Here is a 576,716-nt window from a genome sequence, read left to right as displayed (position 1 = left end):
GCATGATAAATTTGGATCAATTAACATTTGTTTCGTTCTAAATCAATGTAAACAGTAGCATTAAAATAAAAAGCTATGAATGAAAATCCCTTTCTCATTCATATGGAAACACTTCACAAAATGTTAATGTTCAGGTGGTTGGACCCAGCCTACGTTTTTGCTGTTATTGGATCCTGCTGAAATCAATTGGACTTAAAATATTACCAGCGCTCTCTCTCTCTTTCTCTCTTTCTCTCTCTCATGGAACCTGTTTTCAACTTTGTCTAGATACAGTCCAAGGAATTTGATAAATTTCCTTACAAAGTAGGGCTGAAAATTATAAAGCCTTTTACTTCAGAAGGGGAAATATATATATTTATTTGCTACCTTTTAAAATTCATTTTATTCTGCCCTGCCTTTCTGCACTCAAAAAGAACCACATAGCAACTTCCACATAAAAAATGCAGAAGTACAATAAAAAATAAAATAAGAGCAAGTATTAAATCACAAAAGAAGTAGCAAGAGAGAGTTATCAAACAAATGGATCTGTTATAAAAATGTATTGTGTTGTATCCATTAAAGTCATTATGTGAGAAGAACCTCTTTGCAATGGACTTTCCTCTCTATTTCTTCCACTTCTGAACCCCCTGCACCCCAAAAAAGATCTACAGTATTATGGGATTTTCCACAAACCTCTCTAGAGCTGGTTGGAGGAGGCATGCAGGAGGAAGAGAGGGAGGGCAAGTTTCACTGCTTAAATGGAAGTGATTCTGATTGTGCAATGAATCCCTTGCCCCAGAAGGAGGCTGAAATAGGTTCAAGGCACAGTGAAATAAAAAAATCTTTGCCATCCTCCTATTTATTATTTATACCCCGCCCATCTGGCTGGGTTGAGACCTGGAGTCGGACAATATCTGGAGGGCCATGGCTTCCTCACCTCTGTTTTAGTATGTTAAGATGTGCCTATACTAAGACTATACTAAGAAATGTGTGTTTATGCTGACATTTAGCAAGCAGCAAATTGCTGCTTGTAGTTAAGGGTGATTTTAAAAAACAACCCACACGTTTTTATGCATAGGCAAGAAGCCACTTGGATTCTTTCCCGATTAAAACCGAATTCACATTTCTAATGAACAAAGTGGAGGAGCTGAAAGAGAAAATCATTTGAATGGAAAATTAGAAATGCCCCGCAGAGCTCAGAAATTTTACACATAGACTGTGAGTGTTGGATGTGCTTCAGAAAGCTCAATTCAGATTAGCCTCCCTCGGACCATCAAGATGTGTACAAAATGAACGGTCCTGCTCTAATGAGTGCGAGCCTGCAACGTGTGCAAGAGGCAATTGTGCGTGATCATCACACTGATGTGAGGGTGGAAGATGAAGATGTGAACAGGGAAGGAGGGAAGGCCAAATAAGGCCATACAGGCCCACCACTGGGGTGGCGGCAGCTAGTTTGAACATCACTGCTTAGGTTTTGGAGAGAACAGTGCTGCACATTTCAAAATGCATGCTTCTTTATTGATGGAGCTTTATCAGCTAGCCAAGATTGCACATGCCTGGAGAACGGCAATTCATTGCAACTCGGAGTGCCTGCAGGAGCTCTGTTGAGATATATATAGATATATATCATGTATCTATCATCTATCTATCTATCACTTTGAGACTGACTTTGAAGGCAATGCGGCTCTTGAACTGAGGACTCAGAGTCTGTCAGTGAGACCCAAGTGCTTTACTGTTTCCACCAGGCAGCTTGATGTCCTTATTTTGCACATATCTCTCTATCCTTCATCCAAGCAAGCAGGAAGTATTAGCAGAGTTCAAAGACATATTCCAGCCAGGCAAAAACACTCAAGGAAGGGTGCAAGCAAGACTGGTGAGGGGGGTATTTTCAGATTGAGCATGCAGATTCCCTGCAATTCTCAGCTGGTATGCCTGGTAACGGACAGGTTATGTTGAATTCCGCACATATTTTATGCTGTTTTGCAGGTGGTGGTGATTCTCAAACCAAAGTGTACCAAACAGTGTATATTTTTGGAACTAACGCACAAAATGGCACTCTATTGCCTAAAATAGTACCACCTGCTTGGCTGAAGTAGTAACGTTGTTAGTATATTTGATTTATATTCAGCTGTACTGTATTTAAATGATTGCTTTACTATTTTAAATATTGGTTCTGATGTTTATTTTATTGCATTCACTATTTAAATATGGTTTTACTGTATTTTAATGTTGTTCCTCACTCTTGTGTGAACAATGGAGAGCAGGTTAAAATAATTTACCGGTAAGTAAATAAATAAATAAGGAAGATCTCCCTTTAGTTCCTTTCACCTGGGTTAATGAAAGGGGGGGGGGAACCTCATTCCTCTGTGTATTCAGGCAAAGTATTGTACTCACATGTGATGTTCCCATTGCCAACTGAGCATGCACCATCTTCTTAAGTAGACAGTTAGGTTTCAACACAGGTGCCAACATTTCTCAGCTTGCAAAAAACTCATTGGCACTTTAAATAGGGGGGGGGCAGTGGCTTGTTGTCAACCAATCACGTTGTAGGCAGCTACAAGCAGAAGGGCTGTAACTCAGTAGGAGAGCACTTGCTTTGCATGCAAAATGCTCCTTTCCTGGCATTCCAAGTTAGGAATGGAGATGGACGCTGTCTGAAACCCTGGGGAGCCACTGCCCCTCAGTAGAGATAATATAGTGTGAGGTGGACCAATGAACTGACACAGTATAAGGCAGCTTTCAGCTTTCTGGAACATAATGGGAAGCGTCAGTAAGCCAGAGTTCTTCCGCATACAACCCCCTTAACCAAGACGATTAGCGTAATTGGTGTCATCGGTGATTATCTGTCAGGGTAATCCATTTCTAGCGATAGTTCCCCATCAAGTCAGAGATAATCCTGATTCTGTGTGGGCATATCATATTGTCCCTAGCTGGACTGCAGCAAATATTTGATATGCGCACAAATAGAGGAAAATGTTGATTTATTATTATTATTATTATTTATTTATTACTCAGGAGGCCCGAGGATAGCTTGAGGACTATGAGGATTAAATAAACTGGATCAAATTTGGTGAACTCAGCTGTATTAAGGGGCTCAGCACTTAAATCCTACTTTAAGCCCTCCGAGGGCTTAAAAAGGAATGCAATAGTTCCATTGTGACCATCAGGCAAAGCAAGTCTCTCTGACTCTGCCCAAGGCACATGTGCTTTTCCACGACTGTTTAGTTCTATTTAAGTGGTGTATAGGCATTTTGCTGTCCCTGAATGGAGGAGTCAATTCCGCCCACAAGGATAGTCATGCTTCATTTCCAAAGCATTGCTAAGAACCTGAACAAAATGAAATCTCCAGGAGAAGTTTTACTTTGTAAATATTGTGAAGCCCACCCAATGCATCCAGCAAAAAAAAGAAAAGAAAAAGGTCATGGAAGAAAAAGGAATAGAATTTGACCAAAAGAAAAGGTTTCCTTTCAGAGCATCATTTCACCTTGCTAAAATGGTCCATTGCCTCTATGAACTTCAGAGAAGGACTTGGCTTATGAAGATCAAATGATGCTTTTGTAGTGATTTGTCATGTTTCCTAATGGCAAACAAGTCAAGGATCACCAAGGTGATATAAGCATGAACCAAGGGACACTGACCCTGTTTTCTCCCTTTTTAGTAGTCAGGAACTGTCTGCCGTATCCTTTGACAGCTCACTGATGAAAGCATTAGCAATAGAAGAAGTAATCTGTGGCAGATGCCTGGAAGATTGCACGCTCCTTGCAAAGGTTGTGGCACTAAATGAAGTGTCTTCTGCCAACTCAGTAGGCACGAGGGAATTCCAGAAAATCAAACGCAGTTAAGAATAGAAAGGAATGGCAGCTGTCTGATTTTGCTCAGTGCTGTGCTGAAAATTTATCCCACTTTTTTCTTTTTACCATTCTCTGTTAGTTAAAGAGGAAATAAATTGCTTATAAAATTAACAAAAGAGAACGGATATTGTGGTGACATTCTCATGCATGCAGTGCAAAACTTTTTTGTACTTACCTTACCTTTGAGGTAGCCAAGGGGTGTTTGTGAGTATCAGTTTGGGGAGGGGGGTTCAATTCAGTTTGCTTTATTTGCTAAATGAATTTGCTTTAAATGCTAATTCAGTTAGCATTTAAAGCAAATTGCAAAATTCAGAGAAATGCAAATTTCAAAAGATACGTAATTCTAACATTGTTTCAGAAAGTGAAAATTAGGTAAATTTTCACTTTCTGAAGCAATGTTAGAATTACGTATCTTTTGAAATTTGCATTTCTCTGAATTTTGCAATGCAGTTCTCCAGTGTGTAAAAAATGCATATACTGGGGTAAAGTGTGCATAGAGATGCATATATAAGTGTACAAGGCATCCTATTAGGGGGATCACTTTGTAAAAAATAGGCATGTTACCAAAAATAGCTGCCACTTCCAACAGCCAACGTGGTTGCATGAAGAAGACACAATGTTGGGAATAGGGCTAAAATCACGGCTCCACTCCTGATAAACATGGTAATGTCCTAAACATGAATAGCAAATACCCCAAACTTCCATATTATCTTCTGAGAAAAATCTTCTGTAGTACGGACTTTGTGTCTGCCCCCCCCCACCGCCCCCGCCTTTAAGCTCAGTGGTAGAGCATCTGCCCTGCTTGAAGAAGTTCCAGCATCAATCCCTGGTATCTCCAGTTAGGGCTGGGAGATGTCACTGTCTAAAATCCTAGAGATCTGCTGTCATTCAGCATAGACAATGTTGAGTGAGATGGCAACTTCCTTTGTTATTTTTTCTTCCCCTCAAGACCAAGAGCACATGAAGGCTTTAGGCATGTGATTAAAAGCAGTACGGAGAACGAGGAAGACCAAAATTTCAATAAGGAATGGGGAAAATATATAATTTACCTTAAAAATCATTGTAAACAATAGAAGTATTAACAGGACTGGAATGACACTTATAGTTTAACATTGGAGTGTGTTTGTAATGGAATTATGATAGAATTGGATTAATAGAGAAGATGCAGGAAGAAAAAAGTTAACATAAGGCCCCACAAAGGGTAGGAGGGAAGTCCATGGGAAATTATGGAATTCTCTTTTTGTTTTGGTTGTTTGATAATTGTTCGTAAATTTCAAAATCTGAAAAATAAATTTCTCTCTCTCTCTATATATATATATCTATATCTATATCTATATCTATCTATATATATCTATATATATATATATCAGTACGGAGAAATGGCATCTCCTTATTCAGAACAAGCTGTTTATAATTCTCTTAAAGGATGCTTTTTCTCGAATGGGAGAGGCTGAAGTGCAATATAAATTGATTAGAGCCAAATATTATATTTTCTTGAAGAATGTGAAGCTATTTAAATCAATTGAGAATAGGCAAAATTACTAGTATAATGCTTTTCTAATTAAAAGACGAGACACTGACAGAGTATAAACCTTTAATAAAAGCTGCTGATTTTTATCTTTTGAGTAAAAAGGGAATGTGCCTGTATGTTTAACGCCAACTATAACTGTGTGAGATAAATTTAATCTTCTTATGTTAGAGAGAGAAGGGCAAGGAATAATTAGCTTACCAGCCTTAGCTACACTAGACGGTAACAGCTCCTGACAAAATGCCAAAAATAATCAGAAGAAGCTTGGCAAATAATACAAACAAAAAATTATGGTTCCAATCTTCAGGCCTAGAAGGTGTTCTTAAAATAGTCATTTCACTGTCTAGAATTGCCAAGAAGGAACTGAAGCAAAATTAGATTTAGTAAATGGATGAGAGGAATTAGTGGAGAGAGATGAAATTATAACAAATGATGTGATAAGTATAACAAAGAGAGGAAGTGGCTCGTCTGTGTCTGAGAGAAAAGAGCAATATAAATATCCTAGGTAACACACAAAGATTAACAGGTCACAAATTCTTTTCCAATAGGCAAATCACAGCTTCGACCAACCCAGTGGGTGTTGTGAATATCAAGCACCTTTGTGAGTCAGATTTGGAGCTTCCTTCAGAGTACGAAAAGAGCAACAGATCTATGTATTCAGAGAAGACAGCCAAATGCAGTTGCGACATCTTTGCACTGGATATGAGAAAGGACAGTCTGAACAATGGCGTCACAACATTACATCTAGGAGAGCTTTTACAGCCCTTTACTTAATCCTTTCCTAAGAGCAATGCTATTCATTAGTTGAATTGTCCCATAGGTTAGCTAACCTTTAGTTTAAACAACTATAGCAAGGTTATGCTTAAAATTCTACAAGGCAGGCTTAGGCAGTATGTGGACCGAGAACTCCCAGAAGTGCAAGCTGGATTTCGAAAGGGCAGAGGAACCAGAGACCAAATAGCAAACATGCGCTGGATTATGGAGAAAGCTAGAGAGTTCCAGAAAAACGTCTACTTCTGCTTCATTGACTATGCAAAAGCCTTTGACTGTGTCGACCACAGCAAACTATGGCAAGTTCTTAAAGAAATGGGAGTGCCTGATCACCTCATCTGTCTCCTGAGAAATCTCTATGTGGGACAAGAAGCTACAGTTAGAACTGGATATGGAACAACTGAGTGGTTCAAAATTGGGAAAGGAGTACGACAAGGTTGTATATTGTCTCCCTGCTTATTTAACTTATATGCAGAATTCATCATGCGAAAGGCTGGACTAGATGAATCCCAAGCCGGAATTAAGATTGCCGGAAGAAATATCAACAACCTCAGATATGCAGATGACACAACCTTGATGGCAGAAAGCGAGGAGGAATTAAAGAACCTTTTAATGAGGGTGAAAGAGGAGAGCGCAAAATATGGTCTGAAGCTCAACATCAAAAAAACCAAGATCACGGCCACTGGTCCCATCACCTCCTGGCAAATAGAAGGGGAAGAAATGGAGGCAGTGAGAGATTTTACCTTCTTGGGCTCCTTGATCACTGCAGATGGTGACAGCAGTCACGAAATTAAAAGACGCCTGCTTCTTGGGAGAAAAGCAATGACAAACCTAGACAGCATCTTAAAAAGCAGAGGCATCACCTTGCCGACAAAGGTCCGTATAGTTAAAGCTATGGTTTTCCCAGTAGTGATGTATGGAAGTGAGAGCTGGACCATAAAGAAGGCTGATCGCCGAAGAATTGATGCTTTTGAATTATGGTGCTGGAGGAGACTCTTGAGAGTCCCATGGACTGCAAGAAGATCAAACCTATCCATTCTTAAGGAAATCAGCCCTGAGTGCTCTCTGGAAGGACAGATCGTGAAGCTGAGGCTCCAATACTTTGGCCACCTCATGAGAAGAGAAGACTCCCTGGAAAAGACCCTGATGTTGGGAAAGATTGAGGGCACTAGGAGAAGGGGACGTCAGAGGACAAGATGGTTGGACAGTGTTCTCGAAGCTACGAACATGAGTTTGACCAAACTGCGGGAGGCAGTGCAAGACAGGAGTGCCTGGCGTGCTATGGTCCATGGGGTCACGAAGAGTCGGACACGACTAAACGACTAAACAACAACAACAACAAGTCTTATCTTGGGGAAGTTTATCCCTGACTGCTATGTAATTTTCAATTCTTTTCAGAGTTTACAGCTCCTGTTTAGTTTTTGATTATAAGGAAACCTCAGCCTCTAAACATTTTCCTTCTGAGGAAACAGATAGAGATTTTCCAGTGAAACGAGTCACTTAGCCGGCACCTCGCCAAGGTTTACTTTATTTAGAGGTTATTTTGAGAAATTAATGTCTTTTCTATATTAAAGTTTCTTTTGGGAAGTTTAAACCTATTATGTTTCTTTGAGTAGTCATTAGTTGAGTTTTTAGTATTATTCACTTTATCAATATCTCGTTTCAGGGATTTATCACGGCATAGGTTTTGGTTTTGGTTTTGCTCTGTTGTCTGATATCCAGCTCAGCTTAGCCTGGGTTTCTTTTCCCCATTCACCTAAGCTCATTTATCTTAGCCCAGCTAACCAAATAGGCACTACAGATACCTAGGACTTTTTAAGAGCAACCAAATCCCCTTTCCCTCCACCATGCAACCCAAGAGCCACATGAGATGAGAACCATGCACAGCCTATAAGCCTTGTATATGCTATCTTCCTCCCTCTCCTTTGACTTTTTAAAAAATCTAATGAAAAATCATTTAGATATATATATTTGCATTTTATGTAAACCACTTAGATCAAGGTGTCTTAACCTGTGGTGCATTGACCCCTGGGAGTGCCCATGAATTGGACACAAAGGGGGAGGGGGAGAATCCTTTCATTTCTATCCTGTTACTTTGAAAATGTTGTATGTATGTGTTCAGGTACATTTTCTGGGGAGGTGTCCAGAGCTTTCAGCAGATTCTCAAAGGCGTCCGTGACCCTAAAACAACCATTGGCTTAAAGGTTTTTGCTATTAATATAAATATGTAGAATCATAGAATTGTAGATTTGGAATGGAGCCAAGTGTCATCTAGTCCAACGGGAATCTCAACTAAAGCATCCATGACAGATGGCCATCCAAAATCTGCTTTAAAAGGTCCAATGAAGGAGAGCTCACTGCTTTCTGGGGGAATCCGTCCCACGGTTGAACAGCTCTTAACTGTCAGAAAGTTCTTCCTGATATTTAGTCGAAATCTTCTTTCTTGTAACATGAGGAACATTTCGTGGCATCACTTAATTCTGGGAAGTGGAAGCTTTTTTGAGGTGAATGACTGCATTGTCATGGAAGACAGATGTCGGGGTGTGTGTGCATTCCAAACATGGGCAGAGCCCTATTCAAGAGTGGGTGGGGCCAAAGAGGCACACCTTTTAATCCAGAGACAAAAACAATGCTCCTTTTAACACAGTATGCACACAATTGCACATAGGGACACATTTGCCATGCAGAGTTACGAGAGACAGACAGACATGGCCATTTAACATACACACTGAATTCACACAAATGTACCACCCCCTTCTCAATCCTCACAGTCCCTCTAGTCTTCAATCCCTGCAGATCAGCAAAGGGGTTATTTCCCTCTCCCATCATGATGCTGTGCTGGATATACTGACTGGAATGCAGATGAAAAGGGTCCCCCCCCCCCCGCTTTGTGCCTCATCTGATCTCATTGCTCTTCTGGGTACCATGGAGAAGAAAATGGTTCTCTGCTGTTCCACACCTCTACTCCCATCCCCACCCCTGGTCATAATGGCAAGAAACTGGCAAATCCTTTGAATCAGCATCACAGACTGGATCTAGTCCACAGGCTATCAGCTTGCTACCCCTGCTTTAAGTGCATGGGTGTGAGTTGCAAGTGGGATCATTACCTGGCTAAGTTTCTTGAAAGAAACTTATTTGTGAAAGGCACAAATACAGGATGGGTGACACCTGGCTTGAGAGCAGTACAAGTGAAAAGGATCTAGGAGTCTTGGTAGACCACAAACTTGACATGAGTCAACAGTGTGATGCAGCAGCTAAAAAAGCCAATGCAATTCTGGGCTGCATCAATAGGAGTATAGCATCTAGATCAAGGGAAGTAATAGTACCACTGTATTCTGCTCTGGTCAGACCTCACCTGGAGTACTGTGTCCAGTTCTGGGCACCACAGTTCAAGAAGGATACTGACAAGCTGGAATGTGTCCAGAGGAGGGCAACCAAAATGGTCAAAGGCCTGGAAACAATGCCTTATGAGGAACGGCTTAGGGAGCTGGGTATGTTCAGCCTGGAGAAGAGAAGGTTAAGGGGTGATATGATAGCCATGTTCAAATATACGAAAGGATGTCATATAGAGGAGGGAGAAAGGTTGTTTTCTGCTGCTCCAGAGAAGCAAACACAGAGCAATGGATTCAAACTGCAAGAAAGAAGATTCCACCTAAACATTAGGAAGAACTTCCTGAGAGTAGGAGCTGTTCAGCAGTGGGATTTGCTGCCAAGGAGTGTGGTGGAGTCTCCTTCTTTGGAGGTCTTTAAGCAGAGGCTTGACGGCCATATGTCAGGAATGCTTTGATGGTGTTTCTTGCTTGGCAGTGGGTTGGACTGCTTGGCCTTTGTGGTCTCTTCCAACTCTGTGATTCTATGATTCTGAACTTGGATCTGTCCTTGCGGGTCATTACCAAAGTCCAGCATGATGGATTTTCGAGGGGGAAAGAGAGAGGAAATAGCTTGGTAATAGTGCCATCCTTCTTTATGCCTAAAGATTATTGTAACAGACAAATCTTTAGTTCACTGTACGCTTTAAATTCAGGTGGCATTGTAAATCTAGCACGAAGGTAGTTAACAATAGTATGTGCAAGATTAATCACCCTCCACAGCTGCAAGGGAGAACAAAGGCCCCGAGGAACAATGTTTTAATAGTATGAATAATCTATTTAGGAAACAAATTTACATGAATCCTTATACCTTTTCTCCCCGGTATTTTTTTGGTGCATATTGGTTCGCCGTCTGCTCCGTAGCTACAGTTTGTGAAAATGAGAGAAGGGAACCATTCGTTTGTTTTCCTTGGATTTAGGATTGGGGAGACTTTCATTTTTGGTCACCATTTTTCAGTGACCTGAAGTAATGCACGCTTCTCAGAATAATGCAGAGATTAGGGGGAAATCAGCCTTCACTTGTGATGATTAATTGCAGCAATCCATACATATCACTAAGGTGATACCCATCTTCAACAAGTCTGGACAGCTTGGGGGGGGGATCCTTACTGAGCCTCAATGAAGTGAGCCGGTAGGGTAACATTGATGAAGAGGGTGGGTTGTGCTGCCTGCCCAAGTGGCCAAACTATTTAGGGTAAGGTTTTATTATAAAGCCTCAGTAGCGTCACAACTGGGAGGCGGGGGTGGTCGTTCAGCCTGGGTTCCATGTCTGTGGGGCTGACAAGAAGTCACCCACAGGGGCTCACAGCGGCACGAGGAGGCATCGCGCCGCCTCAGCCACATGTGGAAGATCCTATTCTGCTCTGGTCAGACCTGGGCTCACGGCGGCACGAGCAGGCATCACGCCGCCGCAGCCGCATGTGGAAGATCCTATTCTGCTCTGGTCAGACCTCACCTGGAGTACTGTGTCCAGTTCTGGGCACCACAGTTCAAGAAGGATACTGACAAGCTGGAACGTGTCCAGAAGAGGGCAACCAAAATGGTCAAAGGCCTGGAAACGATGCCTTATGAGGAACGGCTTAGGGAGCTGGGTATGTTTATCCTGGAGAAGAGAAGGTTAAGGGGTGATATGATAGCCATGTTCAAATATATAAAAGGATGTCATATAGAGGAGGGAGAAAGGTTGTTTTCTGCTGCTCCAGAGAAGCGGACACGGAGCAATGGATTCAAACTACAAAAAGAAGATTCCACCTAAACATTAGGAAGAACTTCCTGACAGTAAGAGCTGTTCGGCAGTGGAATTTGCTACCAAGGAGTGTGGTGGAGTCTCCTTCTTTGGAGGTCTTTAAGCAGAGGCTTGACAGCCATCTGTCAAGAATGCTTTGATGGTGTTTCCTGCTTGGCAGGGGGTTGGACTGGATGGCCCTTGTGGTCTCTTCCAACTCTACGATTCTATGATTCTATGATTCTATCCTTCATTCATGGCTGCAGCTGTAGCAGAGGATCCTGGTGCCAGTGGCAAACCGCTAAGTACAGCGCATGTGTACTCACAGATGGTGTTGGGATCCTCTGCTCGCGGCTGCAGCACTGGAAATAGAACAGTTTCTTCCCACTGCCCCTGAGGGTGGCAGGTTAGCTTAGGGGGTGCTCTTTCCACCCCTCAAGACTTGCCGCCTGAGGCAGCTTCCTCACTCTGACTCATGGTAAGGCCAGCCCTGCCGCTTTTGCTTTGTTGGGAAGAACAGGGTTTTCAGTAGCTTACCAGCACCACTGTTAAGAAATGGCAGATTTAAGAGCTAAAGTAATTATTCCAGGAATAAAGCTCTGTGACCTCAGTATTTCACATGAGCCCAGAGGCTGCTCATATTGTTCAGCCTCTGAGGTTGGTTTTGTATCTACTGAGAGGAAATATTTACCCCTCGTAAATTTGATGAGGAAGGAGAAAGAACATATATTCTCTCTCTAATCAGTGTAGCCTTTAGCACGCCTGTATTTTGAACAAAGATGTTTCGAAGGAAAGGAAAGAAGATAAACAGCACATTCACAAGCTCTTTGTTAGAAGACTTGACGCGTCGACAACAAGCAATGTGTGGAGAGGGAAAGTAGGGCTTGTAACCACTGTCTGTCTCTCTGACCCCCCACATATGGATCATTTCTTGGGCACCCTCTGTCAAGGGCCTCCAGCCTTCTTGGGAACATGAGAACAAACTTCAAGCACTGCTATGGGGACCATACAGGCCCTGCAACCAAGCACATGCCACAGCCTGTTGGTAAAGATAGAGGAAAAAGTTGATCCAGTTTGCATTTATAGGGGAACCTATCTAATTTGTACTTGCTAGAGCTATATATGAACTGAAATACAGCCATCTTTGGAAATTCACACTTCTTTGACTTTTGCAAGTCAAGTTTTCCAGTCAAGTTATGTGTACAATAATGCATATGCCAGTGTAAAAAGTGCATAAAAATGTATATAGTCATGAAAATAACATGCAAAAAAATGCACTCTATTAGCAAAAATATGTAGTATATTGGGCAAAATTGAATTCTGCATATTAGCAGAAATTTGCACTAAAATGCTGGCGATTATTCATGGGGACTTTAAAAACAATTAAAAAATTTCAAGCTGATATGGAAATGGGGTGAATGGAAGCTAAGATTGGCAGAATCAGAAACCAATAGGAACCGACATTGATCGATTCACCCATACCTATGACTGAATAAATGGAATAGAAGAATTTGTAGCTACTTATCCCAGAACTGGAAAGATTAAAAACTAACATTTAACTTTTAAATCAGATTTTTTAAAAAGAAATAAGTAAAGTTACTGATGTTTGTATATATGCAGAAAGGTTATAGATTAGACAGTGATTTGTCGTGAGCAGCACCAGACATCTGAACCAAATATGATTAGTTTCCCTGCTCACAACAGCAGGTTGTGTAACTTTATTATTATTATTTTAAGGGAAGGAATGAAGAGACATTCTTGTCTATTGTCCCGACAATAAATCACCAGCCATTTCTGGTGTCCAGGTATTGTGAGTAAGCACAATGACAACCCCCATTCAGGAATGCATGTCCTATGGGACTTGAAGATGGGTCCCTAACAAGACATGCTGTGATAGATGCTTCTTTTGTCAGAGCGGAGGTGACAAAAGGCTGGGGAGGGGGATCTTCTTTGTCCAAGTGAAGACAACTGAATCAACCCTTGCAAAGGCCGAGTCTGGGGGGGAGCCAAAGCAGCAGTGAAACTCAGCTCTACCTAGCAGCACTCGAGAGTTGCAACTTTCGCTGCTGGCACTTTCATTGTCATTGCGTCTGGTGCTTTCAGGCCCTTGCCTCCTGCCAACAATCGTGTGCCCAGGACATAACCTCAAAACTAATTAGATGTACCATGGGAAGCAGAGCCAAACACACACACACACACACCCCTAACTTATCAGCTGTGAAATGTGCAGCTCACAGACTTGCACAGCCAGAGAGTGTGGAGATGAAGCAGGCAAGGGAAAAGGCTGCTCTTGAATCCATCCTCTACGATAACAACAGTTAATTATTAATCATGCAGGCAGCCTTCCTGTCATTCAGGACTGCTTCTGAAATATTCACAGATTTGCTCCAGTGTTGTGCTCGCCCCCACCCCCTTTCCTGGAGCCTGCAATTGAGTCAGCTTCGATCCATGACAAATCACCTGCAGTCATTCTACAGGTTCTCCTTTGTGAAATTGGGCTATTGAAGGGGCATGAGTGGCCCCTGCTATGAGGGGGGGGGGATGGACCCACTATATATGTTCTGCATTCGTAAGGGAAATGGTTAGGAAATGAAAACTGGTTTTTTCTACTGGGCTGTGTAAATAACTCCCCCGACCCAAGCAAATGTATAAATCTTGCTCTGACCCAATCCCTTCCCAGAACGATTCAGTCTTGTTCCAACCCGCAGTGGATCCAAATCAGATTTTGCGCTGCAAAACCAAAATGGCTATAACTCTTGTTTCTTTTCCGCACAGAAAAGCTACCTTCGCACAGCGCAGTTCTAACCTCCTGACACTGTGAGCATAACATTTGTCCATGCAACCTGCTAAGAATTCCCATTACATGCAATTTTCAAAGCATCTAGCCTAGAGGCAAAAAGATACCCCCTATCACCACCACTTCACAATTTCTCAGAGATGCTCTGCTTCCCTGTGGTCCACAGCACAGAGAATTACAGGGCTGATAAAAATCACCGTCTTACCAGTACTTACAGATGGAGGTACTAATTGCCGCTTGCTGAATTATTTAACACTGGAAGTGGGGACAAATAAAATCAGAAGTCTTGAAGAATGCATCTGTGGCCTCAGCTAGATTGAGCTTGAGACCCTGCACTCAAAATTCATAGCAAAAGCAGGCTGAGGGCAAATACTAGATGTGTGCTTCATGCATATGTAGAAAACAGCTATATATTTCGTTTTTCCACACCAAATTACCTGGGCCATGGAACCCGATTCTCACCATGATGGGAAAGTGTAAGGAAAAGACTGTGTCTATGTGCTTATTTATTACAATTTTATCCCAACCTTCCTCCCAAAGGAGCTGGTTAGCAGCTACCATAGTGGTAAAACAATAGTAAAAAGAAGAGAGAAACATGTTTAAAAATCTAAAAAAAAAATAGTCAGATGTGTGTGTCCCCCCCCACACACACACAGTTAATAATTTCAAAGTTGCCAGGAACAATAATGTCCAGCCACCAAATATCACCAAGTCTCTTAGAATCATAGAATTTTAGGTTTGGCAGGGTTCTACCAATCATAGGGTAAACAAGATTTTTTTTAAAAAAAAATCTCATGAAAATCAATAATGAGGGAGGTGGACACACCTCAACAGAGTGGGGGGGGGACTGCCACCAAGAAGGCCCTGCCATGGGCAATGCCAACTGGGCAGCAGCCAGAAGTGGTGCCACCAACTGGACCTCCCCTATCAATTGTAGAGCCCAAGGCAGTTGATATTTGAAGAAGTGTTTTACCATTTAAGGCTTTGTATGCTAGCACTAAGACCTTTAATAGAATGGAGATTCCCCCACCACGCCCGGTTAAAATAGAAAACCAGGATGAATGCCTTTACATTTTGCTCCCCATTATTTAAGATGAGCAAGTAATCTTCCATGATGCCAACTAAATATCTGGCACATGGCCCCTTTAAGAGAAACAGCTATGGCCCAGGAGGCCAGCTCTTGGAGAGCTGGCTCAAGAGGTGTGGTCTGGCCTCCTCAGAAATAATGATCTGTTCTCCTGTTAACCCTGCGTCTACTGAGTTTATCTGCAAACAGCTGAAGACAAACCTCCCTTATTGCAGCTTCTTTCCTGCGAAACTTCAACCAGAGCACATGGTTTGCAGCTGAGAAGCAGCAGGGGGAGGAGAAATTCTAAATCCATTCCTACCTACTGCTTTCCCCTTGCAACACATACAGGTTGCTGTCCTACCTGCCATGGGTTCAAAACAGGGATCGCCATTCTATTTCTGGACCATGCTGGTTTCTCATGCTGTCACGTCCAAATCTGCTCTGTTCCATTTCCACAATAATTTTTGCTCTTTTTTTAGAATAATCTGCACCAGAAAATCATGTTCAAATAATGTATTTTATTCTATGTATTTATTAAAAAAATATCTCTAGCCTCTAAAAGCAACCCCAGAAAGCATTAGAAACTTAATACTTTTGGCTATCAATGGCCATAGTGGCTATGCTCTGCCTCCACGGTCAGAGGCAAGGATGCCTCTGAATACCAGTTGCTAGAAATTGAGTGGAGGGAGAGAAAACTCTTCTTCTTGGTTCCTGCTTGCATGTTTCCCATCTGGTTGGCCACTGTGAGAACAGGATGGTGGTCTAGATGGGCCATTGGCCTGACACAGCAGCTTCTTCTTTTGTGTGCTCCCCACCCCACAAAAAAATCCCAGATCCCTCATACCCACCCCATTTTGTGTGGATGGTGTTATTTTGACCTCAGTAGGATGAGCATTTGGGAAACTGAGATAGATGTTTGTATGATTCTATCAGCAAGGAGGAATATGCAAACCAGCTCATGCTGCTATGGTGTATATTCAAGCTCTCTCCAATAAATCCATTTTAATTGAACAATCTTCTTACACAAAATTTGTCCTGCTGCAATTTAACCTGGCATATTTGGCTATATATACGCCTCTGTCTAGGGAAACGTTCAGCAGCCTCCAATGTGCTAGTTCCTTAGTTGGTGGAAACCTGAATAATTCTTAAGAAACTGATTTATCTGCACGGGGCTATGTGCGGAGTCCCATATCTATGCGATCCCAAATCCAACATGTTTGTAAGCCACTTTGGGATTCATTTGAATGGAAAGTGGCATAGAAATGCCATTGGTATATGTGAAACTGAAACTAGTAGTCATTCCTTATCTGCACAGTGTAATGTAAACAATCTAGAAGCAGGTGGCTTCAAGGTCAGAAGCATGAGGTAATGTTCATGCGCAGTGTGTTTTGGGGCCTAGATAAGAGGCTGAGAGAAAGAGCGGAGTTTGTTCATTTCTCTCTCTGCTCTTCTCCCTGTTCGGAGGGGGAGGACCATCTCCATTTATGGGCTAATGGTGTACAGAACCATTAAGCTGTAAGCCAGAAATTTAAATATCCAGAGGAGAAGCCATTTGGGCATGTCCTGACCAAACTTGTGGGAGTTCATAAAGGCTAACAGATTTGTTGTTTTTCACACAGTCATGGGCTGTAGGTCAATTCCTTTCATCTGAAAGCTTAGCTTTCCAAGGCCAATGTAAAGAGGTGTGTCTTCAGCATACAGCGAAAACAGCATCATAATGGCAATGTATCTACAAAGAGAGAGTTCTGCATTTTAGGGGCCACTACAGAAAAAGGCTTTTTCCCAGGCCACCATTTCAGTACACTTCTGAGAATGGCAGGACTCCTCTCTGCTGGTCTTAACTCAAAGAGCATCTTTAGAAATGTTCATGCTCCTTCAGATTCTTCGGTTCAAATTCATTTAGGGTTTTAAATACCAATGTGAGCACCTTGAATTGAGTGCAAAGTTTTTGAATTTTTGAATGGTATAGACTCTCCCCCCCCCCCCCTGACATAAACAAATGGTTGGACATTGCTTTTTTTGGAAGGGTAATTTTGAAGGGATTGGAACTGGACATTACCTAATTCAGCACACAACTTAACATTGTTTAATCCGGTCCTCCCTAACAAGACGGCACGTGTTGTGGTGTGACCTGGCAACAAGATCCGGTGCTGTGGGTGGGAACGTTTGGATGGCCAGAACACCCTATTGGAGGTTCCTTGATGCTGGGTGCAAATTAGACCAATGGGATGCCAGTGAAATTGTATCGAGGGACCTCTATTTAAGCTCATGCACACGTCCCTGAGCTTCCTCTTTTGGGCCAGCACATCTCCCTATATTTAGGGCTTGCACGCATGACCTTGCTATGCCATTGTGTGTCGTCTGTCATTGGGACAGGGGCACGGCAGGAATTTTCCCCATTTGGCTGATTGGCTGGTGCTATTTGGGTTTTGCCTGCAGTGTAGCAAATCATCACAACTTGTAAGGTTGCGGATAGGATCTGGTTCAGGTGATAGGGGTGGCAGAGCGGTCTGGCCATCCCTATGCGATGGGTATTCCATTAAATGAATCCTGGGACTCTTGGTTGGTCAACCCTGAGAGGGGTTGTGCCCGCATCCAGAGTCCAGGGGGGCATCTGGCTCGTGGACTGACTTGACCCCGCCTTTCACTATGCCGGGTGTTCACCCAAGGCTGACCTATGGTGTGCCCTGGGTCAGCGCTGCCTGCAAGGGTGCAGGGAGCTAGTCGGACCAGAGCCTATGCAACCACTCACTTGACAGTAATCAATAAAGTTGTGGCCTAAATTCTGCCAAAAACCAAACAAAAAATGTGAGTTTTGTCTGAATTTGGGGGGGGGTGGTTTAAAGGTCTACACATGCAAATGTCACCCACAGGGAACCGTGCACAGTCAGCCCAATAGCAGGGTTGAATTAACTTGGCACAGCTTCAGTGCACATCATGAAGCGTCCTGTGCTATTTATTACTAATGCCTCCCAATCAGCTCATTGGGTAATTACAAGTGTATTATCCCATCAGTCCATTTTGCTCCGTGTTTGGGTGTTCCACATACGGAGTAAAAATGCCCTGGCCATTTGTTTTGAAGCAAGCAAGCGCACTGTATGTTTTCTGGTGGGCTTTCCTGTTTTTCTGTTTTGTTTTTTTGTTCTTAAATTACGAGCGGGCTTAGCAACTGAGATGCAGAACTAAAGCCGGCACAATGAGCCCAGCAGCTGGCTTTGTGCTGCCACCATAGAAATGTCTAATTGCAGCAGAGAACACACGTTGCTCCTGATGGCAACATATCCGCATTCAGATGCCTTTGTTCGGCCCTATCGCTTATCGAAATGACTATTATTTTCGCAATCCCACTCTCCAAGCTTTTATAAAAATCTATGAGCAATTTGCAGCCATTAGCCCACAGATACAGGCCTTTATTCAGTGGGAGCACATGATTGCCAAGATGTCAGCTTCCCTGGCGTTGACTCCAGCTCTACAGTCATGTCAGCACACTTGATTCCAAGGGAAATGGCGCCTCTGGTTTTGACTGATGCCTCATTCCTTTCGTCAAGTTGCCAAGTGAGGTTGTAATTCATGCCCGGATGAGTCCACTGTCGCCGATTTCTGCGCTGAACATCTGTCTTTGCTTTTTTTTCTGAGTGTATTTTTAATCTGTAGGCTTTTGTTTTCCTCGGCGGCAAAATTCTCTCCACATTTGGAGTGGCAGCTTCATAGAACATACTCAAGGGGGGGAGCCAAAAAGAATGGATGCCGGAAGGCCCTGGGCTTCTTGGTTCCGTCTCATGTAAAGTTTAATGGGAGAGAAAAAGAGAGTTGGCAACCAGAGCTTTTGGACTGTGTGATCTTGTCTGCTGCCTTTCTTCAAGCAGTATTGGATCTCTGCGGCCTTTTGGATGGGAAGAGAGTGACAGGCATTGAAGAACCAGCTGGACCCTGGTTCACTTTTCACTCTGAGGCTGAATTCAAATGAGCAGAAGTAATACTTGGTATCATGTTGGACTGTGGGCTCTTCCCAACAACCTGCTCATGGGGCATTCATCCTGATTTGCTTGCATAACAGTTATGCAGAGGTTAAACTAGAACTGGTGTTTCTTGGGCATTCCTTATTATTTGTTGGCAGGAAGGTTATATTATTCATCCTGATTTTCTTGCACCATGTTTACCATCTTTCCTGTCAATTACTCTTTCACCCCACACTTTCCATCACATTTCCCCATCACTTTCCTAACAGCAAAATGCCAATGTTGATTTTAAAGTGAATTTGTTGCACCAGAGCATCAGAGTGCATTAATCCACTGCAATTGCACAAACCTAAGTATCCAGCATGTGTTTGAATCTCTCCTGCAAAATGCTGACCTATAAACATGTGTGAGAATCGCATGTTTTATACCTGGGATCATTATGTAATGTATGTACAGTATGTATATACACATATATACATGTACACACACACACACACACACACACACACACACACACACACACACACTGTATTTCTATATTTCTATGTTGGGGGATATTTCTCCAGTCTTGGGAGTCTGTTTTTTTACATAAAGATCCTGAGATCCTGCTTGGCCCTTTCACAGACACAAATATAGGCAAGGGGGTTTTTTTGCTTACAAAGTCCAGTAGCAATCATAGCCAAAGAGTACAGAAATCTCAAGATATAATGGTAACCCTTTAAAACTGTCAGGGATCTTTCCTTTTCACTTGCTGATCTCAATTGTCCTCTCTGCCAGCTCTTCTCAGCACCGTGGAGCAGCTGCCTTTTAAGATTCAAGCTCTTCTCATTAAACTCCTGTTAGGCTTCACTTGGACTAATTAGCTCTGCCTGTAACCACACACACAACATCAGCCAGGAAATGGACTGACAGTTACAGTGAAATAACAATGATATTATCACCATGGGGCTGGCCAGGGATAACTACATTGCACACTTCCGTAGTAAGTGTTCTTTAAACAACAACAACAACAACAACAACAACAACAACAGGCAAGTAGGTAAGGGTATTTATTGAGAAATGACAGAAAAGCAGTGGTTCCTTCAGCCTGCTTAACAGTAATAATAAAAAAATTATTATTTTTACTCCACCCATTTGGCTGGGTTGTCCCAGCCACTCTGGGCAGCTTCCAACACATATAAAAAACACCAAGCATTAAAAACTTCCTGATACAGGGCTGCCTTCAGATGTCTTCTAAAAGTTTATATCCTTGACATCTGATGGGAGGCCATTCCACAGGGCGGGCGCCACTACCGAGAAGGCCGCCTGCCTGGTTCCCTGTAACTTCACTTCTCACAGTGAATGAGCCACCAGAAGGCCCTCGGAGCTGGACTTCTGTGTCCGGACTGAACAATAGGGGTGGAGTTGCTTCTTCAGGTATACATGGCCGAGGCTGTTTACAGCTGTAAAGGTCAGCACCAACACTTTGAATTGTGCTCAGAAATGCACTGGGAGCCAGTGTAGATTCTTTAGGACCAGTGTTATATGGTGTGGCTGCCACTCCCAGTCACCATTCTAGCTGCTGCATTCAGGATTAGTTGCAGTTTCTGAGTCACCTTCAAAGGTAGCCCCACGTGGAGCGCATTGCAGTAGTTCAGTGTTTCTCAACCTTTTTTGGGCCAAGGCACACTTGTTCCATGAAAAAAATCACGAGGCACACCACCATTAAAAAAGTTAAAAAATTTAACTCTGTGCCGCCCTATATTGACTATATAATTATGACTGTAACAAACACTTGCCAATTGCTGTGTTGGTTGCAATCTCCTGTAATAAGGCTTCACAAGCCGCTGATTTCTCTGCCAGCACAATCCTTTGCTCAGCAAGTTTCAGGTTGAGCTCATCCAGCCAGCTTCTTTAAGTTTGTCTAAAACCACCCTCCCGTGGTGGTGGCTGTTGAGAGCTGCGCTCGCCCCGCGTCATGACCCGGCCGGCTTCCTTTCCGGCGGGTCAGCGCTGCCTATTGGCGGCCACCAGGCACGTGACAATGCAAATCGCCCTTCTCGTCACCGCACGTCGCGGCACACCAGCCAGCGTCTCGCGGCACACTAGTGTGCCGCGGAACAGTGGTTGAGAAACACTGCAGTAGTTCAAGTCAAGTTACAAGAAAGGAGTTTCCAAATTGTTGTGTATTGAGTCAAAGGATTTTTTATCTGTATTACTATTGTCTGTATTTGCATTAGGGTAAAGTAACTGCTTTTTGGTTCCAGAAGGTACAGCTACTATTGGTTCATTTAAGCTGCTGTATTTGGATCCTCTGTCTTATTGGTTTCCTCCAAAAGGCAGCACTGTGATTGCCTGATATTGTTCCCTCCAAAATGTATCCCTTTCTAGCTAGTCTCCCATCCCTATAAATGTAGCTTTCCTCTCCTCAGAGCTTAGCCTTGTTTGCTTTAATAAAGAAGTGTTACTAGAGAACTGTCTCCAGCATATTATTTCAAGAGAGCTGAAATCACGAACCCCACGTCACAACACAAATAAACACCAGAAAGAACTTGCTGAGGGTAAGAACTGTTCAACAGTGGAACGGACTCCCTCAGAATGTTGTGGACTCTCCTTCTTTAAGCAGAGGTTGGATGGCCATCTGTCATGGATGCTTTACTTGAGCTTCTTACATTATAGGGATTTGGAATAGATGACCCTCAGGGTCCCTTCCAGCTCTACAATTCTATGAGTCTATAATTCTATTCTAATTAAAGTCAGATTATTATTATTATTATTATTATTATTATTATTATTATTATTATTATTATTTCCAATGTTTAAAACAGTTTAAAAGAAATTTCAGTCACAGGAATAGGGTGATCATAGGATTCATCTTGTACAGGGGCATTGCTAGGTGCCGTGACACCCGGGGCGGCAAATTGTCATGCCCCGGGGGGCGTGGCATCATTACATAATGACGCATGCATTGCTACAGCACCCCGAACGGACTGCACAAGCATTGGATCTAGCGCATGCGCAGTCAGCACGACCTGCAAAGGGCGCTCCGAAGTGGGTTGCCACCAGCGGAGCCGGGGTCCTAGCGCCAGCGGTGGCAACCCGCTTCGGAGCGCACTTTGCAGGAAGAAGCAAAGGGTGCTCCAGAGTGGGTTGGCAGCAGCGTCGCCAGGATCCCAGCCCCGCTACACCGGCAACCTGCTCCGGAGCGCCCTTTGCTTCCTGCAAAGGGTGCTCCGAAGCGGGTTGCCGCCGGCGGCACTAGGACCCAGGCGCTGCCGGCAACCCTCTCCTTACGGCACATCTGCAGCATCGCTCCGCTGCACATGCACCGTACGGAGCGGGTTGCTGCCGGCGGCAGCTCACTTTGCTTGTTCCTGGGCGAGGGGAGGGGGAGGGGCGTCAGCTCACCCCTCGCCCAGGAACAAGCAAAGCAAGTGCCGAGCAACATTGGGGCCTCCGCGATGGCAATGGTGGCCACGCAGCGGCAGCGGCAGCCATCGGAGGTGGAGAGGCAGTGCTGCCCCCCCCAGAGTGTAGCTCGGGGCGGCCCCCCCGCTCCCCGCTTGCGAGGCCCCTGATCTTGCAATATAAGGTTTTGCAAGCCTCCTTTCCCTGTAATGCCGACAGTGAGAATCATAAAGGTCACTTACAGCAACATCTTCTCACTTTGTAACATATGAACAGGCTCTCTAATCTGCCATTTTCTGGAGCTTCCTTTGACCTACTATTTCATTTCCTAAAGAGCTGCAGTATTGAACTAAATTCTTCCAAGCAAGCACATTGCAGTTTCTTCTCTTCCCCTGTCCACCGCAGTCCCTAACACTCTTCTAACTTTGGCAGAAGTTAGAAGGAAAATTTAATGGGGGAAACTGGAGCCAGCCAAATGGCCCTTTGCTGATAAAAGAACTCAACTGAAACTGAGTCCACAATGAATCACAGCTTGACAGAGATATATCAGCAGCAGAGCTCAAAACAGAAAGAGCCATGCAAGCCACAGTCTGCAAATCAGAAATGAATTCCCTCTGCTTAATGGCCTGTTTGTTGTGTCCAATTCCCCTCCCACTTTCCTTTCCTAGAGATATGGGGGGATAAAGGTGAGGCACTGTTAATTAGCTCTCTGAGAGGACGAAGACTTTTTATCACTGATACAGGAGATAGCCTGCCCATATTACATTGCTCGCCCAAGCAAGGATTAATGCCACTACATTTGGGATGGCATCTGACTCTTATCTACCAGCTAAGACCATTTTACCCATTGCTGATCAGCTATCTTCAGGGATGCAATGGAGAATGTGCCTTGCAGCTATCTGTGTGAACAACTTAGTCTGCTGAATATCTCAGTACGACACCCAAGCAGCTAAATGTTTAGCTGCACATATTATTCCCACTCGCCAGTGGCCTCCGCACAAGTACCTCAACAGCATGTGAGGCACTGCCAACATTACAGTTGGGAGGTATTCACAAAGAAGTATTGTTCGTATAAACCAGGCATCCCCAAACTGCAGCCCTCCAGATGTTTTGGCCTACAACTCCCATGATCCCTAGCTAACAGGACCAGTGGTCAGGGATGATGGGAATTGTAGTCCAAAACATCTGGAGGGCCGAAGTTTGGGGATGCCTGATATTAACCAACAGCTCCACACAGCTGTTTTCCATGTAGCTGCTGAAGGATTGGTCCTACCATTGGGCAAAGCGAGGCAGTGGCCTCATGCAGCAGGTGTTGGCATGCTACAAAAAAACCAGCCCATGGAACTCCACACACCAAATTGGGTAGTTGGTGCTGGCAGCCAACAGCTAAACAGCCTACAAGCAGGACCTCACACAGCAGCACATTCCCTTCAGGTGGTTTCCATCAACAGTTCTTTAGAAGCATACTGCTTCTGACGGTGGAGATACAGTATAACGTAGCCATCAGTGTTAGTAGCCATCCAATGGACTGTTAATTGGAACCGCTGAGTTCCACGTGTCTCACAAAAGAGAGTTGTGTTCCATATTACAAAGTTTATTCTTGTTTCAGTTATGAAAAGAACGTAGCACCCTTCAACTGCTTGACAACGTAGAATCAGTTTTGCTTCTTCTTTACCTGTGCGTCACTTTCTGGCTACTGCCTGTGCTGCTGAAATTTTGTGCAGTAATTATTCTTTTTGATGCTATTATTATGCCACAGGTTAAAGCAATAAAATCCTTGGTTTATTGAATTAATGTTTCATATGAAGAGCATTTGATCAAAGTGAAATCAACATAGCACACCGTGATTTCCATAAGAATGTTTGTAATATCTACAAATCAGATAAGTAACATCAATATCTCCTACAGATTCCAAGGTCCTTTAAAAATATCAATAGATTAGAACTCTGTAATACTCCTCTCCCCCCCCCCACTCTCAGAATGCAATGCAGAAATTACACTTGACAGGCTTGGAGCAGGGAGAATGGATGTAGATGGATAGAAATAAATCATGGTGGAAGTTGGAAGTGGACACAAGAAAACCCACTTTCTCCCTCTCATGTATGCTTCCAACAAGAGAATATAACCCTTGGCACATGGGAAATACCTGAGACTGATTCCTGATAAAAAATATATATATCAGAAAGACAAACAAGAATCACGTCAACCCTATTTGGGCTTCCAAACAATATGTGTTTCGACCGGGGAGGAGTCTATAAAGGATCTCTTTATAGGGATAAATTTGATTCAGTTTGCAATTAAAGTCAAACCTACCTAATTTTGCACTTTCCCAAGCAACACAAGAACCAAAACACCAGAAATCTTTCAAAATTCGCACTTTGCAAAATTCACACTTTGCAAAATTTGCACCAAAAAAAAAAATCACTTTTGCAGTGCAGTTACTCCAGCCAATGAATATGTACTAAAATGCATGTGCTAGGGTAAAGTGTGCTTTCGAAAAGCATATTGGTGAAATTAACAATAAAAAAGAAATTGTCGTATAGCAAGATTGCTTCACGAGAATTGTATACTAGGCAAAATGGCATACAAAAGTTATGTTGAAAGATGTCCTCAAATGCTGGTGAATTTTCATGAGCATTATTTAAAAATACAGATGTGCAAAGAGATGTGGAAAATTGAATGTAAGACTTGGGGAAAATTAGGAACTGAGAGCAGCTGAAATGTATAGGTGTGCCCATTCCTGTGCCCCTGCCCCCAACATTTCCAAGAAGGTCTGAAGGGGGGGGGGTTCTAAGAAAAGCCCTCTTAGAAGCCTCTGCACAATGAAAACCCTGATAATGTTCTAGATCATGTGGAGGTTTTTGGCTGTGCTGAGCTGAATTCAGAACCAACCCTTAAAACCTGAGTTCTCGGTGCACAAAAGTCTCCTATGGGGACAGGGCTGTTTGAGGCAGGGCTTGCAAGCATGACATTGGTGCCTTCTTTGAACACCTAAAGAGAGCTGCCTTCTAATTGCCAATTCAGGTGGCTAAGTACATAAAGAAATTGAGCCAAAATGGGACCTTGGGTCTCTCAGCAGGGCTGGGGGGGGGGACACTGAGGTTTTCAGCCATGAAAAAAAGTCTTTTAAAAAGTAACCCTTAAGCACCACACACAAAAAAACCGCCAGCCTAGTGAGGACTGGGCATGGTCAATGCTGGTTGTCAGTTGAGGAAGGATAACAAAAAGTAGAGTGAGAGGGGTAGAATCTGCTGGGATGGAATAGCTGACTTGAGTCCCATTAAGAAATAATGGTACACTACAACATTCTGTTACAGAACACACTCGTTTTTATTATGCAATAAACACAGCATGTAAATCTACAAGATATTCACATATCCTGCTATGTGAAACATAACTGCAGAAGTTCATTTAGAAATGTAAAACAAAAAACAAAACACTTTTTTTCCTTTCCCCTCTCTCAAATCTTACCTGCTGCTCCCAAGAGCAGCTCCAGGTTTGACTACAGATATATCTAGACACATAAAAATTAAAAATAAAAGCATTTCAGGAAAACACGTTGTAAACCTCAAAGTGGGAAGTTATGTTGGTGAAAGACAAAACTCCACAACGCCATCTAATGTCACAGTGTTATAACACATATAAAATGCTTTCTCTTTACTAAAAGAGTATGTCCTCTTTTTCCAGGACACGTCCTCTTTGTTAGAGATTCGTTCCCCGTGTTTGCATTCATGGGATTGTTGTCTATCACATGACAGTGTATGTTTACATTCCACAGAGTGGGAAGTGACAAAGACAAGATGTTTGTGTTACTGTGTTCCTGAAGTGGGACTATTGTCCTTTGTCCTTTCTCTTTGCTGTCTGATGCTAGAGAGGGAGCCATGTTGCATGAGAGCGCTCCATGTGTGTTTATATGTAAAAAAAAAAAAATTAGCCAAATGCTGTGCTACTGAGTTATGTTATGCAGTTGCACAACTCTGTGGATCCATAAGTGTGCTGATGTCAGTTGGCATCAGTCGCTGTGATGTTCGGGCTGAAGAATCCTTTTGAAGCTCCCGAATGATCTACCAGGAGGGAGAGAACATGCCAGTCAGGCATGTGTCTCTGCCAGGGTCCTACTTGCGAGTAAGAGATCCTAACACTCTTTTTCGTGGGTATGTAAAATGAGAGTTGCCATAGCGACCCATAGTTAAAAGTAGAAGTCGGCAAATGTGTCCTCTTTTTTGCTCTTCATAATATGGCAACCCTAGACTTGCTACTTGCAACTCATACAGACGTGCCTCGCTAGACGAATTTGATTCGTCAATTCTTATAACGAAAAATTCGTCTAGCGAATCCCATAGGAATGCATTGAATATTTATTTATTTATTTATTTATTTATTTATTTATTTATTGCCCATAGGAACACATTAATTGAATTTCAATGCATTCCTATGGGAAACCGTGATTCGCTAGACGAATTTTTCATAAAACGAATTTGTCTAGCGAGGCAACCTCTGCTCGAAAAATCCTTTCGTCAAGCGAAAATTTCGTCTTACAGGGCGTTCGTTAAGCAAGGCACCACTGTACTGAACTTTTGCAAAATTGGCGACCATTTGCTGAGGATATTGCTCTGGTGTGGGCCGCTAGAGCTAGGATGAAGTGGAGACTGAATTTTGCCTTGGTTTGGCAGCTGGCCGAGGGGGGGGGGTATCAGGAAAATTATTCCTGTGGCATGAGGCTCTTCATTTGCTGATTTGTTTATCTGTTTAAACAACAAGAGCCCCACCACTTTCCCATGAATGTGGAGCAGCTGGAACTATCTAAAATTCAGTGATTCGAAGGTAGGCAGTATTTCTTCTTCCCAGTCCCCTCACACGTCTCCTTAGGTCCTTGCTAAAGAACTTGGGATAAACATATCACAATGCCAGAACAGTTGTCAAATTGCATTACTCAGGGAAGACTGAAACATTAAAGTGACTGGTCCAAATTTAACCAATGCTGTCAACTTCTATGCCAGAAAACTATTCTAACCATGGGGGGGGGAAACAACTCTACACCTATGGGGATTCCACTGTACTCAGACAGCTGCTTCATTGTGTTTCCAGCCCACTCTTAGCTATGATTTCCCACAGCCATCCACTCACACAAACACACGGAATGAGCAGGCATGCTCTATCTGTGGAAGAGATGCTTGGGTAAATCTGTCAATATGCAACTCAGATTTAGAAATTTATTACCAATGCAACTTTTTGTAGGGAGCATTACTTCCCAAATATTACTTCAAATATTTTCTCTCAGTTTTAGTTTTTCTAAAGGCAAGTGTTTGCTTTGCTTTGTTTTTTTTGTTTTGCTTTGTTTTGACATTTAAAGAAATCAGTGCAGTTGAGAAAGAACAAGACAATCACCCAGAGCATCAATTTCAGGCACTCAGTAGCCAACCTCCCCAGCTCCCCACACTTCAATCAAACCTGTGGGGAAGAGGTTATGAGGTAACTCATCCAATGGGACTTTTTCAGACCAAGAAGTGCAGGCAGCCACAGAGGCTGCAGAATGCTGGAGCAATGTTTTATAGAGAAAAACACAAACACACTACCCTTGACCACTTTGCCATGTGCTTCTGATGTCTTGTAAATACATATATTTTTGCCCAGGCTTTCCCTGCCTCAAAAGATTGAGCTCTGCTATTACTGCATTTCTGACTTAATACTTTTATAATATTGTACTGCTGTTCTAGTGATGTGTTTTATTGTTTTTATGTTGCATTTTTAGTACCACTCAGATATTTTTAAATATTAAGCTGCTTAGAAATGCTTATAAATAAATGACAAGATAAACGCAACCCCACATCCATTGAAATTGCAAGGGAGTTTTAGGGTCCTGCAAAAAGGGATGTAGGAGAAATTCAGTTCAGTTCACATTTGAAGTTAAATCTATCAAATTTGCACTTTCCAAAACATAGCCAGCCAACATGCACTTATCCAAAATTATCAATGCAGTTCTCCAACTGCCATTTACAAAAAAATGCATATATTAGAGGGAAATGTACATTAGAAATGAATATATTTGCAAAAAAATAACATACTGGACTGCATTATATTAGGACAAGTTGCTTACAAAAATGTGTTCATTGGGAGAAATTCGCACAAAAAGGCTGAATAATTTTCATGAAGATTTAAATCAAAAACAGCTACAGAAGTGTGGAGAACTGAATTTAAGATTCTCATTCTTCCAAACTGAGAGAAGCGATATTGACAGACTCTTCCGTCCTTACTTGCAAATGAGGCAGAAAAAGATGCTCTGGGAGAAAACTTCCAAGCATTTTGACCAGGGATCCCAAACCAAGGCCCGGGGGCCAGATGCGGCCCAATCGCCTTCTAAATCCAGCCCGCGGACGGTCCGGAAATCAGTGTGTTTTTACATGAGTAGAATGTGTCCTTTTATTTAAAATGCATCTCTGGGTTATTTGTGGGCCATGGGTATTCGTTCATATTTTTTAAAAACGTATAGTCTGGCCCCCCACAAGGTCTGAGGGACAGTGGACTGGCCCCCTGCTGAAAAAGTTTGCTGACCCCTGATTTAGACGAAAGGTTTTGATATAGCACCAGGACTCAAACTGCTTATTCATATCATGAAATTGTGCCATCTTAGAATATGTGAAAGTAGAATCAGATGCAGCTTGCCAGGTGAGGTCACTCCTCTAGCTTCCCAACATGTGGGTCATTGTTTACCGGAAGAGGTGGGAAGAGGAAGCAGGGAGTTCTGAGCAGAGGCATAGCAAGGTCAGGTGGTACCCGGTGCAGATTCCCCCCCCCTCTCACACACCCCACATCGACAGCTCAGGTAGGCTTCAGAGTCACAGGTGGGTGGCACACCGAATATCAACCCCCCTTCAGCGATGACACCCGGGGCGGGCCACACACACCCTGCACCCCCCTTCCTATGCCTCTGGGTCTGAGCAGTGTAGACAGACTGGCAGAACCAATACGGACAAAACACCACTGCATAGGAAAAGCCCAATATATTACAGAAAAAGCTAGGCTAACCTTCATCCTGAATAAATTAACCTTCGCACGCAAGAGCCTTTCTCACCTCCTTGGCCCATGCCCAGGGGAGGGGAAATTTCTAGCAATATAGAGAAAACATGTCATGTAAACACACACCCCATCAAATGAGCTATGACTATGACCTTCGTATATTTGCAGGAAACTCGTTGCAAGACCAGAGATTATTGACAACATGTCACTTATGAAGTCGCTTTGAATAATGAATAAATCTGAGGTGGGGGGGGAGTGAAGTCTTCAAAGGATATCTCACAGGCAGAAAATGACGAGGGAGATGCCCGATAAATAGTTTCCCAAGTGGATACATGAATCAAACATGAACTAAGGTCTAGTGTGCAAAAGAAATGCAATTAGCTAACTTGGCCAGGGCATCTAGCTTCATAGGGGCATGGGTAGCTGCTTTCTACTGAGGTCCATCTAGCTCAGCATTGTCTCTACTGACCGGCAGTGGCTCTCTGGGATTTCAGGTACGCTTCTCTCCCATCCCTACCTGGAGATGCCCTACCTGGGACCTGAACCTGAATGCAAAACAGGTGCTCTGCCACTGAGCTACAGCCCTTCTCCTAATCTACGGCCTCTTTGTGAGCTACATGAATGAGAATCCAGGAATGTCACTTATGTGTTTTTATGCGCAGCAGCTTCACGGTGGCCTGGCACACATAGGTGCATCTGCACAGAATTCAGCAGAGCTGGGCAAACTGAAAATACAGCCCGTGGTTGTTAATTGGGTGGGAAAGGGGGGGGAAGAGAGAGAGAGAGAGAGAGGAAGGAAAAGTCAAAAGCAATTTCCTCTCTTTGTGTCGTTTGCATTCTGGTTTCACAGCAGTGCTTTCTCCATTTGTTTTTGTGAAATGCCAGGGAGAAGGGCGACCTGAACCGCTGACCTGAGATGCCGCAATGCATCCACCTCTTTCCTAGTGTCCCCTGTCACATCTGGGTCATTGGTTTAGTAAAGAGCAGGTGTTCTCCTTCCAGCAGGTGCGACTGATGGGCCCACTGAATATTTATGAATGCATCGTGGTCACTCAAGCTTGCGTTATAGGAACTAATTTGTTTATCTGTTCTGTGTTACCCATCTTCCAATCTCTGAGCCAGCTGGAACTATTTTCGGGCCCTTTTGACCTGCCACTCTTGTGCTTGCCTCCATTTAATGCTTCCTTCCTTATATAATAGGCATTAATCAACAGCTGACTTTCCTCATCTTTCTGGCTATTTACCCAAGGTCAGGTAGAGTGAGAAGGCTAAGGGGTGTGATGTTCGCATTGGCTAATGTAAAATTACTTGGTTTCCAATATCTAAATGCCGGGCTTCGAACGTGCCTCGAGGCTATGCATTACAACCCAAATGAAATAAGATATCTAACAGTATATCCGTGAGGAAATAGAACACATCGAAATTGTTCAAACACAATGGGCAAATTTAAAATGAAAGATCCTTCCTCACCCAACCACAAGGTGAACAGCTAGCGCACACAAAGTCTGCCTACAAACCCAGTGCTATATTAATGGCCAACACTTGCTTGATGTTGGAAAGTTGACAATGTTGGTAGCCAGGCGAATTTCCCTGGGGACAGCATTGCACAGGTGGGGAGGCACCACTGAAAAGCTCGTTCTCTCTTCCCTGTCCTTCATGCGCCAATTTATCTTGGAGGTGGCACACAGAGATTGCCATCATTGGGTCAGGATAGGCACAAAGGAAGAAAAGCAGTCCTGGAGGTATTGGGGTCCCAACTTGTATAAGGCTTTATGGGTCAAAATTGGCACTTTGAATTGGGCTCAGAAGCTATTTGGCAGCCGGTGCAGCTGAGTGAATATTAGTATCATATGCTCAGAAAGCCTAGTCCCAGCCAATAATTAGCCACTGAGTTCTCCTGTAGTTGCAGGTTTTTAAACCATCTTCAAAAGCAGTAACACAGCCTAGAACTTACCAGAGTGTAGACCACCTGGAAGAGTGCATATTTTTCCATAATTAGATATTGTTATGTATTTTTATATTTTAAAAGCAAATCAAATAGACATCTGTTGGGATATGTTTAAGCATAATAGATCCTACTTACAGTGAGCAGGTAGAACTGATGGCCTTTTTATAGTTCAATATAAAAATCCAAGGGGAAATGGAATGTGTTAATTTGATTTAGGAAAGGTAGCAAATAGGTTAAAGCTGATTGTGCAGGATACAGAAGTCTACATTTGTGCAAAGTACAGACATTTGCTAGAGCAGGTGTGTGATGTATAATCTACATAAGATATGTAGAATGCATTACATCCTTGGGGAATATTGTAAGACAAAAGCAAAAATGTTGGAGACGGTGATGCATGTCCAGTGAGATTTATTATACTGTAGATAGCATATTCACTCATTCGCAAACACACACACACACACACACACACCCCTATATTGGACCATTTGGAAGATGAGAATTGGTGTTTTTTCCCCCCTATCAATGTTGTATCACATAGCAGAATCCCAAATGTCCTATTTCTTAATCAAAAATAATAAGAAAAAAACCCACAAAAGCCTAAAGTTCAAAATTCATATGACAATAAATCTATGAGTTATCATACCAGGTAAATTTGGACTTGTTTGTCAATATACCTAAAAGTTTTGGAACCACTGAGATAGGGGGAAGTCTCAGCCTACCTACAGATGCTGGGAGAAGAACTCGGGACCTTCTGAATGCAAATCAGATGTTCTGCCACGGAGCTACAGCCTTTATTAGTCTCTGGGTAGTTCAAAATTCTGTCCAAACTACAGAGCCTTGCCTAGGCAGTCATAGGATGTTATGTGTATCTCCCTCTAACAATGAGTGCCTGTCAGCTTGGAAACAAAACAATGCTGTATTCTTGGAAATTCTGTAGGTACACAGAAGTACTGGGGAGATTCTGTAGGTACACAGAAGTTTGTACATTAAAAGAAAACGACATCTTTAAGAAACCCATAACTGCCTGCCAGGAACCCATGAGTTTACAGAATGATGGCATTTGAGCCTGTAAAGTAGGGAATCCTGTATCTTTTATGTGAGCACAGAATAAGGTGAGGCTGTGGTAAATAACTGAAGTGACCTATGCTAACCAAACTTCATTTATGAGTGCACTCCAGGTGACAAATACGTGAGATTGTTCAGAACTGTGTCTAGGTCAGCTTTCTCCAATGTGGTGCCCTCCGGAAATTTTGGGCTACAACTCCCCCGTCGCCATTCCCCCTCCCTGTCCTACCATGCAGAAGTAGCTCTCTGGATTGATGCAGAGCTTCTATGCAAGCATCTCAGCAGGTGGGTTGCAGTTGCTCACTGGGAGGGAGAAGGGAGGGGTAAGGAGGTGGGGTGGCTGGTGGAGTGCAATTGCATTGGTGGAGGCAAGTCTGTGTTCCTACCAGTGCATTTGAATCATGCAGACCTCCCTACCACCTTGCCCCTCTCCCTTCTGGTAAGCAACAGTGACCTACCTGCTGGGAACCTAGTATAGCGACTCTACTCCATCTTGAGTTGCTTATGCCTCTGCATGCAGGCTGTGGTTGGATGGCACCATGTTGGAAAGGGCTGGGCTTGGCCCTGGTACAAGCTTCCTCAATCTTGGCCCTCTAGATGTTTTTGGCCTACAACTCCCATGATCCCGGTCAGGGATGATGGGAATTGTAGTCTCAAAACATCTGGTGGGCTGAGGTTGAGGAAGCCTGCCCTAGTAGGCCTCTTATCTGGACCTCACCTCTTGACCATGACCCTTTCTTATGAGAGGGAAAGCTGCTTCCCCCTCCCCACTTCAGCTGCCTTTCTAATACAGTATGTATATAATTAGTAGTTAGCCCCTTGGTTATCACGGTTGTGATACCCTCCACTAATCAGGAAAAGATTTGAGGGAGGGGAAATTCATAGCTAGTTTCTCACACCTGCAGAATTGCAGCACCTTCTCCAAATAATAATGGTGAAAAAGAATAATAAATTAAAAGTCAGATTTATTTCCTCTGACAAGCCTATTCTTATTGTTCTTGTTCCATATAAGTGACACACAGTTCTGTTCCCAGTGCTTTGTCACCGGAAAAGATAAATATCTTTTTTTGGGGGGGGGATTTGTTTATTTGATTTTTTTTATTTGATTTTTTTGCATACAGTAGGGCTTTTATGCTCCTGTTTCCAGTTAGACTGCTTACCCAATGGAAAAAAATAAAATAAAATAAAAGTCAGGATAATAGAAAAACTTTTAAAAACAACTTTCCTTTACTTTGTGCACAGCACTGATTTGAGCTGTCAGCAAGAAGATGATTTAATACCACAACAAAGAATTATGAAATTCAATGTGGGCTACATCTAAATGAGCACACAAACACCAGAATGGAAATGATTCATCTCCCCCCACCCCAACTCAACTTTTTTCCTTTCTTTTTTTGCTAAAGAAGTGATTTATGGTGGCAGGCCCTCCTGTTGTCACTATAAAGGTCATAGGCAGATGACTGAGCTTTAGCCTGCCATGGCTACTTGAACTACAATTGGCATCAACTGTACTGCAAGATCAGGTCAAGAATGATACACAGGAGAAAGTGTGGGCACCACCATGGCCAGCCCTAGGAGTTAGGCATCTGCTTCAGCTGGCAGAAGCTAGAAGTGGAGCATCAGTCACCCACCACCCCTCTCCCTAAACCCTTAGGATAGCCTGCCTTGCACCCTATTCCTTAAAGATCATCTCATCACTTGTATATCCAGTTGACCACTGTGCTCTGCAGGAGGGTGTGGCGGATTGGTGCCTGCTGAGGATTCCGGTGTGTTGGGGGTTAAACTATCCCTCCAATGATAGGCAGTTCTCCAGGAGGCGGAACTAGACTGTGTTTGAAAACAAAAGAGGGATAACGGTTAGGTGGAGTCAGTTGGTGGGAGAGGAGTTGGTTGGGGAAGGTGGAGAGTGAGCTAGTGGGGAGTGGGAGGTTAGGTTTTGGAGGGATGAAATGCTCTTATAAGACTGTGTCCTATAATGAAAGGAATGTACTATAAGTTACCAGTGAAATCCATGTTCTCAAGTTAATGAATAAAGTTAAATGTGCTTAAACATTAATTGACTCCAGCAGTGTGTCAGTTCCTCTAGTTGTGTGACTAAGAAGAGAACCAAGCTTCCCTGGGGTCAGGAAAGGAAGCTAGTTCAAAGTACTTCTGACAAACTAAGGGCTGGTCAGTGAAGCCAAGAAAGCCACAAGGAGGCCCGAGGGAGAAGCTGACCAGAGCAGTAGGGATCCATGAGAGGGAAAACCCTACTGGTAATAAGGTGGTGAGAGGCTTTGGAAAAAGTGCCCTGAGGTAACCTAGAGCCAAGCCCTATCTTTTGTGAAACTGGAGGTTTAATCCCGTTTTTGCTGAAAGCACAGTGGGAACCACTGTCTGGGTGTTAGAGACTCGTTGTCCTTCACAGAGGGCCTCCTGAAGACACCATCTTATCAGGAGGTCTGTTCCAGACATCATAGGAATTTGTGCCTCTAGTGTCATGGCACCTACCCTTAAAGAATTCCCTCCCATTAACTCTTAGACAGGTAGCATCTCTGTTGTCTTTTTGGTTCCTACTGAAGACTGTCCTCTTTCAGTGGGGATCTTTCCCAGCCTGCATCTGTACTGGAATTCTCTTTAGATGTTTTAATCATTTTATTCCCCGTGTGCCTGACACCCCAGGCTAGCTTCAGGAGAAAGGACAGGATACAAATGTAATAAATAAAATTAGATAAATAAATATGTTAGGCTGGTGCCTTCAGGTATGCTGGAGGACACTGTCCTGTTGCCAGTGCTGCCAGGCACAGCAGGAGCATGCGGGAGGCAGAATGTCCTTTGCCTCAGATAGCAAAATGCCTTGGGCACCTCTCTCTGGGAGTAATTTAAAAAAAAGGACAACAAACAATTTGCTGCTCTTTAATGTTACCCAAAACTAGTCACCTGAGAAGCCACCACACACTACCTAATGAAAGGACTCGAGCTTCTTTCTCGTATGTTCCACCTAAGCTGACTACTCCATACTGAACTGTGGCTAAAGTCTTGTCCTGCTCAGCTATCATTTACATATTATTATTATTTTGTAAAATAACAACAACAACAAGGGTGGTCCTTCAAGGTCAGTTGTATTACCAGTGATGGAGTGCACTTCTAGAAGCATAACTGAGAAAGGGGCCCTTCTTTTTAATCATCTTTGCTTCAAGAGACTTCCCCCCCCCAAGATGTCTTAATCATGTAGCAAATCATGTCTATTTCTCACCACTACTGCCCCCTGAGGTCTTTTCTATGTTTTCATTTATATCATGCTTGGAAGACATAACTTCCTGCACTATTAGCAATGTGAGGATTGACTGAAATAAAGATATCCATGTTCTATAAGGCCTGGGTGACATTTATTCCATTTCAGAGGGCATTAAACCCTTTGAGTAACATCACGGTATTTGTGGTTAAAAGATCACATTAAATGCTAATGCATATGACTGGGTAATAGGATAAATCAAGTTCCCACATGAGTTACTTTATCACTGGTGAGCTTTTGGGAACATTTGCCAGGGGGAAATTGGGGTTGCAATCTTATTTTTATTTCACTGGGGCTTATAGTACAATCCTATGTACATCTACCCAGAAGTAGGTCTTAAGTTCAGTGGGGCTTGCTCCCAGCTATGAAAATTTGTTTATTTATTAATTTAGATTTGCATATGGTGCTTTATGTCACCATAGTGGTTTCCATATAACAACCAAAAGAACACTGGTAAAATTCATAATTACATTGAAAACATCAGCGCTACAATAACAAAAAGAGCAATACAGTAATGCAAAAGAAAACTCCAAGCTAAAAATAATGATAATCACAGGATGGTTCGCAACATGAAAATACAGAATGAGAACTCAAAATATGTAACAGAAAGCAAACCAATAACCCATCCCACAAACGGTTTTAAAAGGCCATGGGATGTTCAATCAGCCAAAGGCTTACTTAAAGAGAAATGTTTTCTTTTTCTTTTTTAAATCATCTTTATTCATTTTCGAATAAAGAAAAAACCATACAAAAATACAAAAAGTAAGAAAAAACAACAAAAAAAACATGAGAAAAAACAAAACAAAACAAGCACACAGTGAAAAAAAGAAAAAAGAAAAAAATATCTAATAGTCTTATATCAACATCATATCATTTAGACTCCCCCGGTTCCCCTCCCATTGGTTCCCCATTTCAAAATCTTTATAGAACAGTTTTCACATATTACCAATTATTTTCCAATTAATTACAATTTCCTCTCTAATTATCTCCTTTCAATTTTATCTATTAACTCAATTTTTATATACATACATTTCTAATTAAATAATTCCCCAACTTAAAGTTTTCATCAAAAAAGAATTCCCTTTTAGCACTTCATCCTTCCCTCCTTCCCCCGGACCTCGGTACCCCAGAAAAGCCAGCAAATTCCATAATTCATACCAGTGTCAGACTTTCCAATCAATCCAGCCTTAAATCACGTAAATAAACTTTTTAACCCACCCCCACCCTTTCCACAAACTTCCCACAATGTATTGTGAACCCAGCCTGTTGTTTCCCCATTTTTCTTGCTACTTCCCAGCACCCTCCTCCCATCCCAGTTTCCCAGTGGTTTCCCAGCACTCCCTCTCTCACTGGGAGTGCAAGGATCCTCTCTGGTTCACAGTTGAGGGTTCTTTAATCAAGTCCAAAGTCTGACCCACATCTCTCACTTGTGGGTCATTTTGCCATCCTTTTTCCTCCTCTTCTTTGTATCTTTGAAATTCTTCATGAGTGTCATTGTTGTCTATCTCTTGTAGTTCTTCCTCTCTTGTCTCAGAGCTGGTCTGTTCTCTTTCCTCGTCTTTTTCCATGTTGTCCCTTGATTCCTCAAGTCTTTTATTAATTTGTCTCAATTGGGTGCTATTCTTGTCCAGCTCATCTTTAATGTACAAAAGTTCTAGGTAGATGTTTTGGTAATAGAAATCCTGTATTAGTGTTGGAACTTCCATCGTCATTACTCTTAAGTCCCGTGGGAAAACAGCAGATAGTAAAGCCGGATGTGGCAGGAGTCAAGTTACATAGTGGAATCCATTTTAAGTCCCGTCCTGGCTATTCCATTAGTCCTAATAAAACACATCTTCCCATCATGTTATCAACAAAATTTTAAGTCCATTCGCTGATCTCTCCAGGGACCAATGTCCAACCTTCTGGAGGGTTTAAAAGTCTTATTTTTGGCAAATTGGTTGCTCCTCTCCCTTCCCCTGTCAGGGATCGAATTACTGTATCTTAAAGTACTCAATGTGGGAGACCGACTTCCATTTTTTAAAAATCTCCCAACATGTCCATCTTTAATCCAAATTTTGCCGCTCAAGGTTTTTACTCACGTGGAGTTCTTTTTCCAATCCTTTAAATTACAGAAGGCACCCACTGCTAACTGGCTGAAGGATCAGGGCTTCGTTTCTGGAGGTGATGAAGGTGCCCAAGATGGCTCCTGCAACTACTACCCCGCTGACTCTCGAGAGCTCTACGGCTTCTCGGGCAGCGGAGGAGTTGCGTTTTGGAGCTCCGCCGGGCCAAAAAGCCCCCGGGAAGCACGACCCGGGGTTTGTGGGGGTCCGCGCGCCCACACGGGAATCCCCCCTCCTCGAAAGCCAGAAGCCTCGGAGCTCGAGGCTTCTGCGCCCTCACGCCAGCGCAGCAGACCGGAAGTCCCCTTAAAGAGAAATGTTTTCGCCTGGCACCATAGAATCATAGAAGGAATGTGCCAGGTGAGCCTCCCTGAGGAAAGCATTCTATAAATGGGGAGCCACCACTGAAAAGGCCCAGTCATGTGTTGCCACTCTCCAGACCTCTCATGAATATGAGCATGGGATCCAGGAAAGTTCATATGAGGAGAGAAAGTTCATATGAGGGATGCTGTGGTCTAAAGAACTGAGCCTCTTGGGCTTGCTGATCAGAAGGTCGGTGGTTTGAATCCCCATTATGGGGTGAGCTCCCGTTGCTCTGTCCCAGCTCCTGACAACCTAGCAGTTCAAAAGTACGCCAGTGCAAGTAGATGAATAGGTACGCTGTGGTGGTAAGGTAAATAGTGTTTCTGTGCGCTCTCGCTTCTGTCACAGTCCTCCATGTGCCAGAAATGGTTTATTCATGCTGGCCACATGACCCGGAAAGCTGTCTGTGGACAAACGCCAGCTCCCTCAGCCTGAAAGCAAAATGAGTGCCACAACCCCATAGTCGCCTTTGACTGGACTTAACAGTCCAGAGGTCTTTTACCTTTTTACCTATATGAGGAGAGGCTGTCCTTGAGGTATTGTGGTCATGAGCCATTTAAGGCTTTAAAGGTCAAAACCAGAACTTTAAATTGGGCCCAGAAACCTACTTGCAGCCAGTGCAGTTAGGCAAAGATTGGCTTTATATGCTCAAGCCATCTTTGCCCACTAAATTCTGCACCAGCTGAAGTTTCCAAACTGTCTTCAGAAACAGACATACAGTGGTACCTCGGTTTATGAACACAATTGGTTCTGGAAGTCTGTTCATAAACTGAAGCGTTCATAAACTGAAGCGAACTTTCCCATTGAAAGTAATAGAAAGTGGATTAATCCGTTCCAGACGGGTCCGCGGAGTACTCAACCTGAAGCGTACTTAACCCGAAGCATGGGTGTAATTGGTTCCGGAAGTCTGTTCATAAACTGAAGCGTTCATAAACTGAAGCGAACTTTCCCATTGAAAGTAATGGAAAGTGAATTAATCCGTTCCAGATGGGTCCGCGGCGTTCGTAAACCGAAAATTCATAAACCGAGGTGTATAAGGTATAACATGGTGCAGTAATCTAATTTAGAGGTTACGAGAGCATAGACAACAGTAGTTGGGCCAGGCATCCCCAAACTCGGCCCTCCACTTGGGACTACAATTCCCATCATTCCTGACCACTGGCCCTGTTAGCTAGGGATGATGGGAGTTGTAGTCCCAAAACAGCTGGAGGGCCGAGTTTGGGAATGCCTGAGTTAGGCTATCGCTGTCCAGTTGGTGACTCAGCTGGGCCACCAGCTGAAGCTGACATAAGGCTGACATAAGTGGGTGGGCTTTGGCAGCATCCAATGAGCAGCTAGTACAGACACACCTTCATGAGACCTTCATTTCTGTGTGACCTGCAGAAGACGCAGGTGCTCCACCAGCAAAGTGAACGTGAGCTGCATGTGTGTTGTGGCAGGTGTTGTAAGATTACGGAACAGCTTCCCAGCATGACTTTGCATTAAGTGCTGTTTCACTGGCTTTAACCAGTTTACTTAAACCCTCATAAACACATGTTTGTTTTGCTGGGACGATGAGCTGCCATTTAGACAGTGAAGGCTCAATTAAGTAAGTTTCTGTTCTTCTGCAATTGATGTAAATCAGGCTATTAGGAAGGCAGTGAAAATAAGCCAGCAGAATTGGCTCTAACCGTTTAGTGGCTGCTAATTGAGATGAAACTGAGAGCGATACATTGAATTTAGCATTCTCCTTAGTGCTCTTTTTTATTACAATAATTTATGAAGTGTGCTATGATAGCACCAGTGAAAACATGACAATGTAATGGCATGACGCACTGGAGTGCTTTCTTTCTTTCTTTCTCTCTTTCTTTCTATTCGATAACAACTGGGAAAGATGGGAGGCGATAGAACGTTGCTTTCTGTGCTTTCTAAGGAACTTTATGGTGAAACTGGCACTTCCTAATCCCCTTCCATGGCTAAATAATAATAAAAAGTGTGGCCTAAAGAGAACACAAGTGAATTTGCATTGCTCCCAGTTAATATGTATGTTGAAACACAGGAAATTTCCTTATATCCAAGGCTTTTTTTCAGCTGGAACTTGCCGGAACTCAGTTCCAGCACCTCACAGGTGGGTGCCATTGTCATTATAAGAGAATGAGGGAGGCAGTCATGGTGAGTTCTGGCACCTCTTTCTCTAGAAAAGTAGCATTGCTTGTATCAATGGTCCATCTAACTCAACACTGAATGGTTTCAGCTCTTCAGGGTTCCCACAGTCCAGCTTCCTGTTCTCACAGTGACCAACCAGATGCCTATGGGAAACCTGCAAGCAGGATCCAAGCACAAGAGCTCTCTCACCTTTTGAAGTTTTCAACAACCGGTATTCAGAAGCATTACTGCTTCCGACTGTGATGGCAGAGCATAGCCATCATGCGTGGTGAGAAGAAAGAGGATGAGGGGATGTTTTCTCTCTCAATCATATTACAACAACTTGGGGACTTCCAGGCTGAACATTAGATGATTCAGAACAGATAAATGAAATTATTTCTTCATACAGCACATGGTTAAATGATGGGATTCGCTACCACATTAAAAAGGTTGAGACAAATTCATAATAAAGATAAATTAATTACAGAGGAACAATGGAGCTGGACTGGTGGGAACAGGTGGTGCCTGGTAAGGAGGAGTTGTGTGGGTAAATCAGGATTAAGCACCTCATGGCTGCACAAGTCTGCTCTACAACAAATGACACACTCCCAGCCAAGAAAAGCCGACGCCAAGGCGTAATGTGCCTCAAAAGGAAAGTTTCCAAACTTCACAAAAAAAAATCTTCCTCACAGATCACACATTTATATTTTCCTTTCTTCTTGATGCCTCTCTCCTTGTGGGCACTTGGAGATATGTGACCATTACCAGGAAAGCATTAATGTCATATACTTAACATACATCACTGTTAATGATGTTATCTTAAGCTATACTTACCTCAGAGGTTGATTAACCGCTGACTGAAATCATAGCATAGACCGTTACAGAAAGGGCTTCTAGGGTGATAACTATCACCTTCTATTAATAAGAATATCATTAATGCTCCTTAATTAACTCCAGTCCATGGTCCCAATAGCTGGAAGGTCTGACTCTTTCCTGCAATTTATTGCCAGTGAGGCACAAGGAGGTGCCCTTTATCAATCTCTTTCATTAACATATCACACTTAACGAGAACAGGATTATTCTATAGAGCTCAGACTTGGAGAACATACTAGATTTAGAAACAGCTTAACCTCAACATTTTTGGGGGGGTCATATTTCCACACTCCAATTGAACAAGTTATCCAGCCAAAACGTGTGTTCAAAAATGCATATACCCAAGTGTGCATACAAATCCATATATTAGTGAAAATAGCATACATAAATGCATTGTGTTACGGGAAATTGCTGTTCAAAAAGCAGTTCATAGTGGGAGAATCATAGAATTGTGGAGTGGGAAGAGACCCAGGGTCCAACCCCTTGAAAATCACACTTAAAATATGGATGGATTTTTATGAAGACTTGGGGGGGGGGAGACACACTGATGTGGAAATGTGAAGGACTGAATCGAGGATCTGAAAAATTAAAAGCTGAGATTTAACAGATGTGCTGATCCCTAATTACAGTAGATCAACAGGTTCAAAGCTATCCTTGTGGACTGACGAAAGATGTTTAGTATGTGTTTATTGGCTTACCAATGCCCGGTTGACTGTGTTATCAACAACTGTTTTCTGAATTATCACTGTCAATTACATAATTATCATCATCTGTACTGTACTGCTTGCAGTTGGGCGCTGTTGCTGTGTCACCATACTGGCTGCAGCAGTGCTGCCATTTAGTGGGATGGGGCAGGGCATGGAGGCAGCCAGCCTATGGCTTCCACTGCCCTCACTATTGCCCTGCCCTATCATGGTTCCACCAAGCACCAGCACCCCACCTCACCCACCATGATTGCCGTGGGTGCCACTCCAGAAATCTCATGCAGTAAATTCCCTGGAGGACCCCCTCAGAGCTATATGGATCCTGCAGCTGGTTGCCAGGGGATATGGTAAACAATTCTTTTCAAAGGACTCTTGGAAAGAAACATAGCATGAGGACTAATATTTGTTGCTGGCAGACTGTTCTCATCTGATGTGGCTGGCTGGTTCCTCATCAGAAAACAATAGCAGGTTGGATGGATATATATATATATATATATATATATATATATATATATATATATATATATACACACACACACACACACACACACACACACACACACACACACTATCCATTAGGCGTAAATAAAACATATGGGGAGAGTCATTGTTAAAGAAAAACAGCCTTTTTACAAAATAACAACAACAACAAGAACAACTCATTTTATTTTAAGCTGTGCTTTGCAGTCCAAATTGAGACTGCAATCCCAAAGCTGTTAAGGAGTGTGCCCCATTGAACACAATGGGGGCTTTAACTTCTGAGTAAATGTGCATGAAATTGCACTGCAGCAGTAGTAGAACCTGCAGGGTGGAAATGCTGGGCCTGGGACTCAGGAGTTGGGTTCAAGGCCAGCCCACCTATGAGGCATGGTGAGACAACTGCCTCAGGCAGCAGGATCCATAGGAGCAGCTGATCTGGTCTCCAATGGATATAGTGCCCATTGCTGCTGCTTTGGAGGCCAGATCTGCCACCTCCTCAGCAGCCCTACCCTCCACAAAGCAGCCTCTGCAGTGTCCTCTTCGCAAATCGGAGGTGCTGCTGGTCTTCTCCCACCCTTGTTCCTGATGTAGATCTTCACTCACTCCTCCTTCTTTGGCATGGCGTATGTGGACTTTGGTGGTTTGCCTCCAATGCCAAAATGTCTTGGACTGGGCCTAGCTGGAATGCAGTAAGAAGAAGACCATAGCTGAAGAAACAGCAAACAAGAGACTACAGCTCCACTGGGGCATTTTGGTACTGGATGCAGACAGAACAGCAGCCATCAACAGGAATCAGTACCAGGTATTGAAGAGAGCAGTTGTTGCTTCAGCAACAGCTAGAGCTCAGCCTATCCCTTTAATGGTTGCTGGCATAAGTTTTCATCCTGCCTCACTGGTATAATAGTGGTGCCAAGTGGTTTTTAAAATGTGACTTTGATCCTTTGCTATTGTCCATCTTCCATGGAACCTCCACCCTGAAGGAGCTTCTTGGTTGCTTGGCTACTTCTCCTCAGCTGTAATCAGGGCCAGGAGAGCCCAGCAGCCCCCTTGTAACCTTAGTGGAGATGGCCTCTCTGCATCAGAGTCTCTGCCCAAGATATGGCCCACAACAACAACCTCATGAGCTGGTGGTCCAGAACTGGGGCCAAAGGATCTGGACATAGCTGCCAAGTTTTCCCTTTTCTCGTGAGGAAGCCTATTCAGCATAATGGAAAATCCCTGAAAAAAAGGGATAACTTGGCAGCTATGGATCTGGATGCTTCAGTTCCTGTGAGGTAAGCCACCAAAGTAGAGTGAGGAGCAGTCCCTGGTCAGTAACGATTTTGTAGGCTTCAGAATGACTTCATCCACCCAGACTGTCCATTGGCTTCTTCTGTCTAGGAAGCACAATGAAGACTTCCTATTCAAGCTGAGACTTGTCCAATGCAACAATGGCATTATTCCCTGTCTTGGCTTCACCTCTCTTGCTCAGCTGCTGTCCATAGTTGTGCTGAGACAGTGGGCAGGAAAGAAATACTCCAAATGTGGTACCATTTTGGATCATACTCTTTTCCTCCTGCTCCTTCTGACATTAGGGCAAAACTACACGTTACGTTTAATATGTGGATCAGGACTGCTGCAGGCATGCATGAAGAGGGGATGTGCCATGAAGAAAAACTCCCTCTCCCCTCCACTCACACACATAGTTGCTACCTGGCATTGAATGGCATCTCCCACAATGTCCTCCTCATTGTGCATCGCAGTCCCAGTCCTATTATCTCCCCAGCCTCTATTTAAAGCAAAGGGTGTGGGACCTTTTTTCACCCCAAAGGCCACATCTTTCTTCTCTGCTGGGCAACCTCCTGTGGGCCACAAACCAGTAGAGGGTAGGGCCAAAGGAAAAGGGATGTAGAGATACAAATGCAAAAGTTACCTTTGTACAGTAGGTGAGTTCCTACACTCCCTCTGTATCTTTCATCTAAGCAAGCAAAAAGCTTAATCAGACTTCAAGGATGAATTCCCAGTCAGGCCAAAACACCCATGCGGCATGCAAAGTAATAGTAGTAGTAGTAGTAGTAGTAGTAATAGTAGTAATATATTTATTTATTTATTTATACCCTGCCCATCTGGGCGGCTTCCAGCAGAGAAGAAGAAGAAGAAGAAGAAGAAGAAGAAGAAGAAGAAGAAGAAGAAGAAGAAGAAGAAGAAGAAGAAGAAGAAGACGGAGGAGGAGGAGGAGGAGGAGGAGGAAGAAGAAGAAGAAGAAGAAGAAGAAGAAGAAGAAGAAGAAGAAGAAGAAGAAGAAGAGGAGGAGGAGGAGGAGGAGGAGGAGGAGGAGGAGGAGGAGTAGTTTGGATTTGATATCCCACTTGGATTTGAGACCTGAAGGAGTCTTAAAGCGGCTAACAACAGGGCTGTCTTGAGCAGATCGCGCGCCCTGGTGCTGAGGGGCGGAGATCGCTCCGCCGCCCGCCCCGCCCTCGCAGGGTGCAATTGGTTTCCGCGCGACTTCGCCGCACGGCACCCTCCTTGCCAGGCCGGCGCCCAGCTTACCAGCCCCCCGCTGTGGTGCACTGTGCCACCGGGGGTCTATGTAGAGCCGGCCCTGGCTAACAATCTCCTTTTCCCTTCCTCCCCCACAACAAACACTCTGTGAGGTGAGTGGGGCTGAGAGACTTCAAAGAAGTGTGACTAGCCCAAGGTCACCCAGCAGCTGCATGTGGAGGAGCAGAGACGCGAACCCGGTTCCCCAGGTTACATGTCTACCGCTCTTAACCACCACACCACACTGGCTCCCTGACAGTAATATACAATAAAATACAGTAGGACCTGTGAGAAGTGTGGCTGTTGGGGGGAGGGAATCCTGAGGGCCTGACGGAGATAAATACAAATGGAATTTGCAAGATGCAGTCTTCTGAAGAACACAGTGACTGACTGGGTATATAAGGGATAAGGCCATATTTTTGTGTGTTGTTCATTAATTTAAAAAATAGTTCCTATGAACAAAAAAAAAGCTGGCATACACTGAGTGAGATTAAGCAGATGCTCTACCATGCAGCTTTGGCCCATCTCCACCATTATTTTTTTCAGTCCTGGAATTATTTTTCTTCCACTGCCGGTGCCTCTAATTTCCTGAGTTGGGCTCTGTTCTGAGCACCACTGTAACTGCCTGTGTCAATAATAATAATAAAGTGTCACTTGTCTTCGTAATCCAATTAACCCCTGGGTCTGTATTTGCTTTTGGATGTGACATTTGTGACATGAAGTGCTGCAGGTATGACAAGCAGAGCTGGGTCTCAGTGTCATGGCAAATCAAATCAGACCAGCGTGGGAGGCGGAAATGCTAAATTTGTAACCCTAAGTAACCTTCCTAGGCGGAGTGGGGCCTCTCATCAAACTGGTGGGCACTGCTTGATTAGAAAGGCAGCCCAGGGGACAGGAGGAGAAAAGAGAAGCCACCTAACATTTGGATCTTATGTTGGTGAATATGCAATGTAATAAAGGATCTCATTTTCTCCCGCAATGAGATTTGCTCAGTCTGGGGGGGGGGGGGTCAGAGGATGCCTTGTTTTCTTTTCAGCTTTCTGCATTGTCCAGTCTGTGCTGGGACAACTGTGAAGTTTATCAAGCCAGGGTGTGGTGTGGTGGAGAGTGTCTGATTTGGATCAGGGAGAGGTGGGGTTCAAATCTCCAGTCTTCCAGGAAGCTAACTGGGTAAGAACATGAGGAGAGACCTGTTGGATCAAGCCAAAGGCCCATGACAGTCACCTGCAAACAGGATCCAAGTGCAACAGCACTCTCCCCATATGTCATTCTCAGCAACTGGTGGTTAGATGCCTCCAGTATTGGAAGTAGAACATAGCCATCATGGCTAGTAGCCATTAATAATCTTACTCTTCATGAATTTGTCCAATCTAATATATATTTTAGAAAGTTATTTCTTAGTTATGTATTTGGATGCCTCTCAAGATACTGTAACCAGTATCTTGGATGCCTCTGAAGATACTGTAATTATGGTTCCTGACCACCAAGGAGCAGATTTGCATCTATATTTGGATGCAGATGTTTGGGTACAATTGGATGTCATTTTGAATTAAGATGGCAGACTCAACCTTCCAAAAGTGCATTGATTTTAACCACTGATTTCAAAACGGCACCAATTTTTATTTTTTTATTTTTTGCTTGCTTTCTTAGAATTCATGAGTCTGCCAGGCTCCTGATATTTTCACATATAATTACTAAAAGGGTAGTTCAGTGATTGAGCATCTGCTTTGCATGCAGAAGGTCCTAGGTTGAATCTCTGGTATGTCTGGTTGAGAGGGACTCTACCCTGAAACCTTGGAGAGCCATTGCCAGTGTCGACGTTAGTGAGCTAGATAGAACAAGGGTCCAGTTTTGGATACCACAATTTAAGAAGGATATTGACAAGCTGGAACTTGTGCGGAAGGGGATCAAGAGTCTGGAAACTAAGCCCTGTGAGGAACAGTTGAAGAAACTGAGTATGTTTGGCCTTGGAAAGGAGGAAACTGAGAGGAGATATGATAGCTATCTTCAAATATCTCAAGGCTGTCACATGGAAGATGGAGCAAGCTTATTTTCTCACTGCTCTGAACCAATGGCTTCCAGTTACAAATAAGGAGAGTCTGACTAAACACCAGGAAGAACTGTCTGAGGGTCTTCTTCTTCTTCTTTTTCTTCTTCTTCTTCTTCTTCTTCTTCTTCTTCTTCTTCTTCTTCTTCTTCTTCTTCTTCTTCTTCTGCGATCACTGAAAATTGGCTGCCCAGGTAAATTTGTAAACATCATTCGGCTCCTCCATGATAATATGACAGCAACAATCACAGATAACAACGGCTCTCAAAGTGAACCATTCACAGTGGGATCAGGTGTAAAACAGGGCTGCGTTATTGTCTGATGGTAAGAACAGTTTGATAGTGAAATGGACTCCCTCAGAAGATGGTGGATTCTCCTCCCTTGAAGGATTTTAAGCAAAGATCAGATGGTCATCCATCATGGATCGTTTAGTTGAGATTCCTGCATTGCAGGGGGGTTGCCTATATGACCCTCAGGATCCTTTCCAACTCTACAATTCTATGATTTTATGACTCAGCATAGGTCAGCTCCCAGTGTTCCTATGATTGCTTGTAGTTAAGGCCAATTGCAAGATTAAAACCAATTGGAAAATCGTACCTTAGGCAAGTGCTGTCTCCCTTCCTTCCCTCAGATTTTCCACTGCTGTGGCTGGTTAAATGCATTTGGGCTACACTCACTCTGCACTTTAAGCACTGCCATGAAAATGATGCTATCCGAGGCCTTTCAGTGTCTTTCATCCAACATTTGCACCAGAGGAGAACTGTTAATTGATTTTCCTGTTGGCAAAAATGACTTTCTTGTAATGAACCTGAAACTTAATTTTTTTCCACTAAGTCCCTGTGGGCCATTTGGATGGCCAAAAAGCATGTATTTTTTATTTTAAAAAAAATAAATCTCAAAATGTGATGGGCTTTAAAGAGTTTTCACTTTTCAAAGAACAAAAAGGAGTAGAGAGAGTTATTGAGAAAGCTGGAAACAACTATTCAAAAGAGGAAGCTGTGAAGTAGTTTTGAGAGTTTTTCTCTTTAGCCGATCAAGGCATTTGTCTCTGAGGAATACACAATGTTATTAGACATGTCCATCATTCCAGCTTATGCCAGCAAATAACAAAAAGCAGAATGTTAAAGACGACCACATCGAAGTAGCCATAAAAACCTCCTGTTGTGTGGATGAAAGTGTTTCATGCAGTACTCTCAAAGGGCTAGAGCTTCTAGAAGCTTCCATTCAAGGGAGAATGAAACAAGGTAAAGCACCAGGACCAGATGGTTTAACGGCGAAATATTATAAAGTACTGAATGAACTGTTGGTTCCAGTTTTAGAGGAAATGATGAATGATATTCTGTTGGGGGGAAAGATCCCAAATACATGGAAAGAGGCATACATAACATTGATCCCAAAGCCGGATACGGATGGCTTAGAAGTCAAAAATTATAGACCAATCTCATTATTGAATAATGATTACAAACTCTTTGCAGATATAATGTCCAAGAGATTGAAAGAAGTTTTAAATCAAATAATACATAAGGATCAGGCTGGTTTTCTTCCTGGTAGACAGCTAAAGGATAATGTAAGACACATAATAGATGTAATAGAATATCTGGAGACCAAGATAGATAAACCAGCTGTCTTGATGTTTGTAGATGCTGAGAAAGCTTTTGACAATATATCTTGGCAATTCATGAAGAGGAATTTGGAATCAATGGTTGGGAAGAATACATTCGTGAATGGGATCGAGGCGATCTATTCAGAGCAAAAGGCAAGATTGATAATTAATAACACCCTAACAGAATATTTTGAAATCACAAAAGGAACTAGACAGGGTTGCCCTTTATCACCGTTATTGTTCATCATGGTCCTGGAAATATTATTGATCAGATTAAGAGACCTATCTACAATTAGAGGTATTAAGGTAGGTGCAAAGCAATTTAAAGTGAAAGCCTTCGCAGATGATTTAGTTTTAACATTGGAAAATCCAAAGGAAAGTGTTGCAGAAGCTATAGAAGTAATGGAGAAATTTGGTCAATTGGCAGGATTCAAATTAAATAGACAAAAAACCAAGGTTATGGCAATGAATATGTCGAAAGAAGAAAAACAGGAATTACAGTTAAAACATGGACTCGACGTGGCTAAAAAGGTAAAATATTTGGGAATATGGATGACAGCAAAGAATATTAATCTTTACAGTGATAATTACGAACAAGTATGGAAGGAAATAAAGAAAGACCTGGAAAGATGGACTAATATGAAAATGTCATTCTTAGGAAGAATTGCAACAATAAAAATGAATGTATTACCTAAGATGTTATTCCTATTTCAAACTATACCTGTGGTTAAAGGTACGAGGCAATTCCAAGAGTGGCAAAAGATTTTATCAAGATTTGTCTGGCAGGGGAGAAAACCTAGAATAAAACATAAGATTTTGGTAGATAAGAAAGAAAGAGGTGGATTCGCCCTGCCAGACTTGAGACTTTATTACGAAGCGTCCTGTATCTGTTGGATAAAAGAATGGATAACTCTAGAGAATACGGACTTGTTAGATTTGGAAGGTTTTAACAATAGATTTGGATGGCATGCATATTTATGTTATGACAAAAAGAAATCACATACCGGGTTTACGAATCATGTGATAAGAAGATCTCTGTACGAGGTGTGGGAAAGAAATAAAAGGCTGTTAGAGACTAAAACACCCTGGTGGGTCTCACCAGCAGAGGTATTAACAGTTAAGAAAGTAAATATGGAAAAGAGGCGGGCCACGTATGAGGAAATCTTGACGAAAACTGAAAAAGGATGGAGTTTAAAACCTTTTGAGGACATTAAAGGAGTGTTAACAGGATGGATAGAATACCATCAAATAAATGATGTGCTTAAAGAAGATAGAAAAATAGGTTTTGAGGATAAAAGATCCAAATTTCAAATAGAAGTGCTAGAAGGCAAAACAAAGCTTTTGACAAAGATGTATGATCTGTTGTTGGAGTGGTATACAAAAGATGAGTTGACAAAAGAAGTGATGATTAAATGGGCAAAAGATTTGGGGCATAATATTGAATATGATGCGTGGTTGAAACTATGGAATCAAACTTTAAGATTTACAGCATGTACTGCCTTGAAAGAAAATGTATATAAGATGATGTACAGATGGTATTTAACTCCAGTTAAGTTAGCTAAAATGTATAGAATGAGTGATAAAAGTTGCTGGAAATGTAAAGAGAAAGATGGTGAATTTTATCATATGTGGTGGACATGCGAAAAAGTTAAAAGATTTTGGGAAAGTTTATATAATGAATTGAAAAAGATGTTTAGATATACCTTCCCAAAAAAACCAGAAGCATTTTTGTTAGGAATAATAGGAGGAGAGATTAGAAAAGAAGATCAAACACTGTTTATGTATGCAACAACCGCGGCTAGGACTTTGTTAGCCCAAAAATGGAAACTACAGGAATTACCTACAATTGTGGAGTGGCAGATAAAAATGATGGACTATGCTGAACTTGCTAGATTGACATGCAAGATTCGTGACCAGGGGGAGACAAGGTTTCAAAAGGACTGGAGTAAATATGTGGACTATATGGAGAAAAACTGTAGATCATTAAAAACTCTCGCAGGATTAAAATAAACCTTACGAATTGACCAATATGTTAAAAAAGGAACTGCAAAAAAGGGAATTAACAAGAAAACCGCATGAAGGGAGGGGGGGAAGTCATAGCTCGGCGGAGCAAGGTAAAAGATGTGAATATAAGATTTTGTATAAAAGATTGGTTTTGTTAATTTGTTGAATTTGGAAAATCGGAATAAAATGTATTTTAAAAAAAAAAAATAGAAGCTTCCATTCAAAATGAAGTCTGTAACAGTGGCACATGGCTTAGCATTTACACGAGCCTGTTCACACAGGTGCAAGCTGGCTCCACACATGTGCAAGTGTTTATGTGATATAGTGTACTCTTGTTGATTTGTACAGCTCAACCATTGCATGCACAGACTTGTTTGATGTTACATATGAAGAACAGTATGCATGCACAGCTTGAGCTGAGCTGTTCCTCCTGAATTTTAATCATGAGGGAAACAGATGTACATGCTCATGTTCCACCTCCACTGTCAGAGGCAGTATGTTGTGGACCGCAAGTGTGGGACAGGAGGTGTGCTCCTACACTCAGTTCCTGGTTGACAGCGGTGAGAGAAGAATGCTGGGTAAGCCTTTGGCCTGATTCAGCAGGGCCTTTCTTATTTTCTCATAAATGGGGAATAATTGATACAATGGCAAGGTACTATAGATTGGAAAAAATTGATCAATCATTTAGAAAGCATCATACTCATACAGTGTAGCAATGCAACAAGCCAAAGGCTGTGGGTTTTCCTATTTGAAGGTTTGGACACATTGCACACATCAACTGAGATGACATAAGATATTTTAGATTCAATGGATTTTTCCTTGGGGTGGTAGGATAACCTGGGAAATGTGCAGAGACCCAGCTCAGTGTTGCTTGCTTCAAACATCTACAGAACTAGTGTTGCTGCTTTTTACACAGTTATCAACAATTATAGATGAAGGAGCTATGCTTTGGAATTCTGCAAATGTAACCACCAAAGCTTAAAGTGGCGTACAGCAGCTAGGTTAATTAGAAAGGACAGGTTTATTTCACCTCTCTTTGAGCATTACCCTGCAACCATTCACCAATCAAGCATCACCGGTTTCTGTTATGTGGGAGATTTCTAAGGCTGGCATCCATGGCACACTTACTTGAAAGGAAGCCCCACTGAATCAATGGAGCCCACTTCTGCATAAAAAATACACAGGATCAGCTATGCCTGACAGTTTTAGAGTTTTGTTTTGCATCATTTCCTAATGACATCCTACTTAAACAATAGCCAGAAATGAGGAAAATGTATTTAAATACAGAGTTTTAAAATATTTTGTTGAAGTGCACTGCCAGCAATGGACCATGATAATGTTTAATCTCTGCTTGGAATTATGCCACACATAAATTTGAGGATTGTCTCTAATTTGAATATATAACCTTTCATCTGAGGTACAATGTATTCCTTTTTATTGTCAGTTTCGTACCTTGCCAGTAGCAAATGGCAACAGAAACAAATTGGATCAGATCGCATTGTGCCAAGTCTGAGCAATGAATTGCCTTCATTAAAGCACCTACACTTTCGGGCAGAAGGAAGGAAACGGTTGGCCCTGTGACTTCGAGTGCTGCAACATGATGATTCCCTTTCTTCATTCTGTTGCGTTAAAAAGCGGTGAACCACACAGAAGCGCTTGAACTGTACTCTCGAGGGGGAAAGTGGCCTTTGATTTTAAATGATGCAGTTTCATGAGAAGCAATTAAATAGCCTGATGGATAAAGGCGTCCCAAGCTGGTTGCCACCTCCCTGCACTGTCTAGAATGTAAAAGAATAGCTTGCATATAAATTTCTAGAAATCTTAAAGGAATGATATAACCATATAAATATGGTAATAATATTCAGTAGCCTCCCTCCCCAGGGGGATGTAGGCCAACCCAGTTCTCCTCTCTCTTTTTAATTAGACCCACCAAATGGAGCCAAGTGCTTCCATGGTGGCTCAGTGTGACAGACGTTTAGGATTCATGTATTTCTTTTAAGGCTTCTGTGTTCCTTTTCAGGTAAAATAGCCTCTCAAAGAAATCCATAATCATAGTAACATATAAGGACAAAAAAATGAAAATGAAAATACTGAAAATATCCCATTACAATATGCACAGACAGGCAGATAGAGCTCAGCTATTACATAAAGTTGTGACTGTTGTCACACTGCAGTTCATGTGGTTTCCAACAAGTGGCGGTCAGAATTACAGCACGGTGACAAACAAGGGATAGGAAATGGAGCTGAAGGAAGGCAGCTAGGGGACTGAGGCAAGAGAGTGACCGAGCAACAGGATGAAAACTGGAGATGAACAGAAAGAGGCAAGGTCTTACTCTCCCCATTCAAGCATAGCTGTCAAGTTTTCCCTTTTCTCACGAGGAAGCCTATTCAGCAGAAGGGAATTTCCCTTAAAAAAGGGAGAACTTGACAGCTATGTGTTCAAGGTTGAAAGGATTAGCGCAAGGTAGTCTTTGCAAGCCTTCCCATGTTTCCCTGTTGCTACACTGGCTGGCTGGGAGGGGATTGAAGAGGAGAAATCCTACCTGCCCCTGTGGCAGGTTTCCTCCCTGCTCTCCCATTGCACCAGGAAGTGGGAGGGATTGCCCAGGTGTAAAGGGATGGGGGTGGGGTAGGGGTTAGGCAGAGTAGGCAAGTGAAGTGAGCCCGGATGGCTGGATATGTACAATTAATTATAACTACTTAATGTCCCATAGCAAAAAGGCTACTTCTACTTCTTAAAGTTAATGTGTCTTCTGCTTTTGCTGCAAATACCTTTGGGCCATTAACGTATACAATTTTCAATGCAGTTTCTGACTCAATGCATCATTAATTACCTGCATCCCAAAGGATGTTGCCATGCAATTGTGCACACGTTAATTATGAATTGCTGTTAGTGCCGTGTTAATGATGCACAGAGTCAGAAAACGCTGCATTACAAAATATCTTGATAGAGCCTCCAATTACAAACTACCTTTTGCCCACTCCTGGGATAACCAAGTCAAAAGGGTCCTCAATTAAATGATGCTGAATTGTATTTCATGCATCATTCTCCTTTGACATGGTAATCCAACTTGCAAAGATCTGTAGAACCAGCATTCTTGCTAAGTCTGGCATTCGGTCTTCTTGCCAGTTGCTGCCAGTACATTCCTGAGACTTCAACGTATTGGACTTCAGATACCAAGGGGATTATTAGTTGGATAAGTACTCTGTGGAAATGCCCAACCTATAACTACAGTCTAAAAATGAACTTTGAGATGGAATCAAGAGGAAAAAATCATACAAAGTTGATTGTCTTTTTAGCTGTATGTTTCTCTAAACTGCCGAAGTATTGGATTAGGCTGGTAGAAATTAAGGAGTGATTAATAATATAGTACACAATGTGTGATTAGGTTATGAAACTTACCAAACCCTGACATCCTCTGAACTTGGTGGAGAAGAAAGGATGTTCTCCTAAAAGCCTGTAGTTTCTGACATGGGATGAAATCTTTTCTCCTGGTTATGAATACTCTTCTTTGGGGTATATGTAATGTCAAAGCCCTCAAGTGGGTACTGTATACTACTCTATGGCAGCACTTGTAAGATCATTCCATATTGACCCTCTACTATATGTCTGAGTCACTGTCACCAATTGCTTCCCATAAAAACCTTTATGAGGATCTCCAGTACAAAAACACTGATTGCTGGAGGCCTTTTCACACAGTTGTACATATGAAGACCCCCTCACCGCAAAGACACATGGCATCCATCAAAGGGTGGAGCAAGGCAATGCGGTCCTGATGATGCATTGGTATAGCATTGCACAAAAACGCTGGCAGCATTAAGATAAACTCAACAGAGTAAACAATATTTGATAGATGTAAAAGTGGAAAAAATGATTTGAATGGTTATAGTAAAATATGCAGAAAACCACGTATCTACTTGCACTGGCATGCTTTCAAACTGCTAGGTTGGCAGGATGGATACTGACAAGCTGGAACGTGTCCAGAAGAGGGCAACCAAAATGGTCAAAGGCCTGGAAACAATGCCTTATGAGGAACGGCTTAGGGAGCTGAGTATGTTTAGCCTGGAGAAGAGAAGGTTAAGGGGTGATATGATAGCCATGTTCAAATATATAAAAGGATGTCATATAGAGGAGGGTGAAAGGTTGTTTTCTGCTGCTCCAGAGAAGCAGACACGGAGCAATGGATTCAAACTACAAGAAAGATGCTTCCACCTAAACATTAGGAAGAACTTCCTGACAGTAAGAGCTGTTCGACAGTGGAATTTGCTGCCAAGAAGTGTGGAGGAGTCTCCTTCTTTGGAGGTCTTTAAGCGGAGGCTTGACAGCCATATGTCAAGAATGCTTTGATGGTGTTTCCTGCTTGGCAGGGGGTTGGACTGGATGGCCCTCGTGGTCTCTTCCAACTCTATGATTCTAATGAGCTGGGACAGAGCAACGGGAGCTCACCCCATCGCAGGGATTTGAACCACCGATCTACTGATTGGCAAGCCCAAGAGGTTCAGTGGTTTAGACCACAGCTCCACCCACGTCCCATATATGCAATACCCTGTTTCTCATATTTTAAGACATACCCATAAAATAAGCCATAGCAGGATTTTTAAGCATTCAAGGAATATAAGCCATACTTATAGGAGGAGGAGGAAAAAAATAAGACACCCCTTGAAAATAAGCCATAGTGTGTTTTTTTTTAGGAAAAAATAAATATAAGACGTGTCTTATAATATGAGAAACACGGTATGAACCATGGAGGAGAAGAAGGGAAGTCATTGGATATTTCAAAGTTTGCAAAATGTTTTTATATAACATTGCATGGATATAACTCCTGAACAGAGCTACTGAGTTTGATATATTTGAAGAAGATGTATAGCCACGTTTATCTGTTATCCCCAAGTATTATTTGTTCCACATTTAGCACACAAAGGATCTGACTCTTTCCCTTTGAGGCAGGACCATATGTTGTGGCTTTTGGAAAGCTAACTGTGCTTCAGAAGATTCTCTGTAAATGAAGTCTCTGTAAATAACAGGGCATCAGTGTTGAGAGGTATCCAGGTAATCTCTGACTGCATTTATCTTTCCGAGAAAGAAGCTCCATGGGATCAATGCACTGCGAACAAAAGGAATGAGGCAAAAAGCCCCATTAAATGAGTTTGATTTTAATAAGAGGATGATGAAGTTAATTAAAGCTCAGACGGCAAGCTAAACTAGGATGAGAGTTCTTTAGGGTTTTTCTTGTTGCTGGGCTCCAGCTGTTACTTATTTTCAAGCCAACAGCAGGAGCCAAAGCAATGCAATTTGCCAGTTTTTATGCAGACGAGAACTTCTGTCGATGTACTAGGTTGTTGGTTCCCCCCCCCCTCCCTCCCTCAATGCTACTAAGACGAAGCCTGCTTTCAAACTTCTGAACAAGGATTCTAGTGCAATCCCTTTCCTCCTCCCAGATCAAATCTGCACGTTTTGGAATTATTTCAAATGACATGGACCCTTCATCTTCTAAAGCCAAAAATTTTTCAAAGGCCAAAGCATCCCCTCTTGGTACATTACCATTTGTTACATGGATGAGTGGTCAGCTTAAGAAGAGCTCTGCTAGATGAGACCATCAAATCCAGCAGCCTGTTTTCAACAGTGACCAACAAGGTGCCTATGGGAATCCTGCAAGCAGGACCTGACTACAACAGCCTCTCCCCTCCTGTGGTTTCCAGAAACTCTTGTTGAGAAGCATACTGCTTCTGACAGAGGCGGCAGAAGATGAAGCCCTCCCAAACATGGGAGGAGAAAATGGTTTCTCTGTGGCTTGAATCACCGGCTTGATTTTCTTGACGATGGTATCCCATTGACTATAGCTACCTTGCAGACCCATCTGAGATATCAAACTCTTCTATACATAGCTGTCAGGTTCTCCCTTTTTTAAAGGGAAATTCCCTAATTCCGAATAGGATTCCTCGTGAGAAAAGGGAAAACTTGACAGCTATGAGTCTATAGCTTGTAAGTTGCCAATTGCATTCATTTCTTCAATTAACAACAAGAGCAATATATATTTATTTTATTGGTATTTTTTCTATTTTTTTAAATAGACTATTTCAATTCTTTAAAAAGATTACATAAAACCATGAACAGATAAATGATGCAAAAATAAACAAACTATAGAAATATAATCAAAAATAGACATCAAGCTTATCAAATAGCTGAAATTAGAGAGAAGGGGAAAAAACAAGAAAAGAAAAAATACAAAATATATCAATCCTATATCATAATAAAAAGATAGTAGGAAAAAAGAAAAGAAAAAGGCGAAGAAGAAAAAGGGAAGAGATTGCTTCCTGTTGTTTGAATACCGCTTTCCTTTACATAATTTCTTTTATCTCGCTTTACCTCAGTTGTTGTTTATACATGTTCTCCAATTTCCCCTTTACATCTTTCAATCTAAGCAAATCACCAAATCTACATTTAATCCTTCTTTTTTCAAAAAGTCCTCAACATACTTCCATTCTTTTTTACAAATTTGTCTGGGGGTATTTCTGATTGCTGCTGTCATTTTTGAGAGATTCATAAATTCTACTAACTTCTCCTGCCATTCTAAAATAGTCGGGATTCTCTCCCCTTTCCAATGCTGTCCAATTAGAAGTCTTGCTGCTGCGGATGCGTAGAGGAGAATGTTTTTCCTGTCTTCTGGGATGTTCTCTGGTACCATGCTTAATAGTTTTTTATCAAATGTTATTTTTAGCATCTTTTTAAACTTTTCATATACCAAATTCCAAAATTCCCTAATTTTCTTGCACTGCCACCAACAATGATAATAATTTCCTATTTTTTCATGGCACTTCCAGCATTTGTTCGAACTTGTTTTATAAATTTTCGCAATCTTCTCTGGAGTGAGATGCCATCTATACATTAATTTTAACATATTTTCTCTTATTCCTGCACAGGCCGTGAATCTCCATCCCTCTTTCCATAATTTCTCCCATTGGTTGCTATAAATGGGTCTCCCAATATCTTGAGCCCATTTGATCATGGTTGTTTTGACTATTTCATCTTTCATCTCCCATTCTAGCAAGTAGTTGTATAATTTTGCCAATGGTTTTTCATTATTTTCTATCAGAATTTCTTGCAATTTAGATTTCCCCTCTTTAAACCCAATTTTTCTATGTTTTTGGAATAGACTCTGTACTTGGCAATAATGTAGCCAGCTTGTGCAGTGCTCTTTCATTTGCTGGTATGGTTTTAATTTTAATTGTCCGTTCTCTTTTGTTAATAATTCCTGGTAGGTTGCCCACTTTCCTTCTTTATTTTTACTAAATAATGTTGTCATCTCTGGGGGGGGGGGGAACCCACCAAGGAATTTTGAATTCTAGGATATCTCTATTTTCCCTCCATATCTTCAATAGTGGCTTTGGTATTTTTTCTAAATTTGCACCTATACATATCAACTAACATATGCAAATGTTACGCAAATCTATTTTTATCATTGCATAAGTGACCATGCCATGAATAAATCCTTAAACATTATTCTGCAGTCTGAGTCACCAACTAAAATTGCATTCCTCCCCCATTAGCTCAGCTCAAAACTATGCTTCACAAAATAGTAATAGGTACAAAATTAATAAAGGAAAACTAATGTCCTATTATTGATTTGCCTCCAACTAAAGTCAATGAAGAAAGGAAGCTCATTAACAGCTTGGGTATTTGGTAAATTAAAGGGGATTAAAAATTGGTTTGATGGAAAGAGCTACTGAGCAAAACCATTTTTTGTGCGTCACAATGTAAACAGAGTTAAGATGGCAGATTAGTTTGCAGCATCCCAAGCCGCTGTCCATGGAGCCTACCAATGTCCCCTGAAATGTCAGAGGTACTAACATTTGAAAGCAATTAATGATGACATTTGGTGGAGGAGTAGGGTGGTACTTGCCTTCTAGACAGAAACTCATTGGGCTTCATTAAATGTTCAGGGGATAGGAGGAGAGAGATCAGGAAGGACAGATGGTCTGAAACATGGTTCTCATTGTGTGAGGTCAGTTTCCTTAATGTTCCTGGGGAAGAAGAGGCAAGATCTTCTCAAAAGGTTAAAGGAACCAAATATGTTTCTCATGGAGAAGAAACTAAAGGGGACAAGATGGTACTTTGCAAATACTTGAAGAGTTGCCATGGAGAAGAGGGCAATTATTTCTTCTCCGCTGCCCCAGAGAGAAGGGTCAGGTATAAAGTATTTAAGTTATATGAGTGTAGATTTCAGTTGAACATTAGGAGACATTTCTTGAGCTGCTTGATCATAGAATTTCCTAGAGGGGTGCCAGCCGGTTCACCCTCTGTGGGGGGTCTTTAAGCAGAGGCTTAAAGTTGGAGATGCTCTGGATTTCCTAAAGTAAACCAGGGATTAGCCTACAAGGACTTCTCCAAGTCTATGATGTTGTTGTTGTTTAGTCATTTAGTCGTGTCCGACTCTTCGTGACCCCATGGACCATAGCACGCCAGGCACCCCTTCATGGATCAATGCCTTGTCATGGCGAAGGGGCTTGAATAACTCAGAGAAGCTATGAGCTATGCCATGCAGGGCCACCCAAGATGGACAGGTCATAGTGGAGAGTTTTGACTAAACGTGATCCACCTGGAGAAGGAACTGGCAAGCCACTCCAGTATCCCTGCCAAGAAAACTCCATGGACAAAGTCTATGATACTAAGTTTCAAATATGAAAAAAAAATAGAGACAGAAAACAAGAGCTGCTCCATGCCAAAATTTGAACGAAAGTTATCATGCTGAAGCAGATTATGAATAATATGTGTGGTGATGTATGAACGGTGAAGGACAAGTGAACCAGGAACCCATTCCTTCTATTCAAGATAGGATTCTGGGACTTTAACGAAGAAACTTGCTTCACTGAGCTATTTTTGAGAAGTGAGAATATTAAAGAATTGGAAACCCTTGGCCCTCCATATGTTGCTGGGCTCCAACTTCTATCAACCCCATCCAGCATGGCCAATAGTTAGATTTTTATGAGAGTTGTAGCCCACCAACATGTGGAGAACCATAGGTTCTCCATTCCTAGGTTCGGGGTTATTTCTCGTGCTGTGCTCAAGTATCTGACAGCAACACTTTCAGCCAAATTTGTGGGGGCTGCAGAAAAGGGGAGAGAGAGAAAGAGAAAGAGTACTGGTGGATTTTATTTTGAACTGCTGACAGCAGAACTGGCAAAATAGAAAGCATTGCTGATTCAACCTTATGCTTGTGTGTGTAAAAGAAAAGCATGGTTAAAGTTAAGTTATAGGGTAATTAAGCAATACAGTCTTGGGCAATTGAGAGTCAAAGTGTGTTGAGCAGCCTGACAGTGGTGTCAGTCGATAGCCAAGTACAGTGACGTTGCAGACTGGATCAAGACCTCAACTTATACTTCCTTACATCCCTAGGGAAATCAAAAGGTGTGAGAGTACTAGATCATAGGATGCTTTGTTCTTTATGTCAGAATCTAATCAGTTTCCCGTAGAGCTTAATTGTGCTTACAAATGCACATAGTAAGTTCAGATTTCATAAAAGAAGCTGAACAGTTTTGTTGCTAAGACAGAATGACTTCATAGATTTTTCAACACTAGGTCCTGCCATTTTCTAAGCTGTTAAAGCGAAGACAATTAAATTCTCAGGAGAGATGTCAATTGCAAATTATCAACTCTTCTGTCAACAAGCAAATGAAACAGGGTCAACACTGCAATTAAGAAGTTTTATTTGTACTAGGGTGTCAGCATCCTCAGTGGCAACACATATGAAATCAAGTAAATATGTATTTTATTCAACAGACTTCCTCTTCATTCAGCTGCAGCTGTAACTATATATTTAAAGCAATTATGGCTGATTTTAAAAACTGAGATATATGGTTTGTTATGGGGCAGCTGTGACTCAGTCTACAGAGTCAGAAAGAATATCAAAGCGGGAGCCTGCATTGCTTTTAGGTATGCAGTTTCCTTCTTCTCTCCATCTCATCTGAAGCTGAATCTATACTGCACAACCTCACCCCACATTCCTGTTTTCTGTTTCCCTCTCCAATGGAAAGCCTTCAGTGGTCCACCAGTTAATTATTTATTGCTATATAATAAAATTGGAAGGCTGTCATCAGGCTGACCAGCATAATTATAGAACAGTAGGCAGGTGAGCTAGCAAGCAGAATATGTCCAGGATTGCAGGGGAAATCATTTCCACTGGCACAACATTTGAACTAAACTTCCCTCTGGAAAGGGCTGGTTCCCTGAACACAGAGCAGTAGTTTACAGGTGTGTTTAGAGGCACATGTCCCAAGCAAGCATAAGAAATGTGTGGTTCTTCCTGTGGGTCAGAGCTGCAACACTAGCTTCTCAGTAGTGGCATTGCTGCCACTTACAGCAAGGGAGAAAGGGGAGGTAAGGGAGAGGCAACCGGGAGATTAGGGCTGTGTATGATCGCCGAGGGATTGATGCTTTTGAATTATGGTGCTGGGGGAGACACTTAAGAGTCCCATGGACTGCAAGAAGATCAAACCTATCCATTCTGAAAGAAATCAGCCCTGAATGCTCACTGGAAGGACAGATCTTGAAGCTGAGGCTCCAATACTTTGGCCACCTCATGAGAAGAGAAGACTCCCTGGAAAAGACCCTGATGCTGGGAAAGATTGAGGGCACAAGGAGAAGGGGATGACAGAGGACGAGATGGTTGGACAGTGTTCTCAAAGCTACCAACATGAGTTTGACTAAACTGCGGGAGGCAGTGCAAGACAGGAGTGCCTGGCGTGCTCTGGTCCATGGGGTCACAAAGAGTCGGACATGACTAAACAACTAAACACAACACACAGGCTACCGCCAGCAGGCTAGCATTGGGACTCTGCTCCCATAGATGAACCACTTCTGCTCTTTTTTGTCCTTGTCCTTCTATCTTTAACTGGTCTCGTTAGTTTCCAATTTCTGCCACCCACCATTTCTCCTGACTTAGCAAGATAAAGAAGCCTTACCTGGCAACAAGCTCTGGGGATGAAATTTGAATTTCGCCAAATCTTTTAATGTCATCCTTCCATGTTCTCTTTGGTTCCCGGAGTTGTTTGGTACGTTTGAGTGGCTACCCTGCTCCTGCTGCTTGCAAATATTTATTGTGTTTTAATGTTTTATGCTTCTTTTCCTCTCATTTGAACACTGGGAGTCACTCTGAAAGCCTATCGACTAATATATATAGCTTGCTCTTCCTTATTCTTCCATAGAAGTGGAGGTGCAGAAGTAGGTTGCAGAGAAGCTGAGCCTGCAGCAGGGCCTGAGGGCGTTTGCTTGATGAGGTGGCACAATCTTGGGAGGAAAGGAGGGCTATGGGGCTTCCTTATAGCAGGTTCAAAGAACCTCAAGCCAAAGAATTTTTTTCAGGCCTCCCTGTCTGGCCCTCTGTACACTCCACAAACTTTCCCCAACCACACACCCTCTCCCCAAACTATATCCCTCGCAATTCCTGCTTTGCACCCCCATTGAGCATTTGTGCCTAGCTAGACGATGTCCTTAAACTCTTATAACGGTTCTTTCTTCCCTGGATACAGGATGCAGAGGGGTAAGTGTAGAAACCAGCCTACTGTACAAAATTCACATTTGTTTCCCTATTCTCTCTTGCCTCAGGCCCTGCTCACCACCGGCCTGCATTAGGATTTCTGTATAGACAGCTATTTGCAACCATACGGTGGTGGCACAGAGCTAAAAGCAGAATCAACACACCATTGCCCTACGTGCAGGTAACACAGAGATCGATAGATTGATCAATATAGATAGAGAGATGTAAAGTGCCAAAGGCATAGCTGCCAAGTTATCCCTTTTTTAAAGGGATTTTCCCTTATGCTGAATAGGCTTCCTCGCGAGAAAAGGGAAAACTTGGCAGCTATGGCCAAAGGGCAACAGAGATGGTGCCTGCCTAATATTCCAAAGGGTGCCAACACACTAAAGGTGTATGAAACAGGTCTCCTGATAAGATGGTGAGATGATCTTTTAGGGTTTCCACCACATCAGTGTTGAAGAGCATTGTTGATTAGATTCCTTCTTTTAATTGTACCTACATGTGACAACTATTTTAGGGGTGTCCAAGGAAGTGCAATCACTGACGCATGAGTCCTTTTGGACGCAGAAGAGGGCAGAAGGAGGGTGGGACAGGGTGAGGCCAGGAATGGAACCCCCACACAAAATGGTCACAGCCTGTATTATGTCTTTTAGAAAGTGCTTTGCCGGCCTATTGTATATATGACCAGTTGCCTTTCGAGATATCATCATCCAATTTGGTGCGATGGTTCCCAAGGTGGAGGAGCAGCATTTGGATGCTGTCTGTTGCTATTTTGATTATGGAGGAGGGGAGGGCAGAGAGGAGGTGGCAAGTAGGCCTGACATTAAGTACATGCAGTTAAGTACATGCGGAAGCAGTGCAAGAGGCACCCACCAAGGCTGCATTCTTGCTGTCCTGTACTGGCTAGATGCAGAGGAGTGGTGGGAGGAACCAGCTGAAGAACATCTGCAAGGGAAGAAGGCTCAGAGCCAGAGGATTGGTGGTGGGATGATGATGATGAGTGGTCAGAGGGAGAAGCCTGGGAGGAGGAGGTATCAGAAGCTGAAGAAGCAACAGAGTTAAGTGAGCAGGGAGAGTCTGTGGCAGAGAGAAGTCCAGAAGCAGAAGCTAAAGCTAAAGCTGAAGCAGGAGAAGAGGGAGGCCAAGAATTAGAGATGAGTCAGGCTGGTGAAGAAGCCAGGGGTTCTCCCTCTCCTGCTGCGACCAGCACCCTTCCCCCCCTGGTCTCTGATAAGCAGAAGGGGTATGAAGAGGGAGCAGCAAAGACAGGCATGGCGATGGAGTCTCAGATTGCTTGGGAAGGACCTGGGGGAGGAGGAGACTTAGGCAACTAGGGGAAGGCGGGAACCTTCTGTCCTCACAACTGCCTCACAGGAGCCAGATCTACCGGGATGAGTTGCTGTGCTCAGTAGGCAAACCCTGCTTCCTTGAATAAAAAGTTAACTTCACTGGTGCCCTGTGTATTATTGCTGACCTGCTCCTGACAACCACTCCTGACACCTTGCTAGCTGCAGCCGTCTGCTTTGCCATTGTGTTCCCTGCAGGGAATGTGCTGGAAAGGCAGCACCCCGCAAGATCAAAGTCTCCTGCTCTCTGCAGCTTGGTTGGAATGGTGGGGGAGTGAGACACAGTGTGTCCTTCCCTTTCCCCTCTTCCTACCCATAATAAATATTAGCCCCATCCTTGAATTTATTCAGTGGCTGGTTCCTGGCTGGGTGTTCTCCAGGTCAATGCAGAGCAGAGTCAAACACAGCCCTAGAAACTAACAAATTACATTATCAATTAATAAATTTCAGCGGGTTGCCTCTGTTTCAAAGAGTGGAGTTCTGAATCCAGCCCCAGTAATTACCTCTTAAGACTTGTACTATATGGGGCTCAAGTTTTGTGATAAAGTAATTCATGTTCTGAAGCAGATGAAGCAACCAGGACTGCTATCTCTCCGTATGGATGGAGGTCCTGCGGTTATCCTTTCTGCATGGTGGGGGGGCTTTATGAAGTTGTCAGTTTAAATACTGACGGGAAGCTGCTGGAAGCCATGCCACTTAACGAAAGAATGAGGACAGAGATGGAATACATGAACTCAGAACTTCATAAAGTATGAGTGGATCCAGGCCACAGATCGGGAGGGAAGGAACAAGAGCTTGGGATATTCTTGGAGACTCTGCTACTTGGCTAGCAACTCCCCATTGTAAATTTGGGCAGTTTGTGCACGCCAATTTTTCTTTAACACCACATTTGAAGTGAAACAGCTTGGAACTGATAAAGGTATACCCTTTTACTCCATTATGGACCACTGAAGCATTTAATCAGGGTTTTTACTAATCTTCATGGCCTATCAGAATGCCAACTGGCTTCTCACAGTAAAATCAATGAAACAAGACCTCTCCTTTAATATTGGCTCTGCCGCTATAATGAAAACTCTAGAGCTGCTCAGAATTTGAATTCAGGGCTTCTCTGGGTTTAAGGGAAGCGCACAGACTTTTTCATACTTCTGCTCACAGCTTCATACATCCACGCAATGTACATACATGAATGTGAACCATACTTGGGCTGCGCCTAATCAAACTGGTGGCAAAGCCATCTCACTCAAATAACATGAAGGCGTTTGAAGGACTCATTCACACACAGGTTAACATTTCCTAGTTAGTTAGTTAGTTTTTTCATTAATTCATTACAACAGAAGACTAGCAACACCAATAGTACCAAAAAGAAAAACGTGGTGGTGGGGATTTAGAACATAAACAGGGCAAGCAAAGGACAGAAATTGCATTTAAATCTTGTTCCTGTGGAAACGTGCTAGGTGAAATAAATGTTCCCCTAAAGCTGCACATTCACACATTTTAGTAACTTCAGGCTTTTTGAGGAGCTTTAGGAAACCCTGGAGGTGCTGATTTATTGGCAGAGAGGGATTAGCACCAGTACCGCCACTGGTCTTCCCCCAGTATGCATGCTGAAAGTGCCACCACGGGTCATGCATATTCTAGTTCTGATTTTTCAGCAATGGGAATTGGGCAAATGGGGCATGTTGGGATGATTGTGGCTTGGGGGCATCAGAAAAATTCTTCATAATTTCATTTATGAATTGTGGATCTAGGGTCCTCCTAGTCCACCTCGTCATGACTTCCTCCCCCCACCCCATTTTATATGCTCCGTTTTTTTGTGATGAATTAACAAGTGGTTCTTGGCTCAGCAAAAGATGGTTGTGTGTGTGTGTGGTTTTTTAAATTTGTTGCATAATGAAACTGTGTACATTATGCTGATTTTACTGCTTCCAAACGACATCTCTCTGATGATTGGCCCCAATGGCAGCAGATCACCTGTACTTGACCCATTCTTCAGCTATGCGAAAGGAGTGTGCCTGGGAATGTGCCAGATTATCTGCTTAACAAAAGAAACTAGTTATCTATTTAACAAAAGAAATTGGATAGCGAACATGACCCCTTACGTAATAAAAGTGCAATGAAAATAACTAAATGGATGCCTGATGAATATTCAATAGCAACATCAGAAGGAAACTGTTGCCTGTTGACTCATATCTAATTCAAATTGTGTACTTTAAGAATTGTAGAGTTAGAAGGAATCCTAAGGGTCATTTAATATAGCCCACTGCAATGCCTCAATGGCAGGTGGCCATCCAACCTCTGCTTGAAAACCTCCAATGAAGGAGAATTCATAACTGTTCCACTGTCAAACAGCTCTTACTGTCAGAAAGATCTTCCCAATGTTTAGTCAGAATTTCCTTTCTTGTTACTTGAAGCCATTGGTTCGGGTCCTAGCCTCCAGAGCAGGAGAAAGTAAGCTTGCTCCATCTTCCATCTTGAGATACAGCCCTTGAGATACTTGACAATGACTATCATATCTCCTCTCGGTCTCCTCTTTTCCAGGCTAAACATACCCAGCTCCTTCAACCATTCTTCATAAGGCTTGGTTTCTAGACCCTTGATCATCTTGGTTGCACACATTCAAGCTTGTCAATATCCTTAAATTGTGGTGCCCAGAACCTGACATAGTATGCTAGGTGTGGTCTGACCAAGGCAGAATAGAATGGGACTATTACTTCCCTTGATCTGGACACTATACTTCAGTTGATAGTATACAGATGTTTGTTCACATCATCAAGTTTCCTATGCACATATGTGGTTACTTTCTCCATAATTCCGTACACACACACACACACACACACACACTCACACAAACCTATTAAAACCATACAAATAATTACAATAGAAACAGCATGGCACCAGGCCTTATTAAAAGCAGTCAGTTTCCAAAAGCATATTGGATCAAGAAAGTATTCACTAGCCGTCAGAAGGATAACAAGGACATGCCCAGTCTGACTTCTGCAGGGGGGGGGGAGTTCCAAAGTCTGGGATCAGCCGCCAAGAAGGCCCTTTTGTGTCCCTACCCGAGAGGGTGGCGGAACCAAAGATCTTAGAACCTGGGCAGGTTCATATGAGGAAATTTCAGATAGCTTGGACCTAAGCCTAATAGATCATAACCAGCACTTTCAATTGCACCTGAAAACAGACCAACAGCCGGTGAAGCTGTTGTAATAAGGGAGTTGTAGGATTCCTCCAGTGTTGCCACACTCCAGCCCCCATTAGCCCCAGCCACTATAGTCAATGATGAGTGATAAATGGGAGTTGTAGTTTGGCAAAAATCTCCCCAAGTTCCCCACCCCTGCCTTATAACTTAATAAACAGAACAATTTACTTATTTTTCCTTTCATCTCTCCAAGAAAACATTAATAAAAAGGTTCATTGAAAATTCTCTTTTAATTATAAAGCTATCTAATCTTTATTTAATACTTCTTTACCAGAAAGACAAGTCCCTTGAAAAAGAAAGAAAGAAAGAACATCATTCAAGACCCCACTCCCTCCCCCCCCCTTCCAGTATTTTAACTAAAAGAGAAAGGAACTAAATGTCAGCACACGAACTGCTAAGTGCATTTTATCGTTTTTAGCAGATGACATCTTGAGAAACCATTTTTTGTTTTGATGCACAGTGGGGGTCTGCCTGGTTTATATGGCACTGCTATCGAGCATGTGCTGTTTTGCAGCCAAGCTCTGCTTATCATGCACTGTTAAATCCACGTGTGTGTGTGTGTGTGTGTGTTTGCAAAGACAAAAAAAAAGCCCCATAGGTTGCTTTGAAGTACAAATTCCAATGGACAAAAAACAAGCCAGCAGATCAACAACTAAAAGCACGATGCTCTGCGCTGTCAGTTTTTATTCTGACTGTGTCTGCGCAGAGTTTTCTTCCGCTGCTTTCTTTAATGTGAATATTAAAGAGGGGCTTTAGCATTGGAACAAATGTGAAAGATGGGGACATAAACAGAAACAGACAGTGCCCTTTATAAACAATGATGGCAACACTGCCAGCTACTGCTTAACATAATCCATCCTGACACAACACTTTGTGGCTGTCTTCGACTGCTATTCATTATGACCTTTATAAGTACGGTCCTAATGGCTTTGCAATGCAGGCCCCAATGATTGTGTGGTGTTATCTTCAGAAGCCTCCTCTCTATTTTTAAAGCACTGTGGCACCATCAACAGGTTTTTCAGACTGAACAAAGATAAACAGAGCGAAACCTAAGTTAACTATCATGGCTTCCTCCAAGAAACCTGGGAATTTCAATTCCTTTAGTGAGAAGGGGGGAATCTGTGGCCAGCAGGGAATTATGGGAGATGTAGTCCCAACAACATTTGGAGGGCCACAGGTTCCTCACCTCTACAGCTAGTGCTTCTTAACCAGGCATCCCCAAACTGCAGCCCTCCAGATGTTTTGGCCTACAACTCCCATGATCCCTAGCTAACAGGACCAGTGGTCAGGGATGATGGGAATTGTAGTCCAAAACATCTGGAGGGCCGAAATTTGGGGATGCCTGTTCTTAACCCTCTCATTGGACAACAGTTCCCAGGATTCCTTGGGTGAAAAAAATGGCATCCTGCTTTAGATTTGTAGTGTAGACATACCCTTTGAAAATGGACTGGAACAGGTGGTGGTATTTCTGACGTTCAACCATGAGAACTGATGTTCAGCAGAACAGAGTGTATTGCATTCCAAGAAGCATTTGAAATACATTAACTTGATGACAGGAACTGTTGTTCATGTCACTGAAAACATCTGCCCTACCTTTTATATAACACACGTTTGCCATTTTTTATTATGCAAAATACAGATGAGAAAGAAAAATAAGTGCATACCAGCCACATCCGCGTCAAAATGCAAAGAGCATGAAAACCCAACACTTAATTAAAGGAAGCAAATGAAGGGTAAAAAGATAAATGGTGTAAAAAGAGAGAAACTCTGCCAAATCGAATATCCTAGACCACCTTTCACCAACCTGGTATGTTCCAGGTGGTTGGGACTACAGCTCGCATCAGCCCCAACCAGCACAGATGTGCAATTTACGGGTGAAGAAAATTATAATCCGAAACAACAACCCTCGTGGTCCCTTCCAACTCTACAATTCTATGATTCTGTGCAAACAGGGGGGACCACAGCATACAACACACTTTTTGATTCCAAAAAAATACTATGCCCCCCCCCCATTTTATTTTATTTTATTTTTGTGTGTGACAATCAGGGCCGGATTTAGGTTTAATGAGGCCCTAAGCTACTGAAGGTAATAGGGCCCTTTATATGTCCAGCTGTCCTTTGTCAACAACAAATTGTCACTGTTTTTTGTATTGAATGTATGCTCAGTGGTGGAGCTTCATGCTCTGGCACCGGGGAGTAGAGAGCAGGTGGGGGCGGGGGGGCGCCGCCTGTGGGGGGGTGGCACCCAGCATGAGCGGGGGGCAGCCACGATGGCACCCTGCCAGGATCGTGCTGCCAGGGGCGGTGCGCTCCCCCCGCACTCTTCTTCCTCCGCCAGTGTATATGCTATATAGTAATTTAAGGCCCTAATAGGTATCTAAAACCATTTGCACATGTCGCCGTGCAACCAGTCCATGCAGAATGTAGGCACCCTATATACAGAAATGAGCAAACCGGTTATATTTTAGGAAGCAGGCTAGCAGGCGGGGCCCATTACTTACATCATAGCAGCCTACACAACACAAAACACTGTTGCTGTATGTAGCTTTACTTTATTTGTTTTTTATCTTATGTTTTGGAAATGTACATCCAGTGGTTTTCCCCTTTAAAAATTTTTGGGGGTCCCCAAGAGAGTGGGGCCCTAAGCTATAGCTTGTTTAGCTTACAGTATATGTGAATCCGACACTGGTGACAATGGACACAACCGTTAAAGCTGCCTGCACAGACTTTGAGCTATAGCATTCCCCTGTACTCATTATCCTTTTTCTGCAGCTGAAGGAATATTTACAGTGTGCATTTAATAAAATTTTAAGTGCATCCAGCATGCTAGCAACCAACAGTAGGAGACTAAGGGGAACAAAACCAAGTGATAAGCTAGATCTAGATAGCTTTGCTGCACCAGAAGTTCTGCCTCTTCAATAGCATAGCCTCCAGATCTCCCCACACACCCAGAAAAAAAAATCAGCCCTTCTCTTTAAGGTTCCTGACAGTTTATTGAACTAGCCATAGCTCATTGGTAAATCATATGATTTGCATGCAGATGGCCCCAAGTTTAGTCCTTGGCATCAGAGGCCAAGGAGATCCCTTCAGGGCCGGTTCTAAGGCAAGGCTGGGTAGCGCAATATGCCAGGGCGCCCGCCAGACAGCCGTGCTGGAAAACGGGGTGGGGGGCACCAGAGGGATCTTTGCGCCAGGGCACCAGATATGCTTAAGACGGCCCTGGATCCCTTACACCCTTGGCAGGGAGCTCTATTGCCCTGCCTGCCCACCCCTAAAAAATAATGTTGCTGCAATAGCTACATTACAAATTGCTACATTTTATGCAACTCAAGTATTTGAAGTGTTTGGAGTTAGGGTGAGGCAAGGAAGAAAGGCAAGAAAATTCACACATGCGAAGCTTCTCCCACATTTGGGAGAAGCTTCTCCCACATTTGATCTTGCAGCTGTGCATCACCACAAGCACATGTCATACACTCTGTGGGGGCCTGTTTCACCAACCCCTAGGTACACCTCTGTATGGCAACCCAGGCAGATCTGAGAATGCCTAGGGTTGCCATATTTCAAAAAGTAACCCCCCCAAAAAGTTGCTGTGCTTGCCTAAGATCCAGGACAAAGTGGCGCCTTTCGAAAATTCCACCCAGACATCAATTATGCCTTTGAAATCCTGGTAATGTTGAGGGAAATCTTGACATATGGCAGCCCTAAGAAGGAAGGACATTTGCAGTGGTATAGATAATATTAAACTCAGTGGTCAAGGACATGTTGGTCTAAAACTCTCCCTATTTGCATTGCTTCCACTTGGATGGAATGTCCTCAGCCAAACAGCATCCATAAACCATATGTAGACCTAGCTCAGGTTCATTTCCTCTCTCCCTGGACCAGGCTGGACTGCTGACATTTTCTGAGACCAGTCAGCCCCCCTGAAATGCTACCTACTGGGTACGCTCCGACAACTACCTCTAGGAGGGAAGAAGGGAGGGTAATTGCCACACCTTATGCTGCTAAATATAAGCATGCTAGATTTCAGTTTAGTACTACAACTATCGCAAGTGATGACAAGAGCATGGGCCACACACAGTGCTGCCAACAGTTAAGGTTTCCTCCCCCCCCTTTTTTTTTACAAAGTTGCCTATTCTGATCCTCATGTTAACTCTGTACATTGCTGGGGAGCAAACAAAGAGTGGTCAATGTAGAGAATAGAAATCACATTTTGAAATGGCTACATGCATCCCTAGCCTTTGATGTTATGCTTCCCTGTAACATCAAAAACTAAGAATCACACCTTCTGAAAGGAGTAACTGCAGAATCTGCATTTTGGTCATAGCACTGGCAGTTACTGAAGTACCGTAATGCCCAGGAGGCACAGAGGTAGTTCACACATCTAAGTCTAACACAGGATGACTGGCAGCTGGAAATGTGTGAAATGCCTCCATTGCATCTGCAGTTAAGAAAAGTTTGATTTAGTTAACTTATACGCCACTCTTTTTCCACAGAGCTCCAAGCTGCATAGGCTACAGTCCTATACTGTATACTGTATGCTTACTAAAGAACCTCATTTGGGAATCATATATATCCCCAAAATGATATACGGCAAGGGCTTACCATAATGGTGTCTGCCCTCTCCCGCTATTTCCCTGTATGCCTGTGTACACAACAGATGAACTGTACTAATCCACAAATGTACACACTTCCACACAAACACTTGCATGTGTGTAATGACAGCTTGTACCTGAATTTAGTGGAACATATGAATAAGCCAATGATTTGTACGCAGGCATTATCTGAAGCATCCCAGGGACTCATGCTTGATTCACAAGGCCTTTATTGGCTTCTTACAATCAACAAGGCTTTTAGGGCTTCCATACTTCTGGAATTTCCCAGAATTTTTGTCAGCTGGTTTAAATGTCCAGGAAAACCCAGATATATTGCAACCCATTGTGGAAGTGGGTTTGTTTTTGTTTTGTTTTTTGCTCAACAACTTTGCCAAAAATAAAAAAAGCTCAACAACTTTTGTGTCTGGATTTCCCCTTCCTGAAATATGGCAAGATGTTTGCCATCTAAACCAGTTTGTGTACAGTTCATTGCACACCCGGTTCCTGCTGTATACACTGTCTTTCTTTAGCCAAGTTTAGTTGAAGCCTAAAGATTAAGGAGATTGTAAACGTGCACCTGAGCTTTGCCACCTTTGCCACATACTGAAGGTATGGTCCCACAAGACTGAATGCCCCTCACTAGAAATGTATACCCTGCAGACAGAGAACAAGCATCAGAGAGCAGGTTAAGCTCAATTTCAATTCCCTGATATTTTGTGTGTGAAATAGCTGTAATGCAAAGAGTCATGGGAGCCTCATCTTCAATCAGAAGAACAGGCCAGACACAGGCTTCCCACCTCATTGTACTGGGCCTCTTTTTTTAAAAAAAAAAAGGCGAAATGCCTTCAGGAGCTTGGTGAGCTGGTGGTGATGGCACTTTCTTTCTGCTTATGTTAGATAATTTTACTTCCCTGTCCCTTGAGGGCAAGGGGTGGGGGAAGAGTCCTGTTGCTGCTGATGCAACAGCTATTCTTCGTTTTACCTGCTGAGTCATTCTCCCAGCCTAAAATCCCCATGGTCCGTGAATCATTCAGTAGTTCTTTTAATTTTAGCTTGAAGATTCAAGGCATGCAATAAGATGCAAATCATTTACAAGTACTAAGGCAAAGTAATGTGTGTATCGATTAGCTGTTGCTTGAGCTATCCTGACGTTCTCAGCAGGATTCACGGTGGAGGCAACTCTCTCTCTCTCTCTCTCTCTCTCTCTCTCTCTCTCTCTCTCTCTCTCTCTCTCTCTTCCTATTGCTTCTTCCTATCCTCTAGCAACATTGCTCCTGGCTACTGAGCCCTTTTGCACTTGGTCCCCCCCCCCCGAGCCCCCGCTATGATCTATGAGCCTCACCACTTCCCAAGGTCTGAAAGTGGAAGCAGTAAATTAGGGCTATTTTTCATGTTCTATTTTTGCAACATGGGACTATTTTTTTTTTTTGCAAGTCACCCTCATGTTCAACGATATCTTGAGGGAAAGGCTATGAATACCACTATGAAAGCTGATATCGGAGTTCCTCTTGGATCCTTGTGCAACAGCATCTTTCCTCGGGGCTGTGTTCTCTTCAACAATAGCGAACACCATAGGATATTTTTGTAGGGGTTGCCAACTCCTTCTGGCCAGACTCCTGCGCCTTGACCTGTAGCAGGAGCAGAAATGCCGCAAGTAAAACTTTAGTAGCACAGGAATCAGGTGAAGGTCAATGCTTAAAGGCACAGGTGATTTAGGAACATGCTGACAACTTTATCAGGGCTTAGTCAAAGGACACACTTCCTATCCTGTTCTTGCCAGCCTTATATAATCAGGAGCATATTCCCCAGTTGTAGGTATTCTTATGCCCCATAAAAAATACCCTAACCATAACCCATTAAAAAATTCTCAGAGCATTCTATGAGGAAACATTATGCTTTCTTTCAGGCCATGGGAGCCAATGTTCACATTTTCTTTTTGGGTTTTATTAGTGTATGTCCCATAATAAAACATCAATTTCCTGATACAGGGCTGCCTTCAGATGTCTTCTATAAAGATTGTGTGGTTACTTATCTCTCGAAGCTACCAACATGAGTCTGACCAAACTGCGGGAGGCAGTGGAAGACAGCAGTGCCTGGCGTGCTCTGGTCCATGGGGTCACGAGGAGTCGGACACGACTAAACAACTAAATAACAACAGTTAATTAACTCCTTGACATCTGACAGGAGGGTGTTCTGTGGGGGGAGCACAACTACTGAGAAGACCCTCTGCTTGGTTCCCTCACAGTGAGGGAACCGCCAGAAGGCCCTCAGAGCTGGACCTCAATGTCTGGGCTGAACAATGGGGGTGAAGATGCTCCTTCAGGTATACTGGGCCGAAGCCATTTAGGGTCTTTTAAGTGGCATTTGACTGCAGGTACTGGCCTCCATGTAGTTGTTTGGGGGTTTGTGCCATTGGCTTCCCTTTCTTTTCTTTTTACACAGCAATGTCATGGACCCAATGCTGCCAATAAATTCACAATAACATAAAAAGAGTTCTACTGGATCAGGCCAAGGGCCCACCCGGTCTAGTATCCCCTTCTCACAGTAGCCAGCCAGATGCCTGTGAGAAACTCACAAGCAGAGCAGGATTCAATCACAAGAGCGCTCTCCCCTCCTGGCAACTGGTTTTCAGAAGCATTATTGCCTCCCACTGGAGAGGCAGAGCATAGCCATTGATAGCTTCCTCCATGATTTTGTCTAATCCTCTTTTAAAGCCATCCAAATTGATGGCCACCACTGCCTTGGTACAAAGCTGGCGAGTCCAGTTCAGAAGACTTGGCAGGGTGTCTCTGGCCTACGGAGACTGCAGCTCCCCACCCTGTTGTAAGCAATAGGCAAAATCGTTTTATTTGCTCAGGGTTTAAAAGCACTTTTTATGTACTTTTAAATATTGCTGACTGCCCTTTCCTCTGCAGGTTTATCACTTATTTGAAGTTCTATAAATTTGATTTTTATATATATATAAAAGCTTTTAAACCACTCTGAAATCAATTTTGATGAAGGTTGATTATTTGAAATGAATAAACAGACCTTATAAAGCCATTAAAGGCACTGGAGGAAGAGAAAAGTGCCATACATCTGGCCTCACCTGGTATCTCCAAACATATAGCATGGACAGCCATTTTATGCCTTGTGGTTATGAAGACATAGGAGCATCAATTGTCACATACATAGTGTGTGTGTGTGTGTGTGTGTGTGTGTGTGTGTGTGTACACACACCATCCAGGCTAAGTGAAGAACAATGGATTTAGAAATGCCACACAACTGTTTGTTTGTTTGTTTTTTATTTGTTCTGTTGCATAAAAATTCTCCCTTTTCTTCAAGGAGCAAAGGAACTCCATCCTTGACAACAGTCACTATCCCACCGGTATACAAAACTGGATGACCAAATGGCATCTGTGTGTATGTTTCAGTCTTGTCTGGATTAAGTTGCCTGGTATGGTTGTCCACTGGTTAGAAAACATGCCCTGACCTGCTCTTGCTGAAGTCCCTTCTTTTACACAGCTAAGAACCCTTGACTTGTTTGCATCAGTTCATCCTAGAAGGGATTCAGTTAGCTGTGAGGATATTTGTTTTTAAATGTTTCCAGATGTATACTGTATATATATGTTCGTCTTATTATATATATTGCTGTATTTGTTGCTTGCTGCCCAGGGGTGCTAAAGGAACAACGAGCAGGACAGAAATGCAATAAATAAAATAGAATATATACCCAGGGTGGAATTAAACATTGTGGCTGCACAAGTTTATCAGCTTGCCAGGCAGAACAATTCATCCTCCCCTCCTCCCATGAAGTGTTTTAGGGGATATTCTGATCCTCCAAGCCAATTTGGGGCTTGTGGGTGGGGGAGAGAAGAGAAGAAGCCCTGTTGCACAAGCAGAAGCCCTTCTGTAATGCTTCCACTTGTGGGCTTGGTTAGGTGAAACCCACCCACAGCTTCTCCTCCACTCCTTTGCTTTATCCAGCTTTCTAATTAGCAAATGGCAACTACACCAAGATACAGTGGACAGTGTGCCACAGAGAGGGAGCTGCAGTTTGCCCTTGCTGGGGGGCATGGAAAAATAAGAATCTCATAACACATGAGTATAGATGAGATTGGTAGAACTTGTAAAAAAATATCTAGTGTCTTGACTAGGGTCACTTTTGGTTTCCATCCATTTCTCATTTTTCCTGTCTTAAACTCAGCTCTCCTTGTTTCTGCAGCAATTCACTTTAAAAACAGAAAGCAAAACCCTCATTTGGTTTTTCAGCAGTTTAATGTGAATTTTTCTCAATATACACCATTTTTATACGCAATTTGGCTATACAGTGGAACCTCGGTTTATGAACACCTCGGTTTATGAATTTTTGGTTTACGAACGCCGCGGACCCATCTGGAACGGATTAATTCACTTTCCATTCAATGGGAAAGTTCGCTTCAGTTTATGAACGCTTCAGTTTATGAACAGACTTCCGGAACCAATTACACCCATGCTTTGGGTTAAGTACGCTTCAGGTTGAGTACTCCGCGGACCCGTCTGGAACAGATTAATCCACTTTCCATTACTTTCAATGGGAAAGTTCACTTCAGTTTATGAACGCTTCAGTTTAAGTACTCCGCCGACCATCTGGAACAGATTAATCCACTTTCCATTACTTTCAATGGGAAAGTTCGCTTCAGTTTATGAGCGCTTCAGTTTATGAACAGACTTCCAGAACCAATTGTGTTCATAAACCGAGGTGCCACTGTACAATACACACATTTTTGAAAGCAATTATCCTTAATATATAAATACATCATTGTATGTTACTTTCACTAAAGTATGCACACTTTCATCAAACATGTGCATATTTCTACATAATGTTTAGTTGGGGTCCTGCATCACAAAATTCTGAGAACTGCACATTTCAAAGACAAATTGTGTTTCAGATTGTACATTATTATTGCGAGAAGTGAGGTTACAGGGAAGCAGGCAGAGGGCCTTCTCGGTAGCAGCACCCGCCTTGTGGAATGCCCTCCCATTTAATATTTAATGCTGTATTGTTTTAATATTCGATTGGAAGCCGCCCAGAGTGGCTGGGGAGACCCAGCCAGATGGGTGGGGTATAAATAATTAACAACAACAACAACAACAACAACAACAACAACAACAACAACAACAACATTGGTGCGAGAAGTGTGAATTAGGCTGTATCTTATTAATTAGCCCCCCCCCCAAAAAAAATTCTCTCCATCCCTCTTAGTTTAACGGTAGATTTATTCAGTGAAACTTAGCACCACTCTGAATCTTGGTGAGGAAATTAAGAAAGATGCTTTGAGAATTCTGACCTGCTTTTTCACACAGTCACAAGCAAAACTTCTCATCCTTTGTGATATGTTTTAGGGCCAAAAGGAAGAGGAATGCGTCAGCAGGCAATGCGGAAAATGAACTTTAATACCATTTTCTGTGCCAGCCTTGTCTTCACATAATCAAAAAATCAGGAGCAGAACGATCTGGATTGTAGCTATGTCGCTACTCGGAGAACAGTTTTGTAATATAGAATATAGCTGTTGTTGTTTTTAAAATGAAGCTATGCATGAGCAGTTGTCATGCTATCGAGCCAATAAGAGAGGGGGAAAACAAGCAAAGCATCATAAAATGTCTGAGCAAAAGAAACCCGATTCTCCTCACCCTTCACCCCTTATTTAAACTTAGGAGCAAGCATTACCTGGGCTAGGCTTGGCAGTTGTCATTCATGAGTACCTCACCTTGAGGCTAGAGCACTTGAATGGACTCTTATTTCCTTGACAATTGCATGGAAAGTTTCAGCTGGTACAGAACACATCAGCTGGTACCCTGAGGGAGATGGGTTGCTAGGAGAATGCAATTTCTATTCTTTACCATCTGCACTGGCTTACTTGGACTGCACTGGACCATCTTGGCTGTCTCTTAGTGCAAACTCGGGTCTCAGAGCTTGAGCTTCCACAGCTGCCACCTGCCATGAACCACCATTGGCAGCAACAGCAGCAGATATGTTCTATGCTTATGAAAACGTTTTATTCTCTCGTTAATTACACTGCTTTAAATGCACATTTTATATTTGACTTTCTTCAAAGATGTTTTATTCTGGGTTGTTTGATGTGTTGTAAACCGCTTTGAGATTTTTTTATACTAGATATTGCTCCAGTGTTTAGAAAGGCACAGCTTCTGCTGCCACAGAGGATTTATAAGCCAAAGAAGGAAGGCAGGGAAACAGTTGGGGGAAACATCAAAGTCATGTGGTTAGAGCAGGCATCCCCAAACTTCGGCCCTCCAGATGTTTCGGACTACAATTCCCATCTTCCCCGACCACTGGTCCTGTTAGCTAGGGATCATGGGAGTTGTAGGCCAAAACATCTGGAGGGCCGCAGTTTGGGGATGCCTGGGTTAGAGTTTGTAGTTAGAGTTTGTAGTATGTCTCTTTAAGAGGCATGCCCTGGTATGTAGAAGAAACTCTCCTCCCCTCTTTCGGTGGAGTTCCCTCTTTAGTTAACTGGGAATGTGTTGTAACCTTGGCTTTACCTTAGTAGCAAGTTCTAGCTGCTGTTCTGTTGTTCACAAATAAATGTTAACTGTTGAAGTTCTCCTGACTCCGGCTGCTTTCTGGTATTAGGGCAGATGGGTCATGAGGTTTCCTCACAAAGTGAGTACCCTTCACAAACCCACAGTATAATACAATGCATACTTCATGGGAGCCACGTCTACAAATGTATTTGTAAGCAAAGCAGAAGGTCCCATTTTACAAAGTGAATATGAATTCGGGAGGGGGGAATCCTTCCGTTGGGAGGTTTCGTTATTGATTTTTAAAGGTCTCCTCTGGTTGTATACACAAGCTCTGCACAATTTCCTTGCCTACCAGGCCATGCAAAGCAAAGGTGGCCTAACAGAATTAAATTGCTCATTGGGCCAGCAAAATGTTAATTGGTTTTTATAAGAGATTCATCTGTAGAATGCGAAGTGAACAAGCACACTTGGAGGGCGCTGATCAAGATCCCCACAGTATGACTGCTGTTAGTGTGGCAGAGCGTGGGAAAAGCTGGTTTGAAGACTTACCTCTTTGAGGTAACAAGTTTTAGAGAGGACTTGTTCCTGATGGTTGGCTGAATCCATGACGCTATTGATGGAAGAAGGCTAGAGGAACTGACTAGTTGAGAAACTTCTCAAACATTGCAAATAATCCAACAAAACCATTAGTGGGTTTAAGGAGGTTGTATGCCATGGATGGAGAATAGAGAGGTTTGTGTGTGAAAACTAGCCTACTAAAGGTAGTAAGCACGTGGCCCTTGGAAGGGAGTTCTGCAGGGAATGTGGCCCTCAGGCTGAAAAGGGTTTCCCACCCCTTTTCTTGATATTCTGACTGTTATAGAATCATAGAATCATAGAGTTGGAAGAGACCACGAGGGCCATCCAGTCCAACCCCCTGCCAAGCAGGAAACACCATCAAAGCATTTTTGACATCTGGCTGTCAAGCCTCTGCTTAAAGACCTCCAAAGAAGGAGACTCCACCACACTTCTTGGCAGCAAATTCCACTGCCGAACAGCTCTTACTGTAAGGAAGTTCTTCCTAATGTTTAGGTGGAATCTTCTTTCTTGTAGTTTGAATCCATTGCTCCGTGTCCGCTTCTCTGGAGCAGCAGAAAACAATCTTTCACCCTCCTTGGTTGGTTTTCTTGTTGGTTTTCTTGTTTCACTGGCCCGCAGCAAGGTCAGAGAAAATGCTCCACACCCCCAAATATTGATTGTCCCTGCAGGATGGGCCGGCCTCTCCTCATCTAGCCTGTCAATGGAAACATGGTCTTGACTCTGCTTGGAAGATTCCAAAAGATGAAGGGTGACATTCTGCTGCTTCATTCCCCTCTGCAACTTCCCTGCTACTGGGAATTAATCTTTTCTTTCACTCTTTTCGGACTCAATCCAAGACACATTCCTCTTCCTTGTAAAGAGATTTATTACCTTGTGGCCTTGACTTTTATGGGACGGTAACGCTCCTGCCTTGATTTAGATTCTTTTCAAATACCACAGTCTATTAAAAGCACCGGTTCATCAAAGTCCACAGTATTAATTTACCGGGAAAGTCCCACAGGAATTTTTAATTTTTTTTCATTATTATGAAATCAAGCTTCAAACTGAACTAACAGAAATCTAATTATAAATGGGAGCGTAGCACTAATTAAACTACCTACTCTAGTATTAGGGCTCCTTTGGGGGGGTTAGGTATTGGTGTGCTGCCAACTTGGATTGAAACACAGCATAAGTGCTCCCAATGCAAGTTAACCCTATCACCTTCTCCTCCTCCCAACATTATGACGAAGGTTGAAAGGCTGTAAATCCAGATGTGGCTGAGCCCTTGATGCGGTAAGTGAATAGCAATAGCCTGCCAAGTTACAGCATTACAGTGGAAGCCATATAATTGATCACTGCATGCTATGATGACAACTGACGGATACGGTCCTGTGGTTGGACACCTTACCAAAGAAAGTTCAAGTCCTTTTTCAGCCATGATCTCATTAGCCAACATCTGAAAGGCTACTTTAAGTGCAGTGGAGGCTGGGCCACCAGGGCAAACAGTGCACTGCCCAACCAACCTCAGGGTTCTCTTAGCAAACCCCCATCTGCTGCCTTCTTTCTTGCAGCCAGTCTATCGGGTGACAGCCCTTAGTCTCAGTGTTGCCTTTGTAGAACTCAACAGGAAGGCGAATGGGGACAGAGCTAGAATGGGCTGGTTATGCCTGTCATTGGCTCTACCTCCACCTACTGTTAGCCTCCCGACCTTCTGCCCAATGGGCACCAGCCATCACTCTGTGATTGAGGAACAATATGCAGGTCACTTTTGGCAGCTGAGTGGGGCTGTCCACCTGTCAATCTCCTGAAACCTTCCTTTCTTCCTTTGCAGCCCTGGCTTGAATCTAAGACAAGGCTGCAAAGGAGGAAACTTGGCTTGAATTCCAGCTGGACTACAAAGACCTCTGCTAAAAGCAGGGCTTGCAGTCAGCAGTGAATTTAGTGCTGACTGGAAATGCTGCTTTTGGCAGCGATCAGTTCCACACAGGAGGTCTCACTGGGAGCTCCCAGGCCAATTTCAGTAGGACCTTCACTTGGCACTGAATTTAAAATCAGTACTGACTGCAAGCCCCACTTGCAGCAGGAATTGTCCTGAGTGGAGCCAATCCCAGCTTACACTTGGTGCTGAATTGTTGACAGTCTCCTCTTGACGCTGACATCCTGTTACATAGATGTCCATTAGAACCATGTTTTCTACTACTGGAATGTAGGGGAAATAAGTTACACTTTAAAGAGGGGGGTAATTTTTACTGGGTTTTCCACCCCCAGGAAGAAGGTGATAACTTCGAGGCATCTAGAAAAAACTGGGAGAGATTTACATAGCATGACTAGCCCTATCAATGCATATACAGAATTATTTAGAAATATGTTAATTCATGTGCGGGGTATGCTATTTTTATTCTCCACTCTCCGAGCGGACTCCCTCCCTATTACAGATTCAGAATTTAAAGCATAATTCACAGCCTTGCTCTGATAGCTCTGGAATAGATGTATTTCTGGCATGGATTGCTGGAAAGAGATGAATCTTACAAATGGGTAGAAAATGTAGATTTGGCTCCTTAAATTACATTTTGCAGAAACTTTCACTAAAGCTTATTAAGTTCCCAGGAGGCCAACCTGATCTTTCTTCCTGAGGGACATTCGCTTCTAGCAGGATTAAAAAGACACAGAAATCATTCCAAGATGACGCCTTGGGAAATAGCACATGGAAGAGGGAACGAAGCCTTGGAGAAGCCAACCACTTGCAAAGAGAATCCACAATCTTGAATTAGAATGAAGGTCACCAGTTTGTCAGACATACTTCCATGGGTTCCTTACTAGTTCCCCTCCTTTGCCTCTAACAGCAGCATGATATCCAGGAAATTAAATAGGCAAAGCTCTTCATGGCATGGCTTCTAGACATGTGTACTTCTAAGCATACTTAAAAGTGGACTAGGTGCATAGGATTACAGCCTTCTACTGAGACTGCTGAACTCACAGGAACAGAACCAATTAAAAATAAGTTGGTATGCTTTTGAACAGGTGCAGGAGAGGCAGATATTCAATGGATGTAGCTTTCTCAAGAATGGAGATTCATGTAGCTTTCTCAAGAACAGAGATTCAACTAAATTGGGTGCCTCTGCCAGGCACTGAAATGAACATTTACTAAATTTTCAACAGCTACAGTTCAAAGAATTCCCTGGGAATAGGGACTGACTGCTAAACCACTCTGGGAATTGTAGCCCTGGGTGAGGAATAGGAGTCCTCTAACAATTCCCTTAACAACCTTTGTTGTTTAGTCGTTCAGTCGTGTCCGACTCTTTGTGACCCCATAGACCAGAGCACGCCAGGCACTCCTGTCTTCCACTGCCTCCCGCAGTTTGGTCAAACTCATGTTAGTAGCTTCGAGAACACTGTCCAACCATCTCGTCCTCTGTCGTCCCCTTCTGTCGCCCCATAATTCTTTGGAGGAAGCTGTGACATATTGCTTTAAATGTATGGTGTGACTGTGGCCCAAGATCCCCCCAGATTTGCAGGGATGAGTCTCATTAATATGGGCTCCAAGCAAGAAGGTAGACAGTGAAGGTAGAGAACAAATGATTATACCATGGAGGCAGGAAGAGCGATGATAGGCCCTTAAACTTGCCCTTAAACACCAGCCTCCCCTTTTTACCACACTGACATTTCTCCTGCTCCAACCGATGTGGGAGCACAACCCAATGGGACAGTGCAACAGTGCAGAGACAATGTTTGACATCTAAGAAAATCCTTCAAGCAAGGAATCTTGAACCTGTCCAGACATTGCTAACACTGTTTCTTTGGAATAACTTCCACCACCACCCCTTTATAATCCTGAGAGACTCTCCGAGTCGCTCACAATTAATTCATTCATTAGTTTATTTTATTTCATAAAAGTTATATTCACATACAAAATTTAAAATACTAAAACAGATTAAAGTTACCTCAACTTTCTAAGGTTCTGGGTAGGCTTGTCTAAACAGGAATGTTTTTAGCAGGTGCTGAAAAGAGCATGGTGAAGGAACCTGCTTGGTCTCAATAGGCAGGGAGTTCCAAAAGGCAGGTGCTACCACGCTAAATGATTAAGTTCTTTAAAAGGCAGAATGGGTATTGTGTGGCACCTGTAGTAGTGTCAACTCCATTGATCAAATGGTGAGCACATGTTGGGTAAGGTGATCTCATAGGTATTTCCAAAGTATGTACTAACACCTTGATCTTGGCCCAGTAGCAAATTGGCAACCAACACGGGGTGTTATATGCTTGATATAAAACCACATTCAAATATATTACAGAAAGAGATAATGCATAGTCACCGTGTTAAATCAGGGTTATTAATGCAATATTTCCTGCTTTTGCCCTTGTTCTTTCCTAGTGACATATCAGTCAAATGGCTTTGAAGATTGGCTAATCAGTCTCCCATAAGAAACTGCTGTATTCCTTCAGCACAGGCAGGTTTCATGCTTCTGGGTGTGGGGAAGGGAGATGTGAGCTTTAGCTGCTTATTTTTATCCTATCTGTCTAATACATAGCTGCCAAGTTATCCCTTTTTAAAAGGGATTTCCCCTTATGCTGAATAGGCTTCCTCGCGAGAAAAGGGAAAACTTGGTAGCTATGCTAATACGTGGAAAATGTAGAAATGAACCTGAGGCATGTAGCAGTGCTCGAGCTTTTCAGGCTTTGAGCCTAGCTAGGTAAGGGCGAGGTTGGGGTACTAGGTAGGTCTGCTTCCTATCTAGATTATCAACTTAAATCAGGTCCCTGTCAAAGTAATACCTTACGCGAAGTGCTTGCTGGGAGCTGTCCAAGGTCCTGCAAACTTTAGCTTAACCTGATGGGGAATGGCAGGAGCTCGGTGGCAGAGCACCCCAGGTTTAATCCCAAGTATCTCCAGTTAGGGCTGGGAGAGAACCCTGACAGAAACCCTAAAAAGCCACTGGCAGTCAGCATAGACAGTACAGAGCTACATGGACCAATGGTGCAACTCAGGGTGGATCTGAGGCTAGGGAGTGGGGCTGAACATCTGGATTTTCCCTAGTCTGTAATAAAGTCTTTCCTTTCTGGCAGTTGCCAGTTGCCAGTTGCCAGTCAACAGTTTCATCCAAGGTCCTCTGAGACAAGGGACTGGGTCTGTGAAGCTGGATCTCATTCAGCTCATGGTGGAGACAGTCTTGCTGCCAACTGTCAGGCAGCAGGTCTTCTGAGAGTGGAGCTAAGCAGCAGACTCCTGCTCAGCCTGACCTGAGAAGGAACCAACCTTCCAATCCATAGCAACTTGGAATTTGTTAGCAAAATGCCTCTCATTGTGTGCAAGTGGCTGCTAGCAAGGAGCAGGAAGATATAAATAAAATCCTTTTGCACCTTAAACTGTGCTTGATGAATTTGTATTTCTGGTTTTCTCTGGATGGCAGACTGGTGAGCCTGACAATTAGCAAAGAAGTCTGTGGTGGATTTTATTACAGTCTGGTTAATAAACTGTCCCTGAAGAACATAATCACTTCAAAATTTTATGAGGGTATTGATGCAGTCTCTGGATACATTTTATTGGGTCACTGGCCATTTCAGAAGAGTATTAAAATACTCAAGCTGTTCACCTAAGCCACACAACTTCAAGGAACAGGAAACACAATTGTTCTAGATTACAAACTAGGAAACAAAGTTGTGGATTGTTTCAGGGCAGAGCGTGACCAAGACATGGAGGTTGCTAGCAGAAATAGTGTCCCTCTATCTTATTCTCAACCTGTGCTAAATAATATGAGAACTTACCTCATAATGTAATGTCTGTTTCCCTACACCCATCGTCCACACACTTGTGGTGGACCCATTGTCCACACACTTGTGGTGTTGGGGTGAAATTATTATTATTGTAAAGTTTATATCCTAGGTGGTTTTTTTTAAGGAACTTCCTCCACAAAGCAGCTTACAATCTCAAATAAAAGCCAATCCCACGGACAATAGCTATGTGCACACTAGACCTTTAAATCACATTTGAAGGACATTCTTTTCCTCAACAAATTCTGGGCACTGTAGTTAACCCCTCACAGAGCTGCAATTCCCAGCAACCTTGAAAAATACAGTGCCCAGAAATATTTGAGGGAAAGAACGTGTTTCAGGTGTGCTTTAAAGGTATAGCGTTTACACAGCCATAAAAATACAAAATGCAATAAACTGTACACTCATAGCAGCCGATAAGTACAGTATTCCCAATCCAATTGCTGTATTTCCAACAAGGATCTTGGAACGTCTGTGGCAGGCAAGAGTGCTGGCTTGTTTCACAAGATACTGCAAAATTCAGCAGAATGAGGAAAAGTACACAAAACTAAACAATAAACCAGCATAAAGTCTTTAGTGTGGTGGCACCTACCATTGGAACTGCCTCCTGTCACACACCAGACATGTACAATCTCTATTGTTTCTTCAGTCCCTACTGAAAACCATCTTTTTTCAACAAGTGGAGGTCTTTGTTCTATTCTGTGTCTGCATTGGATTTGCAATTATTATTTTCTTGTGAAATTGTTGTTACAGTAATTGTTTTTACATGTGGTTTTTTTTTGGGGGGGGGGTATATTGTTGGTGTTTTTGCTGTGAGATCACCACAGTGTATTTTATGGGAAGTGATTCATAAATGGAATCAGGTAAATGGATGAATAAAAAGAGAAGTACTGAAACAGAATATAATATACAGCGCAGATCACAAAAACAGCATTAAGGCATAACAAGCAAATAGGATTATAAACTGCAGAAATAAAGCAGGGTAGTTTGAGAAGGCTTGGGAGAAACGAAACCTTTTTGACAAATGTCTAAAACATAACAATGTTGGGTCTTGCTTCAGTTCTAAGGGAATAAAATTCCATTTGTGGTAATACCGGTGATGATAATGTGGGCATGATGTAAACTAGGGACACAATGAACGGCCACAGTTTTCATTTATGGAAACACAAAACTGTACACTCATAGCAGCAGATAAGTATTCCCAATCCAATTGCTGTATTTCCAACAAGGATCTTGGAACGTCTGTGGAAGGCAAGAGTGCTGCCTTGTTTCACAAGATACTCCAAAATTCAGCAGAATGAGGAAAAGTACACAAATGCCAGTTTGCAATAAGGATCTATGGTCCGCAACAATAACCCAATGATCACCTCGAGTGGCTACCAATGTTTTATTTATTTAATGGAATTTGTGTACTGCTTCATTGTCTAAAGCTCTAGGTGAGACTATGCCATGCCCTGTACACAAACTGGTTAGCTTAATAGTGATATCAGGCAGACACCTTCTTGTTAGTGTCTTCTAACAAGTGTTTTTGTTTAGGCAAACCTATCCAGATATCGAGAATGCTGATGTGTGTATTTTAGTTTATGGCTGGTTTTAATTTTTTGAATGTTTTGAATGTATTTTTAAAATTGTTTTTACCAATAATTTTATTATTTTGGCCTTTTCCCAAACTGCTTGGAGGTTTCTTTTACAATCAAGCAGTTTATAAATGTTATGAAATTGATTAGTTAATAGCAACAGCAACAGCACAGTACCTGCTCACATTCAGAATGGAAATGATACCTGATTAAGTCTGTGCTTTTCCGCCAGCAGGCACTGCTTGGCATTCACTGTTCAGGAGAGGAAGGACTATATTTCTCCTTGTTACATATATGTGCAGGCATTGAACCAAGTGCAGAGACAAGCGGATGAAAATTGTCAATGACCAAGAAAAAAAAACTGTAACCAATACAAGGTTGAAGTATTTAAAAATTCAGGCTTGTTCAAGAGAATTTGAATTGGACTGTCCAAAATATCTATTAAGATGGATCTGAAAGTAGAGCTGATCCCTCTGGTTCCATCCATCTCTAGCAACATTGCTTGTACCATTGCATTGAGACCAGTCCACGTGACTACCATGCTTTTTGTCAACAATCATTTTTGCAGCCCCCATGAGCCTGCCAGTCAACTAAGCTCTTCTTTGTTGGTTTTTCTTCATATGCTCCCCACCTTTTGAGCAGCTATTGGGAAAAAAGTCCTTTCCTGTGGTTTGCTATGGCTGAGGTGAAAGTTCTCATCTGATAACTTTGTCTTTAAATTTGAAGCAAGGTAAGAACAAAACGGAAGACAAAGCCCCATCAATTTTCAAAGGTGGATATGAAATCATAGAACAAAAATTTCCAGTAGCATCAGCACATCTTCTAATGACCACCATTATTATTATTATTATATTACCCAAAAGCGGCAGAGGACAACATTATTTGATGGCATAGCATCATTTGATAGAGGCATGTGGCGATGGTGGACAGGGAGAGGTGATTAATCACTTGATTTTGAACAGACACCAAAACCACTACCGCAAATTTCAGCCTAAAGTTCTGAAAATGTTGGACTCAAACCTAAATTACATTCTGCAAATAAATAGAACTGTGGTCTTAACAAATCAAATATCTCTGTCATTCATCACAACCTCAGATCTCCATTGGTCACACCCTGAAGGGAGGCCACATATCTCTTATGGTGATTTGGGTAGTGGTCCATCTTAATACAGTCAAAATCTCATGTGTCTTTCAGACTCCTGCTCTCCATCATCTGTTTTCTTCTGGGTCAAGCAAAAAGTAGGTGGCCATGCTGCAAATTTGATAGACCTGCACAGTGGCCTTAATAAGGTATCTTCAAGTCTTTTGAGCCAAAGGGCATGTCGGTGGCTTAAGTGGTGGACTGCAGCCTTACTGGGTTTTAAATTTCTACCTCATTTAAGACCCATTACTGTTGTTGTTATTCACATCACATTTCTCCCTTTCTCTCTCTTTTTTAAAGCTAGTATTCCATGAGTTTTATTACTAGGCAGTCTATCCAATGAGCTAATTCCAGCAGCTACTTATCTGGCCATAGCAAGATGAACTCCCCTCTGATAATGGGGTTTCGCTTGTGAGATTCCAGCTTCCTTTTGACCATAACTCAGAGTGTGTGGCATAACTCAGAAGGCTGAACCGGCTGGTTTTGATCTCTTTATTATTGATAGCTGAGCCCAAAAATGCATCACTGCTAAACTTTGAGGTAAAGATGCTAATCACAAGTGCCAAGTTCTCTAACTGGTTCTGTCCCTCATCTCTCACGATGCTCCTCTGTTTTAGTTATTTCCCATTGCTGATCATATAAAATAATATCTCCATCCCCTGTGGAATAAAAGAAAGTGGGAACAGCCTTACTAGGGACCGGCAAATCTGTCAAATTTTGGTTTCTTTCCATTTCTCATTTTTCTAATCTTCAATTTTCTTGACTAGATGGAAGGAATGGGGACTGAAACGTTTAGCTTTGGGTTCCCCTTTAGTCCCAGTGACTCAACACTCTTAATTTCTCACAGCAGCAAAATCAAGCCCATTTGTTAAGGTGGAAAACAGTGGAATTAAATAAATTCAGTGACTTCTACTCTTATCAAAAGGCCCTTACCGCTCCAGGAATAAATTTTATATTGAGAGTTACGCCATGTGGCTGGTTAGATATACAGTATACCAGATTATACATTTTCTAAATCAGCCAAATGTAAGGACTCAAGCACTACTCAGCTTTAATAGGTTTGAGCAACTACTCAACTCAACTGACCCACTGGGAAAGGGAACCATCTTCCAGCTATATAACATCCTCACACAGCTGGCTACCCTTCCTCTCACTTCATTAAGACTAAAATGGGAAAAGATTTTGAAGAAGAATGAGAGGAACAACTCTGGGAACAAATTTGGAATAAAAAGACAATTTGTATCCATCTCAATTAGAAGTCCAGAAATGCTTTAAAGATAGCACATCACTGGTACATGTGCCCATCCAGATTATATATGCTTAATCATAGCACATCCAGCCTTTGCTGGTGGGAAAACAATTTACCTGGCAATCTCTAGTATACATGTGGTGGTTTTGCCCAAAAATTATTCCCTTTTGGGAAAAGGTTTTTCAAACAATCAAATGATGGGACAATTGCTACAAGCAGACCCCAAATTAGCCGTAGTATCTTATTTTACTCCACAGATTAAGAACTTAACCAATAAATACCTCATCCACCATTTATTAACTGCAGCTAGACTAGTGATTGCAAGAAATGGGAAAACTTTAAAAGCAAATCTTTTTGAAGTCTGGATTTTGCAGGTATAGGACATCGTGCTTCTGGACAAATTAACCATTTCACAAATGGAATATTGATTGGAAAGGGGAAAGACTCTCACCTTCTATAAAACATGGTATCCTTTTATTGACTTTGTTAAAATAATAGACTTTGGTTTTCACCCTCCATCGACTCATGAAACCTTATGGAGAGACTCTTTCATTTGACTGCCTTTCTTGGAACGTCCAAAACTACAACCATCAGCCACTATTTCTCTCTCTTTTCTGTACAACTTCTGAGCTCCGTTTTCCTTGTATGGATATGTTTTGTTACTTGAAATTAAAAATCATTTAAAAAAAACACAATTCTCCAGATTTCCACATCAGTTTGTGGTTTTCTTTTAACTCCTCATGCAAATTCATTAGTGTTTTAGTGTTGCAAATTTTCTCCTAATGTACAAATTCTTTTAACGTCAAAGTTCAGTGCCTCTCACCTTCCATTGTTCATCATTGTTGCAGCGCCCCTTGCAGCGCCCCCTCGGCTCAGCGCTTAGTGCTGGTCACACTCCCCTAAATCCACCTCTGTAGCAGGAGTGTGCACAGGTATTGGTGGGGGTGAGCACAGTTTACAACAGCAGCAGTAACAAAAGAAAAAGGAAAGAAAAAGATTGGAGGAGTCATGGTGGTCCAAGCAAGGCGATCCTGTTTTATGAATTATCATTATAAGACAGTATTAAACACCTTGAGGACACAAGGAGAAGGGGACGACAGAGGAGAAGATGGTTGAACAGTGTTGTTGAAGCTACCAACATGAGTTTGACCAAACTGCGGGAAGCAGTGGAAGACAGGAGTGCCTGGCGTGCTCTGGTCCATGGGGTCACGAAGTGTCGGACACGACTAAACGACTAAACAACAACAACAAATTAAACACCTTAAAGCACACAAACACACACAGTCCAAATGCACAGAATAACATTACAGCTAGAAATGAAATATTTTGACCCACCATGTTCCATTATGGTGAGGCAACCACTGTGGTATGATCATAGCGTTCTGGTTCTTCACAGTCTTCAATTGACAGCAGAGCAGGGAGAGCCTAATAAGAGGAAGGACATCCTTTAGTTCAGGGCTGGGGAACCTGTCATCCTCCAGATGTTGTTGGATTTCAACTCCCATCAGCCCCAGCTAGCATGGCTCATGGTCAGGGATGATGGGAACTGTAATCCAACAATATCTGGAGGGCCACAGGTTCCCCACTCCTTCCCTAGTACCTGTTTCAAATCACAGCTGATCTTATTTGCCACAAGAGCCACTAAGGAACCCCTCTTCCCTGTGACATCTCTCTTCAGCAAGGGGAGCCAAAGCTCCACAGAGTTTGGGCCTGGTAAGCATTGGTAGTTTCCACAACCCAGTGGGCTTTGTGTTGTTGTTGTTTTAACTTGCTTCTCAATCAAGGCCAATGAAGGGTTTCTCCTTCTGCCTCTTTGGAAGTCTTATGTGGCCTATGTATGAGCCATAGAATACATCCCAAGGTCATTTTTAATATATCTGGACAGGGCCGTCTTAAGCACCTCTAGCGCCCTGGCGCCGTGGTGCGATGGATCCCTCCGGCGCCCCGCCCCCCCTGCCCTGTTTCCCAGCGCAACGGGCGGACGGGCAGGCGCATTGCGGCTGCCAAGGGCGCTGCTGCGCGACGGGCGGGCGGGCTCAGCGCGCAGCGCTACTGCCGAGGGTGCTGTTGCACAGAAGAGCGGCCGGCAGGCGGGCGGGCGGGCGGAGCTGTGATGCGCCCCCCTAGCGGGCCGGTGCTGTGGCGCCCTGCGCCACCCAGCCTGGCCATAAGGCCGGCCCTGTATCTGGATCATTTTAAAGCCCTATTTCTTTCATTTTTCTGTGAAGTAAAATGCTTTGAAAACCTTTCTGGAGTTACTAAAAAGAAAAAGGGGGGGGGAGAGAACCAAACTCCTCATTTCCCCCTGCCAATTAAAGCTTAATCTGAAAAACCCACGACCTCACAGTTTATCAGTTAATCTAGTTAGAAATGCATATCCATGGTGATAACTGAAGAATAACAGAAAATATGGCTGATACTTTCTTAACCAGCTCTGGGGAACTCTCAAGCCTAAGTTAGTGTTAAAGCATCATAATTCAGCTAATTGGGCATCATTTCAGTGCCTTCAAGCTTTTCAGATCACCACTAAGCTGTCTCTAATTTTCATGCTGAAATTTTGCATGATCATCCGTCAATAGTCCCAGTCGTACAACAGCTCCTATTCTCCACAGTGGGGTTCCTTCGAATGTAATTTACTTTGCAATAGTGTTATGCACTTGCAGTGCAGTTACATATGGCTATATCTTTTTCTATGCACTTATGGAAATTGCTTTTAGATTTCATCCAATGCAGCTGCTATTCCAAGCTCCAGGCATAAGCCATTGGGGGGGGGGGGCTGAACCTTAAGACACTGCCTTTTACCATATCTCCAGCTATACTTAAATGTAATTTTAGAGAAATGAAGCTGGGTTTTTCCCATCCCAGCGCCCTATCGCATTAGATCTGACCAAAAATCCATCTAGTTCAACATTCTGCTTCTCCAGCTGTTTGCTGCATCTTGGACTATAGTCATATGTTTGCTTTTGTGAAAGTAAAGCATCCTGAAATCAACTAGACTTACTTTGAGCAGAGGTAGTTAGGTTTGGGCTCAGTACCTTGATTTAGAGCAGGCACCCCCAGACTTCGGCCCTCCAAATGTTTTGGACTACAATTCCCATCTCCCCTGACCACTGGTCCTGCTAGCTAGGAATCATGGGAGTTGTAGGCCAAAACATCTGGAGGGCCGCATGTTTGACATGCCTGGTTTAGAGTGAAGGAGGGGGTGCCAGACACAGCCCTGGAGTTAGCAGAAGGACACCTTTGAGCAATTGCCAAGGGCCCCTTGCTGCTGATGGCAGACTCTGCCCCCTGCCCTTTCCTGGCATTCCTCCAATAAGCCAGGGTGAGCAATGGGATATGCACATATGCCTTGTTCCGCACACGATAAGCATGGGATACCTTTGCCCAGCAGTGCTGTGGCCCATGGGTTTTGCCCAGTATCTTGTTTGTGTGGTGGGATCAAAGGAAAAGGGGTGTGTGTGTGTGTGTGTGTGTGTGTGTGTGTGTGTTTCTGCCTTTCCCTCAGTGAAATTATGGCCTTCCTTTGTTAGGCGGAAGAGTATTGTTTGTATGAGGACAGAAATGGCATTGGGCAGGATCTACATAATATAGGGTGGAGCCCCATAAGGGGCCTGAGGGGAGGATTGACCATGGCACCCCCAAGTTTAATGCTGGGGTATATGGGGACACGGGTGGAGCAGTGGTCTAAACCACAGAGCCTAGGGCTTGCCGATCAGAAGGTTGGCGGTTCAAATCCCCGTGACATGGTGAGCTCCCATTGCTTGTTCCCAGCTCCTGCCAACCTAGCAGTTCGAAAGCACGTCAAAGTGCAAGTAGATAAATAGGTACCGCTCCGGCGGGAAGGTAAACGGCGTTTCCGTGCATTGCTCTGGTTTCACCAGAAGGGGCTTAGTCATGCTGGCCACATGACCCAGAAACTATCTGCGGACAAACCCCGGCTCCCTCGGCCAGTTAGGCAGGATGAGCGCCGCAACAACAGAGTCGTCCATGACTGGACTTAACGGTCAGGGGTCCCTTTACCTATGACTGCTAGGAATCTGCTTGCTTGATTTGTACCACAACAAGGTTCAACACAACCCCCATGGAACAGGTATGGACTGTCCCATACCTGTTCATACCTGGGGGACAGTCCATACCTGGGGGATCCATTCCATCAACATGGGGCTTGCGGAATTATGAATTGTTACCTTGAGGTCTGGTGTTTTACTCCCTTGCAACAGCAGGCAGGTTTATTTCTTCCTGAAATGAATAACAGCAGAGGGTGGTTTTAAAAAAAACCATCTTCCTGGGTGGCAAGGATGAGCAGGTGTGAATTTACCAGATACTGGCAAAAAGAGCCCTTTTGGATCAGGCCAATGGCCCACCTAGTTCAACATCCAGATATCACAATGGCCAACCTAATTCCTATGGGAAGCCTGCAGACAGGACCCAAGCACAACAGCGTTCTCACAATCAGGAGAAAGGCTATCATGCTCATGGCCTGTTGGTGCGTTTCCTATAAGCACTATGAAAAAGAAATTCTGGAGAGAAAGCTGCAGCCACAACTACAGCACCATGATATGAATGATATTTAAACTTAAATGTCCTGTTAATAATCTGCAGGGTGGTTTGCATTGCAGCATGATAAACAACACAATATACATATATAACATTCGCAAAATGCAAATGTTGAAAAGAGCTATATCACTACGATTCATAAAAAGCAGTGGCGGGTAAGCATTTATAAAGGATTTAGGTCACTGATACCCTCATCCAAAAGCTGGCTGAAAGAGGTACATTCCAAAAATGATGAGGCTAGATGTATCTCAGTGATAGGTGGCCACTTTGATAAACTAAAATGGTGGGCAGCTCACAGAAACATCCACCTGATGTTGGGAGCTCAGGGCTGGCATCAAAAGTAGGCTTTCTCAGGATGTTGGGATTCTGGCATCTCCCCAAGAATGCCATGTGCTGTGTTGGCCTTGATTGAAGAACTATAAATTGTCATGGCCCTACTCTGAAATAGGTGGCTTGCAAGAGTGCATGATTCTCTAGTCCTGTGGCAGAAGCCTAATCTAAAAATCATCATTCTTGCCTTTATTGTTTTCACTTCATTTTATAATAACCAAGATAAATTGCTTTCAACGATGAAATAGTTTTAGACTGGGCTGCTTTAAATTTTTTCTTCCAATTATTTTTTTTTAATGCAATCCCTTTGCAGTAAACTCCTATCTCTGACTTCTGCAGGAGAAGAAAACAAAATGGATGTATCACACAGCTCAAAGTGGCGTTCCCAACCACAATGTACACTGCAGTCCCAGGTTGTGTTTTTATAAGATAAGGGCCTTTTTTATATTAACAAGAAGGTTTCATTATGTGGTCCTATCTGCTGCTCACAGTTCCAAAGAGGTACAAAAGAAACTGCCTAGACTTCAAAGGATGTCAGAATCTTCGAAGCTCCATGATCATCAAACTTAGAACCATCACTTGATTTGTAGCATTTTTCGGTAGGCTGTGTAATGTCTTCTATCAAATCCCCCTTAATGACTTGATACTGTTAACATTTATATATTGTTACCATGAAGGCATTTATAGACCCATCAAGCCTTCTTGAGATGTGTTTTCTCTTTTTCTAGACTATATAAATTTGGCTTCTCCTGTCTCATCCTTCAAATCTTGGGATCACATTTCAGTGGCTTTCTATGTACTTTGCTATGAAACCATGATTTACTTGTCTTTGTATGAAATGGCTCTGGAACAGATTCATTTTATCATCATGGCCTCTCTCTCTCTCTCTCTCTCTCTCTCTCTCTCTCTCTCTCTCTCTCTCTCTCTCTCTCTCTCTCTCTCTCTCTCTCTCTCTCCCTCTCTCTCTCTCCCTTTCTTTCCCACCCTGCTTTACTTTATTCTTTCTGATATGTCAGATGAAGGTGGATACACCATAGTGAATGGATAGCTCAGTTGATTAGACTTAGAGCATGGTACTGATAATGCCAAGGTTGCAAGGATGACCCCCATACAGGACAGCTGCATGTTCTTACATTGCAGGGGGTTGGATGAGATGGTCTTCAGGACCCTTCCAACTCTACAACTCTATATATTTATTCTTAAAATAACACCTATAATTCCTCTACAGCAGATAACTAAAATTCCCATCACCTCTGACCACTGGAGGATATTGATGGAGGATAAGGCTATCAATGATTGCTAGTCTAATGTTCTGCTTCCACTGTCAGAAGCTGTATGACCTTGAATACCACTTGCTGGGATTGACAGGTGAGGAGAGCACTGTTACGTTCAGGTCCTGCCTTCCAGCTTCCCATAATCATCTGCTTGGGCCCCTCCTGTTGATTATCAATTGGTATTCAGAAGCATTAGTGTCTCTGATAATGGAGGCAGAGCATAGCCATCATGGCTAGTAGCCTTCAATAGCCCTCTCCTCCATGAAGTTGTTGAATCCTCTCTAAAAGCCATCCAAGTTGGTGGCTGCCGCTGCCTCCTGCGGAAGTGAGTTCCATAGTTTAATGTGTGTTGTGTGCAGAAGTACTTTATTTCATTGCCCTGAATCTTCCAACTGAATCTTCCAAGTTCTAGAGTTATGTAAGAGGGAGGAAAATCTTTTCACAACCCACATTCTCCATGTCCTGCATAATTTTATAAACTTCTAATAGTGTCACTTCTCGCTTGCCCTTTCTCTCAACTTAAAAGTCCCAAACGCTGCAAGCTTTCCTCATGGGAGAGTTACTGCTTCCACTCTATGTGCAAACACAGCCCATCGGTGATTATTTGGAAATATTTTGAAACATTCACAAAAACCAGTTCCGTATGCTAATTGCCAGTTGTGAAGTCACACACTCCCTCACAATCCTTCCTTCTAAATGAGACATGGGCCTCATATCATCTCAGGTGCCTCATCCTGTGTCTGAAGCCGTGCCTAATTTGGGACATTTCTGAGAAGCTCCGTTGCTTCTTTCTCTCCTCTCACGGTTGGCACATCTCAAAATATCAGGGCTGGTGTTGTTGTTTTCTGCTCTTTTCAGGTAAGAGACACACAGAAGCTTGAAAGCAACCCACTCCTCCCTTGCCATGCCTCCTGATAGAGTCAGATGAAGAGGACGCTCAGCTCCAACCCTCCAGCTGCCCTGAAGGCTACAGTTTCGTGCTGATCTCCTTGTTGCTTGGAGTTCTCAGCCAGTGTGCTTTGGACCACTATTCCAGCCTGAGAGGTTGGTGAAATAAAAGGAATCAATGTCATATCCACTGCTCTGCTTTTTCTTTTCAAAGATTTCCTTGAGGTTTCAGAGGAAGGTTGTTGTTTTTATCCCTCAGATAATGTGCAGTAAGCTGTGTGTGCACCTCAGGCCCTGGTTGCCTCATATGCGATGTCCAGTTCTCAAAAGGTAAGCAGCACCATTCCCAATGGCATGCCGGTTCCATTCCATGCCAATGGAGAATGCCTCAAAGGTGGACAGTGTACCAATAAGATGAAACCTTCTGGCTGGGGGATCGACCAGTGATATTGAAGCCTGCATGATGGTGAGAGCCAAGCCCCATATGGGAAGGACATCTTTTGTGATAATTCTCAAAGGGATGTGTAAGGGTGACTCCCTACAGGGAGACAGCCCCCATCATCCTAACATCCACCTCACCAAGCACAGGGAGCAGCAGTGGCTCTGAAGCAGCCGGGGGGGGGGGGGAGAGAGACTCAGAGGGAGAGAGAAGCCAACGTGCGGAAAGCTCAGGGGAGGAGAGATGTAGGCAAGGGCTCAAGGATGCTGGAGACAGGGAGGAGGCTGAGAGGGCATCGCTCCTTCCAGTGCAAGAGTTAAGGAGAGCACCACGACGCAGGTCAAGGGGGAGGCGTTTTGGGGTGCCCTGACTACTTTGCTGGCATAAGAGCAGCCGTACGTCATTGCCAGATTCTGATTCGGAATGAGAGGTCATGTTTTAAGCTGTCTCTGCACTGCAAATACTTTGCACTATAAAAGTCTTTAAAGACAAACTGGACTCAAGTGGAGTTACTCTAGAGTAGCCACGGCGACCCTCTGACAGAATGTCTGTACTAATCTCCTACCTCAAAGACGACAAGGAATCTTGTAGCACCTTGAAGACTAGCATGTTTATTATGTCCTGGGCTTTTGTGGACTAGAGTCTGGTTTGTCAGTCTGGTGTCACTTTTTGTGATATGACTGCAGGCCCAAATGTGAGAGTTTGATGCCTACCTGTTCACGCTCTCTTGTTGCCTTGCCTTGATTGGCTCTCTTAAGACTGTTCTCTGCAACTTTCTTCCCTGATGAATGAGTGATCAGATCTTGGAAGCCTGTCTAGAGGAAGGATCAAAGGCTCTGAGGCAGTGATGCAGACCAAGCTGAAAGAGAGAAGTGGTGCTTTCATGATGTGGAATGTGCACAAAAGTAAAAGTGATGGAAGGTGACTCATAACTGCATTAAAAACCTTAATTTTAAATATGGTTATTATTAACAAGTAAGTGCAAGGGACGCGGGTGGCGCTATGGGTTAAACCACAGAGCCTAGGGCTTGCCGATAGAAGGTCAGCAGTTCGAATCCCCGTGACGGGGTGAGCTCCCATTGCTCGGTCCCTGCTCCTGCCAACCTAGCAGTTCAAAAGCACATCAAAGTGCAAGTAGACAAATAGGTACCACTCCAGAAGGAAGGTGAATGGCGTTTTTGTGTGCTGCTCTGGTTAACCAGAAGTTGCTTTGTCATGCTGGCCACATGACCTGGAAGCTGTACGCTGGCTCCCTCAGCCAATAACACGAGATGAGCGCCGCAACCCCAGAGTCGGTCACGACTGGACCTAATGGTCAGGGGCGCCTTTACCTTTAAGTGCAACGATAGATGGATAGATAGATGATAGATAGATAGATGATAGATAGATAGATAGATAGATAGATAGATAGATAGATAGATAGATATCACTTCATGGCTATGTTTTACCTCTATTGTTGGAGGCAGTATGCCTCTGAAAACCAGCTGCTGGGAATCCGAAGTAGGGAGGTAGCTGTTGAGCTCAGGTTCTGCTTCTGGGCTTCCTGTGAGCATCTTGTTGGCCACTGTGAGAACAGAGTGCTGGGCTAGATGAGCCTTTGACCTGATCCAGAGGGCTCATGTTCTTAGGGGAGGCTATCAGGAATTCCCAACATGGGCGTAGGCAGGGGGCAGGAGGGGGCAGCTGCCCCCCCCCTAGAAGCAAAAAATTAATGTATTTTACAGACCATAACCAGCACTTTTCCCCTCCAAAAACTGAAGTGGAAAGGGCTTTGCTTTAGCAAGAGCAGCTAAGTCTCCACTTGCTGGGGGGGGGACACAGCTGTAACAAAAACACATCAAATAAATAAAGCAAAGTGGCTACTAGTAGTTAAGCAGTTAAGACAATGGAGCAGATATCCCCAGGCAAGTTTTGATAGCTGACCAATTCACCCTATTGTTCTTCAGTGGGAGTTGTTAATGAGCATTCAGGAATCACATTAAGAGTTCTATTGACGATTTAATGAGGGTGCAGAGGATTCAATTTGACTAAGGTGGCTCTGCAAGGCTAAAAGGAAGTGAATAAGAAAGGGGGGGCTGTAGCTTTGACAGACACAGTGATGTTTATAAAAAGCAGTGGTGTTCCAGTCTGCCCCTCCTCCTGCATCTGTATACTGTAAATCAGGGGTGGACACCTCCCAAGAGACTCTGATCTACTCACAGAGTTTAAAACTGGGAGTGATCTACCCCCTTTTGGGGGATTCAGGTCAAAGCTGTTGAGTTTTTTTTAAGGAAGGGAAGCCCTGTTTTTTGGGGTTTAGGTCAAACTTGTTGAGCTTCTTTTAGGAGGGAGGGAGGCCCATTTTTGTTTAGGGCTTCAGGTCATAGTTCAACTTTTTATAGGGAGGAGGAAAATTTTGGGTGAGCTTTTTTTAGGGGTGCCAGTGACCTACCAGTGATCTACCACAGACATCCAGTGATCTACTGGTAGATCACAATCTACCTGTTGGATGTGCCTGCTGTAAATCAAGCAGAGAGAAAGCTGCTTACAAGGCTCCTGTACAGGTGTACCGGTATCTTCCTCTTGCTGCAGAGTTCCAGCATCACAGCGTCACCCAGAGACACCCAAAAATATGAGTTATCCCTCTCTCTATTCCTTCCTTCCTTCCCTCCCTCTTCCACCCTTAATAAAATACGGGGGGGGGCAGATAAGCCCCACATAGAAAGCCCATCAACAGGGGGGGATGACTCTTTCAAATACGGTATTTACCAGTAATTGGGGGGGGGAGAGGCACCTAGGCCTCTAGGAGTTGACTGCTATGCCTAGGAGTAGGACAATTCAAGAAAGCAGAATGATGCATATGCTATGGTAATATATCAATAGAATCATAGAATTGTAGTCGGAAGGGACCACAAGGGTCATCTAGTCCAACCCCCTGCAATGCAGGAAGGTGGGGCTTGAACCCACAACATGGTTGAAATATTATGCTGATATGCAGCAACGCCTTGGAGCCGTCGTGGCTGCGGCCGTGCCTTGCCTCGCCCTCGCCCGCCCTGCCACCCCCTCTCGCCTGCCCGACCCTCCCGTCCTCTCCAGCCAAGCAGGGTAGCTGCCAACGCTGCCAGCCCCAGAAGCACAAGGTGGCCGCTGCCGCCGCCGCCCCACTGGCCCTGTAGCCCCGCCCACATTCCCACTTCGTGGCCCCGCCCCTGAACGACCATGGCTTGCCCCCCCCCTAGTTTTGATCCTGGCTACGCCCCTGATTCCCAACCCAGTTTTAATCAACAACAGTGACAATTGGCCAAAGGAAGTTGCACTATGTTTTAGAATGGATTTCCTCCTCCTTCCACCACTGGCCATTCCTCCTATCTGCATTTTAAAAGCTCTTTTAATTAGCTTGCTTGACAGTCTGGAAATGACAGGCTGTGCAGAGAGGAGGAGAGGCACTGAGCTGATGCCTTCATGGCTCCTACTAATATGACAGGAATGGGTGAGTTTACCCACTCACATATTCCCTCCGTCTCTCCTGAAAGCTGAAATATCCTACTTCAGTCATGGGCCACCCTACCCCACAAACTGTGATTGATGTATGCAGATCATTAACTTACACGCAATGCATCAAATCAATTCATCAACTCATACAATGCATCAAATCAATTTTAAGCTGTTAAGAGGCAGGACAGTTTCCTAGGAATTTTAAATGTATTTTCTCCTGATGCGTCATGGAGCACAATATATATGGGGAGAGGGTGCAGGATTTATAGCACTCTGCAATGCATTTTAATATCCTGAAAATTAGCCAGTTTTGTAAACAGCTGAAATGAATTCCAAGAGCTTTTGCTTGGCTCTTGTTCCACCATCTGGGACTGATAATAGTGTAGATGGATTGTCTAGGGATGAGATTCATAATGGGACATGAGATGTGAAGGTTGGTTTATGGCTTAGCAAAATTTAATTACAGAACTACAGAACTTTTTGAAATTAGAAGAACATAATGTAAATTATGAGCTCCAGTACTTTTTGACTCCATGCAGTTTGCTTTGGGCCTCACAGCTGAAATATCTGAGGCTGGATTTTAAAAAGTGGTTTTGTCGTGGAGAGGTTCCTTCCCATTTGTGTCTGAGTACTGACTGCTGCAACATGTGAACAGTGCAATCCAGCTTTCCTTAGCACACACCGCCACTGGCTCATTCCAGATGAAGAAGAAATGCATGGCAACCACCAAACGGGACCTATTTGTTTTAATACGCATTCATTCAGAATGTAATCTTCATTTACCACGTAATGAAACAAACGTTATCGGTATTTTTAATCAGACAAATTGCCATGACTTTCAGTTTAATCCAGTTGCTCTCTGGAGTGCACTTAGTGCCTGTACTAAGCCAGGATGTTGAAGATGAATATAATGGACTTTGCAAGAGATGAATTGGCAAAGAGCATTGGAAGAAAATGAAACTGTGATCCAGGGAATCAGACCTTCAGGATGATATACTGTATTTGGATGGCTTGTTGGAGGCTGTGAAGTGACTCTGAAACAGTGTAGCAGCTCACCTCTTCTGCACCTTACCAAGGTGCCTCCATACATAATGGCTCATATTACGCTTTCTTCATCAATCAAGTGGCATTACCATTGTTTCCCTGTAGTGGAATCCTTTATTTCTAGGGAGAATATTGCAACCATGTGAGGATGGCCAATTGTGTGGGTCTTTCCCACACAATCAGTCCCTGGAAGTTGTTGTTGTTGTTGTTGTTGTTGTTGTTGTTAAAGGTTCAAAGAGACCAGTGTGATTAACCATACATTGTGGGAAAAGATATTCACAGATACTCCCAGCAACATGCAATGCTGTCATGAAGTTGCCTCTCTCATGCCACTAGTTGTTGGTGAAAGGGACCCTGGCCAGTGCTTTAGACTGGATGCCACTTCTAGGTACATTACACCCTTTCCCTCTCTTCTTACTGTTTTCCATATAAATCAACTTCATCTTCAGCTACATTTGCCTTCTCAAAAGTGGATTTTGCAGTCAGGCTAGTCATGGAAGCATGACAACAACATCACAAAATTCAAAAACTGCATACCAAGCAGTTTTTTTAAGGCCTGTGCCCTAATATTTTAGTTTTATTGCCTGTAACAAAGCACTGCAAACATATTCAAGTCTGCCTTGATCTATTTCAGATGCACCTTAAGCTATTTCAAGTGCTGATGCCTCTACTCAACAAAATGCATTAGCAGGCAGCAAGATTATTTCATTCATAGACTAGACATTGGAAACTGGTGCCTGATGGGTCAAATTTTGTTTAAGACAGGCCCCCAGCCGGCCACTTGCCCAAAGAACACACCCAAGTTCACCTGCTGTGGCTGTCACTACAGTAATGTTACTATTGACCAGGCATCCCCAAACTTCGGCCCTCCAGAAGTTTTGGACTACAATTCCCATCATCCATGACCACTGGTCCTGTTAGCTAGGGATCATGGGAGTTGTAGACCAAAACATCTGGAGGGCCGCAGTTTGGGGGTGCCTGCTATTGACTGTATATTGGCTTAGAATCATAGAATCATAGAGTTGGAAGAGACCACAAGGGCCATCCAGTCCAACCCCCTGCCAAGCAGGAAACACCATCAAAGCATTCTTGACATATGCCTGTCAAGCCTCTGCTTAAAGATCTCCAAAGAAGAAGACTCCACCACACTCCTTGGCAGCAAATTCCACTGCCGAACAGCTCTTACTGTCAGGAAGTTCTTCCTAATGTTTAGGTGGAATCTTCTTTCTTGAAGTTTGAATCCATTCCCCGTGTCCGCTTCTCTGGAGCAGCAGAAAACAATCTTTCTCCCTCCTCCATATGACATCCTTTCATATATTTGAACATGGCTATCATATCACCCCTTAACCTTCTCTTCTCCAGGCTAAACATACCCAGCTCCCTAAGGCTTGAGCTTCATTCACCTGAGATGAAATATAGCTTGCTGCTTCTCGCTCCTGCCCCCCCCCCCGCCGCCGCCACCACCACCACCATGAAGATGCACCAGCATTATGGTAGCTGGCCCAGAGCATCACCAGTGTCAGGATGCCTGTGCCACAATGAAGTGGGTTATGGGGAGAGGGGGTGGGATTGCTGCTCTCTGCAAAGTCTCCAGGCTGCTGCTGCTACAGAGCACAAAGTCTCTTCCTTCCTCTTTGCCTTTCCACTCAAAGTCTTTCCTTGCTCTTCCTGCAGCACCAGCCACACCTTTCCACAAACATGGCAGCAGCAGTGGGCAATGCATTCCTTGGAGACTGGATCTGCTGCTTCTAGGGACCCTGCCGCTCTGTGGTTTAGACCACAGCGCCACCCGCGTCCCTCCCATGATTAGATTGTCTTAACTAATTCACTCAGACTTGACGTGGCAATACACAAAAAGGGAAAGCCAAAACCCACATCTTTTCATATTCATATCACAGCCTGTAACATATGAAGGCGATAACCATTCTTTGCCTGGATCTCATAATTCATTCCCAAATCAGCACCACATCCTCATTTGGGGCTGCTGATAAAAGTGTGAGAAATTATCTCATGATCTGGCTGTTCCAGGTGGTTACCATTTGCAGACATTATGGCTACGACATCAAGCCTCACAAGGCAAGCTTGTGTTTTCCTCAACCACATTGCCATGGCAGTGTATGTATCAGGCTGAAGTGGAGGCTGAAAAGCAGAAAGGTGCGGGATCATCAAACACAAATCAATCCTGTAACACACCTTTCCTGAACCGCAGCTTTGGTGTTCAGTCATGCAAGATGTTCAGTTTAATGCATCTGATCCCATAAAGCAATTAAACACATGATTAATTTTGAGTACATATTTAGTCCCAGCAATGCTGGTGGGATTACAATCATGATTATAAGTTAGGCATGTGTGTTATGGGATCTGAACAAAACCTTGCAGAGCTGAGGTTGCATTGAATGTGCTCACTGGGGCTAGAAGTAACTTGAAAGCACCTTGGAGGGAAGAATTAAAATTCAGAATTATCTTGAAATTTTAAAAAAGGAATCTAACGACTAACTTTTAAAAATTGTGGTGAAGTAGGGGTAGGGAACCTGAGGTCCTTCAGATGTTGTCCTATCATCCCTGATCTTTGGCCATGATGGGAGTTGCAGTCTAACAGAGTCCAGATGACCATGGATTCCTTGATGTAAAGGGGAGGAAATGTTGCAAAAGAGTAATACTTCTTGAAAGATCCTTGAGGTTATAGCACACTACTACTACTACTACTAGTAGTAGTAGTAGTAGTAGTACTAATAATAATAATTAATTTCTATACTGCCCTATACCTGAAGGTCTCATGGCAGTTCACATAAAATATTAAATACATAAAATCAAAAGAAACCCAACAACCCAGTAAAAAAAAACAACCCAAAGAGCCACCATTTTTAAAAAGGGTATAGGATGTAGATCAAGTCAGGCAAATGCCTGGTTGAAAAGGAACGTTTTCGCCTGGTGCCTAAAGGTGTATAATGAAGGTGCCAGGTGAACTTCCCTGGGGAGAGCATTCCACAGACGGGGAGCCGCTGCAGAGAAGGCCCATTCTTGTGTTGCCACCCTCCTGACCTCTCATGGAGGAACGACCACATGTTTGAACGACCACATAATACTAATCTAAAGAACCAAAAAAAAATCTTTATTTTACTTTGTTTTGATGATTAAGACTCAACTATAGAATATGGCAGCTTTCTTCAAACTGAAGGGCTATCCTGAAGCACAAGACCCAATCTAATGGGCTTAAGAGAGAGAGAGAGAGAGAGAGAATGTGTGCCTCCAGAAGAGTAGAAGTTGTTCCATAGCATGGTGCAACACAGAAGGCCCTGTAAGTGGGCAGTGAAGTTCATATTGGGGTTTCCCTTCAGTTTCCCTGTCGGGTTGTGTGAATAAATTAACCAGGTATCCAGACTGCCAGAATGTCTATCAAAATCCCTATCCCTTTTTTGCATAGATCCACTGACTTGCTGATGGGTATTGTGAATTGTCCTTCAGCCCTGAATTATTCCTTTTAAGTTAAATGGGTTACTCTAGAGCAGTGCATACACCCGAATCAGAGTTTAGTCCCCAAACTGTAACCGTCTTTTATCATGTTCTGCAGCTCGAAGGACATTCTTCATGGATTTGCTAAGCCTCTCATTGATACTATGCAACCCGTCTATTATTCTGCGTAATCAGTCGCATTCCATCTCTGTAATATTAATTTCTCAGCTTCCATCTGCATGGCCCTGAGCAACCATCTTTCCTTCTTTTGATACTGATCTCCTATTATTGGTAAGTTCCCTATTATCACAGCACTTCCCTCTCAGCTTTTAAACTGAATACATTCATACAGTAAATATTAGTTATAGTCTTAAAACTGTGCCCCAGCAGCCAACATCCTTTCATATGGGGCTATGCCTTTGTGTAGCTGTTGCTTTTTTCTACTAAAAGGCTGTATGGTTAGAGCAGCGTGAAGGGAAAGAGCTTTTAGGACATCTTGTGGTGCAAAATGGAAGCTACATATTCTTGCAAAGAGGATTTATTTGTCTGCCTCGTGAGCAGAAAAGCACTCCCTGGATTATATGGCTAATGGGTATTGCTGCTCTGCAAGAGTGATCAACTGGCCTGGATCAAAATCACATGCCCAGACTAGATCCTTTTCATAACACCTCTTTTTTTACACCTTGAGCGATAATACTGTGCTTCTCTTTCATTTTACTATAGTCTGCAAGCATTTTGGATGAATGCTTGCAGACTATTTGGACCTCCTCCAGTAAATAACTGGATGCATTTGTATCACTAACATACCTGAACCTTCACATGGACTCATCCTGAGACCCAAAGCAGGATTGTAAATCCTTGTGTTCCCAATAGGAGAAATGGCAGAATTGAAAATCATGATTCTGCTCTGTGTGCAAAATTCAAAGCACATTCTGTGTCATCAAAGCACTTACGTCTAGGGGAGACCCAGCACATTAAATTATTTATTGACTGTATAATAGCTTCAGCCAACTTAACGGGGGGGGGGGGTAATCAATGTAATGCAATAGTACTCTCTATAAGATGTGACACCTTCTGGTTTATATTTCATTTTCTTATTTAGAACAGCTAAAAGGATGTCAGACCTCACCCTAAAGCAGGCATCCCCAAACTTCGGCCCTCCAGATGTTTTGGACTACAATTCCCATCTTCCCCAGCCACTGGTCTTGCTAGCTAGGGATCATGGGAGTTGTAGGACAAAACATCTGGAGGGCTGCAGTTTGGGGACGCCTGCCCTAAAGCAACAGTCTTGCATAAGCCAGCAATTCAAATTTGAAATATTGCTTACTGAGAATGCATAGGAGCCAACTCCTAAAATATTTGAGGGGGGTGTTAGCAAACCAGCCCTCCGAAGCTGCATTGTATGATTTGTGTGATTCACATGCCTGGCTGTGAGGAGCGTGAGAAGGGAAGACAGGCTTAGCTTTCTTCTGGTATGAGACTGCAAAATTGTACTTTCACTTTTATGCTATGGATTCTTCTACTCTCAGAGCTGAGAGAGCACCATGATTGCTTGTCTATATATTCTGTAAATAAATTAGTAGTTTAGAACTACAATGTCTCTAACTTCTTGTTGTATTAAGCCAGAAGGACAGTGTGCTTACACCAGCTGGTGTAGGTCGCTGGGAGCGCCCTGGAGAAGAAGGGGGTGCCTTTTCCAGAGCTACACTCACCGAGTACAGTGGTACCTCTGGTTGCGAACGGGTTCCATTCCGGAGGCCCGTTCGCAACATGAAAAGGCCGCATCCTGAAGCGCGCATCTGCGCACGCACATGACGCAATTAAGTAATTCTGCACATGTGCGTGCGGTGAACCCAGAAGTAACCCATTCCGGGACTTCCGGGTTCGGCGCGTCCATAACCTGAAAAGACATAACCCGCAGTGGACATAACATGAGGTATGACTATACGTCCAGAGGAATGGGGGCTGCAAACACCCCTCAGCATTTTCTCCCAAAACAGGGGCTGCTGCCCCCAAGTTAGTGGGCATTGCCATTCAAATGGTGTGCATGTGCCATGTCATGTGATTGATTATGTGGGGTGGGGCTTACCTCGCCCCCCGAATATTTTATTCAAGTTGACACCCCTGATGAAATTCGATTGAACTCAATGGAATTCCATGATTAGAATGTGTTTGTGATATACCCTAGAGCTTCTTGTAGCATTTAAAGGCATAGCTTGCAATACTCCCAGAATTCTTTTGGGGAAGCCATGATTACTTAAAGCAGTATGATACCGCTTTAAATGAACAGTGCAGATGGGGGCTCAGTCCAAATAAAGTTACTATAATTTAGTCAAAACAAAAATAAATTAAAAAAATCCTTCCAGTAGCACCTTAGAGACCAACTAAGTTTGTCATAGGTATGAGCTTTCATGTGCATGCACACTTCTTCAGATACACTGAAACAGAAGTCACCAGACCCTTGTGAATAGTCAGAGGGTGGGGGTGGAGGTATTACTCAGAAGGGTGGTGGGAATGGGTGTTTGGCTGATAGGAGTGGTAAACCTGTTGATGACTGTTAACGACTGTTAACGACTGCAATTGGTCTTGCAGGAAAAAGCAAGGGGGAGGTGCTAAAGAAAGCTTTATCATGTATAATGAGATAAGGGGATAAGAATCCAATGTCCTTATTCAGACCAGGTCTCTCCATGGTTTTAAGCTTGGTAATGAGTTGCAATTCAGCAACTTCTCTTTCCAGTCTGTTTCTGAATTTTTTCTGTAATAAAACAGCTACTTTGAGATCTTGTATAGAATGTCCTGGGAGATTGAAGTGTTCTCCTAACTGGCCAAACCCTACGCCAAAGGATAAATGGACATAAATCTGACATCAGGAATCACAAGACAGAGAAACCAGTAGGAGAACACTTCAATCAGTATGTTGCGTGCATGATGTCAGGAATGGTGTCCAGAGAAGGTGGTGCCTCTGGTCAAGAGCAAGAACCATTCCACTCCTTTCAGTGGCACTTAGTCCTGACAAACCTTTGCTGGTCTCTGCTCTATTTGCACCAAGCATGCATGTACTCTATCACCACGATATAATGATGTAGTTCTTATAGAAGAATCCCTTGCTCGCGAGAAGCAATTACAAGATGAAACAGACAGAGACCATCAGCGAAACGTACATGTTTAGGGAAGTTTTTAATATTTGATGTTTCATTCTGTTTTTAATCTGTTGGGAGCTGCCCAGAGTGGCTGGGGAAACCCAGCCAGATGGACAGGGTAAGGTAAAGGTAAATTTGGGGTTGGGATGTAGACTGATCTTCTCCAATCCACTGGCCACTGCTGAGTTTTCCAAACTTGCTGGCATATTGAGTGTAGCACCTTAACAGCATCATCTTTTAAAAATTTTAATAGTTCAGCTGGAATATCATCACTTCCACTAGCCTAGTTATTTGCAGTGCTTTCTAAGGCCCATTTGACTTCACTCTCCAGGATGTCTGGCTCAAGGTCAGCAGAAGAGTAAAGGTAAAGGGACCCCTGACCATTAGGTCCAGTCGTGACTGACTCTGGGGTTGCAGTGCTCATCCCGCGTTATTGGCTGAGGGAGCCGGCGTACAGCTTCCGGGTCATGTGGCCAGCATGACAAAGCCGCTTTTGGCGAACCAGAGCAGCACACAGAAACGCCGTTTACCTTCTCGCTGTAGCGGTACCTATTTATCTAGTTGCACTCTGACATGCTTTCGAACTGCTAGGTGGGCAGGAGCTGGGACCGAGCAACGGGAGCTCACCCCGTCACGGGGATTTGAACCGCCAACCTTCTGATCAGCAAGACATAGGCTCTGTGGTTTATGTACGGCCCCAAATGTCAGGTTTTTCATTGTTCAAATGATGCCTGAGACTTTATTTTTTTACAAAATGGATACCAACCATTCACGGACCACAGCACTACCGTGTTTCTCTGAAAATAAGACACTGTCTTATATTTTTTTTTCCTCAAAAAACACACTATGGCTTATTTTCAGGGTATCTCTTATTTTTTATTAAGTATGATACAGTTTAACCTACACGGTTAAACTGCCTATCACTATGCCTTATTTTCGGGGTATGGCTTATATTCCTTGAATGCTTAAAAATCCTGCCATGGCTTATTTTATGGCTACGTCTTATTTTCGGAGAAACAGGGTATTAACACTCAATCAGAGCAACCATACAGCAATACCAATGCATTAGCACTGGGTAGCTCTCTCGATTCTTTTGAATCTAGGCTAGCAAAAGGTTTTAAGAAACCATGTTGTACAATCAGGTTGACCTCTATGAAGTTCTAAGGGGTGTGTTGTGTTGTGTTGTGTTGTTGATGCTGCTGCTGCTGCTATCTAAATCCTCCAATTGATGCCCGGCTCTGCCCATACACAAAAGCCATGAAAGGAAATAGATGAAGGCAGAAGGGGCATCCAGCCTTCTTAAGATCTCAAGAGACAGCATTTGACAGAAATTGCAGAGTAACAGCAATACAGAACAGTCAAGGGTGATTGAGCACACTTTCAGAGACAATTATTTTGCGTGGCGGAAGCATTTAAATAGAGTCTTGAAGGAAAGGGTGAAAAGAGAAAGAAAACACTGTCAATAGTGGCTTCTGCTGCAGAAGCTGGGAAAATCAATAAATATTAACTTACGTAGGAAGAAAGTAGGCATCATAAGGAATAATGATGGGGATAAACATTCAAATCCTAGCTTCTCAGAACCAGACAGAAACAACTTAATACAATGTAGATCAAGTCAAAATACAAAATCCTTGAGTGGGAAGAAGAAAAGCAGAAAATTTCTTGGGCACACTTCTCCAGTAAGCAAAGCCCTGACACTTCCGGTCTACTGCCATTGGAAAAAAGTCGCCCAAAGGAGTCTCGGAGTTCTAAGACCCCTGCCTGGAGGAGAAAGGGGTGTGTGTGGAAGCAAAGCCCTAGGGCTGGAGACTTCAGGGTTCATGGAAGATTTGTCAGTTATTGCATTTCAAGGAGAAGCCAGCTGTATGATCTAGTTGAGATTCCTGCATTGCAGGGGGATGGACTAGATGATCCTCAGGATCCCTCAGGATCTCTACAATTCTATGATTCTATGGAGGTTTTTAAGCAGGGGTTGGATGGCAAACTGTCTCATTCAATTTGCATTCAGAAGCCTAAAAGAGAGCAATGCAGAAAGCATGTTTCTCTTTGCGCAAGTTCAGTTTGAGGGTCCAAACATCCTCTATGCATAGAGCTGGCGCACCAGCCTTGCCTCTGCTTTTTATGTTGGAATGACCCATCCAAATGGGTCTTGCTTTGATGGGGGATAGAAAGACACATTCATGTACATAGAAACTCCTGAGTTTTGCATGGCTGGGATGCAGCCTATTGGATGAAGGAAAGAGATGCATCCATTGTTCTGCCACTTTAGCCTTTGGGCCTGCCCACCACTGGAATTTGGCCCCTGGAAGACTCTGCATGAAGAAATGTGGCCCTCAGATTGAAAAGTGTTCCCCTCTGTTCAGCCCATCCTTCACTACATTTTAAAGCAGCTGCAGTTTCTGAACCATTTTCAGCTGCAGTCCTATGAACAGTGTCTAGTGATTTGCCATCATGGGGGGAGGGAGAGAGAGGAGGAGGCTGAGAAGGAGGAGAAGGAGATTTTTAAAAGACCTTTCTTCCTTTCCCTTTCCCTTTCCCTTTCCCTTTCCCTCTCCCTCTCCCTCTCCCTCTCCCTCTCCCTCTCCAGCAGTTCAGTCAGGCTGTTCACAGTGGAGTGCTAAACTTGTCTTTCTCTGCCTATGTAACTTAAAACAGGAGGGCAAAGCTAACCTCCTGCTCATGAACTTCAGTAAGAGGAAATGGTCCTTCTTTCATCTGTCACACAAAGCTGGGTGAAGCTGCAGAGAGATCCCCATGAATATTCATCCCTGTTTTGATACACGTTCTTTTGTGTCCTGTTTTCTTCTGCTTCTTTTGTGTTAGTGTTTCCCAGAACATGCGTGCGGCTGAGCATTACAAGGGCAAAAAAATGTTCAGAGAGTGAAAGGTGAGCTCAGATAATCGGCAGAAGCCATTTTTAAATTTCCTGTCTGTGTTCGTTTGCAAGATGCCCTGCATTTTTATGGGACTTATTTCAAAAAGCTCAATTCTTCAGGGAATTTTGCATTTGACATTTTGATCAGATATAATCCTGTGTACAATTCGTTGAGGCAGTTGCCTCTGAAATAAATGGCGCTTCTGCCTGAACAATACTTGCTGGATCCAATGCAACAGTGGCGAGGGAGTTTTTGTATTTTTCTCCTGTTTATTAATAGGAAATTCTAAGTCCTTCTGCAAAAATTCCTCTGGCTCAATCTTTCTGTCTTCTGCTTTTCCTTGGTCCATCCACTCAGCTGATCAAAAAGCTGCAATTGTGATTAATGACATCACACTTCATAGACTCTATTTTTGCTTATTAACGTATTCCACTCTTATTTCTGCAGAACTTTGCAATTTTATCCTCATGAAAATACATTTGCATTTTAGTGCATGCTGTTTTGAAACCCATCTCCCCCAATATAATGCATTTGTATATGTTATTTTCTCCGATAAATGCGTTTTGGTACACATAATTTGGTTGCAAAAACCACATCACAAAATTCAGGTACATGAGAATTTTGAGGGACATATACATTTCAGTTCACATATTGTTTCAGAAAGTGTAGATCAGGTATGTTTCCATTAATATCAGAACTTATCTAATCCCACCCCCCAGACACACCATCCAGCCACTGCCATAGTTGAAACCCACACTCACCCAAGCTGCAGGAGAGGAGAGTCTTTCATACTTCACATAAGCAAGGCCTGCCCTTCAGTTAGGCAGAAGTGAGGCAGCCACCTCAAGCAGCTGATTTGGGGTGCAATGAAAGGACAGGTGTGGCGGAATAGTGCCTGATGATGATTCCGGTTCATCATGGGTTAACTTATCACTCCCATGATAGGCAGGTGTTCCCTGGGAGGCGGAGCTAGTCGGCGTTCTAAATGGAGGGGGAACAACCGTTGAAGGGCAGTTGGGGGGTGGAGGGTTAGAGAGGGAGCAGGAGGCTAGGTTCGGGTGGATGGGAAGAAAGGTTATAACCGTTATTATCAAGATGCAGGAGATGTGTTAACAAGTCTGTATTATATGAAAAGAAGATATGCACTTTTAAGAACCAGAGAAATCCATGCTTTCAAGTTAAATAATAAAGTTAAATGTGCCTAAACGTTCGTGGACTCGGGCAGTGTCTCAGTACCTTCAGAGGTGTGCCTAAGAGATGAGAACAAAGCTTTCCTGTGGAAGAGGAAACTGTTTGCTTTTCCTCCTGTCATGCAAAGGGCTGGTTAGTGAAGCCAAGAGAGCCACATAGTTGCCTAAGGGAGAGGCAAATTGTAGCAGTAGGGATCCACAGGAGGGAGACCCCACTGGTGGCAATAGGTTTCGAACGCAGAGCCCTGAGGTACCCTGGAGACAAGTCCAATTCGGACACTGGAGGTTTATTCCCGTTTGTATGGAAGCACAGGGAGAGCCTCTGTTGTTGAAGCAGTGAGGGGTGGGAAACAGGGAATCCCTCACAACAGGTGAATTATTTATTGTGGTTGTATTTTTACTTCCCGGAAAAGGCACTTGTGGACTTTTTCTGCCCCTGATACCTAAATAACTGGACTGGTCTTGGGTGCTCTGAAGCTTGACTTGAGGAGGAGGGTCATTTGTTGCTCTGCCTCAGGCAGCAAAATGTCTCGGCTCAGCTCTGTGCATCAGGCTGGCCGTCCACCAAAAAAAATTACAACTCAGCTCATCCTAATTGTGAAATGAGATTTAAATAAGTTCTCTTAAAGTATTGGAAGATTAATTTGTGTGCAACTTCCCGAGAATGCTGATGACCAAATAATTGTAAATACTTAAAGAGTGCATTCTGCAGAAAGTTAGATACGTTCACATTCCATTGAAATCAGATGGTGTAACTTTTACCAATACCAGTGGGGCTTAAATCAACCACAACACTCTAGTGAGTGGATTGCATTAGATGTACTGTAATAAAACTCCATCGTTTTCATTGGTACATCAATGCAAGCAAACATAGGCACAGAATTCAATGACGGAGAACTCCTGATTAATGTGCCAGATTTTTAGGAAACATAACTAATTCTATACCTTGTGCTGGTTTTTTGTCTTTGGTGTGTGTGTGTGTGTGTGTGTAATTCATGTAATTGACAGTGGCTTTAGATCTACAAGGCAAAGGAGCCCTTTCTTCCCGAAGCAAATCTTATCCTTTGCTCTACCTCCATTTTATTTTAATGACATGAACTGTCTCTGGTGTGGATTTCTGAAGCTCTCCAACCTCTTAGGGATGTATGGAACTGCTGATAATGGCATGCAGAGTGTGGGATCAGAAAGGTTATTCAGCAGCTGCACTAAAGGGAAGCCGTTTAATAAGTGCCCACAGCAGAATTAAAGAAGACATCAGCAGTTCTTGTCAGATGAGTGACATGCCTGATGAAAAGCAAAATGACTGGCTCCAGACTTCAGTTGCTCCTCAGTCAAACAGAAGTTGGATGTTCCAACTTCAACCTCCGAGGGAATTCTTCTACAGACTTTGCTTTGCTCTGTTTCTCCCCCTCCCCCTCAGAGATCCAGAACAAATGAGTGGGGGGGGAATATGGTACTGGTGTTGTTGGACTAACAACTCCCATCATCCTAGTTCATGTTGGCTGTGACTGATGGGAGTTGGCTTTCAATGATCTCTAGAGCAGTGTTTCCCAACCTTGTGCCTCCAGATGTTTTGGGACTACAACTCCCATCATTCCTGACCACTGGTCTTGCTAGCTAGGGATGATGGGAGTTGTAGTCCCAAAACATCTGGAGGCACAAGGTTGGGAAACACTGCTAGAGGACCACAGGTTCTCCATCCCTGACCCACCCAAACTGACAGGAGGTGGATCTACGCACAGGGGGGTGGGTGATGCTGTAAATAAGTCAGAAATTCAATTGTTATTTAAGAAGAAGAAGAAAACCGATATGGAAAATCACATAGAATTTTTCTACTCTCCAGCGCCATCTGGTGTTGCATGTTTCAGCCATGTTGCTGTGCTTACGGGTAAAGGGGCATAAGCGAGGAGGCTGGGAAGGTTGCTGCTGTGTGGGTGCAGTGGTGGCAGAGTGCCAAATGGCCTCACACTCCAGTGACCTCCCTCCTGCCTCACCTCTCCCAATAAGTACAATACTGTGGCTGATGGGAGGTCAGATGTGCAGCAGTGCCCCTCTCAGCAACCATCTCGGCTCTCAGATTGCAAGCTTAGGTCTTTCCAAACCTTGCTGTGCAGTATTTACCAACTGGAGGTGTCAGCAGCTAAACCTTGGACCTTCTGCATGCGTAGTGTATGCTCTGCCACTGGTCTACTGAGGCTTTTTCCTTGAAGCTACCTGATACTTACTCAAACCACTGATTAATCCATACTAGTATTTTTCCACCACATTAGTGACTCTCCAAGTCTTCTACCACCAGAGGTTTGAAGGGGCTGGGATCTTCCTGCATGTGTGAAAAGATAAACAAACTTATTTCCATGGAGAATGTATAATAAGAGGATGTATCAGGAGCTGGCACTAAGACTGTGAGATGATGCTTCCATTTGTGAAACTGGCCTACCAGGTAACCTCAGATTTCTGTGACTCCCCTCTCTTCTCTAAGAAGGAAAACAATGTCAAGTTCACAGGGCAACTGGGTTAACACCTGTAAACCTATCCTAGGTCATGAGCTTCAGATCTCCAGAGAAATGCATAGCCCTATTCCAGGCTTAGGCAAACTCGGGGGGGGGGGGGCAGATGTTTTGGGACTACAACTCCCATCATCCCTAGCTAACAGGACCAGTGGTCAGGGATGATGGGGGTTGTAGTCCCAAAACATCTGGAGGGCCGAGTTTGCCTCTGCCTGCCCTATTCTCACACATACAACGAATAATAATCTCCTGAGACTGCCATTGCTCAATTCAGAAATGATTAAAAGCCTGGAAATGTAATTAATGATTAAATCAAGTACCATATGAATATCTGTTGGTTTAGCTGTACAGCTAGAAATGTCAACATTTCATTGACATAGTAATTGGAGGACACACAGCTAAGTTCTTCAGGTAAAATCCTTTGGATGCTTTTTGTTTCTTTTTTAAAAGATAGAATAGAGTGTCTACAGTATCTTCCCCAGCCATCACAATACATATTACAGGGAAATTTGTACCTCTGTAATAACATTTTGACTTCTTCAGTTATAAAACCTGGAGGCATTCTAATCAAGGGTACTACCGGGAAGGGGTGTGATATAGACTTCACCAGCCACTCCCTGTAATTCCTGGAATAGGTCCTGGGGAAGCAGCCTGTGTGGATACTCCCTAAACATCTTAATTTGTGAAAAAGCATCAGCAAAGAATCCAGTATATGAATGGCTGCTAACGGAGACACCTGCTTTCTGCTGATCATCTACCTTAGTAGAATCTACAGTGACTGGCAGTAGCTCTGCAATCTTTCAAGCAGGAGTCATTCCACAGTCATAACTGGAGGGGTCCGGTTCCCTCGCTGAGAGAAGCCAAGTTACAGGGAACCAGGCAGAGGGCCTTCTCGGTAGTGGCCCCCGCCCTGTGGAACACCCTCCCATTAGATGCCAAGGAAATAAGTGACTATACAACCATTAGAAGACATCTGAATGCAGCCCTGTATAGGGAAACTTTTTAATGTGTAATGCTTTGTTATGTTTTTGTATATGCTAGAAGCCGCCCAGGGTGGACGGGACAATCCAGTCATATGGGCGAGGTACAAATAATAAAAGTGTTGTTGTTGTTACCTATCACCTTTTGCATGCAAAGCAATTGCTGTGGGGATGATTAGGGAGGCAGGAGAGGATATATTTTTTAAAGATATCCTTCCTAACTTGCACTAGCAAGTTCCATATTCTAGCAGAGCAGCACCCAAAATGGAGGCTCCCTGGCAGGTAGGAAATTCGGGGGATTTCCGGGATTTTTCTTCATTCGGGAGAACAGCAGGAAATGGATTAAAATCCGGGGGTTTCCCGCAAAAAAATGGGATACTTGGCAGCTAAGCTCCATGCCAGTACAACAGTAGTGGAAGTCTGTCCCAGCTCAGGAGGATACAGGAAGTCTTCTCCTGAGTGGTACAAAACATCCCCTAACATGTCCATTGTAGGAATGTTGTACTGCAGTTTTACATCCCACAATTGCTCTGCTACTGAACTAGCCCTTTCCACACCCGCCAAACATCTTCCATTTTAGAATACCCAAGGTGGACTATAATGAGTGGTTACACTTTTTCTTTTTCCTGGAAACACAGCACCTGTGACCCAAGGCATAGCTAGGGCCCCTTGTGCCCTTGGCAAGGAGCTGTACTGGAGCCTCCTCCAATCCCCCCCCAAATGATCACTGTACTGCACGCTTTTGTGCCACGGTGCAAGGAGAACAGGAAACTTCTTCCACATTTGGTCTTGCTGTGACAACAGTGCTGAGACACCCCACACCTATTGGCCATACGCTACATAGTCCGACAGCTGATTTTTGCACCCCACCTTGGCCTGTGCCCCAGGCGGTGGCCGGTTTCACTAACCCCAGGGTACACCTCTGCCTGCAATGCTACCTCAGTGACAAGTGGAGCTAAAAGTCATGATGTTAGTTTGGAAAGGTGACTAGCCCAACCCGTGAGGATATTACGTTACCATACTTTCACAGTCGTCCAGGTTTGGAGTTGCTTCTTCTCTTCCAGCTTTATAGTAAACAAGATCAGGATCAAGCTTGTAATCGTGTATGAAGGCCGGTGCTGAACATTTGTTTATCCAAGGGGGAAACTTGCTTTTGAACTCGTGCCTTTTTTCACAGCATGACGCAATGACTAACAGAAGCTAGTGTTTGGTCAAATAGGGCACATAACAGCATGAGTTTAACAACACCAAGTTAAGAATGAGTCACTTAATGAACCCAGGCAGAGAGTGATTAGCATAGAACAGAATACAAATGATACCAAAAGGAAAATATGTATAATTCTGGACTCTCCCCCCATGTCTCCTATTTACTAATAATGAACTCAGCTTTTGGGTTACGAGGGCTATGAAGTCAAAGAGGGACTCTTCTGGGAAAAGAAGGTGCACAAACCATGCTTGGAAGAACCACAAGGCTTGCAGAAGTAGTGAAAAAACTGTGGGAGGGGAGGCTGAGGAAGCAAACTAAAACCCTCCCAAAACAGCCCAAGGAAGCCGGCATGCTCAGTAGTTACAGAATGCTGGTGTCCTTTGCAGAATGGGGAAATGCAAAATGGCAAATTGCAGGGGCAAGCTGGTGTGCCTGGTCAACCTCCAGTTTTTGGTTTGAAAAAGTTGCAAACAACGAATGTGCTTATGCCATAATGATCTTATTCTTAACCACTACAAATTCCATGCTGCTGTGTGTTTGTAACTAATGTGCAGTCACAATGATGGTTCTGTCAAAGTTCCATATAGAGCCCCCAAGGTCTGGAGGAAACCTGCTCCTACTTCCAGAACAGAAGAATGAATGGTCTGTTCCCCCCCCCCCAAAAAAAGGATATCTCAGTTGTTTTTGGATGATTTTTCACCACAGTCATGGTGGGACACTTATGGGGAAGTATTATCAGTTGTGAACTATTCTGCCAATCTAGGAAGATGATAATCTTCTTGGTATATATGCCCAACAAAAAGAGGAGGGGGGGACAACAATTATAGGGCAATAATTTGCAAATGGGTTTAAGTAGCTACACTTTGTCTTCTGTGAATACCTTTGTCTTTAAAATAAACATTGCAAATGGCCCCAATTCTTATGCAATGGAATCAGCTGAAGACCAGGCAGTGTGCCCATATATTTCCTTTTCCTTGATATTTAAAAAGGCTTGGCTTATAAGTGATATTACCCTGGGCTGAAGCAATTTAGTCGGCACTGTACATGCATTTGTTTATAGCTTTAATTTTAAAAGTTAAATGGTTGGGACTTCTTCCAACCCACTTTTTGATTACCAGCTGGACATTTAAAAGGGAAATTTACCATCCAAATGTCTTCTTCATTTTGTGCTTTGCTAACTTTTCATTTAAAGAAGAAGAAAACAACATGAAGGCATTTAATAATAATAAAAAGAATGTAACAAGTAAAGAAATAATAAAACACTGTAGGTACCTAGGGACAGCAATTAAACTGGGGGAAGTATTCTCAGTCTTGATTTTCAAAGCACCTGATAATGTTATTTGCGATTTTCTAGGAATCAAACTCATCATGGTTGCCCGCTGTCTTATTTATCCACCTGCCAGTATTAATCCGGGTTCATTGCCTTCCATTCATTCATAACGCACACACCTTCACCCAAGGCTATGGGGTTATAGGTTTGATGAGGAGGTGTCATTTCCACCCCCTAAAACTTTTCCCACAGTCAACTCCCAAGGATCTTTGCATCTTACAAGGGACCACCCAGATTCAGGCATCGAGCATTTGACAAAAGTGAGGAAGCATATTTTGTGTGCTATTAATGGGCAGAAAATTGTCATATTATATTATTATGACCTTATTTTTATGGTCTGTTAATGGCCTGACAGCTAGGACTGTCAGATAACAAGGAATCTCGATCTAGCCCTAGGATCACCCACCCACCCAGTTTGGGGTGACATATCCATAGTATTTTACCTTGAAGGCACAGGACTTTATAAAACAGCTACTTTTAATACAGTGGGATTGTAAGTTTAGATTTTAATATAGCCACCCTCAAAACTCAGTTACTTTTTTATCAATGCTGAAACCATGCCAAAAGTCACCCTGTGTACAACTCCTCATACTCTACGGCACGGGTGTCAAACACAAGGCCCGGGGGCCAAATCCGGCCCGCCAGACCTCGTCATGTGGCCCGCCGAGCGCCCCAGCCAGCGGGACCCAGCAGCGGGACCTTGCTGCTGAAGCGCCGCGCCGACAAAGCGCCGACAAACAGCTGGGGCCGGGGGGGGGGATTGATAGGCAAGCCGCCGCCTCCGCCTCCTCTTGCCTCACCTCCTCCTCCTCCTGCCGCGGCTCAACCTCATGAACGTGAGCTCAGCAGCGGCTCAGCCTCACGAATGTGCAACTCTGAGGCTTTACGCACTTCTCCTAAAACGGACACCCGCTGCCTCACGCTGCACGGGAAATGCTTTTTGCCCCTGGGTCCCTTCACACTCTTTTCTGGCGCTGAATCAAGGCAGCGACCCCCCCCCTTCCCTTTCTTCCTTCCTCTCTCTCGTTCTTATTCTTTCTTTCCCTCTCCTTCCTTCCTTCTTTATCTCTGTCTTCTTTCCCTCTTTCTTTTTCTTTCCTTCTTTATTCCTTCTTTCCTACTCTTCTTTCTCTCACCTCTTTCCTTCCTCTCTCCCTCCTGCTCCCTCTTTTCTTCCTTCCTTCCTTCCTTCCTTCCTTCCTTCCTTCCTTCCTTCCGTCCTTCCCATCTTTCTTCCTCTCCCTCATTCTTATTCTTTCTTTCCCTCTACTTCCTTCCTTCTTTCTCCCTTTCCGTCTTCTCTCCCTCTTTCTTTTTCTTTCCTTCTTTATTCCCTTCCTTATTTCCTACTCTTCTTTCTCTCCCCTCTTTCCTTCCTTCCCCCCTCCCTCCCCTCCCCTCCCTCTCCCTCTCCTCAGAAACATAGGATGCTGCTTTATACCAGTACTTCTGGCCCTTAAGCCCTGGAACCAGGAGAGCAGCTCCAGTGAGTCAACCTCAGCCAGTCCCTTTGGTGAAGGGTGGTGGCTCACTGGCAGAACATCTGTCCTGCATGCAGAAGGACCCCAGCATCTCCAGGTACTAGTAGCTCTGCAAAGGTCCTGCATGAAACCCTAGCGAGCCTCCACCACCCAGTGCAGTTACCAAAAATCATTTTTCAATAAATTGTACAATAATTGTACATTTGAATATCTACTTGCCATTATTCTGACTATGTTTCTGCTTTCAGAGCTAGTTATTACTTACATTATTACAAAAAACAGTAATAATTGAATGCAGTGACAATAATTTATGATAATAAAGAGTGGACACATAGTCCTACAGATACAACCGGCCCTTTGAGGGTGACCAAACTGCTGATGCGGCCCCCGATGAATTTGAGTTTGACACCCCTGCTCTACGGTCTTGGTAGTTGACTTGATATTTCACAACTCGAGATCATCTGGCTGGCCACTGTGGGAACAGAATATGCCGGACTAGAGGGAGTATTGGCCTGATCCAACAAGTTGATCTTATGTTCTTAGCAAAATAAAAAAATTCCTTCAGTAGCACCTTAAAGACCAACTAAGTTTATATTTTGGTATGAGCTTTCGTGTGCATGCACACTTCTTCAGATATCTGAATTTTTTTATTTTGCTTCGACTCAGACCAACACGGCTACCTACCTGTAACTAGAATTATGTTCTTAGGATACTTAAATCCATGTACTTTCTCAACTGAATGTACTCTGTTTTCACTATCCCCCCATTTGGAATGGGAGGAGACTCCAATCCTCAATGGGCTTGATCCTTAAACAGAGTTCTCATAAATATGCTCATGTTCTTTAAAAGGGCACACTTTCATAGGACTTATGAATTAATAAGTAGGTGCAGAATTGCTGTCTAAGTTACAAAGTTTTGCTGAGCCGGCAAATGGAACACTTCTTGATAGTAAAAGTCACCCGCTCTGCAATTTGAATAGGTCCTGCATTCCATTCAGTTCCACAGTGCTTAGAAAAGATTCTAGATGCAGACAGATCTCATATAGCCCTGTCTTCAAAAAAGTAGAACTGTTTAGTTGATGCCCATCTTTGCAGAATCTTACCAAAATGTAGCTAAAATGCATCAAGAACTTGGCAAGAATTGGAACCCACCAGCTGGGATCAAAATGAAAAACCTCAACTGTGATGGAATTGAGTTCCAGAAATCCCTTGGTTCATTAGGTGGTGGTAGTGGTTGTCATCATTATCTCTGCTCTGACCACCAATTGCCCTAGGGATCTGAAAAGAGAGGCACCAAGGCCCACCAGAAGGCTGCATCACCTGGCAAGGGGCATACTAACCCAGCCTCATCCATCAACCAGTGGAAGAGTAGCTGTTGCAGTGCTGGTTTTCCTCCTGTCCTCCCCACGAGTTCCAGCGGGGGGGGGGGACACTAGGTGTACACAGATGCACATTTTACACACAGAGGGGGGCGGGAGGAAACAGGGAAATGAACAATCTGGTTAATGACTGGTAGAGCATGAGATTCTTAATCTCAGGGTCATGGGTTCTTTTTTTATAATAATATTTTATTAATTTTTTCAAAAAGATACAAAACATTAAAGACAAAAATAGAAAAAAGAAAAAGACAAAAACAATAGAGAAACAAATACATATAAAGCACAAAATCTTATCTCACCTCACAGTGTATATTGGGACCTCCTCGGGTTCCCCTCCCTGTGGTTCTTAAATACATTTATATTTAGCAAATTCTATATCAATTTATTCACCTTATAAAAATATCTTTTCTTCCTTTAAAATATCATGTTCACATATTCCACAGTTTATTTACAACTTAATTACTAATCTAATAAATTTACTTTAGCATATTTTTTAAAATACAGTTTAAAATCTTTCCATTCTTCCTCCATCGCTTCCTCCCCCTGGTTGCGGATCCTTCCGGTCATCTCCGCCATCTCCATGAATTCCATCATCTTCATCTGCCAACAGGGTCATGGGTTCAAGCCCCATGTTGGGTAAACGATTCCTACATTGCAGGGGGTTGGACTAGATGACCCTTGTGGCCCCTTCTGATTCCATGTTTCTATGTTAGCCTTCTTTTCTTCTGCACAGTAATCACCATTAAATCCCTTTCAAGGGCTAGCCTACAGAGATATTAGCACCTTATAAACACCTCGTCTGAAGTTTTAATGGCACCATGCCAAAAGCCATATAATTAATTTAACATTATAGGTGTGCGTTGTGTGCCATTTCCTTATCAGCCAATGGAGTTTTTTTTAACACTGCTGCCAGGAATCTTCTGGTTTAAAAATATGGAACACACACACACACACACACACAGCCAGAGATTTGATATTTGGTTAATGTGGCCTTCATTTGAAAGGAGAATCAGATGTCTCTTTGGGAGAAAGATGTGAGCCAATTTAAGATCATTTCTCAACTTGCCTATTAGCATTTCAGCAGATTACTTTCTTTAGATGTGAAATAAATACCGTAATTTCTGTTTCCCTATAATTAAAGGTCAAATGGAAACTAAAATGAATTAATCTTTCATTCCTGAGATGGTACTGGAATAATAAAACCACATCACCTGCACAGAGTAGCAATGATACTGGGTATTATTAAGACAAATAAAAAAGTTCAGTGTGCCGTGAAAACTGTTTTGAGAGCAAACCGGCCAAGCTAGGCATGGCTGAGCCTCATTCAGTCCCTTGTTGTCATCTGGTGTGAGAGATGGAGAAGCAGTATAGGCTCACTATAGTAAGCTCAATGGGCTCACAAGACTCACATGTGCAGAAGCCCAATTTCTATTATCTTTCTCCTGCCCTTTTCAACAGAAAAAAACTGAGACCTGAAAATGGGGTGGCTGCATTTAAAGCCTGTGTGGAAATGTCAGAATTATGCACTACTTTAGGTGCACGGAGAAGGGGAGGGAAGCCTGTACAATTCCTTGAAAACATGGACTCTGTTTAGTGCCTAGATCAGACTGAGTCACATTGGAATTGATGGGACTACAATGTGCAGTTAAATACCATTGGCTACAGTCCTCAATTCATTTACTAAGAAGTCTCACAGAACTTGGGATGAGTAAAGCCAAACACATGTGACCAGACACAATTTTCTGAATGGGTGGGCAGTGGACCGGGGTCACAGTGGCAGGCCTTACATGTGACCTCCATGTGTTTAGCATAGAGCATATGCAAGCAATATGTGCAGACCACATGCTTGAAGTGGTCAACTATTTTGTCTACCTGGGTTCCACCATAACCAGTAATCTCTCCATCAATGCTGAGATAGACAAGTGCATTTGGCAAGGGAGCTACGGCAATGGCTCCCCCCCCCCCGAACCAAAGGGTATGGGAAAATGTGATGTTAATATCCAATACCAAGATGAAGGTCTACCAGGCTCACGTGTTGAGCATGCTGCTTAATGGAAGTGAGCCATGGGCAACCTACAACCATCAGGAATGGTGTCTCAATGCCTTCCACACGAGCTGCATCAGGAGGATTTGGGTTACCACACAGCAGGACAGAGTTTCAAACAAAGGTAGTGTCAGGCTTTGAGGAATTGCATCCCTCCCCCAGTGGCAGTAAATAAGCAGATCAAACGAAAGGAGCATTCTCACCAGATAGTTTATTTAATAATCACAGCGAGAGACCAAGGAATGCATATTTCTCTTTAAAAATTGTGTCTCTCCCAATAAAGGTTCACCCCCTCCATCCCCATTAATCTACGTCATTCCTATGTCAGGTAATCTGAGCTTGTTGCCGCTGCACTTTCTGCTCTATCACTCTCAAAGCCCATCTAGTCTTAGGCAAAAGGGGGGTCATGAATGCCTTCTAAAGACAGTGAATCTGTTAACTCACTCTCTTCTAGTGTTTCTTTTGCTAGCTGTGTCTCCTCCAGTATTTCCCAGCTTCCGCCTTCTGAACTATGCCCCTCTGCAAACCACTGTTCTTAATCAATACTGTCCTCCTGTCCTTGGGAAGGTTCAGGAGAAGGGGGGCGGGTTCCCACCGTTCTTCCTTAATCCAGTCCCTGACAGGTAGACTTCCCATGGGCATTTGGTTGATCAGATGAAAACAGGTTGTTGGAGTAGATTGATCCTTGGTCAGATTCAGCAGTCTTCTTATCTTCTTAAGTAAGCAATTGCCAAACTGGTTAGCTTAGGTATAGTGTACAATGTGGCAGGGTAACATCTTGTTTTTCACTTTAACAGTAAGATGTCTTCATCCAGCCCTGATTACTTCATACATTTTTGGAGCTGGACCCTGCTTTTTAAATGATTTTATGTGCTCAAACTCTGGTCAGGTTAAAAGTGCAACAGCCTTTAACTTCTGCAACAGGGAACCTGTGGCTCACAACTGGGGATGTGGAGGGTGTTAAAAGCAATGGCTAACTATAGAAACGCTAGTTTAAGAAGAGGGGAAATAGCATCACTCCCTCTGCTTTGTGCAAAATTCAAGCCATGGTAAGTGGTCCCCTCATTTTCGAACAAGCTCTGAAATTACAAAGCTGAAGGAGCAGAAAACACTTTTCACAGTGGATGATAAGAAGAATATATATATATATATATATATATATATATATATATATATATATATATATATATATCTGATAAGCCTAATAAAGACTCTTCTGCTGTTTTGCAGGGATTAAGGCCTAAGAAGCTAACATGATCAGGAGTAGCTTCCAGAAGCAGAGACAAAAAGCAAAGATGAGCATTCAAAGTGAAATAGAAACCAGAGGTTGAAGCAAAGTGAGTCCAGCTGAGATAATATAGAGGGAAGTGTTTTTTGTCTTGCTTATAAATAAAGAATGGGATTGTAATTGCATTCACAGGGTGTGAAGAGGCCTTGGAACATAACATAATAAGATAGATAGATGAGATCGGTAACACTGAAAAACCGTTGCTAAAAAGAAAGCCAAGAAGCCAGATATAAGCCATGGCAACCTTTGTTTCTGAAACTCAAAGGTTTGAGCACATAGATCATAGGCTGAAGGATCATAGAATCATTGAATTGGAAGGGACCCTGAGGATAATCTAGTCTAATCCCCTGCAAACAGGAATCTGCAGCTGTCCCATATGGGGATCAAACTGGCAACCTTGGCATCATCAGCACCCTGCTCTAACCCAGGCATCCCCAAACTTCGGCCCTCCAGATGTTTTGGACTACAATTCCCATCTTCCCCGACCACTGGTCCTGTTAGCTAGGGATCATGGGAGATGTAGGCCAAAACATCTGGAGGGCCGCCGTTTGGGGGTGCCTGCTCTAACCAGCTGAGCTATCCAGTTGTACTGAGTCATACCATTGGCGCACCTACCGTAGCTCCATATTGCTTACACTACCCAGCAGCTGCTCTCCAATATTTCAGGCAAAGGTATTTCCAGCCCTTCCTGGAGATGCCATGGATTGAATTTAGGACCTTCTGCATGCAAAACAGATGTTCTACCACTGAGCCAGGGGCTTCCCCCAGGGAGCATGGGTAGCCAATGTGGTGTACTCCTGCTGTTTCAGATTCCTACTACTATCATATCTGACCATTGGCCCTGCTGCATGGGACTGACAGGGGTTGTAGTACAAAACATTGGGAAGGGTTATTAGCTAACCTAAGCAGAGGATCATTGAAGTTTCAGAATACAGCAAGAGAAGAAAAATCTTCATTCATTGGCTTCACTCTTAGGCTTTGGCAATTTGATGTCTACTGTTCATTGTTCCAGAACACAATGGAACGGTGGCAAGTGATGCTCTTTATCAACAAATGGTGCATTTTCAGCTCATGGAAAAGAAACATGCAACTGTAATTATCTGAAGTGCCTTGTTTCACATTGGGCATTTTAAAAGGTAAGTCTTTTTTTTCTCCCTTAGAAGGCATGGGCTTTTGTTTGTTTGTTTGTTTTTGAAAAGGCAAGAACACAATAATACATACATAAGTAAGTATTTTGTGTGTGTGCAGGTTGATAAATGAATGCAAGGAAATACAAATAGTCTTAAACTGGCTGGGGCACTCTTCCAAAGCAGTCCTTTACAGGCTTACAGGGGGAAGACTTCGTGCCAAATGGGAGGGGGAGAAGCTATATTTAACCCAGATGTGAAGGACAGCCAGTGGCATGCTATGATACTGCATGGGAAATGGAAATCTGAAGAGTTTGGGGCACTAAAAGTAGTAGTTACAGGTAGGTAGCCATGTTGGTCTGGGTCGAAGTAAAATAAAAAAATTCCTTCAGTAGCACCTTAAAGACCAACTAAGTTTTTATTTTGGTATGAGCTTTCGTGTGCATGCACACTTCTTCAGAGGGCACTTCTGAAGAAGGACACTTCTGAAGAAGTGTGCATGCACACGAAAGCTCATACCAAAATAAAAGCTTAGTTGGTCTTTAAGGTGCTACTGAAGGAATTTTTTTAAAAGTAGTAGATTATTATATAAAGAAAATGAGGTGGTAGGTGATGAGAGCATACTTGAGAAAGTGAAATATACTTGGAGTCCTGCAGTGATTTCATGTCTTTATTGCAGCTTGTAAAACAGTGATTGAATCCCCCCCCCCAAAAAAAACCAACCTCAGGCTTTTATATGCATTATTTACACAATGAGTCCCGTCTGATTGGCTGATTCTGCTTCCCTCCTGGAGCCTGACTGGTCTTTTCCTGCAGACCAATCAGTTGTTGCATTCTACGATCCTACCAGCCTAATAGGCTGATTAACTCCCTCCTGGAGCCTGATTGGTCTTCTCCTGCAAGCCAATCAGTTGTTGCATTCTAGGATCCTACCTGCCTATTGTTCTAGGATCCACACTTAGTGCACAACTTAGAAAGAGAGAATATTCAAGCAAAATACACCCACAAAAGTGTTTTTAAAAGATGACATTTGGGTTATCTTATTTTCTGCCTTTAAAAACTATTTATGGAGATATGAACACAGAACTCTGCAATCAAGCAGGTATTGATATCAAAGAACAGTTGCTATGAGATGAGAATGATATAGGAACATTGCTCCATCTTGCTCAATATTATCTACACTGGCTGGCAGCAGCTCTCCTGGGTTTCAGGCCATTGTCTCTTCCAGCCCTACCAGGAAATGTTGGGGATTGAACCTGAGACCTTCTGCATGCAAGGCAAATGCTTCACGCACTGAGCTACATAAAGAGCAACGCCCAGTCATTGTCTTACTAGTATTGGGGAGAAAACATTCCAAAAGGGGCCCAATAGTCCTTTGGGACATTTACATTCTTCTCCAGCATTCCCAGTTGTGCTGGAGGGTTTTTTGCCATAGTAAGGAATGCAAACTCTGTTTTGAATGATGCGCTTGCAGTTTTGTATTACATATATCTTTAAAAGGTTTATCTTAGCAGCGGGTTCGGATTCTAAGGGAATCATCAGCACCGCCTTCAGCTTGTAATCTGGTTGACCTTCTTGGGTTCTGTGTGATAAGGATAATGGAGCTTTTAATCTTGATAAACATTCTCTTTCATGGCTGGTTATACCACTAGGCATCCCTAGACGATTGCCGTTTACAAGGGACAACAGATGCAGGCTATTTCTTTTCTCTCTCCTCACCATCGCCCCTGACGGAGCATGCGGTTCTACGGCTTGCAAACAACAGAGGACAAAGACATCATGAAGCATCTGGTACTACAGGAAAGAAAGAGATAGCCGGGCAAAAAAAAGCCAGGGGTTAACAGCAGCAATGAGAGAAGGCAGGCAAGGAGTCATGTATAACCAAGATGGGTAAAAAGGTAAAGGTAAAGGGACCCCTGACCATTAGGTCCAGTCGTGACCGACTCTGGGGCTGCGCGCTCATCTCGCATTATTGGCCAAGGGAGCCGGCGTATAGCGTCCAGGTCATGTGGCCAGCATGACAAAGCCGCTTCTGGCAAACCAGAGCAGCACATGGAAACGCCGTTTACCTTCCCGCTGTAGCGGTTCCTATTTATCTACTTGCATTTTGACGTGCTTTCGAACTGCTAGGTTGGCAGGAGCTGGGACCAAGCAACGGGAGCTCACCCCGTCACAGGGATTCGAACCGCCGACCTTCTGATCAGCAAGTCCTAGGCTCAGTGGTTTAACCACAGCACCACCTGGGTCCCTGAACCAAGATGGGTAGTAGTAGCTAATCAGCACTGGGGGCAAAGGGCATAAGGAGAAGTATGTGAGTTGTTGACCTTAGTATGAGAGAGCGGACTAATTTGGATGCAGCAATACGAAGGGATGGCTGATGTCTCAATAGGACAACCTTGAGACTGTCAACATGCTGCATTGTCCTGACCAAACTGATAAAACAGTGCCAAGTAACCAGTAATTTTTGAATCCCAAGCCGGAATTAAGGTTGCTGGAAGAAATATCAACAACCTCAGGTATGCAGATGACACAACCTTGATGGCAGAAAGTGAGGAGGAATTAAAGAACCTTTTAATGAGGGTGAAAGAGGAGAGCGCAAAATATGGTCTGAAGCTCAACATCAAAAAAAAACAAGATCATGGCCCCTGGTCCCATCACCTCCTGGCAAATAGAAGGGGAAGAAATGGAGGCAGTGAGAGATTTTACTTTCTTGGGCTCCTTGATCACTGCAGATGGTGACAGCAGTCACGAAATTAAAAGATGCCTGCTTCTTGGGAGAAAAGCAATGACAAACCTAGACAGCATCTTAAAAAGCAGAGACATCACCTTGCCTACAAAGGTCCGTATAGTTAAAGCTATGGTTTTCCCAGTAGTGATGTATGGAAGTGAGAGCTGGACCATAAAGAAGGCTGATCGCCGAAGAATTGATGCTTTTGAATTATGGTGCTGGAGGAGAGTCTTGAGAGTCCCATGGACTGCAAGAAGATCAAACCTATCCATTCTTAAGGAAATCAGCCCTGAGTGCTCACTGGAAGGACAGATCGTGAAGCTGAGGCTCCAATACTTTGGTCACCTTATGAGAAGAGAAGACTCCCTGGAAAAGACCCTGATGTTGGGAAAGATTGAGGGCACAAGGAGAAGGGGACGATAGAGGACGAGATGGTTGGACAGTGTTCTCGAAGGTACGAACATGAGTTTGACCAAACTGTGGGAGGCAGTGCAAGACAGGAGTGCCTGGCGTGCTATGGTCCATGGGGTCACGAAGAGTCGGACACGACTAAACGACTAAACAACAACAACCAGTAATTTGGCCTTGGTCTAGAAAAGGCAGTCAAGAGCATGGGACCCAGGTATCTAAAGAACCCTCCTCCTATATGGAACTGTTCCACTCCAGATGTTCCTGCCATTGAAGTTAGGTGGTCTTTCTTGAAGTGTCTGCCTGACCTGGAAACACACTTAAAGCCTGTAGCTCTTGAGATGCTGGACTCCATCTCCCATCAGCCCCAGCCAGTGATCAGGAATGATGGAAGTTATAGTTCCAGAACATTGGGAGGGTCACAGATTCCCCACACCTGCCTTAGGGCACCCCTAGGTTCAATTTCCAGTGCACCTAAGGGACAGTAATTCCACCTCTCCCTTTACACATCAGAAAACTCATCACCATAGAACAAGGTGTCATCCCTGGGTCATTCTGGGCCTCACCTCATTTCTGAGACCTCTAGTACACTGAGGAAGCAACCACAGTTCGCAACTCCCTCAACAGTCTTCAGAATAAAAACACATTGCGATTCTATCTTGACCTTTTTACCCTTTTTCAGAGATCTCCATGGAGGTATATAAATTCTTAATAATGTATAATTGAGCCAATGATTAAGTACCTACTTAAGGCATCACTTGAATTTTCTCAGTATGTGTAAATTGAAGGAAAAACAATACGGCTCAGAGGCGATTTACAAGCCAATGTCTCCATCTAGCTGCTAAGCAGCTTTTTGCTGCTTTGGAACATGAGGACAATAGCTGTATTTGAGGCAGTTCAGGAAGGGATACTATATGGAAATCTTGCACATCTTGTGAAACTTTCCAAGAAATATCCCTCATGTACAATTTGATTAAACAAATTCACCCAAGGAACAAGCATTGTGTGGTACTGGTTACAGTATTGGACTAGGACCGAGGATAACCAGTTTAAAATCTTCACAAAGTATACTGACCTTGGGCCAGTCACCTACTTTGCGTAGATTAAATGGGATGGGAGTGACTTCATAAGTCACCATGGTGGAAAGAGAGGAGATAGGAATATGTGTGCAGTCGTACCTTGGTTCTCAAACACCCTAGAACTCATTTGTTTCGGCTCCCGAACGATTGAAAACCAGAAGTGTGTGTTCAGGTTTTTGAATGTTCTTTTGGAAGCTGAACATCTGATGGGGCTTTCACGGCTTCTGATTGGCTACAGGAGCTCCCTGCAACCAATCAGAAGCCGTGCTTTGGAAGCAGACTTCTGGAATGGATTCCATTCGACCTCCGAGGTACAACTGTAGTGAGAGACAGACCTAAGAAATGAATTTCTCACCTATGGCTCACTTAGGCATTGGACTCCAGATTCTATTTTGTGATTTACCGATTTACCTGCAAGTACATACCGTCTTCACTGGAAGGACAGATCGTGAAGCTGAGGCTCCAATACTTTGGCCACCTCATGAGAAGAGAAGAATCCTTGGAAAAGACCTTGATGTTGGGAAAGATGGAGGGCACAAGGAGAAGGGGACGACAGAGGATGAGATGGTTGGACAGTGTTCTTGAAGCTACGAACATGAGTTTGACCAAACTGCGGGAGGCAGTGGAAGACAGGAGTGCCTGGCGTGCTATGGTCCATGGGGTCACGAAGAGTCGGACACGACTAAACGACTAAACAACAACAACAACATACTGTCTTCAGTTGTTCCTCTTGCTTGCTTCCCTCTTTTCTGTTAAATAAATCCTGGCCGTTGCCCACTCTCCCTCCTTTGCACCTCCTTTTGGAAAACATAGAACTGACAAAGTGAAGGCATTTCACATTATGTTAGGAGCCCTAGCATTCTTCCCCGTCATCAACCCCACTGTTCCCAAGCTAACAGGGAATTTCTGGGAGAGAAAGTGAGTTACAGTAATAAACTGCAGCTTTATTTTACTCTCATGTGCCACATGGCATCCGAAATAGCTAGACATTTGGAGCCTTGCAAATGAAAGGACTTTGGGGTATTGCACCCTGTTGTATCAGTCTATACTCTGTGTGCACTTCATCGGACACATGAAGCTCCCATGCCGACTTCATTCAGCAGCTTTCTGTGCGTCTCCCTTAATTGAAGTCAGTCATACCTCTCAGAAAACATCTCTGAATGTACAATATAATTTACATGTCCGTAGGGAACGACTGGATTAAATAAAGTAACATGTTTACATGGTGCTCAAGCCTCTAGAGAATAAAGGATTTATTTGTGTTGCTTTGCTGAGACAAGCAATCATCTACATGTTTATTCAATCCAAACCCCAGCCAGGCAACAGTGGGGCTTAATGGAGAAGCAGAGGTACCACGGCAATCCTTCCAGTCAGGAAAGAAGGTGGGGAGAGACATATTTATGCACCAGCACCACATTCAGCTATGGTTTTTCCAGTAGTGATGTATGGAAGTGAGAGCTGGACCATTAAGAAGGCTGATTGCTGAAGAATTGATGCTTTTGAATTATGGTGCTGGAGGAGACTCTTGAGAGTCCCATGGACTGCAAGAAGATCAAACCTATCCATTCTGAAGGAAATCAGCCCTGAGTGCTCACTAGAAGGACAGATCGTGAAGCTGAGGCTCCAATACTTTGGCCACCTCATGAGAGGAGAAGACTCCCTGGAAAAAACCCTGATGTTGGGAAAGATGGAGGGCACAAGGAGAAGGGGACGACAGAGGATGAGATGGCTGGACAGTGTTCTTGAAGCTACAAACATTAGTTTGACCAAGCTGCGGGAGGCAGTGCAAGAAAGGAGTGCCTGGCGTGCTCTGGTCCATGGGGTCACGAAGAGTCGGACACGACTAAACGACTAAACAACAACCACATTCAGGCGATCTACAGTAGGGCTAATTCAGGCTCCAGAGGATCGTGGGCTGGCAGCAGGCAGTAGCAACCTGAGTGGGGTGAGGTATGCAACCTTAAGTACTTATATTTGGCAGAAAGTAATTATGTATATTTCCCATCATAAGACAAAAATACAGCTCATGTCCCAGAAAAAGAGAGAGCGAGACTAGCAGCTGATTGCTCTGGAAACAGGGCAATCAATCAATAAATGCAGATCTTCAATTCCACTCAGTACATTTCCCAGAAATAAGACATAGCATTCAACTGACTGGGAGCCCTATGTGGTGGGCTAAAGAACCACACTGGCCACATCTGGGTGATATACACTATTTACAAAACGGTTGCTCCTTTTGATCAATGAGCATCGAGACAGAGGGAAGTATAAAACGTTGTGTTAAGGTGATTGTTCTGTTGGTGGCAAGGGGGAAAAATAGGTACCAAAGGAGAATTCCTGGGTGCCAAGATCCAAGTTTGGGGCAACTTCTCTTTGGTGAGACAACCACAGCAGAGATTAAAAAATCACAGGAATATGCAACCATGTAAAATGTGGAAATACGGGCTATTAGACCTTAAAATATGCTCTTCTAAATTCCTTCCAGAGTTCCTCTTTTCCCCTAGCATAGAAAAAGAGCACATTTGGCAAGTCAAAAATGGTTTACGTACAAACTATTCAATGGTCAGATCCATGTGCTTTTCCATACAGCAGTCATAAAACACATGCAGTAAAACTTTGCTTAGTTGTAGTGGTGAAAGTTCCTAAAGTACAGTCATACCTCGGTTTAAGTACGCCTTGGTTTGAGTATTTTCAGTTTAAGTACTCTATGGACCTGTCTGGAACGGATTAATCCACTTTCCATTACTTTCGATGGGAAAGTTCGCTTCAGGTTAAGTACAGACTCCGGAACCAATTGTGTTTGTAAACCGAGGTACCACTGTATTGGTATAGGACTACAAGAATGGATTGTAAAAGCCATGCAGTCTGAGCTTGGAACAACCAGCTCAGACTTCTTTACACACTGAGCTTCCTGGGTAGACTGAAGGGAAATAATAAGCTTAATTACCTTCTGTGAGGGAGAGCAGCTACAGACAGCCTCCTCCCATCCTGAGCACAAGCTCATCTCCCAGCGCCAGTGTGAGCGGGGAGGGGGATGTCTCTAGCGGGGAATCAGGAAGTAGAAGACACAGCTCAGGTAGGGTAGCAGAGCCACTGCTCCGCTCAGGAGAGGAAATGGGAAGCAGGGAAAGCGCGACCAGAAGACCGCTTCCGCCGACCCTGGAATTGCGCAAAAAGTGCCGGGGGCGGAGATTCAATGTTCCCAGGCTACTTTGTTGGAGGAAAACGCGGGAATCTCCATTCGGAGGTTCTGACCAAGACTGACAACATGTACATAGTACGGACTCTGCACTGTAAATAGTTTGCACTGAATAAAAGCATGAAAAGGCAACGTCGTGAGGAGTCTTTACTCTAGAGTAGCCGCTACCGCGCCTGTGACACCTTCCATCCAAGATGAATGGGAGTGACCTAAGCATAGCAGGAAAGCTTACTCTATGGCGTTAACCCATTTATTAATTCGACTTAAGCATGTTGGCTATATGAGGCTGGTTATCCATCAGGCTTGGCTTGCCAGATGGAGCAAACCCCCCTTCCTCCCTGTGAGCTGTTCTGAGGGTTCTCCTGACCTCCTCCACCCCACCCTAAGCCAATTTTGGGTAGGGGCAAAGCCCCCTTGTGCAAGCGGAAGTCGTTGCACAGGGCTTCCTCTGATAGGACTCATTAGTTGAATCCTGCCCAGAGTGGCAATCAGGACAACATACACTTGAAAGCATACGAAGAAAGTGAATTTTGCACTGATGGAATAATTGCTATGTTCCGTTAGAGGGCAAATATATTTCACATATGTATTTTTATTGTGGCTGAAGCAGAACGACTGCAAGTGGTATTGTGTACTATGGTACACAATGTAAAACAAAGCGCTAGGCCCGTCGATAAAAGTCACCGTGTGTATATGTGTGTGGATAGACAGACAGATACAACCGCATTAGGCTTCCCAGTCTAACTGCTGCAGGGGTGACATTTGGGGCATGTCATTTCCATCACCTCCCATAGACAGTGGTATAAGAGTCACTTCAGTCACCACACGAAATCGCTTCAAGGGAGGCCTGTGAACAATAGGACCTTTTCTCCTCACGTTACCGTCATGGCCGCAACAGAAAGGTTGGAATGACAGCTCACACGGAGTTGGAAATGTGCTTTCCCATTGTGTAACTGGCCCTGTCACACACCTCTGCCACTGTGGGACATGGTGTTTGTTTCACTGTACAAATCCAAAGCAACGGCAAGAGAAAGTGAGAAAAGACAGCCAGGCCCCCTGAACTCTCATGCTTTAGGAAGCTAATAAAAAGAAGCTAATAAAAGAAGTTGATAGCTTCTTTACTCCCCTGAAATAGTTACTTGTTACTTGTTATTTATTTTATAAATAACGTTTATGTCTTATGTTATGGACTATATATATATATATATATATATATATATATATATATATATATATATATATAGGGTGCATGTGTGTGACACCGAACAGTTCTCAGAAACCGCTTGACCGATTGCGTTCAAATTTGGACACAACATTCCATGCCACTATGCGGGTGTTGTTATAAACTTACATTACAGAAATAGGATACCTATCACAGGTAAAAACGGCATTTTTATGGGGGGGGGGAATAGCACCCTTCAGTGGACGTCAAAGGAACACAGCTAGAAAACCTTGGCCCTCTATCGGAGGCTACACTGGTACTGCAGCTACTAGGCCAAATGGAGGCTCGCTTTTACAGACTAGGCCGAATGGAGGCTTGCCTTTACAGACTAGGCCAGATGGAGGTGGGGACTCACCTGGGTATGGGTTGGGGGTGGGGGGACGGGATAGGTCATGGATCGGGACAGGGTGGGGGTGGGGAATCACAGGGATGAGCCACAGCAACGTGTGGCCTGGCCAGCTAGTTATTTTATATGAAGACTGTTTATTCTGTGACTCTGCATAAATGAGGCGTTGCCAATGTGGTGTACAAAAAAGAACCACAAGACACAAGAGATTATTTGCTCTTCCTGCTCAGTTACCGTTTGGACTAACTCAGCAACCCCTGCATTGAAGACACCCCTTGCCCACATTTTATTGGTTTCCAGGATTTTATGCCCACCCCTCTATTTGTTCTGAAGCTGGGAGAAGTGCAAAGAGCTTCTCTCTGTGAGCAAGCATGGTGGTGACTGATGAAGCTGCTCCCTGGGGCGGAGTGCATGGCCACACCATTTTGTGGTCCTGGGTGGAATCTACACACATATAAAAACCATTCTTTTTTTAAACGAGTTTTTAAAAATACATTGGAATTTCTTTAAGGCTCACCATCCCCATCTAGTGTCACATTGTATATTGCACTTAAAACACACTTAAAACGTTTTATTTGCAGCTGTATAGCTGAGTCCCTGGTTCCCCCCCTCTCTTTTAGACATAGTGATCGTTATGTCACACACCCACCACAACCATTATGTTATGCTATGCCCCCACAGCAGTTATTTTGTGAGCAGTACCCACAACACTTTTTGGCTCAAGAAGGTTGGCAACCTCTGATAAGCAAAGGATTAAATATTGGGCTCATTATTCAGCTTTCTTTTCTGCAATTTGCAGCTGCTAAAAGAGGCTTAAAGGTACACAAGAAATGCATTGTGAAATTTCAGAGGCATATAAGGAATGCAGTGAGAAATCTCAAAGGCTGGGATAGAGGAATAAGTCATTGTCAAAGAACCAAGCTTTGCTATCCCACCCAACATTCCTTCCCTCCTCAATGTATTAAACATGCCTTTTCTATCTTTGGCTGCTGGTTATCACTTGATTCAATATTAGTACTTTTAAATGGGATGACCAGAACTATACACAGAATTGCAAATGGGATCATCATGTCACAGATTTATCAAATAGCCTCGTGATTGCTGTTCTTCAGTGACATGCAAACAAACAAAAATCCTTGAAATGAGCTCAAATTATATTTTCCGGTTCTGCTATGCAAGCCAGTGTGGGAAAGATATTTGGAGACTCAGCACTCATTCTGTTCTCCATATAATTGACAAAACTCTGCAGGATGTAGTGTTAGTCATACATGGAACTAGCACCTTCACCAATAGCTGTGCTCTCTGGGGATGATGCTATAGTCTAAAACAGGCATCCCCAAACTTCAGCCCTCCAGATGTTTTGGATTACAATTCCCATCTTCCCCGACCACTGGTCCTGTTAGCTAGGGATCATGGGAGTTGTAGACCAAAACATCTGGAGGGCTGAAGTTTGGGGGTGCCTGGTCTAAAACATCTAGAGAGCACCAAATTGGCAAAGGCTGAACTAGCATATCAAAACACAATTTTCCATAAGTTACTTATTTCTCATAGTAGTTTATTTAACTGGAAATGCATTGCAACTGCAAACAATATTGACATTTGTTTATAGTGGGGTCCTTGAATTCATCTAGATTCCATATGACATATTCTAAACTAGTTCAAAACAAGTTCAGAGTGGCCAAACTGATTGACAAACTATATTTTGAAGTCAGTCTCTGATCCGGAATTGATTTGGATAATTTAAAAAAGAACGATGAACCTGACTGGTGTAGAACCCTGTTTGTTTGTTTGTTTGTTTGTTTGCTTGCTTGCTTGCTTGCTTGCTTACACAAGGGGTTGGCAATCTGTGGTGAAATGGGAATTGGTGACTCCTGGCCCCGTGTCCCATGACCCACTTCTGCCACTGCCACCCCTTGGTTTGTGCCGAACTTGGTAGGAGCCTGGGTGCTCCTCCAAGTGTTGCTACTCAATTGGCTTCTCTGTGCCAGATTGCTGCCCGCTCAGTAGCGGAAGGTGGGGGGAGAGAGAGATGCAGAGCGCCACCTCCTACACTTCTGCCACTTGAGGCAGCATTTCACCCAGGCTGGCTCTGCCATTGGCCATGCTGGCTGGGGCTGATGAGAGCTGGAGTCCATAGCATGTGGAAGGCCACAGGTGCTCCATCCCTGATTTAAATTAGAGTTAAGCAGAAGTTAACCAGTTTATATCAAGAGAGCAACAGATCTGAGGCTCTGAGTTGCTTTCATTGTTATCAGGAGTGGTTGGATTAAGTATATGGCTGATCCGAGAGGAAAATCAATGTATTCCACCCTAGTCAGTTTTCTCCTTTCTGCCTCCTTTCCTCAAACGACATGTCAGCAGTGCTCTGAAGCTTTCCTCCCACATGAAGTGCATTCAATGTCATGTGAAAGACGTGTTATTAAAGGGAAATTTAGTATGACAGCTCTATGGCTACCAAAACACAAGAGGCTCTTGTCAAGAGCTGGGTGGTTTTGTTCTTGTGTTCTTCCTGCTGGTTGGGGAAACAGAGGAAATACAGCATCCTTTCCACAGCTGGAAATCAACTTTTGAATCCCACTTCAACACAAATCTTACATTACAACAAGATGTTGAAATCACAGCATTCTAAATATTAGTACTAAATTTTTAAGCAGCCTTTAAGCATGGTTAATGTTTCTTTAATTTCAAAAATGGAAATGGGGAGGGAACACAGGCTGGGTTTTCAGGTTCCCCAGACACAAATTTAAATTTGAATTTCATAAAATGTGAATCTTAGTTGAATTATTTATTCATTGCAGAATCTGGCTAGGGGCTTCTTTGGCTCACAGATGTTTGTTACAGTTTCATCTTTCTTAAATATTACATGGTATGACCATTGGCACTTCTACATATATAAGGTCAAAATGTTTTATGGATTGCAGCTTTTCTCAAATCCTTCTGATATAAGAAACTCTACACATGGTCTAATGAATGTGCATCTATCAGAGAGGGAGAGGGGTCTGCCACTGATGCTTTCATATTAGCCCTTTTGGCTATCATGAAAGAGCTTGAGTAGGCTGTACAAAGTAATTTAAGTTGCAACCATATACACATTTACTGGGGAGTAAGTGCCACTGAAATGAAAATGGGACCCAGGTGGCGCTGTGGGTTAAACCACAGAGTCTAGGGCTTGCTGATCAGAAGGTCGGCGGTTTGAATCCCTGCAATGGGGTGAGCTCCTGTTGCTCGGTCCCAGCTCCTGCCCACCTAGCAGTTCGAAAGCACATCAAAGTGCAAGTAGATAAATAGGGACCGCTCCGGCGGGAAGGTAAACGGCGTTTCCGTGCGCTGCTCTGGTTCACCAGAAGCGGCTTTGTCATGCTGGCCACATGACCCGGAAGCTGTCTGCAGACAAACGCTGGCTCCCTTGGCCCATAGAGCGAGATGAGTGCCGCAACCCCAGAGTCGGACACGACTGGACCTGATAGTCAGGGGCCCCTTTACCTTTACCTAAGCACCACTGAACTTGATGAAACTTACTTTTGATTTCATGTGTATATGCTTGCACTGTAGATCCAATATTTAAATACGATCCAGTCCACTACTACGGTGACTACTTAACTAAAGTCTGTTGCAGAAATGCATTATTTAATTGAATTTTCACAGCAAATATTTTCAATGGTGTGTAACAAAAGTGTTTTTAACTCACTTATCAATTCAACAAATTCCATTCATTTGAAGGTAAGCTTGTTCTTCAGACATGGAATCAACAATCCTGTGTTAAACTAGATTGTAGACTAGGTTACACATGGCTTAAACATTTTAGCAAGCTATGAATGCTAAAACAAAATTTATAACTGTTATAAGAACAGAAAGTGTATCAGACATCCAGCATTTAATTGTGGAAACTTCATGTCCGTTCCCTAAGGAATTATGGGAGGGTGGCAGCTCCCACCAAAAAATAGTGAATATTTTTTTCTGTTTTCTTTCTTTCCATTGCTCTGCCCACTTTTCTCTCTGGTTCCTCCATGTGGCTCAGTGAAGGTTTTCTAGAAAGGCATGAGGCCCACAGGCTGAAAAGCCCCCCCAAAAAAACATATACTTTGACATGTCCTAAGGGAACTATATGGTTGAATGTAGGCACAAATTACCCATCATTTCAGATCCTCTAATACATAGCAAGTGGTTGGGCTCATGCATGTGCTAAGTACATATGTATAAAGGATGGATGACAAAATACAGGGACTGTGTCAGGTGAATAAGGAAAGTAGGAGCATGTGTTATGATTCAGGCAAACAACCACCTGATGTAGAGACAGCGGCTGTGTCTAATGTTAACTGCCTTGCCTCTGTTCCACCAGTTCAAATGGGCAGCAGCCACTGCCCCCATCTTGTTTTTTAAAGTATTTTTTATTAAAGGTTTCTTGATTTACAAAAGTATGTGCAATGTCTCTCTCGTATTTTTCCCATTCATCATTTTTACAAATCAGTTTTATTTGTTGAGACATTGGGACATAGCTGCCAAGTTTTCCCTTTTCTCACGAGGAAGCCTATTCAGCATAAGGGAAAATCCCTTAAAATAAGGGATAACTTGGTAGCTATGCATTGGGAAGAAGAGGGGAAGAGAGGTAGGTGGGGGGGGAGGTTGGGTGATGATGCTTCTATTTTACTTAATATATGTAGTGTTTGATTTCAGCATTGCTTGTGTAGGTTCTCTTTTGTTTGCTTGTGTTCCTTTGGTGGTGAGAGAGGTTGGGGTTGGCCTAGGATGTGGTTGTTCATTTATGATTGGCCCTCATCTGACAGCTCTGTTGAGTTCAGAAGTCTCTCTCTCTCTGTGTGTGTGAGAGAGAGAGGGGGGGGAGGGAGGGAGAGAGGGAGGAGAGAGAGAGCTAAGCAGTGTGGAAATTTATCAGCAACATCTGTTGGCATTGCTTTCCCACCCACTGCCTTGCACAGCTCCACCATCCCACACTGGAACTCAGCCCTCATCTGCCCGCACCAGTCACAGCAGCAAACGCAAATCTTGTTTTGTTTATTTTTGTTTCCAATTGGCTCAGTTCCTGCAGGAGCACCCTTGGCTCTGCCATCTGCCTTGCCCACATCATCAAAATGCTTAAAAATAAGGCTGGCCACCCTATAAGCTGCCAAACAGGGGGAAATTTACCAAGTGAAACTTTTCTCTTTCCAGGGACAGGGAAAGCTTCAGTGCCTTTGATGTCAGCTCATAATCCCTGGATTTGGAAAGCTCAAATTGAAAATGCTTTTCAGATGGCTGATAAGTGGTGCTGTTAGAAAATCCACTGTTAATGGGGCTCTTAACGAGCGTGACCCCCTCCCCACACACTTTTTAAGACTGCAAAATGTATTGTTATAAATTTGTTGCATGTCTGGACACCCCTTCTAATGTCTGCACACACATACACCCTTTCTAATCCCTGGGTGCCAAATGCTGAAATTAGCATGTTAAAATATAAACCATGTTGAAATATAAGACGGGCTGGTTTTCTGATGCCACAATCACCTGGAGAGATGGGATACCAAGAGAACAAAGGGAGAGGCAATGACCCATTAAGAAAGCCCATCAGCAAGACTGCGTCAGCCAGAAAGTTGGGTAGTCAGAGTTGCAGTAGGCCCATTGCAATTCACCTGATATAAGCAAGAGGGAAAAAATAGTTGTGTTTCCAAGTTAGAGAAAGGGTGTGTGAGAGAGAGCAATGTGGGCTGGCAGTTCGATTCTAAGGAGCCTCTTGGGGTGTAATAATGAAAACCCCTCCATCAGAGGCTCAGGAATATCACAAAGACACCACTGCGTCTCCGTTGTGCCTCGTTTCCGAACCCTGGGCAAGTGCCGGGAGCCCTGGAATCTCACACCGCTCAGACACAGGGATGGCTTGCAACAACATTATTATTCCTTGCTCATTCTGCTCAGCAGAGCCCTGGATTTATGCCTCTGACGCCCCCCACCCTCGAGTCCTGCTTTGGAAGCACTACTAATAAACACACGGAGAACAGTTTAAAAAAAAACAACCCCAGACAGAAATCAGGTAAGTTTTCTCTCTTCTCTCTCTCAGAAACCAGAAGTCCGCCTCTGCAGAAAACTCTCCCTTATAGCGTCTCTTCCTGGGACTTTTAGACTCGCACCCGACTCAGCCGGGCCCAGCACATCTGCGTCAAATGGGGAGAGTTTATGAGGCGGCACGCAGCGAACCAACTACAAATCCCAGCATGCCTATCGAGGCGTCCTGGGTCGCTATTGGCTGCGGGCTCTGACGTCCCGTTCCTCCCTGTGCCCGGGCCGGCTGATCGGCGCCGCTGTGTGTGTGTGTATCTTTCTGAGTTTGGTGCCGGAGCGAGAGGGGAAAACAGCGGCTGCTGCTGCAAGTTCGGCTTGGCAGGAGCCATGGCAGCTGCCTTCGGCGTCGCCAGGACTCAGCGAGCGCGCCGGTGTCTGCTGCTGCAGCTGCCAAGGGCCTTCCGAGCCACGCTTGGCCGAGGCTGCCGCTCTGGGGTGCCGGCGCGGCAGAAGCAGCAGCAGGCGCTCGCGGTGCCTTCAGCCTCTGCGGAGGTGAGGAGAGAGGAGGGGGCAGGTGGGTGGGTGAGAGGGGTTATGCACACTATCCTTCAAAAATAAGCCCTGCCTGCTGCATTCATTGCGGGCCTCGCTTCCTCCCAGGTAAGTGGGGGGTGACTGCGGCGCTACGCGTGTTTACTCGGGAGTAGGCCGAGGGGCGTTTCTTTCCCCTTCAGTCACTGTCCCTGTGTGTGATCTTCCTCACCTGGGCACTTCTTCCAGGCTGTGGGCAGGTGGGGTCCAGGCACGCGCCCGACGCATTTCAAGTTGCGCGATTTAAAGTCTGTGTTGGAGAGGTCTTGCGCAGCAAGCCCCACACGGATCGGACTTTTGGGTTTGATTGCAGCCTCGCGTGATCTGCCCGCCAACGAAATCGGGATGAATGTTCAACTGAAGCAGGTTGAGCAGTTCCAGCCAAGCGTGCATGGATGGCGTGGTGGGAAGTTATTTTTTTAGTGAAAGGGTTAAGGAGTTGGGTATGCTGAGCCTGGAGAGGGCAGGGTTAAGATGCAGCATGAGAACACAGAGGCAAGAAATAAATGTTCTCTTTTGCGGAGTGGGGGCAGCGAAGGAGTCAAACCCAAAACAGGTTCCAAATGCAATAAACCTTTTCCTAGGATGAAGTTCCTGATTTTTAATCAGAGGCAGATGGCGCCCTATCAGCAATGTTGTAGCAGAACATTTCCTGCCTTATTGGGGGAATGGACTAGACAAACTTTGAGGTCCCTTCCAACTGTAATTCCACCAATGTTTTCTGGATAAGAGAAGTGTGCAGTTTTAAAGTCCCTGAATGATTTCTGTGTATAATTTATGGCACAGTGAAATATTGCGCAAGTATTCTGGAACAAGGGTCCTTAAACTTCACATACACAGACACCCTCCCCCTCCCCCTCCCCGGGCCCTCTGGAAATGGATGAAAATTACCCACCAGTCAAAAAATGGTGGTGCAGGGGCAGAGTCAATCACAAAACGGTGGCAGAAGGAGATAGTTTGTCACAATCCACTGATAATTAGTGACATCAGTTTCTACTGATATCTGATCCAACTTTGGGAATTGCAAAATTCTCTGCCACAACATTTCCCTTGCAGCAAGAAGTTCCATAGCTCAGCTTTCCTCGAAGTAGAGATACTTGCGCTGGAAGTACTGACAGCCTCCTCTTTGAAGGCAGGGTATGCTCATCCAGAGGCTGTTAAGTAGAAACACTTTCTCTTACATATTTTTCTCTTCCCACCCATACATCTCCAGGTGAATTCTACCCATCTCCTGTAATTTCTTCTCCTTTTTCACACTCAGTTTCTGTCACCCTCGGGCCATTTTTTTAACCCAGTCTCCTTGCTACTTTTACATTAACTTCTTCCTGCAATAATAATAATAATTAATTAATTAATAATTTAATATGATCTGCTATAACAACTTTCTCCCCTCATCTTCATTGCTATTCCTTGTTCGTTTGTTTATTACTAGCAATTAACCACAGAAGGAACCTCAAGGGCCATCTAGTCCAACACCCTGCAATGCAGGAATCTCAGCTAAAATATTCAGGACTGGTTGCCATCCAACCTCTGCTCAAAAATATCCAGTGAAGGACAGACCACCACCTTCTGAGGGAGACCCTTCCTCTGTTCTACCTGAAAAGTTAAGTTTTGATTCGGAATAGGTTTGGAGACAAAACAAAATTAACCCCAACAGGTTAGCACTGGTAATCTGGATTGCATGTACAGATAAGAAAGAACTGGGGGACAATTAAAAGCAAGTGGTTACATGTTATACTATATTATCTTTTACTTTGTTAGCACTTAACCAAATGTTCTATAAAAAGTGCAGAGCACACATTTCTATATTAGAGCTTTCTAGGTTGAAATGTAGAAAAGAAAAACAAGAAGTTAATGCAGAAAATTGTTTGGTTATTTATATATTCCTAATAGTCAAGGCAAGGCAATCTTTTACTGTACATCACTCACAATATCTTCAATGGAACTGACAAAGTGTATCCACTTACCTAGAAGTGAGTGACTTTTTTCTTTTCTTTTTTTTCAGTACTGAAAATGTTAAGTTAAATTAGCTATTACAATAGGTTATCGAAACATATAAATAACCTATCTATGAATGAGTTAAACATTAATCAGTGTAAACATAGTTACAATGTAATTTCATTGGTCTTATAATAGTCAGGGTCAAAAAGTTCCTACAATAAAATGTATAGATTGATTGTTTATGGGACTATATCATTCCATAAGAAGCTCTACTTTCTCATGAACCTGGGAGTCTATATTGGCTGCCATGCTAAAAGCCATTAGGTACCGATAGTCTTTTTAACAATATGCACCATATAAGTGTGTGTGTGTGTGTACTATTATTATTACTTTATGCAGCCTCTATGAATATTTTTTCACATCGGGATATCGTGTACAATGATTAGCTATTGGAGGCATCCACTTTGTGGCATGAAAAAACTTATTGCTGAAAGTTACCAAACAGCTATTCAGAAAATCAGGCAGAGAGATAACTCAGCTAAATTTGTCACTTTGAATATATGCTATGTGTAATTCATGGTAATATTTTTTGTTAACTGTAATAATTGTTTAGATAGCTTTAATTCATACAGACAAACTTTTTTGTTTTGCTTCTGTTTTGGTTCGTATCTGTAATGGTAGCCTAACCATGACTTTGACAACTTCTAATCTTTTCCCCAAATGCCACTACAGCAATCATTCCTATGCACTGTGTGCATAAATACACGTGTGGAGCTTCTGAGATCTCCTGGCAGCAGGTTGGAAAGGCACTAAATTTATCTCCCTCAGAAAGCTGAGTAGCTTGTTCTCGGAAACTGACTTTCTCTAGTGGCTTATTTATACATAAAGCTATGGTTTCATTTCACAAGTCCAGAAGGAATGGGACTTGTGTGTTGATAGTTCTAACCAACCCAATAAAGGAAAATAAAGGGGATAATTTAATCCTTTTCCCCATGCTTTAATGCGTGCTACACATGAGCAACAGTTTCCAGAGTTCTCCCACATGTTGGCATTATCAGGAAACTAAAATATGCTGCAAAGATCTGGATTCGTGTTACCGTATTGTCCCGAATATAAGCCGCACCCACAAATAAGCTTCATCTTTAAAATTGAAGGGGGCAAAAGAAAATTCCCGGGGGTGGCTTGGGAGCTATGAGTGGCACACCGTTGCCCACTGTTGCAGCTTCCTGGAGGGGGGCAGCTGTGCCACTTTGACGGCAATGTAAGGACAGGAATATAAGCCGCATTTTAACTTTTCACTGTCAAAATTTGGGAGCGGGGAGAAGTGTGGCTTATATTCGGGTCAATATGGTAAATTGTTGTGCCACAACCTGTGTGGGTCAAAGTGAAACAAAATACAGCAATCTAAACTGTTGTAGGAGGGCAAAATATGCCCTTCCCCACCCACGCACCCAACTGAGGACGCTGAGGGTAGGAGGCAGGATTTGCCTCCAGCCAGCAGTATCACATTTGGTTCTGCACATTCAAGTGCCAGCTTTGGCTCCCTAGCCTCAGGAATGTTTTTAAGGTTAGGGAGCCAAATGCCCACCCCTTGTTCTGGGTGGTTTCACCTCTACAACAGAGACAGATTATACAGAGACCCACTGCCCTCCTCACTGACTTCTATACGGAACCCTTCTAGGACTCCACATATGCACTTCTCAGTGGTAAGCACATCTTTTGTTTGGGTGAGAGATGAGTGGGTTCTTGCCCTTTCAATTGCAAACAAAATCTTGCCTCTCCTTCTCAGGAGAGGGGCAGGATCAGTGGTGACCAAAAATGTTGGTCTTGGTGAGAAGCTAAAAAGTAGTAGTTGGACCATCAGACTATGTGCTAGGCAGTACCTTTCTCTGCCAGTAGTAATGGCGGGCATTTTGCTGTTTCTGCAGAAAACTACTGTATTGTTTCAACTTGGCCTCAGACCTGTTTTTCACAATCAACTTGTAAATCACATTGAAACTAGTTTAAAAGCAAGGAGCCCCAGGCTAAGAAAGAGATGACGTAACTTTACAGTGGCAGAATGTCTATACACCACAAAGAAATGAGAAGAAAACGCCCTGTATTTCTCTGTGTATCAGTTGTATCCCTTCCATTCACGTGATATGTTGCAGTCTTTACTTCTCAATAGTCCAGCATTAACACAGTGGATGCAAGATTGTAAATAATGTATTTGAGGGAGCACTTTCCTCCATAAGTCTCTATGCCTTCAAGTTTGAAACCTAATCTTTGTGGGTGTTGCATCTGCCCTGGTGTTTTTGCTAGCCATATTGAGCCCAAGCCGCAGTCTGTAAATCTGCTTCTTACTATAATTAACAAAAATGTTAGTGTAGGTGTAATACCAGCTGTAGTTAGCTCTAAAATAGAAATGGAGGCATAATGAGAGGGTAGAGGGGGGAACACAGAAGCTCATGAGATGCATCCAGTTCCTTAACCATGGCAGCGTTGCATCTATACCAAACCATCGTTTATGGTTGAGATGAACTGGAGACTTTCCACTTAACACTCTTTAGTGGTTTAGCGTGCTAACTCTCAGAATTATATGCAACTTGGAGTGTAATGTTTTACGTCACTTTTCTATAATACAACTTACCATGAAATGGTGTGTGTGCACATGCAAACATCTGTTCTCTGTGTCTGGGCACCTTGATAATACCAGAGCTTTTAGCATAGGTAGAAGTGTTTGTTTTAGCCTCACGTTCAGTATCCTTGAATTGTTAACGAGATGTGTGCCTCTCTAAATATCCTTAAAGAGTTTCAGGGCATTAAAAAGATCAAAAATCACAAGTGGGACCTGTCCAGGGTACCATTTGTGCTTTTATGCCTGCCTCCAGGATACAGACACATTTTTCCTTCCTCCTACTCACAATGTTATCTGTCTGGGTCCCCCCCCCCCCAACTGAAAACATTTAATGTCTTCAGGATGCCAGTGAATATGTTCCATGGGATGATGTTTAAGAACGTTTGGTCCTGGATTTTTTTAAAAAATTGTTTTGTATTTCTGGATACTTTAGGGTTCATCCAAGCATTCTGATACGCCATTCTCCCTCCCCCTCCCCCCCCATCCCCCCGGCAGTAGGCTCATTTGGCGCCAGTCTTTTTGACACCCAGCCACCTGAGTTGATTATTATTTTTGGATGAGAGAGACAGAGAGAGACTTTTTTTTTTTTGAAAACATGGTTATGAAAAGAAAGGTTGCAGTGATGCAGATGTGTCAAAAAAGAGAGATAAGTACATAGTCAGACAGATATAAAACAAGAGTATATTTAAACTTCCCTATTTCTTATTACTGTCAGTGTAAGGAAAGTGTTAAGAGTTGTGAAATCCTAATGGCTTGGAAACCTCAAAAGAGTTATTTGAACATTGTATTGTGGAATTCGTGTCCTTTACATAACAGCTGCGTTCACTGATCCTAATAATTTGCTTTGGCTCTGTTTCACACACGCTACAGCAACAAACCAGGATTTGTTACCAAGTGTTTCCCAACATCTCTTTGTCATATTCACACTTTAGCTTTGTGGGTGCAAACTTTTAAAAAACCGGAACAACTTAGCTCTGTACCTAAGAATATGTGATGTTACTCTTTTAATGGTTCAGTAATCTTTAAAGTTTGATAATCTGTAAATGGTCAGATTTCTTTAAATGGGCCAGTTGATTCACGAGGCAGTGTTGCCTTATTGATCTGTGTTTGGAGTTGCAGAGTTGCTGGCTTGTAACTGATTCTAGCTCCTCACGGCCTCTGCTGAATAACAGAGTGAGCACTTCTTCATAGCTATAAAAATGGAAAGCATTGTGAATATTCGGAACTGGCACAAAATTATTGAATTCATCCTGTCATATGAGACATCTTAACTCTCCCTTCTCCTGAAACTGGGAGTTCTAAGTCATCTAGGCTTGTGATAGGTTATGGATTTCTGGCACATAGACATCACTTTCCTGACAACAAAATATCTTAATCAGCAAACATCTTTATTTCTTTTACAGGTTAATTTATTAACTCTCACACTTGTGCCCTTTATCTTGTGTGGCTGCAAGACAGGAAGCTTTTATTTCAGCTCTTGAACAAACCGCAGTTCCCCATTACATCTGAACCTGAAGAACTGTGGTTTTCTTAAATGGTGATTTCAGTTCAGTGCAGTACTGTATTTGAAACTGGGGTATGATCCCGGCTTGTTATAAGAAACTGATACTGAACTAGTTTCCTTCGTTCTGACATATCAGCAAAACCTTGTTTCTTCCTTGAGACCAGAGGTGGAGAGAGCATGTAAAACCAAACTTTTCATTCGACCCATGTTCTTTTAACATCAAAGTCTTACCATCCCACAGTATAAATCCATTACACTTGTTATGATATGAACAGTGTGGCCTATTGATTTAATTACCCCCTTTGAGGTTCTGCCCACGTGTGTGTATTTTTTGTTGCACCTTTTGATGGAATGATTAATAAATAATAGTTACATTATTTGGAGGGTGAAGTCAAGAATGACAGCTACACGTCCCTGCATTGCAGGGGGTTGGACTAGATGATCCTCAGGATCCCTTCCACCTCTACAATTCTGTGATTCTTTTATTCAGTTTAGGGCTGTCGGTGCTCGAGTTAACAAGATTTACTAGTGTCTGGCAAGCTGACAGCTGTCACACAGTCAAGAGAAGAACCACCAGAACTTAAAGCTGAAATAGTATATCCATGTGAACCTTCAGAGTCTACAGATAAGCTTCTTTAGAGTTGCTGGTTCACTTTTTTAAAATGCTCTTGCCTGAGGTTGTTTGAAGGTAGGTAGTATTTTAAGGTAGATTTTCAGGATTCTTGTATGTGGGCTTAAGCTTTTGCGGCATGACCCTCAGCTTTCAGGAGAACAAAATATGACAGACAATGGGAGAGAGCAACAGGGAATAACATATTCCTTTATATAGTATTACTCAGTAGCAGAATCACTGAGATAGTAAATCCTCAAAGCAAGGTTTTCCATCCGGCATTGGTGTTAAGAGAAATAAAATAACCAGATAAACATACAGAATCTACCTGTCTGCCGAGCTATTCTGCTGGGAGGAAGTGGAAGCAGACTGTTAATTTCATTGTAGTTGTATACTTTGTCTAGTGAAATTAAAGTATAATAATAATAATAATAATAATAATAATAATAATAATAATATATTTATACCCCGCCCATCTGGCCGGGCTCCCCCAGCCACTCTGGGTGGCTTCCAACAAAATACTAAAATACAGAAATCCATCAAACATTAAAAGCTTCCCTAAACAGGGCTGCCTTGAGATGCCTTCTAAGGGTCTGGTAATTGTTCTCTTTAACCTCTGGTGGGAGGGCATTCCACAGGGTGGGTGCCACTACCGAGAAGGCCCTCTGCCTCGTTCCCTGTAACTTGGCTTCTTGTAGCCAGGGAACCGCCAAAAGGCCCTCGGGGCTGGACATCAGTGTCTGGGCTGAACGGTGGGGTTGGAGACGCTCCTTCAGGTATACAGGACCGAGGCCGTTTAGGGCTTTAAAGGTCAACACCAAAACTTTGAATTGTGCTCGGAAACATACTGGGAGCCAGTGTAGATCTCTCAGGACCGGTGTTATGTGGTCCCGACGGCCTCTCCCAGTCACCAGTCTAGCTGGTGTAATAACTTGTCAAGTATAATAACTTCTCACATCTACACTATGCATTTAAAGTACTGTAATTCTGATTTAACCGAATTCATAGAGAATTCTGGGAATTGTAGTTTAAGGGTGCTGACCTCACAGAGCTACAGTTCCCAGCACCAGTAGCAATCTGCTGGGATTCTTCATTATTGTTGAAGCGGTATAATCACGCTTTAAAGGTAGAGTGTGGATGTGACCATATTATATATTATATAGTACTAGTGTATTTCAGCCCGTTCAATAACGGGCGCTAGAACATCCCGGGGTTCGGAGAAGCACTTGCGCAGTGCTTCTCCGAACCCTGGGACCTGTCCTTGCTGTCGGCGGCAGGGGGACAGGAACGAAGGAGGAGAAAGCAGCCCTTTCTCCTCCTTCCTTCCTCTCCCCCCGCCGCCGACAGCCCTTTCTGTTGGCGGTGAGGGGAGAGGAATGAACGGAGAGAAAGCAGCCCTTTCTCTCCGTTCATTCCTCCCCCCCCCACCGCCGACCGAAAGCACAGATCCCGGGGTTGCCGGCTCTGTCGGGTGGGGGGAGGGAGAAGCAATCCAATCCTCTGCTTCTCCCTCCCCCCGCCTGACAGAGCCAAATGCCGGCTCTGTTGGGCGGGGGGAGGGAGAAGCCGAAGACCGATGGGATCTTCTGCTTCTCCCTCCCCCCCACCCGACAGAGCCTGCAACCCCGCAGCGGGGGCTTTTCGCCGTTTGCCTTCCCCCCAGGGGGAGGCAAACGGCAAAAAACCCCGCCGCGCCACACTTCGGCTCCGGGACTGGCTTGGCGGTGGCGGGAAGAAGGGGAGGAATTCCTCTCCTTTTTCCCGCCACCGCCAAGCCAGTTCCCCAGCCAAATTGCCCGCTGCCGCTTCGACTTCCTCAGCTACGGCAAGCAGGCAGACAGTTCGCCAGCGGTCCCATGCCAGCGGTGTGTGGCAAGGCGGGGGGGAGGAGCGCTTCTCTCCCCCGCCGCCTCGCAGCGCACCTCCAGCATGAGACGGGGCTTCGGAGCGGCGGTTGGCGGAGTGGCGGTTGGCGGTTGTCTCTGCCTCCAATCCCTGTGTCCCTGGGGCACATGCGCAGTAACCCAGGGACACACGGAATCTGGACGCAGAGACACAGGGACTTATATAGGATGCATTAGGTATTCTGTCACTATCACTGCCTCTGGGACAGTCATGACACCACTTATACAAGATATGTGAACACAATTTCAGAAAGGCAAGAGGGTGTCGTAGGGGAATTGCAAGGAGAAAGAGCTCTGCAGACAAACGTGATTCAGTCTTGCCCCTCTTATTTCAGAATCTCTGGGGTAAATGTCAGACAATGTCACTTTCCCTTGTGTTGTAATGAAGCTGTTACCCCCCCCCCCCAAATCTTGGGTGGAGAGGAAACTCCCACCCTATGCAGATGACCAGACGATAAAGAGAATCCCCTGTGTGGTAGGTATAGGGGGTTCCACCTTCACCAGGGGTTTGGGCGGATACACAGCCTCTTCCTTTTGGGGTACTGGTGATCTAGCTGGCTGACTTTTCTGTGGCTGAACAAACTGAGTTGAATTGAATTAACAGACCTATGCTGATACAGTGGACTTCCCTTTCCTCCTGTTGTCATTCTCCCCCCCCCCCCTTCAAAAAAAACCACACTTGCCCTGGAGAGGTATGCAAAAGGAGTCTGCAGGAGTGTGGTGTTGTAGCAGAAATTCATTTTGTGAGCAAAGGTTTGCTTATCGTGACATTGGATCCCACACTGTAATAAAAGGTAAACCCTGGACAGTTAAGTCCAGACAAAGGCGACTATGGGGTTGTGGTGCTCATCTCGTTTTTAGGGCGAGGGAGCCGGCATTTGTCCACAGACAGCTTTCCGGGTCATGTGGCCAGCATGACTAAACTGCTTCTGGCACAATGGCAGCAATCCATCCTCATTAGCTTCTTGGCTGTCAAAATACCTAGCAACTATTTGTTTTTATTATTGTTTACTTCATTTCCAAATCACATCCCGTGAAGCACGGTGAAACAATCTAGTAACACATATAAGACAGATATAGATTATATATATATATATAATCGTTTAAAACAATGGCATATTTATAAAATCTACTAAAACCCCAAATCAGATAACAACTAGCATAAAGGTTATGGAAGTTCTGTTGAAAGAGGAATATCTAGATGATTGGGATGAAACAGGAGTACTGTTTAACATTTAGAAGAGGGATGCCATGAAATTGAACAAAATGTAGATATACAGACTTCCTCTTTGTTTATTTAAACTGAAACTGGAGAAGCAGCCCTCTGTTCTGAAACCTGGCCTGTGTGGTTTGCCATTTTCCTTGTGCTGCATCCTATTTCCATCTAAAAAGCAACGGCACGAGAAACATCGTTAATAAATGATTCAAGAGGTCACTGTGGCAATTCATTCAGACCTTTGACATTGTGTTCTTCATATTGTGTAATCTGTAACATGATGTGTCCCATGGGAAAACACACACACACAATCACTTAATCACTCCAAATGTTTTGGCCAAGGTTAGTAGCTGTCTTCATTGTAGAATTGGCAGTTTGAGGACAATAATTTGAGATTTCAGAAATAAAAGTTTTTGATGGATAGGAACGTAATACCTGTCACTGAAAATCAGGCATAACTGTAGATATTCTAAAGAAAAGTACGGTAATACCACTGTACTGCATTAATGGGAGACAAATTGAGCTTGTAATTACCTCCTTCACAAATTTCAACTGGTAACATGAAAACACGCGTATTTCACCTGGGATAAAGGTTTTAGAATGCATAGGAACTTTTCATAAATCATAGAATCATAGAGTTGGAAGAGACCACAAGGGCCATCCAGTCCAACCCCCTGCCAAGCAGGAAACACCACCAAAGCATTCCTGAAAGATGGCTGTCAAGCCTCCGCTTAAAGACCTCCAAAGAAGGAGACTCCACCACACTCCTTGGCAGCAAGTTCCACTGTCGAACAGCTCTTACTGTCAGGAAGTTCTTCCTAATGTTTAGGTGGAATCTTCTTTCTTTTCAAAGGGACAATGCTGAGAAAACACAGCACTTTATTATTTAAAAAATGCTTCTATAATTTCAATTTAAAGAGGATAATGCTCTGCAGTTCCTAAATGAGATGGAGTTTGAATATTTAACATTTCCTAAGGTACAGTTCACATGTTACGTGTTGATGTGGTCTCATTGTACAAGATTCAGCTAGTGAGACCTCTCAGAAACCTGTGTAAGGACTTCCACTTGCGCAATGGTCTTCTCCTTTCCCTGCATGCCCCTTAAAATTGGCTTGGGGTTGTCAGGAGAACCCCCAAAATAGTGCTCGGGGGGGAAGGGGGCATCGTTCTGTCGGGGAAGTTGAAAAGCTTATTCTGACAGAACAATTGCCATGGAGCTATGCTGAATTCCTTTGGGAGGAACATTTAGCACTAACGTACAGGGTCTGGGGATTCTGTGAGATGAACTCTTAGTAGAGGAAGATCATTCAAACTTGTAGGTCTGGATGAGACTTGGTGGAATGATTCCCATTATTCGGAATATAGCAATTGAAAGAAAAATATATATATGGGGGCATGAGGCAATTGTTAAATTGATGGTAAGGTTAAGGAAACATGGAAAGTATAAAGACTGGACAGTTGAAAGCTGGTTGAGTAGTATATGAAAAGAGAGCTTGGGCTACAAGTAATGAATGTAGGTCACATACTAATATAATTTAGTAGCAATGACACAAACATTTTTATCCATTTATCTCTGTTTCACTTCTGTAGCATTAGAGGTTTTAAAACGTGTTTATAGAAGATTTTTTTAAAGAAAAAAATTCACATGCAGATGCATTTGGAAATATTTGGAAATTCAAATAAACACACTTGGACTAACCCAAATAGTTGTGTATGTACCTAGGATTTTTAGTCTGTTGCTAGGTTTCCAAAACGTTTGCCTCATTTAAAACAGCTCCTCTTTTCAGTCTGCTGTTCTCTGGAAGATGTTTGTCTTCAACAGCCTATGCTAGTAAAAAAGCTAAAGCTGATTGCCCAATAGTTGAGTGGGAGATTATATAACGATTAATTTTGGCTTGTTTTTAATTGCTTTGCTAAGCATGTTGTAGTAAACCTAAAAGCTGCCAGTAAATCAAAATGGCCACATTACTTAATTAATACCTTGCTGTCCCCTCTTGCTTCTCGTGCTGTCAGAGCTGAAATGTTTCCTTTCTGAATACAGATACCCTTTGAACAGAGGATAACTTGCTGTGAAGAGCATAGAGGATTTTATATTCTCAGTTTCTTCTGCCTTTATCTAGATAAGCGAAAATATTTTAAGTATTTATAAATCCAGCAATGGATTTATGTCCAATATTTTTGTCTAATGATTTTGTCTTATGTTATGATTTTGTCTAAACATGGGTGGTGCTGATTGGTACCCAGTGAAGCATGTGGGACCTTATTTAATGAAATGTTTGGTGTTCTTGTTAAGTGTTCCAGTTAGTCATAGAATTGTAGAGTTGGAAGGAACCCTGAGGGTCATCTAGTCCAATCCCCTGCAATGCAGGAATCACAACTTAAGCATCCATGACAGATGGACATCCAACCTTTGCCCTTTGTTTTTTGCCAGTCCTTCTCCCCAAAATCAAGTAATTCAGCATTCTGGAGCTACTGAGCATACCAAGTCCTTCTTAGGATGTCTTTAGGGTTTCCCCCTTAACTGTGACAGTAAGGCTTACTCGTGGGTATGTGTGTAATATTTATTACAGCCTAAGACACACTGACATTATTTCATTGTCCCTTAGTTGGTTTGGGGGACTGTTTGCACCTTGAATACAGTTTGCTTTTTCAAGTACAGGCATGTTCAATATATTAATATTGTTGGCTGAGCACAGTCATTTTGAAAAGAGTGAGGGCATATATTGTTCCTTTCAAAGCAAGAACAATCTCCTCCGGCTGCACAGTTTGCTATATTATCAACTGCATCTTGTTTAGATTTTTATCTTTGGTGTGTACAATTACATAGAACAGCCTGACTCTTAAAATGCAGCTACCTTAAGCAGTCTGGACAGAAAAGTACCTGACTTCACTCTCACCCCTAAGATTCAGAATTATCCATTTGTTTTCCTGAACGTATCTATATTAAATGTGAAAGTAATTTTGTTTGTAACTCAGGAAATTACAAGTGCAAGAAGAAAAGGATTCCTAGCTGAACACGCTGCCCCATTCTCTGCATTCTTGACTGATGGCTTTGGTCGCCAGCATAACTACTTAAGGATCTCCTTGACTGAGAAATGCAACCTCAGGTGTAAGTCTCTTAAGTCTGAATAGGATACCAGTGGGGCAATACTGTTAGACTCCAGCTCCCATCAACCCCAGCCAGCACGGCTTCTGATCAGTCATGATGGGAGTTGTATTCCAGCAAGTTCTGGAGAGCTGGAGGTTCCCCTTCCCTGGAATAGGATCATGTTCCTGAAGCCTGAAGATGTGTTTTCATGACGTAGTTTTACTGCGCATGTCTTAAGCATAGTTGGACTCTTCTTGCATACATTCCTTATAGCAGCAGGGTGCCGCCCCAGAACCGCTTTAGTGTTGTTGACTATTATTTTGCGGCAGTTAATACATGTAAGTGGCAACCGCAGTGGGCAGCTTGGGTCATGGAATAGGAATCTCCTGCGAATCTTTCAGTTCTATTCTTATTTAGCAATAGTTACGCATGTCTGTCTTTTCTTCTTCTTCTTTGCATTTTGTTCATTTGCTGCATGTTTCAGGTCAGTACTGTATGCCAGAAGAGGGAGTTCAGCTCACTCCGAAATCTGAACTGCTGAGCACCCAGGAAATAATCACCCTTGCAAGGCTCTTTGTGAAGGAAGGTGTGGACAAGATCCGATTGACCGGAGGAGAGCCTCTCATTCGGCCTGATGTGATTGACATCATAGGTATGCTCCTTGTATAGTTTTGTTATGCAATGTTCATGGGATCCTCTCGTTTACAAAGCATGGTTTGGAACAGTGTGGAAGATGCTACCTGGAGTGCTTTGAAAATTCAGGCAGATCTGTAGGAGCTTCGCTGTACACAAAAGGATGGAATGACAGCCGTTCTGTCAGCTTTGTCCTCTTATTTTGTATCTCAGTGGATTTCTTTTTCTCATCTTCAGACATTTCTGAAAGTTAGCAATGTATGACCATTATGAAATACCCGAGTATCCGAGAATAGGTCTCCTGCAATATTTGCTTCCCAAGAAAGCGGCATATTTCAAAATCTTTCTCACACACTCCATTTTACCCCTTCTTAGTTTTACTTTGCATGTTATATTAATCCTTAATAGATATAACTTCTGCATAGGAAAAGCGTGTACAATGGCAGTGTCAAGTGCAAGCCACTTTCTGCAGTGGTTGTCCCGCCAATGTATTTGGGGACACTGAAACCCTACCCCACAGTTTGTGTGTTACTTTATGTGTGCTTTTCCTCCACGGTTAAAACGTCATTGGCTAATGGGGCAAAGGTGGTTGAGCTGTGCATGTGGAAGGCCCCAAGTTAAGTCCCTCCAGTATCTCCAGTTCAAAGGACCAGAGAGCAGACTGCCTGTGACCCTAGAGCAGTGGTGGCCAAACTTGGCCCTCCAGCTGTTTTGGGACTACAACTCCCATAATCCCTAGCTAACTCCCATAATCCCATAATCCCTAGCTAACTGGACCAGTGGTCAGGGATGATGGGAATTGTAGTCCCAAAACAGCTGGAGGGCCAGGTGGGTGGGCAGTATGGGAGTAATAATTCGATGTGGAATACAGAGTTTCCTATGTGTCATCCAAGATCCTGGGTGATAAGCAGGATGAAGGTGGTAAATTGTTGCTGTCTTTCCAGGAAGACTAGGGTACAGAAATAGACTTCCAAATATTTATTTAAGAGTGTGGTGCATGATAAGACCCAATGTCTGAAAGTCTTATTGTATTTATTTTTTGCAAGTGCTACATGTGGCAAGACACACAGAGTGGGGTGGGGTATAAATATATAAATATAAATAATATAAATAATATAATTATAATTATAATTATAAATATAAATACAGCCGTACCTCGGGTTATGAACACCTCAGGTTATGAACTCCGCAAACCTGGAAGTATTTTTGCCGCACGTGCGGTCTGTGCATGCACAGAAGTGGTGCGCGCAGTTTGTGCATGCGCAAAATGGCGCTTCGGGTTACGACCGTTTTGGGTTACGAACTGCGTCCCGGAACAGATCGTGTTCGTAACCCGAGGTACCACTGTATAAAAGTAAATAATAATAATAATAATAATAATTTTATGATTTGACAGTTGTTTTCGCCCCCTCCCTGGGTTCCTTGTTTTGTCTTATACCCGTTGACCTGTTGTTACTTATTCTTGCTTATTTTTGTTAATATTCTTTTTCTTTACTATGTTTTCCCAGCTCAGATGCGCAAACTAGAAGGGTTGCAAACCATTGCTGTCACGACCAATGGTATTAACTTGGCCAGATTGTTGCCCCGGTTAAAGGAGGCCGGCCTGAATGCCATTAACATCAGTTTGGATACCTTGGTCCCAGCAAAATTTGAATTCATTGTCCGTCGAAAAGGTATAACTGGAAGCTTGCTGTGATTTCCACCATAATGGTTTTTTTTTTAGCATTTCCATTGTTATATCCTGCATAGTGTCTGTCTGATTACAGGATGATGTCAAATGGGGAATGAAGGCTGACCATCTCTGTCATCTCTTTCACAGTCAGAACTCCCTTTTCATTGCAGCCCGCTGTATAGAGATGAATATTCAGGAATTAATCATCAGATTGCTTGCTGTTTGTGTGACTCCTACTTTACTTATTTAGCAGAGACAGCATGCTAGAACTGAGAAGGCTTATAATCTACATTAGACAGGGCAAATTGGGATAAAAGGAAAGAGCTTTATAAAAAAAATAGTAAAAAAGTAGTTAATTGGCATTGCTTACTGGTGGTTTCAGAAACACTCTGCTGATTTTTATTTTAAGAAAAGGGGGGTTATGGCAGGTAGCTTGATAAATAGTTGGCTAAAGATTGACAAACAGTTCCATCTAAAAGAAGGAATGGCAAAGAAGACCCCAAGGAGCTCACAGTAAAGCAAAGTCCCACAAAGAACAGAGTACAAGGAGAACCATAAATGGCTTTGCAAATTCAGTGCCATCCAGGTTTTTCGTGCTACAGATCCCATCAGCCCTTTTATCCAAAACATCTGGAGGGCATTAGGTTGGAGAAGGCTGCCTTAAATGGCAAGAGTAGGAAACATGGAATTGATGTGGAAAGTCAAGAGAACACAAATAGAGACCTAAGGCAAGGTGTGTTATCTTAGTAAGAGGTGAAAAAGGGATGGATTCTAGACCGAGATAAGGATGTTCAGTTCAGTTGCTTCATCTGTAGTTCATAACAGTAACAGTATAGCAGCTGAAACCAAAAACCAATATTAAAATCAATTCCCATTAGTATGAGGTATCAATCAATGACATGCCAAATATCCAGGGGTCCTTTACCTTTTTTCATATGCATTAAATATATTTCTTGGCACCTTGAAGCAGCCTTAGCTGTAATTCAGGTGCTTTTGCTGAAATTGACCAGTGTTCATGCTCGTAGGAATAAAGCACCAGGGAACATATTCTGCACATTTTCATAATGGGTCCACGGAACATGGAGTGTGGAATGCCTTCCATTGCTTCCTCAGTGCAGATGCAGTACCTTAAATTAAAAGGCTCGTTATAATACTGCTAATGGGGGAGAAGCCACTTGTTGAAATGTCAACAGCTGTTCTCTGCTCAAACCTAAATCAATCAATTGCATGTTCAAGGCCATCGTTGATAAAATAATGAAATGCCATTGTTGAATATCGGGGTGTTTTATTAGTAGCCGATAAAACTAAATTATTATGGACAAAAATACTTTAGCTGGTTATAAATCCCAACTTGGTGACAGATAATTCTAGAATCTAACATGCACTTGTGGCCCAAAAATACCCTTGCCAAGAAATCATACAGTTGGCTTATTTTCTAGGGCCACTTCACAGAAGTGAGAAACCCTCTGTCCCCCATATTATAGAGGTAGGGCCTCGGCACCAAATGAAAACGAATAAATTCCCCTGCCTGCCCCCAAAGGTGCCAAGCATGTGCTCCTTTTTGTGAGGCTTAAATGGTCCTGCAAAATTGGGGTTGAAGTCTAGCAGTTATGTTCACATAGTTCCCTGTGGGGCGATTATAGCAGATTTTTCAGATATAAGTATGGAAGGTTTAACTTTAGGGGGGGGGAAAGCAATTGCAATTTGAGCCATTTGGCAGTAGTGGCAGGAAACAGGATTAATATTGCTTGAACAGAGCCTGTCACATGCACAAAAACTCTGAAGCCAGATTTTGAATGGCAAGCTTGTTCCCATTTTCAGCCTGTTCTTTAGAGATGAAATGTGGTTCCCTAGCCACTAGATGGTGCCATGGTATCGTTTTAATCAAAGGTACACTTTAAAAGAATCCAATAAAAAGTGCCTTTAATAGGTTCAAGATGTTAGTACATTTCCTTTTCGTTTCTAAATATGGATTGTGCTATGTTTGGGAATCTCTGCAGAGATGTGAGAGACTGACCTTTACCTACATATGAGAACATATCAAATTATAGAAATCGTATTGCGCAGTTGTGTAGGTCTGCTAAAAACTCTCACTCTCAGTGGAATGTCTGAGAAGGAAGATTCAAGCTTGACTGAGCTTATTCTCTGCAAAGGAATGATCTGCTCAGATGTCAGGCTATCTCTTTGCAGATCGTCCCTGACATGCCCATTAGGAAAACAAGTGAGCTGGTATGAATTGCCTAGATGTTAGTTTGTGATTGTCTTAACGCTTAATCGCTTGTGTTCCGATTACTTGTTCTCTTGGTTCTGAATTGTCTTATGACTTTCCTAAAGTCATACAAATGACCCCTTTCTTTCCTGACCTGTTTCTAAGCCTTTCCGTAAGGGTCTTGTTCCTGAGAGTAGCTCTTCAGTGTTTATCACCATATGTTATACTCTCAGGCGCCATGTTATTTTTGCAGTCATATTTTATCAAAATAAACCTTGCATTCGATGTCATAGGTTTTCTGAGTCACAGGAAGCAGAAGCAACATACCAGTTTTGGCACCAGGCAACTGATGTGATATTCCAATTTGTTTATTTGTAGATAAAGGTATAGGAAATACAATGATACTCTGTTTACCTCAAAATAGATAAAAATAAAAAAATACCAAAAATTGAATTATAAAAAGTTGGAAAACTTGCCCCGGTCTCCCCTACCTTGTGTGGAAACAAAATAAAAAAATTCATTCCAGTAGCACCTTAGAGACCAACTAAGTTTGTCATTGGTATGATCTTTCGTGTGCATGCACACTTCTTCAGATATATATGTGTGCATGCACATGAAAGCTCATACCAATAACAAACTTAGTTGGTCTCTAAGGTGCTACTGGAAGGATTTTTAAATTTTTTTACTATGGCAAACCAGCACGGCTACCGACCTCTAACTTGTGTGGTCAGTGTCCAGACTTGCCAGAAGTAATGGCTGTTTATTAATTGAGCAGAGCAGCCTTTCCCCTGTGAGATGGAAAGTAACTGATTCTGCTGTTTGATAACGATCATAATCTGCCACAAAAATACAAATTGTGAATTGTTGGGAAGTTTATGTTACACTTGACATCAAAGTCATAAAGTTTCCCATTCCTGGATTTTTAATGTCAGAAGACAGACTTTATGTGTTACTTTAAAATTAAATTTGTTTTCTATTTTAAGAAAGAAGATGCATGTTTGTGTGAGTGCGTATCTTATGTGTTTAGTGTATGTATAAATATATGAATTTGTGCATTGCATGTGTGTTTACATTTAGAGAAAAAAATATTTTTATCCATCCTGTTTCAGAGCTGATTTTTGTTTTTATTTTAGGTTTCCATAAAGTAATGGAGGGGATCCAAAAAGCCCTTGAACTTGGGTATTATCCTGTTAAGGTGAGAATTATTATCTTCCTGATACACGTTTGGGGCTGGTATCACTGTTGCTGAATAAAAAAATGGAAAACACAACTGAGTGTAGAGGCTCCATCCAGATAATTGAGTTCTGAAATAAATGCTTAATACCCAACTTTAGGTAATGGAAAAAATGGGTTATTTTCCAGTGATAATCCTTCTGAGCTTTTATTTTGATCGCCACTTATTCTGTCATGTGCATGATGTTGCCATAGACATATTCAATTTAGTCAGCTGGCTTTTCTTTCCTCCTAGGTGAACTGTGTAGTTATGAGAGGTCTTAATGAAGATGAGCTGGTAGATTTTGTGGCTCTGACAGAGAAGCAGCCCCTGGATGTGCGCTTCATAGAATACATGCCCTTTGATGGTGAGCATTTCAGCCACCCTGGCTGTACTTTGGATGATGCTGAAGTGAGCAGTTCCCACTTCTCCAGATGTTGGTGATGGGATGTCGACCGAGGACGTGTCTACAGCTTCTGTGGCCTCGAGAGCTTTCTTTCTTTTCTTTTTAAAAATATATTTATTGAATTTTATAACAGAGAAACAAAAAACACATACAAACAGACCACATGGGAAACACCCGATGTGGGGTACAATAAATGCACAAAATACAAACATACAAAAAGAATAACATACAGAATCAAAAACAACATTAAGAAAATAAACAAAACAAAACCAAAAGATAATATAATCCTGTTTATATATCTCAAGCTCTAACATTGTTGACTTCCTCATGTCCCTCCTAACTGCGTTTCATTGTATATAATCTTTAATAGTTTCTAAATCATAATTCAAATCTTATTTTTACATACTTAACCTATTTTACTTTTATTTCACATTTCATAATCTATTCAAAACTTAATTAACATTTATATCTAAATCTTATTATTATAAAAAAGAAAAAAAGAAAGAAAAATCAACAAATCCTTTTCTATAATCTCTCTGTGCTTCCAAATCTTTTGAGAGCTCTCTTGTTTGGAAAGGGACAAACAAAATTCCAGGGAATGCTTTATTTTGTATCTTTCTGTGTGACCCCAGACAGAAAAAAAATACGTCACGAAATAAGCCTTCTGTTTCACTCTCACTGCCGCACATATTGGTTCTCCTCTCATTCTAGGCAACAAGTGGAACTTCAGGAAAATGGTGAGCTATAAGGAGATGCTCGATACAATCAAGCAGAGATGGCCAGAGCTGGAAAAAGTGCCTTGTGAAGAAGCCTCTAGCACTGCTAAGGTGATTAATGCAGTAGGATCAAAGGGAGCCCAGAAGTTTTGGGATGTTCGGGGCTTGCTTATAAGCCTGCTATGTCAACACCAATGCAATTAGCTCTTGAAGGGAAAATTGAAATGGCTGTGATGGTCCTGGTGGGTGCCTGCCCACATACTTTCAACTGTTGCGACAGTCAGGATTAAAGGATTATGATAGTGGAGAGAGTCTGCCCGCTAAAATGACTGGAACAGGGCGATGCTGAAGCCAGTTAGGTTAAATATTAATGAAGATGTGCTTCAACTTCTCTCTCTGTTTTCTCTTTCTCAATCCATGCCTGGGTCACAACAGGCATATAAAGTGCCACATTTTCAGGGGCAAGTCAGCTTCATCACCTCAATGTCTGAACACTTCTGTGGTTCCTGTAATCGACTGAGGATCACAGCTGATGGAAACTTGAAGGTAGGAGCACGATGTTCTTCACCAGCTTCATCTGGGCCGTTAGAGTGCTTACTAACACATGATTATATAACCTTCATCAAGTGCGCACAAAGTTGTCATTGCATCCAAAATGGGCCAGAAGTCATTGGAGGATTGCTGCCTAGTTAGACTTAAGTGGTAAATCAAATAACAGTCCCTGTTGGATCCTACTGTAGATTTTTGTTTTGCTGTTGGAAAGGACAACTGTGTCTTTTTCCTTGGCTCTCGTTGTCGCAGAAACTGCCTTGTTTTCATAATGCAGCATATTTGAGCTGTTAAACTAATTGGTGAGAGGTCTGTGAAGATAATAAACACATTGTTTAGCTTTTTATCTTAAATCCTCTTAAATTGGCAGCAGGAATGCTACTCTTGGTAATATGACTGGGAGGGTGTGGGTTTTCTTCTTTGCCAGTATCCAGTTTCATTGCAGAACTCTGCCTGATCTGTCAAATCAGACATATGTTGCACAGACTGAATTGGGGGCTGGGGTGTGGGTGGAGCTAGGAGGAAGAATGCTTCCTGCCATGTTTTGTTTTTAAAATTAGCTTTCAATTAAATATTGGCACTTCTCAAAGCCTTGCTTCCTGATCCCTGCCCTCCAAAATTTTCTACAGTTGAGAAAGTGATGGCTATTGCCTTCAAATGTCCCTTTGACTACCAAGTCCCACGTGGGTTTTAGTGTTGGAATGGACTGCCCAAGGGGGGCTGATTCACTTTTGGACAGAGTATAATTAAAGACGGATCTGGAAATAAAACCCTTTTGAGGATGTTTTCATGCCATCAAAGTTGATGCATCCAGGCAAGCAGGGTTATATGATTCTCTCTCCTCTCATCCTTTTTTTTTTTACAGGTGTGCCTTTTTGGAAATGCAGAAGTGTCCTTGCGAGATCACTTGCGATCTAATGCCACAGAAGAAGAATTGGTTCAAATCATTGGGGCAGCTGTTGGCAGGAAAAAGAAACAACACGCGGGTATTTCGTTTTACAATTCCAAGTAGTATAGGCCGCATTGTGCACTTCATTTAAGAGCGGTGCACTGCCATAGTGCCGGAAAAAATATATGACCATAGGACCTTTATCTATCTCTCCATCTATTTCTGTCTGTCCTGCAGTCCTACTATTTTTTTTTTAGCGGATCCTGTTTTCTGCAGGATGAGAGGATCCTGTTTTATGCTGAAAGTGTTAAGTGTAATTTAAGTGGCTGCTGGTCACATTATTTACCTGGGCACACATTTTCCACCTAATTTTTAGTCCCACAGAGCAACACAAATACAGCTGCTTACGTTGTGACAGTGTGAAAGTTTCATTTGTTGCAAATTTCTATTCATGAATTTTCCTGTGTTTTAGTAGTTGCTCAATTTGCCTAGTAAGTGGCAAATAAATGCTACTGTTGACCCAGGGATCTGGAAGCCTGGAGTGGTAGACAGGCAGAGTCAAAAGAAACAATACAGTGGTACCTCGGTTTATGAACACAATTGGTTCTGGAAGTCTGTTCATAAACTGAAGCGAACTTTCCCATTGAAAGTAATGGAAAGTGGATTAATCTGTTCCAGATGGTCGGCGGAGTACTTAAACTGAAGCGTTCATAAACTGAAGCGAACTTTCCCATTGAAAGTAATGGAAAGTGGATTAATCCGTTCCAGACGGGTCCGCAGAGTACTCAACCTGAAGCGTACTTAACCCGAAGCATGGGTGTAATTGGTTCCGGAAGTCTGTTCATAAACTGAAGCGTTCATAAACTGAAGCGAACTTTCACATTGAAAGTAATGGAAAGTCAATTAATCCGTTCCAGATGGGTCCGCGGCGTTCGTAAACCGAAAATTCGTAAACCGAGCTGTTCATAAACAGAGGTTCCACTGTATGTGGCCTCTATTTAACCAGGAATAGGGGCTCCATTTTCCTTTCTTAGCAAAGGTTTTTACACCTTCATGCCTTTTATAATTAGCCTTATTGTCAATGAAATGACACCAGAGCCTTTGGAATCATCCAGAATTCTGCCGCCAGAAGACCCAAACCTTGTTTCTGAGGTCAAAGGTAAACATCTTATTGATAATTCCGAGGCACATGCCCGGCTTTCCTAGAGCCCTGCCATTTCAGGTCCTGTCGGGCCATTCTACCTTCGGACCCAATCCTTCTCCACTAGTTTTCTACAGGAACCTGGCTGCCCATTTCCCATGTGTACTGTTTAACATCAGTTCTGCTTCAGGAGGTTCAAACAGAAGCCCATCTGTTGGGATGAATTCTTCATCTCTGTGCTTCTGAATACTTTCTCCTTATCGGGACCGGCTAACTAGATGTCTTGGATGCTAACATCTATGCTATTCCTTGCACTTTTCAAGTATTGTTTCCATTTACAATGCAAAGCCAAGATGACTTAAAATCCTCAACATCCTCTAATTCTTGCCTCTCTATTCTTTATTTATTCCCAGGCATGTTCAACATTTCCCAGATGAAGAACAGGCCAATGATCCTCATTGGTGGGTGACTAATCAGTACGTAAAAAAACATATCACAATGCTGTATTTACATTTGCCCCTTGGGGAAAGAGTCGGTCTTTTCCTAGACTAAGTGTGTTTGAATTTTTAAAGAGGTGTACAAACAGCTTTTAAAAACAGCTCACAAGGAGAAACTGCATGTTACTTGGCAAAAACTCTTGTGATCTCCTTGGCCATTCACTTCCACCGTTTGCTGAGTGTACAACTTGTTCATTCATGCTCATGGGGGTTTATGAGCTTGCCTGTCTTTTTCTCTCCATAACCTGTAGGTAAGCAGTTTATAGTGAAGGGGTATCTCCTTCTCTCTCTGTGTTCTTCTCACCCACTTTAAAATTGGGCGCATTGCCAGAATTACATCGTTGGGATTCGGATAACTTGAGAACGGGAACAATTAGCTACTAGCACTTTCACAGCATGGGAGAACTATGTGGTGAGGCAGTACTCATCCCACTGGCGCTCTATTGAGATAGGTTTGGGGACTTGCTTGTAATTCAACAAGACGTTTTGGGGAGAGCGAAGGAAGCTCGATGCAAAGAAGGGACCCCTCTAGCTGGCTTTGGAATGGCAGGCAGGCTGCCTACAGTCTGTTTACACAGCTAAGAACTGGATTGAGTCTGACAAGCGTGCATTCGGCATCTCGGGAAAACTAACCACTGGCATTCTCTGTACAAACAGTCTGGTTTCTGTGACCAGAGTTGAGCCAGCTTTGTCATGACACGCAGGCTAGCCGAGGCATATGGAGAATGACTAGAAGGGCCTCCTAATTTGGACTTCAGGCTGATTGCATGGTTCCCCCGAAGCCAGCTAGTATGTAAACAGGCAGAAGGAAGCAGTTGGAGAAACACACCAAGGAGGTATTGAGGGAATATAGCCTCCACTGCCACTGAATGCTGTGCAAAGAATCAGTTGTGCTGCTCTGCTGCCTTAGCATATTTCCACGCTTCCCTTGACTGCTTTAACAGGATTTTTAAAAAGTGAACTCATTGTTTCCCTTTGACATCTTGCTTCACATAGGCTCATTGGCAGGAGAGTGTGCAGGGGGTTGGGAGGTAGTTTGGCAATTGCAAAAAACAAAGTATAAGATCTATACAGCATAGACCAGGCATCCCCAAACTTCAGCCCTCCAGATGTTTTGGACTACAATTCCCATCTTCCCCGACCACTGGTCCTGTTAGCTAGGGATCATGGGAGTTGTAGGCCAAAACATCTGGAGGGCCGCAGTTTGGGGATGCCTGGCATAGACGTTAATGAGAACTGTGAGTTGGCAGTGCTGGATTCTAGAGCATAGACGCTGTCTTTTTAAGCCCCTCATTTCCCTAATCTGCAAGTTGTGCTTCTTCCTCTTCCGGCATATATATGCAGTTGTAACCAGGCAGACCTGGAAGCACACAGTTCCCGGCCCATGATAGAATGTATATTCGCTGTGCCTTATCCCTTGCAAAGTACTAGGACAATGCTTTCCCCCCTTCCACTGCTAGGATGGCCATTGCGGCTAACTCCTCTCCAGTCACATAAAATGGAAAGCTAGCCGCTATATTTCAAGCTGTCTGAAATTTAAAGAGGCCACCTGGGGGGAAACCCAGAACATTGGTGTACATATAGCATAGGTTTGCTGGCAAGTGAACAGGAGAGAGTCCAGTTTAGTTGGAGGCCCAGCTCTATTGCTTGTTTGACCTCATATCTAATCCCAGACCTATGGAGAAGGGCAGGCTTTCTCCTTCAAATTCCACCTGGTATTTGGTTGCAGGTGGCACCTAAGTAATATTTCCCCATTTCCCCCCTGCTTGTTAATGAGCATCCTGGACTGCAGGGGTGTGGGCCCCGGGTCTCTTTGTCTGACCCTTGGGACTCTCCTCAGGCCATTCCCCACTCATGGCCCCTGCCCTGCAATCTCCTTTAATGTGTCATTGAAATGTGAGGATTCCTCTTATTTATCTGGATAGAGAGAGGGGTGTGTGTATGAGAGAGAGAGAGAGAGAGAGAGAGAGAGAGAGAGAGAGAAAGAAAGAAAGAAAGAAAGAAAGAAAGAAAGAAAGAAAGAAAGAAAGAAAGAAAGAAAGAAAGAAAGAAAGAAAGAAAGAAAGAAAGAAAGAAAAACTTCTGGCTCTTCATGGCTGGAATGTAGCCTACTGTAGAAAAGCAAGCATCACATCCATAGCTCCACCCACCTTTTGCCTCTGCACCTGCCCCCGGCATGCCCCCCCCCCCAGCGAGCTGCCTTTGGCTGAAAACCACTTCCCCACTCCCATTGCTGCACTGCCTACTCGCGTCACCTATAGGAAATTCCCACAGACCATTTGAGCATGTGGCAGGCATCTCCCATCACTTTTTCAGCATTCTTGGTCCCTGGTTAGGCAAACATGATGGAATTTTAACCCCCAACCTCTTTGGCTGGCAACATTCCAAAATGTATTTGGAACCTCTTCCTCTGAGTTATTTTGTCTGTGTTGGGAGAGGAGGAAGTGATATTCAGAATCTTGTAGAGAATTTGCAGTCCAGGGGAACCAGCTATGCCTACATCCATCGTTATTTATTTGTGGGGCAACTGGCTGTAAATCCACAGTGAGGAAAATGGTGCTTGCTAAGGACACTTCTCCAATCTTTTTGAAACATCTTATACTCCTGGTCAAGCCCTGTACTGTTGCACCAAACATGTTAGAAAGTGGTGCATTACTTGCGATATGAGCTTTCCTGGTGGAAGGCAGCTGCGCTGCAGGAGTGCTCTTTTGATATTGAGAGAGTGTTTTTGCACCCCAAAATTAGAGCCTCTGAGTGCTCCAGCATTTCTAAAAGAAGGGGACACATTCTCTTATATGAAAAGACCTTGAATCCTTTGTAAGGATTCATCTTAAAGACATAGCTGGTCTGTGAGCCGAACTGCACCAAGCCTTGCCTCATCTCTCTGCTGCTGGAAATGAAATAGGACTGCTGGGGAAACAGAAGCTTCCCAGGGAGGCAGGAAAATAGCGTGTGCTGAGACTTCTTAAAGGTACACATCATTAAAAAGAGCTTTGGCTACTGCTTTTTATCTCCCCCCCCCCTCCCTTGCTCATAAAGAGAATTGCTGCCATTATGTTTAACAGGCTCCTTTTGACTTGGTCCTTGGCACTGGACACTGGAATTGCCACAGCCAAGGGATTAATGAGAAGGGCAGAGAGGGCTGGTTCCCAGTGGACTTGGAACTGAACCTGGCAAAGCTCCCAGCCAGAGCAAAGGTAACGCGTGTCAGCGAGGGAATCTGAGCTTGCCGCAGCAAAGCTCCAAACATGACGCGTCTGTTGTTAACACAGTGAGAGCTGGCAACAGCAAGTGACTCCTTTTTAATATAGTCGCTTAAAGTTTGGGCTACTGCTCCAAAAGGAGTAGGTCTACGTTGCAGCTTCCTTTCCCATTCTCGGGACTTGGTAGAAGGAGCAGGCAACGGCTTTGCATCAGGAGTAGTGTACTGTAAAAAATCCACAATTAATTGTACTTACTCTTAGGTCAGTTTAATGAGACACTGCCATCAAGCAAGCTGCTTCTCAAACAATATTAGAAGGAATATTTGAGGTTATTGGGTCAAGCCCCCTTGCTCAGGGCACGAATCTTGCAACTACAGAATCTCTGCCACAGACACGGAGCCTCTGCTGGAGTATGTCCAGTGGGGAGCCCATCACCTCTCGAGGTTCTTGCCATTGGGAAGCATCTCCTAATGTTTAGCAGGAGATCCCTTCTCTGCAATTTTCATCTGCAAGTTCTAGACTTGCCCTCTGGATGTGTGAAATAGAGAACAAGTCTGCTCCATCTTTTCAGTGGCAAGTCCTTCAGACATTTGAGTGCAGCTATCATGTTTCCTGTTAGCCTTCTCTCCTCCAGGCTAAACATGCCCAGTTTTTTCAGTCCTTCCTCATGGGCCTTGGTTTCTAGACCTCTCGCTATCTAGTTGCCCTCCTGTATGTTTCTCGAGGGATGCAATTGCTATTCAGACAAAGTCAAAAGCGTCTTTGGGTGCATTCAAATGGCTGGGTACAGGGAAAGGTGCTCTGTGCCTTTCAGTTGCATGCACAGTTGCATGAGTTCATGCACAAATCAGAAGCTGGCCTCTTATTCATTTAGATTCCTCGTGGATCCTCATACTTATTCTTTTTAAAATATGCTGATAGCGCTTGTGACCATGAAGGAAATTGTTTTAAAATGGCACCATTATTTGCTTGAGGTTTGATACATGTGGAGCTTTTTAGAGACAGAAACGGGAGCATGACATTCCGCATGGTCCATCCTTCCCCACAGACCCATTTAGTTCCTGTTCATTCTTGCACTGTAGATTCTCCCTAGTATTCCACGAGTCAGCATTTCTTTCCAAACTTTCTGTGTTCAATTAAATGATTCTAGAATAGGGAATAAACTACTAGCTTTTCAGAATGGCTTTAGTAGCCATAATTTAGCCCTGTGCTGAAAATTTATTCCATTCTCTCTCCCCCAATCATTCTCTTGTCAAGTGATAATAAAAGAAAGTGCATTGGAAAATTATCAAAGAGGAGGGGAAATCTGGCTGAAATTCTGATGGGTGGGGGTACAGGGTTTTTGCTGGACTGAGGGATTTGCTGGACTGATGATCTGCCTTCTGCAGCCTTCACATGTGCCTGTGTTTCCTGAAAACTATGACATCAGCAGCTGAACTTTCCTGTAAATGTAGAAGGACAAAGAGGCTACCCCCCATCCCCCTGACAACCATTCATTAACTTTTTAAAAAAGTGAAGCATTTTTACTTTTAAAGAATTGGTGTGAAAATAATATATAAACTTTTAAGTGGCCAAGGGTTCCCTTGTAAATAGAAGCAGCAAACACATCAGCCTGCCCAGCTGCCTGCACTTCAGCTAAAGCCCAGGGAGGTAACTCCTGCTGTGGAGCTTTTTCAGATTAGGAAGTGCTGGCAGCCAGGGAGACTGCAGGGTGCTGGAGTAAGTGGAAAGGAAAACACAGCTCCTTCAGCCACCTCACAGTAATAAAGTCTGCTCAACCCTGCACTCACAGCTCTAAAGCAGCCATCAAACGAGGCATTAAAATGGAAGCCCATTTTGTGGGGGAAGAAAACTTTTGAGAAATCGAACAGGTTTCTGCACAATGTTACCATGGTGGAGCAGAAAACTCATGGAGTATAATCCTGCTCTGTGATAGAATTTGGCTTTCCGGATTGTTGGATTTCTGCAATTTGAGCCTCAACTGCTTCCAGTGCCCTGCAGGCCAGCACACACCTACTCAGTTTCATGCACCTGAAAGCAGCTGCTCTCTAATAACTGATAATTGGCCTGGCAAATTAAGTAAATTTCATTATCTCGAAGGGTATAAATTCTTCTTCTTCTTCTTCTTCTTCTTCTTCTTCTTCTTCTTCTTCTTCTTCTTCTTCTTCTTCTTCTTCTTCTTTTCTCTCTCTCTCTCTCTCTCTCTCTCTCTCCCTGGTTTATGGGGGGTTATAGAACTCTGTAAAATTCCTAGTAGCTTCTCTCATCCAACAAACTTAACAACCCTGTGTTTTTTTATTTCCCTAGAGGCAGCATCATGGTCGTTCCCACTGCTCCAAGATGCCCTGCAGGACCGAGCTTGTTTAAATGACGGGAGCCACAGAACTGGCCACTGGCTGACTCCAAGAGCAAGTTTATCCAAACAGATGGGGAAGACATTCCAGAAAAATGTCTTTAAAGGACATCATGCTTTGCCAGGAACTTGTTCAACAGGACAGCTTGCAGCAGGAATTCTGCAAGCTCAGCTCTGCAGCCATTGCATTTGCCAAAAGAACTTGAGCTCAACTTTGGCAGCAAAGTGCCTTAGGACAGGAACCTCTCTCCCTCAGCAGGCTTTTCACATGATTAGAGGCATTCACTCTGGAGTGACCAGGAGCGAAGCAGATGAGAAGAACCAGGGACCTCTTCCCACTGGCCAATTTCTTAGTGCCTCCGATCGTCTAACCCACATTGACCAGGAGGGCCGTGCCTCCATGGTGGATGTGGGCAGGAAGCCGGATTCTGAACGGACTGCAGTGGCCAGTGCCGTGGTCCATCTGGGCAAGAAAGCATTTGCCTTGGTGCAACAGAACCAAATGAAAAAGGGGGATGTGCTAGCAGTTGCCCAGATAGCAGGGATTCAGGGAGCCAAGCTGACCAGCCAGTTGATTCCACTGTGCCACAACGTCTCCCTGAGTCTGGTGGACGTCTCCCTGAGTCTAGATGAGAGGAGGCATGCAGTGGTGATTCAGGCTCTGTGCCGCACCTATGGGAAAACTGGTGTGGAAATGGAAGCCTTGACCGCTGCCAGCTTAGCTGCCTTGACCGTCTATGATATGTGCAAAGCAGTTACTCACGACATGGTCATTGAGGAGGTGAAACTGCTCAGCAAGAAAGGAGGGCAAAGAGGAGACTTCCAGAGAGGCTAACATAGGTCTAAAGTTTCCAAACGAAGGCATCACTTACTGGTCATCAAAGGTGTAGCACCTTCACATACTAGGAAGTGGAGATCTAGCTGCTGGGAATTACAAAGCACAACTTGAGCTATCGATCATCTTGCGCTTGGACCGGCAGCTGTTTTAAATGACTTGACTTACCTGTATGAAGCAGACGTCATTCTTCTCATTTGCCTGCCTATGTACTAAATGGGGTCCTTGGCAGTAGTGTGGAAGTTCCCGTCTTCCTAGGGTTTCTTTGGCTTCCTGAAGTGTAGCTGTACTGAGCACCTTAACTCTTCTCAGTGTACAAGGCTACAGTCCCCACTACAGTGGTACCTCGGTTTATGAACACAATTGGTTCCGGAAGTCTGTTCATAAACTGAAGCGTTCATAAACTGAAGCGAACTTTCCCATTGAAAGTAATGGAAAGTGGATTAATCTGTTCCAGACGGTCCGCAGAGTACTTAAACTGAAGCGTTCATAAACTGAAGCGAACTTTCCCATTGAAAGTAATGGAAAGCGGATTAATCCGTTCCAGACGGGTCCGCGGAGTACTCAACCTGAAGCGTACTTAACCCGAAGCATGGGTGTAATTGGTTCCGGAAGTCTGTTCATAAACTGAAGCGTTTATAAACTGAAGCGAACTTTCCCATTGAAAGTAATGGAAAGTGAATTAATCCGTTCCAGATGGGTCCGCGGCGTTCATAAACCGAAAATTCATAAACCGAGGTGTTCATAAACCGAGGTTCCACTGTATTCATGGCTGTCCATCTTTTGGCACTAAAAACATGTGCATAATAAGATTTCCACTGATGTAGAATAATATAATTCAGAACCAGGAATTCAGGCAGAGACCAAAAAAGAAAAAAGGTGATTAGAATTTTCAAGCAAGTGAACAATGATTTTTTAATACTTGGTCCTAACGCTGGAAAATATATACTATTTTTTACCACTTCGGCCAAATAACACTTTGGTACAGTGAGAATAGGCTACATTTCATCCTTGAAAATGGAAAACAGGTGTTTGTCAACTGAGAAAACTGATGCTAAATACTCAAATTAGTTCCAGTAATGCTGTGAGACTCTTGCTTCCAGTGGTGTTGAATGTTAATGGGGCATTTTAATTCTCACAACAGAATTGTGCTGAACACGGCTACCATTTATCTTCCAGTCGTTAAATGTTCTGGAAATAGGTCTCCCTTCATCAAAATTATTATTTTTTAAAGCTATAGGCTTGTTTCTTTTCTGCAAGATACCGGAAGGTATACAATTTCGGGATACACACTCCTTGGTGCCAAAACCAGTCCCTGGGCTACATTTGTCGCCACTCCAAAACGTTTCCATCCTGTTTCTATAGAACCCCCTGGATCACCAAATTCCCCAGGCTCTTCAAGGTAGCGTTCAAGATGATGGAATTCTATGTGAGTAGCACACTAAAATGGCAACAAATATAGGGAAACAGTGTCTGTCAGTTCCCCCACATGGCCGTAAAATTTTATCAGCAGGACTTAATGTTTAAATGCATCCTTCTTACACATACTGACCCCCAACTTCACCACATGCCCCCCTCTCATGTGTGCAGAGCAGTGGGTGCACATTTTTGTCTTTAGGAAAGCAACAATCAACCTGTTTATTTTTATTATTTTTATTTTTTGCGAACTCCTTGACAATTAAACTTCAGAAGTGACATTTTTAAAACTTATAGAATAAAAGCCTGGCTTTGCATTTTTAATACTTCTGCTGGTTTCCCTTTCTTTCTTTCTTTCTTTCTTTCTGGGTTGGTCTGAGGATATATGAAAAAAAATTTCAGTCCTGCAATGTACCTGCTTTTCGTTTTCAGATTGTGTCAGGAATCTCATTCAAAATTTTAAATTGAGTTCTTTGACCTAAGATTGCCGCACCATAAGATAAATGCCTTCCTTGGATGGGGTCTTACAACATCAAAAATCTGCCATATCCACCCGAAATGCCTCCTATACATGTCCCCATAAAAATAATAAAAAGCACAGGAGTACAGCTGGGACTTGTGTAAGGAAGGCATTGGCCTTGGGATGTTAGGAAACTGCTCCAATCTAGTTTAAGTCGATAACAAAAGAGAAGTTTCTCATGTGAGTGTTTCTGCGACTTTTGCACCTTCAGCAATATTTGGCATGCAAGCTAATGTAGATAACACAGTAAACCGAGTTGTACACTCAACTCGGAGACATTAATACTTTCCAAATGTGAAGGAGTTCCTTTCTTTCTTTCTTTTTAAAAATGGAACTATATAAGGTGTACATTTCGGGGGTTTTGCTTTCCACTTGTAAATGCATAGGTGAGATTTCTTTTAAAAGGGCTTGGAAATTAACTTAATCTCACGAATGGAAATCTTGCTGCAAATGCTGGTTCTGAATAAATTTGTGTTACTTTCTGAAAAAACTATCCAATAATTGAAAACAGGGTACCCAGAAGTGGTTTTGTTACAATTGCCCTTGAAGCTTGTCTGTAGGGGAAAGGATGGTGCTTCATGGTTACGGGTTCGGCAAAATGGCCTTTTGATCCATTTTTAAAGGAGGTCATTTTACAAAGTGAGCTGTTAAGCACATTCTTTTGTGTGTGCCATAATCAAGCGCTATATGATTCTTGGATCTATGTACAAGTTTGGTATGTTTTCTAGATAACGGTGCACTTGGGATAAAATGATTCACGCACAGATTTACTGAAGCACTGAGATTTTATCTTATTGCTCTACTACACTTTTAATAAATAACAATTGCAAGCAATGAGAGTATGTGGTCTTCATTATTCAGATATCAGTCTACTTTCTTTATGGATAAAATGTCGAACATTCGGGGGGGGGAGAGTCATTAGGAATGAATGGGAACTTTAATAGAAACGAGATACAAGAAAGTTTAAACTTACCACCACTTTTTTTTATGCAAACAGCTGTGTTAGATTCAGCCGAAAGTTCATCTAGTTCAGTGGCCAACCAAATGTGCCTGGGGGAAGCCCACAAGCGTGCTGTGAGCAACGGCATTCTGTTACTTCCCAGCAACTGGTGTTCAGAAACATGCTGCCTCTGTTACAGAAGGTAATATAAAGCCATCATGACTGCTAGCTATTAATATCCTATTCATTGTTGGTGGCGCTCACTACATCTGATGTCAAATTCCATATCTGAACTATATGCTGTGTGAATAAGTACTTCCTTTTGCCTGGGCTGAATCTCCCACCATTCAGCATCATTGGATCCTGGGATTATGAGAAAGGGCGAGAAACTTCTCTCTATGTGCTTTCTTCACACCATGCCTAATTTCATTGTTTCAAAATGTATTACAGTGGTACCTCAGTTTATGAACACAATTGGTTCCGGAAGTCTGTTCATAAACTGAAGCGAACTTTCCCATTGAAAGTAATGGAAAGTGGATTAATCCGTTCCAGACAGGTCCGCGGAGTACTTAAACTGAAGCGTTCATAAACTGAAACATGGGTGTAATTGGTTCCGGAAGTCTGTTCATAAACTGAAGCGTTCATAAACTGAAGCGAACTTTCCCATTAAAAGTAATGGAAAGAGAATTAATCCGTTCCAGATGGGTCCGCGGCGTTCATAAACCGAAAATTCATAAACCGAGGTGTTCATAAACTGAGGTTCCACTGTACACCATGTCAACAATAAACCAGAACTATCTTCTTGTCCAATAGGCTTGATGTCTAAAACCAGGCAAAATAAATATGAAAGGGGGATTGATGACGTAAGGGGAGGGTTAAATAACAATAGGTGTTCCAATGGGTGAGCTTGGATAGTTGACTTCAAGGCTTGGGATTTGATAAGATACCAGGAATTAAATTCGTGGGATGCATAGAAAAGCACAAGGAAGAGCACAACAGGGTTAACCAGGTTGGTGAGGGCAGAAATTGTAATTTGAAAAGTGCTTATCCCTCAGATTTATGCACACATCCCTAAGCAATGTGTTACTAGTTCTAGGGAATAAGACCGAACATTAGTATGACCGAACCCAAAGGGTGCTCATCAATGGCTCCTCTTCATCCTGGAGAGTAGTGACTAGTGGGGTGCCACAGGGTTCTGTCTTGGGCCCAGTCTTATTCAACATCTTTATCAATGATTTGGATGATGGGCTTGAGGGCATCCTGAGCAAGTTTGCAGACGACACCAAATTGGGAGGGGTGGCTAATACCCCAGAGGACAGGATCACACTTCAAAATGACCTCAACAGATTAGACAACTGGGCCAAAGCAAACAAGATGAATTTTAACAAGGAGAAATGTAAAGTACTACACTTAGGCAAAAGAAATGAAAGGCACAAATACAGGATGGGAGACACCTGGCTTGAGAGCAGTAAATGTGAAAAGGATCTAGGAGTCTTGGTAGACCACAAACTTGACATGAGTCAACAGTGTGATGCAGCAGCTAAAAAAGCCAATGCAATTCTGGGCTGCATCAATAGGAGTATAGCATCTAGATCAAGGGAAGTAATAGTACCACTGTATTCTGCTCTGGTCAGACCTCACCTGGAGTACTGTGTCCAGTTCTGGGCACCACAGTTCAAGAAGGATACAGACAAGCTGGAATGTGTCCAGAGGAGGGCAACCGAAATGGTCAAAGGCCTGGAAACAACGCCTTATGAGGAACGGCTTAGGGAGCTTGAGTATGTTTAGCCTGGAGAAGAGAAGGTTAAGGGGTGATATGATAGCCATGTTCAAATATATAAAAGGATGTCATATAGAGGAGGGAGAAAGATTGTTTTCTGCTGCTCCAGAGAAGCGGACACGGAGCAGAGCAATGGATTCAAACTACAAGAAAGAAGATTCCACCTAAACATTAGGAAGAACTTCCTGACAGTAAGAGCTGTTCGACAGTGGAATTTGCTGCCAAGGAGTGTGGTGGAGGTCTTTAAGCAGAGGCTTGACAGCCATATGTCAAGAATAATTTGGTGGTGTTTCCTGCTTGGCAGGGAGTTGGACTGGATGGCCCTTGTGGTCTCTTCCAACTCTATGATTCTATGAAAAGGGCTGGTAATATTTTTGTGTTGTGCTAATTGTAGCAAGAGGAATAGAGCAAGACACAAAAGGGGTGAAATGATCTATATACTAATGTTCCAATATCTATGACAGTTATTCTTGTTTGATTCTGAAGTAGCTTTCTCCTCCTCTTTCAGGGGTTAAGGACGGTTGGATCAGGGGCGTCAAGATTCCGAGGGCAGCTGCTGACACCATGAGGTAAACAAAATTACAGATTAATTTTAGCTTTGTTGATTAATTAACAAGATAGCTGTTGTGTTTTTCCGAGTTCTCGGGTAGTACGGCTGAGTAAAACCAGACTAGGTAAACGGCCAGATTATTCCTTGAGTATTTTACACGAATGGCACATTTTTATCCTGAAAGTATGTGCTGTTTTTGCTAATGCTTTGGACAGAGTGCCCTGGTTTCCTTTTACAGACCTCCAGGCCAATGTCCTTTACTTCAGGAAAGCAAACAACCCCGCTTCCCCTCAAGATTTAAGCTTCAATAATCTGTGGCTCTGCAGCCAAGTCATGGTACTCAACAGAAATATTAGAAGTTGTAACTGTGTGTGGCATTGGTTGTTGGCACAGATCGAGGGGGAAGGGGAGGGTGTCCGCAGAGTTTTACCGAATGAACATGACTGCGGAGAGGTGATAACTCTTGCTACCCACAAAGTCTCGTGTCTCCTATTCTGGCTGGCAGTTTGAGAGACTCCGTTCTGCCCAGATCTACTCCCAATTGTGGTCAATGGAAAAGGCAGAACGCTGCCAAAGCCTCCATACTTTTGAGTTCACAGAGAATTCAGGCAAAGCTGTAAGAGGCCTGCTGGCACAGAAGGCAAGTGCCTAGACAAACCTTTCCAGTGGTTCAGAAATGTTCTTGACACGCAGCCAAATGTATTGTACTTGCACAGTAATGGGATACGCGAAGAACCTCCCCACAGCAATGAGTAAAAGACACAAAGGACTACACAAATACCCTGTGTTGGTGGTGAGAATGTTGGATTTGGGTTTGGATAAGGGGCACATTTTATTGCGTGTAATTGTGTAGCCTCTGAGGTAACCAACCATTGGTCTTCAGTGGGTGGGTTGTGATGTGACCAATGTGGGGCTACCCGAGAGGACTCTTTCAAATAAAATTAGGAGCTGAGTTCTGCTGAGAGAGGAGACGAGGAGCCCTTATTGAATACATTGTCTTCCTGCCATTCCTTACCTGTTGTTCTAGATGCAGTGGTTGAAGTTGGTCTAAGCCAGGCATCCCCAAACTTCGGCCCTCCAGATGTTTTAGAATACAATTCCCATCATCCCTGACCACTGGTCCTCTTAGCTAGGGATCATGGGAGTTGTAGGCCAAAACATCTGGAGGGCCGCAGTTTGGCGATGCCTGGTCTAAGCACTGGGCCAGATAAGTATTGTGGGGGTGGGGCAAGATTTTGCTACCTTTCCACTATGAACTTTTATGCTTTGTTTGTGATTTGGCCCATTCCCAATATAGTAAGGAAGAGGAGTGTTGGCAATTGCTTTACTATAGGCTTACAATAACATCCAAGATCTCCTAGGGTGGTCCTGGCAGTGCCTCTAGAGTTCATCCTTCTTAGGACAAGGCTAAGGAATCTGTGGCCTTCTGCGTGTTTTTTTTTGTTTGGACTAGATCCGCCATCAGCTCTGACCATTGGCTGTGCAGGAGTATGGCTGATGGGAGTTGGAGCCCAACAACAACTGGAGAGCCATTGCTTCTTCAGCCCTTGGCTTTTTGAAATTAAAATTCTTAAGACTCCTTTGTCAGACAGACTCGATGCGACGTACAAAAATGCAAGAGATGTTTCAAGACAGCAGCAAAAGTAACAGTGCCATAATAGTTGCCAGTGCGAAGCAAGTAGAAGCATTAATTGCACCTAGCCAATAAGGGTAGTGCTGGAAAAACAGCTAAAGAGGAATGGCATGAAAATGCTCCTTCTTAAAACATAGATTGTAGTGCCTCCGCTGGGTTCATTGTTGCGTTTCTTTTCCTGGAGCCTCTGGCAAAAGTGGAGCCAGAAAGTAGGGATGGAAGGAGGTAGCAGCATTGCATTGCTGATGTAGCAGCTGTATAAAGTGGTTCCACGTGAATCGAACCAGAGCCTAACTGGCTGCTGTATCCATTGCCGTGTGGTTCTGGGCAGTGATTTCATATCAACAAACTGTTATTTATTTACTTTAGAACTTGCATTCCATGGAAGAAGATGCTCCAAGATGAGTGAGATGGCTAAAATTAAATGCAGCTGGCAGAAGTGTGGAAGGTAGAGGGAGGGGGTGGGGAGAGATCCCTTTGGTGAAGAGAACAAGCATTGGCCAAAAAAAAAAACACCCACCATTGCTTCTGGGGAAATTCTCTGCTCCAAATTTGGTGGAATTATCTCTTGCCCTTTGCATAACGCTAGAATTTTAAGGACTTGTCTTGGAACAGTCTGTCGTTACTGTAGAAAGCTATCCTTGCAGTACTTTAGGGTGTGATCCTTCTACTTGAGATCATTTTTTAAAAAAATCCAAAGTGGCCAGGTATTTAAAACCCGGGACTTGCAGATGCAAAACATATGCATTGCCACTGAGCCATGGCCCTTCCCTCCCATCTCCCCTTCTCGATAAACAAAGACCTGATTAGCATCTCTCAGATGATGGCAGATTTATCACTGCTACAAAAATAAAAACAGCATCCTAATGACTGCAAGCTTCCTCTCTCCTCTTTTCCAGATGAAATGTTTTGCCAAATCACTCTCTTGGCCACAGAATAGAATGAAGATCCAAATTCTGTATGACAGAAGCTCAAATCCCGTGCATGGAGTTGGGGGAATCTGCTTTATTTGCGTAATTGATTCTAGTTGATGTATTTTAGTGTGGCAGATGAGAAATGTTGTTTAACAACTGTATGAGAGACACCGTGGTGGAGTGGGTAGTGGCAAACTAGGACCCCAAGTTCAAATTCCAGTCAGACCTGAAGCTCCTTGAATGACTGGCCGAAGGTTGCTATATCCCTGCTTAATTTACCCCACAGGTTTGTTGTGGGGATAATGGGGAGGGGTATAACTACCTGTTACCCTACGGCATCCTAGAAGGAAATGATAGGCTAAAATGCCCTTTTACAAGTGATGGTGAGGGAGATCATTCACCGTTTGGGAGATAGGTGCCATCTATATTCTAATGAAGCCCATTCAGGGACTTCACTGAAGAGACGTGAGTGGTTGTCTGAAATCTGTGATTGGTTGGATAAATGCTGTCAAACTGAAGCTCAATGCAGATATAATGGATGTGTTAGTAATGGGTGTTCAATACACCTGGGAAGAAGTCAAAGGTTGTTCAGTGCTTTTTTTTTCTAAAAAAATGTTTAGGGGTACTCTCATTTTCCTACTCCTATTAAAATACTGCCCCTCAATGAGGCCAAAACTAGATTCACAAAATGTTTAGCGGTATGCGTACCCCCAGAAAAAAAAAGCACTGCTTGGAAGCATTCCTGTATCCACCTGTGGGCTGTTGTCCATCTTACATGCTGTGCACACTGATAAATTCACAGGAGAACAAGGAGCCAGTCGCACTGACACATGCAAGCTCTACTCACCTTTCCATTGGAGTATTGTAATGTGTGTTTTCAAAAGGTGTTTGGGGAATTTTGCTTGTGTGAAATGCAGCATCGAGACTCTAGAAGGGCTTGGAATGGAGAATCTGGTCCTCCGTAATATTTTCATGTGAAGATTTAAACAGCAGGGAAACAATATTTATTTATGTGGCTGATAAGCAAGTTGCTTAAAAACAAAAATCAGGCAAAGGGGCTTATAAAGAAATCTTCCAGTTGGAAGAGCGAATTTTCATTGAGAAGCAAACTTAAGTTTTCTTCAGAACCTTTCATTTGTCTTTGTCTTGACGGAACATCTGGTTTGATCTGCCTCATTCCTTCTGATGTAGCATAGTCTGTATGATGATGGACTAGTCCAGGAATGAGGAACCTGTAGTTGTCCAGATGTTTCTGGGCTTCACATCATATCAGCCCCAACCAGCCATGGTCAATGGTTAGGGCTGATGGGAGCTGAAGTCCAGTAACAACTGGTGGGCACAGGTTCCCCCAGCCCTTGGCTATTCTGGAAGGAAGAGGGTGTTGTCTGCAGACATCCAAGGCCACCATCTTCCAGAGGTTAAGCAGGGATTGCACTGGATAGGAGACCTCTGGGGTACTTTGGATTCCATGATGGAAGGAAGATGGAATGTGAATGTAATAAACAAATTTGGATATGAACAGTAGAGGTTTGGATGGGATCACTGACAAATTCCTTTCAGGTCTATCAATCTGTGATTCAGACGCTATTATTTTTAGATAATCTCTCCTTCTGGGGTTCTAACAGGGCTGGAATGAATGTTCACCATATGTAAGTTTTGTCTGCCTTTTCTCCCATGGGAAAACCCTGGCCCATTTCACTTTTACACTGTGAAGCTTGTTTGATCGCCTACCTTCCCTTTGCACAATTTGGATCTAGGTGTTTCTGGTTTGAGATAAAACCCAGACAGCTCAAATGGCTTCTGTGCCAGATTGAATCCCCCAGCTTCTCCTGCTATAGTCCCATCCCTTTTTTCTTGCGGGATGGGGGAAGATTAATGGAGAACAGATAGGAGTTGGCAGCATCCTCACCAAGAAAGAAGCTTGTTTATGAATGAGATTAAGATTGCCGGTTTGGAGTTTCTCCTTTTCACCCCATAGCAATGCTGGGACGTGCTTTGTCTGACTCCCACTACCCAGACTTGGCAAGAAATGATTGGACTAGCCAAGGGGAATGCAGTCAGCTGTGGTTGAAACCCCAGACTGCTCCATTTGGAGAGCAGTACTTGTGGTGAGCTGGTGCTTATTGAGAAGTTTCATTTTTGTTTCTGCTGAAGAGTAGAAAGGAGACCAGGATATGTTGCTCCAGACTCAAGATATGACTGTTAAGGAGCTGGAAAACCCATAAGGAATTAGATGCTGTTCCAGCTTGCTAGGGGCATTCTTTGAGTAGCCATTTTGTGAACTTTCTGAGTGGTTTCCATAGCCAGCTGTGGTATTGTAGAACATGACAATAGTGAAGAGAGCAGCATTGGTGAGGGCAGAGAGAAATGGTTGGACGTTCGTAGGTTGTCTGAAAGAACCCGAGTCCTAAGGCTCCTTCCTCAACTGTCATCAAGCAGCAGCCAGCTATTGCATTTTGAACAAATACCTACATACATCCTTTTCTTACTATCAAGAAAACACTTTTCTACATTGGCAGCTGTTGGCTTTGCCCAGTAGCTTGTTGGTTAGGAAGTGCTTTAGAAGAAAAATGTTCTACTTGCCCATGGACATGGTCATTAACTGCAGTGGTCTTACTTGTTTTGTGTATAAATGTGGCTGTACAACAAGACATATGAAGCACAGGGGGCAGGAGGAGAAACTCTTCAATCTATGGAAAACAGAGCAAGCCTTTTATGATTAGTTGTGATGTAGTTGTGTTGACTCTGGTCCATGGGGTTACGAAGAGTCGGACACGACTAAACCACTAAACAACAAAGTTGTGTTGACTTCCAGGTGGATTTGTGGTGGGGCTGGTTTGTGTGGTGCTTTGATTTCATTTGGTTTGTATTGCTTTGGGGTGAAACCAGTAATAAATCAGCAAGAGTCCATCTAACAACAGAATGGACACCATGGGCCTGTGATTTCCCCCTCATTCTTTACATCCTTCACAGGCCTGCAGAATCTGCTCTGCAAGATTGGGGATTCCCCAGAGCAAGCTGGAGAACTTAGAGGAAGAAAGCAAGGGTGTTCCACTCTGTGAGTTGAAATCAACATGCATGGCATTCAATTTTGTAAGCTCTATTGTAAAATGTGGAATAGAAATTAATGGTGATGATTATGATACAATTAGTGTTGAAGTTGCGAAACATCATTCTTTGATGGTGTCATACTTTTTCATATGTAATTCATTTGGCGTGAGGTGTTTAATGTTTCATTATGTTTTTACACAAGCTGCCCAGCCAGATGAGATGTGAATAATAATAATAATAGCACGATCCTACTTGCTGCATTGATGATGTAGACTTTAGCACGGGTAGGGACTGAATCAGTCCAATCTTAAGGTGTTGCTGTGAAAGGAAGAATATAATAATGCTTGTTTTAGTGAACATTAATAGAGTTTATTGCTTAAATTTGTTTGGCTCACCGAACAAAATAACTCAGTGGAATAAAATAGGGGCAATATATCTTTAATTTTTTTTTTAGTATTACATTATATTCTTATAAAAAGGTGCAGATAAAAAGGATGCTACAGGTTTTGTACATTTAATTTCATTTAAACTGACCAACAAATGAGGAGACACCAAAGCATTAGAGGAGCAAGATGAAAACATGCAAGCACACACAGTTTTTGGGCAGGGGCACTTGCCAGGTTGATATACAAGATGGTGTAAGGCAGATTAGTTACCTCTTAAAATGGTAGAATTCCTCCCTTTACAAATGAAAATTCTGAGCTAGAATAGTGGTGGCAACCTAACTTATATTACTGGTTTTGATTAGTCAAACCAGAATAACATATTTCAGTAGTGGGGAACATGCAGCCCTCCAGATGATGTTGGCCTTCCATAAGCCCCAGCCAGCATGGCCCAGGGGTCAAGGATGATGGTAATTGTAGTCTAACAACATCTGGATGGTCACAGCTCCCTCGCCCTTGATGTAGCTGGCTGGCTGTGTTCATGGAACTAGCCCTTGAGCCAGGGACATTGTTGCATAGAAGATAAGGAAAACAGAAGGTGCACATCTTCATTCTACTGGGGGGGGGACCAGATGCATAGACTTTGCAGATACACCTGGAGGCACCCGCTTCCCTTGTTTAACGCTGCTGCCCATTCTACAGCTCAGCTTTGTGATGCAAAAACACACAAGGGCACTGAGAAATGTCTATGCGTGCTGGGCCGGCAGTGGCATATACTTTGGACTTCATTTGTGTTATGGTTGCCCAAAAAGGTTGTTTGCTGTTGAGATGGAGAATCTGTGGTCCTCCAACTGTTATTGGACCACAACTCCCTTTGTCCCTGACCACTGGCTAAGGCTGTTCCTCATTCTTCTGCAACACGTGTGGTGCAGGGAGAGCCTCCTGAGCTTGACATCTTTCCTTCAATGGAAGCCCGGCCCACTCACCCATCCTGCTTGAGTTGTGCCAAGTATGGAACTCTGCTTGCTCCAAATATACTGGTGCAGTCTCAATAGTCATGGCTGCAATGCGGTGTATACACAAAAATAGCAAACTAAAATAAGGCGAAATAAATAGAGGTGTGGCATTTACAGGGTTCCCCTAAAAACATTCCTAAAATTGTATTTTTTAATTATTAGAACATTAAAAAAAACCAGAACTGCATACATCATGTACATAACAGAACTGTACAACCGATCTCCTGTCCCTTCATGGAAACATATAAGATATAAACCTATTTCAATGGCTTTTGGGCTATACCTTGGGGGAGGGGGACAGAAAGAAAAAGGTCTGCCCAAAGAAGTTGAGGGGGGCATGGAGAGCCACAGCTCTTCTGCAGAACAATAGCTTTGCTCTCCTTCACTTTGTTAAACATAATACTTCTAAAAGACCTGCAAATATCGTATTCCAAATTAGAAATATCTCATTAAGCCCTTGCCATGCCCCCACCCCCCACCCCCGCAGATTCTGGGATGAGCGGACTCAAACTTTGGTTTTTATTACCCCTTGCAAAACTTGGAATGCTTTTTCCCTGGGAAATGCTCCATTGGCTGGAAGGAGATGAACCATTTGGATCTAACCAACAGAGGAGACTTCTAAACCTGAATTGCTACTGTATTGCCATCGCTGTTAACTGGCGATGTATTTGGATTAGCACGCCCACCTGGGTTAGGAACACATACCGGGTAGCCCAGTCCTAACATCATTGACACACTTTGCAACCAAAGTCTACAGAAGACGGTATGTTGTTGTAGGTTTTCTATTTGTTGTCAACCACAAACAACAGTGATGATGCATAAGTATTAGGAAAAGTTGAAGAGCTAGATTTGAGAAGATGCAAAGTCCAGCTGCAGTCATTAAAGCACTCTGGGATTTTGTGTTTTCAAGCATTCTCTTGATCTGACTTCCCCAAACTTGTGCCTCCCCATTGTTTTATACTACAACGTGCAGGAGCCCCAGCAGCACTGGCTGTAGCTGCTGGGAATTATAGTCTAAAGGGAGTTATAGTCTCCAGGTGCTGTTGGACTACAACTCTCATCATCCCTGAGCACTGGTCCTGCAGCCCGACTAAAGAACTTGCAACTTATTTTTCAGAGGGGAAAAATGCTTTGGATTTAAGCTGATTCAGGTCTAATGCATGTGCTTTTATTCATTTTTAAGTGATTGCTGCATGCCACCTGCTGCTGCCTGTCACCAGGTAAGCTTCCTTGCCACCCAAAATGGAGGGGGTGCGTGCCCCCTCTGAAATGGGACACTGACAGAGAGAGCCACCAGCAGGCTCCAGCCTGGCCCTCCTCCAATGCATAACCAGAAAGAATGGGTGTTATGGTAATGGCATCAGCATAAGACTAAACCACATCAACAGAAACATAGATCAGATTATTCTCTTTTTTCGCATTCAGGGTGAGGGTCACAGATGAATCTAAGCTGGTGAATTGGGATTTATCCTTTGTAATTAATCTCTCTGCAGGCCTTAAAGTCTTTAGAAACTAAGCAAGTGGGGAAAGACAGTGCTGAAAGAAAACAAATGTTTATATTCTGGGGGGGGTGTTATCTTGGGCTTCTCTGCAAACTAAACTAATTTGTCTCCCCCTATGGCACATAAACGGCGTTTCCGTGCACTGCTCTGGTTCGCCAGAAGTGGCTAGTCATGCTGGCCACATGACCCGGAAGCTGTCTGCGGACTAACGCCGGCTCCCTCGGCCTATAGAGCAAGATGACTGGACCTAATGGTCAGGGGTACCTTTACCTTTACCTTTATGGCACATATAGCTTAAGTCTCAACATTGTGTCCACAATACATACAGTATTATCACAGTACTACATCTCCACTACAGAGCTCAGCAAGAAGCTTGAGATAGCAATAACATTTTCTTTTAAAAGTGTCTATTTCATCAACTTTGGAGGTGGGGCGAATACCCCCAAAAGTATGAGTTTGTAAAATCCCCCCACCCCAAAAGAAAAGTTTTTAGAAAGAACTTTTTTAAAAAAAGTGCTTGGGTCTATTTGCAGTGGGTTTGTTTCAAAAAAAGAGAGGCCCTTCAAAACAGGGAGGAATAGTAAAGAAGAGAGCACATTGCATCCAGCCCTTGTAAGATTAACCGGCTCTTCACTGTCTGTGTCAAAGCAGAAGTGCTGGATTCTGGAATGTCATGAACAGAGAAATTCAGAAATTCACTACATTAAAATAAGGCAGCTTCTCTCTCTTCTGCATGTTCCTAGATATCTGATTTAGTGTTCCTGATGTTCTGACCAACAACCTCCCTCTACAATTTTCTAATGTGGTTTGCATAGAATACTGATCAGGCAGTGCTCAAGATGCAGACATCGTCTGCTCTACAAACTCAAGGTTAAGCTTGAAATTAAATAACACTTTGATACAAACAAAAAGCAGGTGATAAGGGGGAAGCAATCCTATGCTTCTTGGGAGGGTGGCTGAGGCCCACGGGTCAGCAGAGACGGAGGTCTACTGTGTGGCCACAGAAATTGCATAATGGCTCCCCACTGGCAGTGGGGGCAAGAGCAGGGCGTTATGGCGGAGGTCGCAGTTTGGAGGTGGGGAAGGTCAAAAGACAGGGAGGAAAGCTGCCCCTCACTTTCCACCCTGGCTGCAGTGAACCTGCAGAGCGCCAGATGTGGTGGTTCTTCCACAGCTTCTCCCACCCACAAAGAGGTCATAGGATTGCTCTGTAAAGTGACAATTTGAGCCTCTTGGGAATCCCAAAGAGTCCCAAGGACTTCTCACTCACAGATGACACATTCATTTCCAGAAATGGGCATGACCATCTATCGCTAGGCTTAACACCCAGCTCTTTCTCGCCTCTTTTTCCTATGCTCACTTGAGGGAAGATGGCAGCCTGTTCACCTCTTTAAGATAAATACGGACTCTAACGCTATATGCTTCTATTGCCATACAGCCATATAGGTACAATGAAACAGGAAGATATTAGTATGCTCCCTCTCGCTGTTCTGGCTGTGCATGTTAGATAGTTTCCACTGTGGAACAACTAATTATTTTTGGATTAATTACATGTGCTCTTTTCGAAGTCCACTGGGGTAAGCCACCTTTGAGTCTACCATTACTCCCTTCCAGATGGAAAAGTCCTCAAACACCCCAGCGATTTACTGATGCAGTGTGTTGTTGTTGTTGTTGTTGTTGTTATTATTTACTACTACTACTATTAAAATTGTGCAGCCCTTTCTGGGAGTCCTGGGGCTTCCGAGAAGGCCAGCCTGTTAAAGTGTAAGCTCCAGTTCATCCCAGTAGAGTTATGGCTGCCAACACAAAGAGGATTCCCATTTCCAACCATCAGACAAACTCCATTTGTCTGGGTTTAAAAAAAGGAAAAAATATCCTACCTCTGCCAGTCCCAATAACCATTTTTATTGTGCTAACAAAATGATGTAGATTTACACCTGTGAACATTCTTATTTGCCACCCTTTCCCTACCACATTGCTCAGCAATGACAACTGAACTGGCTCGAAACCCATTGCGGTTGCTCTTCCGAGTGTGGTTCATCCTTCCCTCATTCTTTCTCATGGCTGGGCACATCCTTGAAGACTCAATATCCATGCTTCCTGAAAAAAACAAGGAGTGTCGCAAACAGTCTGTGTCTGTCTTCTTCGGATGAGCAGTTCCATCTACTTCCGCTGACGCAGCATCACTTGCTTTGCTTTATATGATATAGGCCACTAAGTAACATTTCTCCAGATTGAAAAACATCATTCAGGCTTCGACCAATGGCCTTTTGTAAATCCAGGGGAAGAGCAGAGCTGCAGCGCTGTAGAACCACTCCACAACAGATGCCTAGGATGGGCAGGAGGGTTCAGCAAACCAACCTGAAAATGTATTGTTAATTTTCTCAGATAGATGGAGAACTTTTTTTTTAAGTGTACACTTTGGCACAGAGCAAACCATAGTCTCTCTCTCTCCCCATAACTAATCGGCACAGAAGGCCCAATGGTTTGTGTTCCGCCACTGGGACCTGGGGGAACTTGGGAGGGGAAATGTCAAGAAGCAAACTCGTCCACCAAACAAATCCCTTGGGCTGTAGAGAGGCACTTTTATAACCATTCCAGATTATATGGCTATGGAAGAGAGCAAGATGGGAAGGCCCGTTCATCCTGGAAACAGTAAACAAAGCCACCAGATAGACAAGTCTCCTGGGCAAAGATATTGGCCAGCCTCCGCCATCTTGTTTGACTCGTTTGTTGTGGCAATAAGTCTTTGTTTTGTCCTTTCCTTTCCTTTGTGCTTCCTCCTCCTTTAATAATTGAGCTTTGTCACTGCCCGTTCCCGGCTCGTCTCCAAGTTTTGGTTCCCTGAACGCTTGCGGTTGCGCTTGAGCTTTGATAAGTCCTTGTCAAAGACCTCGCCGGACCTCAGAGCAGACACAAGATCATCGAACTCTCCCCCTCCCTCCTCAGAGACGCTGCCAGCCTTTGCTTTCTTCTGCCGCCGCTCCTTTTCTCTCTGCTCTTTTAGCTGTTGAGGGAGAAACAGACATATATACATGGATTTAAACTTGACAGGGAATGTATTTTAAAAAATGTATTGCTGAAGTCACTAACAGAGATATTTACACCTTGTATAAAACTGCGGGAGGCAGTGCAAGACAGGAGTGCCTGGCGTGCTATGGTCCATGGGGTCACGAAGAGTCGGACACGACTAAACGACTAAACAACATAAAAGCTCTATAGAATTTGATGTTTCTTGAACCACAAACCATATAAATTTTTTTTTTGGGGGGGGCTAGGCATTCCCATTAGATTGGACTCTTTCATTCTTGCTTTTAATGATATTGTTTTAGTTAGGAAATCTATATGCCGCACCTTATCAAATCAGAAGGTGGTTTATGACATAACAAGCAACATAATGTACATGCATACATAATATCCATTATGGATTTTATGGGCATCCTACTGTTTATTTTAATTTTGTATCTGTTTTTCATGTTCTTATGCTGCAGTTTTCTATATCAATTTAGGAGATTTTAGGATACTAAGTGGTTTATAAATGCTTTTATATTAAAAAAACTTCAAAAGTAAAAAGTTTGGGGCTTTTTGTGGCGGGAGGTGAGTAAGGAAGCACATGATAGAGGTGTATATGAATTTATGCTAGTAAGAGAAAGTGGAGATGGGGAGTTTCCCCTCCCTCTCACAACCCTAGAAACCATGTTCATCCAATGAAGCTGCATGTGGGAAGGTGAAGGACACACGAGAGGAAGTACTTCTTCACACAGATCGAGTTACAGGTAGGTAGCTGTGTTGGTCTGCCGTAGTCAAAACAAAATAAAAAAAATTCCTTCCCGAAGCACCTTAGAGACCAACTAAGTTTGTTATTGGTATGAGCTTTCATGTGCATGCACACTTCAAGCACAGGTAGACAATAAAACTCACTCCTACTAGACGTACTGATAGACATCAACTTAGCTTTAAAGGGGGGGATAGCTTTAGAGGAATTCTGGGAAGATAAAGCTATCAGTACCTACTAGTAATGAAGGCTATATATTGATTTTGGGATTCTACTGCCATGGACCATGTTTACGATTTTGCATAACTGATTTTTAGAATGTAATCTCTATTATTTTGCTTGGTTGGTCACTCTGACAGCTTTTACAAAACTGAAGGTGCAGAAATTCTTCAGTAATATTTTTTTTTTAATGAAGTGGCAGCCCAGGACATCGTCCCCATGAGTTCAGAAAGCAAGGGGGCATTCCTTTAAGGCCAAATCAAAAAATAAAAATGAGCATGGAATTGGAGAAAACCCCTTTGAAAGAGAATGTTCTGGCTGGAAGCCACGATCCACTTATGTGTCAATTTTATAAAAGCCAGTGTGACAACTCGTGAATAAAAGAGCAGTGATTGTGAAAGTCGCTTTGGGGGTCATGTGACTCTTGCTGATGAAAACATAAGCATTGAAGCAGGACCTTATACCTCAAATCCAGGCCATCCCTGTGTGATTGAATGTTTGGGAGGAAGAGACAGAGAGAGAAATGCATTCCTCCTCCCACCCACACAGGAAGTGGGTGTCAAAACATGACCCTGACTGTATTTGAACTCGGTAGATAACACCCCACTGATTTCACTGGAGTCAGGAATATATCCCAAGTTGTGACCCAGAAACCCCAGGGCTTCTTTTTTGCCCTGGCCACACACAGTCCTTCTGTCCCCCCACTGTTCCCCTCCTAAATTCCAGTACTGATGACCTGCCAGTGCCTCTCATTCCTAGAAATCAAGGGTCTGCCCTCTCCTCCCATTCTGGTTGTGTGTTGGACAGTCTGCCTTTCAACACTTCTAAAACTGTTCCTTATTGTTGTTTCACACTTATGGGCTCATGACATTTTAAACCACACACAACTGCATACTAATTCACTGGAAAAGAGTTTCTTCAAAATAGACCTACATCCCCACATCGACCCCACCCCACCCCACCAAGCTCATTTAAGCTGGAGAAAACAAGGGTGTTTTCACAGGGGGCTCGGAAAAGCAGACCTCATTCTTAGCAAGGCTGGAGTGACCAACACTGCTAGGGTTAAAGTGCTGGCAACATGAAACGAGGCAGAAGAATGCTGAGGAACGGTTCTCAGGCTTGGGAAAGCTGTAAGGTTAGGAGAGGGAGGTCAGTTCACATGAACCCCCGGGGATCCAAGCATTAGCACTCTAGCAGCAGAATCAGCAAAGGGAATGAATTGGAGCATTACACAGCTGAGGGAATCATCTTTACCAAACCAAAAGGCAGCGTGCAATAGCTCTTGGAAGACCTCAAGTAAGAAATCAATTGCATGGCAGGTGTCTTCTTGCATAAGGTAACAGACAACAGTCTGCCCCAGCTCTATGCCTGGAGATCCGTAATTGGACTTCTCATATTTTTACATTTTGACCAGCAGGAATGGGGGGGGGGGAGAGTGGTTGAGTGCTAGAACCACAGGGTTGGTGTTGTGCCAGATTCTATTTCTGGTGTCAAGGGTTGAAGGACTGGACTCAGGAGAGGTCAAATGCATAGCTGCCAAGTTATCCCTTATTTTAAGGGATTTTCCCTTATGCTGAATAGGCTTCCTCGTGAGAAAAGGGAAAACTTGGCAGCTATGGTCAAATGGGAAATCATGAATTGCTGCTCTGTTTGCAACTTATCACTCTCCATGCTTCCTATGGCAAACAGTGGAACCTTCCCTTGGTATTTATCACTGTTTCTCATTGGAAACTGCCAGTATTTTCATTCTTGTCTGTACGGCACAGTGTGCATTGTCTCTTATTAGCATGTAGACATTGTGGTACTGAAAGGTGGGCGAGAGGGACAGATTATTACCACACAGAGCACATGGGACCAAAAGCATGAAAACGAGAGGCCAACAGGCAGGCAGGATATGAGCTCAGATGGGACAATGGTGCAGGACAGCTGGCCGCACTGTGTGTGGGAGTGCAGAGGGAAGACATGTCCCTCTGCACACATTGTCCTCAGACGTGTCCCAAGATGCTTGGAAAAACAACTTCCCAGAAGAAAGCTCTCTTTTTGCTCCAACACACTTGAGTCCTCCTCACCATGGCTTCCATGCGTGCCCTCCGCTCCTCCTCCTCTTTCTTCTTCCTCATATTCTCCAGATCTTGTTTGGCTTCTGTGAAGGACTGCAGGAAGGTGTCAAAGATGCCAAAAAACTCATCTGGCTGCATCCTACCCTCATGCTCTCCAAAGTGCTTCAGCGCCTTGGCGTACTGTCAGAGAAAGGAAGAAAGATTTTTTTATTTATTTTAAAAAACCACAGACAGATTGCAATTAGAACAGGAAAGAAAAGGCACAAGTGTGTTATGAAGTGAAATGCGCGCCCCCCCCTTATTTTTATTGCTAGTGAAAATTCCCATGGGTGCCTAGCAAACCAAGGGATTGGGTTTGTCATTTTAATGGTCCTTTTGCCTCACCAGTCTGGAGAGCTGGGCTAGCGAAGTCTAGGGCAGGCCACACAATAAGCATGAAGCAGCTAAGGCTGCAGTTCTCGTTATTCATGAGGCCATCTTGAGACACAATAAAGCGGCTGCCGGTATCTGCCAGGCACCATGCTGCATTGCTTATTTGGTGTAATGAGCGAGCGAGCCAGAACTGGTGGCAACATTTCTCCTAGTACAAGCAAACGGGTGCCAGAAGGAGTTGGGAATAAGCTTTGACTTGAATGTAAGAATTTGTTACTGAAGCTGACAGTTGTGAGGCTTGAGCAGTGGTTTGTGCACTCTTACACACACTCTCTCACACACACTCATATGGCAACAACAAAGCAGGTCATCAGGTACATCAACACCTTAGGTATAAATTCAAATCTGAATTGCTGGTGGCGGCAGTGACAACAGTTAAACAGCCCCCAGGTTCTGCCCAACTTCTTTCCTTCCTGATTACCTGCAAAGTGCAAAGAGGCTCTTACAGGAATAGCACAGCATTTTGATAACAGGGATTTTGTGGCACAATTACTTTAAGAGACCTCACACCCAATATAAAAGGTTGTTTCCTAGGAGAAATGAAACACTGGCTAGACCATGTGGTTGATGAGTGGGGGAGAGAGGGTAGTAAATAAGAATGGACAGTGTGGAGACTTTACTCTCATTCTTTTATAAGGAGAATGCAGAGGCTAAAAGAAGCATTTGGTAGCTGCCAACTGCATCTGTCACAAGGCAGCCATGATCTGGTTTGGTGAAATCACAGCAATCACTGATTTTTTTCTCACCCAGTCCTTTCCCCCAACATTTGTTTTTTGTTAGGTCTGCTAAATATTCCATTTTTAAATATATACTCCATGAACACTGGCATTCTGGTTCTCCTCCACACCCGCATGGATGTAGACATCATGAGATACACGGTAGTTTTATCCTCACAGCAGCTGAAGAAATGAGCAAGATTAAACATCATATGACGCATGACTTTTCACCACCTCAATAAGCCTCTCTGTTGAACACAAAATGTACGATCTCCCTTTCCAGTACATCCTCCTGACAACAGGCCCTTAACCCTGCAACCCTCTGTGCATTACAAACTGAGCTTGCTTGTGTACTCCCCAGCTTGCCGCAATTTCTTTCCAGAAACTGCCTGACTTAGAAGAAATGACACAATAATCTCATTTGAGATCAGAAATGGTGATCTCCCTGTGTGTCAAAATCTTTACCACCGCAGGCAACTTTGCTTAGTTTCTTGTGTCCTCCTGGATCATTCGCTCAGTAGCGGTGCTACTGAAGCTGGAGCAATGCCTGTGGCTTATGCTCGCCTTTTATGTAAGTGAGTAATGCAGAGTTTCACATGGCAGAAGCCACAATCAAGGATAACACAGGGGGCATTTCTCTCCCATGAGATGCCATTAAGACTGGGCATGATTGCTCCTGCAAATGGTTAAATGCTCAAAACAAAAGGGAACACAGCAAGGCTCTCTCTCTCTCCCCTGAGAAGAACTGTCTGCCACAGCTCCTTTTCCATCTCAAAAGTGGCTGAGCCATTATTTTTTAAAGCAAATAAACCCAAACTCTGAACTTACTTGCTTTCTTCTTCCCTCCACAGATCCTTCTTCAATTAGGCCAAACTAGATATGATGACGAATGCAAGGCTGCCATTCAGAAGAACAGCCGTATTATTTGCCTTCCCCTACTCTCCCAATATCTGAGCCATTTCAATATGTTAGGGAATATTTATCCTCCCCTTTTAGGTACTGACTCCCATATTTAGTTTCATTTGCTAAATTTATATGCAGCGTCTCACAAACACAACAGAATTTCAAAGCAGTTCCCAATAAAACAATACCTCAAGTAAAATCAATCTAAGTAACAACCAAACTATCTGCGACCCAGTGAGATGTTCTGAGTGACCAACAACTTTGTGTGTTCAAGCGCCTCTCTGTTTCACAGCCAGATTGCTGGTCTACAGCACCATTCTGAGACTAGGGCTTTCATTGCTCAGCCTTGTTCTGCTTTCTTGCACACGTCACTCAATTCTATTAATATATCATCCACTAATGCCTATAAGATTTTAAGTGACAGGCTAAAATAGACAACTTTACCAATACTGAATGACCAAAGTAGGTTGAGGAAAGGTATTTGGTGGTTAGGATTTCTCATATTTTCTTAGGGAAGCCTGAGGTTCGTGACTATTATAAATTAACCCATTCAAACATCATTTAATGGAACCTCAACCTAGGCATCATTTACTTCCACAGTAACTCGCATATTCAGCAGTTTGATTTTGGGAATAGGACTAAGAAATTAGACCTGAACATCTTAAAAGCGTTTTGAAATTTGACCTGTGTCTGACTCTAAGGCTGTACGGTATAGGCAACTCTGGTTGATAAGACTTACTGGTTTGTACTGGCACTTCCTTGGCTCAGAAGATCCGCTGAATTCTGGTCCCCCTTCCTTGTTCATTGGATCCTGTTGATCCCAGCTGCCTGTGAAATGCTTCCCAATGTGTTTCAACACTTGGCAACAAATTCTCTCTGTACTCGCGGCTTTTTGTCCCTATCCTGTAAATACTCCTTGCTGATACTATGCATACCCGCCTGCCAAGTTCCTTGATTCCAGAACCCACCATGAATCAGGAGAAAGCCTCATTCTGCCATTGCACCCTCCGTCTATGAGCACAGAAACATGGAACTGCTTTTTTTGCTTTGTAATACACAAAGTAAATGTATTTTTTGTTGTCGCTTCCTCTTTACGGTGCGCCAGGAAAGCAGTAGCTCCCAACACCCACGGAAGAGAGACAGAGGCAGATAATCAGATAATGATGGGGGAATCTCATTATCTGCATTCCTCTTTGGTTGGAAGAGGGGACCAGGGGTCCTTCACCTGCAGGTTGGGGGAAGATCATTGGGAACAAGGATGAGGCAGTACATTTCTACATCACGATGGGTGAGGTGTTGTGCTCCTTCCCTTTAAGCTAGATCCATACACAGAAAGGTGTTCCATCCCAATGACTGTCACTGTTCTTCAGCTTAATGGCCAAAGCCTTTAAAGCAAGACCCATTTCAGTGTTGATAAAAATCTCATTCATGAGTGTTTTCTTTTTAAAAGGAACAGTATCATGGAATTTCTGAGTTTTCTGGCCTCTGTTCGTACTGGCCAGTTGCAAGAAGTTTCCATGGTGGAGACAGCACTCCTGATTCAACAAACACAGAGAGACCATTGAGAATGGAGCCATTTCAGGCCCTGGGAAGCACATCTGGGGAGATATATATATAATTTTTATTTATTTATTTATTTGGGGGAAAGCAGGGGGTGGGGAAAGAAAGTCAGAAAGTAAAGTGAGCATGAGAAATAGCTCCGGTTTTGTTAAGGACAGAATACTCCCTTCCTGGCTCCAAAGGCAGCTCAGGGCTTGATGAGGAGTGAAAGCTGTGAGCTCCTCCAGTAGAAGCTGAAAAGGAACTTGGTTCAAGAATAGTAGCTGTGCACATGATTGTACAGAGTGACAGATTGATGGGGCATGTTATAGCAATTAGAATTAAGCATCTCTCGTTGAGAACATTATGTTGGCAAATGTGCATGCAGCCACTTCCAGACATGATTGGCTTTGCTGTGGGGAGACATGTCAATTAGCTTAGCAGAACCAGGAACCTGATTCTCCTCCCCCAGTATGATTAAATCCAGTTTGGGATGAAAATAAACCCTGGATTCTTAATCCTCAGAACACCAGAAACAAATTGTACCAAGTGATGGAAAAGCTACACGATTGGAAGATACTGACTTTGCTAGCACAAATAGACAGAAAGCTCTCATTTGCTGAGCTGGATTAAGCATTATGTGAGGTAACACGCAGTTCAGGTTCTCAGCCATGGTAAAGCATATGCCATGGGGCGTAATATGGGCATTCCCCCGCTGTGTTGAGGGACTATTGTTTTGCAGGATCTGTTTCTTTTCACTAGGCTATGTTATGATTCTTCAAAGCTCACAACTCAGAGGTAGTCTTTGGAAGTCAAGCTACGCATTATACTGCATAACTACTTAGTTTATTTTAATTGGTTTAATTACTGGCACACACATGGGATAATGCATTTCCTACTGCAAACGTAGCACACAGTAAAAAAAAAAAGTCTTAGCTCCGATCTAAGCAGAAATCACCAATACAGACTTCCCCCCTTGTTGTCCTAGACTTGGGCCCATGAAGTGTGACCTAACCTTGCTCTTTGGCCCTCCCTGAGAATATACCACAAACCAGTGCTACTGGTGTTCCTAGAAACAGGACACCTAAAGCCCAAAGATGGATGGTTTCTGTTCTGTTTTGATTGGGGCTAGGGAAAGAAAGAGGTAATCCTCCCCTCACTATGCCCCACATCTAACATTATTTCATTCATTATTATTCATTTAATTTGCATACCACCCTTCATCCATAGATCTCAGGGATGAGATCTACACAACAAGCAAGCAAGCAGAATTCCTCACAACATGTCTCAGAAAATAGGGACATTCTACTGGTGTAAAAGGGACACGGGTGGTGCTGTGGGTTAAACCACAGAGCCTAGGGCTTGCCAATCAGAAGGTTGGCGGTTCGAATCCCCTCGGCGGGGTGAGCTCCCGTTGCTCGGTCCCAGCTCCTGCCAACCTAGCAGTTCGAAAGCACATCAAAGTGCAAGTAGATAAATAGGTACCGCTCCAAGCGGGAAGGTAAACAGCGTTTCCGTGTGCTGCTCTGGTTTGCCAGAAGCGGCTTAGTCATGCTGGCCACATGACCTGGAAGCAGTACGCCAGCTCCCTCGGCCAATAATGTGAGATGAGCGCCGCAACCCCAGAGTCAAACCATTAGTCCGTCTAGCTCAGTACTGTCTACACTGGCAGTGGCTCTCAATGGTTTCGGTCAGCAGTCTCTCTCTGCCCTGCCTGGAGATGCCAGGAATTGAACAGGAATTGAACAGTGTTGGTGCTGACCTTTAAAGCCCTAAACGGCCTCGGTCCAGTAGGCTATACCTGAAGGAGCGTCTCCACCTCCATTGTTCTGCCCGGACACTGAGGTCCAGTGCTGAGGGCCTTCTGGTGGTTCCCTCGCTGCGAGAAGCCAAGTTACAGGGAACCAAGCAGAGGGCCTTCTCGGTAGTGGCACCCACCCTGTGGAACGCCCTCCCACAAGATGTCAAAGAGAAAAACAACTACCAGACTTTTAGAGGACATCTGAAGGCAGCCCTGTTTAGGGAAGCTTTTAATGTTTAATAAATGATTGTATTTTAATATTTCTGTTGGAAGCCGCCCAGAGTGGCTGGGGAGGCCCAGCCAGATGGGCAGGATATAAATAATAAATAATAAATTATATATACCTTCTGCATGCAAAACAGCTGCTCCACCACTGAGCTCCTGCCCTGGCTAAGGAGATTTCTGTATGAGGGATAAGATGCCCTTTTCCCTGTAAGTAACCCTAGAAACTGAGCTCGGTTAACATTCCCACTTAACACCAGGCCTTTTCGGGGAAATGTAAATTTTGGCTAACTTTCCTTCATTCTTCCCTTTTGCTTGCTCATTATATATTTTATTCCCTCAGGCCACTGGATCCAGACAGAAATAGAAGCAAGAAAACAACCCAAGAACAAAGGTCCTGTTAATGAAGAGAAACCAAACAAAAAGTGAAGGGTCTGGGAAGCAAAGGGCTATATGCGAACAGTACCCAAACCAATCCTATATTAACCTGGGGCTCAAAGACAGACAGACAGCTGACAGCTTGAAATAACAGGCTTGTTGCTTTAAGATAAAGGACATTAATTTTGAGGAAAGCCAGATAAAACACTCTGTGTATTTCATTTTTATAACATTTCCATTTCCCATTTTTAAAAATTAACCCCCCCCTTTTACATTTGTTTTTTATGCTGCAAGGCAACTCATCTTAGCCATGAAAAACAGACACACTCACAGAGGAGAGAGGCAGTTATAACTTTAAAAGGTCAGAGCTGGGCTGTGGCACATTTTGAAACAACATAGCGTAGAGAGTGAGGCCCTGTCATGTGTCATGATACAAGATAGCAGGGCTGGATTAAACAGCTGGCTAAACACGCTGCACTTGGAGGGTCAAGCTGGGGCCCAGGCAGCAAGCGCCATTACCTGAGAGCACCACTAGGTGGTGCTGCCCTGCAGATCAGAACAGCTTGGCTTTCCCCTCATGGCAGAATCTGTCAATTTCAGTCTCTCTCTCTCTCCGTTTCTCATATTTTCAATCTTAAATTTCCTTCTCCACATTTCTGCATCAGATTGTGATTTTTTAAAAAAGAAGTCCTCATGAAAATCCAACATTTTAATGCACTCCCCCCCCCCAGCAATTTCCCCTAATACTGTATGTGCATTTTTGCATGTTATTTTCACAAATATTTTCATGCATACTTTGCCTAAACATATCCATTTTTGTACACATTTATTGGCTGGCTAGCTCCGGCACAAAATTCGGAGCAGTTTGAATTTCAAAAGATAACTGCCGTTTGGTCCACATATTGTTTCAGGAAGTTTAAGTCTGGTAAGTTCACATTACAATGTGAACTGAACCAAATCCTGCCCTCCCCATCTCTACAGTGCCGAGGGCCTTCTGGCGGTTCTGTCGCTGCGAGAAGCCAAGTTACAGGGAACCAGGCAGAGGGCCCTCTCGGTAGTGGCACCCGCCCTGTGGAACGCCCTCCCACCAGATGTCAAAGAGAAAAACAACTACCAGACTTTTAGAGGACATCTGAAGGCAGCCCTGTTTAGGGAAGCTTTTAATGTTTAGTAAATTATTGTATTTTAATATTTCTGTTGGAAGCCGCCCAGAGTGGCTGGGGAGGCCCAGCCAGATTGGCGGGGTATAAATAATAAATTATAATAATAATATTATTATTATTACAATGGCACTAGCAGCCATGTTCCTAATAGTGCACAGTGACTATTTGAAACAGACTCGCTAGCAAAGTAAAAGTGAGGTGAATAACAGCTGTACATCAGATGGCACGGGAAAATAATTTCCACAACCCCAACAGATGCAATGGATGAGAGCACAAGGCTGAAGGGCTCATAAAGCATCTGGGCTGAGCAGAAGGTAGCCTGGGATCTGCTGGTGGGTCTCTGGGTGATCTGAAGTAGATCAGCAAGGATTACTTGCTCTCAATTGTTTAAGAAAGGCAACAACTAAACGACCCCCCGCAGGAGGGGGCTTTTGTATGGAAGAAGTGTGTAAGCTCAATGCATATTCGTCATTTAAAACAAACTCCTGGGCTCAGAATTCTTTTATTCCTTTGCACCAAACTCCAGTAGGTAGATATCAGGGCTCTAGCACAAAACACAGTCGGTCCTACAAGGCTGAGTTGGAGAACAGTGGCTCCCCAAAATATGAATTCCTGTATGATGGAGCCTGCGAAAGAAGGGGCATTTCACATGTTGCAGAGACAATAACGGCCCAAAGCATCGAGGGGTGTGATGCGATGCGATCAACTTATAGTAGAAAGCACCAACTTCAGCTGTAATGTGAAGTGGCTGAAAATCAGGAAACCAAGCCACTCAGGCAAAGTTCTACCACAACACCAAAAGAGCCCGTGTTTTTTCAAGCTCCTTACATAAAAGAGAAAAAATGGGCCAAGGTGTAACAGACTTACTTGGTGCTATTAGCTGCCTTTATCACACTAGCAAACCAGGACACGTTTGCCATTGTTACACCTTGTTTACATTATGACTTGTTCTCCTTTAAACATTCTCGTGCCTTTATACTGTTTTCTTATGTTTCTTCCCCACCCTAGATACTGAAGGCTTAGTGCCAACTTCTGGTCAGGAGAAAATAAATTGAAGGTCTACTCTTCTGCTGCTTTACAGTTTGCCTCTTGGGACATGATGTACATGCTTCTCTCCGAACACAGAGGTTATCAGGTGGAAAAAGAAGTGTCTGTTTTGCTCCAGGCGATACGTTGGGAAGCTAATACCAGCCCCAGTTTCCAATATATGCAACTTGCTAGCTATCACAGTTTTAGTTCTTCAGTGCTTTCCTGTCTTTCCAGAAGTATCCTACGAATGGTACATTTGGGTCTACTGAACCCATCTTGGCTAACAGGGTCACTGCGTACTAGATATTTGGAAGGGAAATTAGATCTGGAGATCAAAAGTTAGCCAATCCCAGGGGTCAGCAAACTTTTTTAGCAGGGGGCTGGTCCACTGTCCCTCAGACCTTGTGAGAGGCCGGAATATATGGGGGGGGGGGAATGAATGGATTCCTATGCCCCACAAATAACCCAGAGATGCATTTTAAATAAAAGTACACATTCTACTCATGTAAAAACATGCTGATTCCCGGACCGTCCGCGGGCCCGATTTAGAAGGTGATTGGGCTGGATCTGGCCCCCGAGCCTTAGTTTGCCTACCCATGGCCTATCCAATTGTTACTGGAGGATGTATTTAGATTGGGATGTTGCAGGTAAGTTGCATTATCACAGCAGTTCTGTACCTTTGTCTAATCAAACGTGCCATTCAAACAATAATTACAGACCTTTAAAGAGCCACCCATTCTCCCATTCATTTCTGCAGACAAGATTCCTTTCTCAGTGAAGAACAGATATATGTGCTCTGTGCAACAGCCCATTAAAAATGAAAACAAAGTTACATGCCTCGTATGTGTTTTGCGTTGGAGGACCGTATCAAAGAACAAACATTTTAAAAGCATTTTCCTACCTTATCCTTTGCATCGTTCAGAAGGTCTTCCAGCTCTGAAAAGCTAAAACTGGCTACAGTGATGAAGTCGCCCATGACAGGGACAAATCTATCACCAGCTTCCCGCATACGTCTCTTCTGGTAGTCCAGCTCCTAAGAAAAGAGGAAGATCAGAGCAACTGACTGGCGAAATTATTAAAACAGGTGCAGCCACACTCCTAAGACCAATCAACCATGTGTCTGCTGGGCAGCTTTGGAAGCAGCAAGGCTTGAGACATACAAAACAAGCCACTTCTTAAACATTCCTGGTGGCAAAGCACATAGCAATTCAAATCAAATTTCTACCATTGATTCCTATGTTCACAGGTCGAGACCTACCTGTCCTCCTGGCTCTGGCCCTTAATCTTCAGGAGCTGTTCGTTTTGTTTTGTTTTTAAAATCAAGTATCTAGTCTCTTTATTTACAGAGATATACAGGCAAACATGCAAGAAATATTCTGCTCGGGCGCTCAGCAACTAGCATATCCAGGGGCCATTACGGTTGTGGGTTTCAGCCCCATGTTGGGCAAAAAATTCCTGCACTGCAGGCTATTGTATAATTAGATGATCCTTGTGGTCCCTTCCAACTCACATGATTCATTGCCATAGGAGAGTCTGGGAAGGCCTGGCTGTCTCATAGCTGTTCCCTGAATATGTCTCTCTGTGTGTGTGCACAGGCATGCACAGTGCTCTCCCATAATCCCTAGCCATTGGCCATAATGCCTGGGGCTGATGGGAGTTGGAGTCCAACAACAACTAGAGGGTACCATCTTGGATACCAGTGGTACACAGTGAAATCAGAGTGGTGGTGATGAAAGGGGAGGGGGCAAGAGATGGAAGGCCTGGGAATAGACTGAAGCAAAGAGGAACATTAAGTAGACAGGAAACAAAAACACTGCAGACAAAGCAAAGCCTAACATAAGACAATATGAGACAGCATAATTTAACATTATCAAGGAAAAGATCCTTTTCCCTTCCATTAAACAAGACCTTTTTAAAAACAACAACCACAACAGCACATTCCTGAATCACTTGGCAAGAGCTAAGGGTAACACACACACACAGGGTATTTCCCAGCACATCAAAACAATGAAGGAAATTCAGAGTCTAAAGTACCCAACTTTCACTTTTATTTCATATTGTAACAAAAGGGAAAGACTACATACACCAATGGAAGTGAGAGCTGGACCATAAAGAAGGCTGATCGCCGAAGAATTGATGCTTTTGAATTATGGTGCTGGAGGAGACTCTTGAGAGTCCCATGGACTGCAAGAAGATCAAACCTATCCATTCTTCAGGAAATCAGCCCTGAGTGCTCCCTGGAAGGACAGATCGTGAAGCTGAGGCTCCAATACTTTGGCCACCTCATGAGAAGAGAGGAATCTTTGGAAAAGACCCTGATGTTGGGAAAGATTGAGGGCACTAGGAGAAGGGGACGACAGAGGACGAGATGGTTGGACAGTGTTCTCGAAGCTACGAACATGAGTTTGACCAAACTGCGGGAGGCAGTGCAAGACAGGAGTGCCTGGCGTGCTCTGGTCCATGGGGTCACGAAGAGTCGGACACGACTAAACGACTAAACAACAACAACAACAACAACATACACCAATGGGATTTGGAAGAAAACGTTTCTTTCTTAACAAACTTGTCAGTGCTTTGAATGACCTCAGGAGGTCAGTCAAGGACAGTATCAAGTGCTCCTTGCTCTTCCTTTCAAAGCAGCCCCATTCACAACAAGGCTTGACAATGGGCATGGCATAAGCTCTAACCTCTGGGTGTTCTGTTGCCTTTGTGAACCATTATAGCACGCTGGATCTCTTCCAAACCAAATGAAAGTATCGGTAATCATTAATCAGATAGTGGTTTGCCTTCCACTTCTCTCTCTTTTTTTGAGATTGTAATTCTCAGCATGTGCAGTTTGGTCATGCCTTGAACTTCCATATTCAGGTTACCTGCCAAATGGACTTATTTGCCTAGAACAGTAATGAGCACCTTGAGAACTGGATCTCACAACTGAGCGAGCACAGACTGACTTTTGAACACCTTAAGCTGCTTGAGATTGTGAAACAGGGTGAGACCTGGCCTCAAATGCCCTTTTGTCATGCAGCTCAATAAGAAGCCTTGGGCCCATCATACACTCTTAGTCTAATCCAGTGTTTCTCAACCTTTTTTGGGCCAAGGCACACTTGTTCCATGAAAAATATCACGAGGCACACCACCATTAAAAAAGTTTAAAAAATTAACTCTGTGCCGCCCTATATTGACTATATAATTATGACTGTAAGAAACACTTGCCAATTGCTGTGTTGGTTGCAATCTCCTGTAATAAGGCTTCACAAGCCGCTGATTTCTCTGCCAGCACAATCCTTTGCTCAGCAAGTTTCAGGTTGAGCTGATCCAGCCAGCTTCTTTAAGTTTGTCTAAAACCACCCTCCCGGGTTCCTTTCCGGCGGGTCAGTGTTTTCTATTGGCGGCCGCCAGGCATGTGACAATGCAAATCGCCCTTCCTGTCGCCGCACGTCGCGGCACACCAGCCAGCGTCTCACGGCACACTAGTGTGCCGCGGAACAGCGGTTGAGAAACGCTGGTCTAATCGGCCTCACAAGGTTGTTGTGAAGATAAGAGGGTCAAATAGAAGTTTCCTGGGTTCCCATTATGAAAACTGCATACTTAAATACACAAGTTGTGATAAAATACATGTTCAAGGATGTGTTTAAACATGTATTCAAATTTTATATATATATTTTTAAATCACAAATTAATACAGAAATGGGATGGAAAGGACATATGAGTTAACATCTGAAAAACTGACTAGGGCCAGAAATGATGTGATCTGCCCATCCCTAGAGGATGGAGAGAGGTAACCTCCATTTATGTCACCTTCAGTTCCTTGGAATCTGGTGGGATGCAGACGGAAGAAACAAAGAAGAAACAAATACATGGAAATATTTTAGGGTTGTTCACATTTAGAGCTGGGAGCCCCGGAAACCTTTAATTGTGCTTTGTCGGGGTTAGCTAGCTACCCATGCCACCCTCTCTCTTTCTCCAATCTCTTCCTCTCAACATTTAGACTGCAAGATCCTCAGGGCAGGGAATATTTTCCTTCTGTAAGAAAGATACTGCCTACAGTAATGGCTTACTAATACCCCCTAGTTTTAACTGAAGCATTATCTTGTGCTGGGATTGTTTGGGGCATTGGATATTGTCTTTAAGATGGCAGAGGGTTTTTTTGGGGGGGGGCGCTCTGGCTCTCCAGGTATTGCTGAACAACAACTCACACCAGGAGTTGCAAAATTCAGAAGTGAAAGTTAGGACACTGTGCTCAAAAAATCTACACCAGGGGTACCCAAACTACCCAATCACCTTCTAAATCCAGCCTGTGGACAGACCGGGAATCAGCATGTTTTTACATGAGTAGAATAATAAATAAATAAATAAATAAATAAATAAATAAATAAATAATATTTTATTTATACCCCGCCCATCTGGCTGGGTTTCCCCAGCCACTCTGGGCGGCTTCCAACAGAAAAATAAAATAATCTATTAAACATTAAAAGCTTCCCCAAACAGGGCTGCCTTCAGATGTCTTCTAAAAATCTGGTAGCTGTTTTTCTCTTTGACATATGATGGGAGGGCGTTCCACAGGGCGGACGCCACTACCAAGAAGGCCCTCTACCTGGTTCCCTGCAACTTGGCTTCTCAAATGTGTCCTTTTATTTAAAATGCATCTCTGGGTTATTTGTGGGGCATAGGAATTCGTTCATTTTTATTTTTTTCCAAAATACAGTCCGGCCCCCACAAGGTCTGAGGGAGAGTGGACCAGCCCCCTGCTGAAAAAGTTTGCTGGCCCCTGATCTACACTATCAGAGGTTTTAGAAAAGAAACACAAGTACTCGCAGTAAAAGCCACAAACACAGTTGACAACAAGGCAGATGGATGCCCTGGCAGGGCTCACAGAGAATGGAGAGTGTTTATGAATTTGCATTTTGATATACTTTGCATTGCCTGCTTCACTCTGTGAAGTTTTTCAGAGCTGGACTCAAGTCTCATTTTTTAAAATGGTGCTGCCAGCCCTGGGAAGTGAAGGATTACAAAGTGCCTCTGTTGAGCAGCTGACTGTGAACCTATTTTTAGCCCTGTGTTTGTAATAAGGAGCTTTGAAGAGCCCTCTCAACTGTCAGAGCCAGGACTGTGGCGAGAACACGCTGGAACGCAGTCAAGAGTTGCACCTTCCCCCCCCCCGTCAAGTCCCCTCCCAACAAGGACCTTCCATTGTTGCTATAGTGCTGCATTTTTACATGCCAAAAGTGGGTGGGGGGAGCAGTGAAATGAATGAGCAAGACGGGGAGGTGCTGGCTGCCAAGGCTAAACAGAGGTGGGAGGGAGGGGTGTATGAATGGGAAAAAGATGTTGCCCAAGGAAGGGAAGGAGAAGGTACTGCAAGGACACTGGGCAAACAACTCACAAGCTTGAAACCAAACCGAATCTATGGTTTATCACTCAACAGCTGCAACTATCCTGTAATTTCTTGGATGCCTGAAACAGCCAACACAGAGCAGCTCTAGGCACACAGCGCTTTCTTAGCATGCAAGGGGAAATGTGCCTGCTGGAGAGGGGTGGGGCGAGCTTGTCAAGGAACAAAGTCAGAACTTGAGAGCGACCTCCTCAATATTTATCATGCAAACTGGCTCTGCCACAACCGCTGTGAATCCACATGAAACTTGAGATTTGAAAATGCACACTGAACAGTATTTCATTCTGTGGAAGCGAGCACTGAGCAGTGTTTCCAATGGCTTGGCTTGCACACCACACTCAGCCAACTGTTGGCTTAATGCATTTAAGTGATGGAACCAATTTGTTTTTTCTTGCCAGAAGCAGGACCCAAGCCAGTGGATTCAAGCTGCAAGAAAAAGGATGAAGACAGTGGAACAAGCTCTATCAAGAAGGTGGTGGACTCCTTCATTAGAGGACTTTAAGCAGAGGCTGGATGGCCACTTCTCAGGGATGCTGAAATAGTAGGTTTCCTGCATCCTCAGGAGGTTGGACCAGGTGACTGACAAGATGCCTTCTAACTCTATCATTCTAGTCCTTGCATCACATGCTCCAGAAGTTACTACAAGATCATGTTATGTTAGGACTGTAACTAAAAAGGCCAGCTCCAATAGCATTTTATTTAAAAACCCATTAACATTATGTTTTGAGTCAACTGACAGTGATCTTGAACCTGCAAACTGAGAGAAGTCATTTATTTACAGTGTAAATGGGGGGGGGTGTATTCAGGGGATACTTGGTTCCACCACTTGACTCCCCATGCTCAGGAGTGAGAGAATGAGAGGGCACCTTAACTCCCTGGCTATCCAGCATATTGAGATACTCTTGATGTCACCAGCTATTCATGCAGGAGCAATAATGTTCTCCAGTCCAGGGAGAATGAATGTAAAATTCTGTGTTTGGTCCACACCCAGTGCTGCACACACACACACACACACACACACTGCAGGATTAGTTGGTAATGTGTCACAGACCCATGCTGAGTACGTTACTAAAACTATATCTGTAACATTTGAAGTAGATCCATACATTTAATTTTGCATAAATATAACACTCTTTCCAAAGTACCCTACATAGATGAATCTTCAGTTGGGGAGATTATTTAAAGCAGTCCCAGTGTTTGCAGACAAATAATTCAACTTCGTTGTTCCCGCAAGGGGACAATGACAACAAATATTTATTCTATTCTATTCTAATATGTAATATTAATATGTACTAAGATAAAATGAACTGGGTGATAAACTTTACAATGTCATAATTTAGCCTTGCAATTATGTTTAGTTCTTGCTGCTTGACGTATTTTTGCTGCAACAGCAATTGTGATAGAGAGTCATCCCAAATCACAGGTGGGAGGCAGAAGTAGCATGACTTTATGAAGGCCACACAGAAAAGCCAGTGGACAGCCAAGAGGAGAAAGTAGGTGTTCTTGGCTCTAGGTCCTACATTCAGTTCACCAGACCACAATCCCCTAGAGAAGAACCAGTATGACTGAGTCTTTCTGTTTTGCAAAAGCCCGTTGGCTCCATTCCTTGTTTGTCCAGTGTGATTCTATTCACAGGGCTTGTAGTAACAGAACTCTACAGTGATTGCCCCAAGTACCCTGTTTCTCATATTTTAAGACATACCCATAAAATAAGCCATAGCAGGATTTTAAGCATTCAAGGAATATAAGCCATACCCCAAAAATAAGACATAGTGATAGGCGCAGCAGCAATGTGGGCCGCGGCAGGAGGAGGAGGAAAAAAATAAGACACCCCTTGAAAATAAGCCATAGTGTGTTTTTTGAGGGAAAAAATAAATATAAGACATGTCTTATAATATGAGAAACACGGTATATAACACTGGGTAGAAAACGAAAGCACTGAGCCACTCCCTAGAAAGTAGGCAGCCAATTCTCTCTGTGGTTGTTTTGAACAACCAACTACAAGGTACCTTCCCTGCTCAATTATGCACGCATACTCCACTGAACTAGAAATGTACTAGGGAAGTGAGGGCAGGAACCACAGCTCACAGGTAAAGCAAGTGTTTTGCATACAGAATAGGATGGGAAATATCTCTGCCCAAGGCCCTGGACATGACAAGAGTAGTAGACAATACTGAGTCTGATGGACAGAACAAGCTGGTGTAAGGCAGCTACATGCCAGGCTGCATTAGCCTGTGGTGCACAAAGGGAAAATAAGCCATGTTTGGTGTGAGAGACAATGTTCCACCTGTCCTCTGCTACTTGAAGGATCTTGGGCCCCATTGGTTGCTGCTCTCAGACTCTGGAACTCCCTCCCTGGAGAAACTAGACTAGCTCCCTCATTGTCCTTCTGCTGGCAGGTGAAGACCTTCTTCTTTTTGAGAACTGACAGCTTTTAATGAAAGAGCTGGTGCCGTGCTATTTTTATTGTAATTGTTTTCATGCTTTAAACAGATTTTTTATATGTACTGTATATAGTTTTATATTGATGTTTAATTTATTTTATTTTTAAATGATTGCTTTTTCTACATTTTTACCTTGAGTACCATTAGGGAAAAGGCAGAGTAAAAATAAACAAAACAAAACAAAATATAAAATAAAATAAAATAATAAAGTCAACTCTCAGCAGATTGGCCTACAGGGATTCCCAGCAAGGGACATCTCATTCACAGAGCTACAAGTGCCACAGAAAGTTACTACAGGTTCCTAAGTGTAAGATAGTCATTGCAAAAGATCTAGCAATGGACTTCCCTTTAGTATTTTAGTGTGGATGTCTGTTAATAGACACATTTTTTGCAAAGCATTTTCCCCTAATAAAGAGCATTTTTTAAATATTATTTTCACAAGCATGCATTTAAATGCATGTTTATTATATGCATTTTTATTCAATTACTTGGCTGCAGAACTGCATCACGAAATTCTGGAAGTGCAAATTTTGAGGGATGGCTGAGCTTCAATTCAAATATTGAAAAAGTGAATCAGGTAGCTTTGCCAAGTACAAATTGAATCAGTGTCTTCCCCCATCCTTGGTTGTATTGCAGCACCGTACAGCTGTGTGGCCACCAGTTCCATACCTGCTTGCTTCCTTGCCTTTCTCCCCCCTTGGCAGATGTTTTGTCTGCTGCTAAATGCTTTGATACATAGACTACACCCCACCCGTTCAGACCTGTCCACAGAGGCCACACCAAACACCTGCTCAGAGACCAAACCTCTCTGAAAGAAGCAAAAGCAAGTGTTCCAACATTTTTAGGGCATGCCATTTGTCAAACTCCCATTCCCCCAGCTCTCAGTAGCAGATCAAACAACTTTCTTAAGGGGTACATCTGGTAATATCATCAGTCCAGGCCTACGGGAGACGGTTTTAGGGAAACAGGCTGTGCTTGACAAAAGAAGAAAAGCTCGTTCTTCTCTCACCAAAAACACAGTGCCCGAGATCCCAAGTGAGTATTTGGAAACCACGAAATACTTACAGCTTCAACAGCTTTCAATCCGGTCTTTATGTTGTTCACTTCCTTCTCCAGCTCTACCAGGCTGCAAGGAGACAGAGAGAGACATACAGCAGTTGAAAACAAAAAGGGCAGTGTTACATGGGAATACAGGAACTGGTGAGGCAGTAAAGATCGCTGGTCCATCCAGTCTGGTATGCTGCCTCCGGCCCCAGCCCTACACCAGATGCTTTAGAGGTGGCAGGAAGAGGTCCATTCTGTGTTGCGTGAGCTTTTAATAGGAGGGTTCAGACCCCGGGCTGCTTGCACTTACATGCAAGATCCCACACTATTCAGAAGAGAATAAGCCTTTCAGCCTCTGGATAACTGAAATGGGGGAGGCACTGGACCGAGTCCGTTTAGGGCTTTAAAGGTCAGCACCAACACTTTGAATTGTGCTCGGAAATGTACTGGGAGCCAATGTAGGTCTTTCAAGACGGGTGTTATGTGGTCTCGGCGGCTGCTCCCGGTCACCAGTCTAGCTGCCGCATTCTGGATTAGTTGTAGTTTCCGGGTCACCTTCAAAGGTAGCCCCACATAAGAGCACATTGCAGTAGTCCAGGCTAGAAATAACTAGAGCATGCACCACTCTGGCAAGACAGTCCGCGGGCAGGTAGGGTCTCAGCCTGCGTACCGGATGGAGCTGATAAACAGTAGTTGTAGTTTCCGGGTCACCTTCAAAGGTAGCCCCACATAGAGAGCACTGCAGTAATCCAAGCAAGAGATAACTAGAGCTTTTGGCTTTTCATGCAATAGTATACTGGGCTATAAAAAGTGGCAATTATTTCATAGAAACGTAGAATTGTAGAATTGGATGGGGCCCCAAGGGTCATGCAGCCTAAATTCCTGCAATGCAGGAATCTCAACACATGGTTTCCCATCCAATCTCAAACCATACTAGACCCTGCTTAGCTTTGCAAATGTGCTAGCAGATTTATTGCTGCAGCATCATGTGATTCTACAACATCTAACCCCTAATGCTGTACAGGCCATATTCCATTTTTCACTGCAGGTTAACAACCTATTTTACAACACCTTATTATATGTTGCCTCTAGTCAGGTTGCTGATTTATATATAATGAGCAAATGTCAACACCATGATCTAGTACCCATCCTTCATTGAATTTTAAATGCCAGCCCCATCCCCAAACTTACTTGACTTTTGCTGCTTCTGGAAGATGCTGTAGTTCAGACTGCATGTCTAGAATATCTAGGTAGTTCTTTTCAAAGATCATAATCAGGTAGTGTAACAACGTAATGTTCCTAAGACAAACAGGTATGAATGAGGCAAAAAACAGGATATTGGGAATAACTGACATGCCATGCAAGATGTCTGGCATCAAGTCAGGCTCACCAGTTCAGGGTTACATAAGCATCAGCATTTGTGTTTCTCTAATAAAAGCCATGTAAACAAAAAGCAAACATATTTCTTTATAACAATACACACACACACACACACACACACATGGAGCCACCCATCCAACAGAGATTGTTTAATGAAGAACAGATAAAAATATTTATAAGGAATAAACAAGCAAGTAAGCAAATAAACCTACTTATCTATGCTAGATTTGGTGTCTGCTATTTTATTGAGGCTGGAGACCTTAAAGCCATAGGCGTTTCCTCTTTGGCCCTTGTTCATGTAGTTGCCAAAGGCTAAAACGACTTCCAGGAGCTGCTTCAGCTGCTTACTACGTGTGAGCTCCTTGGAAGCCAGGAGAAGAGCTGAAAGAGAGAGATAAGGAATTCCCTTAAGTTAACAGAGTGGTGCCATTTCAATCAGCAAATGTGAGGCAACCATCCTTCTTCCAAATCCCAAGTCCCAAGGCAAACAGCCCCTGCCCCAGTCATTTCCCCTCGGAAATAAGAAATGTATAAGAATGTCACTAAAGAGCTTTTTCATTACAGTGAACTTCATTACAGTAACTTCTGGTTTCCATTCAAATATTTTTTGGTATTTGCTGTCAAGTGAGGCAGAGGTACCCACATAGAGTGGGTTTCACATAGGATGGTGGTCTAGCTAATGAAAGAGACAGAGAGGAGCCAGGCAATATAAACTACACTTTCAAAATTGTGATGTGACCTGCCACACGGTGGTTGCCTTGCACTGACCGCAACACTACCCAGTGGAAGACAGCCAATGCTATCCCTATTCAGAGTAGACCCATTGAAGTTAATGAATACCACTAACTTGGGTTCATTCAAAAATTCCTTCAGTAGCACCTTAAAGACCAACTAAGTTTTTATTTTGGTATGAGCTTTCGTGTGCATGCACACTTCTTCAGATACATTCATTCATTTACTCTGAGTACAACTCAGTTGCCTACAGCCCAGCATCTTTGTGCAAGTCCTGCAATGGTCTCTGAAAACTTTCGCTTTACCTTCTACTTTGGGTTTCGCTTCTGCAAGCCTCTCTGGGAACTTCTTCTTAAAGAATAATGCTTGAAGCCGCTGCTGGTAGTGGTCGATCCTAAAGCAGCGAAAGATGTGGGTTATATTTCAAGGGAGCCCCAGAAAACAAAGCCACTATGAGCTCAGTCCATATTTATACAAAACCTGTAGGGTATGGATGAGGAACTGTATAGTACAGCAGAGTGCTAAAGGCCATCATTAACAGTCATCATTTCACTTGAAATGGTGAAAAGAAAAGGAAGGAAGGAAGGAAGGAAGGAAGGAAGGAAGGAAGGAAGGAAGGAAGGAAGGAAGGAAGGAAAAACAAGATGCATAGAAATATATTTATTCAGTCCAACAGGCTTCCAATATTTCCTTCCATCAAGGGCACTCATAGGCAAAACCAACATGAGTCTTTGGCGTCAGACTCTGTTGCGAATTGCAACATTTTATACAGTGCTGGGCCAGCAATATCTTGATACAGGGATTTCTATTAGTGGCTTGTGATCAATTTTAGCTGAAAAAGGAAACAGGAGACTCTGAATAACATCCCTGCTCTTATACCACACAGAGAGACAGAGACATTTATATGTAGTATATATACACCTGCTCATTTCATAAAGAAAACGGTCTGCCCGAGCCATGCGGTCAATTTCATGCTTGTGTTCCTCCAGCAGATCAATATCACTCTTCTCTGGGACAAACTTCAGGAGCTGGAACCACAGGTGGGGAAGGAGAAAAAAAGACAGCATGAGGGAACTAACCAGGGCAAGGGGCAGACAGCAGGAGAGTGTGATGGAGTGGGCTCCCATTGCTTGGTCCCTGCTTCTGGCAACCTAGCAGTTCGAAAGCATGTCAAAGTGCAAGTAGATAAATAGGTATCGCTCCGGCGGGAAGGTAAGCGGTGTTTCCGTGCGCTGCTCTGGTTTGCCAGAAAGCTGCTTAGTCATGCTGGCCACATGACCCGGAAGCTGTACGCTGGCTCCCTCGGCCAGTAAAGCGAGATGAGCGCTGCAACCCCAGAGTCGTCCACGACTGGACCTAACTGTCAGGGGTCCCTTTACCTTACTGTAAGAAAATGCTGCTTGGAATTCCCCATCTGACTGTAATTCCTAAGCAAGGCAGCTGCGGTCATATGAGTGACCTTTCTGAAACATCTGATTGGATTCTCTGTCTTGGATTCTCCCCTCTGTGACCCTCATTAGATACTTTCCAATTCCATATAGGATTTCCCATATCTAACAGCTATAGGCAGTGTATGTCCAATAAAGAACTCCCTTAATGGCCAGAGGCACCCCTGAGTGTAAATGAAGTACAATCTGGCCCTTAAAGTGTTGAGCCCACTCATCCTCCAGTAGACACAAAGCTTTGACTATTCCCCCCCCCCACACACACACAACTTTTAAATATGTTTTTGCCCTGGGGAGACAATGAACAACATCAGTGTGACTGGACAGATGCTCAATAGAGGCTCCTATTCATGTGTTGAACTTAAAAGCTCATACGTTGACAGATTTATTTTTTTTTACATATCTAGTGGGAGTAATGTTCTGGCCTGGCCAAGCGTTTGTATGTTTGTGCGTGTGCTCCTGCACATGAGCGCACGCGCGCACACGCACACACACAAGCTCCCTAGTTACTAAAACAAACAGCCTGGAAGAAACACCAGACAATGGTTCTGCTTTTTATCATTCCCTCCTTTATACTCAGGAGCAGTTTAAATGCCAGCAACCCATAGATGTGATAATGGTAGTGCAGGAAGCTATAATAGCCAAAGAACACTGAAAACTGGAATGCAATGTTCTTTGTGGATACTCTCAACACCAAGCTAATGTACAAACCAAGAGCTTTTGGAATAGATATTCATTTAAGCAGAGTTATAGCCCACTCTTTGATCATATTTATAATGCCCAGGTTGGCTCAACTGAAAGTCAAAGGACATTCCAAAGGTACTGGTAGATACTCATCTCATTTTAGCATGTAAAACAACTCATAGTGCCTATCTACTCAGAAGTAAGACTTACTGCCTTCAATGGGATTTACTCCCCAGTTAAATGTATATAGGATTGCAGACCTGGTGGTTCAAGGGACTAGAACAACCATAGCAAAAATAATGGCACAGATGAGATCCATACCAAAGCATCAACTGCAACTGAAATAAAGTATAGTGGCTTCTCTAAGGGCAATTAATAAGTTTGTGGCTGAGGTTAAATATCAGGTGAGGCCACCACATTTGTATACATTAGCCTACACTAGCTCAGCACACTATTTTCAAAAGATACATTGATTACCTCACTCACCCCCAATTCTAAATACGTTTTTTCACTACCCTTTCTTCCTTCTGTTTTTCTTTCTTTCTTAAGTCTTAGGACCAGCACTGCCCTCCCTCACAGTAGTAAATTAATACTGGTTCATCTGAAATTATTATTTTTAGTTTAGTAGGCCAACAGCTATGAAGGAAATTGCCATATTAACATGATGTGAGTGTTAGGTTGGAGAGCTGATGTTGTTTTACATTTCAAAGCCAAATTCAGTTATTCCAAGAAGCAAAGGCTGCCTTCAAGTTGGTAGTATGGCCCATTGTGGGGCAACCTGTGGTCTTCCAGAGGCTGTTGGGAATCCAACTCTTATGGGGCACCATGCAGTATGGACAATGGTCAGGGATGATGGGTGTTGCAGTCCAACAACATCTGGAAGCCACAGGTTGCTGACCCGTGGTTTTCCCCGGCGCTGAGGGCAATGAAACAGTCGTTGAGACGGCTAGAGCGCCGGTGGCGGAAAACTCATTTTGAATCAGACCGGACACGGGCTAGAGCTCAACTTCGAGCCTTCTTCACCGTCTCCATCGCATCTGCAGAAAACAGCAGCAGGAGACTTTTCCAGGTGGTTCGCAATTTAGCGGAACCACCTGCTCCATCCGGGCCCAGTACGGGCTACATGATCTCCTGCAATGATTTTGCAAAGTTTTTTGCAGATAAAGTCGCTCAGATTCGGGAAGAGGTAGACTCCACCGTGGGAGCAGGGCCGGGGCGGGGGAGTGCTAGAGTCCTGTCTAGTCAAGTTTTGTGGGATCAATTTCAATCTGTTACCTCCGAGGATGTGGACAGGCTGCTTAGACGAATGAAACCAACCAGCTGTCTCCTTGATCCTTGCCCATCCTGGCTTATAAAAGCTAGCCAGGAAGGGCTGGGCGATGGGCTTCGCGGGTTGGTAAATGCTTCTCTCCATGAGGGAGCCTTCCCAGACCCGCTGAAAGAGGCGGTTATTAAACCGCTTCTTAAAAAACCATCTTTAGATCCGGCCAATATGGCCAACTATCGCCCAGTCTCAAATCTTCCATTCTTGGGCAAGGTGATTGAGCGAGTGGTTGCGGAACAACTCCAGGCACGCCTGGAAGAAGCGGACCATTTGGATCCCTTCCAGTCAGGATTCAGGCCTCATCATGGGACTGAAACTGCCTTGGTCGCACTGGTCGATGATCTCCGGCGGGCTAGGGACAAAGGTAAGAGCTGTTTCCTTGTTCTGCTGGATCTCTCAGCGGCTTTTGACACCATCGACCATAACATCCTTCTGGACCGTCTAGAGGGCTTGGGAGCTGGGGGCACTGTCATGCAGTGGTTCCGCTCCTTCCTCCTGGGCCGTGTTCAGAAAGTGGTGGTGGGGGATGAGTGTTCAGACCCCTGGGCGCTCACTTGTGGGGTGCCTCAGGGTTCTGTCCTCTCCCCCATGCTTTTTAACATCTATATGCAGCCGCTGGGAGAGATCATCAGGGGGTTTGGGCTGGGTGTCCATCAGTATGCTGATGATACCCAGCTCTACCTCTCTTTTAAATCAGAACCAGTGAAGGCGGTGAAGGTCCTGTGTGAGTGCTTGGAGGCGGTTGGAGGATGGATGGCGGCTAACAGATTGAGATTGAATCCTGACAAGACAGAAGTACTGTTTGTGGGGGACAGGAGGCGGGCGGGTGTGGAGGACTCCCTGGTCCTGAATGGGGTAACTGTGCCCCTGAAAGACCAGGTGCGCAGCCTGGGAGTCATTTTAGACTCACAGCTGTCCATGGAGGCACAGGTCAACTCCGTGTCCAGGGCAGCTGTTTATCAGCTCCATCTGGTACGCAGGCTGAGTCCCTACCTGCCCACTGACTGTCTCTCCAGAGTGGTGCATGCTCTAGTTATCTCTCGCTTGGACTACTGCAATGCGCTCTACGTGGGGCTACCTTTGAAGGTGACCCGGAAACTACAACTAATCCAGAATGCGGCAGCTAGACTGGTGACTGGGAGCGGCCGCCGAGATCACATAACACCGGTCCTAAAAGACCTACATTGGCTCCCAGTACGTTTCCGAGCACAATTCAAAGTGTTGGTGTTGACCTTTAAAGCCCTAAACGGCCTCGGTCCGGTATACCTGAAGGAGCGTCTCCACCCCCATCGTTCTGCCCGGACACTGAGGTCCAGCTCCGAGGGCCTTCTGGCGGTTCCCTCATTACGAGAAGCCAAGTTACAGGGAACCAGGCAGAGGGCCTTCTCGGTAGTGGCACCCACCCTGTGGAATGCCCTCCCACTAGAGGTCAAAGAGAACAATTACCAGACCTTTAGAAGGCATCTCAAGGCAGCCCTGTTTAGGGAAGCTTTTAATGTTTGATGGATTTCTGTATTTTAGAATTTCTGTTTTTTTGGAAGCCGCCCAGAGTGGCTGGGGGAACCCGGCCAGATGGGCGGGGTATAAATAATAAATTATTATTATTATTATAGCACGACATGAGTGAAAAGAGGATGAGAAATATTCCCATTAAAATCAACATGTTTAGTAGCCCTTACAAAGCATATTACCTGTTCCAGCATATCTTTAGCAAGATCTTCTTCTTCATCCATCTTCAAGATTGCTTGTCGGATTTCCTCATTGGACAGCTTCAACCTTTAACAACATCAATATTGCCCCATTATTTTGTTTGAATTTTGATGAATCTGAAAGTTCAGCCAATATGCTGTCGTAAAAACTTCCCTTAGATCTATAGGAGTGAGCAAAAGTTTAACCTTCCAAACATTCCCGCCCCCATTCCTGAGTGATTTGCAATGGCTACCATAGCAATTAACTTGAAGCACTCACAATATATTGGGGGGGGGGGAGAGAACTATTCACACAGGGCCAACTTCCCAATGGAGTTGGTAGAAGAACCTCCATGCATAAGGAAAACATCAGTGGAGATACACATGATGGGAGCCTTCAAAGTCTAATTTATAGTACCTTGCAGAAAAATAAGAAAAGAAACACTGAAAAATTCCACACTTTTTGTTGCCTTCATAGTCTTGGAATAGTGAATAAACAAATGTCAATGCTTCCCAGACAGGAAACAGTACTAAGCCTGAGATACTTAACACATTTTAACGCTGCCCAATATAATCAGCAGCTAGTAATTAAAACATGGAAGGTTATGTTAAAAATAAAAACCTTTAAAACTTGAGCTGTGCTCTTTCTAGCTATTCAAAAATGTAAGGCCAAACTTATGCCCTTCAGCCAATGCAGAGCATAGACCCAGAAGACAAGGCATATCCCTACATCTAAGCTGGGAAGCTGCAACTAGAAACTATGCTCTGCAGCAACTACGCACTGAAGCATAGGAACAGACTGTCAGAGAGACTCCACTATTACTCTTATTTTGTCATTTCCCTTCATCTAAATATATATACACACAATTCATATTGAATGGATAATGGGTCCTCTTTGGGTATGGAAAATCATAACACTCATCCTTCCACTTGGCATCAGTTTCAGCAGGGAAGCCAAAAATCGAAGAGGCCATGGAGAATGAATTACCCTCCTACATCCCCAAGAGAAGTTCCCTCCAACTCGAATTTCAGAACCATTAAGCAAGACACTCCAGAGAAATCTGTCATAGGTACTGTGGCTTCACCATGTTCTCAGTTTCCAAACCCAACAGTTTGATGCCTTCCCAATAATAATAATAATAATAATAATAATAATAATAATAATAATAATTTATTATTTATACCCCACCCATCTGGCTGGGTTTCCCAAGGTGCTCAGTTATCTCAAGATTTAAAATGCTAAAAGCACGAGCAGTGAAATCCAAGAAACTGAAATGCTTGTGTGACTGTGCTAAGCAACTAAGCAAGGAAATGTTGGGTTCAGGCAACCTGCCCTCCTTTCACAGAGAATTACATGGTCCCATTCTAAGATGCAATTCAACAAGACTCACTGAAAGTCTGCAGGCGAATACATGGAGCTTAAGGTGTGCCTCAAAGATCACTGCAGAGTCTATTAATCTCAGGGCCAAATATATCACTTAAACTGAGATATGTAGCTAGCATAAGTGCACAATTGTTGGATATATGCGTATACCAGTTGCCAAGATAGTAGATTATCTGTATCAGTACCTGTCAGAGGGTCGTTGTGGCTACTCTAGAGTAACTCCGCACGAGTCCAGTTTGTCTTTAAAGACTTTTATTGTGCAAAGTATTTACAGTGCAGAGACAGCTTAAAACATGACCTCTCATTCCGAATCAGAATCCGGCAATGGCGTACGTCTGTTCTTACGCCAGCAAAGTAGTCGGGGCACCCCAAAACGCCTCCCCCTTGACCTGTGTCGCAGTGCTCTTCTTAACTCTTGTGCCGGAAGGAGCGATGCCCTCTCAGCCTCCTCCCTGTCAAGACGGTGGCAGGGCTCTCCACCAGCATCCTTGAGCCCTTGCCTACATCTCTCCTCCCCTGAGCTTTCCCATCGTTCCGCACGTTGGCTTCTCTCTCCCTCCGAGTCTCTCCCCTCCCCCCTGGCTGCTTCAGAGCTCCCTGTGCTTGGCGAGGTGGACGTTAGGATGATGGGGGCTGGCTCCCTGTAGGGAGTCACCCTAGTGTGGAGATTAGAGGGTTTAATCCAGATCTAGATTTGGGTGCCTGTACCTGCAATTTGCACTGACAAATTATTCATTTGGCTCAAAGAGAGCTTTATTTCTCTATGCAAATTGCTGGTGTGGGGAAGCCAAACTGGGGGGGGAGGGTTAAAGAAAGGGCATACGCCCCACTCTAGAGTCTCAGTTCAAATCAGGCGCCCTGCGCACTGGCACTTTCTGTAAAAAGAAAAAGAAGTTCTACAGTTAGGGAGACACATATTTATGTAACATATTGTCTAGTTTGGCCCTCAGACTATACTAAGCCAGCACACAGCTGTAACTCACACAACTACAAATGTGCTACTCTCTCACACACCTAGAAATGGATGAGCAATTGGGCCAAAGGGCTGTTAATCAAGTATTTTCATTATTACTGCTGTTTTTTTCAAAACTTCTGACTAACCACGCAATGGATCTTAAAATAGCCAACAGTAACATAAAGCAGATGTGTTGCTTTTTAAGCAAAAACAGGTGAACTGGTTTGAACAAAAACCTAAAGCAGACCCCTAGAATCTTTCCACTCAGGGTTGAGCGAAGATGACTACTTGGGGGAAAGAGGGGTGCTGGTTGTAATGGAGACGCCACATTAAAGTGTGATTGCGGCCAGAGGAGAAACACTAAATAAGTCATATCTCATTGTTGGATATGTATCAGCAGTGATTTTCCTACTGGATTTTTAGGAGCCAAATGCAGATTTCTTCCACTGGCATAACAACTGACAAACCCCAGGCTGCATACATAACTGAAGCGCCATCATCTCTGCTTCTTATTTGTTTACCAAAAAACAAAGGCTATGGAATCACAACCAAGTTAAGCAGATGCTGGCGCATAAAAGCAGCAGAATGGAACAAGGTAGAGCTACACTGAACAACACCTGTGAATTTTTAAAGTGAAAAATACAGGGTTTTTTTGGCAAGGCAAAAAAAAAAAAGCTCTTAAAACCCAAAGGTACTTTTGAAGACGAAACACCCCCATCTGTCCCAATCGAATGATATTCATGAAATCACATGATTTCCAAGAACTGGTACCCAAACTTGCTCGCTTCCCTCTTCCCTCCCAAACCATTTTCCTTTTATTATATTGTATCTTATCAGGTTATGAGTCTGTGGGCAGGGGGTGTATTGTTTAGAAAGTTGGAGGAGGAGGAGGAGAACTTGCATAGGGAAGGCAGAGGCATCAAAGAACGTTCTAGCATCCTGAGGCCTACATCCTGTAATCGTCGTAAAATCAGGGTGACTTGTCCAGATCATAACAAGGTTACATGGTGAACTCTTATAAGCTGCCTATTAAAAAAAAAGCTCCACCAAGAAATGGCCGAGATACAGCACCTTAATATTTCTGCTCTAATTGGAAAACAAACAAAAAACCCTTGAATTAGTCTATGCACAAACATAACATACATTTACCAGTACTTATTTGACTTTTGCCGAGCTAAACACTCTCAAAAATCCAAGGGAAAAAAATGCAGGGATGTAACACTGAAGGTTAAAAACCTTCATCAGAAATATGAGGTTTCATTAAAATTCTCATTTAAGTCAGGAGCAAGTCACACTGCAACAGGGACTCAGTGCCTGGCTGCTGCCAGAGTAAGGCTGTGTACACGCCATACCTTTAAAGCACACAACTTCCCCCAAAGAATCCTGGGAACTGCAGTCTGTTAAGAGTGCTTGGAAATGTACCTCTGCAAGGTATAAACTACAGTTCCCATGATTCTTTGGCGGAAGCAATGCACTTTAAATGTGTGGTGTGCACACAGCCTAAGGAAGAAGCTTGCAGCTGCTGAAGCCAGTAGGATGGTAAAATGGGGACCAGTGGTGTGTATATGACTCACTGAACAGAGGAAGAAAGAGTGAGTAAGACTGTGAGAAGCTCTATAGCAGTGATGGCCAAACTTGGCCCTCCAGCTGTTTTGGGACTACAACTCCCATCATCCCTAGCTAACAGGACCAGTGGTCAGGGATGATGGGAATTGTTGTCCCAAAACAGCTGGAGGGCCACGTTTGGCCAACACTGCTCTATAGTGACAGTGTCTGCTACCTTCCTTTGCTGTCCTGCAAGAGCTGTCTGAGCCTGAGGCCCATTCTGTTGTGACTTATTCTTCCATCACCTTGCTCTCCTCTGTGCCACATTCCAGCACCTACGACTCCTTTTACTACTGCTTACTGAGACCCCATATTGGGATTTTACAGTTAAAACCGCTAATTATAGCCATCACTTTCCTGACTTCTAACCTTGGCCAGGTAGGCTTCTGAAGATTACAGGGAAAATAAAACACTCCTATTTCTCTTTCCCACCACATTAAGTCACACAGAGCTGACGAGACCCAAATGTCTGAGTAATCTCCAAGTCAGGCTAAAGCAGCGTTATTATCAAAATGCGCCTAAAATGATACTTAGCCTGCCCCTGCCTTGATCCCCTTAGGACACATGAATGACCCCTATTGACTCTACAGCCTCATTCATCACTAATCTCCTCAGGACACCTCAGCTGATTTAATGTCAGTAGACATGAAGTGGCTTATTGTTTGGCCATCTTGCACAGAGAAGGGGGAGTGGGGAGGAAAGAGACAGTGACTTATTCCAAATATGCCTGGGAGTCATGCTGGATTTGCCTTTTATTTTTTGCATCGCAGCACACTTCACAGATGTGGCTGTCTCATTTTTCTCCTTCAAGATGGTCACTGGTTCGGTTTAAGCTAACTGCCAAAACTCTCATGCAGAAAACACTCCACATTCATCAACCATCTCTCCTCAGAGAGAAGGAGCGCTGCGCTATGGTGCCGCTCCATCTTTAAGCTGATGGAAGATGCACTGCCACAAACGCATGCAGGGCCATTTATTCCAGAGCCACGCCTGTCCTCAAAACCACCAGGATACGCTTATGCTCATATTTGGGAGAAAAGAGGATATTTTCTCCTTTAAAAATCAATTCATTTGCCTTATCAGTATAAACCATACAATCGAGATAGATAATAATGAAGCCATGCAAAGCACCTTCCATGAATGCTGCTCATGTAGCAAATGCAGGGGTCAGAAAGCTTCTAGGTGAGAGCAAGGGATTTGATGCATATTAACAGGCTTCCTTTCCCGCCCCACAATATTATTTTTCGGCATGCACATTTTCTCCTTATAGGGACACAAGAGAATTCCCTTGTTTGTAGAGGAGAGAAATGGGGAGGCTCTAACAGCACAACAGCTATATGTGAGCAGCCACATGTGTGAAGCTGCATGGCCGTAACTTCCAAGATGGGAGAAAGGCTACTTAAAACTTCACGGTGTACTCAGCCTTTCTTAATCCCATATTAAAAGAGGGATGAGCAACTAGTGGCCTATCATATTACGTTGGACTTAAAATTCCAACTAATCTCTGGCCACTGGCCATGCAGCTGGGGCTGATGGGAGTTGAAGTCCAACAACTCCCTCTCTTAAAGGAAATGGTATTGGGGCTGATCTGAATATGCAAAGAAAACCAGTTGGTACAACTTTGCTGGGACTATACGACTTCAGTGTGTGTGTGTGTGTGTGTGTGTGGTGTGTGTGTGTGTGTGTGTGTGGATTTACATGTTTGAATGCTCCAAGTTACAGAAACATCCCTGCATGTCAACACACACACACACACACCAGCTTATCGGAGAAAAGGTTAGACTCCTTCTTGGCATACTATTTTTCTGGGGGAAGGGATAGGAGTCCCAGTTCCAAGTATTTTAAAGAGCACACCCTGGATTTTCCATGCAGGTGTGATGGGTATTTTGTTATCAGGTATCTACATCCAAGTAGAACCAGCCCTTAAAATCTGGGCAAAACACAGGCAAAACCAGTAACGACCTGGTCTACCTTGCTCATTGGTCACCTCTTTATACAAGTAGGAGAAGGGGATATCTTAGTGCTGAACAGTAAAGAACATGAGGTGGCATTCAACTACACTTTACTCAGAGTAGACCCAATGAAATGCATGGACCAAAATTAGTAATGTTTGATTTCAATTACTCAGATTAATAATGTTTGATTTCAATTACTCAGATTTCAATCTGAGTAAAACTTTGTTGAATACTAGCTCATATAGATGGCAGAAGTAGGTGACAAGAAATACGTAGATAAAAATAAGGGAATTTTCAAAGGGAAAAGGCATCTTAATTCTTCTCCCATCATTTTTATTCACCTTGTTACACACCTGCAGGTCACACCTGCAGTCAAGTTTCTTTGCTTGCAATAATCATGCAAAGTACGACAATGCGACAAATGCCAGTTCGCTCACTGCAGGGATTGAGCAGCGAGCACCATCTCCATCCAGTCTGATGGACCCCTCAACACTGCAAAGGAAAGCTGGGTAAAGAAACAAGCCGCCAGCTTAGTGCATTCTTAAAGTTCCCAATTTGATATAGCTCAGCTCATCTTACAGAAAACAGCAGGCTTGTAGCCAGAAGTTGACAGATTGCAGAAAGGGGACCGAAGTGTCCAAGGGGCAAGTATGATATGAATCATATCATAGCTATTCAACAAAAAAACTTCACTATCGCCTTCTGTTAAACACTTCCTTGTTTCAGACCACTTATGGATGACTAAGCAGAGGGTCAGAGAGACAAGAATACAAGGTTTCAGAAAAAGGACAATATGCCATTGAGGCTTAATACCTGGGTCTTTGGCCCCTCTGTATTTATGCCTGTTTGGTAAAAGGAAAAAAAGCCCCAGTGCTTGACTTTCCAGATGACAGAGAAATCCTGGGCCTTAACATTAGTCATAAAGCAGCAGCAGCCTCATCTAGGAAACTAGGCAACATCTGTTCATTGCACCATGGAGCAGCCTTACTACAAGGAAGCTACTGCTAGGAAGTGAGGGGGTATATATTGGTTGTTGGCAGTTTTTAAAGAGGATTTGTATGCTTCAGCACCGGAGAGGCAAGGTGCTTTTCAGACCTATAGTTTAAAGAAGTACTTCCATCAACTGGGGTTGTAATGTGAGTATCAATCTTACCCTGGCCAGAAGGCTTGTTTGTATTACAAATATTTCTTATCTACTTTATTTCCCGCATCGCCACTGACATCAATACAAATAGGATGGGAGATGCTAAAGTGCATTTTAAGCCTCAGGTGGCATAGCTTTGATCAGCCTTCCCCAGCCTGGTGCCCTCCAGATGTTTTGGACTGCAAACTCTGGCCATACTTGGCAGGAGATGATAGGAACCGGGAGTCCAAAACATCTGAAAGGCATCAGGTTGGGTTAAGGCTGGCTTTGGACAATATTTTAAACTGCAGGGAAAATGGGTGGGGGTGGGGAAAACATGAGTCCACACAAGGCCTTGTGATATATGGAGAGCTAAGCTGAGCACAAAGCCTGCTGATAGAGATTTAAGGCAGGATAGCTTCACATGGCCTGCTTGATTTAACTAGAGAGCTTACAATGTACTGAAATGGAGGTAAGGTCATCCATCAAAGAAGCTAGCTTTTTTAAAAAAAATGAATGAAAGAAAAACCCTCTGAGAGGTTCGTGGCCTTGAGCCTTGCAAGCAGTGTGCACCATACATGCAATCTTCCTTTACACTTCCCCTCGGGAAGAGGGGTTTCCATGATAGCCTAAATTCTGATGCAGAAAATGAAAACACGTGTTTGTGTGTGTGTGTGTGTGTGTGTGTGTGTGTCTCCAAAGGCAAGGCAACAAATGGCTCCTGAAAAGGGCTGAAATCTGGCTTGCTCCAGATTTAAGGAGGTCTAGTCTTTCTCAGTCACACCAAGGACTCCATTCTATAAAGCTGAATAGATTCAAGGTCCATTGCATTTCAAACCAAAAGACTGCACGGTCATTCTCATTGTCTGCCGGTATATTGCTCCCATGGAACTGCAAGCTTATCTCATCTATCATTCCCTTAGTTCTCCCATTCCCACAGGCTTGGAAAGCTGCCTTATACTGATTCATGTCACCAAGCCTTCTAGCTCAGGGGAACCTCAGGCCTGGGTTCCAAAGGGACCGCTACCCCTCTGTAGCAGATTTGGCGAAGGGGCACACAAGGTTACAAAGGGAAGAAGGTCAATGAAAAAGAAGCCTGCTGGATCAAGGAAGCTTTTGCCAGCAAAGAAATATGACCGGATACAGCCCACAATCTTTATATTAATTGGCACAAGAACATCATACGCAAAGGTCTATTGAATATTGCATACGTACCCATGAAAGAGAATTTCACTATATGCATGAGAGAAACACACACTTAAGAGCAAAATGACATGACATGCAGTGCTGCATTACTTTTCAACTACTGGAAAAGGCCTAGTGTTGAGGAGGAGAAAAATGACTCTGAAATAGAGCTACAAATTCCACTCCGCACCAACACAGGCCAGCAAAGAACCCCATTTTCATCTGCTCTGATTGATACCTTCTTCCCCAGTTTTGTTAAAAGGGAAGGTGGGGAGAAAGGAGACATGATTATTTCCCACACCAGCCATCTTTCGCTTTCTTAGGTCCTATGAAACACGAGCCCCGCCTGACCCTTCAGAAGACAGTGTTAGTGAAACGAAAACATTTCAATTAGTGTGTGTGTGTGCAGGGGAACCCTCTGTGCAGCCATTTTACTTTAAAGGGCATGGCAGCACTGTGTAAACAGAAGGGGAATAAACTGCAAAGATATATGCAAAGTTTACAGCCAATTGAAAGCAGCTGTTTAAAGAGAGAGAGGGGGCACCTGAAAGAAGGGGATGGTGCTCGGGATGTAATGTGGTGCTCTCAATGTACACATTTGCATTTTCACAGTGTTCAAAAGTGCCGTCCTGCCAAGCACTCCATGGGAGGCCTGGGGGAACGGCAGGTAGGGACACCGTCCTCCCTCCAGGCTCACGTTCTGAAGCCTTACTACTAGTCCACAGAAGGAGACAAGGAAGAAGCCAGAAGAGCCAAGAGACTGAGTGACAAAATCCCTTTACACTGTTGCCTACATCCCATTTTAAAATGTATTTAATCAGGCCTTAGTTGAAACACGGAACAAGATGCTGAGGTTAAGGGAGTGGCGCAAGAGATGCCCGCTGCCAAAAACAAGCTCCCAATTCAGATTAAATGAGAATCCAGATGAATCCAGATAATGGTTTATGGATCAGTTGTGTTCAAGTGTGGAAGGATTTACCAAGATATCTTCCAGTTATGCTACAGGCTCAACAAATGTGATTATTTGGATTCCGAGTAATAAACTTGCAAGTAACAGTGTAGCTGCCTTCTGCCAGGGGGATTAAATGATAATGTGGAACAAGTGCCTTCAGGAGAGGGGATTTAAAAGTCAACACAGTTGCACTCTAAGACGAATACCTCCCTGAAGATATATTGAATGAAAACTCTTTCTTCTGCCAAAGCCCTCCTAAAAACACCTCTTCTAATCCTAAATCAGAAACATTCTTTTCCAGTTTGCCACCATTCCACCTAGCAATCTCTGTTGTCTCCCCTCTGTCGGAATTATATATTGTGAGACCAAGTGCTCTTCTTGCAATCTTTGAAGCACCTACGCTGTTGTTAATGTCAGTCAAATGGTCCTTGCTAACATGCTGGGCAGGCAGTGATTCAGAGAAGAAGGAGATCCAGCCTCTAGGCAGGGCTGCTAAGTTTTTGTTTTGTTTTGTTTTGTTTGCATTATTCCAATTTGGCCACAGACTAACAGTATGGTCCTCTCAAAAGCCCTCTCAAAAAGCCTCTTTTCCTCAGCCTCTAAAACTAGTAGCAGTAGTAACTGGAAATAAGGGACTTCTGTTAGGTCCAGATACACAGTAACACTACCTGCTCAGAGGAGACCCATTAAAAGAAATGGAGTTATTATTCTTTATTGAATTTATATACCACCCTGTACCTGGGGGTCTCAGGGTGGTTCACAGATTAAAATCAAGACATAAAATCACAAAACACCCAACAAATATGAAATAACAACCCAATACCCCCCCCAAAGAACACACTTTAAAAGGGCATAGGATGTGTAAGGGGGACTCCCTACAGGGAGCCAGCCCCCACCATCCTAACGTCCACCTCATCAAGTACAGAGAGCTCCAGTGGTTCTGAAGCAGTCAGAGGGGGAGGGGAGACTTGGAGGAGGAGGAGGAGGAGGAGGAGAGAAATCAGAGGGAGGAACAATGGGAAAGCTCGGAGCAGAGGGATGCAGGCAGACGCTTAGGGATGCTGCAGAGCCAGGGAACTGACTGCTGAGGGAGGAAGCTGAAAGGGCATCACTCCTTCCGGCGCCAGAAGTAAGGAGAGTGCTGCAACGCAGGTCAAGGGGGCGGCGTTTTGGGGTGCCCAGACTACTTTGCTGGCGTAGGAACAGATGTACGCCATTGCCGGACTCTGATTCAGGATGAGAGGTCATGTTTTAAGCTGTCTCTACACTGTAAATAATTAGCACAATAAACGTCTTGAAAGACAAACTGGACTCGTGCGGAGTTACTCTAGAGTAGCCACGACAACCCTTTGACAGGATGTAAATTGAATCAACCAAAGGCCTGGTTGAAAAGGAACGTTTTTGCCTGGCGCCTAAAGGTGTATAGTGAAGGTGCCAGGCAAACTTTCCTGGAGAGTTAAGGTAGCCATGGGTAACTTAAGTTACCTATGATTTCACAGGGTCTAACTTCGAGTGCAACTTAGCCAGGTGCAACCCTTGAAGTTAGATAAATTTGTTATTTTTTGCACTGGTGATTTTGCTTTGCTTCAGATGCGAGGGCTGGAGCTCAGTGCCTGCAGAAGGACCCAGGATCAATCTCCAGGTAGGGCTGGGAAAGATTCTCTGCCTGCCTGCTGCTGCCAGTCAGTGTTGACAATACAAGGCTAGATGTGGCAAAAGTCATGACTCCAGCAAAAGGCAGCTACCTAGGTTCCCACGCAGTCATGACATCTCTACTAATTAGTCGCAAACTTCCTAAAAATAGAAATGGCAGTCTCACCTCCACAACCAAACAATTCTGTCCTTCGCTTCCATGCTGCAGCCAAGCACAAGGGGACAGCTACTTTCAAACACATGCCAAAAATGCCAATCTGTTTGCACACTAGTTCTTATGCAAATAAAGTATTTGCATATTATTATACTTGCAAATGTGATTATATTGCAAAGGGCTAAAAAATAATGTTAATAGTTAAAACACTTATTTATAAAGAAGTGAAAAAATGACTGAGAAACTATTGTACTTAATATATCAAACTGTCATTTCCTCTCTTTTTTAATGACCATGACACTTTATACTGGAAGCATTTGCTTAAAAGGGATTTAATGCAAGCAACTTATAGTATCTTAGGGCATACAGCAATGAGGAATATAAGCACTAGAAGTAAAATTAAAATAAAAAAATATGCTAGACCGCAATGCATAAACTAATTAATGAGCTTACAATCCTATTTGTTTATGTCATTATAGAAATTTATATACCGCCCTTCAAATATATTATTGGCCATCTTACAATACAAAACCAAGTAAACAGTAAAATAATTTTAAAAACATGATTTGCATCATGACAATTTCATCAGAAATAGTGATGTCAGATAATTCCAATGAAAATGGTAATAGAAATTACCAGTGTTCACTTGTTTAACCCATGTCCAGAACAGAAATTAATCCAGCAAATATTATTGGCATTTGCTATTGCTGCTGCTCTCAGCCTGCAAGTTAGATGCAATTGATTGTGTTCCTATCATTTGCATACTGTTTCCTTTGCACTTAAATAAATGGGATGGAATAATGTAATGACAACGTAACTTATGGAATTTCACCACGGTGGAAAATAAGGCAAATAATGTAAACAAATGCAAATGCATTGCAGAAGATGAACTGCAGTGGAACAGAAACAGCGCTTCATGTGACAAATATAAGGTGAAATGAAAAATGATGCCTTCTTATATCCCTAACCAGAAAGCAAATCCCAAATAAGTTTGGGTTCAAGCAAACTTACTTGGAAAGGAGGATGACACAGTTCTGTGCTCTCCGGCCATCGATCACAGAAAGCTCTTTGACCTTTCGGGTGGACAGGTACAAATCTTCGGTTGATCCCATTTCCTTCTATAAATAGTTTTTTAAAAACCATGAAAATCAGTGCCATATATTCTTCCTCCTCCTTCCTTTTTTCCCCTGCCAGTGCAGAAGTGCCATTATCTAACCAGTGTTGCAAGCCCAAAGAGTTGAACTTGCGTGGAAATCCATCTGAGATGCAGGATTGTAATGAAAGGGGAGATTAAGGAAGCCTAGGGTAGATTTCTCTGTCCTAGTTCACCAGATAAACCAGAAACATTTACTTGCAGATTATGGTACATTTACAAACACAGAGGATTGTGTGTGCGTTTGGGTGTGTGCATATGTCTAGATGTTAAAAGTAGGTCTGTCTCTCCTCTCTTTCCCAGCACTGTAAACAAGATTGCCTGTGCAGGTTGAATTAAAGTTTTATAGGACAATTAATTTTATAGCACAATATTTTTTTTAAAAAAAAAGAACTAAGGAAAAGCCCCACATGCATTATGGTGCAGTGCATGCCTTGGCATCCCAAGAAACACAATGTGTCAAAACAACAACAACCAAGCAATGCTAAATCAGGTACCAGTTGTGGATTATAAATAAATAGTGAACATTGAATAAAATTTCTCCGCTTCTGCCCAAAGAGGAAAACACCGGGCAGGTTCTTTGGAATGGAACAAGAGACATGAAAAGGACAGTGGTTTTCCATGCTCCCTCCCTCCCTTGAAATTCATGCAAGGAAATCCTTACTATCTCCTCTCCACCTGCTAAAGTGCAAATAAAAGTGAAGGGTTTCTCATGCAGTAAACAGTGTGGTCGTGCAGCTGCTTCTGCTGAGTCTCCTAATGTAAACAGTGGAATAGAACTCTGAAAGTCAGACAGAGGACAGGCAGTAGTACTCACCTGCTTACAGGAAGAAGGAGGGTTAGTTAGCAGGTCCTACTCAGGCAGGATTCGAAGAGAACAGAGAAGGAAACATGCCAACAGTTAGCCACAGCAAAAAAAGGCACAGAGTTTACCAAAGCAACAGTATTTGGTTTCCTAAGAGATTAAAATGCTATGCCAGCAAAATGACTCGGTTTTTTTTGTTTGTTTTTTATGAAAAGAACCAAAGAGGAAACACATCCGGGTCTGTTCTTCTCTCGGCATGTACATAAGCAGTGAGCTTGTATATTTTGTGCAAAAATACTGCAGACAGTGATTATCGGTGCAATCCTTTGCACATCTGCTCAGAACAGCTGGTCCTATTGAGTTGAAGGACTGCAGTCTAAGTCTCTGAACTCCTTTCTGCAACAGCCATATAACCAATATTTTAAGGCAGGGAATGAATGCACTGAATACCCTAACAAGGATTAGTCAGGGAGTTCAAAGTAAATTCTACTCAAAACTAAGCATTTGAGTAATATTGTCTCATCCTTCTATAACTAGCAGCAGATACAATTCTAGGGAGGGGAGAACAGACCTTTGCCTTTTCAAAGAATGAAGGAGCAGTTTAATATAAAGGAAAGCAGGAAGAGACATATTAATACCATATTAATTGCATTGAAGAAAGAAATACCTCATTCATGCTCTCTCTCAAGAACAAAAGAACTAGGATTTGCTTTGACGTTTGAATTTGGATGCATTTGTTTATAGTTTAAAAGTCACAAATTCAGTCTAAGTAAGTTTAATAAGCAGAGATATCCACAAGATTTTTGCCCCTGCAATGCCCCACCATGACAAACTAGGATGTCTTCACATAACCACCCACCCCACTACATTCAAAGCAGGAAGCTTCCAGGTTTGGAACAAGCCAGGATCTTAAACTGCAGTCTTAAGAGCTGTGATCATTGTAATATTTGCATGCCTCTACTGTCTTTCCTTTACCAAAGGCCCAGAAAAGTATCTCAGGGTATGGAAAGGAGGTGGTAGCAGATGTTCTCCAGGCCCCAACAGAGGACTGTAATTGGAACCACAAGTCTACACAACATTTCTGTCAAGGATTTTGGGACATATAGCCCCAGCTTCCAGTGAGATGAGATACCCTGCCAGGGCCTGGGGTTCACCCAACCGCCTCTACAGCCTTGCCCTATCCTGTCCAAAGGTAGGTTTCTGGGCAGGAAAAGGTGAGATAACGAAGGGCACATTTGCGAGAATCCTTTGAGCTTTTTTGTGAGCATTCAAATCCAGTGCCTGCAAAAAAGTGAGCCTTTGCACACAGCCAGTTGGAACGCTTGCAAAGGCCTGGCCCCTTCTAAACTGAGCAGCAAGACACTCATGAACTGCTGGCCAAGGGGGCTAGGGATTAATCTCAAGTGGCGCCTAGAGACAGAGCAGACTGTGTGCTGTCGGTGGGAAGTAGTACTGACTGGCAGGAGCTGTGCCAGTTAGAAAACAGGGAAACCCAAGGCAGAATGGAAACTGAAGTTTCCATGTTAATTCAGAAATGACCCGCCAAATCTTCACAACTTTCTTTGTGCTCTAAAAAGTGCATTTTGCAGAGATTCACACAAATAAAATGGCCCAAATCCAGGGGGGACTAGGAGGTGTTGTAGTCAGGGAAGTTTATGGATTTATTCGCTAATAGCTTCCATTGGTTCCATGTCGTAATAGCTGGAACAGGATATAATGTCAGAGGATTTAAAATTAGAAATAGCTCTTTTTGTATGTTGTCTGTGATACCGCACTAAAAGGGGGGGTGGGGTGCCTATAATAGGGTCCACCACTTTATATTATTGGATAGGAGTTATTTAGGTTACAAAGCACCTTTGGGCTATCATTTTAACAACAGCAGGCTGTTTTTCAAGACAACTGGAAAAGACCATGTTTTCAGAATACATTCCAATAGTTAGGAAAGAATTTGGGAAGCAGGCAGGAAGGGGGGGAGGGCAAAACCCCATGGTACTGTTCTAGCTGAATTTCATTCATCAGAGGCAGACATAATGCAGGTGACTTGCTTTCCAAGAAAAGGAGACAGAAATGCTAATAAACAGCTGCTGATAAAATGACATTGCTAATGTTATAATCTGTAACTCATTTGTTGGAAAGAAAAAGAAAGGGGGAAATAAGTGAAGTGGCACCCCCCCCCCAAGCCAAACTAATCCAATCTCGCCACTGAAAGCTCTAATTGCTCAGAACGTTTTATTCAAGAGGAGTAGGGTTGCAAGGGCTAATGCATTAACAGAAAAAAAGAAAACACAAAATCAGTAGCACTGAATAAAAAGATCAAGTATGAGAGAACAATAAGAACCCCAAACATGCTACAGGTTCAAATAACTGCTTGCTTGCTTGCTTGCTTGATTGATTGATCCTTTATTTTGCACTAAGGTTAGATGCAACTGCAGAGTTTAAAGCAGGTGTAGTCAACCTGGATCTCTCCATATGCTGTTCAACTCCTATCAGCCCCAGCCAATGGTCAGGAGTGATAGTAGTTCAACATCTAGCATCCCTGGGAAGCTGCTGAGCCACTGTCATGTAGACCACTGCCAATGTCACCTCTGGGCCATTATTTCTCAGCCTGCTGCTCCAAGCAAAACCAGATGGCTTGGTTGAGGGCCCATCTCTCATGATGCCCCAGTGCCCCTGCAGCACACTAGGTGTGCCCAACAGAACTCACTGATGGAGGAGGGAGCCAACTGAAGGGACCTTTGCTCAGTCCTGCCCCCTTCCTACCTGCAGCTGGCCTTGCTTACTTTGAAATATATGAGAAAACAGCCCCACTGCTTGCTCCTCTCCATTGGGGCACCCAGTCCTGGAAACTATTTCTGCAAAGAAGCCCAGGAAGCTTAGGGTTTAGAGTGAAAGGAATGACAGGAAAACTCCTTACCTGGTGTCTCTGATAAGCGGAGAACATTTTTTCAAAATCCTCCAAGTCCAGCATCTTGAAAGCCCTTAAATCATCAATTTCATGCCAGATTGTGCCATGTATCTTCTCCTACAGTCCAAAGAGATACAGAAACATTCAGGGAACAAATAACTATGCAGGCTTGTAGCTGTGTGTGTGTGTGTGTGTGTGTGTGAGAGAGAGAGAGAGAGAGAGAGAGAGAGAATTATTATGGTCAAGCCCTAGTTAAGGTCAGCAGGGAAAAGGCAGAGGGAAATTGTGCACTACAGAAGAATCAGAAGACTATCATTATGTAGTCTTCCCCCAATCCCTTTAACTACAGTTAACATTGTAACATGTAACACTAAACCAGAAATAGTGGCTTAATGCTCAAGCTCTCTTCATCTGCACACAGCTATTTCCTGTAAGTAGCAAAACAAGCCAGGATCTATCATTTAACCATAGCTTCCCATTGCACTGGGCGGGTTTCGCCTACTGAACTCGATCAGCAGGTGCCCTGTGCTTCCAACTTGCACCATGGGACTTCCCTTCCCTCCCCCCCACCTGTGCCCCCCCCCCGCCGGGAGAACACCCCCCCCCCCAGAACAGCACAAGGGGAGGAGACTGGTATGTTCTGTCTAGGAAGCTGACATTCTTGTGCAGACGGGACATCTGTAATAGTGCAACGTTGAACCCCACCCATTGTGAAGCCAGAAACTATGGTTAATGGCTTCAAAACAAGACAGGATATGGAAGCCCTGTTTTTAAAGGTGCCTTATGAATCCACACTTGTTTGGATGCCACTGAGCCTTGCTTCTTGGTTTGCAGTCTAAAATCTGCTTGCAAAAGAATTTCATTGCAGTTTTTTTTTGTTTAACTGTAAAGTGTCCCCAACATCAATGGACAAAGGCACTGTTAACGTAAAATTGTTGATTTTATGCTAAAGAACTGGAGACTTTAAAAAGAACACAGAAATGTTCATGGTGGGGGGGGGACTCAAGGAAATCACATTGGCAACCATTATTATTTTCACAGCATGTGGTGTCTTATGGTCCCAAAGAAAAGATTACCAAAGAGACCTCTCAAAGGCTCCTGGCCTGAAAGTTCCTGAAGTGCACTCACGCAACAAAGTGCATTAACACTTCATTATTGAACTAATTAGGAACAGCCTCCATTTCCCACTCACCGCCTTAAAAAAGAGCAAGAGAAATGTGTTATGCTAGAAAGGAAACACAGGAAACAAGTTGATGGTCAGAGCGGAAAAAAAAAAGCAGAACCTTTTAAGAAATAAGATTAAAGGAAGGAAAATGTTTTTTTGAAGAAATAGAAAAGTGTTTTTTTAAAAAAAAAAAAAGCACAGCAATGTGCATTTGCACTGTCTTGAGGTGGCTGAGCAAAGCTGTAGTCCCTATCAGTGCTATTTTAGCTGGTATGAAATACCATAACCTCTTTCTTTTTGCAGCCCATGACAGTCATTTTATGCTGGTACCCACAACACCTATCAAGATATGAGTGCTCACACTCATCAAAAGTGTTGGTCCTTATCCGAAGTTGAGAAGCTGAGAAGACCATAGTTGACTGTGTGCCCCTAGATTCGTGGAGCTACTTAGAAGTGCATTCGTTTTTCTGGGAGAATCCTAAATATTTTCTTCATGGAGCAAGAAGCTCAAAAGCTAAACTTTGGAAAACTAAATTTTCCATGGGAGCAATGCTTATATTCATGAGACAGCAGAGGCTCCACCATGAGAGTTAAGGGAGGCATACAAAGCATGCTACGTCCACTGCTGTCACCAAAACTTCATTTTTTCTCTCTGGCTGCCTCCACTAAATAGTTCTTTAACCTTCCAGAATTGGCCCAACCTATTTTCAATATTGGGTAGAATAGCATGTCACTAAGAGGCAGGGTGAATGACAAGGCCTCAGACCAAATTATTCTAACCCGAATTATGCCTTTACTTAAGGAATTATCCCTTACTTTAGTAAGGTGTGATGGATTGGAGCTTTATTCCTAGTAACCCAGAGCCAAGCCTGAAACTGGCCACGTTAGCTGGATAGGAGTACCCTTGTTGTTGAAAGTCCCTTAGAGAAAGGGGAGATTCCTATTTTAGGAGGACCTCAAGAGTCTGGTGTAGAAGGGAGTTTAAGAGAGTCCCGATCGTCACCACAGAGAAATAAAAGACAACAGGGGGAATTTGAGAGTCCGAGGGAAGGTCCGTCGCATAAGGCAACAAGTTAAACAAGTTTTGGGGAAGCAATTTTAGGGGGGGAAACCCCATTTTTACCATTTGAGTAGTACAAATGAAAAAATAAACAGATATTATTGGCTAAATTTATATTTCTTTATTATTGCCTGGCTTGACCTTCCTGTGTAAAACTTCCTGGTGGAGGGAAGCCTCCCATTCCCGTGCTGACCCTTTTTACTCATGGGGAAATGGACGGCTGGGACAGACAACTTCCTTACACTGCATTTTCATTGCTCAGTTATGGATTAAGAAATTTATAGCTGCTTTTCATCAGTCAAAATGACTGAGTATTGCGAGTGAAACAAAAGATTCACCTAATGACAAATTATTCCCTTAGCTCCAGAAACATAGTTATGGTCGCTAATCAGCAATATAAAAATACAACAAATTCTTGTTCTTTTTGCTCTTTTTTAAAAAGTTACTTCATCTGTGCATCATTCCATTTCCCCGCTTAATGAGATATTTTTATTCCATGTGAACCTTGGAGAATTAGTTATCTGGCTTCTCTGCTATGCAAAAAGTTTTAGTCCATTATGAGAAATCAGACCTGTGAAGAAAATTTCCCAGGACTCCCCAGAGATTGCCTAAGACATAAAGCAAAAAGTATTTGGAGCACACACAATTAACCAGAGTACATCTTTATAAGGAACTGGCCCTGCAGAGAGGATTTGTTTCTCGAATGCATTGTACAATCCCATTGCCTCATGTCATTGTGCACTGACATACTTGAAATAAAGTACAGTCCTCTGGGAGAGAAACTAGAGATAAGGGAAGCACAGAGAATGGTCATAGCAGGATCCCTCCCTACAAAATTGTTTAGTTTCTATGCCCTCTTGTTAGCAAACTGCATCATCAACCCGAACCCAAGCATGCAGTCTTGGGTGCTCTAAATGCACTAATATCTGTTTTGCCATGAAAAGAGAATCAAGGAAAATGGAATGAATTTTTAACATGGGGGTGCAAGGCCTGTTCATGATCAAAAGAACATGCTGAGGACTGTGATTTATCATTCATTTTTGGCCTGACTATAGACAGCAGAAGAGACTCATTGCCAAGTCTTTCCTTTTTTTACAGTGCAACTGGCTATTTCCCTGGCCGAAACCATAGACAAGGAATGGGGAATCTGTGGCTCTCCAGATGTTGTTGAGACTACTCTTCCCATCATTTCTAAGCACTGGCCATGCTGGCTGCGCTTGATGGGAACTAGAGTCCAATGGCATCTGGAGGGTTCACCATCTCTGCCAAAGACCCCTCCCTCAACAGAATACCCTTGTACCCAAGTAAATGCCACATTTCAGGTTACTGTGAACTTTTGAAGGGAGGTCTTGTTAGGAAATGGGACATGCTTATTTCATTGAAAAGGCAGTACAAGTTTCAGCATAAATTGTTCACTTCCTCATCCTTGCAAACTCTGAATTCGTCAGGTATATTCATTGTGCACAAAGTCCCCACAGCTATCTACAAGCATTGCTTTAATTCATTATTTCCTTGCTCTTCATTGTGGCCCTTCGTTTCAAGTGTCTTTGTCTCCTAAATTTCATCCATCTAGGGCAGGCATGGCAAAAGTCCATTTCAGGGGCCTAATGCGGCCTGCCGGTCAATTTAATCAGGCCCCCGTGGCAGTATATTTGTAAAAAAAAAGCTCAACTTCAATCCTAAAAAAAACCTCAACAACTTTGGTCAGCCCTCACGCATGTTCACTTCATCAAATCTGGCCCTCTTTGAAAAAAGTTTGGGCACCCTAGGGGTTTTATTTGTCATTGAGTCTATGAGCTGAAACGTATGCCCTACATTTCCTTCTGGGAAGCAAGCAAAACATTATTCCAGAACGCCGAAGAATTTCAGTTCTATTTCTTAAGCGGCCGGGTAGCCAATGTGGTACCTTCCACATGGGGTTGCAGCAAAATTCCCCTCATTCTTGACCATCAGTCACATTGGCCGGGGCTGAAATGAGTTGGTGTTCAATAATGTCTGCAAGGCTCCATGTTGGCTGCTCCTGGTATTAAGGTTTCTAAAGAGTCGTTTCGTAGAAGGTGTTAACCACAGGCAAGTTAGTGCAATGCTTCCATGTGTTCAGTATCAAATGTTTCTGACTGAGTTAATGTAACAAAAGTAAGGGTGTCAAGGGAAATTAGTGAGCTGTTGCAGTTTTCTCCCTGGAAACCAAAGCATCCTCCCCCCCCAGCTCTTTTTGAAGTCCTCCTCTTGCGGCCCAAGAGTGATGTAAATTGAACAGCTTGACAACAAGAACTGGAAAACATTTCCACATCTTTAAGATAAACAATACAGCTGTATTTTCCTCCTTGGTTAAAGTGACCCTAATAAAGTCCTGCAACCCTACATTGTAAAAAGTTAGGCCTCCCAGTGCGAAATCCTGATTTCCTCATCAAACAGTTATCATTGTTCCTGTTAGGCTGCACAAGCTCAATTAATTCCTTGGAATAGCCAGTAGGAACTGGAATAGACATCTGCTGGTGTGACACTACTCTCTTATTTTTACTGGTTATAGAAGATGGGCTGGTGGACCAAAGGCTGAAGAACCAGAGTTTAAGTTAATATTTGTGAGGACCAAACTACATGCTGTGCTTCAGATTTGTGGGTAGTATGCAACTAAATAGTTGCATTAGAGCAAGAGCAATGACACAACAGAATTTCCTACCCTCTCCTCTTGCCTACCACCATCCCTAAATCTGTTCTGAAGAGTTGGGGGGAAGCCCAGATCAGATTTACGGGATGTACAGGATGAGGAGCAGGAGAAGGGGAGAATGCTCAGTTGTGCAAGGAGCATCCCTTGTGCTAATATAATGCTCACCGTAGTGCTACACAGAATACAACCCCATGGTTGGATCTTCCTACTTTTTTGCTTTGACTGAAATGCAGCTGCAGAAAGAACCCCCCCTCCCTCCATTGCTCACAGCTGAAGATCTAAGAAAATATTTCCCACACTTGGGTCTCCAGCTGTTTTTGGACCACAACTAGTGGTCAGGGATGACAGGAATGGTAGTCTAAAAACAGCTGAAGACCCACATTTGAGAAACCCTGATCTAGGAGAAGGGTTACTTATCCCTTTCTTCAGTACTCTCTCCTCCATCTAAGTTGCCCCTCCCCCCACTCAAACTGCCTCTAATAGGAAAAACAACAGTATTGTCCTCTCCTCCCCCCCTCCGCCGCCGCCTGGTAAGGAACAGCTCTGGGTGTTATGTATGTTCTGACTTAGGTAAGAGTAAGGGGTACAAGGAGGAAAAAAAGTAATTGATCACGGATTTTTCACATGGCCTTCTTTGCTCTGTAGTGGTGGTGGGGTCTCGAGGCCTCTTATAAGAACATTACTAGAGAGCAATCAAACAATCTTAAGTTTTGAAACTAAAATCAACCCGCCACTTTAAAGGGAAAAACAAGCTGCTCGAGTTGAAGGGCAGCGTCATGTGATGCTGTAGCCCTGCACCACTTCAGATGGGGCAGTGAAATAAATTCCCTCCCACAACATGAAAAATGAACACCCCCCACAGCACATGGCCTATACAAAATACAACACAAAGAATAGAATGCGATAGCTTTTTAGTTAACGCTAGAGAACCGCCACCTCTGGAAACAGCAAAGCATTCACTAACCATAAATATTAATCATGGAAAACGCTTATCATATCCTCCCAATACTATTCTTGCAGGCCCCAAAATAGTATTTGCATTCACCTCTGAAGCCCCCATTTATTAGCACAGCTGCCTCCACTCTTAACCAGAGGGGAGGATAAGTCTGTGGTGGCTGCATGCTAAAGAGAAACACCTGTGTGTCCCTCTCTACTTTATTCTCCCTCCCAGAAGTGTGTGTGTTTGTGTAGTTGTTACATCTTTCCTTCGAAGCACTAAGTCCTGTGTTCTGAAAATGAAAATAAATCGCTGTCTTACATTCTCTCCCACAGCCCCACGTGGCTCTGACAGACAAGCACAGGCAGAGCAGCAAATACTTCACTTCATCTTATTTTAAAAGACATGGGGGGGGGGAAGGAATTCTTGTGGCATTCCAGAGGTCCCAGGACACTCATTCCAAATGCCTGAGTTGAGTCCTGAGTGACTTGGAGTCTAAAAAAGAGCGTGGATTTCTAGGCAGTCACCCAAATTCAACACAGACACTGTTCAATCTGTATTTTTAAAAAAAAGAAAACAACAATGCCAAGAGAGAAACAGGGGTAGGAGGGAATATAGGGGTGGGAGAGGTTGCAGATCTTGGACAGAATGAATGTGCCATGCAAAAATTAGTCTGGAGACTCCTCCAGAAGGATGTGCTATATGAAGAGTTTTACTAGGGTTGGGAGAGAATAGGGCAATTGTATTCAAGCATGATTACATAATGCATAAGCTGTCATCAATATTGCATTTTTCTTAGAAATCCCTGCAACTATCCAGCACTTCACACACACACACACACACACACACACACACACACACACACACAACTGAATCAACTTGGTCCTTTCAAAGAGAGGGCACGAATAATGAAACCTTTGAAACCTTGGGGCACTTGAGTATTCTCTTTCTTGTTAGCCGTATGAAAGATTAAGTTTCTAGAACCACCAAACGTAGTGAATTTGATTGGGAGACTCCAAATCTCATCAACTCTTGGTGAGGAAATGATGTTCCTGGGCATGCTTAAATACATCCAGGCTTTCACTATTATGCTCTCACCTTCAGAAGGGTCTGCTTGCCGGAAGGAAGGAAGAGTGGAGCCGGCACCAAAGCCCATCATGAGCTCAGCTGGAACGTGAGACTCCGCCTGTAACGGAACTATTACTTCCAGACTGGCATGTGTGCATGTATGTGTGTGTGTCTAGGTCGAGTCCAAATGTCACTCAGTCCAAAATCTATCAGCACCTCTTTTAAAATGTAGAGCAATCCAAAGATGCCAAATATAAAATGAATACAATTGCCAAGGTCTTTCAGTGAGCGCCTGTACGCTCACCCACAACATTTTGCTCCTGAAGGTTATTCAGCTAGAAATTTCTTCTCAGGCAACCAATTTAATAGCAACAACCAGACAATATCTGGTAAACCTAACCAACATTCACAAGATCCACACAGAATGGCTCTCCTTCCCCTTACCTCACTCAGCTTGGCCCAGTTGAAGGACTTCAGTGGATGAGACGGCTGTGGGGTTGATTTCTTCTTCAGACTGGGCCCAGTGCCACTGAAGGTGGTGGTGGAGGAAAGGGGAGGCATGCCCATGTTAAAGAAAGGTGGTGCTCCGGGAGGTGGAGGAGGTCCTCCTGGGGGAGGAGGAGGAGCGGGCGGAGGGGGGCAGCTGGAGAACGGAAGTGGCGGCGGAGGTGGCGGCAAAACCTCCGGAGCTTGTAGAGAAGAGGCAAACGGGCCACCAGGAGGTAGCTGAGGAGGGGGAGGGAAGGAAATGCTGCCCCCTTGCTGAAAATAAGAAGAGAACATTCTGATTGGTGTTGCATCAAAAACAGGTCCATTCTCAGGTCAGATGTTTTGTGTGAGAGAGGGGCAGTTCTGGCATTTTCAAAGGCAGCAGGAAAGAATTTTGGCAAGATCTTTTCCCCTTTGTCTATCTATGTTTGCCACAATGTCAGTGCTTCTCAGTGCTGGATCATGCCGATGGCCACCTAGTTCAACAACTTGCTATCACAGTGGCCAACCAGACGCCCACTGGGACACCTGTAAGCGGGACCTGAGGACAAGAGAACTCTCCCTCCCTTGGTTTTCAGGAACATTGCTGCCTTGGACCATGGAGGCAGAGCATAGCAGCTCAGCGGCCTTATCCTCCCCACAATGCCTCCCAAGATGTAGCACTCTTCAGGGAGGCATCAGTGGAGGGGAGGGAACATGGGTGACGCAAATCAAGTTTTGAAAGAACATAAGGCAGAAGCCTCTGTTGACACTCTTCTGGTAAGGTCTTCACCTCTGCAATGTTTTTGTTATATTTCCCCTGCTGCCCCCCCCCAAAGATGTGCTTTCGACTTCTCAAGGTTCCTCAAAAATGGTCCATTGCAGAACTTTTGGTCAGGCTTTAAAGCTAGCACAGACTAACAGCAAATATAACAGGATGTCAGCCACAGCTCTATGGCTGCTGGGGAGAGGGACTTTTTATGGTAGTGTCCAAGTATGGAACTCTCCCTTCATATCCATTTCTCTGGCACCATCTCTGTTATCATTCAGGCACCTAGCAAAGTCCGTTCTGTTCCATCCTGCTTTTGTGGGTGCAGGGGCAAAGGTTAGCCACCTATGCATTAGAGCAGGCTGGAGACACCCCAAGACAGATCAATGTTCAGTCAATGGGCAGAGAGAGTTGGGGTTACTTACAACTTTACACAGCACTTACCTTATGGTACAGCGTAGCACATGCATAATCCCACAAGGAATAAACTAAAACCGAAGCAATGAGCAAAATAAAGTAACAGAAAGCATTTGATGTGTGGCTACTGAGTCTATTTTCTTTATCAGAGGCCTTACGAACCTTTCGGCAAGGGTATAACTACTTGCAAACTTTTCTTTCTCTTTAGAAAAGGGCAGGTGTACAAAATTGGAACTTCACTGTATCTCTTTTCTTTTTGTGTTTCTGCATGCTATGGAAGGAGAAGAAAAATCTCTGTATCCTACCGAGAACTCATTGAGTTGTGTTACAAGGTCGGTCATTTGGTCCCGGGTTTGACGTAGCTCCAGAGATTCCTTTTGCAGTTTGTCCTTCATTTTATTCAGCGTCTTCATCATTTCATCTTTCTCCTGGGTCTTTATCTCACATTCCCTTTCTTTCTTCTCTAGCCTACTCATCAGCTCAGCATGCTCTGCAGAGGAAAGAAGACCAAAGTGCAATGAATGATTTCAGACAATCTACTCAGTCAAAAGCCATGAATAAAGGGAACAATGGGTAAAAAACATAACTGTAAACTTCCAAACATTCTAAAGGCTGATTCTTGATAGCTCAGTTGGTTAGAGTGTGGTGCTGATAACAGATTCCAGTATGGAAGAGCTGTGTATTCCTGCATTGCAGGTGGTTAGATTAGATCAGGGGTCAGCAAACTTTTTCAGCAGGGGGCCAGTCCACTGTCCCTCAGACCTTGTTGGGGGGGGCAGACTTTTTTGGGGGGGGGATATGAACGAATTCCTATGCCCCACAAATAACCCAGAGGTGCAATTTAAATAAAAGGACACATTCTACTCATGTAAAAACACGCTGTTTCCCGGACCATCTGCAGGCCGGATTTAGAAGGCAATTGGGCCGGATCCGGCCCCTGGGCCTTAATTTACCTATCCATGGATTAGATGATCCTGAGGGTCCCTTCCAACATTACAATTCTATGATTATAAATGGCTTTATAATCATAGAAGGTAACTTGTAGCTCTCCAGGTGTTGGATCACAGTTTCTCTCATCCCTGACCACTGGCTATTCTGACTGGAGTCGAACAATATCTGGATGGCCACAGGTTACCCACCTATGATACAGATGCAGGGATAGTTTTTGATGAGCAGGTGTTTTCTAATGGGGAGGCATCCCAAAAACTGGAAGCTTTATCAAAATGTCGGAATCAGATTTGCATTCAAATGCTAGCTCACCCAGTAGGCAACTGGGTTAAGTCACCTATCCTTTAGCCACAATTCACATCTATAAAATGGGAACAATAGTGGCCTACACAATCATGAATCCCTAGAACCCTATCATTCCCTCCACTGCCTGGAGATCTGTGGTTCAATCAGATTCCCTCTCTATCATCCAGAGTATAAGACGGCCACATACCTTTTCGGAATTTCTCCGCCTGATCTCTCCACTGTTTCACTTCATTCTCATTTACCAACCTGAATGGAGATAAAGCCAGATCAGCTTAGATCTATACCCAAGTAATTAAATACAAATATTCCTAGGAGAATAGGAAAAACCAGCTAATTTCTGGTGGGATTCAGTCTCAATACTATTACTAACCTACTAAGGCAAAATTAACATTCTCAATGTTAATGCAAATTGTACCAGATGAAAAGGTGACATTTATCCACAAAGAACAGCTATCCCCATGCTGATGAAATGTCATGGAAAAGCAAGCCTTGTCCTTAACATGCTGCATAATATTTGGCTATTGGCAGTTAGCATGTTTCTTACATTTTAATGATGTTCTTGACATTGAAGTTCTCCAAAGGAGCTATATCAGGATCATCCCCTCGCTCATCCTGAAGAACAATTTGCTGCAGTATCCTGTCTAACAGCTGCCATTGTTGAAATGTCCCCCCATTTCGTTTATCTGCAACGACAAAGGCCAGTGAGGAGATGCATCTAGAAAAATGGCTTTGATGAAAATCCCTGCAAATTTCCATTGAATGCTAAGACTGAGCCCTTTTTGATGACTTGGTTCCTATTGTGGTTACTTCAGCCATTCATCATTCATTATTTTAGTGAGTTCCCTTTAGAGCCACATTGGATGTGATCATCAGGAAGCAACGGAAGTGACAGTGCAATCCTAACTATATCTCCACAAAAGTAAGTACTATCAAATCCATTGGGGCTTCAATGAATTCACTTTGAAATAGAACTTTGTGAATTCACTTTGAAAGAGAACTTTGCACCAGCTCCTTTATCTTGTGTTCAAACCTAATTTCTGAAACCAGCTATAGTGGATTAGGAATCTCATATTTGCTACTGAAAAGAAATTTCTACTTCAGTGGAAAAGATGACCAAATATTCCTGGAAGATATTGATCCTGCAGCAAGCCTTTGCCTAACTGTACTGATTGGAAGCAACTAATCTGCTGTTACTAGGATATTCAATCAGATGTCTTTCAAACCCCACATTTGTATCATATGCCTCAAAGAGAAAATACTAATTTGATTTTCTAATTAAGGCATGGGAACTTTCTACTTATCCATTCCCATGTGGTGCCAAGCAAAAACAGAGCCTTTTCTGTGAAATTCCCACTTAAAAGCAACAAGAGTTTTCTCTTTTTTTAAAAAAAAACCAAAACCTCATTCTGTGTCAATTAAATGTGGCACCTGTTTCTCAGACCCTGAGCACAAATGTCCTTTCTTGCCTTTCTTAATAAACAATAATTTAATCAAGAAGGATTTGGTTTCCAGGCGGACAGCATCCATCTACTCCTTTTTAAAGAAGTGGCTGCTTCATGTTTGGAAACCTTAAGTGGAAACAAAGAAGAATAAGAAGAAATATGAGAAATCCCTCATGCAAGCATGCAAGAGGTATTATCACAAGGAGATGCTCCAGTGAAACAAAAGCACTCAAAGAGAGTGCAGTGCAAGTCTAGTGAGGGGTGTGGCTTTAGGAAAGTCCCAAGGACCAGGCAGAGAGGCCTGGAGGGTCTCATTCAGACCCTAGGCTTGAGATTCCTCACCCTTGCTGTATACTAAGTGCTTACTCATACTGAGTAACTCATCTGGCTTCTTTCACCAGCCAATCCTCAATTACTTTCAAGAATATTTTCAACGGTCATATTAGAGACTTTCATATGAATGAACTTGGCTAGTTTTCTCACTAAACAACACAATGGAAAGTAGGGCTCAGGAAAAAAAAGAGTGGATTGACTAGAGTTCCCCTATAGGGGAGCCCAATTCTCTAAAGCGAGCTTCCTCAAACTCAGCTCTCCAGATGTTTTGAGACTACAGTTTCCATCATCCCTGACCACTGGTCCTGCTAGCTAGGGATCATGGGAGTTGTAGGACAAAAACATCTGGAGGCCCAAGTTTGAGGAAGTCTGTTCTAAAGCTCTCCAGATAGGTAAGGATTCAACAAGCCATACCTCTGTCTTTCAGAAAATCTTCCCAATCAGGGAATTCTGCATAACCCATAGGGAGAAGAAATATACTCACAAGGCATTTGCAAGCAGTGCTGGAGTACAGATAGTAAATATGGATACGCATCTGTGTGCTTCAACCTCTTCTTGATCATCTCAAACATCTGCGAGGCGCTCTTTGTGTCAATATGTGCCTATAGCAAAATGAAACATGGGAAGATGTAGAGTAAAACAGGAGAAATCTCCTAGTTTTGAAATCCAATGAGGCATCTAAAATTAAAATCTCAGAAGGACTGAAATGCACACCACCGTTGTGAATATATGCTTCAAACTGAAAGGGGGGGGCTTGGCAGTGATGGGTTACTTTGATGACAAATTAAGTCTAAGGCAATTAGTGTGAATTCTAGGTGGTTTTATATAGTCCAAAGAAATGGGGATGGTTGATATTGTTTAGTCAATTAGTCGTGTCCGACTCTTCGCCCATGGACCAGAGCACGCCAGGCATTCCTGTCTTCCATTGCCTCCTGGAGTTTTGTCAAATTCATGTTGGTCACTTCTATAACACTGTCCAACCATCTCATCCACATGGGGATGGTAAAAGTGCACATAATAACACCTTGCTATCAGCAGCACCAAGTGATGTGTGTATATGAGAATGAGCTGCATGCTACAAGAGGTAGCATTTTTGTATCACTGAACACTGAGATTTTGAAGATCAATTCAGCTCAGTCCATAGCAGGCATCCCCAAACTGCGGCCCTCCAGATGTTTTGGTCTACAACTCCCATGATCCCTAGCTAAGAGGACCAGTGGTCAGGGATGATGGGAATTGTAGTCCAAAACATTTGGAGGGCTGAAGTTTGGGGATGCCTGGTCCATAGTATTGAAGGAGCTAGTTCCTCCCTGCAATATGTCATGCTACTCCACTTGCCTGAGAGAGGAGGAACCTGACTTTTGGTGGTGCTACTCCTAGCCGGCAGATAAATTTTGGAAGGATTCTATGTGGTTCTACAACAACCAGTCTTTTTCTATATGGAATAAATGCTGACAACAGGAAAGGTTAAAATGCATCAAAAAAAATTATATTGCTTCTGCAATTTAAAAAAACCACCCCAAACCTAAGGGACAAGCAATAAAAGCAGCATAATTCCATAGCTATAGTGTTGACTGAAATCATGAAAGCACCATACGTTGTTGTTTTGGTGTGCTATTTGTTGCTTCACTGGAAACTCAAGAGGAAAGAAAAAGCTTCACTGGAAACTCAAGAGCTAATCTGGGGCAGGTGCTTAGCTCAAAGAGCAAGGAGCTGTCCACTGGGACTCTATAATTGATGGTGCTGAATTTAGAAGCTCCTTGTATGGTTAAATAACAGAAGCTTACATAATAGAGTCAAGAGAGTATGAGACCGGAGCAGTGTGACTCCAAACATCTAGCTTGTAGGAATATTCAATTTATTCCACAGAGCAGCATCTTCCAGCTCTATGTGAGTAAAGTCCAAGATAATCTAGGAAACATGACTCCTGAATGTAGGCAGACTATAGGTCCAAAAGACAGGGAAAAAGCAATAGCAACAGATGGAAGGGGACCAATCTGATGAGCCAAGCCAGTAGCTTCCATAACATCCAAATCCAAGCCTGTTCTGGCTCTCCAATACATTTGCTAAATACTTGGAACAAGCAACCACATTACAAACAGGTAAACAAACAACAACTAGACAGAGGCGCTTTAAGTATTTGGTGCCATGAAGTTGAGAGACAGAACCTGACATCATCTAAATTCATCCAGTGCTACCAGTCAACATTGCTGGCTGCTTTTTTTTCGTCTGCACTGCAAATAAGAAACAGAGCAACCCATATCTCTTTAGTTGAGAGAAAATCAGATCCTCAACACATGGAAAAATGGAAAAATCATATACAGTGGTGCCTCAACTTACGAATTTCATCCGTTCTGAAGGCACCTTTGTAGGTCGAAAAGCGCCATTGGAAACGCGATTTCCCATAGGAATGCATTGGAAACAGAAAAATTCGTAAGTCGAAGCAACCCTATCTAAAAATTCGTAAGTCGAAAGAAGCCTATATAAAACCGCTGTGGTTTCCATTCGGATGTCGAAAAAACCGTAAGCACACGGCCATTTGCCCCATTCGTAAGTTGAAAAATTTGGTTGTCGAGTTGTTCGTAAGTCGAGGCACCACTGTAAATTTATACTAAACAGCCAAAGCAAATGGGAAAGCTTTTTCGTCTTTTTTTAAATAATTTTTTAAAAGTCTTTCCAGAAACACACTCACCACTTCAAACCTCTTTGCAAGTTCCAAGTCATCTTCATTTCTTACCATCTCAAAGAAATCCAAGTGCCTAGAAGACAGAATAAAATAAAGTCATACAACCCATCTCTTGCTTGTAATAGTGCAAGACTGTTTTCCACTGAAAGACAGGATAAAAAGGGTAAGGTGTTACCTTTTCCTTAAACCAACTTGGTCTGATGAGCTTATATTAAGTGTTGACTTTCACAATGTTATGCTTCCCACAGAATAAAGTATTTCAATGCTTGTTGAACTTTAAATCCAAAATAAATGATAAATACATCCTGAGCATTGGGAGTGGGACCTACTGAGAAGCTGTTAGAACGGACAATTGACAACTCCCATCAGCTTCAGCCGGCATGGCAAGTTGGGATGATGGGAATTGTAGTCAAACATCATTTACAGTGAAACAGCATCCCTGAAATGAACTAAGGGGTGCATACAGATAATTTAAAAGTGAATGTGCAGAGAGAGTTTACAGTAGATGTGCATGGGACATGTGTTTGTTGGGATCACATCCAGTCACTTAAGACTCCAGGCTTTGCACTACAGAGTCTGTGGGCCTTCAACCCATGTTGATTGACGCTTCCATCTGTATGACATATGGATACAACATCTCAGAGTAGACTCTGCTGCCTGTCCAATCCAAGGTGTAGTTATCAATAGTAATGTTGCCCGAACTCCAGAAATTACCTATACTATCTGAAGAATTGTGTATGCACACAAAAGCTTATACCCAGAACAAACTTAGTTGGTCTCTAAGGGTCTACTGGACAATTTTTTATTTACTTTGACTGCGTCAGACCAACATGGCTATCTACCTGAATACATTTGCTCAGTGTGTGTATGTGTGAATTGTTAACCTCTTCCCAAATCAAGCCAAGGGGAATTTGTCCATCACCGGATATTGAGTACACAACAGCCTCATATCTTCCCAGCATATACGGCTCACCTATCCAGCGTTGCATTTTCATGTCCTCTGAGCTTGTCAATAACAGGTTGAATGCCCAGCATTAAAAACTCATATCGAAGGTGCAATCGAAATTCCAAATTGTCCTAAAGGAAAGGGGGGGAAATTAGATCAAGTCATCCGATATCATGGGCTTTAGATCACTTCAGATAAGATGAAGCAGAGGCTATAGCTCAGAGGCAAAGCATGCACTAAGGTCTCCAGCTGGCATCTCCAGCTGGCAGAAATACAGGTAAGCTGGACTAGGGGTGGGGCTATACCGTGCTAGTTGGCACCTCATGATATTGATACAATTTATATTGCTGGTATAAATGGTATAACTTTGATGCCATTTTGGTAAGGGGACAGCAGAATTTAGAATGTTTTAGGGCAGGGTGGGGAACCTCACATCTGAGGGCTGAATGAGGCCCTCCAGACCTCTCTGTCTGGCCCTTCAAATTTTGGCCAGGCCACACGCCTCAATACCCCTTGGGCCTTTACCTGTCTGGAATGTGTCCTTGAACACTTGCATACCTGGATGCAGGATGGAGTAGGGGTGTATCTGGCCATGCCCACTTTCGCCACATCCACCCTAGGTATAGGTTGCCCATGTGGGAATGTGGTCCTTTGGCTGAAAAGGGTTACCTGCCCCTGCTTTGGCACAATATAATTAAACTGCAGCACAATTCATTACATTTGGGTTTCGGCTAGCAATTTCCAGCATAGGAAGGAAGGAAACCAGCACTAACTTTATTTATATATTCTGAACATAGGAAGCTGCCTGACATCACCAGAACACTGGTCCTTCAAACTCAGCTCTCCAGGTTTCAGACACGGAACTTTTCTAGGCCTGCCTAGAGATGCCAGGAATTGAAGCTAGGACAATCTGCATGCAAAGCAGATGCTCTGTCATTGCCCTACAGATCTTCTTCATTGCATGTTATATCATGTGGCAATAATTGCTATTCATCAGTTCCTGTTGTTCTTATCAGCTATCCCACCATGCTTCACCACCGAGCTACTGGATAGATACCCTACTTTTTAAAAAGAAATGCTCAAAGTGGCTTACAAATAATAAAATATATCTATAATAAAACAAAACCCACATAATGCAACAAACTCTGTTAAAGACTTACCTCACCAGTACCTGCATTCAAAACAGCATTAATAAAGGACATGATGGCAGTTTTGAGATTCACTTCATCTCGATATCGCCCCAGGCTCCGGTCGAGCTCATTGAGTAATGACTGCAAATGAAGAGCAGGGAGAAATGAATCAACACACTACCACTGTAATACTGAATTTCATTATAGCTCCTGCTATAACACAAGTTATTGTTCAAATGCTTAGAAGAAAGTGAAGAGAGGCTATGAGAGAACCTTATGAATGCAAAACACACATTTCTGCTTCATAACCTAAAATGGTTCAAAAACGTCTTTTCTGTTTCACATTATTTGCTTGTTGAAGGTTGGAATATTAAATCCATCAGTTGGATTTCCACGATGGCTTATAAAACAATAAACCAAATTATTAAAAAAAACACATGAAAACAAGAACTTTGAAACACCACAATATAAAAAAGGGATGGGGAACGTCTGGCCTGTGGGACAAATTTGGCCTGGCACAGGTACCTTCTAACAATGTGACAACTTCTTGTTTACAAAATTATCAATAATATAGAACTACATTTGAATGTAACAGATCAAGGACACAATGCCCCGTTCCCTTCAAAGAGCTAAAATTTTCAAAGTGGTTTAACAGTTAGGTCCTCTTCCCAAGGAACTCTGGGAATTATCTCCTTAGCACACTTGAGGAAATACAGGTCCCAGGATTCTTTGAGGGAAGCCATGATTGTTTGAAGTGGTATGATACTTTTTTAAATGTACACATGGCGCCACAGTGGTTCTTCCAACTGTTGATAATGGGTGGGAAAATAAAAAAGCTAAATAGAGATCAGCAAGAAAAGCTGCCATGGATCTCTCTTAGGATTACTATACAAATTATAAATCAAAGCCAAGAAAGATAAAACCAACTAAAATTATGCAGTCCATTAATTGCACTAATATTTATACACTGCATTACATTGGAGCAGTCTTCGGTACATGATCTTCATGCCTCACTTCATGAAAGACAGAAAAATGAGGCAAAACTACCAAAGAGAATAAGGTCTTAAGTGCTGTGAAATTTTGCATTGTGAAAGTTATATGTTTTTATTGTTGCTCCTAGTGGTGGAGTACCATACCTACAGAAATCACTGGTTTCTATTGGATTAGTGCTGGTTTAGGCAGATGCTATTCTTAAGGCCAATTCCTCCTCCTCCTCACTGGAGTGGCTTAGTAACAGTGAATGGTTGAGACCAAGAGGCTATACAGCAACCATTGCAGACGTCTTGTCACTGACATTATAGATTTGTCTGCTTGACAATTTTCTAGAGTTGTTCTTCATAGCTAATGTACTGTAATTAATGATACAGAATCCAATATTTTTTAAAACAGGATGTTTGATAGGATATGGCAGGCATCCCCAAACTGCGGCCCTCCAGATGTTTTGGCCTACAACTCCCATGATCCCTAGCTAAGAGGACCAGTAGTCAGGGATGATGGGAATTGTAGTCCAAAACGTCTGGAGGGTCGGTTTGGGGATGCCTGGGATATGAGCTGTAGCTCAGCAGAATATCACATCCCTCTCTCTCTCTCTCTTCACACACACACACACACACACACACACACACCTGCATCTTATGTATGGTTGTAGGAGAAGAAATCCCAACACATGACCTCCTGCCCATGAGTAGGGGGCTCCATGTGACCAGAAAACTTGATTGTGTGGGTATCCCCATCACATGAATTCCCTATACACATGCTGGAACTTGTGCATTGGGCAAGTCTTTCTCACACGTGACTGTGTGTGTATGCATGGAGATGCTTAAAGTACAACCCCATTCCTCTCTCCACGCACTTTCACCCTTCATTACTTTCAGAAGACTGTTACAGATCCACAGTGTGCACCCTTCAAAGATCAACTGGCTGCGCAGAAGCACTAAATCAAATTGCTCTTAGCATAAAGTCAGCTAATTTGATGACAAAGACCAGGTATGCTGAGTAAGGATTTTCCCTTCCTGCTTAATAAGTTTCTTCACCCCTTGCTACTGGACAGGATTGATACTGATCCATAATTACTTTTATGTCATGCATGAAACTGGGAAGTTGGCAGCAGAAAGCTCAAAGGAGCAGGCTTTACCTCTGCTTCTACACACATATTTTTCCAGGGGTGGGGGGTGGGATCACCTAACAAAGTATTTGTCTGCATATATTTACTAACACACACACACTTTTGCACACAATTTCCCCTTATGTACATATTTTTGCAAATGTTGGTGCCCTGCAATTGCAAAAATGTGGAGAAGTGTGAATTTTGAAGGATAACTGCATTACAATTCACACATTGGTCTGGGAAGTAGTAATTAGGTGGGATCGCAATAAAATGTGAGCCAAACATTTGGGTGCTACCATCACCCAAATCCCTATTTGGAATTCAAAAAATCCAAGGGGAAACCTGGAGACAGTGGATTTCAGAAGTATCCCTAAGAGTGGCTACTGGAAGCAGCAGAGACATGCATGATAGATGCTGCTGGCCCCCCCCCCCCATGAAGCCAGTGGGGAAAGTTAAAATAGTACTGGACTGGTGTCTTTTAAGACCTAACCTTACTAAACAGCTTTGAGTTGTTCTGGGACACTAATACACTAGTTTCAGCTGAAACACAGTATATTTCACCTCCACCCTGCTCTAGGTTTTCATCTCTAAGCCTGTTCTACAAACTGTGAATGTTACTTCTCTATTCCTTGGTGGGCAAATCAAGAACAAGAGTCAGCTTTGTGTTCCCCGCCATCTGAAACTGTCTGTGACCCAAGCTATTTTGGTCTTCAACCAAATTCAATATTTTCTCATTTGCCAGGGCCATTTCTTCAAGTTGTCATCATTCCTTTTTTTTTATTTTATTTTAAAAGGAGTAAGCACGTCAAACACTGCAAGTCAAATAGAAGTAACCAATTCAGCAAGCTGCAGAAACGGACGGGGGTGGGAGAGATTGTCAATCCTATTCCTTTGGACTCAGCAGACGTTTTCAGCATATGCAAATGCAAATGACATCTGCCACTCTGAAATTATGTGAGTGAGGAGAGGAGAGCCCAGAACTTCTCTCTTGCACCTCTGACATTATCTGAAGGATTTGAGTTTTTTTCTCTCCTTCTAGACAGATGACGCCTACATCAACTCATCACTACAATATTAACAGAAACACAGGTGCTCTCTTCATTTTTTTAAAGAAAGATGAAGGTAGAAGGAACAAGTGGGAATATGAAAATAACTTCTGAACACACATAATGTGAATGCTTGCAGAATCATAGAGAGACAGGAAAAGTAGAGAGCAATTACAATCATAGGGGTGAGACTTATTAACTAATATTCCAAGTTGTGGAATTCCTTCCCAAAAGAAGTTGAATTAGGTGCACCCTACATATTTTAGGCTTTAAACAATGTAAAAAAAATCATTCATTTCTCTGGCCTTTAATGATGTTCAATTATGTTACTGATGTTTTAATTGCTCTGGTCCCTTTGCTCTTTTAGTTTCTGTTTAAAATGCTTTAACTTGTTTTAGTGATGTTCTACTCAGTGGCTGCATTCACATGTCATGTTAAACCATAGTTAAACATGAGCTGTGGTTTAATACAAGTGAGCAGGGTTCCTGCTTCATTCCTACTCTTCTCCTAGCTATGCTGCGCTGGAAGCAACTAACCACAAGCCTTGCCTTTTTCTATTGTCCAAACCTGGGCTTGGCTACAATTCATGGGGTGTTGTTGTTTTTTGGAGAGAAATTAATCACCTGCTGAAGTTTAGAAAACAGGACAAGCTGAGGCTTTTGGTTTATTGCACCCAGCACCAGGAACAGGGAAGCAGATACTTTTGAACAGCAACAACAGTAAAAGCATCGGACCTAAGATGCTATGAAGCTACATGACAATCTACTGTTCTTGACATCTTTTAATATGAGCATCAAGGTCACACAGAGTCAACAGATATGGTCAGCAGGAAACAGAATGACACTATAGACAGCAGATGAATCCTTACCTCAAAAACATTCTGAGCAGAGGAGGACATAACATTATCACCTCAATGTGCTTGTAATAAAAGGTTCTTTTTGCTACAACTGTTAGACTTTAGACCAGGGATGGGCAACCAGTGGCTCTCTAGATGAAGTGGGACTCCAGCTCCCATCAGCACCAGTCAGCATTGGCCAATGGCCAGGGATAATGGGAGCTGTAGGCCAACAACAATTGGAGAGCCTGGTCTTTGCTTTAGACCAGGGGTAGGCAACCTAAGGCCCATGGGCCGGATGTGACCCAATTGCCTTCTCAATCCAGCCCACAGACAGTCCAGGAATCAGCGTGTTTTTACATGAATAGAATGTGTGCTTTTATTTAAAATGGGTTATTTGTGGGGCCTGCCTGGTGTTTTTACATGAATAGAATGTGTGCTTTTATTTAAAATGCATATCTGGGTTATTTGTGGGGCATAGGAATTCGTTCACACACACCCCCAATATAGTCTGGCCCACCACATGGTCTGAGGGACAGTGGACCGGCCCACAGCTGAAAAAGGTTGCTGACCCCTGCTTTAAACCTACATGAACACTCAAAATGATAGAAACAGTCCAAAATGATAGAATTCATCCCTTGACTGAATATTCAAGATGCGAATGATTGCATCTATTATAGCTGACACCTGCACTTCTGAGGCCAATATTCAAAGGGAGAAAGATGAGTTGAAGGCATTCAAAGTTACCTTGCATGAGTTTAACTTTGGCCTCTAGGAAGGAACATTGCAGAGAAAAGACCATTTTGTCATGGCACAAGCATCAGAGGAAGGGAAAAAGTCCCCACACAAACAGGAGCACGTCCTCATTGCTCTTAAGAAAACAAAGAGGAGAACATTCATCTTTAATTTCTTTTCCCCATCCAAAAATATTTGACGGGTAATTATTTGTGCATTCCACACATTCATGGATGAGATAGTGAGTTAGTTCTCTGAAGGCTCATAAAAACTTCTGCAAGCTATTAACATCAACTTATCAAAGGACCAGCTGGACTCTGTAGAGAGTCATGCTACTCTCTCTACTGGATAAGAAATGGCTTTCCTTCCCCATTACTTTCAGATGGTTTTAGTCTCTTTAAAAATACAACAACACAGAGAGAGAGGGGAGATGTGAGTGAGGTTAGGCTCACAAGAGCATATGGGTTTATTTGGCATAGCAACCCGGTCAAGTTGGGACAAAGGATTAAAATCTGATTGAATGTTGTCAGGGCCATGCATGACCAAAAAACCCTGTCAAGCACACAAGGTCAGCCTGAGCCACCTCCAATGTAAACAAAGACAAGTTACAGAAAGGCCTCCTCAGATTAGTTACCAGGCAGTAAGTTATATATTTCCTCCCCCCCCCCAAATACACACAGAGAGACAACTGCCTTCCAAACATCACAGGCATTGAGCCACTGAGCTTCTAATGCCCAACTCACAAAACAGCAATCCTTAAAACAAGTTTTGAGTACAGTACTGGTTATAAACCATAGCCAAAACTGAACTCTCTTATCCATGGGGTATTCCAAGTGTGCGTGCACAGGTAAATATATTTATAAAAACAAAGAGCAATCCCTAGACTAAACTGCATCCCTTTTTTTACATCTATTTACATAGCAGTACTACAGGATATTTGCTACATAACCATCCCTGTTTACATAGAATAGAATAGGGAGAGGGAAGGATGAAGCATGTTCCTTAACTTGATTTAGTTTCACGATTCCACAGTTCCAGTAAATGGTCAGGTCAGGAGTCAAGCTGTAATCTTGCCTGCATGGCTAACTTGGAGAGGAATCTTCAGGGACAATCCAAATGTGCAAAACAGCTGATGCACATCGCATTGATAGAGATCTATGTTTAAAACCCATCTGGGCATAGCCATCATGACTAGCAGCCTTAATCGATGAATGCCACCATGTTGACATTTCCTTTTTTAACTATATGTTATACTCATTGTGTGGCTTGTAGCCACTTTGTGGGATTTTAAAACATTAATCCTAGGGTGGGAAATTGTATCAAGAGCACAGTACACAGAGAAGGGCCATGAGTACAGCAAAAGTACCTTGGTATCTGCTTCAATTAGTGATGTTGTGGTGGGGAAGCTCCCATTGGAGCTTTCTGTCTTCCGATTCTGTCTGATTCTGCTTTATAAACATTAAAATAATCAGGAGCCCAAACGTAACATAGCATCTGCAATGGTTTGCTCCAAATGTTAGATTTACCTGGAATCTTGTCCTCTCTGCTGCATAAACCTGGTAGTGAAGCATGGCCTGTAGAACCTTCTTGTGACCTCCAGGCACTAGGCAAACTGCCCCGAGGATCTCCAGCACAGCAATCTTGGTTTTTATGTTCTCAGTCCGTAAACTCTGAGAGATTATATTGATGCTTTCTGGATGGGCCAGGACATGTGCCCGTCCCTGGGAGTTGTTCATCAGAGCCTTGATACACCCTATAACGGATGTGTGTATGCGGCTCTCGGATGTCTCATAGTCCATGCTCTTCAGGAAGTTCAGCAAGCAGGTCAGGCCATCCAACTCAATAAATCTCGTCACAAACCTGAATGGAGGCAACAAGAGGAAAATAATATCAAGGCCCTGTGTGTAGGAATAGAGAACTGAACAACTAATTTATCACATTACTCTGGGGGAAAAAAATCATATATACAAGTGTAACCTGAGGATCCTCGCAACCTTTTCATCAGCAGTATAAAGAATGAAATAAAATGTTTACGCATTAGGGCCAGGTCACATCAGCATCAGATCAAATAGTAAAATTGCCTCTTTACCGCACCACGTTGGGGTCTTGACAGCATGTATTTGGACATTCCCCTGTATGTGGTGGCGCCGGAGGGAGCTACTTGTGGAAAAACTCAGAGAAGAATAATTAAGCTAGAATATTTTCCTTCGCAACTAATTTCTACGCACATTGTTTTATCTGGGAAAGCATTCATTCATGCATTTGCTCACCTCCAGTTTGAGGTGATGTGCAATCCAGGAAGAATTTTACCACATGCTGTTTGCCTAGCCTAATTATAGACTTGCAGCAGAAGATTCCAAGAAGTATGTGTTATTCATTACTACAAACATTGCAATCAAGCAAAATGTCCATGGTTAGGTTTGAATGGTTTAAGAACTACTTTGTGCTTGGCAACAATTGAGGACAAACCCCTTACAAATTGAAAGGTGGAAGTTTTTTGATAAGCAACAGAGAATCTCTAGATGTCCAGATGTGGCTGGAGTACAATTCCCATCAACCCCAACCATTGGCCATGCTGCCTACATCCAACAACATCTGGAAAGCCACAGGTTCCCAATCCCTGCTTTATAGCTTTAGCCGTGTAATGAATAAAACAAATAGCTCAATTCTGAAAGAGGGAGAGAGAGAGAAATGATTGTAACTCATTGATAAGTGCCTTCGAAATGGAAATCAGCAGTATGAAGCCATTCAAGCCAAGGATGGAGCCGACACATTTTCAGTGTTTCTGGCACAGTGGTTGCATCTTGTATAGGGTTGCACTGTATCTAATTCACATATTTGCAGTTTTGAGACTTGGCAGCAGCAGATCACTCAACTCCAAAACATCCTATTGTTTTGGATTGCCTCCTTAACATATTACATATACACTATTTATAAGCTTTGCTTTTGCTCCCATAATATATATAAACAAAATATACACCAGTAATATGGGATCTGGGGTATGCTCTCTTCGCTCCAACAAGGACATTGGAGAGTCTGTGTAGAACTTGGGCCAGATTGGCTGACTGTCTTATGATCTATCCCTTTAGCAACTTCATCCAGTTGGTTTCGTTCCAGAAACCAGGCAAAACCAAAATACGTTCAGTATGAGGTTCTGGTGCCGCTTTAAGCCTGAACTTTAAAAATTGGTCCATGCAGGCAAGACTTGAGAGAAAACACAAATACCACAAATAGTTACACAGAAATGTGTTAAATGGCAGTGAAGTGATAATCTGTTGAGAAAAACAGGACTCACTTCCAGTCTCAGCTGATTTAAGCAACGAGTGGAACATTTTGAAGTCTTGCATTTCTCATCTCCAGAAAAGGCAGAAGTTGTTTGGTGTGAGATATGCAGTTCACTCATTTAAGGAGCATCTTCGCATTTGCACCTGGGCCTCTAAATGAATTTGTGCTTCTGCCATGGTTTTTAAGGTTCAATATATGCAGTGTATGGCATGAACCTTTTTACATGTTATTCTCTATGACCTAAACAGGGTGGGGCCAATTTGTGGCATGGATGTCACAAGGAGTTTATGGCATGCCTGAGCAAGAAGAGATGGGCCATGGACCTAACTGTGGCACAGAGTGGCCTTTTCCAACTTGGTGCTCTCCAGATACTTTGGATTATAACTCCCGTAATTCCTGACCTCTGGGCCGTGTTGGCTGGAGGATGAGAGGAGTTTTGTTGTTCAAAATATCTGGAGGGCATCAGGCTGCAGAAGGCTAGCGTAAAGCAAAGCCAATACATCTGCCTGACACTCCAGTTTTGCAGAGAAGAATGGCAGATCAAGCTGATGGATTATGCTGAAATGGCTAAAATGACCGGAAGAATCAGAAATCAGGAATACCAAAATTTAAATAAGGAATAGGGGAAATGTAGAACTTATCCTTAAAAACCATTGCAAACAGTTAAAATCATTAGTAGGATTGGCATAATACTTGTAGTTTAATGGTGAAGTTTGGACACAATGGAGGGGTAAAAGATTTGATTATAAAAGACGCAGGAGGAAATGGTTAACAATAGGACCACAAAGGGGAGAAGGGAAGTCCAGGAGATTCTTTGGAATTTTGTTTCGATACTGTATGTTGGATATGTGACTGGAAAATTTTAATCTGAAAAACCAAATAAATAAAAATTTTTTTAAAGACACTCCAGTTGTGAGCTGCCACTTTAATCCGCTGCTTAGCAGATTTAAGCCTAGCTCTCACATACTGTATATTGCTATAGGATTGGTGGTATAAAAAGGTTTGGGGGTTATACCTCTTCAGAGTGTAGGTGGGACTTCCATAACTGAATGTTCCTCAATAATAGAAAGAATAAACCCCACACATAAAAAAACTAGAAAGCCAGAAAAAGGGGTTCTAGTCCTACCTTCTCCCTAATATCCTGGCTTTCTACATGCATGAAACATGGAACTGTTTTGTATGAAGGAGTATTCAGTTACAAGAGATCCCACTTAGAAGCAGGGTTTACTAGTTAATCTGCTCCTTAAAGCTGCACTAGGGTGAACTGTTTTAAATCGGACATATTCTGGGGGAAAGACAGGCCACCACTTCCCTGTACACACTGCAAAACTAGCTGGCGGAAGTGGTACCTACATAAATCCTGCCACAACCTCCATGTGAGAAGTGGCACTGCTAGTAAAGGATGAGGGTGTATGGAAGGCAGGATATTCCCAGCCTACCCGCAGTCAAAGCAAAGTTTCCCAGGCTAGCTGAAGCAAAGATCCTTTACACCAGAAGGCAAGCACACCACTAACAAATCCTGGATCTCTGCCCTTCCTGAATTTGGCAACGGAGCAAGCTTAATCTACCAGATAGAGCAGAGGTTATCAGAAGTGTGACAAGGCAAAACGCAGCCAAAATAAAGGATGCAGTCCTCTGTCCTTAAAAATAGAAGAGGGTGGAAATATTTCTTGGCAACAGGTGGGGAAACTCACTTTCTTGACACCTTTCCATTTTCTTTACAAAAGCTCTGTTGCAATCCCTCAAGGTCCTGCCTGTTCCCAACCAGAGCTTCTTCTTCTTCTTTTTTAATCTTTTTCACTTTACTCTGCCTCTCCAAGATCTATTGATGACTAACAGGAGCAACAGTACAGCTTTCCCATATGCTTCTAGCCTATTTTATTTTTTTTATAACCCCCGTTGTTTATGGCGGCAACTCACAGGGAAAATTTCACTTCCTTCCAATCGTTTCCTTCATTTTATTGTGGGTTTGTCCCTAAGCAATGTGGTAATTGAGCCAATCTGTTACTGTGCCTTAAAGCTGAAGCACACATAGTGTCTTATGTTGTACGATAGGTTTTTTTTTTCCTAATTGAGGGATGCATTCAGCTGCTGCTCTCAAAAGTTGATTCTGTTATGACACTTACATCCCAAAGGGCCTGTTCACTGTCCAGGGAGAAATTTTAGACCGGGATGGATCTATGGTTCTCAGTATAAAGAAAAAGTAACCAAGTGAACCAGGCTGTACCATGTACCATGAACATGGCATCTCTCTAACTGCCGGGTCTGACTCTTAAAAAGAATAAAGGGCTTCAGTGGGTGGGGAGGGAACACCCCCATCAAATAAATATGATGCAGCCTGGTCCATTTATTCCTTTGTCACTAAACCTCAGCCATGTGTGTGTCCAAGATTCATCTCAATTAGAGATTTCCCTCCAGAAAACAGCCCTTTATGAAGCCCCTCAAAACAAAATCAAGAATCAGCTGGATGTAGAGAACAGTTTGGGAACAGTGGGTGAAAACTCAAAATGCACAGAAGAGAGACTGCTTAAGGGTTTTAGCATCCTGTATGAAATACTAAACTCCACAGGGTTTCCATCACCCCCCACAATTTCTCCACGGCTTTGAACCTCAACATGTCCACTGATGCACACATCCCATGCTCTTTCCAGTCATCTTAGCTTTTGCTCCCACAATCCAAAAAGATCTTGGAAACATAATAGATTCTGCAGATGTGCTTGATTTGCTGCAATTATTCCAAGTACACAATTCTGATTTTTCTCAGTACAAAGGTTGGCCTTCTTTGGCAGTAGATGCACAATCTAAATTCTAATTAAGTCAGCAGGCCATATAAACTCTACCCAAAGTTGGCAATTATTATTGCAAGGATTTAGAGATGAACATGATGCGCAAAGCTTAGCCACCAATGAAACAGGCATGATTAGAAAATGAGCATCGGGGTCAGGGACAGGAAACCTGTGACCTTTCAGAAGACCGGTACACTCCTTCTATCTGGGATGGTCGTCCTCTTCCACCGAATCAGCCAAATCAACCCTGGTGATTAATGGAGTGACAGGTGTCGCAGCCAGATCGCCCTCACATCCGAGGAAACCTGTGACCTTTCAGATGGCTCAGCTTCCATCATCACTCCTGACCAACAGACATTGCTGGCTGGGGCTGATGACAACTTTTGGAAGATCCCAAGTCTCTCTCTCTCTCTGATCTAGACACTGCTGTGGGTACCCCAGATTCCATCAGCTGGGTAACTTTACAGCTTCTAAGTATACAGTGCTACTATCAAGGAAGCACTGAAGGGACTCCAAACAGTAAGCTTTCTTCTTCAATTCCAAGCCTAGTATTTTGATGGCCTCTGTACGAAGCGGCTCACGAATGGGATCTGATGCAGCTAAGGGTCCCTCCACTGCAGCCTTCCCATTAAAGAGGGAACTGGCTCACTCATCAGTCACTGGCACACAGCCCACTTGGCAACCTACACATTGAGTCACTGGAAATTAGTTGAGACGTGGGGACTTAGCTCAAAATTTAGCTTGGCTATAGCTACGAAGGAGAAGCGGGGGGGGGGGGGAAGAGAAGTACTTAGGGTTGTAGCCAGCGATTTAAGAGCAAAGACTTTATGTGACAGTTTGTGGGTGCTGGTGCTGACACTCATGAGGGCTGTTATAAACAGTGGAAATAAATGCCTGCTGTCGGGAGTAGCCAGCCAATGCAATGCTTGGGGGTGGGGGGAGCTGCCCTTGAGTGGAGAATTCCCATACCCCACTCCCACAGATTTCACAAAGAGGAGCCTTTCTATATATAAAAAAAGACTTCCCGGGAGTGATGGAATAGCATGGTGAATGGAGGCTGTGGAGGTGAGATGCCCCCATGCTTAGTATAAGGACCAAGTGGGAACATTTTTCTTCTCTTCATATGGAGGAGGGAGAAAGATTGTTTTCTGCTGCTCCAGAGAAGCGGACACGAAGCAATGGATTCAAACTACAAGAAAGAAGGTTCCACCTAAACATTAGGAAGAACTTCCTGACAGTAAGAGCTGTTTGGCAGTGGGATTTGCTACCAAGGAGTGTGGTGGGGTCTCCTTCTTTGGAGGTCTTTAAGCAGAGGCTTGACAGGCATATGTCAAGAATGCTTTGATGGTGGTTCCTGCTTGGCAGGGGTTGGACTGGATGGCCCTTGTGGTCTCTTCCAACTCTATGATTCTATGATTCTCTTTTGAGCATGATGCAAAAAGCAGCAGCTGACTAATGGCCATTAGGCGCCATTAGTTACAAATGAAAAATCTTATTAATATTAAATAATAACAAGCAACAAGGGTAGTGCTGTAGCATCTCTTTATATACAGAAGGTCCCAAATTCAATCCCTGGCATCTTCAGGCAGGGCTGGAATTGTCTCCTGTTTGAAACCCTGGAGAGCTGCTGCCAATCAGGGGAGAGAATACTGAGCTGGATAGACAATGGCTTCTTTCTATGCTCCTTCCCTGCGAGAAGTGATGTTACAGGGAACCAGGCAGAGGGACTTCTCAGTAGTGGTGCCCGCCCTGTAGAACACCCTCCCACCAGATGTCAAGGAAATAAGCAACTATCTTACTTTTAAAAGACATCTGAAGGCAGCCCTGTTTAGGGAAGATTTTAATGTTTGATGTTTTATTGTGCTTTTAATTTTCTGTTAGGAGCTGCCCAGAGTGGCTGGGGAAACCCAGCCAGATGGGCAGGGTATAAGTAAATTATTATTATTATTATTATTATTATTATTACTACTACTACTACAGTGGAACCTCGGTTTACAACTACCCCCGTTTACGAAAACCTCCGTTTCCGAACGCTGCAGACCTGGAAGTGTTTAAATCCGGGTTCCGCGGTGTTGGATGCGCAGATGCGATCTGCACAGCTCGCACATGCACAAAACACTCTATCGGCGCTTCGCGCACACGAAGCATGCCTTCGGCGAGCGAATACCTCGGGCAAGCGAACGCCTCCGCAGAACGGATTGCGTTTGCAAACCGAGGTACCACTGTATTATTATTATTATTATGTGATGTAGATTCTGCCTGTCCACTTTTTTTACAACTGTTTTGTTTACATAAATAGTATTACGCTTCTTCCATCTCAGCAAACATGTTTATACCCCTAATTACTATTTTTTCCTTTATTATACTAGACAATTGGGATAGCTTCCAGGCTGTTGCTAAGCTGATTTTAACAGCACTTCATTAGTTACTGCAGCCTAACAAGATTGCAAACAGATTGTATTATATTTTACGCCTATTAATTTAGTAAACCTCTGGATTGGCCTGCTCCTTTATCACTTTACAATCCTATAAAATATGAATGAAGTCTGCACTTGATCAGAGAAGACAGGGAGCCCACCCGCTAATGACCAAAAATAAGGGGGGGAGCATGTTCACCATTTAGAATAACTGCAAAGAATGCAATATGAATTGCAAATATACCTATATGAATATATTTGCCTGGCTGGAGAGAAGAAGCCTGTAAAGAAGAGAATATAATTCCCCATGATTTGCTGGTCTAGGCACAGAGTTTCACAAAGTGTTATTTGCAAACTACTAGAATACTGACAGGCAAAAACTTAGTCCGTGGCTGCTGTTGGCCCAGGTGCCTTGAGTTGGAGATTATGTATGAAGTAAAGGGAGAAGTGGTAGAGCAGGTTATCAGAAGGAGTAGGATGGAGGAATAATCCATTTTAATATATAAGGAATTTGGTAGTTGCCACATTATCAAGTTTGCTCACATCAGAATGCTTCTTGCATCAAGTGCTCACTTATACCCAAGCCCCTCGTGCATTTGTTGGGTTAAAAAAACAATCCCAGCTAATAAGATGCAAAATTATACACCAAAAAATGTATATAAAAGGCTGCATCCAATGTTTGTCATGCTCAAAGGAGACCCACTGAAATTAATAGGCACGAGTAGCATGAGTCCATTCATTTCATTAGGTCTAGCATCATTTTATGAGTATAAAATATGTGATAATTGCTTGCATTTTTTAGTGGAACTCCTTTCCGCCGAGATCAAGGAGTAAGGCAGGAACTGGAAAAATCCTTCCGCATGATAAGCTCAACCTCAAGATTTTCAGAAAATTCCATGCACAAATGGACAGGTGAGGAAAGAGTAGCAGTATAGTGTAGGACCCAGGTGGATAACGTTAATATGGTTGAGTGCAGAGGCAGGAAACATTTCTTCTGTTGTGCATCACATTGTCCTGGGGGCAATCTGTCAGGGACTGGGGGGGTGGGTGCAGCTGGATCCAGCTATGGGCAAAGCCAGAACCAAATATGCATGGGGCACTTCTTTTTTCATGTTCTCTTTTTTTCTTCCATGCCCTTTCTCTCTCTCTTTCCTACCTTTCCCCTCATTTTGTCCCACTTGAAACTAGACTGGTGGACACACCCACGTGCGGACTGAGGGATGGTTGACATGGAAGATCTATCAGGTTCAAAAAGGAAGAAGCTTATGATGACGGCATGTGGTTTAAGAATCACTGCCGTATTTTAGATCCAGAGGAAAGTTGGCAGGTTTGAATGCAGCCGTGCAGATTCCCTGAGCTTCCCCCATCCCTTCAACAGTTCCATACTGGTTAACCTCAGAGAGAAAAGAACTTTTCTCCACAGTCATGACAACTACACTCCCTCTGTGATTTTAGAGAACCAAATTAAGAGAACAGTCAAAACACTATACTTCTCCGTGTTAGCTGATCTCAGCTCATGGCCCAAGAAGTGTGTGGTGTGGGGAGAGAGGATGGATAATTACCTCATGGGCTGAGTCCTCAGAGCTGTCTTCAAGTCTTCAACTATTTTATTCCTCATTTCCGTTTCTTCTTCATCAAATGCATACAAGGTCTGCATCTGTTTGGACGAGGCAAAGAAACAGTTACAAATTCAGCACTGGACGAAAGTTCAGAGAAATCTGAGGCTACTGAGCAACTCAGGATTCACCCACGAGAGCTTTTTGCCAAACTAAACTGGAGATGCTGCTGGGAAGCTCACCAAGAAAGCAAAGTCCTCCCCAGTAACAAAGCTGGATAAAAATGAGCTTCTGCCTAAGGACCAAAGAAGTCTGTGTCTTGTAAGTGCAACGTTGTTGCTTTTAACCAAATGGACACTGTGGGGTGGCTGATATGGATCAGAATTCCAGTGTGCGGATTTTAATCTCCTTCTACCCCACCACCCAAGGTCCTGATTCAGTATGTGCCTCCAGCATAAGCAATTTAGATAAGGGGGAGACCCCCATGCACTTTACTTGGGAGTTTTCACCCCTTTGCAAATACCAGTATGGGACCCCCAACACAGATTAGGACCACAGTAGGAAAATCCCCCTAACCTCCTAGAACTAGGATCCCAAACTGGATCAGGCACCTAGATTGCAATGAGGTAGGCAAAAACCACAGGGCCAGAGCCAATTTGTCAAGTGGGAAAATTACTGCCCAGCTCCGAACAGACAGCCAATGAAGTCTATAGCAAGGTCATGCATGCACAAACAGTCAATATCTGAGGGAAGGAGATCTGGCAACGAATTGGGTGAGGAGGCCTGGCAGATCTCTATTTATTCCCCAAGCATGGACCCAAGTGTTGCTCACAGGCACAGTTGACTCCACCCCTGGGGAGGGCCTGCACAGTAGCCTGCCTGGATTGGCCAATTTGGAGTCCTGGCTAGTATGCAACTCCACAGGCAAAGCCACGCTGGCCAGGCCTTTCACCCCGGCACCAATGCTAAGAGCTGGATTGCGAAGAGGACAGGGCCAGGCAGCATCACCCCCTGACCATTTAGAGGGTAAGCTGACCTTTTAAAACAACAACAACAACAAGAAGAAGAACCATGTGCTTAGGAGCACAGATACAGAGCTAAAGCATCATTTGGTTTGGCCCTAACCAAAGCTGCAATCCTAAGAGTGGTTATTAGGTTAAAAGAAAATCCCAAAGGAATGGAAGCCCTGTTGAATTCAATGCAACTCATTTCTGAGTAAATCTGCTGAGCACATCTTGTTTTTCACTTTGGGTCCATTTTGAATGAATATACTGTGATGAAAGCTAAGGCGAGCTTGAAGAAACAACCATGCTCCGTCCTTCCAAGACACTTATAATAACATCTTACAAACAGCGAAGTCTTTCATGCAGTGTTCAGCACAAATCAGATAAAATCTCACTTTCCTTGGAGAGCCTCTTTGCCCCACTCCCCGCTTCTCCATGAGCCCTTCTGTGTCACTTTGTGCTTGCAATTCATGCCGTGCCAACACATGTCAAATCTTCAGGGTGGTCAGTTGATGAAGCAATGTAACTCTTATATACTCTGCAGCTGGGACCGGGAACTAGATTTAACTCCAGGGAGATACATTCACTGATTCACGCTAAAGTCAAATTTGCTCAGTTAAGTGGATAGGGTTGCCCGACTCAATAGAGGACAGGACTTCTGTGCCTTTAATTGCCCTGCTCTCTTTTGAGTCTGGAAACCTTAAAGAGAAACCAGCAGACCCTTTGTTTAATTTCCAAGCAAAGGGCCTGCTGGTTTCTCTTTAAGGTTTCCAGACTCAAAAGAGAGCAGGGCAGTTAAAGGCACAGAAGTCCTGTCCTCTATTGAGTCTGGCAACCTTATAAGCGGAGCAAGCCTCCTCCTCCTCCTCTAAGGGAGAGCAACTGATAGAAAACAAGGAAATAACGTTGTGCCGGCATCCCTTCCGCAAAGCCAGAAACAAAACAAGACTGAAGCACTCTAGCATGCCATGTGACCTGTGGCCCTCCAGCTTCCAACCTCCTTGTCCAACAGCCATGGTGTCTGGAGCTGATGGGAGTTGGAATCCAGCAATATCTGTGGGCCACAGGTTCCCTATTCCTGTCCTAGAGAATTATGCTTCTTTGGGGGGCAGGGTGGAGGTGGGAAGATACTATCTCAATGACAGTTTCGTCAGAATGTGATCCGGAGCTAAATTTGTATTCCTTTCTGCAGGGACTTATCAGCACCCTATTTTTTTCTGCAGCGCTGGGGAAGGCGGTTGAACCACCAGTGCCCACTTTTGAAACACTCATATATTGAATTTTATTATCCCTATGATTTAGGGTGCCCTGAGTATCCAACTAGAGCTTTGTTGAAATTGAAGGATGCTTGAATCCAAAACCAAACAGAGCCAAATAATCCCAGCATTCTGGGATAATTATAGACAATTATAATTGCTGTTGCCAGCAAAAAGTTCTCACTCCTACACAGTCTTGGCCTCCACAACTGTTTCACTTCATTACCATGAAGTCATTTCATTGTGTGGTCACATGACTGCTCTGTCATTACAGTCTTGTGACCACACAACGAAATGACTTCATGGCAATTTATATGCAAATAATTAAAAAAGAAAAAGGGACCCAGGTGGCGCTGTGGGTTAAACCACAGAGTCTAGGGCTTGCTGATCAGAAGGTCGGCGGTTCGAATCCCTGCAACGGGGTGAGCTGCCGTTGCTCGGTCCCAGCGCCTGCCCACCTAGCAGTTCAAAAGCACATCAAAGTGCAAGTAGATAAATAGGGACCGCTACGGCGGGAAGGTAAACACCGTTTCCGTGTGCTGCTCTGGTTCGCCAGAAGCAGCTTTGTCATGCTGGCCACATGACCCGGAACCTGTCTGCGGAGAAACGCTGGCTCCCTTGGCCTATAGAGCGAGATCAGCGCCGCAACCCCAGAGTCGGACACGACTGGACCTGATGGTCAGGGGCCCCTTTACCTTTACCTTTAATTAAAAAAGAATAAAACCTTCACATAGTGACTTTGTCACCTTAGCTTTCTAGGGGTGGTGCTTACCTGACACCACTTCGATGGGGATTGCTAAAACGACCCTATCAAAGACGGAGTGTGGTAGGAAGGTGGTCTACTCAACCTCTGCAGCTAGCACTAGCGGGCAGGAGCAGCACCATCATCATAACCAATAATATTTATATACGGCTTAATATGCAGAATCCCTAAACAATTTACATAAAACACAGTAAGATTGGAAAAGGGAAATGTATATACGACATGTGAAACCCAAAATGGAAATAAATGCATCCGTAAAAACAGAGAAGCCATCTCTAAAACATACAGTTAAATATTAATGATCTTACAAGTCAGGAAATGCCTGCTTAAAAAGATGGGTCTTTAGGAGGTGTCTCAATCCTGTCCAGACAGGGGAGGTTGGCATATCGTTCAAAGCTGATGGAAGACACTCCATATCACTGAGCCCACTCCAGCCTCAAAGGACAGTGAGGCATCCAGAAGTACCCCCCCCCAATATACATATCTGCCCCATCAGAGGGAGTGTAGCCCCATCTACATCTCAGAGCACATTGCAAACTCATCACCATCTAGACCTGCTATCTCCTCATTCCTTTTAATCTGCCTGCACCTTAATTTGAACTGCAATTCTCTACACCCTCACCTGAGAGTAAATCTCACTGAACTCAATGAGACTTGCTTCTGAGCAGGCACACACAGGATTACACTGTTCCATCTTTTTGTTGTTGTTCCCTATCATTATCATTTCATTTGCAGAGAGAAGCAAATGAAAATGACCTGAGTAGATTGAGCATCCATCTCTGAGATGTGCTGAATGATGTATTTTTTTTCCTGATCTATAAAGTTCTTGTGCTGCAAGCAAATCATTTCCAAACCATGAAAAATAAATGTGTAACAGCTGTATTGTTGACCTCTGACACACACACACACACACACACTTTTAAACGTCATGTGCTCAGGATAGCTGTGGTTCTAAAGAGCTGCTTCTAAAGCTATCATTCATTTGCAAACATATATATATATATATATATATATATATATATATATATATATAGGAGTGCCAATGTTGACAAGCTTCCAAAAGCAACATGGGGGTGTAAAGGTAACTTTTCTGTTCCACAGGAAAGCAGGGAATGGGTTTATTTGATTTGCTAAGCTTAGACGACTGAAGACAGAAAGCAGAATGTCTAAGAGTTCACGTGCTCATGTTGTTGGAAGAGAGGGAAAGAAACAAGGGAAGCAAAGGGCAACCATTTCCATAAAAGCACCCATGGGTGCCAAGATCCATTCCAGTAGATTACCATGTGGATGGCACATGTTGGCTGGGCCCACTTCAACCATGGCTCCATGTTTCAGTGAGAGGGCAAGGAGGGAATAATACCAGCCAAAAGGGCTATAAACTGGGTGGTAGAGCATTTGTGCTGCATGCAAAAGGTCCCAGATTCAATCTCCAGCATCTTCAGGTAGGACTGGAAGAGACTCCTGCATTAAATGCTGGAGAGTCCCTGCCAATCAGTGGAGGCAGTACTGAGCTAAATGAACCAATGCTCTGACTCTGTATAAGGCAGCTGCCTACATTCCAACCAAATATATATATTTTTAGATACTGTTTTTCCATTGACTATCCACTCATTGGCAAGAACACTGCAAGGTGGAAACAAGTTTACTACTTAGTAAACTACTGGGTAGAATATTGCCTGCACACTTTTCCTTATTATCTCCACCAGTGCTATTTTTCTAGAAAAAGAGGTGCCAGAACTCACTATGAATGCCTCCCTCGTTCTCTTATAATGGCAATGGTGCCCACCCGAGAGGTGCCGGAACTGAGTTTCAGTGAGTTCCTGCTGAAAAAAAGCCCTGATTTCCACAAGTGGTTTAATGTTTATGGTGGTTCAGGGGTGGTATTGACTCAGAGTAGACCCACTGAAACGAATGGACCTAACTTAGCCATATTGAAATGGGTCTACTCTAATAGTTAGTTGAACGTTACCATTATTGTAGTAATTTGTTTTGAAACACATAAATTAATTAAAGAAAATAGAGACATACTCTACTGTTCACAAAGGCTGAAAATTCAGGGAAGGGGTCTAGAATATCTCTGAGAAGCCAGACCCTACCACAATCAGGGAGTGGGGAAAATTGATATGACAGTGCCTCTACACAACCCACTATGTCAGAACGGTCAAGGTAACAATATTCTCAGAGAAAGCAACTTTTCGACAGTATGCTGCAAGTTACTTACTGCAGCCATGGAGTTGATGCGGTCAATGTAATAGTCCGGCCAACTTGTAGCAAGCTTATTAGGGTCTTCTTGCTCCTGAAAAGAGAAAATCAGAGTTATATGAGATATATAAAAGATTGCCACAATCATTACCATCCAAGCTATTTTCTTTTTGCACCATGCTAAATTTTACACACCTCTGTCATGTCATCTGCTAAGCTTACTTATCCCAACCATTGTAATGTTTCCTCACAGGGCGAGTTGCTCCAACTTGCTGAACATTTGAGTTGTGCTTTTCTGAACTTTTCAGAGCTGTACAGCATCCCTTTCAAGCTGTGGTAGCCAGAACTGTACACAATGTTCTCAACCACAGATTTGTGTAATGGCATTATGATACTGACAAATTTATTTCCAATCCCTTTCCTAAAGATTTCTAACATGGATTTTGCCTTTTTCAGAGCTGCCACACACTGGGTTGTCATTTTCAGTGAGGTATCCATCATGACTTCACCTGAGATATGTTTCCTGGTCATCACCACTGCCAGCAGTTCAAACCCTGTACAGAAAATTGTTGTTCGTGCATATCAGGCATATCTAAATTCAGTTCATAGCAAAAACACACAATACAAAGTTGATAACCAGTGCATTATTTTTAGATAATAATCTTATCATGACTCAAATACAAGAACAGACACAGAGAGCTAATCTTGTTGTTGTTTAGTCGTGTCCGACTCTTTGTGACCCCGTGGACCATAGCACGCCAGGCACTCCTGTCTTGCACTGCCTCCCGCAGTTTGGTCAAACTCATGTTCGTAGCTTCGAGAACACGGTCCAACCATCTTGTCCTCTGTCATCCCCTTCTCCTTGTGCCCTCCATCTTTCCCAACATCAGGGTCTTTTCCAGGGAGTCTTCTCTTCTCATGAGGTGGCCAAAGTATTGGAGCCTCAGCTTCACGATCTGTCCTTCCAGTGAGCACTCAGGGCTGATTTCCTTAAGAATGGATAGGTTTGATCTTCTTGCAGTCCATGGGACTCTCAAGAGTCTCCTCCAGCACCATAATTCAAAAGCATCAATTCTTTGGCGATCAGCCTTCTTTATGGTCCAGCTCTCACATAAATCACATAAATCTATGCCTACTTAAATAAAGGTCATTCCAGTGAGGGCTATGCTTCTATGGAATCTCATTTATAAATGAGCAAGGTAGAGAAAGCTTTTAAATTTATCTTCTCTTTTCTTTTCCACCAATTTTCATGCATTAACTAGCAATCATACTGTGAGTCTAGTGTAAGGATTTGCCACTATTTTTTATCCCTGTTTTCAGGGTCGGGGGAGCTAGGTTGGTCTTGTGTCCTACTTTACAGTCCTCTACTTCGAAGTGCTGTCAAAGGACAGTTCTCTGTTTTAGAGGCAAAGTATGATTTAAAGATAAGGAACCACACAAAGGGGGAGCAGGAACCTTGAAGTTGACCATCCATAGTTAGCAGCGCCTGGCCTGCAGTCTACACCTGCTGTCTTCCCCACTATGGTGTAATGTGTTGAGTCCTAAATATCGTTACTATTTTTAAATTTGCATCTATACATATCAAATGCAAGTTTTATGCAGATCTGTGTCTTCCTTTTTCCTCTGAGAAACATAATAATGATGATGATGATATTTAAAATTGCTTTTCTAAATATCAGTCCTGAATACAAATTGGATGTAGATATTTCACACACCCATTTCCCTGTATCCACTTCCAGACTTTAGGTTTTACTGAATAGGAGGAGGAGAAATAATCACAAGGGTGATTTTGTTCTAAGTGTAAAAACATTTTACTACTTCAACCTTTATTCTAGTAAGCTTACAAAATGTGTGAGAAATGGGTTAAGACAATATTTACCAGCTTCTATTCAAATAAGCTCTTCTATCTACAGCAAACGCAGGAAAACCCTTTTTATGTCCACCAAAGCCATTCTTGCAGACACAAAGAGTTTGGGATGTATTTGAGATTCAATTATTCATACCGTTTGAGAATGGCTCATCTGACCTCTCTTCTTAGCCAGCTGCTGGGTGAACATTTATAAGAATCAGAATGTCTGGAGAAGCCCACAAATTACTGCTCTCTAGGGGAATAGCACTGTTTCCATTTAAACACAAAACTGAGAATTTTAAATCCAGTTTTCGGAACCTGGATCAGCAAGGAAACTCTTGTGTCAGGTGACTGCAAAACAACTTAGTGTGAGTGGTGGGGAGGAGAGCTTTCGTGCACCAGGAGATGCAGAAGGAACACATTGCCCCCACTCTCTAAAGCTCAACAACTTTCGGGGTGTCCTGGTTTTTACTTTTTAAAATATGGCCACCCTAGAATATATGGAAACAATTACCCAACTACAGGGGCAGAGCATGAATGGAATATATTATAGAAAAGCCTACTTTAAACTCCCACTGAATAGTGTAAATATTAAATTTAAAAACAGATGGCAATCTGCAGTATTTCATAAGCAGCTGTCTCATTCTTCCCAATGCAACAACACTATAGTCAATATGAGAACCGTCTTCCAATTCCATACAACTGCAATGCAGTCAACATATATTTTAAGTACAGAAGCTAACTGTCTTCAATAGGCCCCCTTCCAACATGGAACCTGGGAGATTCAACAGTCTTCAGTGAGTGTTTAGAAGCAGGCAGTGGTTGTTGTTGTTGTTTGTATTTGTGATGGTACCCACTGGCATGGAGTCCTATCACCTCTTTTTTGTTGCACATGGCAAACAGGGTGTGGTAGCACCCACAGAACTTTTATCAAGAGTACCAGCACCCCGCTTTTATTTTCACAAAAATAAAACAGCACTGGAAAAAAGAAACCAAAAACAGTACTGGAGACAAGAAACCAAACTAACAGAAGTCGGCCTATTCAATGGGTATTTATGGATTCTCCGTTAAGTCCATCTAAACACCAGGAAGAACTTTCTGGCGGTAAGAGCTGTTCGACAATGGAACGGTCTCCCTCCGGAGGTGGTGGGCTCTCCTTCCTTGGAGGTTTTTAAGCAGAGGTTCAATGGCCATCTGTCATAGATGCTTTAGTTAGATTAGACCAGACCAGACTAGACTAGTCCAGACCAGACCATGCTTTGTTTTATTCTTTGGGGGAGGGAGGCAGATGACGGATTTGAGGCTAGTGTTTGTTTGAAAACCAGATTTCTTTAGGCTGAATTCAACAACGAAAACAACTTTTAATCAGCTGCTGCATTGCTTGGCCCAGTTCGGCAAGGTCTGATTTAGTTTCTCTCTCCCCGCCCCACCCTCAAATCTATGAAATATGGAACATTCTTCAAACTAAGGGATGCTCGCCTCATTGGGCTGTGATCAATTATACCTCTACTGGCTGGCGTTCTCTGATTAATGCGCAAAATATGTACAGCCTCTTCCTCCCCCCCCCCACAAGCTATAGGACACAATATACATTTATAACTGAAGCTTGAAACAAATTCAAGATTTTCCAGACTTCTTTCTCACTCTTTCCCTCTCTCACACATACAGTATATACAACTCCTAAGGCAGGCAAGTCACAAGAGCCTCCAGTTTTGAAGCAGGACAGACCAAACGGTCCAAGTGCAATGCACTCTTTCCTAAAAAGTACAATTAAGCACTTCCAAAGCATTGTTAGACACTTCTGATACATCTCCCCCAAGGGTTCTGAAGGCAATAGGAAATAATTGTCCCTTCCAGAAATGGGCAAGAGATGTGTGCAAACTTTCCTTTCAGTTTTTGCAAAGTAAACTATGAATATTCCTTGATAAACAGCAGCTTAATGACTATGAAAAATAGTCTTCACACTCTCCAGTGTGAAGAACAGGTGTGCATATGGTAACGGATTTCTAATAGTCAGCAGTAAGGCCTAGCAACAAATGTTAACAGTTGAATTGCATAGCTTGTTCTTCTTTGTTGATAGAAGGAAGAATCAGGCCTCTATAATGCGGTCAACCTTTTCTGGCTCACTTTTCCATATGTATATATTTGAACAGGAAGGAGAAGGGGGCTTGAATAGACTGCTTTTTAGCTAACCAGATTGTGCCAGAACGCAAGAGTTTTCATATGTGCATTTAGTAGCGTAGATAGAAAAGCCTGCCTCAAACACTATGCACAATATTGTGACTTGAAGTAGAGATTGAATTGCTCAAAGCAAGCCAGAGCTGCAAAACTGCAGCCGCTCGAAGCAGTGATTTAATCTTTCAAAACTCAAAACATGTCTGTGGTGCTCAATTGTGCATTTTTTAATATTAGCCTAATAGCTCATCTCCCTATTACTGTGGTTACAGATTTGGTACCCTTCCCCCCCCTGCCCCAATAAGTGAGTATATACTAAGGTCTGAGTACACATTACAGCCACAACAGAAAGGCTATCAAGGCCAGCATTAACACAGTCAAGCGCTCCCTCAGCCATAATGTATCAAATTACTAACTCCTCTTCACTATGGCTTTTCAAACTGAGAGTCTCAGCAGAACATCAGAAGAGCCTGATGGATCAGACTCATGGTCCATCTAGTCCTGTTCTCACAGTAGCCAACCAGATGTCTGTGGGAAACCCGCAAGCAGAACCTGAGCACGAGAGCACTCTTCTCTGTGGTTTCCAGCAACTGGAATTCAGAAGCATAACTGTCTTCCGGGTGTGGAAGCAGAGCATAGCCATCACAGCAAGTAGAAACTGATAGCCTTATCTTCCATCCAAGTTCCCATGCCCCTCACAGTAGGAAATGGGAACATAGAGAATCAGGATTAGAGACTCACAGTGCAAAAAATGGAGGCAGTGAGAGATCTTACTTTCTTGAGTTCCATGATCAATGCAGAGGGTGACAGCAATCACCAAATTAAAATACACCTGCTTCTTGGGAGAAAAGCAATGACAAACCTAGACAGCATCTTATAAAGCAGAAACATCACCTTGCCGACAAAGGTCTGTATAGTTAAAGCTATGGTTTTCCCAGTAGTGATGTTTGGAAGTGAGAGCTGGACCATAAAGAAGGCTGATCACCGAAGAATTGATGCTTTTGAATTATGGTGCTGGGGGAGACTCTTGAGAGTCCTATAGACTGCAAGAAGATCAAACCTATCCATTCTTAAGGAATTCAGCCCTGAGTGCTCACTGGAAGGACCGATCCTGAAGCTGAGGCTCCAATACTTTGGCCACCTCATGAGAAGAGAAGACTCCCTGGAAAAAAACCCTGCTGTTGGGAAAGATTGAGGGCACAAGGAGAAGGGGACGACAGAGGATGAGATGGTTGGACAGTGTTCTCAAAGCTACCAACATGAGTTTGACCAAACTGTGGGAGGCAGTGCAAGACAGGAGTGCCTGGCGTGCTATGGTCCATGGGATCACGGAGAGTCGGACACGACTAAATGACTAAATGACTAAACAACAACAACAACAACAACAGGGCAATAGTGAAGATCCACATGAGAAGTGGGTTCTATTCATGGCTGTCAAGTTTTCCCTTTTCTCGTGAGGAAGCTTATTCAGCATAAGGGAATTTCCCTTTAAAAAAAGGGAAGAACTTGACAACTATAGTTCTATTGGAGTCAAGCATGTATTGTCACAGGGTGGCTATGGGCACCATCCCTATCAGGTGCCAGAAAGCGAGGTGACAATGAGCCTGTCTCAACTGAGCACCAGCCTCATGTTCTAACCATTGGACTCTACAATTATATAATTCTATTAGTATTTCTATATGCAAAAAGTGGAGCAAAGGAGGAGAAGAGGGTTTTTTTTTAAAAAAAATACAGTATGTGTTTCCCTGTTAAGTAGCCTTCCGACAGCACAGTGATTGAGAGACTGTCTAGGAGATCCTCTTACTCCAAAATACAGTGGCAATATATGAAATGTAACCCACAGTTATCTCAATTGCTCCTCAAACTTTTTCTCGTCACATTTTCCAGAACATGTGGGATGAAAGGTTTATGCATTCTTTTAACATTATACACATACATGCTCATGCTCTCTCTCTCTCTCTCTCTCTCTCTCTCTCTCTCTCTCTCTCTCACACACACACACACACACACAGAGAGAGAGAGAGAGAGAGAGAGAGAGAGAGAGAGAGAGAGAGAGAGATAATTCGATTCATGCTTCACTTAAACAATAATAATTATTTCTGTTTCAAACGAATTGGTCCTAACTAGCTTAGGTATACAAGAAGAGAATCCGAAACCTTTGTTTTGTTTTTCAATCAGGGCTACCCAGCAGTCAGCAAGGCATTCGAAATGGTCCAGCATTCCAGACCTGGATGGAGCTAATGTCTGGGTGCATTATGTGAAATCTGAAGACTGGGGTTTATTTTTAAAAAAACCCAAGCATTTCGAGAGACCTCAGACTCTGATTTAAATAAACTGTGTAATTGCAGTGTTTAAAACAGGCTTAAACTTTACAATAACTGTATCTGGTACAGACCCTTCCATGGGTTTTTTGGGAGGAAAATACCATTTTAGGAAACTCTAAACTGCTGTGCGACTAGCTTACATGGTTTTTTTTAAAAAATAAAAAACTCCTTCATATTTGACAGCAAAAGGTAGATACCCATCCCCTCAATCCAAATGCAAGAATAGTTTAAAGGACAGCATACGATAGCATCCGTCTGTACCAGGAAACAATGAAGGAGTGTGCCTTTGGGGGTGAAATCAAAATGTTGGAAGGTGACAGTGCCTGCAGTGGCTGTAAGACAGCATGATACACAAGCATTACATTGCTGTTTTCTGCCCCAAATAGGTTGTGTGTGGATGACACACCGATGGCTAGAAAGGCATTTGGTCTGATCCAGCAGGGCTCTCATCAACTCCATACATGCTTTTGAGAACCCTGTTCCATTCATAGCTATCATATGTAGGTATGCATCTGTTTAAATACGTGGGTATGTTATTCATAGTCGATGTGCTTGCTCCGAGAACCAGCACATAGTCACATAGAGCAGTGTTTCCCAACCAGTGTGCCTCCAGATGTTTTGGGACTACAACTCCCATCATCCCTAGCTAGCAAGACCAGTGGTCAGGAATGATGGGAGTTGTAGTCCCAAAACATCTGGAGGCACACTGGTTGGGAAACACTGACATAGAGCAACAGTCATGAGGGGTTCTATAGAACCACCTATAAAGACTGCCTCCTCCACTATGGCTCCCTGCTAACCAGTCCCCTTCACCCATTAAGTTAGAAATGTGAAGATACAGGTAGCTGCTTAATACGAAATGACCCTTTGGAGATCTGACAAAGGAAGACTTCGCATGTTTTCTGCAAAGGTTATAAAACTTCATTTAAGCACACACATTTTGAAAGCCTGCCCTTTTAACCCATTTTAAGAATTTTATTTCAAGAGTTAGAAATTCTTCCTTAACATGAGGGCAAAGACTGGCTGGAAATGCAATTAAAAATAACCCTTCTCATTTTTACAGCTTATTTTCTACTGCTATCATTTTTTAATTATTCCTTTCTTATGTGTAACTTACATTGTTGTAATTTTGGCAATAACTATTTCCACCTCTACTTGAATGTGTCTGGATGGTGCCCAATGCAGTCCACAATTATACATTTCATACATACTGAAACTCTGTTTTATTCACCATCTCTGAAAGCGGTAGACCCTCTCTCCTTTTAATCCCTTTTTTCTGCCAAAACCCCTCAAGGCTCTTTGCCTGGCCTTTGCCAATTCTCTCTCCTCTGACAGTGCAACCTCTACTCCAGTGACATCAAAAATTTCCCCCTCAATCAAATCCCACATCTCCACTTGCCTCTCCAACATTTCATTCTGGATGAGTTGCCAACACCTCAAATTCATCGCATCCAAAACCAGTGTCTAATGTTTCCTGTCCCTTCGCTGCTGTCTCTTGCTATTAACATTGTTGTTCAACTGATCACTCAATCCTATGGTGGAGCTTACAGCCCATCAATACCCCTGGGAACATGTACTTTTTCTTTTCCACAGCTGTTGTCAAAATGCGGGTCTGTACACTGATATCATGTAATTTCAATGATGAAAACCGAAATACCAGCTTCTTCCATACATTTGCACCAGGCAATCGGTTTGATGCATCAGGCCCTAGGAACCAGCCAAAGGCATCTCTCAGCCATTCTGGAGGAGAAAGCAGGAGGTCGCAGTGAAGGTCCCCCTCACTTGCCTCCTGGGACAAAGGTGGTCACCACCCTTCGGTTAAGCAAGAAGGTTCTTTATACCTAAAATCTAAGGATTTTAAACATCACCTCACCTGGCCGAGATAACGACATTTGTCAAGTGACACCTTGGTCATATGAAACACTGAAAACTTTATCCTTGAAAACCTCAAAAGATTGTGTAACTTGGACCTTAGAGCCCATTTATATATTAACAGTTGTTCCAAGGGCAGATAGCCTAGGGATGACTCCCCTCAAGAGCATCTTGAAGTAACAGAATCATGGGAAGTGGGACAAGAATATGGCTACTTCCCATGCCAAAGTCACCCCATAGGATGCAGAAGGTAAACATTTTTTCCAGCCCTACTTATATGACTCACATCATTCAAATATTACCAAGAGTGGCATGGGAGAAGCAACTTCTGATAATATCAAAAATGCCACTAGCTTGGCTGAAATAACCAGTTGTGTGGACCATTCTGACTACCTACACTCAAGTCATTCTACACTCAAGTACACTTCACACCAAGTCATTCTGACCAGCTACCCTCACAGTCTGAGCCTGGTCTTTTGAAGGCCTGTTCTAAATCGCTAAGAGAAGTTATTCCGGACCTCAGATTTTCAGACATCTGTAAGCCTTTTAAAAAATGGGGGGGGAGAGAGAGAGAGAGAGAGAGAGAGAGAGAGAGAGAGAGAGAGAGAGAGAGAGAGAGAGAGGTGGAGAAGCTGCAAATCTTCTCTGCCTTTCCCATGGTAAAAGAAAAGAAATTCTTCAGGTTTAAAAAATAAATATATAATTTTCAAGGGCTTGACCCTCAGCGACCTCCATTCTTAAGATAAACAAATGAGCCAGCATTGCATAACGGAAACTGTGAGTTAAGCTGAGAAAGTTAGAGAGCGCAAGAGAAAAAACAGAGCTCTCATCCCTTCTGCTGTTCCCCAGAATACGGCTGACATTTTCAGAGTTTTATCTAGGAGTGGAATGTCAGCACATAGATGGATTCCTGAGAAAGAGTTCAAATGGCTTTTCCCTTGATGTCAGCAAGTATAGAGTGAAACACGAATGAAAGCTTTACCAGAAAATATCTGTCATCTTTCAGGTACTATATAAGTGGCCAGGGGAACAGAATTTTGTTGATGTTGTCACTTACCAATCAAAGGATATGTGCATAAGCTTAATAATTACACTTGTAATTTACAAAACAGTAGGTGCTGTGGTCTAAACCACAGGGCCTAGGCCTTGCCAATCAGAAGGTCGATGGTTCGAATCCCCACAATGGGGTAAGCTCCCGTTGCTCAGTCCCTGCTCCTGCCAACCTAGCAGTTCGAAAGCACACCAAAGTGCAAGTAGATAAATAGGTACCGCTCCAGCGGGAAGGTAAACGGCGTTTCCGTGCGCTGCTATGGTTCACCAGAAGCAGCTTAGTCATGCTGGCCACATGACCCAGAAGCTGTACACTGGATCCCTCAGCCAGTAAAGTGAGATGAGCGCCGCAACTCCAGAGTCGTCCACAACTGGACTTAACGGTCAGGGATCCCTTTACCTTTACCTTACCTAGACTTGGAATTGCCAACATGGTTCTCAAGGGAACTTCCATTTCTGGTTTCCTAGACAAGAGCTCTGTTGCCATTTTTAAATTTTGTACCTTGCCTGGAAAATGTTAGGTGTAATAAATAACAGACTCATCTTTCTCATTGTGATGCCCCTCCTTAAAATCCCTTGAGGTAAGGACCTGTTAAACTTGTTGTTTGTAAAGCACCATCTTTGTAGATGTGTCTCCACCATAATAATCTCTGAAAACCTTTGCTGATGGATCCTCTTAGAATCAGCTTTCACATTATCAGATAAGGGCCAGCAAAAACACACTTCAGCATAGTGAGAATTCATGACACTTTAATATGTTAATGAGGATTAAAGTGGCACTGGTCTGTATCCAGAAGCTCTAGAGTGCAGATATCATCCCAATCAAAATGGAGGTGGCAGCATCCACTGATTTACCTGCAAATTGTCCTTGCAGCAGCTCAGAGGTAACTAAATAATAATAATTTATTTATACCCCACCCATCTGGCTGGGTTTCCCCAGCCACTCTGGGCGGCTTCCAACCGAACGACCACTGCAGCAAGCCCCCTGCAGCAAGCCCACTAACCCTGAGGAGATGCCCAAATGAACATCTTTATGGCAAAGAGGTCTCTCTGCAAGACATCTTCAACTAAGCTGGCTGGCAGAGGACTTGGAGGTATGTGCTTTGGGGATAGAGGATGGAAAGGAAAACATGAATACTGTATTTTATTTCAGCAACATCAGGCTGGCCATTGCATTTTGTGGCATTCAGCAACAACACATGCCAAGACAGACCCCCATAAATACAGCAGAAATTTACAAAACAAAAGTAGCCAATAAAGTACTGAATAAGAATATAGATTATGAAGCAAACACTCGCAGGACATAGTGATCCCTCAACAAGCTAGCTGTGAACATGTAGCCCAAACGTGTCACAGAGAGAAACTGTTTCATGTGCAGTGAAAGAACTTTTTTAAGTGTCAGAGGTTACAACCAAATAACTGTGAACAGTGATAGATATTCGTAGCTTTGAAATTCAGTCTCAACAATTGTCATCTTTATTTGCAAGAAGTTAATCCATTCCTGGCACTGAGCAAATGTGCAAACAGTGGCAATTTCTTCACCCGTTTCTGCTTCTATTGGAATTCTCCGACATCCCTAACTCCGATACTGTCCTAATTTATTGTATATCCACATTTTGCTTGACATTGTGTGAACATGGTTCCCACCACAAAGAGCACGCACAATGCAAAACAGAAAACACATTCAGGAGTTTCCATCCACCCCCCCACTTCCCCACACACATGCTGAGAGAACAGATGACATGACCTTCATTTGGTGCATTATGTCTTTAAATGAGACCAGATGAACATTCATGGAAGGTTTTCTTTGGAAATCTCCATAGGGGAGGTGTTTTAAGAAGGGATTTGACGAGAGTGAACACTGGGTGTTGGGTTACTCCTGGTAGAAACTGTTATGTAGCTATTGCTAACACCTAAAGCACCAAAATCAACAAAGGTCCCAACTTTTGCCTTGAGTCCCAGCAATAGTACCAACGTTAGCAAGGCAAAGAAAGATCCGAGCAAGGTATCACCACTATGTAGCCACGAGCCCTCTCATGTAATCAGATTTTTGGCACAATGTACAAAGCCCACCCCCACTGCTTTTGCATCTTGCCAGAAACTGGGACACATTAATCAACCTCTACGGAAAGGGTGGTCTCAAGGCTTAATATAGATGGGCCACAATCCTGAAATGAAAATGATAATCCAGCGTGTGTAACAGCTGTGAAAAAGGCAAATTCCATCTTAGGGATCATTAGGAAAGGGACTGAAGACTGACAATATCACAATTCCTTTCTGTGAACCTACGGAACAACCGCACCTGGAATACTGTATACAGTTATGATCTCTGTACCGGAAAAAAGGATATTGTAGATCTGGAAGAAGTGCAGAAAGGACAACCAAAATCAGCAGGCGACTGCAGCAACTTCCCTATTAAGAAAGCTGAATAGTGGACAGAGAGAAGCACTTCACACAGAATAAAGTTGTGGAATTTGCTATCATGCAAGATGTCGATCCGGCCACCAATCTGCACTGTTTGAAACAACAAATTCATGGAGATGAAGCCTGTTAAATGCTACAGCTAGATATTCACTCCAAGCGAAAGCAGTTGCCACCTGGCATGGTGGTGCCCAGGAGCTGCCTCCCTAGCAGTGCTGCTGCTGCTGACCTGAACGGGGCAGGGTTGGGGCCAGGATAATGGAGAGATCAGGAGGATGGTGCAGGTGCACCAGTGGCGACACTGAACTGGCTCTCCTGTGCTCCAATGAAGCCCTAAAGTTGTCACTGCCCTGCCTTGTCCAGGTGAGCATCAGCAACACTTCCCCCAGTAGGGCAGCACTGTGGCACAATCCCACTGCGCCAGCCGCTCCTGCCTCCAGCATCAGAGCCAGTTGCTGTGGGGGCCCTGTGTGGGCTTCCCATGGGCATCCGGTTGGCCACTATGAGAACAGAATGCCAAACTAGATGGCCATACTACCTTCCTATATGCAGCATCACAGAGAGTTATGCTCAAACATAAACATAATTTTTATACCTTTGATGGTGGTGCCCATCTCCAAGCATATTTGAATCCATTTGTATTGACTTGTGTCAATGTGAGAGTCATGCCCTAATGTGGTTGTCGGGGCCTGAGAGTATCTACCAATCTCAGCATGGATCGGGGGGTTTTTTGTAGAGCATTGCAAAGATAGCTTCCTGAGCTTCTGTTTGTGCTTAAAAAAGTCATTTTACACAAAATTGTACATGCTGCAGTAAGCAATCTGATGAGTCTAGAGTCTATGGGTTCCACTCATGAGGGTCAATGCAGATAGACCAAGGCGTGCAAAAGTCAATTATATTATTAGTATTGCTGTTTATTTATTCATTTATTATTAATTTCATTGGTGTTATGTTATGCTTTTTTTTTATACACCACTTTTTGGCCGCACAGGCCTCCAAAGCAGTATTAGTCACTTAATACAAGGAAGTCTCTAAGCAACTTAGAAACAGAATAAAAATACAGAGTTAAAAACATCGCAATCATCAATTCCATACCAACAAAACAAGAACCTCAAGAACGATGTTAAGTTCCTAGGAGTCTTTGTCATTGAATAAACTGTAATACAATATCACTCGTATTGCAACCACTACTATGACTAATAACCACACAATAAAAATATCATCATATTTTACTACCCTTATCCGCACAGCCTCTTCTTACTACTTACTACTAATAATACGCACATAGGAAGAGAGATGTGAATTCCAGTGACCTGAATTGCCTGGGGAAAGTTGTACAAGACCAGCACAATTGCCTGGAAAGTTGTACGGTACAAGCTGAGGTTTAAATACTCAGTGGAATCCTTCAAAAGATTGTTCACACTAAGCAAGAAATGGAACTAGGTGAGCCAGTTCAGTTAGGACTGGGTGCTATCCACAGCCGATTTCATAATACAGCAAGCATTGCATCTGACCTTTAGTTCCCTCCTCACCTTGAAGGACCAGGTATTTGCTTGCAGGTGGGTGAATGGGCAGGAGGACTCCCATGCCTAAACTGGCGTGTTTGATTCATTAATTCATTAAACTAGCAGGCCTGCAAGTCAAGAGCATTTTTAGTCCATTGCCCTCTTCAGATAAAAGAACTCCAATTTACTTCTCCTCTTCTTAAAACAGGGAGGGGAGGCAATACAATAAATCTAAGAGACATATTAAATATCGTTAAAGGCTGCTGCTTCCTGTCAAACCTGGCTGGCCGATGGATAGAACGCACCATTCAGCAAGATGGCTATAAACAGATACTTCCCCACTAGAGCTAAAAAAAAGCTCACTTAGCCTGCCTACAAAAATGGCCACAGAGAAGGTTGTGCAGATGAACCTATTCCAGGGGATGAGGGAGTGATAAGAGAAGCTGTTGTGCAGCCAGGGACTGCACCCCTCACTGGGGAGGGCTAAACACAAACAGCATTACTGGGCCCAGAAAATGCCACCAGCAGCTCCAATGAAATAAATGCACCTTCCTTCCTTCCTTCTTTCCTTCCTTCCTTCCTTCCTTCCTTCCTTCCTTCCTTCCTTCCTTCCTCAGGACCTATGAATCAATAGGAAGACTAGCAAGAATCCCATGGATAGTGCTGGTTCACAGGATCTCAAAGTAGAAATTGGGTCTTACCAAGTCAGAAATACTGCGGCTTGTTTTAGCCATGCAGGCAGTGCATATGAAAGGTGGGGTGGCATGCTCTCAGTTAAACAATGATTTTATCATGATGGAGATGGCCAATGGGAAATGCTAGGGTCAGGTTTGCCACTAGGCAGAGTGAGACAATTGACTGAAGCAGCTGGTCTGGAGTGTCATGAAAAGGTAGAAAAGTTTGGGCTATTTATTATTGCTGCCTTTTTACTGCCTCAAAGAGGGACATTTTGCCTCAGGTGCCAAAGTAACCTGGCCAGCCTTGGTTATGTTGCGGAGAGTGTCATTAGCTGGCCCGCCTCAGGCAACAAATGACATGGACCAGCCCTGATAAATGCACATAATCATATGGTTCAAATCATCCACACATGCAGAGATCGCTATGTGATTCAATTAAACTAAAGTGAGTACCTTCTTCTTGCTGCAGTAAATCTGCCATTTCTTCTCTGGTGGGAGTGCAAACATTGCCTCTCTGTTCTTATCGGTGAGATCCAATTCATCCTGGAGAGGACAAAAAAGAAACATATAAATAATATGTATTTTACAGAGGATTTCCAAGGCCACCTTTATCTCCATGTCTTCAGCTGAAGAAACTTTAAAATTAAAACTTAAAAGTTGACTCTTTCAGGATATCTAACTCATCTTCAGTGTTGTTTTTGGGAACTATGCACTGAACTCTTAAGCACACAAGGACTTTCCTCCCTTTCCTTGGCCTAGGAAGAATCTTGCAGCAGGTCCCTTTTAAGAGCCCTGCCAGGGAGCATGATATATAACACACCATTATGGATCCTAAATTAAAAAATTCAACAGATAATATACTCTCCAAACTCGATGGCTTATAGTCCTATGCATACCGTGTTTCCCCCCCAAATAAGACACTGTCTTATATTTATTTTTCCTCAAGAAGACACACTATGGCTGATTTTCAGGGGATGTCTTATTTTTATTACGCGTCCAGCCTCGCCTCTTCCTTGGCGCCCTCCAGAACTGCGCCTATCACTATGTCTTATTTTCGGAGTATGGCTTATATTGTGCAAATGCTTAGAAATCTTGCTATGGCTAATTTTATGGGTATGCATTATTTTTGGGGAGACAGGGTAGGTGTGAGCAGGCTTCTTCAGTCTGTTAAGTGTCTATGATTTCGGATTGTATTTCTTTATCCTGTTCTGCCACTAAGTTACCGAGGTAAACCTAGTATTTACGGTACAAAGGTAAATCTATGCACATAATTACATAGATTCACAGTCAACTTTACTCAGTAGTGAGCAACTCAGGCAATCTCAAAACAGGACAGGATTCAGACAAGCACACTCTGCTGTCAGACAAGTAAAGAATTTTGCCGTCAGGGAAACTAGGCTCTTCCAAAGAGTCCTACGCACAATGGATTCTGCTGCTATGAGGGTTTCAGGAAGCTAAATTCTGGGAGTATTGGGCCTTTTCTGATAACCCAGTTTCCCTGTATTCCAATGATCCAGCTTCAGGAATACAGTCATTGTTGCTTGGGGAAAGGGTTGTCTGAACCTACAAAAAAAGTGGCAGAATGCACACACGGCGAAAAGACTTCCGGGTTTGCAGACTTCGTAAGTCGAAACCTTCGGAAGTCGAGTCAAATTATTGTTATTATCATCATTATTAATAATACATACATACCAGGGGTTAGCCAATGTGACACCTTCCACAGGTGACATTGTGAGGACTTCTGAGCTATTAAAAATAAAGCCATACCCTAAAGCAGGAACAATACCTCTTTAAGCCAGCTCCACAATGGCTCATTTGGAAAACTTTCTGGATCCAGAAACTTGTGAAAACAGTGAGCTAAAATTGCATACTGAGCCTGGTAGCGGCTGCTGACAGATTTAAAGGCCCACAGAGATTTCAGCCACAGAAAGGTACAAAAGAAACACAAACAGTAACAAGGCTAGGTCATTGCCAACAGCCCAAAGTAGGAGAAGCCAGGGGAGTGGGAGGGAAAGGGTTTTTCAAAATGTATATAACTTTGCGTGAAGAGTGCAAGCCATGTGGAAATGTTTAGAGCGAGTTTCCAAACAAGAGGGCAGCCAAGCAAGGCAAGGCAAGGCAAGTTTTATCCTCCTTGCTATACAAAATTAACTTGGGCCAGGAGCACATTCTTAGAGGGATGGAAAGAGGAGAGGGGGAGAAAGAGAGACAGAAACTGCATGTCAAGTCTTAAGGACAGAGAGAACACTGCAAGTTTGTGGAAAGGATGCCAGGCCATTTATACTTCTGATGTTGTCAATATCACGTCTGGCAAAACAGAGAAAGAGAAGCCCTACTTGGGCTCACATAAGCAATGAACTGGGTCATCTCAGCAAAATCCTTCAAAAAAGCTCCACCACTCAAGGGAAATGCCAATTTATTGCTTACTTGGCAAAAGTCAAGACACTAACACGATTCTGTTCCATACAACATAGAAACACATCTAAGAAACTGGTGGGCTGCTACTTAAACAAGAACTTTTGTCAGGATGCTCAGTTCAACTGTCAAAACGGCAAGCTGAGAGATTTTACAAATGTCCAGCCCTTTGCAGGATGTGGAGGGAAGGAATCTGAATGACAGAACATCTAGCCCCCACTCCCACGCCAAAAAATCCAACCCCAAAATTTAAGAAGCTGCTTAACCATTTTCGCTGGCTGAATAAAACCTGAAGGCTAACACTGTAAATTCATCCAGCAGCTTCCAAGACTTCAGCGGATGTTGCCTATGAAATTCAGTTTGCTCATTCCTCTGAAGGAAAATAGCATTTGGTCATGTAATTATACGGCAGATTTAGAATGCACAATAATGAGTTTCCTGCAAAAGCAAGGAGATCATTTGGCTGGACACCAAAACTTTAAAAAGGTGCACGGGCAAGCATCTCCATCTTTCCTCCTTCCCAGTGTTTGTTGTGTGTGTTTTTTTAAGAAAGAAAAATATGGTATGGTCCACTAAAAGAGCAACAGTAGAACATCACAATAGACAATGTTTTGTTTTGTTTTTTAAAATGGACATAACACCCCATATAGCTTTTGCCAATCTGGCTTTTACCAAGCATCTGCTGTCTGAAACACCTGCAGGACACCAGGTTGCTGAAGGCTGACCTAATATGATCTCCAGATGAAACCAAGTAATCACTCTTTCACCATTGCCCTCCACCTCACATCAGTATAATTAATGACAGTAATTTCCACTGAGCAGCCAAAAAGTAAACTCTTCTATGCCTGGGTAAATAAGAGGCCAACTGCCTCAAGTATAAACTAAAGGGACTTGGTATTCAGTTGGTGCTGCTTTTCTAAGTGGTTGGCAATCCTTGATAAAGAACAGGCTATAAAGCTCAGGAGAACGTCAACATAGAACACAGTCTCTGTCCCTCACATTTATTTAGGGCAGGCATGGCCAAACTTGGCCCTCCAGATGTTTTGGGACTACAACTCTGGTCCTGTTAGCTAGGGATGATGGATCCCTAACTAACAGGAAAAGTGGTCATTGGTGATGGAAATTGTAGTCCCAAAACATCTGGAGGGCCAAGTTTGGCAATGCCTGATTTAGAGTATAGTGCTATACTTGAGATCTGCCAGCTGGGTTCAGTGGAAGACCTGCTCTGCTGTGCAAAACACCAGATAAACCTCTAGGGCAGATAGGCGAGCAGATGATCATGGAAGTGAATGGCCACACCTCTGACATCTATGCAGTAGCATGGATAGAGGGGGAAGGAGGAACCACACACACTTTAGGGGTAGAGCTGAAGGTACAATCCCACAGGTTCTTTCAACACACTTTGCTCCTTCAGGCAAATAATGGTGAAGGAGCCAAATGTTTCCATTGTCCGTAGCCCTAAAGCAGAATGCTTGCAGTCCTCCAGATGTTGCTGGACTCCAACTGCCATCATCCCTGACCATTGGCCATGCTGGATGGGGCTGAGGAAAGCTGGAGCCCAACAACAGCTGGAGTCCAGCTTTCATCAGCTCCACGTTCTCCACTCCTGTCCTAAGGAACATCACTGTGTGAAACAGTAAGCTCATCCCCCCTTCCTCTCTCTCTCAGCTAAGCACTCAAACACAATTAGACCTAGAAGACCACTTGCATCTCCCAGTATATGATTCCTACAGAAAGAGTTAACATACCTTGCTTTTTATACTATTAAACCCTGGAAGGGGTAGAAGATATTTTGTAATACTGTACCACAATATGATTATGTTTGAGATGCTTCAAATGGGGCAAGATACATCCAGGTGAGGCGCTAAGGGTGAATTAATAGAACAGTCAGTCTTCATTGAGAACTCTGAAGATGGCTGAAGCCAAACAAGGCGCTGCAAATGTGACTGCCCAACAAGAACAGCCCTTTCAATGTTTCAAAATAGAATTGTTATTCATACGTCAAACGACACACACACCCTTTTAAAAAAGCACAGCCACTGTTCCATCTGTTTTCCAAGAATGCATTATCTCTTTTCCCACTTCTTGGATAGAAGACTTCAGTCCAAAGCTTTGTGCCAAATTGCCAACGCTCAGCCTCCTGCGCACTGGAATCAGTGACTTGGCTCTCAAGTTAGCACTTCCAAGATTGCAGATACGACATCTTAAAGTGATGATTAAGAAGACATGTGCCGCGACGGCCTCAGGGAGATGTTTTAAAAGAAAGGTCCAATGAATATTTTAACAATCTGTTCCATTTTCAACTTCCTTATTTTTTGTTATTTACAGAGGGGAGGATATGGTCAGTTAATTTCACTTTTAATATGGCCAAGACAGAATTTCAATGATAAAACACATGAAATGTTTGGGAGTTGGACCCAAAGCAGAAAACGTTTCCAAACCAGATTCCTGAACCAGAAGGGGAAGATGGCCCAGATCTGAAATGACTGAAAAAAATCATGAAAATGAAAGGAAGAAACAGAGTGAGCAGGAGGAAACCTAAGAGGGTATGTTGTGTTATGCCCTTCAGCTCTGCGGGACGTTAAGAGTAAAAGATGGATTTAATACTCATGGGGTGGGAAAACATTTCCAGCTCAAGGGCTGCATTCCCATAAACAGTAGACAAATTTCCAACAGCTACAGGCCAGTAGTGGGTGTGGCCAAAGGCAAAAAAGCAGGTGTGGCAATGGGTGGGACTCTTAGGTTTGTATAGTACAGTGATGGGCAACCTTTTGAGCTTGGTGTGTCAAAATTCGCCCAAAAAACGAGCATAACTCGGGTGGTGTGTCACTTCGAGAAAAAACCCATAATTTCACGATATTTATAGTTTAAATAACAAAAATGTATAATTGTAATATATAACTGTATTTAATAAACCAAAAACTAACTATTTAACCAAACCAAACCAAAAACCCCTTATTTATCACAAAGTGCCCAGAGTTGTTGAGCTTTTTGGGGGGAGCTGCTGACCAAAGTTTTGGAGGTTTTTTGGGGGGTGCAAAAGTTGCTTTGCTTTTTTTTGAGGGGGGAGTGCCCCAAAGCTGCTGCACTTTTTGGGGGGGAAGAGAACATAAATAAATGACAAATAATACCTTCGCTGGAACTAACACACAGCACCGAAATAGTCTGCCAAAGCGCCAAAAAAACCAGCACAGAATGGGTTAAAAAACCAATCTCTGGCTACCAGCAACAACAACAACCAAAAAGGATCCAGGTTTAAACAGCAGGTTTTAACAGCGGAGACAAGCTGTAGCGTGAGGAGGAGCGGGAAAACAAATGGGGGGCGGACAACAACAACAACGTGAATGGGTCGATGGGGCGCGTGCCAGCAGTGAGGGCTCTGTGTGTCATGTCTGACACGCATGTCATAGGTTCGCAATCACTGGTATAGTAGGCTACAGTCCAGCCACTCAAACATATAAGGTTTCTATACATACATATGCACATCTCTCCATCCAAGCAAGTGGCATTATCACACTTCAATGACACATTCCAGCCAGACAAAAGGAATAAAGCAAGGTGTGGAGAAGGTATGGTCAGGATGAGACCTGGGGGGATTCTGGAGAGTCAGACAGAGAGGAATGCTAGACTGCACTTGGTCCCCTAGGCCTGAGGTTATTGAACCTCCTACACAAGCCTCCTTGCACTTAAGCGGAAATCTGGAGTAGGGATCAAAGAATCTGGCCATTTTGGTTATTTCCGTTTCCCACTTTGCCTATCCAAAACGCACTTCTCTACATTTCTGCAGCAATTGGTGATTGTTATTATTGTTGTTCCCCTTCATGGATCACTGCCTTGTCATGGCGAAGGGGCTTGAATAACTCCAAGAAGCTATGAGCTATGTCATGCAGGGCCACCCAAGACGGACAGGTCATAGCCGAGAGTTTAGACTAAATGTGATCCACCTGGAGAAGGAACTGGCAAACCACTCCAGTATTTTGCCAAGAAAACTCCATGGACATAAAAAAGGAGAAGCTTTGAGAAGAAAGTGAGAGTTTCCAAGGCATGCTCTGGTTCATGGGGTCACGGAGAGTCGAACACAACTAAGACGACTAAACAACAATTATTGTTGTTGTTTTAATGTTATTTTTTTAAAATCCTCGTGAAAATTATTAAGCATTTTAGTGCAAATTTCTCCTGATAACACTTTTTTGTATGCGGTTTTTTACTAAAGCACTGATTTTTGCTAACAGTTTTTCCTGATAATAAGGCATTTTTGTATGCTGTTTTCACTAATATATTCATTTTTAGGCACATCCCCCCAATATATGCATTTCTGAAAATATTATTTGCCTGGGGAAGAGCATCACGAAATTTGGATAAATGCAGATTTTGAAGGATGGCTGAATTTCAGTTCCCATATTGTTTTAGAAAGTCCAAATTTGATAAACCTGGCTTTAAATGCAAACTGAACAAAATTTCTCCCCCATCCCGGCTGAGAATTAAGGTTCTTGAGCAGCTCTTTCCTACCCCTTTCAAAGGGTTTTTCTTTTGCAGGAGAATTACCCACTTGGTTGTAACTTGTGGCTTTTAAAAAATATAATTTTATTTATAGTTTTCATTTGCATACATTGCAATACTTTTACAGAAATTATAACATTTCAAACAATTTGACTTCCTGCCTCCCCTTTCTGTGGTTCCTTAAATTTATTTCATCATTTCCTCCATATTCTAAATTAACTTATGCTTTTATTTATTTATCTTAATTCTATATTCTTTTTTTTAACACGCCATTTCTGCATATTCCAAAAGTTTTTGTATATCCATTCTTCTCTTGTTGGGAGTAGCCTGCGGCTTTTTATTAAGTTAAAAGAGGCATAAAACCCTCCAATGTGGATTGCGCTTCATATATTTTTACCCCTTGCTGCTTCCAAGTATGATGCTACAATCTTTGTTCAGAATCCCAACACACCCAATACACTCTAATTTTAGCCACATTTTTGTGATTCTTGGATTCCTTTCCCCCACCCCCATCATCCATCGTTACAGAACCTTTCTCAAACCCCTAGAAACTCAAGGGGGTGTGGGTTTGGAGGACGTGTTCCTCACAGGAATGTTTTCATTTCATTTTGGGAATAGTAACTCATGTTGCATTTATGTCAATCTGGTGTTCCTGCTTGAGCCTAGCTCTTACTATTTATAGGTGGTTTTGACAGAACCCTTGCTATATAAGAAGCTTCTCACAGGACCAGTCATTCCACTTTTAATGAATGGTTTTTATAATTGCATGGTCATTTACTGGAGCCTAGGTGGTGCTTTCCACAGGAGTTTCTGTACCAACATCCGAACTTTTATAGTTTGTTTCAGACTCAACTGGTTTCAGCTTGCACGTCTCCATGGTTTTCCTCAAAACCAGGAGATCCTCACCATGGCCACTGTTGCCATTTAGTCTGTGATGGAAAATGTTCTTCAGTCCTGGGAAGGCTCCACTGGAATGTGTCGTTTTTTGTTACATTTGGGTCTCCTCCACCCTCCAAGGGACTCCGTCATAGCAAACGCAAGCTTTCACCAAGCAAACAAAACGACTTATTATTCACTGCAAAAAAAAATGACCATGATTTTGCCACTCCAGAAAGGAACATACATATCAGCCCACAGCGGGTGACTGAACAAGACTGGCCCAGTTTGCACACAACACTACATCACGAATGGGAAACTTTTTGAGCCCGAGGCCAAATTTTCTTCCAGGGGCCACATGTCAGTAGTGGGTGGGGCCAGAAGTGAAAATGAATGTACTTTTTACCTTTGTACAATAGGCTAGTTTCTTCACAGGGGACGCGGGTGGCGCTGTGGGTTAAACCACAGAGCCTAGGGCTTGCTGATCAGAAGGTCAGCGGTTCAAATCCCTGCGATGGGTGAGCTCCCGTTGCTCAGTCCAAGCCCCTGCCAACCTAGCAGTTCAAAAGCACGTCAAAGTGCAAGTTGATAAATAAGGACTGCTACAGCGGGAAGGTAAACGGCGTTTCCATGTGCTGCTCTGGTTCGCCAGAAGCGGCTTTGTCATGCTGGCCACATGACCTGGAAGCTGTACGCCGGCTCCCTCGGCCAATAATGCGAGATGAGCGCCGTAACCCCAGAGTCGGCCACGACTGGACCTCATGGTCAGGGGTCCCTTTACCTTTACCTAGTTTCTTCACAGTGATACACACCTCTCTATCCTTCATTCAGACAAGCAAGACTCATTACCACCATTCAAGGACACATTCCACTTAGGCAACAATGATCAAGAAGCATAGCTGACTGAGGGGTGTGATCTGGGAAAAGAGGGGGTGGATGAGAAGGGGGTGCAGACTGGGTAGAGTACCAAGGGCCAGACAGAGAGGGCCACATTTGGAGCCTAAGACTGAGGTTCCCCACCCCCTGAGCTAAGCCAGAAGCATGAATGTGAGAGCACTGTATACAGGAAAAAATCATGCCAGTTTGCTCTTCCTCCTGGTCTTCTGCTGCTCTACTACTTGGAGCTAAGCCGTGGTTTGGCTTGACATGATTTGGCTCTGAACCTGGGATCCTTGAGATGCTTTTATTCAATGTAGCACTGAGTAGTGCTTTGCATAAGGAGAACAACTTCCACAACAGAACTTTACCTTTTCCCCTCTCCCTCCCCTCTCTCCACTGACTCCCTAAATCTATTGAGGGGACAGGTGCAAGTGCACAGGGGCAGGATTGGGGGGGGGATGAAAGTTCCACTGTGCAAATGGAAGGCATTCTGCTCACGTATTTCATTCTATACGCTTGGACTACAATTCTCATCAAGCTGTTTTGTAGTCCAAAACATCTGCACAGGTTGTAAGAGCAGGAAAGAGCACCAGGTACCTGATTTCTTGGTCAAGTATATAGAGGGTTAAATATTTCTTTGCATAAGGATATCCCCCCCCCCCCATTTACATGACTGTCTCCACTCCACCTTCATTGCAAACAAGCATTGATTTACCTTTTACTCAGACACTGTATCCTTTGTACACTTTACAATGAAATAAGCACATATAACCTTTCTCCTGGGAGTGAACCACAGTTAAATGCATGGATAATTTCACAAGTGCCCTGTTCTTTGAACATATTTACCGGGTACGCGGATAAGGATCACCCAGTGTTGGGCTTGATGAGCTAATGCTCTGACCTAGTTGTTACAGGTTGGGTCGAGCAATCCTTACAGGAGGGGAGAAGTGGAACAGTGAAGTGGCAGAAAATATGTCACTTCCAAAATCTGGATGATTCATGCCTGCCAGGGCAGCCGGTGGAGATTGGGTCTCCCCCACACCTTCTTTCTTTCTTTCTTTCTTTCTTTCTTTCTTTCTTTCTTTCTTTCTTTCTTTCTTTCTTTCTTTCTTTCCAAGAGGTGTAATCCTGGACCCCTCAAGAGAATGGAGTTTGGGATTGAGCAGACCCAAGGGCATACTGCCAAGGATTGGATCTAGGCCTGCTGAGCTTTCCACAGGTGTAGCTGCAGTTTCCAGGGCAGACGTGCCCTCCCCCCCATAGAGCCTTTCACTCTGTCACCAGTATTTTGGGGGGGGGGCTCAAGGAAACTTGAACAAGGTCTCAGCTTTGTCATTTATGGGCAGCTGTAGAATTACTGAATGTATGCTGAAAGTGAGGAATAGACTAAAGGAGAACTATCAATCTGCAGTCCTTTCCAAACTAGGATCTAATCCAGCATAGCTGTTACGGTGTTAACAAGCAAACTGAGTAGGACCACATGGCAAACAAAGGATTTATTTTGCCTCGCAGACGCATTCTTGAATTAGTAACAGCCCAAGGAATACTTTTTAAAAATGTGCTTTATACTCCGTTCCAGCCCTGTCTGCAAGGAGTGGATTGGAGAGTTTATATTCTGTGGCAGAGGACACAGCAAATCTGGTATAAGTAAGCAAGGCACAGGACCATTTACGGAGCAATCTAAACCCCAGATCTGCCAGGATGGGCAGAGTTTGGAACAAGTGGATCTCCAGCTGACTCTGAGCTCAGCCAGTTTAAGTCCCTTATCCTAGTTCAGCCAGTGGAACACTGGCATAAGTATTCCATTCTAGTGCAACCAGGGCTCAGCCAGGGCTCAGGTGAAGCTAGCCAAACTGAAGCTAGGCAAATCCTGAAAAAGGGTGTTCCAGGAGAGTGGTGGGGACAGGGCAGAGTGAGATGGGGCAGGAGAAAACAAACCCCTAGTCCTAACTTCATTTAACCCAGTCATCCCCTAACAACCCAGTGGAACACTGGGGAAAGGATAGCGTAAGTCAAAGTCTATGACTCAGACCAACTCAACCAGTGGTAGCCCTGCTGTAGAATAGTGTTTGGAATAGGGGCGAATTACACTGGCCTAATTTACTCTGGCGTTAATTGTGCTGGTTTCCTATAGTCTGGATCACTCTTATCAATCAAGAAAGTTGAGCACTCTCAGAAGTACGCGGGACAGCAATGGAAATTAGACCAGAACCTTTGTAGATTTTTTTTAAAGAGAATACAGTGGTACCTCTACTTATGAATTTAATGCGTTCCGAACGCACATTCGTAAGTCGAAAAAAATTGTAAGTAGAATCCCATAGGAATGCATTGGGAGAAAAAATTCGTAAGTCGAAGCAACCCTATCTAAAAATTTGTAAGTAGAAAAAATCCTATCTAAACCGCATCCAAGATGGCGGACGGAGCTCTGTTCGTAAGTAGAAACATTCATAAGTAGAGTTATTCGTAAGTAGAGGTACCACTGTATATAAGAGCAGAGAAAGAGGTTTATAGAAAGAAAAAAGATTTAAATAAATAAAGTGTTTGATCATTTTGTCACGGAGCTGGGATAAATGAATTTAAACAACCCATTTCAATGAGAGTGAAAGGGCTTTGAAATTAGCTCTAGATTAAAAAAACTGTAGGGTTTTAAAACACACACACACACACCACCTCCATGTCTACACAGAATGGAAGGAGGAGAGGGGAGGAAGAAGTGTACAAGATGCTTGCTCAATAAATGATGGAACTGGCTCTGTGGCTAAGACTGACCTGAGAAGTCCTCAACTCCAAACCTCACTTCAGCCATAAAGTCACAAGCACATCAGTCCATCCTCAGACTCACATACATACTCTATCATCAGCAATATGCAATACGCTCTCCTGGCCTCTGTTACACTACCGTGGGTAACCGAGATAAACCATATGATGTGATTTGAACACTTGAAACACAAAGTTTAGGAGGGCAGTTTTTTTGTTTTAAACACTTCACACTTAGAAGCAACGAGTTCACTCTGGAACAGCACCCAAGAGAATACCTCACTGCAGCAAAGCTATGGGTGAAGACAGACAGGCATTCTAATTGCGGTGGAAGTGGTTGAGGGAGTGTATATTCTCTGCCCTGAAAACAAATGCCTGCAACAAAAAAACACCGAGCGTGTGACCAAAACCACTTTCCCCGCACTTAGAACGCCTGTCTGTCTTCGCCTTCAGATTCCATATATTTATCCCATATACAGAAAGTGGACTGACTGTACATTCACTCACATAACCATCAAAGTGAGGGTGCTTTGGCAGGCACATTCCTCCATACACAGCAAAGGAAATCCTAGTTTTGGGATGTGCCTCCTGCCATAAAACAGCTCTAGAGAAGCCGTGACCCTGTGAGCGAATGCTCTGAGAGTAAAGGAGCGGATTCCATCTGAGCATTTGCCTCCCAGGTCTCCGCACAAACTATGGGCTTAATTTTATTGCCTGTGCAATGATTTCCCTCTCTCTTAAGTGTTACCGATCAGAGACCGCCAGCTGACATCCAGGTGTGTGTGTGTGTGTGTGTGTGTGTGTGTGTGTGTGTGTGTGTGTGCAGATTCTTCCCATCTAACTTGTTTCATGGCCATATTCCATCTCCTGGCCATCTCCCCTCTCATCCCAGCAGCTTGGGCCAAGGAATATCCTCTGCAACCTGCTCAAAAAGCTGGCAAGGAGAATACCTGTAAACTGAGGAGCTGGATCTAAAGAAAAACATAAGGAGAGCCCTACTGGGTGAGGCCAAAGGCTTATTTAGTCTAGCATCCTGTTTCCCACAATCAGGACATGAAGGGAATAGCCCACTCATTGTTGATCTCCAGCCATTGGTACTCAGAAGCTGCTGCTGCTACTAGAAATAACATATAGACATTTGATCAGGCTAACTTGGTTATTCACTAATTTCTAGGGGGTGCAGAAGTACTAGAACAAGTTCCTCTAGCTGAATAAATGGGTCTTTTGCATGAATGTCCATTTGTTAGGACTTTAGTTTTGTTTTAAATGTATCTGTTGCCTTTGTGTGTTTAACTGTTTATAATTATTCTATGTGCAAATTGCCTTGACACAGTGGTTTAGAAGGCAATTAATAAATCAATTGCAATAACAAGGGTTATCATAATGATGATTATGAGAACCAACGTAGTCATCATCTAGGACTGCAGTGAAACTGTTCAAAATCCTTTATTATTTTTGCTGCCACCAGGAGGTGTAATGTTGTTACATTTATAGTGCTGAAATCTTGTTCTGTATACGCGCGGCTGCATTTTTTTTTTTTAAAAAAGGATTTATGTATTGATTTTAGATTACACAACATGTAACAATCTATAGGCTCTCCTCCCACTCCCTGCCTCTTCGCTCACTTGTTCAACCTAATAGGCTGTTGCATTTGCTATACCGTATGTTGGTGTTTTATTACTGCCGTTGCTGTGAAACTGTTCTCATGATTGTTGCTTTTGTGAGCCATTGTTGTCCCCACTGTGTTCAGTCACATAATTCTTTTTGTGGAAAAGCAGCATACAATAGAAAGTACAGTGGTGCCTCGCTAGACGAATTTAATTCGTTCCACTGGTCTTTTCTTATAACGAAAAATTCGTCTAGCGAATCCCATAGGAATGCATTGATATATTTTTTTGCCCATAGGAACGCATTAATTGAATTTCAATGCATTCCTATGGGAAACCATGATTCGCTAGATGATTTTTTTCATAAAACGAATTCGTCTAGCGAGGCAACCTCCACTCGAAAAATCCTTTCGTTAAGCGGAAATTTCATTAAGCAGGGCATCCGTTAAGCGAGGCACCACTGTAGTGGTGATGATGTAGCCATTAAGACTAGCAGCCATCAAAAGCCTTATCTGCATTGCTGATGAGGGAGAGCTTTTTGGCTGAACTGCAAAACCAAAAACAGAAAGAATAAAATTTGCAGGAATCACTTCCTTTGGAGTGAGAGAACATTGGAGAAACACATGGCACTTTCTAATCTTCTGCTTACAAGCATGCGTGGGGAGCAGCTTGTGGGGATCGACTAGGCCTGCAGCGACCTCCAAAGTATACAAACCAGCCCTGAGTTCAACAAAATCCAGACCCTCTAGAAAAATGTCTGTGTAACTCCCACAGCCAAATCTTTTCAGCCTTGGTCCTTTGCAGACACACGAAACTTTTAGGTTTGTCCGATTTCACTAAGAGCAGTTCAAGAATAAACATGTGTGCAGACTCTGACTTTAATGACCATGAATCACGGCCAGTTATTGCAAGGCCACACTCCATTCAAGGCCTCAGGGCCACAACGTCATTTTTCCAACATGTATAGAAACAGAACATTTCTTGCCTTCTGCGTGCTGCTCAGCATCTCAGCACAGCTGAATCTGCCACTGCATCTGAGGAACACAGAATACCTAGAATGACCCTATATAAACCTCTGGGCAATAATATATCTAACAGAACATCACCTCAAGAACTGCTAGTTCAGCAGAAATCCCCCATCCCCTCACTTCACTTCCCATTTCTTCCCCTCCCCCCTTCACCTCTCCTCCCCTCCTTTCCTCCTCCTCTCCTCTGTCTGTTTTCTGATGCCAGGGCCCTTCAGATGAGCCCCTGTCAGGGAAGCTTAGGTGTGGGAAAGGTTATTAGGAAATAGCCGCTACTTTTCCGGCTTCCCCGCCCATACCCTTTCCTTTTCAATGGCTCCCCTCCCTCTGCTTCAAGCTCGCTCTTAACACTAATGAGTTCAGAAAAGACTCCAGGCAATTTGCACTTCAGCCCAAGCCAAAGCACACAGGCACACACCTCTCTGATCGTTTCCTGCTCAAACAAAAGTCTGCTGGCTCACGGCACTGAACATGGTCCAGGAAAGGCTCAGAGAAGGCAAGAGCCCTGTGCCAAAAGCAGGCTGCATTTCCAGGGCAGGGCGTTGGTGTCACCCTCTGGCTTCCTCTGCAACTCCATCTCCTCGCAGGCATCCTATTTACCAAATGACTTCGTTGAGCAAAACACTGGACGCAGGACGCAGCCTTGGCTCAGCTTTAATTCTCTAACAGTGTTATGTAAAAGCGCTAGAGGCCTAGTAATGAGAATCATTCAAAGGGAGCTAAGAGAGTGTCAAGCTACACTTTGCCCCAATGTCAGCATGGAACCCTAATACCAGATCCTCAGGTTTTTTTGCACAGAATTTGTTTCTCTCATGTAGTGCTATACTTTCACAGAAGTAGAGAGAGAGAGAGAGAGAGAGAGAGAGAGAGAGAGAGAGAGAGAGAGAGAGGTTGCCTTAAAACCCTTCATAAAAACAGGATATCAATATCATTGACCCTCCCGTGGTGTTTCTGCAATGTTTAAAGGGTGCCACCCTCCTACCGGTAAGTATCATAGACTGGAATGCTAAGACTCAATGAAATTCAATGGGATTTATTTCTGGTTGAATGTGGTTAGAAGTATACCGAAAGCTGCCTTGCTGTTCCACTCCTTTTGGCTCCTTTTTGTATGCAAAACACTGCAGGAGCTTACCAAAGCCAGTGAGATGAGGAAATTCAGTTTACCATTTAATTAGCTGCTGCTCATTAATCACCACTGCACAAACTGGCTCAAAAGACACAGTGAAATGGCTCAAAGCAAGGGAATTCAAAAAAAAGTGAGCACCCCTGCCTGAAAAATCAAAGTGGCCTCAGTTCAGCGCCCTCAACTGGCCTACTTTGACCTAGAACTGCCACCCCTCCTTTGTCATCCTCTCTGGCCCTCTATTCTCTTTCCCCAAGGACCCAGGCAGTGGCGAGGCACAGGCCCAGGCTGCCAGCTTTTCTGGAAGTGTGCCAACAATGCCCTTCTGCCTCTGCTGCAGCCTCTTCTATTTGCGTCATGGCCTCTGCTGCACAGCAGGCAATGTCTCTGAGCGACAGCAGCGGGATGGCCCAGCACGCAGGCAGTGGTGCAGTCCAGGTAGAGATCATTGACTTTTCCAGATATGCACCAACAATGCACTTCTGGCATGCCGCAACCTCTGCCACCTTTGCCATGTTATGACCTCCACCTGTGACCACAGGTGGCAGTGGGGGAAGAGAGAGAGAGAGCACCAATCAAGGTGGGGAGTGAGCAAGAGATGTCTCAATTTCTTCTCAGGAAATGTTGCGAGCATATGCTAGATCAGAGTCCCCCCCAGACTACGGCCCGTGGGCCAGATACGGCTCGATGGACTGATTTATCCGGCCCGCGGCAACCCCCCCCCACCTGCTCTTAGAGGCACGGCGGCCAACTTCCGGCTCACCAGAGGACCGGAAATAGCTTGCACGCATGTGCAAACGTCATTTCCGGTGCACTTCTGGGTCAGAGGAGGCCCATGCGCATGCACACAAGCCATTTCCAGCTCTCCGGCGACCCGGAAGTGTGCCAGAAATGGCGTGTGTGCAGGCGCATGGGCGCAGGTGCATGGGCGTGCGCTCCCTCGCTCTCCGGCCCGCTGCGGGATCGGCGCTTTGGGCACCGGCCCGAAGCGAGCTAAGTCTGGCAACCCCTGTGCTAGATGCATGTAGTAAATCAGTTTATACAGCTTAGTCCTCACGCATACACACCCACACACATTTGCTTCTAACATTCCAAAGAACTTTCCAAAATGGAAAAGCATTGAAACCTACAAGCCCACCCTTTTCACCTGTAAGACAAAGAGGTGCAAAGCAAAGTTGTAGCTACTGACTCAGCATTGGCTCAAAATTACCAATGAACTTGTCAAAGAGAAAGATCACAAGGGAACAAAAGGATAGACTGCTGGGGCAACTCTGTGATTCATCTTCATTTCCTAGCTGACAGGGCAAAGAAGTCAGAGAAGGTAGTCCTATACATCACAAACCCCGTCTATGATGTTTTAAGACTTCAAGTAGGGCCATTTAATGCAAAGCAAAATGTCCTGCAGACATTAAGGCAGCCTCAGTGAACAAAGATTCATGGAAATGATGCAAGTAAACTGGCTAGATTGATCCTATGGGGTTTTACACCCTCCCTTCCATGGGAAATATCCATGCAATCAACCCCGTTTATATGATCAAGTCATTCAGATGTAGTCCTGGGCTCTGCAGGAATCACTTGTAGAAAAGTGCTTCCAGTGTAGCACCCCAGACAAGCAAGAATCAGACGTTCAAGTACACTTTTAGCCATCACAAAAAATAAAAAATCCTCCCATCACTGGAATCGTTTACAAAGGGTTGCCTGGGAGATAACCACAGAGCAGCTATGCCACTGGGTGCTACAATAATTCACGCTCTTCAATGACTGTGCTCTGCTTTTGGTAGTGAATTGCTGGCTCCATGACAGATTTGTGTACTTTTCACATTACAATTTGCTCAACAATTAGAGGAAGTAGGCTTATTGTTCAGCAGCAAACGTGGGTGATTAATTGATTAAATGGAGATAACTAACAAAAACACCATTATCTCCGCCCCACTCTCCCATCAACTATTTACAAGACACTTTTTTCATGGGAAAGAATACATTTCAGTTAATTAAATGCCTAATTCTTCCTGTTTAGAGGGAGAATATCACTGGATTCTGGGTTATGGCAAGAACCGTTAAAGAATTTGGGTGCTTCTATTGCAATACCTATAATGCAATAATATGTTGGCTGAAGGAACTGACAATAGGTTAAATGGGGGTACTTTAGAGGGCGTATGATAACCAGGCCAGTGTTTGTTTCCTTTTCAGATTTGGATTCTGGCCCATACAAATCTGTTGACATTTATTTTTCATTAGATTAAAGGGGCCACTCCACAAGGAAGCATCCATACACTGCTGCAGTAAAGATGATGACACAACACACTGAAAATTTCATTTAACATCCAAGTATTTGGTGCTTCATTCATGAACCAGTCATGCATTTATTCCTCTAAATACTCTGGCATGTGGACCATCAGGCTTTACAGCATGAGTCAAGAAATGTTTTAATGGTGTAAGAATATGAGCCATCAAGGGGGAAGGGCTCAGGTTGGATCCACCTTTTTTGTATACAATGAATATGTACAATCAATTCAATAAATATGAACATATTCTTTGTGACTTTTTCTGCATACACACCATACATTTAAAGCACATGGCTTCCCCCCAAAGAATCATGGGAGACGACGTAGTTTGCCCTTCACAGAGCTACAATTATCAGCACCCTTAAAACTACGGTTCCCATGATTCTTTGGGGGAAGCCATGGTGTGCTGTATGCAGTATTTATTAAGCACTTGAAATACAAAGCTGATCAATAAAGGCTGATTCACACATGCATATTCAAAATCTCATCTGCTGAGAACTCATTACTTGGCAATTCGCAGCTGAATGCTCGAACCACAGAAAAATATTGCATATGTGGCATGACAAGATCTCTGTGTGAGGTCTCCCAGCAGTGAAGCTTTTTATCACATGTGAAATAGCAAACTGTTTGATATTACAATAATGAACAATGAATCATTGCAGTAATCTGCAATGATGATCTGAGTTCCCTCCACTCACTAGCCTGCTTAAATAAATGGGTCAAGAATTCCCGGTGGACCAGCAGGCTCATTCAGCAGTTGCACTCGGTGAACAGGTCCATTCTGAAGCAGTCACAACACCTAGCCATTAGCCGCTAAATCCCATTGGCGCTTTATGACTCAGGAACATCCATTGGCTAAACTCCAAATTAGATTACTCTTCCCCGACTACGCAAAAATCCCTTGGCAATTTTAGTCTGAGAGGCTTATTGTTAGTTAACTGTTATGTAATATTGAACAGCCTCCGTACAACAGTATTAAGGGAATCATATCCATGGTACTCTGATCAATAAACACCACATTAGGAAAGGAGATCACAGGTCCCAGTAATTTAATTTTCGGTGATAAATTAAATACAGCTGGTCATGGAATCCCCCTTGTAGTGCCATTCATAATAACATGATCGCTTCTATCCTGCTACTGTTAAATTCACCTGCCCACCCTTCATTGTGCAATTAGATCCTGTGCTTCAAAACCCAAAAATATGTGGGGAATGTATATGCAAAAGAACATCGGTGCTATCTGTGTAGACCAGGGAGGGGAACCTTTTTCAACCCAAGGGCTGTGTCCTTCTGGCAGCCACATGCAGGCAATGGGCAGAGCGGGAAGCAAAAGTGGGAGGAGGAACAACTGCAATTTCTAATTTGCACAGTAGATCACATTCCAACCACATACTAAGCCAGAAGTTTCTATACATTCAAATGCTAATTTCACTATCCAGGTAAGCAAGAGTAACCATCCTAGCTTAATAAAAAAATTCCTTCAGTAGCACCTTAAAGACCAACTAAGCTGAAGAGCACATTCCAGTCAGCCAAAGGCATTTAAAGTGTGTACAAAGCAGGGATAGCTAGAGACCTAAAGGGCCACATTTGGCTCCCAGACCTGGGTTTCCCCAACCCTAGTGTAGACAAAAGTGTATATGTCATTTTCAATAAGTGCTAAACATCAGTCCCTCCCTCCCTCTCTCTCTGGAAAACTGCTTCATAGATCCATTCTTATTTCTCAGATTCTTACCATATTAAGGCTTTGGGAAGTAAAGTTACCATACTTTTCCATGTATAAAACTTGGTTTTATGTTGTTTCTTTTACATAAAAATGATGTTTAAATTTGGGGTGGTGCTGATTGGTGGCTGCTGCGACAATTGGGTGGGCAATAGGCTGCTTTTGCTGGCAATGGGAGAGACATTAGGAGGCTGTTGCAAAGCGCGTAAGTGTTAGCGTTGGCCAGGCAGATGAGTGATTTTCGGCAATCCCCCCCCTAAAAAGCTCAACTCTCGGCAATCCCCCCCCATTTTCTTAATTTTAACTCCCCAAAAATAGGGGGCGTCTTATACATGGGGGGTGTTATACATGGAAAAGTGTGGTACTTTCATGCACAGCCTGCTACTACTGTGCTCCCCCCTTGTATTTTCTCACAGGTGTCAGATCCCTTTCTGTTGCTCCCAGTTGTGAGGAAAGGACATCTCTTCACAATCAATGTTCAGACAAGGGTAACTAAAAGGGAATCAAGCAGGTGAAAGGTTGTTTTCTGCTGCTCCAGAGAAGCGGACACGGAGCAATGGATTCAAACGACAAGAAAGAAGATTCCACCTAAACATTAGGAATAACTTCCTGACAGTAAAAGCTGTTTGACAGTGGAATTTGCTGCCAAGGAATGTGGTGGAGTCTCCTTCTTTGGAGGTCTTTAAGCAGAGGCTTGACAGCCATCTGTCAGGAATGCTTTGATGGTGTGGCAGGGGGTTGGACTGGATGGCCCTTGTGGTCTCTTCCAACTCTATGATTCTATGATTCTAGGTCTATCGACTCCCCTATGAAGAAAGGTTGCAGCATTTGAGACTTCTTAGTTTAGCGAAAAGGTGGAGTTCCAATGAAGCTGTGTGCTAGAACATTCAGGATATCAAAACTATTGAACTCCCTCCCACAGAAGGCAGCGGTGGTCAACTTAAAAGGTAAAGGGACCCCTGACCATTAGGTCCAGTCGCGGACGACTCTGGGGTTGCGGCGCTCATCTCGCTTTATTGGCCGAGGGAGCCAGGGTACAGCTCCCGGGTCATGTGGCCAGCATGACTAAGCCGCTTCTGGCAAACCAGAGCAGGCACACGCAAACACAGTTTACCTTCCCGCCCGTGCGGTACCTATTTATCTACTTGCACTTTGATGTGCTTTTGAACTGCTAGGTTGGCAGGAGCTGGGACTGAGCAATGGGAGCTCACCCCATCGTGGGGATTCGAACCACTGACCTTCTGATCGGCAAGCCCTAGGCTCTATGGTTTAACCCACAGTGCCACCTGCATCCTCGAAGGTCAACTTAGATGGCTTTAAAAGATGAGTGGACAAATTCATGGGGGAAGAGGCTCTTGAGAGCTACTAGGCATGATGGCTATTTTCTACCTTCTAAGGCATTATGCCTCTGAATAGCAGCTGATGGAAATCACAGGAGGGGAAAGGGCTCTTGTGATCAGATCCCACTTGGAGGTTTCCCAAAGGCACCTGCTTGGTCACTGTGGTTAGAGGATGCTGGGCTTAGACAGGCCTGATCCAGCAGGGCTCTTCTTATAATAGTTTAAAGGTATTATAAAAAAGTACATCATTTTGTAAGCATTATCATGAAAACGCCTCTCTCTAAGAACACAATTTCGTTCCACTTGTTTCATGCACTGACAGGCACCGCTGCGGCCAAACATTTTGCTGAAGTATTTCCTAATGCGAGTTTGGGGACAGGGAGGTGGAACAGCATATATATACAGACAACAAGAGGCAAAAGGAAAGAAAGAACTGAGTGTGCATTCACATCCCACCCCCTTCTTCAGCCTAAGTTAAGCTGACCTGCCCGGAATACAATTTAGCGCACTAAACACTATTAATAGCCATTTCACAGCATTCAACTCCTGCTGTGTTTCTCAGAGGCTTCAGCTAATCTCAACTCATTCTATATAGAAGCAATGTGAATCAAAATAGAAAAGGAAAAAAAGTCACACTGAGCCTTTATGGTGTTTCTTTCCTTAAAAATCAGAACAACGGTGCAAAGGTTCAATTCTATTATACCATTGGGGAAGGGACATAGCTCAGTGACAGAGCACCTGCTTTGCATGCAGAGGGTCCCAGGTTCAATTCACAGGTAGGGCTGGAAATATCCCCCCACCTGAAACCCTGAAGAGCTGCTGCCAGTCGGTGTAGACAATACTGAGCTGGATTGACCAAAGGTCGGACTCAGTACAAAGCAGCTTCCTATGATCTTCTGTTCTCAACATTGCATTTGAGGGGAAGGGACAGCTCTCTGCATTTCATTAAACACACCTCATTACTACTGCATATATTCTAGCAAAGGAGCTACAGAAGTGTGAAATAAATCCCCCACATGTGGAAGCCACTGGATGGGATACGAGGAAGACAGGAGGACATAGAAAAGTTTTTAAAACACACATCTACAATCTAAACTGAAAGACAAGGGAGCTGCTCTGTTTTTCTTCTGCAGCATTCCAGATCAGTTTGGCTGATCTCTGCCTGTTTAGGGAAACTGTTAATGTTTAATAGATTATTGTATCTTAATGTTTTGTTGGAAGCCGCCCAGAGTGGCTGGGGAAACCCAGCCAGATGGGTGGGGTATCAATAATAAATTATTATTATTGTTGTTGTTGTTGTTGTTGTTGTTGTTGTTGTTGTTGTTGTTGTCTTCATTGGACTATGCACAACAACGTCCTGGACAGCATCTTTCCCTGCCTGTCCTCCCTCCCCAAGCCTATTACAAAACTTACCTGCTAGAGGTTTCTGGCCAACAGCCTAAGTGGAAGAAGGTCCAGAGATATGAAAGGTTTAAGCCTTCAGTCTTTTCAAACCAAGGACCCATTTTTGGCTCACACATATGACTGGGGACTCGCTTCATAATTTTTTTACCAAACATTTATATGGAAGGTAAATGGCGTTTCCGTGCGCTCTGGTTTCCGTCACGGTGTTCCATTGCACCAGAAGCGGTTTAGTCATGCTGGCCACATGACCTGGAAAGCTGTCTGTGGACAAATGCCGGCTTCCTCTGCCTGAAAGTGAGATGAGCGCCGCAACCCCATAATCACCTTTGACTGGACTTAACACTGCGATCCAAGATACATTGAGAGCAAGACACCACGAACTCCGCAAATGGAGAGGCATTCCGTGTTACATTCAATAGGCAGAAACTGGAAGGTCAATGAAGCTTGCCTTTCTTTGGAGGAAGGCTTTGAGGAGTGATCCAAGTTCTTTTTCAAGATTTGACTCAGGGTAAATATGCAGGCATCTCTTTTTAAAACCCTTTTAACTTCATTTGCTGCTTTAACCTGCAATCCTAATCATGTCTACTCTTAGGTATAGCAAGTTTTGACTGAGAACTGGGCATGGGGAGGGGAGGTATAATAGTTCTGTAATGGTTAAGTGCCATTTAATTTAATACATGGTTAGCAGAAAATACTTCCCAGGGACACCCCCCCCCAAAGGATTCAAAGTTTGTTGTCTTTCTTATGTAAATCAAGGGAATGCAGTAGCAAAGAGAATGGAAGTGGCAGAGGAAATCTGAAGAGAGTGAAGCAATACTGGTGTTCTAAGGTTTAGTGCCTTTGACGTCATTTTCTTTTTACTGTTTAGGCATTTCCATGGCACTCACATGGGGGGGGTGCCCCCTTGAATAGCACAAAGATTATGGGAGCAACTCAGCAAGGAATTGGGTGAGCAGACAAGTCAGAATGCAGACTGGCTTCATTTTTATGCTGCTTTCACAAACCTGGTTTGGGCAGGGTCACAGAGCAGTCACAACCCCACAAATTCTGTAGTTATCAACTGCACCCTTCCAGAATTTACAACTTAAGTGACACATACAGGGTGGCGCTGTGGTCTAAACCGCTGGGCCTCTTGGACTTGCCGATTGGAAGGCCAGCAGTTCGAATCCGCACTACGGGGCAAGCTCCCATGGCTCTGTCCCAGCTTCTGCCAACCTAGCAGTTCAAAAGCATACCAACGTGAGTAGATAAATAGGTACTGCTGTGGCAGGAAGGTAAACAGCATTTCCATGAGCTCCGGTCCTCCATACAGCAGTAGCGATTTAATCAGGCTGGACACATCACCTGGAAAGCTGTATGTGGACAGACACCGGCTCCCTTGGCCTGAGAGCTGCACCCCATATTCACCTTTGACTGGACTTAACTGTCCAGGGGTCCTTTACCTTTACTTTTTACCTTACTATGAAACTAATGAAGCCTAAGCTTCAGGACCCCTAATCTCAAAGGGACTCCAGAAGTTATTTTAGTCCACATTCTTCTTCTTTTTTTTTTAAAAAAAGGGTTTAGTAGTCCCATTTGATTCATTTTGTTGTTGTACTGTATATATTTCAACAATCCCTCAGTTTGAGAGTCAGTAGCACAGATGTTGTAAAGGTTGTTATAAACAACCCCATTGAAGAATATAACAGTGGTTACCTAAACGTTAGATCAAACCTATCCATTCAAACATATCCATCCAATCAGCCCTGAGTGCTCACTGGAAGGACAGATCCTGAAGCTGAGGCTCCAATACTTTGGCCACCTCATGAGAAGAGAAGACTCCCTGGAAAAGACCCTGATGTTGGGAAAGATTGAGGGCACAAGGAGAAGGGGATGACAGAGGACAAGATGGTTGGACCGTGTTCTCGAAGCTACGAACATGAGTTTGACCAAACTGCGGGAGGCAGTGCAAGACAGGAGTGCCTGGCGTGCTCTGGTCCATGGGGTCACGAAGAGTCAGACACGACTATAACGACGAAACAACAACAACACCTAAACGTTGTTTCTGGTTGTGTAGAGGCCGCCATAACAGTTCAAGCTTCAGGGCCCACATCCACCACTGGGCATATACAACAGGAACCAGCAATATCATTTGAATCTGCATAATGCATACTCTTTCCATAAACTAAGCTGTGGCAACAGCAGTGTGGGGTAGAGTCACAGAGGCACTCTCCCACCCCTGGCATTGCTGCCGCTCACCTTGATGGAGCTGCAGCAGGGTTGTGGCAAGGTCAGAGCTGTGAAAACAATGAAAAGGAAGACCAGAAGCTGTGAACAGAAGAGAGCTACGGTATAATGCCAAAAGCCCCGCAGTATGCAAAATTCTTAATCCCTATTACTTTTAATGCTTATATCTGCCACTCTCCTGACACCCCGACTCCAAGTACCCTTCTCCACAGCAGCCTCCTCTTGCATTTCCAGGTTGGCTACTGGCTGATGCTGTGAGCCCTTTAACAGCTCAAATCTGCACAATTTGTAGGCAGCTTTTACACTTCCGTCCCCGGTAATCATCAACTCAGTTTATAAAACTATGAATGTCAAAAGGCACAGGGTAGCCACAAACATCTATCAGGAGAGGAAACACCAAGACCCAATCCAGGTATGGCATCTTAAGGTACCTTTAACGTTTGAGGAAAGGGGCTGGGGATTTGGAGAGCAATTCTCCCTGTTTTGTGGCTAATGTAAAAATAAATAAAGTTCTCCCAGATCCTTCTCTGTTTCCTGCTCAGTCAATAAATCTGCACAAAGAAAAACATATGCTCTTACAATAGCCCCTTTGCCAGCAGGCACACAACCAGCTTGGCACATGTTGTGCAGACCACCAACTACAGCAGCACTTCATTATAAGCTGTGCGCAGGGTGCCAGATGGGAAGAGGAAAACAGGGAGCCAGCCAAGGCAGACTGAAGTGATGGCGCTGGGCCAACTTCACCACTGATGGGGTGCAGACCTACCATACCAGCATCCTCTGAAGTACAGGGAGGCCTTCATGCTTTGCTCCACAGAGTTAGGGCAGAGGTGGGTGGGAGGAGCAGAGAAAAGAGATAAACAATAACTCAAAAAAGTCATTTCCATCTGAGAGTTTGTCCAGAAATAGAGGCTTTGCCTGGTTTCCGAGATAGAGCATTAAATTACAGAGCATTCGGAGATTCTCAAAGTTCTCAGTGATTGCATTTTTTTATCGATATCCTTTGACAAAGACTTAAACTTGTGGAGAACAGGACACACACACACAGCTCGTGGCGAAAGTTAGGAGGTCAGATTCAGGGAAAGTGCTCAGAACATAAACCCCAGAACTCAATATGCATGATAGACAAAAAGTATCTTGCTAGATACTTTGCCTCAGATCCACTGCATTTCAGGGGTTGCTTGACTAGTTGCCATGCTCCCTGACCCCTGGCCATACCGGCTGGAGTTGATGGGAGTTAGGAGCCCACTATGTCTGGCAGGCATGTGAGGAAAATGCTATAGTTCAGGCATCCCCAAACTTCGGCCCTCCAGATGTTTTGGACTACAATTCCCATCTTCCCTGACCACTGGTCCTGTTAGCTAGGGATCATGGGAGTTGTAGGCCAAAACATCTGGAGGGCCGCAGTTTGGGGATGCCTGCTATAGTTCATCTGTCATTACGGCACTTCAAGCAAAATGTCCACAGGAAGAGAGTTGAAACCTAGCATAGCAGGAGAAATGAGTAAACCAAAGAAAAAGACGACAAATCAGAAGACAAGAGAGACCAAGACAGAGGTCAATAATCAGCTAAGCATACCTCTGGTTACTTAATTTCCCACACGCCAGCACACACATGATTTTCTATTTCTGAACTGTCAATAAGAAGCAGACGTGTGATGAAAATACAGGATATCGTTCTCTAATCTAACAGAAGGTTTGTCAAAGGCCCCTTGGCTCCATCAGGATCTGGCATGGCTTGGCAACCCAGACAGAAGAGGAAGGAGAAGATGAGCCTAAAGGCTGGTACCCAGGGATGGTGGCGCTCCCCTTGTGACTCAAGATGTTGGAGAGGGGGAAGCAGAGCTCCTGGCCCACCCCAGTGCCCCTCCTGCGGAGTGCAGGGCCTCATTAGGGAGGGAGGACTTCAACCAGCCAGTGGGAGGGGCTGAGCAGGAGATGATAGTGGTGATGGAGGTAGAGTCAAAGGTGCAGGACACAGTGTTGTCACCAAGAACCAGGTGCCAACTTTGTAGGTGGGATCAGATGCACCAGCTCAGACAGAACACAGATTTGCATATATGGTGAGCGATTTGAGCTCACCCTGCATCATCTTTAAAAGCTTGGCGGGAGGGTGCTGACAAGTGTTGGGACATCTTTGTTGCTCCTGTTCAGTTCTGCATCTCTTGTCTTGCTCGTATACATTGGAATCATGACTTCCAGATTCTGTGCTTGCTGCTATCTTTGTACCGTTTATAGCCAGAATAAAAATCTCTTCCTTACTCCCAAGTAAGAGTCAGTGTCACCGTGTTTTGGGATGGGAGCATGACAAGGCTAAAGAAATGAGCAGTTGGACAGAAGGTCAGAGTGTATGTCTTGTGATGAAAAAGACGCACATCTGAAGATAGTAAGATAGTAAGTTTTCCTGTGGGAGGTCAACCTGGTGCTTTAATTAAATAGAGGGAGGGCATCCTAGTTGCTGTATGAGAATGTAATAAAGAAAGGCTAGGTTTTTTTTCCAGGTCCCAGAAAAAGAACCTCTCTCTCGATGTTCCACTCTTCCTTTGCATGCAGTGGAGCTTTCAAAGCCCGTGCCAGAAATTTGGAGAGAATTAAAATGATAAAATCAACAGAGAGAGAAAGAAATATATTCAATTGGCCCAGCGCAAGAGATTTTTTTCCAGGAACACAGGTAAAACATCCAAGGGTAATTAATATTTACTGGGCTGATCAGAAGAACATCTGCCTGTCCTTGTACAGTTAAGATTGGATTTTGTTGCCGTCATATATATATATATATATATATGTAAGGTAGGGGCACTGACTCACATTTTAATGCTTAACGCAATGATACGCTCATGGCTTTTATAAATATAAATGCAGTCAAATGCAGCAGCATTTTATTGTACTTTTTACAAAGCAGATGGCAAATATCAAAGGCCAAACTGTAGCCTTTGGGCATACTTCAAGGGGCCCAGAGAAATATTTGGCTTGCTAGAGATACTCTGTCTGCATCTGAAAAGGCTCTTCTCTATATATAATGATTTAGTAATGTGCACTCGCACAATAGTATACAACACACAGCTTTTTCAAGCATTTCCAGGTCATTGATTTACACTGGCCCCCTTACAGACCGAACCTTTCTAATTCAATTAAAACCTCAGCCCGGCCAATCAATACAAATGCAGCCTGCCTTTCTTTAATGCATACAGAGCAGAGGCCACAGCTATGGGCAAAGCGAGGCCCAGGAGGCAAATTTTGCAACCTACAAGCCTAGTTTCCATTCCAAACTAACACTGCCATAAACACTCATAGCTCCCTGCCCGCCCCCCCCCCCAAAGCTTGGACACAGTCCAGATTTCAATACAATCCAGGGACAGTTTCACACATGGCTCCCCCCCTCCCAAACAGAAAGATAATATCAGCGTAGAAAAAAAACCCAGAAGCACAGCACCCCTTGAGAACTGAGGCCAAAGTATTGTATTTTTCCACAAATGTGTGGGTCCGAAAGTGTGAGCCCTTCCAGGCACGAGCTTCATTTCCAAATGAGACACTGAGGTATCGCTAACTGGTTGCTGGCGACAAGGTTTTGTTTTTTACTTAGCAGGGAATCGGGATAAAAGAGTGGGGGTGGGTGGGAATACTGGCTGGCCTATCGATGCCAGCAATATCCTGTGGATACTGCAAAAGACTTGCATGCCATAAGGAGTTGTCAAGCCCACATTAAACACCCTTCTTGGAGCACCCTAACCCTATACAGTGGGGGGAGTGGATCTGAGGTTGTGTACACACCATAAATTTAAAGTGTACCCCCACCCCATACAAGAGTCATGGGAAATGAAGTTTCTAAAGGGCACTGGGAGGTGTAAATTATGGCTCCCAGGCAGAAACCAATATGTTTAAAATGCATGGTATCACAGCCTGACCGAATGACCAATTGTCACATTCATACCACATCTGACATTAAACTAGGGTCGGCTCAATCTGTCTACTCCCCATCGGGTAACATCTGATGTTTTTACCCACAGTTCTGTTCCATTTCCACATTTAAAAATAAATAAATAACAACTCTCAAAATATGCATTTGAATGTGTATTTACATGGGTATGTATTAAATTAATATTTAAATTTCACTTAAAATATTAGGAACTGTGTCATAAGGCTTGGAGAAGCACAAAATATGGTGGATACCGTACTTTTCTGTGTATGAGACGAGGGCTTTTCCTAAAAAAAAAAAAATGTTAAAAAATGGGGGGTTGTCTTATACACGGTCATTGCATATTGGTGATATGGGATTGGTTGCTTCCGCTAGCCTTGTGTGTGTTATTGGTGGCTGCGACAAGGGCTGGTGTTGATTTGCTGTCGCTGTGGCAATTGGGCAGGTGATTGGCGGAACAGCTTTTGCGGCGTGCCGGCCCACTCCCCAAATAAGCTCAACAACTCTGGGCAATCTCTCTCCCCCCCCCCATTTTCTTAAGTTGGAGCCCCCAAAATAGGGGGCGTCTTATACACGAGGGCGTGTTATACACAGAAAAAAATACAGTATGTGCTGGTGGATTAGCCTGAGATATGTGGTTCAGGGTAGTATTTGCCTATGCTTTACTCCGAGTACACCAACCCAAACTAAGGCACACAACTGGGGCTCATCCACACTTCTACTTGTCCTGCTGCTTTTCTTCAGGAAAACCACTGAACGCCAATCAGGTTTTTTTCTGGATCAACATTTTCTGGGGGAAAGCACGGCAAATACCAAACCTCTCTAACCCATGCCTGGAAAGCACAGAACAAGCAGAAAACCACTTGGACCCATGCTTTCCAGGCATGGGACAAGTGTAAGGGTGGAAGAGCCCCAGGTTAGGTGCATTAATTTCAATAGGTCTACTCTGAGTAAAATTCAGGTGCATACCACTCCCAGCTGTATCCAGGGCGTTTTTTTCCAGCCAGAACTCAGTTCTGGCACCTCTCAGGTGGGCACCATTGCCATTATAAGACAACAAGGGAAGCGTTCATTGTGAGTTCTGGCATCTCTCTTTCTAGAAAAATAGCATTGGGTGCATCAGAACAAAGAAAGATTGCTTTTCTCAAGCGTGCCTGTTCAAAGGGTCTGCAACAACTTGACTTGAATCTACTTCAGTAGCAGCATGCCCATAAAGTTTTGAGCCTAGGAATGCTGAAAGCGGGAGTTTGCCTGAAGCAATTAAGAGGGCTCTGTGTGTGTGTGTGTGTGTGTGTGTGTGTGTGTGTGTGTGCCCCCTGCCCATCTCAGAGTCATTGTATACCAGCTGCCCCATGATAAAGAAGAAGAGAGTAAGGCAGGCAGGGCCTGTGCCAATTGCTCTGTTTCCTCACTGCCCCTCTTCCCAGGCCAGGGCCAACTTTACATTTTGTATCGTTTATGGTAGGCATGTCCAACTCCCAAGAAACTGTGATCTGCTCCCACTATTAAAAAACTTGGAAGTGATCTACCCATTGGATTGACCAAAGTTTTGAGCTGTTTTGGGGGAGCAATACCCCAAGTTGTTGTTTTTTGGGTGATTGCTCAGGATCACGCGATTGACCAGGAACGGCCCGTGATTGACCAGTAGATCGCGATTGACCTGTTGGACCGCCCTGATTTATAGGGTGGGTTTTATAATTGGTTATTGTTGGGGGTTTTTAGAATCGTAAACCGCTTTGGGTGCCTTGTCAGAAATCATGGCAAATACACAACTGGCGGCTGGTGCGGGTGACACTTACCACAAGCTCAGAGAACCTTGCATTGAGCTCCTCCGCTGGTGGGATTGGCACAGAGAACTCCAAGAATTGCAGGGGGTTATTGTCCTTGAGGTTGATCTCAGGCAAGTCACTGCCCCCAAAGCAGCAAAGGAACCCCAAAGCATGACGATTCCTTTTTCGGGGAGCCATGGTCATCGTGATGTGGGGTGCTATCTAACAATCATGATCTGCGGAGAAAGCAAGAAAAGAAATATAACCAAGAAGCCCAAACCTTCTTAGCGTCTTCTGTAGTAATTAATAAGCAAGTTTTTGAAAAGAAATGGGGATGATGTCAAGGCAGATTGAATGCCAAATGGCTGAGTTTCTTTATTGCACCCCCCCCCCCACACACACACTACTCTCAAAACTCTATTCTTAAATAAAAATGAAAATAAAGGGAGGAAAAAAATTATATAAAGACAATTACAAAATAGTAAATGTAGAGATATTGACACAAGTCCCTCACATAGCTATTTTTTCCACTAACTTTTATCCTAGGAGAAATTTCCCCTTCTTTACATACAAAAACTGAGCAAAAAATCAAGAATAAGGTGCTAAATGCTTATGTACACACCTCCAAATTAAATATTTTCCACAACCTGAAGGTTTATCACATTGATCTGGGAGTATGATAGATTAAATATGTCAGAATGAATTATATGGATGAGTGTTTTCTTCAATTTTTCCATTCCAGAAATTTATTAAAAGGGGCCATCTTTCAATAAATTGATCTTCTAGTTAATGAGCATAATCTCTTCTTCAATAAATTGTTTTAGTAAAACAAGCGAACCAAAAAACAAAAAAGCAGATTCCCATACTTTACCTGTAAGAATGGCAGGACACTACAAAGCTCTTAGAATGTCTGGGCAATTTTGTTGGTTTTAAAGACAGACACATTTTGCAATCATAAGAGCTTTTAAACTAAATCCCAGCTGGAGGAAATGGAAACACTACATACAGCAAAGGCTCACCACATATAGGTAAGTCTTAAATACAAGAACTTGGGTCCTACAGGAGAGCCCAGCAAACCTCAAACTAAAACAGCAGAGAGACACTGGAGCAGACTATCAAAGGATTTCAATTACAGGTAGGTCTGCCGTAGTTGAAACAAACAAAAAAATTCCTTCCAGTAGCACCTTGTATCTGAAGAAGTGTGCATGCACATGAAAGCTCATACCAATGGCAAACTTAGTTGGTCTCTAAGGTGCAACTGGAAGGAAATTTTTTTAAAGGATTTCAATGTCTCATTCACTAGGAGCCAGAGACCATTTTGAACCCATAGGCAAATTTCTGGTGGGGGGTGTCACATGCCTGTGATGGACAGGGCAAAAGTGGAAGGAGCAATGGTTGTGATTTTTGTACACCAAAAGTAATTATTTAATTCCATCCATGCAAAAGCCAGAGGTTTCTAGACAGGCAACTCTCCATTTTCCATCTAGGCAAGCAAGGAACATTTGGACCAGGGTGCCAACTTAAATAAAATAAGATGGGGGGGCAGGTAATCAATCACAAAATGTAGCACATGCACACCATTTGAAAGACAATGCCTATCAACTTTGGGGAGCATTCCCTCAAATATTTTACTTAGGGGGCCAAAGGGACCTCAGCCCCTAGGAGTTGGCTCCTATGATTTGGACACATTCCAACCAGGCAAAAGCACTGGTGGAAGGTGTGGAGGAGAGCCAATGAGGGAAAGGGGGAATGAAGGCAGCCTAGAGAGAGTTTCAAGGGATAAACTGAGAAGTCTGGGTGGTTGTGTTTGGCCCCTGGGCCCAAGGTTCCCTACCACTGCTATACAGTACACTTATTGCTGTTGGGTGAAGGTTTCCTCGTAGGGGGATATCATGGGCTTCTGGGAGTAGAGCAAAATTCTAAAATCTTTTGGGTGAGGGTGTTTATTTCCCCCTTCTTTCCAAACAGTGGATAAGCACACCTGGCTCTTCCAGATGCTGAAGCTGCTACTGAAGTGTGCTTTGAAAGGCAGAAATAGCCATGGGTCTGGTGGGACAATGCATAACACATTGCTGCCACTTGGAGCAGCATGGACCAGGTTTGTTAAAAAGGAAAAACAGACAGAAGGGGGAAATCCATCCCTAGCCACAGTGTGTTAGTCCTATGAAATGTTCCCCAACAGCTAACCAGTCACATTCCCCAATCTTTCCAAACATTTCCCCCCTCCCCGGGCCCCTTACCCCAGAAGCCCCCCAAATACGGCTGGTCCAAAAGCTCCACCCAGTCCTAACAATAATGCATGGAGAATGTGGAATAAACCCGTTGAGCTTGAACTCCAACTACAGAAAAGTGAGTACGACTTCTTAAGATTTAACCGTTACGTGGTGGGGCAACTCCCAGGATAGCAGCTCATTGAAAAAATGATGTTTTTAACTAATGTTATTCCCTTTCTGTTGCATATGTTTTTCGTCTAAAAACAGATACACCTCCACAGAAACTGAAGAGGGAAACCAAGGTAGTCCTGAAGAGAGAATCTGGTTAAAAACAAATGGAGAAAGACAATGGCTGGTCTGCTACAGAACACTGAGCCAAGGAGAAGATGTGCACATTGCTGTCCCAAAAGAAATTACACATCTTTAAGCCTAAATAAATGAATAAATAATTTGTATACTGCTTCACCAAATATCTCAGGATGGTTCACAGCATAAAAAATACAAAATCAAAACACAAAATACATTGCTGAATGCCAGCTCTAAATTGTGGCTAATCTCAACACACACACCCCTAGCTGATGCTGTCATATACAGAGTCAGACTATTGGTCCATCTAGCTCAGGACTGTCTCCACTGATTGGCAGTGGCTTTTGAGGTTTCTGGCAAGGGACATTCCCACTGCTACCTAGAAATGCTGGGGATTGAACCTGGGACCTTCTACAGGCAAAGCAGATTCTCTACCACTGAACCACAGCCCTTCTCCATCTTCATTACATCAGAATGAGGCAAATGCATTTGACAGTTGTCCTTAATATTCCTGGCCATGCTGGATATCTGTGACCACTCACTAGAGCCAATGGGGGGATTCCAATACCCGGCTCAAATATAGATTTCATATCACAGCACAGGATGATCTTGCACAAATCACCCAGCTATTGTATACTGACAATAAATAGCTAACTTACATATTTGCTGCACAAAACCACAGCTAAAATAAAGATTATATAACACACTTGTGCACATTCAGGATCAACTGCAGTGTAGTACGGTATTTCCCTTTTTGGAAATGTTTTTGAGGTGGGAAGTCTGTGTGTGTGTGTGTGTGTGTGTGTGTGTGTGAATGAATAAGTATCAAAGCTGAAAATAAGTGATTGTCTTGGATCTTTCAGGAGAGATCTTTAAGTGAAATATGGTGGAGATCAACTGCATTTCATACTTATTGAAAGTGCTCCCATGGTAGAAAAAGTTATGATGGAGCAGACAATTAAAGTACTGTATTAATATTAAACCAGTAGAAGTAGAAAGTCACAGGATTTTCATTTATTCATTAAAAAGCATGTTAACTAATATGTTAGCCAAAATACCCACTACATTGGACTTGGGCAATTCCATCTTGTGCAGACTTGCTCATTTAAATGGCAGGCACTCTTTGGTGAGGATGCGATACTATACACACCTACTCAGAAGCAAGCCTCATGGAATTAAATGGGGTTAACTTCTGCATAAGCATATGTAAGATGGTCTTGCACATTGATTTTGAACTCTACTATGTGGACACAGCCCCTTTATCCACCATGTTGCAGTCGCCATCAATCACAGTGGTAAATGAGAATACTTTCTCTACCTTTCCATGCATTCCAGTGCTTGTGGTTGAAAAGCTTGTGGCCTCCATACTTCCATAAAACTTGCCACACACCTCAGTTCATGCTATTCTGGGGGACATGCATCATACTGCACTTCCCACTTCATCACTTAGACTGACCATGCTGTCATCACAGCCCACAGCAGGTTATCCTGGGCCTCTAACTGCAACCTTAGAGACACAGGACACCAAGCAAGGTTCTCCTCAATCTGCATTTGAGCAGATGGCCTCAAAACAAAAAGGGGTTTCTTCAGCACTGTTGAATGCACACAAAAATCGGGGAGGCCATTATGCAAGCCAAAGGGATGGTCCTTGAAGGGTGGACGGAGACCTTCGTCACTTCAAACACATGGTTTCTGATTTACATTTTAGAGGAAAGTCTATGCATAAAAGAACCTGGGCATGAAGAGTTTGGGTTGCTGTCAGAGACGAGGAGGGGCAAAGAGAAGGAAGTCCTTGGATCTCAGCATACAATGTCATCTGTGAGTTGTACATCCAAACAGGAAGTCTCCTGCCAGGAGTTTGAAAGGAAGGATCTGTGCAGTCCACGCAAAGCTGCATATTTTTCCCTTTTAAGGGCCTTGTTGTTTGACAGCTTGGAGGCTTGTGTTATTTCCTCCACCACCAAAGACCTCTATCCTTTTCACTTAATCTGCAGAATAAACCATTATTTTGAGAGTAAATAATTAAAAGTGCTCCTTCAAGAGTCTGGCTCCTCTGGGCGCGAGGGAGGAAAGGCAGGAGATGGCAGGTGAGCAGAGTCACTCACAGCAACAGCAACACAGCTGAGTTTTGTCAGGCCGGGTGCCGCTATTGGTTCACCCTAACCTGCCCCGGGACACACTGTCTTATTTATTTGCCTGAACAAGGCTGCCTTGTCCTCTTGCAGAGGCCAAGCACACGGCTGAAAAATTAACTTCGCAGTGGTAGCAGCAAAACTAACATACCATGTCCTCATTTGTCTCAACTCCTCAGGACCCTTCACTACATAACTTAAGACTGAATGTGTTTTGTGCTTCCTTTACTCCTCCATGATGATCTGCCGATCCATTTAGCAGATGGCAGGAAAGCAACCCAAACTAAAGGAAGCCTAGCTTTCCTGGATACTAGCCTCAAGGCAGGACTGGCGTTCAGAGCCTTAGCACTGGCTTCCAAGGCACATTCTTACAAATGTAGGAATTGCAGTGCAAAAAGTCAAAAGCCAGTTTAGTGTGGGATCAGGCGTCTCCAAGCCACCCACGCAGAAGTAAGCCATAATGCCTCTGTTATTATTATGCAATGCTGTACGTGTGCGGCCGGGAGAACAAGTGGCGAAAGAGAATATTGTTTCTTTCAGACCACAACCGGTAGCTAGCTTTGTGTCCTTCTAGGTTGGCAGTGGTCATTCTTGAAAAGAGAACCCAAAACTAGCGTCAGGGACCTTTCCCCCACCAAACTGCATTTGTTACTCTTTTACATTATTATGGTTATCTTCAAGACAAACACCCGCTAATTGTGTTCAAGCTGTCTGCTGAAGCCCTCCCCAGCTGGGCACCCTCCAGATGTTTTGGATCACAACTCCCACCAGCCCCAGCCAGCATTGCCAATGACCAGGGAGGATGGGGAATTGTAGTTCAACAACATCTGGAGGGCATCAGGTTGGGGAAGGCTGCTCTACCGCAAAGTAAACAGAACTCTGATCTACTGTGGTCACAGCAATTACACCCACCGATGACATATAACATATCAAATATCTTTGCACTTGCTTCAAAGCTCCAATATACTTACAGTAGATGACTAATAGAAAGAAAGCAGATTGAAACATTCTTAAAGCTGATACCCTCCTTTCTCTTCTACTCTGACTAATCAAATCCTCAAGCAGTACCATGGGTCAGTACCCCAGGTGACCAGCATACATTCCTATTATATACTCATGCTCATTGTAGGCACCAAATAACAATGTACGGTTTCAGATTTGTTGAAGAGATGAACTGGTCCCCCCCTGAATTAGCAAGTCATATAGTTTCTGGATCATATCTTCAACACAACTTAAATGAAATTACAGACTGGTTCTGTGCATTGGTTGATGTGACCAATCAAACTGCTATCTGGCCAGGTTCCTGAGTAATGAAAAATTATACAAGAGTTCTGCTGATTGAATCATAGAATCAGAGAGTTGGAAGAGACCACAAGGGCCATCCAGTCGAACCCCCTGCCAAGCAGGAAACACCATCAAAGCATTCTTGACATATGCCTGTCAAGCCTCTGCTTAAAGACCTCCAAAGAAGGAGACTCCACCACACTCCTTGGTAGCAAATTCCACTGCCGAACAGCTCTTACTGTCAGGAAGTTCTTCCTAATGTTTAGGTGGAATCTTCTTTCTTGTAGTTTGAATCCATTGCTCCATGTCCGCTTCTCTGGAGCAGCAGAAAACAACCTTTCTCCCTCCTCTATATGACATCCTTTTATATATTTGAACATGGCTATCATATCACCCCTTAACCTTCTCTTCTCCAGGCTAAACATACCCAGCTCCCTAAGCCGTTCCTCATAAGGCATCGTTTCCAGGCCTTTGACCATTTTGGTTGCCCTCTTCTGGACATGTTCCAGATTGGTTGAGTTCCAAAACTCCATTCGGACCACAGAGGCATTGACTGACTCAAAACACCCCAAAGTGAAGCTATGTCTGCCTGGTTCCCTTTTGGCCACCTGGCAGTGGTGAGGTCAAGGCAGCCCCAGCCTGGATAATCTGCCTGTCCCTGGATCTCAATTCCATTCAATGCTCTATAGGCTCAAGGTGGGTCAATGTTCAGGCTTCAACTTAACAACTATAGCCCAGTGGTGGCTGGTGGGGCAGAAGGCAGGAAGCTCAACAGTAAGCAGAGCCACAGCCAATGAGAGGCAGATCCAACTCATTCTAGTTTTGTCTCCATCATCCTCCATGCTGAGCTCTACAAGGGCAACACTGAGACTAAAGAGGAGAAGGCTGGAAGCCAGTGCCCAGACCTTGGAATGGTTGTATTTATTATTATACTTATTTTTCACATTTGCATCCCACTCTTTCTCCCAAAGAAGCCCAGGGAGGCAAACAACAAGTAGTAAATCAATAAATATTTCCAACGATTCCAATACAGATGCAAAATGGGAAAGATTTCAACTTCAAAGGCTTGTTGAAAGAGGAAGGCCCTCAGTAAGTGCTGAAAAGACAACAGAGATAGCACCCGTCCAATATTCAAAGAGTAGATGCCAAAGAGTAGATGCCACAACATTCATACAATGTGTGGATCGGACCTCCTGATAAGATGGTATCTCAAGTGAAAAGACAGATAGGTGGGTGCTGGTTGGGGGCAGATGAAAGCTGGTGAGCCATAATGAGCCAGCCTTCACTATTCTAGACCAGGCACCCCCAAACTGCGGCCCTCCAGATGTTTTGGCCTACAACTCCCATGATCCCTAGCTAACAGGACCAGTGGTTGGGGAAGATGGGAATTGTAGTCCAAAACATCTGGAGGGCCGAAGTTTGGGGATGCCTGTTCTAGACCCTATTGCTATGGAATATTCCACAAAACTCCCCAATACAGGGCTTCTTGGTGGATGCCATGCCTAAATATAGAAGAACATGGGCATGGAACCCTGTGGGAAACCCAATAAAGAGACATCAGGCAGCTATCTAGCTTAGCTTCTGTGTTTCCATGGCTGGCTGATGGGGGGGGATTATAGAGCTCACACAAGTAGCACAGTTACCCCAAAAGCAAGGTAGTAAAAGCTTTACAGCATCCTTCTCCGTTACATAATCTATATTTAGAAGCACTAACATTTTCCAGCACCCAGCCCACCACCACACTTGGAGTCAGCACTCGCTATGAAGGGAAAACTGTAACCTCTTGACTGTTGTAAAGCGTAGGCACATAAGAGTGTCTGGAGGTTTTAAAAACACAGACCACTGGAGGAATCACAGGGTGGAGTGCATTACTGGAAATTTATAAACTGAGACAGATTGCGTAGGGCTGCAGAGCTTATAATACATGGTTCCAAAAAAAGATATAAAAGTTTGAGAAGTTGCGGGGTGGGGAGCACGAAAGCATCAACATGTGTATATACACACACAGTGTTTTTCTTTTTAAAAAAATGTTTAGGGGTACTCTCATTTTCCTATTCATATTGAAATACTGCCCCTCAATGAGGCCAAACTTAGATTCACAAAATGTTTAGGGATATGCGTACTCCTGTGTCCCCCCAGAAAAAAATGACTGTTCACACACACACACACACACACACACACACACACACAAAACAGAGACAGCAAGGTCTGAATATAGCTGTGTAGCGCTGCCTCAAAATTCCAAATGTGCTTACTGGCCCCCAAAGGCTGGGCAACTCTAGTCTTATGATTTCTGTGGGCTACCTGCAAAAATTTCAGGACAGGATAATATTGGAACCAAAACGCTGCTGCATTTGGTTATGTGAAGTATTTTAAATTGTTTATATTACAATAATATAAAGCAAGCAATTTTTAGGGGGGGGGGGTAATAATTCCAGCAAATTGAAAGTCTGGCAGCATTCCCACCCCCGCCAAACCCTACTGTTTGTTAGGATAGGATAGTAAACTTGCATTCATAATAACTTAAAAAGAGCCTCCTAGATCAGGCCAATGGCCCATCTAGTCTAGCATCCTGTTCTCACAATGGCCACCCAGAGACCTGTGGGAACTCTTCCCTCCTGTGGTTTCCAGCAACTGGTATGCAGAAGCAATGCTGCATTCAGTTGTGGTGGCACAGCACAGCCATCATGGCTAGTAGCCTTCAACAGCCCTCCCCTCCATGAATCTGTTAAATTCTCTTTTAAAGCGATCTAAGCTGGTGGCCACCACTCCCTTCTGTAGTTTCACTCTGCACTGCACGAGCAAGTATTTCCTTTTATCTTCCCTGAATCTTCCAACATTCAACTTTATTGGATGCTCCCAATTTCCAGAATTATGAGAGACGGAGAAAAACAATTCTGCATTCACTTTCTCCACGCCATGCATAATTTTAGAAACTTATTCAGAGACACAGGAGCAATGTGGTCATAAAGCACTGGAGACTTTGTACTTCTTAGAAGTTGTGTACAAAGATAATCAATGGGAATTCCCTCCAGAGATGTCTGTTTATACACAGTTCTTCTTCTGAGCTGTTCTTGGCTCTGTATTCTTGATGTTTTCTACAAGCAACACAGCAGTTCCCTGCCACTTGAACCAGCGTTTCCACCCTTCCTTAGTCTGATATTTCCCACTCAGCCAGGGCTATGGGCTGGACCAACTCAGGCGCAGAGGCCTGGATCTCTGCTGGGAGATCTAATTATAACAATGTCCTCTTCCTCTGACAGCGAGTACGTGTTCATTTCTAATCCACTTGGCCCAGTGACCAAACACAATTAGCTTAATGCAGTTTCCCTGACTGTTATCAGATGCTTTAGCTACATATCTGGAGATCTACTCCAAATGCTCATAAAAACAGGGCAACTCCCCTCCCCTCACACTGTCTCTACGTCCTCTTGTTTCATTGGCTAGGGTAGGAAAGCTGAACCGGGGGTGGGGGGTGGGAACCCTTTCTCAGAATTCCCATTCCACACACTGATGCATAGCCTGTCAACAAGGAACCCTCTAAATGTTTTAGATGACAATGTCCATCATTCTTGACCATATGCTGTTAGATAAATCAGATAAACCCTTCCTTGGATGGATATTTTATCCCCAAGAAAGGAGGCCAGACATAGGCATCAGGGTACGACTCCACTTTATTAGAGCATGCTGTGGGCTATGCTGCACTAAGTTCAGCATCAGTGCCAAGCTAGCAGGGGCTGATGGGAGTTGTATTCCAGCAATGTGGGAAGCTATCATGTTGGCCAGCCCTGAACGAGTAGAGGTCCTGAACTAGAGGTTCCAACAAGAAATATGTGGAAGGGGGCTTTTCTGAGGTCAATGCCACAGCAGCTTTTTATATGTGTTCCTTTGCACGTGCAAAATGTCTCCCTTAATTGAAATGAGTAACATCATGGGAAGGGTGTTCCCAGATACCCCATCCTTTGCCCTTGGAAGCCTTATAAGATGCTGCTGCCTGCTGCATGAGAGGAACATTGAGCAACATCATGAGAAGGTTGTTTCTAGGACTAAGGTGAAATTGTGTAGCTCCCTTACTATTTTTGCTATTGGATGCTGCATGCCACTTAAGTAATCTTGTTATATTTATAGCATTGAAATGTGTTTCTTATGTTATTATATTTTTGTTTTGCTGTGTTTTTATGGAATTGTTTTTGTAGTGTTTGCTTCAGATGCATCCCTGTTTCTTTGCTGCAAGTCCCTTTGAGCCTGGTGTGTGTTTGTGGAAAAGTGGCATGCTGATAAAAATGAAGGGATGAACGGCACAGCTTTTGACAAATGAACATGAACAAACAATCGGGGAATATCTTATATAAAGGAGATAGTGTCCCTGGAACAAGGCTAGCTGCAACCATATCAGTCCCACGGTGAGTATCATAGCTCAAGTCTTGGGAACATAGGAAGTTGCTTCATATGAGGTCAGGCTATTTGTTCATCTATCAAAGCATTGTCTATTCCAGTGGTGGCTGGTGGCTGGAGTGGTGCAACATAAGCGAGAGGGACCAACAGTAAGGGGAACCAGAGTCAAGGGGAGTCCAGTTTTTTCCCCACCCACCTTCCTGTTGAGTTCTGCAAAGACAACACTAAGACAAAGGAGGAATAAGCTGTTGCCCAGTATCAGCCCCTAGACTGGAAGTAAGGATAAAGGCAGGCAGGTAGGGACTGGTTGAGGGCAGAATGACATTGGTGTTCCCCTTACCCTTACCCTAACGGACCAGGCTCCACAGGCTCCAACTAGGGTTTCATTCAGAACCCACTGCTACTTTTTTCCTTTAACTGGATATGATGAGCATCAAACTTTGAACCTTTGGGTTTCCCCCCCCCCCCAGAATCTTTGCTGTGTAGTTCCATACAACACATGGGCTTGAAGCCAAGTTTTTTGGTGCTGAAAATTGGGATTCAGACTTCCACTTAATAGGTGATTTCAGGCATCTCTCTCTCTCTCTCTGTCTCTCTCTCTCTCTCAGTGTGTCTCATCTTACAAGCTGGGAGCATGGCTGGTTATAATAACATGAATAATACGGTTTAACCTCCCTTTTAGGATCATTCTGTGATACACCCTGTATGCCCTTCAGAGTGATTTTATTTGCCAATTAACTTAATGACGGACCATTGCTTTTTAAATATGCACTTCGCTCCTTGTTTTTATGTTGCAAAGCTGCTCCAGGAGGATATGATTTTTTTAAAAAAAAGGAAAGGTTGAGTGAACAGTCAGAATAATGTGTTTCCCACATTTCATAAATGGATAATGCATCAAACACTTGAAGGCCACAGGTCTCGGCAGTAAGGAGCGGAAAATGAGTTGCAGGTATAACACTCTAGAAAGCTACCTGTTTTCAGCTGGAAAGCAGAGCCAGAGGTTGCAAAGACTTAACAGGCAACCAAGGCAGACACTAGAAGAAATCAGCAGCATAAGCAGTCAGAAAAGGGATAAACCAAACAGCAAACACCAGCTGATGAATGCAAAGCCTTGTGGATTTTGGCCAACAGGAAACCTTTTAACTACAACCAGTTAGAATCCCAGATTCTAGACTAGAAAGGAATTATACATAAATTCACAAAACACCCAGCACTATAGATACCGGTATGATTAAGTCCTCATGCACAGTTTCGTAACAGATTTAATCCAACATTTTCTATGTACAGTACACCCTTCCTTAGCCCCCCCCCCCACTCTCTTTACTATATCCCTCAATACCCCCTGGAGGTCGGGTAAATCTCGGCCAGCGCCCGGATGTGGTTAAAACTTATTTTTTCCCCTGTTGGGTTGGCACCCTTAACCCTTCTGGATCCCTACCAATCCAAATGGAAAGCCACACTGTACGAAAAGCTAAGAGACTTGGGATTCCCCCCCCCCAGGCCTTGATAGCTGCAGGCTGCGAGAAAGCAAGAGCAATAATCCGCCAACGAGTTTGGGATGTGGAACTGCAATGCCATGAGAGCGAGATGAATAAACATCCAGCCATAAAAGACAATGGGAGAGGATTTTCCCCAGCAAAGTATTTGTCAAAATTACAAATACCTAAATACAGATGGGCATTTACCCTTGTTAGATTTAATGTACTGCCATCTGCTTTACTGCAGGGAAGATTCGCAGGTAAACCATATGTGGGACGAGTCTGCCCCTGCGGTATGTCGGAGGTAGAAACTGCCTCCCACGTTTTATTACGCTGCCATTTTATTAAACTGCCGCAAAATTGGGGGGGGGGCTAAGCTCTTAACTATCTACCTGAGTTGTTTTTTATTTTTTAATGTCATTTGTTTTCGCTGATTTTACACCCCTAAAAAAAGTTGGACTAGCCCAGTGGGGGGTTCTTGCCTTGGAGCAACATCCAATAAATTGAAGAGAAGGCGAAAATCATTTTGAAAAGACAAGCTAAATTACTCAGAAAAGTTCTCTGCATCCATTCTTAGGACTAGGATCTTAAGCCACTTGTAAGACTACTGCTTCCTTTCCTTTTAGAAACAATTCTTAAATTCCACCCATTGATGGAGTCTGTTTGTGAAGACAGCATCATGGCTTGTAAAACAGCTTACAAAAACTGACACGACCATTCGTTGTAGCATAAGGTTTTGTGGTTTAGTGATCACTTCAGATTACAGTGGAACCTCGGTTTACGAATTTTCGGTTTACGAATGCCGCGGACCCATCTGGAACGGATTAATTCACTTTCCATTACTTTCAATGGGAAAGTTCACTTCAGTTTATGAATGCTTCAGTTTATGAACAGACTTCCAGAACCAATTACACCCATGCTTTGGGTTAAGTACGATTCAGGTTGAGTACTCCGCGGACCCGTCTGGAACGGATTAATCCACTTTCCATTACTTTCAATGGGAAAGTTTGCTTCAGTTTATGAACGCTTCAGTTTATGAAAAGACTTCCGGAACCAATTGTGTTCATAAACTGAGGTATCACTGTACTGGTATTACTATTGTATTATCATTTCTACTACTACTACTCGGCCTTCACCAGAAGATCCTGGGGGCAGCAATATAAAATGCAGTATTGTAAAAAGTTTAAAATAAATTACAATTGCATCTAGAGTGGGTCCAAATAGATATAGGCGCAAAGCCCAGGGCAAAGGTATATGAAGCCTGATGCTCAGTTGGCAGGTGGGGGGGGGGTCATACAAAGGTGGAGAAAAGAGGAATAAATGGTTTGAAATAATCTGGGTTGACTGTTTTACATGCACACACACACAATGTATATATGCTTTCAAGTCACAAGCCAATCAAATAAGGGATCTCTGCTATATTTTTGTAGATTTCAGATGTTGACCACAATGCCATGCAGAGTCCTAATCCTGCATCATCACCAACACTACTACAGTGGTTCCTCGGGTTAAGAACTTAATTCGTTCTGGAGGTCCGTTCTTAACCTGAAACTGTTCTTAACCTGAAGTACCACTTTAGCTAATGGGGCCTCCCACTGCCACCGAAGCACGATTTCTGTTCTCATCCTGAAGCAAAGTTCTTAACCCGAGGAACTATTTCTGGGTTAGTGGAGTCTGTAACCTGAAGCGTCTGTAACCCAAGGTACCACTGTACACAACAGTAGGCTAACCAAATACAATCACCCAGACTGAAACTCAGACAGACCATTGGGGCTCACGCCCATACAATGACGTGATTGTGAGAGGCACAGATTAACTGCGTCCTCCACAAGTTCAATGTAAAGTCAGTTTACATAATGGCTGGAAATGGATAGTTTTATGCTTTGTGAAGGAAAGGAATTTATGTGAGGGTTTTCATGGCCACATACGCAGAGCCATTAATTTGGAGAGCAGGCGCCCGTCGCACGTGGATGCTGTTCTCCCTGCAGGGGCCTCTATGATTGAGGGAGCACCAAGGACGGAATAAACAAACAAGGGAGAGGACCACCACTACCTCTGCAGATCATATGAATGCTGCCCAATGGCCAATCCAAACCCAGGATAATCCAAGTCTCCCTCAGAAGTCGTGTCACTGCAGACACTCTCCGGAGAGATATACTGTACAATATTTGACTCAGGGCAAGCGATCTGGAGGCAAACAGACACTCACCACTACAGATCTTACACACATGGGCACAAAAGGCAGCCATAGCTCCATTGTCCTCTATACATTATGACTCTATCTTAGTTACAGTGTTTACACCCAACTGGAGAGATAGTACAACTCTGCAGGGCAGCCATGTCTCATATCCCCTTTCTTTCCTTGCCAGAGCAGCTCTGGGAAAGAAAAGCAGAGAAAGCTTTCTAAGGGAGAGATGGAGAAGGGAGGAGGAGGGGCCAGGGGCTTTGGGGAAGTGATGATAATCCAGTTTAAGACTGCAGTCTATTAGTGCTGTGGTCCTATATACACTTACCTGCAAATGTCTCCAACTGAACTCAATGGAACTTACTGCTGAGTAGACATTAGTGTAGGATTGCACAGTAAAACTGCCATCCTCAAAACACCTAACACATCCAAAACGCAGCCCTAACCATGCCTGTTCAGAAATAGGCCCTACTATATATCCCATTGAAAACAGTGGGAGTTACTCTTTCTAAGTGAACACATATACTGTATAGGGTTATGCTGCAAGGCTACAAATCTATGCACAACTGATCTGTGAATTGCACCATTTCAGTATTTCCCAAGGATTAAATAATCACTCCTCATTTATTCAGTGTAACTTGCTGTATCCAAACAGAGCAACTGTTCTGGTTGTTGGATGCTTTTGTGTAAATCACCACCACTTGGTCCATTCCTTAGTGTTATTACTTGCAATGAGTTGCTGGCTCAGATTATCACAGTCTCAAACAGCATGGCCAGGGAAAGAGCAAAGGCCTTCTCTTCATTTTTCTCTGATAGCATGTTAGTTGGGCACAGGGTATAGCCCTCTTTCTCATTGGAACCAGTAGGGTGAATAGCAAACAGAACTTTTGCCAGGAAGTTGTCTTCCAGAGCACAGATATCAGCTCTTACCAGCAAAAAAAAACAAAAACACACACTCAGACAAAGTATCTGAAGAAGTGTGCATGCACACGAAAGCTCATACCAAAATAAAAACTTAGTTGGTCTTTAAGGTGCTACTGAAGGATTTTTTTTATTTTATTTTATTTTATTTTACTCAGACAAAGCAAGACAAAATAGAACAAAACCTTTTCTGCCTCGCAAGTCATGATGTGAATGAACCAAACCACATTAGCTACTTTTGGCAAACTGGATGTTGGAAAATGAACTGGCAGATTCAAGGCATGGTCTTATTTTACAGTTCCTAGTAACCATCCAATGAAATCCATATGATCATTCCATCATTCCAGTTCTAAACAGAAGGGCAATTGAGAAAGCGGACTGCTAGCCAAAGTCTAACCAACATGTATTGAAAATCAGGGCTTAATCTGAGCTGAGGTTCAGGCCCTGAACTTCTTTTCTTAAGCAGAAGGCAAGTCTTAGGAATGTGAACATAGATAGTTTTTGAGCATGTGCAGCTTCATTGCTCTTGTTGTTGTGGAATAATATTCAGCCCCTGAATAACTGGGATTAGAGAAAAGGGGTACACCACCACTGGGCAAAACTGTTGAGCAGAATAAAATATTTGCATCTCATCTTACTGACTTTATTAGAGAAGGGGCTGATATATATATATATATATATATATATATATATATATATATATATATATATATATATTATTGCTCTCCTTGATTGATATGTGTTCCTAAAGGAACATCCACAACATAAACAAAACTGTAAATAACTTTGTGAGTACTATAAATATTTCACCAATTCCATCTTGATATTATGGAATGATATTATAGAATGGTATTATGATATTATATTAAGTAATTTTTTGCTTGGATGGTACATAGAATAAGCAAACTTGCAGTTAAAATCCACGAAGCCAGCAGCTGCCAAAGGCCAATGGTCCAAAATATACCATATTTTTCCTTAGATAAGACTAGGGTTTTGTCCTAATAAATTAGGTCAAAAATTAGGGGGCGCCTTATACACGGATAGTGCCGAGGCCATTTTCTTAAATCTGAGTCCCCCAAAATAGGGGGTATCTTATACATGGGGGCGTCTTATAGATGGAAAAATGTGGTATGTGACAATAAATCAACAGGTCACTATAACAGGTAAATTTGGACTTGAGAGTCACCATTACAAAACGGTTGGGAACCACTATTCTAAAGGGATAAAGGTAAGACACCATCACCAACTACCAACACATCTCAAAGTTACATCCCAGCTGCCCACCATTAGATCAGAAAAACATTCATCTGTGAGACTTGTACATCCCTCACCACCGGAAAAAGGGGAGAGGGTGAGCTGCAGTCCTCCTGGTGTTTTGTACGGCAATTCCGATCATCTGGAAATTGATGGGAGTTGTAGCCGAAGAACTTATGGGATGGCCATTAAGTTCCCCATCCCTGATTTAAAGATTTGACCGTGATCTTAATGCTAACAGTGCAACCCTATGCATGTCTACTCAGAAGTAAAGTCTCACCAACTTCAGTGAGACTTACTCACAGGAAAGGTGATCCCAGGTTCTTGGCAGCCCTTCTTCCCCAACCTTGCACAGTACAGATAGTATAAGCTACAACTCCCATCATTCCTTGCTGACTGAAGAGCACCAGGGTGAGGAAGGCGGGTTTATAGGATTGCAGCCTAAAACAAATAACCCAAAAAAGTGAATAGATATCTTGGTCCCATAATAAGCAAGGTTACCAAGCAGATTAAATTACAAGGTTAAGACAACAAGTACAGTAGCAAAATAATCTCTCCGAGCAGCTTCCTAAATGAGGCTTCAATTTTTTTCTAAAACAAGACTGCATAGGGTGGGCCTTTTCTAGGCAACTTCTCTCCTTAGCAGTTGTCTAAGAGAGGAGTCTGGTGTAATCTGGAAATATTTCTAGACAGGCCACATCACTGGGAAGCCAAACAGGCTGCCTAGGGATGTGGCCATGATGGAGACACTCTTCCGACCCCCTCAGTTCTGCATTTGGGAGTGGCACACCACCAGCGACCAGAAAATTCCTGATCCCAGTCCCACTCACTTCAATAGTTACCAACAAAATCAAGCCAATACTTAAAGCAAAGGATGGGTTCTGTTTGTTTATCCTTCCGAGAACATACTATTTTGGGACAACTAATATCTTACAGGGTTTGGGTGGAAAAAAAGCATTTGTGTCCTTACGCTCCCTCTCTTACACAGGCAAGCTGCAGCATAGCTCAGCCATTTCTAATAGCCATTTGAAAGTCAACCTACAAAACCCATCCACGTAGGGTAGCGCTTAAAAACTAGTTTGTAACGATTTAGGCAGAAACACCAAGGAGTAAATGCTGCGGCCAATCTAGAGGTATTTCCTCAAGAAAATACCAGATGTTGTTTCTGTATGACTAGGTACACACCATACATTTAAATGACATTCTCCTCCCCCCCAAAAATCCTGTGAACTGTAGTGAAAGGTATGGTGTTTGTATCAAGGGCAAAGCAACGTGCCAAGCATTCATGCACAAATATACTCTTTAAAACTAGGAAACTTGGCAGCTTCCAGAACTGCCAAACTCTCTGGGCCCAATTCTGCATTCCCATTGCAAATTAAACTATTAACAAAAGGTTAAGCACAGTATTTCATTGCACTGTTTTTGTTTTCATTCGGCATTTTGGACAAGGGATAATCTGGGTTCAGTGACCCTAAAACCTCAATATTACGCAAGCAAGTTTGGACTTTAAGCCAGAAACTTGGTGTAACCATTGAACTTTTAACCTAAATAGTCGGTGAAGAATTGCTGGCTGGCAGGAGTCCCGCCTGATAGATTTCGGCTTGCTTTGTGTGTATATTTTTAAGAAGCGTCCAACAAAAATGCCTGATTTTGCTGAGCAAGGCAGTTTGCTGGGCAGCAAATTATGGCTGCAAGCACATTCACTTGGGAGTGAGCCCTATTGAATTCAGTGGACTCGTTTCCAAGTAAACATGTGCAGGATTAGGCTGCATAGCTCTTTTTTCTAAGGCCAACTGGCATCCTTCAATTTGCTCCCGTGTGTCTACCAGACTGGACTGAAAATGTAGATAAGAGTTTTGGCCCTCCACCCTTGTGGATTAGCAAAGGACTTGCTGGTACAACAGGCTATATTTACAGTATCCCCATAAAGTACCCTCCTTGGCTTCTGCCCTTTTCCATCAGGTTTTGCTGATTTACTCTATAATATCTAATCTGTAAAGGCACCTTAGATCAACAATTCCTCCCTAATTGAGGTTCCAAAAAGAAACTGCCAATTCATTCTTCCTGAACTGAAGTTCATTACCACACAAGTTGGTTTCCACACCTTTTTCTATGTAGTTTTAATCCATGATAATCTTCAAGGGATTGTTTGCAATCATATGTTTGTTTTCCGTTGTCGTATTTTACTGTGCTGAAATACACAGCCTTGAGCTCACTGTTTATAAACAGTTTAGCATGGAAAGTTCCCATTAATTATTATTTTTTGAAGGAATTATTATTCTATAGTTGAATACCCTGCAACAAGCTAAAGGGCCACTAACTAATGAGGCAGCTTCAATAATGTCTGCCTTTGACAGCAAAGGCTTCTGCTAGCTCTCTCACCTTCTATGAATATAATACAGAATATGCAATGCTGCATAGACACTACTAGACCTTTAAAGCATATTCAAAGCACATTCTTTATCACTAAGAATTCTGGGCACTATATTTCACCCATCAGAGAGTAATAATTCCCAGCAACCCCTAACAAGCCACCTTGAGTCCCAACGGGGAAAAGGCAGACTATAAATAAATCTATAATAATATAACAAATCACAGTGCCCAGAATTCTTTGAAGGCAGCTAGACTGGTGATTGCCGAGACCACATAACACCAGTCTTGAAAGACCAACATTGGCTCCCAGTACGTTTCCGGGCACAATTCAAAGTGTTGGTTCTGACCTTTAAAGCCCTAAACGGCCTCGGTCCAGTATACCTGAAGGAGCGTCTCCACCCCCATCGTTCTGCCCGGACACTGAGGTCCAGCGCCGAGGGCCTTCTGGCAGCTCCCTCACTGCAAAGAGCCAAGTTACAGGGAACCAGGCAGAGGGCCTTCTCAGTAGTGGCACCTGCCCTGTGGAATTCCCTCTCACCAGATGTCATAGAGAAAAACAACTACAGGTACCAGACTTTTAGAAGATATCTGAAGGCATCCCTGTTTAGGGAAGCTTTTAATGTTTGACAGACTACTGTATTTTAATGTTTTGTTGGAAGCCAGCCAGAGTGGCTGGGGAAAGCCAACCAGATGGGTGGGGTATAAATAAATAAATAATAAATAAATAAATTAGTATTATTATTAGAAGGGGGGATGTGTTTCAAATGTCCTTCCAGGGTATAGTGTGTATGCTGTCCAAATCATCTAACCAGTTTCCAATCCAATATCCACTTAATAAATCCCAAAGCATTTCCTGAACACTTGCTTTTGAGTGTGATCCTTTATGAGTTTTGCTAGAATATGATGCCCCATTCTAAATCTAAGAAGCTGATTTGTTAAAGGGATGTGGGGCAGAGCAAACAATTAACAGGACAAAGGAGCCCCACGGCTGCTTCAAAGCCCTCCTAGTCAAGGAGCCCTGACATTTCCATTTAATATCAGGGAAGCCAACCTTGGCGACACTTGGCAATGACATCGCTCCAAAGCTTTAAAATGATTGCTCCTGCCCAAAGCAAACAATTTGTCCAAATCAGGACAAGTGTCTCAAAGGAATGAGGTTGAGCTCAACTTACTAAATTGTTTGAACAGCAAAACCATTAATCATGGGGGACTGGAGCGGAGGGCAATGAGGGAAGATCGGTTTTCTGAACTGCTGGGCTCTGTGGGGATATTACAGCCAGGCTTCTTGTTGTCCCTCCCTGGTGTGGAAGGAAAGCCAATGGGTCAGCTACCCTGTAGTACAAATCAGGAAATGATCTCATGCCTTTGCAATCAGATCTTCAAATATTTAGGCTAAGGAGGTTGCACTGGGAATGCTCTCCATTTTCTTATCAGTAAACAAAAGACCTTTAGATTAATGCTGAGTGGGGAAACATTTCCCTCCTAAATCTCTAGGGTTCACAGATAGCATGCAGTGTGTGTGTGTGTGAGAGAGAGAGAGTGTGTGTGTGTACACGCACACACACATTTACCCCACACATATAGCTCTTTCTGCTGCTGGTTTTCCTTAATATCAACCAAGCTTTATGTCAAAGAGGCTTGGCAAGTCTACAGCAACTTGTTTATAATCCTGTGCCCTTTGGAGGTGAATAGTAGGGCAGGCAGATATCAGCTTTTCAACATTGCAGGGTATCACCAGCCAAACATCAAAGTTTGGCGATATACCGCCACTCAGGAGTTGTGACGGTTTCACCAGCGATATACCGCTGAGTGAAACCGACATAGCGGTCTGCTCCTCATACTGGTCCTGGGCGATATATTGATATAATTCCCAGGCCTAGTGAATAGTAGTAGAATAGCATCACAATGGTGCTGGCATTTCCATCGGCTTTAGAAATACTCCATAGCTTGTGTTGCTGTCGCAAGCTGTAATCTAAGGTTACCAGATTTTTCCCAATGAATTTGGGGACACTTTTCAAGTTCAATTGATTTTGTACGGGGAGTGATTTGTAGAAACGGGGACGTCTGGCAACGATGCCCTAATCACCCATTACTCACGCGTAGGGCATAAGCATGCAGACTGGGGAATGGTTATTGGAACCTAAATATTTTTGTGTCCTAACTGCCTGGAGCTCTTAGTTTTGAACAGGAGCTCACACAACCACGTAACAAAGAAGGAGAACACTAGAGGATGGGGAGGCAGAACACGATGCAAGCTGTAGCCTTGCAAAAGCCTTCTGGTTACTCAAACTAGTTAGCACATGCTCATGAGTGGTACAGAGGGAGACACCAATCCCTACAAAGCACAATGTGTTGTTGGGAAGGGTTGTAGCACAGCAGTAGGGCATCTGTTTTGCATACAGGAGGTCCATTTTTTTGATCCCCAGCTTCTCCAGTTTGGGCGAGAGAGCCATAGAATTACCGTATGTTCAGCCTGGAGAAGAAAAGACAGAGAGAGGGGATACAGTTGTCACCCTTCAACTATCTGAAGGGCTGTCACGTGGAAGATGGAAAAAGGCTTGTTTCCTGCTGCTTCAGAAGGTAGGACCCAAACCAGGATCCAAATTACAAGAATAATCTGACTAAACATTAGGAAGAACTGTACAACTGTGGAGTGGACTGCCTTAGAAGGTGGTGGACTCTCCTTCACTCGAAGTTTTTTTTAAACAGAGGTTGGATGTCTGTCTGTCAAGAGATTTTTAGCTGCATTACTGGGGGTTGGACCAGATGAGCCTTTGGGTCTCTTACTCTACAATACTATGATTCTGTGATAGATGGATCAGTTGGTAATCTGATGATCTCAGTAGAAGGCAGCTTCTGATATTCCCTATGTTGCTGCAAGAGGAGCTATTGAACTTGGGTCATGGGGAGGCAAACCCAGTAGTATTCTTGCAGCCCCAGACTTACTGCAATGGAAATTCCCGATTGTCATACATGGAAGTCCCTCCCATTTCTTTCAACAGATTTTAGAGCCTAACTCTTTATTTTTTAAGGAAAATGTTCTGTTGTTGTAATCTGTTCTTCTGAATATTTTCTTACACAAATTGTGTGTATGTTATTAAAAATAATGATAACAATATTGCCACGAAAATGTAACAAATACTGGATATCACCAAATGGAGATGAATTCTCAAAAAAAGTGTGCCTAATAGTAATAATAATAATATAAGGTTGCTCTTGGTGACTTTAATATGCTAAACATCAACATCCAGAATCTGACCTTGGCAAATTATTTTTGCCCATTAAAGGAGATGATCAGAAAAACCGTCATCTTTCTTTCTTACTGATATATGTGGGTACTACTTTTTGTGCATTTTAATTAGGCATATTAAGAAATGTAACTGACAAAGAAAATGGAAAGTAGTGGTGCTGTGATGGACACTGCATATGGCAATCCAATGAATCACTTAGAAGCGTCTACACAGCTGGTATTGGCTGCAGTTTAACAGAGATGGCAAAACATTTATTATTTTCTTTTCTTTTTTAGTCACATAGGGCTTTTCCACATCTAGGCAGCCAAGAACTCCACATTGCCAAGAAATTAGTAGAGCATCACAGATAACAGCCAATTTCAAAATAAGGCCCATTTCCAGTTTTCCCAAAATCTATTCCAGGCCCACCTTAAATTCAGTCATCCCCATATAAAATATCTAAACAAGAAAGGGATATTGGAATGCCTCAAAAAAAAGAGAGCCGATAATGTGTCTCCCAATCTGTGACCTCAGAGCACTTTTTCAGGTCCAGAACTTGGAAACCAGATGTGTCCAGCATTGATGTGGAACACCCAATGACTGCAGCAAAGAGGGTACCACCTTCCCAGCTGCGATGTCCAAGAACAGTACATTTGGCAGAGCCCTTAATGAGCCTGCTGAATGGAAGACAAGGGATAGAAATGATTTTCCACTTAAGTGGCACTTACCTCCCCAAATATTTAACAGTTTATATAACAAGGCAGATTGATTCAACAGAAACGGTATGCAAAAAGAAGCTGCAAAGATCCAGTGAGCCACTTCCCCTGCTTTCATGTCTTCCTCTTTTCTACATTATACAATGGAAGAAGCTAAAGCTAAAGCTTCTTCCATTGTATAATGAAGCTAAAGCTACAACCGCCACTGCACAGCAAATTCTGCTCCGATCCAGGCCAGAGGAAGACTATTATGGGTCTTTTCAGAGGAGTCAAATGACAGATTAAACACACACTTTCCACTTCCATGTTGTTCTGGTTTAGTAACCAAGTTAAATTAGCAGAGCTTAACTTGAACCAGGGCTTTGGAGGGCTCAGCCCTAGAAGCTATTTTCAGTCCCGGTACTCTTCCCCCTGGAACAGAGGACCAATCAAAATAATGCATTTGATCCAAGCGTTTGCAAGATGCATTTTTTCCCCTCACCACTGAGTAGCTGCTGTCTGTTCAAAAGTAATTTGGGGGATTCAAGGCAGAGCATTCCAGTCTGTGCAGAGCATTTAAATATATATTCACTGTATTGGTGTCTGGTGTCTTACTCAGAGCCTTTCCACAGTACTCATAACCAGGCTGGTAGCCGAGTGGTCGTAAGATCACAGTGGTTCTGAGCAGGACTTCCTATATTCCGCTTCAGATATATTCTGACACCTCTGCAGCAGGCTCTATCGCCAGCCCTCTTTAAGCCTAACATCTCGTGTCTCACCAACAGTACAAATGTTCAGAATTCCTAACTATTTCCTGTGTTTCAAGATTAGCATCCCAAAGATGTCCTGTTTATATTTTGGAGGTATGGTGGAAATAAACACTATGAAGTCAGGATATTCCATCAGCAGGACTAAAATGCTGAACAAATTCTCATTTATTTATTTTTTGCCTTCCTACTCTCCTCTGCTTTACATTTTCACTTCTACAACCCGTTTAATAGAGTATGATCAATAACCCTGTGCTTAAACTCTGCATGAAGAAAATGGTTAATGTTCCTTTTTTATTGTCCCAGTTCCAAGTGTGAAATAGCCCCCCTTGGCTGTGCACAATCACCCTTTTCCCTCGCAATGAGCTGAATTATTTGCTTTGGGGTTTGCAGTTTTACTGGTTGCCACCTTTCAGGATCAGCCGTATCTATGAAAACCTAGAGAGTACTTTGTAATGAAAAAATACACTAGTCTATATGTCAGAACTTCCATGCAGCAACATACGGTAATTAAAACTGTTCCAAATGGTAGGTTTTATCACAAGGTATGCCACACACATGTAGCAGTTTACTGTGCAGTTGAGATTATTTTCTCCATATCACCATAAACGTTTCCATGTATCTGCACTGGAACAGAGGGAATCCCCCAACTGGGTACAGTGGCTCTTCACAAGTATGATCTACCTTCAGGGTAATTTAAAATAGCTTATACTGTATATATATAAAACAAAGGTGATGAGTAGACTAAATCTTTAAGACTAAATAGCCACTGGATGCTAACAGTTCCCCTATTCAGCCATGTGTGCATGCACACGAAAGCTCATACCAAAATAAAAACTTAGTTGGTCTTTAAGGTGCTACTGAAGGAATTTTTTTTATTTTACTTCGATCCAGACCAACACGGCTACCTACCTGTAACCAGTGGCTACTATAATCAACATTGTTTGGGGGGGGGTAGGATCACAAAGCCCCAACCCTCTACAGACTGATCATTCCTTCGTACAGTCATACCTTGGTTTAAGTATGCTGCTTCGGTTTGAGTAGTTTCAGGTTGAGTACTCTGCGGACCCGTCTGGAACGGATTAATCCACTTTCCATTACTTTCAATGGGAAAGTTCACTTCAGGTTAAGTACGCTTCAGGCTAAGTACAGACTTCCGGAACCAATTATGTACTTAACCAAGGTACCGAGTTTTTCTCTGTGTGTGTACCCAGTGTACCTACACAGGCTTTGTATATGCCAAGTGGTATTCTATATTTTGCATGGAGAGCACCTAAGTGCACATAATTTGCACGGACTGGCTCTTTGCACAAATAAACCATCACAGTAAGGAATTCGGGAACGGGGCCTTCCGATTCTTCTCTCCTTCCATGCATCACCTGCAACACGCACACATTAAGAATATTTGACAAAGGGATAGTGACGTTTAATTTTTGAAAGCAGCATTTTTTACTGGTTTAATCAACCCAAGCTAGGTGCCAGTGATACTGAGGGCCAGTTGTGAAGCTTCTGGCCCTTGCCATATCAATCACTTCTCCCTGAGGGGATACCCACAGCACAATCCTATTCGCTTAAGTCCCATTGTGTTCAATGGAACTTAAGGTAAAGGTAAAGGGACCCCTGACCATTAGGTCCTGTCGTGACCAACTCTGGGGTTGTGGCGCTCATCTCGCATTATTGGCCGAGGGAGCCGGCGTACAGCTTCCAGGTCATGTGACCAGCATGACAAAGCCGCTTCTGGCGAACCAGAGCAGCACACGGAAACGCCGTTTACCTTCCCGCTGTAGCGGTACCTATTTATCTACTTGCACTTTGACGTGCTTTCGAACTGCTAGGTTGGCAGGAGCTGGGACTGAGCAACAGGAGCTCACCCCGTCGCAGGGATTCAAACCACCGACCTTCTGATCGGCAAGCCCTAGGCTCAGTGGTTTAACCCACAGCGCCACCTGCGTCCCTCAATGGAACTTACTCCCTAGTAAATATGTTCAAGGGATAGCAACCCAAATCTGCTTTCATTATACTTTCTCCAGCTGAACCTGAAAAAGTTAGGCTCTCCTCAATATTGCCCTCAATCCATACATAAAATGTGAAAAGCGTTTGTAGAAGAGCACAGCCCAGAGTACTTTCATTCCTCACGCTGTATCCCTGCCAGCATCATGTCACCAGGATCTGTTTTGGCAAAACTGCAAAGCTTTTTTTCACTCTTAGTGCACTACTAGGATTATGCGGGGGGGGGGGGCTGTCATACTAGCAAGAAAAGCAAGAAATGGAAACATGTGGGAGGAGACACAATTTCAGAAACTCTCGTAGTTCTTATGACAAAACTGGGGATACAGAGCTAACTAAACACTGACTAAAAAGGGGGTTTAGATCTCCAGTGCTCTTAGGATTACATGATCTTTCTGAACAATTCAGGTATAAAGCTCTGGTTTTGCAACAGCTATAATGAGGCTTTTGGCTTTTGGTTTAAATATGTCTTTACCCAACCTGAGGTTTCTATAATATTGTATGATCTGCACACACGAAGGGGGGGGGACTTGTGGCTCTGTGAGGAGGATGTGGGTTCTCCTCTCAGGACCCTTAAACTACAGTTCCCAGAATTCTTTTGGAGAAGCCATGGCTGCCTACAGTGATATGATAGTGTTTTAAAGGTATCGTGTAGCTGGGGCCCAAGTGTTTGCAGTGAATTCCAGCAAAGGAATCTCTACCGTGTTGCCCAGGGGCTGGGTTTTCTCAGTCTGTCATTTAAACAGCACGTGCTGTGTTCAGAGCAAAAAAAGATACTGCAATGCAAACGCTCTCTGTCTATGGGAAAATGTCACTTACACTTGACCTAAACCATGTGCAACACTTCAGCATCTAGAAGGACGCTTCATAAGTGCCTGCTGTCATGCCACAGATGTTTGTGATTAATGCAAAGTATGTATGTATGTTGCATTTCAGGTCTCACAATCCTTACTGTGATTCGCTCGACAGCTGGTAATAATCAGCATCTGTCAGATGCTTTAACAAGAATGGCCATGAAGAGAACGAAAATATAAAATGAGGGTACCTCTCCTCTATGCTTAAAACTCATGCCTTCCACCCAGGGAATCCCAGGGAAATGTAGCTTGGGGGCAGGCTGAGAATTCTGTTGGAAATCCCTGGCCATCTGAACCATCTACTAATACAAAAGATTCCTAGGAAGAAACCATGACATGCAAGTCAGTATATAGGTTAAAACTTCAATCATCAGGTTGACAGCAGGGATTCTGTAAATGTGTTTCAGGGGATAGACATTCCTGGACTCTAACTCCCATCAGCCCTAGCCAAAATAGTCAATGGTCAGGGAGAATGGGATTGGTAGTTCAGCAACACCTGGAGGGCCACAGGTTTCCCCAATCAGAAAAAAGGTGTTGTCTAGGAAATTGGCTGGTCTGATCTCCAGACAAACCCCATCTGGCCTACCACTTGATTTGTACAAACACAAAATTATTTCCTATGAATTGCTATAACAAGGCCTGAATTAAACACACACAGAATGAAGGTGGGGGAATCTTTATGTGGAAAAACTGCAAGCGGAGACACCATTTATAGTAATTCATGCAACTAAAGAGCACACTTTTTAAAAAATACACAGCAAACCGGACGTGAAATAACTGGTTAACAGCTCCCTAATCACAAAGAGTTTCCTCTGCTACACATTTTTCCTATTTACCCAATGGCTTCTGGTTTTCATCTAGCTTGCCTAATGGAAGCTTGGGGTGCGGAAGAGAGCTGGGCCTAAACTCATCCAGCAGATGCACAGCACTGAGGAGACCTCAAAACACACCAGCCTGCTTTCTGGAACACCTGGAGAAAAGACATTGCAGCGGATCCCTTGTCCCCACATGCCGAACACTTTGGAGATACTACAATAGCAAAGATATTCCAGCTGCCCGGAGCAAATGCCAGGGAAGGATTCTGTGCTGTTGAAGGAGAAAAACATTGATGGAGGTTCCTAATAAGATGAGGTTGAAATAACAAAGCTTGAATAACTTTTCTTGTGACTTTCGTTATGCAGAAGGCATACAAAAAAAAATCATGTTAAAATGTTTGACCTTCCCGGATTAGGAGGTATTTTCATAAACAGAACCAAAAGATAACATATATCCAGAAGCTACGGCTGAGATGTTGAGGGGAGGGTGTTGAATGCTAGACCATGAAATAAAGTAGAATGTTAAGCGTGGTGGTGGGAAAACTGGTCCATGCCCCAAACTCAGACAACAGACTCAAAGTGTGACAATTAGGCACGGTGCATCTCCTTGGACCACATAATTGTGGCACACACCACTTAAGAAAAGGTGGCATCCAAGCCCATGTTTTCCATGTCACAGTAAAATTGGGACTTCAGGAAGGAATCATAGAGTTGGAAGAGACCACAAGGGCCATCCAGTCCAACTTTCCCTGCCAAGCAGGAAACACCATCAAAGCATTCCTGACAGATGGGAGTCAAGCCTCCGCTTAAAAACCTCCAAAGAAGGAGACTCCACCACACTCCTTGGTAGCAAATTCCACTGCCGAACAGCTCTTACTGTCAGGAAGTTCTTCCCAATGTTTAGGTGGAATCTTCTTTCTTGTAGTTTGAATCCATTGTTCCGTGTCCGCTTCTCTGGAGCAGCAGAAAACAATCTTTCTTCCCTCCTCCATATGACATCCTTTCATATATTTGAACATGGCTATCATATCGCCCCTTAACCTTCTATTCTCCAGGCTAAACATACCCAGCTCCCTAAGCCGTTCCTCATAAGGCATCGTTTCCAGGCCTTTGACCATTTTGGTTGCCCTCCTCTGGATACGTTCCAGCTTGTCAGTATCCTTCTTGAACTGTGGTGCCCAGAACTGGACACAGTACTCCAGGTGAGGTCTGACCAGAGCATAATACAGTGGTACTATTACTTCCCTTGATCTAGGTGCTATACTCCTATTGATGCAGCCCAGAATTGCATTGGCTTTTTTAGCTGCTGCATCACACTGCTGACTCATGTCAAGTCTGTGGTCTACCAAGACTCCTGGATCCTTTTCACATGTACTGCTCTCAAGCCAGGTGTCACCCATCCTGTATTTGTGCCTTTCATTCCCCCCCCCCCCAAGTGTAGCATTTTACATTTCTCCCTGTTAAAATTCATCTTGTTTGCTTTGGATCGGTTAGTGGTAGGAGACAGTTGCCTCTTACTCTAATGCAGGCACCCCCAAACTTCGGCCCTCCAGATGTTTTGGACTACAATTCCCATCTTCCCCAACCACTGGTCCTGTTAGCTAGGGATCATGGGAGTTGTAGGCCAAAACATCTGGAGGGCCGCAGTTTGGGGATGCCTGCTCTAATGGCTGGTTTTCTTTGTAAGGTTGCAGGTGCTGCCCCAAGCCCTACCCCCAGACAGACCTCAGTCTCAGAAGCCAGCCCAGGTTGGGGTCGGGGTGCCATGGGGGCAGGCATTTGCAGAGAATTCATGGGTGGAGGACAAGTTAAGCACCTTTCCCTCTTTCCCACCAATCCTCCCACAGACAGCAAGATAACATAAGCTCCACCTCCACTGTTAGAGGCAGTGACTACCAGCTGCTGGGGATCTAAAGTAGGGAGGGGGTTGTTGCATTCAGGTTCAGCTTGTGGGCTTCTAAGTGACATCTGGTTGTGACAACAGGATGCTGGATTAGGTGAGGCTTTGGTTTGATGCAGCAAGGCTCTTCACAACCTCTAGGTTTGGCCCTCGGAGATGCAGGGTCAAGTGGGCACAGCTTCCTGGTAGCCTCGCAGTTTCCGTAATTGGTGAAGGACCTCTGAGAACATCAACAGATAAGCAAATATTAGAGTGCAGCACTGAGGGAAACCATCAACATCTTCAGGGAAACTCTCCTCCGCCTTCCAAATCACCTCATTGCTGGCTCATGCACAGTGGAGATGGCAGCGGCACCAGCTGGTGGTGATCTTGAGAACACCCAGATGTTCTGTCACTCAAAGGACCCCCTCAGAAGCCTTTGTTCTGAGGAAGGAGACGAAAATGTAGATAAATGTATTTTTCTACATTCAATTATTCCTGCCAGAGTGAAGAAGAATTGGAACTGGTAACCTCAGAGCTTCCTCCCAACTCCTGGGAGTTGCCTTAATTAAAGCAATCTGCATTTAAATTTGGCTTGCAGCAGTCTGCCATTTAAGAGTCGAAACACATTTTTGGGATGGAACATTCTTTCATGGGGCGCAGGGCTCGGTTTTTGCAAACGGAGCTTGGGTAATAACCGAAAATAATAATCATTAGCTTTGTTTGTGCCACTCTAAAAGAAAGAGAGCAGGAAAGGTCATCATGATGCAGCAAGGCCTCCAGAGGTGGGTGGGGCAGCAGGCTCATTTGGAGAAAATGTGCAATTTCTCTGTACACAGGCCCTGTACAGCCCCCTTCTACCCCCATGAGAGCACAACCAAGCAATTCTACCTCAGAAATGTCAGGGCTTTAGAATAAGGCCCCGCTCTCCTATCAGAGACATCAACAAATCCACTCAGATCTGCTCAGATCTGCTGCCCAGGTGCTCATTGTCAACAGACAACTTTAAAAACCATAAGAAGGGAGTCCAGAGATCTTGGATCGATCTTGGACTGGACAGCCTTTCAATTAGATGGCTTTCTTCTATAAAATAGGACAAATAGCCACCCTGTGTTATTCCTCTGTGCTGTTCAAACAGCTTTCAATTTCTGACCTGGGCAATTAAAGTTATCTATGAGTGATGGTGGCAGAATAGCTTTTCAAAATGTCTATTGTACTAAGTTTGGGTGTTATTACAGATAAATCTACTGGGATTGAAACATAACATTTAAGGCAAAACAACATGAATCTGAGACGTAAATCCTGCCCTCAGATTCCCCTTTGGTCAGGAAGACACAAGCCATAATGTAATTCTTCACTGTCTATACAGAGCACATGGATTTTGTCTCAGCAAGTTCTGGAGGAGCCCTGGTTTATCCTCATGTGCAGAACAGAAGCAAGCCTCACAGCTGTCTAAATAGGCATCTGTTGTTAGCATTCTTTCCTTTGTTTTACTGTGGGATAAACTGCAGAGGAAAACCACTAGCAGAATCCCAGGTTAACAGCAGGATTAATATGGCTCTTGCACAGGTAATGGCTAAACACAAGCAAATACAGGGTGCTTTTCTCATTTATGCAGCATTGTTCTGGAACAGCCACAGTCGTAAAGTAGTCCAGCGTTACCAATTCTGGTGCAACAGCCACTATTTGATTGCATTTCTACTGCCACAAATCAGCATGTTGTACAAACACAGGAGGAGTGAAACTGGGCATAAGGAAGGCCTTTGGGCAAAATGTTGAATGCCAAGATAGAGTAGCAACCTATGCATGCGTCCGCTTGTTAATATTGGTTCCAAAACTAAAGATTCTGGTTCTCAGGTAAAATCTTTCCAACCCATGAACTGAATTGCTCGTTGTCTGCAGAGCTCACTACCAGCAGCCCAAGCTACACTTTACATACAAGGGTGTGTGATGAAACCCCAATGGCTCTTGAAAACAATGCACTTAACCCTTTTCTGCTTCTGGTCATTTTCATTACCTCTCATTGAAAACTCCTAACAGAAAATCAGATAAAAAAGAAGACTGAAGTATAATCACAGTTAAATGAATGCCATTAAAATTACAAATAGGTTATAGTTCTGTTGTGTGATACACACAGTGTCAGAAGGTAGGCAAAGGGTATGTCCAAGGGACTGGACCTCAAGAAGAATCTTTGTGTTGAAGGTATATCTGGAGGGTTGGGAAATTACAGGGCATGTGGGCTAGACCTGCCCACCACGTTCCTCCGAATACCTGCTTGGCACTCATTGGAAAGAATCTGCACGCACAAGGAAGGCCCCTGATTGGCTAGGCATGTGTCAGGAGAGCACGACAGCAATGAATAACAACAGCAGTAGGCAAAGCAACCCATGCGGCCCCATCCACACATTCTTTCAAAACATGGAAGGGTGTGTGTGTGCGTGCGTGCGCTCACATGCACACATCACACAAATAGCAAAGTTTTGGACTATTTACTCTAATCCAAAGTAATTTTGTCTTGAGTCATTGCTGCATATCAAATCCTCCCTAACAAACAGAGAGATAGATTTTTAAGCAAGGAAACAGCAACACTAAACCATGAGCCTCATCATCGCAAAGCACAGTGACACATTGCAACGGCTGAAGCCATTCTCATCTCTGCATTCCATACCACGGGCAGTTGCACATTCCAGTTTGATGCTATTCGTGCTTCGTTTGGCTTTGGCTTCTGCAGCTTACAGGAATGCCTAATAGCTGGGGACAGAGCTGGGAGTTGTCCATATGTGGAAAAGTCTGCCAGTGGGCTAGTCATTGGTCACCCCATTGAACATGCTTGTCAAAGGTTTGCCTAGCAGCAGCAACTGGATCGTCCTTTGTATCCCAATAATCACCCTACTAGTCAGAGCCTGATAACCAACAATAAAAGTGCCTCTGCACGACCACATTCTTCTCTTACTCAGAAACGAAGCTCGGACAGCATATCAGATGTACATTGACCCTAAATATACTCTCTTGTACTCTCTCTCTGGGGCTCAGTTACAGCAGTTGCTTGGCTCTGAAGGATTAATTTGCCTTTGAACCCAACCTCGCCCATTGTGATCACATTACTATAGCAACACTTTCCTGCAACACCCCAAACATGACCCACCCAAGGTGATGCCATATTCCACTTGTTCCAGACACACACACATACACACAGGCAAGCAAATCCATGTTGGCTAGGAGCAGAGTATTAGCCAAAACAGTTCACAACCACTATGGTGGTATGTTGCAATATTAGCATTAAAAATAACGTGGTCACAACTCGTACCAAAAGAAACCCTCATCTCCAGGAATCTGGCTCTGAAACACAAGGAGTGGAAGGCATCCAGCTTCAGGAAAATGTGGTATATCTATTTACCGCTGAAACTAGTTCCAAAAAGACAAGAGTGTGTGCTCTTGTGAGCCACTTCCCTTCCCCTGAGAACTGGGTATTGCATTAGAACAGCTAAGAAAGAAAAATGAAGACTTCCTATTTATGCATTATTTAACAACAACAAGGTTCCCACACAAGGAAATTTTTAAGGAGGATTTCCTTACAATGCTAATTTTTAAATCAGCTCTGTGCTGCAATCACATGAACTATTCTCAAAGGTGAAACCTGTATGTCACACAGTGTCCATTTCCACGTTGATGCTGTTTAGTTCAGAAGCTCTGCTCACTGCTTCCCATGTCAACATCTGCAGTCTTGATGACTGAATGCCTCACCCTTTTTTTGGCTTTAGGAAACTGGGAAATCATTAGGCCTGCTTAAATCGATGGGAGCTTCCCACCATGACTATGTGAAACAAACCCACAGAGAAGCTTCTGTGCTTTCAGGTTGCCTCAGTAACGCTCAAGGCTGCAGCATCAGCAAGCCAGAAGAAGAAGTTGGCTTATTGAAGGAACTTCATAGAAGGAGGTGGATGCAAAGCCCAGTAACTTCAGCTGCAACAATGGAGCATCTAAGCAAACCTCCGCAATAAGTGGTGGAGTCTCCTTCCTTGGGGTTTTTTTTAGCAGAGGTTGGATGGCCATCTGTCATGTATGATCTACTTGAGATCATTGCAGGGGATTGGACCCTCAGAGTCCCCTTCCAAGACTACAGTTCTGTGCTTCTAAACCTAAAACATTTCTGACAGTCGTAGAAACCCCAACATATATCCACGACAATACCATGGTGCTACTTGCAGTTGTAGTATGAAAGAACAAGTAAATTGGGAGAAGTCAATGAGGCAGGAGAGCATCTGTTTACAAGGTCACCATAACTGGAAAATATTCCACCCATGCAGGCAGCTCACAGCACACAATGCACGCGATCCATCAGGGAGGGCATTTATTAGGTGCACCAGTCCCACAATATACGCCTGCTAGGAAGCAGCCTATGTATGATCTTGGGTATATAAAAGAATATTTCTGGTGCTGGGCCCTTCAAAGAGATAAAAGGAGCCACTGGCCCTTTCCTGGCTCTGGCAGTGCCTGCGTTACTCAAGCCATACCTCTGTAGCTTGGCTTCTCTCTCTGGTACTGGCCTTGCAAGGATCTTTGTTTCAATTGCCCCCAGACATGCAGCAACGCCAGGTCTAACCACAGAAAGAAATGAAGGAAAATGCAAATGGAAAACAGAGAGGGGTTAAAGAAACCACAGGTAAGAACATTGTACTTGGCGGTACAAATAACAAGGAAATGCAGCCTCGCAAGAAATGTTCCGGATTACCCAGAGTAATAAAGCTGCTCAATGAGGAAAACAGGGCACTGCTAGAGAATGGGGAGCTTACAGTTTCTCCATTATTAAACGCTGGGCAAACTCTGTTCTTTGTAACCATATAAAGTCAAACTGAATTGTTCATCCAGCCAGGCATTTAAATATATGCATTTGCATGACTTCACTTTATAAGAACTGACTCGAGAAGAAAGCATATAGAACTGATACAACAACACAAACACAACTACTACTACTCTGGTTTGGAGCATCAAATTATTGCCACAACAAAAGCTTCACGGTTTCGAATGTGCAGGCAACAGCTTTGCCCTCTCCCCATCCACAGATCTGTGTAAACCTATTGTTTAGGAAAGTTTTTAATGTCTGACATTTTAATGTATTTTTAATCTTTGTTGGAAGCCGCCCAGAGTGGCTTCCAACCAAGCCAGATGGGCGGGGTACAAATAATAATAAAAATTATTATTATTATTATTATTATTATTATTATTATTATTATTACTGCATTGGAGCAACACAGATTCAAAACCCCCAGCAATGGCTGCATCGCATCAGACCCAGCTATAATTCTGCCCAGCATAGTGTGTAAGGCAACACTATAACTCACATTATCACACAGAGACCAGGTGTGCCACAAGTCTCCACTGAACAACAAGCAGTATTCATCTGAGGTGCATATCTAACAACATAACATGTGAAGGGGTTTATAGAAATAGCACAAACAATATGAGAAAGCAACAAACTGCTGAAAATATGGTTATGAGCTTGGAGGAGGGTGTCAGTCTGGATGGAGTCCCCTTCCAGAACTTGTGATCCCGTATCTGTGAGGGTAGAAAGTACAACAAGGAAAAGCTTGCCAAACCAATTCCTTTGTCAAGGTAATGGCTTTGGCTGGCTAGTTAAGTACCACGATTTATGAGTCCAAAGCGGTTGCCATAGGTTGCCATAGGAAGAAGAATGCTTCCTGGAGCTATGTGTTGAGTGAGATGAAAGCAGGCTGGAAACTGGAAACACAGAGACATGTTTTGCTCTGTGCTGGACTTTGGGGCTCCCCTGGAAACCCAAGGAAAAGCAAAATGTATGGGAATGCCAATGCTGTGTGTCCCTCCATCCTATGCTCAAGTTGTACATATGTGTAAATAAAACCATATATCCTAAAGACACCACAGTCTCAAAGGAAACTCAGCCCTGGGTAAATGCAGGAACCCCAGAGTTTTTTTTCTGCTCAGAGATGGGGTGCATTTCTCAGCTAATTTTCATATTATGGGGCGTAGGCTGCATTCACGTGGCAGTTTACTTCATTCTCCCCAATGTTTCCCTACCCATTAATTTCTGCATTGTATTTGAGCTTTCACATGATGTAAAAGTCACTTTTGGAAAACTAATGCAATGTAGTGCATGTTTAGCATGTAATTTTTATTTATTTAGCTTTTCACGTGACATAGGGAGCAAAATGAAATGTAAAAGCAGAGAAGGACTGGTCAGTGCTTTTGGATGTTCACCTTTGGCATCCAAGCAACAACCTTGTATGTAGGTGCTAAACACAGCATAAGGCTCAACAGAAAATGATGCATTACACAGTAATCAGACAGACTGAAATGTAGACATTTAAAGCAAGCGAAATAACATTTCCCCCCTTAAGCCACCATTTAAAAAAGAATGACAGAACTACTTAGGAATCTGAGCTGTTGGCTAGGACCAATAAACCTCTAGGCGATGTCCTCAAAGTTTACAGCTGGGCTCCCTGGAGTGGCCCCACCAGTTGCTGGGAGAGGGACATGCTTTTATCTAAGCACATATTCGGGCCTAATAAAAAGGAATCAGTAGATTTCATCAAAATCTGCTAGGATTCCACTAGATCAGCCTGTATCTTCAGAAGCATTTTGCTTCTTGAGGATCCTTCTCCCATCATCCTTAAAGCATCCAATGGGCTTAAGTGACCTCTATCCTCCCCACCCTTCCATTCTGACCTGCTTGGTCTCAATAGGATAAAAGACACACCTTAATTATGTGTACGTGACACTATAGAACAAAGCTACATGCATACCTTCCAACTGCCAGTTAGAAAAATCCAGGATCAGCAGCGCCGGCACTAGAAGTCGCTTCCAGACATGTGTAGAAGCAACTGGTGTCCAGACTTGGGCAGAGCGGCACCGGAAGTCGCTTCTACGCATGTCCAGACATGCTCAGAAGTGACTTCCGGTGCCGCTCTGCCCAATTTCTGGTGCCCAGACATGGGCAGAGCACTCAAAATTGGTTCCCTGGCAGGTACTGAAATCCGGGGGATTTACGGGATTGTTTCCAATCCGGGCTGCCAGTGGGAAATGGTTTAAAAGACGGGGGTTTCCCGTGAAAAACGGGAGACTTGGCAGCTATGGCTACATGGGAGCAAGGGTACCATCTTAGAAATCTAGGTCAAATTCCATGGCATATGAGGCAGTCGGGTAGACTACATCTGGGCATCTACAGTGTGATTATCCCCTCAGTGCTGAGATTCTGTAACCTGCTCTCATATATTTCATGTCAAGAGAGCAGAAGCCTAGTCTACACATGTAGCAAAGTCCAGAGGAAGTAAAATGGATTTGTACGGCTTCAGGATGTGGATGGGAGACTATATTTTGCCACCTTGGAACATTTAATGCCCTCTAGCCACAGGAAAACAAACATAGCATAGGAAGAAAAAAATCCCTGCTAAGTAGCACAGCAGGGAGCAGGCTGAGCATGATCCTTTTCTCTCCAGGCTGCTATTTTTTAACTCGCAGGACGTTTTGTGCATTGGAGAGCATCCCAAAACCAGCAACATTCTACTCAGATTCTACCACTACATTTTGTGGCACGTATGGATCACACTGGATCCTCCAGTTCAGAATGTGTGGTTGTGGGCTTGAGCTGCAAGGAACTTCCTTTCTTTCTCTTTCTCTTTTCATTTTTTTTTTGGGGGGGGGGAACCATTGTTTACAGGGCATGCCAAAAAAATAATTGAAGGGTGTAACAAAACAGAATGAAGTGAAGTGTAAGGGAGGAATGCAGTTGGAACCAGCAAGGCAGCAGGATGGGAGCACAGAGTATTCTGGCACACCACCTGCAAGCCTCCTCCTTTCTGTGTGTGGAGTGCACACCTGAGGACCATGTATGTGTGTCTCCATATGCCTCACTCCATTTAAGACGCCTGGTCAAAGATTCCAAGTTGGGTCTTGGGCATTCACTTCTCCTAGCCGAAAGAAGGACCTATTACCATATCAACCTGCCTATGCATTAAGGCAGGGGTGGGGGTGGTTCAGCCTGAGGGCCAAATTCCCTTCTGGGAAATCTTCCAGGCGACAAATACCAGTGGCAATAGCGAACAGAGCAGCACATGAAAATTTTACTTGTGCACAGCAAGCTAGTTCCTACACACACTCTCTGCCCTCCATCCTGGAAAGCATGGAGCATTTTCCAAGTACAAGGACCCATTCCAGCCAAGCAAAAACAAACAAACAAACCACACATGGTGGTGACGGCTATGGGGTCAGCAAAGGGTGTAGCCTGGGAAGAGTCCCAAGGGCCTGATAGAGAGGCCAGCAGCACCACATTTGGTCCCCAGGGGTGAGGTTCCCCATCCCTGTATTAAGGATTTCATCCATGTGCCATGTGAGATGAATGGCTGAGCCAAATATCTCAGCAGCATCTGAGATGTGGCAGGTGGAAAATGGAGAGAGGGAGGATTAAGGCTGATTGGCAATCTTAGGCACAGCTCATCAGCCAGATGCAACAACAAAACAGAAAAGGGAAATAGCAAGTACCACAGATAATTTGATTTCCCAGTGATTTCTCCAAGATCCTGGCTAAATAGGAGCAAGTTTAATAGATAATGATTAAACAGGCTTATTTCAAGTTTAACATATTTTTAGGGGGAGCTTGGGGGTTTGTTCACATTTAGCTACTGATCATTCCAAAGGAGCGACACATACCCTCTTTCTCTTTGTGCATTAGTGACTTTATGGCCAAGGCGGCAAACCTATGTCCCTCCAAATGCTACAGGACTTCAACTCTCATCATCACTGCCACCGGGCTTGTTGGCTGGGGGGTGATGGGCATTGTAATAGTATTACTATTGCTGCAACATCCACAGCGCTTAAGGAGGAAAAGAGACACTTAGGGAGACAGGATTATGGAACAGAATCATCTCAAGAAACTGAGGGGAATTAAAAAAAACAGTTAAGCACTCAGCACCCAAAGGTTAAACCGGATGGAAGATCCTTTAGCTCCAGTGTAAGAGGCTGAGACGCCTAGATTTCATTTCCCATAAAATAAAGTAGGAGAGGATTAAGCATCCATTATCTAGAAGCCACAATAAATTTAGATCAGGTCTGCTGAAACACTCCAACTTAAGAGTTCAATGATTACAGATATGGACTCCTGGGTTGTGATCCAAAGCCACCCCCCCCCCACTCACGGACATCCTGTTCTTTTCTAGGAAAGAAATGATCTGCACACTCAGAGATATTTCTGCATCACACGGACCAAACGTTCCCCAGCACCCACAGGATCAGAACTCCTGGATTGCTCCTCTGATGCAGAAGAAAATACGTGCAACAACAAAACCCACTAATCAATGTTTTTAAGAACCAGAGCTAACAACATCCTATCTGTATTAAAGAAACCAAAACCCACAGAGAAACAAAAAACCTCAGCTACCCCACATGGCCCATAAGAAAGAATGTAGTTCCTGGAGACTCTGTTCTGCATCCCCGGTTCACACTGACGCCATGTACAGTACACATCCAAAGCAAGTGGCCAAATCTTACAGGCGGCTTTGAAGGGAACACTAACAAATCAATGCCAGGACATCACTGCACAGCTAAATTTCAGAATACTGTAGATTGGAATGGCTGATTTAATGTGATGTGGGAGAGTGGAGCAAGAGGGAGAAGAAACATATAACCAGAGTATTTCTTAACGCTTAACACATTAGATCTGCTGTGACATGACATGCAGGTCTGTGGTTGCCATGAGTTCATAAATCCCCAGTCAGAAAAGGAGCGCCTTTCTATATTAAATCAGCTGCACAAGTGTGCAACCTCTGCATCCCAAATATTTGTCAGTATTTGAATACATAATGCCTGGCCACCATGGCTGCTTCCAGCACAGCTAAAGAGGAAGAGATTGGAAGTATCCACTTCCTGGTTTAAAAAAAGACAACCCACCACTACATTCAAACCAGGTACAGTGGTTAGTTTAAACTACAGGATCATGAAACAAGCCAGAATCAGAAATTGTGATTTGAATTTGGTTTGTTTCAACGAACCATTGTTTAAAATAATCACAGCTTGCCCTTGTCAGACGTTGACAACAAACCAAGGCTTGTTTAAACATGGAAGCAGAGCCTTCCTGTGATCTCCTCTTGCCACACCAGAAGAGAAGAGGTGTGGGAGAACACATGAGCAACAGGCGTGCCCAGTTTTAGTCACATAGTGCAGATGATGGCTTTTAGCATAATGTCCACACTAGGCTAAATGTGAAGGGCCAATCCACACACGGTTCTAGGATCTCAGGTTCAACCTATGAATTTACCAGCAATAGAGGCTACAGGTTACAATACATTTTCCGTCCATATTCTCACACACACACACACACACACACAGAGAGAGAGAGAGAGAGAGAGAGAGAGAGAGAGAGAGAGAGAGAGAGAGAGAGAGAATCTTAAGAAACCATAGCAGTCAAGACCAGGATGCTGACAACCAACACCAGCAACAGAGGGGAGGACCTGGTGCAACGAGATCTAGGGAGGCTCAGTAGCCCATCAAGGACCAACAGCTCCAGAGTTCTGCAAGCCATTTCCTCCCTTCAGCTACTTCCATTTCACACAAATATTGGCACATTGCACAGGCATGCATTCGTAGCCCATTCCAGAACACAGCTCTTGATTCACTTTCTTCAATGGCAAGGCACCAAAATATGCTTATACCACAAAAGCCAGGCACACGGAGAGGAATATAAATGCCTAATCGTGGGGTGAACATCCTCCAAGAGAAATCTTGGAAATCGGTGGTCTCGTGAACTCCAACAGATCAAAACCACAATGAGGTCATTTGTTAACTGTGGAAGAAGACAGCCTTTGGCAGGCTTTCATCCAGTTTGCCTCTGCTGTATTAATAACCTGGGACTTTTGAAATTCATAATGCAAGCCAGTCATTTTCTGATAAAAACAGAAGGGGATTATGCACATTTCATCGTATATGACAGTATTAAATGGAGCTTTAAAGCAACGCTGTGGGTCTTGGATAGCTCCCCTGTGTTCTTAAGCTACTGGCTGCCTAGGATGGAACCAAAGCCAGCCTCCCTTACCCCCGGTGATACCTTCCTTTCTGCACTGGCATAAATTATATCTTGGAGTCCTCTAATAAAAATGAAGCCATCTATTAAAATCAAGAATTGGAAACTCCACAGCCACAAACCCTCTGCTCATTAAAGGCCCACTTCCTATCAAGCATCTTGAAATAAATTTGAAGTGAGACGGGCAGTGCCTTCATCACCAGCCATCAACACACTTTTCTGAAAATGATGCTTTGGGAGATTGCTATTCCCCTCTAATTCAGAAAGCATTCAGCACCACAAGTCACAGAACAGCCCAGTTCATTAAGACAGCAAGGAATCATAACATCACCTATAGCCTTGCTCAAACTGAGCCTTGACTTAGCATTTCTATATCAACCTATTTACCTTCTTTCGTGCTTATAAAATTTACCTTGATAATTGTAAAGAGGTTCCGGAAATTAACATTACAAAATATTTTAACTCAAACCTGCAAACATTTTCAAATGTTTACAATGTTCTCTCATATATTGTATGAATTTACTCAAGTCCTTTTCAAACAGCTCGTTGCGCTGGTTTCGGATCATCAGCTTCACCAGTTCTGCGTATTCCATCATTTTAGTCTGCCATTCTTCCAATGTTGGAAGTTCCTGCTGCTTCCATTTCTGGGCTAAAAGTATCCTTGTGGCTGTGGTAGCATACATAAATAAATTTATATCCTTTTTGGGAATTTCTTCTCCAATTATACCCAACAAAAATGACTCTGGTTTTTTGATAAAGGTGTTTTTTTAAAAAACTTTATCAGTTCATTGTATATCATATCCCAGTAGGCTTTAACCTTACTACAGGTCCACCACATATGGAAGGAATTCCCCTCCTTTTCCTTACATTTCCAACATTCCTTGTCTTGATTTCTATACATTTTAACAAGTTTAGACAGCGTCAAATACCACCTATACTGTACATCATCTTCATTAAACTTTCCTTAAGTGCCTTACATGCAGACATACAGACAGCCACCCAATCTTATATAACTCTTCACCCACAATAATACAACCACCAGACTTAACAGGGACACTGGTACCAGAGCCTGCAATAAACCCAGATGCCAATTTTGCTGCCACATACACTCGGACAACACTATTACTGGCCCCAACAACATCAAACATACCTCTCAGGACTGTTTAATTGCTCATCTTCTAACATTGTGTATGCCAACAGTGCCCTTTAGCTCTCTATATTGGACAAACAGGCCAAACCCTACGTCAAAGGATAAATGGACATAAATTTGACATCAGGAATCACAAGACAGAGAAACCAGTAGGAGAACACTTCAATCTCCCAGGACATTCTATACAAGATCTCAAAGCAGCTGTCTTATTACAAAAGAATTTCAGAAATAGACTGGAAAGAGAAGTTGCTGAATTGCAACTTATTACCAAACTTAAAACCATGGAGAGACCTGGTCTGAATAGAGACATTGGATTTTTATCTCATTATACATGATAAAGTTATTTTCTCACCCCTTGCTTTTTGCTGTAAGACCAATTGCAGCCGTTAACAGTCATCAACAGGTTTACCACTCCTATCAGCCAATCACCCATTCCTACCACCCTTCTGAGTAATACCCCTCCCCACCCTCTAACTATACATAAGGGTCTGGTGACTTCTGTTTCAGTGTATCTGAGGAAGTGTACATGCACATGAAAGCTCATACCAATGACAAACTTGGTTGGTCTCTAAGGTGCTACTGGAAGGAATTTTTTTATTTTGTTTTGCCTTACATGCAGTAAATTTAATTGTTTTTCGTTCACAATTTTCCCCACATTTCAAAATCAATATTGTGACCCAAATCTTGAGCCCATTTAATCATAACCGTCTTTACTTCTTCATCCTTTGTATGCCAATCCAGTAATAACTTATACATTCTCGACAATGTTTTCCTTTTACTATCTAACAACTCAGACTCTATTTTTCATTTAGTATTACCAAAACCATTCTTCTTCTTATCCTCTTCTTCGCCCTCTCTCATTTCCATTTCTTTATTGGTATTTAATCCATTGCGCTGAGAAAAAAACACTTTCACTAGGACTTGAAAGCCTTGTTATCACCTCACTCACTCACCAGAGGTAGAACCGATCGCAATCATTATCCTTGTGTGCAATTTTATGGAAGCTTATTTCTATGCCTTCACCTCAGACCACTGGGAAAGTGAGTATGAGAGGCAGGACTTTCTCAGTGGTGTTGCCATGGCTCTAAAATACTCCCCCCGGTAAAGAGAATCAGCCCTGTTTAGACAGAAACTGAACAGGTGTTATAATGTTTAACTGCTTGTTGCTCTTACATTGATTCCTAGACTTATTTGTAGTTGTTATGGTTATTATTACATGGTTATACTGTAAAATGTTTCAGGAACTATCTTGTATTCATTGCATGTTAAACTGTAAGCTGCTCTGAGTGCTCTAAGGGCAGAAGAGTGCGATAAAAATACAAAACAACAAGAGCAGAAACTCTCATATCTTCCAGGTCATTTCTTGAGTAGGCAGCCCTTTGCTGAATTTTCATATGGGCTTCAATAGGAGAATCGGCTCTCCAATTACTGTGAACCCCAAGGACTGTGAAGAATGTGGGCAATGTGTGAGAGCAGAAGAGGAAGGAGGGGGGGAAATGAACTACACAGGCAGCGCTATTTTTGAGCTCAGCTTTTCCCATCAGTCCTGTTAACTTTTCTACAGCAGATAGAAAATGCTGGACTAGTCTGGGGGAAAGCCACACGGGTGGATAATTGCCTCTTTCAATTTATGAAGACCACAGAGTCTCATATTCCATGTTAGCTCGTCTTCTGATGTAACAGCGACTGTCATAAGTTGTTCTGATTAATAGTCAGCGCTGTAGGAATTAAGGGAAAATAACAGGCTGAAAAACTCTGGGGGTTTATACCACTTTAAAGAGCTGGCCCATGAGAAATTATATACAAAACTGGGGGGGGGGAGAGACCAATAAATAAATAAGACCCACAGTGATGAACAGGATTCAGTTAGTGCCCAGAGAGCTCCCAAAATAACCCTCACTGGACCAGAAAACAAAGGCCACAATATCTGACTGCCAATGGCACTGATATGAACGTCAAGATGCACTGTTGGACAGCAGTTTTCTATGCGGTTATATCTGCAACAATCTTCACATGTTTTACTTAGAAATGGAGATTAAAGTTTGAAAGGCAAGAGGTTTTATTTGTGTGGGGCAGGGTAGGTCCTTGTCAATTAATAATAATAATAATTATACCCTGCCCATCCAGCTGGGTTTTCTAATCCACTCAACTCCTGTTGTATTACGACTTAGGCCTCATATGCACTACCGTATCTGTATTCAAAGTCACATTATACCACTTTAAACCAGTGTTTCCCAACCTTGTGCATCCAGCTGTTTTCGGACTACAATTCCCATCATTCCTGACCACTGGTCTTGCTAGCTAGGGATGGTGGGAGTTGTAGTCCCAAAACATCTGGCGGAACAAGGTTGGGAAACACTGCTTTAAACAGTCATGGCTTCCCTCAAAGAATACTGGGAGCTGCAGTTTGCCAAGAATGCCAAGAGTTGTTAGAAGACAACCACCCAATTCCTGTCAGAGAGCGACAATTCCTTGAGTGCTTTAACCACCAATCCTTCCTAGGGAACTCTGGGAACTGTAGCACTCCAGGGGAAATAAGGGTCGCTGAAGAATTCAGCACCCTCAACAAACTACAGTCCCCAGAATTCCTGGCGGGGAGCCATGACTGTTAAAGTGGTATAATACAGCTTTAAGTGTATAGTGCAGATGAGGCCTTAGAGTTAAGACTTTGAGCCATTGCTATAGAGCAGGCATCCCCAAACTTCAGCCCTCCAGATGTTTTGGACTATAGTTCTCAGCTTCCCCGACCACTGGTCCTGTTAGCTAGGGATCATGGGAGTTGTAGGCCAAAACATCTGGAGGGCCGCAGTTTGGGGATGCCTGCTATAGAGGGTCTAGCACTCTCACACCATACTATCAGTAGAGAAAGATTTCTTCAATCATGGGGGAGCTTCCTGGAAAATTTCATGGGGAACTCTCGCTCTACAGATATATAGGAATAAAGAAAGTTGCTTTACACTGAGTCAGGACATTGGTCCATCCAGCTCAGTATTATTTATACTGACCGACAGTGGTTCACCAGGGTTTAAGGCAGGAGACATGCCCAGACCTGCCTGGAGATGTTGGGGATTGAATTTGGGGCCTTTTGCATTCAAAGCTGATACTCTACCACTGAGCAACAGCCTTCCCCAATTCATGTTATAATATTTATATGGGTCAATACATATTTGTACTACCAAATTTCATGACTTCCTAGGAGTTGGATTTTCGGAAACCGCTGAAAATTCTTCTAGCTCTTTAAATCCTTTTTTTTATACACACACCCCACAACCATGCTTACAGTTCTGTGTGAACCCCTGTAGATTGCTGGGAATGCTTAAATGGAAGTATGCACGCAACTGAGACCATTTTGCCAGTTGCATAGAAACTTTCCTGACGTAAGACCACAGGACTGCCCCATTAAATCAAGTTTGTGCATAATGTAGCCTGGAAGGCGAATGTTGCAGTAATGTAAAGGTTTGGAGAACTGAAGGGACAGTAAGCGATTCTGAGCATGTAGTTCTCTGTTGTTGTTGTTGTTGTTGTTGCTGCTGCTGCTGCTGCTGCTGCTGCTTCCTAATGAGTCCTCCAGTTTTTTAAAAAGGCATTCATTACACAGACGAGCATTGGCCTCATCACTCCACAAGCAAGTCCCAACTCCCTACTGAGTGTCGACAGAATGCAAGGCTGCAAATTATGTTTTGCCGCTCAAAAACTTTTCATACAGCGGAAGCCCGGGGAATCATTATCCTGTATCGTTCAACACATTTTGAAAACATCAATATGCTAATGAAAATCAGCTCTGCTTTTTTCCATCATCACGTCTAGACAGAACAACTAACCCCCTCCCAGCTGAAAGCAGCAAGTGTGGTTAAGAACAGATGTGCTTGTGCTCAGCTCAAAAAAGAGGAATGGGATGCCTTGGGAGATGGAGTGATGGTGGAGGAGAGAAGATGGGCAAAGTAAACATAGGCTGGAATACAAATCTCAAGTCTTGGGATTCTTCCAACATTTGCTGTTGGTAGAATTCAGCCCTGTGACTGACAGACTAAGGGAAAGGGCATGCTAGCCCCAACCATTGGCCAAAGGAACAAGAGTCACCAAGCACTATTCAAGCAAGGCCATCAGCAAAAAAGGTCAACCTGGCCCAGTTGTTGTTGTTTAGTCGTATAGTCGTGTCCGACTCTTCGTGACCCCATGGACCATAGCACGCCAGGCACGCCCGTCTTCCACTGCCTCCCGCAGTTTGGTCAAACTCATGTTGGTAGCTTCGAGAACACTGTCCAACCATCTCGTCCTCTGTCGTCCCCTTCTCTTAGTGCCCTCCATCTTTCCCAACATCAGGGTCTTTTCCAAGGATTCTTCTCTTCTCATGAGGTGGCCAAAGTATTGGAGCCTCAGCTTCACGATCTGTCCTTCCAGGGAGCACTCAGGGCTGATTTCCTTAAGAATTGATAGGTTTGGTCTTCTTGCAGTCCATGGGACTCTCAAGAGTCTCCTCCAGCACCATAATTCAAAAGCATCAATTCTTTGGCGATCAGCCTTCTTTATGGTCCAGCTCTCACTTCCATACATCACTACTGGGAAAACCATAGCTTTAACTATACGGACCTTTGTTGGCAAGGTGATGTCTCTGCTTTTTAAGATGCTGTCTAGGTTTGTCATTGCTTTTCTCCCAAGAAGCAGGCGTCTTTTAATTTCGTGACTGCTGTCACCATCTGCAGTGATCAAGGAGCCCAAGAAAGTAAAATCTCTCACTGCCTCCATTTCTTCCCCTTCTATTTGCCAGGAGGTGATGGGACCAGTGGCCATGATCTTGGTTTTTTTTTTGATGTTGAGCTTCAGACCATTGCATCTCAGTGGAAGGGTTGCAAGGTTTTTCTTCTTTTTTTAGCCACATCCTGAGGTTTAACACACACTTCTTTCTTTCTTATATTGTGTTAATTCTGCGATTCAGACCATTATTGTCTCCCAAAGTGTGTAAAATCATTAGAAATAGAAATAGAAACAGGCTCTGCATCAGGCTTATGCAGACAAGCTAAGAAGACACAGCACATGAGGAAAGGAAGAGTGGAGGCAAAGGGTTGAGGCAGAAGATCAGTTCTTCATGGCCACAACGAAGTGCTTGACTCAATATGAGCCTTGCTGAGCTTCATCCAAACTGACTGGGAAACAGAACGTCATCCTACGAGCTTTTGTTGTATGCTGTATTACCCAATGGGACAGAAATTATGGGGCAAAAGGTTTCCACTTGCCTGGGATTCTATTAAGACATATTTTGTTTTATTTCTGGCAGAGTCAGATCTGAGTGAGCACATAATTTAATGAAAGGAGGGATCATATCAGGCAAAGTCAGGCTTAAAGGGTGGAGCGGGGGTGGGGGGCTTCAGAGCATGAAGCACAGAAAGCCCTGAGCCTTAAGAAGGCAAAAGGCCAAAAGCTACATGGGAATAAAGATATAAATTAAACAGAGGATGGAGAACGCACAGAAGTTCATTTGCTTCTGACTAGTTTAAAAGGCTGTTCCCTTCCTTCTCCTGAATGGCTCGTGTTTTCGGAGATTTCTAGCGAATTTGAAAGCTTTGCGTGGGATTTACCTGAGGTAAATTCATCCACCTCCTGAAATAAATTTATTGCCTATTCATCCAGAGGACAAACAGCATTTCTAAAGATCAATGAGAAATAGAAAATATTGGGCAGGGAGCATAATTTGGTCCAGTCATATTTGATATATGACAGCCCTTACTGGAAGTTAGGATGCTACGTAGATACCAGAAAAGCCATGACTTTCTTTTGCCTGGATCCTGAGACAGCACAATTCAGGCTGCAGGGCCAAGGAGAAAACTCCAAAAAGGATTCACACATAACTCCTGTCGTAGAATGACACCGGAGACAAACAGCTATCCATGGTCCGCTGCAGACCCATTTACTTGAACAGCTCTCTCGAAATAACATACCCTGAACTTACATCAACTTCCAATTTGTTTGCATATGCCCAAACCAAGCCAGCTTGAAGAACCAGCTTGGAAGCTAATCAGAAACCTACAGCAAGTCTTGCTTGACCCTGTATCTCTTTCGCCCAAAAAGATAACAATCGCAAAATGCAACGGTTGGGTGTCTTTCTTTAAATTATCATACCCCATTTCAATAAAATGAAATGACAAACAAAATCATTGAAGTGACGCCTTCATCCTTTGCTCTCTGTCAGAGAGCCATTGCCAGTCATAGACAATACCAAGCCAGAGGCACATGCAGCCTGACTCAGAATAAATGAGCTTCTTCTAAGAGCCCTGCTGGATCAGGCCAAAGACCCATCTAGTGCAGCATCCTGTTCTCACAGGGGGCAACCAGATGCCTAAGGAACCCTGAAGCAGGGCATGAGCACAACAGCACTCTCCCCAGTTGTGATTCCTGCAATGGAGGGGTGCACCTTTGAGGGTGAGGTTGAAAGGTTGCAGCATCTGCTGAGGCTGTAGATGCAGGAGAGACATGTTTCATTGCAGCTGAAGCAGACGAAGGCGTCCAGTTGTGCTGCTGCAGATGCACCACAGCGTTTCTTCCCTCTGTGCTCCTCCCAGCCGTAATTTCTCCTCTGGTCACTACTATGAATACACAACTTGACTGCCTGTCTCCAGGCGCTGCAACTGCACGCTGCCTCTGACCCTGGACAGGATACACAGCCATGATTGCCAGTAGCCATTGGTAGATTTTTCAATAGTTTAGCTAAACCCCACTTGGGAAGGTAGTAACATCGTTATGTTAAAATAGATCTGCCCTAAAGAGAACCCATTATTACAACCACCACGGGAATCTGGGGATCCGTCATCAACTTGCGGTGGAAAGGTGGACCGTGCTGGATTTGTCTTTTTTGTTGTACTATTATGGGAGCACTTTCAGGAAATTTTCTTTTCGATGTTCTTATTGGGCTTTTAACTGACTTTACCTTGTCAAGTTGCTTTGAGATTTTTGTATACAGAGACAAGCAAACGCAACAACAATGATGGTAGCATATCCTTTCTTTCTGCACACCAATTTGTCCGCACATAGGACTGGCAGCTGGCTTAAATAAATAAGTAAGTCCACCCTCCTTGCTCACCAACAGGAAGATGTCCTCCTTGTTTTTAGGATGCAATGACAGAAACAGAAAGTTCTTAATTTGAATGCCATAAACATCTCTTTTCATGGCAAACTAATAGCTTGTTTAATAAACAGGTGAAAGATCCTGGGAAAACATTGTTCTGTTTGCCTCTAAAGTACATTTGATTTCATAATCTGCCATAGATTAAAATTCACAGATTGGCATGTGCAAGGCCTACCCAACCTATCATGAAAAAGCCAAACAAATATAGACCTACAAAGAGCCCTTTTGGCCTTTCATAGGTTTGCGGATTCAGATCAGCAACTAGGCTTTCTTCTTATTAACACCACATAACACCGGTCCTGAAAGACCTACATTGGCTCCCAATACGTTTCCGAGCACAATTCAAAGTGTTGGTGTTGACCTTTAAAGCCCTAAACGGCCTCGGTCCAGTATACCTGAAGGAGCGTCTCCACCCCCATCGTTCTGCCTGGACACTGAGGTCCAGCGCCGAGGGTCTTCTGGCGGTTCCCTCGCCATGAGAAGCCAAGTTACAGGGAACCAGGCAGAGGGCCTTCTCGGTAGTGGCACCCACCCTGTGGAACGCCCTCCCACCAGAGGTCAAAGTGAACAACAATTACCAGACCTTTAGAAGGCTTCTCAAGGCAGCCCTGTTTAGGGAAGCTTTTAATGTTTGATTTCTGTATTTTAATGTTTTGTTGGAAGCCGCCCAGAGTGGCTGGGGGAACCCGGCCAGATGGGCGGGGTATAAATAATAAATTATTATTATTATTATTATTATTATTATTATTATTATTATTAAAAGAGGATTGCAGATAACTCACCAAATTCCCAGGTGATCTGGCTCAGCAGTGGAGAGCATGCTTTAAAGGCAAAACGCTACAGCTTCATTCCCAGTTATCTGCAGATACGGGAGAGAAAGACTGCTGCCTAAAACCTGGGAAAGCTGCTGTAGACAATATGGCACCTGAAAGACAAGGGAGCTGCTCTGTTTTTCTTCTGCAGCTTTCCAGATCAGTTTGGCTGATCTCTGCCGATGGGAGTTGCAGTCCATAATTTCAGGCGGGCACCAGGTTGGTTACCTTCGTTTATAGAGTCTCGGGATAGATATTGATTCACATACAGACTCTCTGTAGTGAGATCACCCTACTTTTCATTCTGGAAAGCCTACCAATATTTTAGCTTCCTTCCAAAGCCAGTGTTCCTCCTATGATGCAGCAGAAAACTACCAATACGTAAGAATTCTAGGAATAAGGAGCAACATATGCCCACATAAAGCTGTTCTAATAGTTAGACCAGCTGGGGCATTCCTGCACCATAGCATATCTAACAGAACCATTCATCCAGCCTCAACTGCAAATGTGAGTATCCCTTGCATCTTTCGCGATCTCACTGGTGGAGGATATCTCAAAAAGATATATACTGTATATACCTCCAAGCATAACAAACTGTTACCATCTTTTCTCCAAAACCTATAGCACTTGGCAGGACAGATGCCAGCAGAAAGCAAGCAAGTTCCCCAGATGAATATCTAGCAGCAGAACTGGGAAGTCACCCCTGGCCTCTTGGCATGAAACTCACAGCTCAATCGGCTTGACATACCCTTCTCTTCCCAACTTCAAGCAGAGACATTTCTTCTAATCCCCTTATAAGAATGTAAGAAGAACCACATTGGATCAGGCCAAAGATCCCTCTAGTCCAACATCCTGCTGTCACGTCGATGACCCACCAGATGCTTATAGAAAGCGTGCAAGCAGGGCATGAGTGCAACTGCAACAGCGCTTTCCCCACTTCTGGTTCTCAGCAAGTGGTAGTAAGAGGCTTATTGCTTCTGACAGAGGAGACAGAACATAGCCACTGTGGTTAGTAGCCACCAATAAAGCCTTGTCCTCTAGGAATCTGTCTTCACTTTCTTGCCTTTTGAGAGGGTGAAAAAGTGCCGTATCTGATCAGCTCTCAACGGGACAGAAACAAACTGTAAAGAGTTATTTGTCTCCCAGCTCCAAGAAATGAAACTGTGCAATTTTCTTCCCTATGGCAGCCATATTCACTTTTAAATGAAGGCACTTCTATTCTTGGCAGTATTCTGGGCAAAGCTTTTCTCTGCATGCTGAGAGGAACAAGGCAGTCGGTAGACTGCTGAGTAACTCCTACCCACTAAAAGAAATCAATTGAGATGTCATTCGTTCAGACCCTCACTAGACACATTCCCACTCAAGAAATTAAAATTGCAAACAGTTCCTTACTTAGGTTCAACTGCAAGTTCTTTCTTGGTGTTACGAGAAAAAATCACTAGAAAAATATCAAACATAGATCTATGAGCCTCCAAAAAGTTTTACATTACCCCCTGAAGAATTATAAGAAGCCCTCTCCTACCAACACACTTATGGGAATTTTTAAACTATGCTATTCTGTAAAGGCATTAAGAAATGGAGTCCAGTTAATCATGGCGTGGCTTGCTGAGTATCAGCTTGTGGCAGTACTGACACAGACCTTTTCATTGGTGGTACCCATGTTACGGAACGTACTCCCCACGAAAATATGAGAGATCTCCATCAGTATTGGCATTCCGCAGGCTTTTGAGGACACACCTGTTTCATACAGGCATTTCCTAAATCTCTTATCAAGATTTTCCTGTATTGCGTTATTTTATTGAAATTGTTTTATTGCATATTCTAATGGTGGGTGCTTCTATTTTAATGTCTGCGTAATTGGTTTTTATACTTGTAAACTGCTCAGAGGCCTATTCTGGCCGGGGCAGGGGGGCAGGGTACCTTATGGATAAAGATCAGTGTTAACCGTGTCATATGTCGCAGCAACCTGGCAGACACCTCTGAATTTGCAGCCACACAATCATGGAGACAGTTGCTGGCTTGAAATTATGTATTGGCAGGCATTCACGTGATAGGATACATTAGGACCAAAAATCCAGTGCTGGCACACTTCTTAAGCACACTTGGGAAGCTTCCCTAAAAGAACAGCATACTAGGGCGGGGGGGAGTTAACTGGAAACAGAGTGTGCTCAATGTAGATAAGGAACAGCACCACTTCAAATCAGAATAATCAGTGGCAAGTGATTTCCCCCACCTTTCAAATACATACAAACAGAGATAATTCAGGATTTTAAGTCTTTAGCAATTACAGTGGTACCTCGGTTTATGAACACAATTGGTTCCAGAAGTCTGTTCATAAACTGAAGCGAACTTTCCCATTGTAAGTAATGGAAAGTGGATTAATCCGTTCCAGACGGGTCCGCGGAGTACTCAACCTGAAGCGTACTTAACCCGAAGCATGGGTGTAATTGGTTCCGGAAGTCTGTTCATAAAGTGAAGCGTTCATAAACTGAAGCGAACTTTCCCATTGAGAGTAATGGAAAGTGAAGTAATCCGTTCCAGATGGGTCCGCGGCATTGGTAAACTGAAAATTCGTAAACCGAGGTGTTCATAAACAGAGGTTCCACTGTATGCATATAAAACCTTTTAAGGTAGTGGCAGCTTCAGATAAACTGAGCACAAAAGATACATTTTTTAATGGATGTGACGTTTGAGTACCAAGAAAAATGCCCTGATCCCATTTCTTACCATTTCTTATTTGCCTTTCCTTTACAGAGGGAACTGTATCATTTTCTATTTGTAACAAAAAATTTGGCACAGCCAATCCAATCCAAAGTCATTTTACTGGTATTATCAGGTTGCTACAAAAATGTTTTGCTTCCGTACCAGCAGATAAAATTGATCCTTTAAAATGTTTCCATCAAAAACTCACTCAGAGGCTAAGAGTTTCCAGTTCATGCTCTCTGGGCACTTTTTAAAGCTTTAGTCAAACACACGCTTAATAAACCTAGAAGAGAAATGAGTTATTTCTCTCTCTCTTTCTCTCTCTCTCCCTCAGTTCTGCTTCAGGACTCTGGCAGCCGATACTCTCAAAGGAAAGGGCAGCCAGCACAGAGTTGAAGCAATATACACAGAATTTGTAAAACTACCTCTATCAGGATTCAGCCGTTTATTTTCTTAATTAACTGAAAATGATAACACAAGAGCATTTCCATTTGGGGAGCCCTCCAGCTTCATCAACTGCTGGAAAAAAATCTGCTCCAAGAGCTGAAGTTACAGTTATTTCAGCAGATTTCAAAATAAACACAGCCATACAATCGCGCTGCATAGTAGCCAAATCTAGGTAACGTTACTGGCCGCAGAGCTGCAGACGTCTTCAAAACGCCCCACCAAATTTTGCTACATGGCACCCACATTGTATACTTGTCAAGCCACAAAATGCCACTTTCAAGCCATGCAAATGCTACCAATGAGACGAAACCATAAAAGCCAGAGGTGGTTTCATCCAGCCTGTCCTTAGCCCACCTTCCTCTGCATGGATATTGCATTAGGCACCAGCAATTATAGCAGGCAAGATCATCCTGCGATTGGACAACCTTTCAACCACCTACACATCTCAAACCTGCCAAAGACCAAATACGAGACCCTGGAGGGAAAGGCCAGGAAGTGGGGAAACGATGTGTTCAAGAAGAATGGCTCTGGCATCCATTTCATTTCCTATAAGCTCCTCTTTACAAGTCAGCAGTTCTGCTAGAGCCACCTTAAATAATAATATGCAGGCCATCAAGACAGGAAGGTATGTCTGAGCTAAAAAAATGTCAAAACCGCTCCTCCCAATGAGCGGCCAAAGAAGTTCGGATCTTTTTGAAGTTCATTAATGGAGCAGCTCTCGATGGAGTACCAGAATCCTAGAAGGGTGAATAGGGTGGGTAAGATGACAGGAGTGGGGGAATCTCACACTTCCTCTGGAACAGACATGGCCTGCACTTGTCAAGAACAAGTTTGTTGTTGTTTTTAATTGGGCCACGCTCAGGATATGAACGTCATCCTCAGGGTCAGTCAGGTCACTGGCCTTCAATTGGCTTGGGACCCATTACCAGTTCACAGCAGCTGCACGACCACCAGGCAAAGATATGGCTTAAAAAATGTCTCGCATGCTGCAAGTCTCATTCATTTGGGGACTTGGGAAGATACTGAGACATACGCCGTGAGAATAGAGGTGGATGCTGGATTGTGGAAGTGCAGGAGACACATCACCAACCTTCACATTTATCACTAAGATGCCTTGTTAGCTAAATGTGGTTTGTAAAAGAAACAGACCATCATTTCAATCTTTTCGTCAGCAGAATTAAATAAATTATGGACACTTGCAACACTTTGTTGTGTTTGGAGTGTGGTGTTTTTTTTAAAAAAAGGAAACAGTTAAAAACCCTGGCAACGCAAACTCCCATTTGAATTCTTAAAATATTCTTTGAGCAAAAGATTAAGGCTGTTGAGCCAATCCTATAAAAACAGACACAGCAAATAAAACCTGTTTCAAGACTATGCCAAGCTATTTTAGAAACAACCATCTGGCTCAAGGATCTTAACACAGTCGGTTCCAAGAAGTAAGGGGGAAGCCTGAAGAAGAAACAGATATTTAAGAAATTAAGAGAACTCACCAGCAACTGATTGAGGGCTGGTGAAACCAGCTGGGGAACAAATTATACTTCTAGGTCCTGGGCTAGTGTCTAGATACTAAAGCCAGTGTGGTGTAGTGGTTAAGAGCGGTGGACTCATAATCTGGTGAACCGGGTTCGCTTCCCCGCTCCTCCACATGCAGCTGCTGGGTGACCTTGGGCTAGTCACACTTCTCTGAAGTCTCTCAGCCTCACTCACCTCACAGAGTGTTTGTTGTGGGGGAGGAAGGGAAAGGAGATTGTTAGCTGCTTTGAGACTCCTTTGGGTAGTGATAAAGCGGGATATCAAATCCAAACTCCTCCTCCTCCTCTTCTTCTTCTTCTTCTGACAGCAAAGTGGCATGCTAGAATATGGATGTTGAATATGGATGGTACAATCTCTGTAGAACACTACTTACTGACATGTCCGCTTTCCATGAGGAAGGGATTTTGGCTTCTGGGGAGTATTTATAGCAGGACTGAGAAACCTCAGGCCCAGAAGCCAAATGTGGCCCCTCAAAGCTTCTTTAACTGGCCCTTGGGACTCCCTCAGGCCACACCCCTCTCACTTGGCCATACCCCTCCTCCATATCCTTTTTGAGTGCTGTTGCCTAGCTGGAATTTCTTCTTGAACTTAGACTGAATGCAAGGGGAAGTGCAGGTGTGGGTGGCTGTCTGCCTTTGTAGCCTACTACACAATGATGAAGTCACATCCATTGCTCCGCCCTCTTTTGCCCATGGATACAAACACCACTCACAGAGAGCTCCAGAAGGTTGTTCATGATGGAAGGTGGCCCTTGGGTGAAAGAAGCCCCAGCGCTAGTTTAAAGATGTAGTCCCTCACATACCCACTAAAGTCCCAGAGCACATTATTATACTGCTAAATGTGCCATCTTGGCTTTAACTGAACAGCAGATACACACTGTTCAAGGAAGAGGGTGGTCTTCCCAGTAGTGCCCAAGTTTAGAGCATCGTCTAAACCATCCTATGAAACTAAACCATCCTATGAAAATGAAGTATTATTAAAGGGGTTCAGCTGTGGTCACATGAGATGTACAAGCATGAAGAAGGCACTTCTGAGAACGCCAGTGTCAAATGCCAGCAATGCAAAACAGAATTCTCCCACAAGGGTCTATAGCCTACAGAATGAAGGTTAAGAGTCACATCTTCCACCCTCCTGGCACCTCTGTCACTGCCAACTACTTGTATGTAGCCTTTGGAAGGTGTCCTCTGGCTGGAAAATGTTCCCCATCCCTGTTAGACGTACTATGCGACTTTAAGACCTAACGCCCAAGTTTGCTTGTTTTGCTCTTCTCACCTCATTCCTTCCCCCGCCTTTTGTGTTGGACCTTATAGATTATAAACCTGCAGACAGGAATCCCAACACACACACACACACACACACACACACACACACACACACACCACATATTGACCTTATTTAAGTCCCTCTGGGAAATCTTTTGACTGAAGGAGCAGGGTAAAAATGGTTTAAATAAACTCAGTAAATTCAAAGCCTCCACCACGTCCCTCCACCCTCCAAAATGAGGCAAGTGGTGGCCATGAGAAATGAGGGCCTTTCCAGTCCCAACACCTCAAATATGTCCTTTCACAGCACCAGGCAAAGAAATGTGACCAGGAATCCAAATGTGCTTTATAATTGGTTTTAGACATGCTGGGTTTTAGTGGTTTTGCTTCCGTGACTCTTCTGGTGTCTTGTTTTTATGATTTTAATGTCTCCGTTTTTAAAATTATATGCTGCCCTGGGAGTCATGGTACTGTAGGGTGGCATATAAAATTGCCTATTAAAATGGTACTTCAGAAGTAGTGACCAGGAGTATCCAGCAGGAACTTGCTATTGCTCTGTCCTTACAGACAACTAGCTGGATAGCATTTGTTACTATAGGAATAAGCACTAAAGTATTTGCTATTGTAGTATCAACAGGCAAATTGCAAAAAAGAAGAAGGGTGGGGAGGTACAGGATCCTATAATCTAATACAAAAGAGCTGAAATAGGAACAGAGGAAGCTGCCTTTTACAGAGTCAGACCACTGACTCCATCTAGCTAGCACAGTATTGTCTACACTGGCTGGCAGCAGCTCTCCATGATTTCCAGGTCAGGTTCTCTCCCACCCCTACCTGGAGAAGCTGAGGATTGAACCTGGGACCTTCTGCATGCAACACTGACGCTCTGCCACTGAGCTATTGCCCTTCCCTCCCTATTCCTCTGCCCGGAATGCAGCCATTCCATGAACAGAAGCTTTCAGTCACTGCACTTGCTAAGCATAAAACAGCATTTAAAAGGACCAGATTGCAATTATGTACACATACCAGAATGAGCAGCATGCGAGTGCAGAAAACAGGTGGCAGGGTGCAAAAAGTAGGTCATTTTAGCAGGGCATCCTGTCAAGAAACAAGTTGTTGTGGGTACTCTGCAGCAGAGGGACCGCCAGGTTGCTAAGACCATGGTCAGCAGGAGGCAAATTCACTCAAAGGCTTCTGAGACTTTGGGGGTCATGTGTCAACAGAAATGCAGTGCACCAACGGGGGGGGGGGCTTAATGTCAGAAGCCAATAAATTACATTTTTTAAAAAAATCAAAACAGTTCAAGCAAGGTTTTCCAGCACTTGCTCATTCACCGATTATTTTTCAAATATTAGTGAATATGCTAAACAAGTACCCCCCCCTTTTGATGCCACCTTCAGTTGTCCCTGAAAGGAGGTTGGTGTAGGCAACCTAAGGCTCGCCAAATGTTCTGCACTACAGCTCCCAGCAGCCCGACCCAGTCCCAACCGTTTCTGTTGGGAACTGCCATATATCAGAATGGCATCAGGTTTGGAAAAGTCTGGTGTAGTCAATAAAAGCCATAGATCTCCAAAATGGAATTGCCTGTTAAGGGAGATACAGGTGAAACTCAGAAAATTAGAATATCGCATTTATGTCAGTAATGCAACTTAAAAGGTGAAACCAATATATGAGATAGATGCATGACATGCAAAGCAAGATATGTCAAGCCTTTCTTTGTTGTAATTGTAATTATTTGTCATTAGGCGGGTCAATTATAAATGGAATGTAATTAATGAAATGTAATAGTGATGTGTATTTTTGTATTATTGTAACTATTTGTTTTATTACTGTGGAATTTCCAAAAGAAAGCATTTGTAAAAAGAAAAGAAAAAGAAAAAAAATAATAAGTTGAATTACTGAAATAAATGCACTTTTCGACGATATTCTAATTTTCCCGAGTTTCACCTGTACAAGACTTCTCCCTAGCCAGGATTTGATAGGTGCTCATTGCTCCCACACACCCTGCCATGCAGCAGAAGAGGGTGGGGGAGCGGGTATCTGGGGAATATTCATCCCCTAATTTATTGATGTCAAATATTCTTATCCAACCTTTTTCTGTGGCTCACTACATAAGCTAAAACAATTGGTAATTGTCAAGGGGTTGTTGCGACTACTCCAGAGTAATGACTCTCCACAGGCTTGTCTTTTAACAGTCTTTATTGGTACACTCTATTTACAGTGTAACTGGGTGTTGGAAACATGTCTGTTCATTCCGATCCAGAATCCGGCACTGCCCCCCTGCGTGACTTCCCCCAACGTAAGAGTCGCGGGACAGTGAATCTCCTCCCCTTTCTCCTCCTCCGTAATTCCGGAACAGGGGGGGGGAAGGTCTACGCTCCATGCTTTCCCTCCCCCCCCCTCCACCTCTCTCTCTTCCCTCCTGTGTAGCTCTCCCATGCTGCCAGAGCCCGGGCACTCTCCCTCCGCTTCCTGACTAGCCTCTTCAGAGCCCGCGCTTCCATCGCTGCTTGGGGAGGAGCTACTCCTGATGCAAGGGGGAGGTTCTCTATACTGTCTTCCCGTTACAGTAATGTACGCTCAAATATAAAATAAAGTGAGAGCAAAAACAATACTTTGCAAAATAGGACAGAAACATGGGGGGGGGGTTTGAATGTCTTAACAGCATGTCTACATAGCAAAGGGGTCAATTGGGCCCCTTGGGAAAGGGAATTCCATCACCAGGGTGCCACTACAGAAAAGGTCTTGCTTCACACCCCAGCCTATCAGATATTTGGTGAAGTAATGATGTTATGCCCTGTGATACAAACTACATTTCCCATGCAACTGAAAGCTGCCCAAGCCATCTTGATTCCTGGAAGGAACACTTGGTGACCATCAGAAAGGAAGGGATAGTATTGTCACTTGCTTTGCCACAGTAGTTATACCCTCCTAGAACCTAAAACTCTCTGCACCTTTTTTTTCCCCTTTGCAGGTCCCCATGACAAAATTTGACCAAAAGAAAAAAGATGCTTCTGTACCAGAGTGAACATAACCAATCCATACAAGAAGAATCCCAGCTTGAGGAAAGTGTTATTGACTATGGATTAATTGAAAAACCTGACAGAAGCGAGAGTACATCTTTTTTTCCCCTACAAGCCTGATCAACTTCTTAGGATTCCAGAACTGCTCTCTCAATTTTCAACAATACTTTCTTTCCTCTGTCTTTAAGACACAAGTATGAAATAAAGATGAAGGAAAAAAACACGACCCTGATATACCTCTAAGACGTCTGGGTAGGTCTCAAAACACATGCATCTTCTTAAATTTCCCACGCACAACTCTTATGTACATAAATAAACCAGTCAGTACCCATAAGGGCGAGCTGGGGGTGGGAGTGGGGAATCTCAATGAATTGTAAATGTCAAGGATCTGAATGAGCAGATTTCATAACATGTTTTCACCAGCTTTTCCAAGAATTAGACACAACCAGCTCATGTTGTCAACAGTAAATCAGTAAATTGTCTCCCAGCTTTGTAACTTTAAATTTACAGGGTTTAGCCTAAAAAAAGGGGGGGCAATGCATTTAATGGCCTAGCTCAGCCAGTCTCAGGTATATCCTAAAGATACAATCTACTGCTGGTGACCTTGTATTTTTCACTCAGGCTGCCCTTCTCTCCCGCTAGCAGAACAACAGTATCAACACCATAGGGACAAATCTCAAAGGTTCATTTTGTCTGAGTCTTCAATGGGATGCACATGTAAGTACATCTTTAGGAGCTAGGGTCAAAATAATGAGTGTTACTATACGGTATGTAATGCAAAAGTGAGGAAAAGCAAGGGCATGGAACATTACAACATCAGCAAAACAGCAAGGAACATTAATGTGAGGATTCTTTCCCTTCAAATTCACTGTCCTCTGCACTTGACCGTAGTTGGTACACAGTTATGGGGCAAGAACACAGGTCCGTGTGTTAAGAAAACCCACACATCTACAGTAGAAATCAGCTCAAGAGCCACTGCTATCCAGTTTGACAAAGCCGGGCTAAATGGACCATATGTCTGACAACACCACATCCTGTCATGCTCCTCAACACTATTGAGGAAATAGTCATTGAACTATCGCAATGTCCAAAAGTATCCGTAGGACAATTCCTTTACTAGAAGTTGAATGTCACAAAGTAACGAGCAAGTGTTTTTAATTGCCTCTGAGCTCTTCTTAAGGTTGGATTCTAACACTCACAAATACACGCACACACCCTAAAAACAGGCCCAAAAGCACCCTTTTGGGATTTTTTCCCTCCCCTCCTCCCCATTTTGTTTTTTTTGCATAACATTCAGACAGAATAAGAGTTTGGGGGACCCGACAGATTACTCATAACTTTAAGACATTTAGCTGGTCGTAATAAAAAAAAATATGGCTATTAACTTTGTGTTACTTTTGGATCCCCCACCCCAATAAATTAGCACAGCTACTTTCAATGTATGTGTATTTGGGAAGATCCACAAGTCTGTTCCTTAAGCAAGATCCAGCCAGATGCATCACTCCACTGCCAAGAACAAAACAGAACACAAAGTTTTAAGCTGCTCTGCATATCGCTCTGTAGTACCTGTGGGCATCAAAGGGACGAACCTTCAGGAAGGTGTGTCAAGAATTCCTAATACTATGATCTTAATTCCGATTGGCCAAAGCTTCATTCTTAAACATGTCATGTGACTAACTCTACTCGTCTACTCAAAATCATGAATGGATTTGCTTCCCCGATGCTGCACTGCGGTGCTCGCTGCCCTGATGAATCACCACTCCCTTTATACCAGCTTATCACCACTGAATTATTCACTTAACTGAGTTTTACCAACTTCCCTGGCTGTTTTACGGCGGATTATCACCAGGCGTCGCAGCAGCGCCCTCTACCCGACCCACGCGGGAACTGTACCCAGGGACGCTGCCCAGCGCCTTCGCTTCTGCCCATTTCAATTACAGGCGACGATTGCGACTCAGAAATCTGCAGGCACTTCAAAACAACCCCCTTCGCTTTCATTTTAGAAATTGACCTCTTCCCAATACAATTTCCGGCCGCCTCAAAAAAGAAAAAAATGTCCGACGTGCAATTCTGCAGTAACATATAAATGACAAGTCTCGTTAAGAAAACCCAGTTGAAGAAAGTCATATTTAGGTTGCATGTACCCAATGAGTTCAGAATAGACATGCATAGCATTGCACTGTTAATAATCTCCCTATTCCGTGCAAAAATAGAAACAAAAAGGCTTCTTCTCAACGACTTCTGCCTGTCCTCTAACCCACCGCTTTTTGCCAGCAGGCTGGCAGGCTTGCGTTCGCCAAAGAGCTAACGTGGGAAAGGGGATTTTCATTTTAGAAAAAGCCTGCAAACGCTCGAGAGGATCTCCTTTCCCATCTCGGCTCTCTCCCTTGTGTTTTTGCAGCTGCTCCGCTCAGGAGAGACCATAAATGTAGCCTGCGGAGAATGTTTTTAAAAATAAAGAGCGCCCTAAAAAGCGACACTCACTTGGGTTGGACTTACCCAAAAGCTCAAGCAGCGCTTTTTCTCATCTCCTGACTTGGCTTTCACCGCAAACGGCTGAGCTCAGGGCTCCGGCGCGGCCATCCCGTGTCCGCCAGCCAAGCTCCCTGGACGCCCAAGTGCACCAGGCAAGGGAAAGGGGCGGCGGAGCCTGCGGGCTGCTGCTAGCGCTGCAGCGGCGTCTTCTCGTTCGCCTAAAGAGCAGGCGCCGCTTCCTCGTCCAGCCAGCGGCCGCTTTACGAGCGCCGCAAGCTCGGCTAGGCGCTCCTGCGCTACGCGCTCTTAAAGGGGCCACAGCCCCGACGGGGCGCGCAGAGGAAGAAGCGCCCGGGCTCTCCCGCGGGAAGGAAGCCCTGTCTTCACGCGGCGGCGCGTGCTTAATCTGAGGGACGCCCTCCCGCAGGGCGTGCTCCCGTCCCGATCTGCAGCTCTTCTGCTGGTAGGATACAGAGGTCAGCGCAGGTGGGGCACTCAGAATGGACTTGGCACTTTTGTGCAACAAAGCTAAGTCGGGAGTGGGCGAGATCTTTTCGCAGTAAGGAAAGTGATGCGGAAAGGAGCTGGGTAGTGTGGGAGTTCAATGGCTCTGACCCAAGAAAACAAATCCAAATGGTTGTTTGATAAATAGCGTTGAATGAACTCCCCACAAACTTTGTGCAGCCAATCAGAATGTTGTATAAAGTGTCCAAAGACCAATAGGTCAACTGATAGGTTTAGGAAGCACTGAGGAAGGAGAATAGCAGGAACCTTTAACTGCCCCACAGCTGACAACATAGATGACATCAAGTGTGGGCAGGTGAGAAGCAAACTACAGTGCCCATAATTCTTTGAGAAAAAGAAAGTGTTTTGAATGTGCTTTAAAGATATAGGGTGCATCCTGATTTGCTTGTAGGGAGGTAATATGACAACGAGCATTCATCCCAATTTGCTTGCACAGAGTTTACACATCTCCCCATCAATCAATCAATCAATCAATCAATCATCTATTCTCCACTTTTTAGTGCATTTCCCCAGCACTTTCCTAGTTGCAAAAAAACAAAATTAAAAACAACCAACAACCTTGCTTTGCTTTTAAGTGGGTTTGTTTCTACAGAGCGATTTAATTTCCGGCATGTGATTGAATCCTTCTTGCAGAATACCGACAGTCTAGAGGAGACCAAATAATTTCCTTCTCACTTTCTGCAACACCAGAAGGCAAGTGGCTGCAAGGATGGGAATCCTGCTCTTCCTGCTGTGGGGAAGATGCCATTCTCAGTCTCTCTCACCCAGAAGAAACAGGAGAAAATATCATCTTGCTACCCACCAGGCAATATTCTGTTGGCTCTTGAAAAAAGAGAGTTTCCCATCCAACAGCAGAAATTGCCTCCCTAGACCAAAATGAAACAGATGGCAGACTGGCACTGGTCTAGAAAGATGCTCAGCTAACCACAGGAAAGGTACATATTGGCCAAATAAGTGGCAATGCTGGCCAATCACAATGCAGCACTGTTTTCTCTACTCTACTAGTCTTCTGAACAACCATGGTAACTTGGTGTTGATTCTGGTGCTCCCAGGACATGTCTACAATGATTTTATTTCTACAAAATGGATATGCCCCTTGCTTGTAAATAGACCCTCTAAGCAGTTTACAAAAATAAATATATAAAACATTTGACACAACATTTGTTAGTGTTAGAGGCAGGAGAGAGATGGGGAGGAAGGCTTCTGTGGCAACAGAGCTTGGCAGCTGCCATTTGGAATGGGAAGAGTAGGACTTTGATTGTCTCTTGAAGGTTGATCAGGACAATATTGGGTACACGTAGAAACTTAGATCATATCCATGCCATGCATTTAAAGCACATGGCTTCCCTGACAAAGAATCAGGGAAGTTTGTTAATGGTTCTGGGAAGTATAGTTCTCTGAGGGCTAAACTAAAGCTCCCAGGATTTTTTTTTAATGTATGGTGCGGCTGTGACCTTAGCTACAGACCAAAAAAAGCCGCAGTTATTAAAGTCCAGATTTGGAAATACTTAACTGTACTCAGTGTTTCAGGACAGTGCATGGAAATAAGCACTTATGTATATCTAAAGCACTGGGCATTAGGAGAATTAAGGAATGATCTTTTATTTTAAAATAAACAACAACCCACAATGTACTTCCCACATTGTACTGTACGTGTAGCTTGATGATAAGGAAATGTGCATTTTATGATCGTCTCTTAGATAATTTAGTGATAGTTCTGTTCCTTTGCAGTACAAAAGAATACCAAGTTTTTAAAACATTACAAAGATTCCTTTGGAAGCCAGGTTTCGTGATTCAGAAAGAGAAATATTCACTCATGCTTTGAAGTGAAACGATCCCCTCGTGCGCCTTGAAGTGCAATGGTCACACAAAGAACCTGGTGGATATAAATGTATCTGGCTTGAAGAATAGGGGTGCAAAAACCCCAAGAGCAGGACATTTCCAAAAGCGAGATTATTCCCATAAAAGGGAATTGTTTTCTGCACCAAGTATTCTGAAAAAGCTTCTGTATCAGCCTTTGGTCTAAATCGTTTGTTAGATCAGTTGTCAAAACAAAGGAATCTGAGTATTGTTAAACTGAGGACAAAGGTAACTATTGTAGATGGGAGTTTCTGTGGCAGGCTGCCTGCTCCCTCTGACAAAGGGCTTAAGCACCATGTTGTATGGTTCGGGGAACTGAACTGTGAGCAATAGCCAACACATTGTTATTACAAGGCATAAGTGCCTCTTAGATCTGACACACTGCGGCTGCATCCCTGCGCTGAAGTGATGGGGTGACTTCTGATGTCAAAGAAATTTGACTCGAGAGTTACACCTGGCAAACACTGTCAGCTGGTACAGAGCACGTTCACTGTGGACCTGGGATCACGTCCCACATCGGCCATTGGTTCACCTGGTGAATCTGTTGAGTCACTATTGTTGGCCTCAGTTTCCTCTTCTGCAAAATGGGGACAATAATAATCCCCTATTGTCCAGGAGGTGCTGGCAGGATGACTGAGAAATGCTTCGTCAAGAGCTGAAAATATACCATTATGCCTTTAAAAATCTATTTAAAAAATCTGACCAGATAGCACCGAAGTATGCATAATTAGAGCAATGTGTTTCAAAATAAAATGTGTTGTTTTTTTTCTTGAGGGAAAGCTCCATTACAATGCCCCGTTATGAGCTGCAGTTGCAAATTTCAATCCAAAGAGCAAACGATTTCAAAGATGGTGGACTTGAACTGACGTAAGGCACTCAGAGAATCTGGAGCCAACTTTTGTGCTCAGATTTCTGGGATCCTTCAACTGATTCAGCTGATAGCCAGTGTTACCAGCAAGTGCCCAAAGCAGCTTACAGTAACTCAAATCGTATCCTCATAATAGTGCTGCAGGGTTACAATTTGCCAGGGCCACCCAGTGAGCTTCGTGGCTGAGCAGGGATCTGAATCACATTCAAACCCAACCCTACCACCTATGCGGAGACGGGTGGAGGCACATCATGTCCCTTTTCTAAAGTCCTTAGCTTGCTCCCGCCTCTTGATCACACCTGATCAGTTTCTTTGCTTTCTTTGTTCTCCACTTAGAAACACCAGACATCCGCCTCCCCTCCCCATTTTGTTTTATATGATGTTCCATATTCTAGAATCCTCCAACACCACAGAACATTGCAGAAGAAGGAAAGATATCACTGCACAACGTTGCTGAAAATCTGGATTCAGCGAGGAATTCCACTTCCAATCCTGGCTCAGTCCTGCTTCCTCTTTCCCAATCAGTTTGTTGTGTTCATTTCCAGTAGATCTGTTTTCATTTAGCGAGTTTCTTCTCTCAACTCTCCAACATTTCTGAAGTTGGCAGTGGGAACCGAAGTAAGTGGAAGACTGAAAGGAACCATCTCAAAAGTAAGAGTTGATGAGGATGGAGGAACCGTTGTCCTTTGGGGCCATACATACCCCCTTTGTGTGTCATCTAGGGCACCCGGGAATGTAGGCAAATAAATTACACGTTTGTAACGTGGTTCTTTTTAAAATTATTTTTCCCCACTATAAAAAGCATTTATACAGGCCCAATGGAAGACAAGGTGTGGAGGAGGGTGAAACCCTAATTGTGGGAACCAGGAGGGAAGGAGATTTATTTTTTCCTCCAAATAATACCATTATTAGGTCAATCCCAGTGTTCTACACCTCAGCCCTCAAAGGCAGGTTTCCTGTGAATGCCAATTGCCGGAAATCACAAATGGGGAGCTTGCGACCACACTCAGGTTCCTCTTGCAGGTTTCCCATAAGCATCTGGGTGACCACAGTGAGAACAGGATGTTCGACTAAGTGGGCCATTGACCTGATCCAGCAGGGCTCTTGCAAGCTTTCAAGTTCTGCAGAACTCTTCAGCAGGCTAGGTGGCAAACAAAGCCGTAGAAAAGAGGATGGGGGCAAAGACCCTCCAAGAAGCTCTTCTCATTTAATCCCCCCATCTCATTTAATCTTTGCAACAATGCTGTGAGGTAGGTCCAGGGGTCAGCAAACTTTTTCAGCAGGGGGCTGGGTTCACTGTCCCTCAGACCTTGTGGGGGGCCGGACTATATTTTGAAAAAAATATGAACGAATTCCTATGCCCCACAAATAACCCAGAGATGCATTTTAAATAAAAGCACACATTCTACTCATGTAAAAACATGCTGATTCCCAGACCATCTGCAGGCCGGATTGAGAAGGTGATTGGGCCGGATCCGGCCCCCGGGCCTTAGCTTGCCTACCCATGGGTTTAAGCTAAGAAGCAGGGACTGGCCCAGGGTCACCCAGTGAGCTTCATGGCCAAGTGGTGATATGAACCCTGCACACTGGCTCTCTCTCCCTCCCACACTTACTTTTGAGACGAAGGGAGGGAGAAGGTATCAGACATTCAAGTGTGCTTTGGATAGGTGCCATGCAAGTTCCAAAATGCAACAAGGCATGAACAGGAAAAGAAACATTTTTTCTCTCTCTCTTATAGGCCAACACTGCTACCTTTACTTATAAATTATCTTGTTACCCAAAGTCTTTATATAGCAGGTTGTGGGCTGCTAACTCTGATTCATGCCTTGTACTTCGCAGCCCATTGTTTTGTTTTGGCTAAAAAAGCATTTGTATCCCACCCCGGTTTTCCCGGAAAATACCTGCCATCTCATTGTAGAGAAAAACTGTCCTAGTTAGCATGTGGCACACAATGTGGCTTTACTTACAGGAATTCCTCTACAGTTAAGCTTTGACAGAGGTCTAAAAAAACACATTTCCCTGCTTTTAAAACAAGGAATGCTGGGGGGTGGGGAGCAGAACTACCTGTTAGTAAGGAAATGTGAGGTTCCTGTGGCTCCCTTCTGTAAAAGCTAAACCTCCATGGGTGTTTTTTATGATTTGTTTGCCAGAAAGTTAGATGGCACTGTGTTGAAAGAAGTGTGGTCCCTTATAGCAAAAGGTCTGACCTTTAGGTTGCTAGTGGTCCCCCTAAAGGTAAAGGTAAAGGGACCCCTGACCATTAGGTCCAGTTGTGACCGACTCTGGGGTTGCAGCGCTCATCTCACGTTACAGTATTAGCCGAGGGAGCTGGCGTACACCTTCCAGGCCATGTGGCCAGCATGACAAAGCCACTTCTGGCGAACCAGAGCAGTACACAGAAACGCTGTTTACCTTCCTGCTTGGAGCGGTACCTATTTATCTACTTGCACTTTGACGTGCTTTCAAACTGTTAGGTTGGCAGGAGCTGGGACCAAGCAATGGGAGCTCACCCCGTCACAGGACCTTCTGATTGGCAAGCCCTAGACTTTGTGGTTTATCCCACAGCGCCACCTGCATCTATAGTCAACTATAATTGCACAGCCTGAATTTACTGGTATGTGATTGAATTGTGCACACGCATGCACCCCTCAAAAATTGTGACAGTTTGGAAGCATCCTTGACATATGAAACAAAGAACATCAGTTGAACAGTCATGGCCCAGTATACCTAAAGAAGTGTCTCCACCCCCATCGTTTAGCTCGGACACTGAGGTCCACCACCGAGGGCCTTCTGGTGGTTCCCTTACTGTGAGAAGTGACCAGGGGACCAGGGGACAGGACACCAGGCAGAGGGCCTTATTGGTAGTGACGCCCACCCTGTGGAATGCCCTCCCATCAGATCTCAAGGAAACAAACAACTACCTGACTTTTAGAAAACATCTGAAGGCAGCCCTGTTTAGGGACGTTTTTAATGTTTGATGTTTTATCGTGTTTTTAATATTCTGTTGGGAGCAGCCCAGAGTGACTGGGGCAGCATATAAATAAAAAAAATGTTGTTGTTATTGCAGGTCCCACCTCTAGACTGTAACATCCAAAGTACTGTGGGAACATTCTCCCCTTCCCGCTGTTCCCATTGTTCAAGACCCTTTTCATAATAGATGAAAAGAAGAAGCTATGAAGGACTGCCTTTAACTTAACAGCATCTGAGGCACTGAGACAGAAGGCAGCACCTACAAGACCTTTTCCCTTCCTCCACTGGACTCTTCCCAAGAAGGATAATGTGCATCAGGACAGGTGGGAAGACAAAGCAGGAGGGGTAGTGGCTGCTTCCCCCTGCCCTCCCCCAAACATTTAATAGTACGGTTTATAAGCAGCACAGATCTGAGCAAGAGGCTGGTGGTGATCTTAAACATGAGAAAACTACTCACTGAAATGAATGGCTGCATGAGAGCACACAGGCTTTGTGTAAAGGGAGCTACTCTATACATTTATTTCTTGGAATACAGTATATATATATAAACAGGGATGGGGAAAGGGCTGTAACTCAAGAGCATCTGTCTAGCATACAGAAGGTCCCATGCTCAATCTCTGGCATCTCCAGGTAGGGCTGGAAGAGACTCCTGCCTGAAACCTGCCAGTCAGTGTAGACCATACCGAGTTAGTTGGACCAATAGTCTGAGTGCAAGGCATCCTGTGAGGACCCTGCGATGTTCCCAATGTTGTTGGGCTCCAACTCCCATCAGCCCCAGCCAGCATGACCAGGGATTATGGGAGTTGTAGTCCAATAGCACCTGGAGGGCTGCAGCTTCTCCATCTGCTGTATATAGTCATTAACACATCATATGATATGTGGAAATTCTCATAAACCGATAATTTCCTCCCTATCTCGTATTCCTAATCTTTTCCCCAGATTGAAACCTTCACCGAATGTGAACATGTAACGGATTGCTTCCCTGGATGCAGCTTATTTCTGTATTCATCTCAGATTGGGTGCCGTCCCTTCCCCTTTGCAAGAAATTATGATATTACTATATAGCCATCTATTTTTAGCCCATATCCCCAGCAGTGTGCAAAGAGGTAAGGAAATAACATTGACTCATATTTCTGACACCTTGTCTTTATCCTGTATGGTTGGTTTTTTTGTTTTTTGTTTAAATGTTGTAAATCCAGAAACAAGCCTACCGGTAATGATTTTTCCTTATGTGGTGAGTCAGGAGGTCTCCAGCCCAGATAAAAACACAACAGTTTTAGCAGAATAAATACTGTACTTATAAACGTATTGCCATCACCATTAATGCCTACAACACGGATGGGAAATCTGTGAGGCCCTCCCATTCCCATGAGTCTCAACCAGTAGTGCCAAGTCCAACAATATCTGGAGGGCCACAGGCTCCCCAACTCAGGTCTGCATGATCCTCCTCAGTACTTACCTGTGTGATGGGAAGAGACCTTGTTTCCTTCTTCTCTTCTCTCCCCCTGCTTAGGTCCTTATGCATTCAGGTATCAAAGGCGTGATTGTGGGCAATGCCCATCAACGAGTGACCGACGATATTATGACACTTGAGATGATCTGTTGGAGAAATTGACACACATGGTATACAGCAGTGCAAAGGTTGTTCATCTATTTTCATGCAATGTGCTTGTGGATATGAAGAAGACCAGTCAAGGGCCATTTGTCCTCAGCCTCAAGCTCAAATGAGGCCCCAAATTAAGACAACTGTTTGGCGTTTGATATGTTTTGCGACCCACAAGAACTTAAGAATATGAGATGAGCCTGCTGGATCAGGTCAGTGTCCCATCTAGCACAGCATCCTCTTCTCAAAGTGGCCGATCAGATGCCTGTGGGAATCCTGAAAGCAGGACCAGAGCACAGCAGAATTCTACCCATCTCTGATTCCCAGCAATTTGTATTCAGAGACATACTGCCTTTGACAGCGGAGACAAAGCATGGGCATCATGGTTAGTGGTTACCTTCTCTATTATTAAGCAGAGTGAGGCAATTGTCTCTGACAGCAGTTGTTGGGGGGGGGCAATGATGGCAGCCCTCACCAAAGGAATTTCTCCTGAGCCTCCTTTCCACACCTTTCTGTTGGAGGTCAGAGTTGTGTATGCCACATGGCCTTGCCTGCCCACCCGCTATAACTATGCTGTAGGCTTGTTGGAGGACACAATCCCACTGCTAGGCTTAAAGTAATATCCAGCCACCATCTTCCTTGTCCAAGTCTTATCTAGCCACTCCTTCAGATCCGGTTCTGCAAATACTCTTGTTGACCACTTCCCAAACACCAACTGGCAATGGTCTTTGCTTTATGGTTCTGTCCTTGCAATTAACCACAGTGAAATTTTGGACAGATTGTGTAACGTCTGTTGCTCCAGAATAACTGCTACAAATCATTTACTTCTAATGAACTATTTTTATTTTGAAAAGAAACCCAAACAACTCTGCTGGGAGACATTCCCCAAACGGATTGCTGTCATGAAATAAACTCCCCCGGTGACCTCCTTCTTGGGTCCAGAGCGTTTCAGTTCACCATGGGAAAAGTCAATAGGAATCCATTCCCATGTGCATTTCTTCACATATTCCATAATTAATCAAATGTTCATGAAGCTATCATAAAACAAAAGGCTGGTGTTTCACAATAGTTCAACTTCCCTTGAAGTACTAAAATAAGCCTCATGTTTGCAAAAGCATTTACCAAATCATCTAGTAAACACCGTTTTTCCGTATACAGTATCTAGTATTGTTCGTACATGGGCCCTGTTTAAAATTTTGCTCAACAGAATTCGATTCTTCTCACTTCTGCTTTATAAAATGAGTGACATGTCTTCTACCATCGCTTGGGAGAAGTTATGCTAGTGGCTGTATGAAATCCTACGTAGACACACCTGAATTTGGAAAATGACCTGAGCGTGTGAATACTATTTAGAATGTTGCACTAGGAGCTGGGAAAACAGGGTTCATTATCACCACAGAGCCCTGAAGCTCAATGGATGTCGTTGGGGCCAGTCTCTGCCTCTTAGCACAGAGGACAAATGGGGAGAGGCGAGAAAACCATGCACCCACCTTCAGCTCCTTGGAGAAAGGTGGGGTATGCATGTAATATAATACAATATCGTTAGGTTCTCAAGGAAAGCTACTGATTTCCACAGACCCTCCTTGGTGTATGTTGCAATATCAGAATCCAACACTGTTCCTTAATGCCTCTTCTGATGATAGCAGCACTTGAACATCACGGATGTAATACCAAAATAAAAACTTAGTTAGTCTTTAAGGTGCTACTGAAGGAATTTTTTAAATTTTATCACGGATGTAAAACAGCATTAGTTTCTTTATCATCCCCTCTGCACATGTGCGGTAACTCTTTCCAGTGGTATTCCCACCCCCCCACCCCCATAGCAGTTAGTTTTGTAAAGTGAGCATAATGAAAAGACAAACAAAACTAAGTAGCCTATAAAGATGCTTTTTTCTCTGTGTAGCTGTGATGATCACAACTCGGACAAGTTTGTCCACTTACAAGCATTGTGGTCATCTCAAACATAATGTCAGTTAGCCCTTAATACACTTGCCATTAACCCTCACACTGTTGTAAAAAGGTTTTTATACTTTTAAATACAACTGAACTGCATCCTACATGTTCCTCTTCCTCGCTCTTTTTCTTTTCAGACTCGAATAGTACTGAGTAATTCCTTTTAAAACAATTGGCTTGACATTACTCTTTAAGAACAACCGTCTTTTGACTGAGTTAGTCTAGAGCAGGCATCCCCAAACTTCGGCCCTCCAGATGTTTTGGACTACAATTCCCATCTTCCCCGACCACTGGTCCTGTTAGCTAGGGATCATGGGAGTTGTAGGCCAAAACATCTGGAGGGCCGCAGTTTGGGGGTGCCTGGTCTAGAGCCATTCAACAGAATGAGGGTACAGAATGAAGTGGTAACGCCATGGTAAAGCTGCCTTTGGACATCAAGCTCCTTACTGTCCACACTGATTGGCACTGGCAGTGATTTTCCAGTCTCCCATGGTCTGTCAGAGATTGAATCTGGGACCTTCTGCGTGCAATGCAAATGCTCTACCCCAAAGCTCCAGGATGCCAGTAAAGATTGGCTTACCATATTTTAGCTCACTCTTGAGACAAATGATTTTCTCTCCAAGTGGCTCACATCAATAGAGAGGCAGGTGGGGAGGTTGTCATTGGGCTTACAAAAAACTTCCAACTCTACAATTTTCTGATTCTATGAGGGGGGGATGGCAGAGGACAGAGATAAGAATATAATGAGTGTCTGCTGGGTCAGGTCAATGGCCCATCTAATCCAGCATCCTTATGTGACAGATTCTCTCAAGACCTATCAGTCCCAGTGTTCCAAATGCATGGACAGAAAAGAAGGCCAGCTGGGAGGAGGGGCAAAGTACCATAACAATCAGGGTCATTGATCTCAGGGACAGTGGGAGCCAGTAGTGCTGCTAGTAGGATTTACAGCCCACAGTCACCAAAAACTCCATGCATTTTGCTAGAGAGCAAAGAATGCTTATACTATCTAGCTATTTTGCTGATTGTGACCCTGAAAGAGAAACTGGCTTCGGGGAAACAATTTATGAATTTGCAATGAGAAACACCATAAAAACGCAACGCTTTAAAGAGAACTGGTCTATTTATAAAATGTTTGAAGTCATGTTGATCCATTAGAACAACAACAACAACAATCAAAAGATATTATATATATATATATATATATATATATATATATATATATATATATAATGTTATTGTTTTCTTTATGGTCATGGGGGACGGATTTTAAAAAAGATTATGAGAGCAATTTGCTTGTATGAAACATAACAAACAAGAACCAATAATTTTGAGTTTTTAAAATAGCCCCATTTTTTTATTATCTTGTCAAAATAATGACAGGATAAAACCTTTATTAGAACCAGCTGAAAAGTTACAAAACAGTTAGCTAGGTTTATGGGGTTGTTCTTCAGGCTGGGTGATATATTAAACAAAAACAGCAAAAGGGAGAAGGATGTTGGCCACACTCTCTTTTCAGACATGCAGAAAATGTAATTTCATGAGATTCTATGTATAGGATGTGACTGCGGTGTCTATAATGGAAGGAGGCCATATTGAAACTTTGTTAGGTAAAGGGACCCCTGACCATTAGGTCCAGTCGTGACCGACTCTGGGGTTGCGGCGCTCATCTCGCGTTATTAGCCAAGGGAGCTGGCGTACACCTTCCAGGTCATGTGGCCAGCATGACAAAGCCGCTTCTGGCGAATCAGAGCAGCACATGGAAATGTCGTTTACCTTCCCGCTGGAGTGGTACCTATTTATCTACTTGCACTTTGACGTGCTTTCGAACTGCTAGGTTGGCAGGAGCTGGGACCGAGCAACGGAAGCTCACCCTGTCGCAGGGATTTGAACTGCCAACCTTCTGATTGGCAAGCCCTAGGCTCTGTGGTTTAACCCACAGTGCCAGTTTGTACTGGGCCTTTAAAAAGGGATGCATAAACCCTTATGACAGAGGCCAGGGTGTTTTGCCATTGATGGGCAAGGATTTGTGACTCCCAATTGTTCAAGCAACAGAAACAGCACAATGAGCTCTGTCCTCCCTAAATTATACCACTAAAGTGAATAAAGTTTTGGGGTAACCAGGAGTGGGTTTTTCTGTGGAAGGACAACAAACTCCATTCAGTACTGGTATTGATGGGCTTAGAATTCTTTAATCCTAAATGGATGTCTTTTGCATCAGTCTGTGGCCAGCAGATCAGGGGTTTTAGTTAAACAGAAAGTAGATCCTGCAAGCCTGACAACTGCCTGCTCCTGGATTAGATGCTCCAGTGCAGCCTTCCTCAACCTGGTGCCCTCCAGGTGTTTAGGTCTCAAATTCCCATCAACATTGGCCTAGGTGGCTGAGGCTAAAGGCAACTGCCACTCTAAAACCTCTGGGAGGCACTAGGTTGGGGAAGGTGCCTCCACTGCTAGTCTGGATCAACTGTAAACTGGGGAGGGGCAGAGAATTATAGCAAAGTACTGCAAACATTTGCTTTATTAGCCAAACTTTAGAAGCTGCTTTCCTTCCTTGTTCTAACACAAACTCTAGAAGTGCATTGTTTGTACACCACTGCAAACAGCACTTAACAGCACTTGTCTGGAGAAGGAATAACCAATGTCACAATTATTTCCTTACCCTTTTCTGCATGGGCACCATTTGCTTTATGAGCTCTCACTTTTATTTTAAGAAGGAAGGGGGGGAGGGGCAAAAGTAACCTTTAAGAAAAATGGGATAAAAAGTAATGTGAATTGTTTTCCATCTTCCTATGACAGCAGTGGTTTATTTATAGCTGAAGACCAGAGGACGGTCCTCACGTGGCTATTGAAAATGAAAACAGTATGCGGGGTTTTGTTTTGTTTTGCTTTTGTGCTTTTGCAGTTAAAAAAATCTCTCTCCGCATTCCCTAAACCCTTGTTATTGTAACCAGAGCCACATTTCACATTGCTACAATTGAGGGTTATGTAAATTCCAAGGATTTTAAAGGATAGGGCCTGCACACTCTGTGTTTGGCCACAGAGAAGTTGACACAAACGGTTACGGACAACTTTTTTTGAGATGGAGGAAGGTGCTTGAATAAACTAAAAACAGATGAGAGGCACAGTGCAAAATTCAGCCTGAACTGGAACCAAATGCCTTTGGGAGGGTCAGGTAATAATGATTTCTCATTGCCTTCATTTCTTCAGAAGAAGTTCAGGGAGGACAAAACAAACAAAAAACCGAAACATCTTCCAAGCCTTTTCCTGGATGTCCAAAAGCTTTACACTTATTTAGGAGTTTAAAGGGACAACTTATTGACTTTGTGTCCTTGTATAGCTCATTGGTTTCAGTGGGCTGTGTTATTGCACTCTTGCCTTCTGAGCTTCCCATAGGCCTCAGGCTGACCACTGTGCAGAAAGAACATCAGACTAAATGAATCCTTGGGCTATTCTTATGTCCTTAACCAGTGGCAACGCTCTTTCTCACCAGTAATAGAAGCCCAGCCAGAAGGCTGAGCTGAGTGCCTGTTTTACTGAGTCATACTTGGTACAGGGTTTCTAACATTTAATTTTATAGACCTAGCCAAGTATATGGCACTTTATAGTGCAATGCCACCCAGTTTAAAGCAGGGGTCAGCAAACTTTTTCAGCAGGGGGCCGGTCCGCTGTCCCTCAGACATGGTGGGGGGACAACCCAAAGCAATTTTCAACCAATCAAGCAGGCAGAACTCCCCACCTCACATAGAATCATTGAGCATTTAGAGGGATCCCAAGGGTCATCTAGTCCAACCCCCCGCAATGCAGGTATCTCAGCTAAAGCAGCTATGACAGGTATCTATCCCACCTTAAAAACCTCTTTGGACTTCAAAACCTCCAATGAAGGAGACCGGCAGAGTGGCTGCATAGCCTGTGTGTACAGATCCAAGATTGTTGTGCTGCTGTTGTTGTTGTTTAGTCGTTTAGTCGTGTCCGACCCCATGGACCAGAACACGCCAGGCACTCCTGTCCTCCACTGCCTCCCGCAGTTTGGTCAGACTCATGTTGGTAGCTTCGAGAACACTGTCCAACCATCTCATCCTCTGTCTTCCCCTTCTCCTTGTGCCCTCAATCTTTCCCAACATCAGGGTCTTCTCTTCTCATGAGGTGGCCAAAGTATTGGAGCCTCAACTTCAGGATCTGTCCTTCCAGTGAGCACTCAGGGCTGATTTCCTACAGAATGGATAGGTTTGATCTTGCAGTCCATGGGACTCTCAAGAGTCTCCTCCAACACCATAATTCAAAAGCATCAATTCTTCGGCGATCAGCCTTCTTTATGGTCCAGCTATCACTTCCATACATCACTACTAGGAAAACCATAGCTTTAACTATACGGACCTTTGTCAGCAAGGTGATGTCTCTGCTTTTTAAGATGCTGTCTAGGTTTGTCATTGCTTTTCTCCCAAGAAGCAGGCGTCTTTTAATTTCGTGACTGCTGTCACCACCTGCAGTGATCATGGAACCCAAGAAAGTAAAATCTCTCACTGCCTCCATTTCTTCCCCTTCTATTTGCCAGGAGGTGATGGGACCAGTGGCCATGATCTTAGTTTTTTTGATGTTGAGCTTCAGACCATATTTTGCATTCTCCTCTTTCACCCTCATTTAAAGGTTCTTTAATTCCTCCTCACTTTCTGCCATCAAGGTTGTGTCATCAGCATATCTGAGGTTGTTGATATTTCTTCCGGCAATCTTAATTCCGGCTTGGGATTCATCCAGTCCAGCCTTTCGCATGATGAATTCTGCATATGAGTTAAATAAGCAGGCAGACAATATACAGCCTTGTCATACTCCTTTCCCAATTTTGAACCAATCAGTTGTTCCATATCCAGTTCTAACTGTAGCTTCTTGTCCCACATAGAGATTTCTCAGGAGACAGATGAGGTGATCAGGCACTCCCATTTCTTTAAGAACTTGCCATAGTTTGCTGTGGTTGACACAGTCAAATGTTTTTGTGTAGTCAATGAAGCAGAAGTAGATGTTTTTCTGGAACTCTCTAACTTTCTCCATAATCCAGCACATGTTTGAAATTTGGTCTCTGGTTCCTCTGTCCCTTCGAAATTCAGCTTGCACTTCTGGGAGTTCTCAGTCCACATACTGCTTAAGCCTGCCTTAGAATTTTAAGCATAGCCTTGCTAGCGTGTGAAATGAGCGCAATTGTGCAGTAGTTGGGGCATTCTTTGGCACTGCCCTTCTTTGGGATTGGGATGTAGACTGATCTTCTCCAATCCTCTGGCCACTGCTGAGTTTTCCAAACTTGCTGGCTACTCGTGACTAAGTCCGTTTGGGTGCAAAGAGTCTGCTTGCAGGTAAACAATCCCTGAATCCCCTTTTCAACCAAGAACTATGGTCGGTGTGTGGTCCACGAGGCCGGCCTATATAAAATCTCCCTCATGAGCCTCTTGGTTGCTGCCTTCTTGTTTGGTTTCTCTTCCTGGCTGTGCTGTAGTTTGCTGAACTCCCTATGATGCCGATCTCGGACTGTTTCCTCATATTGCGCCTGGGTCGTATTTAGCCCTAGACTGATTCCCTGTGCTTGAGCTTGGCTTGTTTGGACTGCACTGCACCAGCAAAGCAAGCCTAGCAAGTCCTTTGGTGAGAAGCTTATGCCTACTGGGAACCTTGCCCCGGAGGGCACCCGTTGGAGCGTGACTGTCGGTTTTTCTTAGGAGGTATGAATTTGGCCCTCAGGCCTCCGCCTGCTGCTCTGTAACTTAAATATTTTAGTCTTGCCTCTCTGTTTATACTTCATATAGACCTTTGCTTGCTGCCCCACTTCTGTTTCTCCAGATTGCCTGTGAAGGGAACGGCAAGTGTGTGTATCTTTTTAATTGATTACATGTGTTGGGGGTGTGCCCTCAGCCCAAGTCTTAAAAAAGAAATCGTATCTGACGATGGGCCTCAAAGAGGCTAATAGCTTCCCTCATTAGGTTTTGTGTAAATTTTACCCTGTCAGGAGCTTGAGGGCTATAAAAGCAGTCATCGCAGGACTAAAAGCATTTTTTCCCTTCTTTCCAAGCAAAATGAAAAGGAGGGAGGGGGGTTGGAATAGGAGATACAGGCATGATAACTGAGGGGAAAGAGTTTACTACTGAAAGAAACGAAAATCCACAAAAGGCTGTTAAATAATATAGGAAACAGTGGAGCCTAAAATGTGACCAACACCTGACTCAATAGTCTTGGAAAGGCTTCAGTGACTAAGGAATATGTCGTCTGCCTTTGAGTCATCTTGGGACACAGTGAAGAAAAAAGAAAAAGATCTTGAACAAAAACAAATGTCAGCTTCAAAGTCTATGAACAGAAATGTTGGCTTAGAGAGGCAGGGTTCTTGCTTTAATGTTTCCAAATTTGGAAAGTAAGGAAGTAAGCAAAGATTCCTTCCTTGATGCCACTATGTGACAGACCCCCAGATATTGATTCAATGTTTACACCCCTTTCCCTCCTCCTTTGCAACCCTGCCATGGCTTCCTCTTTGATCATTCCTGTCATCTGGCAAAAAGTCCCTTTAGGCCCTTCTTTTTATCCCTAAAAAGCTTCGGAGGGGTTTGGGGGGGAAAAAACTACTGGGCCTCTGAGTGCTTTTATGAAACCCCCACTCTCCAACACAGAACTGGAAGTTCACTGAGTGCCTTGTCTCTTTAACTATTAAGTTGAAGGGGCCAATAGGGACCTCCAGCATTAAGGCCTTTTTCTTGTGTGACTTTTCATTGCTGCAAAACTACTCTGCGGTGAGAGGCAGCTTTAGCGTAGCGCAACTGGTTTAGCCACACTGGGTACTGGCACCACAATAACGATGCAGAACAGAGCATGGGAGGCAGAGGGTACCAATTTTAGCATCACACAGGGTGCCACTGATATATGAGAGCCCAAAGTCCTCCACTATTGTGGTCCATTTTTCCATGCCAGTTTTGCACAGTGAATATTTTGTTAGCATGCATGCTCAAGTGAGGAGAGATGGCATTTATCGACATGGGGCAAAAAGTTAGTATTCAACAGTTTGCTGTGATTTATGAGCACTAGACTTCACTATGTGAGGGGTGTGTGTGTGCCAATTGTTTCTTTATCAGCTGCTGAGGTGGTGTAGCACTAGGCATGTTATGATTCTGTGGGGAATGAGTGGATGGAAAGTAGTCTCAATAAGTGCCACAATGGGGTTAGAAAGTCATATAGCCATGTATTTTTTTGCCTGTATTTATAAACAGTCACTCTCATTAAATCACCATGGATACAGCCCTTTTAATATGCAGAGGAAGGATTTGACATGATTCTAACTCCATTTCATGATATGGAAGTAAATTTAGAAGAACAAGTCAATCCAGAAGAATTACAGGGACCTATTGATTTGTGGTGGCCAGTGCTTTTCTTTCTTTCTAGAAAAATAGGTGCCAGTACTCGCCATGAAGTTGTTACAGTAAGGGCAACACATTTTAACAACAACAAAAAGAAGTGCCGGTACTGTGTACCCTTGAATACCCCCTGAAAGAAAGCACTGGGGGTGACACATTCCTCTATGTCAGGCATTACCTTTTGGGACCAGAGGGCACATTTCAAATTTGGCAAAAAGGCTAGGGGTGCCAGTCACAATATGGCTGTCATGGGGCATACTACAAAATGGCTGTCATGGAGAACGTGGCATAAAACAAAATATAGAGAAACCACCATATGCTTGCCATAGGAAGCCAGCTATGTCCTGACTATGGAGATCACACAACACTGATCTTACACATACACATCTTAATGACAACACATCCTAGTAAATACCAAAGGAGTATCACACAAACATACCTTACATATTTGCCTTGTACCCCCAAGGCTGCAGATATGAGTAGCTTTAAGAATGCAATTTGCCTTCCATCCAGGGCCTGGCCAATGGGCATGCTGCCTGTTGGTAGAACTCGCATTGTAAGAGCTTGTGTGCTGTGTAATAGTGTGTGCACGCTTAAATGGTTGGCTGAGGGGTACCTAGATGATCTGTTAAGAAGTTTTGTAAGTGAATCACTGCCTTGTCTCACCCTTTCTCTGCTTCATTCTTCATTGTTGGTTAGTACCACTATGCTACATCTGGCAAGGAAGCCAGTTATTGATGTATGCTGACTCACACTGAGGCATCGTCAAGATATCTTGGGCAGTTCATAATGCCATGCAGTGCTGGCACAGCCAGGATACCACACTGGTACAGCAGCCATTCTGTGTTTTCCCAACTTGGAAAACTAAGCTTCAGGACGCTGTCAAAAAACAGACCTTAAATTCTGAGACAGAGGAAATTCTGCTTCTGTAAACCTACAGTAAGTTCCATGTATGTTGGGTCAGCAACCCTATAGGTGGTTAGAGTTTTATGAGCCCCTGTTTCTTGTGCCATTTTTCAAACCTGAAGATGACAGGGTGAGAATTCAGCTGGTGGACTGCAAGGAAATTAACAATATGTGCATAGTAAATTTATGAAATTTCCTGTCACAAGATTTTTTGGGGGAATTTGCTGCCACAAGACTTGGTGATAGCTACTAATTTAGAGGCTTTTATAAGGAAATTAGACAAACAAATCGAAAACAAGGGTTCAGATGCACTATGTCCACTGGAAGGACAGATCCTGAAGCTGAGGCTCCAATACTTAGGCCACCTCATGAGAAGAGACGACTCCCTGGAAAAGACCCTGATGTTGGGAAAGATGGAGGGCACAAGGAGAAGGGAACGACAGAGGACGAGATGGTTGGACAGTGTTCTCGAAGCTACGAACATGAGTTTGACCAAACTGCGGGAGGCAGTGGAAGACAGGAGTGCCTGGTGTGCTATGGTCCATGGGGTCACGAAGAGTCAGACACGACTAAATGACTAAACAACAATGTCTGTGAGTACCAGTAGCTGGAGAACAAAAGCAGGCGAGAGCTATTGCCCTCATATCCTGCTTTTGGGCTTACCAGATATATTAGGCTGGCCACTGTGGAAAACAGATTCTGGACTAAATAGGCCTTTGGACTGACCCAGCAAGACTTTCCCTATGTTCTTAAGAACAGAGCACGTTAATATTTGAAGCACACAATTCACTTTAGCATTCCAAAGTTAAAGAAACTGAAAACCAGATGTAACCCAGCACCAGTCAGCGATGTCGCAATGGAGGTAAGTAAAAAGGTAAAGGGACCACTGACCATTAGATCCAGTCGTGACCGACTCTGGGGTTGCGGTGCTCATCTCGCGTTATTGGCGAGCTTCCAGGTCATGTGGCCAGCATGACAAAGCCACTTCTGGCGAACCAGAGCAGCACATGGAAATGCCATTTACCTTCCCGCCGGAGTGGTACCTATTTATCTACTTGCACTTTGATGTGCTTTTGAACTGCTAGGATGGCAGGAGCTGGGACCGAGCAGCGGGAGCTCACCCCATCGTGGGGGTTCGAACCACTGATCTTCTGATCGGCAAGCCCTAGACAGTTCTGGGGTGTTCTAGCACCACAGGGACCCCTGACCGTTAGGTCCAGTTGCGGACAACTCTGGGGTTGCGGCGCTCATCTCGCTTTACTGGCTGAGGGAGCTGGTGTACAGCTTCCGGGTCATGTGGCCAGCATGACAAAGCTGCTTCTGGAGAACCAGAGCAGCACATGGAAACGCCGTTTACCTTCCTGCCAGAGTGGTACCTATTTATCTACTTGCACTTTGATGTGCTTTCGAACTGCTAGGTTGGCAGGAGCTGGGACCGAGCAACGGGAGCTCACCCCATCGCGGGGGTTTGAACCGCCGACCTTCTGATCGGCAAGCCCTAGGCTCTGTGGTTTAAAATAAACTGAAAACCAGATGTAACCCAGCATCAGTAAGCGGTGACACAATGGAGGTAACAAGTGTGCCACAATTAATTGGGTATTCACTGTGGACCTGGAAGACCTAATTTCAAAGGTCTGCACAGCCATAAATGTCTCTGCATGACATTAGGCCAGTCATTCTCTCTCACCCAAACATACCAAACAAAGTTGTTGTGAGGAAGAAAAGAAGATAACCTCACATACTTTGTCTATTTTCCTTTCTACCCTGCCTTTTGTAGAACAGATCACAGGGAAGGTTACAATACAAATCAATCAAATACAGCTTTCCATAAAATACTACTTTAGTTAACAACAAAATCTAAAATTAACACAATATAAACAGCAAGCAAAATCCTAACTCCACAGCATTCCAATGCCCAGTATGGCTCACCTTATTACGCCCCCAAAGTATGAATGAAGTAAAATGTTTTCAACTAATGTCAAAAGGTCACCAATGAGAGGGATAATCAAACTGCCCATCAAACTGGAAAAGGGCCTTATCCCAAATGTATCTTCATCATAGGCCGGACCACCAACAGAATGGCTCATTCAAGTATCTGTGTCCCGAGCTGTTTAAGGCTTGATATACTAATGTTGAAACCTTAAAATTGGGCCCAGTTGCATATAGGCAACCTGTGCAGGAGTCATATTATTTCCCTGTACAGCAATCTGACTGCCACACTCTGCACTGGATACAGCTTCTGGACAGTCTTCAGGGTTTACCCTACATCAGGGGTAGGCAACCTAAGGCACATGGGCCAGATGCAGCCCAATCGCCTTCTCAATCCGGCCCACGGACGGTCTGGGAATCAGTGTGTTTTTTTCATGAGTAAAATGTGTCCTTTTATGTGTGCATCTCTGGGTTATTTGTGGAGCATAGGAATTCATTCATTCCCCCCCCCCCCAAAAAAAATATAGTCCAGCCCACATCATGGTCAGAGGGACAGTGGACCGGCCCACAGCTGAAAAAGGTTGTTAACCCCTGCCATACATAGATTGCATTGCAATAGTCCACACCTGAGGTTACCAGGGTATGAATGAGAATGGCCAAGCTATCTCAGTCAAAGGTGCAGAAGCAGCCAGCTAACTAGCTGCAGCTGGGAAAGGCATTCCAAAGCATTGAAGCTTTTCTGGGCTTCTGATGCCCATTTCAGATCCAAGAGTAACCTCCCCTCTCAAGCTGAATACCAGTTGATGGAAACCGCAAGAGGGGAGCAAGCTCTTGGGCACGGGTCCCGTTAGTGGGTTTCCCCGTTGCATCTGGTTAGCCACTGTGTGAGCAGGATGCTTGGCTTGATGGGTTGCTGTCCTGATCCAGCAGGCTCTTCTTGTGGTTCTTGCATTCACGCAAAGTATTTCATTTGATAGAGAGGCTTCATGGCTTTTTTTATTTACTGGGATTGGGGACATTTTGTTCTAGTCCAGATGGGTCATTTCCTAATACTTCTGACCCATGTTTGAGAACTCGCATTTATGTAAGGCTTGGGAACCACAGTTCCAACTCAGCCTCTCGTTCCTTGCGCCAGGAAATGGCATCCTCTGATTTCTCAACAATCCGTAACTGCGCTGAAATGACTTTACATTCTTCTGGAACTCCCTGGGAGCCTCTGGAAGTTATCCAGCAATCCTGGTCAGCAGAGCAGCAGAGTCATGGCACATCTGGAAGATGTCTATGTGTGGCTGCGCAAATCTAGTGATATCTCACTGTCTTAAACAATAAAAAGTAAAGAGAAATCTACTACAAATGCAATTATTGTCCCCTGATATTGATCAGCTGAGATGGGGGGAGGGGATATTTGACCCCTAATTCCAATCTACTCACGATTTAGAGACGATTAAGTCAAAAGGTCCTGTGGTCGTGACACCAGTAAGCATAAGCCATACAAATGTATTCAGTGATTTAACTGGCTTTATTATTTACTTATTATTATCTTCACACTCTATTTTTCCTTCAAGCTGCTCAAGGTGGTGGACATGGTTCTTCCCCTTCCCATTTTATCCTTACAGGTAAAAAGGTAAAGGACCCCTGGACGGTTAAGTCCAGTCAAAGGCGACTATGGGGTGCAGCGCTCATCTTGGCTCACAAGTGAGATACAAGGGTGCTATTTTAAAACTCCAAGATTGACACCACATCTTTAAGGACAGACAAACAAACCAATGCCACACTGTCAGCAAACAGTACAACCCAACTTTTCTCTCTCCACTTTAAGATCAGTGTCATCAGGAAAATAAGCACTGGTTGGCTACTTCTTGGAGGAGTTTCGATCCAGGAGGGGATCATGAGATTATAACCAAAGCACACATCCATTCTGGGCAGGTAAATATCAGACTCGCATCTCTCTCTTTTTTTCACCAGGAACATTTCCAAATTACTCATGCTCTTGTCCATATATAGATCTTCCACCTCTCATTCCTACCCCCTTTTTCACAATGGGGTGGGGTAAATGGGTAGGTTTAAAGACCCAAATTGCAAGATTCCTGATAAAAGAAATTTCTACCATGCAATGAACACAGTTAGCACTACCACCCCACACATAAACAACTAAAACCTGGGGACACAGTAACAATGGGACTTGCCTCATGATTACAGCTGTTACATTGTCATAGGTATGTTACCAGCCAGCTTGCAGTTCCCCACTGTGCCTGCGTACACCCCATACATTTAAATCAGGTGGCTTCCTCCAAAGAACCCTGGGAACTGTAGTTTACTCTGCACAGAGCTACAATGCCTAGCACCTTTAAAAAGCAACACACACCCCAACCTACAAAACCAGGGTTGGAGTGACTGTGTATGTATTGTGTGTGTACTGTGTACTGAAAGCTTCTAGCAGTAGGAGCACACCTTTCTACTGCAGCCAGCACAGCCACTTTGCCAACTGTGGCCCATTTTTCATTTTATAATGAACAAACTGAAGTCAGTGAAGTTAGCAAGAGCCAAAACAACGTTCCTGTGCATTGTATTTGCTGTCAGCTCCTTTCTCCTTTCAATGGGCTCATTTTAGAAATTTGGCAAATAGCAGTAGCCAACAGATCTGGTGAAGTTATGAGAGTGCTGAAATTCAACTGAAAAAATATTATTCTTGCACCTGACATCCTTTATACATTAATTTGAATCCAGCCCCACCTCTGGAACCTGGCTAATTCCCAAGGCTCAGGCCAGAGGTTTCAGGATTCAGCCTTCAAATGCATGCTCACTCACATCATGCTCCCTTTGCACATCAGACGGAACTGCTTTATTGATTTTAAAAATTCATAAGGAGCTTCCCAGAGAGTCAATCTAATCTCACAGGGAACTCTGGGAATAGAAAGCTCTGAAAGGGGAATGGAGGCAGTGTGGTGTAGTGGTTAAGAGCGGTGGACTCGTAATCTGGTGATTACGAGTCGCTTCCCCGCTACTCCACATGCAGCTGCTGGGTGACGTTGGGCTAGTCACACTTCTCTGAAGTCTCTCAGCCTCACTCACTTCATAGAGTGTTTGTTGTGGGGGAGGAAGGGAAAGGAGAATGTTAGCCGCTTTGAGACTCCTTAGGGTAGTGATAAAGCAGGATATCAAATCCAAACTCTTCTTCTTCTACACCAGTGTGGTGTAGTGGTTAAGAGCGGTGGACTCGTAATCTGGTGATTACGAGTCACTTCCCCGCTACTCCACATGCAGCTGCTGGGTGACGTTGGGCTAGTCACACTTCTCTGAAGTCTCTCAGCCTCAATCACTTCATAGAGTGTTTGTTGTGGGGAAGGAAGGGAAAGGAGAATGTTAGCCGCTTTGAGACTCCTTAGGGTAGTGATAAAGCAGGATATCAAATCCAAACTCCTCTTCTTCTTCTTCCTAAAAACTCTCAGCATCCTTAACAAACAACAGTTCCCAGGATTCTTTGGGGGAAACCATGATTGTTTAAAGTGGTGGGATACTGCTTTAAAAACATGGTGTGAATGGGATCTCAGAACAATATGGTGCCAAGCTGCTTCCTCCTACACCATGGCTCAGTTGAAATTCTCCTACCGAGCTCCAGTAATGATGTCAAACACCTTGAGGGCACCAAAAAGCAGGGCAAAAAATGCAGTAAATAAACATCAGCTAGCATTTCAGCCTCTTATTATGGAAAATATGGTTGGTACCTAACAATATGTTTCTCTTTGAGATACTAGCCAGCCCTGTTCAATTAGTCTATTATGAAGCAGTGCTTCTAGGAAAAGCTGCTGCTTACTTACTGGAAATAAACCCCACTGAGTAAGAAGCCCTGAATAATAACTGCTGTGTTACTCTTTTGCAAATCCAGATGTAATTATAGCAGTGCCAGGCAAAACTTTTGGACCAAAGTGCACAAGGGTAATCACACATGCGTGCACACACACTCCTTTTCAGCAACTTATTTTCCTTCAGCAATGTAAGCTTGCATTACAAGTCATCTTAGATTAGCCGTTGAGCATCTGTCCATTAAAGCATTAGCCAGCTTCATCAGCCAGCGAGGACATTACACTACACACATCAATACAGAAGGAGATTCCAAGAGCTATAAATAACTTACATTCGCCTACATGATTAAGTTCTGTAATCGGTTATTTCAATATAACATTACTCTGCTTCCATCCAGTTCTCTTCTCCCTTTTCAACAGCTTACACACAAACACAAACACACACACACACACACACACACACACACACACACACACACACACAGGATATCTGCAGCCTTGTAGAATTATAAAAGCAGAAACACAGCCTTGAAAATACCTCTTTCAGGGTTGCTAGTGCATGAAGCACCATGACCAGCAGCTCACCCCTGCTCTTCATCCCTGTTCCAGCTCAGTTATACTTTATGCCCACTCATTAAGTTGTGTTGGCTTTTCTGGAGCAGATGTAATGTCCAAACTGCCTTAGATTTTACACAGGCTTTTCAAATAAATAAATAAAAACCTAGCCAGCTAAGGCAATCCAGGATCATGAAGCATGCCAAAAAAAGAGAAAAGAAAAAAGCATTGCTTTCAGATGCAGAGAGAAAAGGGGAAGGAGGGAGGGGGAAGGGGGGAGGGAGCAGGAGATCAGTAGCCCTGCCTGTAAACCAAAAGAAAGGAGATAATAAAACAGAGCTACTTCAGACCTGCTCTTCAGAAGAGTTATTCGTAGCCTCCCATGTGAAATGTGTGCATGTCTTCGTGTTGTTTCTCAGTCATGCTACAGCGAAAAATTAATGACCAAATCGGGTTTTTTTCCTTTCCCAAGGAATTAACTACGGTGCCTCTGCTATTGTTTCACTTTTAATCTGATTTGTAACATGAATGACAAGATTAATCCAATTTAAAGGGTTATGACGGAACTAAGTGGCCCCTGCTGCACAAGGGAGACGTGACAAACAGCAGGATCCTGCTTCCATTCCTAACCATCTTTATTTTAACCATTTTATTATTTCTGACACTGCAAGTCCTTTTAATCAGGTGCTGCTATTGCATCTCTCTTAATTAAACTGTGTTCTGCTGCTTTGCTTCTTGCGAGACAACTAATTTTGGGTGACCTGTTTCTTGTCCATTGTAGCCATCTGCAAGGAGACAGGTTCTGTTATTATTGCATTCCTGTTCTGGCTCATGACCAAGATGGAAACAAGGTTGAACTGAAGTAATTCATCTGTGAAGCCCGAGACGAGTTTCCAGAAACCTGGTGCCCTCCAGATGTTGTTGGGACTCCCAATGCCCTTCAGCCCCAGCCAACATGGCCAGCAGTCAAGGATGATGAGAGCCATAGTTCAAAACATCTGGGCTTGGGGATCAGGTTGACGAAGGCTGCCCTTGATGTTAAATACTTTATTATTTTATTTGCAGAAGCAGAAAATCATGTTACTTCATTGGGCTGATATTGCCCTTCTGAGTTGAAAATCCTTAGTCCCCCTTCTACATTATTGCCAACGATGTGCACACTTAAAAAAAATAAAACCCAAACTACAAAGCAAACAAACATCCTGACTGTTCTTACTGGTTTGCCTCCCTTCCGAAAGTCCTGCTAAGCATCCAACTCTTCAGACCCAAAAGCAGTTCCGAGTGTCTTCCTCTTGTGTAATTCTCAGTCCTTCCAGAGAACCAGCAACACAACAAGGGTTGAGAATGACAGTGAGGGTTGTGGACCCTTTCCCCCAACAAGTCCTTTAGCACAGCCCTCTCCCTTTTGAGCCTAATACACATGATAGGACCAAAAGAAACTTTCTAACAGCACTGCTATGCCACCACAGTTTCACTTGGAGGAGGTGTCAGATGAAGGGATTAAAAATAAACCACACATAGCTCAGAAATCTGTAGAATAATTGGGCTACTAGTTGTGTACTCAGGAATGTGGCTGCACTTGCCAAATCAAAGCTTTAGGGATTTTGTACTGGTTCACATGCTGTAGAGAAAGAACAAGCAACGCTGTCATAATCTCCCCCCCCTCTTGCACCCAAGACTGGATGAGGACTCAAGATAAGCATACAATCCATGCATCTGTGCTTTAGTTTTATACACACACAAATCCCCCAAAACATGCGCCCACTTGCTGTCAGCTTGTGTGTGTAGCATTTCAAAGAAACTAAGAACCTATATTCCAAACCTAAATCCTCTGACTGCTTTTTGATTGCTTCAGAAAAGAAAACAGAGCTTACCCTCTCTCTTTTTCCTCCCAGCCAGGGACTAGAAGAGCTGCTGCACCAGCCACCCTTAAGATGCAACCCCCTTGTCTCTGTGTCATTCCTCCTTTTCCTGCAGTCCTGTAAGTCCACACACTGAGCACTGTTCGCCCTGCTTTCCTTTCACTGCCTGTGCTGTCCTCGGAGTGGAACTGCTGCCGTTTTCACTTTCAGACCAGCCTCCCTCTGCAAGAGCCTGTGACGTCAGGAAGCCTCTACAAGATATTTATGGCTTAAGTGGGCTAAAGTTTCACTAGGTAAAAGCTTGGATTGCAGCTCCTTGGGAATCTTAGTCTTTCGTGCTTCCACGTGAAAAGCTTTTTCCAAATGCAATATAGCAATACAGAAAGCTGCCGTATACAGTCAGTGCCTTGGATCATCTAGCTTAGCATTTTCCACACTGACTGGCAGCTGTTTTCCAGGAGTCGTTTCCAGACCAACTGGAGGAACCAGGGATTTAACCTGGGACCTTCTGCATGCAGAGCAGATGCTCTGCCACTGGGCCACAGCCCTTTCCTGGGGGATTGCTGTCTTTGTACAGGGAGTGAGTAGGGGCAACACAGTAAGCATGGGTGTTTCAGACTGCAACAAAAGCCACTTCTTCCAGAGGGCGCATGTAAAGTGTCTCCGCCACATGCAACCAATGTTCCTGTTGGGTCTGCTGGTTGTGGCAAAAGAGGGCCTCTTCAGCACACACCACACCACACCAACCCACGTGGGTGGAGCTGTGGGTTAAACCACAGAGCCTAGGGCTTGCCAATCAGAAGGTTGGCGGTTCGAATCCCTGCAATGGGGTCATAGCGGTCAAGTTTCCCCTTTTCTCACGAGGAAGCCTATTCAGCAAAAGGGAGAAGTTGACAGCTATGGACGGGGTGAGCTCCTGTTGTTCGGCCCCTGCTCCTGCCAACCTAGCAGCACGAAAGCACATCAAAGTGCAAGTAGATAAATAGGTACCGCTCCGACAGGAAGGTAAACAGTGTTTCCATGCGCTGCTCTGGTTCGCCAGAAGCAGCTTTGTCATGCTGGCCACATGACCCGAAAGCTGTACGCCGGCTCCCTCGGCCAATAACGTGAGATGAGCGCTGCAACCCCAGAGTCGTCCGCGACTGGACCTAACGGTCAGGGGTCCCTGTGATGCTAGAACACCCCAGAACTGTTCCAAACATCTGATAAGGCTTAAGTAAGAATGAATGGATTGGCCCCTCGCCTTGAACTCATCATGCACAGCCAGACTTGTGCTTTCTCTTCCTTGGATTAGGATCAGCCTCCTGATAGCACCAATTTGTAACTTAAGCTAATCTATATTTCCAAATAGCCATCACTGCACAAGTTATATAGTTTTGAACTGGATGCTTCCTGAGTTTCAGTAACTCAATAAATTGTCTCTGCTTAATAATAGGAAGGTCTCCAGGTTTTTTGCTGCTTTTGGTCCCGGGGGGGGGGATGGGGAAATCCTATAAAAAGCAAACAGTACTAAACGGTACACTTAAAATATAGTTATAAATGTAAATACTTATTTTTGGCTGGCTGGTTGCAAACCTGTCTTTGGATACAAAGCAGAACTCTGGCATTTGCAAGATGGAACAACAACTATCCCTGGCCTGAAAGTGTGCATGTGTGTGTTACTGTGTTGCCAGATTACACATTTGGAATATTCCTACCACGTCTCAAAAGTCTCATGTTTTTAAAAAGAACTTTTGTAACAGAGGAAGTAAGAAAAATGCCAAGTGTAATTTGACCTTAAACCCTCACCTCCTAGCAGCGCCATACTTCACCTTGAAGTATCTTGAATCAGGGAATTGTAGTTGGAAATGACACCAAGGGTCATCTAGTCCAACCCACTGCAATGCAGGAATTTCAACTAAAGCATCCATAACATATGGCCATCCAACCTCTGCTTACAAGCCTCCAAGGAAGGAGAGTCCACCACTGTTCAAGGGAGTCCATTCAAACAAAAACAGTATTGTTCAGACCAACATTTCAACAGAGTACTCTCTGGGGATTTGATGACTCTTTACAGATTTGGTATTGTTGCTCTTGCTTATTTGGTCTATGCCTTTATTGTTTGTATTGGTTCACTGGTACCTTATTTATTATTGTTGCTTATTGCCTTGAAGGTTAGGAACACAAGAAGAACCCTGCTGGGTGGCCAATAGCCCATCTAGTCCATCATCCTGTTCTCACAGTGGCCAAGCCTATGGGAAGCCCCTAAGCAGAAGCCAAGCAGAAGCACACACTCTCCTCCTTTGTTTTCCAGCAACTTGTATTCAGAAGCATGCTGTCAGTCTGTGGTGGCAGAGCATATCCTTTGAGGCTAGTAGCCAATGACAGCCACATCCTCCATGAATTTGCCTAATTCTCTTTTAAAGCCATCAAAGCTGGTGGCCATCACTGCCTCCTTGGGGAGCGAATTCCATAGTTCGACTATGTCTGTGTGGAAAAAGTATTCTTTTGTCTGTCCTGGAACCTTCAACATTCAGCTTAACTGGATGTCCACAAGTTCTAGTTTTATATGAGAGGGAGGAAAACCTTTCTTTATCCACTATCCCCAGGCCACAAATACTTTTATACACTTTGACTATGTTTTTATACACTTTTATCAGAGTTCCATTAGGGATGGAACTGTAGAAGTCAATTAGCATATCTAAGAAGAACTGTTGTTTCAACTTCCAATACATTCATTAAGCCTGACTCATATAGAACAGTTCCAGTGGAGAAAATTTTGCACCATTTGATCCCGTGCCACACATAGATTGGACAAATTGTACGGGTGCTTCTCAGAGCTCTCGGCACCCAGTGACATTGATGAGGGAAGAACCCACCTAATTTGCATTACCTGCCTGGTTCCTCTTGACAGAAATTATCAGGGCAAAGCAGGCCTTGTGAAAATACTTCACACAACCCCACTGACATATGAACCAGACACCAAAACAATGGAGGTTGTCTTGCGTCCTGGGCAAGTCTCCTGGAATGGCTGTAAAAAAAACAAAAACCCTTTATTGTCAGTAAGGGTATGGCTGAGAGCAGCAACCTTGATTCATCGTACAGAAACTTTGCGGAATCTAAGGCTAACTGGGTCTGAGTTGTCAGTGTATGGTAGATCAGGTGGGTACCCTGTTGTATGGTGCACTGAGTTCCGTCATGGAATATAGGCAGGATATAAATATAATATAAGTAAAACATTGCAATGGTACCCAAAAGGCTGATATTCTGAATGAGGCTTTTCTTCATTCAAGACAGCGGCACTGAATGGAAAAAAATCTCAAATGTTGTTAAGCCAAGTGAGCACATGGAATCCACAAGCTGGTTCTACAAGAAGGAACTTTTGCCAAGGCCGTTCCCCTTAGAGATATTCAAGGAAACAAACAAGCACTATCTTACAAATTCCAGCTACTTGCTATAAATAACTATACATTTTGCAGTTTTACTATATGAGTGAGTTCCTTGGGGCTTCAGTTCTATTTTGTACCCCAATTTGTCATCTTTAGTTTTATCTTTGGAGATCAGAAGCTGATCACTGCTTCAAAACGCTTGTATGACACACCAAAGGTTGCCTGCTGATAATCCAGCAGGGTATGCACAGATTATATGCAAAGAACTATGGATTTGACTACAAATCTCAGATGCCGTCTTCAGGAGAACATCCATGCATGGCTAGGTAACAGAGCAATTATTTATATTACCTTTTGAACCAGCTCCTCATATATTCAATATAAGTACACAAACAATAAAGAGCATTGTTTAAGGCTGGAAACAAGAGAAATGTCCACAATGACTCATGCATAATTCCCTCAGATTAATTTGTAAAACATGCCGTTCCCAGTCCCTAGGAGCTGGAGGAGGGGTGAAACTGTCGAATCACAAGGAATGAACGCACTAATCAGTGTGACTAATTTTTGCACAGGCCTTGCTTACAAACTTTGCTTCCTTATTTTGAAGTTACAGTGGTACCTCGGTTTGCGTACACATTTGGTTCCAGAAGTCTGTACTTAACCTGAAGCATACTTAACCTGAAGCGAACTTTCTCATTGAAAGTAATGGAAAGTGGATTAATCCGTTCCAGACAGTCCACAGAGTACTTAAACTGAAGCGTACTTAACACGAGGTTGAGTGTAATTGGTTCCAGAAGTCCGTACTTAACCTGAAGCGTACTTAACCTGAAGCAAACTTTCCCATTGAAAGTAATGGAAAGTGGATTCATCCATTCCAGACGGGTCCACGGAGTACTTAAACTGAAAATACTCAAACCGAGGCGTACTTAAACCGAGGTATGACTGTATTTGGTTAGCTGTGTGGCTATTCAGACTTGATCCACAAGTTAAATTTATTACCTTGGTGCTACAGAGGAGGAAGATCGTTTTGGTGCTGAAAATGCTGAGCATCACTTTGTAGAAGCACCCAACCACCCCATGTAACTGGGGTCAAGTCTGTATCCACTAGGGAACATGCATTTAAAGGTTATTTCAGTGGCATAGTTAAAATTAGCTAAATCACACCGGTGCTACTTCACATTTGGCCTTCGCACCCAAGCTCTCTGCCACTGAGAAGGCAAACATGCTACAAAAAGCTTCTGAATTAGACTCAAGTTTGCACTTCGTGGCACCCAAGACACAGCTTTCTTTAAAGTCTGTATCCAATAACCAAAGAACTAAGACAGTTTGACTCACAAGTTCCTTGTTCCAAGTGTAAATATTGAAGAATCTGTTCACTAAATAAGCAAGGTAACTCTCATCTACATTAACATTTAAAACAATACATTAATTGGGCGGAAACCACCCTTTCTACTAAGATTAAAAATGCCTTGAAACTGGGCTTCCGGGTTCAGCGCCAGCGTCGATCGGCGGGGTTTCGTCTCGTCTCCGAGACGGCCCGTCTCTGCTAGGAGTGGGGAGGGCAGCGAGAGCGACGCTGCGCCCCTTAGAACCTCGGGAAGGGCGTCCCGAGGGCAATTTGCTCAGCACAGACCCAATCCGGACTCCCCAACTCTTCGGCTAGCTCTAATAAGAGCTCCGGAGTGAGGAGGGTAGAAGTCGCGGGGGCCATTTTGAGCGGCAACGTTATTCTAGCAGGGAGAAGCTTCAAGCCGAAGGCGGAGAGCGCTGGATTCTTCCGAAAATAAAACGATTAGAAAAGACTGTAAGTAATCTCACGATTTGGATTATAAAACACAATTTGGATCTGGGAGAGAGGGGAGAAAAGAGGAAGCCACCCCCCCCCACGGTAACAAAGAGACAGTAAATAGAAACCCGAAGCCATAAACAGAAGATTTGTAATTCAAAAGGATCCCTCAAAGGCATCAAAGAGAATCTCCCCTTTGATGCAGGGTGAAAAGGGGAGAGAGACTGTGGTTTATGACTGCCCTGCAGCAAGAGGTAAGCCTAAGAAAAACCTTTCTTTCCCTTGGGAGCCGGCAGCCCAGACAACCCAGTGAGTTGATCAGGATTTATAAGTCAATCTTTACTTCACTTTGTATTTCTGGACTTTGTGGAATTTCTTTTTTGACTTAAGTGCTTGTGAAATGTGAGTTCGAACTTTATTGTTAATAAGACTTGAAGAATGCAGCCAGCTTGTTAAAATGGAGTCGAGAAAATAAACTGTGATCATATTCCACCCCACGTGACAAGTTTTGACCTTGGCAGGACTGAAATATGTCAACAAAAAAGTGTTCCCCTGAGTTCCAGCGGTCTGTTTTGACCTTAATGTGGGAAACAAGAATAGAGCTATGTCAAGAGGAGACACGACGGCAAGTGTTACAGCAAAAATTCCAGGAGGTGATGGCGGAATATGATTTTTTAGGAGATGAAGCTTTTGACACTGAAAAAGATGAATGTGAGAATGACAATGATGGAGAAGGAAAAGATGAGGATGAGGACTGTGACGATTTAACACCAAATGAAGCACACCACGGAAAAAATGATGACTCTACTCTACAAAAAGTTGGATGGAGTGCCCTGCTTTTGAGGGGGGCACGATTGGTATTATTGGAATTCCAGAACACCCACAGGGAAGAAGGAAAAAATATGCAGAGAAGAGAAGAAATCCAGGGGTCCTGTATGGTGGCCTGGATGGCAAAAGACTGTAAACAGGGGGTGGGGTGAAGGGAAAGTGATGTTGTTGATTATAAGGATGGATTAACAGGTTTATAACTGGTCTGCTGACTTTGGAATTTGCTGGATTGGGGGGGTGGAGCCGGTATCCGGGGATGTAAGGTTAAATTGAGAATAGTTATAGTTTTAAAAGTGAATGGATTTTGGAAAATGTGAAAATATGGAGGCTTATAGAGGGAGGAAAAAAAAATTAGGCACGGGAAGAGAAAATGGGAGTTTGATTTTTCAGTGATTTGAATATTAGATGAAAATGCTAACAATTGATTTATAAGTTGTATAAGATACAAAGGTGTATTTTTATAAAGTAAGAAACTGTTGCAGATGATAAAAAAGGGATGAAAACCGGGGAAGGGGGGGAGGGGAAGCCCATAAAATATGGTTTTACAACTATGAATGCAAGAAAATTTTTCTGTTTTGTATTGTTTTTTTTCTTTCTTTTTTCGCTCTTTCTTTTTTCCCTTTTTTCTTATATCTATTTTTCTCTTTTTTTTGGTATGATAATAGATGGTTGGATAGATGTCCTCCTGCGTACTGCCCTGGTTTGCTGGAGCTCCCTGGTGGCAGGGGGGGGCTTTGGGGTCAGGGGAAGGGGGGGAGGACAGAAATCCAAGCATAAAATGGACCATCTCTGACTGTTCACATACATGGGATACTTCTGTGGCAGGGGAGGACCCATGTGGGTGGGTAGGAAGGAGGTGGAAATGGGGTTTAAGTATGTACCGTTTTTTTTGTTTTTTTTGTATTTTGTAAAATTAATAAAAAGTATGTTCAAAAAAATAAAATAAAAATGCCTTGAAACTGTTGGAGCTGGCTATGTAAACCAGGAGTCTTACAGACTTTGTAAGTGGGGAGTTTTACAAGTTGAAAGTGTGTCCTGATGGAACTACCATAAGAATCTATTGTCTTACCTTCGCTTCCTAAAAAGGAAATGAAACCACAAAACCTACAGTCATACCATTGTAGATATCCCTTGTCTGGTATGCTGCCTCCAGCAGTAGTTAAATACTCAGTGATTCAAAGCAAATAGAACAGAAAACATGAAGCACCTGGCAAGTTTTTGATGGAACATTCACAAATGATGTGTGATGGTGGGTAGGGAAAAACGCCTTCTTCATCCACTTGGCTAGTCAATTTCTACCCTAAATGTAAAGCCTCAAATGCTGGAATTCTTGGTCTGTCTAGAATACCTGCATAAATTACTGATGTATATAATCTAATTCAGAAACTGACTGAAAGCCCAAATATCTGAAAAACCAAACAGGAGGTTTATGGAACCTATAATAACATTTCATTTTGTGCTTGGGTGCTGAGGATACTACCGTTGTTTAGCATTTATTAAAGACTCCCTTGCAGGGAGGGCCACAATTTATGCTGGACAGATGAATAGGAGGAAGAAGGAATCAGGGTCTGATAAATTATTCCTTGGACTAAGGTGGAAAGGAACAAGATAGCTGTGAAGAAGCATGCATGGTGGTTTGGAGAATTATTTCCTAAAACACTAGATCTTATGGAGGAGAGTGAAGCAGTTGGAGGAAAATGGGGGGCTAGATACGTTCCATATGGAGGGTGCAATGTCAAAGAAATAGGAATGAGAAAATGAAGTAGTAGATAAGCTTTTGGAGGGCAAAAGGAGAGAAAAATGCGGAAGTGTTAAAAGGGAGGACTAGCAGAAAGTCAATGGAATGGATAGCTTTAAAGTGCTCTCTTCTTTATGTACTAAAGCTGTCTAGAAGTTGGGACTGACTGCAGCTCCCTAAATGAAACCACAGTGAGTGGCAAATCTGAGTTTGCTGCTGCATAATGAGTGGAACAGTAGAAATTGAGGATCTGAAGCTTGAAGCAGATGTGTCATGTGAAAGGAAGCTAGTGAGGAAGTTCAATATGGACAACACTATTGAAACTTCAGGGTGCATGTGTCTTTAATTAAAAGCTTCCTGTTCCCTGGTTCTACCCCTTTTATTGCTTCCTGTTGAGCATGGCAGTGAGATAACAGATGAATAATATATTACTTGTTAGCAGAATTAGTTTTCTTAACTGTCCACCAATGTTTGCTCAGTTCACGGGGTAAGGGGTTAATTACTTACTTCCTCTCATTTTTATATAACAAAAGAAAACAATTCTATTGGATAAATTTTAAAAGCAGAAAACGAAGGGAAACATGTAATTAAAGCATGTAACTAAATTAAATAGGAACATGTAATTAAATCAAATAGGAACTGACACTAAGTAGAAATCAACAGCCCCTTCATGGATCAATGCCTTGTCGTGGCGAAGGGGCTTGAATAACTCAGAGAAGCTATGAGCTATGCCATGCAGGGCCACCCAAGATGGACAGGTCATAGTGGAGAGTTTTGACTAAACGTGATCCACCTGGAGAAGGAACTGGCAAGCCACTCCAGTATCCCTGCCAAGAAAACTCCATGGACAAAGACAACAGGCATATAAAAGTTATGACGCTGGAAGATGAGCCCCTCAGGTCGGAAGGCGTCCAACATGCTACTGAGGAAGAGCGGAGGACAAGTACAAGTAGATTCAGAGCTGATGAAGTGGCTGGGCCAAAGCCGAAAGGACGCTCAGTTGCGGATATGCCTGGAAGCGAAAGGAAAGTCCGATGCTGTAAAGAAAAATATTGCATAGGAACCTGGAATGTAAGAACCATGAATGGAGGTAAGCTGGATGTGGTCAAAAATGAGATGACAAGAATAAATATCGACATCCTGGGCATCAGTGAACTAAAATGGAAGGGAATGGGCGAATTCCGTTCGGGTGACTATCATATCTACTACTGTGGGCAAGAATCCTGTAGTAGAAATGGAGTGGCCCTCATAGTCAACAAAAGAGTGGCAAAAGCTGTAATGGGATGCAATCTCAAAAATGACAGAATGATCTCGATACGAATCCAAGGCAGACCTTTTAACATCACAGTAATCCAAGTTTATGCACCAACTACTGGAGCTGAAGAAAGTGAAATTGACCAATTCTATGAAGACCTACAACACCTTCTAGAAATGACACCAAAGAAGGATGTTCTTCTCATTACAGGGGATTGGAATGCTAAAGTAGGGAATCAAGAGATAAAAGGAACAACTGGCAAGTTTGGCCTTGGAGTTCAAAATGAAGCAGGGCAAAGGCTAATAGAGTTCTGTCAAGAGAACAAGCTGGTCATCACAAACACTCTCTTCCAACAACACAAGAGACGACTCTACACATGGATATCACCAAATGGGCAGCATCGAAATCAGATTGATTATATTCTCTGCAGCCAAAGATGGAGAAGCTCTATACAATCAGCAAAAACAAGACCTGGAGCTGACTGTAACTCAGATCATCAGCTTCTTATAGCAAAATTCCAGCTTAAACTGAAGAAAGTAGGAAAAACCACTGGGCCAGTAAGATACAATCTGAATCAAATCCCTTATGAATACACAGTGGAAGTGAGGAACAGGTTTAAGGATTTAGATTTGGTGGATAGAGTGCCTGAAGAACTATGGATGGAGGCTCGTAACATTATACAGGAGGCAGCAACGAAAACCATCCCAAGGAAAAGGAAATGCAAGAAAGCAAAATGGCTGTCCAACGAGGCCTTACAAATAGCGGAGGAGAGGAGGCAAGCAAAATGCAAGGGAGATAGGGAAAGATACAGGAAACTGAATGCAGATTTCCAAAAAACAGCAAGGAGAGACAAGAGGGTCTTCTTAAATGAGCAATGCAAAGAAATAGAGGAAAACAATAGAATGGGGAAAACCAGAGATCTGTTCAAGAAAATTGGAGATATGAAAGGAACATTTCATACAAAGATTACCATAATCAAGGACAAAAGTGGTAAGGACCTAACAGAAGCAGAAGACATCAAGAAGAGGTGGCAAGAATACACAGAGGAATTATACCAGAAAGATATGGATGTCTCGTACACCCCAGGTAGTGTGGTTGCTGACCTTGAGCCAGACATCTTGGAGAGTGAAGTCAAATGGGCCTTAGAAAGCACTGCTAATAACAAGGCCAGTGGAAGTGATGATATTCCAGCTGAACTATTTAAAATTTTAAAAGATGATGCTGTTAAGGTGCTACACCCAATATGCCAGCAAGTATGGAAAACTCAGCAATGGCCAGAGGATTGGAGAAGATCAGTCTACATCCCAATTCCAAAGAAGGGCAGTGCCAAAGAATGCTCCAACTACCGCACAATTGCGCTCATTTCACACGCTAGCAAGGTTATGCTTAAAATTCTACAAGGCAGGCTTAGGCAGTATGTGTACCGAGAACTCCCAGAAGTGCAAGCTGGATTTCGAAAGGGCAGAGGAACCAGAGACCAAATAGCAAACATGTGCTGGATTATGGAGAAAGCTAGAGAGTTCCAGAAAAACATCTACTTCTGCTTCATTGACTATGCAAAAGCCTTTGACTGTGTCGACCACAGCAAACTATGGCAAGTTCTTAAAGAAATGGGAGTGCCTGATCACCTCATCTGTCTCCTGAGAAATCTCTATGTGGGACAAGAAGCTACAGTTAGAACTGGATATGGAACAACTGAGTGGTTCAAAATTGGGAAAGGAGTACGACAAGGTTGTATATTGTCTCCCTGCTTATTTAACTTATATGCAGAATTCATCATGCGAAAGGCTGGACTAGATGAATCCCAAGCCGGAATTAAGATTGCCGGAAGAAATATCAACAACCTCAGATATGCAGATGACACAACCTTGATGGCAGAAAGCGAGGAGGAATTAAAGAACCTTTTAATGAGGGTGAAAGAGGAGAGCGCAAAATATGGTCTGAAGCTCAACATCAAAAAAACCAAGATCATGGCCACTGGTCCCATCACCTCCTGGCAAATAGAAGGGGAAGAAATGGAGGCAGTGAGAGATTTTACTTTCTTGGGCTCCTTGATTACTGCAGATGTTGAAAGCAGTCACGAAATTAAAAGACGCCTGCTTCTTGGGAGAAAAGCAATGACAAACCTAGACAGCATCTTAAAAAGCAGAGACATCACCTTGCCGACAAAGGTCCGTATAGTTAAAGCTATGGTTTTCCCAGTAGTGATGTATGGAAGTGAGAGCTGGACCATAAAGAAGGCTGATCGCCGAAGAATTGATGCTTTTGAATTATGGTGCTGGAGGAGACTCTTGAGAGTCCCATGGACTGCAAGAAGATCAAACCTATCCATTCTTAAGGAAATCAGCCCTGAGTGCTCCCTGGAAGGACAGATCGTGAAGCTGAGGCTCCAATACTTTGGCCACCTCATGAGAAGAGAAGACTCTCTGGAAAAGACCCTGATGTTGGGAAAGATGGAGGGCACTAGGAGAAGGGGACGACAGAGGACAAGATGGTTGGACAGTGTTCTCGAAGCTACGAACATGAGTTTGACCAAACTGCGGGAGGCAGTGGAAGACAGGAGTGCCTGGCGTGCTATGGCCCATGGGGTCACGAAGAGTCGGACACGACTAAACGACTAAACAACAACAACAAAGAAATCAACAGAGGCCGTTCAAGGGACAATTAACAAGTTGTACATCAGTAATTCTCAGGTAACACTTAAAAGTGGGGATGAAAGGGGCAGAACTTGCAACAGGAAGCTTTTGATTACTGTCAGAAGGGGAGATCTTTTTCTGATGAAAAGAACAACAACTATAACAACCCTTATTTTACCTGCAAGGAAGTAATCCTTTTGTAAATATAAGGTTACCCAAACCACTTATAGAAATACTGAACCAGCTTTTGTTTTATACTGGTAGGGAAGTCTATCAAATAATTGATTACTTGCTATCAATAGTTCCTAAACATTTGCCAACAAATAGGAAAAGACTGAATGCTAGAAGTAAATATGTTTTGCTTCGTAACAGGGGCTGTCTCAATTTGTCCTCTTTTGCTTGTTCTACCAGACTTGTTACTTCTTGGTGCTTACAAAAGTGTTGTTGGATGCTACTAGGATGAGTGGGAGAACGAAACCTAGGATCCACTAATGTTTCTTGACCTCATAGGGGTGCTCTAAGCTTGATTTTATCATCTTCGCCATATCACTTTCAGATCATTAGATACAAGTTACTAAAACTTAAAACTATTATATAAAAAACTTGCTGTGCCAGAATATACAATGCCTCTTTAGGAAATCATCATTCTTTTGCAAAGAAAAAGTTGTTTGACAAAACTCTAAATTATTTCCCTGGGAATTTTTTTCTGGCTTGGATGTGTTTATTCCTTTGCCTCTTACTTGCTCATGCTTGCATTTACTGCCCATTAATAACAAGTGAGCACACAACAGTTTATTTGATTCATTTATGAACTGTAGATGTTTCAACTCCATATAACATCAGGATAGGGAAAGGGGAATATGGCAAGAAGCCCAGGAAAAGGCAAGTTAAGTAGGATTGGGAATTGGACACAAAGACAATAAGCCTTCAAGCCAGTCTTCATTAAGTAGTTTTATATCCATTGGAGAAAGAATTATGGTGTAATATATGCCACGTGGAGACTTATGGATGTTAACAGGAGTATTATATAAAGTCACATAAATCTATGGTGTGACCACATTCAGATTACTCTTTACAGTTCTGGTCCCCATCTCAAAAATGATACTGTGATACAGGGGAACATATATAAAAGGGCAACTAAAGTGATCAGAGGCTGTATCATTTCCGTTCTGAAGAAATTTTGAAGAAGAAATAAGCTTTTAGTCAGAAAATTAAAGCATTTTAAAAGGAATTGTGGAAACTGAAAACTGAGACTGAAACAAGAGACATTAATTTCCCTCAGCACAATTAGACTTGTCACATGGAGTAGCAACAGGTACAAGAAATAGCTTCTGTCAAAAGGTCATTACTTTTTTTTTAAAAAAAGGGTTGAAACAGAGAAACTTATACAGTAGTACATAAATCTATTGGTGGCTGCTAGTTATGGTAAAAAAATATGAATGGGATCCTTATATTCAAACATGCAACAGTGGGATTCATTTTAGAAGAGGGTAATCTGTGGGTGGATTTTTAGATGGGCAGAGGTAGCCGCTTGGAACCCCATCTAGAAATCTGGAGCTTCAGACCACCACCACCTTATGAGATAAGCATCTGCTGCATAGCTCCCAATAGTCTGGATTCAACCAGAGAAACATCAATTTTGAATCCCAAATGAAAGCTGTTATGCCTGTGTATCTGTGCAGGATAAGCAACTCTGGCACCTCAATGTCTTTTTTGATTCTAAGCAAATAATAATAATAATAATAATAATAATAATAATAATAATAATAAATCAGAAACTGCTATGTAACAAAGCTTGATGTCCAGTAATTGGGGTGGGGGTGGAAGGAGTTGTTGCTTTTTTTTACAAATGTAATTTACTTGACACATCAAGCTGTGTGGTGTTACTTAAACCTCTTTACATTTTTTTAAAACTTTACGTTGTTAAGCAATTTTCAAGAGCACTTCTTTCTTGTGTCTATGGTGCCAATATTCCTCTAGGTCTTCTGTGGATGTATGGTATGCTGCCTGCTTCAGTAATAAACCACACATGTCCAATCCACTCATAACTCCAAGAAAAAAGAACAACTTTGAAGCAAATTCTGGTTTGAAATAAGCCTTATAACCCTTATAATAGCTTGAATAGCAGGTAATAACACTTTATTCATACACATGAATGTGTCATTATTTTAATCATATGTTCTATTTGCCGCTGTATTTAAATGTTGAGGCACTTTCTACAATTTGCCTAAATTCGGTGAGCCCTGCTCTAACAAAACAGCTGTAGGAATGTAAAGAGAACGTAAAAAAATACCCCCCCCTTACCTGAGGAATTTTTCTCACACCATCTGCCGTTTATTTTTAATTTCTGAACACAGCTGCAAATACATATACTTTACCATATGTCTGATCCCTGATGCTGACTTTAATCTTTCCAAACCAACTATGGTTGAGACTCACTAAATCCCTTATGTAGCATTTCTCAGCAATTATCAGTTGTATTATCACACACCACCTGTGTGTAATTATTGCATACAAACTACTGGTGGGCCTGATTTTGAGCAATAATGTCAATCACAACCACAGCTAAAGCAGTTCTATATATCAGTTTCCTCCCTGTCCCATACAGTATTACCATTCATTTTCTCTATTTATGGCCTCTCCTATCCTTGCAATATTACCTGGGAAGTGGGTGGGGTCAGGGCCAGTGCTATCATAAGGTTAGACATCAGAGGGGTGCAGTACTGACATTTGAGAGGCATGGTTTGATACAGAGTAGTTTTTGTTACATCTTATAAATTTCTGATAATATTTTACTTTAATTTTATATTTTGAATGCAGCTTCTCAAAGTTCAGACTCAACAATGCTGCAAAAGGGAATAGCTGACTTGGCAAGTATATGACTTTGAAGATGTCTGAGCATCAGCACTTGACCTGAAGGAATCGGTAACAAAGTGGGCAAAGGAAAAGGCACCTAAAGTGACATTTTGATGTGCCTGGAATTGAAACGTTTAAGTGACTCAATTCACAAGTTTATTCAAAATGATTTGTGTGCTAAAACATTTTCTTTTGCATATGAGAAAGACAATCAAATGTTGTTGTGTTACTTATTCCTGCAATTTAAAATAAAATTAGCAGCTTCAAGTTTTTGTGCTTTTCAGTTTTGCTACAAGACATCTGTTTTTGAAAACTGATGTTAGCAATTATGTGGAGGTGGGAGTGGGGGCGGGGGCGTTGCAATAGCCTAGGGCGCAACATAGCCTGGCACCGACACCGGTGTAGCAGGCAGAATAGTTTTGTTTTTTCAAAAAAGCACGACGATTGCATCACAAGCGGCACATTCATAACTCACATGCTCTGTGCACGCTGCGTCATGGCTCATGGAGGCTGTGGGAAACTTTGCCTGCTTGTCAGGAAGAGCAAATCCCCACCCGAGAGGGACGAAGCACAAAGGAGGCAGTGTGCGCGTGTGACACATGCCGCTATTATTGGGCTGTTGTAGATCCAGAAACATTTTAACCAGAAAAGACCCATTAAAAACAATGGACCTAAGTCCCGTCTTGCTAATTCATTGCAGTCAAGTCTGTTCTAACGTTGGAGACAACCCATTGTGTTGGCTCTTGCGTTGTTTTTTTTCCTGGGTTTGAAGCCGAGCACATGAGGGTCTATCAGTGTCAGTCAACAAGTAATACATATACTGTACAGTATAAACTATAAAGCAACTTGCATAGGAGCCATGTGTAAAGGAGTAACTTAAGGCACTACAGAGTAACAGTACTGTAAGGTAGCCGCTATGCCAAAGCGAACGACCCGCTCGGATTTCCCGCATGCGCGGTGCGATGCGAGCCCCCCCCCCACACCACGCGTCGCTTGCGACGCAAGGCACGCTGGGTAGCGTTGCACGGTTACGGTTGCTATGGAGGGCCTAGCGCCCCCTCGCCGCTCTCTCGCCCCGACAAAGCTTTGATTTGCGGAGATGGTGATGAAGCAAACGATCCAGATCTATGCCCGGGTCAAGCCCCTCGGCAGGAGGCAGCCGACGGGGGTAGGTGGCGAACGAAGAAAAAAAGAAAGAAATAGCCAGGACGTCACGGGGGGCGGGGAGTGGCTGCTGCTGCTGCGTGTGACCGGCGCCCTTTGGCAGGGAAGGGATGGAGGGGACCCTGCTTTTTAGACGAGCTGGAAGAGGAAGGCGAGGAGGGCGGCCCGCTGAGGAAGTTATGGCTTGCTGTGGCTGATGCCTAAGAAGCGAATGCGCCGCCTTAGGCAGTTGCAGGCGCATCGAGAGCGAATCCAGACGACCTTGCTGTTCACGTGATTAGTAGAATCACCATAAAGTTCTGGTCTATTGAAGGAACTCTTTTTCAAGTTGTGTGTGTGTTTTTTCTTTCTGTATCATGCACAAGTAGAAGTTGTAAACAGGGGTGCCAACTTCAATAAAAATATTTTTCTGGGGTGGGGAGGTGGGCAGGTAAGCCCTGCCCCACATAATTGACCACATGATGTAGTGCACACAAACTGTTTGAATGGCAATGCCCATCATCCGGGGGGGGGGGCTCTTCGCCCAATCATTTTGTTGAAGGTTGGCCAAAGACCCCTTCAGCCCCTAGGAGCTGACACCTGTGGTTGTAAATTTTCATGGGAATTTAACCCATATTCATCATAGCAGCTTGTTTTGGCCCTAAATGGAATATAAATGGATGCTTTACAATATATATCACCATTGGAATGGGTTGTTGGATACCTCGGAGTTGGGATTTTGATTGTGACACTGAATGCTTTGGCAAAGTGATAATGATGATGATGACAATGATGATAGAATCCTAGAACTGTAAAGTTGGAAGGGATCCCGAGGGTCATCTCATCCAACCCCCTGCAATGCTGGAATCTCAACCAGATCATACATCACAGATGGCTTGTCAACCTTAGGTTAAAAACCTTCTACATAGGAGAATCCACCACCTTCTGACAGAGTCCATTCCACTGTTGGACACCTCTTAATGATGATTCCCCCATATATCAATTGTAAATACAGAACAGTAAATAAATAAATGACATTATGTTCTATAGAACTAAAACCAAATCAATGAAGTTATGTATCTCATGAGTATCTTTAACTGTTGAATGGCAGACAACTCTGTAACTGAAACTTTTCCCTCTATTCCTCCTGCCAACTATGATTAATGGGAGAAGGTTTATCTGCTATTATGCAGGTTTTTTAAAAAAACATGCAAAGAACTTGGCAGAAAAAAACAACCTATGGTATCTATCTGCACCATGAAGCCCCCGCTCCAATTGGCTCACTATGGCAATCACAGTTCCTGGTAATCTACCTGCAAAACTTGTTTGGGAGTTGGAGTAGGGCTTACCAGGTTGTTTTTCAGCTGGAGCTCACCAGAACTGTTTTAGCGCCTCTCAGGTTGGCGCCATTGCCATTCTAAGAGAAGAACAACTCTTTTTCTAGAAAAATAGCACTGAATTGGTGGTGAAGATCTGGCTTATTATCCTGCCATATTCCTATATACATTGCATGTGTAAGGTTTAAATGTTTTCCATACAAATATATTTTCCTTATTTGTGTATAATTTGCAAACTTATTTGGATATAAACCATTATTGATATTAATGGTTTCATTACTGGTATTACTATTAGATATATTCCCCCCCTTTTTAAAAAAGCCTTATTGGAAGTTGTCCACAGAGTCTACAGTTTTAGGTCTAAGGGTAATTTATGCTATATTCTGAAAAAATAAATAAATTGGAATTTCACCAATACAAATAACATATTAAAAGACTCCATATTTATTTTGTAGATATATTCAGTTGAACAAGATGAGGCATCAGCATTCAGTTTGGAGATTATTGTGCCACGTGATTTGGCAGATGGATTTGTCAATAACAAACGAGAAAGCTACAAATTTAAGTAAGTTAATTTGTGTGTTGGTGTCCCCTTGGATAGTTAATTTTAGAAATGTTTTAGAAATGTTTTAGAAATGTTTGAACATTGTGAATGGCAAAACACAAAAATGCCATCTGATAATGTTCCATTATGTTGTTTTGTGGTTTGTAATCCTTTCCCCCTCCCCCTGAACCCTGTGCTGAAAGGCAGGGAGGGGAGGGTGTTCACAGAGAATGTTATAGGGTGATTCCATAGGTTATCCTTGCTTGTTGTTTTGTATTAGTGCTATTATACATGTGATCATAAGGCAACTCTGTTGTGTATTGTAGGGAGAGAAAAGACTTAGAAGTGATACCTTTACTGCCTGATTGCATGCATCTTCATTTGGAAATAATGGGATTCCACACAAATAAATGTGCATGAAATTAAAAGGACTGCTGTTCTAGGGTAGTGGTGAGGAACCTCCATCCCATGGGCCTAAATCCCTTTGAATTCAGTGGAACTTGTTGTTGTTGTTGTTTAGTCGTTTAGTCGTGTCCGACTCTTCGTGACCCCATGGACCATAGCACGCCAGGCACTCCTGTCTTGCACTGCCTCCAGCAGTTTGGTCAAACTCATGTCCATAGCTTCGAGAACACTGTCCAACCATCTCATCCTCTGTCGTCCCCTTCTCCTAGTGCCCTCAATCTTTCCCAACATCAGGGTCTTTTCCAGGGAGTCTTCTCTTCTCATGAGGTGGCCAAAGAATTGGAGCCTCAGCTTCACGATCTGTCCTTCTGTCCTTCCAGGGAGCACTCAGGGCTGATTTCCTTAAGAATGGATAGGTTTGATCTTCTTGCAGTCCATGGGACTCTCAAGAGTCTCCTCCAGCACCATAATTCAAAAGCATCAATTCTTCGGCAATCAGCCTTCTTTATGGTCCAGCTCTCACTTCCATACATCACTACTGGGAAAACCATAGCTTTAACTATACGGACCTTTGTCGGCAAGGTGATGTCTCTGCTTTTTAAGATGCTGTCTAGGTTTGTCATTGCTTTTCTCCCAAGAAGCAGGCGTCTTTTAATTTCGTGACTGCTGTCACCATCTGCAGTGATCAAGGAGCCCAGTGGAACTTATTTCTGGGTAAATGAGTTCGAGATTGCAGTGTAAAGTACCATTTCTGTCTGTTTCAATTTCCTTGCTTGGGAATGAATGGTGGTTATTGATATTGTTGAAGGATGCTATACTTCTGCTGAAAGCAATCTAAAACAGCCTAGAACTATGAAGAATTAATTTGTTAACTGTTTTGAAATGAACTATTAAGCATAGCTGCCAAGTTATCCCTTTTTAAAAGGGATTTTCCATTATGCTGAATAGGCTTCCTCGCGAGAAAAGGGAAAACTTGGCAGCTATGTATTAAGGCTTAGTGCTGAAGTAGTAGCTTTTGTTTTGTTTTAAATTTCAAAGTCCTTACATAACATTAACTTCTCTCTGCTTTACACTGAAGAGAATGGACATGAAAACCAGAAACCTGAAGGCTTTCAAAACATTTGTAGTAGAAAAAAAAATGGAATAGTTCAGAATGGTTTCTATTAAAGAAGTAGGTGAAACACATATTTGACAGAAATGTTCCACAGAGCAGGGTTCTCCTATTCTTATGCACAGGCTGCTGCTGTCACTTAAAAAAAGAAAAAGACCTGCTGTAAATGTGGTGCTACATTAAGATGCTAAAATATTTGTATTAAGTGTTGCAAATTGGGCACAATTCCTTTGAAGCGTTGGATCTTCGACTAAAATAACTTCCTTAATGACTTCCCTTTCTTCTATAGAAGAAAACTGAAAATTATTTGTACTGTTTATATGATCTGTTTGATTCTAGGGTTAATTATACAAGTCCTGTGTGAGGCCATTTGGAAGCACTGATCCCCTTGACAGTAGTAAAATGCAGTTTGTTTTTTCTAAGCAGTATAATTTTATCAGAGGATTTTATTGTAGAGTGTTTGTCAAAGCAGCAGTGTTTACAGTCTTTTGTGGATACAATAGCACAACAGCATAGTGTAGTAAAGACTACAGGGAAAACATTGTACTGGGTTATGTAAGTTCAGTGATGTAAACATTGACTTAGTTACTAACATATTTTTTAAAAAATAAAAAAGAAGTAGTGTTTTAAGATTGCATGACAAATTGTTCATAATTTGCAGATTTCAGAAAGTTTTTGATCAGGAATCAAAACAGGATGAAATTTTTGAAGCCATTGCCAAGCCGGTTGCAGAATGGTAAGTTTGATTATTTTAAAAGATCAGTGTAATTTCTTTAATTAATTAAATCAGCATCCGATAACCACCTGGGGTTATGCCTTCTGTGAATGGTTTTTAGTTGTTCCCAAAGGTAATTTGAAAACAATAGGCCAATGTGGTTCTTCAAGGGATGTCAGTGCAAAGTAATGCACTTACTTATTTGGAGGAGCATCCAAAATGGTACATGGTCACCTATACCTAGACGTGAAACACTCCATTTTATTATCTCAGAATTCTGCCACCTTGTTTGCTTTCTGTGTGGACTAGGTCTAATTATGTGACCTTGGTCAAGTGACTTATATCTGAATTTTACTCTTCCCTAACCTCATGTTTACTGGCATATGATATTATTAAAGCTGGGTTCCACTGGAGTCCACATTTCCAAGGTAGGTGTTAAAAACTAACTTCTTTCACTGCTTGGCTGCTATTTCTAAGCTAGACTTTCTTACCGGTACTTAAATTCATAATGGACAAAAAAATCAACATAAAATTTGGTTACTTTTTATAAAAATTGGAAGAATTGTTTTAATAATTACTAATAGGCTCATAAGTAGTTAGATCTTAAATCCATCAAGGACAGCCTAGGGAGCTAATAGTTGTAAATGGGCAAGTGTCCAGCTGCACAATCCTTCAGTCCTTCTCTTAACTTGAGCAAGTGGGTTACTATCATCATTATTAGAAGCTACATTTTAATTCAGGCATCCCCAAACTCGGCCCTCCAAATGTTTTGGGGCTACAAACATCCCATGTTGATGGCCTTTCAGCTGATTCCCTGGTGGCCTGCTGGAATGTGGAGTTAACCAGGGCTATTGACTGTCTGGCTCCGAAGTGCCCTCTCTGATTGCATGGAGCCCGGACAGCCCCATGGTTTTCCACGGATCTGAGGGCAATGAAACAATCGCTGAGAAGGCTAGAGCGCTGGTGGTGCATAACTCATTCTGAAGCTGACCGGACACAGGTTAGAGCTCAGTGTCGAGCCTACCAAGTGGCAGTAGCGACAGCGAAGAAGACTTTCTTTACCGTCTCTATTGCATCTGCAGAAAACAGCAGCAGGAGACTCTTTCAGGTGGTTCGCAATTTAGCGGAACCACCTGCTCCATCGGGGCTCAGCACGGGCCACATGATCTCCTGCAATGATTTTGCAAAGTTTTTTGCAGATAAAGTCGCTCAGATTCAGGAAGAGGTAGACTCCACTGTGGGAGCAGGGCTGGGACGAGAGAGTGCTAGGGTACGTACTGTCTAGTCAAATTGCGTGGGATCAATTTCAATCTGTTACCTCTGAGGATGTGGACAGGCTGCTTGGACGAGTGAAACCAACCACCTGTCTCCTTGATCCTTGCCCATCCTGGCTTATAAAAGCTAGCCGGGAAGGGCTGGGCGATGGGCTTTGCGGGGTGGTGAATGCTTCTCTCTGTGAGGGAGCCTTCCCACACCTGCTGAAAGAGGCAGTTATTAAACCGCTTCTTAAAAAACCATCTTTAGATGAGGCCAATATGGCCAACTATCGCCCAGTCTCAAATCTTCCATTCTTGGGCAAGGTGATTGAGCGAGTGGTTGCTGAACAACTCCAGGCACGCTTGGAAGAAGCGGACCATTTGGATCCCTTCCAGTCAGGATTCAGGCCTCATCATCGGACTGAAACGGCCCTGGTCACACTGGTCAATGATCTCTGGCGGGCTAAGGACAAAGGTGAGAGCTGTTTCCTAGTTCTGCTGGATCTCTCAGCGGCCTTTGACACTATCAACCATGGTGGACCGTCTAGAGGGGTTGGGAGCTGGGGGCACTGTCATACAGTAGTTCCCCTCCTTCCTCCTGGGCCGTGTTCAGAAAGTGGTGGGGGGGGGGGATGAGTGCTCAGACCCCTGGGCTCTCACTTGTGGGGTGCCTCAGGGTTCTGTCCTCTCCCCCATGCTTTCTAACATCTACATGCAGCTGCTGGGAGAGATCATCAGGGGGTTTGGGCGGTGAAGGTCCTGTGTGAGTGTCTGGAGGCGGTTGGAGGTTGGATGGCGGCTAACAGATTGAGGCTGAATCCTGACAAGACAGAAGTACTGTTTGTGGGGGACAGGAGGCGGGCAGGTGTGGAGGACTCCCTGGTCCTGAATGGGGTAACTGTGCCCCTGAAGGACCAGGTGCGCAGCCTGGGAGTCATTTTGGACTCACGGCTGTCCATGGAGGTGCAGGTTAATTCTGTATCCAGGGCAGCTGTTTATCAGCTCCATCTGGTACGTAGGCTGAAACCCTACCTGCACGACTGTCTCGCCAGAGTGGTGCATGCTCTAGTTATCTCTTGCTTGGACTACTGCAATGTGCTCTACGTGGGGCTACCTTTGAAGGTGACCCGGAAATTACAATTAATCCAGAATGTGGCAGCTAGACTGGTGACTGGGAGCAGCTGCCGAGACCACATAACACCGGTCCTGAAAGACTGCATTGGCTCCCAGTACGTTTCCGAGCACAGTTCAAAGTGTTGGTTCTGACCTTTAAAGCCCTAAACGTCCTCGGTCCAGTATACCTGAAGGAACGTCTCCACCTCCATTGCTCTGACACTGACACTGAGGTCCAGTGCCAAGGGCCTTCTGGCGGTTCCCTCGCTGCGAGAAGCCAAGTTGCAGGGAACCAGGCAGAGGGCCTTCTCCGTAGTGGCACCCGCCCTGTGGAATGCCCTCCCACCAGATGTCAAAAAGAAAAATAACTACTAGACTTTTAGAGGACATCTGAAGGCAGCCCTGTTTAGGGAAGCTTTTAATCTTTAAGAAATTAGTGTATTTTAATATTTCTGTTGGAAGCCACCCAGAGTGGTTGGGGAAACCCAGCCAGATGGGCGGGGTATAAATAATAAAGTATTATTATTAGTATTATTATTACTACTACTACTACTACTACTACTACAACTCCCATCATCCCTAGCTAACAGGACCAGTGGTCAGGGATGATGGGAATTGTAGTCCCAAAACAGCTGGAGGGCCGAGTTTGGGGATGCCTGTTTTAATTTGTGTGAGAGGAAGCAAAGAGGTTGCTCCCATACTAATTAGGTGTAGGAGAACTTGCATCAGTGTGAGGCTGCCTCCTGCTTCCCAGTCCATCACTTCCTGCAATGACTATGGGACTATGTTTCATCAAGATTTATCCATGTTTTGAAGGTGGCTTATTTAGCAAATGCGTTGCTTGTTGTAAGCTATGAGTCCTGGTTGCATATAACACTAACCGAAGACCCTTTGAAATGGAATGTAAACTTGGTTGAATTACTGACCACATGGGAGAAGGAGGTGGCAGAGCACCAGCTCTATGTGCATTGTGTTTAGTTTAGCATTGTATGCAAATGAGCCCTATGAAGGGTTAAAGTCTCATGTAATAATTAAAAGCTGAACCCGCCTTAATTTTTAACTGACACTCCTTGACATGTTTTTGTTTAGTTATTTTAAAATCTGTGTTCTTATTTTGGAATTGAATGATTATGTATCATCTGTTTCTCCCCCAAATATGGCTTCAAATACTTTTTGGAGAAATAACAAATATGTGAATTAAAACTGTCAGTCAATAGATAGAAAAATATTTTCTTGCAATGTTTGTGTTCTTTTTAAACTATGTTGTAATTTAGCCCATTGTTAAACTGCTTGTTTCCATAGTTGAGTAACAGTTGTTCTGTTTTGGTTTATGAAAGTGCAGGATGTTTTCACTTGCTGGTAATTGCAGTTTTATTGCAACATAGCTCATTATTTGAATTGGGCTTTCTAAACACGGTTAAAAAAAACATTCTGTTGTGCACAATGTTATTTTTGTAGTATATATTTACAGATGTGTTCATATTCTACGGCAGGCATCCCCAAACTTTGGCCCTCCAGATGTTTTGGACTACAATCCCCATCTTCCCCGACCACTGGTCCTGTTAGCTAGGGATCATGGGAGTTGTAGGCCAAAACATCTGGAGGGCCGCAGTTTGGGGATGCCGGTTCTACGGTGTTCTTCACTGCCTGGTGTTTCAGTTGCTGTTCATTCTATAATTGAGTATGGCAAAATTTCCTTACAGGTTGTTACAATTAGATTAATTGTTGCTATTTTGCTATTATGTGGTTCTTCATTATGAACATTGGTTTTATTATCTTTAAAATATATATGCACACAAGGTTGGTATGCCAGTTTGTCAGATCCATTTTCTAGAGACTCAGACCAACATGTTTATGAAGATAAAAGTATACTAGTAAGTGAGGGAATAGCTTTGCTGATGTGTTTCTAGGAAAATAACACCACAGAAATATCAATTCTGCAGTTCTTCAGTAGCATTCCAAGGCTGTTTGTCATATGATCACGGGGAGGCTAAATTCAGTATTACAACAGAATAAATCCAGAACAATGTCAAAATATGATAAAAGGAGAGGACATGCATGATGCTAATTAGAGGTTTTCAGTGTCTTGTTGGCAGGATGAAGAGCTAAATCACCACCACCCCATTTTTGTCTTTCTTTGAACTTCTCCCCCTAGTTGCAGCATTCCATTTGTTTAACTATTTCAGACTGCACTTCTGTTCGTGGTTACTTGACAACAAGCCCCACTGTGAGGTTGGAATTTTAATCTTCTGATTTCCTTAGATTACACCAGAGCTTTCCAAACTTTTCATGTTGGTGATACACTTTTAAGACGTGCATCATTTCATGATACAGTAATTCAGTTATACTAGCAAACCAGAGGTTTGAAGGGTACCAGGTTGGGTAATGTTAAGTCACTGCATTGTTTTTCTTGTTTCATATATTTCTTGGTTCTCTAGTCTTTTGCTAGAGTAGACATTTTAAACAAGTGATAAGCAGTTTCTGTATTCTCTGACACCCCTGTTAAGTCTCCAAATAGTAGTCAGAGGGTCAGAACTGTATTTATTCATATTAACTGAACTTCTCATGACTTGCCAGGATCCTGAGTATTTATTTAGAACTTTAAAACATTTTTTTCTTTTATAAGTGAAACTGTGGACAGTGTTGTTGCCTTGAGTAATGTTTAATAGCTCTGTTAGGGGCCAGATTAAATTGCCTCAGGAAGTGAATGTGTCCGATAACCTACCAATTGTCCACCATTGTTCTAAACATTTCTCCTAAAATATAATATTGCTTTCTGGCCTGGTTCATAGGTAACATTGCTGTTCCAACAAACAATGGTTTAATGGAGCAGAAACAAGCTATCAGTTTGAGCATTTCCTCTTTCCCTTCCCTTCCCCACCTGCACTCTTTACTTGAGACTACCCGGTTTGGTGAATCAGTTTCCTATGACATCCAACATAGGACTGGTTTAAGTGCAACTTAAAAGTCCTTGTATGCAAATCAGAATGAAAATGATGGTTTGCAGTGTTGGTTTCTAGCACTTTAAACTCATTATGAATATAGAGCAACTGATCTCATGACACTTAACTCATGCAACGATTGAAGAAATTTAACCATTTAATGGTTCTTTAACTTACTTTATATATGTAAAAAAAAATCCCCTAGAGAGCTCCAGCATGCCATCAAGGCATACCACTTACAAGAACAAGATGCGCAACAGCAGAAGCCATGTGCGCTAACTAGCTAGTTAGTTACTGGACCTTGGAGAATGCTCAGACGAGATTATACTGTGAGATTCAAATGGCAATTTTTTCTGTCACATATGGTCAGATGCCCATATGATGATTAGGACTAGTGACCATAGAATTACCAGGAAGTCGGAAGGTCGTAGAATTTAACTAGCACACCCAGTTGTGGGGATGAGTACCCAGTCTTGAATTTATTACACAGGTATTGTTGGCTAGTCAGCCTATTCTCTGAGCTATGTTAGAGCTGTTATGTTATGTTATTGTATTGCTATTATATTAAATGGATGCTGTATTAAAATGAAAAGAACTCAAAATTAAGAAAGTGTTGGTGCTGACCTTTAAAGCCCTAAACGGGCCTCGGTCCAGTATACCTGAAGGAGCGTCTCCACCCCCATCGTTTTGCCCGGACACTGAGGTCCAGTGCCAAGGGCTTTCTGGCGGTTCCCTAACTAGGACAATGAGGGATGAAAACCCACTTTTTGGTTTTATGATAGCAGCCCTGGTCTACCATGCCTAATGCTAATTCACACATAAAACAAACCATGAAGGAGAAGGTGGCTTTTATTTTGCATGTAGTGTAGGAGAGTATGTGTCACTCTTCGTTGCCTTCTCCCACAAAGAACATCTATTGCCCATTATTCTTTGTTCATTGTCCTAGCCATTCAGCTGTGGTGTAGCATATCACATTTTCCGTCCTCTTGAACTTGTTTTGTGGCTCGATTGAATGCAGCTGTAGCATGTTGATTCTGGACATGTAGGTGATTTTTGCTGGTACAGTAGGTTGCTGGGCGATTTAACTGGCAGACAAAATAGTTTCCAACACAGTGGCTACATGAATAAAAGGTTTTTAAAACTTACTTATGCTACCCAAATACTGAAAAGAAAGATATTGTCAGTTTTCCAGTTATAGATCATTTATTGCTTCTGGTATTTTGGACTGTAAATTCTTTGGAACAAGAGTTGTCATTTAGTTTTATATTTACACAGCATCTGGAACAGCACGTTCCTAACCTGGCTAAGTGCACTCTGTCTCGTATATTCTGACCAGAATATTTATTATTGGAGTTTGCAGAATTTTGTGTTATTGTAGCTTACTTTAAAGAATGCATAACCACAGTAACTTGTTGTAACACAAGTTTGTCTTCTTTTGAAATCGCAACTTAAACTGCAAGTGCCAAACATCTTTTTTTGTGCATGTGGATCTAAGTGATATATTGCTTAACTGGGATCAGTACCTTAAAAACATTACACAAGTTTGCCTAGAATCCTGGACAACAACTAATTTTATGGGAGAACCACTTTGAGGAGAGAGTGGAGATTGGTGGGCAAGTCATCAAGTCCTGGTGCCACAGCCTCCAATTGCTTCTGCACTTTTCTTGCCAACTGGCATTTGACCACAGAATTGGCCCTGATTTTTTGGCTAGAAGCTTTTTCTTTCCTTGTTTGTTCTCCAAAATGTTGAAGATTTCAGACTTAAACTCTTATATCTAAATATTCTAATTTTAAGATGTCATTTTCATTGGACTCTCAATATTGTAGCATGAAATCTGAAATATTAAACAATAACAAATAATAGTTCACTATAAAATGCCTGTGGTCAGAGGAATTAAAGCTTCTGATAACAGTACCGCACACAGAGGAAATACTCTGGGACGAATCGTAGCGCTCTAAAATTTGTGCTGACAGATTCTGTAATGCCACTGTTACATTTCCCAGTTATTGCCATTGACACTACCCTCTCTTGCTTGTCTAACAAGACACTCCATGATTCAATGGCTGGCTAAACAGAAAGGGGAGCAGGGGGTGTCTTCAAACTGGTTGCTTTGAGATTTCACTAGTGAAAAGTACCCTACCTCTTTCAGGGTGTGGGTGTGCGGCAGTCATATTCTGAAGGACATAATTTCACACCAGCATCTGCAACTCAACCAAATAGCTCAACTGGTAGAGCACAAGACTCTTAATCTAAGGGTTGTGGGTTCAAGCCCCATGTTCGGCAAAGATTCCTGTATTGCAAGGTGTTTGACTAGATGACCCTTGTGGTCCCTTCCAACTCTACAATTCCATGATTCTATAATTTAAAATCAAAGGAATTGAGTGAGTCCTAAAAACCTCTCTAACTCTATGAAATATGGGAGAAAGAAGAACTGGAATAGGAACTTAGGGCTGGCAAATAAGTAAAAAATCCACCCTCATTGGAACCAGCAGGATGGTCTATAGTTAGTTCCAGCCAATGATTTAGTAGTTGAGAACCAATGATATACTGGAAGGCATTACCATTCCTGATCTTTTGATATCCCTTAGTAAGCAGTGGTGAAGCCATACAATAGACAAACATGCATCACATCCTTCTTCTTATTCGTGTAGGTGGCTTGACATCGAGGTCGGTAGAGTCTATTTGCAGCATGGTGGGGGAAGAAAATAATGCCCTTTTTGAATACCACTTTGACATGATTATAGGGTTTTTATTTAGCATGTTTTGGGTTTGTTTTCTTTCCTCCTTTTTAAATCTCACTGAAAAATGAAGTGTCAGAACTATAAAGATTAAAGTGTGTGCTTTTTAAAAGACACTCAGCTATGGAGCCACAGATCTGAAATTGTATCAAGGATTGCTATGTTTTCCCTCAAACTGCTATTATAAGGCATAGTATCTTTTAAGATTTATTTTGACACAAATTCCAGCTTGCCTAAGCATTCAAATTAATATAAACTGCTTAAATTATAAACATTGCAGATCTTTTTCAGGCCAATTTCTGACAGCTTTTATGGAAAAAAATGCATGCAGTATGTATTTGCACTGGGGGGAAAAATCCATGCTACTAAGTTTATATATAAAGAACTGGACATATCCGTGAAACGAAGAGCATTGCTAAATAGGGTTTATGCTACAGATTTGGCAGGGAGACAAAAGATGTAATAATGAGATATTTTGTTTATTTTAATGAAAATAACTTTTATCTCCAAATGAGGAAAGATATTTAAATGTATCTCCTTGAAAACATCTGTCTCAAAACTTTAAAGTGAGGGTAAACTTTATGTTTCTCATAAGCATTACTACTTAAAAGTTGAATTAGGCAGTACTATGCCATATTTCACTCTGGTTCTAAAGGGTATCTATGATGGATAGAATGGAAGTACAAAGATGCCAGAAAAATAGTTTAGGGAAGGAGTGTGATTGAAATATTAATAGTTGACAACTTTCATCAGCATGTATTTTACATACTTTGATCTCCAGTTTATTTTTAGCCAAAAATAAAAAAGCTCCCTGAATAAAAGCTTGAAATACTTCAAGACTTGATTAGTTCTTGAGTGAAAAATAAAGTTTGTATGTACAGTCGTACCTTGGTTCTCGAATGCCTTGGTACTCGCACGTTTTGGCTCCTGAATGCTGCAAACCCAGAAGTTAGTGTCCTGGTTTGTGAACATTTTTTGGAAGCCAAATGTCTGACGTGGCTTCCGCTTGACTGCAGGAAGCTCCTGCAGCCAATCAGAAGCCGTGCCTTGGTTTTCAAACCAGTTTGGGAGTCAAATGGATTCCCGGAACGCATTAAGTTTGAGAACCAAGGTTCCACAGTATCTTTCTTCGTAATTGTCCTCTGTTTACCTTGCTCCATAGTTATTGAAGGGCCACCTCATTTAATGGCTATTGCAGGACTGTATAATGCAGGAGTAGTTAAGTTTCTTTTGATCCGAAGGCCCCATTTACCCATTCAAGGCCTCTCTTATAAAGTGGAAAATTTTTACAATTTACTTTTAACTTGATTATTTTAACTCAGTACTTCCAAGTCTTTGTTTCCCCAATCAGAATTCCCTCATTTCTTTTATGTCTGTTGAAATCAGATTTGGTCCATGAAGGATTACTCAGTTAGGTTTAGACAGTATTGCCAAAGCAATTTACATATCTGTACAACATGCTACCCTGTCACAAATTCATGAATGCCTTACTATGACACTTTGTAGCATGACAAAAAAACTTGCTACAATTCATTTTACTTTTTTGGATTATGTCTTTGATGTGTTTCTGTTTGAGGTACAGATATAATTAACCAAATAAAGCAATTCTGTAACCATTTTAAAGCTCAACTGCCTAAGAGAAAAGCATTCCAGTCTCTTAGTCACATTGTAACTTCCAAAAACGGCATCTGCAGAACAAGCCTAGTCTTTCTCTGCCTAGCTCTCTTTTTGCTAGTTACTTGACTCTTTCTTCTCCTAATCCAGTGATGGCCAAACTGGGCCCTCCAGCTGTTTTGGGACTATAATTCCCATCATCCCTGATCACTGTTAGCTACGGATGATGGGAGTTGTAGTCCCAAAACAGCTGGAGGGCCAGGTTTGGCCATCACTGTCCTAATCCATATCTTCTTGTGGTGGCAATTGGCTGGATTTTTAAGTTTTGTTGGCATCACCATCATCACCATCACCATCACTGTGTGGGAATGACTTCATTTGGGGCAATTTGGACGAGATGAGGGTGAATAAACTGAAGCTCTATCCGGGAAAGTTCAAACCTGACATTGGAATAGATGTGCAACGTGTTCTGTGCAGGGTTACACTTTCATTGAATCAGCAGATGTGCAATTTGGAAGTATTCCTGGATCTATCCCTGCTCTTGGATACTCAGGTGCTCTTTCCTAGAGAATATGTACCTATCCTCAACATCAGTTCCATCTTGAATGATTGTAGTTCATCTTGGAGCAAACTTTGAAGATAGTCCAGAAACTTTGACAGTTCAAAATGTGGCTACAGAGCTGTATCCTAGTTTAATCATATCACATTTTGTAAACTGCGATTAAATTGCCGTTTTGCACTTTAGATGTAACAAAACAAAACAAACAAACAACTGGTTTAATAAACTGGTTCAATTAATTACAGCAAGACAGAGTAAGAAGTTGTGAGAATGTGAGGACCAAGCCCAAGAAACTGATCACTCAAGAATGACCCAGTTTGGGTGCAATGCTATAAAGCCCGAAAATATTCCACTAATCCTAAAATGAACAAACAACTGTTTCACTCTGACAACATGATATAACATAGAACACCCCCCATGACTTCTTTTTGAAACAAAGGTGGAATATATGCCTAATAAAGGTGGAATATATGCCTAATAACCAGGCAGAAAACAAATACTTCTGACAATTCTGGTACTGTATTTTTGTTTTCAGCAGATGCTGGCTTTCTTTGGCATCTTGTTGTGTATTCTTTTCCTTGATATTTTGCTATTGTAGATTATTGTAGGCAAATGCTTAGGCTTCCAGATAAATGAGTTGGAGGCCTTTTGCCTTTCTCATGCCACCAGACTCACTGTTGACCCCATCATCCTAGGGAAGAAAATGAAGGTTTTGCTTTTTTTTTTAATTTAAAGCATGGCTTATTTATAACTTTACTCATAAACAGAGTGCACAAAAATACTTTCCCCCTCTTCTTTTACATAACATATGTTGAGTATTTGAGCTGAACAAACCCAATACAATCTTCTTTTGAAAACTAGTAAGTCTTATCAAGAGACTTTATCAAGCTGAAATGTTTTCATTGATATGCTGGCAGGAATATGATAGAAGCCATAATTCATCATTACATATGCAAGTTAACAAGACAGAGATCAAACCCCCCTCGAAACAGCATACAGTTGATATGGTTTATCTCAGGCATCCCCAACCTTTGGCCTTCCAGATGTTTTGGACTACAATTCCCATCATCCCTGACCACTGGTCCTGTTAGCTAGGGATCATGGGAGTTGTAGGCCAAAACATCTGGAGGGCCGCAGGTTGGGGATGCCTGGTTTATCTCATCCAGCAACACCCCCCCACCAAACAACACACACTGCAACCAACCACTCCCTGGGCCAACGAAAAGTAGCGATTCATGTGATGCTGACAAAAAAGCTTCCTTCATATACGACGTAAAATAATGACATTTTACTATCTTCCCTCTCTCTTCCCACTTCTCTTTTCCCCATATTGCTTATAACAGTAATGTCTCACTTTGAATGTGACTTGAAAACAAAGACTCTGTATGTACATTGCCACCCAAGAAAAAATCTTTATATATGTGAATTATGGGAGAAGGTATGTAGGACCTTTTTGTAACCTATGGGTACATTTTGCACTGTCTTCTGCATTTAGAACTTCATGTTTGTGAAATTGGAAATGGTGATTGGTTTCTTCTAAAACAGTGTACTCAAAAGCTAGTATAAAATTCAGACTGTGAAAAGGGATCCCTCTCCTTCTTTGGAAATTCCCCCCCCCCCGGCAGTTGGAAGGGGGTAATCAGTGATGTTTTCTGGGTAGCAATAAGGTGTTGTTTTGTTTTTTACCTAGGAGGGAGGAATCAATTGCAAGGTGTTCTAAGGAGTTTCTTATTCCATACTTCTTTTAAAAACCTCTTTAAATGTAAAAATAGCTTCAGGAAGATGGAGGCAGCCATCTTTTCCCCCCTACAGTTTGCTACTGCTAGAAATGACACTGTATCACCAGTAGGGATTGAGGGGGTATTTGATTCAGTTCACATTTAAAGGTGAAGCTACCATATCCACACTTTCCAGGACAATATAAGAATCAAAGCATAGCCGGCCTTCAAAATTTGCACTTCATTGAATTTTGCTGTGCAGTTCTCCAGCCAAGAAATGTGTACAAAATTGCATACATTGGGGTAAGTGTGTATAAAAATGCATATATTCATGAAAGCGTTCAAAAATGTGTTAAATTAAGGGAAATTGCTTGAAAAAAGGTTGACATTACTTTTCATCTTAAAAGATGTAAGGAATATCCAGTCATGCCAGCAAAGATTTCCATGGCTACACTAATCAGAGCGTGAAGGTTTATAAACCGATGTTCATATTCCATAGATAACATATTTTTTTCCTCCACTTTCAGTGCTCTAGCTGGCTATAATGGCACCATATTTGCTTATGGACAGACGGGCAGTGGCAAGACCTTTACCATTACAGGAGGAGCAGAACGTTACAGTGATAGGGGCATAATTCCACGGACACTATCTTACATATTTCAGCAGTTGCAGAAGGTACAGGCCATTCTCTCTGATCATTTTTCTTTAAAACATTTCATTAACTAATATAATGATATAGCTGAGGGAAAAAATACTGATTTTGTCATGATATCTGGTTGCCTTGAAATTATTATCTGTGTGGGGATGTTATGCGATGGTTATTAAAAGTTTTTAGATGTTCTCAATTTTTAGATACTTTTAATTGGTTTTAAGATGTTAAATATGTTTTTATTTCATTTTTAACTTTTTGGTTTTTGCTGCCAGGGTTCATTTAGTCATTAAAACCTCAATAAGGCTGAGATAGAAGTCCTTGGAGATATATTTTCAAACCATTCATGAAAAAACTGATTTAGATTCTATAGAAGACTGGTTCAGAACCAGATAAACAGTCTGTCTTAAAACTGTATTAAAACATTATTGCTGAACTGTAAGTATTCAGAAACAGAAATGTCCAAATTTCTCTCTGATTTTTGTGGGCCTTTTTATTGTTCAATAAATATTTGAAATACTTATGAATGATATGCATGATATGATATTCATTGATTCTGACTTAGCAAAGAAAGGGTAGATATTAGGCAACTTTCTTTGTGTAACTGCACCTGCAGACCACATGAACCAGGTAAATCTGTGAACAGTAAAAATGCAATTAAAATATTTTGTGCAGAAATGTATTTTTCTCAAGAGACGCTTTCCCATCTGTTCTGAATTTAACATTTTTAGATCTGTTAAAAATGGTATCTGGACCAAAAGGACTAGTTAACAAGATCCCATCAAAGACCTTGAAGGGTGAATGCCATTCATAGGACATAGCTTACAGCTGCTCCACAGGTGGCACTGCTGGTGAATGTTCATTGCTATGCTGGTTACAGACATGGCTGAATTATGAGATACAGTGTTCTGTGTTCCTAAAGTAAATCCTGTTATTATTGATGTGGCCTTACTTCCATATGAATATATTTAGGATTAGAAGGTTAGTTACTATGAAATGCCCAATTTTACTTTAGTTTATTGCACCTGTTCCTTTGGATCCCTTGTATGTTTTAGATATTTCTGCATCCTTTGACTAATTCAGTTGCCGTCCCCCCCCCCCTAAAATGGCTAAAAGTAGCATGTAATTATGTGGCTTCCTCGTGCTCTCTTAACCATGGCTGAAAGTATGTCTGCACTGGCCCTAACATTCTGAGTAGCAATCTGCTTTGCATTTAGTATTTTTTCTTAGTAATACTTGGAATACAGGTTTGAGCTTGGTGTTATGCTCTCTCAAACAAGATGAAACTTGAAGTAAAGGATTTTGTTAATTGAATCTAGGGAACAAAGCACTGTGGAAACTTTATTAAACTGATTGAGAACTGATAAGTTAATGAAGAGGTTAGTATTCTTGTCAAATAGGATGTGACAGTCTGAGAATGATTCTTCTGCAACAGGAAATGAAAGGACCTTGGTATTTTGCCATATTCCACAGAAGAGAAAATGAAATTCTGTTTATATGTTGAAATATCAGTTGTATCACCTCATTAACCAATAGAGGCAAAGCCAAAGTGGAACATTTATGTCCTTCTGAGTTGAAACTCTCGGGTATTATTTACTGTCACTGCTTGTTCATCCAAGCTGCAACTGAGTTAAGAGTTTTTGGTTTATAAGCCTTGACCAATATCTCTGTTTGGCAGAAAGGTGGCATAGAACTAGTCTGAATGTATACATAAGTGGGTTTAAAAGGTTAGAATTTTAAAACAGGAAAAAATTTCACTTACTGGATAGCCTCAGTTTAGTACGGGAATGGGTCTTCATGGTCTGTGGTCCCACATATGGGATCTCTAGCTAGGCAAAGCTATTCAGTGTATTCTTGCACATTAGGCAGGGAGCTGGCACTCTCCCATCTCTTCCTGGTTGGAGGTCCTAGCATATGTACATTTCCTTAGAGGTGCATGCAACTTCCAGCTCAGTTTTCTTCTAACTGCTTTGTTAGGTAAAGGTAAAAGGTAAAGGCCCCCTGAATAGTTAATTCCAGTCAAAGGCGACTATGGGGTTGTGACGCTCATCTCGCTTTCAGGCCGAGGGAGCCGGCGTTTGTCCACAGACAGCTTTCTGGATCATGTGACCAGCATGACTAAACCGCTACTGGCGCAATGGAACACCGTGACGGAAACCAGAGCGCACAGAAATTACGTTTACCTTCCCACCACAGCAGTACCTGTTTATCCACTTGCACTGGCGTGCTTTCAAACTGCTAGGTTGGCAGGAGCTGGGACAGAGCAACGGGAGCTCACCCCATCGCGGGGATTCAAACCACCGACCTTTTGATAGGCAAGCGCAAGAGGCTCAGTGGTTTAGACCACAGCACCATCTGCTCCCTGCTTCTACCTTGCTGTTAGAAACAGCTAGTGGAAAGCTTATTACAGTGGTACCTTGGGTTACAAACAATTCAGGTTACAAATGTTTCAGGTTACAAACTCCACTAACCCAGAAATAATACCTCAGGTTAAGAAGGATGAGAACAGAAATTGTGCTCTGGCGGCACGGCGGCAGCAGGAGGCCACATTAACTAAAGTGGTGCTTCAGGTTAAGAACGGACCTCCGCAACGAATTAAGTTCTTAACCAGAGGTACCACTGTACTGTAAATTTACTGAAATGTGGATTATCTTGAAGGAACTGTACGTTAAATCCAAGGTACTCAGAATGCAAAGCTCAATCTAGGAAGGAATCACTGCGATGGACACACATTTCTCTCTTACACTGCCAATCCCAGTTTTTTGTGTATGGTTTGAATAATGTTTGCGGAAACACCAACCATGGCATGGTAGGAGTGGAAAATGTGTATCTCTGTAGAGGTGGTGTCCCTTGTAATTTGTTGTCCATGGCGGGCCTTGGGGAAGGGGGAAACAGTAACAGTGAGTTGTCTTGCCCAAATATTTGTAATATCCATAACCTTCCGTGTCTTCCTACAGCAGACAGCCTAGTAAAATAGAAAATAACTCACCACCTCAGTAAGTCATTCTTGGTTGATAGGATCATATTTCATACCCAAACAAAGGGGCAATATGAGTTGTTTTCTGGCTTTCTACCTTCAGAGAGACCCTTTCCACACTGATGTTCTGCCAGGGAACCTCTACAAGTTGCAAATAATTATTGTGCAATCTAGGATGTATAGCAGTGCCTGTGGGGCACTGCCAGGCCTACTGGGCTCTTTACTGTCCTACATGAACGGATCACAACTTAGAACACAACCGGTATTCTCTTGAGGCTGCACATTGCAAAGAAGCATTGGTAATGGACAGCAAACTGTCTTTCATTGATCCTTGTCCATCATTGGTAATGCTGTGCTGCTTGTTGCTGATCTCTGTAAACTCACATTAATTCTTGACCCTTTGCTTTCAGACCTATTAATGATGGCAATTTTGTGCCATTTCTTTAGTCTGAAGGTTCAGAGATGCACATGGAGATTGGAGGGCTGGTGGCTGATGTCACACCGATACTGATAGCTACCTAAAGCAGTGAGAAGTGATGCTGTTCCCCATGTGGGTCCAAAGGGGAAGATCCCTTTCTTGGGCTCTCTCCCAAATGAAAGATTGTAGGTTTTCAGCAGACTATTGTTTTCTGCTCCCCATCAGTTTTCAGATTGTCTGAGCCAACAAAGCAATTCAAGAGGAGAATTCAGACAGATTCGTTCAAAGAGACATGGAACATATATATTTGTACAAGTATGGAACCATTAAATAAATGTGATAACATATTTTGAGGAAGCTTAATAAGTAACCAGTTGTGCTGCTTTTGCTCTTTTGTTATAGTCTTACCATGTTCTGTTCTTAATTTTATTACTGTCTTTTTCAGTATGCCAAAATGCTTATAATGAAACATTATAATAAAAATGGGGGGGGGGGAACCACCTTCTAATAATGTGTGTAAACCTTTCAAAGAAGGACATATTGTAAGAAGGTAAATAACACAAAATATGTGCTGTCAGTGTATCCTAGGTTTTTAGATAACTATTGATCCCATCTTTTTTATTTTTCTTCCAATTCAGGATAGCAGCAAAGTATACACAACACAAATTTCCTACTTAGAAATTTATAATGAGTGTGGTTATGATCTGCTGGACCCGCGGCATGAAGCCTCCAGACTAGAAGATTTGCCGTGAGTGAAACATTTTTAAAAATCACAAATCTTTTCAAAAAATCCAGCCTTCATTAGATGCCCAATTACATTTTTCTTTTAAAAAACCCACAGGTGCTTTCAGATTTAGGTGTGGTTATTCTTAATGTATTTCCTTTCCCATACCTTTTAGAAAGTAAATGTGTCAGTTTAGCATTATGTTGGATCACATTCATTTAGTGGGAACAATTGAATTAAAATGTGTATTTAATAGGGGTTGCTGTGGGTTCTGAAAATAGTTCTGAATTTACAGAGATGTCATTTTTTCACAGATACATCTAAAACAAAGAATATCTGTGATTTGAAAAGGGCTGTAATGGTTTCTAGACACCATTGACAGTTAAGAAAATTAGACCTGACAAATATTCCTACTGGACACTTGGATTTTTGCACCCTGGCTTTTTTTTTTAAACCAATACGTACAACTTTTTCCATAGTGGCAGAAATATGTATGAGTTTGATTAGATAGTATTATGTCATGGTCTCCAATGTCAAACTGTCCCTCTTAAAAAAGGGGGGGGGGACTGAGAGAGGAAACTATTAATACTCTTCAGTATTAATAGTTTCTTATCATTCAAGTTGCTCCTACTAGTTTTATATCTATAGAAGTTGTCTCCATTCCTCCAATACAGGTAAAAATGTCTAAAATCCATAGGAATTAGTCCTAACTTGGACCTTGATATGGAAAAGTACTGTTAACTTATCCATAATGATGGAGAGGAGGCAGAAGCAGGATTTTTGTTTTTTCTATAAACAAAGAATGTTTTCATTTGGCTAAGTAGATGGAATTTGTAGACTTCTTTAAAGCTGGGTGGAATATGCATAAAACAGAATTAGCCAAGTTGTACTGTACAGATTCTTTGGTTGCATCAGCCAAGCTGTAAAACTAGTAAGAAAACCTAACATATGAGGCCTTGTTTTGGTAAGAAACACACACAATCATGCACAATCTTGGGTCTAAATGAGGTTTACAAGTTCACAACGATCAAGTTTCCTCTTTGTTAAGTTGACATAAAACTCTAAGCATCTTGGGGCCCAAATGCTGAAAGTAACATTTCTCCCTATGCCAACCTTCTTGGATTTTAGGATCTGTGTGATGGAGGCCAAAAGTAAAATGGGATAGAGCCTTCTCAGTGGTGGCATCCCATTAATGGACTGCCCTCACTTCTGGAATACAAACTCACCTCTTAGGTACAGACAACAATGTTTAGCTTTAGGTGTCAGCTGAAGGCATGCCTCTTTGATAAGCCTTTTTTGCAGGGGGTGGTGATGTAGTGAAGCCAGTTACTAATAGGATTATCTGTATTATTAGAACTGTCACAAGAATTTTTTAGCTTGTATATTATAATTGTGTAATGATCCTTATTAGTTCATGTTTTATGCTGTAGCCTGTCATTCTTGAATCAGGGCCAGTCTTTAACTGGAAGAAAAGAAATAAAATCAAAGATAAAGGGGGAAATGAAAGGATGTATTCTGAGATATTGCCTAGGGAATGTTTCATGGGCCTATTTCAAGGTGCAAATATTAACTGCAGGGTCGCACTGTTTTTTGGTAGTTCTGATATAAACACATGGAATATTTTGTTTCACCGAGAGACACAATCTGAGGGTTGCTTTAACCGGGAGTCCTGCATTGTGGGGGTTGGACTAAATGACCCTTGTGTCCCTTCCACCTCTAAGATTCTACGATTCTATGTTCAGAATATATATATATAAATCCAGGATATCTGTGCATTTACTTATTCACAAAATACATTATGGATTCTTTAAAACGGCTGCAATATATTTTGTGCCCAAAATGCTGACATTAAGCTTTACTTAAATCTTGTTGTTGTTGTTGTTGTTGTTGTTGTAGTAGTAGTATTGTAGAGCCAGTGTGGTGTAGTGGTTAAGAGTAGTGGAGTCTCTCAGCCTCACTCACTTCGCAGAGTGTTTGTTGTGGGGGAGGAAGGGAAAGGAGATTGTTAGCTGCTTTGAGACTCTTTAAGGTAGTCATAAAGTGGCATATTAAATCCAAATTCTTCTTCTTCTTCTTCTTCTTCTTCTTCTTCTTCTTCTTCTTCTTCTTCTTCTTCTTCTTCTTCTTCTTCTTCTAGAAAGGTGACAATAATGGAAGATCCTGATCAGAACATTCATCTGAAACATCTCTCTTTGCAGCAAGCAACCAATGAGGAGGAAGCACTGAACCTTCTTTTCTTAGGAGACACTAACAGGATGATTGCAGAGGTGAGAATCTTTGGCTGTAAACAATTCAATTTTCCTCTCGTTGGACTCAGAATACGTAACATCTTTATTTCTTCTCTTTTGTAAGTCATTTAACACAAGACAATCTCGAAGTAATTTACAATCAACTTTAGAAACTTTTCAAATTCCATCAAATGCCCAGGTGAAGAGGAAAATGTTCACCTGGTGCGATATGCATCTCTGGGTTATTTGTGGGGCATAGGAATTCGTTCATTTTTTTTTCTTCAAAATATAGTCCGGCCCCCCACAAGGTCTGAGGGACAGTGGACCGGCCCCCTGCTGAAAAAGTTTGCTGACCCCTGGTCTGGATGAACATAGTCTGGATGTATTCTTGTTGGGAAAGGCAGTCAGTCATTTTTGTGGCTCCAAGCCTCATAAGGGTTTATATGTTAAAACCTGCACTTAGATTGGGCCTCGAAATGTATAGGCAGACAGGGTAATTATGTTATTACTAGTGTTATGTGGTCAACAATGGAGGAGTGTGCCTTTGGGGGTGAAGCCAAACTGTTGGAAAGTTGCTGTGGCTGTAGGGACCGATATGGGTGAGACATGTTTTGTTGCAGCTGGGGCAGATGTAAGTGTCTGGTTATGCTGCTGCAGTTGCAGCATGGCATTTCTTCTCTCTGTGATCCTCCTAGTGATCATTCCTCTTCTGGTCACTGCTATGGATACATGACATGTATGTCTGTCTCTAGGCACTGTGATCATCTGCAAAGGATTCCCACACAGTGGGGTTGATCCAGATATCTTTGTAACACAGAGTTGGTCTGCCAATGGGCCTGGTGCCTGAAGCCAGCTCAACATGATAATAAATCTGAATTGATTGTATATTGCATGAGATCCATGCAAACTCTGTTGTATGGAAAATTGAGTGCATGCTTGGATCATAGACCAATGTGAATTGGGCAATCATGATTTTGAGGCTTGAGGAGATCTGAGCAGACGCTAGACTTCTTCATTCAATCCATTTCGATATGGCCATTACCATATGGTGATAGTAGAATACATTGTGTTATGAGAAGAGCTGTGAGTGAAGCCAGCAAGTGAGGAAAAAGGAATGAGATAACATGTCCACATCAAGTTCACACATATGGTATATTAGTATGACTGTGATAGATCTTCATGGCATGATGTATATATCCACAAAGGCTCAGAAAAAGACTTCTAAAAGCAACAATGGGCATTATTAACAAGGGTATGAAACCTTTCAGTTCACTAGTGAGAAGAGCTCTTTTGCTTAAATCTATAAGACAACTTCAGAGCAGCAAAAAAAAATCAGTAGGAAAATTTCAAACACAAGACAAAAAGACTTTTGATTTCTGGCACCTGGAAAGCAAGAATTTTTGGCACATTTGAAGCACTCATTTTGGCTTGTGTAAAATGTCATGGTCTGGCTTTTTAAGATTATGTATATGTTAATACTAACACTGGATATCTGGTTATGTTATCATCCAAAAGAGAAATAAAAATAGGTGTTTTTTTTTTTTAAAAAAGGTCAGTATTATTTCTGATAAAGCAGCATACTACAAGATTGACTCTTGTCATTTTTAAAAACAAGGTTACTAACTTCATAGTGAAAGAGACAAATTCAGAAGCTACTATGGCAACCAGAAAACATCTGCAAAACATAGTCTCTAGGCCTGAAGTACATAGTCAAGTTCTTATGGCTCATTTTCATGTCCTTACAGCAAAGCCAACATTTGCAGGAAAAGTTATTAAGAAAGTTACATGCTTTTAAAATCGGAACACTAGAAGCAGTCTCAAAACTTCAGCCAGCTTTAGAGGTTTCTTAAAGTTATTAATAAGAATTGCACATTAGTTAATGCTTCTGAACTTGTAATTCTAGGTAAAAGAACCAGATTTGTTCATAATCAATTTTTTGTTTTTGAGTATATGTGTAAAATTACCCTTTACTAAATCTTTTTTCATGGAAATGCATGTATCCATGCATGGTACTGTGCAACACATTTGTCCAAATTATGAATTGGATTAGGCCGACTTGTAACTATTTGTGCCAAACAAAGATTGAGTTGAGGCAGCTAGAAATCACTAGAGTGGGTCAGGCGGACCCAAATTAATTTGTAGTGATTTGCAAAATGACATTAGAATAGTAGAATTATAGAGTTGGAATGGATCCTGAGGATCATCTAATCCAACCCCCTGCAATGCAGGAATATGCGGCTTTCCTATACGGGGATCAAATTTACAACCTTGGTATTATCAGCACCACACTCTAACCAGAGTTTAATGTAAAAGTTTTGCACCTAGTTAGGCAAAATAAGATGCACAAACATAGAATGGGTGGCACAAAACTTGACAAGAGTACAGGATGACCACAAGTGAAACGTGAATGCAGTTCAACAGAATCACAAGAAATGACAACCAGGTCATAATAAATAATGGTACCAGTCTATTCTGGTTTGGTCAGACCTCTCCTGGAGTACTGTATCAAGGTCTGTGCACTGCAGTTAAAGAAAGAGGCTAACAAACTGGAACATGTCGCAAGAAGGGTGACAAAAATGATGAGGGGTCTGAAGATCATGGCCTATGAAGAACAGTTGAAGGAGTTGGATGTGTTTAGCTTGGAGAAGAGATAATAGCCATAGTCAAATATTTGAAAGGCTGCCTGCTACACAAATGGCAGAATAAATTAGTTTTCTATTGTTCCAGGTGGTAGGATGCAAACTAACAGTTTCACATTGGAAAAATGGAATGACAATGGCATGGATTGCCTTGGTAGGTGATGGACTCCCTTGCATTAGTTTTCTTTTTAGACAAAACAAAGGTTGCATTGGGTTTTTTTTTAAAAAAAAAACAGAGGCTGGATGGTCACCTATTAGGGATGCTACAGCAGTGGATTTCCTGCGTTGTCAGAAAGTAGGACTAGATGACCTCTGGTGTACCTTCCAAATCTATGGTTCTATTTCAACAAAGCTACCACAATAGCAAGACATAATGAAGCTGCAACTTTCTTTGCTAAGAAGTATAATCAGGAAAGGAGTTGTGCTTATTCTTCTGGCTCACAGAATTGAGGCTGCCCTGATGGACCGTAGCATGTCTTCCTGCTATTGCTTCAGACTTGGCAATCCCATGAGATCGGGAAATGACCAATGGTGGATTTCCAGGTGGATTTCACTTTCTTTATGCCATTCAGCCAACACAAATGAAATGGATCTAAACTAAAGAGTGCAGTTTCTATTTACAGAACTTTCAAAATAACGTAGGCCTTTCAAGTTGAAAAAGGCTTTACGGTGTGAGTAGTTCTTTGCAGGATTTTATTTATCATTCAACAGAAAAAGTTGAAATAATGACTCATAGCATGCAAATGCTTCAGAAATCTCAAATCTTGTTTTGTTAGGAAGCTAGATCAAAGAAGGCATGCAATTTAGTCTCCAGCTTGGTATTCAGTTTTCCTTAATACAAATGTAGCCTATTTTAATGAGAATGGAAATGTTTCAGTACAGGATTTTATTGCTGTACTATTTATTGCTCTGTTCCACTATTGCATCAATTTGGGATGCTGTGCACATCCAGTAGTTTTGTCTATCAGTTGTGTTTGGGAGTTTTGACAGCATTCATATATGTTTAAATGGAAAGTAAGGATTTTAAATATCTGAAGATGACAATGGACACTTATTCCTGACCTTCATATTGGCGTTACCTCTTCTTTAGTTGCTATTATTATCATTATCTTTTAGTTTATTCTTCTAAATATTGCACATTTTAAAGGACCATTCAAGTGTTTTGAAGCATTTTGAGTTGAAAATAAAGAAGAAACTTCCTTAGAGATGAACTGGAACTTTTTTGGAGGGTGGGAATGGTTTATAATCCATTTTCTGCATCCATTCCAAATTTTCCAGAGACCTTTCTTCTCAAAAATCTCATTCATTGCTATTTTTCACTAGTAAAATGCTGATAGTTTATTATTGCTGCCAGAAAAAGACTGAATTGGCTTGAATTTTTTGAATGATTTTTTACATGTATGGTATATTCTACTTAGTTCATATATATATATAAAGAAGGTGTCATACTAAGTGGCACTGCTGGGGCTAGATCACAGGAAACCATAACGTTTGTGTAATCCCATGAATATGGAGCTAGCTTAGATTGGGTTTGGAACACAGTGTGGTTTGTTGATAAGGAAAGGATGGAATCAGTACACCCATTCATCTTTAAAAAAAAAAAAGCCCATGCAAGTATTTTCTAAGATGTACAGGGATAATTTGAACTTTGTGTATTAAATTTGATTAAATTTGATGGTGAGTGAAATCAGTGTACAAGCAGACTTCCATGCAAAATGGGACTTCGTCTTACTGTTCTCATCCCGGAATCTTTTCTGGAGAACACTCCAAAGCAGATTTTGGGGGAGCTGCAGGAAAGGAGGAGAGGAAGGGAAAGTTCCATTGCATTAGCAGAAATCTGCTATGTTGCAAATAATTTGCCTCTTCAGTTCACGTGACCCATGTTTCTCCAAATGGTTTTAATAACATGAGCAATAACCCATCCAATTCCTCAAGATTTTACGTTGCTGGTGATTCACATAGCTTTGGATGGTAATCTTTCATGTGACCACAGTGATAAATGTGTCATTACTGAAATTTATTAGTTGCCGTCGTAAATATTTGAATTTGGTATCTATCTTTGTTTTAATTTTGGCAAAGCTGCAGAATTTCACAGTACCACAATACTAGAAATGTAAGGGAATAAAAATGTGAAATAGCTGTTCAGCAGTTTTCTAACCAAAATCTGACGTATTGAATATTGTTCAAACCTATTCATCTTATTATATCCAGACATTAAAATACCATTAGTGAACAACAAGGGTTGACCTAGCATGAACCACATTGGGTATTTTGAAAATGGCATGTGATAGAGATATGCCTATTTTGCCATGTAATAGCTGAGAGCTATGCAGTTGCTGCTACTTTCTCAACCTGGGGGAAGGGAGTACAATTGTAGCCATGCAGAAACTTAAAGCAGCCAGCATAAACTCTGGGTTTGTCACAGGAGCAGTTTGAATTGAATAAAATGTGCCCTTTGTGCTCCTCTCATGATGCCAAGAACTATTGAAGCATCGTAGCTTATGATGTCATGGAATCCCGTTATAGAAAAAGTTATTTGCAAGTCACTGGAATCCATATTTTTTTTTCTAGATATAGATTTGCAATAGAAACCATCTGTTCTGAAATTGACCCATTCTGTAATCCCCTTTCATCTTCATGACTTCAGACACATATGTCTGGGATGTTTTTAACAAGACCAAAAGAGTTCTGAAATCACCAGCAAAATCTTTGTAGTGGACTCTTAACTGCTTTTTAATTTCAAGTTGTCTGAATAGTTGCCTAGTGGATATGCAATGGAGCTTCATAACGAAGATGCACAAATGGGACAGTAATCTTGCTTTAGTAGCAATTTTGATAAATGATTTTCTGTTTTTGTTACTTTGCACCAAGTTATCTATGTGTGTGCTCTAGCCAAAAAAAAGCCAAAGGTGTAGAACTACATTGCAGTTGCATTAATGTTCCACCATTGCATCTCATTAATAGTTTATGATGTTATTGGCTTACATATGATTTTGGAATTTTCTCTTTTGAGAAAATGGAACTGCCACATGGAATAGACAGTAAATGATAAGGCAAAGCATCAAGTTAAATCTTGTTAATATAATTTATGGATTTTTTTTTTTTAAAACCCACTTGCTGTCTCACATTGATTTCTATGGCATATAGTAGAAAGGGTGTGGTGATGGAAAAAACTACTTGTGGCCCAGGCATTTTAGGAAGCTGAGTTCTAGTCTTTCTGACATAAGTACTTCTTTCTACTAGGAATAAAACTTCTGCAAGCCAGAATACTTCACTCATGAAATGTGTGCAGTACTCATTTACCACTGGCCAGTATTAGTTTGAGACATCTATACAGTAACACCATAACTTACCAGGCGCCAGGCAAAAATGTCTGTTTATAACCAGGCCTTTGGCTGATTAAACTATCTGTGGCCTTTTAAATGTGTTTGTGGGAGAGGGTTATTGGTTTTCTTGTTATTTGTATGTATTTTGAGTCTTCATTTTTTAATACTGTAAACGCCCGGTGATCTTCGGAGGAAGGGCGGCATATAAATCAAATAAATAAATAAATAAATAAATAAATAAATAAATAAATAATATCTGCATTTATTTGCACATTTCATGCACCCACAATGAGATTGTGTCAAAATTGTACAAGGTGAAGACAGGCAAATTTCCCTTGTAGCAAAATCTGCTGGGATGAGTGGGGTAAGGATCCTGTGGATCTCTGCCTGAGTCAAGACGTTCCTGGCAGAGGTGGAGCAAGCCGATTGGGTGCTTGGGGTGGTGCACGTGTCCTGAGCCCAGGGGCGGAGCCAGCCGCCCGTGGGGTGGGACGAGCCGGGGCAGGATGCTCCGCGGGGCCTCTGAGGAGTCTGCCTGCCCCCTCCCACTCAGCTACCCTACTGCTGAGGGGGAGGCAGCGGGTGGACCGTTTGGGACAGCATGGAGCCTGCGGGTGCCCAATCCACTGCATCACTCCCTGGAGAGATGCGTGGCTCAGGCACACTGCAGGCCCCGCGGTGAGTGTCACCCGGCATTTTGTCACACCCTCAGTGGTGACACCTGGGGTGGACCGCCCCCACCACACGCCCCTTCCTCCGCCCCAGTTCCTGATTCAGTCGGGCTATGCTGTCATATCTCCCCCATTCTGTCTCAGTGTGACCCAGCTGGCTGAGCTAACCCTGGGCATTTTAAACTGCTCCAAGTCCTGAAGAAGGGGCATTATGGAGGGGGGATGGCAGAACAGAAGGGAGTTCTGAGAAGTGCTGCAGAGACATTTTTTGTGGGCTAAAGTAAGCATTAACAGAAGGGAGTGGGACTCAGACTGGGTCTATGGCTGCTAGCATATACAGTTTTAGAAGGGATTTAGACAAATTCATGGAAGACAGGTTTTATCAAGAGAGAGGTACAGTGGAACCTCGGTTTATGAACACCTCAGTTTATGAATTTTCGGTTTACGAACGCCGCGGACCCATCTGGAACGGATTAATTCACTTTCCATTACTTTCAATGGGAAAGTTCACTTCAGTTTATGAACGCTTCAGTTTATGAACAGACTTCCGGAACCAATTACACCCATGCTTCGGGTTAAGTACGCTTCAGGTTGAGTACTCCGCGGACCCGTCTGGAACGGATTAATCCACTTTCCATTACTTTCAATGGGAAAGTTCGCTTCAGTTTATGAACGCTTCAGTTTATGAACAGACTTCCGGAACCAATTACACCCATGCTTCGGGTTAAGTACGCTTCAGGTTGAGTACTCCGCGGACCCGTCTGGAACGGATTAATCCACTTTCCATTACTTTCAATGGGAAAGTTCGCTTCAGTTTATGAACGCTTCAGTTTAAGTACTCTGCGGACCGTCTGGAACAGATTAATCCACTTTCCATTGCTTTCAATGGGAAAGTTCGCTTCTGTTTATGAACGCTTCAGTTTATGAACACACTTCCGGAACCAATTGTGTTCATAAACCGAGGTACCACTGTATTACACATGATAGCTAAACAGACCACCCCCCCCATACAAAGACAGTATGGACTGAATTCTAGGTGCTGGGGATGAGAGCATTGGGGGGAGTGACTGGATTCATGCCCATCTTGTCTCTTGGGAACCTCTAGCTAGTCACTGTGGGAAAGCTAGACTTGATGGAACCTGGGTCTGATCCAACAGATTTCTATGTTCATAATGTGTTTGAATGCATCTTCTTGACCTGCGTTTTTAACTTAGTCACGTTTATATTTTATATATGAGCAGGAGATATCTCTCCCCCTTGCTTTGTAAGCATTTGAGTTGGCTGCAGCTGAGTTTTATTAAATTCTTTGTCTCACAGACTCCAATGAATCAAGCCTCCACTCGTTCACATTGCATTTTCACCATTCACATCTCGAGCAAAGAGCCAGGTTCTGCAACCATTCGACGCTCCAAACTACATTTAGTGGATCTGGCTGGTTCAGAGCGTGTTGGAAAGACTGGGGTTGGAGGCCAGTTGCTGACAGAAGCCAAATATATCAATCTGTCATTACATTACTTGGAACAGGTATGGTTGACGTCAGTTCTTCATTTTGCTATTACTTTGTTGTAGTAGTTTGTTTTTAGAATGTTCATGTTCCATTTCACTTGGCATTATGGCTAATCATTTGATTCAGAGAAGGAGTATAATGTCTCTCAGTGTAGTTTATTTGAGGTAATAGCATGGAGAATGTAATTTTCCTTATGCCATTTTACTGCACTGTACCTTTTAATAGAACTTCCTGCTTAAACACAATTTCAATGGCAGCTGTTGAAATGCAGTATGTAGTAATGCTTTGTGTTCCGTGACCAAAGAAAGGCAGGTGTATTTCATGGAAAGCCTAACAAAGCCATCGTGGATTTTATCCCAGCTATTTGTTGCTCAGTCATAATACAATGGAATCATATCAACGCCATAAAAAATGTACTTTGATTTTTCCTTTGCAGACACCCAGTGCTGAATTATACAACCAATATATACACTTTTTCTGCCTTAGCATTTCACGTGTTTTAGTACAGTGGTACCCTGGTTTAAGAACACGGGTGGCGCTGTGGTCTAAACCACAGAACCTAGGGCTTGCCAATCAGAAGGCCGGCGGTTTGAATCCCCACGACGGGATGAGCTCCCGTTGCTCGGTCCCCACTCCTGCCAACCTAGCAGTTCGACAGCACGTCAAAGTGCAAGTAGACAAATAGGTACCACTCCAGCGGGAAGGTAAATAGCGTTTCCGTGCGCTGCTCTGGTTTGCCAGAAGCGGCCACATGACCTGGAAGCTGTATGCCGGCTCCCTCGGCCAATAAAGCGAGATGAGCGCCGCAACCCTAGAGTCATCTGCGACGGGACCTAATGGTCACGGGTCCCTTTACCTTTACCTTGGTTTAAGAATAGCTTAGTTTATGAACAACTTGGATTAAGAACATTGCAAACCCGGAAGTAGGTGTTTTGGTTTGTGAACTTTGCCTTGGAAGCAGAATATGTTGAGTGTGTTCCATTTGTAAATTGAGTCCCCCGTTGCTATGGGAAAGCACGCCTTGGTTTAAGAACGCCTTGGTTTACGAACGGACTTCCGGATTGGATTAAGGTACCACTGTACTAATCTTTCCCCATTATGATATTCTTTACACTTTTTCCTTGGTCTTCAACTCTAGGATCTCTAATACAACAAGAGAGTTGTATTAATAACCCGTGGATAATTTATTACTACTGTGATTTATTGCTACTGTATTAAAATAGTTTGAAAAACATTATCCATTAGCCAAGTGTTCTGCTAAAAGAGAAAAGCATCACACTTGTCAGACTACAGTTTTTTGTTTTTTTACAGATTTCACTGTGGAGTATTGTTTCATAGCCCTGCGAATACTAATAGCAATGGAAGGCTTTTGTTGATTTTGGAGTGCTCGTAAACACAGTGTTCTCTCCCAGAAAGTTTCTTTAACATATTTGTAAGCCACAGAAATTGAGTATATGTCAGACATTCAAGGAGAAAAGGTGTCAGAACGGAAAGAAATGGACAATGTGCTTTGTTTAACTATGTGCTTAACACCCCCCCCCCCCCCGCTTCGGCATATGGGAATTTAAAGTAGAACATTTATATTTACTATAACTGAAATCTTTGCAAAAAGTTTACTTTGCCTTCTGTAGCCAAATTGTTGCTTTTGGACTAACCACATGTTGAATAAACATCCCCAACCCTAATGATTCTACCAGCATATCTCATTTCTAGACAGCTGCAACATAAGTCTAGTGTTTGGAGTGTGTGATGGACTCAGGTGAAGGCAAGGAAACTGAAGATCAAACCAGATAAAAAAACTGATGTTGATGGTTGCAGTTCATAGCACATTTTAAGTACCTCCTTTGATTGATGAGTTAAGATTTGGCACTTAACAGTGACTTGCGGATAAATGCTGTGACCTTCTTAAAACTGAACTTTGAAATCACTAAGTATAAACTTGAAACAGCATATTTTGTGCTTATTGAATATTAAAAGTGCTCTTAATTTTGATTTACAACATGCCTCTTAAATAAATACTGCTTTGCAGTGGAAAACAAGGGACTCCCTGCTTCTTCTTGGATAGTTTCTTGGTGGATCATAACTACAGTCTGTTTTGGTTATCCAGCAATGAGGTGACAATGTCATTTGCTAATCCAAGTGTTTTCTACAAATCCATGTGCTCAAGAATATTCAATAGCATTAGGTAAAAAGGGTCTGAATGCCAGATGTCCACCAGCTTCTATGTAGTCTTCTCTACTAACCTTTGTCAAACATTATACAGCACATGTTGCGGGGAAAAGATCTGATATGAGCAAGGCAGTAGTGCAAAATATTCCCAGTCCTGGAGATTCTACTGTTGGGTAACAGCACCATGTCCTTTCTTTGGGACTACACAGAGGCTACAAAGGGGGGGGGGGGAGAGCAGAAATTGGTTCATGCACCATTCAGAGGGAATTCATCCTGCTCATTCACTGAGGCAATTGAAACAAAGAGTGTTGGCTGAAGCAAGGAAGAAATGAGCAATGATTCAAAGCTCTAGAAGTCCCATGATCTAGCCAAGGGATAGCCAGTATGATGCCCCCCAGATATTGTCGGACTTCATCTTCCATCAGCCCCAGCAAGTGTGACCAATGGCCAGGAATTATTGGAATAGAAAGCCAGCAACATATGGAAGGCACCACACTGTCAGCTCCTGGTCTATCCTGTACTGACACATGTCCCATTTCTGTGACTTTACAGAGAGTCACAGCAGGAAAGTTCAGGGTTTTTCTTGGTCTGATATACTAATTGTTTAAGTGATCCGTAAGGCTGGGCTGCTCCTTTGGTGCCAAAATGCAGGGTAAAAAAAACCTAAAAAGTTGATTGTGTCACAGTTGGTACCACTGCAATAGTGTCAGTGCTTGATCCACTGTGCTGATCAAGAGTGAGTCTTGATGAGCCAAAGTGTCTGACATTTGCTAATGTATGCCACTGTTACAGTCTGTAAAATTCTCAGTTTTAAAGTAAGCGTTTCCAGTATTAGAATGACTTGTCCAAATAGTCAAGAGCAAAACCAGAGTTCTAAGAGTTTCCATTTCTGTTCTTATTGCAGGTAATCATTGCTCTGTCGGAGAAGAATAGGTCTCATATTCCCTACAGGAATTCTATGATGACCTCGGTGCTAAGAGACAGCCTAGGAGGGAACTGTATGACCACAATGATTGCCACACTCTCAATAGACAAAAGGAACATAGATGTATGTCCTTTCAGTTTTTATTATAATTTGCTGTCCAAGAGTTAGTATTTTAAACTTATCCATTTAATTTCATTCAAGTATGCTTTATAAGCTGATGGATTTAATTCTACCCTAAACCCTAGTTTGCGAAGTGATGTGACACTGCCAGAGTAGTTGGTAATTCCCATTTTGAACCCTATATTAAGCTGGTTCTCACGCAACACTAAGCCATACAATGGCTCAGGGCAGGGGTAGGCAACCTAAGGCCCATGGGCCACAAGCAGCACACAGGGGTCATTTAACTGGCCCACGAGCTGTCCCTGAACTGAGCCGCCCGCTCGGCGAGTCCCCGCGTGCTGCGCTAAACCAGTGCGGTGCGGGGACTCACTTTCGCGGTGCCGGAAATCGCGGTGCGAGCGCAATCCAGCCCACAGCGGGATCTCCACTGGAGTGAACCGGCCCAGGCGAGGTAAACCTTGCAGCTGCTTTACTTCTCATCTGATGCTGCTGTGCCGTGATCTAAGCTGTGTTTTCCTTATTTTATCATCCAAACTTGGGCTCATGGTATTTCTTACTCCAGTGAAAACTGGAGTAGGTATACCTAGAACTGCAGCCTTAGTTCAGGAAAATGTGCCCAAATGTAATTAAAATGACAACTTTCATTTTTTACTATTAATGTTTTTTGAACTGTCTATTTGATAATGAAGTGTCCTTCAACACCTCCCTCTGCTCTTACTGCAGAGATATGCTTGTAGGAGGGCTGGGTTCACCTACTCACATGCACAGAGGAGGGGCAGATCAGGCCCTATATTGTTAATAAAAAATTTCTTTTTATTTTATTAAATCGTTTGCATCTTAAACACTTGTATTGGTTTCATCTGCTGCATTGTGCCAAATCTGTTTGACACTATCTAGTTCCATCTTCAGTTTGGATTTCATAGACCGGAGAACATCAGTCTATGTTGCTGCTATTCTGTGGACATTGAATTTGAAGACTGTTGTCTGTTTTAAACAAGCTTCCTCAAACTCGGCCCTCCAGATGTTTTGAGACTAAAATTCCCATCATCCCTTACCACTGGTCCTGCTAGCTAGGGATCATGGGAGTTGTAGGCAAAAAACATATGGAGTGCCGAATTTGAGGAAGCCTGGCTTTAAAAATTGCTGATGTAGTTTATTAATTATATAGCACACTTACCTGTTCATAATGGTTTTAAGATTTTTTTTTTTTACATTTAGGAATCAATATCAACTTGTAGATTTGCTCAGCGGGTTGCCCTTATTAAGAATGAAGCCATTCTAAATGAGGAAATTGACCCCAGACTGGTAAGGAATTTTGGTTATTATTTATACCTAGTATTTTTCAGGAATTCAAATTAATTTAAGAAATCAGTGCAGTTTTGAAAGGTTCAGTCTGCCATCTACTTCATGTTTGACAAAATAAAAGCATGAGAAATTGTACAAGATGAGAAATTGTACAACAAAGTTTTTTAATCATAACTTTAAATTCAGCCAATAAGTGACACCTGTTTCATTGTTGCAGATAATAGCACGACTAAAGAAGCAGGTTCAGGACCTAAGAAATGAACTGGCCATGGTGACTGGGGAACAAAGGCAAGAAGAACTGACAGAGGAAGAGCTACAACAGTAATATTTTGGTCTTGCTTCTTTTTTCTCCTCTTGCTTTGAAATGTTTTAGTAAGTGGCATAATAAGAATCAGTTCAGTTCTTAGCACATTGTTTTTAAATGCTAATATATCCCACAGATTTCCATAGACCTAATTTCCAAGTAATATATTTCGGATTAGGGTTATAAACAACAGAAAGTGTCAGATTAGAGTGATTGCTTGTCATGGAATGCAGTTATGGGAATGTGAAGATAGGGGATGTTGTCGTACTGCTTATGGGAAATATTTAGGGGGAACCCTGAAGTAAACTCACTTGAGAGCCTCCGTGGCACACATCTGGATTTCTGGGTGGTTGCAGGTTTGATATCTAGTTGCCAGGGGAAGAAAGAGAACTAGTGGATGCCTAGCATGCACATCTCTTGGACTGGTGGGAAGAAGAGCAAGCAAAGGGGATGAGATAAGGATGATCTTGCAAGGTACACAGCTGTACTCTTTTCTCTGTGAGGAGGAGAGGAAAGGGGTGAAGAATGGTATCTATTTTTTTGCGGGTCTGAATTCCTGCAGTTTAGTTCTTCCGTGGGTGGTGGTGTGAGATTCCTGTTGGGGTTTAGGAGTAATTTAGTATTGTAATGCTCAAATCTTAACAAGCGTTCAAGAAATGCTCTTTGTGTTGAGAAGTGCCACAGAGCTAATTTCTTGTGGCCCAAAGTAAGCTTAAATGTATAAATTATGCTATGCCCAAATGTTTAGTATTGTGGTTCTACTTTATATAAGCAGAATGTGCTTGGCTGTGTTTGTGAAACACGTAAATTAGTAGACCTAAAACTGTAGATCCATGATAGCAGGCTGCAAACCTTTTCTTAAGCGAACAGCTGGCTTAGCCCTCATAGGGGAATCAGCAGGGCTGTTGTTGGGGGGTGGCAAACCAGGTCCTGGATCTCCTCTCTCTCTCTTTTTAAAACCTAACTTTTTAAAACAGCTCTATGCTTAAAGGGTGGCTGAGCACATTGTAAAGCATAGTGTCAATGAGACCCACAGCAGCCGCCACCCCCATCTTAATTTTCCCAGATAATTGCTGATATCATGACCCAGGGCTCTGAGTTCCTATCTTTGAGGGAAGTTGCTGGGGGTTCAGAGGACAACTTGGACTGGGAGGAAGATTTCCCCTCTGAACCAGCCTTTGATATCATTGCTTCCTCAGAGGTCTCAGCACCAAAATACCCCCTGATACCAATGTCTCTCCAGTCTGAAGAGGTCATATTGCCTTCTTCAGACTCTGAGGACTCCAGCTCAGAAATCGTGGTGGAAGCCCAGCCTCCATCAAACTGCTGGAGTCAGTAGCTTCTACAACAGGCTGGGTCATTTAAGAATATGGCATGTCACTAATCATTGGTGGGATTAGCTCTTCAGAGGAAGCTGTGTAGTCCTGTTTGAGACTCAGTGTGGGTTTCCTGGTTGTTGGAGCAGTATTCAAGTCTACTTTGTATGACTTCTAGCCTAGGCACTGTTGGGAGCTATCCAGGGTGCTACCCACCTTGCTTGTTTTCCTTTTAGATCAGGCTTCCTCAAACTCGGCCCTCCAGATGTTTTGAGACTACAATTCCCATCATCCCTGACCACTGGTCCTGCTAGCTGGGGATCATGGGAGTTGTAGGCCAAAAACACATGGAGGGCTGAGTTTGAGGAAGCCTGTTTTAGATCTTCACCTCTGCTTTGCTTGATCTCACTTATTGGAACCTACTCTCTGCTTTGTCTGACAATGCCTTGATGGCACTTGACTTTTGCTTGATCTGACTTTGCTTCCTGGATTCTTAATTGATACTAGCATAAGGTTATATGGTGTCTCTGGACTCTGTGGTTACCACACATATACCACTAGAACCTTGTTGCTGGCTGGAACCACTGCCTAAGCTAGAGCAGATGGATAGGGTGGCGAAGAGGTGGTGGTGAGAGAGGTGGGGGAGGGAGGAGGAGTGTCATGTTGTACAGGACTTGCTTTAGTTGCAATCCATACATATGATGCAGTTCTTGCCAACAAACTGGGGGGTGGAGTGGAGGACTCAATCCACTTACAGTGCACTGGGTCCAGAAAATCCTGTTAGCACACCATACAATAAGCCCTGACAAGCAAGAGCCATTATTTGTTTTCTCCCATCTGAAAGGCAGCCTAAATTTGCATCTATATATAAAAATTGGAGTATAAAAGTTTCAGGCAAATTTGTGTCATGCGCCTGTGACGTAGGCAAGACATCTGGATCATTCAATATGTATTCCGGCACTTCAGATGCCAGCCACCACACAAGTGGATTCAAAGAGACCATGTTATACATTACCCAGTTGGGACTGAGGGAAACATGGTTGGCCTTGATATACTTATATCAGATTCCAGATCCCACTGAAGAAATGTCGGGATAAAACACATTGTCTGTGTGTGATCCCACAACCTGCTCCTAACTGCTGAATCATGGTTAAGGAATTCAGAGCATTATATCTGCACAGGGCCGATGAACACTACACTGTCTTTTATTAAAACCTCCAGGAAATAAGATTTCATAATGTTTCTGGACAATCTCTTCCATTGACCAGCAGTTAGGAAAAATTTCTTAATGCTTCATACATTTCCGTCAGCCTTTTAGGTATTTGTAGCTCTGTATTTGTACCCTTAGGGCATTATCATCTAGGAGTCATAAAGGAGCTGTTGTTTCAGTTGAGTTTGTAATGGGAATATAAAGCCTACATTGGCAAGAATGCTTATTTGCATTACGAATGCCTCTTTCATTCCTCCTAGGAACATAGGAAGCTACCTTGAACCATGGGTTCAAATGATTCACTTTTTTGGCATTGACTGGCAGTGGTTCTCCTCTGATGTAGAAACAACAGATGTTATCATAAACTGAGAGAGAGGTTCAAAGGCAGTCTAAATCTGATGTATGAGAAAGCCCCTTATCTTTCTCAATTGTTCATAGTTTCTATGCCAGTTCTATATTCTTGGTCTCCTCTGAATTATTCCAACTTACTGCTATCCTGTTTATTATGTGGTGATCTAAGGTGGACATGGTATGTTAGCAGGTGTAACCTGTGGTAAATAGAGCACCAGAATTATTTCCTTGGTGCTGCATACACTGGTGTTATTCATGTAAACGGCATTTGCCTAAATTGCAACTCCATCACATTTTTGTCTCAGACTGAGGAGCTAGATTAAATTTAGATTTAAAAATACTCAGAACATGATCCAGGAGAACAGGAACTTGTTAGGGGCTGACATGTGCAAACTGTCTACTGGTCAAGGAGCCAAGTTGAGTCTGTTGCTGAGAATTTAGTGTTGAATAAGGAAGCACAAGCTGATGTGGAAAACCAGCAAGAATGAGGCAGGAATTGAGGTCAGGTAGTCTCTGTGGAAGACAGCTAATAAAAATAGGAACAAATCAAGCAAATAGAAGAAGCTGAATCAGAAGCACTTACCTGGAACCCACAGAAAAGCCACAGAGCTGTAGTTTTGCTTTGTTCAACTATCAACTTATAATTGGTGACAGCAAAATGACATATGACAGATTTTCAACTTTTTAATGTTGAATTGGTTCAGATGACTATATAATTTTACAAGAAAAGGAAATGTTTATTGCATAATGTAGAACTGATACATTGTATACAGGGTAATACCAATTTGCATGGTTCCTATTTATTAAGTATACCTAGGGATCGCATCACATCTTACAGAGAAACAAATACATGAATGTGCACTCAGTCAGTCAGTTTTCCACATTAGCCAGTGTACTTGTGTGTGCAAACATTGCCGGATTCACGCTTCAGGTGTGCACACAAGACACCAGAGGCATATATTTAAAACGATAATGGGCCTAGCAATAATTGCTTCCAGGGGAACAATTTGTTTTGAATAGTAAGTGGCTCAGATGAATAGAGAGTCAGACTGAAGAGGTCTGTGTTCATTTCCTTGTCAACAGTGAAAGTTGCTAGGTGGCCATATGTGAAGCCAGCCACTGCAAAGCTTCAGCACAAGTCTAGATAGAATAGAATAAGCTCAGGGTACATCATCCTGAGAAAGAATGAGATACAAAGGGCAGAGTCCATCTAATGATTCCTATCAGTGAAAGCCCTGTGCAAGGACTTCCACTTTTGCAATGGGACTCCCCCCTCCTCCTATGCCCCCCTGCAAATGGCTGGGGAGTTGGAAGAACACACAGAACAATACGCAGCAGGAGGAGAGTGGGGTTCATTCTGCCTAGCAGGCTGAATGCTTAGTCTGCTTATAGAGGCAAGTTTTTGCGTAGCACCTAAAGCTATATAATGATGGCACCAGTGAGCCTTCTTGGGTAGAGAGTTGGAGCAACAGCACATCATGCTTCCTTCAGCACATTTTAACCCCCTCTTCTGATATAGTGTGTGCAAGCAACCAGCGACTTGTCCCGTGCAGCATCTCCAGCTGCTCCTGTTGCTTTAAGTCCTTCCTTGCCCGTGGAGGAGGGGACGGTAGAGAGTGTAACTGGGACTGTCTCTTCTATGTCTGCACCTTCCTGCAAATCTTCCCCTGCCTCCTCTTCTCCCGTCTCTGACTGCCCAGCCTCTTCCTCTTCTGCCTGCATCATGGGTGGTACAGATCCCCACAAATCAGTGACCCCTTCCCCAGATTATCCTCCCGTACCCCCGCCTCCTCTTCCCACCCTTCAGACCCTGTCTATCCCTGACAATGTCCATTCAACTAAGCCCAGCTGTTAATTATTTTCTTTCATGACATTTGCAATGGAATGAAAACCAAATGTTCAGATTGTTTTTTAGTGAATTGATTCATGCACAAAACATAAATAAACAGTCTTGTAAATAAAATTGCAACTTCTTTGGAAAATCTAACCTTCAGTTTCTGCTTTAGTATATTATGTGCACCGTGCTGAATTAAGTGGGATAGACGGCTAAGTGTATTCAGTTTCGCAGCTAAGTCTTGTGCATATTTCCTAGTAAATAAGTTCCACTTTTCAATGGGATTTACTTTAAAGTAAGTTTAAAGAAAATATAGATACTTACAACCTTGGGTATACAGTTTGTGTACTTCAAAAATACTGCTGTTTATTTTGAAAATCTATTATATTGAGTTTAAACAACAATTCTCAGATTTTGAATTACTGCGTTTGGATGCTGTTGTCAGGCTTTCTTAATATGAAACTGATCTATAAACGTCATTTAAACTGGTGTTTCTTGTTTCGTAAGCCAGCATCTGCGCACATTTGAAAAAAATGTAGATTAAATAGCAACATGCACCCTCTCTAAAGGAGATAGTACTGTATACTTAGAGGCTTCTGTATTATAGGGTTTTTAACGCTGGATTTAAGTGGAATCTTTCTCCTTTTTATATTTTATGAGGAGCATGCCAGAAGTAAAGGGAGAGGCCTTTTTTTGTTTGGACAATGTTGGTATAAGTTCTTCCGCCAGATGAGCTCACTAGCAACTTAACTTTGCCCAGAAAGTCAGGATTTCAAATCAAAACTGCTGTGTTCCATAGCACCCACGCTTCCAGAATCCATGCCAGTTGGAACTCTTTAAGGCACAGATTACAAGTGCTGGCTTAGCACTTTAGTTTATTAATATCTTTACCTTACTACTTTTATATTGTCAAACAGAATAGAAATAGTCCTACAAATTCATACAGCAATGCATCTGCTTCAAGCATTGGACTGTAAACCTAGTAGGTAATATGGTATCTGAAAATATGATTAGGAGGGTACATAACAGGCTGATTTAAACATTATCTTTCTTTTATGTATCAAATTTACATCTTACCCGTTTTTACTGCAAGGAGCTCAAGACAGCATATAGGATTTTTCCCTTTCTAGTCTCGGATGAGACTGAGAGAGAATGACTGGCAGCAAGTCACCCAGTGAGATTTATGCCTGAGTGGGGATTTTAACCTGGATCTTGGTCCAGCACTCTAACCACTATGCTAGATTATTGCAGGGAGTTAGACTAGATGACCCTCAGGGTACCTTCCAGCTCTATAGTTCTATGATTCTATAATTCATTGCTTACCAATTCATTTCTACCCCAATTCATGGGTTGCTTTTTGACCAATAAGGTCCTAAATAGTCTACAATTAGGATATTTCAAGGACTCTCAAAACCTGTTTAAACCTGTATGATTTTTTTGATCGCTATCCTATGGTTTAAGCCTCTCTACCCATCCCAGTAGGGACGCGGGTGGCACTGTGGTCTAAACCACAGAGCCTAGGGCTTGCCGATCGGAAGGTCGGCAGTTTGAATCCCCGCGACGGGGTGAGCTGCAGTTGCTCGGTCCCAGCTCTTGCCAACCTAGCAGTTTGAAAGCACGTCAAAAGTGCAAGTAGATAAATAGGTACTGCTCCGGTGGGAAGGTAAACGGCATTTCTGTGTGCTGCTCTGGTTCGCCAGAAGCGGCTTAGTTGTGCTGGCTACATGACCCGGAAGCTGTACACCGGCTCCTTCAGTCAGTATAGCGAGATGAGCGCCACAACCCCAGAGTCGTCCATGACTGGACCTAACGGTCAGGGGTACCTTTACCTTTTTACCCATCCCAGTGCCCCAGTGGGGATACACATTATAGGCCCTTCTCTACATATCCCACACCTTGCTTTTTCTATGGAATTGACATCTTTTGGGTATTCATTTTGTAGAGGTCATCCAGATTCCTGCTTTGCAGGGGTTTGGACTAGATGATCCCTCCGCATGATCCCTTCCAACTCTACACTTCTATAATTCTATGCAGTTGTTTCTAAACTGTCAATCCCAAGCTTTTCTGCACCCACCCCCCTTATACCTTTAAATGGAACACTTATTCTTTGCAGGTTCAGCCAGTTTTATTGCTTCATGTTGATAGCAGCTGGGATGTGACTGAATAATTTTCCCTCGAAAGGCCTTTCTGGAAAACACCCTGTGCCATTTTTTTTCTGTAACGGGGAGGAAGTGTTTGCTTACTGCTTTCCTCTTGTTTTGTTCCTTTTATTTTTAAGATAGCATGATTTATAATACTGTTTGCTACTCTAGATAATTAAAAGATGAATGAATGATTCCCCCACCCGCCACATAGGGAAATAGCTGACATGGGGCAATTCCAAGAGTGTCTATTTAAGGAGAAATTATTCACTAATTCCACAGCTGGGATCAGTAGGAAGCAATAAAACAACTGAACTTGCATACAGTAACATTTATTTGAAGTGCCAGAGATCTTTGCTGAACGAAACTTTCACTGAAAATAGAAATTCTAAAAGGATAGGAATGGGAAAGGGATTGTTACTTAATATACCACTATATTTTAATGGAACCTTAGTTTTAATTCCACCTCCAACTAATTGCAGTTATGGCACCACACCATTTTGAACACACCCTTCCAAGAAAGATCTGCTTGGCTTCTGCCACATTACAAAGGTCTATCTCTTTTGTAGAACATTCAGCAGAGGGCTTGCAGAAGAATGACCAATTAAAACACAAATAGTTTTATCTGGTTCTGTTCTTTGGTCGTTGCTCATTGTATAGGTATATTCTGACCTGCTTTTACTGCCTTATTGGGATTTGTTGACCACCTTGGGGATCTTTTTAATGATAGAATAGTGTAATATAAATATTTTTATAGCTAAGTAAATATGTACTATAAATAAACTATATTTTCAGTTACAGGATAACATAAGAAATTAATTTTCTGATTCATGGCAAGCGAGTATTTGGTATCAAATCTTGCTACTAACAACTCAAATGAGCTGAAAATAATATGTGTAATGAAATAGTGGAACTCTTTTTCACACACACACACACCCAACTTCTGAACCTGGCTTCATTGTGTGCTTCCACAGAAGGTTTTCTTCAAATGGAAATTGTATCCTTTGTACACTATATGAAATCATTTTTCTTGGACATGTTAAGGAAAAGATGAACAGCATCTGTTGGTCATTGACTGAAAATAGGTTGTTCAGCCTCATCACTGAGATTGACACCTGCATACCTTCCAGTCTGTAACAGTTTATTATTACACTAAATGTTACAATACATTTTGTTTGTTTGTTTGTTCATTCAGTCATTTAAATAATGCATATACTGCTTAATACCAGGGTGCAATAAAATGCAGCATTCATCATAAAATTAGTTACAATCAACACTCACTTCAAATGCCTTCTGAAATTATTAAAAAACATGTTTTTACTAAGGCATCAGTATCTGATCTCAGCCAGCATGTAATTCCACGGAATTGGGTGTCCGCTGGTGGAGGATACAAGCCATGCATCCAAACTGTGGGAGACCACAAACAATGGATTTCCACTATCAAGTGGTATTTAAAATATCCTGGATTCAAGTTGTTAAGGGTATTGTTAATACAAAAACGTTAAACCTGCTTTAGTAGTATAAGGGTAGCCAATGCAAGCTTTTAAGCATCAGAGTTATGTGCCAGCAGCAATCTGTACCAACAGTCTTGCTGTAGAATATTTGAATGTTGACTTCCATTTGCCATGCTGGCTGGGGCTAATGGGAGCAATAATAACAATCGTTTCCCCCCACTTCAGTGCAAAGTGGTTTATATGCAGGCATTTGCTTGGAAGTAATTTAAACATGTATTAAGAAAAAGGATATGCAGCTTTTGTTAATTGAAAATTTGGGACTCCGGGAGGGAGGAAATCAGGACCTGGGGCATTATACAATTATCTCATGTGGCTAAAAAGCATCCATTGGCCTCTGTTTTTCAAAATGTTAATACCACATAATGATTAGCATCTGTACAACTTTTAAAGGCCAGAGACTCACTGATGCAATTTATTGAAGTGGTGACCTAGAAATGTAACTTGCTTAAATTAATACATCTTTTTCTGAAATATGATCCATCAATAGAGTTGTGTATTTTGGACACATCTGTCCAGTCCCCTCTTATAACAATATTCCCCATTAGTCCTTCATGCTGCATTGATTGTCATGTTGCTTGTAGAATGCTAAGGTGTTAATCAAATCAGTGCTGCTGTGAAGGCTCACTATGTTCATTCATTCTGCATACTTCTCAGCTGTATAAGTCACTTTACTCAGCAATGATATTTTTTTTTTTTTTCAGAATAAAACATCTTTATTGATTTTTTAACAGAACAAACAGAACAAATATTTTCTTCTCACAGAAATAAAGATTTTCATTAAAGAAGCTACAAATTTGTTTTCATTATTATTACCCTGATGACTTCCCGTCACCTCCCATAGCGCGACTCTTCTTTTTTGCGAAGTACATACTTTTCTCTTCGTCCTCTTATAATCTCTTTTGTACACCAATAAATCCAATCATACCGATAATTCTTTTAGGTTCTAGTATTACTTTATAGACCAGTCATTCTAAGGCTGCCATGGAAATTACCGAATGTCCATTTCTCTCTTGCATGTATCTCTTAAGCACATCCCATTTTTTGGTAAACATCTGTTTCGTAACTCCCCTTAAGTTATCTGTTAACTGAGCCAGCTCTATCATATCTGACAATTTATTTTGCCACTCCTGGAGTGTTGGGAGCGTATCCCCCTTCCACCTGGCCGCTATTAATAACCGGGCTGCCGCTGATGCATATAAAAAAATCTCCCTATATTTAGCTGGTAAGTCTCTGTTCAGGATTCCCAACAAAAAGGCCTCTGGTCGTTTTTGGAATGTTAATCTGAAGATCTTTTTCATTTCTTCATAAATTGTATTCCAAAACTCTCTAACCATCCGGCATCCCCACCACATATGCATAAAATCTCCTCTCCCTTCCCCACACCTCCAACATCGATCTGATATGTTCTTATACATTTTAGAGAGTTTGGCAGGTGTGAGGTACCATCGGTAAAACATTTTGAACATATTTTCTTTGATGGAATACGACACGGTAAATCTCATGCTGTTTTTCCAGAGGGCCTCCCACTCATCAATCATTATCGTACGCCCGATGTCCTGGGCCCATTTAATCATAACTTCCTTTACCGCCTCTTCCTTGACCTCCCAGTCAAGCAAGAGGCGGTACATTTTTGATATAATTTTGTTATTGTTGTCAAGCAAAATTTTTTCCAATTCTGTTGGTTGATTATTAAATCCTTTCTTTTTATCTTGTTTAAAAGTTTCGTTTAGTTGGTGATAGTCTAGCCAACTCGTTAACTTGTTCTTAATTTCTTCATATGGCCTCAACTTAAATTGACCCTCTTCAATTACCAATAATGATCTATAAGTTACCCAATCGCCTTTCATGTTCTTTTTTTTGACCGCTATGGCTTCCATAGGGGATATCCATGATGGTGTTTTGGGTTCCAATAACCCCTTGTATTTGGCCCACACTTTAAAAAGGGAGCCTCTTATTATATGGTTGGTGAGTCCTCTATGCACTTTGTTTTTATCATAATTTAGATAAGCGTGCCAGCCAAATCTTAAATCAAATCCTTCTATGTCGAGGAGGTCCGTTTTTTGGAGCAGAAACCAGTCTCTCATCCACAGGAAGCATGCGGCCTCATAGTATAGCTTAAGGTCCGGTAGGCCAAACCCACCTCTCTCTTGGATGTCAATCAGGAGAGTATGTTTGATTCTTGGCCTTGCACCTTGCCATATGAATTTCGATATTTCTTTCTGCCATGATGTTAAATATTTCGTACCTCCTAATATTGGTAAGTTTTGAAACAGGAAGATAAGTTTCGGAAGGACACTCATCTTGATTGCTGAGATGCGTCCCCAAAATGACAATTTTAATCTGCTCCAGATCTCCATATTACGTCTTATGTGTTCCCATGTTTTTATATAGTTATCCTGGTAAAGATTAATATTTTTAGGTGTTAGCCAGATCCCTAGGTACTTAATTTTGGAAGAGAATTTTAAGTGTGTTAATTTTTCAATTTCCGTCTTTTCTTCCGAGGTCAGATTTTTGGCCAGGAGCTTCGTTTTTTTGTTATTTAATTTAAAACCCGCCACTTTCCCGAATTCTTCTATAATTTCTAATAGCCTGATTGTACTCTCTTTAGGGTCCTCTGTCGTAATTATTAAGTCATCTGCAAATGCCCGCAGCTTGTATGTTCTACTACCAAGTGTTACCCCCTTAATCTCCTTCTCTTCTCTGATCTTATTATTTAGAATCTCCATTATTAAAATGAAGATCAAGGGAGACAGGGGGCACCCTTGCCTAGTTCCTTTGTTTATTTCACATTCTTCTGAGATGTTATTATTTACCAATATCTTTGTTTTTTGTTTATTATAAATTGCCTGAATCGCATTGCAGAAAGACTTCCCAAATTCCATTTGTTGGATGGTGGCTGTCATAAATTTCCATGAAATCTTGTCGAATGCTTTTTCAGCGTCGACTGAGATCAAAAGGCTTGGTTTATCAATTCTCAAATCCAGATACTCTAGGATATTTATGATGTTCCGTATATTGGTTTGCATTAAGCGCCCAGGGAGGAATCCCGCCTGGTCCTCATGTATGATTTGGGCCAGAATTTTCTTAAGCCTGTCTGCCAAGATACTGGCGAACAACTTGTAATCGTTATTTAATAACGAAATGGGCCTATAATTTGAGGGGTGGGTCAAATCCACCCCCTCTTTTGGTATTAGAGTAATATAGCTCTCGGCCCACGTTCTTGGCAGCTCTCCTCCCTCCAATATATTATTCATTATATCCTTAAGCGGTTCTATTACCGCTTCCTCGACTTTTTTATAATAGATTGCGGGTAAACCATCAGGGCCTGGCGTTTTCCCTGATTTGGCTTTTTTTATTGCTTGACTAATATCGAAAGTTGAGATCCGTGCGTTAAGTATTTTTGCCTGTTCCTTATTAATTTTCCTCACATTATTTTGGCCCAAATATTGATTAATTTCTTCGATTGTTTCTTTTCCTTCTTTATATAGTTCTTGATAGAAGTCCAGAAATACTTTTTCAATTTCTTTTGGGTTATTAGTAATACTATCCCCTATTTTCATCTTATTGATAATTCTTTCGTTTTGTCTTTTTTTCAATTGCCAGGCTAATAACTTGCTCGGCTTATTAGCCTGTTCGAAATTTTTCTGCCTCATCAACTTTATTTTCCACTGGATCTCCTCATTCAATATTGTGGAATATTGTAGCTGGAGTGATTTAAGATTTTGTTTTAATTTTTCATTTTCAGGGTTTTTATAGAGTTCATTTTCATTTTTCCTAATTTCCTCCCAGATTACTTGTTTTCTTTTTTCCTTTTGTTTGACTAATATTGCATTTTGTTTGATAAAGAACCCTCTTATCACTGCTTTCCCAGCGTCCCATACCGTTGTACTTGGTGTTCCTTTCTCTAAATTTAGGGAAAAGAATTCTCGAAGAGTCTTTTTTGCTTTATCTATTACTCCTTCGTCATTCAATAAGGATTCATTTAATCTCCACCTTCTTGCTTTGGGCCCTTCTTCCTTAAGCCAAATAAGGACCGGATTATGATCGGATAGGGTTTTGGGTTGGATCTCAGCTTTATGTATTCTTAAGGTAAGTTCTTTAGGGATCCATATCGCATCTATTCTGCCCGCTGACTTATTGGGCTCAGAGAAAAAGGTGTATTCTCTTTCTACTGGATGTTTAGCCCTCCAGGCATCATTTAAGTTTAATGTTTCCATGGTTTGGCTAAAAATTATCGGCAATTTAGTTTGCTTGGAATCCTGGTTACTTTTTTTTTTTGTCCTATCAATATCCGGTGATGTGACCCCATTTAAGTCTCCCAGTAAGATTATCCTCTCTCCCACATATTCTAATAACTTTTCCCCCAGCGCATTGTAAAATTCTTTCTGTCTTTTATTGGGTGCGTATATTCCTATTATTATTATCTTTTCTCCACATATTGTTATTTCTACAATCACTATCCTCCCTTCCGAATCATTAAATAGCAATTTTGGTTCCAAATATTCTTTTACATAGAGGACAACTCCTCTCTTTTTAGTCTTATCAGCCGAAATGAATTCACGCCCTAATTTCTTATTAGAGAGAACTCTAATATGTTTTTGGGTCACATGAGTTTCCTGTAAACAGGTCACATCAATTCTTTGCTTAAGTAGTTCATATTCCACCTTATTTCTTTTGGTTTTATCATTTAGACCGTTCACGTTCCAAGTCAATAATTTTAGATTCATTTTCTTTTATTTGGTTATCTCTTTAAAAGTTTATTAATTTATTTGAACTCTTCTTTATATCGTCTATTAAAAAAAAGTGCAGTCAAAGTAAAAAGAAGTTTTTGAGTCGTTATATAATAACCAATAGTTACACAAATACAAACTTATATCTTCATCCAATTCTTTTTAACTTTGTTCTATCTCTGTTGGGTTATCAGAATCCGGATCTAATTCTGGATCCTCCGCTCCTCCGCTTGGCCTTCTTACAGTTCCTAAATGTTTGGAATATTTTCTCCAATATTTCGATGCATCCTCTGGTAGAACAAACTTTCGCCTTTTCCCTTTGAAGAAAAAGGAGAAACCCTCTGGAAATTCCCACCTATGGGTTATACCTTTCCCTCTAAGAGCATCTACATATGGTTTAAATTTTTCACGCTTCTTCAAATATCTAGTCGGGATTATCTTGTGTATAATTATGTCATTATCATCAATCTGCAATCTTTTTTTGTTACTGGTTTGGAGGATTTTATCTCTGATATCCAAAGTTTTAAATGTTACCAGGCAATCTCCCGGCCAATTGTTTGCCTTTGCAATGTTCGATCTTACCCTGAATGCCCTTTCTATGTGCTGTTCCATTTCTTGCTCAGTTATCTCCAACCAGTTCGCTAGTTCTATGGCCATCTTCTTGCCTATTTGTTCATCTGGTTGCTCGGGAATTGCTCTAAATCTCAGGGTTTTCTCCCTTCTATGCATCTCTATCATAGCAATTGCATCCAGTACAGCCTCGTGGGTTTCTTTCATATCCACCATATCTTTTTTTGCCCTTTCCCCCTCCCTCTTCATTTCCTTATTTTCATTTTGAAGTCTCCTTACTGTTTCCTCTAATCCAATTACTCTACCTTTTAGCTCTTGTACAGTTTTTGTAAGTTCTAGATTTTTCGTCATCACCTCATTTATTTTCCCTGTTAGCTCCGCTACAGTTTTTGCATTTCCATCTATTTTTTCTCCGAAAGTATCCAGCTTTTCATTCATATCATTTTTCATCTCTGTAAATTCTCTTTTGAGGCTCAGAATTAGTTCTTTTACATCCATAGAGGCGTCATTATCTATACCGGAGCCTCTTCTACCTGAATTACCAGCGTTCCCAACATTTCCTGCTACTGCTGTAGCTTGCGCTCTTTTGCTCCCCATATCTCACTGATGTTCCTGTCTCCCCTGTACAAAAACTCAAGCCAATCACTCCACTTCAGCAATGATAAGCCAGTTGTGCTATCACTAAATTATTCCTGTTGTGAAGGGTCATTGCATACATATACTTGAATTATATAATCACATACATTGTCATTTAATTCCAGTTTTATGAATTTTTGTTTGAAGACCATGGCTGATCCTAGGGGATTCATTGATCTTTAAGTGATCTTCACTTCTGCACATTAAATAATATACTGGGGTCTGTTGAAAAAGACAAAAGCAGCTATAAATGAACCATAGTTTACAAATACAGTAAGGTCAAAGAGAGGGCTTCCAAAATTCCTCTATGCATTGAAGTCTCTTCTCTTGTGTCTCATAGCCATGTGATCCTACATATTATCCTACATATTTTAAACACAACCTTCCTGCACTTTTAGAAAGCAATTACTGTACTAACTTAATGTTGGATGTCACTTAAGTTAATAGTTTTTAAAATTTGTTATTTGTTTTAAATGCACTATAAAAATAAGGAATGTTATAAAGGATTGTTGAATATAGTTCTAGCACACCATTTTAATTTTTTTAAAAATTAAACATTCTGTATTGTTTTGCTTTCTAACACCTCCTTATCTCAAGCTTTAATGTTGTAAAATTAGAATTTTATCCATTAGATTGTTAACGTCTGCACATTTAGCACTTTGTTTTCTACCACTGAGTTGTGTTGCAGAGTCCAATGTCCTGTTGCTTGATGTTTTCACTAATAAAAACTATTCGACTGCTTTAGTGCAGAAGTATTTATCCCAGAAGTATAGTGTATGAGGTGCTACAGTTTAGAGGGAAAATTTCTACATATTTTTAAATATCTCTTGATGGGGGTATCCATTGTGACTGCAAATACATAAGAGGGTTAAAATGGAATTTAGAATACTAGACTACCTAAACATGCTTTGCTATGTTTCATGTATGCTATTCTTAATGCTAATAATATTCTGAAGTTGACATTATTTGCAAGCAATGGCTAATTTATGACTGTTAGTGTTGTTGTTGTTTTATCACAGTCCAATGGTGTACTTTAGTGTGTATAACTGAGGAAATGATTCTGTTTCGATATTAAATTATGACTTTTAATGTCTTCTAAATCATGTGCAAAAGCCAATTTTTGGCCCTTGCCTGGCATGGTCTTTCCCACACTAGGGAACGTTTAATTTCCTGTCATGTTGGTAAACATTTCCATCAGTTCTGAAGATGTAAACTTTGGACTCAGCTATACAGCTGCAATTTTAAGTGTGTTGTAAAGTGCAGTATACAAATGTGACACTAGATGGTGATAGTGAGCTATGGCAAACTCAATATATTTTTCAAAATGTTTAAAAACCATTTTCACAGTGTTTTTTATATGTGTGTCGATTCCACCTTTAAAGTCAATGTCATTCTTTTTTAAAAAAACAGCAACAGCAATAGCAAAGTAAGGCATGTTGGTGCATAAGAAAAAACCTGCAAAGTTCACATTTGGTTGGATACTTCTACTGGACTGTGCCTTTCATATACTAGGACTCCTATTCTCTTTGATGGGAGGAAAGAACCCTGCATGGGGAAGGACATGTGGTACTGTGAATTATCAGTGTCCCAATATGGAAGAGAAAGATTTGCTCTCTGATTCTGTTCCAGTCAAATGTTAAAATGTATCCATGCATGATAAGTTGAAACAGAATGGAAGTGAAGATTCACATTCACATTTGCATCCAGCTTCAAATGATTCTTTGTGGTGAGAGAGACAACAGTCACATTGCTTCCTATGGAATGCCCCATTCCTGCTCTGGTGTGATTAAGTCATGTACAGATACCATTCTTGAGTGTCACTAGAGTTGGCTGGGGGGGGCCTTCCTTTTCTCTGGGGCCTCTCTGGGCACAATTGGGGTGCCAGACTGCAACAAGAATTTTTTTCTTTTAAGTGTTAAAGCATTGATTTCAATATTGCTAACTATATATTGTTGCTAAATGCAATCACTTCATTTTTCAAGAAATAATTATCCTGAAAATATTGGGCTCAGTGGTGGCATATAGGATTGTTTCACCTAAATATAGTGACTGTGGTAACTTGCTAATCCTTGGCTTCCAGAAGCAAGTCAAAAATTGAAACTATAATGTTATGAAGATATTTCCCCCACTATTCTTCAGAGGGTTGTAGTTCAGTTTTTGGGTGATTGAGTGATACTCATCCATCTTTTACTTGATGTCAACCCATTGAAATTAATGGATGTGACTACGTTAGGTCCATAGCTGCCAAGTTTTCCCTTTTCTCGCGAGGAAGCCTATTCAGCATAAGGGAAAATCCCTTTAAAAAAGGGATAACTTGGCAGCTATGGTTAGGTCCATGAATTTTAATAGGTCTGATCCCAAACACAAACATTTTTAGTGGACTACCAGCCTATATATTTGTGTTCAATTGAGATGACATTTAAAGAAAACAAAAAACTTACTGTAGCCAAAACTTTTTTAAAAAATGCAAAAACATTATTTTAAAACAATATATCTGTTTGTGATACTGTATATTGGGAAACACCACTTGTGGTATATTGGAAACAAGCTTTCTCTCAGTCTGGTATGCCTATTTGCTTGTATCTTCTGAAGATTAAGTATCTTTTCTGAAAGGTTGTATTTCCTCCTTTCTGTGAATTTAGGGTAGACGAACAGATTAAAAGTTTTTTGGAAGATATGGATCCTGAGAGCACATTGGAGTTAGGAGCTGATATGCGGAAGATCAAACACTCTTTCAACCATTTAAAGGTATGCTTCATTGGCTGCCATTTTCGGGGGTGAGGAAGCCTTCAACACAATAATAACGCTCCATGTGTTTTCATTTACTAGACATTCCAGGGAGAGAGGGAGAAGGAAATAAAAGCCCCAAATCAGAACTCCATAAAACTATACAATTGAAGCACTAAATAAATTGTTCATTTCTCACAGGAGAAAATAAATTGCTTTTGGTATGCATATTGTAATCGAGAGAATCTGAGTTGTCTGGTTTGAATGTAATGTATCCTAGATTAATTAGTAAGCTTGGAATGACAACTATGCTCATGAACTCCTCTTTTCCCTCATGCATCAGTTTTGGCCATGGGTTCTTCAAACCAGAGTTTCCTAGATGGGAGTACTGTGGTTTAATGTCTGTTTGCTAATCAGGATCTGAAACATGGTTTAAAATGTGGTGGTTTTTTTTTAAATTAAAAAACCACTATTATTCAAGTGTCAAAGCCAGTGGTTGGGGAGAAGTGTCTCCAGCTACCACTACAATAGCTTCTGATGAATCATATTGCACTTAGGGCAGGGATAAGAAGCAGAAACTGCAATTTTGACATAAACAGTAGTTCATCTTCATTTACTGCAAAAAAGTGGATAGTTATTATTTGAATAATTTTATACACTTTGTGAAGTCCACCTATATATCTTACATAAACAGACAAGCAAGCCATATTTTATTCAGCTGGAAACCATATATCCATATGTAATGTCTCCGGGAAACCTTGGACCTCAGCAATGAGGAGGCACCGCTGCTAAGACAGTCTTTACTGAGCTGTAGACATGGTTTATTGAAGAATAACACACAGTGACAACATCCACCCGGCAAGGGAGGAAAAGCACAAGACGAATGAATGGGTGGGGAACAGGTTACCACTAAAATACCTGTATCCCAGTTAATAGGATTCAGGTGCACATAATAAGATTCCACACTTAAAGTCACATACATCACAATATGCACACCATATTTACCTATAGGTTTGCCAACCTTTCATTACTGAAGTATTCCAGAAATAAGAGTAAATAGTTATGCTTTTTTAGCTAAATTAACATTGCACATTTGCTTAATTAATATTCCCTAAGAACTGTTGAGTATCTCTTTATTGCTAATTTTTAAAAAATGTAAATGCACAAATGTGCCTGCTCATATTGTTTTCAATATAGACAGAGTGAAGATAAAGGGAGAAGGGTAGGTTTTTTAAGGGAGTACCAAGGATGGAATAAAGGAGGGTTTACTGAAAGAAGCTGTGTTGGTCCAGGAAATGGAGACTGATCCCCCTCATTGTATTCAACTTAGCACTAAGGCTAAGGGGAGAATTCAGCATCACACTAATATGATTGTCCCATCAGCACATGCATTTCTGCTTACCAGACAGAATGATCTTCCTTCTTGTCCTCCCCACTCAATTTTTGGGGTTCTTTCAACCCTCCTGGGCAGAGTTGGAAAGGTAGATGGGTGTTGTGCAGACCAAGGAGCAAGCTTCTACTAGTGCCACAACTTAGTTGAATATGAGTAGATACTGTGTTAGAAACACTTCCGTGTGATAAATATATATATATTAAGAATTGGATCCCAAAAGGCATGTTCTAGTCCTGAAAAAATATGCGAGATTGCTGATTTAGGACAAGACATTAAGATGTATGTAGAGAAATGGGGTCAGTGGCAAAAGAACTTGTGTATAACTGCAAAGCAGGAAATAAGCTGAGATGAGAAAAGAGATGGTGCTAGAAACAGAGGTTTAAATGTAAGGATGAGAAATGGCATTTTTAGAGGAAAGCAACAGAGAGAGCAGAAGGCTTGAGGAGAAGGATGACATCAGATAAAAGTCATGAAAGTAACAGATGCATTCAAAATTGATTGACGTGGAATGAGAAGACAGGCAAGAGGGCCATTGCAGTGGTCAGCAGCAGTAGCATTCGGGTAAATAAGTTAGTGCAATTTGCTTCTAATGGAGGTAGGTCAACAGAATGTCAAAACTAAAGAACTGACCATTGCTTTTGTTCCATTTAATAGAGATTGGTTAATAATGCAAAGTTACCTAACAACCATCTGCTTGCGTCAGACACTAATAATTCAATTGGGCATGAAGAGTTGAAGAAGTTGAAGGATCTTCTGCAGCAACGAGACAATGAAATCAGTATCCTTGTCAACGAAAATGAGACAGTCACCAGTCTTCAAGTCAAATGGCCACTAATTTTACATGTCAATTCAAAAATGCAATGTAACTAAAGTGTGTGTGTGTGTGTATATATATATTCTATCTAAGCTGAGGTATTGACCTGGCTTTCCATAGTGAACTACTCATACCTAAGCATCCTAGCTAAGGAAAAGGCTGATACAGGTTTCCCCTGAAGTTGCCCAATGTTTCCATGTCGAGCAGCACTGGACAATCACCTCCCTTAATTCAAGACAGAACTTCATCTCCCCACCATCACCACCATTCCACAGGGATGAGGCAGTTCTCCTTGACTCTCTTCCTCTGACCAGAGGTGTGTTTTGATGGTATAGGTAATATTCTAGGGGGAAAGAGATAAATCCCAACCCCTGTAAGAGGTGAGGATTCTTCTTGACTATGCTTGGCTATCTCAGGGACAGTCCACCCATCCACCTTATATTATTGCTATTATCCTTGTTCATTTTTTTAGGGAGAGACCCTGATTGCTTAGGTCTATCATACCCTTTGTCATACCCTTCTAGGGACCATCTCAGACCATCGTATGCTTGAGAACAACACAACAGCGTTCTGTATATTCTAGCTCCCGTAATAACCAGCTCCAGATATGATCAGTTTACTATTTCCCCCCTAAATATACATTGACCTTATTTTCCATGAATCATTTGCCTTCCAGTTGAAGTTGTATAATTGCATAACTACACAACAATCTCAGAGGGCGATGTTCCCTCCTGTCTCCTACCCCACTGATCCATTTTACACCTTCAAAGGCAAATACGAATGATTTCTGACCCCAGAAAAGGTCATTGACTACAACCCCCATCATCACTAGCCAGCTTAGCCAATGGACAGGAATGACGAGAATTGTTGTTCAACATCATCTGGGGGCCCAAGGTTGAAGAACCCTGCCTTAGGCCTAGAGAAAGAGACAAATAGTGTCACATGTAAAACCACGCCCAATGAAAATATTTAAAGGCAGTGAGCCCTCATTGCACCTGTATAACAGGGGCGGAGGAAGGGGGGTGCGGTGGGTGTGGGCCGCCCCAGGTGTCACCACTGGGGGGGGTTTGACAAAATGCCCGGCAGCACTCACCGCGGGGCCTTCAGCGCGCCTGAGCCACGTGTCTCTCCTGGGAGAGACATGGTGGCTTGGGCGCACGCAGCCTCCACACTGCCTCCCCCCAGCTGTAGGGCGGCTGAGTGGAAGGAGGCAGGCAGACTCCGGGGACCCTGTGGTGTGCCCGCCCCTATGGGCGGCTCACCCTGCCCCTGGGCATACCGCCCCAGGTGCCCAAGCGGCTTCCTCCGCCACTGCCGTATAATATGGCTCAAAGAGGAGAATCCATTTGGTACCACCCGTTGGGAGTAATACATGCAGGCAGTGCCACTCACTGAGCCCAGCAGGATGGTTTGTAGCTTCCCTCCCCAGCACCAGTTTGAAGCAGGCTGGTTTGGGGAGTCTCCTGAGCATCTGCAGCCACTCAGGCAGATGGTCTACATCCTCAGTGGAGCGTAGTCCTGATGTTGAATGCCTCTCAGAGCAACAGCCTCTTAGAGACAGCTGCTTCTACAAGGGGGCAGAGGGCCTGATGTTAGCCTGTACCATTCTCCTCTCACCTCCTTCTACTGCCTTCAGTTGGGCTGAGTGGCAATCTAGCCACTATTTCCACTCCACCTGCACTCTCACAGTGGCAGGGGACTCCCAGAACCACAAGAGTAGGCATGGCCTCACCGGAATGGGGCAGAAGCTGGGAAAGACTGACAGCTATTTGTTCCTGTCCCATAAACTCCCCCTCACACAGATGATGCTGCAGGTCAGGGGAGCCTCTTTCTGAAAGGAGACACATGGGTATTTTAGCTGGGTTAGACATAATGTTTGTACTTTCATTGTCTAATTGAGTTCTTCCACCAAATTCTGCAACAAATGTTTCCTACACCTTTTTTTTTTACCAGACGCCAAGGTTTACTCTTATTGCCTGCTCTGCAGCAGGCTAGTTTAATCTCCTGGATGTAAAAGCTTTAGTGTGTTGCTTAGTCCTGACCTAGATCCAGGTTTCTGGAAACCTTATGTGAAGCACTTTCTTAAAAATAATAATAATGAAAATAGCAATGCTATATAAAGCACCATTTATTGCCATTCAAAAAGTTGAATTTCCTGTAATTGTTATTTTTAGTCAAATGAAATGTTGCTGAACTGTGGATTTCGAGTAAATGTAAATTTTTATTAAACCTGAGATTCAATATATATAAAATTTAGCTTTTGAAATAGTGCTGTGCATTCTATAAATTCATAGAAAATATATACATAGCTGTAGTTTAAGTAAGGCATAGAAAATATAATTCCTGTATTCTAAACAAAATAAAAAAATTCCTTCCAGTAGCACCTTAGAGACCAACTAAGTTTGTCATTGGTATGAGCTTTCATGTGCATGCACACTGTATTCTAGTTTTTGGGTTATTTGAAAGAACTGCAGGCAGATAACAACATTTTATTTTTGAACTGGGGCAAAAAAACCCTTTATTCTGCGTTAAAATCAGGTCTGGTTTAAAAGTCCATTTATATAACATGAACCACATTTTATATGATATTGTTTAATATTTAGATATGTTTTACAGGCAGAAGAATCGCTGCATGGTTAAGCTGTATAGGTCAAACTGTATCCCACCAATGTAAAACCTGAATATAGTAAATGTTATTAAAATATTGAAGAGTTGTCAAAACTGAAATTTGGCATGGCAAAGCTACATGACGTGACATACTCTGATTAATTTTTAGACTGATGCATTGAGGAATTGCCAAGATAATGTGTTTAAAATCTTTTACCTTTGTGCCCCTCCCCCCATTTGTGACCATTCTTTGCAAGTTTTTTCTTGCCCTCTTTTAACACTCTTCCTGTTCTGGTTAAAAATCTATTTAGTCTTTATGGAGATTTTATCTTTTAAATCGGCTTTCCATCTGGCTGCAGGCCAACAGCAGAAGCAAGGGTGGTACCATAGGGCTATTCTCTCACCTCTGCTGAGAGACCAGCTTCATGGATAGCTCATTTGGTAGAGCATGAGTCTCTGAATCTAAGGGTTGTTAGTTTGAGCCCCATGTTGGGCGAAAGATTCCTGCATAGTAGGAGGTTGGACTAGATCAGGCATCCCCAAACTGTGGCCCTCCAGATGTTTTGGACTACAATTCCCATCATCCCTGACTACTGGTCCTCTTAGCTAGGGATCATGGGAGTTGTAGGCCAAAACATCTGGAGGGCCACAGTTTGGGGATGCCTGGACTAGATGGTGCTTGTGGTCCTTTCCAACTCTATGATTCCTCCTCTCCCTTAGTTGTTTCCATTCAAGCTCATCATTTTACAAGCTTCGTGACTTGAACTAGCATTTCAATTTTTCATGGTCCCCTTCCGCATCCCACTTTTCCTTTTGTGTACAATCTTTTATCTTTACCTTTATGATGCATATTGGTATATTTTGTGCATGCTATACAAGTTGGAATATGATGTTTAGCATATATACCCTGGACATGGCTAGCCTGCTGGGGACTTAGGTATGATTCTGGTGTAGCTCTGTAAGCCAGTGTTTCCCAACCTTGTGCCTCCAGCTGTTTTCGGACTACAATTCCAATCATTCCTGACCACTGGTCTTGCTAGCTAGGGATGGTGGGAATTGTAGTCTCAAAACATCTGGAGGCACAAGGTTGGGAAACACTGCTGTAAGCTGCCTGGATGGGATTCCATCTGGGAACCTTATGTAAAGCTCTGTGTGCTCTTTGGAAGGTTGAAATAAATAAAAGTAAAAGATAAAATAAATACTGCTTCTTGCTTTTAATATATAATCAACAGACCTCTTATTCTAAGAAGAGTGTTTATAGTTGTCTCAAATTTACTTCAGAAATTTTCCTTAAAATGAACTTTAGATATTTTAGTAAATATGTTAAAGAAGGAAAAAAAGAAAGCACAAGATGCTCTTCTCCAACTCAGTGCTTCACCCAAGGAGATTGCAACCTCAGAAAGTGAGATGTTTCCTGTCACTTTGGAAAATAGATCCCGTTTACTTCACAGGAACACAGGTTAGTGGCTTCAGACTATTCGCCAGTGTTTAATTACTATGTGCCATCCCTTGAGGTGCTGTACTTATGTGTAGAATGTAATAAAGGCTGACTCTAGTATTTTGGCATCATGTCTCTACTCTTTTGCTTCTACTTCATATATGCAGAAAGGTTTGTTTGTCCAGCCACCTAGGTGTCATAAGTAGCTTTTACTCTGTGGAAAATGTGATTAAGAAATGGCTATCAAGTCCTGGAACAGTGCCTGGATTAATTAATGGTCTGGAGAGCCAATAAACTGAAACAGGCAGATGCCCTGTGTTTGAGTGGTTTCCGAGTCTGGGAAATTGGTCAGTTGCCTGTTCTGGATGAAGGAACAGGTATGTAGCTTGTTGGTGCTCATTGATTCAGCATTGCCACTGCAAGCTCAAGTGTCCTCAGCTTCTAGGAGTACTTTTTTGCAGCTCTGGCCGGTAAGCCAGCTACAACCATTCCCCGACAGGGATAGCTCGGCAACAGTAGTCCATGCATTGGTAACCTCTAGGCTTGATTGCTGTAATGTTATTTACTTGGGGCTGCCTTTGAATTTTTCCAGAAACACGCAGCTAGTGTAAAACACTGCTGCACACTTTGCTCTCTGGGGCAAGCAGTTGACAACATGGGATACAGGCCCGGCTCGCCCATTGACTCTAGTGGCGCAATGCACAACGACGCCTGGGCGATCAGGGGGCTCTTAGGGGCGCCCCAACAAGTGGGGGAGCTTTGCAGTGGCCTCCCTTTTCCCTCCACCAGCCGTGCCGCGAGTGCAGGGAGGGAAGCGAGCGGAACAGGGGCACTAGGACCCTGTTCCGTTCTGCAGCGCCAGGGTCATCCCTCACCCCGGCGCTGCGTTTCATTGGTAGAGGTGACGCCACATGGCAGCACCTCTACCAATGAAATGCAGCGCCCTGTTGGCGGGAAGGAACCCGGCGTGGCTCGGCCTGCCCAGGCACCCCGCTCCGCTGGGAGAAGAGGAAGGCCGCACGGAGCAGCGGCGCCCCCTCCCCCACTCAATCTGGCGGCATCGGACAGGCAGGCGGCCTCCGGCACAGCGTGGCCCTGCTGTGAGGTGCAGGGGCCGCCGTGAGGCTCCCGCTGCCCGGCACACCAGGTAAGAGTTTTCTTTGTCTTTTTTAAAGAGTGGGGGGGGGGGGGGCGCCCGAGGGATCCCTGCACCAGGGCGCCCGATGACCTTAAGACGGCCCTGATGGGATACCTCTGTTGCACAGACTGTAAATTAGTTGCTGAATTAGATTCAAGGCTTCACTCCTGGTGTATAAAGATCAGGGTATCTGGGAAGCTAGCTCTCCTTATACATTCCAACCGGTTGACTTGGATCTCTGGATGAAGATCCATCGATGATGCCACAAGTGCCTGTGGTAAAAACAAGCAGAGATTTGACCATATGTTTTTAGCATTGTGGCATCCATTCTCTGGAATTCCCTTCACCTAGAAGTGAAGCAAACCTCCGTTTTATGTTTTTGTCCTTTGTTGAAAACTTTGTCTTTTTTAAATCTCTGTAGTTGTTATTTCTTGTTTATTATGTTTAATGCTGTTTTATTATCTGCATTATGTTTTATATGCTATTTATGTACACCACAATGCAGTTTTCTGGATGTAGATGGTTTAGAAATTCTGAAATCAGTCAATCTTACTGTGAGCTTTAATAAATCAAATTATACTTAGGGAGGCTATTCATTATATGGCTTACATTATCTATGGTAGGAGTGGGGAGCTGCCAGTCTGCTGGCCAAGTATAGCCTCCTCATTTGGCCTGCCGAGGTCATTTTGAGGAAGCTGTGCCCACTCACCTAACACCTGAAACCATACATGATGTCAGGGGCAGGTAAAAGTTTTAATTCCCTGCAGAAGAAATGTGAATATTGTCAAGGTATGAATACTACTATTTAATAAATTTAAAAAAAACCCAAGGTGTAAAACATCCTTTCTCTTAGTTAAATGTCATGGTTTCTTTGAACAAATTTTGTGTTAAGTGAAATGAAATCTGATATACGAATGGTTCACTACAGACCTTTCTTACAGTACAGGCATTTAAGCAGTCTGATAGGCCAGTTAAATTTTGGGGAGGAGGGCAGGAACTAAATCCTTTTTTTGTTATATTGAAGTGAAGGAAAGCTTGAATACTAAATGTCAGTACTGGGAAAAAGACCATATTGTTCTTTTTAACATAGCAGTGGTCTCAGTGTGTTTATGTTGTTTGAACATGTGTTCTAAATAGTCACCTGGAACTATTCAGTGCTCTGGAAGTTCCTCCATGACTCACTGCATCCTTTTAACCATTTGAGATCCGCCCCCCCCCCCCAAAGCAAACCACGAGTGCTGAACGGCATCTGAGATAGAAGTGTTCATTCAAGCAACATCCCACCATAAATAATGCTTCGGGTTTTTTAAAACCACCACCAAGTATTAGATGAGGAAATAAACAGCTGATCAAAAATAAATGGAGTTGGGTCCATAGGGATCCTAAGACAAATGGAAGAGTCGTACCTTTGACATTACAATTTCAGAAGTTGTAGTCAGTTCAAAACAGAATGACACAAAAATGTACTGTGAAGAAGAAAAATAGAAATGGAGACAATTTAAATGATGAAACTTGATCTTGAATTTTTTTTACTAACAGTAAGAAAAGTGATTAATGAGTAATCTCAAAAAGGATTAACAGCTAATATGCAATGACACTTTGAGAGGTAGAGCAACAGGACTTCCGGGTTGAACGCGAGCGCCGGCGGCAGCGGGAGAGGTTTTCTCCCGTCCTTTGAAGGGTCCTGGGGGGGTCTGCAGAGCGCGCAGCCCCCCAAAACTTCAGGTAGAGCGACCTGAAGCCTGGACGACCTGGCGGCTGTCATTTTTTGACCTCCCTTCCCCCCCGAAGAGCCCTAATAAGGGCGCGAGAGCGGGGAAGGTGGAAGGCAGAGACACGGCAGGCATAGCGCTTCCCTTCTCCGGAGCAGCTCCGACGTCCGACGGTGAAACAGCGTTCAACTTTCTTCAAAATAAATATACAAGCATCTGAATTCGGCCACAGTGAGTAAAATCTGAAGTTTGCCATAATTTTCAAGCAATTTGGCCATTGGGAAAACTTTCAAAACGGAGGTCGGGTTTTCCCCCCCCTGCGGTAGCGCTGGAAGCAAAGACAAGCCTCCGCAGCGAACTGTATAAAGAGAGACTTTCTGACCTTTATTTCTGCGATTTTCTGCTTTACTACAAAAGAGAGCAGGGTCTCTTAAATAACCCTGCAGTTCTAAGTTTTAAAGTTTTAATGGATCGCTTCAAGACCCTGGAAGCGGGTCTCCGTCTGCTCTAGCCAAGCATTCCTTTGTGATGGTAGAGAACAATCAACTCATGAACTCTTGTTTACCCTTTGACAAGTACTGATTTGACTGCAGCCTTCCTGTCAAAGGAATAAGGACTAATAAGGACTAGTATAAGGCAAAATCTGCAACTTTCTAACCCAAAAAAGCCAGGAATTTTAGGCAACAATATTACTCTTGTTAGAACTGTTTCAATTTCCATTCTCAGACTGCATATTTTGTGACTGGGTCTCATAGCTGACTGAAGCTGGGAACATTTTGATATGGTGACCTTGAGAGCCTGGCTCAGCAATTGAATGACTGATTGTTTTGACTTCTCCTCTCTGATAAGGGTACATCTGGACTATAGAAAATAGTGGAGAGGTAGTTCTTGGTTTTACACTTCTTCTTTTTTTTGCCACTAAGCAATAAATATGTCAGGGCCAGAGCCCTCTGGTGGAAAATTAAAGAAAAAAGGATCTTTTTCCTCTGGCTTCGAGGAAGAGGTGTTAAAAGCTTTAGCAACGCTTCCAGTACTGAAAGAGGGATTGGAACGCAATATCCTGGAACAACGGAAAACCACGCAGGAAGTGAGGCAATTGAGAGAAGAATTAGGAGCCATCTCTAAAGATATATCACAAGTCAAATCCCAAGTTGTCGCAGTTGACCAGAGAGTGGTGGAGCTGGAAGAGAGAAGGGTCCCTGATTTAGAGAAACAATCCTATCAGGCACAAGTGGCGCTCGCCTTTTTACAAATGAAACAGAGAGAGACGAATCTCAGGATCAGAGGATTTCCCCTTATAGAAGGTGATCTAAAGGCAAAATTAATTGAAGAGTTTGCAAAAACGTGGAATCTTACAAAGGAAGAATTGGAACAACAAATCATCAAAGCATTCAGATTCGGTGCAAGATCCAAGAAAGATAAAAATTTTGTCAGTGATTGTATGATAACATTTCAAACTAGAGAACAAAGAGATAGAATATTAAATTTGCATTACGAGAAAACTTTGAGAGTGCAAGAAACACAGATCATTCTTTTTAAGGATTTGCCAAAATTCTTTCTGGACCTGAGATCCCAATATTCCGATTTGGCAAGCATTCTGAAAAGGAGAGGGATCAATTTTAAGTGGGAATTTCCGGAGGGTCTGAATTTCCAGCTCCGACAGAAGAAATATAAAATCAAATCAGTGGATCAGAAGAAAGACTTTTTACAGAAGCACGAAAGAGAACTCCTAAAACTGGGACTGCCTTCCTCGACTCCAGGAGTGGACGAACCGATTGAGTTAGACTCTGATTCATACTTGGAGGGCGCTGCAGCACCACTTTAAGATGTCGCTGAGGATTCTCTCATGGAATTCAAATGGATTGAACTCAAAACAGAAAAGGAATCAAATCTATCATGTCCTGGCAAAGCAAAGACTGGATATCATATGTTTACAGGAGACTCATGTCACAAAGGCGCATCGAAGAATTCTACAAAATAAAAAATTGGGACTTGAATTTATCTCATCGGATGAAGTTAAAAAACGAGGAGTAGTGATATATGCAAAAGAGAAGTTAACTCCTAAATTGATATTTAAAGATGAAAAGGGAAGATATGTTGCAGTCGAAGTCACATCTCAAGGCGAAAAAATTTTGATTCTGGGAATTTATGCTCCAAATGATGGAAAATCGGATTTCTTCAAAAGATTACACGAGAAACTTTTGGATTATTTGGATTACAAATTATGCTTACTGGGAGATTTGAATGGAGTGGTGTCAACATTAATGGACAGATCTCAAAGACAAAAGGAATCCAAAGATGGAAGACTTCCAAAGTCTTTCTTTGAACTGACAGACAATTTTGACTTAATTGATACATGGAGATTGAAAAATCCATTGGAAAAAGACCAAACTTTCTTCTCAAATGCCAAAAAATCGTGGAGTCGTATCGACTACATATGGATTTCGAGAGAGTTGGGTCCGAGGATAAATAAGGCCGAAATTTGCCCAAGAACTTGCTCCGACCATAATGCAGTATTACTTGACTTAAAAACATCTCTTCAGGGCACTTACAGATGGCGAATGAATGATGCTTTGTTGAGGAATGAAAATGTTTTGAAAAAAACACAAAAAACAATAAAGGACTATTTTGAGATTAATTTAAGAACATCTGTCAGTAAGAAAATTATATGGGATGCCAGTAAAGCGGTAATGAGAGGATTTCTGATTCAACAAAATACAATTAAGAAAAAAGAATATAATGCAAAGAAAGAAAAGATTTGGAATCAAATGAAAGAAAAGGAAAAGAAGCTAAGAGCAAATCCTAAGAATATACAGATACAAAAAGAGATTAAGGCATTACAAGGACAATTTTCCCAATTAATGAATGTGGAAATAGAATCTAAAATTAAATGGATGAAACAGAGATCCTTTGAATCAGCGAATAAATGTGGAAAATTGCTGGCATGGCAATTGAAAAAAAGGCAGAAGCAAAACACTATTACACATCTTGTTCAAGATGGAAAACATCTGGAGCACCCGACAGAGATTAGAAAATGTTTTCAGAAATATTTTAAACAATTGTATAAACAAGAAAAACAAGACAAAGAAGAATTGGAGAAATTCTTGGACAGACATGGCTTGCATAAAATCCCAGAGGATAAGAAAACCCTACTCTCGCAACAGATAACGATACAGGAAGTAGAACTAGCGATACAACAAATGCAACTGGGTAAGACCCCAGGACCGGATGGTCTTACAGCTACATATTACAAATTAATGAAGGACTGGATAGTCCAACCTCTGAAAGACTTATGCAACGAAATCATGACTGGAGGAGGGGCCCCCGAGTCTTGGAAGGAAGCCTATATCACCCTGATACCCAAACCGGACTTGGATAGAACGCAAGTAAAGAATTACCGCCCAATCTCCTTATTGAATGTGGACTACAAATTATTCGCCAGTATTCTGGCTTCTAGATTGAAAAAGGTCCTACGAGATTTTATACATAAAGATCAAGCCGGCTTTCTGCCAGGAAGGCATATGAAGGACAATATTAGGAATGTTGTGGACATCTTAGAGATGTTGGAACAGAAAATAAATAAAAAAGCTGTGCTAATGTTTATTGATGCAGAGAAGGCCTTTGACAATATTTCCTGGACGTTCTTAAAGAAGAATTTAGAAAAAATGGAGGTGGGCAAAAATTTTTTGACTGGAGTAAAGGCGATCTACTCAGAGCAAAGAGCAAAGATTATTGTTAATAATATGGTATCAGAGGACATTAAAATTGAAAAAGGTACAAGACAAGGGTGTCCCCTCTCACCTTTGCTTTTTATAATGGTCCTGGAGGTCTTACTCAACAAGATTAGAAAGGACGATGAAATAAAAGGAGTGACTGTAGGGAAGAAACAATATAAACTTAAAGCCTTTGCAGATGACCTTGTTCTGACATTAGAAGATCCGGAGTCCAGTGTTCAAAGGGCTCTGGAAGTAATCCAAGAATTTGGAAAGGCAGCAGGTTTTAGATTGAATAAATCAAAAACCAAAGTTTTAGATAAGAATTTAGACAGTAAGGAAAGAGAAAAGTTACAGGAGGCGACTGGTTTATCTTTTGTTAAGAAAGTAAAGTACCTTGGTATTAATATGACTGCAAAAAACTTGAATCTATTTAAAGACAATTATGTAAAAATGTGGAATGAAGTGAAAAAAGATTTAGAGACTTGGACCAACCTGAAACTTTCTCTGTTGGGTCGTATAGCTACTGTTAAAATGAATGTATTGCCAAAGATGCTGTTTTTATTTCAGTCATTGCCAATAGTTGAGAAGTTGGATTGTTTTAAAGAGTGGCAAAAGGTGTTATCGAAATTTATATGGCAGGGGAAGAAGCCAAGAATTAAATATAAGATACTTACTGATGAAAAACAAAGAGGTGGCTTCTCCCTGCCCGATTTAAAGATTTATTATGAAGCAGCGACCTTTTGCTGGTTGAAAGAGTGGTTTCTGTTGGAAAATTCAGATATTTTAGATCTAGAAGGTTATGACAATCTTTATGGCTGGCATGCATATGTATGGTATGACAAAGTAAAGGCCCACAGAGGCTTTAAAACACATATAATAAGAAAAGCATTGTATAGCGTTTGGACCAGGTATAAAGATTTGTTAGAAAGAAAAACACCTAAATGGATTTCACCATTAGAGGCCAAGGTTCGAAAAAGAGTTAATACGGAACCCAGTTGGCCGAAATATAGAGATTTGTTGATTCAAGAAGGAGACCAATTTAAGTTAAAGACTTACGAGGAGTTAAAGTGTAAATTAGACGATTGGCTCCAATACCATCAGATAAATGAAGTTTTTAAAATGGATAAATTGATTGGTTTTCAATCAGAGAAGTCAAAGTTGGAAACAGAATTGTTAGAACCCAAGCTAAAAACACTTTCCAGAATGTATAAATTGCTACTTGAGTGGCATACGAAAGATGAACAAACAAAGAATGTTATGATTTTGTGGGCAAAGGATGTGGGTCATAATATTATGATTGAGGATTGGGAGAAACTGTGGAAAGTGAATATAAAATTTACTGCGTGTAGCTTACTACAAGAAAATCTAATGAAAATGATGTATAGATGGTATCTTACACCAGTAAAATTGGCAAAAATATACCACAGTCATGATAATAAATGTTGGAGATGTAAGAAAGAAGTAGGATCCTTTTACCACATGTGGTGGACGTGTCCACTGGTAAGTGACTTCTGGAATAAGATTTATAATGAACTAAAGAAAGTGTTTAAAAACACATTTGTTAAAAAACCAGAAGCATTTCTAGTGGGCATTGTAGGGAAGGAAATTCCAAAGAAAAAGGTGTCTTTTTTTATGTACGCCACTACGGCAGCGAGACTTCTGATTGCTAAGAACTGGAAATTACAAACATTACCAACGATTGACGACTGGCAGATGAAGATGATGGAATTTATGGAATTGGCTGAGATGACTGGAAGAATCCGCAACCAGGGAGAAGAAGCGATGGAAGAAGAATGGAAAGACTTTAAATTATATCTTAAAAAACATGCGAAAGTAATTTATTAGAATAGAAATTAAGTAGTAAATGAACTGCGGAAATTTATAACATGTGAGATGATAGTTAAAAAGTATGACCTTTAATGTGATTAAAATGATGTAGAATTTGCTAATTAAATAATCTCTAAGGGACCAAAGGGAGGGAAACCCGAGGAGGTCCCTAAAGACAATGTAAAGGGTTTAAGGAACAATTAATTAGAATGTGTTTTTATTTATTTTTTGTGTATTTTTTTTTCTGGTTTCATGTTTTTGTGTGTTTCTCTTGCTTGTTTTCTTTTTCTTTTTGTCTTATGTTGAAAATTTTTAATAAAAAATATTTTTTTAAAAAAAAAAGAGAGGTAGAGCAACAGAACGGAAGAACCTACTAATACTGAGTGGCAATGGGAGGGCGGGAGAGAACACCCACAGCCTTACCAGTAGGAGATGCAAGATAGCTAAAGAGTGTGGTAACAATGCTTTAGATACGTAAATAAAGTCAGTATGCTTGTTGTTGTTTAGTTGTTTAGTCGTTTAGTCGTGTCCGACTCTTCGTGACCCCATGGACCATAGCACGCCAGGCACTCCATTTTGGTCAGTATGCTACACAAAGCTAAACCTTCTGAAAGTGTGGGTTGCAACCCACAGATGGGTCCCAGAATATTTCAGGGAGTATTGCGCAATGAGGAGCTTTTTTTCCATTTAGTATAATGGAAGGTGCCCCAAAGGTCATTTAATTCAACCTCTTGTCATTGCAGAAAACTGGGAAGATCCAGTTCTGGCGTAAGATTAATCTAAACCATGGCTTAATGCAAATGAGAAAGCATGTGGGTTCCCAGAGAGGAGGTTGTGGCTGCTCCACCCTGGCCAATTTGCTGCTGCACTGCACTAAGCTATGCCATGGGTGTCATCTGGATTTGAGTTTGTTCCATGGTTTAGAGCTCATTGTTTGTCTGGGAGAGCTAAATGATGATCTCAGGCACAGATAGTATGCTAAACCATAGCATAGCTTAGCTTCATATAGCTTAGCTCAGCACAGCAGCAAAATGGCCAGGGAAAAGAAAAGTTACTGCAATCTCCTCTCTGCAAACAACACAATTCAAACAAGCACAATTCAAAGGGTTGGTGCTGACCTTTAAAGCCCTAAATGGCCTCAGCCCAGTATACCTGAATGAGCGTCTCCACCCTCATCGTTCAGCCCAGACACTGAGGTCCAGCACCGAGGGCCATTGACGGTTCCCTCCCTGTGAAGAAGTGAGGGAACCAGGCAGAGGGCCTTCTTGGTAGTGGCACCCACCCTGTGGAACATGCTCTCACCAGATGTCAAGGAAACATACAACTATCTGACTTTTAAAAGACATCTGAAGGCAGCCCTATTTAGGGAAATTTGTAATGTCTGATGTTTTATTGTATTTTTAATATTTTGTTGGAAGCTGCGCAGAGTGGCTGTGAAAATCGAGCCAGATGGGCAGGGTATAAATAAATTATTATTATTATTATTATTATTATTATTATTATTATTATTAACAACAGCAACAACAACAACAAAGAGACTGAGTTAAAGATGCAAGAACCAAATTTAAGTTCACCTTGATACTACTTGAATTAGGGTCATGAGACTACCGGTAAGGCTGCAAAATTCCTGAACACTAAGAAGTGAACCTCATTACATGTAGTAGGAATTACATATGAATAAACATGTACAGGGGTGCTCTCTTAATATTTGAAAATTGAATATCTGAAGAAAAAAATTAATATCTGTTCTAACGACTCTATTGTGCTGTGTTAAGAAATCTTGCTTGTCAGGCCTAGTCTGCCTTGGAATCCTCTCATGTTCTATTATCAGTAGATGTCTTGGGTTTGATAAAATGAGTAGCTTGAGTCTGAGCCAGTGGTATAGAACTCACAAGTAGACGTATGATATTAAAGCTAGGGTGTTTTTTTCCATATAAATATTTTCCACATTTCACTTATTTTATGATTCCGGTTTACAATCAAGAAGAGATTTCCTATATGTTATTAAACAGCAATGTCATTTCTTTGCATTTTGTGGCATGTTATGTTTTCATTTGTACCTGTAGGTAGTGTGAAATTTAACTGCCAGAAGGTGCTCCCCCCCCCATAATTACTGCTTTCAGATTAGTGATATAAACTGTTGTGAAGAACCCGCAACATGGAGCCATGTAAGAATTCTGTAAGAGTTCTTCATGATCATTTGGATGGAATGGCCTAGGAAAGAGTAGATTTAATAACTGTTCTTTATACCTACTATTGTCAAGGAGATACCATAATCAAAGTGGTAAACAAAGTATGAAAATGAACATAAAAATAAAATTGACAATAATAGTTAAAATAACTTCAACACAATTCAAGACTAAAACCAACATTTAAAAATGGGACAGATTTTTGTGGTAACAATAAAATTAAACAGCAGCTGAATCAAAGGCTCTCTCTCTCTTTTTTGTGAAAAGAAAGTCTTCAAGTTAGATTTAACTTCCAAGAGCAGGGTGTTTCCCATAACAAGAGCCACAGAGCAGGTTTGGGGCAGCTCAGACCCCTGGGCCAAATGGGGCCCTCCAAGCCTATCTAGTCCTCCGTACTCTCCCAATTTTATGCCTCCTCCCCAAGCCTCCTCCCCTCTCTCCAGGCCCCCAAACCTCCCTGGTCCTTTTGCTATTTGCAATGTGTCCTTGAATTGTGATCATGTCTCCTTGCTTGTCTGGATAGAGACTGGTGATGTGTGTGTTGATATCTGTATAGCTGGAACGTGGCCTGCTGTACAAAGGTAAGAGTCACATCCATTGCACTGTCCACTTTTGCCTCTGACATGCAGTCTCCAGAAGGTTTCCCACAATACAGTGCAGCCTCCAGAGTGCAAAAAGGCTCCCTATCTCTGCCATAGAATTCATCATGCGAAAGGCTGGACTAGATGAATCCCAAGCCGGAATTAAGATTGCCGGAAGAAATATCAATAACCTCAGGTATGCAGATGACACAACCTTGATGGCAGAAAGTGAGGAGGAATTAAAGAACCTTTTAATGAGGGTGAAAGAGGAGAGCGCAAAATATGGTCTGAAGCTCAACATCAAAAAAACCAAGATCATGGTCACTGGTCCCATCACCTCCTGGCAAATAGAAGGGGAAGAAATGGAGGCAGTGAGAGATTTTACTTTCTTGGGCTCCTTGATCACTGCAGATGGTGACAGCAGTCACGAAATTAAAAGACGCCTGCTTCTTGGGAGAAAAGCAATGACAAACCTAGACAGCATCTTAAAAAGCAGAGACATCACCTTGCCTACAAAGGTCCGTATAGTTAAAGCTATGGTTTTCCCAGTAGTGATGTATGGAAGTGAGAGCTGGACCATAAAGAAGGCTGATCGCCGAAGAATTGATGCTTTTGAATTATGGTGCTGGAGGAGACTCTTGAGAGTCCCATGGACTGCAAGAAGATCAAACCTATCAATTCTGAAGGAAATCAGCCCTGAGTGCTCCCTGGAAGGACAGATCGTGAAGCTGAGGCTCCAATACTTTGGCCACATCATGAGAAGAGAAGACTCCCTGGAAAAGACCCTGATGTTGGGAAAGATTGAGGGCACAAGGAGAAGGGGACGACAGAGGACGAGATGGTTGGACAGTGCTCTCGAAGCTACCAACATGAGTTTGACCAAACTGCAGGAGGCAGTGCAAGACAGGAGTGCCTGGCGTGCTATGGTCCATGGGGTCACGAAGAGTCGGACACGACTAAACGACTAAACAAAAACAACAACATCTCTGCCATAGAGAAAGCCCTATTGTGTATTGCCACCAACTGTACTTCAGAAGTCAGTTGCATGTGCAAGAGGACCACATCACTTGAGCTTAAAGGACAGATTCTCAGAGGAGGAGATGGGTTTTCAAGTAGCTATTTAGGGCTGATAATCAGCACCTTGAATTGAACTTGGAAAGGAATCAGCAGTCCAATCTTGTCTTCCACACCCAATGCCAACAGTAGATGGACACTCAGAACCCAGAGACTGCTGAACTGCATAGGGAGATGGATTACCTAATTTCGTAAAAAGTGGACAACTTCAATATCTTATTTTTGTTTAGAGATAAAAGCATATGCTTGCCATCTTCTGTCTAGTCTGTCCAGCAAGCTTCTGGCAACATATATGAAACTCACAGATCGTTACAAATATAAACTTGTAGAAATATAATTTTTTTAATGCCTTTATAATGTATACCTGTCAAGCAAGTGAAAGCTGACTGGTCTGACTGGAATGAAGAGAAGTCCTCTGTGTTCTAATCAATTCTTCCTTGGGCACATAAAAGAGAGATCTGTTGCAGATTTAATTTGTAGTGTTCTCTTTCCCACTTAGTTAATTCTCTTCATTATCTTTCTTATCTATTTCCAATTGACTCATAAAAAGAGTCTGGCTGAAGCAGGAAAAGTAGAATTAACTCACAGACTCCATCTGATGGCAAAAACCTCCTGGAACAAAGAATTAAAAACACTGGAGACGGCCTTATCCAGATGAGTTGAATGTGTTATTCTGGAATCCAACAAGAAGGCTGGAAAAACATGACCTTCAAATCTTAGAACACATTCAGTGAGATCTGACTACATATCTTGATCAGAAATAAATACACAGAGGACGTCGGACAAAGCAGCCAATAGCAACCTTTCCAACATTCATAAAACACTAGACCACCTAACTTTATCATCTGTTGACTTTGGCCACTGGATGCTATTATCTCCCTTGGTTTTTTTTTAATAAAAAAATAGTTTTACTCTCTTAATTTCACTTCTCTGTTAATGGTTGTGTGTGTTTCACTATTTTTAATGAACAGATCATTTGAACAAGGGCGCTCTCTTGTTATTTCGCCTAAGATTTTTTCCCTCTCAATCTCCAGATGTCCTTTTAGCAGCAACAAATACCTGAATGATGCTTTATGAGCTAGATTTGATCCCTCCTTCTTGCAGACTATGTTAGTGGCATTTGCTGCAGTTGAACTCATGGTAAATTTTGGTATTAGCTCAATAGTAGAAGAAAAGCCACAACTTAAAACTCCACACAGCAAGAATTTAGCTGGCAGAAATGTAAAGGATGAAGGAAGGCAGTGTGGTTAATGATCTAACTTGAGTGGATTCCTTTTTATCAGAAATCACACATTTTTAATTGGCACAATATCACAAATAAAGACACAAATGCCAATAGTGTGAAAATAAAAAATGTTGTTAAATATATGCAGCTGGTATTCATTTCAACAGTTCTCAAAACAATCCATTATTATACCATTTTTATAGGTTTAATTCCAATGATGTCAAATAAACACAATCAGCATCTGCTGGTCCTCCTGGAGACCACATTCCCCAAACTAATCTCTGACTAGGACTTAGCTGAGCTAGAGAAAGACTGCTTCTTTTTGTCTTTCTTGTTGGGAGCCATTGCCAACTCTTAGGTTCTTGTTTCAGAGCCCACCTACACACAGCAACAAGGAGGAAAAGGATTGCTGCCCAACAGTGGCAGCTCTGGAGGAAGAATGAGCAAGCCTGAAATTGAACTAGCAAGTTCAGTGTGTGTGTGTGTGAGTGTGTGTGTGTGTGTGTGTGTGTTACTGTTTTTACTATTCCGCTGGGAGCCGTCCGGAGTGGCTGGGGAAACCCAGCCAGATGGGTGGGGTATAAATAATAATAAAAATATTATTGTTGTTGTGAATGTGAATAGGGGCCCCCACCTGGAGTCGCTTGCCCTGAACCCACAGAAACCTGGAACCAGCCTTGATTCTAAATGATGGAGCTGATTGCAGTTGTAGTCCAAAAGATCTGGAAGGTACAGGGTGGTTAAAGGTTGATTTACTTAATCCATCAGAGTCTCCCAAGTTTCCATTGTAGAAGTTTCATTACGTGAGACATGGCTGTTGGTTGCTTGTTGTCCACATTTTTCTTACCGTTTACCCATATGTTTATGACAGGATGTGGATTCATTTTGAGAAATGAAGAGAAATGTGAGAGAGAAAGAATGGCTAGTTCAACACCCAGTGAACAAAGCTGAACAAAGACTTATGATTCATTAGAATCTTCACATGGGTTCCACAGAGCAGAATTCTTAAACCTTGGGACCCCAGACATTGGTCGACAATCTGTAGCATCCCTATCCAGCTTAGCCAGTGGTCAGGGATGATGGGAGTGGGAGTCCTTCAACATCTGGGGATACAAGGTTGAGGAAGACAACTAGTACAAAGCCCATGGACCTTAATAGTATAGGCATGCCTAAAGAAAAAGATTACCACTGATTTCATTGATTAGTAAGTAGTTCCTCTTTGTGCTTTGTGAGCTTGTACAGTGAGCATCATGTCCTGAAATGATCTCCTCCTTAATCCTGAGAGGGGGAGGGCTTGTCCTAGATCTTTATTAGATGTTTGTACTGATTTAAGAGCTTTTTGGTATTGGCTGATTTAAAAGTTCTGCTGCATAGTAAAAGGAACCTGTTGAAATCAGTGGCAAATCCCCAGTTAATTAAAAAAAAAATCACCCAAAGGCTATTTAAAAACAACCTATGGTACTAATTATAATTGGTACATTAAGAAAATAAATTGTTCAGCAGTGTCTTGTATCACAGATGAAGAATTATTATGATATGCTGTTTCTTTTGCAGAGTAAAATAATTGAGGTTTTTTTTAATAAACATGCCGTTAATGTCTAGAATTCTCAGATATGAACAAAGATTGAACATAAAACTCTCGAGCTGTTTCATGAAATGCACTTTAAGGCTATATTGGAGGATTTTATCTTTTTTGAGGCAAGTTGGTTAGTTAATTATGATGTCTCATTTGGAATCCTTTTTTGTGTGAAGATTTTAGTGTTCCTTTGTTTTTAATAGATGTGCTTTAGACTAAGAATTATTGGGCAGGAATTTATTGAGTTGTGTGTGCATATCTCCTGTTTTGCAGAGGCTTCCCTCATTAAGGCTGAGCGCAGATAGAATATTCCCAAACTTCTGGTCATGGTTTTCATGTACCATCATGGTCTCTCCTCCCTTCTCCTTGGTGAATATTACCCTCCCTAACTAAGATTGCCCTCATGAGCAGAATTTTAAAGTAGAGTTTTGAAGTGGGTTATTAAAAGTCCTGCAATTCCTTGCTACTAGGAAACAACAATAAAACAATAAAAGTGGTAGAATGGAAAAGAAGCTGGAAGCAAAACTTAACTGTCATTACAGACTAGATTTTAAAACCAGAAGTGGAATGTCCAAGGTTTCTGTTGGGAATATAAATGTTTCTTTGAATGTGGAAATACTGAAAAGGGATGTTGGGATTGGGGTTTTCTGTGCAGACATCCCATTCTGTTTAAGCAGGTTTATTTAATTAACTACGTAGATTCTGGTGCAGAATTGTTTACAGCTGTAGGATCTATCTCAGCAGACTGCATGTTGAAATAGGATAGTATGACTAGTAGTTTCCATAATGTACCATAACTTTATCTTAGTAGAAATTGGTGACTTAAAAGTATCGCACAACTATGCAGGTGCTTGAGAATAATTGCCATCTTTTATTAGCAAGGCTTTAAGACTTCTAGCAAAAAGGGGGGGGGGTTGTATACTTTTTTCTTGTAGGAAGAGATATATAAAGGTGCCTTCAAAGTGGATGCTTGTCCAAGCAGGTTGCCAAAAGAGCCTTGAGAGCAGCTTTACTTAGTACTTCCTCCTTGAAGATGCAGAGTAACTTAGGCACCAAAGCAGTCATTCACACATGCTTTTCCCCAGCATTAATGCAAATCTTTATCTTAGGGATAGTTCAGACATTTGTGAGCTCGAGATTTGTGTTTGCCAATCAGCAAGACTGTAACCATCAGGCAAACTGCATATATGACTCATGGCATAAATCTGTACGTCCATATTTACATATGTGTGTGTTTTCTTTCGTTGCTCCCCTCAAATAGGTAAAGAGAAACATACCGTATTTTTCCCTATATAAGACTAGTTTCCCCCCTAAAAAATAATGTCAAAAATCAGGGGTGACTTATACACAGATAGTGTATCCCCTCATTTTCTTAAATCTAGGTACAGTGGTACCTCGGTTTACAAACACAATTGGTTCCGTAGTCTGTATTTAACCTGAAGCGTACTTTCCCATTGAAAGTACTGGAAAGTGGATTAATCTGTTCTAGACGGGTCCGCGGAGTACTCAACCTGAAGCATACTTAACCCGAAGTATGAGTGTAATTGGTTCTGGAATTCCGTACTTAACCTGAAGCGTACTTAACCTGAAGCGAACTTTCCCATTGAAAGTAATGGAAAGTGGATTAATCCGTTCCAGACAGGTCCGCGTAGTACTTAAACTGAAAATACTCAAACCGAGGCGTACTTAAACCGAGGTATGACTGTAAAGGTTAAGGGACCCCTGACCATTAGGTCCAGTCGTGTCCGACTCTGGGGTTGCAGCGCTCATCTCGCTCTATAGGCCAAGGGAGCCAGCGTTTGTCCGCAGACAGCTTCCGGGTCATGTGGCCAGCATGACAAAGCTGCTTCTGGCGAACCAGAGCAGCACACGGAAACGCCGTTTACCTTCCCGCTGTAGTGGTACCTATTTATCTACTTGCACTTTGACGTGCTTTCGAACTGCTAGGTTGGCAGGAGCTGGGACTGAACAACGGGAGCTCACCCCATCACAGGGATTCGTACCGCCGACCTTCTGATCGGCAAGCCCTAGGCTCTGTGGTGTAGATGGATGTTAATGGCCACATGTTAGGGTGTACAGTGGAAGATGCACAATCCTAATGCCCCATAATTGTTTTGCCCTAATGCCCCATAAATAATTTTTGAGAATGATTATGAGAACGATCCCTTGGAAATGGTAATATGTGACATGGGTCTAAATGTCTGAAAATTAGTATGGGGGGGGGGAGAATGTTATTCATTCTTGGACTATTGTAACTTGTAATCTACAGGGGCTGTAGATACAAGCCACTTAATATTTTAAGTCTGCACAAAATCTGTAATTCATTTTAAGAGCTATAATACCTTAATAGCTTTTGTTTGGGAACCCAATTTGCATACATTAACAATGGACACGGACAATAGCTTGAGTAGAAGACACTTTTGTTTGTGCGAGGGAAAGCTTGAATTTACACTGTTCCCTGAATTTACAGCGTTCCCTGGCTCTCAGGATTTTCTTTTTCTTCTAGAGATGCAAGTGCTATAACAAGAGGGTGCAAACTAGCTTTCTCTCAATTTTAGTTTTTCTCAGTTTCTCATGTTTTGAATCTTAAATTTAGCTATCTCAATTTCCACATTAGTCTGTTTTTTTTAAAAAAAAGTTCTCATGACTTACTATTTCATCTAATATATAATTTTTTTACACATTTATATCTAATTTTTTGGAATCACTTCCCCTTCATATAATGTACTCTTTTTTGCAATTTATAATGCCATTTCCCTAAAATAATGCACTTTCCCCTTATATACACTTTTTGTACATATTTTTGTTTTGAGAACCACATCACTAAATTATTGCGACATACTACCCTCAACACTTACATTTTAGCACCGTAATCTAAGGATCGTAGTGTTAAGCTATCAGTTTCTGATGTAAATTCTGAAGAAACAGTTTGGAATTGCACAACAAATTATAAAAGGTAAACTGAAACAGCATGTATATAAATAGCAGTCCATCATTGTTTGCTGTTCTGCATCAGGCACACTTAAAATTTTATTTCTTTCCTTGAAATAAATGTAATGAAAAAAATTAGTGAAGTGTCATTGAAACTTAATCAAGATCACATTTCCAAACTCATTAAGTGTCATTGCTTCTTGGGAACATTAAAATTTCTAAATTAGATTAAAGCTCCCATTTTAAGCTTTAGAGGATTTGAAATGTTGCTTTTAAATCTAGATTAATTGCTACAATCCGCTTTAGTTGCATCATTCCCATAGAGCCTTGTGTTCTCTGTAATAGGCATTTGTACCTAAGGCGAATAATCAGGCATGGTTAATGAAATACCATGAATGTTTGTGGAAGATTAATAGAATTTCATAAAACATTTCTTTTATATTTCGACCAACCTGTCTGTGTAAATAATGTTAAGTGCATATTTTTCCTGTGGTACAGATTAGTAAGAAATCTTCCTGCTCCTGTGGTGAGCTTTTTCCTATGTTGTGTGATTTACAGGGTGAAATTATGAGGTAAAGAAAGCCTCATAAAATGTCTATCCACCAATGAATTTTTAGAGGAAATTGATGTTGTTAGTATAATAATAATAATAATAATAATAATAATAATAATAATAATAATAATAATAATTTATTATTTATACCCCGCCCATCTGGCCGGGTTCCCCCAGCCACTCTGGGCGGCTTCCAACAAAACAGAAATTCTAAAATACAGAGATCCATCAAACATTAAAATACAGAAATCCATCAAACATTAAAAGCTTCCCTAAACAGGGCTGCCTTGAGATGCCTTCTAAAGGTCTGGTAATTGTTGTTCTCTTTGACCTCTAGTGGGAGGGCATTCCACAGGGTGGGTGCCACTACCGAGAAGGCCCTCTGCCTGGTTCCCTGTAACTTGGCTTCTCGTAGTGAGGGAACCGCCAGAAGGCCCTCGGAGCTGGACCTCAGTGTCCGGGCAGAACGATGGGGGTGGAGACGCTCCTTCAGGTATACCGGACCGAGGCCGACAGTATTGGATACTGTCATTTTCAAGCACTCCACAAAACACCACAGTCTTATTGCAGGAGTTCATTTTAATGTAGTGACACACTACCTTAGCTTTGGACATAAATTTCCAGGAAAATATACCCCCTTTTTCTCTTAATACTTTTATTATTTAAGAAACAAATGTGAACATTAAAATAATAACAATAACAGGAAACCATGTGTGTGTGTGCTTTCACATGCATCTGAAATGAAAACATCTTAGCATTCAAAGTAAATGAAATAATTTGCAAATGAAATAAAATTTATATTAAATGAATGCTATAAACCAGGCACATCCAACAGGTAGATCGTGATCTACCGGTAGCTCACTGGACGTCTGTGGTATATCACTGGTAGATCACTGGCTCCCCCCAAAGAAGCTCAACAAGTTTGGGTCCCCTAAAAAAAGCTCAGCACTCAACAACTTTGACCTGAACCCCCCCAAAATGGGGTAGATCACTGTCAGTTGTTAATTCTGTGATTAGATTGCAGTCTCTTGGGAGTTGGCCACCTCTGCTATAAACCAAAAAGTTTTTCCGAGGTTTCTAATGTTAGATACATCAAGAAATAAATCTTACAGAGTTCCTAATAATGCATGTGGGATAATATTTCTTTGTTGCATTAATATATTATAAACACAGTGCATTTTTCAAAATACTCTCTTGATTTTAACATCTTTTCTCCAAGCTTGTATGATGAAAATGCCAGTTTGCATCATTATAGCACATCAGTAATTTTCTGGATATGTTGTACTTGCCAATTCTCATGGCCGTACCATGACAAAGCTGCCACAAATTGACTGTGCCCTACAGTTTTGCTAAAGTGAAGTGGTTTGGAGTACTCAAAGATACAGAAATTGCCAGATATGACATTGTGGTTAAGCCATGTTTTTGAAGCCCTTTTAGGACTTTCTGAATTGTAAACTTATTCTACGATGAAGCTGTTTTCCCTGCACAAGAAGAGCATAAAAAGTCAACTCATAGTGATTCTGCAATACCAAATGTGGTTGTGGGAATAATTATGAAGACATTTTTAGCTAGCTTTTGTAGCCATGAAAGTCCATTATTTTCTAACAGAAGTCAGAGTGCATATAGTATAATAGAAACAGAGATACTTTCACAGACTTTCTTAAAAATTACATATTCTCTCCAACACAAGCATCAATGTTGGGAGAATGTTTGGAAACCTGTGATAATGTGAAAGGAATGTGTGAACTCAAGTTCGTTGCATTTTCACTGGATATATATTGTATATTACTATGGACTCTAAAAAAAAACTTCTTTTAGAAGGCATGTTTTCTTATTTCTCTGCAAATATTGCTATCTTATAAAGGGATGCTCATATAATGTTGTAACCAGATGAAAGCTAACCTTTTCCTTCAAGCTCATCAGACCTATGCCAGATTCCGTAGGCACAATGAATCATGATAATTATACATGGGTGAGAGCATTTCATAGCTGTTTAAGGATGGGTTGTTTGCAACAGTGTGAATCTAGGACATAAAAAGAATTGTCTATAGCATTTGGAATCCATTTACCTTGGACAGTGCACCAAAGACTTCATTTTTCGTTCCTCCAAGGGAAAAGATGACTCCTCATCAAAACAAATTAAAGCTGGTCAAAGGAAACTTTTAAAGAAATGAATTGAAAGCATTTGAGACTGGAAGAAAAAGAGTTACACCACTGCTTCGTGCACTGTAGCCCTTAGACAACATGATCCCCAAAAGAACATTTCATATGGCTTCTAAGCCTTGCGGTTCATTTTGAGTTGTAGCTTCCTGAAGACTGCTTTGACCCCCTACGCAAAATATTTCCTGCCCCTTTTTCTCCTGTTTCCATGAAACAGCACTTTGGAATAGTTCTTGTATTTCATTAAGTGTATATCTTAATCACTGAGATAGAGATTAAATGCAAGGTATTCCTTCAGGAAGACCAATATAAACTATGGCAGTACCAGTAGGGCAGACATGGCCAAACATGGCCCTCCAGATGTTTTGGGACTACAACTGCCATCATCCCTAGCTAACAGGACCAGTAGTCAGGGATGATGGGAATTGTAGTCCCAAAACATCTGGAGGGCCAAGTTTGGCCATGCCTGCAGTAGGGTGTCAGTATATTACTAGTTGTTCCTATGACCAATAAGATTGTTACATACTGATGAGACAAACTATGATTGATATATCTCCTACTGAGGTATGGGCACAACTCCTACTACAGATTCAAGGCGGAATAGGATTTTACAATACCTTTATAAACTATTGGAGGTATAGCTTGTATTTCTGTGTCAATACTGTTGCTCTGCATTTTCCATCTTTATCGTGAATTTTGCTATGAGTGTAGCGTCAGCTTTAAAACGCTTTACCTTTTTGTGTGCAGTTCATGGCATTACCAGCAACTCTAGTGTTGAATTAGCTCTATCTGTGCCAATAAATATGTGCAGATTCCTTTGGCAAGATCTGCCAGCTGGCATTCCAGCAAACCTCATTGCAGGTGTTTGTGAGGAAGTGAGAGAATAGAGTGAGTGGTGCCACCGGAGTGCTATGCTAATGCTTGTGCCTCAGCCTCCCACTCTAGAGCCTGCAGTGACTGTACCTCTTCCCCGTGAGGATTGCAGTGAAACAGTTTGTTGTGCTGTGTGCATCTGGGCCATGATCCTGCAGGGAAAAGTGCTCATGAGTGTTTGCCCAGCAGTAGTTGGGGCGGAAGACCGGACCTTTGCCAGTAGAAAGTGTACCTGTGTGTGCTCATGAATGCCATCTCTATGTGTGGTAGACACAGCTCCCTGCTGGAGGGGAAGAATGCTATGCCAATACAATTCAGACAAGGCACACTATTCAGCATATTGCAAAGAGGGTGGGAGAAGACATGGGAGACAGTTACAATGGTTATATTTTGCAGCATGGCTGCTCCCTTCTCTTGCATGGGTTGTTCTGTCCTCATATCCCCAGTTGGTGGAATGGGATTAGGTATGGGATGTTTGTGTCTGGAGATCTGAGGAAGAGTACCTGTCAGAGTTCTAGGAAAGGAAGTGTTAACAATGTGCTAAGGAAGGAAGTCTCATTTGCTTGCCTATTTGGTGCACTGAAGTTGCGCCCACCCCATTCCCAGATAGCAGGACCCAGGAGGGCCCTTTGCTTCTTAGAGCAATGTCTTAGCTTGCTTTGCCATGCAGCACATTCTGTGACTTTGAATCTTACCTTGCCTACCAGAATTAAAGATTATGGCAGAATCCATACTCTTGAGTTCAAGCTCTTCATCCAATAATAGCCAGGGCAATTTCCTTGTGGGGCACTATATATTGGTGTTGGTGTGCTGTGGTTGGGTGCTGAATTACACCATATCCTGTGCTGTTTTATCATGGTGATGTGGGCAGGATGAAATTCTATTGGGGGTGGTGGATTTGCATCAAGTCTGGGGCTGACATAAAGTTTTGCAATTGACTGGGGTGTCGCCTTACTCCGAAGTGTATCTTTACCAGTGAAACAGCTCCGAAGTGTATCTTTACCAGTGAAACAGCTCCACTGGCAGGGTGTTCCACCAACAGCTGTCATGGCTTTATTGTATCTAGCATCCCACTGATATAGTACACCTTCTGCCGAATCCTATGACACCTCAGCAAGCTTTATAACACATTGTTTCCCTGCACTGGCGCTAATTCTAAATTTCCAGTTCTTTAGGCTGCTGAGATTGCCAGGAAGGGCTGTAATAGAGCATAAAACACCACTGTATTAAGATAAATATATTCAAATTTATTACACATAGCCCTGAGAGGTAAAGACAGAAGGCCTATGATTGATCATTCCACACAAAATGTGAATCCATCATATTAGCAGAACTGGTCCAGGTGGATTTTAAAAAATGGCTGGAAGATGAGAACTCATATAGTTCAGAATAAACAGCAATGATGTGGAAAAGGTGTCTTACATTAATCTTATCTCAGCGGAGAAGTATATTTATAGATGAAGCAAGACTTGATAGACTCAAAGCTAGAGGCAGTGGGGCTAGACACTCTAATGTGCTATTGGCAAAAATAGAGAATTTTTCCTGTTAGCTAGTGGTTAGTAAGAGTAGGATTCAAGTGTATGAAAAGCAGACTTCCAGATCATTGTTTGAGGAATGGACACCTTAGAAGAACTATTTTGTGTCTGTCTTCTTTGTTCCTTTCTGTTGTATGTCACGATGTTCAGCATTAAACATGGCAGTCAAAGTTATTTTTCATGTCAGGCCCTTTTCTTATGTCTGTTTGGTTTCCCTTGCACCACTTGTCCTCCAGCTTTCTCCACATCTATTTACTTATGTGGCCCTCCCCAGTAAATCATGGGGCTAATTGAGCTCCACAGTGCTGGAGAGGACATTTGGGTACAATTTCTTAATGTGGGACTAGGAACTCAGAAGAATTGCCAGCATTGGCTACTGGAAAATCTCCCAGAGTATTCAGGAATCCATTGGTTCCCATGAGTCTCCAGGATGAAGTCCTCCACCCCTGCAGGTTATTACTATTGTGTAGTATTGCTATTAGTTAATAATCTTAGGATTAATTATCAATTTCTCATACATTCCGACAGAATGCCACCTGCTGCCTGTAAAGAGCTTTTAGGTTAGATCAGACCAGGAAGACTCAATAAAGGAAATACTGCATAGGGAGAGACAGAAGACAAACATACACTGAGGGACTTCAGAAGTGCAAAGTATTTTCTGTTAATTACATAACAATATTTTGAATTATTTCTGCACTGATGCTAGTTCTACAGGTTTCTGGTATCCAGGGGCATTGATACATTTGCTGTCTCCTCAGCTGCAACCACAACATCTCTCAGAGGTACTTTAAAGACTTGGAAATGTCATTGGTTTGTAAGGCATTAGTCCACTTCAGTGGTTTTCAACCAGTGCACCATAGCGCCCTGGGTGCCTTGACCCCTGGGTCAGGGGTACTGCAGGCAACACTGGCCTTTGTCCCTCTTTCCTTTCCTCCCTCCTCTTATGCTTTCTCACATCTCTGTCTCCCAAAGGCTTGCACAGCTGTTTGTTGCAGCAGGCCTGGCTACAAACTCCCCAGGCGAATTGTGCCTCTGGGGCTGGCCAGGAGGTGCTTCCCAGGCCCCTGTGGTGCAGTGGGAGGAGGCACCTCTCTTTGTAGGGAGCAGCTCAGAGACGAGGGGTGGCGGCAGCGGCTGCCCAGAAGACTCCCAAGGAGAGATGAGAAGAGAGGAGGTTGAGGGAACACTCCACAAGGGAGGGTGTTGGGAAAAGGATGAGAGGCTTCCAGCTTGGCAGGCAAGGGGTGACATAACTGGGCTCCTGAGCGTACCGCAGAAAGAAGGTAGTTGGTTAAAGGAGCCATGGACCCAAAAAGGTTGAAAACCTCTGGCTTACTTCATCAAATGTAGAAAAGAGAAGGTAGTAGTGCTGAACTATAATTTACTAGGGTAACAAGGTGGGGCAATAGGAATTGCTCCTCTGCCAGCACAGTTAAATTTCTGCAGAGGTGCATCTGAGGAAGCAAGATGGCTGCTTCAGAATGCCTAAACTATTAAAAAATTGATTTAGTCTTTTTGCTTGTACCAAGTAAAATAACTTTTCTTCTGAAATGTATGTCCTAGAGCAAAGCAGCATAACCTAAAATAAGTTTCAAGAGAGGAAAGAGAAAACTTACTTTTAATGAGCAATCTTTATTGTAAACTGAGCAGTAATAGATATATCCACTTTGTGAGGAGTTCTAGGAAAAGTGTGATTTCTGACACAGGGAAAAAGAATACTTCTTATTTATTTAGATGTGGTGGCACCAATGGGTGGGGCTCAAAAGTTTGTGGCTTTGACTACAGATTTTACTTGGTATCCACTCCCATTTGCCTCTGCCAAACCTGCCATGCTTCTGTCCAGCTCCATTTTTCTCCCTGTACCTACTAATTTAAGGGCTTTCTGTTAGTATGTGTATGCATTTAATGAAGTCACAGCTGGAAACTGTCAAGTGGTCCAGCAGTTCATTCTTGTGCATGTTTATTCAGAATTAAGTCCCTGTGTGTTTATTAGGGTTTCCTCCTAGGAAAGTGTGCAGTGGAATGGGACTGGAGAATAGGAGGGATCCATATCTGGATTTTGCCATTAGCCTGGAGAACTTGGACCATTGAGTAGCTACATACCAACCCCCCAGGAATAACATCCTTGTGTGTCTTGTGTTTTTAGTTTGTAAACTGGATGATGAAGCCCCACCCCTCGCTCTCCCTTTCATAAGGACAGTTGGCTGGATCAGACCAAGGGCCCATCTAGTCCAGCATCCTGTTCTCACAGTGGCCAACCAGATGCCTGTGGGAAGCCAGCAAGCAGGATTTGAGCGCAAGAGCACTCAGCCCTCCTGTGGTTTCCAGCAGTTGGTATTCAGAAGGGCTGCCTCCAACTTTGGAGCAAAGAGCATAGCCATTGTGGCTAATAGCCATTGACAGATGATGAACTCTAGCTCTCTTTTAAATCAGAACCAGTAAAGGCAGTGAGTGCCTGGAGGCTGGATGACGGCTAACAGATTGAGGTTGAATCCTGACAAGACAGAAGTACTGTTTTGGGGGGACAGGGGGTGGGTGGGGGTGGGGGACTCCCTGGTCCTGAATGGGATAACTGTGCCCTTGAAGGACCAGGTGTGCAGCCTGGGAGTCATTTTAGACTCACAGCTGTCCATGGAGGCGCAGGTCAATTCTGTGTCCAGGGCAGCTGTTTATCAGCTCCATCTGGTACGCAGGCTGAGACCCTACCTGCCCACAGACTGTCTCACCGGAGTGGTGCATGCTCTAGTTATCTCCCGCTTGGACTACTGCAATGCGCTCTACGTGGGGCTACCTTTGAAGGTGACCCGGAAACTGCAATTAATCCAGAATGCGGCAGCTAGACTGGTGACTGGGAGCGGCCGCCGAGACCTACATTGGCTCCCAGTACGTTTCTGAGCACAATTCAAAGTGTTGGTGCTGACCTTTAAAGCCCTAAACGGCCTCGGTCCTATATACCTGAAGGAGCGTCTCCACCTCCATTGCTCAGCCCGGACACTGAGATCCAGCACTAAGGGCCTTCTGGCGGTTCCCTCACTGCGAGAAGCAAAGCTACAGGGAACCAGGCAGAGGGCCTTCTCGGTAGTGGCGCCCACCCTGTGGAACGCCCTCCCATCGGAGGTCAAGGAGATAAACAACTACCAGACTTTTAGAAAACGCCTAAAGGCAGCCCTGTTTACGGAAGTTTTTAATCTGTGATATTTTAATGTATTTTGGTATTCGTTGGAAGCCGCCTAGAGTGGCGGGGGAGGCCCAGCCAGATGGGTGGGGTATAAATAAATAATAATAATAATTTGTGAAATCCTCTTTTAATGCAATCCAAGTGGGTGGCTATCACTGCCTCCTGTTGGTTACATAGTTTAAGTATGTACTACATAGCAAGTTATTTCTTTTATCTGTCCTGAATCTTCCAACATTCAACTTCATTGGATGTCCATGAGTTCTAGTGTTACGAGAGAGGGAGACAAACTTTTCTCTGTTCACTTTCTCCATTTCATGTAAAACTTTATCACCAATGTGAGCCAGACTGAGAGACAATAATTGTCTGAAAAGCAGGATGAAAATGCAATTAAATAAATTTATAAATGTGAACTAGCCAATTCCTTCCTACATCGTGATGATGCTTAGTTCAGTTATCTCCAAAGAATTGTAGTTCTAACCACACTTACCTAGAAGTAAATTCCATTTCACTGAGTGGGATTTAATTCCAGTTTATTGTACTTTGGACCAGGGTGTGTTTTCTTTGGCACATGTTTTAGCATTCCTTTAATTTAATTTAATTTAATTGGAAAATTTCTATACTGCCCTTCAGCTCAAATGGTTTCCAGGGCAAATTACAAACAAAATACAAAAAAAGCAAATGAAGTCGGTACAATAAATCAGAATACGACAATATCACAATAAAAACCAGCAATCAAGAGCTGCGGTTAAAACAAGTTCAGACTCAGTATGTTAAGACTTAAAAGGCCTGAGCACAGTAATAAGAGGCTTGAATATGCTGTTGCTTTATATGTCAATAAGACAGGGCTATACACACAAGCCCCACCCCCAAAGTCCTTGTGCCCCTCTCCACAGTCCCTGATCTGCAAGGGGCTTCTACTTATATTCACTTGAACCTTTATCTGATCAAAGACTCTGAGGAAGCAGGGGCCCTGATCACACAGATGCAAATGCAAGCAGAATCCTGCTGAAGACCTTAACCACAAGCATGGAAACTGAGGAGCATGAGATGCTTGTGAAGGTCACTGGGGGGGCAGGGCTTGTGTTCCACCTCTGATCCCTAGCCAATGATTAGGGTTGATGAGAGTTCTAATCCAAGAACATGTAGAAGGCATGTTGTTGGCTATTCCCAGATTAGATAATTGCTATTACTGTATAGTTATGAAGCATGAAAGCAATGGGGGATGGCTATTACTTGATGTCACCCTTGTAGTCTTGACAAAGAGTCTTACCACGGTGGAAACAGAATGCTAAACTAGATGGAATTTGGTTTAATCCAGAAAGGCTGGATGTTCCATTCATTTGGTTTGACTAAAAATTCTGGTGGTGCTTTTGTAACAATAGTGATGTTAAAGGGTCATTCTATGGTTATAAACTACATTAGAACAGTGATTTCATAAAAGCTACCTTAGTCATCTCTTCATGTGACCCAATGCATCTCAGTGATTAATTGTGCTTGTGCTTATGCTAAAATAATAAAACGCTTACGTCATAATGATTGTGTGTGTGTGTGTGTGTGTGTGTAAGAGAGAGAGAGAGAGAGAGCACTAATTGCATGAAATCATTCCTTATATGTTTGTGAAATGATTCCTACATGTGTATGTAATTAAGCTTAGTTCTTAATGGGTGAAATGGACACAATAAGGCGGCTAGTCCAAAGCCTGTTCTCTGTTTAAAATACCACCAGAGCCTATGCTGAGGACTTAACATGGGATTTAAGTACTGCTTAGCCCCTGTGCCTTGCCCTTTGCGTTTAGTTTCATTGTGAAGTGTTTTGGAAGTTAGCCTCATAAAATGTGGTTAGCTTGTTTTAAAAGTTCCTTACTGCCTCCCTCTAAAATTATAATCACATGTGAACAGTTTAAATCTAATGGTGTTAAAAGTGACATTATGGTGCCAAAGATTCATTCAGCTCATTTAATCTGGGCACCCACCTTTTCCTTTGAGGGTTTGCGTTTTTCTCAAAGGCTCCATGTTCTGCAGTATAACACTGCAGGGGTACAATGAACTGCCTTGTTTTATGCATTTTCCATTTTTGAAGTAGAGCCCAGTGAAGGTATCCAGATGTATTACACATGCTCTTTGCAAAGAAGCTCGATGAAGCTTACAGCAGGGGAGTATTACTGCTGGGTTCTCCCCCTTTTAACGTCTTGATTTTTCTTGGTTCATTGTTCTTCAGCTCTGAAAATTTACTATTTTCTATTCTGAGCAGATGGAGATGATAATATCAGCAAAATCCTTGTGGAGAACCAGTGAATTATGGCTACATGCAAACATTTCTAGTACTTTTTGTTTTACTACAAAGCAACTTCAAATAAATCGTCTTCAGCTTGGCTTGAAAAGTGTCTGCCTATGGTTTTTTGTTTTGTTTTTATTTGATTGGAAGTGGAAAAGTTTATGGAAGTGAGCAGTACTATGCATATTTACTTGAGTCCCACTGAGTTCAATGGGACTACTTCCATCTTAAGTGTGCACAGTGTTGTTGCTGCAACAGTTATTGATGGACTTAAACCACAATCCAGAGTCTTCCTAATCCAGAGCAATCCTGTTGACTGGATTTCTGTGTGCATGGTTAACAGAAGACCTAGCAGCATATATGCTTCCCATTGTAGATAATGGCTATTTGCAAACAAGGCATTTATTGAAACAGTTAGGTAAAGGTAAAGGGACCCCTGACCATTAGGTCCAGTCATGACCGACTCTGGGGTTATGGTGCTCATCTCGCTCTATTGGCCGAGGGAACCGGCGTACAGCTTCCAGGTCATGTGGCCAGCATGACTAAGCTGCTTCTGGCGAACCAGAGCAGCACACGGAAACGCTGTTTACCTTCCCGCCGGAGCGGTACCTATTTATCTACTTGCACTTTGATGTGCTTTCGAACTGCTAGGTGGGCAGGAGCTGGGACCAAGCAACGGGAGCTCACCCCGTCGTGGGGATTCGAACCGCCGACCTTATGATTGGCAAGCCCTAGGCTCAGTGGTTTAACCCACAGCGCCACCCGCGTCCCCATTGAAGCAGTTACTTTGCTGTTATTAGTCCACCTAGGACTCTGAATGTTGCTGTTAAATCTTGTGGAGACAACATTGATGGATTTCTTCAAATTTCCTCTAGCTGCCAGATATACCTAGCCCCCTGCTAATTCTCTCACTTTCTCTTCTTGTCCACTCTAGCAGATTATTATGCTGTGTATAGATTCCCCAATAACTAGATCAGGAGCTAACTTATGAGATCAAATATACTAACATTTTGACTGCTAAATTAGCAGATGATCAGATGACTATTAAGTAGAAAACAAAAGCAGAGTTTCAAATCAATGACAAGTCAGGACCCTAAGCAAAAGCCCTTCTAGTTTGCTGACTTTGGAACAAAGATAGCTGCCATATACCTAGTCAGACTAACAAATCCATTTAGCTCAGTATTGTCTACACTGACTGGTAGCTGCTCTCCAGGGTTTCAGGCAAGGACTCTTCCGCAGCCTTACTTAGTGACCCTGGGAATTGAACATGGTACTTTTCAGCATTCAAAGCAGATAGACTATCCCTGAGCTATGCCACTTCCTCTAACTTCCAGGTTTTATCATTAGCCATGTTGGGCCTCATATAGAACTAGACTACCTTGCTACTGGATTTCTATACAGCATTTCATAGAATCATAGAATCATAGAATCATAGAGTTGGAAGAGACCACAAGGGCCATCCAGTCCAACCCCCTGCCAAGCAGGAAACACCATCAAAGCATTCCTGACAGATGGCTGTCAAGCCTCTGCTTAAAGACCTCCAAAGAAGGAGACTCCACCACACTCCTTGGCAGCAAATTCCACTGCCGAACAGCTCTTACTGTCAGGAAGTTCTTCCTAATGTTTAGGTGGAATTTTCTTTCTTGTAGTTTGAATCTGTTGCTCCGTGTCCGCTTCTCTGGAGCAGCAGAAAACAATCTTTCTCCCTCCTCTATATGACATTTGTTCTTAGAAGAAGTGGTATGGTTGTGAAACTCCTGTAATATAGGAGATCTTCAGAGATCAAGAGACAATTCTGCTGTCTTTCTGGAATCACTTAAACCTTGTAAAACAATTATTTATTCTTTCTTCCTGAATCATGGTGGTATTAATATTTCCATCCACTTTATTGTAGAAGTCCAAGATTGATCAGGCCTCAAATCCTCCATGCAGGGTTGTGCCCCTCTACAAAAAGGTTGGTGAAATATCAGCTACCTTCTACAATGATTCCTACACCCAATTCTTCCCTAATGTGATTGATGTTTGATAGCAAGGTAGTTGATTTCATAAACATAAAAGACAGTGGAAAGAACGTTTTAACACTCCATGCAAATCCACTGTAACTGGAAACACTGTATTTTAGCTCCCTTTCGGGCCTTGAAAATTATTAACAGTATTTATGGTCGCTACAGTGTAATGGTTGGCAGCTGGGATGCAATTTAACATCATCTGGCAACTTAATAGGAAAACCTCTGTTTTTCTTCCTTATTTCTATTAGTACCACCACCGGGTGTAATTCTGATGCACATTCCTATATACAGACTTCCAGCAGCAAGTGTAGGTCACTATTTTAAAGGGACAGGTGACAGAACTTGTAGGCTGATGGATAAATATTTGCCCTGGAACGCAAGGGTTTGCTCACTTTTGCTGATATTTAGGAAGAAAAGGGAAAGAAGCTACCGTACTAACTGAGATGGGAGGATTTTCCAGGCTGAGGGTAGCAGAAAAGAAGGCACAGCATAATGTGTGGGAGGAATCCATCTGAAAGTTGTATAAATCTTCATTATTAACTAAAACAAAGTTCATCAGCAAGGGAATCATCTCTTTCTACCAGCTCATCAAGTTTCCCACATTTCTTGGCATTTCCTTGTGTTGTGCTGACTCTGCTCTGTGTTTCTCCCAGTCTCTCCATCACTATCCAGTGTATATAGAATCTTCTACAAACTGTCTTGCACTCACAGTCTGTCTAGACACTTATTTCCTATACTCCTGATTCGTCTCTCTGAGATTTGATGTCCATCTCCCATCTCCCCATCGTTCTCCTTGCATGCTGTTTTCAGAATGCAACTGTTTTCAGATGCATTTAAAAAATGACTAACTCAGAAAGAACCCCCCCCCCCGTCTAAGCAAATTAATCTGATGAGCTATAGATAACTGTATAAACTCTGCTTTTCCTTAATGTTCTCCTTTAAAATTAGCAGATGACTTGGGCTGGGGGTTGCTACTCCGCTTCTACTGGTGTGGTGCTAAACTTTAGTACCGTGTTTCCCCCTTTTTAAGACACCGTCTTATAACTTTTTTTCCTCAAAAAAACACAGGGTGGCTTACTTTCGGTGGGATGTCTTATTTTTTTAATTACTGGTACGGTTTTTACGGCTCAGGGCGCTGGCTCAGGGCGCTGCTGTGCTCTCTTGAGTGCTCAGCACTGCAGCAGCCACCGGTTCCGGGCGGCGGGGCAGCAGGCGTCCTTGGCCAGGCCAGGCGGAGGCCACTGGCTCAGGCGCTCCCCCCGCCGCTGCAGGGTGCTCCAAGCTCCTTGGCTGGGCCAGGCAAGGAAGAAGCAGTGAGCCCAGCGATGGTGGCAAGCGGAGCACGGGGATGCAGCCAGCAAGGCGGGAGCGCGATCAGCTGTTAAGCAGAGCTCTTGGCCGCATGGAGTGACTCTGTGAGTGGAGGTGCCTGTGGGGGTTGGTTTCCATGGCGCGGAAGTATGGCTTATTTTGGGGGTATGTCTTATATTTCTCAAATGCTTAAAAACCCTGCCATGGCTTACTTTATGACTATGTATTAAAAAGGGGGAAACAGGGTACCATGCTGTCTGCTAAGATTGTCTTTGAGTATTGATTGCTACGTACTATAAGAGAAAGTAGCAAATCAAGATCCATTCTTCAAAATGGATCCAACCTTTGAAGAAAATACTTGGCAGCAAAACCCTGGTGCTGATTGGTATTGAAGGTGTGGGGTATACATCTTACAAACAAACAAACAAACAAACAAATCCTGAGGATGTTTATACCGAAGTAAATCCCACCAGATTTGTTAGGATTTAATGTCCTGTTAGGATTAATGTAATTTGGATTGCAGATTCGGTTATATTGATTAGCATGTGTTGTGCTCTTAACTAGGCTCTGTCCTTTAAATAGTTCTTTGACAATTCTATTTCAGAACTGCTAGACCAGAATTTGCTGTCGCTGACTGCCACAGTTGTGACACTTCAAATCACACTGTGGGTTTTTTCCACACCCATGAATCTGGCCAGGATATCCTGCCCTTGGGGTTGGGGGAGGGGTCTTGTTGAAAGGGATGGAATGTGGGTTGAGGAGATGGAAGGACCCCATCCAAATCAGAGGCGCTTCTGCAAATGTAGCTCCTGCTGACACAAGCTATCTCTGCCTAATTTAGATGCAGATCTCCCCTCTCAGTCCTCACCCCGATCAGTAGGGGTCCCCAACCACTGAAAATGGCTTTTCTAAGGGCAGGAGGGATGGGAAAGTCAACTCTCACCAGCCCTCTTACATAGTTTTTCTTTTGAATCTGAATTGAATTGAATCTGATGGGAGGGTGTTCCACAGGAAGGGCGCCACTACCAAGGAGGCCCTCTGCCTGGTTCTCTGTAACTTTACTTTTTGCAGTGAGGGAACTGCCAGAAGACCCTTGGAAGTGGACCTCAGTGTCCAGGCTGAATAATGGAGGTAGACATGCTACTTCAGGTATACTGGGCCGAGGCCTTTCAGGGCTCAGAAACTTACTGGGAGCCAGTGAAGATCCTTTAGGACTGGTGTTATATGGTCTCGGCGGCCACTCCCAGTCACCAGTCTGGCTGCTGTATTTTGGATTAGTTGTAGTTTCTGAGTCACCTTCAAAGGTAGCCCCACGTAGAGCACATTGCAGTAATCTAAGCGGGAGATAACCAGAGCATGTACCACTCTGGTGAGACAGTCTGTGGGCAAGTAGGGTCTCGGCTGGTGTACCAGATGTACAGAATTAACCTGACTCCATGGACAACTGTGAGTCCAAAATGACTCCCAGACTGCTGACCTGGTCCTTCAGGGGCACAATTACCCTATTGCAGACCAGGGGGGTTCATTAGTGAAGTTTTCCGGCACTTTAACAGATGTCTAACAAGTTTGTGTTATGGAAATGCCTTGAAATTTTTGAGAAATGTACAACCAGGTAGCTCCACCTTCTCTAACTGCAGACTTGTTCTAATGTGTGCTCCTGGATATGCAGCTCTTTCTGGGAACCTAGTTGGGCAGGGAACATAATAAGTAATAAATTATTATTATTTTTGGGAATTATTAATGTCTTATGTTTTGCTGTGTTTTTATATTCTGTTGGAAGCCACCCAAAGTGGCTGGGGTATAAGTTAATCATCATCATCATCATCATAGGGGAAAGATGATCACACTTAAGTTGCAGCTAGAGGGACTAAAGTCAAATTGTGGCTGACCTGGATACGCCAAATTGAAGTCTGCTGAAGTTAAGCAAGGGGGGAACTCCGCTGGCCAGTTGAGGTTTCAAGTTAAGGCAGTGGTGGCTAAACTTGGCCCTCCAGCTGTCTTTGGACTACAACTCCCATCATTCCTAGCTAACAGTGGTCAGGGATGATGGGAATTGTAGTCCCAAAACAGCTGGAGGGCCAAGTTTGGCCACCACTGGGTTAAGGCTTTTCATGATGAGAAGAGAAAGCTCAGTATGTCCACACATAAAACTATGTTTTTATTTTGGGCTGCTGCATGAAACGAGAACATTCCGTTTTTAAGTTAGCATCAAACACAATATCTCTGCCCTTTCCCTCCAGCTCATTTGGCCGATACAGATGTGAAATCATTATAGGTTTTTTGCTTTTTTAAAATGGGTGGAGTACTACTGCATGCTTTATGCCTTTCAGTCATCCCATGTGGGTCCCTCCGATTCATGTTATTGGTTTCATATGTGCTTGTACTGTTCATGTAAAATGAAGCGTAATATTATAAAGCAGGCATCCCCAAACTGCAGCCCTCCAGATCTTTTGGCCTACAACTCCCATGATCCCTAGTTAAGAGGACCAGTGGTCAGGGATGATGGGAATTGTAGTCCAAAACATCTGGAGGGCCGAAGTTTGGGGATGCCTGCTATAAAGTATGTTTTCAGTGAAAAGTTTGTTTCTTGCATTCTCCCATTTCCCTGGGGTACAAGTGAATTTATAAAAAAAAGTATGGGGAGAAATGCACTTTAGTCTGTAGTTAATCTTACTACAATCAGTGAAGCTGTTCATGGGAATTGGTGCTTGTATAATAATAAATTTCTACATTATTTATTATTATGTATACATACATATGGGACGTGGGTGGCGCTGTGGGTTAAACCACAGAGCCTAGGGCTTGCCGATCAGAAGGTCAGCAGTTCGAATCCAAGCGACGGGGTGAGCTCCCATTGTTCGGTCCCTGCTCCTGCCAACCTAGCAGTTCGAAAGCATGTCAAAGTGCAAGTAGATAAATAGGTACCGCTCTGGCGGGAAGGCTCTCGTTTGCCAGAAGCGGCTTAGTCATGCTGTACGCCAGCTCCCTCGGCCAATAATGCGAGATGAGCACTGCAACCCCAGAGTTGTCCGCGACTGGACCTAATGATCAGGGGTCCCTTTACCTTTACCTTTTTATACATACATATAAAACTGGCTGGTTTCAGTAGCATGGTATTCTGTAAAAAATAGTTCAGTTTTACTTTTAAATTGTCACATTACTGGTTTTGGGTTTAGAGTAAAAGTTGACAACAGTGGTTTTCAAGCTTCCTTTTTCAGATAACCCTTTTAACATTGGTTTGTTTGTGTGCTGAGGAACCCTGCAATGGAACCCCTGTGCATTGTAAAACATTCTGGGGGCCTGGTTTGTAATGTGTGGGATGCCAATAAGGTATACTTAGCACACCTGAGAGTGCATGCAAGCCACCAGGGTTTCATTAGGGGAGTAGTAAAGCACATGGATTCTGTGAACTGAAAATAGTGAATATGTAATCTTTGTGGACTGAGGTAACTTCCTGTATATATTAATTTGATTAATATATTGCGTGGTATGGCATGTAGAACCACAAATGGCGAAGATACGGAGAAAATATGCACTTTTTCTTCCATGAAAATTCCAATGGTTTTGTAAATATTTCCACTGCTTTGATTTTTGACACTCTGGTTTTAATTAAGGAGATATTAATAGCTTCTTCAGAAAAATAAACATGCAAGGAATTCAGACTTACGGGTGTTCAAGTGGCATGAAACAAAACTGAATCTGTCATTTTAACTATACCACTCGGTCTGCAACAGGCATTTTTTGTTTCCACAGAATATGGAATAGCATTAATTTTTATAAGAGTGGTTGCCATGTTGTTTCGGAAAAAAAGACTAACAGGATCCAGAATGGTTTAGTAGATGTATTTACTGGTCATCTATGTTAGTAAATTAGCCGGGTTTTGAGTTTCTTAGAAGGATAGTTGCTCAGTGGTAGATCATCTGCCTTGCATGTGGAACACCCCAGGTGGGGCTGGGAGAGACCCTGTCTGAAATCTTGCAAAACTGCTTCCAGCCTGAGTAGGGAATGCTGATCTAGATGTAGCAATGGTCTGGCTCAGTATATGGCAGCTTGCTATGCTCCTGTGTTCTACTTTAAGCACTTTTCACTGTGCACAAAAGGACTTGTTGATCTTGTCTTTGTGGAATGTCTCTAGAAGATAGTAAAAAATTAAATCCCGTTGCTTCTGCAAATGATCCCACTCTTGATTTATTTTCTGAACAGGAGTGAGAGGAGAAATGTCACTTGGACGTAAGGAAGCCTTTGAAATTTTCAAGAGAGATTATGCTGATAGCATAACCATTGAAGACAATAAGCAGCTCCTTAAGCAAAGGTAAGATTTATACCAAGCTATAAAACTGAGAACACATTCTTTGGGGCAGAAATACGTGGTTGGGATACAGAAATCAGTTACAAATTGATGTTCAGGTTTAAGCAAACAAATGACCTGATTGTGTTGTGTGCCATTGCGCAAGGCAAGAAGTGGAAACATTTGGGGTATTGGAATGGCAGGTCAGGAAGGTGGCAACTCCTCTGTGTGAAGCCTTTCATAAAAATGTGGATGAAGTGGGAGAGTAGCAGGGTAGGGTCATCTTTCGTATCCATGTTTTTATATCCGTGTCAAGAGGACCAGGAATGTCATAACCACATATGATAAGCAGATATTCAAAAAATACCCATTACTATAATCCAAAGCACTCCAATAGAGGACAGATACACATACTGTACCTGCATGTCAACTACGCAGCATATTGATATGAATGGGTACTGACACAGACACATTGGCATCTATATGTCCACATTGCATTCTTCTCGGTCACTGCAGTGTTACCTCTTTGTGTACCAAGAGGCAGGGATTTTTCTATCAATGAAATTCCTATTCCTGAGCCTGGGCATCTTTCAAAAGTGATGAAGGACTTTATATGACTGACTTACAGTAACTGGTATTATTATCAAGCTTTTTTTAAAATAATAATTTTGAAGTTAATGTTTTATTCCATTGTGTATTTTTAAATATTTCTCATTCCTCGACCCTTCAGAACTGGGCAGGCTAAATGACTGAATACATACACATGCATACATAGAATTATTTATTATTCACATAGCACTTTTAAAAGTGCAATAGAGCCTATACAAAATATTGTTAAAGTTCTGTGTAAGAAATATGTTCATAGTCTTAGAAGCAGCTGCAAAAAAATTGGCTTTAAGTTTTGTCTTCATTGTTTTTGTGAAGCAGTGCATGATTAGCTCTTATATCATGTATCAAATGGCAAATACAAGTTTAGAGCAACAGAAATGCCTGTTTCTGGAGAATTTATTGGCCGGTAGGTGCTCCGGACAAGGTTAAAAAAAAGCATAATATATATAAAAAGGAGGGTTATAATAAGTATGTTTACCAAACACCATATGTGCAGTTTCCAAATTGTGATTGTTACTGGCACAGTTCTATGTGTGTAAGTACATATTGGAGGACCAAAAAGCAATACAAAAAAATTAATAAATAAATAATAGATACACAAGACACCACTCAAAGAACAACAGTTTCCTCATCTTGGTTCATGCCTTAAAACTCACAGCTTATTCTAATATTGCATGTTGTCTCCATTCCAGGAGTCCTTTGTGATATTATATTCATGGAGTCCTTTTGACCTCTTTCTTCTTCAGTTTCCTAATTTCCTTTTTCTGTAGAAGTAACAATACTTTTTCGTCTAGTACATTAGGTGAAACATTTTGATGGTCTCTGATAAAAGGTATTAGCAGTGCTATTTTTCTAGACAAAGAGATGCTGGAACTCACCATGATCTTCTCCCTTGTTCTCTTACAACGACAATGGCACCCACTTGAGAGGTGTTGGAACTTAGTTCTGGTGGGTTCTGGCTGACAAAAAGGCCTGAGTATTAGAATAGGAGAGTTAATTAACATCCAGACCACAGGAGCATGGTGACTCTCCAGGAAATTCCATCACAACTCCAAACAAGGTTGCCTGTCCAATGATTCATAATTTTCCATTTCTACATTTGGCACTTATATGTGGCTCATCTCCAGGACTCACTGAACACAAGGAGAAGCCTGGGAATTCTGGAGATAAACATAGGTACTTAGACAGATGTCTTGCATCTCTTTTCATAGTCCTCTCACACTTTATACTCCTTTATCCTTCCCAGACATCTGCTTTTGATTTTTATTCCTTTGGTTGTGCCTTCTTTTATTATATTCTTTATTCTGATAACTATCTTTCACTCCACCATGGACATTGTGTTCAGAACCATCACATATTTGATCAATCATTATCTTCAGCTTGAGTGATAGATGCCCATATACTTTTGGAAACTATTTATTCAATTAAATAAAATTTTGGTAGAATACCTTTCTGTCTCATGTGAAGGATCTCCAAAGCAGCTACCTGTTGTGATAAAAAGCAATCTGTACAGTAAAAATCTGAAACAATTTCACCTAGCGGCAATTGAGAAACCAGATATCAGAACACATCCAGGCCAAATGTTTAGGTCACTCACGACAAAGCCTGTAAACAAATGCACACCTGAAGAGTGTCATTTTACATTAGCACCAGAAATCAAGCAATTGAGTGAGAGCACCAAGAAGGCCCTATTCTAATTTCCTACACTCCAAAACTGGGATGGCAGGGGCATGTGACTCATCCTCACAGATAAAAGTGTGTGGACTAGTTCATATGGGAGGACGCAGATACCATATTTGTGTCTTTCCATTGTGTTTTGAAAGTTTTCTCTCAGAATGATAAAGAGGTATATTATTGCTTAGGTAAAGGGACCCCTGACCATTAGGTCCAGATTGCAGTGCTCATCTCGCTTTATTGGCCGAGGGAGCCAGCGTATAGCTTCCAGGTCATGTGGCCAGCATGACTAAGCCGCTTCTGGCGAACCAGAGCAGCACACGGAAACGCTGTTTACCTTCCCGCTGTAGCGGTACCTATTTATCTACTTGCACTTTGAGGTGCTTTCGAACTGCTAGGTTGGCAGGAGCTGGGACCGAGCAATAGGAGCTCACCCCATTGCGGGGATTCGAACCACTGACCTTCTGATTGGCAAGCCCTAGGCTCTGTGGTTTAACCCACAGCGCCACCCGCATCCTATATTATTGCTTACTATGGATGTAACAGAGCAAACAAGGCACGTGTCTCTACCTAACAGGGCTGAGACACAGGGCAAGATGGTATTTCCATCTTCTGTTTTGCACCATTACCTGCAAATCCTGAGATCATGGCCATTGTACTTTTTAAAAATTGTGATTTTGCAGAGGCTATGGCTGTGTCAAAACGAAGGCATTAATATGTCTGTGAGTCACTAGGTCCATGTGTATGTGTGTATACATTGGTCCATGAGGGCATTCAGTTTTCTATGCTTTCCCATCTGAGTAGATGTTTCCCCACTCACACTAGTGGGCAGTGCTTGCTGGAATGTATTGGGACTATGTGTTGTTTCCCTCTCCTCTCAATTAGTGCTTCCTGACTCTCAATAACTTTTACGGAGCTTTTATTTTTGAGGTGTGTGTGTGTGTGTGTGTGTGTGTGTGTGTGTTGTGAATAGCTCCACCAACATCTATCTGAGACAGAATTATATATAAAAAAATTCCTTCCAGTAGCACCTTAGAGACCAACTAAGTTTGTCATTGGTATGAGCTTTCATGTGCTTGCACACTTCTTCAGATACACTGAAACAGAAGTCACCAGACCCTTATATATAGTGAGAGGGTGGGGAGGGTCTGAGTATTACTCAGAACAGGGCCGCCTTTAGCACATCGGGCGCCCTGGTGCAGGGATCCCTCGGGCACCCCCCACCCTCACTCTTTTTTTTTTTAAAAAAACTGCACCTCCAGCTCTTCCCCTCCATTTTTTTTAAAAAAGGAAAGCTCTTACCTTCCCTGGAGGAGCGTGCCGTCTCCCCCAAGCCGGAAGGCCTTGGGGTGACACCTCGGCTGAGCCGAGAGCCACAGGGCCGGGAAGGGAGAGTGCGGCCTGCAGAGAGGCCCGGCATCCCAGCCCCGCGGAGCCAGCAGGGCAGCGGGGAGAGTCCTAGACTGTGGGAAGGCATCTGAGCCTTCCCACCAACAGGAACGCCAATGAAGCGCAGTGCCGGGGTGAGGGATGACCCTGGTGCTGCAGAGCGGAACAGGGTCCTAGTGCCCCTGCTCCGCTCGCTTACCTCCCTGAGCGGAGATCCTGAGCAGCGTGGCTGGCGGAGGGAAAAGGGAGGCCACCGCACAGCTTCTCCACTTGCTGGGGCACCCCTCAGCGCGCCCAGCGCGCCCAGGCGCCCTGGCGCCCCGCACCACTGGAGTCAATGGGCGAGCCGGCCCTGACTCAGAAGGGTGGTGGGAATGGGTGATTGGCTGATAGGTGTAGTAAACCTGTTGACGACTGTTAACGACTGAATTGGTCTTACAGGAAAAAGCAAGGGATGTTATTTTCTCTTTTGGGTCTGTCTTGCAGCAAGTTCTCTCTGGGTATCAGTCTGGCTTTGTTGATATGTTGTTTAACTTCATCAGGCAGATATTTTAGTTCCAAAAAGGTTTGCTTTAGATCTCTTAGGTGAGAATCCCTGTCTGTAGAGTTGGAACAGATGTGGCTGTAACGTAGAGCCTGGCTATATGCAATTGATTGTTTGGTATGTTTGGTATGGTAGCTGGAAGCATGTAGATATGTTTGTTGGTCAGTTGGTTTTCGGTACAAGGTGGTGTCTATGGGCCCATCCTGTATTTTTATAGTAGAAAATGTATTTCTTGCATAGATTGGTTCATTGTTAGGTTGATGGTGGGGTGAAAGTCATTGAATGTCTGGTAGAAGGTGTCCAGGGTCTGCTGACCATGTGTCCAGATAATAAGTATATTGTCGATGTATCGCAGGTACAAGAGAGGTTTGAGTGGGTAGGAGTTTAGGAAGTGTTGTTCCAAATCTGCCATGAAGATGTTGGCATACTGTGGGGCCATGCGGGTGCCCATTGCTGTGCCGCTGATCTGGAGGAACAGGTCATCTCCAAATCTGAAGTGGTTGTGGGTGAGGACAACATGGTAGGGTTTGGTAGCAAAGTCCACTGTGATTTTATCTGAAATGGTGTTCCTTATAGCTTGTAATTCATCGTTGTGTGGGATGCTGGTGTACAGGGATTCCACATCCATAGTGGCTAGTATGGTGTTGTTAGGTAGAGTGTTCAAAGATTGTATTTGCCTCAGAAAGTCTGTGGTGTCATGTACATAGCTAGGAGCACTAATGGCATACGGTTTCAGAACAGAGTCCATATATCCAGAAACACCTACTGTGAGTGATAGTGCTGATACCTGAGATGGTGGGACATCCTAGATTTTCTGGTTTGGGTATTTTGGGTAGAAGATGGAAGGTTCCTGGTCAAGGATCTGTTGGTGTGTTTGAGAGGATCTGTTATTGGATGTGGGGGGGTAGCTCTTTAACAATCTTGTTCAGTTCTTTTTTGTATTCCTGTGTGGGGTCTGAGTCCAGTTTTTTGTAAAAGGCGGCATTGGAGAGTTGTCATTGAGCCTCCTGGATGTAATCAGTTTTGTTTATGATGACAACAGCTCCACCCTTGTCTGCCTCTTTAATTATAATGTCTGGGTTGTTCCTGAGATTGTCTATGGCCCTCCTTTCAGCACCTCATCATGGCACTTATGGGGCAGGGGGAGAAATGTCACCTGCACACATTAAACACTGGTATGGACAAGCCTTATATTTCTATCACAATGCATTATGTCGCCCTGTTAATAATCATGTAAATAATCATGCATGAAATATAGCCATATAATTCCTAGGGCTTTTCTAAAAGACTATCACTTCTTCTCTTATTTCTGAGGTTTTTTTTTAAGGTATTACAGATGGTAGTTTTCAGGACATCTATTTGAGATGCCAACAAAGGTCCATATAGTTAAAGCTATGGTTTTCCCAGTAGTGATGTATGGAAGTGAGAGCTGGACCATAAAGAAGGCTGATCGCCGAAGAATTGATGCTTTTGAATTATGGTGCTGGAGGAGACACTTGAGAGTCCCATGGACTGCAAGATCAAACCTATCCATTCTGAAGGAAATCAGCCCTGAGTGCTCACTGGAAGGACAGATCGTGAAGCTGAGGCTCTAATACTTTGGCCGCCTCATGAGAATAGAAGACTCCCTAGAAAAGACCCTGATGTTGGGAAAGATTGAGGGCACAAGGAGAAGGGGACGACAGAGGATGAGATGGTTGGACAGTGTTCTTGAAGCTACAAACATGAGTTTGACCAAACTGCGGGAGGCAGTGCAAGACAGGAGTGCCTGGCGTGCTCTGGTCCATGGGGTCACGAAGAGTCGGACATGACTAAACAACTAAACAACAACAATTTGATATGAAATGTCAGAATAAGTACAAGAATTCAAACTCAACCTTTGCATCAAATCATATTTAGTCTGTAATCCTAACATTTAAGCAAATCCTATTGAACATAGTGGGACTTTTTCTGAGGAAACAAGCGTAGAATAACACTGCACTTCTAATATCAGCATAGTGCATTGCAATGTTCATTAAAATTGCTGTAGATGCCATACAAACAGACGAAATAAGTCTTGCTGCTGCTTGCAGGACACATTAGTAAAAGAGGTTTGGAACTCCAAATACATCACACTTGTTCAAAACAAACTCCTCTCAGATCTACTCTGTAATTTGGAACATAGCTGCCGAACCGCCACTTGTACAGAAACTCACTGACCCAGCCACTGTTCAAATTTCTAAGTAAGGATTATATATACAACACATTTCAAAGCTAACATAACTTTCTTCTAAATGTAAACCTCTTCTATGCCAGTATTGCTATATGCAGTAGGATTGTCATGTTTCTCATTCCCTGCTTGACTTTGGGTTCACAATTATTTTTATTCCACTGTATTTTCTTTCTTTGGCTTCTTCCCCCATTTCCTTTTTAAAAATTTGGGTGGATTCCTCCATAGACCACTGGAGCAATTTATGTTTTGTGGCACTTGGAGATATCTGCAAGGCTGCTTTTTATAGATTTCCTTATGCTACTCTGTGGTGGGGTGGCACTGCCCACCACTCCTGACCACACTAGCATTACCTCGTCAGGCACCTTATCTTCCTTCTAGTTTGCTTCCAAATTGCTTCCAACTTGTCAGTAACCTTAATCATAAAATCACAGCATTGGAAAAGATCAGAAAGGCAATCATAGAATCGTAGAGTTGGTAGAGACCACAAGGGCCATCCAGTCCAACCCCCTGCCGAGCAGGAAACACCATCAAAGCATTCTTGACATATGCCTGTCAAGCCTCTGTTTAAAGACCTCCAAAGAAGGAGACTCCACCATACTCCTTGGTAGCAAATTCCACTGCCGAACAGCTCTTACTGTCAGGAAGTTCTTTCTAATGTTTAGGTGGAATCTTCTTTCTTGTAGTTTGAATCCATTGCTCCGTGTCCACTTCTCTGGAGCAGCAGAAAACAACCTTTCTTCCTCCTCTATATGACATCCTTTTATATATTTGAACATGTCTATCATATCACCCCTTAACCTTCTCTTCTCCAGGCTAAACATACCCAGCTCCCTAAGCCATTCCTCATAAGGCATCTTTTCCAGGCCTTTAACCATTTTGGTTGCCCTCTTCTGGACACATTCCAGCTTGTCAGTATCCTTCTTGAACTTTGGTGCCCAGAACTGGACACAGTACTCCAGGTGAGGTCTGACCAGAGCAGAATACAGTGGTACTATTACTTCCCTTGATCTAGATGCTATACTCCTATTGATGCAGCCCAGAATTGCATTGGCTTTTTTAGCTGCTGCATCACACTGCTGACTCATGTCAAGTTTGTGGTCTACCGAGACTCCTAGATCCTTTTCACATGTACTGCTCTCAAGCCAGGTGTCACCCATCCTGTATTCGTGCCTTTCATTTTTTTTGCCCAAGTGTAGTACTTTACATTTCTCCTTGTTAAAATTCATCTTGTTTGCTTTGGCCCAGTTGTCTAATCTGTTAAGGTCATTCAAGCCAACCCTCTGCCATTAACATTTTGTCTATCTACCAACACCTCCTCCGGTCAGTGTGCATGATCCAGACCACAGTAGAATGTATATTCTCTGCAGAAGGTGGATTCTTGAATCTGATGAAGTAGGAAAGTGCATACCAAAGCAACATCCGCAGCTTGAAATTTTGCCGGTTATATTTTGTATTTCCAAACTGCTTAAATACCTCCAGAGAGGTGGGGTATGTTAGCCACAACCAAGTGTGTCATGGATAACAGATTTATTAAGGCCTAAGATTTGGAACTCTAGAGCCCATTTCAACAGATGCACAATTTTTTAAAATAGGAAAATATATATTCATATATGGGTCAGTGGTGGCTGCAGAGGATAGTAATGATTAGGAATTGTCCTCATTATTATGTTATTGAATGGGCGTTTTGTGTAATACAGAATGCAATCAAAACAAAACAAAATGTTTCGACTACGGCAGACCAACATGGCTACCTACCTACCTGTAAACAGGTCTTTTGTATTATACATTGGTTTAATTTTCTGGTTAGCTCCAAGTAGGAGAACACTTCAATCTCCCAGGACATTCTATACAAGATCTCAAAGAAGCTGTCTTATTACAAAAGAATTTCAGAAATAGACTGGAAAGAGAAGTTGCTGAACTGCAACTTATTACCAAGCTTAAAACCATGGAGAGACCTGGTCTGAATAAAGACATTGGATTCTTATCTCATTATACATGATAAAGCTATCTTTAGCCATCTCACCCCTTGCTTTTTCCTGCAAGACCAATTGCAGTCGTTAACAGTCGTCAACAGCTATCAGTCAGTCAATCACCCATTCCAACCACTCCTCTGAGTAACACCCCTCCCCACCCTCTCACTATATATAAGCGTCTGGTGACTTCTGTTTCAGTGTATCTGAAGAAGTGTGCATGCACACGAAAGCTCATACCTATGACAAACTTAGTTGGTCTCTAAGGTGCTGCTGGAATGATTTTTTTTATTTTGTTTCGACTGTGTCAGACCAACACGGCTACCTACCTGTTATTAGGCCATGTAACTCATCAAGCCAACCCCTCTCTAAACCCAGGTTGAGGAAATGTCTCTTTTTCACAGCTTGCAAGCTTTCCCTTATATTACAGCAAGTGCTTAAAACAAACAAACAAACAAACAAACAAACAAAAACCCAGGACAAACCATTTTCATAACTTCTTCCCAGTTTACATCAGAAGCAACGTGTTGAGAAACCACCACAGTATGGCCCAATTATATCCATGTTGGGTTCAGCTCTTAAAGCAATCACTTCGAGTACACCTCTCTGGTATGGTAACTTACTATAGAAATGATCCCTCAAATAAGGGCATGGAGTCCTAAGATACTAGCTGCTTACAATTTGAAAGAAAAAGTGACTAATTGAGAGGAGACGGTCCCCCAGCTGTGCCTCTCATGTGGAAAAGTGCTATTTCTTAGCTTTGTTCCACTGCTCGTTTTGTTAGACAAAAATGGAACTTGTGGGTTTTGCCAATAGCTTCTGCTAGACCAACTCTTGCCCAGATAATCACTTAAACCCAAGGCTTTGCTAACAGTTAAATGCTATAGTTATGTCTTCAATCTGTACAATGATGATTATACACATCTGAGTAACCATTCAAAATTTCATGACTGTCCTGGCCACAAAACCCCAAATAGAATGAGTCATCCCACAGGTATCTTTGATTTATTTCAAGGGAATTATCTTTAAAAACATATTTTAATCCCTCCTTTTTATGTTATTGCCTATCTGTATAAGCTAAGTGTAGAGAACATTAAAATAAAATTTGAAGTAAGTTCAACGTTAGAGACTTGACTCAAATACCTCTGCAAACTGAAGAATTAGTAATTGGGAGGCTCACATTGTTGGTTCCTTACCTGCGCGGTCTCAGGGAGAACCAGATCTGTCAACCAGTAGTGCAGCCTTCTGCAACCTGATGCTTCCCATATGTTTTACATCAATAGTTCCCCACCTCTTGAGGATGCAACCCACAAGTTCAAATTTACTTGGTATGGTGACCCATCGTTTTATTGTCACATGAATATAGGACCTCTGGTCTTCAGCAGTTTTGTGCATTTTAACTCCAAATTTGCCTATTTTATAACCGTTACTTGAGGCATCCAAGCTAAAATTTACTTAATGGCCCTATTAATGTGGAATTTGTTGAAATATTTATAGTACTTACAAAGTTATTCAAAGTTTTGTTTATGGGCCATCTGATTTCAGGATATTGCTTCATAAACTATTAAAAAATTATTCTAAAAGCATATGGGTTACACATGCAATATGAAACAAGCCATGAATATTTTAAGAGTTTTATTCATGATAAAGATTGTTTTGGCAAGAATCAACTGGGTGGTGGAGTTTGCATTTTGCTAACAAGTAGGTCAATGTGGGGTTTGATGGTTGTCAGACATAATCTCAGATCATTATGGATACACAGGGTAAAGATATCATTACTTATTTTGACTAAGCAAACTTCACTTAACTATTAACTAAACCTGGCAGCAGATCTGGTGATGGTTCACCACAAGGTACAGGGATTTGTTTTAAGTGACTTTCACAGCTCTCCTCTGATATTCAGGTGCTGCCTCCAGTGTTTCCACATCAGAGGCAAGCTGTAACTCCTTGTATGAGTACCTGGCAAACTGTCACCACATTTGCAATAATTATTTTGAGTTTACTTACAAAGCCCACAACCCTCTTGGACAGGCTTTACAGTCCACTTGCAGATCACAGTCCCACAGGTTGGGAAATGTTGCTTTAAACTGCACAACATCAACCCTGACCATTGATCAACATTTTTGTTGCCAGTCCTTGGTAAGTCACTCACTTTGTTATCTATTGCATTCTGAGAAGATTTTGGGATGTCTTTAAAATATGTTAGTGTAAGTTACTAGTTTCCCAAGCTTCAAATTTTAGCCTACTTCTCCCGAAGTTAAATTTCAGACTTCAGGGAGGCATTCAGTTGGAATGTTGTTCAAGAATGAACTCGGATTAAAAGAAAAAGGAAAGAGCTCATACTCCAAAAGTAGAAAAGAGTGTTGATCTGTTGACACCAGAGTATGTGCCACCAATTCTGTTTTATAGCAATCTAACCCACACTGTTTTGTTTACTAGGTTTGCTGAAGCAAAATCTATGGGAGAAAAAGTCAATGAAATAAGAAACAAAATCAGTAAGTAATCCATGAATCTTCCATGTTCTGTTACAATGTCAGCATATCAAGCTTACATCAGCTAAGCCATTTTAAATGTTTTTTTTAAGATCGGCTGTTTTCAGAGAAAGTCAGCTGCTTATCCTGTGCTGGATGTTACCACCAGCTATGACTTCTACTGATCTTTCTGTATACTCACCTCTTAAGTCTCTGTCTACTATCAAAGGGTTTTTGTTTTGCAAAGGAAGCCAGCAAGGGCTTTGTGAAGCAGTGGAAGATACAGTAAGGTCCTGAGTAAGGTGACAAGAGTACTGGTATAATAGTACCTGTACAAATTGCAAAATAGATCCTATATAACTATATCCATCAAAGGTATAAACATTTTCAGCCAAAGCTCACCCTTAACCAGGAATGCTAAAATCAAGATGCCCAATAGCCACTGCTGTCTCAAACATTGGGCCTGGTGACAAGCATATACGTTTGTTGTGGCAGACATCACAAATCTTGTTATTTTCCTTACCTATCTTCTGAAAAATCTTGTTGGCTCCCTAGGTTTTTTTTTGGGGGGGGGAGCTTTAACACTGAACCATGTCCAGTTCAGTGCTTAGCATACTGGGTTGCAATGCTGGCAGTCCAGATTCATCTATAGAATCACAGAATTGTAGAGTTGGAAGGGACCCTGAGGATCATCTAGTCCAGCTGCGTGCCGTGCTTATTTGTGAGACTCACAGCTTTCTTAGCCTGATCTACTTCAGCTGATTTTTGTGCAGATAAGATGCTGTTTTTAAGTCCTTGGTGGAAGGACAAGATACAAACCTTAATAGTAATAATGAAATAATAAATTATTCTTAGTCCAGAATGATTAAAGTAGGAAAATGGATAGGATTCTCCCAAGTTTCCAAAATATGCAGTCATTTTTCAGTATCTCAGTAATAATCACGGAAATGGTCTAGACACCATAATGTATGTTCTAGTTGCAGAATTCTTGGTCTTTGAGGATGAAAGATTGTATCATTTGCATAATGATTACTCATTTAACTTGGGGGTAAAAACAGACAACTATGGTGGAAGTGGTTTAAACACACATCCTCTGCCCTGAAGAGCTATTCCTCAGAATGTAGCAAATGTGTGTACAAACCATTTCTATCATACTTAGGATGTTACGTCTGTCTTCAACCTGCATTTCTAATAAGAAACTAATTTCCTCTAGCAATAAGAATTTTGTTCAGTGTGTGTTCTCAGAAAGTGGTCAACTTATATAGTGGCATTTCTCAGTGCCAATCCTTGAGTAATGTATATGCTACACACTGCAGGAATTTGATATGGGATTTCCTGCTTATCTGTTATGCTGGCATTTCTTTCTATGTCTCCTACTTCCTGTGTTCTCTTTCCTTGTTGCATTTTTCATGTTGTGGAGAATTAACTATCAATGGAATTGATTTGCTTCTCCCACAACAGGGTATATTTACATGGGTAACAACATATTGTGATCCACCCTGAGATCTATGGATGAAGGACAGTATATAAATTTAATAAATAATAATAATATCATATTCAGTTTTTTTTCATTTAATGTTCCACAAGAGGGTTATAAGTAATCCCAGACAATGGAGATATAATTTGATATGTGATTTCTTGCACCAGCTTCACACTTTGCATTGTGTGGGTTGCAGCAGCACACTCTAGAATCCCCTATTTTTGCTTGTAGATGAGCAGGATGAGGACCTTCAATAGCTTCCCAAAATCCAGTGCAAGAAAAATGAAAGTGAAATGCATGCTAGAATTGCAAAGCTCTTACACAGTACTAAAGCAATTCTGAAACAGCTGCAGAGGCAAGAAAACCCCCTTGGTACAACTCACTCAGTGATAAGCTCATTTAAATCCCTGTTGGTTTTGATGCAGATTGTTAAGCACGTACTCAATTTTCCCATTAAAGTAAACAGAACTTACACGCTTATCTTTGGGTGGATTATACTGCTAGTACATACTAAATGCAATTGTAAATAGCCATTGTTGTCTGCATCCCCCCTTATGCCACCTCACTAATGTCCCCAAGACCTAACTTCTTGTCTCAAGTTTGTTCTATTAAAGCTAGCCCTATACAACCAATGTATAAATCTCCAGTCTCAAAAGAGACCACCTCGCCCCTGCCCCCATTCTGAAGGTAGACTTGTGTGGACAATAAGACCATTACTTAACTAAATGTGACTTGTATGTAGAATGCATACGCAGAGTATCATTCATTATGCCATGCATGGTTCCTAATCTGCCAGAATTATCCTGGAAAACCAGACTGCAGGAATTGTAGCCATCTGTGGCCTACAGCTATATATTTAATTTACTTTTATTGTTATTTTGGTTTCCTTAAAGCATTCCTGGCTGCCCCAGTGTGCACAATTAAGGCCAGATCACATAAGTATCAGTTTCTTTTTTCCAGCCAACACTTAATAATAAAAAATTCTCTACCACAAAGGTCATTGGAGGACCTTTTGGTAAGCCACTTGATGCAATGTAGAATCCATTTTACCAGTCTTGATGATTTGCTGTGATAGTGACAGACAGCAGTTGGCTGTAGCTTGAACTTCTGCCATGCATACCTCATCATTTCCCCCTTTTAAAAGAAAACAAAATACTACTATTTTGCAATAGAGGTATACAAAACATTGCAGCTACTTAATAAGTGTCCCAGCTGATATAGTGGCATTTGGAATGAAACTAAGATATTAGAAATGAGCTATCTGTTGTCATATACTATTGTTTTCCTAACTTGACAAACGAATTCACAGGCACTGAAAGTGAAGATCTGTTGTAGTCCTGAAAACTAATTACTGCTTCAAAAGATTCCTTTAATATTTATCCTCAGATTGGAGAATATCATGTAAATGTACTAATAACAATACTCCTACCTGTATTATGAATCTAAAAGAAGAGACTACAGCAGGATTGGGAAACCTCTGGCCTGCAGGCTTGTCGTGCCAAGGGGTCCAATTTGGCCCACGAGGCCATTCCTCCTCAACCCTGCCCACCCAGCCATCAGTTGATATCACTGGTGACAGACGTCACTGCTGATGTGCAGGAGGACAGGGTTTAACTCTGTATTGGTTGTGTACCCTATTGCCAGCAGGGAACAGGATTTCGCAGCCAAGTCAGCAGCATTTAATCTTCATTCATCAGTTGAATTCAATCGCATTCATCAGTTGCAATCAATCACAGGAAGCAAGTGGTATCCCATGTTGATCAAACCCCTAAATGTTAACTACAGGGGGTACACTAATAATTAATTTTAATTTTTATATTTAACTCCTTGTTATATTCATACTGTCCTTTGTATTTTTGATATGTTTTATGATCTGTGATATTGTGCGTGTTGATGCTGGTCTGCGACCGTATTAATAAATTCATTCATTCATGAGTGGAGTTTAAAGCCTTCTCAAAAGCACAGCTCATGTGCTCCTCCTGCAAGCAGGTGAAGGATTGGAGTGGAGTGGGCGAGAAGCAGCATTTTGAGAAACATTTTAAGACAGCGCTCCATCCTGTGTTGGTCAAAATGGGACTGTGGGGTGTGCTTTAAAGCATTTCTCAGAAGCACTGTTTGAAGCATCTGCCACCTTTCTCATTTAAATGAAAGAGGATGTTTCAAAAACTGCTTTGAGAAGTGCTTAAGGGCAGCTCATGGCATCCTGTTCAACTAAAATGGGACCTTGGAAGCTGCCTTAAAGCACTTCTCACAAGCAGCTTGCACACTTGAGCAGGCAGGTGGCAAAAGAGGTGAGGGTGGGGAAGACCCCCCCCCCTCCTTGCTGCTCTCAGGAAAAACATGTGAGTTTCAGTCTAAGGTAAGGGGGGAGGCTTGCAAAAGCCTTTGTGAGTCTCCCATTGCCTTTAAGATTGTAGCAAGAATAGATACTTAAAAGGGAAGTAGGGTGAGGTTTGCAAAGGCTTTGGCTTTGTGTTACTGCAGCAACTTCTTAAAACATTCTGTGTGGACTTCCCCCAAATATTTTTCAGAGGCTCCTGCTAGTGTAGAATGTTGTGACTAAAAAGGAGCAGAATCTTGGGGAGGAATGGGGGGGGGCTTGATATGCACATAGATACACTTTTACATCTCTAAGCAGGAGAACATTGCACCAGTTTTCATGAGTTTTCTGTATTCTTCCAGCCATACAATTCAGAATCCTAGAAGGCTTGGGTAACCAAAGCTTGGGTCCCCTGTATGGTCGTTCTTTAAAATATTTTGACAACATACAGTTGATTATTCCATATTCCATAAAGTAAGATTCCATACTCATATTCCATAAAGTAAGGATGAGGACAGGGGTGTCTTACCCATAGAGGCTAGTGGTGCAGGGCGCCAGGGCACCAAGTTCTGGAAGGCACTAGGGAAGAGGTGGAGGCTGGACGCGGCACCTCCTGGCATCAGCTCACCACCCTCGCCTGCCTCTGCCATGCCGCGCCAAAGCAGCACCACACCTAGAGCCTCCGTCTGCCATGGCCACTGCGGCACAAAGCAGCCAGCTGAGCCAGGAGGTGCCGCGTCCAGCCTCTGCCTCTTCCCCACCGGAGGAGCCTCCTCCAGCCCCGCTGGCAGAGCCGTCCTCCCTAAAAAAAGGTGGGCAACTCTGGGAAATGGGGGGAGGGAGCTTTGCACCATGGTGCCGGATATGCTTAAGACAGCCCTGGATGAGGATTTAAAAGGGCTTTCTAGGTGGTTGGCCCACAATAGTGCATTCCCTCCCCTTGAAGATTTTTCTGAAGCAGAATCCTCCACCAGAGGTTAGCAAATAACTGATTAATTTAAAAGCATGTCATAGTACTTAGAGCAGAGCCCAGTGTTGTTGAGATCTCAATGAAATCAAGAGCCTAAATGAGGACAGAACTTGGCCAAAAGTTCTGAAAAGGAGCTTTAAAAATAAGTCAGCTAAGCTCTTCTGTTATTGCTGAGTTAGTGATCAAATGAGCTGATCATACAAAGCATAGAACAGTAGGCAGACACACTTGATGCATGTAAGATTTTAGTAAAGATTTCCAGCACATTGCTTTAAATGTGATGTTTACTCCACTAATTGGTAGAACCTTTCCAAGAGGAAAAAATGAGCACAAATGGTATTTGAAAGCCCAAAGGAAAGCAGCTGTTTCTTTTATTCTGCTCAAAGATCACTTAATGCTATAATTGAAGCTGAGTGAGAGAGGAAAGGCAAACTTTTGTGGGAGTAGCAGCCTTTCAGTTTAAATAGACCTTCCAGAAATAATGCATCTTGGCTAGTCAACGAGAATGACACATTCTTTCATTGCTGTGGTGATTCATGCAGAATCAGAAATCTACCACTACTACGAGGTATTGTAAAACAATTGTACACATCATTCCCCACTGTCATGCCGCACTGTATTAATAGCAACAGAGAAAAAGAATGTGCGCACTTCACTGTCTAGAAATGTTCAACAGGGTTACTTTAAACCTAGTCAAGATAAGCTCAATGTATATAGATGTTGCAATAAACAGATTGATTGTCTTGCCATAAATATTAAGAAAGCAATAAAGGAATTATAGGAGGAGGGTAGTTCTTAGAAATTCAGGGAGCTGCCTTCTATTGAGTCAAAATATTGGTCCATCTAGCTCAGTATTATATACACTGACCATTAGCAGTTCTCCAAAGTTTCAGAGTTTGTTTTCTCCCAACCCTCCCTGACTCTTCCCTTCTACTTTGTCTCAATGCTGGTTCCTCATCATTTGCCAGTTCATATGACATTTCAGAATCTCTTAGCTATGTTTCCTCCTTCACCACCTGTATTCTCCATTTTGGTTGTGCTGCTATGATAAAGAAAACTCGTTTTCTTCAATCTTCCGCGATCCACTTCTAACTTTGTTATTGTTCTCCTATATATGCACTGGGGAGAGAGTGTTTGGGTCACAAGAAAGAACTCGCAAAGTATTAATCACAGGTGTCTTCACCTGCTATTAATATCCTGTTTGGGTTTGCAGGCTTCTAGTCCTTTTTATCCATCTGGCATGTGAGACATCAGAAGAAGTAATTTTTATTAAAATCTGTGGTTAGTAATATTGTCTCCGTGGAATAACTGTAGTGAACTCAAGTGAAAGCATTGTTTGAAATGAAGGAAAATAAGAAAGTCAGGATCATGAAAATAAAATGCAGCTGTCCTGGTAAATAAGAGGATGGATGGAAAGATGGAATGGATTAGGGAGCACAGAAGTAAGGGTGTAAATGTTGGGAAATTGTACAGGGGCATTGGGGGAAGGGAATATTTATGAAAATGGACATTCCCAGATTGTTAATCCATCTCAAATTCTGTTCATATAGAAATAAACAGGAGCCTTGTCATAACGAAACATGGCCTGTTTTATCCCTGCTGGATGCAGCCATGGAATCCTTAAAGGCAATAGGAGGGTTACACTTCACGCTACTGGGTCAGCTATACTATGCCTATTATGTATGCAGTTATATTGTTAAAATCAGATGAAGACCATTTGACTTTATCTGGCTGAACTCAGCAAAGCAACGTTTTAAAGCAACTTGTTGACAAGTTGGAGAAAGTCTCTTGTACTATCTGTCTCATATTTTGCTGATATGAATGACACACCTTTTCAAGCAAGAGCTCATTATTCAGAACTGAGTACCCCAAGAAAGGTGATAGCAGTATTGCATGAATTGATATGTCAGAAGGATTATATAGTTTAGATTATTCGTGCTTGAGCTTAAAGAAGGCATGGGCCCTCCCACAGGACAGGTCCACATTCCTGTAAATATTTTATCTGGTAAAATCTCATCTGAAGTGGCATGTGCAATAGAGCTAGCCTTAAAGATTTGGGCAGGATGAGTAAAATAGGTTCTCCCTCACTTTGAGTTACCATGACTGTAATATTGATTTTGTAGCTTGTCAGCCCCCAAGTGGTTCTCCTTGGCTGTCTGTTAACATGTGGTTCTATGGACCTGTCACATTTGGGTTCTATGGACCTGTGGGCACATTTGGAATTTTTAAAAAGGGCAGCAGATGTGACCTGGTGGAATGAGAGAACCAGTGGGACAGGGGTATATCTCTACATATAAACTCTATAGAAAGGACAGGAAAGGATTTAATGGAGGTAGCATTATTCTGTACATCAAAAAAGGCATCAAGTCCAGCAAGCTAGCAATCCTGAAAGGCATGGATTCCTCCAAAGAATTACTGTAGATCAGGCATCCCCAAACTGCGGCCCTCCAGATGTTTTGGCCTACAACTCCCATGATCCCTAGCTAAGAGGACCAGTGGTCAGGGATGATGGGAATTGTAGTCCAAAACATCTGGAGGGCTGAAGTTTGGGGGTGCCTGCTGTAGATGGTAATTCTGCAAGAGTAATTTAATACTGGGAAAGTGCTATTGTTCCCCTGGTTAAAAGGCTCAGGGAGATCTTGAAATGGATAAAAACCAAGGAGGAGTGCAAAAGAAGAGACTTGGTAGTAGGTAGTGAATGGCTTCAACTAGCACCAGTTTTAGGGTTGTGCGGGCAGTTCCCCTGCACAGTGGGCACATAATGCTGCTACTCATCATCATCATCATCATACCACCTCTGTTTATATGGGTACCTACTGAGAAAATCTGTTTGTGGGGTGGGGGGAATAGCGGAGAATCAAAATAGGAGAATAAATAGAATGGATTCTCCTGAGGAAGGGAAGGGTTGGCTGGCACCATGAAGAGTAGCACTTGACGTTTTGTTTTAAGACTTTTCTAAACCACTCTGGGCATCATTTGGTGGGAATGCAGGATATAAGTGGATGAACTACATCAGCAGTAGAATGGTGCCTTGTGCCTTCAGACCTAAAAGAGATTGTACACCCACTTTCTCACAGATCATTTGCATGGCATGACCACTCCTGCTTCAAGATTATGCCCTTAAGTCTGTTGACCACAGTAAAAATCAGCAGAAATAACTAGGTGCACAGTTCCAGAGTTACGCTCAGATCATAGCTCCCCTTGCTCTGTGGGATTTGGGGGCAGCCGGCTGGAACTGGATCGGAAAAATTGCTTGAGCATCACACAGATAATTCCCATGTAACTGTATGTTCGCACAGTACTGGATTCCATCCTTAATAATTTGCATTTAATTATTATGCTTTTCCTAATTTTTAATCAAGTTTTCTATATCTCTCATTGTGTTGCATATTTTACTTGGAATTCAGTCTTCCTTTCAAAATAACTGGCAAGAAGTAATCATGTTTCAAAACTTGGAACCCTAAGGCTGGATGTAATTAATATATTAATACTTATAGAACAAGAAACTTATTCAATTCTATGAATTATGCTCCTAATCTCATGTAACTGGCAGCTTTTTCCATAAGCTAGCAATAAAATAAATGAGAAAATGGGAAGAAAAAGAATAGAAACACTTTGCCTGTAATCTATTTTCTGAACCTAAAGAGTCCTTCAGCATCTGGTATCACTTCATTTTCATTTTAGAGGCCAGAGGCTGGCTCTTTTCATATACTCCTACTGCCACTTGGACAGTCCTCAACATGAGGAAGTCCTTCATGGACACAGAGGTGTGTATTTCTATGTCTATGTTCTGAAGAACACATTTTTTTAGAGGTGCCGGACAGGCAGTGGATCAAGATGATCAGTTACTCTTATCAAAAAACTCCAGTGTACATGTTATGTAGCGATCTAACCTTCCACAAGAATGGGCAGTATCTCCACCCTGATATAGTAGCACTCTGAAATCATATGGGATAATTTCATATTAGCATTTGCTGCTTTTGCAAAAGTATGTTCTTTGTAAGGTCAGCATATTTCATAGTGCCCATGAAAGTGCAGGTGTAAATCTTATTATTATAGCACTCTTCTTTCCACTCTCATGAAGCAGGATGAGGAATCAGACCCTGGGCTTTAATGGAAATGCCACTGTGAATAGGTCCAAATCCTTAAAAAACACAGCAGCATATCAGGAAGATATTTTGTACTGTATGTGTGACCTGCATATGAACAGTCATGTCAGAATTCACAAAATTGCTGCAATAAAATACAATGGCTGGTGTTTTCCAAGTTGATTAAACCTTAAATCATGTGGAATTAGCACTGTCGGCACAGCTGTTTCTGGATATGATGGTAGGAAAACAGTCTACAGCATAATAAATTCCTATATTACAAGGCTGTCATTACTGAACTATAGCTAAGATTGAGCAGAGCTGGTTTTTTAAATCGTATTTTCCTTCTCTACCAGAAGTTATGAAATGGCTTTAAATCCACATACATAGTCAGCTGGCTTTGAAACATCTCCAGTACTTATTCTAGGACTTCCCGTGGAATGTAATTACTTTAGAAGGGCTCATTTTTAGAGTTCATTGGAATGAACTTTAAAAGAGTTTAAACCAAGTGAAAGGGCACCTGATCCAGGTTCAGACTACAGCATGTGAGGAGGGGAGGTTTAACTATTCACTCCTTCTGTTCTGGGGGGGGGGAGGGAATCACCCCTACATCACAAATAAACTCCCATTGGCCCTGATGGAAATGGACAAGACACATGAATGGACAAGATGAGAAGCATTTTTCGTTTCATATATTTCAGAAAACATCTTAAAATAATTCAAAGACTGCTTCGTGGTGTTTTGTTTTGCGGGAAGGGATTCCTCATGTTGAACACTTCTCATTAGAACGCCCAAAGTAGAGTGGATATGGCCCAATATTTGAAATAGCAACTTTCATCCAAAACATACCACTTCATATAAGTAACCATTATAGTGTACTTGACAAAGATTTAAGTATATAGGGAAAGCGGGAAAGTTCAGACATTAGACAAAAATGTATCATAATAATCACTTTAGGTGTTTCATTGTGGTCCATAAAATTATCCATCACAGATACTGTTGAGTACGAGAGGAGGCAGGAGACCTTCATTCTGGTTTCTGTCCTTGCAGATAGAAGCAAACCCAGGTTCATCACATACACAGAATAGATATAACTAATCCTAGATCTCTACTAAGTGTATGTATGTATGTATGGACACACAATGTGATTAAAAACACATTGGCTCTGCCAACATACATTACATTTTTAGGTGCACACTTAAGCATTGTGTGGAGAGTAGACTTTAAGCTGGTGTGCTGGCTTGAAGTAAAGTTTCTTTCTACTCTGCAGCATATAATGCATTTTTTTGTGCTCAGAGTTGTAGAGGAAGCACCTTTGTTTTTCTACCGTTCTTTAGAAATAATCAAATAATAAAAATGCAAACAGAAATCAATCGTATCTTGATTCATCTGGAGCCATTAAGACTAGCCTGCAGCATCAGCATGAATATATAATTGGCTTAAAGGACAGTGAACCCTTAGCCATATGGCATTGTGGTTTTTGTTTTTTTGTTTTTAAACTATGGTAATGGGCCAATTCTATATTTAATACAAGGACAAACAGATGTGATAAACAACTAAGGGACAATGTCCAGATGCTGTCTCTCTCACTTGAAAAAATTTTTTGACATGCTTCTAATTTATTAGGGCCCATGCAGAATCATAGATATGTAAAGCTGAAAAGAAACTGAAGGATCTATTGTCCCACCCACTTGCCTGCATCAATGTTGGACCTAAAAGTTGCTAGTAATTTGGACCATACTATTTCTTTCTACACCGTGCTGGAGGGGCCAAAATGCACTGTGTCAAAGTCAATAATAGATTCTGCTGGGCTGGGCAAGCTGTGTTCTTTAAGCAGTTCAGTGGCTGGTTCTTCTCCATCTAAAGCTCAGTTCTGAAGCTTGGCTAGAAAAACTGGTAGGGAATGCAGATAACAGCCATCACCTAACTTGGGCTTATCACAGGGAAGTAAAAGTGAAAACATTTAGACATGACCGTGTGTGTGTGTGTGTGTGTGTGTGTGTTGCCTGTGGACCATTATTATTATTATTTTTAAAAAAGGAGGTAGAAAGTGTATTGGTCCCTTAACTAGGATTGAATGCCTTGTACCCATAAATATTTGTGTTGTGGAATTAGCGGAGTGCAGTGTGGCCCTGCCATTGTAGTTGCTTCCCAAGTGGGGTCAGAAAGAGCACCACTCTCCAGGCCTTTGTAAGGCTCTGTGGTGCAGCATTCCCACCCCCACCACATACCGAAATCTTACTTTGTTTATTGTAGAGGTATTTGGTGCTCTGCACAAGTGGACAGCCTCCGTCTTGAGCCTTATGTTTTGGATCAGCCACTCTATCATTACATTCTTCCCTTCCTCCACACTTTGTCCATTTTAACAGTGAGCTGGCATTGCTGCCAACTTGTTTTGACGCAGCAGGTCACTCTACGGCTTAGTGTGCCATGCTCCTCTTTTCATTTAGCTGACTGCTAAGACAAGTCTATGGTGGTGCTGTCTTGCCTCCCAAGACAAGGCCAGGATTTGGAGAAGAAGAAGAAGAAGAAGAAGAAGAAGAAGAAGAAGAAGAAGAAGAAGAAGAAGAAGAAGAAGAAGAAGAAGAAGAAGAAGAAGAAGAAGAAGAAGAAGAAGAAATGGTGCTATATAGGCTGAAGAAGAAACCTCCTGTCTTTTGTGCAACCTGGCCTCACCAGTGCACAGACGAGCAAGGTTCTGGAAAGGAAAAGGTTTACTATCTTTCCATTGACATTCTAAGCATGGTGGCCATGCCTTTGTGGGTGCAAAGACACCACTGTCCTTTGGTCTTAATGGATTTTGCAGCACATCAGGATTAACTTAGGTTCAGTAAGTTCAGTAGACATAGGCTCTGGGTAAACATTAGCTGAATACAGCTCTTTCCCCCCCCCCCCGAACATATGAAGCAATATCTCTGGTTTCCATTATCTCCTGTCTGTTGTGATACAAAGCCAGAGGTTTTGTATTTTAAAAGCTTTTTAAAAGTAAAAGATACGTATATGTAGGTGATATGTATGTACAGGATGGCTTACAATTAGGCATACAATAAACATACAATAGTCTGGGGAAATAAAAGAGATCTGCACATGGCACTGAAATGACCTCACAGTAGATGTCAGACAAACCACCCTGGAGAGAGCATTCCACAAACACGTCGATATAGAATGTTAGAGTTTCCAAAGCACTTCGCAATATGTTACTTGATCTTCGCAACAATCTTGAAAGGTTGAGGAGTAACATTGTGCATCCCATATTGCTGGGGGTCATGGCTGAGGTTAAGAGAGTGGATTGGTTGTCTTAGGCTGTATCCTATGCACATGAAGGCTGCAATCCTCCCCCTCCCCCCGGGCTGCTCAAAGATCTTAGGACTGGGCGGTCATCCCCATCCGCTGTCCTCTGCTGAGCTCTTCTGGCAAGTGGGGAGCTCTGCCACTGTGGAGGTCCCCATTGCAGTCACAAAAAGCATAGCAGAGAAAATGTTATTCCCAGTAACGTTCCTATCCATAGAAACAGATATGAGGCCACCCATGCCATTGGTTTAATAGGATTTACTTCAAGTAAACATGCATAAGGTTGGGATATGCAGAGAGCCCAAAGATGGGCAACTTGGGAACATCAGTTAGACCTACCCAGAACTGATTAGACCTCTGGTGTCCCCTTCCCTTCCCTGCCATGCCATGCCATGCCTTGCCTTGAGCCCTTGCCATGGCTGGCAACAGAGCTACAGTGGATGAGAGGGTTAGAGGAGCTGGAGAGTGTGCAAGCATGTTTATGTGCACACAGTCCATATCTCTGCATGGGCTCACTCTCCCCCCCCCCAAACCATGCAACAGAGAGACAGTGGGGATGGAGGGGGGAGAGGGATCAGAGCTGGTGAGCAGCATGCACAGTCTATTTGCCTCTGCCAGGCACTCATTTGGGTACTCCCCAGTCTCTTCCTCTCACTGCCACCCTGTTGAAGAGCTTGGGAGTGGGGAGTGAGCTAACATCACTCCCCACCCCTGAACCTTTAATCAAGGACATGCAAGTCCATAAGAGATCCATGAATTTAAATCAGTGTCCACGCTAATCTTCCTTCTAAAGTTCACATTGAAACAGGCCAGACTCTCCTACATCCCCCCTCCTCCTTATTTTTATCATCACAATAATTCCATGTCTTGTGTCTTCCATAATTCCATGTCTTGTGTCTTCCATCAGAAGTCTGCACACTAATTTTGCTGGTTTCATCTCTTTTCCATACCTTGGGATGGTATTTTTATCCAGGAACTGAGGCCAAAACCACCAGATTTATCACAGTCCTAATGACAGCTAGCTGCATGCTGAGTGAATTCCTCAATTCCCCAAAACTACTTTTTTTGCCAGAACATGTGGAGATTCAGCATTCAGCATTTTATTGGTACTGTTATCTCCAAATGAAGAATGACTCCTTTGGAAAAAATGATTTGGTATCAACTGTGGGAATATTTTTAGCAGCTTGTTTGGTGAGGCTTCATAAAGTATAATTAGTTGTGGAGAGAAATGTTAGCACAGTGCTAAGGTCAGTTTTGAGCAGGGTTCACTCAAAACAGTTCGCATTATTGGGATCAAAATAATGTGTCTACAGTTCACATTATTGGGATCAAAAGGTACATTTCTGTAGGAATGTACGATATTTCATTGTTCCTTGAGTAAATATTTGTGTTTCAGAAAGTTATGGAACTGGCAGTACAACATGCCAAAGCCCATCTCTTGTTTGTAGGAAAAAGTCTGTACATACAACAGAGCTGGAATCATTTCCTTATTTTGTTACTAATAAGCCTTTGAGTTTGTTGCCTCGCCTCGGTAATGGACTGGATGAGAGCCAACAAACTGAAGCTCAATCCAGATAAGACTGAGGCACTGTTAGTGGATGGTTCCCTAGACCAGATGGATGGGAGATTGCCTGCTCTTGATGGGGTTAAAAGGTAAAGGGACCCCTGACCATTAGGTCCAGTCGTGACCGACTCTGGGGTTGCAGCGCTCATCTCGCATTATTGGTCAAGGGAGCCGGCGTACAGCTTCCTGGTCATGTGGCCAGCATGACTAAGCCACTTCTGGCAGACCAAAGCAGCACACAGAAACACTGTTTACCTTCCCGCTGTAGCGGTACCTATTTATCTACTTGCACTTTGACGTGCTTTCGAACTGCTAGGTTGGCAGGAACTGGGACCAAGCAACAGGAGCTCACCCCGTTTCGGGAATTCAAACTGCCAACCTTCTGATCTGCAAGCCCTAGGCTCAGTGGTTTAACCCACAGCACCCCCTGTGTCCCTCTTGATGGGGTTATACTCCCTCTAAAGAAGAAGGTACGTAGCTTGGGGGTCCTCCTGGATCCATTGCTGTTGCTTGAGGCTCAGGTGGCCTCAGTGGCCTTCCATCAGCTTTGGCTACTGCCCCAGCTGCACCCCTCTCTGGACAGGCATAGCCTAACCTCTGTTGTCTATGTTCTGGTAACCTGTAGGTTAGATTACTGCAACATGTTATATGTAGGGCTGCCTCTGAAGATGGTTCAGAATCTTATCTGGTGCAGAATTCTGTGGGTAATGTCAATGTAATCTTGTTATATCTGTAGTACTGAAATGTGGTTTTTGTAAATTGTTATATGTTCTATTATGTTGTTTAATAATGCTATGAAATTGTTCTTGTGGTGGTTGATTTTGAGATATATTCCTGTTTTCTTTGTTGTAAGCCACTTTGAGCATGATTCTCTTTGTGGAAGAGTGGAGTACAAATAGAATTATGAAGGAAGGAAAGAATATGGAGAAACCTTAGTGTGATCCAGACAAAATATGACAGCCGTCTGATACATGGAGCTGGAAGGAAACATTCCTAATTTTTCAAAATACTATGAAGCCTAATTTAATACAGTGGTACTTCGGGTTACAGACGCTTCAGGTTACAGACTCTGCTAACCCAGAAATAGTACCTCTGTTTAAGAACTTTGCTTCAGGATGAGAACAGAAATCACGCGGCGGCGGGAGGCCCCATTAGCTAAAGTGGTACCTCAGATTAAGAACAGTTTCATGTTAAGAACGGACCTCCAGAACGAATTAAGTTCTTAACCCGAGGTACCACTGCAGTTCTGTATCAATTTGCCCAGGAATAAGCCACATTCAGCTCATTAGTACTTACTCAGAAGTGAGTAGACACGATAGTGCTGTTAGAAACCATGTCTCCTATATTCTCCCAGTTGACTTCTGAAGGGATTGCGATTATGAGAGCTTCATGCACTGATTCAGGTACCTGCCTCACCTAGTAGTAGATACTCATTGCAGGTTTTCTTAAAAAAAACCTTGAGTGGTCATCAGTCAGGGCTTCTTTAGCTGTGATTCCTGCATTGCAGGGGATTGGACTAGATGACCAACTCTTGAGATCCTTCCCAACTCTACAATTCTGTGAGTCTATGTGTGAGCATGTTTGCAAATGCCTATACAGACTAAATAATTGCCCTGCAGTCATAGTATAACTTGATTAAATAGCTGTCTGCCTTTGACAAAATATACCAATCTAAAAATAGTCTGGATGCACACTTTGCTGTTCATCCTCTAGAAAAGATTGCATGGATTTGTGTTGCATGCCTAGCAGCTATGTAATAGAGGAACAGTGTTGGGCCCTTGGGAAATATGATGGTTAGCCTCTGTGGTTGGGCAGAAGTGTTTGTTACATTCTTGATGTGCACAGTTGACCAGAGGTGCAACCTTTAGTCTGACCTAATGGCTCAACATCATATTTAAAGAGATCATTAATCTACCCTGATCTATGGACAGCTTCTGTCAGCACTTGTTATAAGGGAAAATATTGAGTACAGTCCACCAGGAGTATCACCTGCATAATTGAAATTAATAGAGCTTCACAAGAGCACAACTGTAAAACGTTAGAGGGATAAAGAAAAATCGTTTGCTCTAGAGCAGCCAACAGAGACTCTGATGGAGAGAGTGGGGGAACAAACTTGCTCCTTTCTATCACATAAAGCAGAAAAGAAAAGTGAGTTGCACACTCTGTAAAAAAAAACACTACAACACAACTCTGCCAAATGGAGTGGAGAAATACATAAGGACTAAGCAGCTTTGTGCATATTAGGGACATCTTATATATTGCAAAATGTCTTCAGTGAGAATGTTTCTATGTAGAAATGTACATAAACAGCCTGTGCAGGTAGGTAACGTGTAATGGGTGACAGTCGCATGTGCTGGGAAGCTATAGAAGGCATATGCAGCAATTTACCAAATGCCAACTGATCACAGACAGGGTATTCTGTGTGAGCAATAAGCAACAACAGTGTTTTCCATTGGCTAGGACTTTCCCTGTTCTCTCAGCTGAGAGTCCACTTGGCACAGCTTAGCACTCACCCCTTTGGCAATAATCATTTAGAAACACATTTACTGCATACTTATGTTTCCATTTATCCGTATTGATTTCAGGCCCTTTCTGTTAATGCCACATTGTTTTCCAGGCTAATTCTCCACCCTGGCAGCCCAACTTCATTTCACAGTTAGCTGTGCTTTGAGAAACCTTTGAGTTTTCTTCACTGCATCAGGTTGCAACTAGTAACTGCTTCTGGGTACAGTTCCTTCATGGTCTATGGGGGAGAATTAAAGTGACTTTTGCAACAGAAGAGAGAACAGTGAAAGGACAGTGATGGAATAAAACAGATACCGAACATCCCTTTGCCTTATTGCACTGCTACCCTGTTAACCTCTTAGTCCATTCCCCAGCCTTGAACTAATTTTGTGACAGTTAACGAGCTGAAAGTGTTGACATTTCAACATTAAACAAACTTTGTCTATTCTTATTAAATTCTTACATTTTTCATAATCTATAAGGAAAGCAGGTTAAGCTTTTCATCACAGCCCCCATAACACAATCCATCATTTCTTGAAGCCCTAAGTGCTAGATACTCCCTTTGTTAAAATAAAGCTGATATTCTCCAGATGTTGATTTCTGCATACAAAATCAAGACTGATTATAGCATATATGCAGACATGTCAATTTGCTTGACAGAAGGGGGTAAAAGCAGGACAGGAGTGAGGGTGTGATGGGCCACATCAAATGTTTGCTGGGAGCCCTTCCATTTTTGTCCCGTTGGATGCTAAATGCCAAACCAAGAACAGGAGAAGTGTTTGTCCCAAAGCAATCATTAAGTCAATCCTGCCTTGTTATTATTCATAGGCATTTAAATGTTGTCCAGAATTTTTAATCTCTGATCTGTTTCCAGCACAGTCAAATTGCAAAGTAATTATAACACTAAACTCATCAATCAAAAAAGACATATGATTTCCTCATCGTCACCAAAGCAATGTTTTGCTGAACCTTTAATAAACAACAAATTTAAATAGCCTAAGAAAAGTTATCCTGGTAGAGACAGGTCAGTCGTAGTCTATTATGTGCTGTTATCCAAAAAGCCTCCAAAGTTACCAAATAATTATGGTTGTTTTTAAATGATGTGTTTATTATAAATGTATATGAATGTGGCTAGTTCATAATGCAGTTACCACAGTATGAGGAATATTTTGGGGGGAGCATGGTTCAGAATAAAATAAGATTGCTATTACATGCAACATACTAGTTAACAAAATGTGAAATCATTGGAAAGCAGACATAAGCAGGGTTTGTTTGTTTTTTAAGAGCTCTGTTTATTCTTTTGGAAAATGTTCTCAAGTCAATTGTTTTCTAAACATTTCAAAGTTCTAAATGCAGATTGAGCTTTAATTTAACTGACTCTTGTTCTTAATTGAGTGGGCACTGTAAATAGCAAAGCATATGAGTCAGAATTTGGGGTTTTCGAACATCTTTCTGTCAAACATCTGTTTCTGTTTGTTTAATACCATAATATTAAGAATATCAGAGAAAGAGACATTCATATATCAGTCTTGCAGCCCAACCATCAAAGCTGCTATTATCTTCAGGTACAATGCTTTCCTTTTCCTCCTGACTGCTTGGTTTAAACTACTCATCCAGCAAGATTTGAATATCCTCTTTTATAAGTAGGTACCACCAGCCCCCTACAAACAGTTTTTCATCCAAACTAGGGGGATCTGCTTAAAGAGACAACATAGGAGGGTGCACTATAATGACAGGTCTGTGGCCCACATCCTCTTGAAATGAAGTCTTTCCAATTTCTCAAGTTCCCACTGCTCTACAGACTATTGATGTTACACAAGTGTCTGGGCATGTGGTGTTTCACCAGTCTGGAGCACTTAACCAAACATGTTTTTCCTGGTAAATCAGAGACACAAAAGCATCAAACAAGCAACTTGGTGAAAGAAAATCAAAAGTTAAATATAATTCTAACTTATGTACTCTGCTTCAGCATTTTTGGTAATTTGCTGTGCCAGCCCTGAAGGCTTTTAGAAGGCTTTTCTGAGCTGGATCTCACTGTCCAGGCTGAACAATGGGGGTGGAGACACTCCTTTAGGTATACAGGGCCAAAGCTGTTTAGGGCTTTAAAGGTCAGCTCCAACACTTTGAATTGTGCTCGGAAATGTACTGGCAGCCAATGTAGGTCTTTCAGGACTGACGTTATATGGTCTCGGCAGCCACTCCCAATCACCAGTCTAGCTGCTACATTCTGGATTAGTTGTAGTTTCCAAGTCACCTTCAATGCAGTAGTCTAAGTCTTCTCTCTTCTCTTTGGCGATCACTCGTAGCTGAGTAAGATTGTCTTCCATAAACACGGTTTTAACAATGAGTCCATAAGTGACTGTGGAGCTCAATTCTGGACCCACACGTCCTTCCAAAGTGGGGACATTGGTTCTTGGGCGGGAGTTGATCATGGTGTGGATTTGCCAAGTGTGCCTTCCTCTTAGCACCTTTCTCCCTTGCATCCTGAGTTTGAGTGTCTTCAAAGTCCACAACACCTTTGGTAAAGGCTGTTCTCCAACTGGAGTGCTCACAGGCCAGTGTTTCCCAGTTGTCGGTGTTTATACTACATTTTTTATAAAAGATTTGCCTTGAGACAGTCTTTAAACCTCTCTTATTGACCACCAGCATTACGCTTTCCATTTTTAAGTTCCGAATAGAGTAGTTACTTTGGAAGACGATAATCAGGCATCCGCACAACATGACCAGTCCAATGAAGTTGATGTTGAAGAATCATTGCTTCAACACTGTACACTGCTTCACTTTACTTCATCCAGTACACTGATATTAGTTCGCCTATCTTCCCAAGTGACTAATTGGGAGGTAACCAGAACATGTACCACCCTGGTGAGACAGTGTGCAGACAAGTAGGGTCTCGGCCGGCGTACCAGATGGAGCTGGTAGACAGCTGCCCTCGGCACATGCACCCGCATGGACCACTGTGAGTCCAGAATGATTCTCATGCTTCAGAACTACCTCTTCATCATCAGAATTGTTGCCTTCTCCCTAATGGAATTATTTGCTCACTTATATCTTACCAATATATTTATTTCCCATTGATACAGTTTCAATCATCCTCTCACATCCTACAGTGTAAATATTATGGCTATCCCCTGTTCCCATGTCTTTCAGACCACTCCTCATTTGGGCTTCCTCTCTTCTCCACCCCTGCTTATGTATAGATTCTCTTGAAATTGTTCCCTTGTGCACATTGTTATAAAATATGTTCATTCTCATGTAATACATAGAATAAAAATAAATTCTAGCCAACTATTTCTTTTCAGGAGGGCAGCCGTAGTTAAAACCTGTCCTGGAATCTTTTGTGCTCTCACATTTATCATGGATTTCCCCCAGGAAAATTGAAACTAGTGTGGTTCTTCCAGCACTAACAACAAATGATTTAAAATAGAATTCTTAAGATGTGGTTTTGACCCCTATCAAGCTATGACCATTTCATCCAGTAACAATTGGGTGTAAAGTGCTAGAGTGAAGGCACCCCAAAACATACCTGAGTTCTTTGAAAGAATATATATATATTCTAATATATATATATATATATATATATATATATATATATATATATATATTCTAATATATATATATTCTATATATATTCTAATGTTTTTAAGACTTGCAGACTAACTGAATATTTAGATTTACTCCCCTCTAAATGAGTTCCATTTTTCTTGCAGTTTGACCAGGGTTTGACTGTATATCTTTGACAACCCAATGATCTTGCCCCTTTTTGACAGACCTCAGTTTCATACTACAGTACATGCTTTGTTCAGGGCGAGAGCATGAGAAAACGGGCTGAACTTGTTCAGTGGCCATTAGGGAATAAGATTATTATTATTAATTACTAAATTTATATACCACCCTATACCTGGATGGTAACTGTTCCCGCCCAGACTGAAAATTAACCTACAGTTCTAGGAGGTCTTTATACCAAGGAGTTAGGATTAGTTGAAACAGAGGTGAGAAACATACATTGATGCATTGCAGGCTGCCTAGGACCTCATGGCAGCTGGGCAATATGAACAGTACCAATTCATACAAACAACATCTCTCTGTGAGGCCAGTCCAAGAGCTATGTCTGTAACCCAGCCCTGACTTTGATGTGAAGACTCCAGGAAATGGACTCCTGATCAAGGTGGCACAGCTTGTGACAGGATATTGGCTAAGATGAAGGCTTCATCTACTCTTGCTGCTTGAGAAGGAATTGATACATTCCTATATCGAGCACTGAAACCTTTAGAAAATATACTGCATCTGGCATTTACAATTGCCCTTGGAACATTCAAGTATTTCAGCGTAACTTGCTTAAATGCTGGTAATGAGACTGAGTGAATGACTAATAGCAGTTTTCCATTGCTAGTTTTATGAATGAGTTCCTTAGTCCATTTGTCTTCCACGCTGCTTGGCTTTACAAAGTTGCAGGGCGCTGCAGTTCCATGAAAGTGGCTGTGCCGCCATCCTGGGACTGAATTTTCAGAGCCAATGACCAAGCCAGTGCTTTGAGATACGCAATAAAAAAATTCTAAATAGTACTGGCATTGACAAGATAAAGAACGACTGTTCGGGAGATCACTAATGATCACCCTCTGCAGGAGAGTAAATGCATGAAGATTGTTTGTCAAGTTATTTTATTTACTTTATTGACCAAATGTACTTTGTCACTTACACAGATCATTTGAAAGAGGAGATAAACCAGCGGCACATGCAGAAAGCAGCTCAAGGTGAGTTATGTTGCAGCCATTCTTAGCTCTTTCCATACAAGGTGTTCCCTCCACACAAATGTGCAGTTACTTGTTGCCTGCAATTCTCCTGTTCTTGGCTATGGGCTTCTTGCCCCCTGTGCATTTCATGCTACACTGGAGGCAATTTCCTCATGTTGTTCAATGGTCATGCAGCAATGTTTTCATGGCCTCTTCTCTCCTCACAAATATATCACCATGGTTAGTGACAGCAGCTGAAGAATTAGGCCTTTTGACCTCACTGGGCCTACACTTCTCCACAAGCTGAGGATCTCGTCCCCTGGCTTCAGTGGAGCCATATTGATTTATGCTTGGGTTTGTTTTGCTTAGATGTTGTCCTGGGTTGAACTGTAACACCGCAGCCTTTGAGAGCAGATATAAAAACATGTGCACTCTGTATGTTTCCAAACATCTCCAGAAACATGTGGAGCCTTCGCAAATGTTTAATTACTCTTCCCTCTTCACAGAAACTGATGTGGGGAATGCTTCAACAAATAATGGGTTACTTGATTTAAATAAAGATGACAGCACAGAGCTGCTGGGTGGCAGCTGAAATTTTGAGTACTGCAATTTCTAATAATTGTCCTTCCTACATAAGGCAGGCCTTAAATGTTCATATATCACATTCATAACATATGCAAGGTTGTTTCGATAACCACAGTGAATATCTTCTATATGTTTTATTGATTCATTCATTGTAATATTGTAGCCTGATGTTTGCTGTGTAGATTGGCAATCATTACATGCCTCTCTTGTATATGTGTGTTCAGTCTGACAGAAACAGCTGTGGGTTCTCCTAGGGGCTTCCTTGATCACCATAAAGGCATCAAGACATCCATGAATGAAAACTGCTTGGTAGTAAACCTACTTAAGACTACTGTATGTGGAAAAATCCAAATACAAAATGAAACCTAATTTCCATTTGAAAACTTGGTGTTAACCTTTTCCAGCTGCCTCTCTTACTTAAAACTTTCCTCTCTGTGGAGATACTTTACTTCCATTTTGAATAATGATGATCTCTTTTCCCTGATGGACATGCTTTGAATCTGGATTTCTCATTTCAGGAAACCTTCATACTCAGCCTTAAAAAAAAGTTTAAAGACAGATTTCCTTAATTGTCTTTCCTTGCCCTTCCAAGGCAGTCTGTTCCACTGTAGAACATCTCTTACCACCAGGAATTTCCTTTATTGTAACTTGAATCCATTGGTTTGTGTATGGAGAAGGTGCAAACAAGCTTGCTCCATCTTCCATGTGACAGCCCTTGAGATATTTGAAGATGGATATTTGAACGATTTAATTTCTGACTTATTTATAGCATTTTTAACCTATGTCTAGGTCCACCCCTGGACACACTACTCCATATGTGGTTTGACCAAGGCAAAATAGAGTGGTACAGTACTATTAATTCCCTTGACTGGGATACTATATGCTTGTTGCTGCAGCTTCAAACAGCATTACAGTGGTGGTTTTTTTCTGCTGCAGCTCACTGTTAACTCATGTTAAGCTTGTGGTCTATGAAGACCCGGAGATCATTTTCATATGTTCTACTGGCAAGCCAGGTGTCCCCCATCTTATATTTGTGCAGCTAGTTATTCCCGCCTAAGTGCAGAACCTGACATTTGTCCCTATTGAAATTCATGTTGTTACTTCAGGCCCAGTTCTGCAATATGTTACAGTCCTCTTGAATCCTGATTCTGTCTTTTGCGGCGTTAGCTACCTCTCCCAGGTTGGTGTCATCTGCAAATTTGAGGAGCATCCCCTCAATTCTTTTGTCTAAGTTGTTTATAAAGATGTTGAAGAAAAACAGGCCCAAGATAGAACCCTTCAGTACCACATTTGTTCCATTTTCAGCAAGATGACTAGGGGTTCGGTCAGTTAACAAGCTACATATCTACCCAACAATTATCTCATCCAGGCCACATTTTACCAGCTTCACCACAGGAATACCATGGGGGCACATTGTCAAAATCCTCATTGAAATCAAGATACATTATGTCCACAGCATTCCCCTCATCCACCAAGCTTGTAACTCTATCTAAAGAAGAAATGTAATTAGTCTGGCATGACTTATTTGCTGGGACTTAGTAATCACAGCATTCTTTTCTAAGTGCCCACAGACTGGCCGTTTAATTATCTGTTCTAGGACCTTTCTGGAATTGATGTCAAGCTGATGGGTCAGTAGTTACCTGGATCTTCTTTTTCTCCCTTTTTGAAGCATTTGCCCACCTCCATTCTGCAGGGACCTCACCTGTCCTCAAAGAATTTTCAAAGCTTATAGACAGGCTTTGACCAGGGGATCAGAGGTTGGCAACCTAAGGCCCATGGGCCACAACTGCCCATGGAGGTCATTTAACCAGCCCATGGGCCCCCACCACCCTCTCGGGGAACCCTGCCGCCCACTCAGTCGGCTCCCATGCGCCATGCTAAACCAGCATGGAGCAGAGCGGGGACTGCCTTCTGCAATGCTGGCTGGCTTCCCATTGGCTGCAGGAAGCTCCTGCAGCCAATGGGAAGCTGTGCACGCCTCCTTCGCGCTGGAAGGAGCGCTGAAAATAGCATTTGCGTGTGCACTCCTGCCCATCACAGCATCTACGAGACCGTGAACCGGCCCAAGCCACAAAAACTTTGCTGACCCCTGGATTACACCCACAAGATCCTTTAGTACCTGCATGCTCATTTAGTACCAATGATTTGCTGGATGTACTGAATTTCTACAAGAAACGATGGGACTTCAGACTCTTACCGTTTGACATTGGCAACATGTGGTACTCTGATCTCTTCCTTCTGGAATTTGAGGTGACAACCCAGCTGTGCCTCCTTGTGTGTTCCAGATTGATGTCACATTTTGTTGGATACTCATTTTTTTGTTTTGTGGTGCATCTCTGGTGAATGTGTTCTGTATTTGCACAAATTACGGGTTATACTTCCACCCTTTGGTAATTTGCAGGAATCAGTTGTGGTATGAGAGAATAAAACACTCTGCATTGTCTTAAGTGACATCAAGGCAAAGGAGGAGGTGTCCAATACCAAATTACTGCATTTCAAAGCTGTATTAACTTGAGGGTATTATTTGGCACATTATCTCAATGTATATTTTATTTGTGAAATTGCAATAAACTTCATTCACGCACCTTTCTTTATGAAAGCAGTCTCTTTCAGTTCTGCTCACGCGGTCAAAGATTTCAGATTTTTGTTGGATAAATGAAGAGATTTGAAGAACAGGATGTAATAGGTTTCCAGTCAAGGAACAAAACCAGTTCTAGTTGTGGTGTGAATGAAAATTGAACAAGAGTTGGATTTTCTTAGTATTTCACATATTTAATTTTATTTCAGTGCTATGGTATATTCAGTATTTTTGAATATTTGTGTTTCAAATTTGAAACAACCCACATCTGTATATCTAGTATAATGCTTTTGATTCACTTCCTAGAGTGACATCTAGTGGCATTTTAGGCCATTTTATCTGCCCATTGTTTCAGAGAAAGTCATTTCCCCAATGTTTCCATGAGTTCAGAACAACATCATTGGCATCGTTTAGCCTGAGGGTTATTTTTGGAATTCTGAGACTAAAAAGCGGTTGATCAGATGATGTTTGTTAAGAGCATAGATTTTCCATTAGTCCTGGAACAAGATTTTGGTACCAACTCTGGATGAGTACCTCAAAAACATTCCATGAATAGTTGCCTAGGGGACCATTTAAATTTCTTTTGACTGATTTAAATCTTTTGGGGTTCACATTTCTTTAATGCCACGGCACATGAGTTTATTGGCAGGGATTCTGCAAAAACAGCAACACAAGGGAAAATAAATTGGCATAGAAAGTAAATTTTGTTCATTAAAACTATTGCTAGTGTATCAACCCTGAGTCTAAAATACTTCTTCATGATCATGCCATAAGTTGATGTGTCCAAGCAAAGGGGCATGGAAATAACTGAGAATTTGTCATAGAAAGCATGCTATCAAATAATTTTGGTTTACATGAATAAATTTGAGAGGTTACTAAACTCAGTTTTCTCACTTTATGTGTTTTAATTGCTTTAATCAACAACTATTAGAACAAAGTTTATACCAACAAATGGAGTTATGACATTTTACATTTTGTTAAGGAGTATGGTATTTTTAAGCTTGGGAGACACTGAGAATCTTAGTGTGGTACTACGGTGTCTTTCAATGAATGAGTACAGCTATAATTTCAAGGAGTGCTGATCTTTAGGTTATATACAATTTGAAGGTTAAAGAAACCATGTATATTTTAACAGACCAATCAGTTTCATACACACACACGCACACACACACACACACACACAATGGACTAGTTCTAATATAAATATGAATGAAACAGAATGGAGTGGAATATCTGCTATGACTATATTTGAGTTGCTCAGAGACATGAGAACCTGAGACATGATCATAGAATCATAAAATTGTAGAGTTGGAGGGGATCCTGAGGATTGTCTAGCCCAACCCCCTGCAATGCAGGAATATGCAGCTATATGATACAGGGATCAAACCTGCAACCTTGGCATTATCAGAACCACACACTAACCAAGTAAGCTGTCCATTTAATTGGACAAAGCATTTTTGCATGCTTCACTCGGATGCAAATTTACAATGAACTTGATTGTATGCATGTGGATTTATAACAAGTGTACAACTCAAATAAATTTGAGGGACACATTTACAATTTTACTATTCCAAGAAGACTGACTTCTTCTTCTTCTTCTTCTTCTTCTTCTTCTTCTTCTTCTTCTTCTTCTTCTTCTTCTTCTTCTTCTTCTTCTTCTTCTGCAATCACTCATAGCTGAGTAAGATTGTCCTCCATAAACATGGCTTTAACAATGAGTCCATAAGTGAGGCCAATTCTGGATCCACACATCCTTCCACAGTGGGGACATTGGTCCAAGAGGACTGTAGTACAGTGGTACCTTGATTTAAGTACACAATTGGTTCCGGAAGTCTGTACTTAACCTGAAGTGTACTTAACCTGAAGCGAACTTTCCCATTGAAAGTAATGGAAAGTGGATTAATCCGTTCCAGATGGGTCCGCGGAGTACTTAAACTGAAGCGTTCTTAACCTGAAGCGATCTTTCCCATTGAAAGTAATGGAAAGTGGATTAATCCATTCCAGACGGGTCCGCGGAGTACTCAACCTGAAGCGTACTTAACCCGAAGTATGAGTGTAATTGGTTCTGGAAGTCCATACTTAACCTGAAGCGTACTTAACCTGAAGTGAACTTTCCCATTGAAAGTAATGGAAAGTAATGGAAAGACGGGTCCGCGGAATACTTAAACTGAAAGTACTAAAACTGAGGTATGACTGTACTTTGTTAGCCTTGAGGAAAGCATTTAGCTCAATGGTCTCTCTTTAACCCTTTCGTTTTCGCACATCATATTGCATGTAGCCTCCCAGAGTGGATGGGGTATAATAATAATAATAATAATAATAATAATAATAATAATAATGCTTTCTAAACCCCTTTTCTGTTAAACTTTCTTCCTTTTTTTCTCTTCGCTACACATAGTAGTTTACTCTTCTGTGCTCTTCTCCTCACTTCTATAATTCAGTATTCTTATTGATACCCCCTCTTTTTTTGTTTCCTTAGCAATAGGCATCTCCTTTGACCTGTTTCCGTTATCACCTTTTACATACCTCCCCTTTTCCAGTTTCAATTTCTGATTGACCCCTCCCATGTCTTCACTTTACCTCCCACTCCACACATCTTCACACTTATCCCCCAAATGATCCCTGCCTCCTTTTCTTTCCTCACCCAGAGGTCTCTCTGCATTTCATCTTAAGTATTTTCCTCTCTACACCCAATAGGGAACACTCTCTGTCTCTCTCTCTTCATTGTCTTTGATCTGGACCCCTTTCTTTAATAGCTCTTCCCTTTCTCTCTGTGCCTTGTAAGACAACTTCTCTATGCATTGTGTCTCTGTCTGTCTGTCTGTCTGTCTGTCTGTCTGTCTGTCTGCCCTCTTTCAGACCTGGTTTTCATGAACAGCATATAAAGCAGGAAACCCTTGTCTGAATGGTAATGCTTCATTTCAGGTAAATGTTTCATGGAACAGGAAATGTGACAGATGTAGAAACCCGCATGTCAAGGAGAAGGGTAGGCTACGGCCCTTTCCTCTGACATATAGTTTTCTCTGACATATAGTTTCCTCTGACATATAGTTTTCTATATTCAGGGATTTTTTAAAAACATGGAAAATCATTCAGTCATGGAAGCCCTCACCTGCAGTCTGAAGTAGTACTGCCCAGTCACTAGTTTGTCATGTTTTCTGCTGTTTGCGAGAGCTAGGTCTGTTACCAGCTCTCTTTCTGCTTCAGCATCCATAGATCACTGTTGACCCCCTGTTATTACTCTTCCCCCCTCTTCACTCCCATAGGTCTCTCTTTGCATCTATGTTACCTCTTTTTCTATTTCCCCACTACATCTCTCTGTGACCCCTTCTCCTTCTCCTAATGTCTTTAAGATCTGTTTCTGCATCCCATCCCTGTTAACATGAAAAGCAATTTGTTTTTGTTTTTTTAAAATATATTTATTGATTTTGTAAAACTGAGAAACACATAGCGCACAAAAATACAAAATTACAAAAAAAGAAAAAATCACAGAAAACACAAAAATACAAAAAGAAAAATCAATCATATTTATCATTCATATGTCCTGACATTGTTGACTTCCTTGTGTCCCTCCTAACTGCCTTTCATTGTATATCATCCTTAGTAATTTCTATACATACTTCAATCATCTTATTTTTACCTTAACTAACACATTTCAATCCTCTTAATGTTTACTTAACAAACAATTCAATTCTTATTTAACACTAATATCTAAATCTAAATATACTATAATACCTCTTCAAATCCTCCTCTACAACCTCCCTGTACTTCCAAATCTTACTTTAAACATTTCTGATATTGCAATTATTACTTAAATAAACTTTAAATTTCTTCCAATTTTTTTCCACCGACTCTTCCCTCTAGTCACAAAATCTCCCGGTCAGTTCAGCCAGTTCCATAAATTCTATCAGCTTCATCTGCCATTCATCCACTGTAGGTAGCTCTCCACTCCACCAATTCTTAGCCAATAAAATTCTCACTGCTGTTGTGGCATACAGAAAAAACATAATATCTTTTTTATGTAATTCCTCTCTAACTATCCCAAGTAAAAAAAAGCTTCTAGTTTCTTAACAAAGGTGTTTTTCAACACTTTTTTTCATTTCATTATAAATCTTTTCCCAGAAGTTCTTTACTTGGGGGCAGGTCCACCACATATGGTTTATAGAGTTTATTTATTATTACGGTCGAGGACCAGTTCATAGAAAAATATAAAATACAGATACAAATAAAAATAAAATACTGTGAGTCCCTTTTGAAAGAACAGTTTCAGGGAGCATAACGTATATATAACACTTTGTGGAACATTTAAAATACATTGTTAATTATATATACAATGCTGAAAGTTTAACCCTTAAAATAGAAGCTGCAGAAAACTGAGCCTAACTCGCTCGGGTACCATATGTTGGGAAATTCAGACGGACTCGGGAGAAAGTCTGTGTCTGCATAGTTGGGCACAGAATCTGGTGACCGCCCTGGTTATCTCCTGGTCTTTGCCTAGCAGGAGCATGTTGTATAATTGCTTTTCCGGGAGGCTTGCTAACTTCACCAGTATGGGATCCAGGATCTCCCTTCGAGCTTCTTCATAGAGGGGGCATCTGAAGAGGAAGTGCTCTGGGCTTCCTATTTCCCCTAGAGGGCATACGCAGAGTCTTTGGGCGTATGGGATTTTTTTGTAAAGCCCCTCCAGCACAGGCGTGGGCAATGCCGCACTTCTGGCAAGTGTAAAAGCCCTTCTTGCGTTTTTTGACAGGAGAAAGGAGAAATAAGGTGCCGGGGCGGCTATGTATCTCTCAATTTCTCCAGATCTATATTCAGGACAACTTGAGCAGTCCTGTTGTCTTTCAATATCAATGAGTCGTTGTCACCACATATGGTAAAAGGTTACTTCTACATTCTTACATTTCCAACACTTGTTATCATACTTATGATAAATCTTAGCTAGTTTTACCGGTGTGAGGTACCATCTATACATCATTTTCATCATATTTTCTCTAAATGCATCACACGCCGTAAACTTTATATTCTTCTTCCACAACCTTTCCCAATCCTCCATCATAATATTGTGACCCACATCTTTTGCCCAATCAATCATAACGTGAAAAGCAATTTGAATGATGCAGGTAACCTGGAGAAAGTGATGCTGCCCCCTCCATAAGAGGGAAGGACCAGTTCAGACATAGTGATATGGGCATTCTCTCATTCATACCCCATTTTTTATGGGCTTGGGTATGCCTTAGAGGTTTACGTAATTATGTGGGGAAAGGCCATGAACAATAGGTATTTGGAATTCTCGCATGGGATCGCAAGAGACTGGAATGTGGCCACAGTCAACCTGAAGAATTTATGTTGTGCAGGTCAGTTTTATAATATCTTTGAAGTTAAAATTCAGTGAAGCTAAACTTCACTTTATCGGCATAGTATTCTCTAAGTAAATATCCTTTACACTTGGTGACTGGCCAAGTACTAAGAATGTTGCTGCTGTAGCACTTGAGAAACAGTTATGATAAAATCTAATAACTATGTTGTGGTTTTTTATTCAGGCGTAAATGAAAACCAGAATAGAAAAGCAACAGCTCAGGAATCTTATAACTCTGCACTCCGAGGTCTTAGGTCTGTCTATAATAGCCCTAATATAGAAAAAGTGGGGCATTTCCCAAACTGTGCTTTCCCAAATGTAGCCATAAAAGTATCTCCACATAAACAGAGATGGTTTGGGGGAAAGCATGGTTTTGTTGCAACCATGGTGTTACATTTGAAAGAAGGGGAGTTTGAATAATATTTTTAATAAGAAATTAATTGTTCTGAAGAAAAGATGGAAAGCTATCAGAAGGACTCTTCTGATCAAAGCGTAACTTTGATAACCATTATATGGCAATTAAGTCTAATCCCATGACTTATTTTTGAGTACAAGTGCTTAGAAAAGCACTGCATAGAAGAGTAAGAAATATAACGTTTATAATATTATTGTTACTTAATATTTCAGGGTTTTTATAATAAAGCATTAACGAAATCCAACTCTCTTTGATTGGGGATTTTTGATTTCTTGTTCAAGAATGCCCATTTAATTTATTATCCCCCTTTCAAAGGATCTTATCCAGAAATGTTATGATAAAAATTCATGGATGAAACATATTGAGTTTTAGAAAGATTTTAAAAAATAGGATGACAGCACTGCAATTTAATAAACTTGCAGGCAGGTTTGTCAAGATTTTCTCCTTAAGCCTGCAGTTGGGGTAGAAATAGTGTCATCTTTCTATTCATTTAGATTTGGAGACATTTGAGTTCCCTTTAAACTAGTGTTTTGTTTTTGTTTGTTTTTTTATTCCATTCTCGTAAATTGTTCAAACAGCTTAGGATACATTGATTACAGAAATTATCTTTCTTCTCTCGGACTTGGGACCATGCATGCTGTTAATGCTGTGCTTGTATATTAAGTCCATAAACTGTATGTTCCCAAGGACTAATTCACATATCCATGATTTCATGGATTCATATTTCATGAGTCATTTTGGACTTACAGCTGTCCATGGAGGCACAGGTTAATTCTGTGTCCAGGGCGGCTGTCTACCATCTCCATCTGGTACGCAGGCTGAGACCCTACCTGCCCGCAGACTGTCTTGCCAGAGTGGTGCATGCTGTAGTTATCTCCCGCTTGGACTACTGCAATGCACTCTACGTGGGGCTACCTTTGAAGGTGACCCGGAAACTGCAATTAATCCAGAATGCGGCAGCTAGACTGGGGACTGGGAGCGGCCGCCGAGACCACATAACACTGGTCCTAAGAGACTTACACTGGCTCCCAGTACATTTCCGAGCACAATTCAAAGCGTTGGTGCTGACCTTTAAAGCCCTAAACGGCCTCGGTCCTATATACCTGAAGGAGCATCTCCACCCCCATCGTTCAGCCCGGACACTGAGATCCAGCGCCAAGGGCCTTCCGGCGGTTCCCTCATTGTGAGAAGTGAGGTTACAGGGAACCTTCTCGGTAGTGGCACCCGCCCTGTGGAACGCCCTCCCAGCAGATGTCAAGGCAATAAGCAACTTCTTTTTTTTTACTTTTAGAAGACAACTGAAGGAGGCCCTGTTTAGGGAAGTTTTTAAGCTGTGATATTTTAATGTATTTTGGTATTGGTTGGAAGCTGCCCAGAGTGGCGGGGGAAACCCAGCCAGATGGGCGGGGTATAAATACATTTAATAATAATAATAATAATAATAATAATAATAATAATAATTTGTAGCTGCTGAATAGGCAAAGTGCCCGCATTGAGAAAATATTGTGTTTGAGATAGTCAAGAGAAATGAAATCAACATACTTGATTATTATGATCACACATTGAGGACAACACAGAATGTTATATTCATCAGGTGATGAACATGTACAGTATATATGCATTCAGTCTACATAGGTTGGCATTATAGCTTTTCTGGACTGCAGTTGTTGTAGTGGACCTGTTGTATATAATGCCAAGCAATTCTAGAATAAATATGCCAACATCTAACCCCCCCCCTCTTTCTTCTTCTTCTTATTTTTTGGATGGAATCCCTTATATGGGATTTGTATATAAATTTTCCCTCAGCTCTTTTTACTGGCCCATGTAGGACCAGCATGGATAGTTGGCCCTGGTGAATATTTGACGTTTTCTCCCCTTATGGCTTTGATCTATGGGCTGCCACTAAAACAAGGCTGCATTTTAAGCTGCATTTTAAACTGTATTCTAATTTATATTTTAATCAACTGGTTTTTTAAAAAAATGTTTTTATTGTATTTATATTCAGTGTTAGCCACCCTGAGCCCCGTCTTGGGTGGGGAGAGCAGGGTATAAATAAAATTTTATTATTACTATTATTATTAATATTAGAGTTCTAATTGTCTGGGTTATTGTTTTTCATTTTGAAATAAAAGCTGGTGTTAATTCAGCATTTTATAAGCAGTTTTATGTCTCATGTTTATTTTGAAGTTTAGCAGAACCAGGAAAGAAAAAGATTTTGGGAGCAAGGTTTATTTTCCTACCTTTTAGGCATAAGAGCATGGATGCAAATCTTCATGATGTATCAGCAGTATTAATTCATCTCATATTTACTCAGGCATTGTTGAAATTTTATGCTGAGTCGTTGGTTTTTTAAGTTCAGGGAAATTTCATTTAATGGAGCACGTAATTGGCAACTTCTCACCTTCCTTATACTGGTTTTATCCTGCTGAAACTGCCATTCTGGATCATTGTCTTGTAAAGTGATTAGCCAGCCATTTTTAATTGTTGTTTACAAACAAGAGATTAAACTATATAACTTCCTAAAATATATGTAATCTAGTATTTATTTATTTAAGAAGAAGCCCAAATCCAAAATTAATAATTTGAATGTCAAAATATAGCTTTTTATTAGATCTCCAAAACTGGTTAAAGGTTAACCAGAAAACAGTGTGGCATCAATCATTTTTGCTTTATTTATTAATTAACAAAGGAATGTGTATTGCACACCTTCCATCGCCTGTGGGATCTCCAGGGCAAGTAGCAATAAATGCTATCATCAAATTTTGAAACAATGAACAGCTTAGCAATTATCAGCATCACATGGCCCAGTTTGAACACAACTCTGAGCTAAGCCATGGTGTAGAAGAAATGAGTAAATGTGCAAGTTCCCAGAACAAAGATTATAGCAGGTGCACACATCCCCTGATCCTGCTGCACTACCTGGGGCTAAGTCATGTTTTGACTTAGCACTGCATCTGAACCTAGACTCATGGTTTGTCTCCTGCAGAGAAACCAATAACAAACCCTGTGGTTTGTTTTCTCACCATTGACAGGCTGTTTCAGGTTCTGCTTCTCCACTCCTGCAACAAATTTAGTCCAGAAAGAGACTCAGAGATAGCAACAATGCTACTTACTATGTCTGTACCCCCAAGACAAGTGATAGCCTTTCCAGAATCTTGCTGGATATGAATACTTTTAGGGCAGCCTATAGTCAGTCCATTGTGTGAACAATGGGTCATTTAGCTTACTCTTCTGCTTGAAAACCGTGCTCCCTGATGCAAGCAGGATTACATCCTAGCTTCTTTTCCTACTTTGTAGGAACATTAAGCCAATGTTCCCAGATTCAAATGCAATGAAGAACTCTGGTGTGGTGCATGCCAGGATTTTGCACCAAAGCAATGGCACTTTCTTCAGGCTTCATAAACAAGGGTTTATGAAACCTTGATGGTTTTCCAAAGTGGGTCAAGTGTAAGTTCAGATGTGATTTTGTGACTGCTCATCTTTCTTGGGACAAAATGGACTGTAATGTCGTGGCTTCCAAAGTACAGATTTGAAACGTCCTGGCTGCTTATCAAAATCATATTCTGCATAGTCCACTAGCTCTCATCTTTCTCTTGGGAAAGGTTCACCTGCTTGTTCTCTGAGACATTCAAACTGCAGCACACTTCCTGGGAAGTTTCTGTGTCACTGGAAGCATGAGCACTACGCTCTTTTGAACTCTAGAAGAACTCTGATTCCTTTATGTTCATGATGTTGCACTGAGCCATGGCTGCCTACATGAACCCAGCATGCTAGATGGTTTCTAGCTCAGCTGTTTGAAATAATTCACCTAGTTAAAAAGTGTCTTGGAAACGGGGACAATATTGTGATCCAAAAAGAAACCCCTATATTGTTGCTCTGCTTTGAATTCAGTGGAAGTGAAACTCCTTCAGAAAGTACTGCATTAAAAATCTAGGGAAACAACTATCAGCACTTCTGTAAGTGGGATTTTTCAGGATTGAGCCTGTCAAAGTGCATGTTTGGCATTAGCTTGTGAGAAGCAAAAGCGAAGGCTGACTTGCCAAGCATGTTCCTAGTTTTGCATTGTCTTGTTAACCCAGTGCGATTTTGAGTTTAGGAACAACAAGTTTCCACATATTCACTTTGGCTAGGTCTTTGATTTTTAACGCCTTTTGGAACAGCACTATAAAATTGTCATCTCTGTGCTTTGTTCAGATCTCTTCCAGCAGAGCTTCTATTGCAGCTAATATTGTTACTAAATTTGTCTCACTTTTCTCATTCTTCTTGTATCTGGAAACCATCTGCAAGTCACTGAACTTAGTTCGAATAATGTCGCAAAGAATGCATCGCTTAATTCAAAACCTTTGCCTTTCATCAAGGATGTTAGGATTCTAGCAGCACGAAGCAACCCTAACTTCCAAGTACTTGTACCAGAGCAGCCCGTCTGTTAATTCCTCCTGTTCCATTGAACCACTTTCATCTTTGCTGCCCATGTGTGGTTGAAGGGGGACTCCATTTAATATAATGCAGCTGACTACTACAAATTCACTTTTGGCAGGCAGTGCCTGGATATGTTCTGTCTCCACATGCATGGTTTTCACTCCAGATTGGGTATTTGGCTCTTGAACCTTTCCAATTTGAATTGTCTGAAATATATAGTGTCAGTTGCATGAACTCTACAAATGTATGCAACTCACTAGCAATAACCGATGCACTAGGGTTGGGTGAGTTTCAAATGGGCTTTCTAGAGTTGCCAGGTCTCCACCTGGAGATGGTGCTTATCTGATGAGAGGCCACCCACATTCAGACAAGTACAGACCTAGTCGAACTAAGAGAAATGTTTGCCAATTTATAGAAGGACTATGTTCATAACTGTGACCAGGCTTTTTTTCCAGCTAAAGCTTGCCAGAACTGAGTTCTAGCACCTTTCAGGTGAGCGCCATTGCCATTAAAAGAGAACAAGGGAGGTGTTTATGGTGAGTTCTGGCACCTCCTTTTCAAGAATAATAGCACTGATTGTGACTTATCTATAATGTGTGATGCCATACTCAAGAATGTACATTTTTCCTTATCATGAACTCCCTTGCTTCATCTTATCTTTGATTTTTATTCAACTTTTTATGCATTTGCATTAGTATTTTCTGTATTATAAAATAACAATAAAAATTCTGCTTTAAAATATGTGATATATTTTGAAAATGTGTAAGTAGCTTGAAGGATCGTAAGTGTAGGATCTATAGATATAGCATGCATATCTACCATTTATCAGATATACTGTTTTTAAAAATGTCTAGACTGCTTCACAACATAAAGCCGTCGTAGAGGTGTACATGGTAAAAACAGAATAAAGTACGGAAGCACCAGCTCTAAAACAGTAAAAGTACTTCAATCAATTCTAGAACCACCCATACAAACTCTAAAAAAAGAAATAAATTCATCAGATATAAAATATATAAAATTTCCCCTTATAACCAGCTTTCTGCTAATTTTATCTCTGCTAATTTTTGTTTATAACCTCTTTCATAGTTAATATGTTTGTAAAGCAGCTGTTTCGTTTGATGTATCACCTGCGTATCAGGTAAACAGCTGCCCTGAAATGCTGCTATCATACCAGGTAACAGATTATTTCAAGCTGCTGCAAAACCACCCATTTTAAGAGAAACTGACTCTGAAGGTCCACCTGTGGCTCATTAACCAACTCTTGGGGATCGATCAAAGGGATTTAAAAAATCTAGAGATTATAGGCATCAATCAAATCAGCTGGGGAAGTATGTAGTTCTCTACATATGACCCCTTAGTTCTGCTTGACTTATCTACTATATTGTTTCTTTGTTATGCAGTGATTTGAGTGTCTCCTTTGGATGTGGAAAAAACCCAGGTTCCAATCTCTTAGCTATGAAGCTCAGTGGGTGGCCTTAAGCAAATCTTCAACTTTCAGCTAATGTACCTCACAGAGAGATGTTGTAAGGTTAAAAAGATGCCCTGAACAACTAACTGTGGTATGCTTCCCAAATGTATAAAGCACTATTATTATTATCTTCATTCCATTGTATTTTAAGTGGATGCTATCTAACCATCACCATTTCAGAGACATATCACAGAGACACAAGATGTTTGTGCCATGCAGTCAGAATGTTATATACTCCACTTTTCTTTTTTAAAAAAAACCATGGAGGCAAACAATGACAAATTTGTAAAATAGTAAGTTAAACTAAATAAGACATTAAAATAATAAAGCCAACACAAAAAATAAAGAGCAGCAAAGAAAACATACAGCTGAGAATCACTAACGGGAATGAGACCTTTACATTTACTTTTACCTACCTATAAGCATATTGCACCTCTGGCTGTGAATTTATCAGGCCAAACTCAATAGGTACAGATTTATATAAATGTACTACTTATTGAGTGGGGCTGTGGGTGGCGCTGTGGTCTAAACCACTGAGCCTCTTGGGCTTGCTGATCAGATGGTCGGCGGTTCAAATCCCCACTGCAGGGTGAGCTCCCGTTGATCGGTCCCAGCTCCTGCCAACCTAGCAGCTCAAAATAGTGCAAGTAGATGAATAGGTACCGCTCTGGTGGAAAGGTAAATAGCATTTCCGTGTGCTGCTCTGGGTTCGGTGTTCCATTGCACCAGAAGTGGCTTAGTCATGCTGGCCACATGACCCAGAAAAACTGTCTGCGGACAAACACCGGCATCCACGGCCTGTAAAGCGAGATGAGCGCCACAGCCCCAGAGTCGTCTGCGACTGGACTTAACTGTCAGGGGTCCTTTACCTTTACTTTTTTTTTTTTTACTACTTATTGATAGTTTTACTGTTTGCTTTTTCATGTAAGTTCCCCATAGTACCAAAAGGCATTCTAGATGTTTCTAGTCGTGTCCGACTGATAATATGGCAAACGTGGAATTGAAGCCCTGTAGATCATGACATCTTCTTGGCTTTTAGCCTATATTAAACATTTGGTCTAAAGTACTTTCAATGAAATTATTATAAATTATTTGATTTCTTTTTTGATTAAGCTGCTGAGTTTTGTAAGTAAAGCTTAATGGTTTTAGCTGCAACACTGACACGCCAAGAGTGGTCATTATTGCCCTGGTGTTCCAGCCAGAATTTCATTCCCTGAAGCTGGGAACACTCCTTTAGCCTAGTAGCAGGTTTACTTATAATTTACTTCTTTGTTAAACCAGTACAGTGGTACCTTAGTTCTCAAATGCCTTGGTACTCAAACAACTTGGAACCGAAACACTGCAAACTGGAAGTAAGTGTTCTGGTTTGGTAACTTTTTTCCAGAAGCGGAACGTGCTCCGTTTTGAGTGTTACACTTCTGATTTGAGTGCAGGGCCGTCTTAAGCATATCGGGCGCCCGGGCGCCATGGTGTGATGATCTCTCCGGCGCCCACCCCCCCGCCCCGTTTCTCACTGCGGCGGGTGGGCGCAGCCACGTGGCGCCCCCCCTTGCAGCCCTGGCGCCCTGCGCCACCCGGGCTTGCCTTAGAGCCGGCCCTGTTTGAGTGTCACATTTCTGTTTTGATTGTTACGCTGAGGGCTGTCTGGTTTTGCTATTTATTTTGCGTTTTTGTTTTTCCAGCTCTTTTTGTTTTGTTTTTGTGACAGTGTGGAACCAAGTTCAGCTACTGACTGATTGATTGTGTGACTGCAGTTCATTTTTTATTGCTTTCATTTTATGGATCAGTGGTCTCGTTAGATAGTAAAATTCATGTTCAATTGCTGTTTTAGGGGTTGTTTTTTAAAGTCTGGAATGGATTAATCCATTTTGCATTACTTTCTTTTCTTTTCTTTTATTTCAAAACCACAAAAAACAAAATACGACATCCAGTTCAAAAAATACAAACATCAAATTCAAAATCCATGTTCATTTTCTAACATAGGTCTATTACATAAGTTACCTAAATTAAAATTAAAATATACATCATTGCTCTAGACTTCCCTTTGCTGTATGTAATTGCAACGCAGTTAGAAAATTTATGTTATAAATAAAATTATAAATTCCCACGTAGCCCCACTCCCCTTCACCCGTGCGTGATCTCAATATTTTACTTCTTCCATCTTGTTGTGTTGTTTTAATTTAATTATAATCCAATTAATTCTGTTGTTCTTTTCTTGCTTTACCCTGTACATTTTACACATTATCTAATAATATTTCAATTCCGGAGCAATATTTTTTCATGTATTCCTTCACTCCATCCCACTCTTTGATTATTCTCTTATTTGAGTGGCCTCTAATAATTACCATCAATTTAGCCATTTCTACAAAGTCATAGAGTTTGTTTTGCCATTCTAATAATGATGGGATTTTCTCTCCCTTCCAATTCTTTGCAATCAATATTCTGGCTGCTGCAGTCGCGTAAAGGACTACATTTTTCTTGTCTCTGGGGATGTCATTAGATATTAGGCCTAACAAAAAAGCCTCTGGTTTTTTAGTAAACGAAATCTTAAATAATTTTTTCAGCTCCTCATATACCGCATTCCAGAATCATTTTATAATTTTGCATCCCCACCATATGTGGTAGAAAGTTCCCACCTCCCTCTTGCATCTCCAGCATAAATTAGATTGGTTTTTATAAATCCTAGCCAGTTTTTCCAGAGTGAGATACCAGCGGTAAAACATCTTCATCGTGTTCTCTTTTATCATGTAACAGGCCGTGAAGTTCATATCAACCTTCCACAATCTTTCCCAGCTTTCCAGTTGAATTGTATGTCCGAAGTCCTTCGCCCACTTTATCATTACTTCTTTGGTTGTTTCATCTTTCAGTTCCCACTCTAACAGTAGATTGAACATCCTAGAGATGGTCTTCTTTCTCGGTTGTATTAGTTCACTTTGTAGTTTTGACACTTTTTGTTCAAAACCTTTCTTTTTGTCCTGATTAAATCTGTGTACTATTTGATGATATTTTAACCAACTGTTACAATAACTGCTAATCTCCTCATAGGGTTTTAGTCTTATATCACAATCTCCTTCCGTTACTAATTATTGGTACGTGGGCCATACTGTTTCTGTGTTCCTTTTTTCCACTGCCATAGCCTCCATGGGTGACACCCACCAAGGTATTTTTGGTTCAAGGAGCCATCTATATTTTATCTATATTTTGTATAATGACTTTCTAATTATATGGTTCAGAAAATCTTTATGCACAGTCACTTTTTCATACACTAAGTACGCATGCCATCCGTAACGGTTATTCCAACCTTCCAGATCCAAGATTTCTAAATTATGTAGAGTAATCCAATCTTTAATCCATTCAGAACAAGCTGCCTCGTAATACAGTCTCAGGTCCAGGAGGCCAAATCCTCCTCTTTGAATTTTATCCGTTAATAACTTAAATTTTATCTGTGGCTTCTTTTTTTGCCATATGAATCTCGATATTTCTTTTCTCCATTTCTCAAAGCAATCTACTTTGCCTATTATCGGCAACATTTGGAAAAGAAACATTAACTTTGGCAGAATATTCATTTTAATCACCAAGATTTGCCCCCATATTGATAATTTTAATCTTTGCCAAATCTCTAATTGATTTTTAACTTCTTTCCAGGTCTTATTATAATTATCTTTGAACAAATTTATATTCTTCATTGTCAAATTTATCCCTAAATATTTTGCTTTTTGTACAATTTGTAATCCCTGCTCCAATTTCTTTTTGCTCTGTTCGTTCATATTTTTAACCATCACCTTAGTTTTTTCTTTATTTATTTTGAATCCTGCCATTTTGCCAAATTCCTCCATCTTTCTCAGCAGCTTATTTATACTTCCTAGCAGATTGGTTGGGGAAAAGGTAGGGAGATACTGCTGGATATCAGTTCCTGGTGATTTCCCCCATCTTCCTCTTCTCTGGGAGAAGCAGCATTGTCAAGATGGTGTTTTTAACTCCATCTAATTCTCAAACAGTGAAGGCAGGGCTGGGAAATGACACCTCTGAGAATATCCTGGAGGTCATAGGTACCCCTCAGAATGCTGTGTCTTCAAAGCTTGCACTAAGACCTACAATACTGAGAACCAAACTATTTGCTACTTTAAATGTATTATCGTGTGCAACGTATCTGGTTTTTAAGCATGGAAGGGGTAGAATTAAGGTTTGGATCATAGTGTGCAAGGAGAAGAGGCTACCCTTTTCTGTTAGGATTGCAGCTCTCCTCACGCCGTAGTCACGATCCCGACCCTCCGCCTACTGCTATTTTTCTTTTAAGAAACAATCCATTCAGTGTAATTGTGAATTTGATTTAACATGTAGTTTTGGCCCCAACAGGCACATTTTTACCTAGAAGTGAGATGCTAATCTTGCCCTGAGGTAAATCCAGAGGGGGGGAAAACAGTTTAAATTCACGAAAGATAAACTGCTGTAGCAAGATTGGAATCTATTCCTCTGACATAAACCGGGCTCTCTGGGTAAAAAAAAAGTTGTGCATGATACTTCTTTCTGTCAGACATATAAAGCGATTATCATTCCAGCGTATAAACATTTTCTTAGCTCTACATTTTACAACTGTTAACACTCATTATATCTTGCAGCTGTTGTCAGTCCTCGGCAAATGAATGAGCCTGACCCAATAGAAGAGACACTTCGGACACAAATTGAACAAGAGAAGAAAAGGTTGTTTTAGATTATCACATTTTTAAAACCTGGTCTCTCCAGCTTGCCATCTGTGGGATGGGGGCAGGAATGAGAGGAGTGAATTTGGTGCAGCCCTGCACATTAATTAAGAGTGTGTTTTTTTCCAGAAGCTTCCACATTATTATTCTATAACAAATTATTCTATAATGATTCATTATTATTCTATAACGAATTTTACTTATATATTTTTTCATTTCTGCAGTTACAAAACAATGTTTACACACTTGAAAGGAATGAAGATAGAGATTGAGCACTTGCAGCTACTTATGGAAAAAGCCAAGGTGAAGTTGCAAAAAGACTTTGAAATTTGGTGGTCTGAGGAGGCGAGAAACTTGCAGGTATCATCAATATTGAAACTTTGTCTTCTACTTGTTAGAGAAAAACATGGTTGAAATTATCTAAATGGGACTGTATTTAAGGCAGTATTTCTCCATTCTTACATGTACATACATACATACAGTACATTTGTATGTGCACAGGAGGAGCCCAAAATTCAGCCGCTGATTAATATAATAGGAGACTTTAATTGCATAGTGCCAGGAGTGCCTGGCCTGCTATGGTCCATGGGGTCACGAAGAGTCTGACACGACTAAACGACTAAACAACAACAACAATTGCATAGATCTTAACCTGTGTAAAATTCTAAGTCCCTTAAGTCAGTGGTCCTCAACCTTGGGCCTCCAGATGTTTATGGCAGGGGTCCCCAAACTAAGGCCCAGGGGCCAGATGCGGCCCAATCGCCTTCTCAATCCGGCCCGCGGACGGTCTGGGAATTAGCATGTTTTTACATGAGTAGAATGTGTCCTTTTATTTAAAATGCATCTCTGGGTTATTTGTAGGGCCTGTCTGGTGTTTTTACATGAGTAGAATGTGTCCTTTTATTTAAAATGCATCTCTGGGTTGTTTGTGGGGCATAGGAATTCGTTCACATTTCCCCCCCAAAATAGAGTCCGGCCCCCCACAAGGTCTGAGGGACAGTGGACCAGCCCCCTGCTGAAAAAGTTTGCTGACCCCTGGTTTATGGCCTACAACTCCCATGATCCCTAGCTAGCAGGACCAGTGGTCAGGGATGATGGGAATTGTAGTCTCAAAACATTTGGAGGCCCAAGGTTGAGGACCACTGCCTTAAGTCACTCAGATCAGCCAATGCCTCCTGATTGAAAGCCTGGAACCTGACCTTTGACATTTTAAAACCAATCTTCAACACTTTATTGTAAGGCACCAGGAATTTCTGACTTCTGTGCTAGGATGGATGAGTGGATAGAAGGAAGGAAGGGTGCTACAGAAGTAGACAACTGGTGTGGAAGATTAGAATTGTAGAGTAGGGTTTTTAAAAAGCATTTAGCATTTAATTTTAATGGAGGTGGGGCGAACCCACTGTTTTCCACATTTGACTTTTGCATCCTACCTGTGTAATGTTTCTTTCGGCCCAGGAAGAAAAGCCACTTCTACAAAATTCAACCAGTGCAGTAAAGATTCCTCCCTTGCTTCTTGAAGCCCAACCACATTCATACTCTACCAGGTAAGATGGTTATCTGTTTGAAAATATGCAATATATAATTGACTTTTTTAATGGTCCCCTGATATTTTAGTGTCACTTAGCTCGTGTCAAATTCATACACATACGAACACATACATGAAATGGAGCTGCACTTTGGAGATATAGCCACGCTAATATATATAATGAGTTGAGTTCCATTTGATGCCGTGAACCCATGTTGTTGGTTCAAACAATGAGATTGTAGAGATGGAAAAGAGATGGAAGAATGCAAGGAGTACTACTTGTAGCAGGAGCCATGTACTGTACTTTTACGTGTATAAGATGATGTTTTTTTACCTTAAAACAATGCTTAAAAATTGGGGTTGTCTTATACATGGGTAGTGCAGAGGGGGAATGGTGAAAATGATTTCTATATTGAGTAGTAGATTGTCACTGGCATTATTGCGGGTGTCCGCCTGTGATTGGGTGTTGCTGTGGCAATGTCCGCTTGCGATTGGTCGCTGCTGCGAGAATGTCTGCTGGTGATTGGTCACTGCTGCGGCAATGGCTACTGGTGATGGGGCTCTGCTGCGGCAATTAGGCATGTGATTGGTGGCGGCTGGTGTCAATCAGAAATACCATAGGAGGCTTCTGCGTTGCGTTCGATCGCAAGGAACGGAATTTGGATGAGATTTTTTTCTGGCATTCCTCCCATTCTGGACAAACTCCCCCCCCCCCATTTTCTTAATATTGAGTTCCCAAAATTAGGGGCGTCTTATAGACGGGAAAGTACGGTAAATACTCTGGGCAATATTGCTTCTAAATCCAGCACAAGTCATCCAGGGTGAACAAGGTTGCTTCTGTCCATATCCATGTCTGAACTCAAATTGGAATGGGTCATACAACCACTTCTACCCCTGACTTTAATGGGTCTCTCCCTCTGGCTAGATGTTCACTAGAAACTACCTGGTCTCACACAGATGCTTCCATTACTCCCTTCCCACCTCCACAGGAGCACCTGGTACAAAGCTGTCTCTTCTGAAGTACTGTAAATATGGAAATTCTTCCTCTTCCTAGGTTAAGTAGTTAAGAAAAACCAAAAGCAAACATGGACGAGTGCTATAAATGTAGACTAGCATTTCTCTTGGGGTTCATTTCAGTTTGGGGCTGTGTCACATGGCTATTTTTTATATGACAAATGCACCAAACGTCTGTTAGGTCTAAGTGCTAGCTATATTCTCTGATTGCTAATTTGTCTTTGAAAACTGACAAATGGATAGACGGGTGACTAGGGTGTACTATTGTTGAATTTGGTTCTTTTTCTTGGAAGCCAGATTATCAGGTAGCCTGGAGGTTATGATTATAAGGCATGTAGACGATAAAAAGCCAAGAGCATGGATAAAATGTGATATTCTATGTGGAAGAGATTGTGTGGCTCCATTTTATTTGCAGATATCTAATATCATCTATGCCATTACACTCGTAATGACCCTTTTAAGTTCTCCATGGACCTTATTGAAGGCACTTTAGTGTTATTGTGTGCTAAGCCTGCTAAACCCATTTTATGCAGCTATGTTCTCAGTGTGATGCATGAAGAATTTGTAATGGAGCTCTTGACACTGTGAAAGGGAAAAGCAAATTTTTATATCCCACTGTGCTGAAAATTTATTCTTGTCCCCTTGAAGCCTGTTTGAGGCATTAACATTTCGGAGGCAAAGTTTTTAGTTTCCTACATTTAAGAATATAAAATAACAAAATGCTTGCTTCCCAAGGATTCCACCGAACCTGAATGACACAGTAACCTAACTGATTCATTCCCACAATTGCATAGGTTGAGACCTTTTGACTTTATATTTTCTCTCAACTCTGTGGCCTTGGAGCACAAAAAAGCTCTTTGTTAAATCCATCCAGAAGCCAACTGGTAATTTACTCACAGAAAGGGATCTAACCATCATCTTCTATCAGTCAAGCTAATAGGACTAGTGAAAGTTGACAGGAATGATACACTACATAACAATAAATGTGGGTTCAGGTGTAGCTAGAAAGTCATTTGTAAGAGGAAATTTAGATAGCAGATGGATAAGTGGCTACAAAAGCTAAAATTCATGAGACCTGATATAAGAATCATACAAATGTATCACTAACATTGTTACCAGAAAACTATAACTACAAAGATTCTGGTGGCACTTTAAAGATTAACAAATTTATTATGGCATAAGCTTTCCTGGACTGTAGCTCAAGAAAGCTCATGCCATACTAATTTGATAGGTCTATCTCCAACATTCTCTGTCCACTGGAGCAAGAGGTCTTGCTGTAGCAGATGGGTAGATTTTGATATTGTGCAGCTGAGGAATCCAACACAACAGTTGTATCAACAGACATGCATTGTGCAACAAGTTGTACAATCTATTGTGCAACGAAGTTACCAGCAACCTGCTTGTGCAACTTTTATTTTACTGTAACTTGGAAGTATTTTTCTGCGCACGACTCTGCTGTGTTTGGTGCCTGCACTGAAATAGGATTTCCACTGTCAAATACCATGTAGCCCTTGGTGAATTCCATGACTGTACCTGTCGAGAGTGAGAGGGAAAGTAAAGGTGAGGGTAGCCAGTGGGTCTCAATCCTTTGGTGCGTTAGGGACTTCCCCTGCATGCGAAGACAGGCTTTGGTGGGTTGAGTGTATGAGACCAATAGTACCATATTGGGCGGAATATAAGCCACACTTTCCCCCCAAATTCTGACTGTGAAAAGTTAAAGTCCTGCTTATATTCACGACCTGACAGTATGCAGCCAGGAGTGTGCAGTTCCCTGTCCTCTCCCACAAGGCTGGGAAGGGGGAGAGCAAGAAAGGGGAAAGGCCGCCAGTGGTCCAGTGGTCAAGAAGGCAGTTCCCGCACATGCTGTAGGAGGAAATGAGGGGCAGGTGGGGCTTGTCCACCGGGGAAGGTAATCGGTGTAGGAGAAGGAAAACTCTGATCCTATACCTCCAATGGCTTGCAGTTATACTCATTTGTGATAAAGGCTTTGGTAGTAAACCCCAAGGAAAAATCCATACCCACTGCCTTGTGGGGCATTTTAAGAAGAAGAAAAGGCTAATGTGTAAACTCTATACAAATCCAGAGTTGAGTCCCTAAGATAGTGCCTTGTGCACCTCCTTCCAGCAGCTCCTGAAGCCAAGCTGTATGGCTTTGCTTTCCCTTGAACCACATCAGCAAGGCTGAGGGGGATTTTGTCTGGGCAGCCCAGGACCTCCATACACACACACTGCCCAGGTTTGTGCCCCGTGGGAGGTCACCTTGGTGCTGCTAACACAGCAAAAACAGTGTGGGAGGAAGCTGTTACAATTTACTGGTCTCTGTAGCCACAGTGGGCACTGTGATTCTCCAGTGGTTTGACCCCCCCCCCCCGAGGCACACTTCACTGTCTCTCAAGGCAAAATAAATAGCTGATACTTTCAGAAAGTTACCGAGAGATGAATACTCCCATCTTGACTCCCATTCTTTGAATGTGCAGACTTTGAAAGCAAACAGAAAATGTGAGCATCTTAAATATATTATAAAAATTAAAGGTAAAGGTACCCCTGACCATTAGGTCTAGTCGCGGATGACTCTGGGGTTGCGCGCTCATCTCGCTTTATTGGCCGAGGGAGCCAGCGTTTGTCCACAAACAGCTTCCAGGTCATGTGGGCAGCATGACTAAGCCGCTTCTGGAGAACCAGAGCAGCACACGGAAACGCCGTTTACTTTTCCGCCGGAGCGGTACCTATTTATCTACTTGCACTTTGACGTGCTTTCAAACTGCTAGGTGGGCAGGAGCTGGGACCAAACAATGGGAGCTCACCCCGTCATGGGGATTCGAACCACCAACCTTCTGATTGGCAAGCCCTAGGCCAGGCATCCCCAAACTTCGGCCCTCCAGATGTTTTGGACTACAATTTCCATCATTCCTGACCACTGGTCCTGTTAGCTAGGGATCATGGAAGTTGTAGGCCAAAACATATGGAGGGCCGCAGTTTGGGGATGCCTGCCCTAGGCTCTGTGGTTTAGACCACAGTGCCACCCGTGTCCCATATAAAAATAGGAATGTGTTAAAGGACTCCCAGTGCATAACAATGAGATTTAAAACAAGGTGAGAAATATTGTAAAAGAATGTATCACATTTCAAATAATTGAAATCTCAGTGCACACAAACAAAAAATACTTTTTCTATGTTAGACTTTATAGTAAGATAGCTGACATCTGTGAAGTAAGGCTGGTGAAATTGCCAACACTCACTGCATTGTTAGGAAGTCTATGAGCTTGTAGACCTTTCCCAAAAATGCTACGACTGAATACTCTTTCTAATTGCCTTGCTGGAAATAGCGACTCTCATCCAATTAGAGCAAATTAAATTAGTCGTAATGATCATGATTAAGAATTCTACAGAGAGGAAAGATGACAGATCCTTTTTGTTTCTGATTTTCTGAGCTCTGCATTTTGCTCTGCAAACCTACGACTGAGCAGTGAGACATTCAGAGAAATGAATACTTTGCTGAATGAGCGCCCCCACCTGGTGCCCCCAAACTACTTTTCTAAATTTGGTGTAGGAAAGTGTCAAGGAAAACTGCAGCTGTAGCAGATGCTGTGCTCTGCCCCCCCCCACCCCGCACCAAAAGAAAAAGAAAAAGCTTTCCCTTTTAAAATGTCTAAGAAAACACAGAAAGAAATTAGGGATTCTGCAAAACATTTCAAACAGACCAGTGAACATAGTGGATGGGGATTTGCCTGCTAATCTGATCATCAGGGCTGGTTCAGTTGCAAGGAAGGGTAAAGGTAGGGAAAACACAAAGATGGGTCATTGTTTCGTTCAGTTCAAAAATAGATACCAAGAGGGCAATGTACAGGGTTAACTTGGATGATTACCTTCACCTTGTATCTTCTTGCTATACTTTGGAAGGAGCATTTGCCCCTCTTCAAACAGATCTACCTTATTCTTGCAAGCATGGCTTTCAGTGAAACTCATTCCAATTCCCAGCTGTTTGTTGTTGTTTTAAATAAATGGGACAAATCTATATCTGAAGTGCATTAGACTAAGGATCTCTTTGTACAATAAAAGAACTCAGAAAACCAGAGCCATGGCTGAGATTGTACTTGCTCTTCAGTGCTGTGATTTCAGGATTTCCAGTAGTAAGGGACTTTGGTTTATTCCTGCTTTCTCAACTGGGTGGGCAGGAAGTCCTTTGCCTTGGTGGAGTCAAAAGTCTGGGACCTTGTCTTCCAGCCAAGGAGATATGCATTCTTTGCTCTTGTGACACTGTTAAGAAGCAATGCTTTCCATTCCCTCTTCATAAGTTTCTTTCTTTTTCTTTTTGCCAGAAGTATCTGTTTGGAAGCCAATTAAACACAAACTCATAAAAGCAAAAATACCCCAAGCTTGCCATCTAGTGGTTAAATCTTGGCTCAGAGTGATATGTTCAGATTTCATGTCAATGCTTGAAATAGTGGCACAGCAAATCATATGTCAATTCAAATGTTAAGGAGTTAAGTGTGATGCAAACATTTTGCTTTGCTATGGGGTGCCGTATGTCATTCTTCTAATCCACTGGTCTGCAAGTGCTGCCCTCATGAGTAGTGCCATGACCATATTTTGGTAAGTGGAGAAATGAAGAATGAAGGGAAGGGAAGAGAATCAGTAAGCTAGCGAAAAGAGTAGAGTAAGTAAGAAAGGCTTAGCTATGGGAAAAGGGAACAGCATAGAAAAGTAAAATGTAGCCCACACTGAGGATGAAATTGAAACTGGGTACAGTCATACCTCGGTTTAAGTACGCCTTGGTTTGAGTACTTTCAGTTTAAGTACTCCGCGGACCTGTCTGGAACGGATTAACCCACTTTCCATTACTTTCAATGGGAAAGTTTGCTTCAGGTTAAGTAAGCTTCAGGTTAAGTACGGACTTCCAGAACCAATTACTGTACACTCATACCTCGGGTTAAGTACGCTTCAGTTTAAGTACTCCAAAATAAAAACTTAGTTGGTCTTTAAGGTGCTGCTGGAAGGAATTTTTTTATTTTGTTTCGACTACGTCAGACCAACACGGCTACCTACCTGTAACTTTCAATGGGAAAGTTCGCTTCAGGTTAAGTATACTTCAGGTTGAGTACAGACTTCCGGAACCAATTGTGTTTGTAAACTGAGGTACCACTGTACTGTTATCTGGAATGATTATCATCTGAATGGACTTCGAAGTCCCACTTCCTTAATCCTAAGAGAATCATTCCTGACCATTTTCTTTCTAGGAAATGGCTGAATTAGACAAATATTTCACTCTTTTTTTTTATAGATTTCTATGAATTAAACATATCCTTTGTCCAATATTCTTCTCCCAGGGTTCCAAATAACAGCAGAGCCAGCTTCTATGAAGAGCATTCTGTGAAGAGCAGTGTGAGCAGTAACTCACCCTCAAAAGCAAGGTATGCAATAACTGCCGTCTTCAGAATTTTTTTAAAAATTGGAACACATGGAGAATTGCTGTGCACACTAGTCCTGCCACCAGTGTTGCCATCTCTACCATCCACTGCTGCATTTGCTCCTTCACACACTGTGTGGAAAAACTGAAAGGGGAACCTATGTGCATTCAGGGGAAACTCAACCATACAGAACATGAAACCCTTCCTCCCCACTTGCCACACTCCTGATCAGGATTGGGGCTCTCATGCAGCTCTTTTTACTTGAAAAGGGAAGTGATCGGTGGTTTGGCCCTTAAAGTGGCTTGTACGTGAAACTGCAGTAAAATATTCTTGCCCATAAGGACTTGCAGATTATGTGGCTTGAGAATATAACATGCTACTGAGCCTTACCATTTTTATATCATTTTTTTTTTGCAACAGCCCTAAAGAGATAGATGTTACCCAAAGTCATTTAAGAAGCCTGTGGGATTTGATTCAGGTGGTTTTTGCACAGGTAATATGCAGAGGTTGCTGCTTTGCTCCAAGCAGTCTGGATAACCTCCGTGTGCATGCAACCATAGAATGGCCTGGAAGCTTTGCTGAAGGGCAGCATATCAATATTTTAAATAAAGAATGGTGTTTTCCCCAACACTCAGTTTCAAATAGCTGGAAAATTGATTTTCTCCTTCTTTTTAAGAACGTAATGTGAGTACGTGTTGATTGTAAAACAGATATGTGCAATTTGCAAATCCAATGCTCTCTCAAATTATGCTGATTGCTACCAAAACAGAACATAATCCACCAGCCCCTGTTCCATCCAAGAGTCCTGAAATAAATGAACAGAGGTTGTGTAGCACTTTGTGGATTAGGCCTATATCCTGAAGACAGAAAGCACAAGTTATTTAAATTGTTTTTAAGGCTTTAACCCACCCTGGGACCTTAGGGTGAAGAGCAAGAAGTAACAATAACAACAACAACATACAACAACAATATACAAATATGGTATCTGAAGAAGTGTGCATGCACACGAAAGCTCATACCAAAATATAAACTTAGTTGGTCTTTAAGGTGCTACTGAAGGAATTTTTTATTTTGCTTCGACTCAGACCAACACGGCTACCCTGTTTCTCATATTTTAAGACATACCCATAAAATAAGCCATAGCAGGATTTTTAAGCATTCAAGGAATATAAGCCATACCCCGAAAATAAGACATAGTGATAGGCGCAGCAGCAATGCCGGCCGCGGCAGGAGGAGGAGGAAAAAAATAAGACATCCCTTGAAAATAAGACATAGTGTGTTTTTTTGAGGAAAAAATAAATATATGACGTGTCTTATAATATGAGAAACACGGTACCTACCTGTAACTAACAATATACAAAGTTATCCACAAGAAGGAATACAAAATTTAAGCAGTAGAAAACTCAGATGAAAGCTTAAATATACTTTGTTATTGCAGGATTTCACCGGTCCAAAGTTCATCTATCTCCTTCACAGGAGACCACCAAACAGATGCTGACATTCTAGCTTTCATTAGGGCCAGGCAGAATCTCATACAAAAGAAAGGTAAGCCTTGCTAAGTGCACTACTGGTTATAGCATTAACTATCTAGGGATATGATGCCATCTCATCCAGGTTTATAGCAAAGAGTCAAAAGCATATGTTTCATAAATGTGTCCCAGTATGGAGCATGGTCACATTAATTCATGTTATGGTAATGTCTGTATTCACCATAGTCCTACTCATTGTTTTTAAATGCACTGTTATGCTTACCATTTAGGATGCTCTTGAAAGGTTGGAAAAACTTATCATTAATGAAAGGAATTATTATTATTATTATTATTATTATTATTATTATTATTCTTTATACCCCACCCATCTGGCTGGGTTTCCCACTCTGGGCACCTTCCAACAAAATATTAAAATTACATTTAAACATCAGTCATTGAAAACTTCCCTAAACAGGGCTGCGTAATATGTGTGTAATATGTTAACAATAATATGCATATAATATTATGTGTGTAATAACAAACCTGCTTCATAGTATTTCTTCTCAGTAAGGTTCAGTTTTGATATAATTTCCTATATTGCTCTTGAGAAAATTAGAAGAGCCCTGGTGGTTCTTATTCTCTTGAATTCTCTCCTCCCTGCCATCCTTGACTCTGCTCGTTAAGCATGTTGGCATCCTCTTGGTCTTGGTGGTACTTTTCATGAACTGCAGTGTACATTCTAGCTGAGCTATTATTATTGCAGTTTTAAATAACTTTCCTGTGGTATAGGGTTGCTCTCGTATGTTTTTTCTGTGACTGCTTCCATAGTACAATGGTGCTGCTGAGACATTGATTTTGTGCAATCACCAAGAAGCAGTATTTAAAGGGAGACTTAATGAGGCACTGTGTTATCCAGAAATGCCCATTGCCAAGATCCTTGGCCTGCATAATCCTGATGCAGAAGAAAGTTCCATTTATCAAAAGTTCCTTGCAAAGTGAATAAAAAGCTTGCTGCTTGTTAGTTCTGCCCCTTTTATTGCTGCTTACTGAGCATGGAAGCAAGATTACCAATGGACAATTGACTAATTGCACTTCAGTATATCCAGTAGTTCAGTAGTAGTTCAGGGTTTTAGGACCCAGGTGGCGCTGTGGTTAAACCACTGAGCCTAGGGCTTGCTGATCAGAAGGTCGGCGGTTCGAATCCCTGTGACGGGGTGAGCTCCCGTTGCTTGGTCCCAGCTCCTGCCAACCTAGCAGTTCGAAAACACGTCAAAATGCAAGTAGATAAATAGGAACCGCTACAGCGGGAAGGTAAACGGCATTTCCATGTGCTGCTCTGGTTTGCCAGAAGTGGCTTTATCATGCTGACCACATGACCTGGAAGCTATACGCTGGCTCTCTTGGCCAATAATGCGAGATGAGCGTGCAACCCCAGAGTCGGCCACGACTGGACCTAATGGTCAGGGGTCCCTTTACATTTACCTAGTCCAGAACCTAAGTCAGAGCAATGGTCAAGCCAAGCCAGTGTCCTTTTTCTATAGTAGCCAATCAGTTTCTTTTGGGAACCCCACAAGTGGGACTTGAAAATAATTGCCCCTCCTGCTGTTCTCTAGCAACTGGCAGTCGGAAGTATATTGTCATTACCCCTGGGGTCCAGCAATTGCTAGGACACTGAAACAGAGTTTACATGGCCAGTAGCAGAGAGCTGGTTTAAAATTCCTGGTTCTCATCCTAATCCTAGTGATCAGGACCTCCACTGAACTTGAGGCTGGATGGCAGGCACACCAAAGGTAAAGACAGTCATGTTGGCCAATAAGAAAAATATCTGTATTAAGACCAACCAAAATGTCACAAAATAGTGAGCAAGCTTTAGAGTTCTCCAGAACTCTTTGTCAGGCTGGATGTTAAGCAGAGGGGTAATCTGGCTTAGAGATATAGCCATCAAGTCTGCTTTAGTCCTAGTCTTTGCATGGAGTGTAGAGATGGCAGAGGTAGATGGATTAGGTTCTCCCAGGAGCTACACAGGCACAAACGAATATGCACAATGACTGATATCCTGCTTTTGAGAATATAAAATCAAACAGTTACTTGGATCTATTTCCAGCCTTAAGTGTTTCCAGTCTTCTTGTTAACCAGAGAACAGAAGTAAAGGAAAACACTGTGGTTTTTATATACTGGCAAAACTGGAAATTAATTTTAGGTAGCATACAAGCCAATCATCCCTCACTTTGCTAATGCAAATGCCTACACAAGTAGTCCTTTTTATATTGTAAATGAGCCTTACCTGCTCTTCATTTTAAAGGTTCTTTGTGCAGAATAGGATGGGCATCTGAACCTGGGCTCAATCCACAAAACCTTTCCATTTACATGCACTACATACCCAGGCTGTGTGCAAACCAGCCCTTGGATGATGAATGTATTACATTTCACTCGCTTAGGAAGGTAATTAAAAATGGCAAGTGGTAGAAGGCATTCAGTATTAAATAGACAACAGTGGCACCCAAAGGTAACAAGGAAGCTATTAATCTTTATAAAGAAAAGAGAGAGATTCTTTGTATCAGCGGTTCTGTAGGGATGGGAGCAAATTATACAGAACACATGAAAGCAGCTGTGATTAGTGAAGCAATAGCTTTCCATCACCATGCAATTGCTGACGACAGCATTACTCAGCAAGCTATCAGCACCTGCCAGATGGTGTTAGCATTATCCCATAGCAGAGTTTTAGTCTATCTCTGTGGTTATCAGCAATAATTGTTGGGTGTAAACACCTTCCATCCAGAGCAAACATTTAGACACTTAGGCTTTGAGATGTCATGTGTCTCAATTTAGTAAACTTGTTGTCAGGCACTTTCTAAATATATCATGATGCTGAATTGTAAGGTATTCCCCAACAAACCATGATGAAATAAAGCTGGTGAGTTTGTCACCCGATTTCAGTACACCAAGAAAGCATGGCCAACAAACTAGGAAAAGTGCAGATAAGACAACAAAGGGTACTCATGCCCTAACAAAAACCTAGTGGGGCTATATCTAGATCAGTTTTAGTAATTATGTAGGATGAGTGATCTGAATAAGTTATGGTGGGATCTATTACCCATCCTAGTAAGTAAGTAAGCAAATTTTTATTTATACCCCGCCCTCCCCGACCAAGACAGGGCAACTAGCATCAAATATCAAATACATTAAAACACAATGAACACAATCAAACAATTGATTAAAATACAGCTTAAAAATTAGAATCAGGATAAAATCCTACATTGTTCAGGAGATCTATTCATGGGATAAAGGTGGACTGTGGGCACATGAAACTTCCCTTCTGTGAACATCCTTAAATTAACGAATTTTAGGATTAACTAATATTACAACAGGAAAATTCTGGGTGGTGTTTGGGTGCTGTTCTCTCCTGTTATCAGAGACCAGAAACTATGGATTCTTTGTTAGGCTGGAGTTCAGGACCTTGGATAGCTCAAGCAGGCTATTAGTTCCAAGGAAGATAGAGGCCCTTTATGCCTTTTGGACTAGACTACCTCTCTCAAGCTCCACCCTTTGCTGAAGAGTGGAGTGCCTTAAAGGGGTAAGGCTCAGGCCTGGAGCCTCACACTCATGCCTTATGTGCTGCTTTCACTGCAAGCAGAGAGGCAGGTAAGGCCTCCCTTTCCCAGCAATCTGGCTCGAACTGCTATCTCTGGGGGTTCCAGTTTGAAGCAGCTCTAGCTAAAAGGACTTGTGGCTGATAGGCTCTGGCTTAGGCCGAGTGTTGGGGCCAGCATTTCTAAGGTGGTACCACTGATCTCTTGCAATCTAGCTAGAACCTCCTATTTGCCTTCAAACTTTTTTCAGATTGTCTTGATCTGCAAAGCCATGTATAGTTGATTTCCAGGTCCCATCATGAATGCAGGAACCCTCTGGTCCAGATTTTACAGTCAGGAAACTTTCAACTGCAGTTAATGTACCTTTCAAAGAGTTTCTGGTGTACAATACTCCCACATCTGCTGGGATAGAGTCAAAGCCACAGCTTCCAATAATATATACTCCTTTTTCTGCAGCAATTTTTCTGGCTGCAATTCAGGATCAGGATCATAGCAGGTGTTTATGAAAGTATTGAAAATAACTAACCATTTTAGAAAGATTTTGGTATTTTATTTTTGAATCAATAGTGGTTTAGGGGGAGTGCTATCTGAGCACCCATATTTACAGCTCCTTTTCCTAGTGACTATCTTTCTCAGTCAATGGCTGTCTTTACACTGAATGAACAACAGAACAATGGTGGTTCTTTTCTTCCTGCTCTAGGAAGCTAGTTGCCCAAGTGCCCCCTCTGGCATTGTGGAGCCTATACTAGACTTTGGTAAATCCGTGAACTTAGGGTGATGAAAAAGGCCAGGTGGTGCCTAGAGTGCAAGTGAAAGATGTGCTGTGAAGCTGACCGAGCATGAGTAAAACAACATAAGCTTGCTTCAGTGTGGTGGTGAGGGTGGTGAAGAGGGTCCACTTCTCTGCATCTATCACACCCTCAAATAGTTGTCCAGTGGAGCTTTTTCAACAGTCTGAAGTCTGTTGACATATACTCCAGGGAATGGCATTTTAGATGATTTGGAAGCCCATTCTGAATTGTTTGCAAGGCATTTCAAGGATAAAGTTGCTCACGTCTGTAGCAGTCTTGAGCCACATCCACATTCACTGTAGTCTCCAGTGAAGTGTCAGCTATAACTTCTAATGTAACTTCTTGGGATCGGTTTTAGTTGATTTGGAGCTGTAGAACCTTTGGTGCTGTTCCCCCACCTTCAGCTGGAGGTCACTAGGGTGGTCATGCATTGAAAAAGCCCAGAAATAATTCATGGTATCACATTTCTTGCGGTTGAGAACTGTAAAGAAGAAGGCCGGTCTTTGCTTTTCCTAACATTCCTAGATTAATAATTACGAGTTTAAACCTAATGATTTGTGCCTGACACCTTTTTCTTTACCCTTTCAGGATTGGGAAACAAATGAATTTTGTCATACAACAAGCTGCCATTTCAAAATAAAAACTAGCAGTGCAGAGCTACTGCAACACCAAATGAATGGACCTTTGAGCTGCAGCTGAATTTACAGGAGGCAAAAATCATTGGTTTTGTCCAAGGAATAACATGACAAAACGTAAGCAACTGAAGAGGATATCCTAGCTTATGATATGGGGAATCGGATGGCCATTTTATGTAGCTTGTAAATGTTTCGATTATTTAGCAATTCTAATAACACTTTTCCGTGCCTAGCACAAGCAGAAGAACTCTTTGCCTGGGATATTTTTTTTATCCCTGGGAATCTTATGAAAGAGTTGCCCAGTTCTCCGCAGGTTGGATTTACACATCATGTTAGTGTTTTGGGGTTTTTTTGGCTTTGGTTTGCTTTGGCTCAGTAGCACTGTGCAAAACGCATCAATTATTTTTATCCCTTATAATTATATTTAGAGCTGTTAATTTAATACCAACAAACTTTTTTTAAAAAAAATGTGAAAAGCCAACTTTCATATATTTGGATATTATGAATTAGATTGCTAAATCTGATCTTCATTATAAAAGGAAATTTTCATAGCTATATTTGCAAAAGAATGAGGTTGTTAGTTAAATTGTAGTCCATGGAGTCCTAGTCTGTGAAGTTGAGAGCTCTGTGTTTTTAAACTGCTGGATTATTTTTCCAAATCTGTTTTTGCTTTTTTGCATATAGGATTTCCATTATTGCCCTTGAGATGCTGAGAACCTGTATGTTTGTGGACCCTCTTCCCCTCTATTTTTGGATAATGTGTTATCATCAACTATTGTTGGAAATGTTTGTGCTCAAAAATCAGTTCCTGTTCAGGGCTTTGCTGAACGATGACTGCCATATATCAGAAAATAATATGTTACTAAATACAGAAAGACCACCAAAAAAAACATCACTTGACACAAGCTGAGAATTAATCAATGTGTAAAGGAAAATTGTAATGTTTATCCTGAATTTCTCCTCTTTATGTCAGTAAAATCCACATTCTAAAACTTCTAGACAATGAGCTTTACATCAGAGATTCACAGAATTTGTCATGGTTGGCATGTGAAGTGTGTTTGCATGTATTTTACATTTGCATGCATTTTATTTGTGGGGGCTCAGTAAAGCTAAATAAAGACACTCTCACTCAGAGAAATAGAGAGATGGGTAGAGAGAACAACAGCCATATGCAATTGAATGTTTTATTTTTCGAGCTGACTACACATTTTCTGCAAATGACCCTGAGCCCTGGGATTTATCTCTTTTTTTAGAAAAACAATCTATGACCTATGGGATATTGGCACTCAGAAGCAATATGTGCGGGAAGGAGGGTGTTTAACCTTTTTTCATGTCTGTATCTTTGCCACTCCAAATTACCAGTTCCCAGTTCCTTGGCCCCATATGAGATGGAGGGATCAAGAGAAGATCGAAAAGGTTGAGCAGTTCCTCTCTCACCATGACTTCTCTGCTCTGAATTCTCCTTCCTGGAGCTGCTTTCTTTCCTTCCTGTCTCTATTATAACACAATGTGTAATGAACCAGTTTCCCAGAGGAGAGCCTTGAAACAACTATATGACGGTTGTGTCTAAGGAAGCCATGTGAGCCATTTAATCCAACCATCTTCTCATTGCAGGACATCCATAGCTAGAGCATCCTCAGCGGCTAAATATATCTAGTTCCTTGAACTTTTCCTCATAGCACCTGCCCTTCATACTGGCAGCTATCCATATTACCCTCTTCTGAACCTGTTCCTATTTGTCTATGGTGCTCAGAACTAGAAGTTATCCTTCCCATGATTTGGTATCTATGGTTATTTTAGATAAAGCGTAAAGGGGCCCCTGATCATCAGGTCCAGTCGTGTCCGACTCTGGGGTTGCGGCGCTCATCTCGCTCTATAGGCCAAGGGAGCCGGCGTTTGTCCGCAGACAGCTTCCGGGTCATGTGGCCAGCATGACAAAGCTGCTTCTGGCGAACCAGAGCAGCACACGGAAACACCGTTTACCTTCCTGCCAGAGCGGTCCCTATTTATCTACTTGCACTTTGATGTGCTTTCGAACTGCTAGGTTGGCAGGAACAGTGACTGAACAACAGGAGCTCACCCCATCGTGGGGATTCGAACCGCCGACCTTCTGATCAGCAAGCCCTCGACTCTGTTGTTTAACCCACAGCGCCACCTGGGTCCCTGATGCCACCTGGGTCCCTGGTTATTTTAATGCAGCCTAAAATCACATTCGCCTTTTTTGCAGCTGCAGTGCACTGCAGACATGTCCAGCCAGATTGGGTACCTTTAGAATGCAATTAGGATGAGGATCTGTATCCTTCTAATAAGGATGAAGTAAATAACCAGAATCTCCATGATGCTGAATGGTTTCGCCTTTCCTCCTCAAAGCGAGAATCCTACTTAAGTGCAGCCAAAATCCATACATAGCCCAGCCTCCAGCATTAGCATTTGGGGAAAGTGGAAAACCACTTTGGGCCTCTCCTCAAGTGAAGTCTGGGGACCACAGCACATAGCTCCAATCCCCACAGAAGGCACATGAATTACACTGCCAGTCATGTGCAGGCAATAGACCAGTAATTCATCTCCAGGTCAAATCAACGTAGGCACAGACATGGTATGAAAAAATGTCAGCTAGAGTTTGACAGGAGTGCAACCTGCTTACAGCTTCTTGATTGTCACTCACAAGTTTTGCTAACTTATATTAAGTGGGTTTTAATGGAATATGCAAAACAGGTGCAGTTTGGGGAGCTCACCATCCTGGTGTTGTTTATGTTCCCTTCCAGCACTTGAAGAACAAGTGGTTCTGAGTTATAAACACTGACCAATTTGCACAAGGAATCTGACTGAGACCATAAACATGAATTGTAAGCACAGTCGTGCAGCAAGTGTTTAATAGGGTTACCTGCAGGTAAATATGCATAGGATTGTAGTTCTAATGTGCTATAAAGAAACACATTATTTCCACACTCCTTGGGAAAACGACTCTGCAAAGCAGAAGCTACACTTGTGAATATAGGTTCATATTTGTCTTTCAGCCTGCTTAATCGCCAGTGGAAAGGTTTTCTTTGGTAAATGGTATCTCATGCACACTGAATACTAACCAGTGTGGTATTAAACCAATGGCTGTGCAAACTTGTCAATATAGTAAATGCTATTTATCGGTTCCAGGCAGGGCAAATTACTCTGACTCCAGCTGCTTTGTTTGCCGACAAGCCCTGGGTGAGAAGAAGACTCTGATGAGCAATGATTACCAGGAGTAATAATCACCCCTCCAGCCTTAGGATTCTTTATCACAGAAGGGAAGCCAAAGAAGGGTAGTAAATGAACACAATTACATACTGCTAGATCGCTGAAGCTGATTTATTAAGATAGTTTATAAAGTTTCAAGCCAATGCAGTGGGCAAGTCTACCGGAGCTTTCTTCCGCTGGCCAAGTGAAGACGAGCGCTAGAGATATTTGGTGACTCTCTTCTGGTACCCCCCACCCCCCTGAGGTGGCTGTGGCCAGGACTCCTGAGAAGGCAGCCCAGATTGTCATGGTGTATATGCTGTACCCACCAGCAGCAGGCCAGCAGGGCCGGGAAAGGGTCTCCTGAGGTCCCTCTGGTGACTGAGAAGGATCCACCGCCACACCAGGGCCAGGCGAGGTTCATGCCATTGAGGTTCAGGAGCACATCATTGAGGATTCGTTTGGGCACTGGGGGCATACGCACAGCAGCCAGAAATGATTATCAATATTTAGCAAGCTTTTAAGTAACACTCCCTTCAAGAAGCCCTGTGATGCCTGAAAATATAACACATTGCCACACTCTTATTCACATAAGGGGGGAAAACTTAATGAGGACACATAAATACAAAAACACTTGGTCTTTTAAAGAAACGAGAGCATTCTGGTGGATTGTGCCCTATAGCATTTTCCATTCTTGGAGGGTATGGTGGTGTCTGGCTTAGATTAGGCATTTAAATGCACTGTCCATGTCACTAATCTGTAGATCTCAGAAAATAAAATGTCTTTGTTAAATAAATGTAATTTGAGTTCCCCAATTCATTTTCCTTTCATGCCATTCAGATGGGATGCTCATCTGTCTTGCATGGGCAATTGATTATTCAAAAATAAATACTTCTCCTTGTTTCCTTTCTACTGAAACCCAATTATTAACCCATCTCAGGGTGTATCTTATCCAGGAGCTTTGTTTAAAAAAACAACCACTGTGTGGTACATTTTATTTTCCATTAATTGATCTGTGGTGCCTGCTATTTTAACATGCTTTCAACATTATTCCTGCCATTAGAGGCAATAATTATGTCAAAAGTCATTAGAAATCATTACATTTCACCTAACAAATTGATTTGTTTCCATATCAACAAGCTGTCATTGGTTTTAGCTACGAAAATCTCCAGTACTGCAGCATCCTTAAAATTCTACAAGGCAGGCTTAAGCAGTATGTGGACCGAGAACTCCCAGAAGTGCAAGCTGGATTTCGAAAAGGCAGAGGAACCAGAGACCAAATAGCAAACATGCGCTGGATTATGGAGAAAGCTAGAGAGTTCCAGAAAAACGTCTACTTCTGCTTCATTGAC

General features: G+C 42.6%; 3 protein-coding genes and 2 long non-coding RNA genes across 14 annotated transcripts; 3 read left to right on the top strand and 2 right to left on the bottom strand.

Moving 5' to 3' along the window:
• The first annotated feature begins 139,274 nt into the window (after nucleotides 1–139,274).
• Nucleotides 139,275–171,571, top strand: MOCS1 (molybdenum cofactor synthesis 1). 4 transcript variants are annotated; one of them, XR_015949111.1, is made up of 12 exons: nucleotides 139,304–139,566; nucleotides 152,374–152,506; nucleotides 152,970–153,137; nucleotides 154,627–154,791; nucleotides 158,133–158,194; nucleotides 158,468–158,579; nucleotides 159,330–159,445; nucleotides 159,770–159,880; nucleotides 160,749–160,869; nucleotides 162,327–162,389; nucleotides 165,476–165,607; nucleotides 167,921–169,666. XR_015949111.1 is itself a non-coding variant. In XM_035108125.3 (11 exons), exons 1-10 carry the CDS (start codon nucleotides 139,402–139,404, stop codon nucleotides 162,380–162,382), a joined length of 1,209 nt encoding a protein of 402 aa, XP_034964016.1. In that variant the 5' UTR covers nucleotides 139,275–139,401; the 3' UTR covers nucleotides 162,383–162,389; nucleotides 167,921–171,571. The 4 variants fall into 4 exon arrangements, 3 of the variants coding, with proteins under 3 accessions (XP_034964016.1, XP_034964012.3, XP_088522713.1); XM_035108125.3 differs by lacking the exon at nucleotides 165,476–165,607 and having other exon boundaries at nucleotides 139,275–139,566; nucleotides 167,921–171,571; XM_035108121.3 differs by lacking the exon at nucleotides 165,476–165,607 and having other exon boundaries at nucleotides 139,303–139,566; nucleotides 162,327–162,374; nucleotides 167,921–171,571.
• A 171-nt stretch (nucleotides 171,572–171,742) lies between these two features.
• On the top strand, nucleotides 171,743–179,655 carry LOC148686333 (uncharacterized). Its single transcript, XR_015949112.1, has 3 exons — nucleotides 171,743–171,879; nucleotides 173,966–174,026; nucleotides 179,528–179,655. It is a non-coding gene; the product is annotated as an uncharacterized LOC148686333 (long non-coding RNA).
• Nucleotides 179,656–182,575: 2,920 nt separating this feature from the next.
• Nucleotides 182,576–395,517, bottom strand: DAAM2 (dishevelled associated activator of morphogenesis 2). 7 transcript variants are annotated; one of them, XM_035108128.3, is made up of 27 exons: nucleotides 395,340–395,517; nucleotides 376,800–376,939; nucleotides 308,788–308,993; nucleotides 279,370–279,459; nucleotides 265,063–265,137; nucleotides 259,825–259,919; nucleotides 251,301–251,634; nucleotides 245,082–245,192; nucleotides 243,949–244,052; nucleotides 242,982–243,048; nucleotides 240,774–240,891; nucleotides 239,059–239,197; nucleotides 238,702–238,760; nucleotides 237,566–237,750; nucleotides 236,051–236,368; nucleotides 228,715–228,822; nucleotides 225,813–225,848; nucleotides 224,854–224,960; nucleotides 212,880–212,964; nucleotides 208,657–208,763; nucleotides 208,041–208,129; nucleotides 207,216–207,384; nucleotides 206,815–206,922; nucleotides 205,645–205,705; nucleotides 197,645–197,776; nucleotides 188,570–188,740; nucleotides 182,576–185,513 (listed from the first exon to the last, which is right to left on the bottom strand). In XM_035108128.3, the coding sequence occupies exons 3-27, from the start codon at nucleotides 308,959–308,961 to the stop codon at nucleotides 185,295–185,297; spliced, it is 3,261 nt and encodes a 1,086-aa protein (XP_034964019.1). In that variant the 5' UTR covers nucleotides 308,962–308,993; nucleotides 376,800–376,939; nucleotides 395,340–395,517; the 3' UTR covers nucleotides 182,576–185,294. The 7 variants fall into 7 exon arrangements, with proteins under 7 accessions (XP_034964019.1, XP_034964020.1, XP_088522710.1 ...); XM_035108129.3 differs by lacking the exon at nucleotides 395,340–395,517 and adding an exon at nucleotides 393,449–393,691; XM_088666584.1 differs by lacking the exon at nucleotides 376,800–376,939 and having other exon boundaries at nucleotides 395,340–395,512.
• A 15,271-nt stretch (nucleotides 395,518–410,788) lies between these two features.
• Nucleotides 410,789–573,318, top strand: KIF6 (kinesin family member 6). The gene is made up of 22 exons (XM_035108133.3): nucleotides 410,789–410,962; nucleotides 412,730–412,839; nucleotides 414,996–415,070; nucleotides 427,518–427,665; nucleotides 431,673–431,782; nucleotides 433,896–434,025; nucleotides 441,940–442,146; nucleotides 445,203–445,346; nucleotides 446,562–446,648; nucleotides 446,866–446,969; nucleotides 463,897–464,002; nucleotides 466,029–466,152; nucleotides 470,102–470,254; nucleotides 506,299–506,407; nucleotides 517,221–517,276; nucleotides 538,174–538,224; nucleotides 557,644–557,725; nucleotides 557,949–558,084; nucleotides 559,180–559,268; nucleotides 565,589–565,672; nucleotides 567,108–567,214; nucleotides 572,108–573,318. The coding sequence occupies exons 1-22, from the start codon at nucleotides 410,894–410,896 to the stop codon at nucleotides 572,122–572,124; spliced, it is 2,298 nt and encodes a 765-aa protein (XP_034964024.1). The 5' UTR covers nucleotides 410,789–410,893; the 3' UTR covers nucleotides 572,125–573,318.
• On the bottom strand, nucleotides 455,792–461,409 carry LOC148686332 (uncharacterized). The gene is made up of 2 exons (XR_015949110.1): nucleotides 461,270–461,409; nucleotides 455,792–455,989 (listed from the first exon to the last, which is right to left on the bottom strand). It is a non-coding gene; the product is annotated as an uncharacterized LOC148686332 (long non-coding RNA).
• Nucleotides 573,319–576,716: the final 3,398 nt, after the last annotated feature.

This window comes from Zootoca vivipara, chromosome 3 (assembly GCF_965207765.1).
Source record: "Zootoca vivipara chromosome 3, rZooViv2.hap1.1, whole genome shotgun sequence".
Classification (NCBI taxonomy): Eukaryota; Metazoa; Chordata; class Lepidosauria; order Squamata; family Lacertidae; genus Zootoca; species Zootoca vivipara.
This window is presented reverse-complemented; position numbering and strand designations above follow the sequence as displayed.

Bases quoted from the DNA above. Each gene is read 5' to 3' on its own strand.
- MOCS1 (XM_035108121.3), top strand. From the start codon at position 139,402: ATGGCAGCTGCCTTCGGCGTCGCCAGGACTCAGCGAGCGCGCCGGTGT. The intron at 158,195-158,467 runs GTGAGAATTATT...CTTTCCTCCTAG, and splicing joins TTGGGTATTATCCTGTTAAG to GTGAACTGTGTAGTTATGAG. The intron at 160,870-162,326 runs GTATTTCGTTTT...ATTTATTCCCAG, and splicing joins GAAAAAGAAACAACACGCGG to GCATGTTCAACATTTCCCAG.
- DAAM2 (XM_035108128.3), bottom strand. From the start codon at position 308,961: ATGACCATGGCTCCCCGAAAAAGGAATCGTCATGCTTTGGGGTTCCTT. The intron at 238,761-239,058 runs GTAAGAAACATG...ATCTCCATTCAG, and splicing joins GTCAAGAACATCATTAAAAT to GTTGGTAAATGAGAATGAAG. The intron at 205,706-206,814 runs GTAAGTTTGGGG...GTCTCCTTGCAG, and splicing joins CCAGAAGCAGCAAAAGTCAA to CCTGGTAGAGCTGGAGAAGG.
- KIF6 (XM_035108133.3), top strand. From the start codon at position 410,894: ATGGTGATGAAGCAAACGATCCAGATCTATGCCCGGGTCAAGCCCCTC. The intron at 410,963-412,729 runs GTAGGTGGCGAA...TTTATTTTGTAG, and splicing joins GCAGGAGGCAGCCGACGGGG to ATATATTCAGTTGAACAAGA. The intron at 446,970-463,896 runs GTAATATTTTGG...CTGTGAATTTAG, and splicing joins ACAGAGGAAGAGCTACAACA to GGTAGACGAACAGATTAAAA.